Source organism: Dermacentor variabilis, chromosome 9, assembly GCF_050947875.1.
Source record: "Dermacentor variabilis isolate Ectoservices chromosome 9, ASM5094787v1, whole genome shotgun sequence".
Lineage (NCBI taxonomy): Eukaryota > Metazoa > Arthropoda > Arachnida > Ixodida > Ixodidae > Dermacentor > Dermacentor variabilis.
In genome coordinates, this window is record NC_134576.1 from 34,400,830 (window position 1) to 34,916,325 (window position 515,496).

Here is a 515,496-nt window from a genome sequence, read left to right on the forward strand (position 1 = left end):
TCGAATCAGAGTGGGTAGCAGCCCGTGAAATGGCGACCTCCTCCGCATGAGTTATGTCGCGGGCGCGAAATGTAAGCCCGTTAACTGTTTTGGACTAGTGGTCGACTGCGGCCGTGTACCATCCACCATGGAGGGGGCCGGAGGCATCCGCGTAATAAGTGCAGGGTTTCGACCCATAATGGCGGCCCAGGGCTTCCGCCCGCGCCAGGCGCTGACCATTATGGTCCTCACGTGTGATGTTGTTAGGAAGAGGGCGTCGTGGAGGGCGCATCTCCACTCGAAAGGGAGTCGCACTCGCTCTTCCATAAGGGTGGTGTGTTGGATGTGTAGTCGGGCAAGGAGGCGGCGACCCGAAAGTGTCTTAGAGAGGCGTGTGTATTGCTTAGTTAAGTGAGCCTCTCGGAGCTCCCGGAACGTGTTCACCATGCCTAGACCCAGGAGTCGCTGGTTGGAGGTGTTCACGGGGAGATTGAGGGCTCTCTTAATAATTTTGAGGAGGATGACTTCGAGTGCATCCTCGTCTTTCTTCCGAAGGTGGAGGTAAAGAGTCGAATATAAGATTCGACTGGTCACGAATGCATGCGCCAGCCGTAAGGCGTCTTTGCACCGCAACCCCCCGCGTTTGTTGGAAGCCCGGCGGACCATGCGGCCCACCTGGTCTCCCACCTTACGGAGCTGGGCCAGGGTAGCGTTTGACCGTTTATGTTGATCAATGAAAAGCCCCAGTACCCGGACTTCTGTGTGTTCAGGAATTGGTCCTGTCTCCAGAAAGAGCTCAATTTTGGCTGTACACTTTGGTGAGGGGCGTATGTGTACAAATTCAGACTTTTGAGGGGAGCATTGCAGGCCACAGTGACGAGCATAACGGTCAACTATGGTCGCCGCTTGTTGCAGGTTAGCCTCAATGTCTCCTAGTGAGCCCTGCGTGGCCCACAGGGTGATGTCGTCGGCATACAGCGCATGCTGCACACCAGCGACAGCACCCAATTGGGCCGGCAGGTGCATCATAGCCAGATTGAATAGGAGAGGAGACAGCACTGCACCCTGTGGTTTCCTCTGGTTCCAAGTCGGAAGGGACCGTGTTCAGTGTCCTGGATTTTAATGTAGGAGTCACGATCTGTCAAAAATTGCCGAATGTATCTGAACGCGTTGCGTCCGCAGCCGGTTTGTGAAAGATGGGTGAGTATTACCTCGTGAGTAAGGTTGTCGAAGGCCCCCTTCAAGTTTAAGGCGAGTACGACCTTATCGTTGTGGGGGCATTCGACCGGGTCAAGGATGTCCCGATTGAGTTGTAGCAGAACATCCTGTGCGGACCTGTGCGGGCGAAATCCGAACATGGAGTCTACGAAGATATGTTGATTTTCCATGAACTCGGAGAAGCTGTCACGCACCATCGTCTCCATTAGTTTGCCCACACACGAGGCGAGAGAGATGGGGCGAAGGTTGTCCGTGTTGATGGCCTTGCCAGGTTTGGGAATGAAAGCGACCAGAGCGGTTTTCCAATCGTTGGGGAGTTGCGCGTCCCCGAGCCAGATTGAATTGATGTAATCCAATAAGGACTGGTAGGCCGGGTCGGGTAAGTTAGCGAGTAATTTGACTGTAATTTTGTCCCGACCCGGGGCTGTGCCACGTTTCATTTTCGCAAGGGCTGCCCGCAAATCGTGGAGCTGGAACGGCAGATCCAGCTCAGCGTTCTCCGAACCTGCATAAGAGTACGCCGATCCGCCGGGGTTCTGGGTAGTGCACAAGTATTCGTCCCGTAACTTGTGCGCTAGCTGAGTTGTATTGCCGTGAAAACTGTGTATGGCACGTTGTAGATGTTCATGAGTTTCTGTGCGTGTTTGCGTTGGGTCGATAAGGGCGCGGAAGGTATTCCTGCTGGACATCTGCCGCGCCGCCGTGTTGCAACGATCCACCCAGTTGGCGTCTGCGAGCTGGGCCGCATACTCGGCCGCCCGCTGGGTGAGCTCGGCAATTCGAGCCTTAAGTTTGCGGTTATGCTTTTGTGGGTGCCACCGGCGGACGAGGCGATGCCGCGCTTCCCAGAGGTGGAGGAGGTGGTTATCCACGTCCGATAGCACCTCGGAAAGCTGAATTTTGGTTTCGTTGGAGCGAAGGCTAGAAACCAATTGTTGGGACCATGACTGGTAGCCTTGCTCGAGTATAGATGTCGCTGTGTTGTAATTTTGCCTAAACTTGGACCAATCTGGGAGTCGGGCCTGTGTTGTGGGTTTTGCTAATGGCTTGGTCCGAATTGTAGTGTTTATGATGCAGTGGTCGCTACCGAGGGTTTCCTCTGTGTTGACCCAGTCTGAATACTGAACGTTGCGGGTAAAGGTTTAATCCGGACACATATCCCGTGTCACGGAATTGCCTATACGGGTTTGGTGGACGGGGTCCGTGTGAAGAGTGAGTCCCAACGTTGACGCAAGCTCCGCCAACTTGCGTCCCCGTTTCTCTTCACGCCGGTGACCCCAGACTCGACTGGGGGCGTTGAAATCGCCAACAATCAAGAGGGGGTCCCGACCCGCAGCTCTTAGCGCACGGCTAAAAAGGTCCGATACATTCGGCAATTTGGGTGTGCACTAGACATTTAGAATGTGCAATGGTGAGTCCTGTTTGCGGAGGGGGAGGAGAGTCAAAAGTACATAGGAAAACTCAAGGTGGAGGTCTAAGTCGACCATATTTGCAGTATAATTTTAGGAACGCATATACAACACGAGGGGTCCTGCTGAAATATGGTATAGTTTGTTAAGGTGGCGCCCCTTCCTGGCTCTTGAAGGGCCACCACGGCGGGCATATGCTCAAAAGTTGAAAGGAAAAGCCGAAGGTTGGCCCGCTTAGTACGTGATCGCAGTCCTCGGCAGTTCCATTGAGTTACAGTGACAGGATGTGCCAATTTAGATAAGGGGGAACGCCTACACCGAGGTTGTCCCGCCATGTTCGGATTTAGGGGTTAGAGGAAGGAAGGTAGGTGTCCCGGAGCCAGCAACCAGGGGCTGAAATTCAGCTCCTGATAGGGGGCAGCTGTCCTCATCATCTTCCAGATCAATTGCTCGACGCGACGATTTGGAGGGCCGGCCGGATACATCTTTAAGAGGACCGGCCCGGCGAGACGTGCGGGGGAGATTCGCGACATGTTGGGCAATCACGTAGGAAGGGCCTCCATGACCTTGGCAATGATGCGTTCCATTGCCGTCCCGATAAGGGTCTCGAATTTGGCGTTAAGACGGGCTTCAAGATTGGCCACAAAGGCGTCCGACGTCACCGGCGCCGCCACGTCGCTCTCCATGGCTTCTGCTAGGGATGCAGATTGGGGGGGAGCAGCGGTTTTAGCTTCTAAGGCTTCAATTTTGGCAAGTAGCATCTCGTTTTGGACCCGGAGAGATGCTACCAAGTTGTGAAGCTTGGCGTCGGTCGCCGAGCTAGGGGAAGGAGAACGTGGTTGGGAGGAGGAGGCAACCCTGCCCGAGCCGCTCACCTGTTTTCCCTTTTTGACCGCAGTTGCCCAGGCACCGGTCTCGCCTTGGTAGTGAGCTTGCTGCCCCGATCCGCCGTGTGGGGTCGGTGGTGGCGCTTGGTCGCCCTTAGCGTCACGCCCTTGGGGGCGCTTGCTTCTTGGAGTTGGTGACGTCACCACGGGGAGCTGGGTCACCGCCGGTAGCGCGATGCTGCTGACGTTGCTTCTTCCTCGTCGCGCCAGGTTTTCCACCCTTTTGGGCGGCCATCTTGGTGTCGAGGCGGTACTTGGCGGTACAGTCTCTGGAGTTTGTGGCATGGCCACCCCCACAAACAGCACATTTCGGATTGCACTCATGAGGGGCCCGCAACCTTTCCACGAAAGGAGCTTGCAGTCCACACAGGCCGCACTTGTCTTGCATTGGATTTGGGCATGAGTCCGCTCTATGGCCCACGGTGCCCCACACACCACAGGCAGGGATAGTGCGTAGGTAGGGCTGCACTTGGACAATCTCCGAGTTGTAGTTCACTGTCTGGGGCTTCACTTTTCCGGCAAAAGTCAGGCAAGCCTTATTGGAGGTTCCAAATTTACGAATTTCTAAGATGGTGCCATGCCTCCACTGGATACCGTCTTTCACAGTTTCCCCTGTTTCTTGATTTGCCACAGTGATGATGCCGTAGCAAATTTCTTCGCCATTTTGCTTGAGATTGCCCCGCAGTGGCACGTTTCCCTGAGTCGATTTGATCACGAAATCACCAAGCAGGCGGTCCGCCACGTAGGCGTTCATGGTGCTCGCAATGAGTAGATTTTGCTCGTGGGAAAAGACGAAGCTGAGTTCCGCCGCCATTTGCGCGCCGAGGTAGGCACGCAAGGCCAGGCCCAGCTCACCATATTGGAAGGCACTGCCGATGGCCACAGCGGCTCGGGGCTTGATGATCACGACGAAATCGTCGGATTGGAACTTGGGGAGAGGTTTGGGCCTCTATGTTGATTTGTGTTGGCGGTCCTTGGCCACACGCGAGACGGGACCGTGCTGAGGTGAGGTCGACTTGCCGGTTGTCGTTGTGGCGTCTGCCGTCATTTTGGCGTTCCGGCGCTGAGAGCGGCTCTCAATGAGACGCAGGAGATTTTCGTTCCGGAGCTGGTCCGATGTTGCCGAATTGGGTTCCTTGGCTTGAGGAATCGTCGACCAGGCCATGGCCTCCGGGTCGTAGCCGCGTTGAGGTGGGGAGTTCGCCATGTTGGTGCGGAGAGCGGCTTCTTCGACGCGGGTGCCGGTGCAGCCGTTAGGCTTAGCCGCGGCGCCGCCAAGCACGAGTCGAAAAATGACAGCCTTAGTCTTACCCTATGGGATGTGTGGTGCGCGTCATGGTGCGGTGGTCGGGGCGGAGAGGAGCAGACGACAAGGAGTGCGCGCGCCGAGGCGAGTTCGGTGCTGGAAGGAGGAAAACGACGACATTGAAGAGCGCCGGGCACGTGAACGCGCGGCACAAGAGAAGGAACTAAACGAAGAAAAGCCAACCAATTAGGAAAGACCACGGGGCGTCAGGCAGCCAATCGGAGCATGCCTAATCGGCTAGAGTAGAAGAAGAAGCGTGGTGGGCTGGCAGAAGCGGGGAGGCGAAGGGGAGACGCCGGGAGAGTTCCATGAAGCGACGCCAGGAGGAGGTCAACCACCGGACCGCGAGTTGAATACGGGCCGTCGGGTTCCGGACCCGAGCCACCAGGACTTCACCCGACAGAGGCCTCCTGCCAGCCCGTTCATGTGCGTCGCCCGTCTACCCGAGCGTGCCGCCAGCTGCTCAAGGCCGGTGAGCTTCTGGGCCCGTGGGCAGGACGAGATCAGTCGGGCTACGGCCCCGAGTTCTACGCCAGCTGCCCGGCCAGAACGCCGCCCCCGTCTGTCGTGCCGCCTGCTGCCCGAGGCCGGCGTTCGAGCTTCTGTGCCCGTGGGCAGGACAAGAGCAGTCGGGTTACGGGCCCGAGCTCTACACCCAGCTGCCCGGCCAGAAGGCCGCCGCCGCCTGCTCGTGCCACTAAGCCGCCTGCTTTACCTCTCCAAGCCAGAGCTGGCGCACTCCGGTCACCCGGTCAACCAACTTACACCACGACCTTTGGTGGGACCGGTGCAACTCCTTTCGCCAACTTGCCGCCGCGTCTCCGCGTCGAGACTGTTATGCGTCCCTGCCGTCGTGGCAAGCCCGGACTCGGGCACTAGTCAGCTTCATACTAGCCCCAAATGTGTGTCTTAGTGCCGTGATGTCTATTTGAGTGTTTATTTTATTCTTTCTATTTCTTTCTATCATTTGTTTTACGCTTCTAGTTTGATTAAAACTCTTTGTGTGTGCGTTTTTCAAACCAACGGCTTTGTCCTCAGTTGGGTTCTCGGAGGCTCCGCCTAAGAGAACCGTCAGAACCTTTGAGTGCACGAACATTCCATCACACCCTAGTTGATCTTAGTTTAGTCATGTGTGCGCCAATCCTCGAGAGTTTTCATTACGACGTTACATTGATGAATAAGTTCGGAAATGTTATTACCCGCAAAAAACAGACTTGTACCGTGATTGATGAAAATCGTTGCGTTATGGCTAATGTTTATATTATAGTTTATGTAGATGTTGAAGAGTAATGGTGTTGGTGTACCTTGTTGAGGCACGCATCGTATGAGAGTTTTCTCTTCAGGCTGCAAACCATTAAATAATACCCCGAGTTGCCTAAATGATAGATAGGATAGATACGAGGTCAATAATGATAGCACTTTCCCTCGGATACCATGGACGGACCGACGGATGAAACGGCTAGCGATATACAGCTTCGCTGAAAAAGGAATTCTACCCCTTGCCTCGCATTGTCGACGCCTTCGATTGTCTCCACGCTGCCAACTATTTTTCCTCAGTAGACCTTTGGTCTGGTTATTGGCACAGGGTTCTGTGGATGAAAATGAACAAGAGAGGACCGCGTTCGTCACCCCTGATGGTCTATACCAATTCAAAGTAAAGTCATTCCGTCTATGCAACGCCCAGCGGCGTTCGAACATATTGTTACGGAAGGATGAAAGAAGCCAGAGGAAGAAGCAGATCGCGAGACGCTGCCTGCAGCGTGTTGGTGGCTAGCCGCCTTGTCTACGCTGACTGATCCTGTATATATATTGTAAATACAGTCTTTATATACTCCCAACATCCCCGTGACATACTGGTGGGAGGTGTGGGATACCACGGCTGGAAACGGAGCTCCGCAGGGGACGTCGCATCAGCATCCGCACCATAAATGACGATGAGCACGCGGGATCAACGTCATTGCCGCCTCCAACGTCACAGTCGCCACCTACTTCGCTGTTGCTTTCGGTTGTGGTTCTGCAACCTAAGAATCTTGGAACTTTCTGCGGGACCGATGGCGTCGACGTTGAAGTGTGGGTGGCTATTTACGAATGCGTGAGTGGAATCAACAGATGGGACCCTACGGTTATGCTAGCCAACCTGTTGCTCTACCTACGAGGCACGGAAAAGGTGTGGTACGAAAACCACGAAGAGGAGCTCACCAGTTGGGACCAATGCAAAGAGAAGTTGGCAGAATAATTTGGCAAACCAGCCGGCCGTAGAATTGCCGCAAAGCAGGAACTGGCCTCCCGTGCCGAATCCCCCACGGAGTCCTATGCCTCGTACATCAAGGACGTGCTGGCGCTTTCACAGAAAGCCGATCGCGACATGACAGAAGCTGAATAGGTCGGGCACCTGCTTAAGAGCACTGCTCACAAAGCCTTTGATCTACTCATGTTCAAAATCTGTTGTACAGTTGATGACATTATTAAAGGGTGCCGACATTTCGAGCAGGCTGAAAGCCGACACGTCTTGCAACCATTCGCCAGACTTCCCAATACTACCGCAACGTCGACGTGTGAAGATCAACCAGCACAGCAGCATGCGTCGCCATCAGAGGACGTGGTGCGAATCGTTCGAGGTGAACTCGATGCGACGGCGCTCGCAGCTTTCTGTTCGCGTAGCCCTGATGCTACTACTTTTTCGGTTCCCCTCGTACAAGCTATCGTTCGCCAGGAAATTGTAAAGATTGGATTACATTCTGTCTGTGCTGTCGCCAATCGCAGAGCTAACGAACGCCCTTCTACTATTTTCGCTGCACCCCGACGCTTCTCTCCGCGTTATCGCAACCTGACTAAGTGGAGAACTGCAGACAACCAGCCGATATTCGTCACCTGTCCCCACATTGTCGCCACATGTCGCCCGATACTGTCGCAACTAGTGGACCTCAACACCTCGCACGCCGACCAACCTGAGCCGTTTTAATGGAAATGTCCGCAATGTTTCACCCACTGCCGAGTCAAACAGCGCCGACAACTCTGCTAGAAATACGTGGTACAGTCGATCATCATAGCCGCGCGGACAGTAGTGGCGCTCATCGCAAACACGTCGCCCATTTTCCCGTTCGCCGCAACCACGTCGCCTTTCACCCCCTGTGGCTGTTGGCCTCAACTTTTCTGAAAAATAAGAAATGCAGCGCTCGGAGGTGCTGCTGCATTACCTACTACTGCAGCAGATCGTCTGTCTGTGCCCACAAGAAGAAGCGCAATAGACGTTAAAATAGATGGCGTACCTGTCCAAGCACTCGTCGACACTGGAGCACACGTTTCTCTGACGAGTGCTAGCCTACGTAGACGTTTAAAGAAGGTGCTCACCCCAGCAGCTGCCCGAGTGCTACCTGTGGCCGATGGGGTTGTGCTGGTTGTTCTTGGAATGTGTACTGCGTGTTTAAGTATAGCCGGCTGCCCTATTTCTGTTCTGTTTGCTGTGATCTACAGCTGCCCTCATGATGTTATCCTTGGATTGCACTTTTTATTCACTCATTCTGCTCTCGTCGACTGCACTACCAGCGTTCTTCAGTTAGAACGGCCTCAACTCACCGACGCTCCGAGCACTGCCCCACCGCACTTGTGCTCGCTTTACGACGTGCGTCTGGCACCCGAGGCAGTTACTTACGCCACTTTGACCGCTCAGCCACAAGTTCCTGACGGTGAATATGTCCTTCGCCCCATCGTCGACGTGCTTTTGAACCGGAAGGTTGCTGTTCCGCATACGCTGGTGCCAGTTACTAATAACGACGTCGTTCTGCAGCTTTTGAATTTCAGCCTGTGCCCTCAAGTGATTCCGGCCGGCTAGTTCTTGGGCAGCGTTTATAATACTTCCGAGTCTCACATTGAAATTCTGAATGCCGAGAGAGGTTTTGTTAGCATCAATTGCGGCTCACAGCTCTTGCTTCCTTACGGATGAATTGACGAAAATGATTGCACCTGACCTCACCTCTGCACAGGCCCCGGACATACGTATCCTCCTGGAATAGCACCTTGACATCTTTGACTTCGGCGACATGCCTTTAGGCCAAACATCTGTTCTTCACCACCGTATAAACACTTCAGACACGAATCCTATTCGTTGGCGTCCCTATCGTGTATCGCATGCTGAACGTCGAGTCATCCTATCAGAAGTGGACAAAATGCTCCGCAAAGGGGTCATCGAGCCATCAGCCAGCCGTTGGGCTTCGCCTGTCGTCCTTGTGAAAAAGAAATATGGTACCTGGCGTTTCTGCGTCTAGTATCGCCACATAAACACGATCATGCGAAAACACGTCTACACACTACGATGCATCGATGACGCCTTAGAATGCATGCACGGAGCTAAATACTTCTCGTCAATTGATCTTCGATCCGGCTACTGGCAGATTTCAGTTGATGAAATGGACCGCGAGAAGACGCCCTTCATCACGCTGGGTGGCCTATGTCATTAGGCATCACGCCGGATGGCAAAGTCATGCCCTTTGGCCTATGCAATGCTTCTGTGACATTTGAACGTATGATGGACTCTCTTTTGCGAGGCCACAAATGGAACACCTGTGTTTGTTACCTTGACGACGTTATTGTTTTTTCTCTCCCACGTCCGGCATCCAGATTACCCGACTCGCTGCCATTCTTGCGGTCTTCCGAAAACCCAGCCTCCAACTGAACTTCACGAAGTGTCAATTCGGGCACCGTCAGTAGACTGTGTTAAGACACCTGGTTGATGCATCCGCATTTCAATCAGACCCGCAAAAAGTTCGCGCCATAAGCAGTTTCCCTGTGCCATGTTCCGCTTCTGACGTGCTCTGCTTCGTCGGCCTGTGTTTTACTTTCACCGTTTCGTCAACAACTTCGCCAACTTTGCTCCGCCTTTGACAGATCTTCAAAAGAAGAACACGCCATTCTCATAGGGCCCGGAACAGGCTCGCGCGTTTGCCACCCTCATCGGGTTTCTGACCACCCCTCCAATACTTGCCCACTTTGATCCATCTGCATCAAGTGAAGTCCACACTGAAGCAAGCGGCCGTGGCATCGGCGCTGTTCTCGTCCAACAACATAATGGTACCGAGTGCGTGATAGCTTACGCCAGCCACCTGTTCTTACCTGCCGAGAGAAATTACTCCATCACCGAGCGGGAGTGCTTGGCTTTAGTTTGGGCTGTCGCCAAGTTCCAGCCATATTTGTACGGTCACACGTTTTCGGTCGATACAGACTACCACGCACTCTGCTGACTGTCTTCCCTGCGTGACCGGACAGGACGGCTTGATAGCTGGACTTTGCGGCTCCACGAATTTTCATTAATTGTTAGTTACAAGACTGGACGGCTCCACAAGGACGCTGACAGCCTTTCTAGTCACCCCGTGGACCCCCTGATCCTGCTGCGCATGATCCGGTGATCTGCGTGATGGATTTTACTAACATGACCGACATGCGCGCTGAACAACGCGGCGATCCCTCATCACCGGAGTACAATCTGGCAGTGCTGACGGCATGTGCCGCATGTTCATGCTGCAGGACGGCATCCTCCACCCCGGCAATATGACCCCTGACGGTCCTGAGTGGCTCCTTGTCCTTCTTCGTCATCAGCGATCCATCGCTCTCGTAGAACCTCACGATGCACCGACGGGGGGACGGCTTCGAGTTTGGCGTACACACGACCGCGTACGACGCCGGTTCTTCTGGCCGCGTCTCTACCATTCCGTGCGCCGCTATGTCGGAACTTGTGAATTGTGTCAGTGCTGGAAGAAACCTCCCCTTCCACCCGTCCGACGACTCCGTCCAATAGAAGTTCCCTCTGAACCGTTCTTTCGCGTAGGCCTTGATCTGATTGGCCTTTTTCCGACGACGAGTAGAGGGAATAAGTGGATCGCCGTCGCTACTGATTACGCGACACACTACGCGATAACACAGGCGTCGCCAACTAGTTGCGCAACCGACGTCGCCAATTTTCTCTTTCGTGACGTTATTATCCACCATGGTGCGCCTCGACAGTCATTTACAGACCGCGGCCGCTCGTTCTTGTCTCGAGTTGTCGACGACCTCCTGCGCTCTTCTGCCACTCAGCACAAGCTGTCCACCACCTACCACCCACGAACGAAGAGTCTTACGGAACGCCTCAACCGAACAATCACAGAGGTGCTGTGGATGTATGTCTCCCACGATCACCGTGACTGGGACGCCACGCTGGCCTACGGGATGTTCGCGTATAACTCGTTCCGACATGACCCCGCAGGATATTCACCCTGTTATCTCTTGTATGGTCGCGACCCCACATTGCCGTTTGACACCATCCTCCCTTCTGTGCCACATGTTGGAACTGAGCACGCTCATGAAGTCATCGATCGCGCTCACGTGGCACGTCCAGTCGCCAGATCTCGTTTATTAGCCTCCGCAGGGGCGTCTGCGTCAGCAGCCGTTTGGTGTGTTGCGACACCACGTACCCGAGCACACGAGGGTTGGTCTCTCCCGCGTGTAGCCGTGCGCGGCTTAGCCGTGTCCGGGGAAAAGGGGATCCTGGGGGTTGAGCCGATGCCGGGTGTTCGGACCTTTAAGGCCCCCCGGCGGAGGCAACGCACCTCTTTGCCCTCTGCTTCATGTAGACGGCACCCCCGGACTGACCCACCCGGGGGAAATCGGCAGTCGCCTCTTCCTGTCTCTCTCTCCTCAAACCTTCGCCTTTATCTCTCACTTTTTGAGCTTTCCTGCCTTCTTCTCTTTTCCATTTACTTCCTTTCTCCACGGCGGCAAGGGTTAACCTTTTGTATGTGCCCTCCATAGGGTATAATATGTTAGGTTATAGTGGCAATGTACGGCTGGCGCCTGCAGCCTTACCCGCTAAGTGCTGCAGCGTCCTCTAGTTGGGCTCCGTGGTGGTTGGCCGCCATTGCTGCCGAAAACGAAGTAACATACTATGGGAACACCCGCATTTCCCCGCCTACTTGATCGTCACCCTCAGAAGAGGGGACGCACCGATGACTTAAGTACATGTTTGACCCGCGCAAAAGAGACATACACGAAATACCACGTTGTACACAGTGAGAACGCTGCAAAACAGGCCAGGCTTATTTCACCATTCATAGTTTAAAATCCTTGACCAAAGCCTTAGGGTCAGGTTATAAGGTGGCGAAAATGGCAAGCGGAGACCTACTTCTTGAGATCCTTCAGAAAAATCAGTACGAGAGGCTAGGCAGTTTGGCGACATTTGGTAACATACCAATTTCTGTTACACCACACCGATCAATGAATAGCTCACGCGGAGTCGTGTCAGAGGCAGACCTTCAGGATTTTACGAAAGCTGACCTTCTGGAAGGGTGGAAAGATCAAAATGTGACCGACGTCAAACGTATTATCCTTAGAAGAGGCAACAAAGAAATTCCGACCAAACACCTCGTCTTAACATTTGCAACTAGCGTTCTGCCGGAAACCATTGAAACGGGATACCTGTCCGACCATATATTCCAAACCCTAGACGTTTCCAATGCCAAAGTTTCGGCCACGGCTCGCAGAGTTGCTGTGGTCAAATAACTTGTGCAAAGTGTGGAGTGCAGGGCCACCCCTCCGACAACTGCAGTGGCACACCTCACTGTGGGAACTGCAGTGGTGACCATCCAGCTTACTCACGCTCCCGTCCGAACTAGAAGAAAGAAAAACATATAATCACCCTTAAAGTCAAGGAAAATATTTCGTTTAAGGAAGCCCGTAAACGGTGCCCACCTTTCCACAACACACCTTATGCTGATGCGGCGCGTCGGGTGGCAGCGTCGCAGCGACCATTGCCAAGTGCCCAGCCCGCGTACAGCGACCAGGTAGGTGCCTTTGGCTCCTGCCCCCAGGGTGGAAGTAGGTAAGCCTACTTCATCCAACAAGCAAACAGGCGAGGCTACCTTTGGGTTGCCGGCCCCACAAGAGTTATCTGCGGCAACCTGCGCTTGGCGCAGCGATCCCGCAGGACCGATAGCGGCCACGAAGGCGCAGCTGAGGCTGCCTCAACCTCCCCGGCCCCTTCCAGCGCTGGCAACAGCCGGCGCAGCCAAATCCCACAGGGAGCCCCATAGACCTCTGGGCTGGTGGGCGCAGGGGTCTTGCCTTCCGAGGTGAGACTCTCTCGAAAACTTCTCGCTCGCAAGAGCGCGTGTCCGGCGCCTCACAAGAGGCAATTGACACAACACCTATCCCCACGGCGCAACAAGCGCCTAAGGAGCGGCGAGGTTCCCTCGAACGCTTCAGAAACGGCAAAACCCCGATTACAGGGCCTCGGAAGAGCCCTGTAACCTAAAGCATCTCTTCCGTTTCCGTACACACAGCAACTATTTACTTCCAATATGCATACACAAATTATTCAATGGAACGTCAGAGGTCTCCTTAGAAACCTTGATGATGTACAAGAACTCATCCACCAACACAATCCTAAAGTGCTGTGTTTAGAGGAAACACACTTAAAACCAAAACATACAAATTTTCTTCGACAGCAGGTTACTTTTCGCAAAGATCGCGATGATGCTATCGCATCATCGGGCGGTGTTGCCATTGTAATTAAAAAAAGCATAGTGTATCAACGTTTACAGCTACGAACGACCCTCGAAGCAGTGGCGGTTCGAGTTGTCCTGCTAATCAAACTCATCACTATTTGTTCGCTGTACATACCCCCACATTACAAATTAAACAAACCTGAATTTCGGTCCTTTATAGATGAATTTCCAGAACGTTATGTTGTTCTTGGTGATTTCAATGCACACAGCACTTTGTGGGGAGACTCCCGTATCGATGCGCGAGGTCGTCTCGTTGAACAGTTCCTTTTTTCTTCTGGAGCGTGCTTTCTAAATAAGAAAGAGCCCATATATTACTCTCTTGCAAACAGAACCTTTTCGTCAATAGATCTTAGTATAGTTTCCGCGTCTATACTGCCCGAACTCGAATGGGAAGTTACGAGCAATTCTTAGGGGAGCGATCACTTCCCCGTATTGCTAAGAACGTCTAAAGAAAATGAATTTCCTCCACAAGCTCCTAGGTGGAAGATAGATACAGCCGACTGGGAGAAATTTCGAACTCTCACTACCATCTCATGGGCTGATATGTCTTCTTTAGAAATCGATGCTGATGTGGAGTATGTTACAGCGTTCATAATAGATGCCGCATCTGAATGCATATCTGAGGGTAGTGGCTTGGCATGCAGACAGCGTATCCCATGGTGGAACGACGAATGTAGGATCGCTCGTAAGAAACAGAACAAAGCGCGGGGGCTGCTACGCGCTTCCCCCACTGCAGAAAATCTTATCAAATTTAAGAAAGTAAAGTCCCAAGGCAGGAGAACGCGCATCTAGTATTAACTCGTTTACAGATGAGGCCAAAGTCTGGAACAGGGTAAATAGAATTAGAGGTCGACCAACGTATTCACTCCCTCTGGTAAATGCACAGGGCGATACACTGCAAGATCAGGCAGACTCACATGAGGAACACTTTGAGAGCGTGTCAAGTTCCACCAATTATTCAAAACCCTTTCTGAAATATAAACAAATAGAAGAATGCAAGCCACTCATAAGAAAGTGTCAGCAGAATGAACCGTTCAACCGTCCTTTCAGTATTGCAGAGTTGAGAGCTGCCTTGAGCGCATGCAAGAGCTCTGCACCGGGATTTGATACAATCATGTATGAAATGCTCAAAAACTTACACAATGACACACAAGTTACACTACTTACACTTTTCAACACTGTCTGGGACGCAGGGTACCTTCCAACGGCATGGAAAGAAGCCATTGTGGTCTCTGTTTTGAAACAAGGCCAAGACCCTTCCTCAGTGGCAAGTTACCGCCCGATAGCCCTCACAAGTTGCATGTGCAAGGTATTTGAAAAAAAATGATAAATCGGCGACTCATCCATTTCCTTGAACAAAACAAAATGATTGATCCCTATCAGTGTGGCTTTCGAGAAGGGCGCTCCACAACCGAACATTTTGTACGTATTGAAGGACATATTCTTGACGTGTTTGTACACAAACAGTTTTTCTTATCTATATTCCTAGATGTGGAAAAGGCGTACGATACAACATGGCGCTACGGAATCTTGAGAGATTTGTCAGAAAAGGGCATTCATGGTAATATGCTAAACGTAATCAAAAGCTACTTGTCCAATCGTACCTTCAGGGTAAAAGTCGGCAATGTGCTGTCACGTCCTTTTACACAAGCAACTAGTGTACCCCAGGGAGGCGTGCTCAGTTGCACACTCTTTATTGTTAAGATGACAACACTTCGTGCTTCCTTACCACCGGCCATTTTTTATTCCGTCTATGTGGACGACATTCAAATAGGTTTCAAATTCTGTAACCTCGCAGTATGCGAGAGACAGGTACAGCATGGTTTGAACAAGGTGTCAGGGTGGGCAGAGAAAAATGGATTTAAAATCAATCCTGAAAAGAGCTCTTGTGTTCTGCTTACAAGAAAGAGAGGCCTGGTTCCGGATCCTTGCTTAGAAATGTGTGGACAATAGATACCTGTAAACAAAGAGCACAAATTTCTAGGTGTTATACTCGACAATAGACTCACTTTCGTCCGACACATTATTCATCTTAAAGAAAAATGTCTGAAAACAATGAACCTAATGAAACTTCTATCCCAGACTACGTGGGGTAGTGATAGGAAGTGCTTAATAAATCTCTATAAGAGCCTCATCCGGTCGCGATTAGATTACGGTGCCGTGGTACATAACTCTGCCGCCCCGAGCGCTCTAAAGATGCTAGGCCCTGTTCACCACCTAGGTATGCGCTTAGCCACAGGCGCTTTCAGAACAAGCCCGATTGAAAGCTTATATGCCGAATCGAATGAGTGGTCACTTCACCTCCAGCGATCGTACATCAGCTTTACGTATTTCCTTAAAGTTCGCTCTAATCTTGAACATCCATCTTTTGGCACCGTTACCGATATGACGTGCGCTGCACTTTTCAGCAATCGCCCCTCTATAAGGCAGCCTTTCTCGCTGCGTGTGAAGGAGCTTAGCGATGAAATGCACGTCCCACTCGTCGAGCATCGTTTAATCCACCTAATCAAGCTCTTACCTCCTTGGGAGTGGTAGGTGATACAATGTGACATATCCTTTATAAAAGCTACAAAACACGCTCTTCAGGCCGAAATCCGAATGCATTTCCTAAAACTTCAGTATAAGCACTTCTGCGCAGTGTTCTACACAGACGCTTCGAAATCAAATGCCGGGGTATCCTATGCATCTGTCGGCCCATCGTTTTCGGAATCCGATGTACTGCGTCCGGAAACAAGTATCTTTACAGCCGAGGCCTACGCACTACTCTCTGCTGTGAAGCTTATAAGAAAATCAAAACTTCCAAAAGCAGCGATCTATACAGGCTCTCTAAGCGTCGTGAAATCCTTAATGTCACTCAGCAAACATAATTATCCCGTATTTAATGAACTATATTCGGTCTTCTGTAAAGCGTACTCATCTAACCGGAATATCATTATATGCTGGGTCCCTGGCCATAGGGGAATCGAAGGTAACGTTCTGGCGGACGAGATGGCCACGTCAATCACATCGCAAGCTGCTAACCCTGCTGCTGATGTGCCTATCACCGATTTGAGGCCTTTCGTACGAAATAGACTGCGAAACCATTGGCAGTGCACGTGGGACGCGCAAACAAATAACAAACTACACGTTATAAAGCCACAGTTGGGTATTTGGCCTTCCCAACAAGATCTCGGCGAACAGATGTCCTATTCTGTCGCCTCAGAATAGGACACACATTGGGCACCCATAATTATCTGCTTACTGGAAGTGAACCTCCAACCTGTGGTAGATGCGGGGAGAAGCTGACTGTGCTCCACGTCCTTCTGGGGTGTCGGGAAGCCGAATCTGAAAGAATGAGACATATTTCCTTAGTTTACAGGCAGCACATTCCTCTTAATCCTGTAATGTCCCTCGGTCCAGAACCGCTTTTTAAAACAGACACAGTCCTAGGTTTCCTAAGAGATGTGGTCTTACATGTTATTAGTCCCATGCATTCGTAGCGCTTCCTCTCTTTAGAGGATGCCGCTGGGATATTTGTACTTTATAGCACACGCCTCCATGCCCTTGTGTTTCAAGGGCTCTAAGGAGGCAGTAGTGCTCTAGCATATCTTATGACCTGATATATTTTTACACATCGTATTATTTTTCTTGAATGCTTCTTAATGTTCATAGCACACGTCATACGTCATCGCCATAATCTTATTATACAAGGTTTACGCACTTAAGTGCTACTATTTTTTAAGGCCCTTTTACAGCGACGTCACACCAAGTTCGTAGAACTCATAATTACACTGCGAACTCATCACCAAGGACATGGCGCTCTTTGGCCATATCTGGCCCTTGTGCCATTAAACATCAATCATCAATCAATCAATCGTTTCTTAGCCTCGCAGCATATAGAAAAGCAGCGTTATGACTGGTGCCATCGCGATGTTAGGTTCGCGCCAAGTGCCTGGGTGCTCCTTTGGTCACCATGTCGTCGGGTTGGCCTCTCCCAGAAGCTTCTCTGTCGGTACACAGGGCCTTATGAATTCCTACGTCAAGTTAACGACGTAAATTACGAGATTTCGCCACTACAGTTTGATGCATCCTCAAGTCCGATGCCTGTTGACGTCGTTCACGTTTCGTGGCTCAAGCCATACTTCGCTCGCAATTCTTCGCCTACCATGTGCCGAGACGGCGCTTCACCACCCGGGGGTGCTGTTACGGAAGGATGAAAGAAGACAGATAAAGAAGATCGCGGAACGCTGGCTGCTGCGTGGTGTTGCTGGCCAGCCACCTTGTCTACGCTGACTCACCCTGTTGATATATTGTAAATGCAGTCTTTATATACTCCTAACATCCCCGTAACAATATAATAGACTCTTTGCTTCAAAGGTTTGAATGGTCAACATGCCTATGCTGCCTAGATTACGTTCTCATATTTTACCCTACATTTGAGACACACCTTTAGCACCTATCAGCTATTCTTCAACCTTCCTTTACCCTATGTTACATTTGCACACAATTCTTCGCGCCACGACACTGCCGGTTATTTCCCGTTCATTTGGTTGTTCGGCCGAGAACCAACATTGCCACTCAACCAACACGCCATCATCAGGCCAGCCCAAGCATGTGCAATCTCGCCTAATCAGCATGCTATGCATCCGCCTTTCCTTGACTGAGTCATTCTGTTGCTCCCCTCCCATACGAAATTGTCAATAACTGGCGGCTGCTCCTAATTTCGTAGATGCGTATCGGTCTAGGCGTACATGCTAAAAGCTTTGTCATTCAGCTGCGTTTAAATTTCCAGATAATTTTCCTGCTTGCGACCACCATGCATATTTATGTAACAAATTTTACCTTCTCTATTCTTATCCTTTCTGCGTTTTTTCTTGGCTTCTTGCGGTCTTATCCTGTTTCTTGTTGGTATGCCGTTGCATTCAATACTTAATCTACCTGTCTGATTGCCTGGGGCCCGTCTAAAATAGCTACTGCCTACGCTTGCACATTTTATCTTCGGCCGAAATAAATCCAGCACTACGAAGGTTAAGCGTCATACTTATTGACGTCTTACAAGACATGGCGATCGGCAAGAAAGAAGAAAATTTCTTGTACCTTCACGACTCTCGTTAACACTGCTTTCTAAATTATTAGGTATTGTGTTTCCGCTGCAATCCCTATGAACCTGTATGCCTTGTATGTGGGTATTTTTGTCATTGATATGTTCAGTTCAAGAGAAAGTAAGAGTTCGTGATATCTGCAGGCCAAGAAGATCTTGCTGGGTATGATTTAGTGAGTGCGAACAAACCCGGCTGCGTAGAATTTTGTTGAGTTGCAGTTCGAGTCATCCCGGCTGAGTATAATTTCGGTGAGTCTGAGTCCTAGTGAGCCTGGCAGAGTAGAACTTGGCCGAGCCTCAGTCTAAATAAGCCCAGCTGGGTATAGATCGGTGAGCTTGAGTCCGAATGAGGCTGGCTGAGTAGAGCTTTGATGAGTCTGAGTCCAACTGATCCCGGCTGAGTAGTACGTTGGTGAGTCTGAATTCTAGTGGGTTCTAAGCAAAAAATATAATTTGCGAGTGAGTCTGTGTGAGCTCCATTTATCTTGCCGACCTATGGCTAATGCCTCAAGGCTAATCAATGGGGCATAATTTGACAATAGGACCGGCACAGAGAATCAGTGTTGTAATTTAAGCTCCTGGGTCGAGCAAATCGTTTATTTGAAATTGTAGATCACAGAAGGTAAAAGAAGAATGGTAGCGTTTTGAGCGCGAAGGTGAGGATGACAGGGGCGGATAAATTTTTATCGGTGAGGATGAAGATGAGGGAGGGAGGTCACATTTTTTAACGTGAGGGTGAGGCGAGGACGGTACTAGCGTCGTGAGGGTGAGGGAGGAAAACAAAAATGAAGGCATTGGGCTACCTCAGCTCACAACTAACCATTATTCATCGCAACACCGCAGTGTATACTTGCACAGTTTATGTGAAAAGGTGGACAAGTTTAGGTAAAGATAAATGAAATAAATCAAAAAGAAGGGTTGGTAAACGTCACCAAGACTAGTAGCAGGAAATCCTCGAGGCATTGGAAATGGTCAGGTTAGGTGATGCGTGTGTTATAAGGCCTTCGGTTGCAGTGTGAACGAAGTTGAATTTTTTTGTGTCTTCACTTTTCTGCCGTTGGGCGCACGCTGCGTACAGCCATAAAGCAACAGTCTTTAAGCTGTTTAACATTTCATTTTATGTTTCCTTTTTTCTTTTATGTATTTGTCCTTTCCTTTCGTTGAATGCGCAAGTATATATATTGAGCTGTGTCTGTGTGCTCTTCGTTAGGTGTCCCACCGTACAACGCTGCCTTAAATTCCACAGAAATTATTCGCTAAAAGGAAGTGAAAGCGGACGAAAGAAGAACTTGCTGCCGGTGGGACCCACAGCTGAACCCACAGCCTCCGCATTGTGCGTGCGTGGCATTACCAGTTGTGCTACGTGGACAGTTGTCCCGTCCACATTCCCCATTCATGCTAGTCTATTGCATAGAGAGGGCCACGACTCCACCATGTTTGACGCTTCCATGTAGCATGGGTGGGTTTATTGGTCAGCTGCCTTGATTCTAATGATCGCGTTCTACGTGAGGCCAATAGTCAGAAAGGGTGTTCCACATCCGCCGCCATTGCCATGAGTGTTGCTGGCTAACATTTCCAAGGCCAAGTCCTGCACATATACAAAAATGACCAAGAATGTGGATGTGGAAACAGCCGTTGCCTTAGCACAATTACTACAATGTACGATGCAAGCGTTAGGCGGAGGTGGCGAGTCCGGATCCCAACGGCGGCAGTTCGCTTTTTCACGTACTTTCATTTGCTTGTACCTTTTTGTTTCTATAGTTCAAGTAAAAACTCTAAAATAACTCCCCTATGCGTTCCATTTCTTCATTATTTGTTGGCTCTATATGGTTAGTGATTAATTATCATCGGGAACCTCGGTTTCTCTTTTTCTTGAAGTAAGTATCTAGTTGCGTGCGATCCCTCTCAAACTTGTAATCTTGTGCACACAACAGTCTTTTCTTAACGGAAACAAACTTCTTACTTTCTCATAAAATGGTCAGAAGCAACACATTTGCAGGTTGTACGCAGGTGATTAAAAATATTCACGGTAGTGTTTAGAGTGATACAACTTATGAGAGGCATGAAGTTATTGTATCGCAGATGCAAACCTCATGGAAAGCTACACTGCACTGATAGCACTATTCTTCCAGTGGCGCTGCAGTCATTGTAGCCCAGTCCTAAATCATGCTGAAGTTAATTTGAAAGTTTGGCAAATCGGTACAAATTCAGTTTATTACTGTCATTACTAATTAAGGAAGTTATTCCGTTGCAATGCGCTGATAATGACACGGCTGTGAAAGTTCTCCGAGCAGATTAGCAAGCTGGAGAAAAGCAACTTTCGCAGCCACCTCGCGATCAGCGCTTGCGAGAGACTAAGGGCAACCGTGAATGGCAAGAACTTACGCAAACTGCCGAACAACACAAGGAAAAAAAGCTCGCCGACATTCCATAGGTACACCGATTATCGCACAGCCTAAAGAGGATAGACTCACGGTACTCAGTGCAAACTACACGTATTCGAGGTCCGGGAAAATCTTTTAAAAGCCGGCACTCATGGTTGAGGAAAAAGATCGAAACTGCCTCTTTCGCACGTGGGGGTGTTTGCCAAGTGAAGCCCTCTTTTCCACGTAATGCAAGCATCGAAAACCTCAGGTAGGACAAAGTGGTAGGTGCGTCAACGCACGCCTAGAGATCACGAACTGTCCTTGCAGTTGTGTCGCATTTGGCTGTACATTACCGAGCGTGCAGAATTCTCCCCCGACGTTTTCCAGCGCACGAACCCTTACAAGCAAAGGAACAACTGATCCGCGAGATAGCGGAAGCGTTTTGTAGAATAGAAGTAAAAGAGGAATGCATAAGCCAACCGTCAATAGCCCTCAAAGATCAGAAGTTATCATATCTGTGGAGAACGATACGTTGAATGCCCACGCATGGAAAATATTGTTTTGTGGCGTACATCAGTTTTTTTTTATTTTAAAGCGAAGATTTCTATGTCTCACTGATTGGCCCGTGAGCGCCGAAAACGCACTGCAGGAAAGCCAACTTACACATTTGCGTGGAACACTGCAGTTTACATTCGCAATACCGCGCCAGCGTCGACTGGCCGGCCGGTCAGTGCCCAATAGTGGCGCGAAGCGACGAGCTCAGCAAGAGCAGCGCATGCGCACAAAGTTCACTAGGAAGCGCACGCCGCGTCTGCTAGGCATGACACCACCCCTGTCGTCATTAACTGAGCGTCCCTGCTTAGTGTACACCGCAAGTGTGCGTGAACAGGGGCTTGTCTTAGGATCTGAAAAAAGAAAAAAAAAACATCAAAGCCCCTTTCTTAAAGAAAGATGGTTGAACGCCACGCTACCCAGACGAACTGTAGTGCATATCTGCATTGCATTATGCGCGTCAGGCAATGCATTTCCGGCCATCACCATGGGTAGGCCGCTTGTGCAGCGCATGTCAGAAGAATCTGCCGTACGCTAGCGTAAGGCCGATCCCGTGTGCTGGCAATGTCATGCAGAATCCATGTGGGAGACGCTTCTGCAATCCACGTGCTTACTGGTCTTGTGATCGTCGGCGTGTAGATCAGACCGCACACGCCTATTTGTGATGCGGAAACGTTCCTGGCAGAAACGATGAAGACCTTAAAGCCACATAGTATGCGGCGATCCTCGCGTGCGGTGACTTTAACATCGATGTGGCAAAAGAGCACAGCAAATGGATCGGGAGTTTCATGCTACATGAAACTCTCGATGAAACTCCTTGAAACTGAAGACCCTAGAGAGACCCACAACTCAACACCTTTCCTGCATTCATCGCACGTTTGCAAGCAGGCTATGTCACGTTACGATGGCAGAGACTCTGACCATCTATTACAGCGATCACAAGGCAATACTATGCAAGTGCCGAGTCATCCGTGAAAGTGTGAGTATATGCGTGTAATCAACGGCTACATGATCTAAAATAAAGGCTATGAAACCTAACGGAATGTGTCTTCAGTGAACTTCAAAGTTAAGAAAATACAATCCTAAACAAGCAATCAAATCACATATGCATACCATCGCGTCGCTCAGCTTTTCTTGGGTTCGTTGCGTGGTCGTTGGCTTTGATACACTTTGCATTGGAAAAAACTTCGTGTTCAACCATATTTCTTTGAGAAAGCGGCTTTTTTTAGAATCGCCGTGATTTAAAAGCGCCACATGAAGAAGCAAGACGTAAACAATACTTGATAGGACAAAGCGCGCCTAACAGCGGTTTAGTTTTCGTACATTTCACAAGATTATATGGGTACACGATGAACAAGAAAGCAATAGGATCGTCCTTCCGTGCTCCGCCGGCCAAATCGATTTCCTCATGCGATAGATTGACAGATGGTCCACTCACATTTTTCTGCTCGGGCAAAGGCACCAACAGGGCCTTTTGAAAGTTGTAATTTCACCGACTGTGCGAAAAGTTTGAAGACCAGCAGACCGTGAGGCACAGCAGGTACCTCGATTCAACAGTATTTCAGGAAACGCCGTAGCTTCTTTACAACAACGTGAAAGGAAACTCAATAGTTGGCAGCGACACCGAACCCGTATCTGCATTGATACTAGTAGCACTTGTGGTTTCATGGTTCTGCGCATTAGAACTTACCGCTTATAAGATAAAGACAAAAACAACGCGGGCTGCGGGCTACTGTAAAGTGAGTTCTATTTGAGCTTTAAAAGATCCAACATAAATATATTTTTAGCAGGCCATCTGGTCTGTGGTTTTATAGAAACTAGAATAGGTGGGAGATTGTGCTGACCCTAATATGGGGCGAAGGTTCGTGTACTCAATGGTTCGGTTGGTTCTCTTAGGCGGAGCCTCCGAGAACCCAATTGAGGACAAAGCCGTTGGTTTGAACACACACACAAAGACTTTTAATCAAACTAAAGAGAGGCATAAAGCAAATAGAAGGAAATAGAAAGCATGCCTAAAATAAACACTCAAGAAGACATTGCGGCAAAAAACACACATAGGGCTTGCATGAAGTTAACGGGTGCGCGAGTCCGGGCTTGCCACGAGGGCGGGGACGCGTCACAGTCTCGACGCGGCGACGCGGCGACAAGCAGGCGAAAGGAGTGGTGCCGGTCTCACCATGGGTCGCGGTGTAAGCTGACCGACCGGGCGATCGGAGTGCGCCCGCCCTGGCTAGGCGAGGAAAAGCGGGCGGCTTGGTGGCAGGAGTAGACGGCGGCGGCGTTCTGGCCGGGCAGCTGGATGTAGAGCTCGGGCCCGTAGCCCGACTGCTTTTGCCCTGCCCACGGGTACAGAAGCTCGAACGCCGGCGTCGGGCAGCAGGCGGCACGACAGACGGGGGTGGCGTTCTGGCCGGGCAGCTGGCTTAGAACTCGGGCCCGAAGCCCGACTGTTCTCGTCCTGCCCACTGGCGCAGAAGCTCACCGGCCTTGAGCAGCTGGCGGCACGCTCAGGTAGACGGGCGACGCACAGGAACAGGTTGGCAGGAGGCCCCGGTCGGGTGAAGTCCTGGTGGGCGCGGGTCGGGAACCCGACGGCCCGTCTTCAACGCCCGCTCCGGTGGTTAACCTCCTCCTGCCGTTGCTTCCTGGAACTCTCCTGGCGTCTCCCCTGCGTCTCCTTGCGTGTCCTCCCCTTCTGCCAGCGCATCACGCTTTTTCTTCTTGTCTGGCTGGTTTGGCATTCTCGGATTGGCTGACTGACGCCCCGTGGTCTTTTCTAATTGGTTGCCTTTCTTCTTTTGTTGTTTTTCATGCGCCGCGCGTTCTCGTGCCGGACGCTCTTCGGCGTCGTTGTTTTCCTTCTTCCAGCACGGAATCCGCCTCGGCGCGCGTGAACTCATTGTCGTCTGCTCCTGACCGTCCCAATCACCGCACCGTGTCGCGCACCACACATCACAGAGATATAAATGGAAAGGTGCACTTACGGACGAGCTAAGATATACATGATTTACCTAAACACCAAGCCAAAAGTAAATGGGGGTTACCTATCTTTTGCGTCGCGTATGTGAACAAATTCACCTTAGGTATATTCGTCACTGAATTCTTACTTCTCAGTCAGAAACAGAAAGCAAGCCCATAGTCAGTTACAAGCTAATTATTTCAAGGAGCTCCTCACAAAAGACCCCTGTGCTGTTTTCCCCTGCATTTAAGCTCGCAAGAGACGTGTCCCATTTGTCGCAGATGTGAGAAGGCATCGGAGTAACTCGGCTCTTGTCAGCGATCACACAGCAGCGTGCTGATGTCCTTCACTATTGCGGTGGTAGGTGCTGAATCATTGATGGCTTTAGAGTTCGAAAACGTTACGTGCGTGTTCCTGTGGTCCCTTGAGGGCAAAGAAAGAACTGAAAGAACAAGCCGAATGAGGTAAAGAGTACTCCACTTTGACTAGCCAAATGTAATGTGCGCTGCCAGAGCACTCTGGAGTGCTCGAAAAGAACCAGCCGAATGTACCAACAGTGATAAAATACAAGACTGCCTGCTCTTTGCGTTTCACGTATAAATGAAATTCGTCATGAATATAAGTCTCTGAATTAAGTAGCGATGACATTCTCTTGAGCAAAATAATGTTGTCTTTTTTCTTTTCCATTATTTGTTCCCTCCTCATCTAGCCGCGCTTCAATCGCTACACCTCCCCCTCCCACCCCAAACATCCTGGGGATTTGTTTTTGATATTCCGTCATTTTCTTCGAGGCGTGACCTAGACACGACGCGTAAATATGGCGGTTGACGTTTTGCCGAAGAAACTGAAATGAGGGCATGGGACCTAACGTTGATGATGAAGTTTTCCTCCTCAGCAAAAGTAAAGCAGCTAGCTCAAAGCGTAGGGCTATTCTGCCGAACACGCTTCTCGCTTGCGTGGTCTGCTTTATTAGCTAGTATGCGTGTCCCCGGGAAACTTAATGAGTCATCGTGTATTGGCGACAACGCGCTTGTTTTCTACCTTGAGGCAATCTAAGTGACCTACCAGTGGTGATGAACGCACGTTCGGGGCCATGTTATCGCTATCTCGTGAAAAGCAAATGACTCAGCCCGACTCGGCTGGCTGAGAAACGGCCGAATATCCCAAACACCTTTATTCTATCGAGCAATAATCCTTCAGTACACTCCAGCTGTTGTATAAACTCCGCCAAAGTAAGCAAGCAAATCTCTATCACATCCTCGGGGACTACCATCAAAAGCAGTAATAATCCCCAGGGTTCGCATATCACTACCCCTCAGCAGTGGGAGGCCACGCTGCTTAGCTCCGACCCGGAAAGGCAAGTCTGGGTTACAGAGTGGACAAAGGCAGCCACCAGGGCCCAAGGTCTCCTGGCCGCTTGACCAAAAGTGGACTCTCGCACACTGAGCTTAAGCTCCATGCATATATGGTGCTAAATAAATGTTTTTCCCCTCCTCCTCACCGATAGCGTTGCGCGCGCCAGAAGTACCCGCTTGCGCGACGCAATCGCCGGCGCTGCCATCTCTTGTTCAATTCGTCGCTTACCCGCACAGCGCGAGGAAACCTCAAGGCGCCGCCTTGCGCACATTTCCTTTCATAAATTAGAAAGCCGCAGTTGTCAAAACCTCTGACGATGTGAAAAGTCGTTAATTGTGATAACAATACAAACACAGCAGCGTAAAGTGCGAAACCTCGTAGAAAGTTCGTAATATTCAACAAATATCACTAAATGTAAACGCGTTCCCTTCAAAAATGGTGGCCCAAAACACAAATGCCAGCATCACCCGAGAATGATGAAAATACTATGAGCACGCATTATGAAGAAAAAATTTTAAGTGCCCCAAACGACAGAGTAAAAGCGGTGATTGAATATGGTCGCTCATTAGCACAATTCGCACGGCCCGTTTCACCGTAAATTATGGCGGAAAACATCTGCAATGGCGACCCAGCGCAACGTCACGCAACGTCAAATTGACGTTTACGAAACTGCCCTTCCTGTGACGCTCCTAACGGGATATGGCTTCAGCCAATCAACAAGGCGACATGGCGCCTATCATGGACCACCACCACATATTCGCGAAATTGCAGGTGCGTTGCACGGGCTTCGGCACTCTACTACTCACTTTTTATTTAGAGCACTGAACTCGCAATGTGGCTACCGAGGACCAGAAACAAGTCTTACACGATATAATTTACAGATCCAGGTTACGCTTCGGCATATTGATGAAAACGCAGAATTGCCTTTTGGAAAACTTTCTTTCCCCAGCACAAATTTCAAGGCATGCGAGCTCTGGAGAGCCAATCAGAGAGTCAACATGGAAGATAATGGCGGCCGTGCAGGTGCCATGCATGTTTAGAATAGAGCGCCTAGTCGATGGGAATTGCCTCTGGACCATTTTTGGCCCAAAGATTCGCGACCCACGACAATGGCGTGGCCTACCACCGCGGCGGCGGAGTCTACGCGGAATATTAACGCGATAGCGTTAAGGAGCTCGTGTCGCAGAAAAGCCGGTGTCGTCGGCGTCGGTGTCGGCGTCCGCGGCGTTGGCCGTGAGCGATAAATCACGGCAGGCACTTTATAAATAAAAAGCAACTTCCAAGATGGGCTGGGTGGGAATCGAACCAGGGTCTCCGGAGTGTGAGACGGAGACGCTACCACTCAGCCACGAGTTCGATGCTTCCATGCGGTACAAACGCGCCTCTAGTGAATGCGGTGTTGCCTTCGAATCGAGCCGTGGAAAGTTATACTGCGGTGTATATCGGTAATTATGAACATGTAACTTACAGAAGTCGCAATTACACGAGTAGCGAAGTGCGTTTCCGCTGCATTTCTTCTGGGCTTTCCGCACACGCAGAGCCATCTTGCGGCAAACATAGAAGACCCCCTCCTCTCCATGTACGGCGCTGCCCGACAGATGGCGCGCCACGCGCGCATTGGAGCTGTACGAGGACCGGTGCGAGGCGGGTCGCGGCATGGACTCTCTCTCCCCTGACAACGCTTCGCCTTGCTCCCTCTGCAGAATCATGCGGCCTTCCTTTCTTTAGATCACTATCTGTCTATCTTTCGGCCCGTGCCGATCACGACGTTTGGCTGGCGTGCATCATTTCCCCCTCCGAGATACCGAGTTCTTTGGTTCGTTCCGCTTGCTCAGGCGCACGTTTCGTTGCTGCGCCGAACGCTGCGTTGCTCGACCATATGGCTCGACGCTCACCGCGTCCGATGCGGGGCGCCTCGTAAGTGATGGCTGCCCTGTAGCCCATTGTCTTACACCCCTTGGCGGGTCGACAGGAACGCTGTCGCGTTCCACTCTTGAAGGCGAAGCTTAAGCGTCCTCCAATTTTTTTTCTTATAACGATCACCACAGCGTGTCGGAAGTACAGCTACCCGCAGTTTTAAATATATCTCGCGAGAACAATATGTGTTGTGCACATGCGTCGTCCAGAAGGGAACAGCGTAGCAGATGACGCTTGCAACCGAGGGTGCTTTGTGGGTACCTCTGCTCGTCTCGCCGAATATCGCCATTGAAAGGCGCTGAAATAGCATGCGTTCGATGCTTGCGCGACATAGCTAAAAATGCGAGAGGCTCTACGTATCTTTGTTTACGTTTGCTCTTTTTCACCTGCTTATTGTCTCTTCTAGGCGATATTATGTCATGGCAAATTACAGCTTGCGTAAAGTACTGGTGCACTGGAAATGAGAAAGTTTGGTATTCTAAGAGCACTGTCAATCCGCTAGGACAGTGCCGTGACCGCACATAGAGCTACGTTTTCAAGTTACCGGGGATAAAATTTTTTGCTCACTTTCACATAATCTTATTCGAAAGCGGACATGTTAAACGACTCCCACTGTTATTACCATTGAAATAACGAGAGACTTTGAAGGGGAGAAGTCGCGTCAGACTAATTAGAACAGATTAACACTGACGTGCTCTGCACTTTCGTTACGTCCTCCCAACCAACGCGAAAGAACATGGACCCATGAAGGCTGTCCAAATCGTTGCATTCAGAAACGAAAGCTCGCAAGAAACTTCATAACTTGTTATATTCAAGTTGTTACATTCAGACATGAGTGTTCACATCAAATAAACAATTGTGTAGCGCCCATCACTTCGAAGCAGGCCTATATGCCACGATGGTGCAACGGCGCGCAACAGGCCACCGGTTCTGGCAGCATTCTTGCGTGACACCATGTCACTGATTGCAATAATGCCACGTCACATCGTCATCCTCACCTTCCGAGCTGGCTGTCAACTGACTTCGAAGTCTTCCGATCTGCTCTGTGAGAATGCCGACTGCGACCCGAACGTCCGAACTCGTCGAGGCCAACCCTTGCTGAAGCTCTTTGCGGGCGTTTCTCATGTCCTCCAGGAGAGACTGGCCGTCCGCGGCACGAACAAGAACTCCTTCCACGCCTTTGCACGTCCGAAAGTGGCCGACTAACTCCTTGAAAGCCATGGACTCTTCACACTTGCAGCACTCCTTCCGGTACAAGGCGCAGTCTTTGCTTAAGTGGTGGTTCAGATCCCCGAGGTATCCGGTGTAGTTGCAGCCACTGCCAACATTCAGACAACGCACGTTCTTCTTTTCTAGCATAGACTTGAGTGCAGGAGTACAGGGACTGGCGTTCAGATTTTGCTTATCGATCCAGCACACAGTTACGGCCGCTTTGTTCGCGTCTTCCAGACACTCCTCACAGACTATATGGAAGCATGAGAGGCAACATGACTTTGCCGACACCACGCCACACCAGCTGCAAACATGTACCTCGTCGACTTTTTTCGTAAACTCGACAGTCTGCTGTTCGATGTGGTTTCCGAAGCCACAGACGCGGTGCCGGAACGATTGCCGCTTGTCGCTCATGCTAGGTGTTCGTCGTGCCACTGAACAGGCCACAATTCACTGATGTCTTCGATGCGCTGTAATAGCAACTGCGCAGGAAGTCGCAATGGGCCCCAAGTGGCCACAAAGCAAAACGCCGAGGCTTTTACTACGACCATAAGTTTGATAAGCGGCATCTGTGGATAAACGGAATCGGCGTTAAACGACTCCTCCCAAGGTATCTCTGTAATCACCACTGGAAAGTTACCCAACTTAGTCGTGTAAAAGTTGTATGAAAGGTGACTCGAGTAGTCTAGATCGCTAATCAGGAAATACACGATCGTCGTCAGCTGACTTGTCAGGAATTATGTCACGCAAAGCTTGCAGTTTAGGCCCAAGCAGGCCATGATTTTCTGCGGCTCTGCAATGTTTTCGTCGTGCCGGCGTCAGAGCAAAAAAAAAAAAAGGAATGCTAAATGGCGCAAGCGCGAGTAAATTGTACAGCCGCGTTTATAGACGCCATCGATCGCACGCATGTCAGTCGGCATCAAAGCAGGGCGCACATTGCCCGCTGAAGCTTGTGCTGTGAAGACGGCGTGAGGTTTCCCGGAAGCTGCAGCATCGTGGTGGGCTTATTCGATCGGAGCTCCTCGGCGCAAGATTCTAGCCGTGCTCTGCGAAGCGTCTCGCCACTCGGCAAGCATGAACGGCCCAATCCAATGTTTTAGACGCACCGTACACGGATTCGGAAGCCACGTGGAAATGAAGACGGTGGAGTTCTTGGAGAATCTGGAGGACTGGCACGCTTGCGCTTGGTGTAGTGTAGTGTCCTCAAAACTGTCGCTATTGCGCTGTCGGCACGTCATATGTGACCACTGCACCGACGAAAATCGTGCGGCTATAAGTGCATATAGAGGCGCTTTATACACAATTTCGTGTTGCGGATTCGCGGAACGCTATTCTCCGTTCCGACTGGACGCCGGGCACCCTGGTGGTAAGCGAGTACGTTGCATCAACGCTAGCTGTGGCTGCGACTTCGTTGGAGCTCTGAGTGACTTGAACGAACACCTGCGGAAGAACTGCGCCCTGTATTCGACGACGTGCTCCAAATGCGGAGACGCCTTTGCCTACAAGGATTTACGGAATCACTACACTGCATGCAGTGGCAAGCAGGGAGTCTTTCTTCGCGCCGCGGACGCTCGCTCCCTGCTTGACAACCTGGGCGCCGCATGCGGAAAGCTCGAGCTGGCTGTCGCCTCTGCCAAGCCGGACCACGCCGATGCACTGCGGGACACCGTCGGTCTGCTGAGCGAGCAGTTGGCCCGGATTCAAGGCCAACTGGATGCGGGCCTCCCGTGGCACGTGAAACCGAGCAGTATCCCTCGTATGGGCAAGTGAAGACCAGTACGCGGTCGGCGATGCTGCTGTTTGCTCGGGAGGGGAATTGGTACTTACCGTGTCGAATAAATTGCGCGAATACTTCTTTCCGGGAAGCCGTTGCCGTTGTGCATTTACGCATACACGCATTCGTGTAAATTAGTTTTCTTTCTCATTTATAATTGCATTTCAGGATATTGATATTCTCGGTGCACCCACGTCGGTGTTTCGCTGCCGTGGGGCTTTTCTCTAGTCCATGTTCACACTTTGCCATTCTTGTAGTCGCCATCGTATAAATAACGCACACTGATCGCCTGATGATAATCATCTCTAGGGACAAGTAGTCGCCGAACCTGCTTAGGTAATTGGGTGTGTTTACTCACCCTCATTAAAAAATAAAACGAGCTTTGGTTCTTGTATAACGTAGCTTAGAAATAAAACTGCGGCTTCTTGTAAACCAGAGAGAGTGCGAGTGAGGCGAGGTCGCGTCGTTGGAGTGTTCTCAGTTTCGTAATATGTGCTCCATGGCTGAATTCTTCTGCGCAAACTGGCACGAAACGCTGCGGTTGGTCAGGCTGTGTGTGGGAGTGGGCAGGTGACATGTACAATCGGCATCGAATGAGACTGGAATAGCGGAACGCATGGGCAAAGAAAGCTACAGTTTGCGCCGTCTCACATTAGAGACGGATTCGCTTATCCGGTTTGTCAGCAGGGTTCGGGTATGCTCGCCCTTTAATGTGATATTTTCGCTTCTGTACTTTTATTTTGTATTCTGACTTTCAAATAAAAGTTAACCAAAACAAAAACGGAAATATCGAGGTTTAGGTGCGCGATTATCACACAGTGCAGTCATACCCGACGTGCGCACCTGTTAATGGTGGTTACTGGCCGAAAGCGCGCATTTGAAAGCGAGATTAAAAATCAGAGAGGGTAGAACCAAATATATATATATATATATATATATATATATATATTCCAGGCATGCTTCGGTCACGCGCTCTGTTGGCGTTTGATCTGACGCCAATCGTACAGAAGAAAGCTCGCTGCACCTTGTTTACACTGTCGCATTGCACGGACAGTCAGCAGTTCTTTCTGTGCTAGTTGGTTCACGCATACTAGGACAGAATAGGACTCGAGAAAAACAAATTGAAGACTAGGGCTGTTATCCCGTACGCGTTCGAAAAGCCTACGCTCAGTTTCGCCTCACGCGATTGTCCAGGCCGTGATACCAGCGCGGGCTAAGTCAATCTAGGCCCATCGCGTGAGGCATAGCCGGACGTCGGCTTTTAGAACGAATACAAGATAGCGGCCAGGACAGCAAAGAGCGTCCTTTACCTGTTTGTGGACTCACTTCAATTTGTTTCGCGTGCTCTTGTAGCATGCCTATGTGGTCCATTTTCTGTTCAATGTCGTGACAATATAGGCTTGTTGTTTCGTCATCATGAAAGGGTTCATTAGACCACCGGTATGCTAGGCCCAGTCTAAGAGTTTGTTTGATGACGTTTATTCTACGCATGTTCAAGCAGTAGTTAAGTCAGTGTTTAGAAGAAACGTTTCTCAGAAAGTTCTCCCCAGCCCAACTCAGAGAAGACAAAGAAAAACGGGGTAGTTATTCCTTACGTAAATATAACGTTTACCACAACCTGAAAAAGACAGCTGAGCGATATAAAGCTTACAATTGTCTTTTGTAAATATTCTATTGTGGTTAATTAGGTCACGCTATAGTTTCCTAGGCAGAAGGGGGCCGCCCTCACATTGGGACCGAAAGGCCAAGCCTTTCAACCGCCTATTATGTCCTATATAAAATAAGGGGAAGGAGTGCGTAAGTCGAACGGATCGCTGCATCACGGAACGTCTTAAATAGCATGCGAATAGTTTTAAGGTACGCACCTGATGACTGACTCTCGCATCATTGCAACATCTGCGTTTGTAAGACATTTCTAATGCATGCACTCTTGAGTTGAGCATGGCAAGCAGGTAATTGAAGCTGATATTATTTTAGGAGCTGTGTTAGATTATGTGAGCACTTCCTCTTTGCTTCTGCGTGACAAAGAAGAGGAATTATTTAGAGAGTGATGGTCGTGTAAGCAGGCACGTCACGTGTGGTCCGCAACACTATATTGGAAGGAAGCGTTGCGTTTTGACTATTCTTGCCTTCTTCCCCATGTGCCTGCACTACGAGTATATTCTTTTCTGTTGTTTCAGTGTCACTACCATGCCCCCACGTGTTTCTTGCATTGTAGTGCCTATAGTTTTCTTAAGGTCAAGTTTATTTGCCGTTCAGAGGGGCAACGCACTGGCGGCTTCATTTGCAAAAATTCACCTTTCCCCTGATTATTATACTTCAACGATATTTAATGAAAGCGCTTAGCAATAGCTGAAATATAAGAAAACAGAAATGACATGTGATGAGGCGAGGTACTTTTTTTCCAAAATACGTCCTTTCCCTTTGTCTTGATAGTTCCTGCAAGCGACAATCACCTCCTGCCTCCCTCTGATATGTTGCGACCGCCGCTTAAACATTTCTAATTTAGACGCCTCAAAGATCCTTCCGTAATGACCATGCGTTCGCGTCCTCCGTCGTAGATACCTCTAATACCTAACATCTTGCTTCCAGTCTGGTGTCTCCCTTTTTGCTGAGCTGCGCATTTGCAAATGCGTTTCTGGTTTCTCCGCACCTCATGCGGATTTTACAGTGGTTCCCGTTGGCGAGCACTATTTGTGCACCGCGGCAGCAGAGTGTACGACTTCACACGCTCCTCACGCGCCTCCAATCCTTCGATCATAAGAGTGCATGCTTTGTTGCAAAGCTAGCTTGTTTCCTGGACTTGGCGGTAGTTGGTTTCTCGCCAACTAAACTGGTCTATTATCGGAGACGATGTGATCAAAAGTGAGCTGATCCCGAATACAGTGTAATCAAATGCGGTGACATGGTGGGTCATTCGTGAAACCAGTGCCCCGTGTGCGCCCTCGCAAATTTTTTCAGCGTGGTTTATATAGTGGTATGAATGATAGTTTTCGACACCGAATTGAACACGAATTCAAAAGCGCCAAAAGCCAATCGAACATGGACTATTAATGTCTTACCATTATTTACGTACTTCAAGGACATTCCGAGGGCTATCTATTTATGTATGTTTCTATGTCTGTATCTAACCGTTTTCCCGCCTGCCTGGGTCACTGAGTAGACTGGGGTTGAATGGTTAGTTAGTGCATCGGGCTGCTCTGCTACGGTAACAGAGCTCAAAACCAACGATCGGACAAACACGGGCCGCTGAGTATGTTCCAATGTTTACATACGTGCCGCTCTTCAACAAGCCTCTTCCACGTTGACAGGAGTCACTGTAGATGCGCGACTAGGTACCGCCGTTCGAAGAAACTCCTTGACGCTGACTTGGAGCACTGGGTGTGTTCCACTCATGTGTGCTGGTTTTCAGTGAACCTTTTTGATGCCAGCTAGGGTACCTGCCAGTAGGCATGTGCCGCTCTTCAGTGAACGTCTGTGACGTCAACTTCGGTGACTAGGTTTGTGCCACTGGGAATGTACCGCTCTAAGATGGCGAAAAAGATGCCCTAAATTTCTCCGATGCTGAGCGCGATTGAAACTACGTCACGAGGCTCCCTAAAGAACAGCAAACAACCAACGCATTAGTGCGCTGCGCTAGAAGTGCGCCGGGCATGTACCTCTTTCAAGAAATGCCTTTCAGGCCAACTCTTTCGCGAGCTGCGCCATGCATGTATAGAATATGTGCTGCTGTTAATCAACCTCTCGCCAACTTGGGTCACTGAGCGTGTGCTATTTAGCGCGAGGCAAGCGAGTAAACGATTGTCAGCGTTCGCAGGCGCCGGGCCGCCACGCTTCTCGTCCCGAAGGTAGCGTGTGGGCTTCTCGGCGCTGCCACTAGGGGCTGTCGCGCTTCCACAAAGAAGCGCGAGAGAGGAGCAAGGTTACCGCATGACGCGTTTCTCAGCTTTTGCACGCCACTACGCGCCATGCATGTGGGAAGCCACGGGCAGGCTTTGCGGCGGCTGCGCTAGTTGGCGCGAAGTGTTCTTCTTAAGGAAGCGTGAAAGAGGAGTCCCACTGCCATACACGTCCAGTAGATAACTCGTTTCGACGGTGACAATACGTTGTGTTGCTATATCGACTCAATGCTAACGCTCTATCATAAATAGTCATCATGAGATGTGCTCTGCAGCATCTTGTTTTTTTACGTATAGATTGCAAATAATGTACAGCATTCATCTTTATTATCAAACAGTTTTCACGTATTGGTATTCACAACGTTAGACCGTTCCTGTCATTCATTCTTGGGCAGCACACAAAGAAACGAAACACGAGAAAGCACGGGACAAGCGCTGGTCTAATCAGTGAAAGTTGTTATTAAATATATATATATATATATATAGACAGCAATCATAAAAGTCATGCGATCCAGTCACGCCATATTGCTTGGCAATTGCAAAACTGTGCCTTTTCCAGCGACTTCATTATAACTTCCCTGAACTGCATGGAAGGCTTCTAATCCACCAACCCGTATATCTCGTCACCTTCTTAATTCTTGCAGCATCCAGTGCTAAAATGGATCAATATTTACCTTTAAAAATCATTATTGCCTAGCGTCATTGCAGCGTGGAACAATTTACCTGCTAGAGTTGTCAATGAGTGCAACCTCATTATCTTCAAGCAGCGGCTTACTGATCACCTTAAAACCTAACCTTATAATGACCGCGCTGTGCCTTCATTGTATTGCGATTGCCGTCTCACATTGTGACTGTTCTGCTGATTTGCTTTTGATTCTATTCAGTGTGCCTCTTGGCTTTCTTCTTTTTGTGTTCTAATACGAATCCACAGGCTGAGTTTTGCAAGAAACTGTAACCATATCTTTGTTTCTATCCTTATCTTCTGTAACCCCCCTCCCCCTTAAGTAATACCCCGGCAGGAGTCCTTAAGGGAAAATAAATGATGATGATGATGATGATTACAGATAAAAAATGATCACATACTCACGAGTAATCAAGCAACGCGATCTCTTCGTTTCATAGGGAAACTGACGGCTGGCTTATACAAATGTTCTTGCTCTTGACTGTTATATGCTTCACAATTTTATGTGTGCAATGATCATGATGCTTCATAATGATTGAGGTGCCGTCGAAAGCAGGTGCGCAGTTGCAGTCAGGGCAACGGCTAGAGAGATGCGACGACACCACTCCCTTTAAGGAATTGGCATGTTCGTGCAGCCTAATATTTACACAATAGCCAATTTGTCCGATGTGCCCACTACCACACGTGCAAGGTATCCTATACACCACTCTAGAGAAACAATCAGTGTATTTTTTAACATGCTTAACAGAGCAAGCTTGATCACTCACTCCTGCGCCAATTCTTGCACGCCCATCAATCGCACCGCATAGGCCACCAACTTTCTTGCCACAGCAAAGACAATATCAACGTCATATTGCTCGGCAACTTTCTTTAACCAACGCGAAATCGAGCGTACATACGGTTCCGCACGCACTCTGTGACGCGATAGCGAGATTAGCTATGCACGGTTTGCGTTTCAACTTCTTCAATTAACGCTCCGTAACAGATTCAAGAAAGGAAGCAGAAAAACCGGCTTTTTAGGCGACCAATCTGCTTGAAAAAACCTTCTTGTGTGTCACGAAAACAGTATTTCAAAATCGTCGAGAGCAGACATGATTTTGCGATGCCATTTTTTGCTAGCATGAAATGCGCAGATTTGAAATTTAGCGGGAGCTTCACCAATCTTGGAGCGTACATGCAGCAAACATGTCCAGGTTCAAAATCGCAAATTCAAGCTGAGGAACTGAACTTCTTTTTGATTAGGAACATCGCGCGTGCACTGGAGTCCATGGCCTGTTTCCCTAAATGCTTTGAGAGCATTTACCATGATCTGATTGTGGTTATACCGCTGTCTAGAATAACTACGCAATGATCAACATACCGAAAGATTTGCATCGCGAAACCCTCAACATCGCATTCGAGGTCAGCGCCTACGTTACTTAGAAAAATATCGTTTAAAACAGGGGCAATGCTGGAGCCTATGCGGACACCACAGGCTTGAACAAACAAGGATGGATAGGTTCAAACTCGCCAGCTTTTCAGTGGTTCTGCAGTTCATTGCTAGCTCTTCGGGGTCTTTTTCGTGTGACAACGTTAACTTCAACAACCCAAGCGTCATATTATTTGCCAACGCCATATCCGTATGCCATGCGCGGATTGCTTCGTGATACCCCAAGCGTTCACAGTGTCCTCCGGATGTCCAGGTGCTGTGTGTATGGCTACAACCTTCACCCAGTCACGCGAAAAAATGGTGTCTTCTTCTAGGTTCGGAGTGGTCGCACAGGCGCGGTAGTTCGTGGGGATGCACGACTTTCACGCGTCCTCTGATATGTTGTTTTCCGTCTCCTGTATTCCGGCTTCGACCTGTGGTTTACGGCTGCCGTCGCTATGCTTGCAGGGTAGTACCAGGAATAGCACGAGTGTTGCGCTGCTAGCGCAACCTAACGGCGGCTTTAGCAGAGCGCGACAGGGAGGAGGCCCTTCCTTTTTGACATAGGGTCGGCAAGCGGCGCCGACGTTCCGCGCGTGCGCCGATCCAGGCTTCTGCGAGACCATCTCGCGAGGCCTATACCGGAATCGACGAATACGATCGTTCGAAGGGGCCACCGTTCGCGTGACCGTACGCGCGAACGACCAGGCTTGGCGTGCAGCATGGGGCAAACATATTCGCTCGCTATGCGGTCGCGGTGAGTCCGACTTCCACAATTTGTCGTGCACCCATCGGCATGTTTCGTGGATAGCAACTCGGCTAGCAGGCATTAGTGTATGAAAGGTGCAATAAATGCTCTTGTGATTGTTTGCACTACTGTGTTGCCATTCCTTTGCCCCAAGAGCACGGGTGAGAACCCCGCATCTGTCCTCCCAACCTTAAATCACTACATGTTCCGGCGAAACATCTCCCACGGTCTAACATCAACGCTTGCTTCGCGAACAAGGTAGTACATGCAACAGAGGCCGCGCCGAGGAAATGTCCACAAGCTGTCCATAACATGCGAGCCGACATTCTCCTTTGGTACACCGCTAGCGTCCGCTGGTCACAGCAGCAGCTCTGCAGACTTGACGGCACGATTCCAGGCCAGGACTCCGGAAACGGTGACGCAGTAGTCGGTACGAACAAGCATCGCTAGCGCCGACGCGCCCGACTGGCGGGGGCCGCAATAGCTGTTAGTGACCGCCGGCTGTTTTCTCTGCGGCCGAGGTTTGCGAACTGGATACAGGCGGCTACCGAAGTCGCTGCGCTGAACTGGCCACAGCATCACGATTGCCCGTGGTGGCTCGATCGTAGTCCGGGGCAGCAGCGCAGAGGATGTTCAGGTGACAGCAAAGCTGGGGTGACTCCACTCCCGCTGCGTACACTCAATAAACTTGGCAAACACTAAAGTAGTGCATGGGAGAGGAATTATGCATGCGCATCGCCCACGTGGTACGATGCTCAACTCGGGTGACAAAAGATCAGGCGGCTACTCAGATGCTAAGTTCACGTGAACAAAGCTCACTTTCTTGAGTCGAACGAGTAATTTCAATTCGTGCGAAGCTAACTAGAATGAGGGCAGCAAAGTGTAACAACTCAACGCCACGGTCCACCAGGTTGTGTCCCTCCACGTGCGACAGGCAGCTTCGTAAATCCTTAGGCCTAAAGCGTCGCTACCCTGACAACAACCGGCATCAAAAAAAAAAAAGAACACCCAAGATGGGCGCAGAACAGGCAGCCGCCAGGAGTCGTCAGCCGTGCTTTTGGGACAAAGAAACGACAACACATTAGTGGAAACAATCACAAGGGTATTTATTGCACCTTTCATAGACTAATGCCTGCTAGCCGAGTTGCTATCCACAAAACATGCCGATGGGGGCGAGACAAGTCGCGGAAGTCTGACTCACCGCTACCGCACCGCGAGCGAATATGTTCGCCCCATGCTGGACACCAACGCCTGGTCGTTCGCGCATGCGGTCCGGCGAACGGTGGCGTGTTCTAACGATCGTATTCATTCATTCCGGTATAGGCCTCGCGAGACGGTCTCGCAGAAGCATGGATCGGCGCACGCGTTGAACGCCCACGCCGCTTGCCGATGCGGAGCCAAAGAGGAAGAGCCTGCTCCCTGTGGCTCCCGGCTAACCCCGCCGTTAGGTGGCGCTAGCAGTGCAACACTCGCGCTATAAACATACCGACCGCAGCGGTAAAGCCACGCATCGAAACCAGATTGCAGGAGATGTAAGCTATGCGGGAAAACAACATATCAGGGAGCGCGTGAGAGTCGCGCATCTCCACAAGTTCTACTACTGTTTGCGGATGTGCTGTGGTGCTGTTGGGGACGGTCGTCGACAGCGCGGCTTTGCGCGGTTTGGTTCATGACCACAGAGGCTGCGACGGAATTTCTTTGGAAGATTTTTGTTACGTCTCAAGGCGGCCAAGGACATTATTTAGACGCTTACCACGAGGCAAGCTGGCATTCATCAGCACCTATCCAGAAGTCGACAGAGCTTTGACGCCATCTGCTGATGGCTCAACAAAAGACCCTTCTACTTGAACCTGACGACTCAAACTAATAATGAAAAGGGCCAACGTAGAATGCTATCATGGGAACGCCTTCGACGTCGGATTCCCAGACTGATACGTCCTTGCACCATATGCAGCACAGTAGGCGGATTTTGGCTGAGTGGCGTGATATCATGGGCTAGATTTTGCGACCGATCCAACGATTCTAATTGGCCGCAATAAAGACATCAGATTCCCTAGTCTAGTCTTCTAGGGAAGATGGCGGTATTAAAAGCGGTGACATTTGGTGGAGTTAGGTGGGCTGACATGTCTTCATATGAACTCAGACATTTAATATTGTGACATGCTGACGAAGAAGATATCAGCTTGATCGGAAGAAGACGACGCTCTTGACTTCACGCGCTGTCTACCTTATTGTTAGCCGCTGCGATTACTTTAAATATACTGTAAATATACGTCTGACTGTTTTTGACCCCGTAACATTTTTGGTGGAGGTTGCGGGATCATTATCAAGACGGATTTACGCAGTGGATGCTCGTTGGCTGCATCTACAATGCCAGCACAAGGCAAGGATTCTTCGGGCCCGTCGGCACCCACGCCCACCGTCATATTAGCACAACCGCGCGACCCAGGAACCTTTTCTGGCACCGACGACACTGATGTTGAGGACTGGCTTCAACTATATGAGCGGGTGAGCTCCAGCAACCACTGGAATCAGACCATCATGCTCGCTAATTTGATATCTTACCTCGCGGGCACGGCACGCGCCTGGTTTCAGACCCACGAGGAGGAACTTACCAGCTGGGACATTTGTAAACAGAAGCTGAAACATTTGTTTGCCAAACCTGTTGGACGTCAGCGTGCCGCCCAAAAAGACCTCGCTTCGCGTGTCCAGACTTGCACTGAATCCTACCTCACGTACATCCAGGACGTGCTCACTTTGTGCCGCAAAGTGGATCCGAAGATGTCCGAACCTGATAAAGTTGCACACGTCATTAAGGGCATAGCAGATGATGCCTTGCACCTCCTTGTTTTCAAGAATTCTTCCACTGTGCAAGCCATTATTACCGAAGGCCGGCGGTTTGAAGAAGCCAAGAGTCGCCGCATTGCCCAGCCATTCCCCCGCCTTCCCAACACGGCTGCTACGTCCATCTGCGAAGCCCTCCGCAGTCCGCCCACACCCGATCGCTCTGATTACGTCCTACATATCATCCGACGTGAAATAGAAGCCGCATCTCCTGTCACAACCCCAACCCATGGCCTCGACAATTGCCAGTTGGCCATCTCACTGATACAGTCCATCGTACGCAAGGAATTGGCCAACACTGGCTTGACCAACGTCTGCTCAGTCAATCTACCTGACTACACTCCGTCCAGCACTGTGATACGCAAGTGCAGCCTGAATGCCCCAACGCGGTATCGCAATCCGGCCGAATGGCGCACTCCAGACGACAAGCCTATATGCTTCACTTGTGGCCGTATCGGCCATATTTCACGGCACTTCCGGTCTTCGGCGATTTCGACCCCCTGGCCCTACCTCACATCCCACGGCCCTCATGCTCCTCAGCCCACGGCCCTCAACCCCGCAAGAATATGCTCCTACATGGAGTGGGATTCTGTATCTGGAGAAAGTGTACACAGTGTAAAATAAAATAATTCCTACTACTGGACTTACTCGTCGATCAGCTAAGTGTATTCCTGGCCCAAACGCCACCTTGAGACGCAACACTGTCCTACGGACGCTCCCATCACGACCGAAAAGAACCACCTTGTACTAGGTCTCGGTCCCGAGTTCGTTTTTGTACCGAAGCTCTCCGCCGCAGAGAAAACACAGCTGTGAAGCATTCTGTTTCAAATCAGGTCTCCGAGCCCAATCGAGGTCTTTTGTGATACAGTGGCAGAATGTCGTTTCCAACTTTGATACACGGTCCAGCCGAGACCGGTACACGCGGCGTTGGTAAATTCCTTTGTTGCCAGTAATTTGCGGCTTCAGGTGGCCGACAAAAAAGGGGCATTTGTTGTCGTGCCTCAGGGCATGTTTAGAGAGAAGGTCTCGACAGCAATGCCTAAAAACATTGTCAGTTACCTGGAAGCCGGCTGCTGTTGAGACGCAGGAATTGTATTTGTGATCGGACCTTAAGCTTGAACGCTTATGGCCTTCGGTGTTGAATTATAAAAACTTTGAGTTGCGGTTTTCTTTCACGGGAAAGGCCCATGAACTTGAAATGCCCTTTCGGGCAATTGTGTCCGAGCGACGCTCGTGGTAGCATGTAGTCTCACTTACCTGAGGTTCATTTAAGTTCACTGAACATTGTGAGCTCGTTATTGGTCAGTAACTCGGAGCAGGTTATTCATTTCTTAACTGATCAGAATCGCAGGAAATGTGCCGCCTTCAGTGTTGATGCACAATTCCTGTTTTATTTCTTACCACATAGCGTTAGTTTGTAATGTTTAAAAAGAACTACTACTGACCTGAATAATGAAGCTCGGTTCATTGAGAAATGCTGTACTTCTGTGAAAAATGTTCTCTAACTTTTCCTTTTTTACCTCGATTCCAGCTCAGTGTCTAGGCAGAGCGATTTCTTTGTTCAAGCTTCTGGTGTGTGCAGATGCTCCAGAGCTTCCTTGTTTAAGGGATATTTTTCTAGGCATGGTGAACCGGGATCTTGACTGCGATGTTGAGGGTTTGGCGATGCGAATTTTTCAGTATGTTGATGATTTCATAGTTTTTGTAACCAATGATAGCCGTGCTCAGAACACGGTGAATGCTCTCAAATCATTAGGGGAAAGAGGCCATGGAGTTCAGTTCAGGTGCGAGGTCCCTAACCAAAAAGAACTTCAGTTCCTCGACTGCAATTTGCGATTTAAACCTGCACACGTTTGTTGGATGTATGCTCCGATATCTGTCAAGCTTCTGGTAAATTTATAGTCTGCGCATTCCAAACTAGTAAAAAAATGTCACAGGCCTGCGCGGCACACGCAACACAATCACAGCGTAAGCTGGAAGAGCGCTGCCATGGGAACTATATGTTCGGCAGCAAGCACGCACGCACGCACAAACAAACAACAAACAAACATACAAACAAGGAAGCAAGCAAGCAAACAAACAAGCTTTATTAAAACATCACAGGATGTTTAGGAGCGCGGACTAAAAGCCTTCTACAGGCTTGACTGGGTCCGTGCCCCGTAGAAATGGCATACAGGGAGAAGAGCGCGGTCTAACTAAGCACGTTGCAGATTTGTAGTACGTATGCAATGAGAAATAACATAGAGAATAGAAAATAATTATGTTTGTCTAGCACAACAATTAAGACAACCATATAAAAAATAAGTAAGCAATGCAAATATCAGTTTCAACAGAATATATAAGAAATAAGGATGAGCTTACTAATGAAATTAGCATACAGAGTTCATAGCTCTGGGATATACAAAGATATGGGTAATAAGTAACGCAAAACGGAAGAAATAGTTACTTGTCCAGATTAAACATCGCATGAAGAGTAAACCTTACAGAATGTTGTGAGAATCACACGCATGTGGTGAGCAAATTTAGTACGATATTTCGAATTATCTCTTGACAGTTCATTTACTAAAGATGGCAAGCGTAATTTTAACACTTGTTTTCCGTAGTTCGTGTGGCATGCTTCAACTTTGCAGTTTTCAGCTTTACGTCTATTGTATAAAGGATCGTTTTTTTTGAAGTGCCGCCAAACTATCTAATGTATTAGTATGCCTAGATGCGTCAGATTTGTAATGTCGAGCAAGCCTGTAGGGAGCCAATGATATCACGCTGATAATGTTGGATTTATGAAATAATTCGGCAGTATGCGAGCCAGGAGAATCTTTTAAGGCGATAGGAACGGCTCGCTTTTGTCGCCGAAGAAGTCTATTTAGGTTTTAATCGTTGTTGGGGACCAGAATAGGGCACCATAGTTCATTATCGAAGAATATAAAGAATTATATAATACGATATTTACCGACACTTGAAAAGATGAGCACAGAAGGCGCACAAAGCCAGTCGTAGGAGAAAGCTTCCCGACAAAGTAATTAACATGATCGTTCCATGGCATGTTTTCTTAAAAGTAGATTTTGAACGTTTTACTATAGCGAACAACTTTTACTTCAGTATTAGCTATCATGATGCGTGAAAGATGGAAACATTTTTGATGCAGATGGAACATTAGAGCTTTTGTCTGTTGAACATTGTCCTTGAATAGTTTTCAATATCCCAAGTATTAATTAGTGCTAAAGTCTTCTTGGCTCTTTCAACCAGCTCGACACTTCAAACTCCTGAAAAGAATGAACTCGTGTTGTCGGAATATATCATGTACTTTTATAGTATGAAAAGGAAAGGGCCTTAAATGCTTCCTTGAGGAACACCTGAAGTTAGCGGTTTCACTGAAGAATGATGTCCGTTATAGTCAACGAATTGTGTGCGATGTTGTAAGTATGAAGAACTAAAGACAATACTTTCCCATGGTAACCCTATTGCTCAAATTTCTGAAGAAGGGTGTGATGATTGATGAGATCGAAAGCTTTAGTGAAGCATAGGAAAACTCCCAGAACCATATTTATATTTTGAAAATTTTCTAGCATGGAGTTCCTTCTGAGTAAGGAGTGTGTGGCCATATCACGCTGTCATTCTGATAGCGCCCAGACTGTTAACACGTGACGTCTACGTCACCCCTTTCCAAGTGTACATATATCGCTCCCTCCCATGAATAAAGGAATTTCGTTACCGGACCGCCGGCCGGCCTACATGGTGGCAACGATGGGATTCGAACCCACGCCTCCGAAGAGACTGGTGGCTCAAACCAACGTACGACATTCTCCAGAGAACCTGGTCTCCAGTTATTGTTCTAAGGTCAGCAGCAACGCCAAGTTCTACGATTGTGAAGACCGAAGACGGCCGTGAAATCCGTCGCACAAGAGAGCACCTGCGGGAGGCAGCACCTCAACCGGAGCCAGAATAAACCTCGCAGGGGCCTTCAGAAGACGACCTCCAGCCTGGACAACAGCAGTTACGCAGGAGCACAAGATTGCGTCGGGAACCCTGTCGATACCCGTTGCCAGATGAAACTTCTAGACCTTCTCATCATTAAAGGGGAGATGTGGCCATATCACGCTGTCATTCTGATAGCACCCAGACTGTTAACACGTGACGTCTACGTCACCCCTTTCCAAGTGTACAATATCGCTCCAACTATGAATAAAGGACTTTCGTTACCGGACCGCCGCCCGGCCTACAGAGTGCTAGTTCTGTCGACATTGCTGTGATCGGCCTTTCACTGTGCGACAACCTCCGGTCACGGATAACGCGATTATCAGAAGCGGGCGGACGCCCTCGTCAAGGTCGTTCTCAAATGGGGTGTTGTAAGGCCACCACTGGAGTACCTCGGCCAGAAGAGATTTGGGCAATTAGCAAGGATACGGTCCTTCCCTTTCCAGCCGCCCAAACTGGCACCTCCACGCAGGGGACGTAGTCAGTGCGAGGATACGGTCCTTCACCTGGCAGCCGCCCAAATAGGCACGTGCACGCCGGAGTCAGGCTCAGTGTGCTATTCCCCATCGCCTGTTTGTGTCCAGTGATGTGCGTGTGTTTCTGACAAAGCTCTCTTCGGAGGGAAAGGGCAACCGACGTCCAGATTGGTGGGACCTGAGGTCATCGGTCTCCTGACACCGCATTCGGGTAGGCTACTGTACAATGACCACGCAGGCAATGAAAAAAGCGACGGACGCCTGGAGTCATCGGCTGCTACAACTTGTTGAACTTTTTCTGTACTACTTTGAATTTCCTTGTAAAATGCGTAATAAAAATTTGTTTGTAAAACGTCCTGGATATCGGGCCCAGTCCCACATTCCCTTACTCCTCCACGACCAAAGTACATTCCATCATCGGACCCCCAGTCGCAACCACATGTTTGGGCGAAAACCATAGTGTGACGAAGTTAGTATTTGGTGATGATAAAAAAACATGTCATGCGCTTAAGGATTATTTCTGCAACGCCTTTAGCGAACACAGGCAGAATAGAAATGGGTCGATAATTGGACATATCATCCTTGTTCCCCTTTTTATAATTTGCAACAATCCTAGCGGATTGGCAGTACGAAGCTCCTTAGTAAGGTAGTTTCTGTAATATTTACATTTTTCTAGTGTTTCTAGACACCTGGTTCGTATGAACTTTGCATAAATTTGACCTCAATTTTTTATTACCTTTAACGTGCCTGCAGTCACCCAAGGCTTGTGAGCTTTTTTCGGTCGGGTAATTGTTTTCAGTGGAAATGAGGCATTGTGAGTATCTGTGTATATTTTAATAAGTTTGCTATGTGCTATTTAAGGGTTCCTCTCACTGAGACATCGTCCCTGATAATATTAGCTAAGCGCTAACGAAACTTTGATAATTTTTCTGGGTTGATAACCCGCTAACTTGTTTGTTCTCTTGCCTGCTTGTTAGTCTCAACGTTTCAAAAGACACGAAAATCAGCAAGTGGTCTATAGCGTAATTAATGACACCAAAGCTATCAACCTCCGCATTTCAATTTGTTATCAAAGGGTATGTGACCGTTCGAGTGGACATTGTTATTTTTGTAGGTGATGTAATAACATTTTGACAGAAGTGACTGCTTAATAATGTTTCAAAACCTATTTTCATGTTGCTGTCGGCAAGGAGGTTAATGTTAAAATCACCACCTAAGGTTATGCTGCATTTTTGATTCTTTACAAGTTCTAAAATAGTTGGACGCAGTAGTTCTGCGGAAACCCGCAAGGTAGAGAGAAGTAATGAATGAAGGGAAAACGTGTGGATGTCTCATTTTCCCTTTATTCATAAGTTCTAAAACACAATCCAAGAAAGAAAAAAGAACGAAGAAGGATCGCCGCTGGGTGCATGATGACAGACACAAAATAATAAGAATCACACTTCACACTTGAGAGTAAGCACTTCGTAAACATCGGTAACAACAGAAAATTCGGAAAGAATTTCAGAGTTTATATCACATGAAATTAACATTGCCAGTCCACCGCCTCGTTTTTCAGTATGGTTTAAGTAATAAGATTTATATTCAGGCATTTGGTTCAGGCAGTCATGGCGCTCATGTAAACTATGCCGTAGTGTAAGAAATGGTCTACGAAGAACTAGAGGAAATAATCACAGACGAACATGGACAAAATAGCCGAGCTAATGCTCATGCACGTTTAACATGAAAGTGTGAGAGAGATAGTAACCCAAAACACGAGCCAATAGCATCAGTATTTCTTAATATGAATGAAGAGTCAATAACAGAGATCGCAAAAAAAAAACACAGAGCAGAAAGTGGAGGCTTTTCCCACAGAAATCATGAAATATAAGGAACTGGTAGACTTTCTGCAGCAGTAAATAAGGCCGACACGTCAAAAAAATTGTTAGATTGGAAAGAGGAAACCACGTAAATGGTGGAACAAGAAAATAACGCAAGCTACAGAAGAACGTAAGCAGACGTCTAGGGATCCTCGAGAAGCCAGAAAGTTGCGATTGCACGAACAAGAGGAGCTCCTTAGATGAAGCAAACACAGAGAAACGAAAATGGTGGCGAGTGAGCTCGTGCAAGGGAACATTAAACGGCCAAATGAACGTTGGGTGCATAACGTTCACAAAAGAAACAAAGGTGCCCCCAAAAGATTCTGGAACTATATAAGACCAGTCGGACCTCCAACCAAAAAATTTGCCGACGGCTATAGGATACAATGACGGAAATATCTACGAAGGAGACGATGTGCTGCGTTACATAACAGAGGTTATTACGGGTAACCCCAGAACGAAAGAAGCGTTGTTCATATTGAAACAGATCCATCAAGAACAGAGAAGCCAAAAAGATCAAAATTACGCATTGAAAGATTTTACTGAAAGAAAAACAGAAGGTAATGTCCCTAATAACATGGGAACAGGACGCGATGAAATCCCAATGCAGCTAATCAAAAACTTCGGTCCAAAGAGTAAGGCACTGCTGACTAATGCCACAACGCAATTGATTAGAACGAAGAAATTCCGGTTGGATGGCGCGAAAGAAAGGAGACCCTCATCTACAAGGTAAATATGATAATATAAGACGAGCTAGTACAGGCCAGTACAGGCCGTACAATAACGTCGATGATATACAGAATGGAAATGCACGCCGTTAAATCGGAACTGTCGAAGTGGGTGGAGAAAAATATGCACTGGGAAAGCGCACAATTGGTTCAGGCCAGGCAGGCGCTTTGAGGACAATATGTTTGTACTAAGTCAGAGCATAGAGATTTCAGTAGCTCAGAGCATATTTTATGGATAGCATTTCTAGATATAAAAGGAGCCTTTGTCAACGCAGACAGGGAGTTGTTATGGGATATTGTTAAGCAGGAAGGCACAAAGGACGATTTCGTGGAGCTCAGGTTTTCATGCTACGAGTTGGACGGTTGAGACTGCAACGCAGCTGCGTTCCTACGCATGTGCAAAAAATGCTGAAGCCGCCACAGATTTTCTATGAGGCAGGGTCCTGCTTCAACTTCCGAAAAAGAGCAAACATCAGTCAGGCACTGTGCCTATCGTGTTCAAGGCGGGAGCGCCAGTCCCTACCTATGTGCATAGAGTACTAGAAAAAGGTCCAAAATTTACCTTGGCGGTGTGAAAGCCCAAGTACGATTTGCTTGCGACGTCTATAAGATTGATGACAAATCGCCAGCAACGAAAGGGATCAATGTCTTTCCGATTGTGTCGACTTTTTACGACGCACTCCACCAGGCACCTCGGTTGGCCTTTCGCTTCTACGCAGCCTTTTTCAGGAAATCAGACCTCGAAATATTCCTTGGCGTCAATGAAGAAGCCGTCGTTGTTCGGCCGGCGCAAATGTTCAAGGAGAAGGCTGCTATAGCTATAACAAAAAAAAACTGCAAAGAAGTGGACGCCACAGCTGCGAACGTCAAGGCTAGGGCAATTAGTCTTCTGAATGACTTGCAACCTGACGCCCTGTGCAAGCTGGTAAAATCTTGCAAAGCCGACGACTTCAAGTCATTCTTTTCTGCAAGAACCTACAAGCCGCAACGTCCCTTTCGAGCCATAGTAACAGAAAGAGACAGTTGGCAGCGCAACATCTCACGCACCCGTAGACGCGGGTGCCGAGGTCAGTAAACTGCCGTCCTCCAAGCGTGACCACGCTTCTTCGTCACCTCGACCTACGCTCCACGCGGAGAACTTTACTTCCATCGCCACGTATGGTCTACGGTCCATCGCGTCAACCTTAGCCTACGGCGCACGTTCCGGTGGCTCGTCATCGTAGTTGACGTCCATCAGCCTGTGCTCTGCTCTGACTTCCTGACGCATTTCGAACTCGACGTCATCATGCGCCGACGTCATCTGAATGACAGCAAGACGCGACTATCCATCCCTGGAGTTCTGTCGGCTGTCGCTCCTTCTTGCATCCGCACAATCATTCCGCCATAGCTGTCGCTCGCATCCTCGATGACTTTCCTGTGGTAATGGTGCCCTGCAATTTAAATCAGCCACCCAAGCACAGCGTAACCCATCACACTATCACGCGTGGTCCACCCGTTACAGCTCATCTGTGCCGCCTCTTCATTGAGCGTCTGGCAATTGCTACACGCGAATTCGAGCACATGCGCCAGCTGGGTATCATTCGCCCTTCGTCCAGCAGTTGGGCCTCCCCACTCCATCTGGTTCTCACAAAAGAACCGGTTGACTGGCGTCCGTGCAGCGACTCAATGCTCATACGCTCCACGATAGCTGTCCCCTTCCACACATTCTAGATTTATCAGGCCACTTGGAAGAATGCAAAATATTTAGTAAATTTTACCGTGCCAAGGCCTATCACCAAACCCTCGTTGAGCCTGCCGGTACCCCGAAAATGGCCAATACTGCATCCTTCGGCCTGTTTGAGCATTGCCATTTGTTGGGCGTGTTTGTAAACTGAAAGCATATTGTGACACGTGTGTTAGTGCCCCTTCAGTCGACTTGTTAGACAAGGAGACGGCTTTTTTGGATGGGTAAAATTTGTATAAGGTGGCGCCAGTGTGCATGGGTTATATAGGTGTATTTTCAAGTTGTTGAAGTTGTTTCAAAATCAAGTTGTTGAAGTTAGCGCATTTTGGTGTCGTCTCCCGTCCTTGTTTGCTGGTGCTAAATATGCTTTCTGCTTGAGCATGTGCGCGTGCCCTTTGGGCTACGCAACGCAGCTCAAACGTTCCAAAGATTTATTGCCGAGGTAACGCGGAAATTCCCGGCTGTATTTTCCTACATCGAAGACATCCTCGTCGCGAGTCCAAATTCACAAGGTGCTGAGCGTCACCTCTGGCAACTCTTTCAATGCCTTCAACAATTTGGCCTGGTTGTGAACCCCCCAGAAATCTGTTTTTTGGGTCTTCCGAGCTCGTGTTCGTGGGTCACCACGTCTCGGTGCTGGGAAGTCGTCAGCTGCCCTCCCATGTCTAGGCCGTGGAAGACTTCCCACCACCCACTACCCTACGCCAGCTACGTGAGTTCCTGTGCCTAGTAAATTTATCCCGACGATTTATTCCGCACTGCACTGCTGAGTTTCTGCATCCACTGACTGAACTTTTTCGCACGACATACATGATTTCCTTCTCTGCTGAAACTGAAGCTACTTTCAGTACTGTTAAACAAGCCGTGGCCGATTCGGTGCTTCTCATCCGCCCGAGAATTCACGTGCCTACTCGCATCATGGTGGATACTTCCAGTGTGACCATCGACGCTGTTCTGCGCCTTCAAATTGACTCGGAGTAGCGTGCACTGGGCTTCTTCTCTGAGAAGGTCCAACCTGCTGATACTCGCTACAGCGTTTTTCGCCGTTAGCAGGTCATTGTCTACTCCACCATGCAGGGCTCCCGGCATTTCCTCGAGGGACAGCCATTTTATGTTTTAACGCATCATAAGGCTCTGGCGTATGTCTTCCTTACAAACTATTCCAAGTACGTCGCACGTAAACTTCGTCAACTGGCCTATATATCAGAGTCCACTACGAACATACAGCACATCAAAGGCACCAAAAACGAGGCAGCTGATGCACTCTCCCGCATCACCTCCATCGACACTTCGATCGAGGATGGGAACGTTTAGCTCGGGCGCAGATGGACGACCCTGAGCTGCAAGCACTGCGTAACCATCCCCGTTCCTTCCACTTGCACTCCTTCCTGACCCGTTTGTGCCTGGCTTACTCTCGTGTGACAGGTCAGCGGCTTTACCCCGCGCCTTCATTGTGGCTGCTTTCCATCGTACGGTGTTCCAATCTCTTCACATCTGCCATCCCAACATCTGAGGCACGCAGCGGATCGTTACACAGTGCTACGTCTGGCCAAGCATTAACACCGATGTTAGCCAGTGCCTCGTACCTCGCGTGCCAGACCGCCAAAGTGACCCGCCACACAAAGACTACCACGCCGTCTTTCTTGCCACCTGGCTGCCGCTTTGATCACGTCCATCTTGATTTGATTGGACCACTTCCTCCCTCTCACGACTGCCGGTACATTCTAAGAACGATTGACCACTTCACCCACTGGCCCGAAGCCTTGCCCATTCCGCACATCACTGCGGAAACTGCCGCCAAAGCCTTCGTTTCAGCACTTTTCCACTTAGGCTGCCCCAGCATCGTGACCACTAATGGTGGCCGGCAACTTGACTACCCTCTTCATTTTGCTCAACCGCCTGCTTGGCGCTAAACTGCCGTACCACTGAATATAATCCCTGTGCCAACAGCCCGGTTGAGCGGCTCCACCACCAGCTCAAAGCTGCGCTGACTGCACACCGGGATCGGGAGCACTGGGTCGACCACTTACCTATGGTGCTTCTCAACCTACGCACTGTCATTCGTCACGACCTTGGTTATTCTTTGGCCGAACTCGTCTATGGTGCACTCCTGCGGCTTTCTGGAAACTTGTTCGTTCTTTCGTACTCTTCGCCCAGCCGCAGCGGTACCTTCAATGCCTGGAGGACTGCACTGAGCAACTGCGCCCGTCAAGCCTGGATCTTCAGGCCGCACCATATTTGTGCATCGGGACCTTGCGTCTTCGACTCATGCTTTTCTCACACGAGACGCTGTGAAGGCACCTCTTGCCTCCTCCTACGATGGGCCGTACCGTGACCTCCACAAGACGCCGAAGTCTACCACCATCCTATTGAATGATCGCGAAGAGGTAGCCTTATTAGACCACCTCAAGCCAGCCTATCTCACGACGCCTTCCACGAAGCTCGCCGCGGATGTCGCCGGCGTATCCACGAATTTGCAAGTAACCAAGACAGCAGCGCCAACGCTTCGTCGACGAGTACATCTCGCCGTTCTGTCTGGGATGGGGGCCTTGTAGCGCCTACCGGCGCCGCTACGCGCGGAAGATAACCGCTCTCGGTCGGCACTGCAAAAGATGAGGAATATAATCTTGGGCGGTGCGTGCTTGCGGCGCAAGCGCGGCACGCGCTAGTCCGTTCTAAGAGGCTGCTGCGGCAGTATTCTGGCTCTGACGCTCCGCTGCCACCCGTCGCATTAAATGTATCACGCATGGAATACTTTCAGCTCCCGTTGTAGTCGACCTGCAAGTGACTGAGCCAAAAGCCAGAGCAGGCACTCAAGCAACAACATCCGGGTGAGCTGCTAAAATTAAACGACGTCCCTCCTCCCACCCTTTACACAAGATGGCATTACATCCAATAGTTACTCCCAAACAAGATACAAAAAATATCGCTTCCGAGTTCTTCCTAAAGTTCGTTCCCGATATCACTGAAGCTGTTATTTCTAGTACGCTGAGTCTTTATTTGTCATTCCCAATAGCGACGTTCAAAAGGCAGACACTGGGCAACATGCCCTTCCATTCTGGGAAATAGAATTTGCTGCGGATCTACTGCGATCGCCGAGTTGCTGTGTGGCTTGACGCCAGAAACATCTGATGCGCTGCTTTGTCCAAAGAGGTTTAAAAACCTCCTTGGCTTTGCCTTCATGGAGGAAGCAAAAAGTTAGTTTAGACCATCACGTTAAGCAGCCAGCCTTTGCAAGCGGATGCTCCGTGAAGCCAGCCTTTTGCTCAGTGGCGGCGCAGCACGTGACCTCTTGCATTGAGATCACGGATCACGAATCGAGATGTGCTTAGACGTTTGGTCGCGCATGCTTCAGGTGCTTTTCTTCTAGCTGGGCAGCGCGCTCGGTCTCCCCGGTGTCTTTAGCTGCATGTCGCGCCGCCTTCAGCTGGTTTTCTTCTTGCTGCGCAGCGTCCATATGGACCAGTGGACAGTATGGCGTGGTTCGGCGTTGTGTGGTGGGGCGTGCCGTTGCTAATATGCACTACACCCATTTTAAGATTGTGGCTAATATTCGCACGTGTACTTGTTTTTGTTTGTCTTTATCGGGCGACACGTTTCATCGCCCAACAAATGTTATCGTGCAGCGCGGGACGCGCATGCATGTATCAGAAGTTTCTGAAATGTTATCGATGCTTCCATCCGCTGTCTCTGACCGAACCTTGTGCAATCTGATCGCATGTATACGCGACGCGAATGATGTAGAACTTTGTGGAAGGCACGCGGGTCCCAGCAATTATTCTGGAACATTCGACGACTGTTGTATAAAAGCCGACGCGCTTGACCCGCTGATCAGATTTTCGATGATCGTCGACCGTGTTCGCCGCTATCGTTGTGCTATAAGTGCAACCTGTTTTGGGGGCACGGGTTCGCGCAATAAAAGTTAGTTTTGTCTTTCACAGCATTGCTAATGTGTTCTTCAACGTCACCACCACGTGACAATATCATTTCCAACCAATCTGCTTTTCCGCTCGCCATATCATGCTTACATGCACTCGCAATTGCGGGAGAGCCAGCAATTCTCATATTTATGCACTCATTTGCAAGACCGTTGCTCTCGCGTCTTTATGCACTGTACACAGTCGCTGTACTGCCGTAGGCGGCAGGACCTGCATCAAGCTCTGTTGGCAGCTTCTCGTCTTGGTTCCTCCTATCAAGGAAATAAAATTGAATTATGTAATATTTCACTAGTTGTTGACTATAGTGCGAACAGTTTCCTGCCGGTCTCGTCTTCTGCACAAACCAAATGGGATGCCTGCAATGGTTCTGGCTGCGCTCGTCATCAAGCCAGTGTAAGGAGCCTATGCATACGCGTGCAACTCCGAGTCGCGTGCATAAGTAGGCTCCATAAGGCAATATTGCGAGACACTCGGCAAAGCTGCCGGGGCGTTTTTCATTCCGCCCAGCAGTCTGGCGCGCTGCGTCACGACAGCAAGGATAAGAGACAGCAAGGTTTATCGTTGCAGCGGAGCTCCTCACACGGTGTTCTAACTCTATGTTGAGGCGACAAAGAGGGACGAGGCACGCGCGATGACTGCTGCTGTGAAGTATAAACAGCGCTCAGCATGTGGCAGCGCTGGCGCTGTGCGCACCTTGACAGTGCCCCAACTTATATCCAGCTTTTCTGGACAAGTACCAACTAGCGCCCCAAGCGACCCCGGCATGAAGCTTGCGCGTTTTCAATGGAAAGAGCGGGTTTTTCGCGAAGAACAAAAGCTGTAGGTTGACTATTGAAAATGAAGGTGACAGACATGTTCTGGAAGACAATTCACACGAGCCAAATGCTTTGATCACGCTGGGGCAAGCAAAAGTTTTGTTCCCAAAGTGGTTAAAGATTCAGCAATGGAGGCCTGCGGAAACGACAAAAATTTGTACTCGATTTTCGAGATTAAAAGGGCAGCTGTGACAAAACTATTGCGTATACCGTGAAAGCCGATACAGCGTATGTAGCCCGTAAACTCAGCTTTCCATTGATGCGTATGTGAACTCTCTACACATGGCACAACACTTTTCCCAAAAGCCATTTCTGGAACACAGTCGTGCAACTTCACGTTGTATCGATAAAATCCCAAGCGTAGCACTTCAGGTACGAGAGAGAGAGGGAGCGAGAATAAACATTTTTATTGGGTGAACGCAGCTTTGGAGAGGCGTCCTCATTACAGAATGCCTCGAGATCGGGCCCCATCCTGGGCCCTCGCAATCAGCTCTTACTGATCCTTGAGGTAGGAGCTGGCCAAGGCTCACTCCCAAAGCTCGTTGCTGTGGTAAGGGTTCGGAGGATTTAATGGTGCTGCTCTGCAACCCCCTACTATGGGCCTGACGGACCCGCGCTCTGCGCAGAAGCGGCATTGCGGAGAGAATTGTGTAGAGACTATGAGGTGGTTTCTGGTTGGGTGGGGCAATGTATTGACATGTAGAGCTCAAAGGAATCGCTCCTGCCCTCAAGGTCTCAGGAACGGGCCCAACTAACTTGGCTGCCCACCACGCCGGCCGGCAGGCGTATCCTCGAGGAGATAGGACAAGCACCCACCAAGAACTTGGCTGAAAACATCCAAATCTCTAGAGAAATAGGGGAGAAGATTGTGGTCCCCTCTTTGCCCCGCAACGTTCATCGCGTTCAAAACGCAGGTCGTCGCAAGGCAAGAGCATTGAATATACTGAAGCAAATAAACAAGGACAAGATCCAAGCAAGATTCGTGGACGCAGATGCATACCGAGACGGCAAGACTTTTGCTGTTTCCGTCGTGGACACGCGGGGCAAAGTCATCAACTGTGCTTCGGTCCGGACGACGAATCCCGAGGTGGCCGAGCAAGTGGCCATTGCACTCGCAATGCAAGATGGCGGGAGAGAAAGGGTGTATAGCGATTCAAATATGGCCGTCAGTGCATTCCAGAAAGGCCGGGTAGCCCGGCAGGTAATTCAAATTCTGAAAGGCGCAAAACGCAGCGACACCTCCATACACTCCATCCTTTGGTTCCCTGCCCACGTCGGGGCGATTGAGGGGGTTCTTCTGAACCTCAACGAGTCTGCCCACGAGGCTGCGCGTGACTTCACTGCCCACGCTGCCCTCGGATTGGGCGACTCTCTCCCCTGACACAGAGACGCTCCTATAACGCACAATGGACCCACGGAATTCTTTTACTTAGAAGTGTTTTCCCGCTGCCTCACTCCAAGCTAAGCAGACCGCAGGAGGTCACCCTCAGATTTCTGCGAACGAACTCCTACCCACATCTGGCCTCCATTAACAGCATATATCCTGAGATTTATCCGACTTGTTCTTTCGTGGCCTGTGGTGAGGTTGCTACTTTGCCTCATATGCTCTGGGAGTGCGGGTTACTGGGCCCGAAGTTCACCAAGGAAGAGTGGGACGCGCTCCTGCGATGTCACGTCTTTGAGGACCAAATCCTGGCCGTCCAGCGCGCCCGCGATTGGGCTGGCAGAATAGATCTGTTAGTCCCGTCGTGGGATTAGCCGGGTGCGCGTTTTATCGCGTTTTGCTGGAATAAAAAAGTTTATTCACTCACTCACTCACTCACTCGCTCACTTACTCACTCACTCACTAACTCACTCACTCACTCATTCACTCACTCACTCTAGGTAGTGACTTGTGTGGGGGTGCATATTTTCTGCGGGTTAGCTTGTAGTGATGTGTGATGTCTTGGTACGAGACTAGAGGGTGCATGCGCTCGCGTTCAGATTCCTCGGCGTCGGCTTGGTGGGTCCAATCTCGAGCCACGTGGTTGGCGAACTCGTTGCCAGGAATGCCGTGATGAGCTGGTGCCCAGATGATCATGACTGATCTCGTTGGTGGCTTTTGATTGATGATCTGGAGCGTAGTGGTGTGAATTCTGCCGCTACTAAAATTTCGGCATGCTTGTTGGGAGTTCGTCACTATGACTTTAACCTCTGTTTGGGAGAGCGCGAGGGCTGTGGCCGCTTCCTTGGCTTGGAGGGGAGTGTTCCGGTTGAGCGAAATGCTGCTCCGATGTTCTTTGTTGACGACTTCGGTGGCTGTTGTGACTGCTCGTCTGAGGTAAGACCCCGGATCTGTGTAGACTGTAGAAGGTAAAGTCCAGTATTGCTTGTGTATGACCAGGGCCCGGGCCTCCCTTCGCTGTGCGTGGTGCACTGGGTGCATGTTGCGAGGTAGAAGACGCACGGTGATGTTGCTCCGGATGGCATGAGGTAAGCTCACACTCTGGGGCGGCGGATGGCTGAGAGGGGCAGAGAGCCTTAGGCGTAAGAGGATGAACATACCCACTTCCGTAGCCGGCAGCCTTGTTCGCTGACTGGATAAGTGTGCCTCGATCAGCTCCTCGGCCGTGTTGTGCCCTCCTAGTCATAGTAGGCGTTCTGTGGACGTTGTGATCGGCAGGCCCATCGCCTGCTTATATGCTTTTCTGATCATTGTGTTGATTTTCTTGAATTCCGTTGCGTTGAGTAGTGCGTATGGAATAGCGTAAGTTAATCGAGACACGACGAAGGCTTGGACAAGCCGAAGCGTGTCCGGCTTCCACCTGCCCTTTGTCTTGGTTTTTATTCGCAGGATCATAAGGGTAACATGGGCTGTTGTATTCTTAAGCTTGTGAATTATTATTGTGTTGGTGCGATCCGACTGGAAAACCATTCCCAATATCTTTATGCTCTGACACGGAACGATGGTGTGTCCCTCCAGCTGTATGTTGATAATGCACGAGTCGGATGCGCGCTTCATTCGGGGTGAGACCAGGAGTAGCTCCGACTTTTGGGGGCGCAGCTCAAGCCGCATGACTTAGCATAGTCGCTCACCACGTCTGCTGCTTCCTGCAGGCGGCTCTGCATTGCCCCGATGGACCCTGTGGACGACGAGATGGTAATTTTGTCGGCATATACGCCATGCCGGATCCCTGGGATGTTATCAAGGAGCGGCGGAAGGCGTATTAGGGCGATGTTGAAAAGTGCGCCCAGTGGTGTGCCGCGCCCGCCCAGTAGGAAGACGTTTGTGGCTTGGTCCCCGACCTTTAGGATGGCTTTTCTGTCTGATAGGAAATGTCTGATATAGGAATACGCCCTGGCCCCACAGCCCAGCATGTTAAGCCTCTGCAAGATTGCTGTATGTTTGACGTTATCGAACGCCCCTGTAAGATCTAAGGCGAGGATAGTCGTGGGTCAATTGCGTATCACTGGTAAAATCACCTCCTCTTTCAGCTGAAGTAGGATGTCTTGAGTTGAGAGGTGTGGACGGAATCCTATCATCGTTGTTGGTAGTTTCCCCGAGTCTTCCAGCAATGGTTGTAACCGGTTGAGAACGATGTGCTCTAGGAGCTCTCCTACACACGAAGTGAGGGGGATCGGCCGTAGGTTATCCATGGCTGGTGGCTTGCCTGGCTTCAGTATCAGACGAACCTCGGCCATTTTCAAGTCCTCGCGAAGGTCTCCTTCCCTCCATACTTTGTTAAGATGAGCGATAAGCTCTAGTAGCGAGGGGTTGTCAAGATTCACAAGTGCCTTATTGGGGATTTGGTCCATTACCGGGGTTGTATGGCATCTCAAGCCCATTATCACCGTTGTTGCTTCATGTAGATGAATGTCCTGATCTAGCAGCTCGTTTGGCATGCCGGTGTAGGGTCCGAGAGACTCCGATGGCTGTAGGGGGAAGTACTTGAATTTAAGAGTCAAAAGGAGGTCCGCCTCGTTTCCTGGAAATTGGTGGATTACTCGGGCCATATTGGGATTCCGTTTTGCTGCTGGCCTGGTTGACCTCAATAACTTCACGTCTTGGAAGTACTCAGTCTCCCTCTCAAGCTGTCGCACAGGGATAGCCAATTATCTTGGCATAGCGTGGTAGCGTATTCCGCGGCCTCTTGTTTGAGTAGTGCGATTCGCCTCTTGAACTTGCGATTTTATCTTTGCCTTTTCCAACGCTTCAGCACGCTACGCCGGGCTTTCCACAAGTGGAGAAAGCGAGCGTCGATGATCGTAGTGGTGGTGGATGTTTCAAGCACTTTGGTGTGCGCCTTCACATCCTGGTGAAGCTTAGTGATGGAAGCCGTGGCCGAATCGTTTATTCGCTCGCACCTATCGTTTCGTGTCATGCTGGCAGCAGTTCGACACAGCACTGCGTGATGCCTTTTATTTTTAACGCCACGTAGGACTGAGTTCGACTGTCTCCCAATAGATGGCCGAAACACGAAACTCAAGATTTGGTTTCTGTTTTGATTTCTTTCAGGAGGGCTCTTCAAATGTTATATTTTCTATTTTTACTTCCTAAAACGTAGCAATAGGTTGCTTATTTGTTAAGTCATCACTTTTATTATCATATCTTATTCTTTGGACAACATATCAACAAGAATGCTCATGTCTTTTTGTTACGTTAAAGGATACTATCATGCCTTGTAGCGTGGGCATACTCAGGAATTCTGGACATTGTACCATCGCCATTCTATGGGACTTCACGGCAATGCACATGCGTAACTGAATAGGCAAAACTTTAAACAATTTTATTTGTATATAATGGCCGAGTATTAGGAAGTTTTAATTGCCTGCGCCAAGAGGGTAGTCTTTATAAAAACATATGCATTTCTGGCACTTAATCGGAATAATGTCGGTGCGTTAAAGCAGTGTTTTGGTCGGGGATGGGTGGTTATATCACACGACAGGAGCAAATGGTTTCGCACCTTCTCAGCAGAGGGCACATAGACTTGAAGAAGCGCGAAACTTAAAACGTAATGCGATTTATTACAGCTGGAGTTTTGAACGGTAATTGCAGAGGGAGTGTCATTCAGACTGTTTGCACAGGCATGTTTGCACAGGAATGTTGCACAGGAATGTTGCACAGGCATGTTGCACAGGCATGTTGCACAGGCATGTGAGCTCTCAATGACGAACTGCACTTCCGAGGCGGCTCGGCCCGACAGTCCACTATCTTCGGGATCGGCCCACGTATGGGGAGTGGTTAACGCCTGCTTCACCTCCGCTGCTTGTCGGCCCGGCATGGGACTATATTCAGGATATTATTCTACACAGGGGCACGATAGTGGAGAAAGTAGCTCTTAAGAGGAAGCTTTAGCGTGGGCGCTCCTATCTAAATATATGTAAAAGGAGAATTCGTTTTTATCAGCAACCGCTGCACGAAATTTCATGAGGTTTGTTGCATTTAAAACAGAAACTTGAAATCTAGCGAGTAATGGTTTCGAAATTTTCAGTTAGAACCTCATCTTTTAAAGAAGCTGGCGAAAATCGCAGTTTCAGAAAACGAAACTGTCAAGTTTACAACTCCGTCTTTCTGCAATTAAAATGATATCACAATTCTTGCATTGCATCTAAAGATACATCTAAAGCGGACAAAATTTATATAATACACATGACTCTCAAAAATATTTAGTTGTATAGAAATACAGCTTGTGCAGAACTCTTGTACACAACGTAACAAATTCACGTAAGGCATATCAAATTTGTCCGTTCTGAATGATGTAATAATTGCCGTTTAGAGAACTGCGATATTTGTCCTTGACACTGAGCTATTACTTTGTAAAATTCCTGCTTCAATTTTTTTCCAACTTCACAATTTTTGAAGATTATTTTAACAAAATCCAGTACCTAACTCGATAATCTGCTGCCAACAGTCACTAGAATTTGCCTTTCCCTCTCAAATGCAACAAATTTAAATAAAGTCGGCCGAGAGGTTATCTCAGAAAAGCGTTTCTGCGTTTTACATGTATTTGAATACGCTGGGTCGAAGTTGGGCCCGAGGTAAAGTTTCCTCTTAACGGCTTCGCTGTAAAGATAAAAAAACGATGAAAAAAAAACGCCTGAGCCGACAATATCGCAGCCCCAGATTTCGTCACGATGGCACCGTCACCATCGGCACGGCTCTGCGAGCAGCTACCAAGCTGTTCACTTTCGTTATCTTCCTTCCCTCCGCGGCAACCCATTGTCTTGATGCCAGCGATGCGCTAAATCTCCACCGTCATTGCGTCATGCATGGCTTCTGCGACCCAGCAAGCTTTCGGCGGCACATATTCGCTGCTATATTGACACTAAAACTTTAAAATGGTTGCCTTCGAAAAAACACTCGTAATAAAAATTGAAAGCGGACTGGCCACAAGGAACATGCTCACGGGGCCATACTATAGCTGACAGCTGCACAAAAGGCTAGGTGCAGTCAGGTTGACTTCAAAGGTTTGCAAGGATTGACTGACGGGTTAGTTGGTTGATCATCACAGAAAGCATAACGCTTCAAGTTGTTAGCGCAGTGTGTACGTGGTTCCTCCTTTGTGTCCAGTATTCAAGCGCTGTTCTTTATGTGACTTTATAGACTTTCATTTGCTGCGTCACTTACGCTTTCCAAGAGCGTTTACTTGCAAAATTGTTGTTCGTATGGCTCTTACAGCGGCATGTTTAATCTAACTTTCTTGGCACGGATTGGTAATCTCGAGGACGGCGCTCCGAACTGCTCATTTTCTTTAGCCACCTAAGATGAATTACTGAAAATTTAATTAACGTAGCTTTGTTAATTATGCACACTTCTCAACTTACACCGCTTCCAGAGGCTACCAATCTGAACATTCGAATGATAAAATGACGCCACCAAACTTGTATTGGTTTAACAGTCTTGTTTGATGCAGTTAAAAGCGGTCGGCTTATTGATGGCGCTGTAGGCTCTTTATACAGCAAGTGTAAAAGTTCGGAGAGGTTTTCTTGGCGCAAATCAAGTTCATGAGCTTAACCACATGTTCCCAAGCGTGCACATCTATTTTTATAGCCTATTCTCCTACATTATACGTGCCACGGTACATCACACAAGGTGTGCGAGAACATTGTGCGCACTCCCGATTAGATTTCTGAGCGTTGGCGACATCAGGGTCGGTTTCCTGACATCATCAGGATTAAAAACATCTGCCTGGGGGAGAGCATAGGGTACATTTTCAGTACATTGTAACATATAGATCAGCGCGGATATATATGTGAAATGAAAAAGTGCTGAAATATTAGGATGAGGGTTTTGCTGCACTTATTTTGGTTGTCTAATGTTAAGATTTAAAGAAAGAATACTGTGATTTTGTGACAGTTATTGCTGACATCAAATATGAGCTCCGACACAGTACCGGGGTGGAACTGGCCCTTGGACTACGGGGCTACATTGAACCCAGAATCGCTGGTTTGATAAATACCACTAATTGCAAAGTGTTTAGCTCTTGGATTTTTGCTGTGTCGGCGCTGCTGTGCAGTCTTGGGGGCCCTTGTTAACACGAGCACTATGTTTCAGCTAATATTCGAAGCAACTGCACACTGTTTCTTCTTTTCTGGGGGGGGGGGGGAGGGGGGGGCTGGGGGTGAGCTTTCTTTAGCGCCTAACCACTGTTCCAAAGTTATCGGTTAGCTCAAGAGGCGCCTGCATGTGTTTCTAATATCCAGTATGTTGTCACGGATTCAATAGCGAAAGTGTGTTATCTTTTCAGATTGCGCGCGTGAAGCGAATACTGGCGTACATTCTCCGCCACATTTGAGGACCCGAGATTGCTCAGCAATGTATGAGCATTCCAATCTGACGAACCGACGACTTGATCCGTAGATCAGATTCTGAGGACGCACTGCTTTGCGCGCAGCCATCGTTGCGCTTTGAGCGTTTTTATTTTCCTGCGCAAGCTCACCTTATATTGAGTTACATTCCTGACTCACTCTTTTGGAAACACCTTGTTCTTCACAACACCACAACTTGGCACTACGGACGTGCTGAATCTTCATTGAGTGAATACTGGGAAATGGACTAGGGCTTTTGTTGCGCGTGCTTTTGCACATTTAACGCACAATTTATTTCTGATAATTTAGTTTTTTTTTAATTCAGGAGGCTGTAAAAGACAGCAACCTTATAATAACAGGAGGTCCTTATAGAAAATTTAGATGCTTATTAGTCCGATTTCACCTCACGGTAACGAAATTCATTAAAGATATCCTTATGATAATTAAAAGCCTATCCGCCTTACAACGTTTCGTCTGAGTACCCCCTTTGCAAGCTCATACCGACTTGAAGGTGGTTCATTCGTATAGTGCGCCCTTGACATATGCACAACCATCAAACAAAGAGTTATTCCGAATGTTTTATTTCAGGAAGGCGTGTTACCCTCCTGCCCTTCCCTCCGTCTTGCAAACCGCCTAAGACGAAAGTGATGCGTGAAGAGCGTCGTAAGTCCAAACCCACGAGCTACCGTAGCTCATCTCGCCTATATCGCTGTCATTCAGCTGTGATAGGTAATTTATATTTTAAATCGACGCATCACGAATCCCAAAAAGAGCTGCCCGCGAGCAGCCCAGTAAGGTTAATTTCATTTCGTTCGTCATCCTAGCGGGTAATAGTAGCTCACGGAGCAAAGCACTGAGTGTGCAAATGGCAGAAAACATACTGTGCACTGTGTCGTCACCCACCGAAAATTGCATGCCGTGCTGCTGGCCATTCCTAGAAAATCCTGTATGCGACGCCCAATCATTTACAAACACAGCAACATTGTTTAGCGATGGGAGAGTCCAGGTGAAAGACAGGGTGGTTATGGAGATGAAGACAGGCTATTTTCTGCCGCAATTTAGCAATGAATGAATGAATGAATGAATGAATGCCTTCATTTATTGAGAAAAGGGAGGAGCAAACATCCGTGGAAGCAGGTCTCAGCACATTGGGAAAGTAGCGTGCGACAAAAGGAGGAAAAGCTGGAGTCCGGGTGGCAGGTGAGGTCGCAGTTTAGGGTCGAGAGAATATAAGCGAGAATTGGTGGAACTGGTTGTATTCTATATTGTAGATGTGTGGTGTGGCGAGTAAATGATTGGAGTCACCACCCAGCATACGTCCTTTGCGGTAGTATAAGCACCCGCCGTCCTTGGTAATGAACGTTTACTGAAAACCAATCTTGGCAGTTACTTCTTCATCGGCCATACCTTGCCGCGTATTCTTTAGTGGCACGGTCAGTGGATTACAACTGCGGTGTCGCGGCAAGTTAAGACCATACCGTGGCGCTTGCGGCTACGGTTGCCATACTCGTGACTCTTGCTATTGCGGGAATACTTTAAACGGGTTTACTGCACAAGTTAGAGAACAGACAGTTTATAACAGCATTTCTCGCCTTACATACCCGCAAGCACTATTGCAGCATGTTACGGTGCGCGTCCCTTGAAGACAGAGACGCGAACGCAAGCATAAGAACGCGTTAGGAGACATGGGGCCGTCTTGGGCCTCGTGCCAAACATATCCAAGCCAACAATATATGCTGTCTCTTCTATACAAGGAGGTTATATACTTAAACTTCCCCGCTCCCAGGAACCGCCTAGGCGAGCATGTGAAGCCGCCAGCCATATTGCTAGAGCCCGCCATATTGCCAAGCCGGCCATATTGCTAGAGGAAAAGCAGCGCGGCTGCAGTACGTGGCCGCGGTATACGCGTGGCGCTTTCTGCCCTTGCGGTTCTGCAATGAAAAATGAAATTAAACCCCTTTAAGAAGCATAGCAGTCCGCCATTGTGTGTCGCTGTTGTCGAAAAAAAAAGTTTGTCATGGTGGCGAGCGCCTTGTTTTCTGTGGAAAATAAGTTACGTAATAAGTAGCAGTGTAAAGGTTAGCGTGTCCAGCTCTTAAAATGCAGTATGCTGCGAATACATGGGCTCGAAGCCCGGTGGTTTGTATGTGAAGAGAGCTCTCTGTTCTCTCTGGTGACGGCGAAGCTCAGAATGAGGTGACAGCCTGACGACAACGGTCACCGCCACCGTAACAGAATAAGCGGGCATAGAAGGTCGCAATTAAAGCCGAAAGTATATTCAGAGGAAATGCATTATGCTCCTGTCGACAAAAAAAAAAGTGAATAACAAGAAGTAGTGTAAGAGATGACACTCGAGAGAATGCGATGAGGGAAGTCCGCGAAAAGTACTTGAGGATAGCAATATTGAACGTCAACGCCGTGTTGAAGAAAGCCTGCGACTTTAGTTGCTCAGGTCGCCAGAAAGGCTTGAGTGGTAGCATACCATTGGGCGTTTGGTGACCCCAGCGAAAGGGACACACTTTACGTAAATAAACAGAGAAAAGGGGCCCAGTGAGTTGCACGGCCTTTTCGAGCTCTGGCATAGTTTGAAAAATGAATGAGGCGAAGTATGACGCACAGAATAGTACAGCGAACCTAAATGAATCAGCGTGGTCATTGTTTCGCGACACGCCATGGTGGCCTGCCACCGGGACATCATGGAGTTGTGGCAATATCAGTGTACATTGGGTGCTTGAGAATAAAAACGAGCACATAAGAGATGTCCCAGGGATATTTCTACGGTACAAGAACACCCCCCGGCCCCTCGAAGAACAAAAAAATAAGCTTGCAAATGAGGTCACCGTAAGACCCTTCGTTGCTCGCAGTTCTCATATTTGGAGGAAGGACGGGACAGGGAAAACACGACGTGAGAAGATATTGAAAGACTACTACTATAGACACGACAGCGGCTGTGGGCCAACTGAAGGCGCAATACTGTACTTTTCTGGTATTTCTAAAAAATAAACACCATGCAAATTTGTCAAATAGACAACTGATGCATGTCTGCAGACGCAAAGTCGCAAATAATTACGGTAGGGTATAGGTGACACTACTGAAGTGGTCATACGTCAAATCAACACTTATGTGCCCGCCGCGGTATATTGAGGGCTATGGCATTGCTCCAGGTGGTGAGTTCGATCCGCGCCGCGGGGAGCCGGATTTATGCGGGAGCGAAATACAAAAACGGTCTTGCACTTTGATTCAGGGGCATGTTAAAGAACCGCAGGGTTATCAAAGTTAATCCGGAGTACGCCACTACGGCATGCCTCGAGCATATTCCATAGTGTTTTGGCACGAAGAGAACAATAATTCTGCCAACACGTCTGCCTCGATGCGATGTGCCTTGTTAAGCAATGGCAGTGCACAACCCATTCACAGGTTACAAACAATGGCGCACAACAACGCCTCAAGCAAACACGGCTCGCTCTATGTTCTGTACTATGCAAACAAAGAGCAGTAGTGCCCGCAAGATAACATCTTCCACCAACTCACTACTCTCGTATTGCACTATACGCTGAAGAAATGCGTCAGCGTTACCGCTAATTGACGTCAACCAAAACAAACAAACAAACAAAGCTTCGCTTACATCGATTCACACAGTGCGTGGGATCCGCATGTAATTTTTTAGACTATGAATTTATATGCTTAACAATGGCTCTCATTAATGCAATATTTGCATTGGCAGTGAGCAAAAGCAGCTGTTGTGTCCACGGTAGAATTGAGTTAAATGGCTTCAGTCCCATTGCCATTACATGATTGCCAACTTCCGTGGTATCGTAGTCGTCAAAATGGCACACAAGTGAGAGGGAAATCAGGAGGCTGACGAACGGCAACAGGGCAGAAGCTTGCACAGCACCTCAGGAAAATAAAATAACTTCTTGAGCAGCGTGGTCGGGGGTCCGTGCGATGGTTTCAACGTCTAGTAAAAATCCTCCAAAATATGAACAGAGCTAGGCCGACAAAAACTCGGGCATATTGGCAAATGTGAAACCACTGGAAATCTCAGGACAGCATTAGCTTAAATATAAAAGATGACCTAAAAATAAAAAAAAAACTATAACATTGAGAGGGTGGCCAAATTTTAGCACAAGTAGATTGGCTGTTGGAGCAGTTCAGCTGAAATACGATGTTGGAAAATGAGGCGAGAATGTCGGCAAGTGTTGAAGAGAGGTCAAGTACGTAGGTCGGTGGCCTACGCCAGCGCCCGGCAGATGTCAGGCGACTGCACATATAAGCGAGATGCCTGGTCGTCAGTCGTTACAGGATGATTCGGGTCTGAAATATTGGACACGGACTCATCACATTATATATAGTGAATTTTCCGGTGTCATCCTTGGACGGTTGGTACCGATTCCCGGGCAATGAGGATGAGAACAAATTGTCTCACATGCCCACGGTCACCTTCCTCGAACCGCCAACATTCCTTACGCATCGTATCTGCTTATTTTTTATTCGTTTTGGCTGCTAATCATGAGGTCGCGGGATCAAATCCCAGCCACACCAGCCGTATTTCGTTGGGTGTGAAATGCGAAAAGACCTGTGTACTTCGTATTATTCACACGTTAAAGAACCTCAAATGGTCCAAAATATTCCGGCATCCCCCACTACAGTGTGCCTCATAATGAGATCATGGTTTTTGCATGTAAAACGTCCTAATTTATTACGTAACACTCGTTGTAGATGTCCTTCGCAGTCGCACAACTCTTGAATACAAGTGTCAGAAGTTGTGCGCGAGGTCTTTTGAGTATATGGGTAGCCTTTGTGGCGTCCCATAACTGTTGGTCTAGAATGCGGCTGTATTGTGAAGGCGGAACGTCAACATGGTAGACAGTATGGAGAACAGACAAATCCCGCATATGTTACTGCACAATAATTTTAAATAGTGGTCTTCCTTCACGCGCGTGGGTAAACGCGACAGGAGACTACTTTGGGAACTAACTGCAAGTAATATATAGGTCATACACAAAGGCGCACGCGGCCCGGTGGCCAGTAAATGTGACGTAATGTGGCGAGAAGCTTCGGCCGTAGCATGCTAACGGACGACACAGGGACATTTTGCTCAATTCTTGTGTCGTGCCTTTTGCTCAAGGTGCAAAACGAACATATCCATGTATATATCCTAATACTTAAGCACATATCGATTTGCAGCTGCTGCGGTAGCCCATGAGTGCGCATAGCAATGTCGCCAGGGAAATATTTGGGGGCACCTTAAGGAAATCGATAGGTCAAAATCAAAAGCCGTCCACGACCGCGTCTCTCGTAGACGCTGTGCAATGTTCGGGCGTTAAGAATGTGTGCCCACTGAAGAAAGGCTGCAACGCAGTGCTTCTAACGGTTACTCTAACTTGTTTACTCCGTAGCATCAAAAAGAAGACAAAAAAAGAAAAAAAGAACCGTATCAATAGCCCAGAATAAATCATCGCTCGTAACGACTGAACGCTCTTGGGATAAGTAATTTCCAAGTGGCGAGTGGCTACGCTTTATCAAGAACACTGATAACGCTGGCGGAACAAGCGTTGTGGCGAAGTTCAGTGACCAGGGATAGCTTCTATGTTTTATTTTTGTTTCGTTGACGTCATCAACGTGTCACCGCGGGAAGTGTGAAAGGTTAAGGTCAGTATGCCACGTGGTGGTACTCAGGCAAACTAAACCCTCGTGTCCAGAAAAGCTGCACACGGTGAGAGCGACGGGAAACCACCTGAGCTTGTCAGTGCCCATTGGCAGGGTTATACAGCCTCAGGTAGACGTTTTTATAATAAATAAAAAGCCAATATGCATGAAATCAAGCACTGATTAAACAAATAATTCGAGAATCAGAACACGTCAACACATAGAATCGACAAAACAAGCCGAATAAGCATGCATACAGAGTCAGAGAAGCCAACAACCCGTTGTTAAAATGTCAGTATGGCGGTTAAATTAGCATTTCCACAGTTGATAGAGATGGGTCGGCTTAAAACCAACCACAGCGCGGTAGGGTGGCGTGAGTACGCACGCACGCAGGCACGCCGCCAGGCCCATGGGAGCAACGCAGCCTCTCTGCCTACATAAAAAGAACCCCTGTACCAAATTTACAAGTTCACGCTTCATGGTGTACAGAAGAATATGCACGCAGATGTAAGACAATTATCAATAACAGTCGATTTACACAAATAAAGGACACTTCTACACGAAGCGCACGCTGCTGCGGCGCCGGTCATCACCCGCCAGTTGTCTCCTTCGCTGGGGGCGCGGATGGACCAGAAGACGTGCTCTCTGAAGCGTTGAACGGAGGTATCGTAGTTTCTGAAATAAAATGGAAAGAAAATATGGAAGCATTTAGGTAGGGAACCTCACTGTGCCTTAAAAGTAACACTAGGGTGTTTGAGAAGATATGTTCAAAATTATATGAATATGAAGTACATGCGATAATTAAGCGATTCCTTGGGACTGTCCTTACCGCAGATTCACAGATACTAAATTTACTTGAGGTAGTAATTAGATAAGTAATTATGAAAATTCAAGATTCAAATGTTCTACCCAAAAAATCGCATGATTGAATCATTTTGCGAAACTTTAAAGCAGCCACCTGACGAGTTCATTGCCGGTTCCACGACATATGGTTACACCTGTGATTCCAGCAGCGCAATGAATTCGGTCTGCTTCCACCCAAAACCGATACCAAATTTCCGGAGATCGACACAGTTGCCCTACTGTGGACGCCCGTCAACGACAGAGATGTGAACCTAGTGTATACAGCCCAAAATTTCACTACTGGGGGATCAGCAACAGGTGGTGTCTAAATCCACGCCACAGTGATGACTCTTTCTGGAACGGCGGAACCAGATCTCGAAAGCGGTGCTTTTGCTGGCTGCATGCGCTAGCGGTTCAAGAGCCGGAAACATTACAAACGCCGCCTTTTAGACACCTGCTGTACTGACACCTATACTGCCACCTATACCTCTACTGACACCACCAATACGCACGCGGACACGAGCGGGAGTTGTCACGTCAGTGTTCTTTGCGGGAGACTATGTACAGTCGCGTGCAATACGAGCTGCAACAGGGCGCTCGTGTTCGAAAGGGCCCCAAGTCGGCTCGGCGGCACGAATAATTTGAGAAGTGAGAACCCTTAGATGAATCACTGGCATCTATTGTACCCCATTTGCGTATGTCGGCACCGCCGTGCAGTCTTTGGGCTCTCTTGAACGTGGGAATTGTGTTGCAGCTCAGATTTCACGCGCGCATACAAAATGAAGCAAGCAGATGACGTAGCCGCTGAAGGCGTAGAGGAAACTAGCTGTTGCTTCATTAAAAATGGAGAATGTTGAAATAATAAGGAACGGGGAAGGAATTACTGCACGAACTCTCTAGCGGGACTTGTCGAATAGTACGTAAGCATTCTATCCTGTCGCTGACCTTGCGCACTTTGACATATCAGAAATAATAATGTGCGCAAAATGATAGGCTGTAAACGACCTTCGGACTCACTGAAGCAATAAAATGAATTCTGAGGACCAACCATTGGCAAAATAGTGCCACGTGCAGAAACGCGATCACAGTGAGAGTGCCTCTCTCTTTCCCTTGGAAAAAGAGAAAGAGAGAGAAAAGGAGAGCCGCGCTGCAAACTGACCAGTCGTAGTCGTGGCATTGGTTCTCTCCTTGTGGGGCAGCTCCGTTTTCTCGGGAATGCAAAGAAAATGCTTGACTGCGTAGGAAGTTGCCAGAAAATGTGCCCTGTTAGCGCTGTGAGAAGAAAAAGTTGACATTTGCGTTGGTGATGCCGCTGAGGCCGAACATATGTGCCGGACAGAACTGTTTCAGAAGGTACCGTCTGCATAGATATATATCCGCATCGGAAAAACAGAACGCCACTTTAAGCGGTGCTGACAAAGCGTTGCTGGAGTGACGCCGCTTTAAGTGGTGCTGACAAAGCATTTGACATTTCGCCGTCCAGAGACGGCTTGCGCCACACCGACGGTGCATTCCGTGTAGAAGCCGAAATGTCAACCGATTTGGCAACATCAATACAGTCTCGTTCTGTCCACCCCCTCCATTATATTGAAGTTATGTTCCGACCAGAAGACACGTCCAGGTGTTGGTTTCCTAGGTACTGCATGTTTACCTGTCAGATTCTAATGCGCATGCTACGAGCGATGGCTCACTGCTTAAGTGCTGTCATATGCTGGCACTCGTGCAACGACCTCCATTGCACTGGAGAACCACCACCACATGCACATGAAACATGCACCGCTGACCGCAGCATTACAGAGCGTACACGTAACACTCCTCGCACGTTACCACGAAGTAACGAGCCACAGGCAGTCGATCCATGGTTAAACGTCCGTCTTGTATATAAACAACGCACCGGCGGACAAGAAGATTGTCCGAAAGGATGAACGCTCACTTCAGTCAACGATGCATTAGCTGTACTCATTCATTCTCAAAGGCTCGCGGACACACACACACACACACACACACACACACACACACACACACACACACACACACACACACACACACACACACACACACACACACACACACACACACACACACACACACACACACACACACACACACACACACACACACACACACACACACACACACACACACACACACACACACACACACACACGCGCGCGCGCGCGCGCGCGCGCCATGTGTTTTTGAGAACACATAAATAAAGAATGCCTCTTGCGGATTCCACGTTTTTATCGTCTTCAAATAGATTGCTGGAATAGGTGGAAATTACATCCACAATAAACCAAAATACACAATTGACTAATTGCCAATATTTTACTAATTAGGCTATAACTAATTGCTTTTCGGCATGTATGGAAGTTCTCGAGTTGTAGCCGGTGAGCTTGCAATAAATATATACTTGCAACTAATTCTGAGCCGAACACCGCTTTCGAGATAAGAACTGTCAAATTTGCGGTAGAAATGCTGTAGCTCCTCTAAGCTGTTTAACTAAATGCTGTTTCGTGCACTGAATCACAATAACTGAAAAAGCTAATTCGTCGCACATTTTAGTAATTAATATGTCGAAACCGGTGCCGCCTTCACAATTTGTTTTACGAACCCACTGGCTACAACTCGCAAGTTACAATGCGCGCCTAAAGTAATGAGTAAAAAACAGTGAAAACCGTGCTTTCGCCGTTGCCGCAAAAGGTGAGACCATTTAGTTGAAATAGACTTAAAAAATTGCGTGGCGTCACCACCAACGAAAGCCCACTTGGTACTTATTGTGGACGAAACTGGTTAGGTAGTGCTGGTAAACCGTGTATTAAGGTAACGTCCATGCGAAAATTTTATCACAGCGGCAAATTGAAGCGGAGAGCCAGGAGTTTAGTAGAAAGCATCAAGCGTCTTGCTTTTGTAGAGGGGTTGAAATCTGGGCCAGTTGGTACATACTTGAACGAAAAAAACCAGACAAAAACACAAAGGACAAGAGGAGAGATTCACACCACAATGACTGGACTATCAACTGAGGTTTATTAGAATCGGTGTAGTCCCAGCAAGGCCAGCAGAGCATGCGCAACTGCATCATCGCTAATCACATAGCATGAAAAGAGAAGAAACGCTTCTAATGGGGAATGCTGTAAAAGTGGTCTTCAATGTCAACTGAAAAGGCAATGTTGGCACCAGGGATCCCACTATTAAGGACCTCTACCACCGCTGCCGAGCTAGCCACGCTGAATGGATCCTGCAATGGGAGGGCCGTCAACTGTCGCTGAAGAAACTGACTCACTAACTTCTGCCATGAACCTGTCTCCGTGATGATGGCTCTCAGAGGGCAACCCACCTTGTGTGTTTTTGCTGAAAAGAACACTTGCAGGTGGTTCCCCTTGCAATTCATGAAACTTCGCGAAAGTTTTTCCAAGTTGTTTTCTTTCAGGAGCTTCACCGCTGCCGTCTTCAACCTTGAGGGCTTCCGATTTGTAGACTCGAAGTTCATCGCTACAGCAGCCATTGCCGTCTCTCCAAAAGACCTTGTCGGAAGGACCACGAAGCCACCATCCTCAGCAATGTGACGATTCTTGGTAGGGGCAAGGGCAAAGAAGAGGGAGAAATCTTGGAAGCGTACTACATCAGTTTATTAGGTGATGACTGCGTTAGTACAACCTCGGTGCGCTTACTTGAGAAAGAATTTTAATTTCTAGGTCGGTCACGATAGAAGCATTTCATGTCTTTTCATGCTATGTGATTAGCGATGATGCAGTTGCGCATGCTCTGCTGGCCTTGGTGGGACTACACCAATTCTAATAAACCTCAGTTGATAGTCCAGTCGTTGTGGTGTGAACCTCTCCTCTTGTCCTTTGCGTTTTTGACTGGTTTTTTCGTTCAAAAATTCTTGCTTTTGTGTTTATCTGATAATATTTATTTTAACTATTTTTGCTGATCTGGATATCAATGTGAACTACACTAATCTCTGTAAGTCAACCACAGCAACAAAATACAGGAGTACGTATGTTTCTACCCCGGAGAGGGAAGAACCAATCAAGCCACTTAGAGTTTTGCTTCTTTCTTCCCTATTATTTATTTATTTATTTATTTATTCACTTATTCATACATACTTCAGCACAATAAGCGCAATAGCAGGAGTGGGTTAATAGAGGGAAATTATACACATAAAAATACACGCTGAGGGTGATGTGCTGGGACCATTCTTATTGGATGGCAGATACAAAGTTTTGGGATGAGCATGAGCGAAGAGACCGAGGTAAGGAATTCCATTCTTTTAAGGAACGAGGAAAGAAAGCTGAATATAGAGATATCACTGGAGTGCAAACTAAGACATCAAGTTTTACTTGTGATGCCGTCTCACCGATGACTCTGGCGCAAGGTTACTATAGTTGTTTTTTGAAAGTTCAACGGAAGAATTGGCGATGCTGCCCAAACAATCTAATGTTGCTGTGCGGTGGCGTGAATAGAGCGAAGTTAAATTGAAGGAGCGAAGTGCAGAAGAAAGTGAAAATTTGCGATCGTAACGGTGACACATATATCTTACAGCTTTCTGTTTCCTTCTAGCCTCTCAATCTCACACTGCTTTATAAGGGTTTGAAACGACAGATGCATAGTCAAGGACAGGGCGGATTGTCGACTTATTCAATAGTAGCTAGTATCTTTTGGATAGCTTACGATTGAGGTAACCAAATTTTTAAAGTGCTTTGTTACATATGTTGGTGTGTATAGACCACGACATATCATAATAAGCCAACAAACACTGACACCACGTACCACATCGGAGAAATTACTTGTGCTTTAATAAAGAAACGATATATAATGGAAATGAAAGTCGACGAAAAGACAACTTCCTGCAGGTGGGGAACGATCGCACAACATTCGCATCGTTCCCCACATGCGACATGTTGTTTTTTCATCCACTTTCATTTCCATTAATTTATCGTTTCTTTAGTTTTTTTAAGCACAAGTAATTTCCCCGATGTGGTCCTTGGTGTCAGTGTTTGTTGACTTCTTATGATATTGTTACGGAGGAAGACACCGACGAAAAGCTATTTACAAGTATATTTACAAGGCTACAAGGCAATACGCTGCGCTTGGCCAAGAGGCAACAGCCCGCGCTAGCTTCTAATCGTCGTCGTCGTCTTCACACTGCTCGCCTTTCGTGATCGCACATATTGTGCCGTAGCACTACCCCCCGCGGCAAAAGCGCCGTCCCGGAGCGACTAAAGATCGGACTCGGAAGCAGTGTAGTAGGCCTTGAGCCTACTGACGTGTACGACATCACTAGATGCCAGAGGAGAGGACGAGGTTGAACGCACAGGAGCAATTTCGTAAGTCACAGGCGTCACCTGGCGCAGCACGCGGTAGGGCCCAGTGTATCGCGAAAGGAGCTTCTCGGAAAGTCCGACGTGACGAGTGGGCGACCACAGAAGCACGAGCGCCCCAGGCGAAAACTGTACGTCACGATGGCGGGCGTTGTACTGGCACTGCTGAGTGGTTTGGGAGGCCGTCAGTCGAGCACGGGCAAGCTGGCGCGCATGGTCGGCGAGGGCGATGGCGTCGCGCGCATACTCGCTTGTTGAGACCGCAGCAGGAGGAAGTGCCGTGTCTAAGGGCAAGGTAGGTTCGCGACCGTACAGGAGATAAAAGGGAGAAAATCCAGCGGTGTCGTGCCGGGAAGAATTGTACGCAAATGTTACGTAAGGAAGGGCAATGTCCCAGTCGTGGTGGTCCGTGGAAACGTACTTGGCCAGCATATCGGTAAGAGTACGGTTTAACCGCTCTGTCAGGCCATTGGTTTGAGGATGGTATGAGGTAGTCAGTTTGTGTTGAATGGAGCAGGAACGCACAATGTCAGCGATAACTTTCGAGAGAAAGTTTCGACCACGGTCAGTAAGGAGCTGTCGCGGGGCGCCATGAAGCAAGATAATGTCACGCAAGAGAAAGTCCGCGACGTCAGTGGCGCAACTGGTAGGGAGAGCCCGAGTGATAGCGTATCGGGTGGCGTAATCAGTCGCGACGGCTACCCATTTGTTCCCAGAGGATGACGTGGGAAAGGGACCGAGGAGGTCTAATCCAACACGAAAGAACGGTTCCACGGGGATGGTGATCGGCTGGAGATGACCGGCAGGTAGCACCTGAGGTGTTTTCCGACGCTGGCAGGGATCACAGGCAGCAACATAGCGTCGAACGGAGCGAGCGAGACCAGGCCAATAGAAGCGGCGGCGGACGCGGTCGTACGTGCGGGTTACCCCAAGATGTCCTGCAGTGGATGCGTCATGCATCTCAAAGAGCACAGTCTGTCGTAGCTGTTTTGGCACGACAAGAAGAAGGTCAGAGCCGTCAGGGAGGAAGTTCCTTCGATACAGAATGCCGCCCTGGAGGACATATGGGCGAACGGATGCGTCGGTAGGTGTAGAGCGCAGACGCTCGATAAGTGCTCGCAGCGATAGGTCTCGGTACTGCTCATCGGCGATGTTAGCGAAGGCAGACACAGAGAAAATGCCGTTGGCGCTACTACTGTCGGCGTCGTCAGGCTCGTCGACCGGGTAGCGAGACAGGCAGTCAGCGTCCTTGTGTAGTCGGCCAGATTTATAGGTGACAGTATACGAATATTCTTGGAGGCGTAAGGCCCAGCGACCAAGCCTTCCTGTAGGATCTTTCAGTGAGCATAACCAGCAAAGCGCGTGATGGTCGGTGACAACGGAAAAGGATCGGCCATATAAGTATGGGCGGAATTTCGCAACCGCCCAAACTAGGGCCAGACACTCACGCTCAGGGATGGAATAGTTGCGCTCCGCGGGTGAGAGGAGCCTGCTGGCGTAAGCGATAACGCGGTCGTGGCCACGCTGGCGTTGTGCCAGTACCGCGCCAATTCCGTGACCGCAGGCATCAGTACGGACTTCGGTAGGCGCAGAAGGATCGAAATGGGCCAGAACCGGAGGCGTTGTGAGAATGTCAATTAGATGTGAGAATGCAGAGGCCTCGTTATCGCCCCACTGGAAAGGGGCGTCCTTTTTCAAAAGCTCGGTTAGTGGTCGTGCTATGGCGGCGAAATTTCTCACGAAACGGCGGAAGTACGAACAAAGGCCGATGAAGCTGCGCACATCCTTGACACACTTCGGAACAGGGAAGTGCGCAACAGCATGGATCTTGCCTGGGTCCGGTTGCACTCCGTTCGCGTCAACGAGATGTCCAAGGACGGTAATCTGGCGACGGCCGAATTGGCACTTGGATGCGTTGAGTTGCAGACCGGCTCGACGAAAAACGTCCAGGACTGCTGAGAGGCGCTCGAGGTGCGTAGCGAACGTTGGGGAGAACACGATGACGTCGTCCAGGTAGCACAGGCACGTGGACCATTTGAATCCGTGAATAAGGGAGTCCATCATGCGTTCAAAAGTGGCAGGGGCGTTACACAGACCGAACGGCATCACTTTGAATTGATAAAGACCGTCGGGTGTGACAAAAGCAGTCTTCTCGCGGTCGAGATCGTCCACGGCAATCTGCCAGTAGCCGGAGCGAAGGTCAATAGAGGAGAAATAGCGAGCACCGTGGAGGCAGTCAAGGGCGTCATCAATCCGAGGTAGGGGATACACGTCCTTTTTGGTAACCCGATTAAGGTGCCGATAATCCACGCAAAAGCGCCATGAGCCATCCTTCTTTTTGACCAGTACTACAGGTGACGCCCATGGACTATATGATGGTTCAATAATGTTCTTGGCAAGCATTTTGCGAACTTCTGCGTGAATAACTTGACGCTCAGCTGGTGACACTCGATACGGGCGGCGATGAATAGGAGGGGCATCGCCGGTATTAATGCGATGTTTGACAGCTGTAGTTTGGGCCAAAGGACGATCGTTAAAGTCAAAAATATCGTGGTAGGAAAACAGAACGCGGTAGAGTGCACGAGCGTGCTCGGACGGCAAGTCGGGGGCAATCATTTTCTGGAAGTCGGCGATGGTACAATTTGCCGACTGCGATGGTAGAGGAGTATCGGATGAAGTGTCGTCAACTGCAATGGATGCTACTGAGTGATCTTCGAAGGAGCAAAGGTGGGCCAGAGACATCCCACGTGGCAGCACTTGTGTCGTCAAGCCAAAGTTGAGCACTGGCAGGCAGACGCAATTCTCCGTAACAGATAAAACTGTATGAGGTACTGTGATCCCGTGGGTAAGGAGGACGTCTTGCATAGGAGCCGCGATGTAGTGACCGTCGGGACTGGTGGGGATGACACTAGGTCAACGTAGGTCAGTGCCGAAGGTGGCAAGCGAACGAAGTCGGCGGAACTGAGGCGACTGGGTTGAGGTTCAGCAGGATCGAGAACAGGCAGGTCAAGGCGGAGAGTACTGGCGGAACAATCGATGAGAGCAGAATGTGCTGAGAGGAAGTCTAAGCCGAGGATGATGTCGTGGGGACAGTGGGCGATGACTGTGAATAGCACGATTGTTGAGCGATCGGCGAAGGAGACGCGGGCGGTACACATACCAATAACGGGGGCTGTTCCGCCATCGGCGACACGGACAACAGGCGTCGTGGCGGGCGTGATAAGTTTCTTGAGCCGGTTACGAAGGTCAGCGCTCATTACGGACAAATGCGCCCCAGTGTCTATGAGTGCAGACACAGAAACACCGTCGACTTGCACGTCAAGAAGGTTCAGATGAGTGGGCAACGTCAGGAGAGGATTTGGCGGCGTAGGGAGCAATGCAGCGTCACCTCGAGGCGCTGCATCGTCTAGTTTTCCGGCTGGGAGCGGCGTCCGAAGGGAGTCGGCGAATAGGAGCGACGGGGCTGGGGAGAGCGAGATTGTCGTCGTTGGCGTGAAGGCGAACGAGAATAGGGGCGGCTCGTTGCAGGAGAATCAGTGGCGGCATTAGCGGAGCGTGCGGCATAGGGACGAGAAGGGCCACCTGGGGAGCGAGAGTAGGCAGTGTAAGTAGACCGGATCGGGGAACTCCAGCGACTGCGACAGTGCCGAGAAATGTGCCCGATTCGATGGCAGTAGAAACAAATGGGCTTGTCGTCAGCAGTGCGCCATTCAGATGGGTTGCGGAAACGTGGTGGGTAAGAAGACGCGGGACGGGGCGGAATGGAAGAAGCCGGGCGGGTATCAGGGCGATGGGCCGAGCAGATGGTGTGAAGACCCATGTTTTCGAACTCCTGGCGGACAACTGCCTGGATCAGTGAGACTGTGACTGCAGATGTGTTAGTGGGACTGGAGTCGAAGGCAGCCGGATAGGCGGCCTCGATCTCACGCCGGACGATCCTGGTAACATCAGCAGTGTTGTTGGGACGAGGAGCGTCGGCACAGGAAGATGTCGCTGGGGTGTTGGGCAGACGGGCAAACTTCTGGTCAATACGTCGGCTTTTGGCGAGTTCCAGGCGGCGGCACTCTTTTATAACAGCATCCACCGTCGCTACGTTGTTGCACACGAGCAAGTTGAAGGCGTCATCGGCAATGCCTTTGAGGATGTGGGAAACCTTGTCTGACTCAGTCATGTGGGTGTCAACTTTGCGGCACAGAGCCAAGACGTCCTGAATGTACGTGACATAGGGCTCTGTGGACGTCTGCACACGGCCGGAAAGCGCCTTCTGCGCGGCAAGTTGGTGACCGTAGGGGTTGCCGAACAAGTCTCGAAGCTGTGTCTTAAGGGAATCCCAACTGGTGAGCTCATCTTCGTGCGTGCGATACCAAACTCGAGGTGTGCCACCGAGGTAAAAGACTACGTTGGCGAGCATAATAGTAGGGTCCCACCGGTTATTGCGGCTGACGTGTTCATACAGGCTGATCCAGTCATCGACGTCTTCCCCATCTTTGCCGGAGAATACGCCAGGATCACGGGGAGCGGGGAGAATGATGTAGGTCGTCGAAGTGGCAGCAGGTGTCGGAGCCGGCGGAGTCGGGTTGTCGTCGCCGGGAGCCATGAAGGAAGGCTCGACGTACCGTCCACTTCGAAGCTCCGTGACGAGGTACAGGGAACGTCCACCTCCACCAGATATGTTACGGAGGAAGACACCGACGAAAAGCTATTTACAAGTATATTTACAAGGCTACAAGGCAATACGCTGCGCTTGGCCAAGAGGCAACAGCCCGCGCTAGCTTCTAATCGTCGTCGTCGTCTTCACACTGCTCGCCTTTCGTGATCGCACATATTGTGCCGTAGCAATATGAATAATAAAGATCGGGCCCCTCGGATAACCCCCTGTCTTCTCGTTGATTAGACCATGACATGTTATAGATGTCATATTCTAATACATACATGCATGTCATGTGCATACATGCATCTCATTATACATACATGTCATGCTTTACTGAGCGGCAACTTACCGCTCAGTAGAGCGCTAAGTTTAGCAACAAGTTTAGAGTGTAATACTGTGCCAAATGCTTTCTAGGGGTCTATAAATATAGTGTAAACTTAGTTTCCAACAAGAAATTTAACGAAAGTGTGATGCATAAAATCAACTGTGTTGTCGTAATAAAACAGCGCCTACACCCATGATGTGTGTTAGATAGTATATTATGTGCTTCCAGAAAAAAAACGATGTGTTTACGCATTACACGTTCTGACATTTGGCATTTATTTATTTATTTATTTATTTATTTATTTATAAATACTGCGATCTGAAATCAGATCATAGCAGGGTGGGTATACATAGAAATATACAAGCATGTAAACACATACAAATCCATCACATATGCAGGCATTTTCAGACATTGGTGAAGAATACATAACATACAAGAAAAAAAACACACTAGCAGATAACACACACGAATTCATAACATTTGCAAGCATTTTTCAAACATTGATAAGGAATTCTGGGTAACAGTATGAGAATTAAGATTATTCCAGTCTGTTATTGTCCTAGGAAAAAAGGAATATTTGAAACAGTTATTCCGTGCGTTGATGGGGGTTATGGATAAAGCATGCCTTCGTCTCGTGTTATAACCTGATGAGTAGGTAAAGAACTTGGAAGTGTTAACCTTATAATGGCCGTTTACAAGTTGAAAGAGGAACTTTAATCGACAGATACGGTTGCGCACAGTCACCGGAGGTAATCCACTGCGCCTTACGAGCTCACCAACAGACGCGCGGCCGTATGAACTAAAAACAAACCTAACTACCTTATGCTGTACACGTTCCAGTTTTTTAATATTGGTTAAAGTGAATGGGTCCCAAATAATTACGGCATATTCCAACAACGGACGAATGTAGGAATTGTACGCCAGTAAACGAACACCAGACGTACATGATTTCAGTGAGCGCCTCAAGAAAAACAGTTTACGCAAAGAATTCGCAACAACAGTATCTATGTGCTTCGTCCAGGAAAGCTCATTGGTTATCCATAGGCCCAAATATTTGTACTCTCTTACCTCTCATAGAGATACGTTGTCAACATTATATGCAAATTCAAGAGGTTCTTTCTTATGTGTGATTCTCATAAAAACAGTTTTTTCAAAATTAATAGACATTTGCGATTGTTCGCACCAAGCAGTCACCTTTGCCAGGTCATTATTTAGACGCACCTGATCATCAACAGAAGATATCTTTTCATACAAAATACAGTCATCTGCGTAAAGTTTCACGGAAACTGAAAGTTCTGCGACTATGTCATTTATAAATAACAGAAACAAAAGTGGTCCCAAAACTGATCCCTGGGGGACTCCAGACGCAACCTCTGTATTGTTAGAAGAAGTATTGTTTAAGGTGACAAATTGGTGTCTGTTAGTAAGATAGGCTCTGATCCATGTAAGTATCTGTACATTTTTTATATAATACTCTAATTTATGGATTAATTTGTTATGTGATACCTTGTCAAATGCTTTACGAAAATCCATGAACACAATATCTGTTTGCTTCCCTTCATTAATTGCCTGTGCGAGATCGTGAACAGTCTCAACTAATTGAGTACATGTAGAAAACCTATGCCTGAAACCATGTTGGACATCTGTAAGTACCTTGTGCTCTTCTAAGAAACTTAATATATGTTTATAAATTATATGCTCTAAAATTTTGCATGATGTAGATGTAAGAGATACTGGTCGGTAATTGTCTGTGTGTGTTTTGTTCCCGGATTTATGTAAAGGTTTGATTTCGGCCGTCCTCCAGTCATCCGGTAGGGAACCATCGCGTAAAGATCTGGTGAATACGACATACAGGTACTTGGCACACCATTCCGCATAACGCTTTAAAAACGCGTTTGGTATTTTATCTGGTCCTGGTGACTTTTTAGTATCAAAGTTCAATAGCAAATGAAAAACGCCGCTCTCAGAAATGACAACGTCAGATATAACAGGAAGCGATATAGAAAAGTTGGGAAGGCAACCATTATCTTTGGTAAATACCGACTGGAAGAATTTGTTAAAAGCAGAACAAACGACCGTCTCATCACTTACACATTTGCCGTCTATCATGAACCCACTGGTAGAAGAAGATTTAGGTGTGATTTGGCGCCAGAATCTCTCGGGAGACGTTTTAATAAATGAAGCATGCCTGTGATGTCAATGAAATCGGCCTGTAATTCCACAAAGACGGCTTATCACCAGATTTATAAAGAGGAAGCACTTTAACTGCCTTGAGGAAGGAGCAGTGACAGATGATTAGGACTTGTTGAATATGACCTTCAGATAACTGGATGACCGCAAGGGATATCAAACCAAGAGTGAATTGTGCGTCCAACGTTATTATAAAGTTAAAACTACTATCATTGTTTATGTCACGGATTGCTTCAGAACCAACTATATTGGTGAGAGAAAGAATGAAATTATTATGAGAAACAAACATGGACTGAAAATACCTGTTGAAAGCACCTGATGTTACTGACGGATCACCGATGACGTCATTATCAATTTTGAATCAGATGGGTGAAGCATCATTAGGTAAAATTAAAGATCAGTATCTACAGGGGTTAGTTCTTACCAGACCAGGCAATTCAACCCGAAAAACGAAATGTTTGGCCGTTTGCGGCTGAAAATTAAGTTAATTCTTTGCCTTGCGACATCTTTAAAGGATTATGGGATCTTTGGTTCGTTTAGAACGTTTAAGTCTACGGATACGACGAGATAAATGCAAGCCGTCGTGATGGATCCAGGGTAGGTTAGCATTACTCTTCCTAATATTAACGGGTACAAAACTTTACTTACATGACTTGATAAGATCCTCAAAGTAATTAACATGACAATATATATCCTGTCTGTCTGACAGAGTAAAAAAACATATCGAAATGATCAGCTGAGAGATCAGTAATGGAATTGTCATCCGCACGAGTAAAGTCGGGGAAACTAGTAAATGTATAGGGTGATTTGGAGGTTGGGCATCAGAATCATAACAAAACGCCTTTATAGTCCCTCAATAACTGGCAAGAGAAATCCTTTTTAGCTAGATCAGCACCTAAAGAAACTAAGTCGAGGATGAAATTTATCCTAATTGCACTAGAAACAACTTGAATGAGCCAAAAGGGAAAGGAGATATTTATTATGTAGTCACGAATTGCTGCGTCACGGCCTGTTGCACTTAGTGATGGCCAGTTGATGCCAGGTGCGTTGAAATAACACGTGCAGATAAATCTTGATGAAGCAATGTTAGCCTGGCACATGAAATTTGCCATAGCATAACGGACATCAAAGTAAGAGACCGGCGGGCAATATATAACACTAATTACAATCCTCTAATTATTCAGGTAAATTCTACACCACGCGTATTCTGTATTCGAAAAGAACTGCTACCTATTTCTGCTCGCACATGCACCACGCAGCAGTGCTCGTAGCATCTGAACAAGGTGCAATGAGCTCCGAAGAATGGATATGAGACGTTGAAGCACCTGTTCAAACTATGGCCGAAGTTTTGCGCTATTCGCTCAGCCATTGACGGCGAGGAATGCCGAACCAGCGACTTGCTGCGTCGCGCCGGCATCGTGTGCTGCGTTTGTAAACAGAGGCTGAGGCAAGCGATGAACGGATCACCTCGTGATCAAACATGGCGGCGGCCACGGTAGCGTGGTGGAAAGAGCCTGCACTTCCCGTGTCCTGTATGTGTGCGACAAGTCGTGAGACGCTTTACTGTCCTCACAGAAATGTGTGGTCATCTTAAAAATACTCCATCGAAGAAAAAGGAAGCGTAGGGGTGGCCTCTGCCACCGATAAAATGCATCTGCACCGTTTTGCGCGCTTTCAGTGGATCTCAGTGATGCTGTCGTATTGATTGTTCCACGCGAGTTGCAGCTTTCGAATGTACGTGAAAGGTTTGAAGCAAATTTCTCATCAACAAACACGTACTTCGTGCGGAATTTGCTGCGAGCCTGTAGTGTGTCGAATATAAGCCGGCACTGTGGCAACAAAGTAGCTGACGAGAGGACACGATGCATCTGCCAGAAGAGCACTGCAATAATACGCTGTTTTATACAGCATCAACATAATGAGTTTCTCCCAACCCTTCAGCAACTAAGTTCTCTCTGATAACGCTCACGATCACGCTTTCATTGCCTGAACAACAACATCATCAACATCAACAACAACAGCAAAACTGCGATGCTATACAGATTGCTAGTGCGAAAAAACGTAGTGTAAGCGAGGCTAAATAGCATGCAAGCCGAACAGTATATTGCTGACCACTCCCAAGAAATTAGTCTTAAAAAGAAAAAAAAAGAAAGAAAACTTTTATAGCATAACTGTCGAAACCCACCCACTAGACATTGTTAGGAGCTTTCGAAATATATATATATATATATATATATATATATATATATATATATATATATATATATATATATATATATATATATATGCTTAGTATGGTATTACAGAGAAGCATGCTTTCTAAAAAACCTTCTTGCATTCAAGCCTCGAAGACAGGTGACCTACGCTTTCTACTCACGTCGTCCCACACATCTGAAATAAAAAAGGCAAAAAAATCAATGTACAAAAAAGCCATTTGGTTCAAATCTTTTTCACAATATATCTCACTGATGCAAGCGTTGGGCGCAGATTTGTAATATTTGTACGTAAATCATAGGGTAATGATATCCAGCCTCACGTGCATGACAGCAGTACCAATACAGCTATCAAACACTTACGTACCTGCACCTACGCTCCATTCAAAGTCTATAGCATTTAACTTTGGTGGAGAATATAAAGAACACTTACTCGGCTTCAGCTGTTCTAGAATGAAATAATATTCGGAAATATTGCTGTCGACCGCTTCACGTTAGCAGCCTGCTGTGAAAGACTGCTCACGTGTAGGAGTGCGTGATTAGCACTTGTTGAGACCAAATTGAATAATAATCAAACAGTGCCAGAAGCAAATTAAAAAAAACGAATTTCGATTAATATTCGAGAGGTTTAAGACTAATGTGCAGTAACGTGCATATTGTAACACGGCAGCAGTTGTCACGCAGTTTATTCCGAGTCAAAGATGCGGCGAACCGATCACGCCCACAGCACGGATCACACACACACTTGAGAGCGAGCCCCACAAGCGATGATGAAGAAGAACCCCATATGAACCCCACATGATGATGATCATGTACAGATGACAAAGAATAGCTTATGAATTCCCATACTAATGTCCCCTCGCGCGAGAGCGGCGATCCTGGCCGCAATTCAAAGGGGCGGCAAACGCCTCGTGAAAGGCTTCATACGGGAAACGTGGACAACCTCAGCGGCGCGGCAGCGGTGGTCATTTGGAACAATAACTAGTAGCACGCGATAGTTAACTGGAGAAATCTGCTCCAAGACTCTGCAGGGGCCGATGAACCGAAGCTGAAACTTGTCACACAAGCCAGGAGTACGAACTGCTGTCCGGAGTAGCACTTCCTCGCCAGGGCGGAAGCACACGACACGATGAGAGGCGTCGCAATGCTGCTTGCGGTTCTGTTGCCGTGCTTCGGTGTTGATGCGGACGAGTTGGCGACAACGCAGAATGCGGGACACATATTCTTCACAGGAGGATGGACATTGATGCACAGTTGGCGCGAAGAAAGAGACGTCAAGACACGAAGAGGGCGAACGACCATAGACAAGGTGGAATGACGAGTAACCGTTCGTGCGTTGGACGGAGGTATTATATGCAAACGCCACGAATTGCAAAATTGCGTCCCAGTTTCTGTGATCCGGTTCGATGTACATGGCTAGCATGTCTGACAGCGTGCGATGAAATCGCTCTGTGAGGCCGCTGGTTTGCGGATGGTAACTGCAGGTAGTCTTGCGGCTGGTTCCGAAAGCTATGAGTACTTCGTCTAGTAGTTGCTAAAGGAATGCTTTTCCGCGTCTCTCAGGAGGATGCGAGGAGCACCGTGACGAAGTATTAATGATGGAAGTATGAATAGACCTCAGACTCTGCCCAGGCGGCGCTGCGGAAAAACCCGTCACCAGCACCGCCATCGGAGCCTTGGCGCGAACTGAGTAGTGCAAAGAGAGCTGTCCGCAAGCGAAGGTGCATAGGCCACAATGGACCCTTCTCTTTCGTTTGTGTTGAGGCACGGTTTCCTAAAAATCAAGGACCTGGAAAGCTTCTTCCGCCCGTCCACGCTTCGGAAAGGAAGCTCAGCAGGGCGAAGTACGTGTACAATATAAAATAAAGGCTCAAGTGTTATTTCGGCGTGCTGCAAATCGCAAGTACAGAGAGCATCAGGTTTGTCTATAGGCATATCAGCATAAAAATCTAAGCATTTCAAATTGGTTCATATTGAATATGTCCTGAACACAAGAGTTATTAAGTATCTCCTATATTTTTATGTATTTTATCGTAATGTTTTGTCTCGCAATTATTTACAAGGAGTAAATCCTTTCATAGCCTTTTGCAGGGCAACAAACAGAAAACATTTTCCAAGGCAGCAAATACCGTGCGATCATAACGAAAGTAAGCTTCCTACAGTGCCTACGCGCTGCATCTTTCTTTCTCGCAGGAGCTACAGCGTCGCCCAGTACCTTAATTTGAACTTTTTGCAGACGCTTCGAGCAACAAGCGCGCACAAACAAATGTAAATAAACGCGACATTATTTTCTTTACACACGTGCGTTATTTCGCAATTACTCATCCAGTGCTTCTACAAGAACTTTATTGCTCACATTTGTAAAACGCAGTCGAGCAGGCTCAGCACATTGCGAAGCGTGCTTGTTGTATCGGCGCAGGAAATACAAAATACCGAAAGTAGAAATGAGTTCGCGATACAACAATGCTCTAGAGCAGGATTTTGAATTCATAAACGAACCAAAATGTTTGGTAAAAGTGACCTGCCAAATCTCTCCGTTCCACTTGTTGAGTTAAGCGGAGGCGGACGTCTGTTAAAAGGCGGAGATATCGATGGCACATAAGCAGGATGGTTCGCAACGTTGCTTTTTTCTGTTACCGACGAAGTGGCGGCTGCAGATTCTTGAGTTTTCGCTTGGTTACCACAGTCCTCCGTCAGGGCTGCGCAACACAATTACAGAAGAAAAAAATTGTCGCACTTTCTCATGCGAGCCACTGTGTTGTGGGGAATGCAAGTAATCCGATTACCCAACAGGTTGAACAGCCCGTATCCAGCGCTCTCGCCTTTCCCCTTCATACGATCGCGATGGAAATCGGCAAAACTGAACGTTGTTATTCGGTCCTTCCCGTTCACTGCAATTTACAACACAACAGTAGCGTCGATTGCGGCGTTTCTTCGTAGCGCGCGGAGCTATCGCGGTTGCCGTCGTTTCCACCATCAGTCTGACGAATGAGCCAGCAAGCGCTTTATGGCAGTTCGGCGGAGCGTCCGACTAGCGTAGAAATTCATAGCTCTCTGTCTGGGTGTTAAATGCGCAAAACACTCGCCATATGGACCAAAATCTAGTTAAATCGTTGTTTCACAGTCGCTAGCTGCATAGGCAACTTAGCAAGGGAGTCGGGCTTCGCACTACTCAATTACTGCCTCTTCGCACCGGCAGGCGGCGCTACGCGTCTTGCAAAACTCGAGAGTCTGACGTCCGTGCAGCAACTTCAGAGGCTGAAGCAGAACACACAAGTTATTTCGGCGTAGCGTGTCAAGTGATCAACGGCTGTCACAATCCATCGTTTACCGGCGAGAGTGACATGAAGAGGACCATACAGGTCAATGCCAAGGACCTCAAATGGTTGCGATGGACAAGGAACCGGTTGCAGTTGTCCGCTTGGAGCTGATGTAGGGAGCTTTCGACGCTGACATAGGGGGCAGGAAGCGACATACCTCGCTACACTGGCGGACAATGCAGACCTGTAGAAGCAACCTTTGATGCGGTCATGTTTTCTGGAAAGCACGGTGACCAGCAGTCATGTCGTCGTGAGAAGCCTGCAGCACATGAGCACGTAGAGGACGTGGCAGGACAGGAATCCAGCGTTGACCGTCAGGGTGATATACATGACGGTATAGGAAGCGGTTGTCAATCTTAGATTGCGTCAATTGTCGACGAAGGCGGGCGTTAGGCGGGCGCGAAGCTCCTTGAAGGTGGTCTATGATGCGCCGACAGTAAGAGTCGGCAAGTTGATGAGATTCGAAGAATTTGTTGTCGTGTGGAGGCATCTCGTCGACAATGGCCAACAAGAAAGCATGTGAAGAGGGATCGTGCGAAAGCTTGTCACGGATGGTAGATGGAGGCCCATTGCATGGTGTCGTAGGAAGCGGACAGCGAGAAAGCGCGTCTGCATATTGGTGCTTTTTTCCGCATTTGTAGGTAATAGTAAAGTCGTATTCTTGCAGTCGAAGAATCCACCGACCATGTCGTCCAGACAAGTTCTTCAGCGTTGAAAGCCAGCATAATGCATGATGGTCTGTAACGATCGTAATATAGCGGCCGTGAAGATAAGGTCGAAACTTCTGCACAGACCAAATGATAGCTAGGCATTCCTGCTGCGTGATGGCGTAATTCTTTTCAGCGTTTGTCAGAACGCGACTTGCGTATCCGACGACCCTCTCACCTAAAGTGTCGTCTCGCTGTAGGTGAATGCCACCAATGCCGTGACTACTACCATCCGTATGCAGGAGGGTAGGAGCAGCTTCATCAAAATGGCGTAGTACTGGTTCAGATGTGAGAGCGCGCTTCAGATGGGCGAACGCAGATTCACATTCGGGAGACCAAACAAAGGGAACATTAGAAGCCAGTAATTTGTGCAGAGGTGACGCTACTGAGGCGAAGCCTCTTATGAATCGGCGAAAATAGGAAGCGAGGCCTAAGAAACTACGCAAATATTTGGGGTTTTCGGGACGAGGGAAGTGCTGAACTGCTGAAAACTTGTCAGGATACGGACGAATGCCATTTTTGCTGACAATGTGACCTAGTACCTTGTTCGTCTGGCTCGCAAAATGGCATTTCTTGGTGTTTAGCTTAAGTCCAGCGTTGGCAAGGCACGTGAGAACTTCATCCAGACGTTCCAGGTGTTGAGAGAAGGATGACGAGAAAACAACAATATTGTCACGTGGTGGTGACGTTGAAGAACACAGTAGCAAATACTGTGAAAGACAAAATTAACATTTATTGGCCGAACCTGTGCCCACAAAAACAGGCTACACTTATAGCACAACGATAGCGGCGAACACGGTCGGCGATCGTCGAAAATCTGATCAGCGGGTCAAGTGCGTCGGCTTTTATAGATCGGTCGTCGAATGTTCCAGATTAACCGCTGGGACCCGCGTGTCTTCCACAATGTTCTACACTATTCGCGTCGCGCATAAATGCAATGAGATTACACAATTTTCGGTGAAAGACAGTGGACGGAACCATCGATAATATTCCAGAAACTTCTGTTACATGCAGGCGCGTCTTGCGCTGTGCGATAGCATTTGTTAGGCGGCGAAACGTGGTCGCTCGATAAAGTACATGTGTCATGGCCCCCTCTTAAAAAGCATCGACCCGATGCTGCAACCAAATAAAGTAATAAACAAAAGCACTTGTAGCACAGAAAACAAAAAAAAATAAGGAAGTTGGTCAGCGTCCGTAAAAGGGTTTAAGGCGCACCAGGTGGACCACTTCAGATCGTGCGCGGCGCCGCTGTGAATGCGAAATGCCGTCTGGCACGACCTCATAGTCCAGTGCGCCAATACGTCGGATGACCTTGTAGGGTCCGAAATAGCGTCGCAGTAGTTTCTCACTCAGTCCTCGTCGGCATATCGGGGCCCATACCTAAAAACAGTCGCCGGGCTAGTACTCGACGAAGCGTCGTCGGAGGTTGTAGTGTCGGCTGTCGGTCCTCTGCTGGTTCTTGATCCGCAGGCGGGCGAGCTGTCCTGCTTCTTCGGCGCGCTGGAGGTAGGTAGCGACGTCAAGGTTCTCCTCGTCAGTGGCGTGCGGCAGCATGGCGTCGAGCGTCATCGTCGGGTTCCTGTCATAGACTAGCTTGAACGGCGTGATCTGTGTTGTTTCTTGCACCGCCGTGTTGTAAGCGAATGTTACGCACGGCAGGACGGCATCCCAGGTCTTGTGTTCGACGTCGACGTACATTGCTAGCATGTCGGCGAGGGTCTAATTAAGCCGCTCCGTAAGACCATTCGTCTGCGGGTGGTAGGCTGTTGTCCTCCTGTGCCTTGTCTGACTGTATTTCAGAATGGCTTGGGTGAGCTCTGCTGTAGAGGCTGTTCCTCTGTCGGTGATGAGGACTTCTGGAGCGCCATGTCGCAGCAGGATGTTTTCGACAAAGAATTTCGCCACTTTGGCTGCGCTACCTTTCGGCAGTGCTTTTGTTTCAGCGAAGCGGGTGAGGTAGTCCGTCGCCACGACGATCCACTTATTTCAGGTTATTGACGTCGGAAAGGGTCCCAGCAAGTCCATCCCGATCTGCTGGAATGGTCGGCAAGGAGGCTCGATTGGCTGTAGTAATCCGGCTGGCCTTGTCGGCGGAGTCTTGCGTCGCTGACAGTCTCGGCATGTTCTGACATAACGGGCGACGTCGGCGGTCAGGCGCGGCCAATAATACTTTTCTTGTATCCTCGATAGTGTCGGGGAAAATCCGAGGTGTCCAGCGGTCGGATCGTCATATAGGGCGTGCAATACTTCTGGATGAAGTCCTGACGGGACAACAAGAAGGTAATTGGCGCGGACTGGCGACAAGTTCTTCTTCACGAGTAGATTGTTTTCAAGCGTGAAAGAAGATAATCCGCGCTTAAATGCCCTGGGCACAACGTCGGTGTGCCCTTCCAAATATTCGACGAGGCCTTTTAGCTCCAGGTCTGCCCGTTGCTGTTCAGCGAAGTCTTCCGCGCCTATCATTCCAAGGAAGGCGTCGTCACTCTCGTCATCTTGCGGCGGCGGATCAATGGGTGCGCGTGATAGGCAATCGGCATCGGAGTGCTTTCGTCCGGACTTGTAGGTTACAGTAATGTCGTATTCTTGTAGTCTGAGGCTCCACCGCGCCAGTCGTCCTGAAGGATCCTTTATATTCGCTAGCCAACACAACGCGTGGTGGTCACTGACGACTTTTAATGGCCTGCGATAAAGATAAGGGCGAAATTTTGCTGTAGCCCAAACGATGGCGAGGCATTCCTTTTCGGTCGTAGAATAGTTGCCTTCCGCTTTTCACAGCGACCGGCTAGCGTAAGCTATCACCTGTTCGACTCCGTTTCTTCTCTGGACTAGAACGGCACCGAGGCCTAGGCTACTGGCGTCAGTATGGATTTTTGTATCGGCGTACTCGTCGAAGTGCGCAAGTACCGGCGGCGACTGCATGCGTCGTTTGAGTTCTTCAAATGCGTTGGCCTGCGGCATTTCCCATTTGAACTCAACATCACATTTAGTAAGACGTGTCAAAGGCTCGGCGATGCGTGAAAAGTCCTTGACAAAGCGCCTGTAGTAGGCACACATGCCAAGGAATCTACGCACTGCCTTCTTGTTGATGGGTTGCGGGAACTGTGCGATGGCAGCTGTCTTTTGCGGGTCTGGACGGACAACAGATTTGTTGATGACGTGGCCTAGGAACAGAAGCTCATCGTAAGCGAAGCGGCATTTTTCCGGCTTGAGAGCAAGCCCTGACGACTTGATGGCCTCTAGTACTGTCGCAAGCCTCCTGAGGTGATCGTCGAAATTTCCGGCGAAGACGACGGCGTCATCCAAATAAACGAGAGAGGTCTGCCACTTCAATCCTGCTAAAACCGTGTGCATGACGCGCTGGAACGTTGCAGGCGCCGAGCACAGTCCGAATGGCATAACCTTGAACTCGTAGAGGCCGTCTGGGGTGATGAAGGCCGTCTTTACGCGATCTCTTTCGTCCACTTCTATTTGCCAATAGCCAGACTTGAGGTCCATCGACGAGAAGTATTTAGCGTTGTAGAGCCGATCCCATGCGTCGTCTATTCGTGGAAGGCGGTGTACGTCCTTCTTCGTGATCTTGTTCAGGCGACGATAATCGACGCAGAAACGTAGGGTTCCGTCCCTTTTTCTTTACCAGGACAAGAGCGGATGCCCACGGGCTTTTCGACGGCTGGATGATGTCGTTGCGCAGCATTTCGTCGACTTGTTTTCTTATAGCTGCAGGTTCTCGCGGCGAAACTCGGTAAGGGCTCTGGCAGAGTGGTCGCGTGTACTCCTCGGTGATTATGCGATGCTTGGCGACTGGTGTTTGTCGAATCTTCGATGAAGTTGAATAACAGCCTTTGTATCGTCGGAGCGGAATTATGAGCTGCTGTTGCTTAATCAAGGGGAGACATGGATTAATGTCGTAGTCTGGTTCGGGAACCATCGTCGTCGGGGTAGATGCGGCGGAATCAGTGAGGACAAACGCATTACTTTTTTCCGGAATTTCCTCGATGTACGCGATCGTCGTGCTTTAGTTGATGTGCTTGAACTCTTGGCTGAAGTTTGTCAGCAATACTTCTGTTTTCCCTCCATGCAGTCGAGTGATCCCTCTTGCGACGCAAATTTCACGGTCGAGCACTAGACGTTGGTCGCCATCGATGACGCCTTCTACGTCAGCGGGTGTTTCGATGCCGACCGAAATAACAATGCTCGAGCAAGGCGGGATGCTCACTTGATCTTCGAGAACACTCAAGGCGTGGTGACTACGAAAGCTCTCCGGCGGTATCACTTGATCTTCCGACAGCGTTATCGATTTTCACTTCAGGTCTATGATTGCGCCGTGTTCGTTCAGGAAGTCCATGCCGCGAATGACGTCTCGTGAACACTGTTGGAGGATAACGAAGGTGGCAGGGTAAGTCCGATCATGAACGGTTATTCTTACCGTGCAGATTCCAGTCGGCGTAATGAGGTGTCCTCCTGCGGTCCGAATTTGGAGGCCCTCCCATGCAGTCTTAACCTTCTTCAACTGGGCGGCGATGTGTCCACTCATTACGGAGTAATCGGCCCCTGTGTCGACTAAGGCGGTGACTGCGTGGCCGTCGAGAAGTACGTCGAGGTCGGTGGTTCTTTGTCTGGCGTTGCAGTTGGGTCTTGGCGTCGGTTCACGGCTGCGTCGCGTTGAACTGAAGCTGGAACGTCGCGTCGTCAAGCCGTCTTTCGTCGGTGTAGTCTTGGCTTCCTGACTTCGTCGGGACGGCGGCGTGTCGTCATTAGGTCGTCGAGATAGTTTCTTTGTCGTCTTCGTCGGCGGCGGAGGATCTTCGTCAGTTCGACGAACAGCAACCGCACCTCCATCGGTTGCTTCTTTTAGTTTTCCGGATATGGGCTCGCTGAGCGGCCCCGGGCTGGGCCAGTGTATGGTCGGCGCTGCGGCGAGAGGTAGCGGCCTGGTGATGGCGAACGCGACGGTCGTCGCGAGCTCCGCTGAGTAGCGGCGAGGTAGTCGGCGATATCGCGAGGGCGTTCACCTTGCTGCGGGCGCGGAGCGTTGACGGCGATACCTCGCAGTCCCATCTCCCGGTATGGGCATCGGCGATACACATGGCCGGCTTCTCCGCAGTGATAGCAGAGCGGGCGGTGGTCGGGGGCTCGCCAAATGTTCGTCTTCCTCGCGTAGGTGCGCTGAGCGACGGGTGGGCGTGCTGGCGGCGGCGGCGGCGGACGGCGGAATTGCGCCGTTGCTGGGCCCTGGCGTGGTCGCGGAGGGGGACCTTGACGGCGTGCTACGGCGGCGTATGTCATCTCTTCTGGCCGGGGCAGCGATAATTGTGGTTGCAGCTTGGGAGCTCCAAGCGATCGCTGCACCTCTTCTTTCACGATGTCGGCGATCGAAGCCACTTGGGGCTGCGACGAAGGCAGGACCTTGCGCAGTTCTTCGCGCACAATTGCCCTGATGGTCTCCTGAAGGTCGCCGGAATCCAGTCTTTGGATGGCGTACTGCGGCGTGAGCCCCTGGCGGTTATATTGCCGGGTGCGCATCTCCTGAGTTTTCTCGATCGTCGATGCCTCTGCAGGAAACTCAGCTACGGTCTTCGGTGGGTTACGAATAAGTCCTGCGAAAAGTTCTTGCTTGACGCCCCGCATCAGGAAGCAGACTTTTTTCTCCTCTGACATTTCCGGGTCGGCGTGCCTGAAAAGACGGGCCATCTCCTCCGTGAAGATCGTGATCGTTTCGTTTGGCAGCTGCACTCTGGGGCGCTATAACGTAAAACTATTCCAAACTTTTCTATTCCAATTCTGCTATCAGCCCTCCACGATTGGTCAAAAACTTTTTTCGACCACGCCCACTTCACCTGTCTGTCACGCGACGTCACGAAAATCGCGATACCTCCTCATCTGATATGATGTGTACGCACTGACTGTGCATGATTTGACAGAAAAAAGAAAAACAGTTATTTCTGATTCGACCGTTTTTCGCCATTAGCCCTCGGCTATTGGTAAAGGTTTTCGGGCTCCACTCACTTCCCTTGCCTGTCACGCGACGTCACAAAACCGCACAAACTCACCGCGTCAAAGTGACATTTGCGCGATAAAGATGCATTAATATGCCGAACAAAACTGAATTTTCTTCGGAATAGCCGCAGGCTGCCCCGTTCCGAAAGGAATAAAAGATGGCTGTCGCCGATCGCTGAGACGCTGGCTACTCGCACTTGCCGGAGATCATGGGTGTATTTGCGTATAATAAAACTTCTTGCGTGGCTGTGTTACGTTTTCCAGCCCTTTCGGCACGTTTACCACCTAATTCTGCCAACTCTTCTTTGTTGAGGGTCAGTTTTAGCGTCATTCTTAAGCTTCCGTTGCATGCCGCCGTGATTTTCGACCAGCCACCACAATCTAATCAAGGGAAAGCCGACCAATCGCAGACGCCGGCACCACCTTCTTTATCCAGTTATCGATTTTCAGTGCACTGGCTCTGCCCCAGTGAATCCCTCTGCACTTGAGCGTTCTCCTCGCCTCGTGTCAGCCAATTAGATACGACAAGCCGCTCAGTGTAGGCAATGTTATTCGTTTTTCAAGCAAACAAAAGTGACCTCCTATGAACGAGGACAGCGTTTGATTGGTCTGTTCAGACAACCCTGCGGGCAACCGCCCGGTGCATGCGTCGGTGGTTACGCAAATTTGACGTCAGGAGATTGGAATAGAAACATATTGGAATAGTTTTACGTTATAGGGCCCCTGGTTTCTAGTAATGCTTGGGCTCGCTCTTTTCGCACGACGCTTGTAAATATTTGCAAGAAGCCGTTTCGTAACAGGTCCCACGTCGTTAAGGTGGCTTCTCGATTCTCGAACCAGGTCCTGGCGGCGTCTTCCAGTGCGAAATAGACATGCCGCAGCTTGTCGTCGCTGTCCCAATTGTTAAACGTATCGACGCTCTCATACGTCTCGAGCCAGGTTTCCGGGTCCTCGAATGTTGATCCGCGGAACGTCGGAGGTTCCCTGGGCTGCTGCAGCACGATGGGGGACGCTGGGGCTGCCATTGGGGTTGCCTTGGCCAGAATCTTCTTGGTCTTCACAGGTAGAAGTCCGTGCTCCAGGGGCAGCTGTTGAAGACGGCGGCTTGCTCGATGCTCCGGGACTGCGTTGGTGTTCTCTTTGCGGTCCAGGCTTGGATCACGGCTTGTCCGGGGCGTCCGGTACATGAACGAAAAGCACCTCCACCAGATGTCACGTGGTGGTGACCTTGAAGAACACAGTAGCAATTACTGTGAAAGACAAAACTAACTTTTATTGGGCGAACCTGTGCCCACAAATACAGGCTACACTGATACCACAACGATAGCGGCGAACACGGTCGGCGATCGTCGAAAATCTGATCAGCGGGTCAAGTGCATCGGCTTTTATAGATCGGTCGTCGAATGTTCCAGATTAACCGCTGGGACCCGCGTGTCTTCCACAAAGTTCTACACTATTCGCGTCGCGCATAGATGCAATTAGATTACACAAGTTGCGGCGAAAGACAGTGGACGGAACCATCGATAACATTCCAGAAACTTCTTTTACATGCAGGCGCGTCTTGCGCTGCGCGATAACATTTGTTAGGCGGCGAAACATGGTCGCCCGATAAAGTTAAGTACGTGCGTCAATATTGTCTAGGTAGCACACGCAAGTATTCCACTTCAGGCCGCGAAGAACGGTGTCAATCATGCACTCAAACGTTGCGGGTGCATTGCAGAGGCCGAATGGCATGACATTAAACTCGTAGAGTGCATCTGGTATTGAAAACCCTGTTTTCACTTTATCGTCCTCATGCATAGATATCTGCCAGCAGCCGGAACGCAGATCGATGCTGGAGAAATACTCGGCACCCTGCAGGGAATGCAAGGCATCGTTTATTCGCGGCATAGGGTATACATCCTTACGTGTGATCTTGTTAAGTGCTCGGCAGCCGACACAAAATCGAACAGAGCCGTCTTTTTTTCGAACCAAAACAACGAGGCAAGACCAAGGGCTAGCAGAAGGGCGTATTATGTTCCGTTGAAGCATGTCGGTGACGTTCTCGTCAATGACTTTCCTCTCCGCTAGCGATACACGATATGGGGCCCTATAACGTAAAACTATTCCAATATGTTTTTATTCCAATCTCCTGACGTCAAATTTGCGTAACCACCCACGCAAGCATCGGGCGGTCAACCGCAGGGTTGTCTGAACAGACCAATCAAACGCTGTCCTCGTTCATATTAGGTAACTTTTGTTGGCTTGAAAAACAAATAACATTGCCTACACTGAGCGGCTTGTCTTATCTAATTGGCTGACAAGAGGTGAGGAGCACGTTCAAGTTCAGAGGTATTCGATGGGCCGAGCCACTGCACTGAAAATCGATAACCGGATGAAGAGGGCAGTGCCGGCGTCTGCGATTGGTCCGCTTTCCCTTACTTAGCTTGCGGTGGCTGGTCGAAAATCCCGACGGCGCGCAGCGGAAGGTTAAGAATGACGCTAAAACGGATCCTGAGCACAGAAGAGTTGGCAGAACGAGGTCGCAAACGTGCCGGAAGTACTCGAAAACGTTACACGGCCACGCAAAAAGTTTGATTATACGCAAATAAATCAATGTTATCCGTCAGGTTCGAGTAGCCAGCGCCTGAACGATCGGCGGCAGCCATCTTTTATTCCTTTCGGAACGGGGCAGCCTGCGGCTATTCAGAAGAAAATCCAGTTTTGTTCGGCATAATAATGCATCTTTAACGCGTACACGTCACTTTGACGCGGTGAGTTTTTGCGGTTTTGTGACATCGCGTGACAGGCAGGTGAAGTGGGTGCAGCCCGAAACCTTTTGACCAATAGGCGAGGGCTAATGGCGAAAAGCCGTCGAATCAGAAATAACTGTTTTACTTTTGTTCAGTCAAATCATGCATAATCAATGTCTACACGTCATATCAGATAGGGAGCTATCGCGGTTTTCGTGACGTCGCGGGACAGACAGGTGAAGTGGGAGTGGTTCAAAAATGTTTTTGACGAATCGCGCAGGGCTGATTGCCGAATTGGAATAGAAAAGTTTGGAATAGTTTTGCGTTATAGCGCCCATGGTCTAACGGCGCACGATATATGTACCATCTGTCTCCGTCTGATGCGTCGTAATCGAAGTCTTTCCCAACGAAGCTGAATGCGCGTAAAACGAAGCTTCATGTTTTTGGAGTAAAGCAAGCAATTGTTGTGACTGCGAAGGTGTCAGGTCGCAACTGATGGCAGCTGCAAGAGCTGAAGGAGATGCGGCCCGTCTGGTACAAGGAACTTCAGAGGAAGCTATCTTAAAGGAAACAACAGATATCGACTCCGATTCAGCGGCGCAAGCCAATGTAGTGTCTTTAGGGATAAGAATCTTTCCGGAGGTCGGGTTTGTAACGTAGAGAAGTGCAGAGCCATGATCAAACCGCACTAGACCTGACGCAAAGGCTATCCCTCTTGCGAGACAACGCGCAGATGGTACGAGCCCGTCGCCGCAGTCAATGACGTCAGACGGGATGGTAACGATGCTTTGATGGCGAAGAGGTAGCGCGGTATCTTCTGCAGCAAGCAAGTGAAGTGGTGCGTCATCTGCCTGAAGTGAATAAGCTCGTGTCGGTCATGTGGCGAACGCGTTGCCCGCAGCAGATGGAGGCGGAGGCCGTAAAAAGAAAATCCCATCCCAATATGAGCTGCTTGGCACACGAACTTAGCACTGCAAATTGTACGTAATGCAGAAGTCCATCGATGGAAATACGAGCAGTGCACATGGCGATAGGTCGAATGGCGGCCCCTTGAGCAGCGAGTAGCGTAGGTCCAACATAGGGGGTCGTAACTTTCCGAAGTCGCGAACACAATTCACGGTGAATAACTGAAACACTAGCACCCGCATCTATCAGAGCTTCCACTTGTGCACCTTCTACTACAACCAATATGACATTGCACGGACGCGATGAAGGAATTTCTGTCCTGCAGTTCGATGCAGCTTTTCCTCCAAAAGCTGCATAATTCAGCTTTCCGGAAGACGCTCGGCGAATTGAGAAGCAGGTCTCAGTGGGGACGTAGAGCAGCGAAGGGGTGACGGCGAGCGGCGTCTCGCAGGACGGTACGTCTGAGCTGTCTCGGATGCTACCGTAGGCGATGGAGAGCGGCCGCGAGGTTGACCATAAGGGCGGCGTTGGTCGTGGAAGCTCCCTAGACGTTAGAAAGTAGCTCCGGGCGAAAAGTCATCCCGTTCGTATACGTCATATCCGCGACGCTCGTCTTGCTGGTGCTTGCGGCAAAAACGTGCTATGTGGCCACGATAGCCGCAGTAGTAGCAGATGGGACGAGGAGGACGCCACATAGGATAGCTGGTTTGGGTAGGTGTGTTGGTAGTCATGGAAGCCATGTGGGCCGGTGTTGGTTTTGGAGGCATCGGTGGAACGATGACTGGATTAACTGTGGCTACTTGTGCGTACGTTGGTGGGCTTAGAGGGTCTGTGTACGCTGCACCAGCCATGGACGCCAATTCCTCCTTGATAACGTCTCGCAGGTTGGTAGCCGAGGCATGAGAACGCATAGGCCCTGCGGCTAAGCCGAGATACTGTAGCTCTTCTCGAATTATTGCGTGTATCATTGCTCGTTACGTAGGGTCGTCGGCGGTAGTGTTTGCAGTGGTGTCTGGCTGCAACCATACTGATTCGAGTTCGTCAAGGCGCTGGGAAGTAGCGACGATATCAGCGACGGTAGCGGGGTTCTTGATGGCTAAAGCATCGAAAGCAATAGCTCCGATGCCTTTTAGAATGTGGCGAACCCTGTCAGATTCGGTCATGGCAGTGTTCACGCGCCGACAAAGAGCGAGCACATCCTCGATGGACGACGTGTAAGATTCCCCGAGTTGTTGCTTGCGGGTGTCGAGCGTCTTTTTTGCGAGGGCGGAACGAAGAGCCGGTGTGTCGAAGATTTGGCGGAGCGCTGTTTGAAAGCGCCCCAGTTCGTGAAATCAACCTTATGGTTGAAAAACCGTCTTCGCTACTCCTGTCAGATAAAAGGTGACGTGACGCAGTTTGTACGCATCGTCCCAACGGTTAGCCGAACTCACTCGGTCGTAGTCGTCCAGCCAATCCTCGACGTCTTCACCGCGAAGTCCAGTAAATAGATGGGGATCACGCTGCTGCACACTGACAACCCAATACGGAGAGGCTGGGGTAGCCGAGGCCGAGATGGTGGAAGTAGAAGTGCCTGTTGGCTCGTCCTGCGACATGTTGGCGGACAGCTGGCACAATCGGCGACCCGATCGAAGCTCCAGGAGGTTGAGCGGGGAGTCAGAGAATGGAGGACCGAAGAGCACACTCTACCACTTGTGACGCAGCAGTTGTCACGACGTTTATTCCGCGTCAAAGATGCGGCGAACCGACCACGTCCACAGCACGGATCACACTCGAAAGCCAGCCCCACAAGCGATGATGAAGAAGAACCTCATATGAATCCCACATGATGATGATCATGTACAGATGACAAAGAATAGCCTATAAATCCCCACAATATATATATATATATATATATATATATATATATATATATATATATATATATATATAGAAGCAGACAGGACAACGCTGGACTTACAACTGTAAGTCCAGAGTTGTAAGTCCAGCGTTTTCCTGTCTGTTTCTACTTCTTGTGCTCGCGTTCGTACTTGCAGTAAACCATTATACGTTCACCATGAACTAACTGGCCCAACAAACTACTCTACTAAATCGAGATTGCTTGAGCTGCTCTGGTTAAGACACGCTGCCTGCTGCTCTCTTTTACTGTGTTCATGTTACATTCTGGTAGAGGCACTGCGGTTTTCCGCCAACCTGGAATTACGCACCCGAGCTCTCTCATTCGTCATGCCTGACGACTCCAGCCCGACATCCCCACCGGTTACTCTCGCAATCGTATGTTCCGGTGCCCAGCGTTAGCGGGATCCTGATATCTTCAGCGGCACCGATGAGAAAGACGTTGAAGATTGGCTGGAATCGTATGAACGCGCTAGCAGCACCAACAAATGGGACGATTCCCTGAAGCACGGCAACGCGATCTTCTATTTATCCGGCGTCGCCAAGCTGTGGTTCGAAAACCACGAAGCCGATCTCCGCACGTGGGCGAGCTTCAAAACCAGCATCGGAGAAGTTTTCGGGCACCCTGGCGTGCACAAACTTCGCTCCGAACAAAGCCTACGAAGCCAATCCCAGCAAACTGATGAAACGTTCACCAGCTACATAGAGGTCATCGTCCACCTTTGCCGGCGTGTCCACCCCTTGATGGGGGAAGGGGACAAGGTACGTCACATCATGAAGGGCATTTCCGACGATGCCTTTCATATGCTGCTGTCAAAAAACCCAGGCACTGTTTCTCAGGTCATTGAGCTTTGCCAGAGTTTCGACGACCTCTGCAGGCAGCGTCTTCTCACGCGGCACCCCTCTGCGGCCGACGAAACCCTCGCGAGCATGACCACGGCTCCTGAGATGGACTCCTTGCTTTGCAAGATAAAAGAGTTCATTCCAGCTGAGGGCGCTCGTCAGCTTTCGCTGCTGTCCTCAGCCACGCCACCACCTTAGCCTTTGCCGGCCAACCTTCGTCAGGCCATCCACGATCAAGTTTGCGGAGCTCTCCCTTCTGCCTGCGAGACACCGCCGGTGCCGACTCCCCTTGCTTTTACCGAGGTGACTGCACCTCTTGGCTATGCATGGCTCTTGCGCCACCTCCGACCACCTCCGACCTTTGCGCCATCCCCATCAGTCGTGCCACTGCGTCCAGCTCCTCACTTCGTTCAGCCGCGGTACCCGCACAACAGTGGACAATGGCGCACACCTGGCAACCGGCCAATATCTTTTGCGTGTGGTCTACCTGGCCACGTTGCACGATTTTGTCGTCGCCGCGCAACATCCTACCGCCATAGCTTGGACACAGGACCATAGGTTTCCCCATACCCGTCATCCTCCGAGTCTCAGAACCTTGGCCAGATGTCTTCCTACTCGTACCACTGCCCTCTAGTTGACCGGCGTTCGCCATCGCCTCGACACCGCTCGCTTTCGATGATGCGTCGTCGTTTTTCTTCGCCGGAACGAGAAAACTAATTGTGGCAGTTCCAAAGGCAAGGACTACGTCACCCACGAACCGACCAAGGCATCTCCCTTCTGCGACTATACTATTGATGTATATGTGTACGGCGTCTCTGCACTCGCCCTCGTTGAAGCTTGTGCCGCAATTTCAGTCATTAGCGTCAAACTTTGCCATTCGCTCAGAAAAGTTACGACGCTACTGTCAAGCGTGTCACTTCGTACTGCCAGCGCAAACCGCATCACGCCTGCAGCTGCGTGTACTGCTCGCGTTGTCATCAACGGCATCTTCTACATCGTCGAATTTTTGGTGCTGTGTTCTTGTTCCCACGATCCTATTTTGGGATGGGACTTCCTTTCCGCTAATAAGGCCGTCATCGACTCTTCTCGTGTTGAAGTAGAATTTCAAGCGCGGTGTCATGCCCCACTCCTTCACGCTCGTGAACCTGAAGATAGAGCATTTGTAGACGAAGACGTTACAATTCCACCGCACTCATCTGCCCTTGCTACAGTGTCATGCAACATTGTTGCGGATACCAGCTTACTTTTTACGCCATCTGCAATTTTCACTCATCGTAATTGTTCCCCGCTGCCTTTCGCTCTTTTGGACGTTCATGCCGGCGTCAGCAGACTGCTCATCGCCAACCGACGGTCCTGTCCTCTCACTTTGCTTCGTGGGGAGTGCATTGGCCGTGCCAAGTGTGTCGACCTCGCTGCCATCATTGACATGCCAACCGGTTCCATCCCCACTCATGAGGTCACCGGAGTGACCTGTAAACCTGCGCAGGAGCCGACTTCACCCGGTGTTTTGCATAGCTCCATCGCCGACACGCTGGCTGTTTCACAACGTGCCCAGCTTCTACGCCTTCTCGACAAGTTCCGTTCGTCTTTCGACAGCCAGCATGTTGCCTTGGGCCACACGTCAACTGTTTGCCATCGCATCGACACGGCTACCAGTGCGCCACTGCGACTAAGACCATATCGTGTATCCGCGACAGAGCGCAGTGTTATCGACAAACCAGTAGCTGACATGCTCAGGCGCGGTGTCATTCAGCCTTCGGATAGCCCCTGGGCATCTCCCGTTGTTCTTGTTAAGTAGAAGGGTGGATCAATTCGATTCTGTGTCTATTACCGTCGTCTTAACAAAATACCTCGTAAAATGTTTGCCCTCTTCCGGTAATTGACGACGCCCTTGATTGTCTCCAAGGCACGGAATTCTTCTCTTCTATCGAATTACGCAGCGGCTATGGGCAAGTTCCCATGGCACCCGAAGACCAACCTAAAACAGCCTTTGTAACCCCAGATGGCCTATATGAATAGCGTGTCATGCCTTTCGGGCAATGCAACGCCCCCGCAACGTTTGAGCGTATGATGGACAACCTTTCGCGTGGTCTCATGTGGAAAATTTGCCTGTGCTACTTAGATGATGTGGTTATTTTTTCGCTCGATTTGGCCACCCATCTCTGTAGGCTGGAGGAAGTGTTGCAGTGACAAACTGCCACCGGCCTTCAGCAAACCTAAAGAAATTCCACTTTGGCGCAAATCAGCTCACCATCCTTGTCCATGTAGTATATAAACACGGTATTCTTCCTGACGCCACCAAGCTCTGTGCAGTTGCTGATTTTCCCAAACCCTCCTCTGTAAGAGAACTTCGCAGCTTCCTTGGCCTGTGCTCGTACTTTCGCCGCTTCATTCGGAATTTGTTGTCCATCACCGCTCCCTTGAATCAGGTTCTATAGAGCGACTTGAACGAATCTAATATGAACCCAGTACAAGAGAGAAGCAGGCAGCGTGTCTCAACCAGAGCAGCTATGGCAATCTCGAGCTCGCGCCTCCCGGAGGACTTGCGATGTAGCTGCAGCGCCGGGCATTCCTCTTCACTATTCTATATATATATATATATATATATATATATATATATATATATATATATATATATATATATATATATATATATATATATATATATATATATATACAAGGCACATTAGAAAGAAATGAGTCCTTTGTAAGACAACGCAAGGTACTGCAGGGCATACTCGCCAGTTATGAATTATAAATGAAAGTTATAGAGGTAAACTTGTGGGCCGATTAACATCTGTGTTTAACTTCGCCACCAAACCAGAAAGATTCGTCGTCTACGACAATAGCAACGAGAAACCCAAAAGCTATATTTTTGTAGTTCGAATAGCTGCGGCAGTTGGTGCCACTGTTCTATGAAGTATGCTGCGATGCAACCTGTTCAGATGTAGTTCAATGACAAGACACGATTTGCATCTGTGTGTAGCCCCAAACAACACTCACACTTCTAATAGGCATCTTTAAACTCAAATTTGTTGCGATTTGTCATATTTTCCTGCGATTGATCGTATTTCTGTCATAAACGTCTCGCGCCCTGATCGTCGCAGAGTGATTTAGTAAGTTGTGATAATTGGGGACAGAATGCAAGGTATCGCACTTTTGCTTCATGTTTCTTTGTGCGGGATCGATGACGTGAAGTACTTGAGGACTACTGGAAAAATATTAATATTTTACACGTCCATTAGATTTGTGCCTATTAGTAGGGACAATTTGATTACATGACAAAATCCAATACGATAACATTCGATTAGTTCTTTAGAGTTTACATTATTCGCACACCGCCAAATCATTATTAGTTGTGCAGTCCCAAAGGCTGTAAAACTTTCACGAGAGTGCGGCTCCAAGTCCTCCTAGAGTACATATTTACGGCCCTACAGCCTCATTCAGGCACAATAGTCTTTACGCGGCCTGTCATCGCCGCCCTCCGGACTCACCTGGGTGATATATATGGATGTACAGAATCGTCATCATCAAGATGCCAACACCGCAGACGAAGACGAAGGGAGCGTAGTGGCACTGGAGGTGCTTCTCTTGCATGGCTCTGCAAGCATGCGAAGCACAGTAAGAAATAAAAATTATAAGAACGCGACTACGTGAGCTAGTCGATGTGCAAGTTCGAATAAAGACGTATCAAGCACAGCACAAAGAGCGAGAGGACGCAATGACGCGGTCCGCTTCTCTTGAGTTTTGGCCACTCTTTGTTCCTGCACATTCTAATGCGCCTCGTGAGGCAGTTACCACGGCTCCACTGCAGTGCACAAGAAAATCGATTCGATTGATCCTTCACTTCACAGAATGGTGCAGCCAAACATAAAATAAATGAAAGTATGACAGGAATGGAAGAACGCCTGCATCCTTTGTCCTTTATATCAGGTCGCCGTTTTTTTTCTGCGTTATTCCTTTCTTTCCCCCGAAAGCGTTAGCAATGTTTCAAATGTTAAATTCCAACTACCTCTGCTAATGCGCCAAGAAAGAAATACAAAGAGAAATCTGTAAGATAACACAAAGAGCTGGCTTCCCGAAAGAAAAGCATACCTTAGTGAATATTCGCAATAGGATGATGCATGTGACTGCTGTAACAAAAGTCGGGATACAGTTGAACACATCGTTATTGAATGCCAAGATATTCGCACAACGAACTCCACCAGGGAAAGTCGCCCTTTTCATGCGGACGGAAGCATTAATTGGTCTGCACTCGAGATAAGTAAGATACATTTCAGCGTTGATGGGAAAAATGCCGGAAGAAATCGATAGAACCTGAGTCGTTGCAGGCATAGGTGTAATTGCATAATATAAAGACAAAGGTTTTGAATTTTAAGAAAATACAAAAGAAAGATGGGGAAAATGCTAGACTGCGGTAAATGTAGACGCAGAAAAGTAGCTCATGAATAGCTCAAGTAGTCTAGGGGACCATTTGCGCCACCCAGTTTCGCAGAGGATTCCAATATTATTATTATTATTATTATTATTATTATTATTATTATTATTATTATTATTGACACATCCTAAAGCAAAACAAAGAAACGGGCCTGTCTATGTCCACCAGGACTTGTGCGACTAGGCCCGGCAGAGTCGGTACAGCGATGTGGTTACATATTTGCATTATACGTGCAAAAGTAGGCATTTGCATAATAACACGTTTTTTTTCAACTTTCAGGAGAATGGTTGGTAGTATTATGCGTTAACAGACAATGACATAGTAAATAAAGACAAACACATAAACAACTTAAGTAAAGAATCAGAACTAAATTTCAACATTTCATCAGTAACTTCTTGAACAGCTTTTTGGAAGTTGGCAAATAGAATTCATCGGCCAAATCCCTGAATATTTTTGGGATGACTGCACTTCTTCTCGCTTCACCATACTTATTAGAGGAATAGGGGACCTTCAAACTTTTTTTTTATTTCTTAACAATCGAGGTGCATGGTATGCCACTTTGAATTCATCGCTCCAATTATGCCGCATAATAACAGTTCTGCTAAATAAATCCTCCAATGTGCAAAACCTTAATTCCTTCAAAATATTATTGTCGTGTAGTGTAGTACCATAAGCAACACTTGTAAATATATTTTTAGTAGTTTATCAATCCGATTTTTCCAGTGCTCTGTACAAAAGGCGAAGACCATTATACCATACCTCAGCACACTGTACACTAGTGCATGCACTATCATTTTCTTGACTGGTAGAGGTACTAAACTCTTTGTGTAGAAAAGGATATGCAACACTCCGTAGTTTGCCACATAAAAACGCCAAGTCATGCTGCCAACACATGCCGCTGTTGAACGTTATACCCAGGTATTTGAATGTCTCCACATATTCTATAGCAGTACATTGACATAAAGTACAATGTTCATCATGTAGAAATAATGGCAAGCTTATTTTTTGAGTCTGTAATGGACTACGAAAGCACATGATTTTGCTTTTTTTAACATTGATATATATACAGTTTTCTTCAAACCACTGCTTAGCCTTATGAACTGCATTCTGTAGGGCGCTAATAGCTTCCTCATAATGCATATAAAGAGTGAGTAGAACTGTATAACCTGCATATGGATACACAGTGGCTTTCATAATTAACGTGGGAAAGTTGTTCATAAATAAATTGAATAAGAGAGGGGACAACACGGATCTCCGTGGGACAAGCTGTAATATATTTCCTAGCGCTAACAATTTCTTTACTGCCCATGACAACCTGTGACCTATCATGTAAATAATAGCAAATAAGATCAAAAAAGGGTCCCCCGAAACCCAAACGAAACAACTTTTGCAATAAAATATCGTGATTTACAGTTTCGAACGCTTTTGCTAAATCCAAAAACAAAGCACAACTATACAGGTTATCTAGTGCAGAATATAATTCATCGGTGAACTCTTCTAACAGTGAAATAGTACCTCGCTCAGCAACGAATCCAAACAGTCTTGGTGTTAGGATTGAAAATTTCTTTAAGAAGGAAGTCATACAATCAAACAAAAACTTTTCCAATATTTGTGATAGTATAGGTAAATCAGAGATAGGCCTATAGTTTTCAACTTCATCTTTTTTTCCTGCTTCATACAGTGGCTTAACCATCGCCGTTTTTAATGTCCCCGGAATTGATGCACTGCTTATAGAACCATTAATCATAAAAAGCAGTATGTCTGCTAGTGTATTAACATTTCTTCTTAGTCGGGCCACCGCCAATAATAATAATAATAATAATAATAATAATAATAATAATAATAATAATAATAATAATAAGAGGAATTGACAAGTTTTGGCCACGGCTTGACTGATCGATTAACCTTCCAAATAATCAAATAATGCTCTCTAGTCAAGGGTACTTTTGTCACCGCAATTTATTGAGGACCGTCATTCCTTCACATGTTCAACGGCTAGGATGCGAATCACAGAGGGAATTTTCTGCTGCGGCGACGATCGCGTGCGCGTCGGGTGTTGAACCGAACCGGCACGGAGCCGAAAACCGGAGCTGGGGTGCTATGCAGGATGCTCCGAGTTTCTCGTTCACCCGAGTTTTACCCGAGTTTGCTCGACGGCAGTCAGTGAACGGAGATAGCGCGAAACGCGCCGAAGGCGGAGGCAAAAAAATATGTAGACAAAAAGCCGCGTATGACTACATGAGCGCACCCTGCGCGGCAGGCTGCTTCCACGTTTCAAGCGCAGAAGGCTGCACAACGAAACGCGTCAGCGCCGCGTATTGTCATCAAAGGATTATCGCAACTTAGCGATACCGTGACTGTCGCGCTGTCTGTCTGCACACTTGCCGCGAGCCGCTTGCCACGCCTTTCCCGGGCGCGTCAAGGGCGTGCCTCCTCTTTCGCGCGCTATCTTTCTTTCCTCCATCGAATGCGAACAGAGTACATGCGGCGCATTCTTGCACCTACACTTTCACTCAAACGAATACGTTAAAATACAACAAATAAAATAACGAACATTTTTTTTCTCTAAGTATCTGTTTTTCGTTTTCAACGCTAGAAATTTGTGATGACAAACGGAGATCGAGCAAATTATTAAATTTTGCACTTCTTGCCGCGAGTGGCGACAGTGAGGCGAAACCTTAGATGCGGTACATTGAAACGTGTCGCACGCACGAGGGCGTTCATACGGTGATAAGTCGCCTAGGGGGGCTGCAGAGCTATCCTCAATAATGTCGGTCATGATCCATGGAGTGTCATTGCCACTCTTTCTCTATTAGGCGAATAGAAACGGAGCGCCGCGGTACGGCTGTTCATCGCAGGCGCTTCACTAGGCCATTAAGGCCCCCCGCTTTACCGACTAGATTCCACACAACGGCTGTCGCTGCGAAATGGCGGTATGTTATTTTAGAGTGCGTAGTGACGCAGTTCAGTGAAAATGTACCAGTTTATCTTTATGCGCGAAGCCTCTGCGATACATTGCGAAAAGTACGTGCTTCCCCAGCGACACAATTCATCGCTTGTCATCGTTTGCCCAGTCAAGGTGCCTCTGAGCGCATGTACGCAGTAAATGAGTGTGTTGTGCAGTCGAAGGTGCTTGCGGATTACCTCTGCTGGAGCCAGCAGCGATCGCAGATGGATATCGTAACGACACCGCAGCACTCGCATTTGGCAGGTGAGAGCTCTTGTGTGCAGTTATGAAATCAGATTTCGAACGGAGAGTGGTGTTGGAACTGTTGAGTGTGCAGTGCTTGTGATGAAGAAATGCCATTGCACTGGGTCTAGAAGAGCGAGCGATTCTCGGACGCTGATCGTGTTTACGACGCTGTGGCTCCGTTTCATCACCGATGACAGAGCAGCCATCTCAAACGACTGCTGCAATACGCACTCCTCAGCATCGTCGTCCCCCTCGCCGCATCGACGCCTTGTGAGCAGCTGCAGTGACGTGACGATAATTATTCACTGTGCGCTACGCGCCACAATGCAGGCAATGAAACCGTGTTGTGCGGCCATCTCAGCCCGAGAAGATGTATGCATAAGCCAGCGACAGTCAACGCTTTGGTTTTGATAGTGGTGCTCAGTACATCACCGATGACAGTGCGTTGTGCGCGTTTTATGTCGGCGGTCAAGATTGTTGATGCCTCTCAGCTCGACACCGCGTCGCTGTTGCCGGAAGATAAGTTGGGCGTGGCCCAACTGTAGTGGGTGCGCGCACAAGAGTTACATGCCTCGCGCGGGGCGTGACCTCTGGTTTTGACTGACAGGCGAACTCGTGCTAAACTCGTACATCGCGAAACCCCCTCCGAGTTCAACTCGGAAACATGGCGGCGGCAGCAGCAGCCTGTTTCATTGCATCTAGCGGCAGCAAGCGTCAGTATGACCGTTCGGACCCGTTCACCTACATGACCGACGGGGAGTTTCAGCGTCATTTTCGCCTGTCCAAGACATCAGTGCGCTGGCTGTGTGACGAGCTAGGCGAAGACTCGTCTGCGGAGACAGCGTGGCGGGCTTAATTCGCTCACCGTCGTAGAGCAAGTCATCTGTGCGCTCCGTTTCTACGAGACTAGGAGTTTTCAGAGAAGCGTCGGCGCCGAGCGTTACATTGGACACCATCAAACTACTGTTAGCCACTGTGTCAGAGATGTGTCTGACGCGCTTATCGATGCGGCAGTGCGTAAGCGGTGGCTAGCTTTCCAGAATACTTCGGCTGAGCGGGCATATATAAAAGAACGCTTCCTACTTCGAGGGAACATTACGAACGTAGTCGGGTGTGTCGACGGAACGTACGTAGGAATTAAGGCGCCTTCAATGTCAGCGTTACTGTGATTAACATTGAAGCAATGTTTAGACACGCCATATTGCCAAATTTGTCACTTCTGTGTAGCCGACTTAAATTTTGTGTTAGCGACATCTCACATGCGGCTGCTTATGATACTGATTTTTTCGCTGGTTGATGACTTTTTGCCGATTGTTCTACTTGTCTGTCAGGGTGCCTTCCAAATGGCTCACTTTCTTGGGAAAGAGGTTAATTAAGTAGATAAATGGATATCACATTGTGTGAAGTAGCCTATGAATCCTAATATCATAAAGAACTTGGGGTTCTTCATTGGTGAAGTTACTTAGTATGCACAATGCTGAATTTTGTTCATGCGTTATCTATCGGCCGCACTATGAAGCAGCGAGGCATTGCACAATTTGTTGCAGCGCGAGATGTGGGTGTTGCGCCAAGCCGGTTGTGCCTGTGCATTTGTGGCGAAATGAAAATGCATTGAGAATCTTAGTGTGTTGGCTTGCATGAAGAAAATACTTCAGATTGTTTGCTCTGTTCACCGTCGATGCATGTGCCAGAGGTTCAGTGTATCTTCTTTTTTTTTGGGGGGGGGGGCGGCGTTATTCTGGATGGATAAATTGTATATTTTTGTCTCATAATGGGGCTCTAATTCTTAAGCACTTGAATAATGCACATCCAATGCTCTGCACAACTCTCTGTACGTGAAGATGTCATGAACCACCAAGGCAAAATTACATATCGGGAGAAATGGGGTGCAGATGCCAATGAAAAGTGGGTCTTTAACCCACCATAAAAATAAAAATTGCAGAGCAAATAGACCATTTATACAGCTTTAGAGCAATGATTACACAAAACGTGATATGCTCAAACGAGTAAACGCTTGCCGCAATGCCAAAGTAGGCTGAGCGACATGCAGCGTATATTGGCAGTGAACATGTCTCGTAACCGTTACTTTCATTGTAAGCCCTCGCTGTCACACCTTTCCCTCCGACACTCCCTTTACTGAAACGTGGCACTGTCTTTCCATTGGTGTCATGATGATAATGGTAACGGCAGCAGCAAGGCTGGTTAATCCTTGCCCCTTTGATTCCTGTGAGTTTAGTGGTAAGGAATATGGCACGTGCATACATACACCTGTGCTGCAAAACTTAACATTTGTGATTTTTTGGAGAGGTAATTTGTGTTGGGAAATTTCAAAGATGTGCACCATTGTGGCCTAATAACTAGAGCATTGGTGATGTTGAAGACTGGGTGTATTGGTATAGTAGCTTGAAGTTTAATTGCACAACAGTTTGACGGGACACAAAGAAGAGGAATACACACAGCAGAATGCTTTGCTGTGTGTGTTAATCTCCTTTGTGTGCCGTTGAATTGTTGTGCGATCCAACTTCAAATAGAGCATTGGGCTTCCTTGGTGCAGGACCGAGGAAGTGTGAGCTATTCGACAACATGCCAGTGCGTTGCCACACAATTATGGAAGTCGGAAGGTTTGCAAACAAAGCTTTGCTTTCAAATCCACCTGCTCATGTTATACAAGCACTGATTGAAAGAGCCATCATGCAAAAATAATGGTGAAATCAATGTCCTGTGAAACGTGTAGTTTGTACATTGACACTGTTGACATAATAGGTGCCATACCGGCCTCAAAATTGTACCGGACAGAGCAGTTTATTTAATATGTGAAGCACAACCTCCCATTACATGCTGTGCAGACAACCAAGCTCAGTTTGTTTGTTTTGACGTGCTACACAACATTCACTGTAATCTGTTTTTGATTCTAAAGAAGTGCCAAACACCACCTCTTTTTCAAGGACGTCATGGGAATATTTGGCGAGACCTTTTGCAGCCCCTCATAATGGAAGTGTGGCCAGCCAGCTTTGCTTGGATGCCTTTATAGATTTATGCTCCTGATCATTGTGTGCTATCAAGTTGCAGAAGTCTATGCAACTGGTGCAAGGCATTACGTGTTTCTATAGTCGGATACAACTTTAGGAGGCTGCGGAATCTGCACTTTAAGGCAGGTGAACACAAGCCTGCACCAATGGGCACGCACTCTAGACTGACATCGTGCTGCTGGACAGACCTGCTCGTTGGAGAGGGACTATTTCTTTAGACGTGGAGGCAATCGGCTGCTGCGCTTTGGTCATCAGGGCGGGGCCTCTCCTGTCTTCTCAAGTTTTTTCCGACTGTAAAGGATGCTGCTTTTCATACAAAACAAAAGGACAAAGTGTACAATTATTTGGCCTATGAAATGGATACATCAGAAGTGTGCTATGCAAGGGCTTAAGATGTGTGAAATATAGTACATGCAATTATAAGACAATGTTAAAAATATGTGGTATCGAACATGCATGTAATGGCACATTTGAATTGGGGTGTGTTGCAGTCATATGCAGTCTATAGGTGATAGCATTATTAAGCTCCTGCTGTTTCCTGTCTTCATTGTGAATTACACACACCGTTCATCTTGTGGCTAATCAACACGCACTGTATTCTTGCACATAGAAAGAAGAAACAGCACAATGACGTGTATGCTGCATTAGTGTATTTTTTATTTACATGGTCCAAGAGTGGCACAGGTTGTCTTACGTTTTTGCCTATTTTGAAGGGACACCAATGCATGTTACAAGTGTCCCAGTATGCACAGCACAATGTTTATTGCAATAATTTTATTCATGTTGTTGAAAAATAAACAAAATATTAAACTGAAAGCTCCTTTATAAGGTGCCTTCTGTGGGCTTGACAGGAGAGCAGTGAGGGCACCGATACTACTGTTGCAGAGCAGCCCTCTGGACTTCTGCCACACTCTCAAGAGCACGTGCCTGGCGCTCGCCTACTGCCACCAGGCAGTTGAGTGCCTCCAGCAGCACAATGTTTTGCTGCAAAAAAGTGTATTGGAATGAATCAGCCGCATACAAACCATTATTTACAAAGAAAAATGCTCGTTGCACTATTAGTACTAAGTGCCCTTAACTGTGGAAACCTCTAGTGTAGTATGCATAATTAAACAATGCGTTGGGACAACGTTGCTTTATTTTTCATAACTGGGGCTTTCTTTTTCAGAGCCAATTGTCATGTTGATTAATGTGCCAGCAGCTAAGGTGGCCCCGCACCTTCACGAGTCTCTACTGTCAGCACCACAAACCTATTTTCATTCGCTGCAAAACAAATGCCTCACCCTACAATCCCGTCTTATACGAGCTGATTGCATCCTATGCCTGCAAACATCATATTTTTGTCCCATTACGCAATTTTCTACCATCCTCGGCTGTAGTTCTCTCTCCTTGACATCTATTCTGTCACGCTTTTGCAATCAGCTGTTATGAATTGGCAACAAGTGATCGATTACGTGCATGGCCTACTTGCCGATTCCTTTTTTTTTCTTACTCTCAACTAGCATATCAGTTGCCACGGTTTACTACGCCACTGTCTTCCTGCCTTAATGCTATCTCCAACAATTTTTGTTACTTCGCTTTCTGCGCAGTCATTGACATCTCAAGTTTCTTTTTTGGCCTCCAGGTTTATGTCCCATATTGCATAACCGGTAGAATGCAATGATTCTAAACTTTTTTCAAGGATATCGGTAACGTGGCTATCACGATTCGGTAATGCCTTCCATGTGCTGTTCAACCCATGAAATTTTTGTATGTTTCCTGCTTTATATCAGTACCTGCTATTGATATTTCACCTGGATAAAGATACTCTTTCATAAATATTGCGGGCTTAATGTCACTCATGAATTTCTGTTATCTCACCAAGTTAGTGAAGGTTGCCTTCATCTTTTCCATATTTTCGCGGGCCCACTTGCATGTAGAAGCACGAACACTCATTGGTTCTCACTGCCTTCTTTAAACTGCTGGACATTCAGTTCGTTACTACGAAAGCGACTTAATCCGTGCACTCTTATTATGCTAAATATGAAACAGTAGAAATATACTTATCTGCAGTTTGTCGATGTCTCCTTCACTGTGTTGGTTGCGAGATCCATCGTCGGTACCACCTCCTTGTCGCATCGTAGCTATATAGGATGTCTGCCTTTTGTCCACACTATGTAATGTTCGTGACGCTCGCAGTCACGCAGAGTGGAGAACTCTGCGCACTCGCAGAAGCAGCACCGGACAAGTTTCTTCAGCTCCGCGCCGGGAACAGTAGGTGCGCATTGCGATCTGTAATATCGCCTAAGCTATTCCCTGTCTTTCGGGGTGCACGGAAAGATTGCTCACGGAGGAACAGAACTATACAAGAAATAGTGGTCATCGTCGAGCCTGATCTTTACGTCGCGCACTGCAAGCTCGTTGTACGAGTTTGTTTACACTGGGCGCCTCCGATGCTTAGCCGCCATGCTCGCCCGGTGAATGGATGTGATGGCGCCACCACAGCGTTCCCTCGTGGTATAATGCGAAGCGTACTAAATTACAAATTAGTCTAATGCACATTCAGTGTACATGTTGTAAGCTTTCAAATGCTTCTAAACCACGTTAAAGTAACTAATAATATTGTACTAAATGCGTTTGTTTTATAACTCGCTTCTACATGTAATGCACTCGGTGGAACGACAAACAAGTGAAAGAAGGCACGACCATGCACCGACGGTATGATCACGTGAGCCCCAGTTTGTCGACCGCCCAGAAGGCAACGCCCAAGGAATGATAGCCAGCCAGAGTGAATCTAGATAAACCAATGAAACCGGAGGCTTGTCGAAAGATAAACTGTGTCTCGGTACCATTCGTGCTTTCATCTTGGGGTGTCGCCAGAGCTCGTGAAGATCCCGAGTTTCGCCAAACTCGGCGCATCCTGCATAGCACCCCTGCACCGTCATTTTCAGCTGACGCGGAACCGAACAAAACTAGAACAAAACTTTTTCACCACCTTAGAACATGACGAAAACCGACTTTTTATGGAGGATACATTCCGGTTCGACCACAGGTTGGGCCCAGTGTCGTTTTTGAAGTGTCAGAATCATGCGGGCTGCTGTGCTGACGACTACAGACTACGACGCTAGCGTAAATTTGTCGCAGCGCGCGAAAGGTTACATCTGTAACAGGCACGAGGCTTGTCAGAGCTATCTCATTAGCTGACTCAACTGTACGCATTATCAGCGCCAACTGTCTATACGTGGTAGCACCCGCTCTGGGCCTTACATATTTCACGCTTGAGAATACGTTGTAGCAGCGAACGGCGCGACTCGCAGTTTTACATTTGCCATAATCGCAGTTTATGGGTCACTTCCACTCAATCGACGAAATGTAGGTAGACGAATACTTTGCAGGTACAACGTCTGCGGCTCTTGACTAAGATCAGCTTTAGTATGCTGCTTTGTTATGAGCGCTTTTGTGTCATGCTGTTTCTTCTTTTCCGAGAAAAAATGCAAGGCAGGACTCTGCGCATGTTCGCATATACCGAAGCGTAGGAAAAGGCTCGAGTTTAGCGGATCTATAGCACGGGATGTAGTGAAGCGTTAGCAAAGTGTCCTTTAGATCTCCGGGTGGTGGCAAAACAAACCCCTAGTACTTGCGAAAGGGTATGAAAACTGCCTCATGCAATTTCGCTGTGTTTAATGAATTAGTTGCTGGGATTGGCATACATCTGGGAATGTCTTTCGTATGCCCAGAAGAGAAGAGAAATGTGTGAAGGCATCGTACACGATGTTTACCGCAGACCTCCAACTGGGGCGAGTAATAATTATAGCCTCGCTGTAATGCTTGCCTGATGTATCGGTTGCGTTCCTCGACGCCCACGTACGTTCCATCGGGCATCTTAAGCTTGCCCTTGTGGCTTTGTTGACCGTCAGGAGAACTCTTGAGCCCTCTATGCTCAGCGGTTGCGACGTCAGCAGGGGAGGTCGAGCATGCCGGGCGTTTGCCGTCGTCTTCCGCCTCGGTTTCCTGTGTAGCCGGTCCTTTGTTTTAGGCGTCAGTGTTAGGAGTGCCAAAGAGGACAAACGTGTACGTGTGTGCCGGGGTATCCTAGAGGCGCAACGTAATGATAACCAATTTCTCTGGCGTTTACCGCCAAACCACTGATTATTTTTTTCGTGTGAGCTCACGCCCGCCCTCTGTTGGTTGCAAATCACGCCACGTGAACTCCAAGGAAAGGTACTGCACCAAGTTTCTTTTACCATCTAGAGGGACAGAAGGGTGATAAAATTGGTTAATTGATGGCTGTGCTTGTCTTTCCTTACGCCCTTTGTACGAGATGAAAAAAAAATTCAGAGCAGAGGCAGAAGAATGGTGCCCGAACTTACACTGCTTCATTTATTTTATATGTTTAGCACACATTGAGACCGTTTTCAATGCCGGTGTTAATATTCTTCGACGCCAGAGACCTGAGGCGCTGCGAACGTTCAGCTAAAATGGGAATGACGATTTGCCTAGCCTACGTGTTTGTGGCTTCAGACTTTCTTGCGGCTTTGTTACTATACTTTATGAACATTTTATCGGCCTAAATTTAGAAACAATCATAGGTTTGCGAGCGCAATAAGACTCTGTGCATATTGCATATTCACTGAAAATTGGGGCATTTGTAGCGCACTATTTTGCTGAAAATGATCGGTTTGCAAAGTCGCAAAGCCGATGGAAGCGATAAGGACGAAACTTAGACACATTCAAGTAGTTAACCACCATTCCCATGCTAGCTGAACCACCATGATTGCTGCATACGCAGACAGCAGTACTTTGAAATCAACACTTTACATTCCGCAGAGCGATACCAGATGGTACAAAGTCTTTGTGTGAGGGAAGCAGTTGCGTATACATGACGGCAGCGCAGCTTGTGAAAACAACTACATGAGTTCACGACTGCACATCGGCGACGATAGCTTAATGATGACGGCTAAGCCCTGACAGCTAACTTAATTAAACTACTGGAAAGAATACCTACAACTTGCACCTTTACGACATAAGCCAATCCTCGGGGTAGCGAACTCTGCTAATTGGGCCGATATTCAGGGCTGTGCAATGTAACAAAGCGCATCAACTCGCTAGCTGCCACAATAGAGTGATGGAGGGGAAAAGTGGCATGCTCTTAATTTTGGAATAAATTCTAGCTATGCAACGTAACGCCAACCGAGTTAAAGCAGTGCAAACCTATATCCGTGGTAACAACCTTACCACTGATAATGTTGAGGTTCTGCCGGCTATTTCTGGAATCATCGATAGTTTGCCTTCTCTATTGTCTTTCCGTCGGCCTGTTTCCCGAAGATATTCCGTAACTGAACTCAGCCTGACTATAGCATGATGGTAGTGCTTCGGTTATAGGCTTGCAGTAATGCGTAGTACGCGTTGCTTCTCCGGAGGATTACGAGCTTCTCAATCAAGCAAAAATATCCACAAACATCTCCCGCAAATTATCGCAATTACTTTTGCGAGTACACTCTTATAATATGTGCAAGGGTGTTTCGACATCCATCGCCACATCATGCTTCGCAAATGCAACTTATGATGCGGTATTTCTCGAACGGAAACTCCCTCGCGAGGCGTATACATGTAAGTTTCCAGAATCATAATTTCATAATGTAACAGTTTCATAATTTCGTAAGGATGTTAGGTTATCTTACAGTGTAGAACATCGGGCTACTGCGCTGGGAGACCCTAGTGCAAGTTAAACCATCAGCTACAAAGGATTTAAGAGCGAATAGGTTTCTCTGCCACTTTCGGCCGTTTTACTGGTTAGTTGGTGTTCGGACACGGAAGAAAAACGTTCGATTTTTTACTCTTTCGTCCACTCGCTTGCTCACTCGCTCTAGTTCGATCGTTCGTTCGTGCTATTCGCTTGCTCGACAATCATATTCGATAGTTCCTGCTGAATTTTTTTTTTTTTTTTGGAGAAGCAAGGCCAAAGGAACATAAATACGAATCTACCTGCCGACCTACGGCAAAGTACCTGGTAATGGCCTAATAATACTTCGCATGACAAAAAATTTGAAAGTTGGGGGGGGGGGGAGGCCTAGTGGTACTTAGAACGACAGAAAGCTGAGCTAGTTGGTAAGGATTCATTATACAAAATAGAACTGAGGCGTGCAGACAGGACACAAGAGTAGTGAAGTGGACAAGTGATACCTTTAATCCCGTGCTGTTCGTGGTAGATGCCCGTTGCTTCGTTCTGCTTTTTATTTGTTGGGCGCTGGTAGACTTCTTTTTGTGGCAGGATGGAGGTGCGGGAGCGCTGGCGCTTGCTTTGGGATCCGCAGCAACGTCGGTGCCAGGCGACCTGCCGCGCAAGACGTGGTTTTATATTTTGCGCCCAAATAGCGGCAACAAACACAATATCATGACCTGTAAAAATAAAGCGGGACATTGCGATACTTAGTTCATGCTTGCAGAAGAGGGAATACTGTCCAACATAAAGAAGAGAGAGCGGAAAAAAAGACAACCTTCAGGCAAGGGTATCTTAATGAATTATTTCCTTACTTTGAGTACTCTGAATGCATATTCGTGTTGCAAAGAGGAGGCGGCTTACTTATGTGGTTATACGATGTTAAATACGATAGCTTGGAGCGATAGCTTATCAGGATTGCTGGCGATAGAGGCGGTGAGGTGATTTCTTTTTCATAATCGTGTCACTACATCGTAAGGCTCAAATCATCGTTAAGCGCTTACGTTCGTTTCCAAAGGAGAAAAAATACTTGGATAAGTAGATTTGTAATATTCTTAAGCGTGTAATTGGGACTACTACGCTAAACTGCAAAAAAAGTTCGGGGTAAGAGAATGTGGGAACATTAAGTACCGGGTCACCATCTGTATTCCGTTTTCACACCTTTTCTGTAGAAGGGAAACTTCCGTTATTGGCAGGCCTTGACCTATCCGTGACCTGCGAATCTAGGTCAACGTTATATTGATATTAGAGCCCTTTTGCATATATATTCTGCTTTATATATAGCATCGCGTGTGGTGAGAACAGTCACATGATATTCCCGCACACATGTACGCCGGTGAGTCTGGCGGTTGCGTAACTTTCTGCATTCACACACTTACGCTTTGGGAGGGCTTGGCTTGGGAGAGCCCTCGCTCGGAGAGGGCTTTTTGTCGCTGCTAGCCGGACTGCCATTGCTGCTGCTTCCACCCCGAGCTCCGGTCCGATTAGTCGCGCTGTCAATCTTGGCCTCACTAGGCGGACTTCCGCGGCTTCCACTTCCTCCTGGAGAACCTGTTCGTTTGCTACCAGTGTTACTCTTCGACTTGCCGGCCGACAACATCCTCGGGACTCTAGGTTGCGGCACGTGATGTGCACTGAAAACAAGATGTACGTTTTAAAGTTGAAGTTTGTTATCATACTACAAAGCTTGTTGGCACAAAGAAAGTCACAGCTAACCTGGGCAAAGCTGTGAAATAAAGTTATGCAGAAACCATCGATGATGATTGTCAATGTAAGAGGGTATTCCGAAAGAACGAACGAGCAAGAGAGCAACAGGCACCCCTGCCCTCCAATCTCCGTGCCCAATCACGCAACTATATAGCCAGAGAGCATGCACCCTCTCTCCTGGCACCTTCCCTCCCCTTCACTCACCTTCCCGCGACCGCCTCCTCCATACCACCATCTCCACCCAATCCCGCAAAGTGGTTGCGCCAGAGCTCGCGCAAGACAGTCCGGCCACAGCTCTCTCCCAGCCCCTCTTCACAACTCGGTTTCCTGAGAGCACGCGCCCTCTCCCTCGGCGCGTTTATTCCAACACCCCCTAAAGCTTGGTTTATTGGCTTCCCTCACCTAAGTAAGACCACCAACCATGAACCAGGGACCAGCGATAAAGACCGTTCGAAGAGGCCCCCCCCCCCAATGTAAACTATTCGCTGAAAAAAAAGATGGCTACGAGATACGGGGGTTGGTTCAACGCTCTTTTGTTACTAGTCGCCTTGCGTGAACTTGTGACTGTTTTCTTTTATCATAATTGATTAATTGTTCACCCAAAATAATTACCTAAATAAATATTTGTATTGCTGCGTGAACATTAACGTCAAATTGTGCGACTCCTTTAAAACATCTTATTGAATAGTTCCCACTCTAATAAATATTTGCTAGTTACATATCTGGCGTTTCAAAGCCGTGCCGGTAAACTCAAACAAGGATGCAAAGTGAGCACGCGCCGACGCGCCTCTATTGAAAGATAGCAGTACTCTCGCAAGGGATTTCAAATAACCGCTCAGTGGATGACTTGGCGACCACGAAGCGCTTGACGCTGTGTGCTTGAGCCTCGTCGCTCGCTTAGGGTGGCCGTAAGCACTACTACTGATCTGAAGCAAAACACAATAGATGGGCATTTTTATTGATTTTGTGCTGTTACTCCGAGTGCTCTAGAGTTTTACGCTATCCTTAATTCAGCCGTTGAGTAGCGCTATTTCTTTGAAATTACCTTTCAAAAGGTTCCTGTCACACGTGGAAGGTACGCGGGCCCGCGCTTATTTTGCGGTCTTTTGAGCTTTCAAACGTGAAAGAAACTAGAGAAAACGTTGTTAACCTGCAAGGTTTCGAAAGTGCTATTCTTTCCTAATGCGATGCACAATTTGGCATTCATGCTTACGTATTTATAAATGTACGGCTACAGGGTTTATTTGCGGTTAGCGGGAATACCAGTCAATTCGGCTTCAGCGCCCAGAGCAGCCGAACAGTTCCAACCGTCAGCGCGAGGGAGACAGCGACACCACTCCTTGAGTCTTTGTCTTCCTCACTTCAGGAGCCAAGTGGCCGTCTCGACGATTGGGCTCTCTTCGTCATTACAATACTTATTTATATGGGTAATTAATGTCAATAAATGGCTTATCAATGATAAAGATTGTGCTGTTCACGCAAGGCTACTGCTAAAAAACGCTGCGGGTCCCATCAACATAACTTGTAGCCCCGCTTTCAACTTGCTTGGACTGCGTAAGCAGGGACACAATGTGCAAGTGCTACTGAGGACGTCTCAGAGTAAAACTGTCAGGGAGTTTGCCATTACGGCTTTTGTCTTGTGCTCTCTTCCGCCTGTGTAATGTCTTACATTCACTCCAGCATCTGATCAGTAAATTGGGATAGCGAGTCTTACAAACGTAGTCTTAGCCAGCAAGTCTTGGCACCAAGTTTCAGAAGAAGAACCTCTTCATCGGCGACTGTCCTGTGTCCATCCTTTCTGTGCCTTGTCCTCAAAACCTGCCGTTATAACCATGTTCCACAACCTCTTCTGGTGAGACCAAGTCCAAGTTTATTGAGGTTTCATTTACAAAAGTAAATAAAAGTCGCCAGAAGACTGTGTTTTTTAATATGTGACCTGACAAGACAAGTTTTCGTTCAACCCTTGACTAAACAGGAAGTCTCGTTGCGTCGACTACCACTAGCTTACGAAACATTGTTAGTATCACTAGTTTGTTCTGACCCCGCTGCCATCACTCAAAGGCATGTGGGTGCGACTCGTAAACGAAGCAGTCTACGTTTATGACCCAAACGTTTGCTTACCTTCCGAAGGCTCCAGCTGGCGAACGCAGTGGACTGTTGGCAGTGCAAGAGGATCGATACAATCGGCCCGTACCTGACGTGGTACGTACGATAGGACAGGATAATAAGGAGCGGGAACGACGCTTGATTGTGCGCAATAGTAGGCGAAAGTTCCTCAAGACTGTTTGGGAGTAACCTCGCCAGCGGCACGCCTAGATAGGGGGGCCCTCTTCTTCGTCTTCCTCTATGCTTCCTGCTTCTATTCCTATGCATAAAGGGTATTATGACAAGCAATCATTAACAAACACAGCAGCCGCTTTACGTAAAATTCTACTTGCGGAAAAAGCGTTTGATGTTTTGCGCAATTCATATTCTGCAAAGAAGCATTTTGTCAGTGGGATGTAAACGAGAATTCAATTGTATAGTTGAATACATCACTGATCTTCACTTGAGGGAGTGGAAGTCAGTGTGATACATTGCCTGTTCGTTACTGAAATATGTGTTTCGTTTTAATTATATTACCCTATTGACCTCTTTCAGGGCATTACTAAGAGAGGAATACATCATCCTAATAACTAGTATAAGCATATTAGGCTACAAAAATAAAACAGAAATAGTTATTAGGTACCACGTAATCCTATACACACACAACATAACACCACAATATTATTCAATATACAAGATTCAAGAAGGAGTAAGGGGCCAAATTCTGCAACAGGGCGGCCCATTTCTGTTTTGAAATTACTGATTTGTTGACGGACTGTTTTGTTGACAAAATTAGGAAATTTGCAGGTGTAAGATGGAATCAGCAGGCTCGAAACAGGAATAATTGAAGATCGCAAGGATACTACTGTGGACATAAATAGGCTTCTGCTGCTTCCAGTGATGATGACGAATATCCATTATATATGACCACATAGCAGGAACGGAAATGGTACATTTCTAAATAAGCGTTATCAACGACGTCGACGACACAAGGATACAAGTATGAACGGACAATTAGACATGTATCAAGAGGAATCTCCCGCAGGGGACTTCGGTATAGAATATTGTAGGTAGAATTAAAAAGAAAGCTAAGCCCGGAGACTAAAAAAAAAGAAACAAAAGGCACAGTTACTCTGAAAACCATTGGTAATACAGATTCGGCAGAATGCATCTCACACTGAGTGTCTCGACTGTAATGTGCTAAGAAGTGAAGGAATTTACGACAGAACTTATTGGCATATTGAAATTATTTAACGATTTGGCGAGTACTGCAGTGGGACTACTCTTTCAGCCTTCCATACGAACACTCTGCGCCCTCTAGGTGCGCCACCAAACCTTAGCGTGGCCTCTGAAATGCATGGCGCGCCGGTGCATGGCGCTGAGAAACGCATCATGCGATAATTGGGCTGCACTATCGCGCATTTATTGCGATAGCAATTATATGGACGCTCCAGTCGCACTTCTGCCGTCGCCGTTGCCGTCAGCGTGAGGTTCCGTATCAACTCTAACGGCGATAAAATCGTCGGCGCGCGCCGTATGCTTTATGTGCGAGTGCGAACGCGGCACAATCTCGCGTGAGCGAGCGAGCAACGCTGGGCGCATCTGCTTTATCACAGAACACCTATACAAACTTAGAGAAGGCAAACTGTACCTTCCACAGTGCTACGGAAATAAGCGTAGCGGTGGCGTCGTGAATTAAAGTATGTGACCACAGGCGGCGCTGTACAACAGGAAACGGAAACGGGGTTTTGCACAGTATGGTCGTTTTACCTACTGGGTTCTGGCTGCTGCGCATCGATCGTGCTCCCAGGCCCCGCACACTCTCAAGTTCAACAAATGGCCACAGAGGGCGAAAAATCAATCGAGGCGCGTTTCAGCGTAAGCGCGCAAGTGGAGCTACTGTAATTTGGTCGAATACTTTAATTTGTGCTTTCTCTGCTAGGCGCGCTGAACATGCTGAATTTTTTAATTCACACAAACCATTGACATGAAGAATCGAGGTGTCTAAGGATGTTTTTTTACCTCAGGCAAATAGGCAGTTGATTTTTTTTAAATTTGATTGTTGAAGCTGCTTTTTAGTCATAGCGTCAAGGTTTTTGTACTTGATTAACAGCCGACAGCCTATTGGTATCGATGTGTTTCCTGGCCGTTGGCATTCGAATACTACGGCGGTAAAACATTTTCGAAAGCATGCTGGTTTCGTCTGCGAGTCATTACACAGACTTGCTGTAAAGAGGTCTACTCTTGGCAAAAAATAGTGCCTCATTTTGTTTAGGCGTTGGTTATCATAATGAATGCGGCGGAGGTTGACGGAATACGCTTGAAGGTACGTTTTTATGCCGTTGATCTCCATAACACCGTAAGTACGCAAACCGATGTCACAGAACACCCGATGCATCATTGTGTGTTCTCCGTCATCGCTTGTTTGCTGTACGCCTACTAATTCTTCACTTCTCTTCAAGTGCTGCATCCTCCTTTTGTCCTTGTTCTCTTGTGCTTCACTTACAGTATGTCGTTCCGTCAGCTGTAATGCGCATTTGCAAAACCAATACGTTTGATAAGACGCAGTGGTTATCATAATTTCACTACACATGTATTAAGCTGGCACATATGGTTCAGGTACAGATACCTGTATGCGGACTTGCACGACATTGATGCGGAGATTAGGATAATTATGACACCCGTAAGGAAGAGGCAGCTGACGGCCGTAAGCTGTTGCGTTCTTTCCGCCAAATTACCCGGCCTGGTAGTGCTCTAAAGATGCTGTATAAAAGTGACACGCGGTGACAGGGAAATTATTATGTTTAGCAGCCGACTGTACGTTTTGTAGCTTAGGTCTTCTTTCCTGTGAGTTTGTGCTACCCTTATTAATGAGCCATTTCTTGACTATGTTCTTGACTTTGTAACCGCGTTTGTGTGGATCCATAGACGTGTGCTTTTTGTTGTACTTGTAAAATGCAAATAAAATATCTTCAAGCTTACTCAATCTTTGGTGTGTGCGTTTATTCCAGTCGAGGCCATCGTGCCACCTGGAAACCGCACTCTGTCAGTAGCTTTACACGAAATGCAACAGCTGGAGCGCGGCGGCACAACTCGGGGTAACGGCGGCGTAATAAACGAAAAACCGCTCGGGATGCCCTTTAAAGTCAGTTCAGAGTGTGCCTTAACTCGATATGACTCAGCGCTACATATATTCTGCTGCGCCTTGATCGTGATCCCGCCAGTTTGGTTGCTGTGTGGCAAACGTAGCGCCTACATATGTATGTAGGCGCTACGTTTGCCAAACAGCAACCTAACTGGCGGGAGCACCACAGAACACCTATACAAACTTAGAGAAGGGAAACTGTACCTTCCACAGTGCTACGGAAATAAGCGTAGCGGTGGCGTCGTGAACTAAAGTATGTGACCACGGGTGGCGCTGTACAACAGGAAACGGAAACGGGGTTTTGCACAGTATGGTCGCTTTACCTACTGGGTTCTGGCTGATGCGCATCGATCGTGCTCCCGCCAGTTAGGTTGCTGTGTGGCAAACGTAGCGCCTACATATGTATGGAGGCGCTACGTTTGCCACACAGCAACCAAACTGGCGGGAGCACGATCAAGGCGCAGCAGAATATATGTAGCGCTGAGTCATATCGAGTTAAGGCACACTCTGAACTGACTTTTAAGGGCATCCCGAGCGGTTTTTCGTTTATTACGCCGCCGTTACCCCGAGTTGTGCCGCCGCGCTCCAGCTGTTGCATTTCGTGTAGGGCTACTGACAGAGTGCGGTTTCCAGGTGGCACGATGGCCTCGACTGGAATAAACGCACACATCAAAGATTGAGTAAGCTTGAAAATATTTTATTTGCATTTTACAAGTACAACAAAAAGCACACGTCTACGGATCCACACAAACGCGGTTACATAGTCAAGAACATAGTCAAGAAATGGCTCATTAATAAGGGTAGCACAGACGCACAAGAAAGAAGACCTAAGCTACAAAACGTACAGTCGGCTGCTAAACATAACTTCCCTGTCACCGCTTGTCACTTTTATACAGCATCTTTAGAGCACTACCAGGCCGGGTAATTTGGCGAAAAGAACGCAACAGCTTACGGCCGTCAGCTGCCTCTTCCTTACGGGTGTCATAATTATCCTAATCTCCGCATCAACGTCGTGCAAGTCCGCATACAGGTATCTGTATCTGAACCACATGTGCCAGCTTAATACATGTGTAGTGAAATTATGATAACCACTGCGTCTTATCAAACGTATTGGTTTTGCAAATGCGCATTACAGCTGACGGAACGACATACTGTAAGTGAAGCACAAGAGAACAAGGACAAAAGGAGGATGCAACACTTGAAGAAGAAGTGAAGAATTAGTAGGCGTACAGCAAACAAGCGATGACGGAGAACACACAATGATGCATCGGGTGTTCTGTGACATCGGTTTGCGTACTTACGGTGTTATGGAGATCAACGGCATAAAAACGTACCTTCAAGCGTATTCCGTCAACCTCCGCCGCATTCATTATGATAATCAACGCCTAAACAAAATGAGGCACTATTTTTTGCCAAGAGTAGACCTCTTTACAGCAAGTCTGTGTAATGACTCGCAGACGAAACCAGCATGCTTTCGAAAATGTTTTACCGCCGTAGTATTCGAACGCCAACGGCCAGGAAACACATCGATACCAATAGGCTGTCGGCTGTCGGTGGTTAATCAAGTACAAAAACCTTGACGCTATGACTAAAAAGCAGCTTCAACAATCAAATTTAAAAAAAAAATCAACTGACTATTTGCCTGAGGTAAAAAAACATCCTTAGACACCTCGATTGTTCATGTCAATGGTTTGTGTAAATTAAAAAAATCAGCATGTTCAGCGCCCCTAGCAGAGAAAGCACCAATTAAAGTATTCGACCAAATTACAGTAGCTCCACTTGCGCGCTTACGCTGAAACGCGCCTCGATTGATTTTTCGCCCTCTGTGGCCATTTGTTGAACTTGAGAGTGTGCGGGGCCTGGTATTATCTTGTCGGGAGGGCATCACAGCGCCTGCAAGGGGCGATGGCGAGCGGCTACGAGTTGGGCTCAACGCGACTCTCCCTTGGGTGTTAGCGGTAACACTGATGGTCGTTGGTGGAACGAAAGCGCGAAAAGAAAAGCGTAGGGCTGCGCAAGACGGGCTGTGCGGCGACGATGGCTGTGATATGGCGCCAGAGTAGCGAGCGTCGTCTGTACGGAAACGAAGCGCTGCATGAACGGAGGCCCATCTGCAGCGGCACCTGTAAATCGCACCCACGCGTCCCGCCGGCGCTGCCTCTCGCAATCTCCCGATTAGCGAGGAATACGTTCCGCACTTTGGTCTGTTTGCATCGTGTTGCACGGGACACATTGTCCCCGCAAGCAAACATGTCGCGAAATGAAAACACGTATAGGGCTGCCCTCAATTTTCGCATCAGGGGCTATCGTAATCGTCGGTGATTGTTTTTTTTTTTTCATCGGCTTTCTTTTCCCCCTTCTCCGAGCGTAGGTTAATCAATCGGTCCCCACCTTGTTTGCCTTTTCTTATTCGTTTCCCTCTCTTTTCGCCTCCATGCCGTCATCAGCGTTCCGTCATCGGTCCGTCTTCCTCGCGCCATCCTTCGTCATCATGCGAGCACTCTGAAACAAACGTACAACCTTTGGGGTGTATATTTGCCACACAACAATAATCTTCATCTGTCTTGCTTGCATTTCCTTCCATGAAAACGCTGCGCTCGCTACTTTTCTCTCCAGAATGCTCTGTCATGACGATAGCGGGTGTGCCGTTCGTGACTTGGAACTACCGGGCTCGCAGAGTTAAAGAAAGGAAATGTGCAGAAGACAGACGACGATTATTGTTGCGTGGCAAAAGGATGTACTTCTGCATAAGAGTGTGGTATCCGCATGTACGAGAGGCACACGTTTTCGCTGAGCGAGACGTTAAACTTTACGACATTTAAAGCGAAACTGTTTCCATCCATCCATTCCCATGTACAGTGCGCGGGTATCACATAAACTTATACCCTAATGACCCAACGTAGAATAACCAGAGCCGCGGCCGTGTGACTTAAAGCACTCTGCTCGGCTCTGGCCAGGTGGTGGGACTGAATTCCACAGCTAGGTTCGGTGTAGGGGGTAGCGCACCCACAAAGCCGTTGCCGGAATTTGAAACCGCTAGCCGGTGGGACGACGGTGTCCGTCCTCGGCGTGGTAAGTGACCGGGATCCAGATGAGCTGTCGCTGGCCAGACGTGCTTGGCAGAAGGCCGAGTATGGCTCAGCTTCAGCCCAGCCCAGCTAATCGACCGACAGTTGGGTGACCGCCACGGTGACGCGACGGATAGGGATTGATGTCCCACTGTCAACCTTTTCCCCTTTTTCTTTTCTTTTCTTTAAGGCGACATCCTTTGTTTTAGAGCTCGGGTACGGTGTGAAAAAATAGTAACGTGGAGGTTTAGTTTCAACTCGCGTAAAATTAACAATTTTCTTGTTCTTTTTATTACTTTTCATAAGCCTTCAGTTCTAGTTCAATAACCTCACTTATTGGCTATTATAACCAACTCAATGAATAGAATTATGCTGTCTGCCATAGGCACATCCTCTAAAAGTTCTGTTTGATCTTGAAATAAAAAAAGAAAACCACCCGGTTGGTTCCGCAACTACAGTTGCGGAAATACCATTTGCTGCGATAGCGTGGGAGTCCTCCGACGTAACCTTTTAGATGAAGGCGTTTGCTAATGACTATGTTGGAACTCTTCGAGGCTGTTCAGTGGCTTTCCGCCGCATTAGCGTGAGTTCCCGGTTTTGATACCCAGTCATGCATGGCAGCCACATTTTGCTGGGGACGAAATGCAAATGTGTCTAAAGTTAGGTGCGCGTAAAGAAAGAAACATCAGGCGGCCAAATTTAATCCGCGGGCCTCCACTGCGGCATCCATTCCTCAGAATTAGAATACAGCGCTGCAGCGTTAAGGCAGAAACAAAACGCGAAAATGTGCGAGGACGATGAAGTGCTTTAATTGACTGGTTTATAAGAATACAGCGGCAGTGAAATCCAACTAGCCCCAACGCAAGCAATTATCACACCTTATAGCCCTTAGTATATACCATTGGGAGCTTTAGTACCATGCATGAATCAATCAATAACTATCTTCAACATTCTTTCTTTTTTTTGCAGAATGAGTACACGGAACCCGTGCTCAGTCTGTGTGCACTGAATGTGCAGTATGTGAAACGCTCGCAATGGCGCACAAAGGTAACTTTGATTAGATAGTGTCGGAATCGAAGCACCGGACACGAAATTGACCCACCTGTAATGAAGAAGAAGCGTCGGTTAGCCCGGCACATCTCCAGCGAATGAAAGGCAACGAAGAGTCTCCGGTTAGTCAGGCACATCACCAGCGCTTTATATGTGGACATGCGGAGCAGAAAGAGTAACCTGCAGAAAAGACTTAAGGCACAAAGATGGAACAGGAATATCCGGCTCGAACTAGCCAGACTCTACAAAGAAATAGAAACGTATGCGATTAAGCTCAACGAGCAGAACGGGTACAGCAAGTGCGACGAGATGGAAGCCAATTTGAGTCTCTCCAAAACCTGAAGCCTTCTCAGACATCTAATCGACCCCAGTAAATGAAAAATGCAAGCTAGTAGAAACCAGGTGAGAGCTACGCATGGCTTTGTTGGCACAGATGACGAGCTCATTAGCGAGCTCCAAGAGACATATCTGGGAAAGCATAGAGCGAGGTGTTTAAGGACTACGAGGGACCTCCCAACCCAGATCTCGATGCCCCCATCACCACGACAGAAGTTAGAGCAGAGATTAATAACCTCGGAAAGAGATCGGCCCCCGGTCCGGACGGGATAACGAACAAAGCTCTCAGGAACCTAGACGATGAGTCCATAATTGCATTAACCAAATTTATGAACCAGGTGTGGGAGAAAGGAGAAATCCCCAAAACATGGAAATAGGCGGACGTAGTTGTTGAAACTCACGGGAGCGGACAAGAAGAGAAAGAAGACGGCGGGCTGCAGAGGCACGCGCGCTAAAGAAAAGCAATAAAGAAAAAGAATATTGCTTTCGTTCGCATCGAACGCAGCTGTCTCGTCTCGTTTCTGCGACATGGTGCCGTGACCAGGATCGCGGCTGCTCCTCTTCCGACTGGCCACTGACTACCAGAACGACGGACTGGCCACAGAAGAAGGACGAAGAGGAGGGCCGCAGGCGAACCAACGGCAGCGAGGCGAGACATCGACAGCAAGGAGCGGCATGGACACAGAGGATGACCAAGACTCAGATGACGTTTCGCCGCTTGATTCTGTAAGCGACCAGCAGTTTACTAAGTCATTCAAGATGAACAGAGAAGTGATTCTGAAAAAGCCAAAAACGCTGAGGACGAAAATAACCAACTTAGTGAGCGATGCTGAAAAGAAACTGGAGGAAAATCAGGATCCTGCAGCGATGTCGCTGATAGCTAGCTAGATCAAAGGTATTGCAGACGCGCTAAAGAAAGCAGACGAGCAGATGGAGTAGTTCATAACACCCGAAACAGCTGACTCGGAGTTTGCGAAAACCACTGAGTACGTGGTAAATATAGTAAGTGCTCTGCACAGCGTCAACGCGTACCTTTCTCTACAAGAAATACGGGAAACAGCGAGAGAGCAACCCAACTTTAATTACGAAGCTAGACAATGGCAGCAAGCAACAAGAGTGAAGCTACCGAAGCTAGAAATGATGAAGTTCGACGGCGATAAAATGAAATGGCAGAGATTTTGGTGGCAATTTGAAACAGCTGCACATTAATGAACCCACTTGAACGAAAATCAGAAATTTACGTACCTTCTCTCATCCCTAACCAAAAAGCGGCAGCTGCCGTGGAGGGAGTACAGTTTTCCGACAGTAAGTATGGCAATACCATTGATCTACTCAAGCAAAAGTACGGAAAAGATGACGTACTGGTAGAAAAGCATATGAAAGAACTAACTAACTTGAATACAGTGGCAAGCTGCAAAGACCATGATGGTTTAAGAAAGCTGTCACAAAAGGTGCAAGTGCACCTACGTGGATTGGAATCCTTCGGATTGAAGAGCGAGTCCTATGCATCGATGTTGCTTACGATCTTGAAAAGAGCTTTGCCAGTGGATCTGTACATTGGGTTCCAGTTAAAACAAAGAAGTGATCAGTAGACCCTCAGCACAAGATCAGAATGTGGTTTTACGTCAAGAAGATATTCTTAGGCGCTTGATGAAATACATAGACGATCAGGTAGAGTGCAGAGAGGAATTGCCGGCAGAAAAGAGAAAAAGCTACGGCAACAGAACTGAGAGTAACCAGCAGACAAGAACTGTTCATTTTCAAAGTACAGCTGCAAAGTTTTGCATATTTTGCGAGAATACTACTCATTATACTGATGATTTTAGGAAAACGATGCCTTAAGAAGACAAGAAAATGAAGCTTAAAGAGGCACACAGATGTTTCCGCTGTACCAGGCCTCGCCATACTGCTAAAATATGTAAGGAAAACATTAGGTGCAAGATATGTCAAAAATGGCATGCGGCGTCTATGTGCCGAAGCAAACAAATGACAGCACAGTGTACAGCATCAACTCACGATGAAATCGAAAATCAGGAAGAGAAAACATCTACTTGCGAGTTTATGAACCTCTCAAGTGTTTTTCTGCAGACTGCACTTGCGTTAGCAGAAGGTAGAAGGCAGTCATCTTATAGTCGTGTTCTGCTGCATACTGGCAGCCAAAGGTCATTCATACTGAAAAGCCTATCTGAGAAACTTGGCTGTGAAATTAAAGGAAAAGAAAGACTCACGATAGGCTCATTCGGAGGAGGTCAAAATGAAACAGTCATGAATTCGCTTGAAGTTAAACTGAAAAGTGCCTACAGTAGTGAAGAAGTGTTACTGGAAGCACTGGAGATAGACACAATTTCTAAAGAAAGATTACCGTTCCTGCCTATATCACTACTAAAGAAGTATGAAGACGTCGCATTCAAGCTGGCTGACAGTTTATGTAGAAGCACATCATGCATGGAAATCGGATTACTTATTGGATCCGACCAGTACTGGCAAGTAATGAAAGGTGGGATCCGAAGACTAGAAGAAAAGTTGACAGCAACAGAAACTATATTCGGCTGGACAGTACAAGGCCAATCTAAGATATCAGCAACAATAATGGAGAAGTTACCGTAATTGTACTCAACGTCCACGCGGATAACTCTGAAATACAGACAGGACCCAGACATTTCTGGGATATCGAAACTCTAGGCATAAAATACCCTGAGAAAGAAACCTAGAGAGAAGAGGAACTGATTCAGCAATTCAAAAGGCACTTAAAATTTGAAGAGAAGCGATATTCTGTCTGACTTCCATGGAAACGGAACGTGGAATTTGATGAAAACAATAATGTAGCTATGAACAGATTACGACAACTCACTCGGCGGCTAAAGAAAGGCGAAAGTATACTTCGGCGTTACGACAGCGCGATTAGAGATTATTCAAATAGTGGGATAGCAGAAGTGGTCGAAGAAAAAAGAAGACCAATGACACACTGTTACTACATGCCCCTTCAGGCAGTAATAAGGGAAGATCGACAAAGTACAAAGATGAGAATTGTATTTGATGCGTCTTCATCGCAGACAAAAGGGTTTTCTTGAAACGATAACCTCGAAACAGGACCGAATCTCAATTGTGATTTGGTGCATATGCTGATGAATTTCTGACACCATCCAATAATAGCTGATCTAGAGAAAGCATTTCTGCAGATTTCAATACAGAAAGAGAATAGAGACGCATTGCGTTTTCTTTGGTGGGACAGAATTCCAAGTGGTAGCGACGCACAAGTTGTCAGATTGAGAATTTCAAGAGTAACGTTTGGAATAGCTCTGAGTACTTTCCTACATGCAGCAACTACACAAAACTACCTAAGCAAGTCGGAAGATAGCTTTATGGAAACGAATAAGCAGCTGAATAATAACATTTAAGAAGATGACGTGATACTGGTAGCCAACTCACCAGAAGAAGCCGAAAAACTTTATAACGAGTCAAAATACATTTTTCAAGAGGCGTCAATGACACTCAGAAAGTTTAAAAAGAATGAGCCTCGATTGCAGCGAACTATAAACATACAAGAGAAAAACACAGGCATGAAAACCTCCAACCAGATTAAGATACTTGGCATCAGATGGAATTACGAGGAACATACACTGTACATCCCATCTTTTGACATAAAGGACATCGATAAGAGCGGTCCAATTACGAAGCGGCAAATGTTGAAGCTAACAGCAAGGATATACGATCCACTTGGCGTCTTCACTCCATTCACATTGACAGGTAAGCGAGAAATACAAAACATGTGGAGAAAGGAAACATCTTCGGACGACCCACTATCAGAAGATGAAATGGTGTCGTGGAGTAACTGGATTCAAGAGCTTCGATTGATATAAGACTTCAGCATACCTAGATGGTTTGATACTAACCAAGGCAGACAGCCTCTTCACACGGATCTCCACTTGTTTTTCGATGCAAGCCCGTACGCTTAGGGAACAGCAGCGTACTTGATAAATACATACGAAAACCAAACAAAGTCTGAGATACTCATAGCAAAAGGACGAATAGCCCCAATGAAAGAAATGTCCTTGCCAAGACTCGAGCTAATGGCTGCAAAGCTATCGGCACGCCTCTCTGAATATATCAGAAGAGGAATTGTAAGAAAACTAAACAAAACGAGATATTGGACAGACTCGACCATTGTTATGAGTTGGTTACGTGGAAATTAAAAACGCGACAATTTTGTTGAAAACAGAGTGCAGGAGATAAAGGAAAAAACAAAACTGTCAGAGTGGAATTACGTTACAAGTGAAGAGAACCCAGCCGATTTGATGACTAGAGGCGTAAGCGCAGAGCATCTGATAAACTCAGAACTATGGGGGCACGGTCCAAAATGGTCAGTTCTGAAAAAGAAAACTACAGAACAAACCGAAGCAGAAGAAGACGCTGAACATGATGGAAGTTATGCGATTAACACATGCACGTCAAATGCAGCAGTGATTACGAGAAGTATGGCACATACATACGATTACTCAGAGTAACAGCTTGGGTTCTCAGATATCTCCGGAATATACGAAAGAAGAGATCGATCGTCGGAGATCTGAGTTTTGAGGAAATGAAGAATGCTGAGACGACAATAATAAAACTCGAACAACAACACATACGAGAAAACATCGTGCAGAGCAAGAGCATTCCTAATAAGACATCAAGGATGTTTCTTCATGGTACGGAAATCTTTGAAGACGATCAAGGTCTGTTAAGATACAAAGGTCGGCTACTTCAAAGTGGATTAACATACAACGAAAGACATCCTATTGTGCTGCCAAAGTGGACGGCTGGTACAAAGCTGCTGGTACGTCATATTCATCAACTCACGCTGCATGGAGGAATAAACGTCACATTATCGCCGATTCGAACTAAGTATTGGATAATACCAGGAAGACAGCTGGTGAAGAAGATAATTCATGGATGTCTAAAGTGCCAACGATTTGACGCCAGACCACTGCACCAAGAAACTGCCCCACATCCTGCTGACAGAGTCAACGAGCGACAACCATTTGAAGTGGTCGGTGTAGATTTCTCGGGTCCGTTACTTACAAAAGACACGATGAAAGACACAACACAGTATGTTGCTTTTGTATTTGTATGTATGTATGTATGTATGTATGTATGTATGTATGTATGTATGTATGTATGTATGTATGTATGTATGTATGTATGTATGTATGTATGTATGTATGTATGTATGTATGTATGTATGTATGTATGTATGTATGTATGTATGTATGTATGTATGTATGTAATATTTGTATGTGCTACTACCCGAGCTGTACATCTCGAAGTTGTGGAAAACACGACAACAGAAGCATTCCTACATGCATTCCAAAGATTTACAGCGAGACGAGGACTATGTTGTACAATTTACAGTGACAACGCAAGGACGTTCAAGAAGGCCAACAGAGATATCAATCGTATGATTAAAGAACTACAGGAAGAAGTCTCCAAAAGAACAAGCCAAGGAGATCAAATCAAATGGAAGCACATCGCAGAACAAGCGCCTTAGTGGGGAGGCTATTATGAAAGGATGGTACGAAGCATGAAATCAGCAATGAGGAAAGTTATTGGAAAAAGACTGTTATCAAGAGAATAGATGCAAACAATATAAACAGGAGTTGAAGCTGTCCGTAATAACCGACCGTTAACCTATGTATACAGCGAACCGGATGAGCCTCTACCTATTGTGCCAGCTGATATAATCTATAGGTGGAAAGCATAGGATTAAAGACGTTACCGAAGGTGAAAAAAAAGTCAGCATAAAAGAAATGCAGAGAAATAAGCAAAAAATCACGAAAGATTGGTGGAAGAGATGGAACAAGGAATATCTAAAAGAACTGAGAGAGCAGTGTAACGCAAGAAAGCAAGAAATGACAGTGAACGAAGGAGATATCGTTTTGATCGGCGCACGCACTCCTAGATCTTTCTGGAAGTTGGCTAAGGTCACTGAGGTATATTCTGGAGTCGACGCGAAACCGCGCTCCTGTCTATTAAAAACGAAAGGAAGACTCGTTCGGAGACCTGTGCAACATCTATACACACTTGAAGGCTGCTTCCAATCATGAGAAGAAAACTTTTCGCGGCCGGAAGCTGTTGAAACTCATGGCAGCGGACAAGAAGAGAAAGAAGACGGCGGGCTCCAGAGGCGCGCTAAAGAAAAGCAATAAAGAAAAAGAAGAATCTTGATTTCGTTCGCATCGAACGCAGCTGTCCCGTCTTGTTTCTGTGACAGTAGTCTTTATTCTCAAGCCAGGCAAAGTACCCGGCTTGAACAACATGCGACCAATCTCCCTCACCTGGTCTGTAGGGAAATTGATGGTGCATGTTGTTCAAACGAGACTGACCAGGTACATAGAGGAGAGTGATATCTGGCCGCATGACTTGGTTGGATTCCGGCCAGGGATCAGTGTAATGTTCAGACTTAAGCATAATATCCTATACCGATACGACTCAGCTGACACCAGGGCGATCCTAGGCCTCGACCTCACCTACAAGGTTAGCCATAAGGCTACCTTCGTAGGCCTCGAAGAGGTAGGTGTGGGACACTGGGTATATGCATACGTCAAAGACTTTCTCTCACAGAGGGAGGCGAATATAAAATTTCTGGTTGTAAAATCCCCTCCCATCACACTTAGGAGCAAGGAGACCCCGCAAGGGTCGGGGCTATAACCATTCCTATCCAACATAGCGATGAGGGGTGTCACGGCGGAACTCAATAAGATTAAATCGATTAAATATAGCATGTACGCGTATGATATCAACACCTGGGTTAACAGTGGGAGTGACTGAGCCATCGAACGTAAACTACAGATAGCGGCGAATATGGTGGAAGATTATGCGGCTAGCAGAGGCTTGGCGTGCTGCCACAGAAATTGCAGCTGTTAATCATTGAGCCAAAACATCAAAGGGGACACGCTGGGAGCAGCAGACCCATCAATGTTTTCGTAAACGGAAATGAAGTTCCCAAGGTGGAGGAAATCAGAATTCTGGGCATGTATATCCAGAGAAATAGATGCAACCTCACGACAATCAGGACGCTAGAAGGATGTGCGGCGCAGGTCACAGGGATCTTTAGGAGAATTTCACTCAAAGGCAGGGGCCTCAATGAGAACAGCCTTCTTAGCAAGCGGGGTCGCTAGCGCATCCCGCGCTTTGCACAAATCCCATCAGAGCATGACACTTCATGCCCGTTTTGCAGACGATCAAAAGGCACCCTAGAACACATCCTTGCAGAGTGCACTAAGCTCCAGAATCCCCCACCAATCTTCACTCCTACCCCCCCCCTCCCCAGCCCCCCCCCCGAGCGATGGGAGACCTTGTTGTTCAGCCCCGACCTACCGACCTAGCTCGCGCTGGCGGCTAGGGGCCAGGAACTGCTGGACGCATATGGGACCTCAGAAGGAGGTTCCACCGCGTCTGGTGCCAGCGCGCACCAACCTTTACTAAGGGCTCATTAAAAGTTCATTCTCTCTCTCTCTTCTCAGACTCATGCAAGCCTTTATTACCAGCCGAATAGCGTATGCCACAGCGTAGGTTGTGTTTAAATGAGAAGAAAAGGAGAAAATAGATGCGATCATTAGGAAGAACGTTAAGAGAGCCCTAGGGCTCCCAGAATCGACCTTGACAGACCACCTCCTCAAAATGGGGGTTCACAACACGCTAGTTGAGCTCACTGAGGCAGTACGAGTGTCTCAATTGGAAAGATTAGGCCGGTCTAAAACAGGGGAAAAATCATGGAAAGGGTAGGAATCCATTGCAACAGGGGTGCCCCGACTGACAAGGACATTCCATTAGACAAGCCTAAACGCTTCCGAATCGCCCCCCCTACCTAAAAATATGCATGCTATCTACAACAAAGAGACGAGAGCTCACAGGGCTAAGGCTCTAGTAAATAAACTTAAAAAACACAACGGCGCATAAAGTAGTGTACGTGGACGCCGCTTGTGGCAGAGATGGGGCTGCGGTATCGACGGTGGTTGATGGCGACTGGTGCGTTAAGATAGCATGCTCCACGTGCACGAGGGATGCCTGCACAGCCGAGGAGGTTGCAGTAGCGCTCACTTGTGCGGATACAAAAGCGGGAGTAATATTATGCGATAACAAATTAGCTATACGTAATTTTAACAAAGGGACAATCTCGGAAAAGGCCTCCAAATTCTACTCAAATACCCTACCAGGAGGGACATAACTTTTATTTGGGTCCCAGGCAATGAAGCCGCTCACGAGCTCGCCCGAGCACTCTACCACCGAGAAACTCTAGAGCAGCCAGTTCTAGGGGTCAAAGATAGCATCATAACGTACAGGGAAATTGTAGATCATTACAAAGCCGAAAGAAGGATCTTTCCGCCTCCGCATCGGTCTCTCTCTCTGGAGGACGCTCGCATTTGGCAGCGCCTCCAGGGAAACAATTATAAATCGCCACATTGCATCTACTTAACACAGGCGAGGTACTATAACGACGCCCTCTGCAAAATTCCTAAGCAAAAAGGTACACTAGACCATATAATATGGGAGTGTGCTGGCTCCTCAGGGGCCAAGAAAAACATTGACAGTAGAGAAGCCTGGGAGGCCTTGCTCCAGAGCGAAGCTGAAGACGACCAGCGTCGAGCAATACGCCAGGCCGTTGACGCCGTGAAGGCTCACCGTACTCAACGCGCGGGGACTGCTTCGTCCTCCCCCCTACCTACGTGTAGGTTAAGAGGCGGGCACCCCAGCTCGGTGGAATAATAAAGTTTTCAGTCAACCAATCAATCAATCAATCAATCAATCAATACGCACGGGGCCGGTTGTGAGTGCTCGCAAGGTTCTGACTACCGCACCGAGTTCGACCTCTCACTCCTAGCGCACCCTGTCGATAGACACCTTGACATTTCGTGGAGGTGCTGGGTACGACTCCATTAACGCTGGGACCCCGAAGCTGAACCCTTCAACCATCTCGGCCCATGCCGGACTATTCTGCCCAGCCTTCTCGAACCTTGCCTGGCGATCCAGCTCAACAAGCTACAGTCATAGCACCAACTGTCGTCTGTCCTTTAGTGCAGCATCAGCAGGATCCTGCTATTTTTGCGGGTACCGGTAATCAGGATGTCGAAGACGGCTTGCCTCGTACGACAGAGTTAGCGCGCACAACCACTGGAGCGATACGGCAAAGCTCAACAACGTAATTTTCTACTTGAGCAACATTACACATTTGTGGTATCGCAACCACGAATCCGACATCCCTACATGGTCGGGGTTCAAGACCAACTTCACGGTAGTCCTTGGTCGCCCTGCTGTTCGTAAACTTCAGGCCGAACAACGCCTGCGTGGACGCGCCCAGCAACCAGGTGAGAATTTCACCAGCTACATCGAAGACGTCGATAATCTGTGCAGCAGAGTCGACGCAACAATGCCAGAAGCCGACAAGATCAGGCGTCGCCATCAAGGTAATGGAGGACGACGCTTTCCAAATATTGGTCGCCCGAAACCCGACCACAGTGTCTGTTGTCATAGCGTTGTGTCAGAGTTACGACGAACTTCGAAGGAAACGAGTAATCACACGACATCTGCCCTCAGTATTCGGTAATGTCTCAGATCCGATGCCAGGTGTTGACGAGCCGCCTCTAATGCAACGGATAAAGGAATTCGTACGAGAAGAAGTTGCTCGGCAGCTTTCCCTATTGCCCTTCACGAACGCTCAACCATACTCTCCACCGGGGTCAAAGAGCGTTACCACGGAGCAAGTCGCCGAGTGCTTGCCAGCTGTTATTTAAGCGCCTACCATCGCAGCGCCCCTGACGTACGCTGACGTCGCTGCGAGACCGCCCTTCGATTCACGTCCACCTCTCCAAGCTGTTGCGCGACCGCCCAAAATTCTCTTCTCACCGCCTGCACCACAGCTACAACGTCAGCCAAATCCTTGGCGCACCACGGACAACAGCCCAATTTGATACCATTGTGCTATTCCGGGACAGGTTGCCCTTATTTATCGACGCCATCGTCATCATCAGCCTGGTTACGCCTACTGCAGGGCAAAGGCCTCTCCCATACTTCGCCAACTACCCCGGTCATGTACTAATTGTGGCCATGTTGTCCCTGCGAACTTCTTAATCTCATCCGCCCACCTAACATTCTGCCGCCCTCTGCTACGCTTCCCTTCCCTTGGAATCCATTCCGTAACTCTTAATGACCATCGGTTATCTTCCCTCCTCATTAGGTGTCCTGCCCATGCCCATTTCTTTTTTTTTGATTTCAACTAAGATATCATTACCTCGCGTTTGTTCCCTCACCCAATCTGCTCTTTTCTTATCCCTTAACGTTACACCTATCATTCTTCTTTCCATAGCTCGTTGCGTCGTCCTCAATTTAAGTAGAACCCTTTTCGTAAGCCTCCAGGTTTCTGCCCCATACGTGAGTGCTGGTAAGACATAGCTGTTATAAACTTTTCTCTTGAGGGATAATGGCTACCTGCTGTTCATGATCTGAGAATGGCTGCCAAACGCACCCCCGCCAATTCCTATTCTTCTCATTATTTCAGTCTAATGATCCGGATCCGCAGTCACTATCTGTCCTAAGTAAATGTATTCCCTTACCACTTCCAGCGCCTCACTACCTATCGTAAACTGCTGTTATTTTCCGAGACTGTTAAACATTACTTTAGTTTTCTGCAGATTAATTTTTAGACCCACCGTTCGGCTTCGCCTCTCCAGGTCAGTGAGCATGCATTGCAGTTCGTCCCCAGAGTTACTAAGCAGGGCAATATTGCTACGGAACAGCCGCCACAGTGTGGCTGCACTGAGTAAAAGGAAGACGACGTGGCCACCGCTTGATATAGCGTCGCCATCATTGCCACCGCTTGTCTACGTGTAAATATATTGTGGACTCGTACGTCAGCTACACGTAACATTAATTTGGTGGAGGTGGACGTTCCCCGTACCCGTCATGGAGCTTCGCAGCGGTCGCAACGGCGACAGTGCAACTTCGGCTCCTGCTGGCGGCACTTCCTCTACGCAACCGTCTCCGCCTGCAGCCCCGACCTACGTCGCCATTTCCCCACCTCGGGATCCTGGTATTTTCAACGGAGTCGGCAGTCCTGATGTTGACGACTGGCTCCGCTTATACGAACGTGTCAGCACCAGTCACAGGTGGGATTCGACTATTATGCTCGCGAACGTTGTTTTCTACCTCGACGGAGCTCCACTTGCATGGTTCCAGACTCACGAAGAGGAGATCTCGAGCTGGGATCTCTTCAAAGAGAAGCTCCGCGACCTTTTTGGCAATCCCTTCGGTCGTCAAGTCAATGCCAAGAAAGCCCTAGCCACACGTGTACAGACGTCGACCGAGTCCTACGTGTCCTACATTCTCGACGTCTTGGCCCTTTCTGCCAAGGCTGACCCGACCATGTCTGAGGACGATAAGGTAAATCACGTCCTCAAAGGGATTGCTGACGACGCCTTCAATTTACTGGTGTTTACCAACGTCACCAGCATCGATACGATCCTCAAGGAGTGCCGCCGTCTTGAGCATGCTAAAAGCCGCCGGTTATCCCAGCACATCACGCGACTTCCCAACACAGCTGCTACGTCATCCTGTGACGACCTCTTCCACCAGCCGTCGCGATGTGACAACTTGACCCGCATTATTCGTCGTGAGGTCGAAGCGGCACAACCGGCGGCCCCTTCATTTCCGTCACCTGATCATTCTCCGGTGGCAATCTCCTTGATCCAGGCCATCGTCCGTCAAGAGTTATCCAACGTCGGCCTGCACTTCATTCGTTCCGCATGCTCGGAACCTCTCTCTCCACGCACGGCCCCACCGCGCCCTTCTTACTCTTATGGACAGCGCAACCTCTCCGAATGGCGAACCGTGGACGACAAGCCGATCTGTTTTAACTGCCGACGCATTGGACATGTCGCTCGCCACTGCCGCAGCCGCTGGACTTCCCCCACTCGCTATTCTCCTAATTACCACCCTCGCCCCTCTAGTGCGTCCTTTTCCTTCGCCCCTTCTATGCCCACCCCATCATCTGACCCTGCGACGCCTTTGACACGACCCCGCTACTCCCGCTCGCCTTCTCCCTCCCGTCGTCAATCTCGCTCGCCCCCGTCTCGCCGTGCTCGTTCTCCGTCCTACTCGCCGCACCCCCGACCGGAAAACTAGACAGCGCAGCTTCTGGAGGTGAAGCTGCAAAGACGACATTGGCTCAAAATCCTCGCTTCACCTTACCGACGAACAAGAATCTTTTGGACGTTCTCGTCGACAATGTTCCTGTGTGCGCGTTGATTGACACCGGGGCGCATGTGTCCATTATGAGTGCTGCTCTTCGCCGTCGGCTCAGGAAAGTTCTGACGCCTGCCCCGAACCGATTTGTACAAGTCGCCGACGGAGGGACTGTCGCTATTGTTGGCATGTGCTCTGCCCGACTCACCATTGCTGAGAGACACACCGTCGTTCTCTTCACCGTCATCGAGCATTGCCCTCACGAACTCATTCTCGGTCTGGATTTTCTTGCCCATCATTCTGCCCTCATTGACTGTTCGGCCGGCTCACTTCGCCTTGACTTGCCTCTTCTTGCCGACCCTGTGGACCCGCCTCCTTGCCATCTGAGCTGCATAGATTTTATTCGCCTACCACCTCACTCTATGACACACGTAGACTTGTTGTCCTCACCAGCTGTACCTGACGGCAATTACGTGGCCGCACCAATTCCGCCCGTTATGCTTACACATGGTGTTATCGTGCCGCACACTGTGCAGAAAATTACTGGTAACCGCACCTGCCTTCCACTCGTCAATTTCGCGCTAACCGCGCAAGTTCTGCCTCAGGGGATCTCCTTGGCTATAATTCGCGCTTTGCAGGATGATGAGGTCGAGCCATTCACAGTGGAAGATCGTTACAGCTCAGCCCATACCGTGACGTCATCGCACAGTACTGACGTCGACATGAAGAAGATGGTCTCCTCTGACCTTACACCTGCTCAAGCTGCAGCCCTTTGCCGCGTTCTTGAAGGCTATCGCGACATTTTTGACTTTGACAATCGACCCTTAGGTCAAACGTCCGTCGTGACCCATCGCATAAACACTGGCGATGCGAACCCTATTCACCGTCGTCCATATCGTGTTTCTGCGTCAGAACGAGCTGTTATCCAACAGGAAGTCAAAAAGATGCTTGCAAAGGACATTATCGAGCCTTCCTGCAGTCCCTGGGCTTCTCCCGTCGTACTTGTCAAAAAGAAGGATGGAACGTGGCGTTTTTGTGTAGATTATCGCCACCTGAACAAAATCACAAAAAAGGACGTATACCCTTTGCCACGTATTGATGACGCTCTAGACTGCCTGTACGGTGCCACTTATTTTTCTTCTATCGACTTACGGTCCGGATACTGGCAGATATCCGTCGACGACATGGACAGAGAGAAGACTGCATTTGTTACCCCTGACGGCCTTTATCAGTTCAAGGTGATGCCTTTCGGTCTCTGTAACGCGCCCGCCACCTTCGAACGAATGATGGACTCTTTGCTTCAGGGGTTCAAGTGGTCCACCTGTTTGTGCTATCTGGACGACGTCATCGTTTACTCACCCACATTTGACACGCATCTAGACCGCCTTTCAGCGATTCTTGACGTGTTCCGCCGCGCCGGTCTCCAGTTGAACTCGTCAAAATGTCACTTCGCTCGCCGCCAAATCACCGTCCTTGGACACCTCGTGGACGCCAGAGGCGTGCGACCTGACCCGGACAAGATTCGCGCCGTTACGAACTTTCCTGTTCCGAAGTCTACCAAGGACGTTCGTAGTTTCGTCGGGCTGTGCTCATATTTCCGACGCTTTGTGAAGGATTTTGCGACCATCGCCCGTCCCCTTACCGACCTCTTGAAGAAAGACGCCCTATTTTCTTGGGGACCTGACCATGCCGCATCTTTTTCGCAGCTCACTACTCTCCTTACCACGCCTCCAATTCTGGCCCATTTTGACCCGTCTGCTTCAACGGAAGTTCGAACTGATGCCAGTGGTCACGGCATAGGAGCTGTATTAGCACAACACCAGCGTGGACATGATCGCGTTATAGCCTATGCCAGCCGACTTCTATCACCCGCCGAGCGCAATTATTCAATCACAGAGCGCGAGTGCCTCGCTCTTGTGTGGGCTGTTGCCAAGTTTCGCCCATACTTGTACGGACGCCCCTTCTGTGTCATCACTGATCACCACGCGCTCTGCTGGCTATCCTCGCTCAAGGACCCCACGGGACGACTCGCTCGCTGGGCGTTACGCCTGCAAGAATATACCTTCTCCGTGGCATACAAGACGGGACGCTTGCACCAGGATGCCGATTGTTTGTCCCGCTACCCCGTCGACGACCCGGCTGATGCGGACACCATCACTTGCGTTTTCTCTGTGTCCAAGTTGCTCGAAATCGGCAATGAGCAACGCCGCGATCCTTCCTTACGAGCCCTCATTGACCATCTGGAGTCAACGCCTGGCGACGCCTCTCTCCGGATGTTTCTCCTTAAGGAAGGGACATTATACCGCCGCAATCTCGATCCACACGGCCGTGACCTTCTGCTCGTAATTCCATCCCACTTGCGGTCGACTGTCCTCCAACAACTTCACGACGCTCCCGTGGCTGGACACTTGGGCGTCTCGCGCACATACGACCGTGTACGCCGTCGCTTCTTTTGGCCGGGTCTCGCTCGCTCCGTGCGGCGCTACGTTGCCGCTTGTGAGCCCTGTCAGCGCCGGAAGAAGCCCTCCACACCTCCAGCTGGATGTCTTCAGCCGATCGACATCCCACCGGAACCCTTTTTCCGTGTTGGTCTAGACCTTCTTGGCCCGTTCCCTCTCTCGGGCTCCGGACATAAATGGGTCGCCGTCGCTACTGATTATGCTACGCGGTACGCAATCACCAGAGCCCTCCCGACAAGTTGTGCTACTGACGTTGCTGACTTTCTGCTCTATGACATCATTTTAGTGCACGGTGCCCCGCGCCAATTACTCACTGACCGTGGCCGCAGCTTTCTGTCGGCAGTCGTCGAGGACATCCTCCGCTCCTGCTCGACTAAGCACAAGTTCAGCACGTCCTACCACCCACAGACCAACGGCCTCACGGAGCGCCTCAACCGGACCATCACCGACATGCTATCCAAGTACGTCGCGACCGACCACCACGACTGGGATCGTCACTTACCATATGTGACGTTCGCGTATAATTCATCGCGTCACGACACCGCCGCCTATTCACCATTCTATCTCCTATATGGCCGAGAACCCGCGTTGCCCTTGGACACATTGTTGCCCTCGGCCACACGTTCAACCACTGACTACGCCCGCGACGCGATCGCACACGCCGACCACGCGCGCCAGCTCGCCCGCACCCGTCTCGAGGCCTCGCAGGATCATCAGAGACGCCTCTATGATTGCCACCATCGCGACGTACAATTTACTCCGGGTTCTCTGGTGCTTCTCTGGTCCCCCATTCGACGTGTGGGCCTTTCCGAAAAGCTGCTGTCCCGCTACACTGGCCCATACCGTGTGGTGCGACAAGTGACCGATGTCACGTATGAAGTCATCCCCGCCAGCCTCTCAGCGTCATCGTCGGCTGCAAGTGACATCGTTCACGTGGCGAGACTAAAGCCATATCACACACCTTTCGCCGCGGATGTGTAGATTAAGCACCGGGACGGCGCCTCTACTGCCGGGGGTGATGCTACGGAACAGCCGCCACACTGTGGCTGCACTGAGTAAAAGGAAGACGACGTGGCCACCGCTTGATATAGCGTCGTCATCATTGCCACCGCTTGTCTACGTGTAAATATATTGTGGACTCGTACGTCAGCTACACGTAACAATATCATCAGCGAATCGCAAGCTACTAAGGTATTCTCCATTAACTCTTATCCCCAATTTTTCCCAATCCAGGTCTCTGAATACCTCCTGTAAGCACGCTGTGAATAGCATTGGAGAGATCGTATCTCCCAGCCTGACGCCTTTCTTTATTGGGATTTTGTTGCTTTCTTTATGGAGGACCGCTATAGACATCTTTCAGTATATTTACATACGGTTCGTCTACACCCTGATTCTGCAATGCCTCCATGATTGCTGAGGTTTCGACTGAATCAAACGCTTTCTCGTAATCAATGAAAGCTATATATAAAGGTTGGTTATACTTCGCACATTTTTCTATCACCTGATTGATAGTGTGAATATGGTCTATTGTTGAGTAGCCTTTACGGAATCCTGCCTCGTCCTTTGGTTGACGGAAGTCTAAGGTTTTCCTGATTCTATTTGCAATTACCTTAGTAAATACTTTGTAGGCAACGGACAGTAAGCTGATTGGTCTGTAATTTTTCAAGTCTTTGGCGTCCCCTTTCTTATGGATTACGATTATGTTAGCGTTTTTCCAAGATTCCGGTACGCTCGAAGTCATGAGGCATTTCGTACACAGGGTGGCCAGTTTTTCTAGAACAATCTGCCCACCATCCTTCAACAAATCTGCTGTTACGTGATCCTCCCCAGCTGCCTTCCCCCTTTGCATAGCCGCGAAGGCTTTCTCTACTTCTTCCGGCGTTACCTGTGGGGTTTCGAATCCCTCTAGACTATTCTCTATTCCATTATCGTCGTGGGTACCTCTGGTACTGTATAAATCTCTATAGAACTCCTCAGTCACTTGAACTATCTCATCCATATTAGTAATAATATTACCGGCTTTGTCTCTTAACGCAAGCATCTGATTCTTGCCAATTCTAGTTTCTTCTTCACTGCTTTTAGGCGTCCTCCGTTCCTGAGAGCATGTTCGATTCTATCCATATTATACGTCCTTATGTCAGCTGTCTTACGCTTGTTGATTAACTTCGAAAGTTTTGCCAGTTCTATTCTAGCTGTAGGGTTAGAGGCTTTCATACATTGACGTTTGTTGATTAGATCTTTCGTCTCCTGCGATAGCTTACTGGTATCCGGTCTAGCGGAGTTACCACCGACTTCTATTGCACACTCCTTAATGATGCCCACAAGATTGTCATTCATTGCTTCAACACTAAGGTCCTCTTCCTGAGTTAAAGCCGAGTACCTGTTCTCTAGCTTGATCTCGAACTCCCCTATTTTCCCTCTTACCGCTAACTCATTTTTCGGCTTCTTATGTACTAGTTTCTTCCGCTCCCTCCCCAGGTCTAGGCTATATCGAGTTCTTACCATCCTATGGTCACTGCAGCGCACCTTGTTGAGCACGTCCACATCTTGTATGATACCAGGGTTAGCGCAGAGTATGAAGTCTATTTCATTTCTAGTCTCGCCGTTCGGGCTCCTCCACGTCCACTTTCGACTATCCCGCTTGCGGAAGAAGGTATTCATTAGCCGCATATTATTCTGTTCCGCAAACTCTATTAATAGCTCTCCCCTGCTATTCCTAGTGCCTATGCCACATTCCCCCACTGCCTTGTCTCCAGCCTGCTTCTTGCCTACCTTGGCATTGAAGTCGCCCATTGGTATAGTGTATTTTGTCTTGACTTTACCCAACGCCGATTCCACGTCTTCATAGAAGCTTTCGACTTCCTGGTCATCATGACTGGACGTAGGGGCGTAGACCTGTACAACCTTCATTTTGTACCTCTTATTAAGTTTCACAACAAGACCTGCCACCCTCTCGTTAATGCTATATAATTCCTGTATGTTACCAGCTATATTCTTATAATCAGGAATCCGACTCCTAGTTCTCGTTTCTCCGCTAAACCCCGGTAGCGCAGGACGTGCCCGCTATTTAGCACTGTATATGCTTCTTTTGGCCTCCTAACTTCACTGAGCCCCATTATATCCTATTTACTGCCCTCTAATTCCTCCAATAGCCCTGCTAGACTCGCCTCACTAGATAACGTTCAAGCGTTAAACGCTGCCAGGTTCATATTCCAATGGCGGCCTGTCCGGAGCTAGAAATTCTTAGCACCCTTTGCTGCGTCGCAGGTCTGACCGCCGCCGTGGTCAGTTGCTTCGCAGCTGCTGGGGACTGAGGGCCGCGGTTTGATTGTTGTGTTCATATAGGAGGTTGTGGCCTAGTGCTGCACCGGGGTGGCCAATCCTGTCACGTCACTTTCCGGAGTGCATCTGAGTACCCAGAGCGCACAGCCTGTTGAACCATTGGGAGCCTACACTGCACGTGTTGTCGTCGAGGTGTCACTCCATACCATTGGATCCGTTGCGCAGCCATCCTGCTTCCACGACGTTATCCTAGGCTGGGCTTTCCTTTTCTTAGATACGGGACCTCTTCCTGAGCCTCCTTCGAGTTTGCCAGACCACTTTGAATCGCGTCACACCTAATTAAGGAGCGCAGAAGCACATCTACCACGTTCCCGAGGCGCGGCACGTCCAAATAAGTTGGCGTCCCCTACCTCGTGCGCCGCATGTAGAGCTGTTGTCCCACTGCTTGACTCTTCCCGAAAGTGTAGCGGGAGCGCGGTACAGTTCCAGGTAACGTGGGTCCCGAGCAAAGCTGCTTTGCGGCTCTGAAAGGTCGCTCGAGAACAAACCGCCTGCCCCAGCTGCGCGCTTGCAAGCCGCAAGCCAAGAGGGCTGTAAGGCATCGTGAAGCCCTGGCAGCAACCGCCCCCATCCGCCTTTGTGACGGCAGTTGCAGACCAGGAAGGCAATACCGCAGAGTACTCCCTCGGACAGGTGGAGACAATGGAGCGACTCTCTGCGCCGGGTGTGACTTACATTCGCACGGACGCCTACCATTGGCCGAAAATGACGCCACATGAGCGGGCTCGCCGATTGGCCGAAAATGACGCCACATGAGCGGACTCGCCGATTGGCCGAACGTGACGTGACTTCGAGACACCGAAGGGGTTAAAAGCCAGAGGCTGGGAGCAGCAAGAGAGCATTCTTTCATTCATCTCTTTCGAGCTTTTTGCCACGGGTAGCAGCATCCGAGTTGCTGCCGGCCCGTAATGACATTATGAGTGTTAATTTCTTTGTACTCTCACTGTAAAGAATGTGAATAAACCCCCAGTTTTCATATCAAAGTCCTCCTCAACCTCGGCCAACTCCCGCACCCAACGGCAAGGTCCAAAATCTGGGGGACAGTAATTGGGATGGTCCTCCAGATCTAACTACTGGTGGCAGAGGTGGGATGAACCTTCCTCCAAAGAAATCCTGACTAACCGGGAACAGCAAAGAAGAGAAAGCATTCATCCAAAGAAGTCCTAAAGAACTGGGAACAACGAAGAAGAAAGAGCCTTCGACCCAGAGAGTCCTGAGGAACCCGGAACAGCGAAAAAGAGCCTTCGTCCAAAGTAGTCCTGAGGAACTGGGAACAGCGAAGGAGAGCGAGAATTCGACCCAGAGAGCCCTGAGGAACCGGGAACAGCGGACTAATGAACCAGATGGCAGGGTGCTGCAACCGTAAGTGAGCGCGTGGTTTCTTTTTTCCTTTGATTAGCCATACTTCAAATAGTGTGTTTATTTTGATAGTTCTTGGAATCAGGAATTTGTTGCGTATTTTGTGTTTGCACAAATTAATTAAGGAAAACAGTTCTAACCACCAGTCGGGGCAGCTGCCATGGATCTTAGAAGGTTGACGAGGTTGGACTTTGTTATTGGCGTGCGACGATTTGGGAGTTGAGGCGGACGAACAGATGAAAAAGCCAGCTATCATAAGGGCGATTCAACATAGTGGCAATGATGATGAAAGCATTGAGATTGCTTGGGAGGTGATACAAGAAGGACGGCAGCGTGAGCGTCGTGAACCTAAGCGTGAGCGTTAGCAAAAGTACGGGAAAGAGAAGGCAGCATTGGAAAAACAGATACAATATTTTCAGCAGTTCAAGGAACAAAGACAACGCCTGTATCAAAATGCTGTAGGTAGTAGAAAGCAAACGAATGAGGAAGGATCTAGCGGATTTTCGCCAAAAGCCGACGAAAGAGGTATTGCATGTGAGATTAGCAGCACATTCCTAGGTGAACGGAAAGGGCCAGCTGCTAACGATGCCTTAGTATAAACAGGGGCCGTTAGAGGCCGTAGTGATAGCGATTAGGTGCTGGGCCAAGAGAGCACTGTAGAGACAGCTAGGTCAGCTGTGAATGAATTAGCAGTCACCGCGCGTGTGCGTCGCAGGTAATGTTAACAACGTCGTTAACTAAATACAGAATACTGCAGTCCCGACAGACACGAGCACCCATGTAGAGTCAGACCTGCGTGCCGAAGGGAAGTGCCAGCTTGACGATGCAGTTGAAGGCAGTACGCAGGATTGCAAGCTGCGTAGCTCAAGGGAAGACAACTGCATGGTTCAGGGATCGGTGCAGCTCTCCGCCAGTCTAGGTTGCCAAAAAGAGCGATGATTTAGTTATCAATCATTCAGTCTGTGCGGGTAGGAGACCGATCCGGGCCGACGAGATGTGTGCCGGCCAGCACGAGGCGCCAGAGGACGGCATGAAAGGGAATTCCAAGTGAGAACGCCGCAGAAAGGAGCGCCATAAAGATCGGAATACGGTGGCTAATGTAGCGAAGCCAAAAACGGCGACAGGTGCAAAAAGGCCGGGCGCGAAGAAAAGTGCGATCGTCGTTGACATATGCGCATCAGGCACGTTGGGGCCACCGGTCAGAAAGTGACCGAAAAGCATGGTCTGCACGGACGCGGACACAGGGCACGGGGCAGTTGCGTTCCTCGTCGTTCCGTCGTTCACTTTGGAGTGCAGCATGTAGTGCGATGGAGCGCCAGGTGGCAAGACGAGACGAGGTGGTAGGGAGTCGCGACGCGGTCAGTCAAGTTAGTGATGAAATCGTGGCACCAGGACACAAATTGGCAGGAGACTGTAACGTCTTGGAGGACCTGATAGCGTGTCAAACCTTTTGTTGTTCCTGGGTAGCCAGAATAGCTTTCGAACCGCGACCACCTCGAGTACGGCTCAAAAGTATGAGTCAGGCGTAAACGTTTGGAACGGGAGGCCAAGGGAGCTTCCGTTGAAGTGAAAGATGTTGTTTTGTTTTATTTGTGAACATTACAAAATTTTCGCGATTTGAGACTAGCATTTCTTTCAATATGTAAGGTATGAGCTTTATTTTTGTTTTGGTTTGAGAAGCTCAGAGATTTGAAATATGCGTTTTAGGTAAAGCTTTAGTTTCGCGAGTGTTAGTTAATGAGTAGATAGGCTTTCTTTTTTGTGCGTGTGTAAGTAACCTGAGTGTCAAGGTTATTGGTGAGAGGCCTATGGTAACGCACGTGTGTATTAGTTGACCTTCTTTTCCTTATAAGTGTTTTTGAATTTTTTAAGGTTAGGCGCGTAGGTTTTCGTGTTAGGGCGTAACTTGCACTGAGAAGCGTTCCTAGTTCAATTAGCACGTGTCCTGGCCGGACGGAAGGAAGCAGGAGGTTTATGACTGGGTTGCTCGTGTGTGTTTACGGCGGCCGTGTTCTGACTTCTCTAGTTAGCGTGCATGGAACTAGTTATTAAAAGACGCATTATTTTAAGGGTTCTGCGGAAAGCGTAAGTCCCGCAAGTTTAATTGATCGTGTAAGTTACGTGTCCTGTAGGGACTAAAGGAAGAAACGTGAGTAAGAATAATGAAACGTTTGCCTACCACGCAAGTACGCGTTCTGAATAGTGACCACAAAGCTAGCGCGCTTGTGATTACATACTTGTAGAGTTGACCGGACTGTTCAGTGGCCCCAATACGTGCGATAAGTACGCCACTGCGATAGGTTAGAAACATGCTGTTCGTGAAGTTAGGCCTCTTAAGTTATGTTCGGCTGTTTTCATTTTCTCCCCTTTGATTTGCAACGACAATATCACTCTAACCTCCGCATTCGAGGAGATATAGATAGCAGTTACTAAGGTGGTTGGAACTGCTTTGTCAAAATTGGGGAAAGAAAAGATTAGGGTTCATTTCGACTTAGTAATAGCCTGGCGAGTCAAGGGTGAAGAGCCTGCGCTTACACGTGGTGCAGCGCTATCCTGTTTTGTTTGTTTGACGTACGTTCTCCAGGGCCCAGGATCTCGAAATTCGTCACACGAGGCTCGACACCAGTGCCCTACATGTTCTTTCAGCGTTCCTCATGGCCAGCGAATTGATTTCACCCGCCTTTCCGAACTTACGAGGCGAGGAGGAGCTCTTAGATACGGGACCTTTTCGTGAGCCTCCTTCGAGTTCACCACACCACATCGAATCGCGTCACACCTAATTAGGGAGCGCAGAAGCACATCTACCACGTTCCCGATGCGCGGCACGTCCAAACAAGTTGGCGTCCTCCACCTCGTGCCCCGCATGTGGAGCTGTTGTCCCACTGCTTGACTCTTCCCGAAAGTGTAGCGGGAGCCTGGTACAGTTCCAGGTAACGTGGGTCCCGAGCAAAGCTGCTTTGCGGCTCTGAAAGATCCCTCGAGAACAAACCGCCTGGCCCCGCTGTGCGCTTGCAAGCCGCGAGGCAAGATGGCTGTAAGGCACCGTGAAGCCCTGGCAGCAACCCCCCATCCGCCTTTGTGGCGGCACTTGCAGACCAGGAAGACAATACTGCAGAGAAGTACTCCCTCGGACAGGTGGAGACAATGGAGCGACCCTCTGTGCCGGGCGTGACTTACATTCGCACGGGCGCCTACCATTCACCGAAAATGACGCCACCTGAGAGGCCTCGCCGATTGGCAGAACGTGATGTGACTTCGAGACACCGAAGGGGTTAAAAGCCAGAGACCGGGAGCAGCAAGAGAGCATTCCTTCATTCATCTCTTTCGAGCTTCTTGCCACGGGTAGCAGCATCCTAGTTGCTGCCGGTCCGTAATAACTTTATGACTGTTTATTTGTTTGTACTCTCACTGTAAATAATGTAAATAAACCTCCGGTTTTCATGTCGAAGTCCTCCTCAACCGCGGCCAACTCCCTCACCAAACGGCAAGGTCCAAAATCTGGGGGACAGCAATTGCGAGTGTCCTCCAGATCCAACACTTTCTTCAAATAATGCCATAATTGACTATGCTCGCGCCGAGGTGGAGTTGTCTTTTCTTGCCGATGCAGCCATGGACCAAGATCCTGTGGCGTCTACAAAAATGCTTGTGACCGAAGTTACTGACATCCGTCCTCAATCAGCCGCCGTCGTCTCCGTATCTTGCGCATCAGCCCGTGACGCAACCGTGCTATTCATGCCATGTTACTTCTTCGCCCGTTGCCGTTCCCTTCAGTTGCCCTTTACTGTCATCGCTCTCAGTGCTGGCCGTGGTGTCATGTGTGTGTCCAATGTGTGTTTTCTGCCGATTACTTTGCATCGCGGAGAGTGCCTCGGTTACGTAGAAACTGTGGATTCTTCAATGCTCTTCGATGCTCCCGACGACGCACATTCGACGTCCGTCGCCACCCTCGACAGTGCCAATTGACCGCATTTGGAGTGCTTCCATCCGTCAGTCTCCGTTGATCTAACAACCACACAACACGGGCAACTTAACACATTGCTACACGAATTTACCGCCTCCTTCGACTGCCATCAAAATTCTCTTGGCCGAACCACCACAGTATCGCACAGCGTCGACACCTGTTCGCACGCCCCACTCCGGCAGCGTTCTTACCGGGTCTCAGCTTCTGAACGCATTGTCATCGACGAACAAATGAGCAATATGCTTCGGCGTGGCGTGATTCAGCTGTTCCATAGCCCGGGGGCGTCGCCAATTGTCCTTGTAAAAAAAGAAAGATGGTTCTATTCGCTTCTGCGTAGACTACAGACACCTTAACAAAATTACGCGCAAAGACGTATATCCCTTACGGCGCGTAGACGATGCTCTTGACTGTTTGCAAGGTGCCGACTTCTTTCCCTCTTTGGATTTGCGGTCCAGATATTGGCAAGTCCCCATGGCAGAGGCTGACCGCTCGAAAACCGCATTGTCACACAGGACGGATTATACGAATTTAATATAATGTCATTCGGCCTATGTAATGCGCCCACTACTTTCGAGCGTATGATGGACACCATCTTGCGCGGTCTCGAGTGGCACATGTGTTTGTGCTACCTAGATGATGTCGTTGTCTTCCAACCTGATTTCCCGACTCACATCCAAAGATTAAGAGAGGTATTAATCTGCCTTACTGAGGCTGGTTTGCAGCTTAACATAGAAAAACGCTTCTTTGCTGCCCGTAAGCTTACCATCTTAGGCCACTTCGTATCCAAAGACGGCGTGCTTCCGGATCCTGCAAAACTCCCTGCAGTTGCGGAGTTCCCCAAACCCACCAACCCGAAGACACTACGCAGTTTCGTCGGCCTCTGCTCCTATTTTCGCGGCTTTGTGAAGAACTTCGCTATGATCATTGACCCTCTGAATCAACTGCTGGCTGGAGACAACTCCGCCTGGTTGAATGCGTAAATGTGCCAGGGGAACTCGCGAATTGTAGCAGAAACAGGAACGCAGAGAAGCGTTGGTAAAACCCTCCCGAACACCGCTCGTAGCCTGCTTACTGCAATACAATCCCAATCGCGCTTGAACAGCTGGCATTTTTTGCGGAATGTCCATTCGGGTGCAAGCCCAGTGCTGTGTGATATTTATCGTTCACAGGTTTTACTGAAAAGGTCGCTCGTACATAATTTCATTCTGCGGCCGTAGTACGGGGCCACTGCTATAGGCTTCACTAAAGTCAAAGCATCCGAACACCACGAATGCCGTATTATTTCGTGAAGTTCGTAATCCTTTAGTTTTCGAAGTATTCGCACGCAAGTATGCGATGAGTACACGACTCTACTTGCATGTTCATCATTTATTTCGTAATTTACTACATTTTATTAACGCAACAAATTTTAAGAGAATCCGAACGACTAGGCTTGCGGATTAACGCAGAAAGCGACTGGGATGGAAGAAACAAAACAATAGTTGAACACAGTAGCGAAAAAAACAGTGAGTAGTCTGTGAAAACAAGATCTCTGGACATTACGGGAAGGAAAAAAACCTTGGTTTTGGTCCTCCATCCGTCACTACAGTCGACGAAGGCTAATATTCTCGATATTTGCTAGGCGGGAATATTACAAATGCGGCAATAACAAGCTCCTGTCCAACCATGCTCTGGCATTCTCTGTTCCCTATGTCTCATGCCGATGTCGCTTCGTCAAGCGCTCGTGCAGTTTGTTAGTCATGGATGACCGACGGGACGCACTCATCTTTGAAAGAAGGCGGAGCAGGGGAGGAGGAGCTGAGGTGTATTCTGTAAGCGTCCACCTACACTGGACATGCCCATTTCGTCTGCTGGTGAAGTGCTGATTGGCTGGGGGCGCCTGTCTATTTCTGACGCGTGCCCCAGCCCCGCCAATCAGAACATCATCAGCAAACAAAAGGCACATGTCCAGTATGTAGACAGTCACAACATACGCTCATCCTCCCCCTATGACGCCCTTTGCGCTATTAGTTTTCCCCATCAGCGGTGCGCATCCACTTAACCGCGCCGGACAGCCGTAAGTTTTGAGTAAGCATTATGCGCAGCACATTGGGTCAGTCATAGCGCTGGTCCTCGTCAGAGCTGCAGTTTATCTCGGATGCACAATTTAACGCACTTCGCGCCGGTTTGTATCACTGCTTCAGCAAAAGGAGTTTTATATCAGGAGGAACTTTGTATGCAACTCGTATGTTCGAGTACAGTGAAGAAAAAGAAGAAACAGCAGATTTCCGTAAATCCTCCGGCTCTGAATTCACTTAACGCAGCGAAATTATATGTATGCCCAGATGTGTATAAGGGTGCCAGGTTAGGCTGTGGGAAGCGCATGCTTCTATCTACACCGCCAGACCAACACAGTAATAAAATAAATAAAATACAGGTACAAGCCCATGGCAGCATGGCGTCGAGCGTCGTCGTCGGTTTCCTGCAGTAAAGCAATTGAGCGGCGTGATCTGTGTTGTTTCTTGTACCGCCGCATTGTAAGCGAAGGTTACCTACGGCAGGACCGCGTCCCACGCATTGTGCTCGACGTCGACGTACATTGCTAGTGTTGTAAAATGTGGTACCAAACAGCCGCGTCATGTGCGCGCTGTCAATGTGCAGGCGCCAAGTTCTTTTTCTATGTTCACTTCTCATTTTCCCTTTCCCCTTTTACTTTATATATACGTGCATTAAACATTTGTGCGTTTTTCTCGGCTAACCACTGGGTCGTCAACGTTTGCCCAAGGTAAATATACCTGGTAGCGAAGCTTCCATAGGAGCCTATACGTTCAAAACATGGCGGTCCATCGGCGGTTCATGGGGCTTAGCGCCATCTGTATGTGGTGGGAACACTTCCGGAGGAAGAAAAAATAATCTGACGCCTTGTCCGTTAAAAGCAGAAGTGACGTAATTTTGTTGTCGAAGGCGCGAAATTTGTTTTGTTGTCCTGCATTTGGAGCTATATATTCAAATGCCCCGCCATTTGACTTGATGGGCGTTTCGAGATTTCAGCGTGGAAAGCGATGTAGGGAAAGGCCAGCCGTACGGTTGCCGGATTCGCATCCCTGCACAGAAGATACTTTCTTTGGAGGCCGACGAAAGCTTTAGGTGTAGAGTGCTGATCCTATTGTCGGATGCCAAGCCCGTCGGCCAGCGCAGTCACACGAAAACAACTACACAATTATCTGACGGTCGTACCTCACTACTTTTGACTAAACAAATTAAGAAGCGATGAAGCTACCCGCGTCACCAACTTCAGAGAAACTTCGACAAGCAAGAAAGCACAAACTATGAGGGGGCGTATTTCAACAAGTGAACTTTACGAGTGCGCTTTTCGGCCCTTTCAAGACGTGCATAGCATTGCGAGTGATAGTGGCGTCAACGCCCCCTGTAGCGATGGGCGGTGAAAAGAAATGCATTTATTAATAATAATAAAATTAAATAAACTTTCTTTTCTTAACTCGTCACGAATATATAAAATTGACTAGGAATATTATTTTCGTAGAATGAATCTAACTGTCTCGCTTGAAATAAAAAACGCGTTTTTCTTTCCCAATGTTTGTTCCCTCCAAACATAGTCGCGCTTCAATCGCTGCTCCTATAACCCCACCTGCTGATGTCGGTGACAATCTGTACTGAACCGCTTTTCGCCCGAAGCTTCGCGACCTGTTTGAATCGACCTTGGTTTGCCTTCTTACATGACGGCAGCTACGCTGCCGCTGCTATGTTACAGCTAGCATGTCGGCGAGGGTCTTGTTCAAGCGCTCCATGAGACCATTCGTTTGCGGATGGTAGGCAGTTGTCCTCCTGTGGCTTGTCTGGCAGTATCGCAGAATGGCTTGGGTGAGCTCTGCTGTAAAGTCGTTCCTCTGTCGGTGATGAGGACTTCGGGGCGCCATGTCGCAGTAGGATATTCTCGACGAAAAGTTTCGCCACTTGTCTGTGTTGCCTTTTGATGAGCTTTAGTTTCAGCGAAGCGGGTGAGATAGTCCGTCGCCACAACGATCCACTTATTCCCGGATGTTGACGTCGGAAACGGCCCCAACAAATCCATCCCAATCTGCTGGAATGGTCGCCGAGGAGGTTCGATCGGCTGTAGTAATCCTGCTGGCCTTGCCGGAGGTGTCTTGCGTCGCAGACAGTCTTGACATGTCTTGACGTAACGGGCGACGTCGGCGGTCAGACACGGCCAGTAATACCTTTCCAGCTAATCATTTCATGCCTTTCGGCAGGTGAGCCTTTTGCTGTTACTTATTTTATTATTGTATTCTTTTTTGCTGCTGACTGCACAGAAATGCCTCCTGATTGTGCTGCTTGCTCTAAGCCGTTACTTTTGGAAGCGAAATTTTTAGCATGTTCTGCTTGCCAAGAAGGTTTCAACCTTGGAAAACGGTGCTCTAGAGTAGCTGAAAGCAGCTACGCAAAAATGAGTACAGTTAAACGTGAAACCTGGCTGTGCCGATTATGTCGACCAGAAGAAAGCACACAAGGAGACTTGACACAGACAGCAAAAGAAAAATCGTTTGCACAGCAATTTATTGCTGTAAATGAAAAACTAGACCGACTCTCCGCTTATCTAATCCTCGATTTTCATTTGCCTTGCTATCTGTATGTCGTCCCCCATGTGGTAACAGGCGTCTTTATTTTTTTTGGGCTGAGCTCGACTCTGCGTTATGACGTCTAGGAACCGATGAATGTATTTGCCTCAGAGGTGACATATATATAGATACGTGACGTCCAACAATAGGAATAGTTCTGATTATTTAGATACACTATGCAAATGGGGAATTGAAATGACAATCCTTGCAGCAACTCGCGAGAAATTCCTACCTCAACGTCTTGTTTCATCCTGCATTGATCATGTAAATGTTAGAGCCCATAATCTGGAAGTAAAATCTACGATTGCGCCCCCCCAGGTTAAGCTTTCTACCACTACTTCGTCTGCTGTTCACTGAAACAGACTGTGAATCCTTTGTTAGCAGAGGCTATTAACTCTGTCATACAAATTTGTATAATTGATCAAAGGCTTTTCGATAAACTAGTCCAGAAAAATTATTGGGATAATTTTTTATGTATTCTGTCACCGGAAAACATGTACCGCGAATTTTTAACCGCGTTTGATACTTTTAGGCAGGCGGCAACACGCGTTGTCAAAATAAGGCAACGTAACCTGAGCCAGAAATGGATGACCAGCGAAATCATAGCTGCTATAAAGGAAAAAGACGATGTGGACTAAGGCCAAGCGGCCGTCAAATTGCAATGACACGCGCTTCAGATATAAATGTGCCAGAAACAAGGTGAATGCAATGATGAGACTTGCGAAGCGCGCTTATCTTAGAAAGAAATTTCAAGAACCTCGATCTGACATAAAGAAAACATGGTCCCTAATCAATAAACTTAGAGGCGGCAACATTTCAACGCCTAAACAGCGCATTTCATCTTATTTTTCTGCAGACGACGAAACTGTGGCAAACTTATTTAATCAGTTCTTTTCAAGCGTCTCGGGATCGAGGACATAGCGACCATCGGTGTGTACTTTAACATATAGCTTGCTAGATTCCGCATATCTTCCTTTACAATCACTTGATGAATTAAGGTCCATTGTCTTCAATCGTAAGACTAACAAATCACCTGGCTTCGACAAAATCTCTGTCAGTGAACTCAAGAGAAATTTTGCCGCAATTAAACATGTATTACTATTCCTTTTAAACTTTGTTTTGGATGGTGGTGTGATTCGAGTTGATATGAAAACCGCAATTGTAATTCCGCTTCACAAGCAAGGTGCACGCAATAGTATTGAAAATTACAGACCTATTTCGATAATTCCCTGTATAGCTCAAATATTATAAAAACATGTGGCTCTTACGGTAACGCAGTTTCTAGATAAGCATAGTGTATTACCATCACATTAGTATGAATTTGTACAGCGGAAGGGTACACAGACACTGTTAGAAGCTTTCTCTGATCATTTAAACTTAACACTAGACCGTAACCGGGTAGCATGTGCCCTCTTTATGGATGTCTCTAAGGCATTTGACAGTGTTTGTCATGACATTTTGTAACAGCAACTGTCTCTCCTAGGCCTTCGTGGATCATTCTTGAATTTATTAATTAACTTTCTGCAGGATAGACTACAGTGTGTAAAGGTGGGAAATAGTTTAAGTGTTTTTACCAGTATTCATTCTGGAGTCCCTAAGGGCTCAATATTAAGCCCCCTTCTTTTTAACATTTATGTGAATCAGTGTGTAAAGGTGGGAAATAGTTTAAGTGTTTTTTCCAGTATTCATTCTGGAGTCCCTAAAGGCTCAATATTAAGCCCCCTTCTTTTTAACATTTATGTGAATGATTTGTCCAATGTAGTAGGTAATTATATATATCAATATGCCGACAGTACTGTTCTTGTATCCTGTGCAACTAATTACTCTGATGCCATCAGCTCCTTACAGAATGAGGCAACTAATGCTATGGACTGCTTTGCGGCTAATTTAATAAGTGTCAACCCTTCTAAAACACGACTTGTCTGTTTCCATAACCCTATGAAAAAAATCCTGCCTACGACATCATTATTCTTACACACGTCGGACTGTTATGCATGTACATGTCAACCTGTTAAAAATGCATCTTCTGTTAGGTATCTTAGGTTGCTTTTTGACTGTGATCTTTTATGGAACTCGCAGTTATACCACCTCTGTAAAAGGCTGCGCGCAGTCTCCTGTGTATTATACAATAGGCCATGTCTTATGCCAATCTCCGTTCGAAAAATCATTGTCCATGCTTTAGTCTACAGTGTGCTACGTCATGGCTTGACTGTGTATGGCCATTGTACTCTTAGGTGGAGCTCAAGAATTATTTCAATTTTACGTTCACTGCTGTCAACCGTGGCTTACGATTTTCTGAAGCAAGATGCAGACGTCTTTAGGTTGTTGAATTTGCCAAAATTCACTTCCCTAATTGTAGAAAGTGTTGTAATTAAACACTTCTGGAATCATGATTTTAAAACACGATATACGCCGGTCCGCTCCTTAAGACCGAAGGAACCCTACGTCATCCCCAAGACTGCGACAAAGTAGGGAAGGAGAACGCGGCAATACTATGTTCCAGCCATATTTAATAAGTTGCCAACGCCTGTGCTAGAAGCAAACACAAGACGTGGGATTAAGAAACTACTTAGGACTGTCGATGTTTAATGTAACATTTTGTATACCTGTTCAACATTTTGCTCCGACCCACTAATAGCTAACTCCGCTATTAACCCTGTGCAATTTTCTGTGACCTGACTGCCAGGCACTGCCAGTCAAGCCCTCTGAGGCTTTGGTAGGCCTACTATATGTACTTCGTTTTCTTTATGCACAATAAAGAATGTATTGCATTGTATCCTCGACAACGTCCGGGAGAATCCGAGGTGCAGCGGTTGGATCGTCGTGTAGGGCGTGACGTACATTTGGACACAGCGCTGACGGTACAAGAAGAAGGAAGCTGGCGCGGACTGGTGAGTTCTTTTTGGACTGGTGAGCAGGTTGTTTTGTAGCGTACTGTCATGTGGGGCGTAATGGGGTTTTTTGAAGCCGCTGCATGCCGCTTTTACCCTTACGTCCGCTCTCATTCTGTATTCTGTGGAAAGAGAGAAATAAAGATTATTATTATTATTATTATTATTATTATTATTATTATTATTATTATTATTATTATTATTATTATAATAAGACAACACGCGCTTAAATGCCCTAGGGACAATGTCGGTGTTCCCTTCCAAATACTCGACGAGGCCTTTTAGCTCCGGGTCTGCTCGTTGCTGTTTGGTGAAGTCTTCTGCGCTTATTATTCCAAGGAAGGCGTCGTCGTCCTCATCGTCTTGCATGGGGGATCGATGGGGGCGCTGATAAGCAGTCGGCGTCAGAGTGTTTTTTTGCGGACTTGTACATTACCGTGACGTCTTATTCTTGCAGTCTGAGGCTCCCCCACGCCAGCCGTCCTGAAGGGTCCTTTAAGTTAGCTAGCCAACACAACGCGTGATGGTCGCTGACGACTTTGAATGGCCTGCCATAGAGGTAAGGGCAGAATTTTGCTGTAGCCCAAATGATGGTGACGTATTCCTTTTCAGTCGTAGAATAATTGCATTCCGCCTTTGACAACGACCGGCTAGCATTAGATATCACCCGTTCAAGTCCGTCTTTCCTCCGGACTAGGGCGGCACCGAGGTCTAGGTTACTGACGTTAGTATGGATTTCGGTATCGGCGTTCTCCTCGAAGTGCGCAAGTACCGGCGGCGACTGCATGCGTCGTTTGAGTTCTTGAAATGCGTCAGCCTGCGGCGTTTCCCACTTGAACTCGACATCACATTTGGTTATATGCGTTAGTGGCTTTGAGATGCGTGAAAAGTCCTTGACAAAGCGCCTATAGTAGGGACACATTCCAAGGAATCTGCCCACTGCCTTCTTGCCGATTGGCTGCGGGAACTTTGCGATGGCAGCTGTCTTCTACGGGTCGGGGCGTACTCCAGATTTGCTGATGACGTGGCTTAGGAACAGAAGCTCATCGTAAGCGAAGCGGCACTTTTGCGGCTTCAAAGTCCTGAGACCTGATGATTTCATGGCCTCTAATACTGTCGCAAGCCGCCTAAGGTGATCGTCAAATTTTCAGGCGAAGACAATGACGTCGTCCAAGCAAACAAGACGCGCCTGCCACTTCAATCCTGCTAACACCGTGTCCATGACGCGCTGCAACGTTGCAGGCGCCGAGCACAGTCCGAATGGCATGACCTTGAACTCGTAGAGGCCGTCTGGCGTGATGAAGGCGGTCTTTTCGCGATCTCTCTCGACGACTTCTATTTGCCAGACTTGAGGTCCATCGACGAGAAGTATTTAGCGTCACAGAGCCGATCCAATGAGTCGTCTGTCCGTGGAAAGGGGTAAACGTCCTTCTTCGTGAGCTTGTTCAGTCGACGATAATCGACGCAGAACCGTAGGGTTCTGTCCTTTTTCTTCACCAGGACTACAGGAGATGCCCATGGGCTTTTCGACGGCTGGATGATGTCGTCGCGCAACATTTCGTCGACTTGTTGCCTAATAGCTTCACGTTCTCGCGCGGAAACTCGGTAAAGGCTCTGTCGGAGGGGTCGAGCACACTCTTTGGTTATTATGCAATGCTTCGCGATTGGTGTTTATCAAATCCTCGATGACGTCGAAAAGCAGCCTTTGTATCATCGGAGAAGAATTCTTATGTGTTGCTGCTTATTCATAGAAAGACTTGGATTTACGTCGAAGTCTGGTTCGGGGACTATACTCATCGGGGTAGATGCGGCAGAATCCGAGAGGACAAAGGTATTGCTGGTTTCGAAAATTTCCTCGATGTACGTGATTGTCGTGCCCTTGTTGATGTGCTTGAACTCTTAGCTGAAGTTGGTTAGCATAACTTCCGCTTTCCCTCCGTGGAGTCGAGTGAACCCTCTTGCGACGCAAATTTCACGGTCGAGCAGTCGATGTTGGTCACCCTCGATCATGCCCTCTACGTCAGCGGGTGCTTCGGTACCGAGGGAAATAATAATGCTGGAGCGCGGCGAAATGCTCACTTGATCTTCGAGCACACTCAAGGCGTGTTGACTACGAGAGCTCTCCGGCGGTATCGCTTGATTTCCCGACAGCGTTATCGATTTTGACTTCAAATATATGATTGCGTCGTGTTGGTTCAGGAAGTCTATGCCAAGAATGACGTCTCGTGAAGACTGTTGGAGGATAACGAAGGTGGCAGGGTAAGTCCGGTCATGGAGGGTGATTCTTGCCGTGCAGATTCCAGTCGGCGCATTGAGGTGTCCTCCACCGCTTAGAATTTGAGGGCCTTTCCATTCAGTTTTAACTTTCTTAAACTGGGCGGCCATGTGTCCACTCATTACGGAGTAATCTCCCCTGTTTCCACTAAGGCGGTAACTGCGCGGCCGTCGAGAAGCACGCCGAGGTCAGTGGTCCTTTGTTTGGCTTTGCAGTTAGGTCTTGGCGTCGGATGACGGCTGCGTCGTGTTGAAGTGAAGCTGGAACGTCGCATGGTCAAGTCGTCTTTCGTCGGTGTAGTCTTGGCTTCCTGACTTCGTCGGGACGGCGGCGTGTCGTTATGTCGTCGAGATGGTCTCTTCGTCGTCTTCGTCGGCATTGGAGGATCTTCGTCAGTTCGTCGAACAGCAACCGCACCTCCATCGGTTGCTGCTTTTAGTTTTCCGGATATGGGCTAGCAGAGCGGCCGCGGGCTGGGCCGGTGTATGGTCGGCGCTGCTGCGACAGGTAGCGGCCTGGTGACGGCGAAGGCTGCAGTGAGTGGCGGTGAGGTAGTCGGCGATATCGCGAGGTCTTTCGCCAATCTGTGGTGGCGGCGCGTTAACGGGGAAATCTAGGAGTCTCATCTTCCGGTATGGGCATCGGCGGTAGATGTGGCCGGCTTCTCCGCAGTGATAGTAATGCGGACGGTGGTCGGGGGCACGCCAAACGTCAGCCTGCCCTGGAATGCCGCTTGCGGTGACGGCTTGGCGCGCTGGCGGCGGGGGTGGTGGTGGACGACGGAACTGTGTCGTCACTGCGCCCTGCCGCGGGCGCGGAGCGGGAACGTGAAGGCGGGCTACAGCGGCGTATGTCATCGCTTATGGCTGAGGCTGCGGCGATTCAGGGGCTACTACGAGTTGTTATTTGAGCTCCTCACGTACGGCGTCGGCAATCGAAGCCACTTGAGGCTGTGATGACGGGAACAGCTTCTGTAGCTCCTCCCGCACGACCGCTCGGATAGTCTCGCGCAGGTCGTCGGTGGCTAGTGACTGAACTCCGGCGTAGCTTGTCGAGTGCATGGGGCGGTTGAATTTCCGGTTCCGCACTTCCAGTGTCTTCTCGATGCTAGTGGCCTCGCGAAGAAACTCGTCGACAGTGTTCTGTGGGCTTCGTACCATTCCGGCGAAAGATTCCTGCTTTACACCACGCATCAGTAGGCGGACTTTCTTCTCTTGTGACATTTCCGGGTCGACGTGGCTTAATAGGTGACTCACCTCTTGTGTAAAGATGCCGGTGGTCTCATTAGGCAGCGGCACTCGGGTTTCTAGTAGTGCTTGAGCTAGTTCTCGGGGTACGACTCTTGTGAATGTATGCAGGAAGCCGCTTCGGAACAGGTCCGATGTCCTTAAGGCGGCTTCTCGGTTCTCGAACCATGTTCTGGCGGCGTCATCAAATGCGAAAAGGACATGTCGAAGTTTGTTGTTGCTGTTCCAGCAGTGAAAAGCAGCGACCGTCTCGTATGTCTCAAGCGAGCTTTCCGGGTCCTCGAATGTTGAACCGCGAAATGTTGGAGGCTCCCTGGGCTGCTGCAGCACGATGGGGGACGCTGGGGCTGCCATTGGGATTGACTGCGCGACGATCTTCCTGGTCGTCTCAGGCAAAATTCCGTGCTCCGGGGGCAGTCCTTGCAGACTGCGGCTACCTCGTTGGTTCTTGTTGACGTTGGTGTTGTCTTCCGCTTGCGGGCTTGGGTCACGGCTTTGTGGTGGCCTCCAGTACATGAACGCAAAGCACCTCCACCAGACGTCACGCGGTGGTGACGTTGAAGAACAGAGTAGCAATACTGTGAAGACAAAACTAACTTTTATTGGGCGAACCTGTGCCCACAAAAGCAGACTACACTTATAGCACAACGATAGCGGCGAACACGGTCGGTAATCGTTGAATATCTGATCAAGCGGTCAAGCGCGTCGGCTTTTATACATCAATCGTCGAATGTTCCAGTCTAATCGCGGGACCCAAGTGTGTTCCACGATGTTCTACACCATTCGCGTTGTGCATACATGTAATCAGATTACTCAAGGTTCGGTGACAGTCTGCAGAAGGAACCATCGATAACATTCCAGAAACTTCCTATACATGCAGGCGCATCCTACGCTGCGTGATAACATCTGTAAAGTGGTGAAACATGGTCACCCGAGAAAGATAAGTTATACACGTGTCAGTATAATCTAAGTCCAGTTGGCCAAATTTTTGGGCGCGCTTGTGTTTCCTGTCCGCGATCCTCTCTCTCCCTCTCTCTTTTCGTTGTCGTCGTTACAAAGGGTGGGGTCCTTTTCCTGCAATGGCATACCCGTAAATTTCTTCAGCAGTGTCGCTCCACAAAAGATGCGGTGTTCATGCATCATCGGGCAAATGCTTTAGCACCTGTACTTTTATTGGTTTAATGATATCACGTGCACCCCACTACAACCACCTGAAAGCAACGTTCTCGACGCTCAGATTCACAGTGAACATCAAATGCTAATGCCCGATCATAAACTATGCGGTACTCAGAAGTAGCGATATAGCGAAACAGTGTCAGTTGTCCTCGATCGTTAACATCGTTTCCTAAATGGTATAGAAGCGCTGTCAGTGACAGCGTGGTTCATTAATCGACGACTTCGCTTACCTGCACTGCCGTCCGTGTAGTAGCACCTATCCTTATTGCTGTGTGCTGAACATAAGAACAAAATAATGCTCATCGCGCACTTGTACTTCCTTCCTCCGGCGACCCAAATGGCCATGACTTGCGTCCGTCAAGTTTTGCACATGAACACCTTCCCGTTAAGGGGGGAGCTATTAGGGCCCTTCGGTGTGGCATTTTGTTTGTTGTGTAGCCCATGTGGCCAGAGAAGGATAAAAATGGCACAACACAAGCATTGTACACAGAAACGCTCGTGTTTTATTCTGGTTATCCTATATCGGATCTAGCGCTGTAAGACCCGAGGTGTCCCAATTCCAGCATTTCCGTGTAGAATCGAATACGCACCGAGTCAGTGCGGTTAAAAAAAAGGAATTCGGCTTATTATACTTTCTGATGCACGTAATGCCGTCTGCAACCTCTATTGAAGAATATCGCAGGCCCCATGTGTCTTGTATCCATAATCCTATACGATCTTGCATGCATGAAAACCCAAATAAACCCATACGATCGTGCAAAATTACGGCACGAGGCATATCAGTCTTTTCCAAGGGGATGGACCTCCCGCCAACTGAGGAGCCTTTAAATGAGAAACAACTAAAAGGTGATGGTACCTGGTGGTAATTACGGTAACGAACCAAGGTGAGCTCTTCCAAATAATAAAGCTGTTTGACTAAATCAATTAAAGAAATTCACAGGCCCTCTAAAGGCGAGGCGTCGTTAGTTCAATGATTGGAAACATTGAATGTGAACTCGTGTCTCTCCGCAAGAACGGCGGCTCCCCTTGAATGTCCACCGTTCGAAATAATCACCTTTTGCATCGGACCTCTTTTCCTGTGGAATACAACAAAGTGTCGTCTATTCGAAGCAAAAAACGAAAAAGAATATTCGACAACTTCGAATCCCGAACTCCCAAATCGAAGACGATCGAGCCGAATAACAAGCACTATTCGATTCGTATGCGAAATTTCGAAGGCTCAAACAACCCTACATTAAGTAGTCGAAAGCATTTCGCGTCCTCATCATCTATACTCATGCATACTCATGCATCATGTGGACATTAATGTATACATGCCTGCAGCATAGTGTAGCGTCATGCAGCAGGTCTGATTTGTCCTCCTCGCGAAATATTAACGTGTTAAGCGGGTATGATCTCCGTGGAGTTTCTATGCATCTATGTCAATGACACCTATAGCATTTTCACGAAGCAAAACTAGGGCGGGATATTATGTAACGCTTCTATTGAGATGCTATTCTTTGACGCACTTTTCCTGTGGACGAAGTGGCAGCCGGGATCGGCTGGCTGGGCACGGTAGTTGTGATAAGATAGGAATAGATTGGAGCAAAAGGAATTTATACATATACGGGTGTTGTTTGTTATCCGGCTATTACCTTCTGGCTCGGGCTGGTACAAAATAAACCGCCCATTTCGTTAGGACAGATCGCCTGTTCGATCCTAAGCTTGACCATAACTAGTGCATTGCAACCACGACTTCAGACGGGACGTAAGACGAGGAAGTGGACAGAACGAGCGGTACCGCTCGTGCTGTCCACTTCCTCGTCTTACGTCCAGTCTGAAGTCGCGGTTCTGTTAGTCTTTAAACATGTCGGACCAACTGGCCCACAGTTCCCCCCTCATAAATAGTGCACTTTTTGCATTGCTTTACCACCCGACAGACCGCTGTTCGTGCAAGGCTCTGCGAGAGCCAAGAGTTTCAGCGAGGACTCGGGCTCAAAATCATCAATGCCGCCCGGATAGTCAATCTGTGGATAGTCAATCTGTGGATAGTCAATCTGTGGATAGTCAATTTACGTTCCAAGTGGCAACAAAGGCCTCTCGCAGCGTGCTCACCCGTGGCGCCTGCGTGGTCATCAGAGACCTTGCCGAGGACCATGGAGAAGGCCTGCTTCATGTTACCCTCCGCGATCTTGGTGAGCACGCTCTGCCAGAAGTGCGCGTCTACGTGGCGGCCCTCGAGCAGACTGGCGGCACGCACGTCGTTGGACAGATTGAACACCGCCCACAGCAGCAGCAAAAAGATAGCAAAAGAAAAGAAGTGCACCTTACAACAAGTAACTTCATTATATATATATATATATATATGTGTGTGTGCGGGTGTGTGTGTGCGGGTGTGTGTGTGTGTGTGTGTGTGTGTGTGTGTGTGTGTGTGTGTGTGTGTGTGTGTGTGTGTGTGTGTGTGTGTGTGTGTGTGTGTGTGTGTGTGTGTGTGTGTGTGTGTGTGTGTGTTGATACAAGGCAGACACATCTTTAAACAACGCGCTCAGGTTCGTGCGGCCTCTCAAGCGGACAACGGCGTATTGGAGAAAAAGACGACGAAATAATGGCACGTGCTTACACGGCAGGGCACTCGCATCCTAGGTGGTCGTTGTCGACGTGCACAAGAAGAGAGGTGAAGAGATACTCAAGAGCGAAAAGAAGCTATTCCAGATCTCCTGTTTAGAATGCTGCAGTCCTTTTTATTTACGTCCAGGCCACATGTTAGCCCACAATAAATAGTTCTTTTTGAACTCTCTTAACTGTTCCTTAAAATTCTGGTAGCGGTGCTTTGTAATGATTTCCAGCCCAATACGATTTAGAGAAAGCCGCCCGGAGCCATGCCATTTCATATACAGCGAGCTCATGCCTGCCCACCAGCGCACGAGCCGTCGCCTACGTGGTGAGCCACCTGAGTTTCCTCTTTTGCCGGAACAAAGTATAGTAGTAGCAGCAAAGAATACTGAAATGACATCCCAGACAGCCTCAACCAGCATCGCCGTCGATCAGCCGCGGACGCCCGAGCCTTCTCACGGCGACACCTTCGAAGACGCCGAGGACTGGTTGGAAGACTTCGAGCGTGTCGCCGACTACAATGGATGGGATGAAAACCGGAAGCTCCGCAACGTTTACTTCGCGTTGCAAGACTGTGCACGAACGTGGTTTGAAAACCAAGACGCTGTCCTTCGGTCGTGGGATGACTTCCGACGGGAGCTGTTGGCCACGTATCCAAGCACAGACCGCCGGGAAAGAGCTGAAACCGCTTCGCAGGCAAGGAGCCAACGAAACAACGAAACCGTGGCAATGTACCTGGAAGATATGTCCCGCTTATTCCGCCGGGCCTATCCGAGCATGGGCGAGGACAAGAAGCTTCGGCACCAGATGCGCGGTGTGAAGCAGGCGCTTTTTGGCGGTTTTGTTCGCACACCTCCGCGCACCGTTGCCGAATTCCGCTCCGAGGCGAGAACTATGGAAAGAACACTTCAACAGCGAGCGAGACTCTACAACCCCGACATGAACGTCGCCTCTATGGATGCGTTGTCGGCAATGTTCGGGAATGGCATTGATGTCTTACGAGAACTCGTAAGATCTGGGGTTCGAGAAGAGCTCCAGAGGCAACAGCTGAACAATGGCCCCACAGCGGTCTCCTCGTTAGGATAAGTGGTTCGCGTAGAAGTGAGACAAGCAGTCCGGAAACAGCACCCGCAAGCACAGCCGCAAGCGTCGTCACCGGTACGGCCGACGGTATCGTACGCTGAGGTACTCAGAGAATAAAACAAAAAGTTTTATTCTCTAAGGACGCACTTCCGGACGTACTTTCGTCACATTTAAAAGGATGTACTTTCGTCACGGCAACTACGCATGTACCCGAACCTCGGTTCTTGCCGTCTCCGCCTGACACGAGATTCCGGAAGGCTGACATATGGCGCACTCCTGATAGAATCCCAATGTGCTACCAGTGCGGCGAAGCTGGTCATCTCTACATAATGTGCGGATACCGCAGAGTGGGACTTGGGGGTTTTCCGTAAACGCTTCTTGCCCAAGAAACGGTGAACGCCCTTCTGAAATCCAGGCGTATTTCTCAACGCGCCAAAGCCCACAGACTTCACAACAACATCAACCGTCAACAGGTATGATGTATCGATCACCGAGCCCGCGCCCATCCTCAAGCTCTCCAAGGCGACGCTCCCAAAGCCCACATCGGGAAAACTAATACCGGCGACCTGTGGAGGTGAGGCGGCTGTCGACACAAGAACAGAGCCTCCTGCGTTGATTCTGAAATATGACGACGGACGCGAGAGTAGTTGCGGAAGGAGTGAGATTGCTTCCTATTTATGTGTGTTGATAGACGGCTGCGAAATTACTGCTTTAGTAGAAACAGGCGCAGACAATTCCGTTATGAGTAAAGTACTTGCCAGAAGACTGAAAAAAAATGCTGACTCCTGGGAGAGGACCGCAAATTCAAACCGCCGGAGGTCACCTTATCAACCCTATGGGCAGGTGCACTTTTGAAATTGGAATACGCGGCTTTACATACGTCGACAGTTTCATTGTCCTGTCAGCATGCTCAAGCGATTTAATTATTGCAATGGATTTTTTGCAGGTGAATGGTGCAGCAATCAATTTGCAGGAATTCTGTGTGTCGTTCTCAACGAAGGACGCCATCGCGACGTTGGAGTGTGAAGAACATAGACGACGACGTCACGATACCCCCAAAATCCAGCATAGCTGTCACCGTAAGAAGCACCGTATTCACCGACTGTGAAGTATAGCAGAGAATAACACTGGGCTCTCACTCGAAAGGAGGATATGTATGGCAAGGGGTCTTGTTCGGCTACGTGACAGGTGTTCGGATGTCTTCCTGAGTGATTTTGGAAAAGAAGCCCAGCATGTTGCGAAGGGAGCCGTCATTGCCCGCCTTAACGAGTATGAACAAGTTACAGATTTGAGCCGTTACGATGCTGCACTAGTGGATTCTGACAACGTAGACTCCATACTCGCATCCGTCAACATCGAAGCAGCACTATCACCGAACCAGAAGTAGCAAATAAAGAACCTTGTACGAGAATTCACTTCTTGCTTCTTAACGACATCGAAAGTCCAGAGAACATCCATCACCAAACACCGTATCATTGTCGAGGAAGCTGTGAAGCGTATTGGCCAGCATCCCTACCGAGTGTCACCGAAGGAGAGAGAGATCATCAGCAAACAAGTCGAAGAAATGCTTAGAGACGATGTAATTCAACCATCGACCAGCCTGTGGGCTTCGCCTGTGGTGCACGTAAAGAAAAAGGATCAGACCTTGCGCTTGTCTGTAGATTATCGAAAGCTAAAAGTCGTCACAAAGTGGGATGTCTATCCACTTCCGAGGATCGATGACACCCTCAATAGAGTACGAGATCCGAAATTCTTTTCCTCTCTCGACCTCAAAAGCGGATACTAGCAAATAGAAGTGGACGAACGAGATCGTGAGAAGACAGCATTCGTCACACCAGACGGGCTCTACGAATTCAACGTACTTCCATTCGGCCTCTGTTCCGCACCTGCCACCTTTCCGCGGATGATGGACACTGTGCTCTCCGGGTTAACGTGGCAGTCCTGTCTGATTTATCTTGATGATGTCGTGATTTTTCTACTACCGTTGTCGAGCATGTGCAACGACTAAGGACTGTGCTCAAAGCTATTATATCAGCAAGGCTTACCATAAAGCCACAAAAATGTCCCCTCGGCCATGTGATTAGCTCCGAAGGCATCTGTTCTAACCCTAAGAACACCGCAGCAGTAGAAAAGTTTCCTAGACCAACCGATAAGAATGCCGTTAGGCGATTCCTAGGACTTTGTGCCTACTACAGGCGTTCCGCCAAATTTTTTCGAAGATTGCCGAGCCGATAACGCGTTTAACGAAAGAAGATACGCCTTTAGTCTGGCTAAGTGAACAAGAAATGCATTTAATGAGCTACGACGGCGACTTCAAAACCACCCGGTCCTTGCGCACTTTGATGAGGAAGTGGAACAAACATCCACACAGACGCCAGCAATTTAGGACTCGGTGCCGTCCTCGTTCAATCGCAAAACCGAGAGGAAAGAGTGATTGCACATGCTAGCCCAACTCTTTCGAGGGCTGAAACCAACTATTCAGCCACCGAAAAAGAATGCCTCGCAGTAATATGGGACATAGGAAAATTCAGACCATACTTACACGGCAGACCGTTCCGCGCAATGAGCGACCATCACTGATTCTCACTGAAACCTGAAAGATCCTTCTCGACGACTTACTAGATGGAGTCTGATGCTGCACGAATACAACATAACGGTCATGTACAAGTCAGGTCAGAAGCACAGTGACGCTGATTGTTTATCACGTGCACCGGCAGAATCTGCTCTTGTGAAAGATGGACACGACTTTCCGTTTCTTGGAGCCGTTACCACATCTGAGATGGCCAAACACCAACAGTCTGACGCCGAGTTGCTCCTACTCATCAGGCACCTCGAGGGACACCCTGTCCATGGTCCGCGAGTTTTCTGCCGGAGATTGTCATCGTATGTGATGAGAAATGTCGTCCTGTACAAAATAAATTTTGAGCACAGCACCGAGAAATTTCTACTCGTCGTTCCTTCAGCTTCGCAATCCGAAATTTTGGAAGCCCGTCACGATGACCCATGAGCAGGACACCTCGGAGTAAGCAGAGCGTTCGCCCGAATTTATGCTAAGTACTACAGGCCAAAGCTATTGAATTCATTTCAGCATTATGTACGAACATGTCGGGATTGCCAAAGATCCAAAACGCCTCCATTAAAACCCGTAGGCCTCCTTCAATCAAAAGAACCCTCTGGAGCCTCCTTCGAACAACTAGGAATAGACTTGCTGGGTCTCTTTCCGACATCTTCATCAGGGAAACGAAGGATTATAGTAGTGACGGATTACCTAATCCAATATGCAGAGACATCATCTCTAATCAGTGCAACAGCCGTTGGAGTGGCTGAATTCTTTGTCACCAAGGTAGTAGTACGACATGGTGCCCCTGCAATTATTATCACGGACCGAGGAACTTCGTTCACAGCCGATTTGACGCAATCCATTAAGAAAATGACTCATACCAGCCACAGGAAAACAACTGCCTATCACCCTCAAACAAGTCGACTAACCGAACGATTGAACAGGACGCTGACACATATGTTGTCATTTTACCTAGACTTATAGCACCGTACATGGGACAAGATTCTACCCTATGCAACATTCGCCTATAATACCGCATTGCAAGAGAACACTCAAGTAACGCTATTCCAGCATTCCAGCTTGTTTTTCGTAGAACAGTTACCACACCCTTGGATGCAATGCTGCCTGTCAGCGACAGTACACAACAGAACCCTGACATCAGCTACTTTACACAGAGGGCAGAAGCACGTCAGCTGGCGCGACATCGCATTCAACAAAGGCAGCACATCGACGCGGACCGATACAACGTGCGGCGAAGAGGAGTCGTGTATGCACCAGGCGACAGAGTATGGGTGTGGACCCCCGTGTGACGCGTGGACTGTCCCAAAAGCTTTTGCGCCGTTATTTCGGCCCTTACTAAGTACTTCGCCGCATCAGTCCCTTGAACTACGAAGTTACGCCAGAAGATGTCAGCTCATCAGGATGCTGGCGTCGCACAGAAACTGTACATGTGGTCAGACTGAAGCCATATTATGAGAGGCAGAGAATATTCTACTAAACATCTATTCTGTGCCATATACCACTTTAGTATAGACAATAGCTTGTGAACAATTTCGTCGCTATACGCATCGGGACGATGCATTTCGGCGGGGGGATATAATGATGCAAAGCAGAAACATCTTTAAACAACGCGTGCAGGTTCGTGCTCCCCCCCCCCCCCCCCAAGAGGACAGCGGCGTATTGGAGAAAAAGACGACGAAATAATGGCACCTGTTAGCGCCGCACGCACTCCCATCCTAGGTGGCCGTTGTCGGCGTGCACAACAAGAAGATGTGAAGCGTTGCTCGAGAGTGAAGAAGGCATTCCTGATCTCCTGTTTAGAGCGCGGCAGTCTTTTCTTATTTACCCCCAGGGCACAAATTAGCCACAATAAAGGGTTGTGTTTTAACTCCCTTAACTGTTCGTTACAATATAAGTCGCCATGTCAAGTCGCATAGCCGTATATAAGTAAATCTTGCATAGCTTTGTCAGATAAGGATCTATCTTTTGGGGCGGGGGGATGCGCGGGAGGTGATGCACCCATGGACTTAGAAACTAGAGAACCCTTTGAATTCTTGCAGTTGTGCTGTCATTTCAACAGATCTAGGTCATTCTGAAATCGGGCGTGTGTTCACATACATGCATATACGTATGTGTCCTCTTAAAAAATAAAAGCTAGTTGAAAGTCAGCGCTTGTCTTCGTTTCCCCTTTTTGCCGTCCTTCGTCTCGTTTCGCGCTGTTTAGCAAGATGTAAGTTCCAGCCTCCTGTTATGTACTTTGGATCACCAAAAGAAAACACAGGAAAGAAAAACACCTACACCGCTTTGGTGTCGCGATTCTTAATCGCTTAGTGGTTCTCCAGTTCACAGTTGACCCACCTGCAAGACGTTGAAGCCGGTCCTCTCTGGTGCGACATGACGTTTGTGTCGGCAGGGACGTGTGCGGCGAGTTTACGTGCGCATTGCACCATGCGTGAGAAAATAGTATGCTACACGCTTCACTGAATATACAATCTTGACATGAGTTAAGGATGTTTCCCTGAAGGATCCGTTTTGTATGTATTAAATGTTGCGACGTATAAGCATGACATGGTTCGCCGTCGCGTGATGTCGTCTACGATTTTCATCTTGCGCCGTCTAGCATACTTCATGCAACCCCGTGGTTTGCAAATAACTCGTTTCCTCCAGAAAGTACAGCGTCCCGTGTCTAGCGTACAAATGCCGAGGGCTTCACCTACGTGCAATTTCATGTCATGTGATACATTCATGTGGCGCACTGACTTGCCTCGTTACCTCGCCGTTTCATTAAATCACCTTTAGGAAGTCAGCTTATATTTCGAGAAATTATTTAATGAAGAAACGATAGTGCGAAGCGATATCACCTGGAAAAAAACTAAACAGTTTACTTCGTGTGAACAATCAGCGAGAGAATGCCACAGAGTTAGAAATAAATATTCAGCCAACATCAGGCACGGCATTGGCTGACGCTTTTAACAATCATATTGTATCGATGGTGAATAGCTCCTACGATCCACGTTGCGCAGAATTCGTAAAACCAAAAATCGTCGAAAGTGCATTCCTAAGCTCCACTAACACTCATGAAATTTACAGCACGTTTCTTATCCTTCCACATAACAAAAGTTGCGATATCGATGATTTGCAGATTGGCCCAGCTAAGCAAGTTCTAGACCTAATCAGTGCTGTCTTAGAGCACGTGTACAATATTTAGTTCGCGAATAGTATATTTCCTCGGCGCATGCAAATGGCGAAGGTAACAGCACTTTTCAAATCTGGCGACAGAAATGAGCTCCCAAATTATAGGCCGATATCTATCCTGCCTATTTTTTCTTAATGTCTCGATAAATTGAGTAATACAAGAGTAATGTCTTTTTGTAAAAAGCACGATGTAATTACATATTACCAGTATGGGTTTAGAAAAGGTCGTTCAACAGAAATAGCTTTACTGATGTAAAAAGGGTTAATTTTGGGAAGCTTTGAAGACAATTTATTTACTCTCGGCGTATTTATTGATTTACCGATGACTTTTGATACCATTAATCACACTACTCTACTAACAAAACTTCACATTTATCGGTTTAGCAGAACTTTCGTGAACTTAAATAGATGTTATTTGCAGTGCAGCTATGATACCATTGTCATAGGTAAAAGTGTTCAAAAAATTTGCCTATATTCGCTGGAATTCCTGAAGGAAGCATACAAGGACAACTCTAGTTTAACCTGTATATTGACACGTGTACTTGTTCGTCTGTATCGGGCGACACGTTTCACCGCCTAAGAAATATTATCGCACAACGCAGGACGCGTCTGCAAGTATCGGACGTTTCTGGAATTTTATCGATGCTTCCATCCGCTGTCTGTGACCGAATCTTGTGTAATCTGATTGCATGCGTGCGTGACGCGAATAATGCAGAACTTTGTGGAAGGCACGCGGGTCCCAGCGATTACTCTGCAACGTTCGACGACTGATGTATGAAAGCCGACGCGCTTGACCCGCTGATCAGATTTTCGACCATCGCCGACTGTGTTCGCCGCTGTCGCAGTTCTTTGAGTGTAGCCTGTTTTTGAGGGCACAAGTTTGCCCAATAAAACGCTAGTTTCGTCTTTCCCAGTTTGGCTGCTTTCTTCACCGTCACTACCACGTGAGAATATAAATGACATAACTAATATCAATACTGGCGCAAATTTTTTTATCTATGCCGACGACACTAGTTTATTGATAATTTATACGGACTTGTAATAATTGCTAAGTGTTGCTAATGATACACTAGCCCAAATAAACAAGTGGAGCTTATTCAACTCATTAACTATTAATACTACCAAAGCAAAAGGCATGCTTTACCAGCCAAAAAACAAAACGCATAGCATCGACGGAGATCTAAGAAGAGTTACTGCTTTCATAGACACAGTACCATCGGTTAAAAGCTTAGGTGTCATGTTGCAAGAGAATATTCTGTGTAATGACCATGTTAACATTATTGCTAACAAACTTGCACGACTTGCTGGAATGCTAATAAGATTACGCTTTCTTTTACCATTAAGGGTGACGCTCCGACTTTATAATTGTCTATTTTTTACCTCATGTTAACTATTGTCACCTCGTATGGGGCAACACGGCTAACAGTAACAACAATATTCTATATTTATTGCAAAAGAAAGCCATCTGTGCAATTTCAAATTCTTCATTCGATGCGCATACAGATCCTCTTTTTTGTCAATTAGATATAGCGCCGATCTGTCTACAATACAATTTTCTAAAACGTTTTTAACAGAAAGGAAAGGCAGCACTAATTTTCTCGAGCACTTGTCAAGGCTAACATAAAATACAAGCAGTTTCAGTACACGTCACCGAGAAACTTGGCATGTTCCGCACTGATGAACTAACTACGGGAATGAAATGCTGCGCCATGCACTACCATCTCTATCTAACTCTCTTCATTAATCATCATACTTATTATCATTTCAGTAAGGTGCCAAATCTTTCCACTCATACTGTCATTCACATGTATGCTTAGTGCTTTTATTTGTTTTTTGTTCCAATGAACACGAATTCTATGCTGTAATTGCACAGTGACTTATTTAGTTTCGTATTTCTGTGAATGTTGCCCGCAATTAAAAGTTATTTGTGTTGTCAGCATTTTGTTGTTTCCTGTTCCTGTTTTTCGTAACTTGTACGCCAATTACAATTTCTGAATTCATGTTAAATTTTCGCCGCTGTGCAAAAGTAACTTTGAATAAATAGTCCCATTTATCCACACATTATTTATATTTATATTGTTTTTTCCAATACATGTGTTCATCTTGTATTTATGCACGCATTGCTACGTGTTGCCAAAGAAACCAGTTAAGGTCACATATCTAGTCTAGCCGATTTTATGGCTTTTTGTTTGTGCTCCTGTCATCTGTACGTAGTATAGATAGGAAATAAAGTTCAAAGTTCAACACTTTCCTTACGTCCAGGCCTCCTCTAGCTCCATTCGCATCGGGAGAACGCAAAGAATTTACTCTTGTTGCTGATACGTTCGACATTTTGTTAAGACGAACTTGTCTTTTAGTGTCTTGGAAGTTGGATGCACACTATAGTTGCCGAGTTTCAGAATGTGTATTTCAAGTTTGCAAGTTATGGAACGCAAAACAATAACGCGCACTCGAAAATACCCGTTTTATAGTCTACATGGGCACATTGGTTTTCACCGGGCCATCATATTGCCGTGAAAAACTTTGTGACAGTCAAGTTGCGCGCCCTTTGTATTCGACACTGTGCACGCCGTACCGTGGTGTTGTTCAGCAAAAACGGGCAGCGATCTTCGTGGCACGGGCAGCCAGTTGGACCCGGTGTGCATGCGCCACGCGCACGAGGTGCCCGCGAAGAGAAAGAGGAAGACGGTTCGAGGCCAGTTTTGAGAATGTGACTGCCAGGGATTTCTTCACGATCGTAGTTTGTTTTACGTGTGGGCACAAGATCGCCCTTAATAAATATAATAAAAATTCTTCTATTAACATCGTTACAATAGTGTTAAACTAAGTCAATCCTCACAATGATATAGTCACAATTAAACTGACTAAACACCGCTGCATGGGCTCCACTCAAGCGCGACGCACGCAAAGCCAACCCTAAATCTATAAAATAATAATAAATAAAGCTGTAAAACTATAAATAAAACTCTATAAATAAAACGAAAATGGGGGCAACGTTCATACGCCGTACGTGTCTTACGTCGTACGCCTTGATGCAAGAGGCATAGCACGAGGCATTATCTGCTGGCTGGCAACCGTTGATAGTCCACAGCATGACCTATTCAACAAAAAAGGAGAGGGTCCATTGTGGCGTCCATGGTAGTCCCACCGTGCCCTGTTAAGCTGGCGATGTGGCTGCCTGTGTCACTGGAGATTGGCGACGATGATGCTGGCGCTTTGACAACAACTTAAGTTGTGCTCCTTGAGTGTCCGCACCATTAAAATTGTTTATTGCACAAAAATTGCGAGCTCAAACGACACCGGCGACATCAGAGAAGCCATAGATAAAAACTGTGTGTTAATTCTGATTTCTTGGGGCTCACACAAACAGGGAGTTTGGCAAATGCGTGCCGCAACCAAGCATGTTTGCGTACACAAAGCCCCGCGTCTTACTGGCATTCTTCTCTGTACCTTTCTGCGTTTTCAGTGGCACGAGCACCGAGGCACACTTTTGTTTCGTGCGCAGCGCTTCCGATTCACCTCCTGAGGTGACCGGGAGGGAACTCAAAATAAATCAGAAAAAATAGAAAAATCAGTACAGTAAAAATTCATCGGTTTCCTTGAAGATATGATACCAGAGCCTAAGGTTAGCCACAAGTTTTGTTACTGAAGTATTTGAAAGAATTAGATTTAATTAGAAATCTCACATTACGCCACACCAAAGCACAGAATCGGAAATTTTAGAGACTCGCCACGTGAGCTAAGTTCTCTGGCGAAATACCTGGAAATACGGAAGTAGAAAGCGAAAGCAACTACGTCACTAGTCATTAACGACACACAAGGTGGCATGATATTTCACCGGCTAATTAATTAAGGGTAAACAGTGTCCTCCGAGATCACATCGTGTGTTGCGTTCGCCTAATGTTGACATAAAGAACAGCAGCGCCGATGTGCGATTGTCACTAAGAGACACTTAAGTCAAAGATTAGAGTCGCCTACCATTTTTTTTTCTTATTTGCGCATACCGTGTTTTGCATCCCCAAACTTTGGACTCAAAGAACCTGAAACTTTTTAACATCTGACGTGAGAATTGGACAGCGATAGTCATAAAGGTTTATTTCACGTGTCGTGTCTGTCGCACTTATATTATCGCGTTTAATTGCCACAAAAAGACGCCAGAAAGGAAATGTTCATTTGGGGGCATCAACGATTTGTTCCTACCCCTTCAGAATGCGGATGATCTCCACTGAACAACTCAAGAACACTTCACGCACTCATAAGAATGTTAAAAATCAATACTGTGAACTAAACTTGCAGTTGAAATCTTTCTTAAACGGCGTTTGGCGACTGATGTTTTATAACCAAAATTTACGGCTAGTGCGGTTCAAAGCTCGCTTGAAGATTAATGTGTACAAAGTCTGTTTGTGCTAAAAACATGACAGCTTTGGGTGACCAGGGAATCGTGTTGGAGCAAAAAAGGCGAATTAAACTAGAAAAACAAAACCCCCCTAGGTCCGGCCGCTCCCAGCGAACTCTGGGTGCCTTAGTCCAGGGTCAGCTAAGTCCTCCTCCTGATCTACTGTGGACGGCTTCTGGACACCCATTCTGTCATACTAATTAACCAAGTGTATACCCGTTCTCCGCGTACTGAATGCACTGTTACGGAGCCAACATGTCTGGCACACCACGTGCTTTATTTTGAGAACGAGTAACAAACGGCGGGAATTGTTTTGCGTCTACGCAGAAGCTCAGTGACAAGGAAGCTGGCTACTGTGTCGCCAAGGGTTGTCAGCATGTATTAGTGCACGTTTTGCTTCGTGCCAGGGATCGGACAAACCACAAGTGCGTAGCCTCTGGCGTCACGCCCGGGTGCAGCACAGCTCGTCACTTTCGGGTCTCCTCCGCCGGGAAGACAGCTTTGTTCTGCAAAACAAGTTTCATGCAGCATTTTATTACGAAAGAAAATTGTGCGGATTAACGTTCCCAAACTGCACAGTTGGTCATGAGAAACGCCGTAGAGGGAATGGATTCATTTTGGCCACCTTTTATCGTAGCTTGAACCCGTTGTGCGGAAGACGAGCGTTTTTAGCTTTCTGCCCCCATTGGAATGGGGCAGCCGCAGCAGACGTCAAACCTGCGCGGCTTCGTGTTAAGGAGCGCAACGTCATATTCACTGCACTGTACTGTGGTTAGCGTTGTTGTGAAGGAAGAAAGAGCGCGTCACTTGAAGCGGCAATGATCCGCCGAGCTCTGTGGTCCCTTAGCATCTGGGGCACCTCGGGGGCTCTTGAATATTGCTTCTTGAAACAGTCTAGTTGAACTGCACGTAGGACAGGACAAGAAATGAACACGCGACCGCATTGCTTCTCGTCCTCAATTTTGTGCTGTTAAATACTGTTTTAATGCACCAGCTAGCCCGCGCTACAACACTGTAGTGCTTCCTGTTCTGGTATACTAACCAAGGTACACAACCAGAACTGAACCCTTCTCAAAATAATTTAAGAAATAAAAGAAAGAAATTAGCAGCTACTTTACCATGCGCTAATGATGATGAAGGCTAAAGTCGGCACGCTCAAGGGACATCGATCAAATTACTTTGTCATTCTCATTAGAATGCGTTGTTACTTCCTATTATTTGTTTTCTCTTTACGTGTTTTGCTCTTTACTAAGCACTTTTCTCTTGTCCTCTTTTTAAGTCACCTGGGCATCACCACTCCTTATGCGTGGTTAATGGCACGTTGAAACGGTCGCGACAAGTCTATGAAGACCATCAAGACGCCTACCTGCCCAGGTTCAGTGAACGAATTTCTTTTTATGTTAACACTGCATATCCCGTAGACCTAATATTTCATCATTAGAAGAACTAACACCAAAGGTCGTGGGTCTGACTCTCGACCTTCACGTTGTGAATTGGAATCCAACTTGGAGACATAGCCGGTTAACACACATCTCCGAGGTGGGTTGGGGGTTCGAGGGCCTTAATTAACTTTCTCTTAAATAACACCAAAGGTCGTGAGCTCGACTCTCGATCTTCACGTTGTGAATTGGAATCCAACTTGGAGAAATGGCCGGTTCGCACACACCTCCGAGGTAGTTTGTGCGTTCGAGTGCCTTAATCAACTTCGTCTTAAACACCACCAAAGATGTATTTTTTATTCATTTTTATTCATATTATTTTATTCATATTTTTTATTCACCCTGTGTTCTACTGAGTCTCATACCTTGTGTCGCTATTCTCCGTTTTTACGCATATTTATTTCCTTGCCAAATAACAAGGAGGAGCCGGTGGCACCATAAAGGCGCCAACCTCTCCTAATATTCATTTTAATAAAAAAAAACACGAAAGGTTGTGAGTTCAACTCTTGACCTTCACGATGTGCATTGGAATCCAACTAGGAGAAATGGCCGGTTTGCCCACATCGCCAAGTTGGTTCATCTGAATTTTGGTGCCAGAACGCTGGACATCAAATTTTTTTTACCCGTGAACCAACTAAGGCTTTCGCCTTTAAGAAAAGAAAAAAAGAAGAAAAGCGTCATCTCGGAGCGAATGAAAACTGAACCTGAATGATACTATTTCTTTTACTGCGGAACCAAACCTATAAAAGAAAAGGTATCGCATTAAACAAAAATTGACAGTGGGACATCAGCCCACATCCGTCGCGTCGCCGTGGCGGCCACTCAACTGTCGTTCGACCAGCTAGGCTGGGTTGAAGCTTAGCCGCACTCGACATTCTGCCGAGCACGTCTGGCCAGCGACAGCGCACTTTGATCCCGATCACTTACGAGATCTGAGACGCACACCATCATCCCACCGGATGGCGGTTTCAAATTCCGGCAACGGCCTTGTGGGTGCGCTACCATCACGCACCCCCTACACCTAATCTAGCTCTAGAATTCAGACCTACCACCTGGCCAGAGCCGAGCAGAGTGCTTCGAGTCACACGGTCACGGCTCTGGTTATTCTACGACGAGTCATTAGGCTATAAATTTATATGGTACCCGCGATATGTGCTTGAAAATTGGTTTAAAAAACGCCCTAATTGGATTCTTCGAGAAACGATGTTTTGGTTTAGCGACCATTTGCAAGAATAGAGGGCGCACGACTTAGCAGACGGGCACAATTTTATATAGAAATGTTTTGCTCAATCAAAACCTGTCGCTCTCGAACATGTGAATCCCACGCATGACGACGACGGAATGACGACGACGGGCAGACGACGGAACGATGACGACGGCATCGCAGCGGAAAGAGAGAGAAACGATGAAGTAAAGGCAGGGAAGTTAACCGAGGAGTCGCCCTATTGATCATCCTGCACCCGGAGAAGTGGGCAAAGAAAGATGATCAACAAGATAGGAATGAATTAATGAAAGAAGTCTTTATTTTAAAGAAGAGGACAGCTCCAGGCCACTGTTTGAGATTAGGAGTGAAAGGAATTCGCGTTGCCAAGTTGTTAGCTTAAGCACATCTTCATCTCAGTCTTTGACCTTCCCCTTTATGCCGACTCAGGTGCATGTTCAGTTCCGTCTCTCTCGCATGGGCTGGTCGACCCCTTCTGATCTACTTGAAACAAGCAACTTCGCCATATGTCGCAATGGCTTTCTGTGTTTCACGGTTACTTTGTATTTGAATTCCTAGTGTTCTAATGTCTCCGTGTAGTAAATGTTGAATGTTGGATCTCCCTTGTGAGAAAGCTGCACAGCTCCGAATGAGGTGTTGCAAGTCCGCTCTGCATGACTCCTGGAAATGTGTGCATCGGGTATAAGTGTTCGAAATCGTAGCTTCTCTGGGTTGGTGCCATTTCTCAAGTATTTGTGGCGTGTATGCAGCGTTCGCCATAACCTTATTCAAAAAAACCTCTTCTGTGCGAGTAAGCCCGCCCTTGTCAAACACATGTACTAGTGTAGCTTCTAATAGTGTCCGTTTACTGCCTGCTTTTATTTTAGTGCGAATGTAATGCATAAGTGTTCTGCTAGGAAAGCCTTCGGCCAATATCTTTAAGTATGGAGTTTGGTCCACGGGGTTTGGTGAGGAAATAGAGTGTGGGAAGCTGTACGTGTAACCAAGCCCATCCGCTTGCGTGGTAACTGCGTGAGTGGCTGCGTTTCACTCATCCATGCCGGTGTGCCCCAGTGTCCGTAGGCTTTCAAAAACTGTCCCAATGTCCTGTGTCATGTTGAGGCTTTTTCTGGTGTCGTTGGCTACAGCATCATCTGTCGTAGGCACCGTTAACTCGGTCACCGCTTCGTATGAGCCAGTAAGGATCCCATAATTATTTCCAACACTCTGCTTTACAATGTCTCCCATGTCAATGGGAAAGGTGTTGACCGCTCTCCATATAGCTAAGAGTTCAGCGTGTAAGGTTGCACCCCCGGGAAGCTGACATGTGTGATAGCCACTGTGTTGGGGTGCAGATGTGCTAAACCAGGACATGCTTCCTACGTCGTTTGTGATGGCAGCGTTCGTGTAGATGTCAATGGTATGCTGAGGCGTTCTTGGTTCCAATCTCTTTTCAAATATTTTTCTACCCTCCGCGTTTCGTCTGGCGATAGGGCGTTGTTAAAACGATATTACGATAGGGCAATATTACGTCGACCAATGGACAAATTTAAGGATCCTCGGAACACAGATTGCTAGCTGCAACAGCCCGCAGCTATGGATTCGCACACAAAAGCAAAAATGGAGACAGCTGGGCACATGGTTACACGACTATCGAGCAAGTATGGTCGAGCGCGTCAGAAAGCGTGCCAAATGCTTGCGAAAGCGGTCACGTTTGGAAGGACTCCTTACGGGGCACCCGCGTACGAATTCTCTGAACAAGACCTCGGCCACATCTAAAAGCTACACAGGGACACCCTCCGTACGATCACTGGGCTACCGAACCACACGAGGAACGAGGGCCTGCTCAAGCTCGTAATGATTCCACTCATACGGGACATAACCAATGAAGCACGAATTCGAATACGATTCCCGTTGGAAAGCACGACTCAATGAAACAAGATCATCGCATTAGAAAAAGAAGTGCATGCGTAGCCAGAGCCCGCGGAAGCGACCATAACGCCGCAATGGGAAGCACCACTGGGCATACGGAGACAAGTTAGGAAAAATAGGAAAGATAATAAAGGGCCTGTCAATGTTAACCCATTCATAAATTTATGTTCGCTGACAGTCAAAAAGCTTCGTTTTAGAGACACTAAAAATATTTTGTCGATTTTAAAGCTGCAGACTACACAGATTTTTAAAACTCTATGATTTGTTGCCTTCGCGGACAAAAGCTGATTATTAGTGGAGAAAATGTCACCTCATTGTCCCTTCACAGATTCCGAACTGTCTTCCCGTATTCGGGCGGTTTTGGCGCCTCAAAGCTTACAAAGTCTTTGGGTATCTTTTAAAATGCGCCGTAGTCCTTCTTTACAGAGAAACAATTACCGGGTAGCGACACTGCCTTGGAGTTCCCTAACGGACGCGTTGCGACGTCACGGATTATGACGGGGCCCACTCGAGCCAGGGTAATTTCTTTATCGGTGAGCATGAACTACACTGCATTTCAAAAAAGCCCAGGACTTGGAAACTTTAGCTCGTGTATTGCTATCAAAACACATGAAAAAACAAAAATCCTTTTTGTCGGCGATCATTACTCCGAAATTCATGAGGTTTGTTGCATTAAAAAGGAAGAGGTAGAATCTAGTGACTGTTGGAAGCGGAATTTCGATTTCGGCTGTCAAATTTTTCTATAGACATTGTTTTGAAAAATTGTAACACTTCAGAAAATTAAACTATCGCCTGTATAACGGTGTAACTCACCAAAGAAAAAGGATAGAAAGATTTGTATATATTGTCGCAAACCTAGGATAAATCGCCAAATTAGTGAATGAAGAGTAAAGTGAAGCGATGTAGGGAAAGAATACCTTGCCTTCAACTGCTCCACGTATTAAAAAATGAACTTGTCCCAAAGTAAAATACAGCAGTCTCGTTATTTCGGTCCGACGCTCCCTGAATTTATCAGAACTGATCTCACAAAATTTTTTGTATTTTCTAGGCCACGAAATTGTCAGTCGACAAAAGTTCGAATTAATAATAACGTTGTAACCGACTCCACGATCATCACGCAAGGTTCTAACTTGTATTTTCTTAGCGTGTTCCTTAAGGAGTCGGCAACCACAGCTGGAATTCTAATTGAAAATCCTAGTGAGGTACCAACTTTTTCTGTGAACGGACTTAAATTCATAAGAACTCGAATTTCAATGACTTCCTCTTGTGGCAAGTTGCTTAAACACATAGTATCTGCCTATCTAAACTCCTGTCTTACATTTTATCACCTGTGCAACATGGCTTCCGGAAATAAATGTCCAGTGTGACGCAGTTAGGGCAGTTAATGATGGTGCAATTGCGCTTGATGAATCAGGCAAGACTGATGTACTTATTTAGGTATCCGCAAGGCATTTCACACAGTTCCCCGCTCTAAACTTATTTATAAACTGGAAAGAATTGGCGTCCCCGCTTACTTTCGATGAATGCTTATTTAAAACACAGGGCACAGTGCGCACATGTTAATGGTTGCAAATCTGACACCCTCCCAGTCACGTCAGGTCTTCTGCGTATTAGGTCCGCTGCTCTTTCCGAAAATATTTCTGTCAGGATATTTGCTGATAACTGCACTCTTTTTAGGAGCATAAACGAGCAGAATGATCACTGCATTTTACAAAAATCGCTATTAGCCGTTCATCAATGGTGCGATAAATGTAATATGCAACTTAACCTACATAAGACTGTTATCTTGCGAATTTCGCATAAAGAACACGTTTCTCCTTTCTTTTGAAGACTACTAACTCATTCTGTTATGGAGGACACACATCATAAATACTCAGGCACCCCATTAAAAAGCGATTTAACATGGGCAGCCCACACTTCAGTCATTTGTTCTTCATTATATTCCAAGCTGTGTTTTCTGAGACAGAAGCTTACAGGTACTCGTAATAAGCTTATACTTATTGCATACATAATTTATTAGACTGAAATTAGAGTACGTGTCGGTTTACGGTGACCGTTCAGAAACAATTATATTTGCCAGCTTGAGATGGTGCAAATGTATGCGATAAGGTTCATTTATAATAAACCCAAAGGTTAGATTCACCCACAACACTAATGAAAACCAGTGATATCCAATTACTTAACGTACGCAGGAAAATGTCCCGTTTGTTGTTCATGTATAACCTTTTGACACACAAACTAAATATAAACCCACTCACAGTACTTAGCTGTCGTCTAGACGAACACGCCACAGGGGAAGTCGTTTGGCTGAGCCAATTTTTGCAAGAACTGAAACATTGAAAACCATTTTTTCCCACAGACTGTTTCCGACTGGAATTCTTTTCCAGGGGCGATTTTCCAGACCTCTCATTTTCATAAAGCTCTAGAAACAGAATTTGTTTGAGTAAATGAGTGTTCTACACACGCACACACACACACACACACACATATATATATATATATATATATATATATATATATGCTTCAACGCATAAAACAACGGTTTCTTAAAACAGTACCTCGAACGGTATTGCATTTCACCCGCCGTGGTTGCTCAGTGGCTATGGTGTTGGGCTGCTGAGCACGAGGTCGCGGGATCGAATCCCGGCCACGGCGGCCGCATTTCGATGGGGGCGAAATGCGAAAACACCCGTGTGCTTAGATTTAGGTGCACGTTAAAGAACCCCAGGTGGTCAAAATTTCCGGAGTCCTCCACTACGGCGTGCCTCATAATCAGAAAGTGGTTTTGGCACGTAAAACCCCAAATATTATATTATTATTATTATATTATATATATTGCATTTCGTCAGACGCTTTGATGATTAATATATTGTTACGCGCGAACTAGACCGTTTATCAGCCTTACGGATAAATGGAGCTGTTTACTTTAGGTCGCGAAGGTGAGCGCAAGAGCGGCCAGCTGGTTGATCAACTCAGCGTCGTTCTCATCTTCCTTCCCCTCCTCGGGGGGCCGCAAGCACGTTCACCGGCCTTCGTTTTCTTCATGCGTAACATTCCTCTCGTCGCAGACGAAGCCCGCCGGGCGGGTGAATCCATTTGCCTTGACGTGAACAATTTCAAGCAGGCGACATGAACCACTTGGGTCTTGGCAGCTCTCCTACCACTCGCCGTGAGGCGATCTGTGTTATAGGTGACTTCCGCAAGTCTGTTAATAATAACAAACGGTCCATCGTAGGTAGCCAAAAGCTTTTGGCATAAACGGCGTTTCCGTACTGGAGTACACAGCCAGACAAAATCACCAGGGCGATAGGTTACGGGACGGTGGTGAATGTCGTTGCGTGCTTTTGATCTGTCCTGCGATGCCAAAGTGCGCAAACGAGCAATTCGACGAGCTTCTTCGGCAAGACAGAGAGTCTCGGCGACAGTGGGATATTCGTCACTACATAAAGGGAAAACAGTGTCGAGTGTGTACCGAGGTGGCCGTGCGTACAGCGGGAAAGGGCTATAGCCGGTAGTCTCGTGCTTGGCGGTGTTGAACGCGTACGTGATAAAAGGCAGTACGTCATCCCAGTTCTTGTGGTCGGATAAAACATACATAGATAGCATGTTCGCAATTGTTGGGTTGGTGCGCTCCGTAAGCCCATTCGTTTGTGGATGGTATGGTGTCGAGTGACGCAAATGCGATTCACACAAACGAAGAAGCTCCTCTGAGATATCAACTGTGAATTGTCGTCCACGGTCGCTGATGATCACGCGAGGCGGACCACGTCACTGGATGACATATTGCAGCAGGAATGTTGAAACGTCAGTGGCAGTTGTGGAGGGCGCGGCCGCGGTCTTGCAGTAGCGTGTGAGGTAGTCGACGCAAACGACTATCCAACGATTTCCCTTGGCTGATATTGAAAAATGGCCTACGAAGTCAATGCCCACATGTGGGAAAGGCACGCTTGGAGGCGGTATCGGCTGCAGAAGACCAGCTGGAGCAGCAGAAGGCCGTTTGTGGCGCTGACACTGCGTGCAGCTGGCCACATACGTCTCGACAGACTGTCGCATTCCAGGCCAATAAAAGCGTTCCTGAATCCGGTAGAGCGTCCTCGCCGAACCTAAATGGCCAGACGTAGGGTCATCGTACATTGCACTCAGAATCGCTGGGCGAAAGCTCTCCGGTACCACTAGGAGAAAACGTGCGCCAGTGCTGGAAGAGTTCTTCTTATACAGGAGTCAATCCCGTACACAAACGTTTTGCTGTCGTCGAGGTGGTCGTAGCGGTGAAGAGCCGTGTTAATTTATCGTCTTTTCACTGTTTGGATTTTAAGCATGCGAAGCCTGGAAAACACGGCGACACAGAAGTCATGAGGTGATCGAAGTCGTCGGCGTCACGGTCCGTAGTGCTAAGTGGCGTACGCTAGAGGCAGTCCGCATCAGCGTGTCGTCGACCGCTCTTATAAGATACGGTGAAGCCATATTCTTGCAGTCGGAGCGCCCAGCGCGCAAGGCGGCTACAAGGGTCACGAAGATTCATAACCTAACACAATGAGTGGTGGTCGGTGAGCACTGTAAAGGGGCGTCCATACAGGTAAGAACGAAACTGCTGAACCGCAAATATTACCTCGTGGCATTCTTGTTCCGTAACAGTGTAATTCTGCTCGAGCCTACTTATTGAGCGGCTTGCATATGCAGTCACGTGTTCGCGGTCGCCGTAGCGTTGAACTAGGACGGCCCGAATACTTGCGCCACTTATGAAGTTCTGTCGGAGCTGAAGGACTGAAGTGTTGAAGAACCGGTCGTGACGTCAGCAGAAACTTCAACTGACGAAAAGAAGAGTCGCACTCCGGAGTCCACTCAAAGGGGGTGTCCTTTCGTAGCAGGCATGTCAGCGGATACGTGACGTCGGTGAATTTAGGAATAAAGCCGCAGAAAACTACGGAGCTCTTTGACAGAGCGCGGTGCACTGCACGCTTCAACGGCTGCTGTTTTCTAGGGATCAGGACGGATGCCATTCTTATCGACGAGGTGCCCAAGCACAAGGGTTTGAGCAGTCTCCGAAGTGGCATTTCTTAGAGTTTAAAACTAGACCACCGTTTCTGATGCAGTTCAGGACAATATTCAGACGTGAGTTGTGTTCGCTGAGGGTACGGCCAAAGATGACGACGTCGTCGAGGTGGCTCATGCAGATGTTCCCCTTCAAGCCGCGCAGAACAGTGTCCATAAATCTCTCGAAAGTTGCCGGAGCGTTGCACAGTCCAAATGGCTTCACATTAAATTCGAAGAGCCCATCAGGGGTTACAAAGGCAGTCTTCTTGTCGCCAGGATGCATCTGATTTTGCCAATAGGCGGATTGTAAATCTACGGAGGAAAAGTAAGAGGCGGAATGAAGGCAGTCTATTGCGTCATCAATACGTGGGAGTGGGTACGCGTCCTTTTTTGTTACAGCATTCAAACGGCCATAGTCAACGCAAAACCGCCAAGATCCTTTTTTTAACAAGAATCACTGGAGCTGCCCACGGACTCGCTGATTCTTGTACGACTCCCTTTTTCATCATATCGTTCACTTCTTCGTTGATAATCTGGCGTTCTGATGGTAAAACACGATATGGCTTTTGTCTAATCGGATTTGCCGAATCCGTGTTGATAGTATGGCGCGTTCGACACGAAAGTATTGCAGGTTTTTTGTCCTTCTGCGCAAAGTTGAATACCGACACGTGCTTCGAAAGCACACCCACTAAGGTTCGGCATTCACTCGTGCAGAGCGAGATAATTACCATCGACAAAAGGGCCGTTTCCGAACTGTGGTCATCAGGTTCTTCCGGCACATCTGTTAGTTAAACCCCTGATAAGGACACGTGTGCTTTGGCGAAGGCTTATTTCACGCCGTCTGGTAATATACTGGGCTCCTTAGAACAGTTTACGGTCCATAAGCCACTGCGTCTGCCTTTGATCGACACCACACAATGTGGCACCAACACATTCTTCTTCACACAGGTAAAGTGCATCGGTTCTACGGTAGCTTAGAAGCTGTTGGAATCGGCACCGCAACCGACAACGGGGACACAAACGGTAGATGATGCAGGTACGACCGTATCACCACAAACACACAGTGTAGTTTCACGATCTGCAGGGTTCTCCAGAAGTCCTGACGGAATCCTACCACTTATGAATACCTTCCCTGTGCGGCCGTCGACAGTAACACCACACTCCTGCAAGAAGTCCATGCCGAGAATAACATCATGGGTCGAGCCAGGAATAATAACAAACTCAGTATCAATAACGTAGCCTCCTAAAAACACGCCAGCACTACACACCCCAATAGGTCGCAACGGCTCACCACTCAATCCACAGAACCTTGAACCTTCGTCCCTTTTAAACAAAACCTTTCGCCCTTACGTGTGTTTAAAAAACACATTCATGACCGAAGTTGTTGCTCCTGTGTCCACCAGAGCCACCACAGGGACATTATCTTCAACAACGTGCACTTTGTTTTTCATCATCAAAACAGGAGGTATTTTTGTCAGGAGCACGTCTCCAGCGACTTCACCTCCATCGGCCGCGCTATCTAGTTTTCCGGTGACGAAGGGGACGTGGTGCAACGCATCGGTGAGGGAGAAGAGGGAGCATGACGTTGCGGGTGGGGGTGTCACACTCCTGTCAGATGCCGAGAAGTGATTCCGGGTGCTTCTCGGCCAATACTCGTCGCCAGATGATACGTGTGCTGGCCACGGGGCACCGTGTGGCCGTTCGGAGGGCCGAGAAAACTGTGAGGGCTGGCCATACCACGTGGCCATACGCTTGTTGCAAAACCGCGATATATGAGCTGGGACACCGCAGGAATAACACGCCGGGAGAGGTCGAAACCTTGGTTGTTCGTCGATGAACCGGATATTAGCATTTTCTCTCGTGTAGTGGGCTGGTTCGTAACGCGTGTCACGACGATACATCGGGCGCCGAGAAGACGTGCGCTGAGCGCGTTGGTCATAGCCCGGAGTCGGAGGGCGTGTTGTCATCCTTGGCTGCCCTTGGAGCGGCTACTTCGTCTGGCATGTCGAAGACGTTCAAAGCTGATGGCGGGAAGCGCGCTCTCCCAACGGCTTCGTTGCGCTGCGTTGGCCTCCAATCCTATAGCTCACATACCACAAACGGCAAACAAGGATAGTGCAAATTTTTGTTCACGTGGGCTCTTTATCTAACGTTCACTATATATAATGAATCAAACTCTGGTGTCCAGCGCGTGCCGAAGTGGCACAGTGGCCTATGAATGATGCCGGGGCGGAGGTCTTCGCGGATAGATAGATAGATAAACTTTATTAAAAGAATAATCAGAAAAACCGCTAATGGTCGGCGCCCTTAGTCCAGGGCTCCGCTGGCTCTTGCCATCTTCTCAGCTCTCTTAATCACCTTGAGCTGGTCGTCGAGGGCCGAGCTGGACAGCAGTGCCTCCCATTGCTCCCTCGTTATGTTCGTGCCTGGGTGTTCTATGTTGTGTAGTGTGCACTCCCACGTAATGTGGTATAGGGTTGGTGTGGCCCCACACCATGGGCAATCGTCCCTGTAGGCTGTGGGGTGTATCCGATGTAATATGTGTAGGTTCGTGTAAGTGCCTGTCTGGAGCCTACGCCAGGCAGCGGCATCTTCTGTCTTTAGGTTTCGATGGGGTGGTGGATATAGCAAGCGACGCCCTCTGTGGTAGTTCACGATGGCTGAATACTCGAGGTCGACAGGGTCCAGGTCTTCTGCAGCCGGCGTGATGAGTGCTCGGTTATGTACGAATCCTCGAGCTGCTCTGTCGGCTTGCAGGTTGCCCGTGATGCCAGTGTGGCCCGGTATCCACATGATAGTTTGGGTGGCGAAGTCCTCAGAGTCCTCCTTGAGTATTCCGGCTAGGACTTGTGCAGCAGGTCTTCCAATTCTACCCTGTAGGAAGTTGCGGCAGGCCTGCTGGGAATCCGTAAGGATCGTCAATGGTTGATTTGCGTGTAGGCCCTCGCGGATGGCTAACGCGATGGCCAGCTCTTCGGCTTCCGTAATCGTGCAGGGGCGGGTCGATGCCGCGGAGGTAACGTGGCCTCGGTGGTCGCATGCCACTGCAACTGCGCCCTTGTTGTTCGTCCCATACATGGCGGCGTCCGTAAACCGGGCCGTTGTACTGAACCTGAACGCTTTCTCCATGTGCTGGGCCCTGGCTCTCCTCCTGCCGGAGTGTAGGTTAGGGTCCATGTTGCGTGGTATCGGGGCAACGTGAAACCTGTCCTGGACGTGACGAGGTATCAAGCAGGTTTCTTGGGTTCGTGTTGTTATTGCTGGGAACCCCAAAGTTCGTAGGACCTGCCGGCCCGTGCGATTCTGCGCAAGTCTCTGTTGTTGCGAGACGTAATGGGCTTCTGTCAGTTCGCTGAGGGTGTTGTGCAACCCTAGCGCCAATAATTTTTCAGTCGATGTACTCATCGGCAGGCGGAGAGCGGTCTTCAAAGCCATCCTCAAAAGTGTGTCGGCCTGCTTTGTCTCGGACTGTGTGAGGTATGTATGTGATGTGTCTGTGTGGGCTGTATGTGATTCTGCTCACCACCAGGCTACTGACCAGTCGGAGGGTGTCCCTTTCCTTCATGCCTCTGTTCCTGGATGTTACGCGGAAGATCATGCGTGATACCGCCTTGACACTGGTTTTAAGGAGCGCAAGGGTGTGTGTGGCCCGCTGGTTGGACTGCAGCCACATGCCCGGCACCCTCAGCAATGGCTTCTCTGGTATGAGACCCCCGTTGAGGCGTACCTCGAGTCTTCTTGCTGAGTCTGTGGGGACTGTGTGGTTACCCCGGCCTCGCCAGACTCGTAGAAGCTCAGATTTCTCGGGGGAGCAATGTAGACCTCGTTGGCTGACGTAATCTTGGATGAGATTTGCTGCAGTTTGCAGCCGTTCTTCTTTTTCAACGAGGGATCCTGTTGTGGTCCAGAGCGCTATATCGTCTGCGTAGATTGCGTGCCGAAGACCTGCTACGTCCTGCAGTTTGCTTGCGAGACCGATCATGGCGACGTTGAACAGCGTGGGAAAAATGACAGCACCTTGTGGTGTGCCCTTGTTGGGAGGGTGGTACGCTGGAGTCTGGATCTCTCCCATCTTCAGCTACGCCGTGCGGTGGCTCAGGAAGCTCTGAACATACTTGTACGTTCGCTCGCCGCAGTTGGTGTTGGCCAGCCTTTCTAGGATTCCTTGGTGGCTGACGTTGTCGAAAGCCCCTTTGATGTCGATTGCTAGGATGACGTGCTCGCCGCTGCGGGAAACATTACTGAGGACTTCTTCCTTGATTTGAAGTAGCACATCTTGTGTGGACAGGCCTGCGCGGAAACCGAACATGGTGTCCGGTAGGTGTTTGTTATCTTCCAAGTGTCTCTGTAGTCTCGTGTTTATAATTTTTTCGTACACCTTGCCGAGGCAGGCCGTGAGCGATATGGATCTGAGGCTTTCAATTGCCAATTTCTTGCCCGGTTTAAGGATCATGATTATTCGTGCGTGTTTCCACATCGCCGGTACCGTACCTTGTTCCCAGTGTTGGTTGAGAAAGGCCGTGAGCGCGGAGATAGACTTGTCGCTCAGGTTTCTGATCATCGAATTCGTGATTTGGTCCGTGCCCGCCGCTGTGTTACGGGTGGTGGCTGCGATGACTGCTCTCAATTCGTTTTCGGTGGTCGGTTCGTCCATTAGAGGGTTGGGTGGTCCTGTGTAGGGTGTTCTACATGGTTGTGTGGGAGTGGGATCTCCATAGCACTTGGTCTTGATGGCATCGATGAGGTCTTGTTGGCTGCCTGGGTAGGTGTGTAGTAACCGTTCCAGAGCCCTGTGTCCTTCTTCTTTGGTTTTGGTGGGGTCCAGGATGGCTTTGAGGATGTGCCACGTCTCGGCCGTGTCCAGCGTGCCACCGAAGGAGTCACAGAATCTATACCAGTTCGCTGAGGGGAGTTGCATGGCATATTCTTCTGCTTCCGCTGTTATTTGTGCTATGCGCGTCTTCAGTTTCCTATTATATTTCTGTTTTTTCCAGCGGTGGGTAAGGCCCCTTTTGGCATCCCACAGGTGTAGTAAGTGGGGATCCACCTCTGGGGTCTCTTCCGTTCTGGCGATTTCCTTTGTGTGGCGTTGTTTATGTCGACGGAGATTGTCGCACCAGTCTTCCAGGTTCGTGATTGTGTCGGCATCCTGTTCTTGGGCTTCCCTGATTTTGCGCCAGTCAGTGAGTTTAGCTGTGCCGATCTGCCTGCGTAGGCGTCCAGTCTGTAGTGTTACGTTTAGTATGCAGTTATCGCTGCCTAGGTTTTCGAGTGTGTTGAGCCATTCGGCTCGCGTGGTTTGAGTGATGAAGGCGAGGTCGGGAGTGGTGTCGCGTGTTACGCTGTTCCCTTCCCTCGTTGGTATGTTCGGGTCTGTGATGAGTGTGAGATGCCACTGCTCAATTAGTGTCTGTAGCTGGAGACCCTTCCAATCCTGCCTCTGGTACCCCCATAGCGTGTTCTGAGCGTTGAAATAGCCTATGATTACCAGGGGACTGTCTTTAGCGAGGCGGAGGCTGTCCCCAAAGAGTTTTCCTATGTTTTCCCGCCTTTGGCTGGGGGGGGGGGGCAATAAATGTTGAGGATGAAGGCGCTCTGTTTATGGTTGCCTTTGTATATTATTTCGAGAAGTACATGTAGTATGTCCACGTCGTCTATGGGTTCGTATTGTATGGTTGTGATGTTTCTGTCTACTAGTGTGGCTACCTTCCACTTGTCGTCTTGACTTGTGTGGTATTCTTCGTAGCCATGTAGTGTTGGTCGGGTACCGGGCTCTTGTAGGGCTATGACCCCCGGTGGCTTTGAGGAATGGGCGATCAATTGTGTCAGCAGCCCTTTCTTCCTCCGGAACCCACGGCAGTTCCATTGCCAAATTTCTAATTTTTCTTTGACTTGCTTGTATCGTCTAGGCATTGTTGGACGTTGTGGTCGGTGACGTTACGATTTGGTTCGGTGCTGCTGCAGGTATGACCTTGTAAAGGTTCTGTTGTAGCGTCTTCCGTAGTTTTATGAAGTGAAGCTGGTTCCTAAGCTTGCTATCTACAATGGATTCGATGTGTTTTATTGCTGCATCTGTGCGTTGTATTGTAGTCTGTGTTATTTGTTCCAACTGGGCGCGTGTAGCATCCATGAAGGCTTGCATCTGGTTGCGGATGGCATCGACATGGGTTTGTAGGTCAATGATGTCCTTGAGCGGAGCCATCTTTTGTGGTATTTGTGTGAGCTGTATCACTTGTTGTTTGAGTTGTCTGTTTTCTTGTGTGAGTGTTTGTATCTGTGCGCGCATGGTGGCAAGTTCCTGTTCCAATTTAACAGATAGTGGCGTCTGTGGTTTTTTATACGAGGGGGAGGCTACTGCTGCCCAGCTTACCTCGTGTACTTTGGTGGTAGTCCTCTTGGGTGAGGCTTCCTTGGTCTTTCGGTGGTGCTGCTGGGGCCCCTTGTCTTTGAGTGCCGCGGTGGCTGGTGCTGCCTGCTCTCCTTGTTTGGGCGTCGACCGAGATCGCCGTCTGGGCGACCGAAAGTGAGACCGGGGGCGAGAGCAGGAGCGGGACCTGGACCTTGGGTTGGAACCGGACCGGGATCCGTAGATGCTCGGAGACTCCGAGTAGTCGGAGTCTTCCCGCTCGGAGCTGAACCATCGCGGGCGAAGGTCAGCCACCTTGGTCGACTGAGTGACCGGGCGGGGCTGTCGTTGGGTTTTGGGTGTGGTGGTGGAGGTAGCCTTCCATCTGGGTGGAATGCGCTTGAGCTTGTTGTTGCACTCTGTTGCGGCCGTGAGATGGGCCCCTCCGCACAGGGCGCACTTCGGAACACAAGGGTGTCCGGTGTCTGGGTTAATGTGGTTGCTAACGTTGCACGCACGAACCGTTGGGTTGGGGCAGACGTCTGGTCGGTGTCCGGTGATTCTACAGATGGAGCAGAACTGCCTTGTCGGCTGGTAGTCTCGGTAAGGCATCTCCCCTCCGTAGTAATACACAAATCTAGGCAGCTGGGGTCCCTCGAAGTGGAGTAGGGCTGTCTGGGATTGTCCGAACATACGGGCCCGCACGATGCGGACTCCATGTGTGCGGACCCGAAGATTCGCCATAAGCTCTTCTTCGCCGGTGCCTGCGTCGATGCCGTGTACGACACCTTTAAGCAGGCCCTCGGGTGTTGATAGATACACCTTCACAGGGTGTGATCGTCCGTGAAAGGTGAGGCTTATAATTTTCATTAGGGTGGCCGCCATGGCCTCGTGAGGGGTGCTCACGATGATGATGTTCGAGCCGTGTCGCAGGCGGACGATGAAATCATCCCCCTTGCAGGTCGGCGCACCTCCGGTGGCTTGGACGATCGCCTTGGCCACCTGGTGGGTCTGTAGTTTTCGAACTATGAGGCCCGGGGTCGGGCGGATAATGATTCTCAAGTCAGTGCGCGGGAGTGGAGGCGCGCGTCGGAGAGGCCTGCTCCTTGCAGCCGCGTCTTCAGAAATAGGTATTCCGGCTCCGCGCTCTTCGCAGGTAGCTTGCGACGTGGCTTTCGCGGCGGCGGCTGGCGCCTGGGTTAGAGCTAGCCCTAACGGTGTGGCTTTCGATGGCGGGGTTTGCCCGACTGGGTCTTGCTCACCAGTGGATTGTTGTTTTTGAAGAAGGCGTTTCCGATGAAGGGAAACGACCGTTTGCCACTGAGATTCTTGATTGTGGAGCTGCTCCGAGAGGACGGGAGACGGCCCAGGCAAGGCCTCGTCAGGCAGGGGTCTCGGGTGACTCTCGGATACGACTTCCATGGTTTCAGTGTCGGTGGGTTGGTGGGCAATGGTGCCTGGGTTCCCCGCGATCGTAGCGTTCTGGGCTGGGTGGCCCCCACAGCTCACCGAAGAAACGGTGGCTGCTTGCGGCTCTCCGAGCTCCCGCGCGCCAGCGTTCGGTGTTAGGGCTAACCCTACCGTCGGCGTGGCCGAACGAATAGGGCTCTCGTTGGTCTTAAAACTGCGGCTCACCGAAGTTCGGTTCCGTAGAATCCCCTTGATGTTTAGAAATATATTCCGCTGATCCCAGTGGTACCAGAAGATTTTGGACGCTTGGAAAATTTGAAATCACGGAGCCGATGCAAAGCACGTCTGCACGATTTGAGCTTCTTCTTCTTCTTCCGGTCTTCGCGGACAACAACAAACGATATAAAGATAGCAGATGCGCCATCTAGGGCCGAGAAGGAATATGACAGTATGCGTTCACCTTGACGCCTTCTTGTATGACAGACGTGATGTTTATTCTAATGCCATCCAGGAAGTCGTTGATTCGGTCTGTAGAAAGGGTGTGGTGGGAGACTTAGGGAAGCGTGACCATAGCAGGTGTTTCAGGGACAATATCATGGATTGAACTGCGTCATTTATTTGACGAAACATTATTCGCGCTGAGGGCCTAATTATTTAGCGAAACATTGTGGATGAATTCTTTAAGTAGTTATAACAGTGACAAATTAGCTTTCTAATTTATGTCTTTCCAACATACGGGATGTTTTCTTTTTTTGAGATCGTAAATAGTTTATTTATTTAAATTGCCAGTGGCAAATAGCATAAATGTTGTCCGTGAGCTGGATTACTCGAAGCGGTGGACTTTATTGGCAGGCGAAATGCAGCTGCATAATTCACTATTTCACAAAACAAGGTCAATAAATAAATAAATAAATAAATAAATAAATAAATAAATAAATAAATAAATAAAGTAATTGCCTTACGACGAACATTGAAATTAATTACGAGTTGCCAGCCAAGAGGTTTCCATGGCATATCCGCTTAGAACGAACTTTAAAGATCGCATTGGCTTCGAGATAGGCTCCGTAATATATTTGGTAAAAATGCACTGTTGTTCCACTCTATTTTCAACCAAGCCGTCGTTTTATGCATGGAGGAAAGAAAAGTCGCGACCGCCCATATGCATTTCGTCGCACACTTTGGGAATCAATATTTCAAAACTACTGTCATGCTGAAAATTCGTTCCAAGTGGATACGCCTTGCGAACTCACAAGCTGCACTGAGTAAATTGCAATATGTTCCGTAAATTAATTAATCTTAAGTAATATCCACCTCTTTGAGTTATCCAGCTCAATGAATGGCAATATGATACCTGTCACAAGGAATTTAAAAAAAATTCTGTTTGATCTTGAATAAAATAGCGAGAACTAACCGGTATATATGTTTCATGTCAGTGGTGAAAACGGTTGTGCTTCGAAAAGTATTCGACAGTCAGTTCGGGGGAGCTTCCTGAGCTCTTCGATTCGCGTTCCATTTGGCCTTAAAAATTAATTTTCCCACACACGTAGTACTTACACTAATGAAGTATTTTTCAACTCTACTGTATTAAATTTCACGGCCGTTACCAAAATATTAACTTAAAGTCAAAGTTTGATTTCTGAATTTACGCCGAAGCATTAGCGCCAAAGGTTAGTATTGCGTCACGGAGTCCAAAGTGCTTCTACGCATTCGAGAAGCTGTGACTCAGTAAATGCTTCAGAGCCTTAATTATGGGAAGCATTATCTCGGACCCAGCTTTGATGCCGCCTACTCGAATGCATGTAGAACGCAGAAACGCTTTTATGAAACAGCCCGCAGCCACGTGGGCGATCTGATCTGCGCTTCCGAGGAGGAGCCAGAGTGCCGTGAGTTGGGGAGGGCTACGCTCGTCCGCGGCGTCTGCTGCTGAGGTCAGGATTTAGGGGTTCTGTGGTACCAGTGCGTGTGACGGGCATCACAGCCCCTGCAAGGGGCGATGGCGAGCCGATACGAGTTGGTCTCAACGAGACGCGCCCTTGGGTGTTGTCGCCGCTAACACCGGTACGACTAATTTACGACGAAGCGCCGCGCTGATCGTTGGTGGAACGAAAGCGCGAAAAGAAAAGCGTAGGGCCGCGCAAGACGAGCTGTGCGGCGACGGTAGCTGTGATGTGTCGCGAGAGTAGCGCGCGTCGTCTGTACGGAAACAAAGCGCTGCTTGACCGGAGGCCTATTGGCAGTGGCACCTGCGAATCGCAACCACGCGTAACCCACGCGCTGCCTCTCGCAATCTCCAGATTAGCGAGGCATACGCTCCCCACTTCACTTAGTTTGTATCATGCCACTCGAGGCAGATTGTCCGCTCCAGCCAACATACTGCGAAATGAAAAAGCCTATAGAGCTGCGCTGCAATTTCGCATTAGGGAGTATCGTAATCGTCGGTGATTTTTTTTTCATCGCCTTTTTATCCCCTTCTCTGACTGTAGAATACTATATCGGGCACCGTCTTGTTTACCTTTCCTTCTTCGTTTCTTTCTCTTTTCGCTGCCATGCCGTCGTCATCGTTCCGTCGTCGGTCCATCTTCGTCGCGCCTTCCTTCGTCGCCATCCGTGGCATTCGCATGTTCGAGAGGGACACGTTTTCGCTGAGCGACGCGTTTAAAATAAAGTTCACGAGATTTAAATAAGCTTGTTTCCATCCATCCATTCCACATCAACCACACATAAACTACATAAACTTATAGCCCAATGACTGGCCGTAGAATAACCAGGGCCGCAGCCGTGTGACTCGAAGCATTCTGTTGGGCTCTGGCCAGGTGGTGGGTCTGAATTCTAGAGCTAGATTAGGTGTAGGGGGTGCGTGAAGGTAGAGCACCCACAAGGCCGTTGCCAAAATTTGAATCCGCTAGCCGGTGGGACGACGGTGTGCGTCCTCGGCCTCGTAAATGACCGGGATCCAGGTGCACTGTCGCTGGTCAGACGTGCTTGGCAAAATGCCAAGTTCGCATGGCTCAGCTTCAACCCAGCCCGGACCGGCAGTTGGGTGACCAACTGTCGCGACGTGACGATTGGTGTTGATGTCCCACTGTCAACCATTCTTTCTTTTTCTTTTTTTTTGTTTAAAGCGATACCATTTATTTTATAGGCTCGGTTCCGCAGTGAAAAAATTGTAACTCGACGTTCACTTTCCATTCGCGCAAAAATAACGCATTTGTATTTCTTCATTCTTTTTTTGTTATTTTTCTATAACTTTTCAGTTCTGGCTCAATGGCATTAGTTATTGGCTCGTATAACCAACTCAGTAAATAGAATTATGCTACTGCCACAGGCACATTTTTGAAAGGTTCTGTTTGATCTTGAAATAAATAAAAAGATGACCACCCGGTTGGTTGAGCAACTATAGTTGCGGAAATACCATTTGCTGCGATAGCCCTCCGACGTTATCTTTTAGATGAAGGCTTTTACTAATCACTATCTTGGAACTCTTCGTGGTTAGTCAGTGGCGTTCTGCTGCATCAGCACGAGGTCGCGGGTTCGCTAGCCAATCATATATGGCGGCCGCTTTTCGATGGGAACGAAATGCAAATGTGTTTAAAGTAGGTGTGCTGAAAATAAACAATATCAGCAGCCCAAATTTATTCCGCAGGCTTCCACTGCGGCATCCATCCCTCATAATTAGAATTCAGCACTTCCGCGTTAAGGCCGAAACAAAACGCGAACACGAGTGCAGGCGATGAAGCGGTTCAATCGACAGATTTATAGGGAAAGAACAGAGCGGTAGGGAAACCCAACTAGCCCCATCGCAAGCATTAATCATACCTTATAACCCTTAGTATACAAGTATACCAGTGGGAGGTCAAACACCATGAATCACTCAATCATTAAGCATCTTCAACATTTTTTGTCATAATGGGTACACGAAACCCTTGCTCAGTCTGTGTACACTGACTGGGCAAAATGTGAAACACTCCCAATGGCGTACAAGCAGTAACCTAGATTAGATAGCGTGGAAATCGAAACACCCTATCCTAAATCGAACCATCGAATGTGCCGCGGAACTCGCGAAATGTAGCAGAAACAGGAACGCATAGAAGTATTGGTCAAAACCGTTCGAATACCACTCGTACCCTGCTTATTGCACTACAATCCAAAACGATCTTGAACAGCTGGCATTTTTGGCGGAATGTCCAGACGGGTGCAAGTCCAGTGGTGTGTGATATTTATCGTTCACACGCTTTACAGAAGGGGTCGCTGGTACGTAATATCATGCTGCGGCCGTAGCATGAGGTCACTGCTGCAGTCCTCACTAAAGTCGAAGCAACGGAGCACTACGAATGCGGTATTATTTCATAAGGTGCGTAATCATTTAATTGTTTTCCGTATTCGTACATAAGTATGCGGTGAGTACAGGAATCGACGTGCATGTACATAATTTCCTTCGTAATTGACGGCATTTTATTAACGCAAAAGGTTTTATGACAATCCGCCCGACTAGGCTTGTGTATAAACGGAGGAAGCGACTGGAATGTAAGAAACAAAACAAAAGGTGAACTCGGAAGCGCAAAAGAAGTGAGGAATCTGTGAAAACGCGATCTCTGGACTTTAAAGGAAGGAAAGAACCTTGATTTTGGTTCTGCATCCGTCACTACAGTCGACCGAGGGTGATAGACTGGATATTTGCTACGCTGGCATGTTACGGCTGCGGCAATAACGAGCTCCTGGCCGATGTTACGGTTGGCGTGTAGCATACTGGGAAAAAACGAAGCTCGAAATACCTTGCTCAACCGAAACGGAGCATAGATTCCTCTTTGCTATGGTTGTTTCGTGTGGTTGCCGTTCTTGTAGGCGCCCCGCAGTGATGACAGGCCCCTTTGTGTGTGCGACCAAGGAGAGAACCCTTTCATCAAACTGTCCAACTTTAGGAGAGAACGCTTTCCGCGAACCAAACAAGACTCGTGGTTTGCCGCCAGAGGAGACAAGCGCGTGCAAACTCACCTGCGAGAAGGGTTCCGCCGCCTATCCCCGACCAGACTCAGTGCATGTCACATGACGTTGCTGTGAGCAAGATCCCGCCTACAATGTTAGTGGGCGTATTTATGGGGCCCCGCAATGCACTCTTTAAATTCATTCATTCTCTTCACCTAATCATTCACCAACAATTGAATAAACAGTGGAAGTTTCGCACTAGAAATCGTCTCGTCCCTGCTTACAGGGTCGCCATGCTCTACCGGAGACCTGCAGCCCGCCTACAGCGCCATGCTGTTCGAGAAACAGGCGTCCCAACACTAGCGCTCGTGGGGGTCGCTAATCATGGACGACCGACGGGACATACTGATCTTTGAATGAAGGCGAAGCAGGGTAGGGGGCAGGGCAGCGTTGAGGGGTATTCTGTAAGCGTCCACCAACACTGGACCATTCCATTTCGTCTGCTGCTGAAGTGCTGATTGCCTGGGGTCGCCTTTCTCTTTCCGACGCGTACCCCAGCCCAGCCAATCAGAACATCAGCAGCAAACGAAAGGCACATGAGAACTAGGTGGATCCTTACCCTCGCGCTTAAAGCTGTTTCAAACTAAAGTTTTGCACATAAAATATCACTGTCTTCTAAAGCCGCTCATGCGGTTTTAGATATATATGAAGCAAACAGGTAATGAAGTAAGAGACAGTATTACAGAGTTCATCATTGCCACACAATATCTGATATCATGCCTGTATAATAGCTATCCTCAAAACTTACCCTCCTTGTCTACTGCACTGTCTTAAAAATCTCGTAGGTTTCTTAATATTGCCAGATAATATTAAAGTTACTCAAACGCATGCACGGTGACCCAATGAAAGCCCATTGAGACACTGTACAAGGATAGAAGTGGTTATTTTGTTCCTTCGGTCATCGGTCACTTGCGTTCTTCGAATTCCCATTTTAGTGTATGTGTGCTGTAAATACGGTTGCTCAAATTTTTGGGCGCTGCTGCGTTTCCTGCTCCCGATTCTCTCTCTCTCTTTTCGTTTGCGTCGATACAAATGGTGGTTCCCTTTTCCTGCAATGTCATACGCGTAAATTCTCTCAGCGGCTTCGCTCCACCAAAGATGTGGTGTTCATGCATCATTGGGGAATGCTCTAGCACATATACTTTTATTACACCACTACAACCACATGAAAGCAACATTCTCGACGCTCCAATTCACTTTGAGCTTCAAATGTTAATGCCCGATCATAAGCTATGCGGTACTCAGAAGTAGCGATATAACGAAACAATGTCAGTTGTTCTGGATCGTTAACATCGTTTCCTAAATGGTATTTAAGTGCTGTCATTGACAGCGTGGTTCATTAATCGACGACTTCGCTTGCCTGCATTGCCGTCCATGTAGCAGCGCCTATCATTATTGCTGTGTGCTGAACATAAGAACAAAATAATGCTCATTACGCACGTATACTTTCTTCCTCCGGTGACCCAAATTGCCATGACTTGCGTCCGTCAACTTTTGCACATGAACAACTTCCTGGTAAAGGGGGGGGGGGGCATTAGGCCTCGTCGGTGTGGAATTTCGCTTGTTTTGTAGCGCAAGTGCCCATAGAAGGATACAAATGACACAACAAAAGCATTGTACACTTTTTTTTAATTGCGATAAAGACTTGCCCTTAAGGCATAATTCTTGATGCGTACATGTGTAATATATGTGTGCTGTGAGGCCTGTGTTGTGTATGAATTAAAGCAGCGTTTTGTGGAATCTGTTGTCATGTATCCAGCGGTCATAGCTGGTTGTCACACTGTAAAGGAGGCCAGCTTGCAGTAGGAGACGCGAGCGTTCCGATTTTAAACCAGTACATGTCCATATTAGGTGGTATGCATCTGCTTCCATCACAAGAACGGAGCAGTATGGACACGTAGCACCCAGTGGTAAATGCGACCAGTTGTACCTTTAGATAACAGCCGGTGTAAGGGCCACCCTGGCCCGAAGCTTCCTAAGCACAACTTCCTCCGCACAAGTAAGGTGAAGGGGGAGGGAGCAGACACACGGTGGGACAAGAGCGCGTGTGTCCCGCCGGAGAAAGTTTTTACTGGCTCGTAGCGAGTTAAGGTGTTGAGGTGGGAGGGGAATAGGCGGAAGATCAGGATTAGGAGGGCAGTGTGCCTGCTGGTCAGCAGCAATGTTATGAGGGTTCGCTGAATGGCCTTGAATCCAGTGTACCTTGACGCAAGGAGCTGTCTTACTATTCATAGTGTGTATTGTCTCGCAGATTTCCATCGCCTTATCAACCTTCTTGAGTTCCTGAATAACCGCTAAAGAATCAGTGAAGATGTGTATTTGCTTGATGGTAGGCAGCTTAGATGTCGCATCTTGCACAGCGTCGTGGATGGCTTGAAGTTCCATTACTAGAGAGCTGGCTTCCGTAGATAAATAGCGCTGGTGGCCGCTGATGAAATTATGCGTAGTACTCAGGAATGATGTCCTTCCGCCGTCTGGGAAAATGGCAGCATCAGTATAGACTTTGCAGGTGTTAGCGCATGATGCATCGACGATATTGTGTTCGTCTGTTGTATCGCTGCGTCGTAACTTCGTTGGCTTATTAGTTGTGATGCTGGTGAATTCCCAGGGAGGCATTGGATAGGGCTGATTGTCAATCCGAGAGTCGCGGTGAAAATGAGCATGCAACGCAGCGACAGCCGGAATAAGTTGCTTTTTTATTTCACGTGCTTTTTCACGTTGCAAAATTAGCTCTGCAATTGCGTTGAGCTGGGCATGTTCCTGTAAGGTTGGTATCGGAGTGATGCGGGGCAGTGCTGTGATTGTGCGCGTAGCATCGCGATTAATCGTTTCCAACTGCGCCAGCTGTGCCAAACTCAGCCGTTGAAATTGTGCTTGGTATAAAATTCGTGGCTGCAAGACTGCACGCACCAACCGTCGAGCTACGTCAGTACGAGCTCTAGCCGCTTTTGCTGCAATGCGACGAATAAGGTGAAGGGTTTTTGTCGAACTCTGTCTGGTTTTACGGAGCCAGTGTACACCACTGCCGGAGTGGTGAATATCGAGACCTAGTATGCGGACCTCAGAAGCCTGAGGGATTGTCACTGCGCCGAGTCTAAATGTAAAGCGGTGCTGCGTGATTCTTGTGCGTCCTTTCTTGTTGGCCACCACAACATAGCTTGATTTTTGGGCCGAAATGTCCAACCCTGCTTTCCGAGCGTAGTTGTTCAGCACATCAAGGGCTTCTTGAAGCTGTTGAGTTTGTCTAGATATATCTTTATGCACGGACCACAAAGTGACGCCATCCGCATAGATTAGGAATCTCACATATGGAATCCGATGTAGTTGCCAGGCTAGAGGTATTAGAGCAACGTTGAAGAGAAGAGGAGCCAAAACCGAACCTTGTGGGACTCCTCTGTTCGATGTGAAGTATACTTCTTGCCTTCCATCTACTCTAATCGCAAATGTGCGATTGTGAAGGAATGAGTAGATGAATCTTATCACCCGCGGTGGAAGTCCCAGGTCGATGAGGTTGGATATAATGATTTCATGGTCTATATTGTCATAAGCTTTCGTTATGTCTGTTGCTACTACCGTGCGCACGGCGTGACTGTGTGGAGAAACCTGTAAAACATCGTCTGATAAGATAGAAAGTCCGTCTTCAGTTCCCAAGTAAGAACGGAATCCAATTTGAGCAGGATGATATTTATCGTGGCGTTCAAGCCACCAAGAAACTCGTGTGGCCAGCATCTTTTCAGCGAGCTTGCAGACAGTTGAGTTTAGTGAAATCGGGCGTAAAGGCTGTAGGTTGTTGGAGACTTTGCTGGTTTCGGAATCGCGATAACAATTGAATGCTTCCAATAAGGTGGAAAATTTCCAGTCTCCCATACTTTATTAATAGCCTGAAGAAGTGCATCGAGAGCTGCTCCTTCCATCTTCTTAAAAGCCTCATAAGGAATACCATCGGGACCAGGTGTTGTTCGTTGCTCCGAAGTTTCAATCGCCGCTATTAGTTCGGCCATGCTGAAAGGGCTGGATATGTCGGATTTGGAGGTCGTGTCAGACTCATCACTTTTGGGGCTGTTTATTGGTGACGCTTGATCGTATTTCGGGAAAAACGCTCTGGCAGAGTGTTCTGCAAATTGATGTGCCGAACTCTGCATCGCTAACCTAACGCTCGCTGCAGGGTCAGGTTGCTTATGACCGCGTTCCATTGACCGGAACGTACGCCAAAGTGCTCTGTTTCCAATGCCCGATCCAAGATTCTCGGCACCACTCATACTATCGTCGTCGAGAAGGTTGCTTTTAGTGCTGACGCGCTTTCGCCGCTATATGGTTAGCACGTGCACGGCTACCTGGTGCATCGGGATTCCTCGACGCATACAATTCTGCCTGACGTCGCTTTGCCCAAAGTTACAAAAGGGTGAGGTCCGGTTGAGGTTATTCCTCGTCAACTATGGTTACAGTGGTGTTCCTCCGTAGCAGTTCTTGCAAAGCGGGAAGAATTTCTGAGGGCTCTGAGGGTACTTATCAATCGATGATTCCCGAAACTTATCCCAATGCGTGACTGTTACTTGTCGTCGAATTTTCTTTATGCACGTTCTGTGCAAACCAATCATTATTGGCATATTATCACTGCCCCACGTATCTGCTTCCACCCGCCACTGCGGCATTCCAGGACCCAACCACCACGTGAGGTCTGGAGCGTTTGTTCTAGATACTGCGGGTACAGCACAGGTAGCCACAGCGTGATGGTTCACCAGTGTAAAAGTGGCATCGCTCATGATGTTTTTAACTTGCTATCCTCTTCGGGAGTTGTACTTGTACCCCCATTCTGTATGTGGGGCATTGAAGTCTCCACCCACGAGAATAAGAATTCCCGGGTACGTAAACCGGAGATGGGCTATCCACCCCAAGTTCAAACGTGTGCGCTACGCTCTGGCGTAGAATGACACTAGAATGACAGGAGTCTTCACTGGTCGTGTCAAGACCCCGACAACTTCTTGATTACCACTACACCATGGCTCCAGATCAATCACTGTGTGAGCAATATGCGATGATATATAAACTGCAGCTTTTCCCGGAGCTGAAGCCACTGTAGTAGCACGTCTATCTCTAATAGATGGGTTATCATACCCATCTAGACGGCTGCACGTCCATAGCGTGACCAGTGTCCGTCGGCACGACTGCGGATAGGTCCACATTCTCATCACGAAGAGGACTGTCCTTCGGTGTTGCGTCTTGGGTATTCGAGCTATCGGTTGCACACTTCGGCTGCATAGTTGGCATGGATGTTCTCACGGGCAGCAATCCAGTGGCAGGTACAGATGAGGAGCTCACATCTGGCACAAACACTTCTTCTTCGTCGGGCGAGCGCGGCGGCGCGGCCGCACTAAGCCTAAGCGCCAGCCGTGCTTGTTATGAGTCTATCAGACGAGCAGGATCAGTAGGATAAGGCAAACAAAGAGTCCTCACCGGAGTCCACAGGTGCCCATAGGCTTCCGATGAGCATTGTACACAAACGTTCGTGTTTTATCCTTCTCATGCCACATCTGATCTTGCGCTGTAAGACGCGAAGTGTTCGAATGCTGGAATTTCCGTGTAGAATGGAATACGCACCGAGTTCGTGCGGGTAAAATAAAAAGGAAGTCGGCTTATTGGGGTTGCACACCGCAATGAATAGGGGTTCCAGACGGCATTACCTACATCAGACAGTATGTCTGATGCAGGTAATGCCGTCTGCAACCCCTACTGAAAAATCCCGTATGTCCGGTAGGAAGTGTCCTGTGTGGAACGCTGCCTTTTTGTCTCTGAGAATTTAAAGCTACTTTGTGGGAGACGCCACTCCCTTAACTACGGCGATGGATGTGGAGTCGCCTGGAGAGGTTCCTGGTCCCTCTACGTCAACAGCGACCGCACCGAGAAAGCGGTCTAGTCGCCCGAGTGACACCTACAGCGAGGACACTGTGATCTACTCAGGGACCAGTGATGAAACCTCGGATGACAGCGACTTCGTGCCCGTAGCGAAGCACAAAGCAAAGAGAAGGCTCGTCAGGACGTCTCCTTCCACAAGTAAGGCAACTGTGATCCCGACGCGAAAGCCATCAGACCTCAACATTTTATATGTGCCTGTGGCTGCTAGCGACAATCTGAACCGGATCAACCGCCAAGCCACATCTGTATCGCTCGAGGCACTTGTTCCGGGTCAGATCAAAGATATAAGGATCAACGGCCGTAAGAACATCCTTGCTATAGATGTCACAAACCGCAGCGCGCTAGATATTCTGAGCAACGTTAAGGTGCTGGATAGCATCAACGTACGCTGCTATAAACAAGACCATCATGACTCTACGGCCGGCGTTGTGTATGACGTAGATAATTCCATAAGGGATGCTGACCTGCATATACTCATCAAGCCGGCGACAGAGGGAATTGCCTTATTGCAAGCCCGTCGCCTGGGAAACTCGCAGTGTGTCAAGTTAACTTTCAAAGGAGACAGCCTACCGTCCCACGTCAAGGTCGGTCACTTCCGATACACTGTACGGCCTTTTGTGCCAAAGCCGCTTCAGTGCAGGAAGTGTCAAAGGATAGGGCACGTTAGTGCGGTTTGCACAAAAGCTGCCGTATGCTCACGGTGCTCTGGGTCGCACAGCTCCGACACCTGTCGTGCAGAAAACCAAAAGTGCGCAAATTGTCAGGGCTCTCACGATGCAACTTCGAAGAATTGCCCACATGTGAAAAATGAGGCGAAAGTCTTGAGGCAAATGGTCAGGGCTGGTTCCTCGCACAGGGAGGCTGCCGCTAAGGTGCGACGTCGACGTTCACGTCACCGGAGATCTAGGAAAACCACTGCTATTGCTAAGCATGCACCGCGTCCATTGACAGTCCAAAAACTTCTGCATACAACTAACAATAGCAGCAATGAGATTCCTCAGCAGAATGTCTCCCATATCACTGCCTCAAGCGAGGAGTGACCGCCATTGCCACGGCTAGATCCACCAGCGGAGCGACAAGATGTAGCACGCTCGCCGAATCATGCTTCACCTTCTGGCAGCAACCAAGACAACGACAAACAAGTTGTCACCATGATAAGGGCCCTTATGAACACGCTACGAGGACTACTGACCGCCATACAAACTCCGACGGCTCGAGGCGCACTTCAAATACTGGATGCCCTGTATCCGGTACTGTCCGGTCTTGAGAAGCACCATGGCTGCTCCTCTACATTCGTTCCTTAAAGAGGTCAAGGAAGCGTCTATCTTCCAATGGAATGTCAGAGGCATTAAATCGCGTATTTCGGACTTACGTCCGTTTGTATTTAGGAACAAATTTCCAATAATCGTCATTTGTGAACCAAACGTTGAGAGCGCCATCCGCCTATCAGGATATGAAGCATTCATGTCTGCCACGTGTACCGACCGCAGCAAAGTCATCGTTTATATCAGATGCGATTTCACATATGTTTTACACCCAGTGGCACCTGATGACGACAATCAGTATGTGTGTTTGACTATAAAATGCAAGAACGTCGCACTCACGCTCATAGGTGCCTACATTTCACCTAATAGTCGATTTGACAACGCACGACTAGGTGCAATTTTAACAGCGACACCTGCACCATGGTTTATTACCGGCGACTTCAATGCGCATCATCCGCTATGGGGAAGCTTAAAGATGGACTGTCGAGGCAGACGTGTACTATCCTTCGCGTCGGACCATGAGCTCTGCTGCCTAAATGATGGCAGTCCCACTTTTCTACGGGGATTGACATACAGCAGCTGCCTGGACTTGACATTTGTTTCAAGATGCCTCAGTGCCAGTGTGAAATGTTTCACGGACAACGAAACGCATGGTAGTGACCACGTTCCAACATATGTTAAAATCGACGGCATACGCAAGTCACACTCTACTACAGTTCTTCATCACATCGACTGGCCTAAATACACATTGCTCGTGGAGAAGAATTGCCAAGAGATCCACGACTGTCTGCCTGGCAACACCGAGAAGCTAATTAACGCTGCTGCTCAAGAAGCCACAAGATCTTTCAGGCCTATTCCTAAATTTTCTGAATTCGAAGCAGAATTGGAGCGGCTTCGAGCAATCCGCCGTCGCGCGGAAAGAAGGTACAGGCGCACCAAGTCCATCTACGACCTAAGGGAGGCGAGACGCATACAGAAGAAGATCCAGCGTCGGATCAACTCCCTACAGTCTCTAAGATGGAAGACCTTCTGTGATACCCTTGATCCGCATAAACCCCTGTCACATATCTGGAGAACAGTGCGTGGTCTTCGAACATCACCGCAACAACGCCACCCCTTCAAATGCCTGGCTCTCTACCAAGGTCGCAGAGAGATCGACGTCGCGGAGGACTTCTGTTTCAAGGTTGCTGGTTTACCGCCATCGTTCGCTATACGTGATCCCCGTGATGTTCCAATCTCGCGGGATTCTCGTATGGACAATCTGTTTTCCATCGAGGAGTTGCGGGCGGCGTTGGCAGCGTGCAGACGTTCCTCATCGCCTGGGCCTGACGGGGTGACATACGCAGCTCTTGTAAACCTCGGTCACACAGCCCGGCATGCACTTCTAGACGTGTACAATAATTCATGGCGTGAAGGAGCAGTTTGTGATGACCCACTTATGGGCAAAGGTTCGGGTTCTCAATGGTTCGGTTGGTTCTCTTAGGCGGAGCCTCCGAGAACCCAATTGAGGACGAAGCCGTTGGTTTGGACGCACACACAAAGACTTTTAATCAAACAGAAAAGGCAAGAAGTCAATAGAAAGAAACATAAAGCATGCATAAAATAAACACTCAAGAAAACATCGCGGTAAGGAACACACTTAGGGCTTTAACGAGGGTGCTAGTCCGGGCTTTCCACGAGGGCGGGGACGCGTCGCAGTCTCGACGCGGCAACGCGGCGACAAGCTGGCAGAAGGAGTGGCGCCGGCCTCACCAAAGGTCGCGGCGTAGGTTGACCGACCGGGCGCCAGGAGCGCGCCAGCTCTGGCGAGGCGAGGTAACGCTGGCGGCTGGGTAGCAGGAGTGGACGGCGGCGGCGTTCTGGCCGGGCAGAGAGCTCGGGCCCGTAGCCCGACTGCTCCCCTCTCGCCCACGGGCACGGAAGCTCGAACGCCGGCCTCGGGCAGCAGGCAGCACGGCAGAAGGGGCGGCGTTCTGGCCGGGCAGCTGGCGTAGAACTCGGGCCCGAAGCCCGACTGTTCCCGTCCTGCCCACTGGCGCAAAAGGTCACCGGCCTTGAGGAGCCGACGGCACGCTCAGGTAGACGGGCGACGCACAGGAACAGGTTGGCAGGAGGCCCCGGGCGGGTGAAGTCCTGGTGGGCTCGAGTCCGGAACCCGACAGCCCGTCTTCAACGCCCGCTCCGGTGGTTGACCTCCTCCTGCCGTCGTTTCCTGGGACTCTCCTGGCGTCTCCCCGGCGTCTCCCTGCGTGTCCTCTTGCGTGTCGCCCCCCTTCTGCCAGCGCACCACGCTTTTTCTTGTGGTCTGGCCGATTTGGCATTCTCAGATTGGCTGCCCGACGCTCCGTGGTCTTTTCTCATTGGTTGCTTTTTTTTCTTTTGTTGTCTTTCCTGCGCCGCGCATTCACGTGCCGGGCGCTCTTCGGCGTCGTCGTTTTTCCTCCTTCCAGCTCGGCGCGCGTGCACTCAGCGTCGTCTGCTCTCGACCGTCCCGAGCCCCGCACCACGTCGCGCACCACACATCACATAAGCCCCTTTTTAACAAGTTTTTCAGAAGAAATACTGCCGCTCAGTGCGCGACATAGTTCACAACCGTACAGTCATTGTCCGTTCACAAGAACGCACTGTAATATTTTATGCACAATTTACACAGTTGCACAATTCACTGAGCGTACCGATCAAAGACCATTAATGGAAAAGACACTAACTCACAAACACCACAACAACTCTAAAGAATAAAAACTGTAGCACCAGAGGATATCACACCACACTCTATAAACAATCAAGTTGAAGTCACCAAGTCCGAAGTCAAAAGTCCGTGAAGAGCCATAAGCGAAGCATCGGCTCCTTCAGGTGACCCATTCCCACATGAGGCGGACTAGACATATATCTTTTTGGTCAGAGTGCACTGGCCAGTCCGTGACCATATCGCTCCAGGCATTATTGTCTGTGCCTGGCTTCGACCGAGTCACTGCCTGTGTTCTAATGTAGTGAACCTTGTAATGCGTGGTTGCCGCATCAATGCCAGTGGTCGAACCACACATAGTTCATGAAAGCCCAACGAATGTTCTGAATCCTTAAAGCCATACGTTGGTTGGGTACAGATGTCTGAGCCCTCCCAAATGCGCATAGGGTCACAAGCAGTTGCCCTTGCTGAATTAAAGGAAAGCAGCAAGGACAACTCAATACTTTTTGTTGAAACCGAACCTGGTTCCTCAGGATCCCTGATATCTGCAGGTCCATCTTGACCCTGGCACAAACACTCCGACGTACTATATTTAGCCTGTTTGAAGTGTTCAGTTCTAACTTCATTCTCAACCATGCTTATGCATGGTAGCTTTGAACCTTGCACAAACCAGTCATCGCCTACGCCAGGCCCACGCAGCACTGGTTTATATACGGAAGCAATCTGCTTCTTGTCTTGTAACCTAACAGTATCTTTGCCTACAATGGCGTGGTCAGAAGTCGTCTCTCCTTGAGAGACTGTCTCTCCTTGAGACCGTTTTCTCTCGCCAAGGCCTGAGGCCCTGTCGGAGGGAACCCTAGGGTCACCGCTGCACTGCTGTGCTGCATCCTCAACCACGGATCTTGGCCCCTCGGAGCAAGCATCCGCGAGTGCCTTGATGCGAACGCGTACCCTGCGAAGTTCCTCCTCTAGGCGTGCCCTCTCAGCCGCCTGTTCTGCCACTCGGCTTTCGCATTCCCTCTGAGCTTTCGCGCATATTAACAGCCACCTGTCTTGCACCCACCTGTGCCAGTCTTCCCCCTACAAACCCAATCGCTGGGCTACGGTGGCTAAGTCAGAAAGACTGATTTCCGGCTGTTTCTTGCCCACATATGCGCCCTCAGCCTCTGCGACTTTTAGCCGCAGTTGTAAATTCTTTTCCACCAATGCAAGTTCCTGCTTCTTGGCTTCTCGCTCCGCTGCCCGCTCTTCTCGCGCCCGCGCTTCCTGCTCGTTCAACCATGCCCTCAACTCCGCACCTTCTAGCCCCATGCGCTCGGCTAAGGCTAACAAGTCTCTTGTGTTAGCCATAGTTCCTAACCTCTAGAAGAAGGATCCAAACGAACGGCTTTGTCCTGTCGCACGGACGCCAATTTGTGATGACCCACTTATGGGCAAAGGTTCGGGTTCTCAATGGTTCGGTTGGTTCTCTTAGGCGGAGCCTCCGAGAACCCAATTGAGGACAAAGCCGTTGGTTTGGACGCACACACAAAGACTTTTAATCAAACAAAAAAGGCAAAAAGTCAATAGAAAGAAACAGAAAGCATGCATAAAATAAACACTCAAGAAAACATCGCGGTAAGGAACACACTTAGGGCTTTAACGAGGGTGCTAGTCCGAGCTTGCCACGAGGGCGGGGACGCGTCGCAGTCTCGACGCGGCAACGCGGCGACAAGCTGGCAGAAGGAGTGGTGCCGGCCTCACCAAAGGTCGCGGCGTAGGTTGACCGACCGGGCGCCAGGAGCGCGCCAGCTCTGGCGAGGCGAGGTAACGCTGGCGGCTGGGTAGCAGGAGTGGACGGCGGCGGCGTTCTGGCCGGGCAGAGAGCTCGGGCCCGTAGCCCGACTGCTCCCCTCTCGCCCACGGGCACGGAAGCTCGAACGCCGGCCTCGGGCAGCAGGCGGCACGGCAGACGGGGCGGCGTTCTGGCCGGGCAGCTGGCGTAGAACTCGGGCCCGAAGCCCGACTGTTCCCGTCCTGCCCACTGGCGCAAAAGCTCACCGGCCTTGAGGAGCCGACGGCACGCTCAGGTAGACGGGCGATGCACAGGAACAGGTTGGCAGGAGGCCCCGGGCGGGTGAAGTCCTGGTGGGCTCGGGTCCGGAACCCGACGGCCCGTCTTCAACGCCCACTCCGGTGGTTGACCTCCTCCTGCCGTCGTTTCCTGGGACTCTCCTGGCGTCTCCCCGGCGTCTCCCTGCGTGTCCTCTTGCGTGTCGCCCCCCTTCTGCCAGCGCACCACGCTTTTTCTTGTGGTCTGGCCGATTTGGCATTCTCAGATTGGCTGCCCGACGCTCCGTGGTCTTTTCTCATTGGTTGCTTTTTTTTTCTTTTGTTGTCTTTCCTGCGCCGCGCGTTCACGTGCCGGGCGCTCTTCGGCGTCGTCGTTTTTCCTCCTTCCAGCTCGGTGCGCGTGCACTCAGCGTCGTCTGCTCTCGACCATCCCGAGCCCCGCACCACGTCGCGCACCACACATCACACAGTTCCAGCTGCATGGAAGTCCAGCCGCCTTGTGCCTTTGCTCAAGCCAGGTAAATCACCCCTAGATGTGGCGTCTTATCGTCCCATTGCTCTGGCCAGTTGTCTAGGAAAGGTGATGGAGAGGATGGTGCTGACGCGTCTAGAGTGGTATCTAGAACACTACAGGTTATATCCTGACGCTATGGCAGGCTTTCGACGCGGACGCTCTTCTATAGACAACGTTATAGATCTTGTCAGCACGAAAAAAGCCTCAGGAGACTGTCAGCGGCGATGTTCCTGGATGTCAAAGGCGCATATGACAACGTAACCCATCAAGCCATCCTGGACGCCTTGGGTGAGGTCGGCCTAGGCGGCCTTGTTTTTCGGTGGATATCCAGCTTCTTGAAGGACAGGTCATTCTTTGTGCAAACAGAGGACGGTGCGTCATCACAACGCAACACCTACCGAGGCGTACCACAAGGCGGAGTTTTGAGCCCCACTCTATTTAACCTGGTGCTCATCGACCTGGTCCATACCCTTCCGGAATCCGTCCACGTGTCGATCTATGCAGACGATATATGCCTTTGGTCATCAGGAACGACGCGTCCTCAGGTGCGCGCCAGACTTCAAAAAGCGGCCACACTAACATCAGGTTATCTTCGAGCACGAGGTCTGGAGCTGTCCTGCGAGAAGTGCTCTATAGTCGCTTTCACGCGTAAAGCAATGAAACCGTACGTTATCAGAATTAATGGACAGTCAATAGCCATCGCGCATAATCACCCCATCAACACGTATCTTCAAGTCGACACTTTAAGGATGCATATCAGGCACTTCGCCCGCCTTCCATCGCATCATCTCGCCTCCCTTCCTGCCGCTCGACCTCGTTCAGCGTTTAGCAAGATTATTGCCGCCAACCATGGAACTTTACCGTGAAACTTCACGCCTGCAGCACGACCACCTCAACCGCTGTGGTGCCTCTATCCACTCCAGGCTCTTCTTGCTATTCCCGGTATCAAAAGGAAAACGGAAATGTCCACTTTCGCCCTCAAACAAACCGTGCTTTCAGTGCTACATGAACAGCACAGAGGACGCATCCATGTTTACACAGACGGTTCTGTATCCTCTAATAGTTCAGCTGGAGCAGTGGTGATTCCCGCAGAGTGCGTCACCCTCAAGTTCAAGACATCTCACATCACGTCATCGACGGCTGCAGAACTCGCAGCTATCCGTGCTGCTCTGGAGTTTATAGTTCACAAATCATCACATTCATGGTCCATCGTATGTGACTCAAAGGCAGCTCTTCAGTGTCTGATGTCTCCTTTCAACCATGGACTAAATGAGCAACTAGTCGCAGACATCCGACTGCTCCACCATCACGCAATCAACAAGGACACAACATCATCTACCAGTGGATACCGGGACACTGTGGAATTTCAGGAAATGACAGTGCGAATGACGCTGCCCGGTCGGCTCATGATGGTGCCCAGATTATACCCATACCGCTGTCAAAAACAGATGCAGCCACAAGTCTTCGCTCCCTCGCCCGCGAGCTTACGCAGAATCTGTGGAACACCAGTGATTTGACGAACGCACGTCTCCACAAATTGGATCCACGTCTGCAACTCCGCCTACCACCAGGGTTGCCACGAGCGGAAGCAACACTTCTGTGCCGCCTGTGGCTCGGCGTGGCATTCCCGAACTCCTATTCATTCCGCATTGGAATGGCCGACAGCCCTACTTGTGACACCTGCGGCTGCGAGGAGACGATTCAACACCTGCTATGTGACTGTCCCCGTTACGCAGTGCGAAGAAAAGTGCTCGTGACCGCTCTCGCAAAACTGGACAATCGCCCCTTTACAGAGGAAAAAGCTCTAGGACATTGGTCCAGACGGGCTTCGGCACTCAAGGCCTTAAGGGCTTTGTTGAAGTTTTTAAGGAACTGCGAATTGTGCGACCGCCTTTGAACGTTGTAGCGCGTAGTTTCGCGTTACTGTGTGAATTTTCTCTTTTTTTCCCATTTTTTCCCTCTTCTTCTTTCTCCTTTTATTCCCTTTACCCCTTTCCCCAGCACAGGGTAGCCAGCCGGTACTTACACTGGCTAACCTCCCTGTTTTTCCTCTCCTTTGTCTCCTCCTCCTCCTCCGTATGTCCGGTATCCATAAACCTATATTAGCCTGCATGTATTAAAAACCACATAAACCCATACGATCGTACACAATTAATCACGAGGTATATGGGTCTTTTGCAACGGGATGGGCTTCCCGTCAACTGAGGAGCTTCTAAATGAGAAACAACTAAACGGTGATGGTACCTGGTGGTAATTACGGTGAGGTTTTTCAAATAATAAAGCTAGTTTGACTAAATCTATTAAACAAATTCTCCTAGTATTTCTTTTTATATGATTTCTTTCTATAAGAAAACACAGCTTTAGAAAGAACAGGAAGCATGAGTATATCTTATTTCAAAGTATTATTCAAACACGTCTAGATAGCTTCAGAGAGGAACTTCTACGGTGCGACCTTAAACAAATTTTAGAAATAGATAACGCTGAAATCGCGTATGGCAAGCTTATTGATGAAGTCTCTCAAATGTATAACAACCATTCTCCAGAAGAAAGCTCAGGCTCGGTAAAAAATTACGGAAGCCGTGGATAACCCCCGAAATGCTAAAACGAAATAATTATAAAAATGCGCTCTATCACAAGTTAGTCAAGACTAAGCATTCAAGTACATTAAAGGAATAGAAGTCGTATAGAAAGAAGCTAAAAAAGGAACTAAAATTGCATAAGAAGTCCTATTTTCATGCAGAATTTGAGGGTTGTTCGAACAAACCTGATACATTATGGAAAAAAATTTAATGACGTCCTAAATCGTCGAAAATCAGCTCCGCGAATACAAACCTCCGCGAATGCATACTTGTTGGAAACGAAGTATCGGGAAGTGCTCTTGCAAATGTTTTTAATGATTATCTTGCAAACGTTTCTGGTGGTAGTGCGTCGTCTGATATTAGTGAATTTATGCCAAACAGAAATTTATCTTCACTCTTTCTTCACACCTTTACTGAGCACGAAGTGACATCAGTTTTCCTTTCACTAAAAACAGCTCAAGTTCCGATGCAGAATGCATGCAGTTTCGCCCTATCAAGTATGTGCTTGATATCATTTCCCCGTAAATAACGTATATTTTTAATTTGTCTTTGTCAAGCGCTATCTTTCCTAAACGGATGCAAATAACCAGGGTGTCGGTATTGTTCAAGAAAGGGGACGTAAATGATACTAAAAGTTACAGACCCATTTCCATGTTTTTTGAAGGGTCTAGAAAAACTAATTCTAATGCAGCTTTCGAAGTTTTTTGACAAGCACAGCCTAATTTCTCCAGCCCAGTTTGGATTTAGAAAACGACTGTCTATAGAATTAGCACTACTCCATCAAAAAGAATTTATTTTCTCGCAATTTGATGTTAAGAACATAGTCCTTGGTATTTATATTAATTTTACTAAAGCATTTGATCGCACCCTTCGCTCGGTTCTACTTGATAAGCTTGAAACCTACGGTATTCGAGCGCACTGTGGAAGGCTTATAAAATCTTATCTTGATAATCGCTATCAATATGTTGAAATAAACAATAGCCGCTCATATTTGTAACATATAACCAGAGGCGTTCCTCAGGGTAGTATTCTTGGCCAGTTCACGCTTATTGTATATATAATTAACTTAGTAAATATCTATAAAGATGCGAAATACGTAATGTACGCAGATGATGCCAGTATATTTTTTACATCACCTGACTCCAGCAGCCTTGAGAATAAAGCTAATACTACTCTGAAAATTGTTCATGTATGGTCAGAACAAAACTGTCTACAAATCAATGCAAACAAAACAAAATCTATAATCGTTAGGCCCAAATCTAAGCAAATAATCAGTTCCATCGACCTTGTTTTTAACCATGTAAGCACAGAAATTGTTGATAGTTTTAAAATACTTGGAGTTATTTTCACACAAAATATGCTTTGGGATATGCACCTAGAATCGATACTGGACAAATTATCTCGTGTAGTTGGCGTGATGGTGCGGCTGAAACTTCGTTTACCTTACAGAATCAAGGTTCTTGTTTATACCACCCTATTTTTTCTACACTCTATTATTGTCTGCTCGTGTGGGTTACCACATCGCCTACGAATCTAGAAAAGATGCATATACTGCATAAGAACATTTTCCGAGTACAGTTTAACCTGCCTTACCATGCCCATACATCAGACTTATTTCCGATAGCAAATATAATACCCGTGTTTAACCTTTATAATTGCAAGTTAACTCACGCTTTCAAACGGGAGGTAAAAGAGAATTTAAAGTTTCTTCATGAGTTATCTAATCTCACCAGGAACACAAATTCTTACATCACAAGGAGCACGAAACAGTGGAAGGTAGTCACTCCGCGTGCCAAATATTCTACACAAAAGATATCATACACACTCCCAACACTTTTAAATTTGTTAGTGAAATCAAGTCTTGATATTTATATAACTGAAGTACGAGCTTTACGTGAACATTTTGTCACTCACACTTTCTTAAAGAATTGAAGAGCGCTTTTCAGGTAATTTGTGTTCTTGCGTTCATTTTTTGTGCATATTTAACATGTAGTCAATTTCCATGTATATATATATCCTGTTCAATCGCTGTTTGCCTTGTAAAGGAGGCTGCAGGCTCTTGTCAAGTCGCTTGGCTCTAAAGCCACTTCTACCCGCAGTCTCCTCCATCACTGATGGAAATAAAGAAGTTATTATTATTATCAAACGCGAGGCGACTCTAAAGGCGAGACGTTGTTAGTTCAATGACTGGAAACATTGAATAGTAACTTGTGTGTCTTCGCAAAAACTGCGGCTCTCCTATAAGGTCCATCGTTCGAAATAGTTGCCGCTTTCATGTGACCTTTTTTCATGTAGAATACAGCAAAGTGTCGGCCATTCGAACACAAAAATGAAAAAAAAAACAAGAATATTTAACAACTTCGAATAGTGAATCGAATACGATCGAGCCGAATAACAAGCACTATTCGATTTATATTCCAAATTTCGAACCTTACCGAACTCATTGAAGCCCAACAACGCTCCCAGCTTGAACGGCTCACCCTTACTGAAACGGGGCGCTTTATTCTGTCCACGCTTGGCTTCACCTACCATCAGCAACAGGGCCCCAAACAACCGATCCCGACCGACATACGTAGCTGGATCTACATAGACCCTATCCCTAGAAATATGCACCCTGAATACAACAGGGCCCGGCGCCAAGCTCGGGCCGGAGCTATCATAAAAGCCCTTGCCCACGTACCTGGCGTCACATTTGTTGATGCAGCCCAATACTCCCATGGCACACGATTTGTGGCCGTCGCCACACGCGATGGAGCCCTACGCCACGCCTGCAGCGTCACTACCCCCACTTCCGAGACGGCTGAAGAAGTGGCCATCGCCCTGGCCACTTTAGATCCCACCTGTCACACCATAGTGTGTGACTCTCGCTCAGCCGTTACTAACTTCAGCAAAGGCCGTATTTCTCCCCAAGCTCTTCGCATCCTCTGCCAGGCACCACACTCTAAAGACAGCATAATCTCCCTAACATGGATCCCGGCCCATGCGGGCCCTGTCCACCCACACCTCCCCAATCTCAACGAGGTCACCCACTCCATTGCGCGAGGTCTAGTCAACTGCGCCGGAGTCACTGGAGATGAGTTGGACACCAGGGAAAGTCTGACAACTTATAACGATCTCGTTAAGGCATTTCACCTCAGTCGCCGAATCTTCCCCCCGCCTCACCCAAAGTTCAGCCGGGCGCAGGCTACCACCCTGCGTCTACTACAAACAAACACGTACCCTTCACCCGCCCGCCTCCACCTTATATTTCCGGACGTCTACACTACCCCCAACTGCCGGTGCTGTGGAATTCACCCGGCTACGCTTCCGCATATGCTATGGGAGTGCCCAGCACAGTACACCCAGACTAACACCACGACTCTCTCGTCGAGGTTGCATGAGGCTCTGCGGAGCTCCGCCCTCGACGACCAAACCTGGGCGACCCAGCACGCCCGCGATGCGGCGGCGAGGCAAGCCCTCGACGTCCCTTCGTGGGAGGCTTAGGCCCGGCCATCATAAAGTGCTGGTTCTAGAATAAAAGTTTATTCCTCCTCCTCCTCGAAGGCTCAGACACCCCTACTTTAAATAATCGAAAGCATTTCGCGTCGTCATCATGAATACTCATGCATACTCTTGCATCATGCGTACATCAACGTATACATGCCTACAGCATAGTGTAGCATCATGCAGCTGGTTTGATTCATCCTCCTCGCGAATATAGTAGCATGCTAAACGATGTTGCCTACTCCAGGGTAGCGTATCGTAGTGCTGCCGAGAAGTAGCGACGCCTGCCTATCGAAACTCGACCGACGTTACTTGTTGGGTAGCGTGGCGTTGTCGGCGGGCTGCAGGCATCCGGTAGACCATGGCGGCCAAGCGAGGACGAGACGATTTTCTAGTGCGAAACTTGTACGATTTATTCAAAGGTAGATAAAAGAAAATGAAAAGAGCATGAAGTGATTAAAAGTACACTTCGGAGCCCTTTAAATAGGCTCTCTACAATCATGGGCGGGAACATGCTTCCGTCAATATCACGTGACCGGCGCCGAAAGAGGGCCCCTCCTCCTCTGGTTATACCGAGCCTACTGAAAGGAAGAAATCGTCCCGTCTCCTGCAATTGTAGACGCCTGTCCGCCTCTTCTGCGCGTTGCGGGTTCGTGGAAGTTCTCTTCTAGGTCCAATTAGAGGAAAGGGCCTCTCTACACTCGCACATAAACACACACACACAAAAGGACTGTACACTTCGGGGCTTCCGACAGACAGGTAGACACTCAAAACGGCCATGACGAATTAGGAAGTCACGCTTCATTTCGACGAGGCCTGGTGGAAGAAGGTCGGGTGAGAGCAAGTTCCTTGTGCGCGAGGTGTGGGACGCCAACCATCGCAGGAGAAGTCACGCCTCATTTCGACGAAGATGGTCGGATGAAATTCCTTTCGCCATGTGGTGTCAGACGCCAAGCCTAACAGCATCTCCGGCGGAGGAGGAAGATCCCGTCGTGTAGGGGCCAGCAGCCGCTTTACGAGGGATCGGCGTTTCGGTAGCAGAATTCCCTTTAGAGGTGACGAACACTTAGTTCGTAGCAAGTAGATTCCAGAGAGTGGTCATCAGTCCTCGTGGCGCTCTTGTGACTTTTCTCCCTGGTCCGGTCCGGTGAAAGTAGTCTTGCAAGCAGGTCTCGCAACGTTTCGTCTCCTGCGTGGGCAAGCAATCACCCCAGAACAGTGCCGGACCCGCAACCACAAAGCAGCGATCACGAGGCCACCCTCGCTCAAGAAACCCAGCTTTAAAATAAAAGAAAACCTGCTACACCTTTCCCCTTCCCTACTCGCTTCCTGCCCCCCCCCCTGAACGCTAAAAACAGCCATTTCTTGAAAGAGTTAAGACGTGGTTATTAGAATGAGCGAACAATCGGCTTCACTTCGGAAAACGCATGAATTCGGAAAAACGTATGAACGAACCTAAAATGCCACTGAAACCCGGATGAGCATGAGGCTATCGTTACTCTAGGGGCAACGACTCAAATCATCGGCATTGCCGTTAAGCTTAACCTTCTTGTAGCGAATATCGAAGGTGTACTATTGAACACCCAATCTCCAGCGCAAAAGACTGTTTTTCGTAGACATGGACTGCAGCCATGTAAGGGTACAGTGGTCAGTCTCTATGGTGAACCTTGAACCAGGGATATTGCAAGCTAGCTTCTGCACCGCCCATACTACGCAGGCGCATTCTTTTTCTGATGCACTGTATGCTTCCTCACGAACTGAAAGCTTTCTACTGGCGTACAGTACCGGATGTTCGTTCTCGTCATCTCTTTTTTGACAGAGCACCACCCCCATACCCCTGTCACTGGCATCACACTGAAGAATGAATGGCTTAGAGTAGTCGGGCGCGTTCAACACTGGCTGACTCGTGCGTTCTTCAGCATACTTAAAGCCTTTTCTTTTGCGTCATCCCACTTTACCGTTTGTGGTTTTGTTTTTCTGAGAGCATCCGTTAAAGGACTCGCAATCTCGGAATACCGCGGAATATATATTTGGTAATAACCAGCCAAGCCAAGGAATGATCTGATGTCGCGCTTGGTGCGTCGTTGCGGGAAGTTTGTTGCTTTGAGTTTAACCTCGGAAGGCCAACGATGGCCTTGCCCTATTACATTACCTAAATAAGCTACCTCCGCGCGCCCTAATTGGCATTCGGGAGCCTTAACAGTTAAGTTGGCCTCTCGTAGACGACACAGCACGGTTCGCAGGTGTTGGATATGTTCCGCCTATGATGAAGAAAAGATTGCTATGTCATCGAGATAGAGAAGTGCAAAGTCCTCCATTCCTCGTAGCACCTGGTCCATAAGGCTAGAGAAGCAATATGGCGCATTCTTCAATCCAAAACTCAGGACTTTCGGACGAAAGGTTCCCATCGGGGAAATAAACGCCGCAAGCCTGCTTGCCCTCTCGGTCAACCGAACCTGCCAATACCCTCTGACTAAATCGATCGTAGAGATGGAATTAGCACTGCTCACTTTCTGAAGCCTTTCCTCGATATGCGGTATTGGATAAGTCTGGTCCTTCGTGATTAAACTGAGCCTGCGGTAGTCGATACTTGGTCCCGGCTCCTTTCCTGGGACCTCAACTGAGATAAGAGGCGAGGTATATTCACTCTCTCCTTATTCGATTACACCTAGCTCTAACATCTTGTTTATTTCAGCGGTCATGACTTCACGTTGACGAGGCGAAACGCGATAAGCTTTCGAACGAACTGGGTCCGACGAGGTTAACTCGATATCGTGAACGATCGCAGTGGTCCTGCCCGGTGTATCTGAAAATAGTTCTTTAAATTCAAACACGAGTTCCCTCAGTTCGGCCCTTTGATTGGGATTCAGCTCCGCCTGTTCTAATAACTTGTCAATGGTTTCGTGAATGTCTTTTGCCTCTGTCGCTGCTGTTAACTCTGGAAACTCGACAGGTATTTCCTCAGGTTGGTTAAGGGACATGTTCACAATGGCTTCCCTCTGCCGGTAGGGTTTAAGTAGATTGATATGGCACACTTGTGGTGTCCTTTGTTTTCCCGGTGCCGTGATTACGTAGTTTGTTTCAGATAATTTTTTTATTATGTCAACCGGTCCTTCCAATTGAACCTCTAGTTTGTTTTTCAACGAGGGTTTCAGGATCGTTACCTTTTCCCCCACTTCAAAGCGTCCCGTGCGAGCCGTCCTGTCATAGTAATGCTTAGCATTGCTTTGTGCCTTACACATTTCCTGCCCAGCTAATTCCTGAGAAGCGTAGACGGTCCAACAGCTCTACCACGTATGCCACAACCGAAGGATCGTCTGCCCGGCCTTCCCAGGCTTCTCGAACAATGCGGAGAGGGGAGCGAAGGCAGCATCCGTAAAAGAGCTCGGAAGGTGAAAAACCTGTTGATTCGTGCGGTGCAGTTCGAAGCGCGAACATTGCTGCAGGCTAGCAATCGGCTTAGTGCTCATAACAAAAGGCTCGCAAAAGCCGTTTCATGACTGAGTGGACTTTCTCTACCGCTTTTGACTGTGGGTGGTACACTGAGCTATGGATAATTTTAATACAGCACCTTTCCAGAAACGTCGAGATCAGTGCGCTCGTAAAGACGGATCCTTGTCTGATTGGATTTCTGCGGGAAACTCTACTCGCGCGAATATAGATAAAAGCGCATTGACGTTCTACACCGAGCTTAGTTCTTTAAGAGGCACTGCCTCGGGAAATTTCGTTGCGAGGCATAGTGCTGTAAGAATATGTCAATAGCCAGACTGGGTTGCATAAAGTGGTCCCACTGTATCTAATATAAGCCTGCGAAATGGCTCCGTGATAATGGGAACAAGTCTCATTGGCGCTTTAGCCTTATCTCCAGGCTTGCCTATGCGTTGACAAGTGTCGCAGATTCTTACAAATACTTCTGCTTCTCGAAAGCAACTTTGCCAGTAAAGGTCCTGTAATAAGCGGTCCTTTGTTTTACGAATGCCCAGATGCCCTGTCCAAAAGCCCCCGTGAACCAGGTGCACGCAGGAGCTGCTCACGTTAGGGATGCGGCACCACGAGTTGGTCGAATCGCACTCCCTTTCAACTGGTGTACTTTCTATAGAGGATGCCTGCCCTCTTGAGGAACTTCATGTTCTGTTTGGCCACACCTTCTTTAGCGCCAGGCCTTAGGTTGCGCAGGGTGGAATCTTTCTCCTGCTCAGCAATGAATGTGCCAGGGCTTACATTCAATAACATTTGTCTGCATTCTGCCTTGCGAGACATTTCAGGCTCTGCTGCGTTCCTGACCTCTTCATTAGCTTGGGTACTTTCCGCATTATCCCCTACAGGGCTGTCCTGTTTGGAGCTGGTTGACGAATCCTCCGTCAAACCGGTTTCCTCTACCACTGGACATTCGTACACTGCCTTGTACGCGAGCTCCCTTGCCTTGGAACGAGTTAAGGCTTGCACTATCCCTTCACTAAACCCGATTCCCCTGCGTCGTAGCAAATCCTCTGATTTGTTAGAAAACCAATATGGATACTGAGGCGGGAGATGTGCCGAGACGGGAGCTTCAGTGTCCAGTACTCCAAAAGGGCCTTCGATACGAATCTTGGCCACAGGTAGACAAACACTGGAGGTTTCCACGGCTTGCCTTATCCAAGCACATTCTCCCGTGAACTGGCCTTCCTCTACGTACGACGGATGCACTACGTCCATTGTGGCTGCCGAGTCGCGAAGCACCCTACACGGTTTGCCGTTTACCACGAGGTCTCGAATGTATGGTTCTAGCAAGCTCAGATTTTCTATATTACTACTTAGTGACATCAATACTAGTTTGGGATTTCTGCACCCCACGGAGATATGCCCAGTTTGCTGGCAGTTGTAGCAAACTACTAGTTTCTTTGCCTAGAAAGTTTTTTCCTTCTTCATTTCTGCATTCAGTTCTCGTGGTTCCTTTTCTCCCTCGCTTTCCGCGTCACTAGTTTTCACCGAATCTGACCTTTCCATTGTTTTATACCGACTCGACTTTGACCATCGCTTTGGCTTGCAGGGTCTGTACTTATACATCTCCTTCTTAGGAGCTTCGTTGCCTTCGTCCGCACGGCGAGTTACGTACTCCTCAGCGAGACCTGCCGCTCTCGTGATAGTGTCTACGCCTGGTCTATCCTGAACCCAATATTTGATGTTTACTGGCACCTGGCGGTAGAACTGTTCTAAAGCACTGCATTGTCTTTTCGGCGTCGCCGCGTGCACCCTCTTATCTGAGTCATTCCTTCAGGTTTACCTCTAAGGTGCATGCAAAATCTGAGTATGACTCGCTTTTGGTTTTCTCGACTTCCCTGAATTTTCTCCTGAATGCTTCCGCTGATCATCTATACTTTTTAAGCAGGTTCGCTTTGACTTCATCAAAGTCCTCTGCTTCTTCCTTCCCCATGCGGGCGATGATATCAGCTACCTCACGTGGCAGTAACGTAAGGAAGCGCTGCGGCCACGTCTTTCTCGCGAATTTTGCCTTCTCGCACGTGCGCTCAAACTGTACCAGAAAAAGACCTATGTCCCCTCTTACTGCGTAGGGTGCCATCAAGTCTGTCATTCTGCGCTCGCTTTCACGTGTCTCTGTGCTAGGCCTTTCAATATTTTGAGCTTTCAGCAACTCAATCTCTAGGCGCTTCATTTCGAGTGCGTCGCGTGCAACACGGTCGCGCTGTTCTTTTTCCTCTAGGCGCTTACGCTATTCCTCTTTCTCTTCAATGCTCTGTAGGCATTGCGTCAGTTCCTCGTCGTCTGCCCCGGTGACTTCGATCGCCTCAATGATCTCCGGCTTTGTCTTTGATTCGGCAATTTGGAGGCCCAACTCTTTGGCCGAGCTCAACAATTCCGGCTTCTTTAGTGCCTTCAAGTTCATGGCTGCCCTTAGTGCTGCTAAACCTTTACTCTATACAACCTTGACGTACTCAAACTTCCGTCAACGGTTAAAGAAAAATAAATGCAATGTACTATCCAACAAATAAGTAAAAGCCAAGTGATATCTCAGTGAACAAAACCGTGCACTCACCACATGCAGTCATGAATGCAGACCCCTTCCTTCCGAACGTTGTCGCCAGGACGAAGAGGCTACGTTCTCGTAGTTGTCCAAGTTGGGGTCTCCAGGGTTCCGTATCTTAATCGCTGCCAGTCAGTTTGTTGCGCACTTCAGGGTAGCGTATCGTACTGCTGCCGAGAAGTAGCGACGCCTGCCTATCGAAGCTCGACCAACGTTACTTATTGGGTTAATTATTGGGTAGCTCACGTTGCAGCTCGGCCTCCTCATTAAGAGGAAACATTAGGTCGGATAATCCCATCTAAATACATGTAGAAGGCCAATTCCTTTTTCGCGGCAACCACTGCACCAAATTTGACGAGGCTTGTTGCATTTAAAAGCAAAACTCAACTTCTAGTGACCGTTTGTTTCGAATTCTTGATGTAGGTCGTCAATATTTTATTGAAAAGTGGCAAATATGTAAAATTTTCAGCAAACGAAACAATTTATTTTCAACTCTGTAAATGAGTAAGAAAAATTGATATCACAATTCTGTGAATTGCACATAATAGTACATCTACAGCAGACAAAATTGATATGTTACACATGAGTCTCAAAAAATTAAGTATTATGGAAATACGGCTTTTGCAGAACCCTTGTACATAACATAACCGATTCACGTAAGATACAAATTGACATATCGAATTTGTCCGCTTTGAATGGTGTAATGGATGCCATTTACCAAGCCGCGATATCTGTTCTTGATGCAGAACTATTAATTTGTAAACTTTGTGCTTCTACTTTTCCGAACGTTCAAATTTTTCAAAATATTTTAAACGAAGTTTATGCCATAATTCGAAATTCCGCTTCGAACAGACGCTAGAATTTAACTTACTCTCTAAAATGCAACAATTTTCATTAAAATCCATTAAGGAGTTATCTGAGAAACGTGTTTCTGCGTTTTACATTCATCTGAATAGGCCGCGTCGAAGTTGGGCCCGAGCTAAGGCTTCCTCTTAAAAAATTTGCCTAGGGATCAAATACACGAATAATAACTGTATTGCCATTGACAAAGATACTGCAAACGATTCCGTGAACGCTGCGCACTGTCAATACAAGTAAAATATCTATTTTTTCATAAAAGAATATACTCGTATGTGCCAAATATTGTGCCCAACATAACTGATGTCAATGTTTCCATGTTTTTGTCTATTTAATAAGCAAAGAAAATATCACACAAACTTTAGAACTACATCAGTTCAAAGCCATCAAAGCAGTGCATGCCGCTGATATAAAAAATGTAAGGACCATGAAATGAACAAAGTGAGGACAAATATCTTAATGAAACTTTGTCATTCAATATCCTTGTTTACATTCTTCTACATATGCAACGGCCAGTGGAAAATCTCAATGACGCTGTCATTTGCTCCAATGTATTACGCAGCAGCAGCTGTCACCGGTCCTGTATCGTGAGTAATTGCACCGAAATTATACTCGCAACAGAGAGCACGTATAAAAAGCAGGAGTTCTGCAGAATATACGAGGGCGAGTCAAATAAAAGTGAGCCAATGCGAATATATAACAAATGGGGTACTTTAATTAAAAGTAGCCTCCATGAGCAGTTAGACATTTGTCCCATTGACTAACGAGTCGCGTAATTCCCGTCTCATAAAGCTCCTTGGGTTGCTGCTTCAAAACTGTCTTTCACGTATCGTCCGAGACGAATCTGGTTCCCTTGAGCTGTTTTTTCGGTTTGCCCAAAATGTGGAAGTCGCAAGGCGACAGGTCTGAGCTGTATGGCGGATGTTGCATCGTTTCCCACTTGAACTTTGCCAGTTTTGTATCAACCACATAAGCGACGTGGGGACGGGCATTGTCGTGGAACAAGATGACCCCATTCGTTAATTTTCCACGTCGTTTGTTCTTGATTGCAACACGCAGCCGATCCGGCGTTTCACAATATCGGAAACAATTGACACCCTCTAAAGATTTAGCAAATTCTATCAGTAGTGGCCCCTGACCATCGAAAAATAAATGTCAACAACACCTGCCCCGCGCAAATGACGGTCTTGGCTTTCTTTGGGGGTGGTGAATTCGAATGTTTCCATCGTAAGCTTTGCCGTCGTGTTTCAGGCTCCTAGCAGTGGCATAATGGTTCGTCTCCGATCACAATTGCAGATAAGAAATCGTCACCCTTATTGTGATACCGGATCAGATAAGTAAAGGCAGCGCCGATCTTCTCCGTATTCTGGCGGTAGTTCGAAATCTTGTGCATATACTGCGCACACAAGGGGATGTTCATGAATTGTGGTGTGAACCAAACCTTGACTGATGTTCACACGCTCTGCCAGTTCATCGATGCTTATTCTCCGTTCTTGTCTCATCAGCTCATCAACCTCTGAAATTTTGTTAGGAGTGATGGCACGATGGCTTTGGCCCGGTCTGGGATCGTCTTTCCAACTTTCACGTCGTTCTTCGAACCGTTTGTTCCAACGCGTCACAGAGGCCAATGAAATTCAATGTTCAGTGTACACGGCAGCCATACGGCGACTAATTTCCTTCTGCGAAACACCTTCAGCTGTCAAAAACCTCACGGCACCACGCTGCTCAACTTCTGGAGCCCCCACTACGGCACGAAATCATGTTCAACCCAATGTATGAGAGCATTCAAGAAGATTTATCCTCACACCTGCTTGTCACTTTTGTAAATGAGAGATGCCTGTGTGCTACACCCATGCACTGCAGATAATGAACAGAACCATAATTGCGCGTGGTTGGTAGGCTCACTTTCATTCGACTAGCCCTCGTACATTAGAAATGCTAAGATACAATGGAATATACAAATGCGAAGATACAGGTTGATAAAGGGCAAAAAAGTGCCACTGGAAACAAAGTTCACAGCGCATATACACAACAAGATATTTAAACATACGCATAAGTAAGTCTACAATAAATCTATGTATCTAACAAAAAGTCACGGTATACAATGCGTCAAACAAGGCAAATAAACATGTTGCGCAATCACAAATTCAGAGAATCCAAGATCCTGCCCCCATTCAATCCACTCCCCCCGATGTATAGCGCGTGACGGAAGGCGGCGCGCTTGCTCCTCACTTTTCTCCCTTGCGCACACAAGACTGAGCCACCATCGTTGGCTCACCCATTCCGCCGCACCCCCGACACGCTTTCACTCACACATACAGCATGCCGCGCGGGGTCACGATGTTATCGCCCTTGGACTTTATGCGCAACATGAGAGCAACGGCGACGACAGGAATGTGCCTAGAGTGTCCATATAATTGCTGTCGCAATAATATAATAAGAGTATCCGGCAACTGAAGCGTCCCATGGCCCATTACTTTCCGCAAAAGAAGTAACCAAATAGGACTTTCACCATGCGACAATTCACTGCACCGCAACAACGCCTTTTTTTTTCCTTTTGTGGGCCGCGGGGCACCGTAATGAAAAAAAAACGCACAGCATGCTGGTCACAATCGAATGCCTACTTAGGGCAACTAATTTGACTATTAAAGGAATATCGAAGAAAACACAAGACGCTTGGTCCACCGAGAACCATGCGCATATTGCTCGGTATCCTACACCGGCGAGACAAGACTTTCTGAAGAGCTCTAGCGAACGCGGTGCATTCCGTGGAGTCCCCATAGTGATGGCGGCGAGCGACAAATGTTTCTTTTTCTCGTCTGCTAGCTAGAAAGCGTCCAAAACTCTGCCAGGCGAAAATGCACTCGGCCAGAGAAAACCGAACGCGCACCGAAGGGCGCCACGCGGTGGACGGGGCAACACGAGAAAAACGCATGCGCTCTGGCGTGCTCTGGCAGCCCGTGGGTAGGGGAGCGAGAACAAATTGAAGAGGCTCAATGTGTCCTCGTGGTTAAAAGACAAAGTGGAAAAAATAAATAAGAACGTAGTTACTTTGGCTGGCTTTAGCGTCTTCACTGGATGCTTTGGAACAGGTGCAAAAAATGTGGATTTTTTTTGTGCGACATGACGGCACGAATGAACCACCACACCGCTTAGGCTCACTGGGCCTCGCTGCGGGCTTTGTCAACTTGTCTGATAGTGTGTTCATTTGGCCTGTCTCATTGTATGGCCTGATGTAAGACTTTGGAAAAGTCAATGCACCTTTTGTGCCAAATATTTATGGGGGCATTAAACTTAGAAATTTCCGCAATTGAAAATCTAAAGCACACGTTTGGAAATGTCAATGCACGTTTCACACCAAAAATTTATCAGAACTTTATACCCATAAAGTTCAGGAATTGACATACACCCGCTCCGTAAATTCCACGATAGAGTGTAGATTCCGCGGCCTCCGCGAGATGCCGCGGCGAGCCCGTTCTCCATCAAAACGTCCTTGAATCTTTGTGCTCGGATGGGGCTGCTTGCGTTATGCGACTCCCGGTGCAAGGGCGTTGCCGCGAAATCAGAGCGAGTTCGCAATTTTCGCGGTGAAATGGCTTTTCGAGCGTGAAAAAGATGTTCTAGAGAAAATCCAGAATGATTTCCGGCGCCGTTGGTTGCTTTGGACGGCGGCGCATCGACAGCTCGAAAAAATTTCGGGGGGGGGGGGGCGGGCTGAAGCTCCATAAGCCTCCCTCTCCCCCCTTGCTGCGCCCCTTGTCAGTGGCACCTATAGCATTTTCATAAAGCAAAACTTGGATGGGATAATATGTAATGCTTCTATTCAGATGCTATTCTTTTACGCACAGGACGAGTGGCACCGCTTGTCCTGTCGACTTCCTCTTCTGATGTCCCGTCTGAAGTTGCGGTTTTTTTCTTCTTTAAACATGTCAGAGCAACTGGTCCGAAGTTACCCCCTCATATATAGTGCACTTTTTGCATTGCTTTACCAGCCGAAAGACGGCTGTTCGTGCATGTCTAAGCAAGAGCCGAGAGTGTCAGCGAAAATTCGGGCTCAATATCGTCGATGCCGCCCGGATAGTAAATCTGTGGTCAGAAAGAGACATGCAGCTACCGTCGAGAAGCATTTCTCTATATTTGCGCTCTTAATGGCAACAAAAGCCTCTCGCAGTGTGCTCACCCGTGGCGCCTGTGACGTCGTCGGAGACGTTGCCGAGGACCATGGTGAAGGCTCGCTTTATGTTACCCTCCGCGGTCTTGTTGAGCACGCCTTGCCAGAAGTGCGCGTCCACCTAGCGGCCGGCGAGCAGACTGGCGGCGCGCACGTCGTTGGACAGAATTACCACTGCCGACAGCAGCAGCAGCAGCAGCAGCAAGAGCCGCGAGGAGGTCGCACCGCAGATGCTGGCATTGCGTTCAGGACCGTCGCCGGAAGCTTAACACTTGCGCGTTCACCTACAGCCGAAAAATCTAGCAAATCAAAATCGCATGCACCTTCAAAACAAACAACTATATATATATATATATATATGTCACCATGTCAAGTCGCATAGCCGTATATTAGTAAGTCTTGCATAGCTTTCTCAGATGAGGACATCTCTTTTCGGCAGGGATGGCCGGGAAGGGATGCGCCATTCGCTTAGAAACTTGCATTTATGTTTACGATTCTTGCAGTTGTGTTGTCATTTCAACAGACCTACGTCATTCTAAAATTAGGCGTGTGTTCACATACATGCATATACGGCGACTTTATGTGCGCATTGCACCATACGTGAGAAACGAGTGTGCTACACGCTTCACTGAATAAACGATCGTAACATGAGTTCAGCATGTTTCCCTGAAGGATCCGTTTTTTTCTGTAAGTAATGTTACGACGTACAAGCGTGACCTTATTTGCCGTTGCGTGATCTCGTCTACAATTTTCATTGTATGCCGTCTAGTATATTTCATGCAATGCCGTGATATACAAATAACTTGTCTCCTCCACAGAGAACAGCGTCCCGTGTCCTTATCGCACAAATGCCGAGGGCTTCACCTACGTGCAATGTCGTCTCCTGTCACACATTCATGTAGCGCCCTGACTTGTCTCGTTACCTCGCCGTTTAGTTAAATCACCTTGCGATTCTTTGTTAGGAAGTCAGCTTCAACACCTTCATTACGTCCAGGCCTCCTCTTGCTCCATTCGCACAGAGACAATGCAAACAATTTACTCTTGTTGCTAGCACGTATGACAGTTTCTGAGGGCGAACTTGCCTTTAGTATCGTGGAAGCTTAATGCACGCTACAGTTCCTCAGTTCCAGAATGTGCATTTCGAGTTTGCAATTTATGAAACGCAAAACAATAAAGCGCGCTCCAAAATACCATTTTTCTAGTCTACGTGGGCACCTTGGTTTTCACCGGGTCATCATAAAGTTAAGCTAAGTCAATCCGCACAATGATATAGTCGCAATTAAACCAACTGAACACTGCTGCATGACCTCCACTCAAGCCCGACGCACGCAAACCCAACCCTAAATCTTCTTACGAAAATAGGGGCAACGTTCATACGCCGTACGTGTCTTACGTCGTACGGATTGATGCACGAGGCATAGCACGAAGCATTATCTGCTAGCTCGCTACCGTTGATAGTCTACAGCGTCACCTATCCAACAAATAGGGGAGCGTCCGTTGTGGCGTACGTGGTGGTCCCGCTGTGCCCTCTGAAGCTGGCGATGTTGTCGCTGCTTATGTCACTGGAAATTGGCGGCGATGTAGCTGGCTCGTGGACAACAATTTCAGTGGTGCTCCTTGAGTGTGCGTATAATTAAAATTGTTTATTCCACACGAATTGCTGGTTTAAGCGACACAGACGATATAAGAGAAGGCGTCGATGAAAACTGTGTGGTAATTCTGATCGCTTGGTGCTAACAGAAATAGGGAGTTTGGGAAATGTGTGCCGCAACCAAGCATGTTTGCGTACACAAAGCCCCGCATCTTGCTTGCATTATTCTCTGTACCTCTGCATTTTTAGTGGCACGAGCACCGAGGGACACTTTTGTTTCTTGCGCAGCGCTTCCGGTTCCCTTCCTGAGGCGACAGGGAGGAAATTCAAAACAAATCAGAAAAAATAACAGTACTGTACAAAATTCATCGTTTTCCTTATAGATGTGATATCAGAGCATGAGGTTAGCTACAGGTTGAGTTACTGACGTATATGGAATAATTAGAGTTAATTCGAAATCACACATTACCGCACACCACAACACAGAATCGTAAACTTTAGAGACCCGCCATGTGAGCTAAATTCTCAGGCGAAATTCCTGGAAATCCGAAAGTAGCAAGCGAAAGCAATTACGTCCGCAGTCACTAATGACACATAAATAGATGGCGTGATATTTTACAGGCTAAATAATTAATGGTAAATAGTTGCATCCGAGTTCGGTTCTTGTGTTGCGTTCGCCTATAGTTGACTTAAAGAACACCAGCGGCGAGGTGCGAGTCCCACTACGGGAAACCCAAGTCAAAGATTAGGGTCGCCTACCATATTTTTGCGCACACCGTGGTTTGCATGCCCCAACTTTCCCCAAATTCCTTAATATCCGACGCGAGAATTGGGCAGCGATACCCATAAATATTTATTTCACGTGTCGTGTCTGTCGCACCTACATTATGGCGTTTACATGCTGCAAAAAGTCGCCACAAAGGAAATTTTCATATGTCGGCATCAACCAGCCTGGGTTTTGCGTCGATTCGCACTTTTTTTCTGTCCTGTTGTGAGTGCAAAAAGGCTCGTCACTTCTCACAGACCACGCTGCGAGCTAGCCGCAGCCTATAGTTTAAGGAAAACGGACTCTCCGTGAGACGTAATGCTGGAAGCAGAAGGAATCGGCGACGCCGATCCGGAGAGACCTAGCTCAGCCTCGAAAAAGCGTCACCGTCGTTACTTCTGCGTCGTGGGCTGCCATGAACAAGAAGGCCTGAACCCCAACATCAGATTCTACCGTTTTCCTTCAAGGCCTCACGAAACGGAGCGTCGGGCGTGCTGGATAGCTGCAGTTCGTGATACTGGGTAAGCAAAACTTCGCGCCATGCTGACTGCTTCGCCTGTCGCGAAGCTTGCTTGATTATCTGCGTTCTAAAATTCGGTCTTTTGCACCTAAAGTCCCGACGGCTGACTGACATAGCAGCAGGCATGGATGGTGATTCACGATTCGAGACCTGGCCACAGCGACAATTAACAATTCGACCTGTGCCGAGTGGTGAAGTTACCAGGTGTGTGCAAATGAGCACAGATGGTCGGGCTGATTCGGTGACAGTTCACGACCCCACTACGATCTACACAGGTTAGAGAGTTAAATGGGCTCATCCTTGCCCTCAAGCCAGCACATTGAGGCAGCGCAGCAAGGAAGTATTGATTGCAGCACATCGATGTTCGAGCGTTGTCATTAAAAGCTACATCAAGCGAGCAGCGCACGAGCTCGCGCTGCAGCGCGATTCGCACGTACGTTACTGCGAGCTCAGATACATTGCATCAGTTATCAATTGCTAAAGGGACAGCTGGCTGCTACTATAGTGCCGGCACAACAATTTGTCTAGCGGCATGCAGTCAACAAAGATTGCAGGAGGGCCGCCGTTTCGCGGCATGTCGAAAGACCGCTGCCGTCACGGTGCGTACCGTCGTGCGCTCGAGCAGTTCCGTACACATGATGTCTGCTTATCGCTGCTGTGAATTCATTTATAGCAAGCATTTCTTCTTGTTTATGCAACTGAATCTAGCAGCGTGCAAACATGACCTGAAATTCAACTTCATACGCGACTGGCTTCACTTGCGATTGACACCGCGCTAAAACTTCGCCGCTTATTTCTTGAACGGCGTACACGTATTCGGCGTTGGATAATTTATTGCCTTTACGCAGCTTTCCACCCCTGAAAAAATCTTCGGCGCCCGATAAGACGTACTGAATTGTTTTAAAGCATCATGGCCGTAGTTCCTGCTGGCGTTGAGGTGGACGGAACACGCAGGGCGATGTGCGCGCGCATATCTGAGCCTACTATCAGCCTCGGAGATCAATTGTGTATTTATGAATGTTTCATTCACTAATGTGACCATATTGCCGTATTATCCTCCATTTCTAAGCAGCGCTTTAAGAGCCATGAAACATACGCGACGATCGTAACAGGGTGGGTACCGTTCTGCTTTGATAGGAGCTGTGCTGTTATACTTTGACAAGCGTTCAAACATTTCGCTGCAGGTTACATTGCGTGACTATTCTGGTCGATGCATGAGGTTTCCGCCCCTGAATAAAATAGTTTTGGCAAGTAATAGCAGCATACCTCACAGACTGAATTAAGCTTGTCCAGCAAAGGGACTGTTTACGAACTGCGCGAGCGTCCTATATAAGCAGCGGTAGGTGCTGGATTACAGATATCTTAGTTCTATATGCCGCATGGTCCAAGAATATGGCATCAGCGGTTATATATCTATAAACGTTGTGCGGCGTAACTATGCGAGGTCGTATTGCGGCGTTAGCCTATTTTCTCTTGCTTTTTCGAGAAAGAGGATGATAACCGAATTTTTTTCGGTTGTGTTCGTTCCGTTCTCTGCGGCGCACTGACGTATTATGGAATTTTTATCCTCAAAAATAGCCATCGCATTTCTTTTATGCGATCCCTCTCATATATTATGGCTGTATACAGGCCAAAAAGGCAATGCCGAAGCGCACAGCTTACATATGTATCGAGCTGGTTCACCAACCGCAGTGATCACTGTGTTGAGGAGCGCCATCGACCTCATGCAGGAAGTCTAACGTAGACATAGTAATTTCAAGCCTACTAGACTTGAAATGCGCGAGAACGATTCCGGTGTATCACAAATGTTTGATAGCGCTTGCCGCTTAGATGTCTCGTGGTTGCCTTAGGTTGGCCGTGCACGAGCATAAACTCTTATGCTTTGTTTTACTCCCTACGCCAAGCGATCAAACAGAGCTGATTTATCATTTAATGCTGGTAATACGGAGACACAAGTTTTCTTTGTTGAATTAAAACCGATATAAACAAAATAGTTCAAAACACATACACACACCGCGACTGATAATGTGCGTACACCGCGGCTGATAAAGCGAGTCACATTTTTGCGCCCTCAAGGCATATTTCCGCTTACTGTATTTACCGATGCACCGGAAGGCTGCCCTGACGACCTTGTATCAACGGACATGGCGTAAATTTTACGAAGTACGATCTAAATCACCTACAAATCGTTCCGCCGCATGCGACAGCAATACTTTCAAGCAGCGCCGCACTGGATCGCCCAAGCCAGAGAGGAGGAAAGGCTCGCCGTGCGCCCTATCCTCCTCGCCCGATGAAACAGTCTATGGGGAACCAGCGCTGGATAGGCGGCGCGTCGAAAAGACTGCGTTGCACGCCGCCCTGGCGGCGAAACGCGGCATATTCCAGCCACACGACCAGACGACACACACGTGTGCGGCCGTATTATAGTTCGTATGTTTCCGTTTTCGCGCCACTTCAAATGGACAGTTTTCGTAAAGAAGCTAGCGCCATCATGTGAAGAAATGACGAAAGAAGCCTTTTAAGCTTCATATATTTTTCACAGTGTGTCGCGTCGAGCACGTGTGTTTAACGGTTGCGCCGTGTGCCGTTGTCAAGCTTGCGTGGCAGCCTGCCTCGCAAATCTAGCAGCTATGGCTCCGGTCGTGCTGCGCTATGGTTTCGGAAATATTAGTTGGCCTGAAGACATTCCATATTTCTCTGGCTAGACATAAAAAATTCTGATGTTACTTCGCCACAGCACTCAATGGAGAAGAAAGCTTCATCGCATCAGCTGACTCGCGCAAGCAAAGGTTTGAGTGCTCTGATGCTCGATCAGTAACAACACTGGCAACATTTAGCACTAATTACATAAATTTACCGGATGCATCTCAGCGCCGAGTCCTCATCCGCATCCCATTTTTAAAAACACATAGGCGGCTTAGTCCGCGTGCGCCGGTAGTATGCGCACACAACTCGTATGACAAGGCAGCTTCCCTCCCACATAATTCTTGGCAATTAATGGATATTATTTACCTTTCGTATCGTTCGCTTGGTGCGGTGGCGTTGGAAGGGGCTTGGCGGTGGTATTGCGAAGGAAAAAATGGTTGGTACATATGCCGGGTGGTGCATGCTATTGCTCATTTTGTTTCCGACGAAATGTCGACTGCAGATTCTGCTGTTTGGTACTGGCTGCCACGGCTGACCGTCTTCACTATCGAAAAAACCAAGCACACAGCCGAAATTCGATTCAGAAACCAGCCCGACACCGCTTGACAGGACGACAAGACGGGAACTTACTCCGCTCGCCTGACTGCTTGGATCCAACGCCGCCTCCGTTCTTGTTCGTAGGGTTTAGATGGAAAGACAGAAGGATGCACCCTTCCTCATCCCGACGTCGTTTTGGCACTTGTATACGCAACAGCATCGTCGGCGTCCTTTTGTTTTCCTTTAACTTTCAGGGTACGCAACGCCACTACCAGTAGCAATTTTCGTCTGCGGGAGCGGCTGCATTGTACACGTTCTGACCGCCGCGGCGGCGCTGCAGGCGTCGTGAAAACTCCAGCACTGGTTCCCCATAGGGGTTCCGTGATACAAGAGTGTGTGATGGGTGTCACAGTTCTTGCAAGGGACGATGGAGAGCGCCTACGAGTTGGGCTCGATGCGACGCTCCCTTGGATGTTGTCGCCGCTAACACTGGCTGTACGACTAACCCGCGACGAAGCGCCCCTCTCGTCGTTGGTGGAACGAAAACGCGAAAAGAAAAGCGTAGGGCCGCGCAAGACGGGCTGTGCGGCGACGATGGCTGTGATATGGCGCTAGAGTAGCGCGCGTCGTCGGTACGGAAACGAAACGCTGCGTGAACGGCGGCCCATCTGCGGCGGAACCTGTGCATCGCACCCACGCGTCACCCATGCGCTGCTTCTCGCGATCTCCAGATTAACGAGACATACGCTCCCCACTTCGCTCAGTTTTGATCGTGCCGCTCGAGACAGATTGTCCGCTCCAGCCAACATTCCGCGAAATGAAATAAACCTATATAGCTGCGCTGAAATTTCGCATTAGGGAGCATCGTAATCGTCGGTGATTTCTTTTTCATCGCCTTTTTCGCCTCTTCTGGGAGCGTAGAATAAGATATCGGGCACCGTCTTGTTTGCCTTTCCTTCTTCGGTTCACTCTTTTTTCGCTGCCATGCCGTCGTCATTGTTCCATCGTCGGTCCATCTTCGTCGCGCTTTCCTTCGTCGCCATGCGTGGTATTCGCATGTTCGAGAGGGACAGGTTTTCGCGGAGCGCCGCGTCAAACTTTACGAGATTTAAAATAAAGTGGTTTGCATCCATCCATTCCACATAAACCGCACATAAACCACATAAACTTATAGCCCAATGACTCGCCGTAGAATAACCAGGGCCGTAGCCGTGCGATTCGAAGCACTCTGCTCGGCTCTGGCCAGGTGGTGGGTCTGAATTCTAGAGCTAGATTAGGTGTAGGGGGTGTGTGAAGGTAGCGCACCCACAAGGCCGTTGCCAAAATTTGAATCCGCTAGCCGGTGGGATGACGGTGTGCGTCCTCGGCGTCGTAAGTGACCGGGATCCAGGTGCGCTGTCGCTGGTCAGACGTGCTTGGCAAAATGCCGAGTATCCATGGCTCAGCTTCAACCCAGCCAGACCGGCAGTTGGGTGACCAACTGTCGCGACGTGACGATTGGTGTTGATGTCAAACATTCTTTCTTTGTGTTTTTTGTTTTGTTTAAAGCGATACCATTTATTTTATAGGCTCGGTCCCGCAGTGAAAAAATTGCAACTTGATGTTCACTTTCCATTCGCGCAAAAATAACGCTTTTGTATTTCTTCATTCTTTTTTTGTTATTTTTGTATAACTTTTCAGTTCTGGCTCAATGGCATTAGTTATTGGCTCGTACAACCAACTCAGTGAATAGAATTATGCTACTGCCACAGGCACATTTTTGAAAGGTTCTGTTTGATCTTGAAATAAATAAAAAGAAAACCACCCGGTTGGTTGAGCAACTATAGTTGCGGAAATACCATTTGCTGCGATAGCCCTCCGACGTTATCTTTTAGATGAAGGCTTTTACTAATCACTATCTTGGAACTCTTCGAGGTTAGTCAGTGGCGTTGTGCTGCGTCAGCACGAGGTCGCGGGTTCGATAGCCAGTCGTGCATGGCGGCCGCTTTTCGATGGGAACGAAAGGCAAATGTACTTAAAGTAGGTGTGCTAAAAATAAACAATATCAGCAGGCCAAATTTAATCCGCAGGCTTCCACTGCGGCATCCATCACTCATAATTAGAATACAGCGCTACAGCGTTAGGGCAGAAACGAAACACGAACACGAGCGCAGAGGATGAAGCGGCTTCAATGGACTCATTTGTAAGGAAAGAACACAGCGGCAGCGAAATCAAACTAGCCCAGTCGCAAGCTTTAATCATACCTTATAACTCTGAGTATACATATACACCATTGGGAGGTCTAATACTATGAAAAAGCTATCATTAACCGTCTTCAACGTTTTTTTGTCAGAATGAGTACGTCGAACCCGTACTCAGTCTGTGTACACTGACTGTGCAGAATGTGAAACATTCGCAATGGCGCACAAGCAGTAGCTTAGATTAGTTGGTGTCGAAATCAAAGCACTTGATCCGAAATTGAACCATTGAAGGAGCTGCGGAACTCGCGAATTATAGCCAAAAAACAGGAACGCATAGAAGCATTGGTCAAAACCGCTCGAACACCACTCGTACCCTACTTATTGCATTAGAATCCAAACCGCCATTGAAGAGCTGGCATTTTATTCGAAATATCCAGGCGGGTGGAAGACCAGTCGTGTGTGATACTTATCGTTGACACGTTTTAAATAAGAGGTCGCTGGTAGGAAATTTCATTCTGCGGCCGTAGTATGGGGCCACTGCTGGAGTCTTCACTTGATTCGAACCACGAATGCGGTATTATTTCTTGAACTTCGTAACCTTGTAGTGTTTGACGTATTCCTACACAACTATGTGATGAGTACATGACTCGACATGCATGTGCATAATTCACTTCGTAATTTACGTCATTTTATTAACACAAAAAAATTATGATAATCCTCACCACTAGGCTTGGTGATAAACGGAGAAAGCAACTGGAATGCAAGAAACAAAACAAAAGGTGAACACGGAAGCAAGAAACATAGTCAGGAGTCTGGGAAAACACGATTTCTGGACTTTAAAGGAAGGAAAAAACTTTGGTTTTGGCCCTGCATCCGTCACTACAGTCGACGAAGGGTGATATTCTGGATATTTGCTACGCGAGCATATTACGGCTACGGAAGTAACGAGCTCCTGGCCAATGTTACGGTTGGCGTGTAACACCCAGGGAAAGAAGGATGCTCAAAAGACCCTGCTCAACCGAAACGGAGAGTGGATTCCTAGTTTGCTATGGTTGTCTCATGCGGTTGTCGGTCTTGCAGGCGCCCCGCAGCGACCAAGGGAGAACCCTTTCCACGAACTGTCCAACTGTAGGGGAGAACGCTTTCTGCGAACCAAGCAGCCTAAATCGTCCGCTGGGCAGATATCTTCCCATTCTAATAAAACATGCTCCATCATTTACCTAGGTGTACCGCAGCAAGCGCATGCTTCTTCTTCTGTTTTGTATCTAACTTTACAATGGCATCCCCAGCGTCCCCAATCGCTCTTCAATAACCCAGGGAGCCCCCTACTTTCTATGGAGCCACATGGGAGGACAAGGAGACCTGGTTTGAGACATTCGAAAGAATGGTAACTTATAGCACGTATAACGCTGAGTACAAATTGCATCACGTCTATTTTTCACTAGAAGAAGCAGCCCGAACTTTGTTTGAAATTCGAGAGCCTTCGTTAACGACATGGGACCCGTTCTGCTGCGAGTTCCTAATGACGTTCACGAGCGTTGTCAGAAAAGAAAGGAGTGAACGTGTACTGCAAGCACCACTGCAGCTGCCCAACGAGAATATCACCGTTTTTACGGAACAGGTGACCCTACTTCTCTGGCCCGCTGACCTGGATATGCCGTAGAAGAAACAAATTCGGCCCCTCATGACTGTGGTAAAACAAGAACTCTTTGCTGCATTTATGCGCAACCCGCCCAAGACTGCAGCAGAATTCCTGGTGGATGCTTCAGCGATTGAGAAGACGCTAGAATTGCGTGCTAAGCAGTAATACCGCCGCTCGACGCCAGACAACGCAGACCTTCAAGCACTCTGCTCCATGATTTGCGGGAAACGGTAAAAGCAGTTGTGCGAGAAGAACCGCGGAAGGTGTTTCCGGCGTCGCATCCTCAAGTTTATCCGATTGCTCACGTAGTCTGAGAGGAAATTCAGCGGTAACTGGAAGTACCAGAAGTTCTGGCATCGCCGCAAACTAAGCCGGAAGCGATGACCTACGCCGCCATCGCCCGCCGTCAAAGTCCGCTAACGCCGCAATTCTATCGTTCATCGCCACCGCCTCCAGCGCGCCTGCCTGTCGGCCAGCGCAGCTACCCGAGGAAGACGGACATTTAGCGCGCCCCCACCACCACCCGCTCTGCTATATACAGTGTACTAGAAGTACAGTGTACTCTTCTAGTACACTGTACTGCTGTCACTGCGGGAAAGCCGCTCATGTTTACCGCCGATGCCTGCGACCTGCTGGCTGACCTGCGAGCATGACTTTGACTCTAAGCTGCCGTTTTAAAATTACGCACGCGGGTTGCTACGTCGCGCCAGTCGTTCACGCCGCACATGGAAAACAGAGAAGCATAAATGCAGGAAAACATGTGCTTTCATATCGTGTGCTGCACTCACTTTTTGCGTGCGACTAGCGCCGGAATAGAAGAAAAGAAGAGTTAGTGTTGCGGAACTTGAAGAAGGCGGCGTCCTCTGGAGCTGGAAGGAAGACTCTCACTCACCTGTTCGTTGACAGGGCATCAAGTATATCCAATTCACCAAGTTCAAAACTAATTATTCTAATTGCATATTTTGAACCACGTTTTGCAATACTCCGTTTTTCTGACTCATGTATCACTGTATCACTCGTTTTTCCGACTGTTGTATCGCTGGTCAACTGCAACAAAATTTGATTTTAGCTGATGGGTTGGTAGACTCGAAATGTATACTACTGCAGTAATCTTGGCAAAACTGGAAGGCTGATAAATCTCTAATTCTATTCTTAGTTGCCTGTCAACAGCAGCTTAGCCGACGAAGTATGCGCCTTATACTTAGAAGGTAAGACTTAGACAGGGGGCCATGAGCTCAGAGATATTCAGCTTGCCGCTTCCACCACCAAATTTTGGAGACGATTCCTAGGAGCAACGCTCGTTCAGTGTTCCTAATCCTGCGTGATTTCCAGAGAGCGGTAAGGACGACGTCTTAAATCAGGGTTTCCTGTACCTATATATTGGAGGCTCAAGGGCTCGCTTGAGGGCCAGTGGCCAGATGAGGCTCTACAAGGCTCTAAGAGCAATACAAAAGACAACCTTTACTGCCCGAACCCCCAAGCCAACTGTAACTGCTTCCTCGTCGATGTGATATGAGTTGTGAGTGGGAATTCTGGAGCTATCGCAGTTCTTTCTGATGTTGATGTGCAGCGCGGCAATCCAAGACAAACGCTGAGAGCCTGTGCCTGAGCACTCTCGATTGTACGGATGTTGGTTCTGCAGGTATTGCTCAGTACAGGTAAGCTGTACCTCAGTTACACGAGAAACGGTGCCCTGTAGAGTTGCAACATCGCGTCGGCTGACGTACCCCATGTTTTTCCTCTAGTAAATGGGAAAACTTATGAAATGACCGTTAGACGTTGCTTCAGGTGGGCCACATGGGGTGAGCCTAATATTTCTTTGGCACAGAAAGCCATGACGATCGCCATCGCCTCTGTCGGGCCCGGCGAGTGTGTGGTTGCATTTTAGCAGGTTATAAGAGCAGCTTCGATGTCGTTACGTGCTGCCGCTAGTGCGTATATGTTTTTCCCACAGCATGCCGCGTCAGTGAAGACGACCTCGGAATTATTCGCATACTGTTTTTGTAGATTCTGGACTCGCGCTTGTCGGCCGCTTTGATAGTACTGGGAGCTCATGTTTTTTGGGGATGAAAGCAACTGCTAAGTTCGCCCGCACTTAATCAGTATATCCCTTAAGTCTCAGTTTCTTCACTGCGGGTGCTGGGGGAAACCCAGCTCGCTTAATATCGCTCTGCCCGATCTGGAGTTGCTGAGGCGCTCTCGTTGCGACATCCACACTGCCAACCGCAGTTCAGCAAATGTTCATTGGTGGGAACAGTGACGCATTCTACTATTTTCTTATCATGGCGTTTACCTGCCCATCCTCATCCTTACTGAGCTCACGGTATGGTAGACTACATGATAGCCGGCTCACTACCAGGGCCTGTGTGAGTCAGCATCTCTGTTTTTCAAAATTCTTTCCTATTCAAGGTGACCCTATGTATCATGCGGGATATTTGTTTTAACATTCTTCTCAACGCTTTCATGATGTGAGCAGCCTTCTTCATCGGCATGGCGTGGCTGCCTCGCGGCTGGAGTCGGATCCAAAGCACACGTCGGAATCTATGTGAAGCAGTTAATTAAATTCATTACAAATAAAGGCAATCCGCACAATCTTGTTTATTTTTCTGTTGTGCAGCCTGTAATATTATATAATATTTTTTTATCCACCACTAAAGAGGTAACAACTTTGTTGCACTGCAGCATTTATGTATCTTCACAACATCACTTGCAAGCTATGGTGAAATACAAACTGTAAATGCAGGGGATGCACAGCGTGACACATGTATGCACTCACATGTCACAAGGATGAAGACGGTGTAATATGTCTGTTACGGCAATAATGGTTATGACAGACGTATGCGCAGAAGTACGACACGTACCAAGCGACACTTAGATAACTCTTTACTTCTTGCGTCACAGGGAGACATACCTATACTGGGCGATTGCCTAAGAACCGGCACATACCCTGTACACCCATCGAATATAAATGACAATGGATCTGTCAAATATTGACACGTGTACTTGTATATCCTTTTTGGGTGACCGCTTTTCACCATCTAACAAATGTTACTGCTCAGCGCGGGACGCGCCCGCATTTATCGGAAGTTTCTCAATTGTTATCGACTGTTCTTGCTGCTGTCTGGTGTCACTGAACCTTGTGTAATCTGATAGCATGTGCGACGCGAATTGTGTAGAACTTTCTGGAAGGCACGCGGGCGCCATCGATTCCTCTGGAGCCTTCGATGGCTCATGTACAAAAGCCGACGCACTTGACCGGCAGATCAGATTTCGACGATCGCCGACCGTGTTGGCCGATAGTGCTGCGCTTTGAGTGTAAGTTGCTTTTGTGGGCACAAATTCACCCAATAAAGTTTGTATTGCCATTCACAGTTTGCCAGCTGCATTATCTACCATCACTACTATATGTGACAATATAAATAACCATTCTAATAACACATCGATGTGCTTTAGTATTGTCTGTGAGCTGGCATTGTATCTTGAGGTTTTGTATGGGGCCTGACCAATGTGGAGGTTTGGCCAAGAATGGGCACACACCCAGTAGCACTGACTGAGTGGCGAAAGCAAAGGAAATAAGGTAAATAAGAAAATCCATAAAATATAACTCGGCTATTTATTAATAGATCGGTGTGCTTTAGAGAGATGTGCGGACGGACAATATACGTTAAAGCTTTATTTAGGAAGTTGTTTGTTACGCAGAACAAAGGTGCGCCTACTTGGTTGGTATACAGGGGTATATCAGCCCGTTCTCTGGTACATTCACTCGGGGCACATAGGCTCTTTGTATCCATAGCCAAAAATATATCCGACGAGAAAACGTTCGGCCTAACATGTGGGTAATTCCGGGAATCAACCATGGTTCTTAATGTTTTCGGTCTGATATCTTTTTGAGAGAGCGGTAATGCCGACTTTTAATGGAATTAGCATTATTTGCCTACTGTAGACATTTTATGTCTGTCTGTCTGTCTGTCTGTCTGTCTGTCTGTCTGTCTGTCTGTCTGTCTGTCTGTCTGTCTGTCTGTCTGTCTGTCGGCTGTCTGTCTGTCTGTCCGACCTGACGCCAGCTCACTCGTCCAAATTGGATGCCAGCTTGGGTCAAAGATACGTTCTCGTGATCGTTATACCGTCGCGGTCTTTAAATCGTCGTCATTCCAGCTCCGTCATACGATTCTCGTCATGCCGTCATCGTCACGCCATCATCGTCATAGAGTTGTCATGCATTCATTGTCATATTGCCACGCTGCTTATTTATCTTTCCCAATGACCGTCTTTCGGCGGCTAACAAATGCTAAAAATCATCGCCCAGCACAAGACGCGCCTTTCTGTATCGGAAGTTTCTCGAATGTTATTGCTGGTTCTACCGGTTGCCTTCGTTTGCGCTAAGCCCCTGTAATCAGATTGCGTGTACGACGAGAACGTTAGTGTACGTTCTAGAAATTACACGAGCACCAGCAATTACGCTGGAAGGTCCAATGAGTCGTGTATAGCCGACAAGTCTAACCCGCACGTGAGATTTTCGACGATCATGGAGCGTGCTCACCGCTATCACTGCGCTGAGTGTTATTTGTTTTTCTGGGTACATATTCGCCGTTGAACAGTTAGTTTCGTGTTGTTCACAATCAATACAACGTGACAATATACACTTTTAGAATAGCGTTTGTCACCTTAAGTACGTTAAACGTAAGCACCTTTTCAGGGTGTTACGGTGAGCGTTCTTTCAAGTCTTTTGTTTACCGCACGCAAACACAAATGTAAAGAAGACGTTATAAAATAGGGCGCCGTCTGGTGCCTAGTGTCAAATGTATCTAAGCCAAGGCGATTCATTAGCAACCATCCTGCTGTTGGCATGTGGAAGCATCTTGTTAGGCCTGCGGTTACCAGAATCGCCGAACGATCTCAGAAAATGGCCGCGCTATGCGCTCATAACTATCTTTTCAGGTAAGTTTAGCGAAAGCGAAAGCTCATTACAATAGTTACTGGCAATCAATGCAAGTGAGAGCGCCGTCATAACAAAAATTCACGCTGAAGCGGGAGCCACGGGGGCCGCCATGTTCGACAACGCTATTTGTTAGCGTACGTACGTAAACATTACGAGCATTAAACTCACCAAATAACGTACGTTATCATCGCGCACGTAAACCGCAGAAACCCAATAACGTTCCGAGCTTGCGCAGTGAGGACGACGCTATTTCTTTACGTACGTAATGCTTTTATTTTCGGTTGCAAACGCTAACCTAAAATTGTCTAATATAATCACCGTGATGACGCCTTTGTTATTCCACCACCGTCACTCAAGCTTAGTCATGTGATTCTCGTCATGCCGTCGTCATCACGGTGTAGTCGCCATGCCGTCACCACCCTACAGTGGTCGTCCCACAATCGTCGTCACGCCACTGCCAGCACAACCCTCGTTGCCACCTATTGTGCGAAATAAGGCAAATATTTTGCAATTTGTTACCTGAAGAATGAATCTTTTCTGCATGAGACTTACATTTAAAACTCTCGAAAGTAAGTATTCGTTGCGATGTAAACATCTAGTAGGGTTCTTGTTAGCTGCCTCGTGTTTTTGGTATGTGAGCACTGTCAATACGCACTGCACTTAAGTATTTTCCGACGAACACACATTATTAGTTTATCACAAAAATGCCGTGATCAGGTTCGAGTTTTTTGCAGCACTACAAATGCCAGCTTCGACGGCCATGCTGTAGAACGCAGATGATGAGTCGGAGAGAAGCGTGCTCACGGAGTCGAATTCCTTGACTTTCCCTTCTTCCAGCACCAGAATCCTACGAAACATATAAAAAATATATCTGTCAACACCCAAAAGCACAACATATGGGTAACTAAGTCGCCACAGATACTCAACAGTCATAAGCTGACTTACATTCTGATTTACTACCACACATTAATTCCTGCTGTTTCATAGACATTCAGTTAGAGGTCGTGCACCAGTAGCCCAGTACACTCTTAAAATTTTCACACCCTTATGGGTGTAATGCGGGTGTATTTATCTTTTCACCCTTGTAAACACCCTTGAAACACCCTTTTTAGCGGAAAAGGGTGTTCAACAAGAAAACACCCTTCAAACATCCCAGTCTTTCTAATTTACACCCTAATTATAAGGGAGTAAGGGACCAAGCTTACAGTATATGATAAATCAACATTGCCAGTTAACGCGTTGATATTGGCTATACATGAAACGCGCGCTACCTGCGCTTGAATCAGGTAGCTGGAATGATTAGATCGGGGCATCTAGGCAGCAGCGTACAGACTCGGAACAGCGGTCAAAAATGAAGTTTCCCACGAATGTTGATATCGAATGGATGACAGTAACGCGCAGACTTTGCATAGCCAGATATCTGCAAAAGGCTTCATATGATCAATGGCAAAATATTTACAATGCTATCACTGAATACTTAAAGGTGTGCAACCAGTTAGACTGGGAATGGTTAGGAGTGATGGCTAACGGTAAATAGCTCACCAACTTACGGTTTGTACATGACATTGGCATGCTCAGCAACGCTGCAGACTATTTGCAACAAACGCTTGAGGACCTGGCGAAGAAAGCGTAAGAGTCTGATTGAAAGTTAGTATGCAGAAGAGAAAAGTAATGTTCCGCAGCCTGGCGAGAGAACGAATGTCATGGTCGGCAGTCAGCCTCTAGAACCTGCGCAGAAATACGGTTATTGAGGTTAATTACTCGCAGGGGCCTCTGATCAAGGAAATTAACAAAAATAAATATTAGCTGGAGAGCTTACCACAGGCATTACTACATAATGACAAGGGAGCTTACTGCTAATCATTGCTTTCTACCGTTACTAACGTATGGGGCCGAAACTTGGCAGTTACGAAAGAAGCTTGGGAATTCGTTGAGGACCGCGCAACGACGATGGAATGAAAAATATTAGGCATGACGATAATAGACTGGAAGACAGCGATGTGGATTAGAAAGCGAACGGGGATAGCTGATATTCTGGTTGACATAAAGATGAAGAAGTCGTGCTGGGCAGACATTGCAATGCGTAAGAGAGAGAACTGCTGGTCTATTGGAGTTGCAGAATGGGTGCTCAGGGAAGGAAAGCACAGTCGAGGACGGCAGATAATAATGTGGACGTGATGGAATTAGGAAACTTGAAGACACGTGGAACCAGTTAGCACAAGACAGGGGTATTGGAGATTGCTGGAGAAACTTTCGTCCTGCGATGGACATCAAAATAAGCTGATGATGATGTGACGACATCCATGCCAGCTTCGTGGGCAGGGCAAGAGCAGTCGGGCTACGGGCCCGAGCTCTACACCCAGCTGCCCGGCCAGAACGCCGCCGCCGTCTACTCCTGCCACCAAGCCGCCCGCTTTACCTCGCCTAGCCAGAGCTGGCGCGCTCCTGTCGCCCGGTCGGTCAGCTTGCACCGCGACCTATGGTGAGACCGGCGCCACTCCTTTCGCTAGCCTGTCGCCGCGTCGCCGTGTCGAGACTGTTACGCGTCCGTGCCCTCGTGGCAAGCCCGACTCGCGTACTCGTTAACCGCATGCAAGCCCCATGTGTGTTTCTTTCTGCGATTATGTCTATTTGAGTGTTTCTTTTATGTTTTCTATTTTCTTATCTTATTCTAAGCTTTTTTTGTTTCATTAACAGTTTGTGTGTGGGTTCAAACCAACGGCTTTGTCCTCAATTGGGTTCTCGGTGGCTCCGCCTAAGAGAACCGTCATAACCTTTTGAGTGCACGAACCTTTATCCCATATTAGGGTCATCACAGCCCTATGATAAATAGGAAACTTGAACAAGGTGGCAAAAAAGAAAAGATGATTGCGGTGTTAGACATGTGTCCCTTTTTACTATGATTTTGTTCAATTAGGTAACCTTAGACTAGCTGATTGTTGTTCTGGTAGCTTAACACACAATGCCTGTGGGATATTCAGTGCAAGCACATGGTGAAAAACAAACTAAAAGATTGGGTATAAGCAGGTCACTGGCAGTAAATGAAGCATACATAAATTTCAGGAAATAGTGCATGCTTATATATTGAACAGTATGCGTAACTACACATGCAGTTTTGTTTGTAAATGCTGAAACATTATTCTAAGTGGAAGTGCTCTGTTGCACTTCGTTTGGCTTTCAGTGCTACCTTTAAGTCATATATGTGAAGGTACTACTAGAAGCATCTCGTGGAGATAAATGACAACTTTGATGAATAGAGGTCTAAAATATGTGCTTAAAACGGCAAAAGAAACTGATTGACAGGCAAACGTATGCTTCTGTAGTACTGCACTTGTTACCGTCGCCAATCCATGCATTGCTTGCGCTCTATTGCATTCAATATGAGCTACAACAACGAGCTGTGGTGTCTTTCTCTCCTGGTCGAGCTGGTGTTGCTGCGAAAATTTTTTACTAGGAAACGTGGAGCTCTTTCATTATTTTTAAATGCATGTAACATCATGCTTTTGGCTGTGCGCTGTTTCCATGGAGTGATAAGTACTGGTGCACCAAGGTGCGGGATATCCTGTGTCCTTAGTGCAGCGCGCGTTGTTATTGCGCTCTGCACCCTGCCGGCAGTGCACTATCACTGCAGAGGAAGATTACGAAAAGCATAGGGTGTGTGCATTGCTGCGATCGTGAAACTTAAATTTTTTGCCTGAAAGGGTCGCACGTTGTATATGCTTCCACATGACGGACCAGAAGCGCAATATGACGACGTCTCACAGATTCTGGCTCATACTGAACAAGGTAGTACCATAGCTAAGACTAGGCAGCATTCACAACAGAGTGTCCATTAACTACATGGCTGTAGTGAACGCTAAAATACTTGCAGGGATAACACCCTTTTGGAAGGATGTTGTCCATGCTACACTCATATTGAAAGGGTGGTGTCTGTGTTACGCCCATATAGAAAGGGTGTTGTTTGTTTTACACCCATAGGCAAGATGACGTCATATTAACACCCTTCACTTTGTGGGGTGTTAATTCACACCCCTTTGCTTGGGGTGTAGCAACACACCCAAAAAGGGTATCACCCATGGGACAAGTCATTTACACCCTTAAGGGTGTTAAAACTCATAATGTGTAGCTATGTCGCTGCGCTGCTAACCTCGCGGTCGCGGGCTTGATCCCGGTGGTGGAGGCCGAATTGTGATGGGGGCGAAATGCGAAAACGCTGCTGTGCTTACACTTAGGTTCATTTTAAGGAAACCCACTTGGTCAAAATGTTACAGTGACGGTTCGCTTCGTGAACGCCTTTGACGCGCAAGCGCATGGGTGCTATAGCGCACATGAAGCTACGGCTCTAGGTGCGCCTAGATGCCTAGACTGTCCTTATTGCAGATTGTTTTCAAGGTAGGGCTTGCGCGGCCGCAGCGTACGCAGCAGCCTCCGGAGCAGAATGCCCCTTCCTTCCCCCGCCCCAGCGCGCACAGGCAAACATCACACTCGATGACTGCGGATACTTGTAAAAACACTGGCGGGAGGAAGCGCGGCAGCAGCAGCGAGTGAAGTGACCGTGGTATTCATCCCTTCAACACAAACTGAGCGGCGAGAACATAGCATGTGCAAAGGTATGAGCCGTTCGCGAATCTACACCCTAAATACAGTTGCGCCCTTTGGAGTGTATATTTGTCCCACAACAATAATCGTCATCTGTCTTGGCCGCGTTTCCTTTCTTTAACGCTGCGAGCCCGGTGTTTCCCAGTCACGAAAGGCATGCGCGTTATCAGTGTGATGCAGCATTCTCGACAGGAAAGTAGCGAGCGCCGAGTTTTCAAGAAAGGAAACGCAAGTAAGGCAGATGACGATTATTGTTGCGGGACAAATATACACCAAAGGGTGCAAACTGTTTTTAAGAGTGTAAACACTGCCGCCAACGCAGATCTCTTTCAAGATACGGCCTGCGCGATCGCGCGTAGCTGCGCAATACGCAGTTGCTGCCAGAGTAGAACGCATTAGCTTCCCCGCTTTCCGCTCGCACGCGCAACATTGAGCCGGCATCCTCGGATCACGATCACACGCTTTCACTCGCGCATACAACAAACGGCGCGCGGGGATGATGTTATCACGATTCGAACCCCGCACGTTCCTTCCGCAGGCAGCACCCGCAGGAACTGCCAGAGGAGGTCAAACTAGGGCTCCTCCGCCTACCCTCCTCCTCCGCGACGCTTCGCCTTTTTTCTCCTTCCCTTCTTCGCTCAACGCTACCTAGACTTCCATCCAGGTGGCACTGCTTCGCCGCGCGCTCACATTGATTCCCAGAGGAGGAAACGAACTAGGAAGCTTACCAGCAAGCATGCGGCCTGTAGGGTTGGGCAACACAGCAACAAAGAAGGTCAAGCGGAAAGTCAGAGAGGCTGAAATAATCTCATGGGCGGTGGCAATGGAAAAGAAACCTGCCATGAGTAACTACTTCAGAGCAAAAAACCACATCAGCAAAGAAAGAATCTATGATAACTCAAAGGGAAGCTCATTACTTTTCGAAGCGAGATCGGGTTCCCTTAGAACACGCACCTATAAAGCGAGATATAAGAAGGAAGAAGAAGCATGTGCTTGCTACGGTAAAGCTGAGGAAACTATGGAGCATGCTTTATTAGAATGTGAAGACGTCTACCCAGCGGTCTATTTAGGCACCACTGGCCTCCTTGAAGCCCTTGGGTTCAGTGGGAGCAGTGGTAAAGTAAACATGTCCGCAATAGGCATTAGTAAGAGGCGATTAGAGGATTGGTGGAAGAAAAGTGGGGAAACGACAAAAGACGGAGACGTACAAAAGCACAGCTCGCACTAGGGGATAGGAAGATGTGGGTGTAGTAGTTCATAGTGTTTTTTTTTAATTGTTAAACCTAGGTAGGACATTATGCAGTATAATAGCAAGAGCTTCGTGGCGCAACCCACCGACCCGTTCCAAAGGAGATGCTGATAACATCCATCCATCCATCCATCCTCACCGCGCTTCTTTGTACTTTTCCTGGCGCGCGATTAGCTTCTCCACCTCCAGGTACTTTCGTCCTCCGGCGCTCGCTTCCTTCGCGGCTTGAAACATGGCATCGCCGATTTCACTGCCGGCGGGCCAAATACGCTTGCGCGTAAAACATTAATCTGGAGCTCTTCATTGCGCCGTGCCTCATAATAATATCGTTGTTTTGGCACGTAAATCTCCGAAATGTTATTTTGTATTTTAGATGCCATTTGTCGTCTTTTCCTGTGTAAACTACAGTTGCTGTGTAGCTTCCCTTTGGAAGCCAGAGTTACACCAAGGTACGCCATCTCAGGCTCTAAAGTTAAGGGGGAAAGGCGCTCGACGTACGCTTAGGAGGCGCACTCGTGCGGCATTAGAGAGGTTTAGCTTTTCCGGTATTCGGGTAAACGCAGGCAGACGGGGCGGAGGCATAAACGGGAGCGTCCTGCATGGTGCAGTCACCTGGTGGCGCAGAGCTCAGAGAGAAAAAATCAGCTAATATTACATTAGCCAAGTGTATTCTACTTGGCTGCCGGTGTAAATTTTCGGTACTGGCGTAGTTGTGTTCCTGCCAGAAATTTACACCCGTAGGAAAATAAAGTACACCCGGTTACTGCATTATTAGCTGCTTTTGTCTGTTTGATCTCTGCTCCACTAGGTGGATGCACCATGCAGGTCGCTCTAAAATTCCTCAATTTTCCAAAAGTAGCGCCATTCTTAGATCTTTCCGCCACCCCGCTCTTCCCGACGTTTCCTCCTCCACGCCTCCTGTTACCCCAGCCTCCTCCGCTCCCCCATTGGCCAATCTGTGTCACGTGGAAGCAGGCGCCACGCTTTTGTTTTTTTTTTCTTTCCCGCGTGCTCCTACCGCCATTATTGGCCCTGCGCGACGAAAGTACGGGCGAACGGACTGATCGAGTGCGTTAGTGGAACAAATCGAGTGTGTTAGGGATGAGAACTGAATTGTAATACCGCGCTGCTGCGCCTTCGGATGCCGCAACACAGCGACGGCACAGCGACGGCGAAAGGCTTCTTTCTTTACCATCTGGTGAGAGCAACGCACAAAGAAGAAAAGTGTGGATACATAGGATCAGGCGGGCTGACTTCGACGAAGTGGCATAAAAACGCACGGCTTTGTGAAGCGCCACGGTTCCTCACAACCTATTATATTGAGCCTAGTTCACGCCTGCCGCGTCGTAAAAATGTATGTGAACATGTTGTGCGTGCTTTTAGCGCATTTAAGCTGACTTTGTTTCGAATGTGCAAAAGTTTACGCATCTGCAGCTGGCCTGTGACATAAAAGCGACTTTATTCATGCTATGTTTTGAGCTCTACCAGAAGTCTCGACGCTTTTGAAAGGCTCAGTACGACCTACAGATGCAGTCGTTTATCGTCGAATGTACGCCCGCATGTATTGATTTAGTTTGTGGTGATTAACGTTTTTAACGTCCGGAAGCGACTGAAGCTATGAGGGAGGTCGTAGTGGACGGCTCTGGATAACATTATTTAGGTCGCCTGGGGATGTTTAACGTTGTTGTGCCATTAGCACCAGCCCGGATTCCGAATCTACAAGATGCAGAATTTATCCTGCGAACGCCCTTTGGACAAACCCAGGGCTGCGCCGAAAGGCACAGCGCCCTAATTCTCCCTTGACAAGTCAAGATGCTGAGCCGTCAGGCAGCGGCGTCCCCGGAGAAGCATCGGCAAGCGACATGTCCAAACGTGCAACAAAGTGCTAGACAGCACGGCGCCGTATTTCCTTTTCCCTGGAGGTCACCGCGCACGGCAACTTGGAAGCGGGAGGCCAGCGCGGTCGCTGGTTTGACCTCTCGGACGACCGTCGAGTGCTGGCTTTGTATTGGGCCGTTTGAGTAACAATATTTTCTCGGGGCTTTATAAGTCCCGACGCCGCCGCCTGGAAAACCGGATCCACCGACCCACCGGGAGCCCAGTGCCGCTCTCGAGTGGAGTGAGGGCCGATTTACGCTCAAACCGCCCATGGCCGCACGCCGCACCGCAAGCCAGCGGTCCGCCAATAATGGCCGACGTGACGTCATGAGAGGCGGTCGTGAACTTTTGCCTCCGTGCGGTGTCCGCACAAACATGGCGCTGGTTCGAAGCGAAGCGGGGCGCAAGGCCTAGACCCCTAGGCTGCAGCGGCAGTTTGTTTTTTGTGTGGTTTATTGTGATGATTGCAAGAGCTATTCAGCACCTGCAAAGCTATTTGTCTAACGCAACAAGCAGCTGTACTCTTTCTGACAGTCTTCAGTACGTGCGATCGCCAAAGGAAACAGACGGATGTGTGTTGTGTTTACGCGAGGATCGGAAGGAATGAAGCCGCCGATTTCGTGTGTTTTAGGCCGTTTTTTTGCATGTGCATTACAAACGTGAAGGCCATCGCACAAACCTGCATTCTAAGCATGACACTAGTTCGGTACGCGCCAAAAAGAAAAGATTTGCGATCGCCCACATCAGCATATAGTGTTCGTGGGTGTTGTGTGTGCGCGCTTCATCGATACGAAGATTGCACGTTTGTGCAGTGCTGGTTTGTGTTTCAGAAGTGATGACACGATGTGTAGCGATGAGCTTCATTGTCGTTTCATTGCAGGCAATCGTAATGTGCTGTTTGTGTCTTGCTTCGTGTGAGCTGTTTTGCCGGCTGCGATGCGCATTGGTGACCGCGAACACGTACAGAATGTTCGAGCGCTAGCGTTCTTACTTTTACGAAGCGTAAGTGTACTGTGATATGTACGTGCAATGTGTCGCAGTGGTGCTAGGCGTATAAGTGTTCGTTTCATGCAATATGCACATGTTCTGAAGTGAACAGTGCATAAGCGTTGCGGGCGAGTTTTTGTTCCGGCCCTTTCTGCCTCGTTCACGTATCTTGTGTGTTTTTCAGAAGTTATTTCTGTGCTATGAAGGTATTTATAGTCGCTGAGGGCAATATAAGGAACAGCTTTAAAGTTACATGAGTACATGCGCGCTGTCGTGAAATGTGGACGCACGGATGCACTGTTCTCATGAACGCAAATCTCGGGCACTCTTCATTTTTGTCATGGGGACATTGGTGTAAACAGCAGAAATCCTGAGGCGTATTTCTAGATTAAGCAAAGTATACATTCTTATACTGAGAGATGTGAGCGCCTTGCATGTGCAAGAAATTCAGCTGCTTGTTTCTTGTTAGTGTCTGAGTACACACTGTTAGTGCTAACACCAGTGGCTCAGCATGATAAGCATATAATGTGTGAAAACTAGATACTTCATTTTGATTCTTGACAATTTGCATTTTTTGATAAAAAGCCATATGCATATTTTAACAAAGCATGAAGATGGCAACACAACTGGTATGGTCAATATATGATTCGAGGATTGTAGCAGAACTTAAAGAATGCAGGCACAGAAGGAACGACTATAGTCGGATACAACTTTAGAAAAAAGGGGAGGCCCCGCCCAGATGACCAAAGCGCGATGTCCGATTGCCTTCGTGACTAAAATAATTCCACTAAAAAAATCATGCTTCTGAAACGCGCAATTCTAGGTATAAATAAAGACTTTTGTATTTTGATAACTGGTTTAGTAGAGCTCTCGTGCTACAGCACATGCCGGATCGCAACCGAAAAATAACCCCTTGCCTTCCACAACGCTGCCCGTCGTCTGCTCTTTAGCTTCATGCAAGTGTCAAAAGTAGAAAGAGAAGCTCTAGCTTTGCGCTTGTTTGCATGTACACGGCACATTTACTACTCCTGTTCCGAGCTTCAAATGAATCAGTTGCCATTGAACAAGTACTTATATAAAACAATGCATTTATCGCAACCATTACAAACTCAAGATGCTCAGTGTCAGCGAAAGCACAGTGTTCAAGGTTAGGAGGGAGGTCAAAGCTTCGCATATTTCGGGTGGCAAACTGTCGACACCCTCGCGAAAGTGCCCACGAAATGCGGAGAAAAGAAGATGCAGCACGAAGTATGACACGTTGTGCACACCGAGGTCGTGTGCACGATTTCTTTCGCCACAACGAGATACGGACGGTTGAGAAGATCACTAACGAGTTCTCGAAGCGTATATGGTGTTATGTTTGTGCCCTGGGATTTGTCTGACGGAAGGCCAGTGCTATGGTGTGTCGACTGTGGAGGCAGCATTCGTCCCCGCATGGTCCCTGCTTCGGGCACACGACTACGTGCACGGCTCGGGTTTCCCCGTGGCTGCACTGCATCCACAACGGAAGCGGCCACCGGACCACGGACTGCTATGACTCTGCTATGCTCTGACTCTGCATGAAGTGGGGTCCAGACCTCCTGCCAGCCACACATACCTCGACACACGCAACAATGGATCTCCCATCACTGAAGCGGTGCACTGTGCATCGCCTGCTTGTTGAGATCTGATTCAAGCACGAGAAGAGGAGAGGCAATTCGCTGCTGACCGAACGGGATGACATCGCTGAATGGCAGAATCGCTACCTTCGTGACGTGGAGCGCTACGGGCAGAAGGCCAAAAGATCTTTTTCCTGGACGAGACATGGGTGACGGCGGTACACACTGGGTTGATCGTGTGGACAGACATCGTGGTGCAGAAGCGCGGACACCTATACGCTCGAGCAAATGTCCTGTCAATGGGTCTGGAACAACCTTCTGGAAAAGGCAAGTGCCTGATTGTGACGCACATTGGCAGCAAGGATGGCTTCGTCAACGGCTGCTTAGATATATTCTGAGGCCAAAAAACAAGCGGCTACCACGAGAAATGGACGGCAATCACTTCGAGGGATGGCTTAACGACGTTCTGCAGAAGTTGCCTGCTGGTAGCGTCATTGTTTTGGCTAATGCATCTTACCATTCCTGGTGAGAAGAGAAATTGCCGTCAACAGCTTGGAAGAAGGAAAAAATACAGGAATGACTCAAAAGCAAAAACATCACCTACAACGAAAGGGTGGTTAAAAAGCAGCTGCTTGAGTTGGTAGCATCTGTAAAGCCACACTTCTGAGCTACATCGTAGACAATGCAGCTGAAAGGGCCGATTGCATCGTACTCGGGCTCCCACCATACCACTGCAAATTTAATCCTATCGAGCTCGTGTGGGCAAAGGTAAAAAAGTGGCATAGCTGAGGACAACAGAGGCGTCAAGCTGTCCACGGTCAAAGACGGCTTGAGGGAAAAAATCAAGCACGTAACGGTGGAAGACTGGAGGAAAAAACTTCACCATGTGATGGACCTGAAGGCAAAGTTCAGGCTTGATACATCTGGAAGTGACCATGTGCAACCCATCATCATCCAACTGGGTGAAGGTGACAGTGAAGAAAGCGACTCCGACTGCGAGCTGTCCGGCATTGAGCCACTCGATGAAGCATAATGGCTTCTTTTTAATGAAAGAACAGCCCTTATTAGGGCTACCAAAATATTGCCGGTGGGTTCGCAGCAGCCAAGCATTCTGCCGTGACCTCTCAAATAAATAAGCAGTTCATTTGGTGACATATTCCTTTTAATGGAAGCCCAATTCTGAAAAAGCAACGTCCTGCACAGATCGTGCTCAATATAAGTATTGGCATGGAAACGTGCTGAAATGCTGGAAAATCTGAATGCAAATACAGTTGTTAACCCTGAATAACTATGCGGGGCCCAAAATGCTCATTCAGGTAGCCACTGTCCAGCTTCACACGAAAAAGCAGTAGTCAACGTGAAAGTGACAGCCACACCAATGTGCACGCCAAAGCACATTGTGCTTTGCGTGCAGTTGTGCTGCCCCTACTGTTATTTCCAGCCCACTGAGATGACTAATGGCAATGTCCGAAGGCCCAAAATACTCTATTGGGCAGCCACCTACGAGCATGACGGGCCCTGTGATGAGATAACAGTCGTCAGGGCATGCTTGAAAGGCACCTTTAGCATCTGCACTTCAAAGCGCAGCCATGTCGTAGACATTGTAGGTGAAACAGCAGCAGTCAACGCGAAATTGACCGCCACTTTAGCAGTTTGCATGCAAAAGCACATTCATGTGGTCGCATTCTTTATTTTGGTTATATGGCTCAGGCAAGTAATATGGACAAGAGAACAATTATGAAACATCATTAGCTTAGTGAGGACCAAAATACTAATTTGGGTAACTATTAATAGCAGTAGTCGAGAGCACGCTTGAAAGGCACCATTAGCAGTCTGCACGTCAAAGCACAGTCAAGTTGTCGCCACTGTCGGTGAAACGGCAGCAATCAACGCAAAAAGGACAGCCACTGTTGGCAACTTGCATGCAAACACACGTTAATGTGGTGGCATTGTTTATTTTGGCTACCTGGCCCAGGCAAGTAATGCGAATAAGAGAACAATTATCAAACATCAATAGCTTAGTTAGGCCCAAAATACTCAGTCGGGTAGGTATTAATAGCAGTAGTCAAGGGCACGCTTGAAAGGCACCATTTGCAATCTGCACATCAAATCACAGTCATGCCGCAGCCATTGTTGTATTTGTTTATCTGACCGGGCAAGTAACACCAATGTAAGCACAATCATTCACCCTAAATAGCTCTGCTAACATTGTTTGTACTAAAAAATGCTGAGTGAAGTTGAATGTGTTTTATTGAGGCAATTATTTAATTCACAAGCCATCGGCATAGCGATCGATGGCCAGGTTCAGACAATGACATTTGTGAAGTAATAAATGGTGGAAGTTGCAAAAGCTCTCAGTGCACTGCTTTGCCGGGCTCCATTCACTGAAAAATGTCTTTGCAACGACGAAAGCATCAGACAGGAAATGATACCCCACTGCACAATGTTATTCATATTGAATATTTTTACCATCATATGTGATGGGCAGCGAAACCGTCTGTTTACTAAGACTGAATGCATGAAAAGTGCAACAGCATAGCAAGGTGTTGTTTTGCAATATGCAGCCTTTCATGTGCACTTTGGCAAGCTACCACATGCACTGATGCATAAACATGAACAGAGGTAAAAGGCAAAGTACTGTGCAACCCACATGACGCTTTTAAGAAAATGTATTTCTAAACCTTTCTGTTTTCATAGGCGACCAAAATTTGTTTTGAGCAAGTTGGTTAATCACATTGCAGCAACAACACAAGAAGCAAGGACAGAAACACAGCGAGTAGGCAGATTGAAAAGACGAGGTAGACCAGTGAGACAGGTTTTAATGAGATGGAAGAGGCCAGCCCTGCAGTGTACAGGAGTTAGTGCTTTGAATGAGACTGGTTAATGAAAATGTGTAAAGACTTTGCTAAAAAAAACTAGCAAAAACAAATGCTAATATAAAATAAAAGGACAGAAATAAGAGTAAGCGCAAACACGCATGGTAGCAGGCATGTGTTCACACACATGCGAAAACTAAGAAAGCTTTGAATAGAAAGAAATGTGGGAAATTAAAAAAAATTGACAAACGCAAGAAAACACATTTACGAACAGACGCGGGTAAAGGTATTATAGGAGTGGGTTCACAAGCTGCTTTACCTACCTTCTTGTATGTTTTTTTTTAACCGCTCTCTTAACACTGTCTTGGGAATTTTTAATTGCAACATATCACGAGAATCGAAAAGCAGCGTGAAGCTATGTTGTGGGAAACCATATCGAGCGCTGGCAGCACAACTTATGCGTGACTGTGCCACAGCACACATTCTACAGCTTGCGCGCATGGTGAGCACTGGTGGAAAGCAATCAATCAACGGTGCTACACAATGCTCGAACACCACCGTTAGACGCTCGGCTATCTCACTGCTGATAATGATCGTTCATGCTAAGTTGATGGCGAGAAATCTTTGCTTTGGAGGCTTCTTTTGCAAATAATGTCTGTTGAGACGCTCGTAAGTTTGTTTCATGCGCACACGCTTTTCTCATTTCTCCTGAGAATGGTCTTGCTCCATCGCTTCACCCCGTCCAACGAGAAACGCAGAGACACTACACGAACACACGCCGCTGACAGTAGGCACCAGACTTTGGCAAACTTTTCTTGTCGTAACTCGTAATTTCATGAAGTACAAGTCCTGAAAAGGAACGACGATAGGCTAACTCGGGAGATCCTTGAGGCATTCGAGATAAGTAAAACAGGAGCGTAATGTGTAAGTACACCGTCAGTGGCCTTGACAAGAAAGGAAGTCGCCTTTTTGAGACAGCCTCAGATGTATAAGAGAAGAGATATGGCGATGAAATAAATAATAGTGGGAATTTCGATAAAGAAATCAGTTGACAGTGCAGCTGCGTATTCGTCTAGTCGTTCCTTCTGTGTCCATGTTCCTTAAGTTTTGCTGCTACAATCCTCAAAGAATAACCAAGTAGCCCAGTTAAACACCCTTTTGTCAATATATGATATTCTGTTGGCTGCTGGAGCATGTAGTGTGTATGTAAGTGTCGAAACCATTATTTTAAGCTGTTGTATTGCATAAGGATGTGTCAATATTTGCAACTTTGTAATTATGCATCGAATAGTGCCCTATTCGATTCGGTGGTCACCTTTTGTAAATGTGAATATTTTTTCATACGTTTCGGGTATTTCAAAATGCCAACTGCACCCACATAAACACTAAATTGCAGAAAAGTACGGTAAATTTTCACCATGACAGGCGTGCTATAGCCATAAAACATGAGAACTTGCGTAGAGGAGCAGGCTAGGTTACTCAGGCAGCCACACTTTACAGGCTCTACAGTGATCATGCATGCGAATAAAGTACTTGTTTGCTCGTATGCTCAGTTTGGGGTGTTTTTCAAATACAATACTTAGTGAGGTACTATACTATTACAGAAATTTGCTAACTTCAAAAATACAGTGATATAAACATCAGTTTATGTTAATTATGATAATGGCTATTCATTTTTAGAAAAGTGTTCGATTCAATTTGCTTCTGGCACTATACTATTCGGTCCCAAAAACCCTTATTTGCTCACCTGTAATATTGCATCTTTTTTGTGCTGTCTTTCACATGTGCACTGCAAACAAGACTCAAGTAAATGTGCACTCAGAGCATATTACATATAACTAAAAAAAAATTCCCAGTGGGCTAGTTGGTTTGACATAACACTGTTGCACAAAGTGACTAAGGGACAGGACTTAAGAGAGAAAAACAATGCACGACACCCAAGTGCAAACTAACAAGTGTTTTATTTTTGGAAAATGAGACCTTCATATAGCCTACTCACATGTTCAAGGATGTTCTTCCCAGTCTAACCATGCCATCTATTGTCAGTCATTAAGCTAATCTCTTTGCTGACTGATATAGATGGCACATGGGGTCATCTTGATGTTGTAGGCTTCCATGACTTCTTTTTCTTTGGTTACTACATTTCAGCAAGATCCCCATCCTGTGGAAGATACGGCATGAAGCGCAGTGTATGGCAAGGCTTCTGGGTGCTTGTATCAGACTGTAGTTGTATAGGTGGTTGCACAGTCAATCATTTGCGCACCTGCCTGTTTGGCCCATGTAATCAGCCCCACGTGTCAAAGGTATCTTGTAGACCATGTCTATCGTGCATTCAGTCAATCCTTTAACGTGGTTTATAGTGCACGCATTCAGGGTATTCCTTTTGCTGGTCATTCCATTTACTTTTGAGCACATTTCCTTTAGCTTTTGTCGTGCTGAGAGGACCACTCGTTCGCTCGGTTAAACGGAGTGAACGAGTTCAGCAAAAGATGAGAGCGAAGGCAGCATGGGGCAGTGGGAGATTAAAAAATTGGCAAGTGAGAAGAGGCATGAGGAGGAAAGTGGATAGGAAGCTGCAGCATAACCATGAGGCAGAAAGGAGAGGAGTGTATGGCAAAAGTGTGCAAATAAAAGCGAAGTGCAGTGACGGTAGCTATGAGATGGTGCCAGAGTAGCACGCAATGTCTGGGAGGTTTGTTGGCGGTGGCTTCTGTGAACCACGCCCACGTGTCACGCATGTGCTGGCTCATGCGATCTCCAGATTGGCAAGGCAGTGGTGCCACACTTCGCTCCATTTGCAACATGCCACACGAGACCGATTGTCCATGCCAACAAAATGACAACACATGTAGAGCTGCACTCAAATTTCGTATTAGGGAGTATCGTAATCGTCTCTGATTTTTTTCTGTCAATTGCATGTGCTCTGCAGTAATAAACATTGCAGAAGCATCGCTGATCGTTTATGCTCTTATGCCTCTCAATATAGGTATTGTATCAAAGCAGATTCCTTGCTTTGTACATGTTTGTTTCCAGAGCTGTCTCTGCACATTTTACACTTTATGAAGAGGGGAGGCTAGGGAACAACTTAGAAGTTATATCACTGCTCCACGTATTACAATCATTCATTTTGTGCTAGGTGTCATGTGCTGTAATGTAAGCTATGCAAATGCTCCTTATGCAATTTTTTGCACATGTGGCGACACAGCAAAACACCTTCTCTGCCACTGCCCAACTGTCGCATATCTGTACACGTGTACATGTGTGATAGTTTCCCTTTCTGTCACGCGGGTCATATTGCGATCACATCAACCTCGCTCACTATGTGTATGTAATCATTGGCCGCCAAGCTGTGGTGTACTTTTTGTCCTTATATTCCTTGGCCGTCATTCTGCCACGTTAAGTTGCTGCCATTCAATAAAACATGTTTCAAGTTCAGTCTGCCTCTTTGTTCACGGAAGCCCTGGAACACGACACCAACCTTTCACGCTAACAATGTGTTCTGTGAACTGTACTCCATCTCAGTAGTTCCTTGCCGCACTGGGGAAGCTGCAGGGATCCCTAGTTAATAGGAAGGCTGAATGCCCCTCAAGGTGTCTTCATTGCACCGCACCGTCTGCTCGGTGTCTGCTTTCCGTCCTGTCAGTACATGCTCCATTGTTGGAGGATTGATGAAAAAAATGTTTTGATGCCATAACCAGAAGCTTTGTTTACGTGCATGCGACAGCAGAGCTTCGCTTCACCTGTACACTTTCCCTCCATTTACCTTGCAGCCACCTTAATAAACAGCAAGTATGAATGCCCTCATAAATGTTCACTTGCGGCGCAGCGTCTGCTCGGCGTCTACTTGCTGGAATGAAAGCAGTTTAGGAAATAATCTAAAGCTATATTTTACTGACTACAGCATTTATCATGGATGTGAAGAGGGTGTTGCGACAGAAAGCCTGTGGTGCAAATTCAAGGAAATTTACTAGGATGCTGATCAAAAATTTTATAGTTGTATAGTGCAAAACCACATTTACATACAGGAATGACATGACACTGGCCATAACTTAAAGCAACGGTTCATGGGGCCCACATATATGGGCACATAAACATGATTCTCTATGCAAGTTTGCCAGTTGCAAGTTTGACTTGAAATGTTAGTCACTTTTTAGATGGAAGTGACATGATGACATACTGGTAATCAATGCCTGTTATTTCTTTATTCCCACAACGATCAGTTGTATAATACTTGTGCTCAGATACAATAACGCATCTCTGAATCACAGATATCACATCTTATCTGCCCTATGCAACTTTGCCACATGAAATGGGAAACTCGTTGATATAATCAGTTACGGATTATGCCAAAGTGTTGTGCTGTTTCTTGCAGTTTTGTCTTTCATGAGTATTTGCGTACTGTGAAAAATAGTACCCTGATGTTCTAAATGTTATGTATACTATATGACAATACTATTCTTTTTCCGTGATCAGAGGAGGCTTTTGTGTCAATATATAAATTGGAAGTTTTTTAACAAAGAATATGTGACAAGTACTTGCATGTGAACAAGCGTATGCAGCCTTCCAAAGGCAAGCACGGTTACGAATGTATCTTTTAGCCATATTGGCACAAAACTTTTCCATGGGCTTTTTTTTGCCTAAAGCCAACCACCCATCTCAATCTAGCAGATTTATCTTTTATGTGACAAGTCTCTGCTGTTTTCCTTGCAGCAAGTCCTTTTACATGTGTCCGCAAAACATTGGCCCTTCATTATGTTTGTTTTTTCTACAACTTTCATGTTTTCTTGGAAACAATTTATTTTGCATTTTTGGAAGCTCTTCATACAGCAGCCATTATTTCTTGGAAAGCTTCTTTGCAACGAGGCTCTAAAGTTGTTGATACACATTTAAAGTATTTTTTTTATATAACATTAGTAGCCTTGCATTTAAAACTTATCCTTTGTCCCCAATAGTTAGCTCCATTTTGCACTAGTTGATTAAGATGTAGTACCTAAATATACGGAAATAAATATTGCTACTACAAGTACTCACGTCGTTGTGTCACTATTCAATATTTGACACTTACTATTTTTGTTCAATTTCTGTTTGAAAAAAATTAACATTCGCCCACCTCACAATGCATGAAGAGGCGCCCAAGCCATATTTTTGATGCAAAAAAGAGGTGAGGCATGCAGACAGGACACAAGAGTAGAGAAGTGGACTTCTCTACTCTTGTTTCCTGTCTGCACACCTCACCTCTTTTTTGCATAAAGTATCCTTACCAACTAGCTCAGCTTTCTGTCGTTCTAAGCCACGTTTGTGCTTTCTGAAGTCTTACTTTGCTGCATATAATAGTGGCAAAAAGCAGCTTTTCAGAGAGAATTTGATTTTGTTGTTCTGCGTATTCTGTTCTTCTGCCATAAGTATAGTGAACTGATAACTATATCGCATACACACAGCCTCTCAATGGAACAGACATTTATTTGATACACATGAATTCGCACCCTGTTCATCTAGATTTCAAAATATGCTGATTGTGGCTAGCCTCTAGTATGTACAGAGGCATGTCTACGATGTGGTCTGAGGGTACATGTGCAGTGCTACTGTGAAGCTAGGTATAGTTCTCACAGCAATGCACCAAGTAAGGTTGTTGCTTCATTGTTATAAAGTAAGACAGCATCAGCTAGGCTGTAAGGGCGACGAAAATGATTTGTGCAATTCACCAAACATACAAACAGAATATAATATGACTATAATGCCATGTGCTAGTTAGTATACCAAGTGATTAAGAGAATGATGTAAGGGCTGTTTGGTTAATCTGGTTTAATTGTCGTGTTAAAACACAGGCTGTGAAGGTAACTTCAACATGTCGAGGTTGTCAACATGTCTAATTATTTACGAAATTGGGGAGGTGGCAGTGAGACTTCCTGGGAAAGCAATACCTCAGTTGTACTGATGGTATGGTTTGAATATATAATTTCATCATTGCTTGTTTAGAAATATGACGGTGGGTTAAAACCTATGAAATGCCACAACAGCAAGGCTGAACATCCATCCTTACTTCTCAGAGGCTTAAAGAATGATAAACAGTTATGCTTTAGAGCATATTTTGGTAACAAATATATGCCATCTTCATTTCAGTGGAATGGAAATAGGTGATTGAGCACAGCCATGCTATTGTAGCATGCGTGAAGGAATACAGGAGAGCCTGGGGGCTAATATATGTTAATAGAGTGAACGAGTAGCTGTGACTGGCAAGATTATTTTACTCCACAGAGGATGCTGCAGTAAGGTTTGTGCAACTGTAAGCAATACGAGAATTAGTGAAAGATTACTTGTACTATATGGATTTGTATGGCAGATGAGAATGTGCACCCGATTTGCCACTACGCATTTTTTCTATTTTATGTTCAGCACAGAGTGTGAGTCACTATGGCTTCTTAACTGGAAATTTCTGCGTTCCGTTTCACAGTGTTTATCGGACTACCTGCATTCATTTGGCTACTTATGAAGTGATTGGATAATAGAACATGCCCACATTACAGATTTACACAGAACATAATATGAATTCATCATAAAGCTCCACCCAAGAAACTGTCTGTTGGTTATGAAAACAAAAAAAGGCAACAAACATTCCCTTACTTTCTTGTGCTGCCCCGCACATGCTGCTAATTAACTAATGTCTACGATGCAGACATTCTGTTCTTTCATTAGGGGAAGGTGCAAGTTGCCCCAAAACAATGAACCTGCATTCATTGCCTACAAGCTACGGCATGTTGGAATTGGTGTTACAGCAGGCATAGCAAATGTTCTCCCCTACTTGTGTCTTGTGCACCATACGAGCCAGCATTTCATTTCATTGTCGTGTACCTGTTTAAGCTGTTACTGATTCAGAAAGGCAAATATAAAACGACTTACTACATCAACCATTTCGCATGCAAGATCACTGCACTCATTGCAAAGCTTATTAGAGAGTTTTACATCAGGGGGATGCAATCGTTGAGGCTCGAAGTACTAGGGGGCCTCAATGCTTGCGTCCCCTTAATGTAGATCTGTATAGTCGCTTGATAATCTTGCTTTGCTTTGAGATGAAGTATACGTACTGTGCACCTGTTTGTTAGCCTATGCACTTCTCTTTCTTTTTAATGTGGTTGTGCATTAGCTAGCTAGGTTGTCACTACATGAATGAGATTAGGGCCATGCCCAACGCTATCAAATAACATTACTTTGCTATAGCTCACTGACTGTGCAAGCTTCTTTTTTATCTAGGGAAAAGAATAAAAAGAGAATGCATGCATAAATGATGTTGACAGCAGCAAACGGTCTCAAGGCAATCATCCTTGATTGTCACCATTGTTGAGAGAGCAAGCATGCCTGTATTCACTTTGACCACAGGCTGTACACTGTTTAAATGCTGATAGAGGTATGGATAAATAGTGAAGGGGCAGCAGATTGGCCACCCAGGCCTTTATGCATGGGCATTGCTGCCTTGTGTACCCTGTAAACCTCTGTCATCTCTTAAGGCATGAATGACATAACACTACTTCTATTGGCAGGGACATTTTTAGCACCAACAAGAAATGTAAACATTAGGTGAATTCACGCCTATATGTGGTGTCTTTTTCAGCAATATGAATTAATATTTGTTTTCATGCAAACATTCTTCTCTTGAAAACATATCTGACAAGCATCTCTGCCTGAAGAAGTAACTGTGATATGTACATATCACTTTTATGTCTGTCATAATTGTAATCAATTGCTCCAGACGTACTGATGGCTAGTTGTTCAGTCATGACTTAACATGGCAGTGCACTTTGAAATAATGACGTAACATAGAATGAACAAATGCTAGCTCTGTGCGCTCCTGTACTTTCATTTGGTGTAACATCATTGTTCAGAAGTGCGATGCCATATTACATCATCTAAGTAATTGTAGGCTCACTATTAACTTGACAGCTACTAAAGAGACCTCAGCAGCAAAGTGCAACTAAATCAACAAGCCACTGTTGATGATTCACATGCGTGCTCGGTGACGAAGTGACTTGTCAATCAACACAGCTGTATTCCGTGATAATAGAACCATCTATATAGGAGTATGTTAATAGATAATGCTGCGGCGCTTCAGCGTGCTACGCTGTTGCTGTGACATATCCCTTGCTCATTGGCTTAGATATACCTGTGTGTTCCTGTATGCGCGTTCTTCTAAGCTGTTACGTACAGGGTCTGGCCCTATCCGTGAAAGGGATGTGCATTGGTTGGTGGCAGAAAACAGACCGAGTTTATTTTCTACAACAGATGCAGATCAGAGCCGCATGTGTTTGAGGGGGCAAACTCTCGGTCCCTGTCTAGTGGCCGAGACACTGGGGGTGATGGAGAATTCTTGGAACTCGACTCGGGGCGGGATGGCTTCCTGTTTCGTCTGCACTGGTGCCTTATCCAGCCGAGGAGTGGTGGTGCATCGCTTGTACACTACACTTGCCTCCCTTCTCAGATGGAGTCGCCGTAGTGATCCGGAGGGTGTCGTTCCCGCTGCGGGCATGACTCTGCAGTTGTGTTTGGCACGGTCTCAGGGGCAGTGCCGATCTCTGGTTTGGTCACCGATGATTGCGAAGGCTCCAGGATTCCTGAGAGAGTGGCGTCTGACGACGTGGAGTTATCTGCTTTTATCCCAAGCATAAATGGGAGCGGGACACTGCTCGCGGTTAGCGTACAGCCCTTATTCTGTGTTGCCGAATCTTCTGTGGATTATCTCAAAATACCAGGCTTGATGTGGTCACATTGTCATCGCACTAACCTGTGGGGGCCTTTTATGAGCCACGATCTGTGGCCTAGCTTTTCCAAAACCGTTCCCTCTGTCCAGATCGGATTCCCTCCAAAGTTTCAAAAGAAAACTGCTTGTCCGACAGCGAGTACTCTCGACTTTGTGTCCCTGTTGCAGTTGGTATGGATTTTGTTCGCTTTTGCTTGGGGCTGAGTGTACGTGAGAGCTGTATCCAGCTCACGCCCGAACACAAGTGCTTCTGGCATTTCACCCGTTGATGTGCAGATGGTGGTGTGTTGCTTTAGAAAAAGTGGGCCAGCCTACACGCGAATGTTTCGTCCTTGTTTTTGGCTAATGCTCGTTTTGTTTCAAAAGCCATCCTTTCTGCTTGGCCATTTGTTGTAGGATGGTACGGTGTGCTTGTTACATGGATCACCCCATTCTTCTTTAGGAAGCTCTCAACTTCTACTGAAATGAAGGATGGCCTGTTATGCCTGCCTGCCCAACAAAAGTACCTTCGTGCACATGCCTTCATGACCACAATTATATGGTGGTTTGCAGGTGCGAGTTTAAGAAGGTAGTTTCTCGCCTCCGGAAGCCTCTAACAAGGCACCCTTCCTGTGCTGAAAGCTCAGTCTCCAGTTTCCGGCACGATGAAAACTGTTCTTTTGGCAGTTTATGAACTTCAGCATTTGAAACAGCCTCCATCACTTGGGACAGAACTGAGTCCTCTCGAGTCATTCATGCTATTTGACGCGGTGAAAGCACGAAGCTGGGCATGGTAGCCAACATGAGCACGTCTCTTGGGGGATAAGGTTCATCTTGTGCCGGTAGTGGAAGTCAGCTTAGAGTGTCCGCATTTTGGTGCAGTAGGCCAGGCCTGTACAGCAACTTGTAATCGTACGTTGCTAGTTTAAGGCACCATCGCATAATCCTTGATGAAAAGACCCGGGATACTTGCTTTGTTTCACTCACGATTACAATCAATGCCTGTCAATCTGTTATGGTCACATGCCGGCCAGCTGTGTACTTATGAAAATGACTGATGCTGTAGATTACTGCTGCACTTTCTTTGTTGAGCTGGAAGTAGCTCTTTTCGGCACTTCCCAGTGTTCATGAACTGAATGCAATGGGTGCCTCTCGGCAAATAGCATCTTCCCGAGCGAGGACGGCATCAACGCCGCACGGCGATGCGTCCACAGACAAAAGAAGGGGCTTCGTCCCGTCGTAGTGAGTGAGCACTGTAGATGCACGAATCATCTCCTTAAGTGCCTCGAAATTGGCTTGATGCTTGCTCTTCCACTTCCAGGGTGTGTTTTTCTCTAGGAACCTATACAATTCCACCACGACCATTGCTCTGTTCTCCAAAACGCAGTCGTCAAATGAAATAAGGCCCAGAAAACCCCTTAGGGATGTCTTGTCAGATGGTTTGGGTGCTTGAAGTATAGCCTCAACCTTTTTCTCGGTGTTGCAAACACCATTGCCATCAATTCGATGTCTCAGAAACTAAACTGACGTAATTCCAAACCTGCACTTTTCTTTCTTGAGGCGTAAGCCTTTCTCAGTTGGTCTCGACAGAACCTGATTCAGATGCTCTGCGTGCTCATTGCACTATTCCCGTTGACAATGATGTCGTCAAGAGGAACACTCACCCCTGGAATTCCAGGTATCTTTGTCTCCCTCAGGCACTGGAAGATAGCTGGTGTAGTGGAAATTCAGAACGGGAGGCATTCCACCCTGATTAGTCGTTTTGTGGTGTTCACTGTGAGCAGCGCTGCTGTTTTCTCATCAACTTTCAGTTGTTGATATGCTTGATAAAGATCCAACATTGAGAAGAGGGTTCCACCATGTAGGTTTGCAAACACTTCATCTGTAGTTGGTAGCAGGTAAGATGCCTTCTTCGCTGCTGCATTAACAGTAACAGTATTAACAGTACTCCTGTAGTCACCACAGACATTGAGTGTACTGTCGGTCTTCTGAACAAGTACCAATGGGGTTGCCCATTTGGTATGCTGCGTTGGTTTTAGGATACCTTGGCACTGTAGATGGTGAAGCTTATGTTCCATAAGTGCCTGCAGCGCCACTGAAATTGGACGAGCCTTGCAAAACATTGCTGTCGCGCCGTCTTCGAGTTCCAGGTGAACTAAAGGACCTGTATAGCTTCCAATGCCTTCCTTGAAGACACCTGGGTGTCATCCCACGACCTCTGTAATTTCTAGTGCTGGCTCTCCAATGTGGTTGATTCCCTTCACCTGAATTTGAAGTGCCAAAAACCAATCTCTTCCTAGGAGGTTGCACCAGGTGCCCGTCATAACCAACAACGGCAGCAGATAGTCCTTTGATCTCAAAATCACATGAACTTGTGCGGAGCACAGGACGTGTAATTGTTTACCTGACCATGTGCACAAATCGAGCGGCTCGCATGAAAGCCACGGAGTGTTTTTCTTCCACCTTCTGTAGTTCGTGTCCTCGCTTATCAGGGAGCATGCTGTACCTGTGTCCACCTCAAACTGGACTGGCTTTCCCTCCACTATCAAGTCCACGAGCAACTTGGGGCAGTGTGTACGTACACTATCTGTGTGCAGCTTGCAGCAGGATTTGCTGACAGGTGGTGGCTTGACACTGTGTGCCCATTGCTGCTAGTTGTCGGAGCGTGGTTCCGTGTTTTTCTTTTTCTTTGAGATGCAGGCATGCAAGACGTGACCTTCCTTGGAGCAGAAACGGCACTCGGCTGTCTTGAATTTGCATGTTTCAGGGTCGTGCAAGCCGTCGCATCGATAGCAATGACGCGCTGACGTATCCTTCACTCCTGGCTTGATTTGCGACGTCCTGTTAATTTCCTCCGAGTTTGCCACTCCCTTGATATCTCGCTGATGCCTTGACGCACTTTCCGCTGACAAGGCTAAGTCCACAGCGCATTGAAATGTAAGGCTTTTTCTGCGAACAGTGTCTGCGGAAGATGTTCGTGCCAGACGCCGCGGACGAACTTGTCCCGCAGCATCACATCTTGGGGCGGCATAGTTGGGTTCGCCGCTGAAGCGGTCGTTTGGGTGTCAGGTGACGTCGTCGATATTGTAGCCGAAGGCAGCGCTCCGAAGTCGCAGTCGGCTGTCAAGGTTCCGAGGGCCGCAGCGTAGCTGCTGATCGACTCGTCTGGCCGTTGGTCGGGTCTTTGAAACACGTACCGGCTCTAAAGCTCGGATGTCCTGGTGTCGAAGTGCCGCCTAAGAAGTGTCACTGAATCATTCAAGTTGACTTCTGCCGGGATCTTCTGCGCTATCAGCGCGCACACGGTGTTCGAAAGTGTCGGCTGTACAAAGCGTGAGGAGAAGTGCCCGCTTCTTCGCTGACGTCGCTCGCCACGAAGTAAAAGTCGAGGCGCTGGATCCACGATTCCCATGATTTGGCCGAGAAAGGCTCGACAGCGCCGTGCATTCGTCCTGTAGCCATGGCCTTAACTGCGAAAACTTATAGATATCTGCTTCGCAACTCCTGCCTCATCGCCAGTGTTACGTACGGGGTCTGGCCCCATCCGTGAAAGGAGTGCGCATCGGTTGGTGGCAGAAAACAGACTGCGTTTATTTTCTACAAAAGACGCAGGCGAGAGCTGCATGTGTTCGAGGGGGCAAACTCTCGGTGCCTGTCCGGTGGCCGAGACGCTGAGGGCGACGGAGGATTCTCAGAACTCGACTCGGGATAATGTCGCTTCCCGTTTCTCCGCGCTGGTGCTTAGTCCAGCCGAGGAGTGATGGTGCGTCGCTTCTCCACAACACAAGCTTTCGCTAGCACAGCTACAAAAAGTGCGCCATCGCGCCGTACACAACCGAGCACATAGTGACGTATGTTGTCGCAACATTATGCGGTAGCAAGTAAATAAATAATACAAAAAGCGGCACAGGTGAGTCGACGGCACAGTGTTCTAAAGGTGGGTCACCACGTCAATGCCACACATGCAGCACAGAACATGACAGTGCAAGAGTCGCGTTTTCACCATGACGCGGAAGCTTCAACCTACATCGACAAAAATATGACAGTGTCGTCTGCTGTTGGCGATAGTTGCCGACTTCGAACAGTGTTGCTCTGCGCACTGCCGAATGTTTACCAGCTTTCAACAGGCGTCGCGTCCCCAAACCGAAGTGCGGATGCAGGCGCATTCGTACCGCTAGAGCTAACTAATAAAAAATAACTAATAATACAGCAAACGTAATAATAATATCCAGGCACGATGCGAAATATTGCTGGTCGCCAGCACACGAGGCTGCCAACTCGCTGATGCATGTTGCCAGTTGCTGGTTACCTATTTGGACAACCAGAGGGCGCATGCGAACCGCACCGCATCATGCGGACTCAGCGTAAATGCAATTTTGTGACCGATCGCGACGACCGCCCGTTTTTCACGAACCGCATGCATGCGGTGCGGCGTGCGGCGATGGGCGGTTTGAGCGTAAATCGGCCCTGAGATGTGTCACGCGTTGCAGTCTCGCCGGACGTCGCCGTGCGGGAACAGTCGCGTTTGCTGTGAGCTCTCGGCCCCCTTGCCGATCCGATCTTGTCCTGTATAATGACCTGTATATAGTGTATAAAGTCCCTTTCGTTATTCTCACCGACGCCTGACTCGGAGTCTTCGCTACCAGCGCTCTGTCACGAAACGGGTGACGAGCGCTACGGGACCACCTCAAAGTCGTAATAGTGGTGGCAGCGGTGCAAAGTCGTAACAGTGGTGGCAGCGGTGGGATGTCGTAACAGTGGATGGCAGCTACGGGATTGACCGGCATCGGCTACCTCGGCGCGGTGAGTGCCTGAAGTTTACCTCAAACACCAGACTTTCTTTGACACAGGTTATAGTAGCTTAGGGAAGGATTTGGTGTTCCATTGTGTTAACCTTGTGCGTTTCAAGCATAGTGAGAGTGCTTTGAAAACCAGGGGATGCTGAGGGGGTAAACAGGGCAGTGTGTGAAATACTTGCGGGTGTCTTACTAGTAGCGTTATAGTAGCCTACGGCAGGTATATTCAAAAAGGGTAAACAGCAGGAGGACAGTGTGAACGATGGAGAAGTACAAGGTCAAGGAACTTCTCCAAATTTGTGAGGAGTTGGGCATTGAGTTGGGCTCAACCAAAAGAAAGAATGCGATCCTTGAGGTCATGAGGACTGGGGACGTAACGGCTAAGGAAGCCGAAGAGGCCTGGGCGGATATCAATGAACGTCGGGAAAGGGAGGAAAGGAGAGAAAAGGAACGTCGCGGAGGAAAAGGAGGAAAGGAGAGAAAAGGAACGTCGCGAGGAAAGGAGAGAGAAGGAGCGTCGTGAGCACGAGCTTAAAATGAAAGAGTTGGAGACCCGAAATAGCACGCCGGCGCCTAGTCTCACTTCTAACGTTCCAAGAATACGCGATCAACTTCCACCCTGTGTCGTCGGAGAGGATATGGTCAAATACCTCGTGAAATTTGAGCACGTGTGCGAACGGAATAGCATTGAGCGATCCCTCGGGGCACAGAATCTGTTAGCCTTGCTTCCTGGGGAGGCATCGGATGTAATAACTTGCTTATCGAAAGAGGCGTTTGAGAGCTACAGTGATGTGAAGGAAGCGCTACTGCGGAAGTACAAATTGTCGCCCGAAGCTTTCCGGCAGAGGTTCCGGTATGCAAAAAAGGCCCGGGAGTCGAATGTTGACTGCGCGTTTCGTCTAAAAGCCGACCTGGTGGAATGGCTGAAGGGCGAAGAGGTTTACGACGACTGCGACAAAATCGTCGTATGCATCGCGTTGGAGCAGTTCTACCGTTGCATTGATGAGGATGTAACGCTCTGGCTGCAAGATAGGCTAAAGGAGGTTAAGCTAAACAAGGCAGCAGAGTTAGCGGAAGAGTATTACACCCGCCGCAGCTTGCACAGCAAGGCAGTGCGCGTAGAAAAAGCAGATAGGAGAGATGGATTTTCCGGGAAGCCCGACGAACGGAAGCAAAACACGCGTCGCGAGTTTCGGGAAGACGAGTCCCTTACCAAAGAAACAGTAAGGGAAGGACAGAATGCATCTCCGAATGATAACGATGGTCCCAAACAGCGAAACGATACGACGCGTTCTTTTGAAAAACGGAAACCGTTAACCTGCTACAATTGCAAAAAGCAAGGGGACATCGCTGCGAGCTGCCCAGAGAAAATTGCTTTTGCAACAATACAGGAAACTCACAAAACCATACGACTATTGGAGCCATATGTGCAGGAAATTAAGGTAAACGGTAAGAAGTGCCGTGCACTTCGGGACTCTGCAGCAACTATGGACGTTGTCCACCCGTCTTTCGTCTCCTCGAGTGATTTTTACGGGAGAGTGCGCTAGGATACGGCAAGTGGCCGAGGAGGAGAGTGTCTATTTACCGATCGCAACGGTTATCATTGAAGGAGAGTTTGGGACACTTAACACAGAAGCCGCCATGTCTGCCGCCCTCCCGGAGCACTTTCCCTACATCTTCTCAAATAGCTCGGAGCAGCTGCTGAAGGATCAGGGCAAATCATTCTTTGCCGACGTGGCGTACATGGCCCTCACGCGATCCAAAGCGCGCCCGCTGTCAAGGGAACTTGACTTTGCGTCGGTGAGCGAACAGCAGTGCGGCACACGGACCGATCAAGGTAACTTGAGTGGCGAGCAGGCACGGGAGAGGCAGAGCTCGGAGGCTGACCTGGTCGAGCCTGTCCTGGAAGTGACTGGGAGTGACGCGTGCAGTGCTAGCCGCGATATGGACACGACGCCGCAGTTAGGCGACGCCGGCTCCACACTCGCTCCGGTTTCCGCCAGCTGGCAGGAGCTGGCTGCAGTTGAAAGGGAAAGTCTGATTCGCGAGCAACAGGAAGACTGTTCCATAGCCGATCTGAGGAAGAGCGTCAAACGGGGAGTGAAAACAAAACGGGTTTCATTTTACAAGGAATCTGGCTTATTGTACCGCCGCTACATGGATAAGCAGGGTCGCAAATATAAGCAGCTTCATGATTCCACGAAAATATCACCGGGAAAAATGAATGACCTCATTTGCTTCCTCAGTAGTGTGTTTTCGGTCCAAGTGACTTCAAGGGGACCATTCTATTTGTCATTATTATTGCTGATTATTAATTGTTCCTGATATTTTGGTGTGTTGTTCATTTGAAAAATGGTTGTTTGAGCCTTGTGTACTAGATCGTGCACCTGCCTCTTGTTGCAGCGGGAGCAAAAAGGGGGATAGCAATTTAGTTAGGTTGATTTGGATTATGACCTTGTCTGGTGCTTGACGGGAGATAGAAGGCACTTGTTTGTGTTGGGTGTTGCCTTTTGCCGGTCGGTTTTGCAAGCTGCAGAACGACCAACCGGGACCAGTGGCGAGAAGCAAGGGCTTAGGAACGACCCGAGCGGAGCTGGTCGAGGTGCCTTGGCGACAACGCGGTGAGCAGAGCTCCTGTCCTGGCGAGTGGGACCTGGGCGCGTGAAGTTACCTGGCGTCCAGACACTAGACGTGAACTTGGACGAGCCTGACGAATGTGCGCGCCTGGCATCCGAGCCACGTGGAGGCAGCTCGTCTTCCCGGCGCCTTATCTGATGGCGGGGATGCTGTTGTGCCATTACCACCAGCCCGGATTCCGAATCTACAAGATGCAGAATTTATCCTGCGAACGCCCTTTGGACAAACCCGGGGCTGCGCCGAAAGGCACAGCGCCCTAATTCTCCCTTGACAAGTCAAGATGCTGAGCCGTCAGGCAGCGGCGTCCCCGGAGAAGCATCGGCAAGCGACTTGTCCAAACGTGCAACAAAGTGCTAGGCAGCCCGGCGCCGTATTTCCTTTTCCCTGGAGGTCACCGCGCACGGCAACTTGGAAGCGGGAGGCCAGCGCGGTCGCTGGTTTGACCTCTCGGACGACCGTCGAGTGCTGGCTTTGTATTGGGCCGTTTCAGTAACAATCGTTTCTCGGGGCTTTATAAGTCCCGACGCCGCCGCCTGGAAAACCGGATCCACCGACCCACCGGGAGCCCAGTGCCGCTCTCGAGTGGAGTGAGATGTGTCACGCGTTGCATTCTCGCCGGACGTCGCCGTGCGGGAACAGTGGCGTTTGCTGTGAGCTCTCGGCCCCCGTGCCGATCCGATCTTGTCCTGTATAATGACCTGTATATAGTGTATAGTCCCTTTCGTTATTCCCACCGACGCCTGACTCGGAGTCTTCGCTACCAGCGCTCTGTGACGAAACGGGTGACGAGCGCTACGGGACCACCTCAAAGTCGTAATAGTGGTGGCAGCGGTGCAAAGTCGTAACAACGTGCACTTCCATCGTAGTTGTACGTGGGCAGGTAAATTCCTCGTTGGCATTGCGTAATTCTCGCGCGGGCGCGGTAGTGCTGCGCAGAAGTTGGCGCCTCGGCGAGATTGTATTGCTTTATTAGATTTTATTTACTAGTTGCAACAACGTGTCGTTATTTTGTATTATTGAAGGCTCCTTCAGGGCATCCCAGCGGCAACGGGAACACTTGTAATGTCACGTGCTCTCCAAAGGCCTCTGTTAGCCGTTACATGTGCACTCCTGAAGCAGTACTTGCAAAAAAAATATATATATATGTATCGTCGCGCTTACCAAAGCACCCCGCAACGATAAAAGCGCCCCGCGACTATTGCAACATACCGCGCCCGTGCGAGAATTACGGAACACAAATGAGGAATGTCTCCACGGAACTCTTGTAGTTCGTCTGTATCCCGGCTGCTCTCGGACGCGTCCTCAATATTGGAGGCATGAACGGCGGCTACTTGCACCTTTTGTGTGCACGATTATAATTACCGAGAAAGGCCGCAAAGGACCGTAGGCCCGCTGGTAAGGATTAACATTTTTACTGCTTTACGTTAACATTCTTGTGCGTCCGATTAAATAAATGGGCATCGTATGCGTCATATGCGCTGTCTGTGAACCTACGAAATCACGTACACACACTTTCACGATGTCGAAATCTGAAACTATGGTATCTACGCGCGTGTTTGACGACACCGCGTGCATGCGTCGTGTTTCAGCAACACGAACTCTCAACGTGCGCGTGCTTTACGCCCTAAATAATGGTCCTTTTCTCTATTTTTTCCGCAATGCAAACACTACATTCTTAAGGCCAGTTGCCGACTGACGAAGCAACACCTCGATTGAAAAAATTGCTCTGCAGGGCTTGACCGAAGTTTTCCGCGGATTTCTTCCGGTAGTGTGTTAGCCTTCGTCTGCTATGGCAGGGCCAGCACGCGCGGCGCCACTGTCGAGGCCGCGCCGAGCGGAGGAGGCAAGTGGTTGGTGCTACTTCTGGAGATTGAGGGGTTTTAGGCCACTTCTGTTTACGCCTCCGCCTGCGTTTACCCGAATACCGGACAAGCTAAACCTCTCTACTGCCAGCAGCGCTTTTTAACGATAGCGTTAAGGAGCCCGTGTCGCAGAAAATCCGGCGTTGCCGCCCGGCGCAAACGTCGGCGTCCCGGGTCTGGTGTCGGACGTCGTTCCGGCAACAATATTTTGCAACCCCTCATACCCAGGCCACCCATGTGACGCAAGGAATGCAGCTAACTAATTCAATTTATCAAGCTAAAATATATGAAACAATCGTAAATTACGACATACACGCAACCTACAGGCATGAAAGCACTCGTATTGTAACCTGGTGGTATGAGAAAACATAATTATGTTGAGCAAAAACTCAAAGAAAGCCCTTTTCCAGCGTTTTCACAAATCACAGACCGACCGCGGCGCCCGCCATTTGCGCACGCAGGCTCGTGGGTGTCTCGGCGGCCATGGAACGGCGCGACTGGTTCCTTGCAATACCTCCAGCTGGCGCTCGCCTTCGTCTCATCGCGGCCCACGCAAGAGGTTGTGTCTCTACCACAAAGCCCGCCTTCGCGCACAGCGTACGCGGCCAGCGTTTCCCGGTAAACATTACGGTTACATACGCTCCAATTGCCGGCAAGCGTCAGGAGTAGCCAGGGAACTTCGAATGTTATCGCGTTCCACTCTTCGAGGCGAAGCTTAAGCGTCCTCCAAGTTGTTTTTCTATTTTTTACTTTCTTTTCATTCTTTGTCATTTTTCAGGTACAAGTCGATCGCTCACATTATGACTACATGACTAGATTTTTCGCTTGCGTGCCTTATTATCTAATGATTACTGAAAATGCAGCGTGTGACAAACACGTATCGGCGCATAGTGGCAGCATCTGTTTGCATTTCCACTTTCCATAGCGTCAAATAAAATGCAAAGCTTTCATAGATTACCTATAATTCTTATAAGGCATGCATCTGACCACGGCTCGCGACAGCTGAAAGACGTGAATGTGCGTATTCGATAAACAGCGCTGTCACGTCGAACATTCTCTTTGCGTAAACTAGGCAAGGTAAATACTGTGCCGTGTACTTATTATCTTTGCCGGTGACCGTCTTTTACCGGTTTAGAAATGTTCAAAGTTATCGCTCAGCGCAAGGCGGGCTTTTCTGTATCTTGTTATGATCGGCCTGCGGGGCCTGACGATCTAGAGGGGAAGCGACCGCCGAACCCTCCTTGCCCGCTGCGGCGACTCGCTTTGTAAGAACGACAATGCGCCGCGTCAACAACCCATCGGCGCCAGCATGTCTACTGCGGCGACTCGCTTTGTATGGACGAAAACGCACCGCGTCAACAGCCCATCGGCGACGCTATGTCTAGATGCGGTCGGTGGACCAAGTATTGTTAGTGGGTTCGCCGTCACCATCTCGGTTTGTTTGGAGCGGGGGAACTCCTGGAAGATGTTTTGCGGTGCGGTCTAACGGGCCCCAGAAGTGGTCAGTCAATGGGCAGATGCGGCGGCCACTGTCTGCGGGGTCAGCTCTGGGATCAAAGAGGCGCCTGCTCGGCTCAAGACCTCTGTCTGCGAGAACCCTCTCATATCGGTGTGTTCAGTGAAACCTGAGCGGAAGTGAGTGTGTAAACCCTACACCTCAAAGGCGGGTCGGCTACGATGACTTTGGACGCTCCCATTGGTCGCCGATTTCGTTGTGCCTAAGTTTTGCTTGTTTTAGTGTACACAAGTTCGCCCAATGAAGAGGTTCATAACTCACAGTTTCGACGCCGCGTCATTCTTCATCGTCACTACACCGCCACAATACGATCCACTACGATCCAGTGCACTCGTACATTGATTGCATTGACCCCCCTTGCACAACGACGTTGATTCTAACAATTCCAGCACATCCTTGACCTGTCTTACACGTCACGGACTGACGCAAGTTCTGCTGCGCCATGCATTGAAAAAGAAACAGAAAGCACCATCTTTAACATTCCGTCATACTGCAAGAGTTGTCAGTGCGTTGTATGACATTGATTCCGCAACTTAAGCGAGAAATATTTCTCGGCCAGCAGCTTAAAGGAACAAGCAACAAGAGTAATAAACGTAATATTTGTACGGAAACCCAGAAACCATTAATAGCTGCGATTGGGTGGATTTTTTATTTTTCCTTTAATGAGAGTAATAACAATGTCGCTGTCAACTGCGGTTGGTCGGTCGGCTCCTGCGGAGTGTTGGCGTGGTGGCTTCTGGTGCGGTGGCAAAGTGTTGGCTTCTCCGCAGTGCAGTGGAACCCGTTTTGACGATGTGATGGCGCTCGGCGAATAGCGGCGCCAGAATCGCTGGACTCTGGCTCCCTAAAGGAAGCCTATGCAGTAACTCTAGTGCCAACAATATGTGCTTGAGAAATAGTCGTTTAAAACAGAACCAGCGCGTTACAGCAGCGATCGCGCTAAGTGGTATGTGCAGATGAAATGAAAGCGCGCTAATTACTGCTCTATCACGAAGCTTTGTCGTCTGGCAATTAACGCGGCTTTGAGTGCAGCACGGATTCTCGGGAAGAGTTCGTGGCTGTGCGTATATTTCGCATTATATCCTTAGGTGAGAAGGACGCTGCGTGCAGCGCAAGCATGTTGCTTTTGGAAAAATGGCGGTGTCTGTTAGGGAGTCCGCTGCAGTCGCTGGCAAGTGAGTACAGTCATGGAAAACTATATTAAGTCTGATTATTCTCGTTATACGAACGCAAAAAAATGTTTGTATAGATAAAAACAGTACTCACGCTTTAATTTAGAGATTTGACAAATGAAAATAGAGCGAGCAAGCTCATAAGATTAAAGTTAGGGCTAGTGACTGTGCGTTCGCTTTGCAGCTGGTTTGAAATAAACGCTGGCGTTTCCTCGGTTCACCTGTACGATCAATCTTCATTGTTTCACCTCACTATGCAATCATGTTGCTTATGGACATCGTAACCCACCGTGGTTGCTTCCTCATTGGAATGGCCAACAGCCCCACGTGCGACACATGTAACATCGACGAGACGCTCGCACACATTATCTGTGTCTGCCCGCGATACAGTGCTGAGAGACAAGTGATGTACAGAGTGCTGGACCAGTTGGACAATCGTCCACTTTCAGAACTAAAAGCTTTAGGCCAATGCTCCGAAAGAACATCCGCGTTGAAGGCCTTACTCGCGCTGTTAAGGTTCTTGCGGTCTACGGGGCTTCACGACAGACTCTAAGAATGCCGCCCCCTACCGCTCTGTAGTCTACGCGCTTTGTTCGTGCTTGTCTCCCTTTCTTTCTATCTCCCCCTTCTACTCTGTTTCTCTTTTTATCCCTCTTAACCCTTCCCCTGCGCAGGGTAGCCAACCGGAACTACCTCTGGTTAACTTCCCTGCCTTTCTCTGCATTATTTTCTCTCTCTCAGTGGCCATGGTGTTGGACTGCTAAGCACGAGGTCGCGAGATCTAATACCGGTCATGGCGGCAGCATTTCGATGGGGGCGAAATGCGAAAACACCCGTGTACTTAGATTAGGTGCACGTTAGGGAACCCCAGGTGGTCTAAATTTCAGGACACCACTAAAGCGTGCCTCATAATCAGAAAGTGGTTTTCGCACGTAATACCCCACGGTTTAATTTAATTTTTTACCGACGTTGTCTTATTATGGCAATTATAGCGGATACTGTACGGTTGCCCATTTCAATGCTTGGGTGCTTGGGTAGCTGTTGCTCTAGACTTAGTTGTTCACGCCATGACGCCCACCGCTATTCATCTTAACGCGTGACAGTGCGGCCACCTTATAGCTCAATCGCGCGGCTGGTCTTCTCCATGGGGCAGCACGGGCTCGATCACATGACCTCCATCTTTGGGCGCATGGGGAGACGGGGTATATAGCATCGACAGCCTTCTCGGATCGGCCTCGCAATCTTGCCTTCGCTCCCGCAGCGCGACGCTCATTCCCGTCGCACCTAGACTTTATTCGGGATAGTACAGAGACGGCAGCGGCGACAAGGAAGCGCATGCACCTGAAGTGCCAGTATAACCGTTATCTCAATAAATAAAATTATGCGGCATTGTTGGAAACATGAGTGAAAATAAAGTAGCTTCTACGCTTGTTCGAATCAACAAGCGCCATTTAGCCGTGTGGCTGCCACTTCTAGTTCATCCGCAACTTACCTATCGTAGTCCAGGACAGTGTGGATACGGTGCGCGACGGTGAGGAGGGTGCAGTTGGCGAAGGCGTCTCTGAGAGTGGCCTGGATCAGACGGTCCGTGTCGCCGTCCATCTGCGACGTGGCCTCGTCCAGCAGCAGTATCTTGGATCGACGCAGTAGGGCACGCGCCAGGCACACCAGCTGTCGCTGGCCCACGCTGCACAAGATGCGGTACGTGTACCAGTTACCGGTCGTCGCAAGCTACGACGTGCAATTTGTTGGGCATTTGAGATCGAAATTTGAAAAGCTACAGAGTGACGAGAACCAAAACACGCATCTTGATGATAGTGCATAGTTACTGAAGTCGATACCTCCTTTCTTGAGCAAACAGGCATGAGTGGGATATTAGGATAGCGAATAATTTTTTTAATGCGCGCTTTATTGAACATCCTAATGATATGGTTAGACCTCGGGGAGAATCTGCTTTCACCAATAGCATTTAAAAATTTCTCAAAATTTTTATTTAATGCAATAGCCGTAGAAAGGTGAAACTGGGTCTTATATGCTTCTCCGCTCACTCCTCTACGTTAATTCTACAGAAGTCGCCGTCATAGAAAGCGAATCTCCTCATACCAATTTTACGAAAACCTCCACCCTGCGCTAACGTTTAGCTAAAATCAGGACGCTTTAACTCGTAGGCTATTGCGCTGCTTGTTTTCCTTTATTAGATGAGAGTAAATCCATATCTAGAAAAGGATGCTTTGCAAGAAATCAAGATAACCCTAGTAGATGCGCCAAAAACTCGTGTAAGCCGGTAAAAGCATCGAATAAGAATGAAGACCCCGCGACTTTGTTATATGTGATGAAAACAAAATATTACTATAAGCAGAATCAGCAATGTATATTGCATTGTAGTATTTGGGCATGACTATCACGCATTTTGCTGCACCAGAGGCTACGCAGACATAGGTCACTGTAATTCCTATAGGTCGGAAACATATATATAGTTTGATGTCTAAAGCTTTCCTATATGTTTATTGTGTGTGGAATGTTTCCGCAGAACATGTTATACCTAGAGTCTTAGTGATGAGCTTGCGTACCGAAGCAGCACTTAGCTGTTACAGTATGCGGACACAAACGGCTTTTTAAAGACCACGGTTCGAAACAGTCCCTACTCTTCAAATATGCTTTAAAAGGCACGACTTCCGTACTTAGCTTAAAGAAAAAGTATTGGCACTTGGAGAGACGTATCTCATAGTAGCATTCTAAGATAGGGGCGCGATGAAACCTTCCGGATAACAATACATACGTCAGCGCAGCAGATATTTATCGGGAGAACTCAAAATACCATCGAGACGGAGCGTGCTCTTAAAAATTCACACTTTCAAGAGCCACCTCGTGTAAATCTAAAGGGGCATTACATGGATCTGACAGATAATTGCATAACTATATCTGGAAAGCAGTAGCACAAAAGTAGCTGTAACTTTTCTTGCAGAAGGAAATCTCAACATTACGGAAGCAGAACAGATGGGAGACAAGCTGTGTAACAAAGAAATGAACCCGGCCAAAAGCCCCACTGTCACCATAAAGGAACATGTTGTCATGGCAAATGGCCGCGATGCTCAAACACTAGACGCAATGAAAGGAGAATACACGTTAGGAAGTTCTTGGTCTAGCCTGTGAGCAGCATAATGCCGTGCGTGGTATAAATAAATCTGTCGATTACAGGGAATCATTGCTAACTCAGCTCAGCTATATGTGAACTGCCTGCCTTTTCATGCATCAAAATCACCCGCTGGTTCTGGCCCATATCTTGAGCCGTGAAGGTTGCCATTATGATACTGCGACACAGGCAGGCCTTAGAATCTGAGGTTCTACTTCCACTAAAAGCACTTGCAGAGTGGGTTGGCATGAGAATCCAAAATCCCGAACTTTTCTCAAATATAACATCTGCGCAAGCAACAGCACAAAATAGAGAGAGAGAGAGAGGGGATGTATAGAAAGATGGGAAGGTTAACCAGAGGTAGATCCAGTTGGCTACCCTGCATGGGGGGAAGGATTCGGGAGATAAAAAGAGAAAGAGAGCGAAAAGGGGAGAGAGAGAGAAAGAAGACGAGCAAAAACAAACCCCGTATGCTATAGAATGGTAGGGGGCGGTGTTTTTAAAATATATCGGAAAGGCCCGTGAACTACAGGAATCTTAGTAACGCGAATAATACCCCTGTCATACGGTCACCCACGAACTCCGTTGAGCATGAAACTCCCTAACGGAAATTGACGACAATGGAGTTGCGGCCGTGCTACACGGCACAGTGCGAGCTTTCGACGGACGCCGCACGGGATAGAAACGGCGCTGCTGCGCTTACTTCCGCGTGCAACTATTCACATATACGGTCGCCGTTAAAGTAATTAATATATGTGTATTTTCTTAACGCAGTATGTAATAATATAAAATCACAGCGAGAATCTTTGAGCTACGTTAAGGCAAGACTTATTTTTCAAGAATAGCGAATTTGCAAGCGATGCTGGCCACACTGCGCTCTTGCTTTCGTGCGTGGGCAGGGCGGGTCACGTTGTTGGGCCGGTGCGCTTCGAGTTGTGATTGAGCTGTGTAATCGTGCGTGTCTGTGTGTTCGCGGTGAGCTCAACTGCTTCTAGATGAGTGACGAAATTCGGCTTGGACGACACGTGCGGCTCGCGTGCGTATAAAAAACCAAATGGCGGAACGAAGTTTCCCGATCCGGCGTGACGAAGTATTGGTGTAGAAGGTACAGACGCTGATGCCCTGAAAAACTTATTGAAACTTCCATTATGTGGCAAACATCCCAAGGCAAATAAAATAATGCTAAAATTTGTGAGTGAACCAGTTACGGCGATTTTACTAGCATGGTTTTCTGCGGAACTGTAGCTACCTAGGAACGAGAGTACTCCATCCATCCATAATGGTCGTTGCCGAACTCCCTTCGGCCAAAATCTCCATTTTACTTCCTTGGCGCAATGGAGACCGTGTGACACGGAGCGCAACTCCATTGGCGTAAAGACGAAGAAGTTCAATGGAGTTCGCGGGTGCCCATGTGACAGGGGTATAAGGCCTTCAGCGTCGATGTTCCTTGGGAGCACCGGCCTAAAGCTTTTAGTTGCGATAGGATACGATTGTCCAATTGGTTCAGCACTCCGCACATAACTTGTCTCTCGGCACTATAGTCCAGGTAGACACAGATAACAAGTGCGAGCGTCTCATCGCTGCTGCATATATCTCAATAGGGGCTGTTGGCCATTCTCCCAAGCAAGTCATCATCAGCAGCAGCAGCCTGGTTCCGCCCACTGCAGGGCAAAGGCCTCTCCCATACTTCTCCAACAACCCCGGTCATGTACTAATTGTGGCCATGTCGTCCCTGCAAACTTCTTAATCTCATCCGCCCACCTAGGAATGAACGAAGGAAAAATTTTAATGCTCTATTTACAGCTTTCGGCGGCTAACAGAGGTCTTCATATTTTACTGAAGCCTCCGTCGTCTTGAGTGGTCGGCGCCCCTATTCCAGAGCACCGCTGAGCCTGGCCACTTTGAGAGCGTGTTGCACCAATCCTTTTTGGACTGTGAGCACGCCGCCCACCTAACTTTCTGCCGCCCCCTGCTACGCTTCCCTTCCCTTGGAATCCAGTCCGTAACCCTTAATGACCATTGGTTATCTTCCCTCCTCATTACATGTCCTGCCCATGCCCCCCCCCGTTTCTTATTGTTAATTTCAACTAAGATGTCATTAACTCATGTTTGTTCCCTCACCCAATCTGCTCATTTCTTATCCCTTAACGTTGCACCCATCATTCTTCTTTCCATAGCTCCTTGCGTCGTCCTCAAGTCGTATGAGTTTACAAATCCAACGCCTAGTCACAGACGGTACATCATGGTCTGTTCACGTCGTGGCAACAGAGGCGGTAAATGCATCAGTATATTCGGAAAGCACGAACACAAACCACACATGGTGGATACGTTCGAGTTCCACAGGAGCAAAGTACATTCGCTGGAAATCAATTGCACGCCAGCCGCAGCATTTATTCGCAAAAGCGGAATCAAGACACATTGACCACTTTAGGTGCGGATAGTGCAGATAATACGTGGTAGGTACCAAGCCATCACGCCGTGATGCGTTGTATAGGACAAGAATTGAATCTGTGGCCTCTGGACCAAGGTTTACAAGGCGCAGAGTATGTTACGCCATCGGGTACTGGTGACGAAGATCGCCTGTTTCCAGCGTGTGCAACCTCCAGTTCTTCGATGGAGAAAGGAGCGTCCGTACGAGGGTCTCGGCAGTAAGGGGTGACAATAGGAATAGGTGTGCAAGGCTGGAACGTCGGGCCCGCGATCCTTGGGCGCTAATCTTTTGCTACGTCGACTTTTCGGCGTCCTTGATCAGTGAGCGTCCTAGATTAGGGCGATCCCTGAGCGTCTTAGAGATTTAAATCGACACCACTGTATAGGAGCTGTTCGAAGTCCACGGACAGTCCTCCAGACAACCGACAGAGGCTTACGCGCAGCGAGAGACCCACAAAAAAATTCCGACGTTGATTTTGCAGCACAGTAATGCGACGGTGAATTTCCTTTTCAATGCGTCTGGCCTCTCTAAGGTCGCAAACTGATTTCGTCCGTGTGTATGGTCGCTCCGCTTGCCGGCGGATTACACGGAGGTGCTGTATTTTCGCCTCAAAATGCGCGTATTGCTCCAATGGTCACAATGAACGTATAGCACTTTGCATGGCCTTGGCGATCTGAATTTATCATCGTCATCATCATCATCAGCCTGGTTACGGCCACTGCAGGGCAAAGGCCTCTCCCATACTTCTCCAACTACCCCGGTCATGTGCTGATTGTGGCCATGTTGTCCCTGCAAACTTCTTAATCTCATCCGCCCACCTAACTTTCTGCAACCCACTGCTACGTTTTCCTTCCCTTGGAATCCATTCCGTAACTTTTACTAACCATCGCTTATCTTTCCTCCTCATTACGTATCCTGCCCATGCCCATTTCTTTTTCTTGATTTCAACTAAGATATCATTAACTCGCGTTTGTTCCCTCACCCAATCTGCTCTTTTCTTATCCCTTGACGTTACACCTATCATTCTTTTTTCCATAGCTTCTTGTGTCGTCCTCATTTTTCTTTTTTCCATAGCTTCTTGTGTCGTCCTCATATTAAGTAGAACCCTTTTCGTAAGCCTACAGGTTTCTCCCCATACGTGAGTACTGGTAAGACACAGCTGTTATAAACTTTTCTCTTGAGGGATAATGGTAACCTGCTGTTTATGATCTGAGAATGCCTGCCAAACGCACCCCAGCCCTTTCTTAATCTTCTAATTATTTTAGTCTCATGATCCGGATCCGCTGTCACTACCTGTCCTAAGTAGATGTATTCCCTTACCACTTCCAGTGCCTCACTACCTATCGTAAACTGCTGTTCTCTTCCGAGACTGTTAAACATTACTTCAGTTTTCTGCAGATTAATTTTTAGACCCACCCTCCGGCTTTGCCTCTCCAGGTCAGTGAGCATGCATTGCAGTTGGTCCCCTGAGTTACGAAGCAAGGCAATATCATCAGCGAATCGCAAGTTACTCAGGTATTCTCCATTAACTCTTATCCCCAATTCTTCCCAATCCAGGTCTCTGAATACCTCCTGTAAACTCGCTGTGAATAGCATTGGAGAGATCGTATCTCCCTGCCTGACGCCTTTCTTTATTGGGATTTTGTTGCTTTCTTTATGGAGAACAACGGTGATTGTGGAGCCGCTATAGATACTTTTCTGTATTTTTACGTACCGCTCGTCTACACCCTGATTCCGTAATGCCTCCATGACTGCTGAGGTTTCGACTGAATCAAACGCTTTCTCGTAATCAATGAAAGCTATATATAAGGGTTGGTTATATTCTGCACATTTCTCTATCACTTGATTGATAGTGTGAATATGGTCTATTGTTGAGTAGCCTTTACGGAATCCTGCCTGGTCCTTTGGTTTACAGAAGTATAAGGTGTTCCTGATTCCATTTGCGATTACCTTAGTAAATACTTTGTAGGCAACGGACAGTAAGCTGATCGGTCTATAATTTTTCAAGTCTTTGGCGTCCCCTTTCTTATGGATTAGGATTATGTTAGCGTTCTTCCAAGATTCCGGTACGCTCGAGGTTATGAGGCATTGCGTATACAGGGTGGCCACTTTCTCTAGAACCATCTGTCCACCATCCTTCAACAAATCTGTTACCTGATCCTCCCCAACTGCCTTCCCCCTTTGCATAGCTCCCAAGGCTTTCTTTACTTCTTCCGGCGTTACCTGTGGGATTTCGATTTCCTCCAGACTATTCTCTCTTCCGTTATCGTCCAGGGTGCTACTGGTACTGTATAAATCTCTATAGAACTCTTCAGCCACTTGCACTATCTCATCCATATTAGCAATGATATTGCCGGCTTTGTCTCTTAACGCATACATCTGGTTCTTGCCAATTAGTAGTTTCTTCACTGCTTTTAGGCTGCCTCCGTTCCTTAGAGCATGTTCAATTCTACCCATATTATACTTCCTTATGTCAGCCGTCTTACGCTTGTTGATTAACTTAGAAAGTTCTGCCAGTTCTATTCTAGCTGTAGGGTTAGAGGCTTTCATACATTGGCGTTTCTTGATCAGATCTTTCGTCTCCTGCGATAGCTTACTGGTTTCCTGTATAACGGCGTTACCACCGACTTCTATTGCGCACTCCTTAATGATGCCCCACAAGACTGTCGTTCATTGCTTCAACACTAAGGTCCTGTTCCTGAGTTAAAGCCGAATACCTGTTCTGTAGCTTGATCTGGAATTCCTCTATTTTCCCTCTTACCGCTAACTCATTGATCGGCTTCTTATGTACCAGTTTCTTCCGCTCCCTCCTCAGGTCTAGGCTATTTCGAGTTCTTACCATCCTATGGTCGCTGCAGCGCACCTTGCTGAGCACGCCCATATTCTGCATGATGCCAGGGTTAGCGCAGAGTATGAAGTCTATTTCAGTTATAGTCTCGCCGTTCGGGCTCCTCCACGTCCACTTTCGGCTATCCCGCTTGCGGAAGAAGGTATTCATTATCCGCATATTATTCTGTTCCGCAAACTCTACTAATAACTCTCCCCTGCTATTCCTAGTGCGTATGCCATCTTCCCCCACTGCCTTGTCTGCAGCCTGCTTCTTGCCTACCTTGGAACTGAAATCTGAAGTCGTCCATTAGTATTGTGTATTTTGTTTTGACTTTACCCATCGCCGATTCCACGTCTTCATAGAAGCTTTCGACTTCCTGGTTATCATGACTGGAAGTAGGGGCGTAGACCTGTACAACCTTCATTTTGTATCTCTTATTAAGTTTCACAACAAGACCTGCCATTCTCTCGTTAATGCTATAGAATTGCTGTATGTTCCCAGCTATATTATTATTAATCAGCAATCCGATTCCTAGTTCTCGTCTCTCCGCTAAGCCCCGGTAGCACAGGACGTGCCCGCTTTTTAGCATTGTATATGCTTCTTGTGGCCTCCTAACTTCACTGAGCTCTATTATATCCCATTTACTGCCCTCTAATTCCTCCAATACTACTGCTAGACTCGTCTCACTAGATGACGTTCTAACGTTAAACGTTGGCAGGTTCATATTCAAATGGCGGCCGGTCCGGAGCCAGGGATTCTTAGCACCCTCTGCTGCGTCGCAGGTCTGACCACCGCCGTGGTCAGTTGCTTCGCAGCTGCTGGGGACTGAGGGCCGGGCTTTGATTGTGGCGTTCATACAGGAGGTTGTGGCCAAGTACTACACCAGGGTGGCCAATCCTGCTCTGGTGAGGGAGTGTGTTGCCGGTTCTGATCACCGGGATCAGGCCACATTCCAGGCCTGTTTAAGCAATTTTGTCAACCCGCGGATTTTTTTTAATCCAGTGGAAAATTGCGCGGCACCGGGATTCGAACCACGGACCTTTTGCACGCGAGGCGGGTGTTTTATCTCTACGCCACCGCTGAGCTGTCTGAATTTCATGTGTGGACGAAAAACCTCCGTGGCATGCCTCTTCTATAAGGGATTTGAACACGGATCAGTGTATTGTTTGTTGAAGATTTGATGAAGCTGATTTTGCTAGGCCCTTTATCTTCAAGTGGGTAGGAATGTAGTCGCTGCCGTGGGTTGCTATATCTGCAAAACAATGGACGCTGCCAGTGAGACATGTAAAACAAAAGCTCTCTAAGCAACTGATGTACGTTCGGCCACACAGAAACATGACACTGTCATAGTTTAGGCAGCAAAGTTCATGGTCACAAGCAAAGTAAACGAGTTTTCTTCTTATGGAATTCACCTTGATGCTTCCCCAAATTGAATGATGTGCGTTAAAGTCCGCGAGAACAATCCATGGACCAGGAGTCGTATCTAAAACGTCACTCAGTCTCCGTCTCTGGAAACGACTTCATGAAGAAAGGTAAGCGCCCGCTAGAGTAAACACAAGTTTGCCTTTTTCCCGTTCAAACAAACATACCAATTGTTGTCATGAGGCCGCACTTCATGAACAACATGTCAGTTTACACCGCATGTAGATTACCACTGTGATGTTATTGGGGCCGGATCCCTCCAGTAAGAGGCAGACGCAGCGCGCAGAAGCACAAACCCACATCAGACATGTATTGACGTACATAACACAGATAACGGCACACACACGTGACAGTTCCCCAAATACCCCATAGATGACATGCAGCAAAGCTATGTATCGGTGACTTATAATTGGCCTACAGTTCAGCGGAAGCGCGTGTCGCCGTGTCGGAGACCTCGCGGAACAGATGTCGGCCAGCTGGGTCGGACAGCAGTGTCGGCCGGGAGGGTTGGAGAGCCGGGTCGGACGGCCGGGTCGGGCGGCTGGGTCGGACGGCCGGGTCGGACGGCCGGGTCGGACCGCCGGCTCGGACCACCAGGTTGGACGGCCGTGTCGGGCCGCCTCGCGGGGCTCAAGTGGCGGGCCGCAATCACCGGGTTGCGTCCACAGCTGGCGGGGTAGCCCTGTGGCCGCTCACCCGAACGCTCGACCGCCCCGGTTCAGAACCGCGAGCCCTCCTGGACCAGTGCCCAGCGGAAGAGCGGGGCGAGGTAACCTTCCAGCGGGCGACAGCGTTGATTCGGGTGTGGCGTATTGGCGCGGGCGGCGATAGCTCCGATGGGCCATACGCCCAGCGAGGATGCTGTTTTTCCGTCGACCACCGAACCTCGCGCACTGCTCACGCCACGGGCCACGGGCCACACTCTCTCGCGCCACGCTTTTTGAGGCGCCACTGCCGCCGCTCCCAAATTGGTGTCGATGATGATGATGACTCTTGCGGGTATTTGCAAAGAGTCGCTGTCCTCTTCGCCCCCGCACGGCGCACTGTCTTCGTATGTTTATGTTTCGCACTCCCGCATACCACATATTATCACAACCACCTTTCTAATGTCATTGCAAGTCGATGACGCATATAGTTCATAGCCTGAGAGCCGCACTGGTGTCTGTAGGTTTCGTTCACAGGCAAGAATGCGGAATCGATTGTCGAAAACGCATTAGCGAAAATCAGAAGTACGGGATTTCCGTCCATGGGCGTTCCAACCGCGCAAAAATGCTTCATTATAGCAAGGGCAGCTTCTACACCTTTCCTCTTAGTACAGAACAAGGTTATGTCTTCGGCATAGCCGACTACATAAGCCACATTTGAGGTGGATGTGAACACGTCAGAGATCTCGTTTTTCAGGATCAGCACATGAACAACGCAAGAATGTTACAAAACAAAAGCGAGGACAACGCGATCATACAAGAGTGCGAAGTTGGGCTAGTTGATTAAGCAACATTCCAAATAAATCACTGCTATCTACAGGTTCACAAAAATAAGAAATAACGCAGTGCCTGCGCGGTTTTCTCTTCCTGTGTTCTTCTAGTTAGTGCTGTTCTTGTGCAAGGACAATATAGCCTTACTGACGTCATCAGGTAAACAGATTAGGATAGACAGCCATTTACTGTGCCAGCTTATGTACAGCACAAGAATGCAGAGATCGAATGGAAGACGACAGGACGCTCGCTGACTCGCGACTGGGAAGTTTATTCAAATGAGCAAATATTTTAAACACTGTTAACTGTTATCCTCCTTGAGCCATTAGCATAAGAAATGTTAATGTTTGTGGGCTCCATAGCAAAGAGGAAGAATTAGTGATAAACATATTAAACTGCTTTTTATTTTGAATACACTAATGGCCCGTTAGAACACTACATGAGGGAAATGAATAGAACATTGCTGTCATACATTCGGGCGGGACAATGCCTGAATTGTGAATCGCACATGATTAGCGCTCAATAGTACTAGTACAAAAATTAATATGGGATGCAAACTTCATTGTAGTCTATGCATGAAGCGGACAATAATGTCAACAAACAAATGAATAATGCACAAACTTTATCGAAGTATTTAACAACTGAATCACTTTAGAAAAAGAAAGGTATTACACAAACAAACTAAATAGTTTGCCAAATCAACCTGCGCTATAGTTCGTGATATGACCAAAACATCCCGCTACACAGTCAGCATATAGATAGGATACTTGCTTCATGAAAAAACGTGTTTTCAGTAATGCTCCTCTCACCTCAGATTTGTGCCACCGTCTGTAGTCTCCAAAAGAAGCCCTTTCGCATCAGACGACACAAATGTAGAAAGGTGCGAACGTTCGAGGGCTTCCAAGATGTCCGCGTCAGAGTGAGAGTTTGTGGGATCAAGGTTTGTTCGCAACGTTCCTCTCACAAGACTTGGGTCCTGCATTGTCGAGGAGATTATTTAAAGTGTAATTTAGCTTCACTGCATGCAACGCCATAAACGACGAATTGACTGATCCTTTGATGACTGATGAGCTGTTAATATGGCTAGACGAATTTATGCTTATGATGCCAGAATTTTATGAACTAGAAGCTTGGGCGAGTTGGTGATCCAATATCCACATGTCTGCACAGCGCTAAAAATGAGGACAAAAGAAAGTAATAACAGGGGCTGACGTCAACTAAGGTTTATTTAAGAAAAAGTCAAAACGATATACTTTAGACAAGAGCAAAGAGTAATAAAAGCTTTTGCATAATGTCATATATCTCATTAACCCCAGTTTCATCACAGCCAGATACTTGATTTTGTTTTTGATGAGGGCAATAGACGGTATGCTGATGCAAAGTGTAAGTATGCTGATTTCATGGGTAAGCTGTTCTCGGTGTCTGGAGATTATGACGCATTTTTTTTTTCAATTTCGGGCACACAAGGGCAGTCTTCGCAGTGAATGTCAAGATGACCTTGAATGGCTGTGTGAACATTCTAAAAATGCTCTTCGAACCTCTCATTTAAGCATCTGTCCGTTTGGCCAACGTACTTCCTTCCGCAAATCAGGGTAATCACGCAAACCACACCCAGTGCGCACGCTCCGAAACGCCTCCTATGGTTAGTGGCGCAAATATTTCGTCGTGTGGCATGAGCATTCACACGCTTGCAGAACACTGATTATTTTTCCTGAGATAAAAAACAATTTTAGCATTTACTTAATTGCCAATTTTCTTCAAGCTGCGCGATATCTTGTGCAAGCAAGGGAGCACCGTGACTCGCTCGTTGTCTCAGGCAGGACAGTCTGCTGGTACTTTGTCTCCCAGCTTGATTTTCTTTAGTATGTTTTCTGCTATTTAAATTAACGGAAGTTCGGGGAACCCAGCACATATCTGGTTGGAGGCCAGCGCAAGCAGACTGCGCGTTAGAGAGTGGCAGCAAGACCTACTTAGGGCATTCGTGAAGCAAAGATTGACGGTACCCCATTCAACCAACTTTAAACGGCCGACAGATAAGACAAAAGTGACCAGTTCGCTCATTGAGTACTGTATTGGCCACTACGGCTCAGTTGCATTCCAGAATGCTTCGGCGGTTTCAGAGAGCGGATTTCTTGGGGTTCTTGGATTCTACTTAATATCAACATGAGCCTCATGGAATGAACAGATTTACAGTGAACTCTCGTTAAGACGAACTCCGTTAGGACGAATTCTCGCATATAACGAACAACACGGGAAAGTGTGTTCTGTTTTCCATAGACTGCATACAAAAAAAAATCCGCTTAAGACGAACCGCCTCAGACGTGCTCTTCGGTTAAGACGAACATTCGGGGTGACCGCCACTGCTACCAATACTGGAGACTAGGGTGCCTCGTTGCGCAGCGCCCGGGGGCGCACGCATCAAGGCACCCTACTGGACGCCTGCAGTACACATCACCCGTGGACAGAGGCGAAAACAAGAGGAGGAAACAAAAAAATACAATGACGTTTCACTTCGTGAACGCGGGAGACGCGCAAGCGTATCGCTGCTAAAGCACACACCAAGCTATCGGCCCTCGCTGCGCCTAGACTGTCCCCATCGCAGACCGTATTCAAGACAGGGCTCGCGCGACCGCGCCATACGCATCAGCCACAGGAGTAGAGCGCCCACTTGTAAACATTCGCTTACTAAATGAACTAGCATGGTGTCAGCACGCAAAATATGAACATATCACACTAGATTACCGCGGACGCTCACTGTCAAATTGCTAGCGTGAGGAATCGCAGCAGCAGCAGCGAGCGAAGTGACCTTCGTGCTGTCTATCATTTCAGCGCAAGCTAAGCGGCGAGAACACAGAGCACGAAAAGCTACAAGCCACCGGCCCGCCTAGACTTTGCCCGCAAAATGGATCGCAAGCAAGCTACAAAGCACACGCGACCGCGCGCCACCGAAGTACACCACCTCCCTCCCTTCCCTGCCGCTGCCATGCGCGCGACGGGAGACGGTGCACTCCCTCCCCTCCCCTTTCCTCGTTTGCGAACGCGAGATTCAGGTTCCATCGTCGGCACCGTGTCAAACGCGTTCACTCGCATACACAGCTTATGGCGCGCGAGGACGCTGTTATCACGAGAACCCGGTACGACCGTATCGCCATCGAGACCTGTAGCAACTGCCAGAGCAGGTCAAGGCAGCGTGATTCCGCCTATTCCTCCTCCGCAACGCTTCGCCTCGTTTCTCCTTTCTCACTTCGATCAACGTCACCTAGCTTTATTCCAGGTTGCGCTGCTTTGGCCGCAGGCTCAGCGCGCTCCTTCGTACTTTCCCTAGCTTGGAGCCTGCGCCGATGGCCTGTGAGGCGGCAGATGCCTGCTTTAACTGCCCAGTGAACTTTTTTTCAGCAGCACGAAGGCACAGAAGAATTTTTGAGGTCATTAGGTGAGATGACCTCGTCTGTGGCTGCTCGCCGATTTGCACGAAAGCACCAAACATCCATCACGGAGTGGATGAAACCAGGAAAGAGTACCACTTGAAAGCAGCTGCCTATTCAGCTAAATAAATGCTTTTTATGGCATTCTTCCCCCGTTTTAAGTCTACTTCATTTACCATTTTGAAGTGAGATGTTTGGATGCACCTGGTAATGTTGTCAATTATTCTTTTGATAAGACGAACAATTTCTCATAGTCCCTTCGAGTTCGTCTGAAATGATGTGTACTGCATATTCAAAAAAGTGGTGTGTGCATTGGTTAATGCAGAGCACCAATATTAGGCGACAGTTTTCTTGCTTACCATGACCGACTACTTGCTAGCCGCCTTCATAACACAGTGGTTGAAAAAGTTTTCCGGTTTGTGGATGACCTTTGGTTATTTTTTTAACGTCAAGGTTTTAACATCGCTGTTTCAGATCTGAAGTTCCGGCGGTCTCGCAAATAAAGCTTAGTTGAAGTTAGCGCCTGCGTTCTGCCCTTTATTCTGTCCTCGTCTTTTGCGCTCTGTAGACAAGTCGACTTAGCCAAAATTTTCGCAGTTCTATTTTTTTTTTTTTGAAGAAGGGGCAGGGGAGGGAAAGAAAGCATTACAGTTAAAAATTCAGGCGTAAGCAAAATCAGACCACTGTGACAAAGAACAGGTGATTCACTAAAAACAGCCGGATTTACTTTGACAGCTATGAACACAGGCTCGTCACAGCGACAGTTTTCGGAGTAGCAAAATATACCCGCGCATTGTGAAATGCCTATATCATATTTCTACTCACGACAGCTATGCAAGCCACATGTGTGGCCTTTATACTATTGTTGTCAATGGCAGAACAATTCAGTACGCGCCTTCTGCATGCTTTAGATGCTGGCTACATACATAATAAATCTCGAGCGCGGCTTAGGCAAAATAATTAAGATACTATAATACGACTTGACTATTTCGAAATATATGTTTACACACTTGTTGAAGTAAAGCATTTTGTTGGAACGCGTAACTTTCGAAGCGTTCTTTCCACGGCAGCATTTGTATTTGGGTATAGAGAAGCGAGTTGCTCAAAGCGACTATAAATAGGCAAACAGACGTTGAGGTGCTATGTGCTACTGCTTCCCTATAGGCTTGGCTTTTTGTTTTATGGTTCTGTATGCTTCCATTGCCTTGTACCGAGCCCATTGATGGTCACGAAACTGAAGGCCAGTTGGAGGTTGGGACAGACATTTGGGTGGAGGGGGGGAAGGGGGAGAAACATTGCAAGAGTCGGTTAGACCATATGAAGATATTGGTGAAGGCTGTAAAGAGTGTGTTGTAAGACCCTAGAACTCCGTAAATGCAAAACTGTCAATTTCTTAGTCGACGGTCAGAGTGCTATAAGTCTGCTCGCACGACTTTCAAGCGGTCGTCACTATACTGTCTTGATCGTGATTCGTACGATTACGTGAGCGCGTGGATTTGTGTCAGCTTAGACGAGTTTGCATAGAAAGGTTTTTTTTTTTCACGTGATTACCTGCGGGATGACTGTGATACTCCTGCGCAGCTTACGAAGTGGCACGTTGGCGATGTTAACTCCATCGATGAGGATGTGGCCTTCCGAAGGTCTGAGCATGCGCAGAAGTGCGAGTACAAGGGAGGACTTGCCAGCACCGGTGCGGCCGACCACTCCTACCTGGAAAAATGGTTACAATAACTTGCACCGCCTGCTGATGGGCAAAGCCACCGAGGTGTACGATTTCTTCTTTCTGTACACATGTTGAGAGACGGGGTATGTTGCAGCCGCGTTGTTGAAATTACGCCTCATTTTTTAAAATGGATTAAGGAAGACGTCGAGCTCAGAGTTCCCGTTCTCTGGCAATGACGTCAGCCTTTCTTTGACCCGGACAATTCTTAGGCGAATGGTTCGGATAAACTCAACACCGTTGTATTCAAAGATACGCATTGTCACGTCATTGTTTGAAACGAAATTTGCGCTGCCATTGTTAATATGATCAGAATTCTTATCGTACCTTACAGACTTTCCGCACGTACGCGTGTATGTAACCGTTTAACCATCAACCTGGTCCACTGTGCATTCTCTGGTCGAATGACAAGAGCATCGGGCGGCTGTGCTGAGGAAACAGGGCTCAAAACAAACACTTGGGTCGCTTGTTATGTGCCAGTAGGTATGTGCCGCTCCTCATTGAACGTCTTTGACGCCAACTTCAGCAACTTATTACCACTGGAAATATGCAGCTGCATAATAGCAAAAAAAAAAAGATCCTTTTAATTTCTCCCACGTTCGGCAGAAAAGAAACTGCACGGAGCGCGAATTTACGGCGCTACCAATGGACGGCGAAGCGTGTGCAGTCGATAGCTGCGCGCCGTAGCAGCAGTGCGGCGGTAGAGCAGCCCGGCTGCATTTCGACCAGCCGATGTGCCATTAAAAGCACCTTTTGAAATTTCCGCCGTGCTGAGCAGAGGCGAATGCGCGCTTCACAAGGGTTCCTCAAGGACAGCAGTAGCCGGTCACTTTAGTAAGCTGCGCCATTGTGCACGTGCGCGTGCACGTGCCGCTCTTCAACGAAACTCTCACTAACTTGGGTCGCTGAATGTTGTGTGCCATCTGTCGGTGTGCGGCAAGCGAGGGCAGAATTCTAAGCGTTCGCCCCATACTGGCGCGCCACACATCTCGTCTCCGAGGGCAGGCGCACATCTTTTTCGCCAGCGCCTCTAAATGGCGCATGCGCTCCTCATACGTGAGGAGCGCATGTAAGAGTAAGTAAGAGGCGATGGGAAGATTGGTGGAAGAAAAGTAGGGAAACGACCAAAAACGGAGACGTACAAATGCAAAGTTCGCAATAAGGGTTCAGAAAATTTGGTTGCGGGAGGTTATGGTGTTTTCCTTCCTTTTTTTTTTCTTAACTTAGGTAGGACATTAGGCAGTATATTAGCAAGAGCGTGGTGGCACAGCCCACCGCCTTGTTCCAAAGGGGACGCTCATAACATCCATCCATACATCCGTGACGCCTTTCGGCGCTGGCAATTCCATGTGTCGATACTCTTCAGTGCTAATCGCATTGACGTTGCCATTAATCGTGAGATGGCTTCCACCGGATTTTTTAAGTTCGTGTATTATTGGCGTGTATATGTTCTTTTTAATGTTGCTTCTGTGTTGTCATCGCATTCGTTACACCCTTATTGTTTTCTGTTTCTTCCATGTGCGGCAAACTGGTTGTGTATGCCATATATGCCACCTGCGATGTGTTATTCGCATACTATTCCTATCGCGGTTCGACAATGTATTTAAAGCCACTAGTATTCTGTGTGCTGGTCGTTTTTCCATCTTTTTAACAAACATGCACCCTGTAATAGCACGAGAAAGGCTCACAGTGTTGGGAATAAAACAAATAAATAAATAAATAAATAAGTAAATTCTTCTTTGTGTTGTTAAGCTTTATATATATGTAAACTCGAACAGCACATCTCAGCCCATGTTTCTGATAATAAGGAAGAAAGAGTGGTCTCCTAGGAAGCAGTGACAAGATGGGAAGCATAGGTGACGTCCACTTGCTCCACCGCGCCAACACTGTGCTGGAAATATCCGCTATTTGTAGTTGCCGCACGACAAATAGGTAGACGTTTCAACCCGTATTTCTAAATAAATCAAGAGTGGTGGTTTAAATTTTTTTTTCGTGCTTGAAAAGTAGGCGCTCAAAAAGTATTTTTTTCCTAAGAATTCACTGACGATTACGATACTTCCTAACGCGAAATTAGAGCGCAGCTCTATGCAGGTATCCATTTCGCGTGATAATATTTTGTATTATACTTATACAACTACACGGTTTATGTTAGCAAGAGAAAGGTGTGAGTAGCGTGAGCGGCGCGGAATATTTGCTTCATGCGGCACATTACAAACGCAGCAAAGTGTGGCACAACTGCCTCGCCAACCAGGTGATCTCGAGAAGCAGCGTGTGGGTGACGTGTAGACGCGTCACAGCAGCCGTCGCAGGCAGACCTCTGCTCATGCGGCACTTTGTTTTCATATATGGTGTCGGTGGACGCGCTCGCCGCATGCCTTATCGATGGGCTCATCGGTGAAGAGACGAAGCCGTGCTACTCTGGCGTCATCTCGTCGCAGAACTTCTCTTGTGCAGCACAACGCTTTTCTTCTGAAGCTTTCGCCATGGCCTCCTCCGCCGCTTTCCGCCTCATGGTTCCGCTGCACCCTGATCCTGCGCTTTCCTCCTCGCGCTCTCTTCGCTATCGCCTTTCTTTCCTCCCCCGCTGCGCTCTACGTTGGCTCTTTCGTCCTTCGCTATGCTCGTTTGCTCGTTTACGCCGAGGCTCAACGCACGAACGGGCGCCTAAGAGCTGCGCTGTAAAACGACAGCAGCGTGAGAGGAATGACAGTCAGACAATCGAGCGTTGGCTCGGAACTGATTTATTGAAACTAAACGTAAAAAAAAATATGTAGGCTGCAGCACCTCCTGCATAGACCACTCGGTCAATCGTGGAACGTGATAAAGACCACTATCGTTAGTCACTAGTGCGATACATTCTTCGAAGCTGCGCAAATTCTTTGTCTTTGAGTTGCAGTCGCATTCCGATCAGGGCAAAATGCAAAAACACCCGTACGGTTAGATTTAGATGCACGTTAAGGGACGCCAAGTGGTCAAAATTAATCCAGAGTCCTCCACTTCGGCATGCCTCATAATCACATCCTGGTTTTAGCACGTAAAACCCCATAATTTAATTGATTGATATTGACTAGCTGACGAATACCTGCCAGTCACCATGTTCCCATAGAAATGTTTCTGAAAATGCGGAACTTTTAAAATGTCAAGAAGGCTTTTTTTTCTCAAGCGAAACAGAGAGTTTCACGAGTATCCTTGGTAGAGAGCCCCCAACTAACTCACGTACCTTTTCTAAAGGCTTGATGACGAATGTGACGTCCTCGAGTACGTTAGGAAGTACACCAGGGCGGTAAGAAGCAGAGTATTTCTGGAACTGAATCATTCCCGAGCTTGGCCAACCAGTCGGACACTGCGTCGGTGGCACTTTTTTCTCGTTGCTGTTTGTTGGGACGTCGCTCTGTGGAAAAACATACACCGGTGACATTTGCTTGCAGCACAATGGGATTAATGCAGCTGGTCCTTCCCGCCACTTTAAATTATACGAATTTGAATTTGCGAAATATTACTTGGGTCTGATATGTTATCTCAACGATCCACACGGCAATGTTGCGGAAGATGTTCCATAAAATACCTCGCCGGCAACATATTGCAGAAAGGTCGAAACACCATTAGTTTTCTTAGAACGCTTAAGTATTTGAAAAGTGGAGGAACACGTATGTGTACACTTTCACTTTCCGTACCCAGTTGTGAACTTCTCTTCGCCGATTGACACATCGATGGAGTATCACTCCAGGGCACACGCACTACGCCCTCCTTGCGCACCTACGACACACCATTAGCCACACAAATTTTGTTTTAAGACCCTTAACGACCCCGCTGCCATGGCGTCCGCTTTTCAAACATCCATACTAAACAAAGAACTGTCGCAAGAAACATGAACTGGCTTCTCATGAATTCAAAGCTTCGCAGCCTCGCCACAGTTCTTAGCGCATTGCTATTGCACAGATTAGATATGTAGCCAGGACATGTCCTCCATACGCGTGCCAGTTTTTCCTCAGTTCCCATCAGCCATCTTAAGCTTTGCTAGTAAACGATTACTCCAGTGTGCGTAGAAGCTACATATGTCTGATTCCGTAAAACACACACGAATAAGAACACAATTATCATTTCTGCTGTTAAATAATACCAATTGACATATTAGTTCTCATACGACAATACACTCAATATCTCATTGCCATTTTACTTTTTGAGGCAAGTCCCTTAATGTAGCATAGCGCTTTCGCCAAAGGCTGTGAACGCTTCGGGTTTAAGCCACTTAAATAAATACCTATGGGACAATGTGCCGTTTTACGGTACGCATAAAATATTTACCTCGCACATGGACGTTCGTAGCTGGCGTAGCTATGTAAGTTGGCATATACATTGCAGCTAATCCAATTGAACATCTGCACAGCGCACATAATTATTAACGTTAACCAAATGTTTTTAAAAGCACTCTTACTGCTTCCCTTTGTTCTACAGTCTTTGCGACGTTCATCATTCATGCCAGTAGTCTAAGCTAGCTGTGCAATATAGATATCTTATTTCTGTAAACTGCAGGTTTTAAATATCTTATAGAAAAAGCAAGGCGTCCCAGTTTTTATATATATACACACACACATATATATATATATATATATATATATATATATATATATATATATATAACCCGCAAATGAATTGAATAAATGTAAGGAACACACAAAAATACGAGTCAAGGGATAAAGATTGGTTTGACAGAGCTTTTGAAATAGGGGCGTCAGTGATGAATGCGTACGTGCGGCTTTGTTGCTGTGGTCTACTATAATTTTAGCAAAAAAAGTGAATGCCAACCTGTGAGAGTCTAGAAGCGGGTCAAGAGAGGAAGAGGGAGCAACGGTGCTAAAGTAATGAACAGAAGTGAGAAGGCTGTTTAATAATAACGTACATAATAAAAAAATTAAGATGTTGGTATGCTTATTTTTTCGGGTCTCAGTAGACGAGAAACGGCTATAATGAGTAGCTTGTATTTCTTTTACCACAGCACTGCAAAGCCATTCGACATGTACGAAACCTCAAAAATGAACCTAAACTGCTTCCAAAGCTTGCACCGATATAGAACAATGCGGATCCTATTCTGGAGATGGGTTTTCTGCATGCGGAATAGGTAGTTTCGTAATTAATATCTTTAGTGACGCTGTAGCAATGCTAATTTTTCTTTCCATGTATATGATCAGGATTTGATATTACGTTCACCATACGTGTATCTTTAGGCAAGTGGTTATTATTTATGCACGAAAGCGTAACAATAGCATGGTATGTATTCTAAAGATACATTGTTTAAACAACACAAGAGACAGGAAACACAAGACTGATACACACACTGACTCAATCGAAGTGATGAGTAGCGTTAAGAGCTTCTGCTTCAATTTACATACCTCTGGAGGGAGCTCACTGTACTCCACACAGCGTTCGAATGAAACAATCATTTGAAGAACGTTGAACAGCATCACGCACAGCGACAACAGCGACAGAGAAACCTGTTCCGGGTGGACAGAGCAGGACGCTGGTTAAAAGAAGCACTGAATAAATCTCTACTCGTGCGTTTCGTATCTGAGTGATTCGTCGGTATGGAAGCAATCGTTAGGGATGTCGCTAATCCTCGAGATGGTGTTATTTAGCGGTAGTACGTCTTCAAACAACGATTATTTTCTAACACGTCACTGTATATAGCGTTATCTGGCAGCGACATTTTACTACAAAACAATATCCCAAGAACCTGCTAGAATAGACAATGGTATCGGGGAGGAGAACCGAGCAGAGAAAGGGCTAGCTTCGTGTGTTGTGCTTGGCGAAAAAAAATTATGATCTTGCCGTAATGGCCAGCCTCAGTACACCATAGAAATCTAATACTCACCGATGGCAGTGTGTTGTGCAGCCCTAGAATATATAATCATATTGGCGGGTCAAGCGATTCCTATAATCATTTCTTCTATTAGTCTTTGTGTTAAGCTCTATGCAAGGCTTGCGTTGTCTGCCGGCAAGGACCCATATGCACACACTTTCAACTTTCAAGCACCATCGGTGACGTCATAGAATAACAGCCGACACAGTTTTGACGTCGCGAAATTTAAAGTCCAACATCAGGCGATTGATGTTTAAACGTTTGAACCTGATGATTAAATGTTTTGAAAACATATTATCCGGTTGTATTGTGCCAAACTGAGAAACTCAATAAATTATCTTTTCGTCTTGATTACGTGCTTACGCCATCGTATACCTTAAATAGTTTTCACAGAGATGCTCCCGAGTTCTTTCGGTTAGCGTGTTTTTATTCTCGTCGCTGTCAACGAACTGTTTAATTCTCAAAGAAAGCTGTAATAGGATCACCTTTTACTCGAATGCGCATATTCGCGCGAAACATTTCATATCGTTCCTCGTCACAATTTGGTGAGTGCCCTCTTCCTCATAGTCATTGCTCGCTGTAGCCTTCTTCAGTCAGCGTCGGCAAGCGTCACCTTATTAATCTTTCTTTAATTCATTGAGAGAGCGAGTGGTGCACCGATAGTTTCCTGGTACAATTAAGCCGAAATCACCTGTGTAATTTCCGCTCTTCAAGTATTCTTGTGAGCACAGGCACGTAGTGCATATTTATTTATTATTATTTATTTACACAGTCTCAGTGCCTCACGGCCTTGCACAGAGAAATGGCTAACAAGATATCTTAGGACCGCAAAACTTCCCTAACCCTCTGATTCCCTAGCGTAGTTCCTCACCAATGAATATTCGAAGAACCTGCTACACTATATTTCTGGTAATAGAGAATGCAAGAGTACATTTGCACAAAACACAGTGAGAAGTCAGTTGTGTGAAAGGTTATTATAAAAAATAATTACTGGTAAGTAGTTTTCTGAACTATCCCGCACTGATAACTCTCTCCAGCATTTTAAACGCGCTCTATATTGTATGCGTTAACTGTTAACCGTGGTTAAAAGAGGTTGTTAAAGTATGAATCTCAATATATATATATATATATATATATATATATATATATATATATATATATATATATATATATATATATATATATATATATATATATATATATATATATATATATATATAAATTGTACAGTGGCAGAGATAAAACTGAAAGATATTATAAAGATAATATTAAACCCACTTTGCTTCTGCATCTATTTATTGATACTGCAGACGCAAGCATTTTGTGAAAGGATAATTTCCAGCGGACCGATGAGGCCACCGAGGAGGTTATTCTGAATTGAGTCAGGAATGCGTGAAGCAAATATGCTTCGCCGGATTCCCCTAAGCCTGGCCTTCGCTCAACGATGTGCCCATCTTAACGACAGTGCGGACAGCCACAACTGCGAACGCTGTAACGTGTTTGAGACTATACAACGTCTATTGGTTTACAACTTTACGACCTAGACTATAGCACCTGAAGGCGCGGGCTAAAGGCACTGAAGTCAAACACTGGCGGAAATGGCTATTTTGTCTCGCATCCGTGACCAACAGGGGCGTAGCCAGGGGGGGGGGGGTGTTATTATAGGGCTTCAGGCCCTACCCTTTCGCCAAAATTGTTTTGTGCTGTCATGCGCCGCCGATCAAAAAAAGCAAAAAAAAACCCCGGTGCCGGCAATCATTGTGGATTTGGTCTAGAATGACTTTTCACGCTCGAACAGACATTTCAGCACAAACATTGCTGCGAAATAGGGTTTGATTTCGCGGCAACAACCATGCACCGGGAGTCCCATAACGCAAAGAGCCCCACCCCCGAGCAATATGTTTCAAGGCATTTCGCTGAGGCGTCGGAATCTACGGAGCGCGTGGATTTCAATTCTGAAACTTTATGGGTATGAAGTTTTCATAAACTTCATTTGATTTAATTTCATTTTGTTACCTTAAAGGGGTGGGTACATATATTTTGGTGAGCAAGTGTTAACACAACGAAAACGGACTGGTAGCATTATTGGCTAAGCTGGATGAGCACGTGATGACTGCGATTTCGTTGGGTAGGTTGTTCCAGTCTGCTGCAGTACGGGAAAAAATGATGCGGCAAAGGTGGTAGTTCGGGCACGAAATCGGGAAACTTTAACCGGATGACGAGTGCGATGAGATATGCGGGCTGGAGGGACGATGTAGGGTGCGCGGCTTAGTGGACTATGGAAAAATTTATGAAACAAGCAAAGGCTTGCAACGCGGCGACGAAGTTATAAAGGCGATAGGTCGGATTCAGCTTTCAAAGCTGACACACTGATGTCGTAAGAATATGTTGAATGGATGAATCTGGCTGCTCTCTTTTGGACTGATTCGAGTGCATTTATAAGGTAAGCTTGGTGCGGGTTCCAAATGCGTGAGGCATATTCTAATTTTGGTCTGACAAGGGATTGGTACGATAATAACTTTACATGTTTAGGGGCTTGGCGGTGATGACGTCTTAAAAATCCAAGTGTTTTATTAGCAGATGAAATGATGTCCGTAACGTTTGTACTCCAGGACGAATCGCCACACAAGGTAATGCCTAAGTACTTGTATGATAGAACCGGTTGTACAGCGACGTTAGCTATGAAGTATGGGAAATGAAGTTGGTTACGGCGAAGCGTGAAGGACAAGATTTTGCATTTCTGAGGGTAAAGTTCCATTAACCAATTGGCACACCATTCCTGAATGCGGTTAAGGTCATCTTGAAGAGATGATTGGTCAGAAGCCTTATTAACCTTGCGGTAAATTACACAATCATCGGCGAACATGCGAATATTACTAGAGACCTGCTTCTGATGCGAAAGGTGCACTGACATTTCCACAGTCGTCCTTTAGATTTTCAATTCCGGAACTTTGTGGGTTTAAAGTTGTTTTAAACATTTGACGCCAAAGGTGCATTGACTTTTCTAAAGTCATACATCGGACCATACAACGAGACAAGCCGAATCAACACTGTCAGACAAGTTGACGAAAGCACGCCGCTAGGTCTGATGAGGCGAAGTGTTGCGGTGGTTCAGTTTTGCGGTCACACGTTACAGAAAATAATATCAATACTTTTTTTCACCTGCGCCAAAGCATCCTTGCCTAGACACTCAAGACAGCAAAGGTAACTACGTTTTTATTTATTTTTCTACTTTCATTTTTATTCACGAGGGCATGTTAAGCCTCCTCAATTTTTTTTTGTTGTTGTTGTTCTGGCTTCCCGCGGGCTGCCAGAGCCAGCCAGACCACATGCGTTTTTCTCCTGTTACCCCGACCACCACGCGGCGCAGTTCGATACGCTTGCTGGTGAAGCAGCCCACTGACACGGACACAGAGAAGACACACACGACGACACTCGCAGCGAGTGTCGTCATGTGTGTCTTCTCTGTGTCCGTGTCAGTGGGCTGCTTCACCAGCAAGGCATGATGATCAATCACCAACTAGACCAACTTTCCACATTACTGAACTTCGATACGCGTTACTTTTTTTTTCTGACCAAGTTAATTTTTGCCTGGCAGAGTTTTGGACGCTTTCTGACTAGCAAACGTCAACGCTTCACTTGCCGGATACTCTTGTTATATTATTGCGATAGCAATTATAGGGACACTTCAGGCGCATTTCTGCCGTCGGCGTCATGTTCCGTATAAAGTCTAAGGGCGATAAAATCGTCTCTGCGCGCCGCATGCTGTATGTGCGAGTGAAAGCGTTCGAGGAGGGGGGGGGGGGGTGAAGCGACGATGGTGGCGCAGACTTGTGTGCACAACGGAGAAAAGTGAGGAGGAAGTGCGCCGCCTTCTGTCGCTCGCGTTACATCAGGGGGAGTGGAGGCAAGGGGGGGGGCTGTGATCTGTGGTTTCCCAAGATGTTTATTGGCTTTGACGCGTTGCATAAAGTGACATTTTATTAGATGCGTAGATTTATTGCAGACATTTATATCTAAATATCTTGTTGCGAGGTTCTGTGTATACGTCAAGTGAACTTTGTTTCCAGTGACACTTCCTGACCTTTATCAAGCGATATGTTCACATTTTTATATTCGATTGTATCTTCACATTTCTAATGTACGAATAATAGTCCAATGAAAGTGAGTCAAGCAACCCTGCGCTACAATGGTGCGGTTCATTATGTGCGAGGCATGCGCATAGCACACAGGCGTCACTCATTTACAAAACTGACACGCAGGGGTGAGGAGAAAGGTGTGGGGATGCGCGACTCTCGCGCGTCCCCTGATATGTTTTTCCAGCATAGCGCGTCTCCTGTAATCCGGCTTCGCGGCGTGGCCTGGCGCCCGCGGCGGTAGGAGTGGTTGAGGCGCAGTACGAGAGATGGCGCGAGTGTTGCGCTGCTAACGCAGCCGACAGGCGGGGTTACTTGGGCGCCGCAAGACAAGGCGCTCTCTCTCTTGGGGTTCGGGACAGCAAGCAGTACGGACGTGCCGTGCCGCGCGTGCGCCGATCCATGCTTCTGCGAGACCGTCTCGCGTGGCCGCCTTGTAACGCGCCACCGTCCGCGTGACCGTACGCGCGAACGACCAGGCGTTGGGATCCAGCATGGGGCGAACATATTCGCTCGCTATCCGGTCGCGCTGAGTCGGACTTCTAGATTTGTCGCGCGCCCATCGGCATGTTTTGGGGATAGCAACTCGGCTAGCAGGCATTGATCTATGAAAGGTGCAATAAATGCCCTTGTGATTGTTCGTGTTGTCGTTCCTTTGTCCCAAGAGCATGGGTGTGAGAACCCCACAAAGGTTATTTGTTGCTCTCATACAATGCGTCGAACATGGCTACTTGGCATAATGGACACTCCAGAAGTTGAACAGCGTGATGTCGTAAAGTTTTTCACATTTTAAGGTGTTTCCCACAAAGAAATTAGTTGCCGTATAGCTGCCGTGTACGTTGAACATTGCATTTCATTGGTCACTGTGAAGCGCAGGAGCAAGCGGTTCAAAGAAAAACGTAAAAGTTGCAGAAACGATCCAAGACCTCGCTAAAGCCACCATGCAATCACGGCAACTCAATTACAAAGGCTGATGAACTGATTAGGCAAGAACAGAGGATAAACGTCGATGAACTGGAAGAGTATGTGAACATTAGTCAGGGTTCTGTTCAAATTACAATTCATGAACATCTCGGTTATCGGCTCTTGCGTGCGCAATGGTTGCCCAAGATTGCCAACCACCGCCAGAAGATCGAGAGGTTCGGCGCTGCCTTGACTCATCTGATCCGGTATCACAATGAGGGTGACGATGTCTTGTCTGCAATTGTCACCGCGGACGAATCACGGTGGAACTACTACGAACCTGAAACACGACGGCAAAGCTTACAGTGGAAACATTGGAATTCAAGGTGTTGCTGACTTCTTTTTCAATCGTCAGAGCCATTACTGATCGAAGTTGTTCAAACTGGAGAGGCTCTCAATCGTTTAGGATATTGTGAAACGTCGTATTGGCTGCGTGTTGCAATCAAGAACAAATGAGGTGAAAAATAGACGAATGGGGTCATCTTGCTCCGCGCGAGTACCCACGTCCACGTCGCTAATGTGGTTAACACACAACTGGCAAACTTAAAGTGGGAAACCCTGCAACATCAGTCATACAGCCCAGACCTGTCACCTTGCGACTTCGAAATTTCGGAGCATTTGAACAAACAGCTCAAGGGAACCAGATCCGTGTCGGACGATGACGTGAAAGAGTCAGTTACAGACTTTTTCAAGCAGCAACCCAAGGAGTTTTATGAGACAGGAATCACGCGACTCGTTAGTCACTGGGACAAATGTTTAAATGCTCATGGAACGTACTTTTAACTTAAGTGCCCCACCTGTCATATATTCGCGTTAGCTCACCTTTATTTGACTCGCCCTCGTATATTTAGCAGAACTCCTGCTTTCTATATGTGCTCTGCGTCGCGACTAAAATTTCGGTGCAATTAGTCGCGATCATCATCACCATCATCCGCCTATTTTATGTCCACTGCAGGACGAAGGCCTCTCCCTGCGATCTTCAATTATCCCTGTCCTACGCCAATTGATTCCAACTAGCACCCGAAAATTTCCTTATTTCATCACACCACCTAGTCTTCTGCCGTCCTCTACTGCGCTTCTCTTCTCTTGGTGCCCCTTCTGTGACCATAACTGTGCAACGGCTATCTAACCTGCGCATTACATCACCTGCCCAGCGCCATTTTTTTCACTTAATGTCAAATAGAATATCGGCTTTACCCGTTTGCTCTCCGATCCAAACCGCTCTCTTTCTGTCTCTTAACGTTATGCCAAGCAATCTTCGTTCCATGGCTCTTTGCGCAGTCGTTTACTTGTTTTAAAGATTCTTTGTCAGTCTCCAAGACTCTGCCCTATATGTCAGCACTGGTAAAATGCAATGATTGTACACCTTCCTTTTAAATGGTAATGGTAAGCTTCCAGTAAGGAGCTGACAATGTCGGCCGTATGCGATCGAACCCATTTTTATTCTTCTATGAATTTCTTTTCATGATCAGTGTTCCGTATGTATAATTGACCTATATAAACGTACTCCTTCACAGACTCTAGATGCTGACTGGCGATCCTGAACCGTTGTTCCTTTGCCTGCTTATTCTTCATTATCTTTGTCGTCTGCACATTAGTCTTCAACCCCACTCTTAAAATTTCTCTGTAAAGGTCATCAATCATTTGTTGTACCTCGTCTTCACTGTTGCTGAATAGAACATTGTCATCGGCAAACCGAAGCTTCCTGAGGTATTCGCCTTCGATCCTTACTCCTAGGCTTTCCCAGTTTAATAGCTTGAATACTTCTTCCAAGAACGCAGTGAATAGCATTGGAGAGATTGTGTCTCCTTGTCTGACCCCTTTCTTTATAGTTATCTTCCTACTTTATCGTGCAGAATTAGGATAGCTGTGCAAGTTCTGTAGATATTTTCCAAGATTCTTACGTAAGCGATCTGTACTCCTTGATTACGTAATGTCTCTATGACTGTTGGTATCTCTACTGAACCAAATGCATTTTCGCAATTTATGAAAGCCATATAAAGAGGCTGATTGTACTGTGCCGATTTCTCGATCACCTAATTGATGACATGGATGTAATCGATTGTAGAGTATCCCTTCCTGAAACCTGCCTGTTCCCTTGGTTGACTAAAGTTCAGTGTTGCCCTTATACTACTGGATATTATCTTGGTGAATATTTTATATAATGCTGGGAGTAAGCTAATTGGCAGATAATTTTTCAATTCTTTAACGTCTCCCTTCTTGTGGATTAGTATAATTTTTGCATTATTCCAGTTTTCTGGGACCTTTGCAGTCGATATACACTTCGCTTAGAAAGCCGCCAGTTCTCTAAGCATTATGTCTCCTCCATCTTTGATTAAATTGACTGTTATTCAATCTTCTCCTGCCACTCTTCCCTGTTTCATGTCTTGCAAGGCCCTTCCATCCTCATCGCTAGTTATAGGAGGGGTTTCTGTATCCTGTTCATTACTGTTTTGAATAGTGTTATCCTGAGTATTCTGGGTGCGGTATACGTCAGTATAGAATTCTTCCGCTGCTTTTACTATACCTTCGAAATCGCTGATACCTCCTACGTAACAATATTACTTTGCTTATCTTTCAGTGCCTACACCTTAGTTTGTCCTATGACAAGTTTCCTTTTCACTGATTTCAGGCTAGGTCCATTTTTTACGGCTGCTTCAGTCTCTTTCACGTTATAGTTTCGAATATCACTTATGTTCGCCTTGTTGATCCCTTTTGATAGTTACGCGAATCCTATCTTGTCTCTTCACTTGGACACTTTTATTCTTTATCGTTTCTTTATTAGGTCCTTTGTTACTTGGAAGAGCTTGCCTATGAAGCTGGCTACGAAGCATTCATATCGTCTACCTGTGGTGATGTGAGCAAGGTAACTGTATATATAAGATGTGATATGACATACGTGTAGCACCCAGTCCCGCCTCACGACGACAACCAGTACGTTTGTTTAATTGTGAAAACGAATAAGCTTACGTTCTCACTCGTCGCTGTTTACGTTGCTCCTTCAAGTGGCTTCGACTCTAAACGACTGCACGACGTGCTATCAGCGACACCCGTCCCTACGATTCTTACCGGAGATTTTAATGCTCACCATCCGCTTTGGGGAAGTTTGAAGATGGACTCCAGGCGAAGGAGACAAGCATCCTTTTCCACAAAGCACGACCTTTACTGCCTCAACGATGGTAATCCGACATATTTAGGCGGGCTTGCATACAGCAGCTGCCTAGACTTGACCCTGGTTTCTCGGCGTCTTGAAAGAAACATGCAATGGTTTCCAGACATCGAATGACATGGAAGCGACTACATTCCGACGTACCTGAAGATCAAGGGGCTACCTAAATGTCCATCCACGACCCTCCAGAGAATTGACTGGTCGGCGTTTCGGTCATACATGGAGGAAGTATGTCAGCAAGGGGACCATTCAAGTCTGAAACACGAAATTCAAAAAGCCATGCATGACGCCACGCGTGCTTTTCAGCCTTTCGCGAAATACGAATAATTTGAAGCCGAACTGCAGCGACTACGAGCAATTCGCCGGCGGGCTGAAAGAAGATACAGGAGAACCAAATCCGTCCCTGACCTCAGGGAGGCAAGGCGGATACAAAAGAAGATTCAACGTCGCATTGATGCACTACAATCTCAAAGATGGAAATGTTTCTTTGAGTCGTTGGATCCATGTCAGCGATTATCTCAGATATGGAGAACTGTGCGCAGACTTCGCGTATCACCGCAACAGCGTGTTCCTTTCAAATCCCTCGCTTTGCATCAAGGTCGCAGCGAAATAGACATTGCTGAAGGATTTTGCTCAAGACTTGCCAGCTCGCAGCTCCAACGCGCACTTATACCATGTGCCACTCCTGTGCCACGGGATTCACGCATGGACGTAATGTTTTCGGTGGAGGAGCTTTAAGCGGCACTGGCGACTTGCAGGCGCTCTTCGTCACCCGGGCCGGACGGCGTTACCTATGCGGTGCTCGCCCATCTTGGGCAGAAAGCACGACTCATGCTGCTAAACCATTACAACGAATCTTGGCGCAATGGTTTGTTGCCACGTGAATGGAAATCCAGCCGCTTGGTTCCACTTCTCAAACCAGGTAAATCACCGTTAGATGTGTCATCGTACCGCCCCATCGCTCTGGCCAGTTGCATAGAAAAAATAATGGAAAGAATGATTTTCACTTGTCTGGAATGGTACCTGGAAAATTAAAACGTGTACCCACATGCTATGGCTGGCTTCCGGCGTGGGCGCTCATCCATAGATAATGTCATCGATTTGGTCACGTTTGTTCAACATCAGAAACGTCTGAAACGACTCACTGCGGCATTATTCTTCGACATAAAAGGCGCCTATGATAACATAGCAGATTATGCCAATATAGATGCTCTGATTGAAGCCGGAATCGCACATCCACTTTTCAGTGGATTTGCAGTTATTTGACCGACAGGCATTTCTTCATGATGACCGAGGATGGCGCCACGATTCAACACCAAACGTTCCGTGGAGTACCGCAAGGTGGAGTGTTGGGAGCCCGATGCTATTCAACCTAGTGCTCGTTGGCCAAGTCAGATGCTTGCCCAACACAGTTCAAGTATCAATCTATGCCGACGACATCTGCATTTGAGCGCCTGCTGTAACACGAATGCAGGTACCAGCACGGCTACAAAAGGTAGCTACCTTAACATCACTGTACTTGCGAAAACAGAACTTAGAGCTGTCTGCAGGGAAATGCTGCCTTGTTACTTTCACTCGGAAGGCAATGAAGCGTTACTCTGTAAGTGTGAACGGACAAGCAGTTGCAAATGCACGGAAACAGCACTTTTTAGGGGTAATTATCCAACGCGACCTATCATGGAGCCCGCACGTTTCATGCCTAATGAAGAGGGTGATGAAAATAATCCATCTCCTCACATTTCTCAGCGGAAAGTCATGGGGCACATTGGTGTGGTCAATGCTGCAGCTTTATAACGCCTTTTTCCTCGGTTTCGCAAGATACAGCCTCCCTGTGCTTGGTAACCCCTGCAAAACAAACCTGCGTGTACTCCAGGGACTACAAGCTCAAGCCCGTTGGACGTGTCTCGGTCTTCCGAGGTGGGCGTCTACAGCGGCAACGATTGTCATAGCTCTAGATCACCCAAGATCAACGTACTTGGTAACCGACGCTCTCAGGGCGCGTATTCGCCACCTTGCCCGACTACCTCCTCACCATCTTGCCGCTCTACCCGCAGAAAGGCCACACGCAACTATCAGTCGTATAATTGTTGCCAATCGTAACTCATTGCCATCGAACTGCATGTCTGCAGCAAGACCATCCCCACCTTTATTGTGCCTGCACAGACCTGTAATACGCCTCACCATCCCAGGAATCACGAAGGCTAACATGCCGTCGTTCGCCCTGAAGCAGGCCACATTAGAACTTTTACATGAGGTGCACAGTGGCCGTGTACATGTTTACATCGATGACTCAGTTACATCTGCAAGTTCAGCTGCTGCTGTGGTGATACCAACAAGATCCGTCAAAATACAGCTAAAACATCACATGTATCATCAATGACAGCTGCTGAACTGGCAGCCTTGCGTGCGGCTCTTCATTTCATTCAGGAGGAACCACCCCATGTATGGTCAGTCTTCTGTGATACCACGGCAGCCCTACAGAATGTACTCTCAGCACTGCGCCATGGATGACATGAACAGGTCGTCGCAGAGATCAGAGAAGTACACCATCGCATAGTTGACGAAGGTCACGATATCATATATCAGTGATTGCCTCGTCACTGTGCCATACATGGCAATGATCGAGCAGACGCAGCTGCCAGATCTGCCCATGACGGCGTCAACTGCGTTGCCATTCGTCTTTCAAGAGCCGACGCAGCGAAAAAACTTGCCGTACTTGCACATAACCTAACATTAGCTCAGTGGAATTCATTCGATTTCACTAGTGCGCGCCTTCATACCCTGGACCCTAATATAGTACTCCGTATTCTGCCCGAGCTTCCACGAAGCGACTGTACCCTTTTAATTCGTCAATGGCCTGGAGTAGCATTTTCAAATGCATACTCTTTTATTATCGGAATGTCCAACAGCCCACTTTGTGACCTTTGCGGGGGCAATGAAACAATCGCGCACCTTCTTTGTCAGTGCTCTCGTTTCAACCCGCAAAGAGCAGTCGTCTTAGCCACCCTAGACAAACTGGACAAGCGCCCATTGACAGAAGACAAGATCCTTGGAAACTGGCCTACGCGAACATCAGCGCGATCGGCTATGAAGGCGTTGTTGCGGTATTTAAAGGACACTGAACTTTCAGACAGATTGTTACTTCACTGTGTGACGCAGGATTATACGTTAACACTGCATAACACTAGGAACGCCTTTGCGGGCTGCGTGACAGTGCCCACAGAAACAGTTTATGTGTACGAGCGTGTGTGTGTAGGTATTTTTTCCTTAATTTTTTTACATCCTTCTCTCTCACACCTATCACATCCCCTTGCCCCTCCCCCAGTACAGGGTAACCAACCAGAGATAATCTCTGGTTAACCTCCCTGTCCTTCCTTTGTCTTTCTTTCTCTGTCTCTCTTGCCTATTGGTTGCTTTGGTGCCTTGCCCCCCACTTCAACGGCTGCCTCTGAAGCCAGCCTAGTTATGGTTTCATTCATTAGCTCTACGTCATCATCTCTCTGTTCTAAGGCTGCATATTTGTTTGCAAGTACCAGCCTGAATTTGTTTGCTTTTACCCTTACTGCCTCCAGGTTGACGTGTTTCTTCTTGACCACTTTTGCCCTTTCTCTCTTCAAATTGAGGTGAATCCTAGCCCTCACTTACCTATGATCCCTGGACTTTACCCTACCTATCACTTCTACATCCTGCACCATGCTAGGATCGGCAGAAAGAATGAAATCAATTTCATTTCTTCTTTCACAGTTAGGGCTTTACCAGGTCCATTGTCTGTTGCTACGTTTCCTGAAAAAGGTGTTCATTATTCGCAGCTTCTTCGTTTCTGCGAATTCTGCCAGTATCTCTCCTCCAGCCTTCCTAGAATTAACGCCTTTGTTGCCAATTTCTAGTTCACCGGCCGGCTTTTCCCCCACTTTTGCATTGAGGTCGCCCGTTACTACAGTATACTGAGTTTGCACTTTTCTCATCGCTAATTGAACATCTTCATAAAATTGATCTACTTCATCATCATCGAGACGGGATGTTGGAGCGTAGGCTTGTACTATCTTTAATCTATTCATCTTATTAAGTTTGATTACGACTACTACTACCCTCTTATTAATGCTGTAGAATTCGTCAATGTTGCCCGCTATGTCCTTATGGATTAGGAATCCTAGCCCGTATGGCTTCTTATCTGGGAGACCTCTATGGCGGAGGACATGGCCATTAGTCAGCATTGTATAGGCTTCACCAGTTCTTCTAATCTCGCTAAGGCCAATGATATCCCAAACAATATCTGATAATTCCTCAAAGAGTCCTGCTAAGCTAGCCTCACTCGACAAAGTTTGGCTGTTAAAGATTTCCAGAGTCAATTTCCATTGGCGGCCTGTCCGGGTCCAGATATTCTTAGCACTCTCTGCTGCGTTACAGGTCTGACCGCCGCCTAGGTCAGTTGCTCCGCGGCTGCTGGGGTCTGACGGCTATAGGATAATTGTAAGAATCATGAGAGAGGGGGTGGCCGAATACTTCACCCAGGAGGCGAATTCCTGCTCTGTTGAGGGAGTGTCTTTGTTGAAGCTTAGTGGGTCTTCATAATTTAATGTACCTGGATTAGTACAGCCTCGCTCACTGTGGGTATCTTCTGCCGGTGTCAGGCGTCGCTTCAAACATACAGATGTAGTGCACCGGAGGATGTCAAATTCACGCACACCCCCATCGTCAGAATTAAAAAAAAATAAAGGATTCGAACTTCCGACTATCGCAACCGAGCATTCGACATAGCTCAGTCAGATAATCCCGCAGGTGGCCAGGCAGCCTCATGGCCGAAAAGTGCAGCCCAGAGGGCCCTACATGCCTAAGAGATCCGTTGATTTATCCGCCTTTGCGGGTTTTGCTGATTGTCGTAGGTTGCACGATATAGTGTCGATTCTCAGTGGTCCTAACATCGCGGTTCGCGAATCTCACGCATGTGTGCGGTCTTGAACGCGCCTCGGCACACGATAAATTTTCCGCGAATTTGAACAGCACTTAAAGCTTGTGTGAAAACAGTAAGAAAAGGAAAAAAACGTTTTCAGCGCCTACCGAGAAGCCGCGAACCGCGTATAGTCTGCTCGTTGTCGTGCCTGCCTGCCTCTTCCGCCCGAATCTTGCGCCCCCGGGTAAATACTAAGAGTGGTGAGACGGGCCGCCGGAACAATACGGCTCTGAGCCTCGCGCAAGGCAGACGAACATGACTGCTCCTAAGTGTCTTTGGCCTTTCTACAGCTTTAGACAGCATTCATACTAGAGCTAATGAGAAGAAAGAAATGGGGGGGGAGGAGGAGGCGGGACTGGCCCCCTAGTTTCGCGGGAACGCTGCGGGCCTATGTGCTAGGAAGTCAGGAATACTATGCCTCATTTAACGTACAGTAGTGCCGTCCTCGATTAGTCAGACGTGGTTTAAACATTTCGCGCGGGGAAGCAAATGACGGCCCATACGATACACGGTGGCCCTCACGATGCACCATCACTCAAGATACACGATCGATACCAGCTGCTTCTGTGCAATACACTGTAACAAATGACAGCGTCATTGAGATTTTTCCATGGCCGTTGCATATGTGTAAAAATGTAAACAAGGTTCTTGACTGACAAAGTTTCATTGAAATATTTGTCCTGAACTCGTTCATTTCACGGCCTTCACAATTTTCATATCAGCGGCATGCACTACTTTACTGGTTTCAAACTGATTTAGTTCTAAAGTTCGTGTGATATTTTCTTTACTTTTTAAATAGAAGGAAAACATGGAAGCATTGATATCAGTTACTTCGGGCACAATTTTTGAAACATTCGAGTGTATTGTCACGCGCTAAGGCAAGAATAAGCAGCAGGATCAGCAGCCAGACACGAAAATGTCAGACACAAGGAGGACGGTTCACCAGCTGGCGCAAGATCCTTGACTTCGTCGTCTTTAATCACCGTTTTTGCTGGGCACGCAGCGCTGGCTCAAAACACCAGGTGGCAATATTCTCTTATGAAAAAATACATATATTACTTGTCTGACAGTGCGAACGTTAAAGAATTTGTTTGTAGCATGTTTGGTAATGGCAATGCAGTTATTATTCATGTAGTTGATCTCGACAAATTCTATGAGGAGGCCGAGCTGCAACGTGAGCCCTCCCCCTCCCGCCAAGAGAATTTCTGGCTACGCCACTGGTGACCACGAAGTAGCAACAACAGCTGCGAGGGTTGTTGTGAACTATTTGAAGAGCAGAGGACTACGCTCGAGAGTTTAAGGAAACTACTGTGTTACGTCTGGCAGTTCAAAGTTACACGACTGGCAGTTCAAGGCACTTTGTGTGTATTCGCGGACTTCTTTCACAGCCGGAAACACACTTTTATGCAGCACATATTAACCAACAGAATAATGTATCGGGAGTTTTTCATGTTGCTCTACAATGTTCTCGTTGACAGTTTTCATCTAATTATAATGTTTGAGAAGTTGCTCAATTAATGAGGTCCAGTTATGTAATTAGGTAGAAAGAAAGAAAAATATTCTGAGCATCTCCAAGCGACGGCACACAACATTACCTTGGTTCTGTCTAGCTAAGTGGCAGTCGCTTATTTTTAAACTCTGGCTAAAGTTAGCTGGAAAACCCTGTATACGCATGCATTTTCTGTGTTCATCATCATCTTTTACCATTCTTTCTTGTTCCCTTTCGTTTTTGTCCCTGTGCAGACTAGCAGGTCAGACCATACTACCTCGAGTCAAATTTTCGCCTCTTTTCCTTACAAATTCGATGATCCGAGTCGGCGATACCGAACGCTTACGCACCGAGCACGCAGAGCTCAGCGCCAGGCCCAGACTGGCTGGGTCGGGTCCGCCGGGGCCGGCGAAGACGACGGTGGTCAGCAGGGTGCACATGATGACCACGAATCCGGCCACGGCCGTCAGCGTGCGGACGAAGCAGTACGTGTATCCGAAGGAAACCAAGCCCCGCAGCATCTCGTCCGTCAGGCGGTAGAAGTGGCTCGCAAACCTGTCCGCCACGCCGTACGTTCGCACGCTGCTCAACGCGTCCACGGTTTCGGTCGCATGCTGCAGCAAGCGAGACATGGCCAGGCTCTCGTAGTAGCGGCAGTGGTGCGACGCCCTCAGCGCGGCACACTGTGCGTGTATCCATGCGACGAAAAAGAAGAAAAAAAAATATATGTCACTCAAATCCAAGGCGCACATTTTGATCAACGATGAGCAAAGAACTCGCGGAGCGCGTAATTTGAACGCTGTAAAACTGTGTCCCTCATCTGCAACGAGTTTTGTAGCCTATAACCGTCATGTGTGCCTATCTGGAGAATCGGCGGGACGCGGAATGCCCCCAACACGTGATCCAAACCAACGCGCATTATGCAGTGTCCACGAGTTGGACCGCACTCCTTACTACGTGATCGCCGGGGTCTGCCCAGATTAGTACAGCACCATCTCCACCACCATCCATCTTTACCGCTTACTTGACCAAGAAACGCGCAAAAGCTCCGGGAAATGAGGCTCAGAAATAAAGCTTCTATTTAATAAATAATTTATGCGATCGAACGCGTATATTTGTTGACCCAAGGATATTTACTTGCCGTATGCAGTTTAACTGCGCAATTCCGCAGAAAACAGAGGCGGCCATCGGCGCACCTGTTGAAATATCACCTATAAGCCGATTCGTCGTGCGAGTGCCGACTTGTGTGCGGGCTGTTCTGCGAGACAACAGCAGTAGTCATGGTGCACAAATTCTTGAAAGTTTCAACTAGAAAACTTCACTTTAAAGATCGTATAGAAACCGTCGGAGCGTGATTGACAAAGAGAAGCTTCTCGATTGTTCCTGGTATAGTCAATTCATACGTGCTAAGATGCAAACGCGCTCAGCAATACTAAAAAGCGACAGGACAGGCAAGAGGCGGCCTTTCTTTCTCGACGTTTTTTTAGCATGTTTCACGTTTTTTACGAGATAATGTACCTTTGTAATACACCCGCCGATATTTGTTATTGGCGACACCCATTTATCAGCTCTGTTGCTTAATATCATACGGAGTGTGGCTGCTGTGATCCTGCACTGCCACCAGCACTGGCTTTCGGTGCATAAATTAAAGAGATGTCCTAATTCACGCTTCAATAACGGCTCTATAGATAAAGAAAGCAGACCTCGAAGGCTGTGCACTGTTGCGTACTCCAGGGGAGCGTATCGTACTGCTGCCGAGTTTTATCAACGCCTGCCTATCGAAGCTCGACCGACGTTACTATTGGGTAGCGTGGCGTTGTCGGCATCACATTGGCCCACCTCGTCAGTACCTTCGGTTACACTCTACAGCGTTGGCGCAGTATTTATTATGTTGCCTGCGAGATCGGCCCGGTGTGCTTGGCCAGACTGGAGAGACCAGGCAAGGGGTGGGACGAGTGAAAAAGACACCTTTGCCTTACAGAAAAGAAAGAAAGAAAGAAAGAAAAAAGGAAAGAAAGGGTCGTTCTTGTGTCGACGCTGAAGAAGACAAGGTCGACGCACATAAGTAGTTGAAATCAACGATTAAATGCTGATTATCAGGCGACGATACCATACAAGCATTCATGGTAGAAAAACATCGCTAAATGCAAGGACAGAACGGAGAACAAAGGAACAGCGCTCGTCCTTTTTTCTTTCTTCTGTCGGTGTTTTTAACGTTGTTTTTCTACCATGCATGCATACCAACGAGCTCGCCTTCAGACTCTTTCATGATTGATGCACCCGTCATGGTTGCTGAGTGAATATGGTGTTGGCCTGCTGAGTACGAGGTCGCGGGCTCGAATACCGACCACGGTGGGCACATTTCGATGGCGGCGAAATGCGAAAACACCCGTGTACTTACATTTAGGTGCACGTTAAAGAACCCCGGGTGGTCGAAATTTCCAGAGTCCTCCACTACGGCGTGCCTCATAATCAGAAAGTAATTTTGGCACGCAAAACCCCATAATTTTAATTTTTTAACGATGCATGCATGCGGCTGGACGACGGGCCTCGCAAGCTTCGCCCGTTTTTTCTGGCGCATTCTTTGGCGACAAGAGCTTCATGCGTGTCGGCGCTTCACAAGCGCATCAAAGGCCTGCAGCTTTGGCGCGCTTGCATTTCCTTTCCGCAGCGTTGACTGCTGCCTTACGAGGCAGCGGCGTGTTGCAGTTACGAACTCCTCAAGCGCTCACAGCACGACGCAAAGGCTGCGTCAAGGCTGGCGCGCCGCTTTTGCATCTGCACGCACGCAAGGACGACAGCGCGCGAGCGCACTCAGAGGTACACACACGGCGAAGACTCATGTGAGCGCACTCGCGTGGCTCAGGTCTCTCCAGTCCCGAAGTCGGGAACTTCCCAAATTATGCCGGAGGACACGGCCGTTAAGTTAGATGACACTTTGCGGTGGCATTGCAGACGGCGACAGCGACACAGGCTCTCACCTTCCACTCCGTTTACGGCTAGTTATTCTTATTTTTATTACATCCAGATTACATCTTTAGTTCCTGATTATTGCTACGTGTTAGAGAGGTATCATTTCATACCATTCTCACTTTAATACGACACGTGCAAGTCAATAACTGACCGTATTTTTTTTTTATGGCAATGGCTACAATATACCCAGAACGCCAATCGCACGTGAAGCGACATAAGAAGGATTTGACTTAAAAACCAAGAAAAATCTTGTTTTCCGTTACTCTTTCCGCTTGCAGACATTTCTGTCGTGTACATATACATACTGGACAGCACAGGGCTAGTTCTTTTATGTGTGAAATAATAAAGCGAAGCTATTATTGCTGCAAGATGGGAATGTACAATGGGGAAGCATCGAAGCTGTAGTGCGGTGGAATTTGGATGGCTCATTAGCCATTTCAAAAGTGGGGTGCGGTAAGATTAGAAAGCAGATACGTGTTACGATGAAAAATTAGGCAGTTTCTCCCGCAAGGGCGAAGCCTTGAAATTGATGTCAAGGTATCGCATTGTGTTGAAGCTGCTCAAACTGTGGCTGAAAGGGCTCAACAATGTCCTGAGAGGCCGAAGGCGAGCTCACCAGTCCGTAGCAGACCAGCACGGTGAGAACAAGTGTGATGCCGACCACGACGGGCGCCTGAGTTCCGACAATGCCGATCTTGGCGAAGGTGAGGAGCGTGTTCTGAACGCTTTGCTTGCCGCTGATGAAAGCGCGTGAGTCAGCGTGGTCGATGTCGGCCGAGAAGCGGTTCACGATGCGGCCCCGGGGCGATTCGTCGAAGAAGGATACTGGACTCTGTAGCACGTGACCCAGCATGTCCTTGTGCAGTGACCGCGAAAGACGCTTCGCAGACAGGGCCAGCAGGATACTTCCAGCGATACGGAAGGCCACTGCAAGCGGGGAACGCAGTTCGTATGGGTCAGCTTGGCAAAAAAAAAAAGAAGCGTTAGGAGCACTCAATGGGTCTCACACAAAATTGTCGCACCAGAAATGACTCTGAGTAATTAGCCTTATCGGAGGACGATTACGAGTGAAACGGCGTAATGGCAGCAAGAAAGAAAAGTACAAGGCAGTGCGGCGCGTTAGACGTTTTCTATCTCGCCTTTCGTACTGCTATTTGTGGTGTTTTGGTCACCTTGCGTAGATCCCGTTATATGACGCTGTCGCGTCACCATGCACCTTTCGAAGGCTCATGCCTAACCACAAGAGAGAGCAAGCAAGGAGAAGAAACACAGTGAGGTGAACCAGACAAACGTGCGGTCCGCTACTTTTATGAGGCAAACAGGCAGGCATGCAGGTGGGCGTAATTGAACCAGCAGCTTGCTGAGTAAACAAGCCCGATCTATTATAGCGTTTATATAAAGCGAACCTCAACCAGGTGACACGAACCGAAATGCCTTTGCCAAGCTTGATATGTGGTCTGCAGGATCCTTTCGGGAAACATTGGACCTATAAGCTTAGATAATAGTCAGACCATGCTCGGCACCCACAGGGCCCGATGCACGTGTCTCATAACTCTGTTTCGCAATGGCATGTGCCCTCAGGGGAGGAAGCCCGAGCAAGAAAACGGGCAAAACAGCTCAAAAGTGTTGCACAAGCCGTCGAAGATGCTTATGCAGAACGGAGGAATTGAATTGACGCACTAACAGCACTTTCGAATTATACGTGCAGGTGACACCGACAACGGAGTTTGATGATGACGGCACAATTACCATTGATGCGTCTCGGTGGACAGTGTGAAGAACATTACGGCGGGACGTCGATGGAGTGATGACAATCGAGATGACGGTGCTACAACGACGGCAACGTGACGCACCAAGACTACGGGAATGACAACGGAATCACGAAAGCGTGACAACGACCGCTACATGAGGATAGCAAAATGACGACAGCGCGACAGCGGTGGTATAGCAACGCCTGCGCTCCTGCGCATTGTTCTTTGATTATTTGCTCCAATAAGGCCAGATATTTTTCCGACCATCCTCTTTATTATCCGGTAGGTCTCACGCAGTGCCGGAATCGGTCTAAGCGGAGCTGTGGTGAGCTGGCAATACGAGTCGGGACTTCTCCACAAGATACGTGCTTCAGACTTCAATGACGAACATACCCCGGATCTGTCAGTACAGGTGGCGGAAAAACGCGATGCAGTTCCACCATGGACCACAAGATCTAAACTTTCTCACACCACAAAGCTCTCGCGCGACAGCCATAGCGTCTGAAAGAGCTGGTCAGTGTTCAGCGACGCCAGCGCCACGCAACCCACCAGCGCGAGAGCACTTGCCCACAGCGTAAAAAATCCTGACTATGAAGACGGGCAAAAATGCTCCTCACTTTAAAGGCGCCAGGAATAACAAGTCGCAGCTTCGCCAAGGAGGCGCACGGATAGCGATAGCAATGTATTACAAGATTACACGACGAAATCTTCGTACATTTTTCGCCCGTATATATTACACTTGAAGTGCAGAACGTGTACGCAGCGCTATAGGCACTGCCACCACCTCGGCACCGGACCCGAGCTCACGTGTTGATGCCAAGCGCTATAGATCGATTCTTACCGAGCCTGTTTCGATCCCTTGGACGAGTTTGCATCGTTCGAGATTGTCATTTTGAACTTGTAACACCCCTCCTCTTTGTAACGCCGCAATGATATTGAGAGTATTTAAATAAATAAAAATAAATAAATAAATACTCATCTCGTTTGGCGGAGGTGCTGGGTAACCTTGAAAACTGCCACTCAGAAGCCGCATGTTGCGTCATCTCATCTATCTCCGGGCGTCAACATTCTTACGCAGATGCGCGCTTCTAATCCCACATGCGATCCGAAGAAACGCCACGCTCATCCAGGGAGTGGCCCCGTCGCTACGCCTGCTTTAGCTGACGTGCCTTCTGAACTGAGAAAATATCCACGGATTGTGTCTGTCATTGACGTTCTCACCAATTCCGCAACGGCTACATGCCCTCGAGCCATTCGTAGCGAAGCCACTCATTACGTGCTACGGGACACTCTCTTGTACGACCGAAGCTGTCAGCCGCACGGTAGCAAATTGCTGCTAGCGATCCCTCGCCATTTGTGTTACGATGTATGCGCCTGTTTTCACGCCGACTCACAAGCTCATGCTGGCGCCCTGAAAGCCTACAAACGGCTCTGCCAGCGGTACTACTGGCATGGCACCTATGCCTACGTCCGCAAATACATTCGTATTTGCAAGACATCTCTTCATACTGTCGCAACGTCTGAAACAGGGGTCGTAGAGTGCCATACAGGACGCACAGCGGCGGGTAGCCTATTTAATACCGAGCGCAACTGCGACTTCCTCTTCCCTGCGCCTTGACAAAAACGCTCATGTCAATCCCACTACAACTTTTACTGCGTCCTGCCCGTCTTTTTGACTGAGTTGGCATCGATCTTCATGGGCCTTTTCTATGTACGGCTACAGGAAATTGCCCGATAATTGTCACAAAACATCATCTGACAATATACGCCGAAACTGCTGCATGTCCTTTTTTGCCGCATTCATTTTACGGCATTTCATCTTACGGAAGAGCACACCGCGAGAACTGCTCAGCGACTGAAGCCATGTCTTCTTGTCTGAAGTCATTAATGAGCTGCTCCTAGCGAGTTTTAATGAATCCAACTTTCACAATAAACATTAACTTGCTAACTAAATTAACACGCATCGTGTCATGCGCGTACCGGCAAACATGAACAGATCTTTCTCGATGAACATGAACACACGCTGTCATAGCGCTGACCTGGTGAAGAGCGCCGGCAGAGGGGAGCGAATGCTTAAAGGGAAGCTGAAGAGTCTGTCGAATTCAATAAGACGCTCATATACGGATGCGAGAACCTTATAAACCATGCAGGTAAAATTTTGGTGGGGATTTTTCATTTAGGAGCGACGCAATCGCCGGTTAAAATTGCGCTGTAGCTCCGCCCCCCGTCGAACTCCGCGCGCTGCTGCTGACGCTGACGATGCGAGCGGAGACCGGAAACCGCGGCATAGTGACGTCACCACAGGGGTTCCATTACTTCGCAGTCTCCGCGACCGTGCCTGACCGGGCTTATTTCTGCGTACGTGCCGTCCTAATCTGCTTCGCTCGACCCTACATTCCTTTGTTTGTGTGTATATAGGAGTGGTAGTTGACGTGCGCAGCATCATTTGGACTTGTAGGCCGATCATGCCGGCGTTCTGTGCAGCCTACGCTTGCACGAGCACAAGCGGCCGCGACGATGTTCCGATGTCCCATTAGTTCCTGCAAGACAAGAAGCTTTCAGCTAAGTGGGAGGCTGCTGTGAAGCGAAACAACTTCAAGCGCTCAAGAACAACAGTGTTGTGCTCTAACCACTTCCGTGACGATTACTACCGGGGTTTATCAATAATGCGTGCTTTGGGTTCTCCTTCGTGTTAGCACGCTGAACGGAAGGTGCATGTTTATCTCCCACCCTTGACGCAGGTTTCATCGCCAAGCGCCGCGAAATTTCCGTTCGTACGTGTGTTGTGAAACAGCCTGCATGCAGCTACCATAACGCAGTGCAAGCGTAAAGTTTGCATGTGTTGGAAAGCCTGCTCACGCCAAGACGCTGCGCTCCCCCTCTCTCGCACACATAGAGAAACCGACCATCTCACGTAGCCGACGGAATTCGCCGGTTACGAGTAGCGTGCAGGTGGTGCGCTGATGAAGGTTCTAAACTACACGTGCTACAACAGCCGGTAAACTTTTCCCGCGTTTGAATTGCCGACAGCTTTGGGGCAGCGCACCAATACCGAAGATCGCATCACCGCTTACGTTCTACGAGAAGGCATGCAGGAACATAACAGTACAGTTGTTTGCCCGGAAACGTACTCACTCACTGGAACGCTGAATGCAGCTTAGCAAAAAACATACTCGCCAAAGAACATTTCCAACACAAGGAGATGCTAACACTTCGCCTTCGTTCGCGTGGAAAGCAGTGCTTGCACCAGCATTTTTTGCTTCTTGGAGAGGCCGGCTCTTCGCAATCGGCGCGTACATGTAGGGAGTAAAGTATAAACCCCTTACAAGTGATCTTGCACGCGACAGCGACAGCGCGACAAGCGAGGCGATGGCTGTCGCGTTCACTCGTCGCCTGCAAGCCGAACTCCACGCGAGCGACGGATTTGAGCGACGACTTCCTGGTATGAGGGCAGCAATATACGCGCCGAAACTAGCGTCGCGCATGCTTTATCAATTTAAGTTGATGTATTTTACTGAAAAAGGAGCATAAAATATTTCTGAAAGTCTTGCACTAGGTTCTTATTCTTGCACGTGTAAAATTCAATAGTTTACTCGTTCCGTGCGACAAACAGTAGTATTTGAGTTATGTACATCCAGTTTCGGCTTCACACTATTGGCTAGTCGCTCATAGCACTTCCGGGCGATGAGCAACGAGTTCTAGATTTCTAGAAAACGAGCGATCGAGCGACAACACCGAGTGATCTGTTCAAGCGACGGCCCATTTTGTCGCTCGAAGCCGTCGCCCGTCACCGTCGCGCGCAAAATCGCTCTCGTGGAGTTTGGACTTAACGCCGAACTCCTCAGAGAAACGCAAGCTCTCGAAATTTTCCATGACCGTCTCAGCAAAACAGCACCAAACTACCTCGCACCGTGCTTCGTGTGTAGCGGCAGCAGTCGGTCCGGACAAACACCATTGTTGACGTCATAGGCGCCCGACCAATCACAGGCGGAAACGAGATGCGCGAGCTGGGCGTGTCTGCTGCTGCACTTCTCGTCGAAATAAAATATGTTTGCGCTTTCTTTCCCTCAATTTCGATGCGATATTCGAATTCAGAGGGCTGAAAACCACGACGTACTGCTCTTCACTCATTTTTTCTGGAAAAGCTTTCAGCTTCCCTTTAATGCTGCCTCTTGCCTCAAGGCGTCACCCAAAACTTAATATTACGCGACCTCCAAAACTAAAGCACGCGGGAACACTGCCCGCATGACATCAACTGCCATTTGAGCTCTCTATTGCACTTTGAACCCACCGGACGTTACTTCTAGTGGACGGCGCGTGGGACACCTATGCGTGTAGTGGTTGAGATTGGGCGAGTCGGAAACCTTGGATATTGAATGGCTTCGGAGCGCACACATACTTAGGAAAAGTACGTGTGCTCTTTCCCTATCCCTGTCCCTTTCCCTCAGATTTGTGCGTGCTGTGAACACATTCAATGTGCGATGTATCCCCTCAGCCGTGCGCATAGCCATGCGCCGCCACCGCCGGGCTAGAGGAGCAGACGCGCGCTCTCCTCTCAAAGAACGCGGTTCATCACGTGACGCTCAACATTGGCCACACGAAAATATTGCGCGCATCAAGCCACCATCTTTCTCGACTTACCCTCGCGCGCTTTCCCTCGCAGCCAAAGCCTACAGCGCGTGGGGTGCGATACGATATTATCGCACTTAGAGTTTACACGAAACAACACGGCGACGGCGAAAATTACCTGGAATGTATGTATAATTGCTATAACAATAAAGTCGAACTGAATAAAAGGCACCTCGAGGAGGGTTCGCGAACCGGATGTGATCTGCATGTGACGCTTCGAAATTTAATGGTGCCACGGGGGTTCCACCTCAAGATCATGTGGGATTCTGTAAAGATATCTACGATGCGATTACTCTCAAGTGCTGTGCGTAGTAATTGACATAAACGGAGCCGCTAGCTCCTGATTGTGTCAAACACAGAAGTCCTCTTAATATAGAAACGCTGAAATGATCTGAGTGAAATGTTTTGCATTTATTGACTGCTGGAAGAAGAATCTTTATTTGTGACTTGTCTTGTTTTTAAAAATATAGCTGATATCAAACAAGTCTGAAAACATTAAGGCGAAATGTTTACACATGTCTAGCTACGCATCAAAGATGTAAGCTCAATTAGTTGGGAGATGTGAGGCATACAAATGTGATGTGTGAGTGATGTACCAAATAACGGGTGTTTGTGCGAGACAGAGGGAAGTGATATGTGAACTGCAAGAAGGTTAACGAGACTGAACCTATATGGCTACCGTTCACTGGGGAAGTGGAGAGAAAAATGGAAAGGGAGAACGAAAGATTCACAGCTTGCACGTGCACACGTACACAAGCACCCATTGCTCAATCTATCACAGGCGGAGGAGGAGCAGGAAAAACATTTATTGAGAAAAAACAAAGAACAAGCAGGTGTCTTTCTCCTTTTGCGGGGAAGCGCCCTCAGACCAGGCCTCCTGCGGCTCTTGCTGTCTCCCGGGCCCCCCGCACCAGTTGCTGCTGATCACGAGCGGTTACATTATCACGCTGTCGTGACAGCGTAATTAAAGATTCAAGGTTCTTCCTCCTTCTCGAGGGCAGAGGTTTTCCTTCTTAACTTCGCCTTCCTAGAGGGATCGCCAGAGATGAAGAATACTTTCACTAAGGATAGGAGCGGTAGGTTCGCTGGAGGTTTCAGATGGATGGAAGCTGACAGAGATGAAGCTTGAAGGCCAGTTGTGTTTACAAGAACTATTTACAAGAAATAAACATCAAGGTGCAAAGTGTAACTGGAACACATAGGACGACCCTATATCGGTAGTGCCGATTGTGCATAGCACGTAAAGTTGAGTCCCCAACGCTTGGTCGGGACAACGAGGCCACATTTTTTTCCCTCGGTGCACCGCTCCAAACATTCACAGCCCAATCACCGCCGAGTGGCTTTGAGTATGGTCCGCCGGCATACCAATCACGAATCCTGTACGAGGATCGTCGTGTGATGGGTCCGCCGTCTATTCAAATATTGGGCATCGTCTACGCCTCCTTTCTTTTGCCTCAGTTTAAAGTGTTTGCTCCTCTCCCTAAAAACGACATACAAGAAAAGGCAATAAGAGAGAGGGTTACAAACGTGTAGCAATTATACCCCGCGAAAAGCCACAGAGCCCAACACACTTGGCACAATAATATACTATAAACAAACAGCACCTGCGAACTCATGCGGTACCCGCCGTGGTTTCTCAGTGGCTATGGTGTTGGGCTGCTGAGCACGAGGTCGCGGGATCGAATCCCGGCCACGGCGGCCGCATTTCGATGGGGGAGAAATGCGAAAACACCCGTGTACTTAGATTTAGGTGCACGTTAAGGAACCCCAGGAGGTCGCAATTTCCGGAGTCCCCCACTACGGCGTGCCTCATAATCAGAAAGTGGTTTTGGCACGTTAAACCCCATAATTTAAAAAACTCATGCGGTGTCGCCCCGTCACCCGCTCGTAACTGCGTACACCCTTTGGAAAAAACCGACAGCGTAGTAATTGCGAGTCATGCTTCAACGAAAGTTGTCAACGCGGTACTTTAGGCTCTGTACACTTGCTGAGTAAACGGTTGCTCAGAAAAGGGTTGTCAGGACGGCCAATTGGCCAAGGTCTCAAAAAGAAGTTCTCACAACGGTCCCAAAGGGAACAGTGCGCGCAGTGAATGATGGGTACAGCCCTTACGCGTTCCGTGACGTAATTATCTGCGCCTGCTATCGACCACCAAATGCGCCCATTGTATTTTGTGACGAGTTCCACGACGTGTTGTACAGCATTCCAGTCCTACTCCCTGGCTCTAGTATTTATGTTTTGGTGATTGCAGTTTTGCTGATATGTTGTGGTGCAATCCATCCAGTTTCTTCTGGTTCGTCTGAAAGGGCCAACTTGTCGATATCTGGGTGGATTTTAATCTCACTGAACTAGATAAAAGCCTCACACGCACTGCGTCTATAGCCTCAAATTTATTGGATTTGATACTAATCACATCACTTAAAACTATTTCTTCACTCACTCATTTGTCTGGACTAAGCGATCATTGCATTCTGCATTTGATAAGCAATGTCAAAAGCAACATCCACATAAGCAACATCAAAAAAGTCATTCGGGATTACACAAGGGGAGATTTCGCCTCAATTAACGTCGAACTAGATGTGTTCGCTAATGCATATCTAAATAATTTCGAGCATCGTTCTGTCCATGATACCTGGGCAGCATTCAAAAACTGGGTTCTATCGGTCATAGAAAAGTACGTGCCTTTGCGCAATGTTCGCAACTTCCCGTTCCGCGCGGCTTAAGCCAACGCTAAACAGACCTCTTCGTAGTGCTTCAGTGGCTGTGGTGTCTCTTTTTTTTTTTTTGTAGTGTTTCAGCCAGTCTTCGACGTCTTCGTTCGCCTTGCCCGAAAAGAAGCGTGGTTCTCGCAGCAGTGTCCAGTAGCCAGCCTGCACTGCGTAAATGCTTTCTGGTTCTACACTGGTGGGGTCGTCATTGCTTTCTCCGGAATCGACCATGCCCGTTTTTGTGATTGTAAACCGACCAAGCATCTACTCCCTCGGACAGTCTGTAGAGCTGGGTCATGCAAGATTGTCCTAGATTTACCCCGCGCCGCCACCAAAGATGTTACGAAGAATGTTTATTTACAGAGGGAAACGAGGTGCAGGAGGAAGCCAGAGGGAAGGACCAGCTGGCGCGGAGTACAGCCGAACCAACGCGCGCACACTCCACCTGTTCTTTCACTGCCTCAATCACGCAGTGCTGCGACAACATTTACATAACCATATTTGCATTATCTCTTACATAGTACACAAGAAGCAACCAGTCTGCATTTCCTGCTCAAATATGCGTTGCTTGAATCAAGCACTCCCACTTCGCCTCCCCTTGTCAACACAGTGCGGCTTCGCTCGAAATCACGGGGCCACAGTTCTGCCTGTCATCATCTGGTGGTGCTTGCCAGTCCTATGCTGAGTTGGCATGGTCACTATATGGAGGTACATCGGCATCCCCACAACTAATTCACAGTTTGTGCAAAACGCAACAAGTAATGATAAGCTCGTTCCTTTTCTCAACAAAAGTCTAGTGCAGTAGCTGGCCGAACTTGCCCTTGAGGTCCCCTAGGGCATTATAAATTCTCACTCTTGTTGCCGAAATGTTTGTGCTAAAAGCACGTTGTCTTGCATTTAGATGCCCACAGATGCGAAATAGTGTCATGGCGTAATCATGTAGTGGATAAGGAGTATCTCCAAGAAGATGGGACTTCCAAGAACAACAGAGTCCTGGCAACCGCTTGGCAAGCCTGGACTTTCTGAAAATTGTGGAGTCTTGAATTTTGCTGGAATCGCCCAATTGTGACGTCCAGAAACTTCATGTAGTCGCACACAGCTTGCAGAGTCAAAGATGAGTAGCTCCGCCTGTTTACATACGTAGAACGCACCTTTTTAGCAGAGCATCGGACACTTACGTAGGAGTCATTGATACATCCAGTTATACTGGGCATACCGGCAGCTGCAATAAAAAGAGAAATGAAAGAACTCATGTGACAGAAATGTAAAATTTAGGCAGCTTAACTGAATGCATATGCTTCCCTTGAATGAGCAGTCCTTCCGCCTAAATAGGGATCGAGTTTAATCGGGCTGGGTTTATATGTGACGATACAAGCCCGAATCATGTCAAAATTCTTAATGGGGAAACATCACGTCACAGACTATTGTTGCGAAATATAGTGCATGGCATGAAACTGTGAAACATCAATAAAATTCTTACTTGCTCCAAGTCTGCTCACAGCTGGTCAAAATCTGCAGGGAATGTTACCAGCTCCTTGGCAATTTCTACCACATAATCAAGCATGCGCTCAACAATCCTAAATGTTGTTGCATCCCGAATGCCGAATCTAACGGCTACATCCCTCAGGTACGCCTTGATTGCAGTGAACCTGGAGAAGTATACATATGTTAGGATCAATCAGCATAAGCACCCTATCACAAGGAATAGAGTACAAGGATTACATGCAATAAAATGCTAACCGTTCAAATAATGGTATGCCCTTCAATCTCTTCAGGTGTTAGTACGGTAATGGAGCTTACAAGCTTTGTGCCTCAAAATCAGGAAGAGCGGGGGTATTGGCCATGTATGGAATGTATTTCTCGCTCCTTACAGCTTTTGGAACGGAAATAGGCGTGGAAGCCCGATTATTAGCTGCTGCTTTTATCCTTTTCCCTATGATATATGTACTGGTGTGCTTAATGTCGTTAACACTTTTACCATTTAACATTTGCAGCCGAAATATACAAGATAGACAGCTAGTTAGCTTGTGAAAGCTATAGTGCGCATACAAGTGGCCCTTGTGTACCCTCCTTTTCTTCGGCATTTACGAATGCGTCTTTACGGACCTCATGCTGGACATTTATGCAGTGTCAGTAACCTTCATATCCAATAAAGAGAGACAGAAACAGAATTTCTGCATGAAGGAGTCTAATGTAGATTTAACGTCAATAAACATTTAAGGTATTGAGTTACATTGCACTGTAAAAATACAATCGCTCAATCTTAATGCACACCTTGTGCGTTTTGATCGAGTGGCCGTGCCTAAACGGACAGCATAGAATTGCATTATATCTCACTACTTCAAGAAAGCACCATGTAAGATTATGTGAGCAGGCGCACAAACTTAAAGGGACCCTGAAACGCTTTTGACGATTTTCTACAAACGTATTGAGTCGTAAGAGTAGGTCCTTCTGATCAATAATTGACACATCTAAGTGCTCCGCGTAAAGCGTGTAATTTATTATAAGGTTTTAAATATGCACATCGCTGCCGATCGCAGCGCATTGCTCGGCGGAATTTTAAGCCGCCCCTACCCATATGACCGAAATCACCCATGCGACGTCAGTGGGGCGAGCTATCCGATTGGCTGACAAGGGCGCGTGATCGATAATTTTTCCAACTTTACGGTAAACAAATTATCTTCGTAATAGTTGTAATGTTAGTTAATTTGTTTTTATGAAAAGAAAGTAACATAAAGAGAATGCACAAGAACAATTTTTCAGTACACTTAAGCACTTCCGGCACACAGCGTGTGTCGTCTGCTTGTGTTACAACGTACTCCATTTTGAAGAGAGCTCCGCGGTCAGAGTCGGTCGCAGTCTTTTCGCGATCTCTATGATTGGACTTTGTTGCCTTGTGGACTGCAAACGTAGCGACTGGCAATATGTCAAGCTGCGACATCGTGTCCCTCTGCAAGGCAGCGTACGAGCGAACTGCCTGCTGCGCATCAGACTGCCGCTATGCGATCGGCGCCAGGATTTGCGCGTTTGTGGCCGTCATTTTACACCGGAAGATTACTAGCGCAATAGAGTTTTAGGGCAGACGCAAGCGCAAGGGGACAGAGTCTGGCCGCTTAACTGTGCCGTAACGGGATGAGCCATGAGATGAGCAGAAGGGCAAATATGAATGGTCTGCATGGTGCAGCCACCTGGTGGCACAAAGCTCAACCATACACAGTAGCAGCAACGAAGTGTATTCTTCTTTGCTGCTGGTGTGTATTTTTCGCAGGAGTGTAATCATCAACACGTGTTTTTATAAATGTTTAAATTGTTTTACACTTGGTTAGAGCAATATTAGCGCTTTGTTTGGCTGGTTAAGCGCTGCGCCAACAAGTGTATGGACCGTGAAGACCGATCAGGCCGCTCACGTACGTCTACGCTAATGTTCCTTCATCAGCTTGAGTTTATGCCTCCAGTCATTTGCCGAAATGACCAGCTTGCCTGTGGTTACCGGAATACAAAACACGTTCGGCGCTACGACAGAATGCTTGCAACGCACGCTGCTTCGATAGCTCTCGCTTGGGGTCGACGGCCAAGCGGCTAGCGGAGAGGTCTCGCGCGGGCGGGCTCCAAAACAACCGGAAGTGGACGATGTGACGTCGCATCGTGACGCTGAACCAGTGAAGGCGGAGCTTAGCCCCGCTCGCTCGGCGAAGGAGTTGAGGAGGAAAAGCATGGCCAGGGAGGAGGGTAACGTCTAATCGCTTGTAGCTCCATTAATACGTAACGCTTCACTTAAATTGTGGTGCGAATGTTCTACTTAAGCTGTACCCTACGCGTCTACAAAATTTGTCCGAACCGTTTCAGGGGCCCTTTAAAATAACTCTGACTCACCATATCATAAGAAGCCAACAAACACTGACACCAAGAAACACATAGGGGAAATTACTTGTGCTTAATAAATGAAATAAAGAAACGATAAATTAATTGATAATAAAGTGGATGAAGAAACAACTTGCCGCAGGTGGGAACCGAACCCAGAACCCATACTTCGCGAAATGCAAAGGTTGTGGGTTCGGTTCCCACCTGCGGCAAGTTGTTTTTTCATGCACTTTAATATCCATTAATTTATCGTTTCTTTATTTCATTTATTAAGCACAAGTGATTTCCCCTATGTTTTTCTTGGTGTCAGTGTTTGTTGGCTTCTTATGATATGACTAATAAAACCCCGCCCTTCGTTTAACCCGCTTTCTTCTAGTTTCTGACTCACCAGAGAAAGACCAGAACGTGCTGTTCAGCGTTTTTGGAAGGTGATCCGCCACAATTACTGCGAGGATAGAACTCCGAGCCCTGAAACCTCCTTTCAGGTTGTCCGCTACAGTTCTGAAATCTCTGATGTGCCTGCGGAACTGAAAACAAGCAAATATTTAACAGATACAATAACGAGATATCTGCGGTATTAAAGTGGTGCTATGCTTACCTCTTCATCTGTGCATTGCCGCACAACGTACTCAACGAATCCTACAATCCTCGGGCATTTGCGTGGCGGTTCAGAGAAGGCCTCCCAAAAGAAAGCTTCGTACAGCACCTGCGTCACCTCGTTATCGCTGTCGGCCGAGCTGGAAGAGCTGCTCTCTTCGTTAAACGCAAGCTCTACAGCAGCAGTGAACGTAGCTTTTTTGCCAAGCATCAAAATATTGTGCGCATGGCTCTACTGTAACTCCAGACCTGAACATATAACCGACTTATATGGGAGTCGACTGCGCCCACTCTCATTCAACCGTTGGCCGTCGGTGTCGCTTTTAGGACCAGTTCGTCTGCTATATTACTGCTGATTGGAGCGGCGTTGTAATTACAACGGCGGCAGTTTGTTGTAACGACTTGCTTGCATATTTGATGATTTTTGCGAACATGGTGACAGTGATGTCGCAAGGCTTTGATCGGTCATTTGGCTCGAAAAGTTGACTGCCTGAACCTAAAAAATGTCCGTGCTTGTAGTCCGCTGCTCTGTAAAATTGCGTTAAATAGCCGCTCCTATTGCCTTTTTCACGCAGCAACAAACCTCATAGCTCTTGCGCATTAAGTCACATTGTTTGTAGAGTTCGTAAAATTCACAATAGTTTCATTGTTTTAGTTGTAAAGTCTGCTTCTGCGCTTTTTAGAAACTGGTATGCACCGTAACTTTCGACGACAGAACGATTACCACTCACTTTAACTCTTAAAAGTTGTCGGTGAGTGTGTCGTAAGTTCAAAAAGAGAATCACGTATACAGCTTCAACGTATCTTTCGCACCACCGTTATGCTGCCACCGTGTCAAGCAGAAAAGCTAGATTTGAAGTTTGGAAATAGTTCCGTAACACGAGGCCTGCAGTGCAGCACGTTTTAAAGAACGGAGATCCGCTTTTCAAGCCATCAGCTGGCCTAGACATTAAGTAATATTAAAAAAGAAGTTGTGCTCACCTTTCCTTGAAACCGACTCGATCAATTTTTTGCAGACCTCGAGCGCAGGAATTACTTGTGATAATGTTCACCAGATTATCTGCCTTTATTGCAACACAGATCAGTAAGTCCTAATGTAATCTGTGACATTAGACTATCTGCAATCAAGTTAAGAAAGCTAGTTTACCCATGAATCTCTTAAAACAACATTTTTCTGTCTCTTACGGAGGCTAGGAAAGTTAAAGTTATGCCGTCTAGCATTAAGGCTGCCACCTGTATTCGTTGTTTGCGCTTCTTGCGCAGTTCCTCCTCCTGTAGTCTCACTATAAAAACGCATAACATTCGAAAATTCCGTTTTCTTTTTATAGTTGTGAATTGATTAATTCCCCACGAATACAAGCGCGTTGTGCCTGGCGAAATGGCAGCACGAACATTGCATCAGATGGCGGAACAGACGACAGCGAATGGTTATAACTAGCGCCACTGTGCCCTTACGTTCTGTGACCCCAGCGGGAAAGCAGTTGAACTAGACCAGGCGTGCTGGGCAAGGGACATCGGTGCAGGTCTGGAGTTCAGTATGTTGTGGCTGCGCGTACCGTTTCCGCCTGAACACAGAAGTGATGCTGGCTATTTACGCCCGAATCCATGCCTCGGTGTCAAAGCAATTAATGAAAGAGTGATCCGGCGCGGAGCCAGTTGATCCTAAACGACCAGTGGAAAGCGCGAAGCCGCTCCAGACCGCGCAGTGAAATTCGGATTCGTTGCCGCGGAGCAAGAAATCCGGCTCCCAATCGACCAGTGGAAGGCGCCATGAAATTAATTACATCAATCGTGCTTTTCCATCAGCAGGCTTACAGAGTAGAATAACACATTGTCAAGAGCGTCACTTCAACACGTTAACTCTTTATTCGGTGAACCTGCGGCCAGCAAACCAAGTCGCATTCCAAGCACAATGATAGCGGCAAGCCACGTGGGCGATCGTCGAAATAAGATCTGCGGGTCAAGCGCGTTGGCTTTTATAGATGGCTCGTCGAATTTTGCAGCGTAAGCGCCGGTGTCCGCGCTCCTTCCAAAAAGCACTACACAATTCGTGTAACGCATAAACCTGATTACACAAAGTTCGGAGACAACATACACAACCGGTAGAATCAGCGATAACATTCGAGTAAGTTCCAAATTATGCAGGCGCGTCTTGCGCTGAGCGATAACCTCCAGTTGTTAGTGAGTTTAACATACTATCAGGAAGAAGGATAAATATGTAAACATTTCAATATTGCCGCGTTTTAGCGGCGGTGAAGAATCAGTCAGTGTTTAAGTTAAAAGTCATGAATCTAAGTCGTTATTGTTTAATTTGGCAAGGTCGTTGGACGTCAATAATCGTAGCTCATCGCTTCGTGGCCTTGCAAACACATATGTGAAATTGTTGCAATGTTTACGACGTATTTATAAAAGTCATAGACCTACTTAGATATGGTATATAATACACCAGATTGGTCCGGGTTAGCTGCTTTAAGTGGTGCGTCTCACCTAATTCTGAGAGCTTTTTTTTTAATTTTTTATATACAATGTTGTATGATAGATCAATATGTTTTTATTTCATGATTTCCAATAATATTGTAAGAATAATTGCCTAAATAATATATCGATTAGTTCCCAATGGTCAGTGCACTCTGACTTTTTCTTTTGAATTCAGCAAGCCTAAACTAATTCTCTGCAGTTGATCGCGAGCGAAGCGATTTTTCCGTTTCCATGCAATGAGACAGAAGCCTCTGAGGTAAATCCTCCACTTAATGGATCAGTATCAGCGGAGATGCAAGGCTATATCGCTACACTAATTTGTCTGTATCACCCTAATGAAATCTTTACGCGAGGTAAGGCTAGAGGAGTGGAATTTATTATATAAAATTAGACGCGCGCGCATTAGTGGTGGCAGAGGTTTAATTCACGTTTTTCAAATGAAAGTTAAGCAACGTCGCATCGTCACATCCATTATTTGAGCTAATTTTTCGCACGCGGTGCATAGTGCCGAATACCGTTTGCGTCGATATCGCAGGTCGTGGCGGCCAGTCATACCTATTGCAGCGAAGCTGTTTACCTCTAGGCCCTGTATGCATCCCCGCAAGCGTCCAAGGGGGGGGGGGGGGAGGTGTACCCTGGACGGCTTACGTCTCTATTGGAGACACGGCGTGTAGACCGGAATGGAGACGGGTTGGGGAGAGAGGCAAAAGTGTGGCGACGGCGCTGCAGAAATGGAGATGGGTGGAGGAGAGGCGGAAAATATGGCGACAGCGCTGCAGCTATGGAGACGGGTAGGGGACAGAGGAAGAAAGTGTGACGACGGCGCTGCAGCAAGGAAACTGGTAGGGGAATAGGGGGAAAGAGTGTGGCGACGGTGCTGCACCAATGTAGGCGGGTAGGGGGAGAGGGGGAAAGAGTGTGGCGACAGCGCTGCAACAATAAAGATGTGTAGGGAACAGATGGGGAAAATGGGGTTACAGTGCTGCAGCAATGGACACGGGTAGGGGAGATGGGGAAAGAGCGTGGCGACAGAGCTGTAGCAATGGAAACAGGAAGGGTAGAGTGGGTTGAGTGTGGCGAGAGCGCTGTAGCAATGGAGACGGGTAGGGGTGAGGGATAAAGTGTGTGCCGACAGAGCTGCAGCAATGGAGGCAGGCAGGGGAGAGGGGGAAAGAGTACGGCGACACTGTTGCAGTGTGTGACGATGGCGCCTGTGCACGTGGCCCGCGCTTCTGTGGTTATAACGTCACGCGCGTCAGAGGTGCCGGTGTGTCTGCAGCAGTTGCATGGGAGGTGCGCTGACCGCGGCGGCGCTTGTGTCGGCGTAGTGTGGTGCCATATGAAGGAAATGTGTAATTTCTTAATGTATGCAGCCTAAACAACGGCCCTGGCAATCCGCCCCCATGTAAATGTTGCGGACCCAATATTTTTTCCGGACATGCTGAGCCCAAATAACGTGTTTTAGCATGACAGCTTCTCAGTTGAATTCCAAGAAACTGAATAGTAGGGAACTATATGTGTGGCATGTTGAAAACAGCACCGAAACAAGCCACACAATAAGCAGGCGGGAAAGCTGCTATACTTAAGGTAGTGATTATGTCTTAGACTTCCCGTACGGACCTTTCGTACACGACCGCTCAAGTTGTCTCGGCAACGTTGATCATATGAAAACGTGCATACCGTCTATCAAGCACAAGGCCACGAGACTTGGTACCCAAGGGAGTTGCACAGAGGAAATGGCGGTAGTGCCACCATTTGTTGTTGCATCCGTCGTCCCCCACTTGATCCACACCTGCTGTGTCGCAAAAGCACAGGCAGCTGCTACGAACATGAGGACTGCCATGACTGCAGGCCATCCTGTGAGGCGGAGGAGGCTGCACAGCAACTGCCACCCTGTCTGGTCAGAGAAGGAGAGCGTGATTTGATGTGCATACCGCTCGCTTGCACTAACGCGGACAACGGGATATTGCTAACCAAATTCCCCGGGCTTTTAAGTTTCGAAGGAACAGTAGGAAATTACACATGCAATATTGCTACTGAGGTAATGCCAGTACTGCTACGTACCACAGCCAAGTTTCTATGTTGCGTTGCTATTCATCAAACTTTGGCTCCCCTTGGCCGCAAATACTATACTCACATTAAGCCCTGATCATTTCAGTAGGTCAGTAGTAACTGGTAGTTCCAGGCATGGCTCGCGTTCACCGTGGTTTCCTACACAGACTCTACATAGCCTCGTCTACTGGCTGATTGATAGCTGCACTAAGCAATACCGTTATCTTGTGGTGTGTCATGCGAATGTAGGGAAGCATGGTCATTGGTTGAACCCGCGTCCGCAGGACCATCAGCCTTCCCTCTCATTCTCAGTTATATGTTATAACATGGCCTTATGTCGCGTTTGCAGCGGCACTAATAAATAGTATAATACGTCACGACCAATAAACAACATAAGTAGTAGAAGCGTCTCTCATCAGCAGATCAGAAGACAGACGCATCAGAAAGACATGAGTAGGTCCTTCACCCAAACAAGTTATATACTGAAGCACTTATTGAATGCGTTATTTGGTTGTCATCATTATCATCAGTCTGGCTACGCCCACTGCAAGGCAAAGGCCTCTCCCATACTTCTCCAACTACACCGGTCATCGGCAATTCACAATTGTTCCTGGCTTGTTTTTGTTTATTGTTGTTTCTTTACTGTTCTGTACATTTGCTCTAACATTGTCACAAGGATTAAAGCCCTCCCTTATGTAATGCCTCCGGGTCTTTAAGGTGAAAATAAATGAAATGAAATGGGCTAATTGCTGCCATGTTGTCCCTGCAAACTTCTTAATCTCATCCGTCCACCTAACTTTCTGCCGCCACCTGCTACGCTTCCATTCTCTTGGAATCCAGTCCGTAACCCTTAATGACCACCGGTTATCTTCCCTCCTCATTAAATTACCTGCCCACGCCCCCCATTTCTTTTTCTTGATTTCAACTAAGATGTCATTAACTCGCGGTGTTCCCTCACCCAATCTGCTCTTTTCTTATCCCTTAACGTTACACCCATCATTCTCATTTCCATAGCTCGTTGCGTCGTCCTCAATTTAAGTAGAACCCTTTTCGTAAGCCTCCAGGTTTCTGCCCCGTAAGTGAGTACTGGTAATACACAGCTGTTATACACTTTTCTCTTCAGGGATAATGGCAACCTGCTGTTCATGATCTGAGAATGCTTGCCAAACGCACCCCAGCCCATTCTTATTCTTCTGATTATTTCGGCCTCATGATCCAAATCCGCGGTCACTACGTGCCCTAAGTTTATGTATTCCCTTACCACTTCCAGTGCCTGGCTACCTATCTTAAACTGCTGTTCTCTTCCGAGAGTGTTAATACTACTTTAGTTTTCTGCAGATTAATTTTTAGTCCCAGTCTTCTGCTTTGCCTCTGCAGGTCAGTGAGCATGCATTGCAGTTGGTCCCCGGAGTGTGGTTTGTCGCTATTACTATGCAAACATGCCATGGGGCCGTTGTCACTGTTTGTATAATTTTTGATTCCTCCTTCTCGTTTAGTTGTCCGAGTATTGCATAGTGCGATTTCTATTGTACCTAAAACCATCGGCAAACTTGCTTTATTTCTTGTTCATGCGTACGCACGCTAATAACATAAGCTGACGCCATCGAAATGGTCACCATCGCCCACTGAAAACATATGAACTCGGCACACGCATTACACGAGCTTCGGCAAAGCTGTTTTGTCTTTTCATTAAGGACTCTTTGAAATCTACTGAGCATGAGCGCTTCTGACTGTTCAGTTCACGTTGCAGACTGTTTTAGTACAAGCTCTAATGTTTATGAATACTTAAATGAGAATGGGCCGTTAGCAGGACAGATCCTTCAAAATATTTCTTGCCTTTCTTGCCGTACAGTTGCAGACATCATAAATTCTCACCTTGCTTGACTGTCCCAACTCTTCTCCAGTTATCCTTCCAACTACATCGTTTTCTTCCATTTTCTCAGCGTCCGTTCTGAAAGATTTCAGAATACTTTTCTCCCGAAATTGGACTCTGGGAAGCACTAATCATTACGCAATGATTACAAGCAAATATTCATGAAAAAAGTGAACATACAAAGAGTTAGCAAGCTTTTCATTGGTCACTTTACTATACTTTCGCAACTATCTTTCACAAATCGATCGGATCACAAGCAGCTTCGAATATTGCGCATGCATATGATGGAATTTTGAGTCGTTCAGAAGGGTTGGAAATATGATGCCAACTTATTATAAATCAATGAAGGCCGAGACACTTTTGTGTATATACTAGTTAAATTAGCTTGGGGGGGGGGGGTGTCTCTAGTTCAGTGACAAACCTTTGCTTACTCATTTTTTGTGAGGAGACGGGTTGTCCGATCTTGAAGAGCTTCACGGAAATATTTAGGTGACTTTGGATCGTTTATCAGGTCTTCCACTTTGTCGTATACCTTAACTCGCTTCTTGTCCACTAAAATGAGCTTGTCCATGTAGTGCAAGTACTTTGCTTGATTGCACACCATAATTCGAGTCTGAAGGAAAGGTGTGGAAAGAACGGCAAGGTTACATTATAATTCACAGCTGAAACAAAATCACATCGTGCACGTAGGCAAACAGTTTAGTGCTTGATTTGTAGCCCCATCTTTATAGACGAGTCACATGAAGTACCCTACGGGAGAGGGAAACACGTGCCTTAGAGGCCGATCATGTGGACAGGGAGCAAGGTGCCTGTTCTCTCGGCTGTTCAGTGGCTTGTTCTATCGGCTTTCCATGTCGCTAAAGAAAAAAACACTGTCTGCGTGGAATAGGTTCGAATTGTGGTCAGGCTGTATGATTCGCCGGATGAGCAGCTTGGGTGCATATGTTGCCCGTTTAGTACCCATACTAACGATGCTGCTTAAAACATCTTGAGAATTTCATTTCGTATTCCGCAACCATTGATGTCTCTAACCACCAATTTTTTGAGCACCTGCGCACAAGCTAAGTGCATAGTTTCTTGGTTTCAACCGCTACTGACACACAGCACAGAGATCTGGAACACTGGCAGCTAACTCTGAAAGATTTAGTTGTGATGAAATCGGCCATAAAGCGACCGCATATGACCAATAAGACCAATATGACCACACGCACACTCGCGCGCGCATACAGATATTGCGCTAAAGAGAAGACAATTCCTGTATCGTCGCCAACGCTTTACCAAAGACACCATAGCCGCTGACTACGGGCGCGCTCCGCGGCCCGAGCCCCATCTGAAGTTCTCCCGGGAGTGGGGTGGCAGAGACTCCCCCACCCCCGACAATATCGAAGTCTGCCCCTTCTCTAAACTGTTACTGCCAGACTTCTGCTACCCACATCATTTGAGATTTCTTTTGGGTTACCTCTATCTTTTCACTTCAATTTTATTGTGGCTAGAAGCTTACTACATCATTGCTGGACGTTCACGGATTGTAATTCATACTTTCTCTTTATTTCAACAAATCCTAACCATTGGAAGATAAGCGCATTAGAAGCTCCAGCCGCGGCTACCTCACCGGTTTTCTTTTACTTGAACATTTTTCTTTTATTTTCACTTTGAACACCCTACAAAGACACAATATAATTAAATACATGCCTAGGACAAAGCTTATATTTTAAAGAGAAGGAGGTAGCCAATTAACAATAATTTCTAATGGTATGGATATCGTATGTCTAGAGAATTAATATGCTGCTGTATATTCACCTCGCTTCAAATTTCTTGGTGAGGTTTTGTGACCCTGAAAGAAAACTGCAGACTACAGTGACGCCTTTGGTAGAGTCTTTTATCAAAGCGTTTGAAATGCACGCGAACGGTATTTGTCACAGCAGTGCTTCTCTTCTCAGTAAGAAATGCTAACGATACATGTACAAGCGCAAATCCGAGAGGTCCTTTTCTTGTCTTAGGAAACTGAAAACGTACTTTCATTCGACATTGAACAAACCCATTTGAACCGCCTGGCAATTTCGCACACTCTCAAAGAAGTCTCCCGCAAGATCAATTTGAATAAAATTGCCGACGACATCTTTGCTAGATCAATTGCGCGAATGAAGACTTTTTCACTGATGGTGAAATCATCGCGTCAGACAAGGAACTGATCTCTTTAATAGGAAAGAGAAAAGCGCCAACTTACAAGTCAAAGCAAACTACCCGGCTTATAAAACAACGAAAAAAAGTTATACAAGGGAACGAAAATTACGTGCATGGCAGTGCAAGCAGGGTGAGGCTCTTTGGTACACAAAGACGCTTGGTTTCGCTAGTTGTCAAGCTCTCTAGTCTATGCTGTGCATTTTCCTTATTAATCCTTATTCGTCATATACTCTCTTAGCAGCTCAATAACAAAATCCACATAGTTCCCAGTTGCTCTAGTCTCCTCGTGCTTTTGAGAAATCGATGTGTCTTATTTATTTATTTGTTAATATATTTGTCTATTTGAGCACCTGATAATTTATCACTCCATAATCATCTGTCTGGCCACCGGGAATAAATGAAACAAGTGGCATAAGACATGCTTTGCCAAGTTATTAAACTATTGCGTTATGGCGTCCCATTGCGTTCTGCTAATAATTCTAGTTATAACTTCTCTTCAGAAATTGTTATATAATGTAAAATATTTATATATGTTATCTCGCATATATATTCAATTGACCTTTCGTCAGGCAAAGATTTCTTGATTATATCCGAGTATTAAAATTTTCACAAGGCATTTCACGGCTTTTTTCATTGATGTACTCGTACATTTGTGCGACTTAATACGTGCAAAACACATATATCTTCCTAACGTGCTTAACTGAATCCGCTTGTCGCATGGCTAATCCGAGAGACGCCAGTGTCTTGGTGGTGCGAGGGTATTCAGGCTGTGAAATTGAGATGTCTCCTACTATAAGGTCTTGTAAATACTCATATAAGCCCATCACTTCAGTGAAAAATTCTTCGAGGTCACATGAAGTTTCTTCAAGTGCAACTGTTACCAAAGAGAGAGAGAGAGAGAGCGTGTGGGTGTGTGTGGAAGAGACTGCCGCTGAAGATGTTGCTCATGCTCCTCCTCCTCCTCATCATACATACACACATATATATATATATATATATATATATATATATATATATATATATATATATATACAGTCGCAATATTAACAACAACAGTCGTAGAGTGCTATTCAAGAGGCACAGCGGCGGGTCGCCTTTAAAATAGGGAGTGCAACTGCGACTTCTTCACTGCGCCTTGACAAAAACGCTTATGCCTACTCGCGTGGTCCTCTTCTTCATTGGAGTACTGGCGTGGCATTTGCGTCCCTCCGAAGGAAGCATCGTCCCGATGCGCAATTTAATCGGGACAACGGGACAATAAGACACAGCACAAGTGGACAGAGTCCCACACACAAAAAAACAAGAAAAACAAGCAAAACTTAGGTCGACAAGTACGACTTCATCCGTACCACATGCCCCAATCGAGTATATGTTTGTGGTGGCTGGAGCTATTGTCACTGTCGGGAACGACCTCGAAATTCACGTCGCTCAGGCGGCGCTCTGTACGGCCCAAAGTACCGTCTTAGGAGTTTTTCCGGAGTCCACGACCACGTATGGATATCCAGACCCATACTTTGTCGCCGGGAGTGTAGAAAACGGACCTGTGTTGAAGATCGTACAGTTCTGCTTCTTGGTCTTGCTGAATGCAGCAGATACGTACCCGGGCAAGCTGCCTGGCTCCTTTGGCGCGCTGAGTAAATTCGTCAACGTCGTTAGGTAGGTCGTGAAACTCGTGCGACAGCATGGCATCCAGCGTTGTCGTGGCTTCGCGAACGTGGACCAAGCTGAATGGTGTCATTCCAGTAGTTTCCTGTCGAGCGGTATTGTAGGCGAATATTAGGTAGGGTAACCTTTGATCCCAGTTCTTGTGTTCTATGTCGACATACATGCATAGCAAGTCGGCGAGGGTCTTATTAAGGCGCTCAATTAGTCCGTTCGTCTGGGGATGATAAGTGGCTGGTTTCCGGTGGCTTGTAGCACTGAGTCTGAGAAGCGAGTCTAGTAGTTCGGCAGTGAAGGCAGTTCCCCTGTCTGTGATGAGCGCTTTTGGGGCGCCGTGCCTAAGGACGATGTTTTCAAAGAAAAAATGAGCTGCTTCAGCTACTGTGCCCCGCTGTGTAGCTTTCGTCTCTGCGTATATATAGCGTCAGATAATCGGTGACAACAATGATCCATCTGTTGCCGGTTGTAGAAGTTGGACATTGGCCCAGGAAATCCATTCCAACTTGGGCAAATGGCTGGCCTTGTACCTCGACCAGATGTGAGAGACCTGCGAACTTGCCGGGAGGTGCTTTGCGTCTTTTGCAGTGCGCACATGTTTGTACGTGACGTTTTACAGCAGCGGGTAGCTTCGGCCAGTAGTACTTCGATCGGAGTCGGGACAATTCTCTTGTGTAGCCTAGATGACATGCGGCGGTTTCATCGTGGCGTGTTTTAAAAGTTTTTTTCTAAGTGATGCCGGTACGACAAGCAGGTACGTGCTGCCACTGGCCGAAAAGTTCTTATATAGAACATAGTTCCGGAGGCAAAACGACGGCAGTCCCCTGGCATAGAGTCGCGGAACGTCTTTACTTCGTCCTTCCAAGAAATTAATGAGTGGAAGTAGCTCTGGGTCGTGGCGCTGCTCCTGTGAAATAGTGACGGCGTCGACAACGCCAAAAAATGCAGCGCCCACGTTCACGTCATCGTTACCTGCGGACTCGACGGGTGACCGCGAGAGGCAGTCTGCGTCGGTATGCCTTTTTCCTGATTTGTAAACGATGGTCATGTCGAACTCCTGAAGCCTAAAAGTCCAGCGCGTCAGATAGGTCCTTTAAGTTAGTCAGCCAACAAAGCGAATGATGATCGCTGACAACCTTGAATGAACAGTCATACAAACACGGGCGAAATTTGATAGCAGCCCACACCACGGCGAGGCATTCGTTCTCGCTACTTGAGTAGTTTTCCTCCGTGCGAGAGAGAGTTCGGCTAGCGTAGGTGAGAACTTCTTTAGAGCCGTCTTGCCAGTGCACCAGTACGGCACCCAGGCCAACATTGCTCGCATCTGCATAAAATGCTGTAGGAGCATGCTGGTCGAAGTGCGCAAGAACAGGAGGCGTTTGCAAGCATTGGCGCAGTTCTCTAAATGATCATTTTCCCTCCACAGAAAGTGAACATCGTCTTGTGTCAGGCGTGTTAAGGCGCAGCAATACATGAAAAATTCGCAGTAAGATGTCGGTACTGACGCACAGCTCCAAGAAGTGTCTCACTGCTTTCATATCGGATGGTGTGGGGAACTTTTCCACAGCGTCTATTTTGGCTGGATCAGGTCGCACACCTTCGGGACTCAAGACGTGGCCGAGGAAGCACAGTTCACTAAAACCAAAATGACATTTCTCAGGCTTTAACGGCAGGCCAGCCGAGCGTATGGCTTGGAGAACAGTGAGTAACCGGCTTAGGTGCTCCTCAAATGCAGCTGAGGATACTATAACGTCGTCTAGATATACCAAGCACGTTTGCCACTTGGGCCTGAAAGCGCGGTTTCCATTAGACACTGAAAAGTGGCAGGCGCTGAGCACAAACCGAAAGGAAGGACCTTAAATTAGTAAAGGCCGTCGGGTGTGTATGTGTGTGTGGGGGGGGGGGGGCGGAGGACATGAAGGCAGTTTTTTTCACGATCTCTCTCATCAACCTCGATCTGCTAATACCCGTTTAGTAGGTACATTGATGAAAAATAACGTGCATGCCGCAGCCTGTCCCGCGAATCGTCGACGCCTGGCAGCGGATAGAGAGAGAGAACAACTTTAGTCAAAATGCCTGCAGAGTCGGTTAGGCTACCTCCACGCAGCGAGGACAAGCTTTTACTGCGACGCGGCCACTACGTCAGTCTCGTGCATTGTGCTCCTCAAGGTCTTGGTTCCTCGCTAGACGTCTTTCTTCGTGACCTGGTTTGATTTGTGCTAATCGATGCAGAATCGCAAACTATTGTCTTTCTTTTTTACTAAAGCCACGGGTGACGGCCAGGGACTTTTCGAACGTTGTATCACATCGCCCTCAAGCATATTCTCCACTTGTTTTTGAATCTCTTCGCGTTTATTTGGAGCTACACGGTAGGAATTTTGTCAAATCGGCCGCGTAGTGTCATCTGTGATGAAACGGCGCTTGGTCAGTGGTAGTTGTGTGACATTTTACACAGTCGAAAAGCAACCTTCAAACTGGTGTAGCAGCTCCAATAGGCGCTGTCACTCGGCAGAAAGAGGAGCTCACGTCGACAGACAAACGAGTCGAGGGCGAGACGGTCGTTGCTTGTAGAGCGAAACAATATCTAACTTGGCTGATGTCGCAGTATACGCAATTGCGGTACCCTTCTGGATGTGACGGCGTTGGTTGCTGAAGTTCGTGAAAAGGACTTCCGCATGCCGATGAGTCGTGTCGAGTACGCATGTATAACAATGGAAACGCGTTGCGTGAGCAATAGTGCAACGATTTGCTCTGCGATCACATCCCCGTGGTAGGGCTCCTTGCATGATACAGATACAAGGCGGCGGGATCGCGGCTGAGTGTTCCCATCTTCGGCGATTCGCAAACGCCCATGTTGCCCGTCATTCATGGTGTCGCCATATGGGCTGGCAGAAAATGTCACCGTACGTTCCCGAATGTTTTTGACTGCGCCGTGACCTCGCAGAAAATCCATACCCAAGATGAGGTCTTTTCAGCAATCGGAGAGCCTTACGAAAGTGGCCACGAAGCTGGAATTACCGATGTGGATTCGGGTGGTGGACGTTCCCGTTGGTGTCATTAGCTGACACCCGGCACTTCTGATGTGGGGCCCTATCCATGGCGTCTTCACTTTCTTAATTCGTTCGGCCAGCCCTTGTCGCATCATCGAGACGTCTCCGCCAGTGTCAACAAGTGCGGTGACGGGATGTCTATCCACCAGAAGGCTGAGACCGGCACGGGCAACGTCGTTGGCGTGAGTATTAGTCGTTGTCCTATCGTCTTCATCGGCATGAGTAGTCGTCATCGTCAGGTCATCTTCGTGGAGAGCGTGGGGGGTATTTTTGGCGTCTCGACACAGGGCAACCTCCCCCGCGGAGTTCGCTGCCGTTAGTTTCCCCGGAGCGGACTAGGGGAGCGACCACCCCTGCTGACGTCAGTGGTGAGGCTCTGACGTCAGCAGCGGTGGTGGTGGTAACATCCCTGTAGAATCAGTTCTAGCCTATATGTACTTAGGCGTAAGCCTGTCCCACGACCCTTCCTGGAATGCGCATGCGACTAACGTAGTTTCATCAGGGAACCAGACCCTTGGGTTCATGAGGCGTCACCTTCGCCATGCTCCACAGCACGTCAAACTACTTGCACACAAGTCACTTGTCAGACCGCAACTGGAATAGGCCGCCACCATCTGGAACCCTCATCAAACATATATCATCAATTTACTCGAGTCAGCTCAGAATATTGTGACTAGATTCATCCATTCTTTATATTCATATAACATCAACATTTCACTCTTAAAGGCAGAATCTAACTTGACATCTCTTGCTTTTCGTTGTCGTATCGCCCCGCTCTTTCCTTATAAGAAATTATTTACAGCTCGCTAAGCCGCCCAGCTTACGTGACGCCATTATCTTCACGCATGTCACAGCACACCAGCCATCAACTCCAAGTTCCTCGTCGTCGAACACGAACTGTCTCTTTTCAAGCTTCATTTTTTCCTCGAGCGGCCAAAGACTGGAACGACTAACCCTTCAATGCCGCTGCCACATTATGTCAGTCACAATTTCTTGAAACTGTTCAAGCTTCTATTTCAATGTAACACCCGCGTTTTCTTGTGTCCACATGTTAACCACCCCTTATGTAATACCCGAATGGGGTGTTTAAGGTAACAAAATGAAAATCAAAATGAAAGTACGATTTTCAGTATATTGCTTTTAGTCCCGGCTACCCACAGTCAAACGGCCTCGCATACAAGGTACAAGTAGCAAAGGGGATTCTAATGAAAACGCATGAAGCAAATCGAGATATCAGGATGGCCTTGCTTGCTTATAAAGTACAGTACCGCTGGAAGGCAGTGGGGCATCGGCGGAGCTTCTACAAGACAAGTATGCCGGACCTCGGAGGTCATCCATTTTTAAACATTGTCAAGCATCGCCAGACGGACAACCAGGGACATCCTCTCTCAGCACTGAGCCAAGGGGACGTGGCGCGCCTGAAGAAGCCTTCATGGGACACAACAGCGTGGTTGTTGGATCAATGCGCGCAGCCAAGATCTTACAATGTGGCCACAGAAATGTGGGGGCAATTGACGCCGTAATAGGATAGGCGTGTTGCCGACACAAGAAACCATTTTGCGTGAATTCACGGATGACTCCGAGGACCTCACAATCGACAACGACGGTAGCACTTCAGCGTAGAAGCTGCTACTTTCGTCAGCTGAGGCAGCGATGTCAGGTCCTCCACCGTTAAAATCACAGAGGATCGAAGAACACCACGACAATTCGGATATAGCAGAAACTGAACAAATGCCTCAAGAGCGCTTTGGTGCTTACGCCTGACACCGTACTAACCGTGTACTAATTCTTGTCTAATGCTGTAAATAAGTGCTGTTTATTATTTATAGTAGTTTTTTGAAAGAAGTAAAATGTATCGCACATGTAGCACTTGAAGTGCTCATTGCGCGCTTCAGCTATGCGTGATACAGATCTCGAACCAAATAAAGCAGAACTGCTTTCAGATCTGTATATAAGCGAACCCCATTCCATAAACCGCGTCTTCTCCCACTGGCCAGCCGGCGTATGATGTCATCGATACAACGAAAAGTGGGTAAACATAGCGCACCTGGTTCATGCAGAATTAACCACGTCACACAGCTCACAAGCTGCCAGAAAGCCGCTATGTACGATAAGTCTATGACACGTAGTGGAGCATGTAAAACAGACGGGTCAATGCGTCGACTAGCGCCTAAGGCAACACGGAAATTCATTGAAGCGAGCCCCAAATTCCAGTTTGCCTCTGCAGGGTGGATAGCGCGGCTGTTTCCCAAGGTTGGACGAAACCAGGAGTCTATATAAACACAGGGATCAACTAGCGCAGGAAATTGCCGAGGCGTTTTACTAATGCAAAAGACAACGAGAGCACGTGCGTGAGAATCTTCTTTCAATTTGCACTGTTTTGAGGTAGATTTCCTTAGGCTTGCGAAGTGCAATGCCAGCAAATTTTGATATCGTGATCTTACTTTAGTTCGCGTCCTTCCAAGTCATTTGCATGCGCAGACGTTGTGGTTTCAACATATATGACTGTGTCAAATAATATCTTTTCAGTTGTTAGTAGGCCCTCTTCTAGAGTTCTTTTGTCATCTTTGTTCGTTCACACTATGACTAATACTGTTTGGTGATCACAGCAAGTGTTCGTTAAATTTAGGCTGCTATAGATGAGACTTTATTCTTCGGGCTAAGCAGCACAGGCACTCGTGGAAATTCAGATGTTCTCAGTAACTTTGTTTATATGAATTCGAGCCGGGCAGGTTCGGAGTCAGAAGTCATTCTCGACCGAATCGCATTTGCATGCATCTTGCCAAGTGGGTTGGGCGGGTCAACCCACATCTTGGAGGCTCAGTTGACTGCACTCGCTTCATGGTCTGCTTGGCCTAACATGCTAGCGTTTTTGTGACCCTGAGATCCGGTTTTTCTTTTTTGGCCAAGACAAGACTTTATTAGGATCATGGAAACGTAGTCGGTGATTGAAGGGAAACAGACACGCGTTTTCTTGGAAAACTTGCCTTGTGCCTGAGCAGGCCTTTTTTCCCGATAACTTCTTTAAAGACACGGCTGGCCACAATGGGATCCAAAGCGCTTAGCGGGTCATCCAGTAGGTAGACATCGCTCTGGCTGTACACTGCTCTGGCGATGGAAATGCGCTGCTTTTGGCCGCCACTGAGGTTGCTTCCCTGCGAAAGAAAAGGAAGAATGAAAGTTACCAATGAAGTTCCGAGTAAGCAAACAATTTTCTTGATTGCACTATTACAAAATTAAACGACGGATGCTCTATAACATCCTTAAATATGTCACGTGCATGGCAGGTGATTTTTTTTCATGGGCTCACGGCAGAAATAGCATAGCGTTTCGGTTGGCATTCACAAACTCTGCCAAGTGTCTAAGTACCAGCAAAACAATTGAGCCATCCCGCGTTACTTTTCCAGGCATCGATGATGGATCCAGAACTCAGCCCCCGGTGGCGCGGTCTGCCCTTTAACGTGCATTTCGCCTCTTGTCGGAAGAGAGTAGAATGTGGCGCTAAATGTGATTCACGATAGACGTTTACAGCTTTTTCATTGCAACATACGCATGTAAAAGCACACCGCGAATAGGGTAGACTGAGCCTCAACATAATTCACAAGTTATTAAACAAAATTCGGTATTTTCTTTGCGATCACTTTTTATTCAAGCATCTGTCACAGCTACCTGTGCTCAGAACCTTTCATTTTCGAGTTGGAGATGCATCGGGAGCGGTATTGAAGATCGTAATACACAAAATTTAGTATTATTGCCTGCTATAGCTGTGGCAAAGCTTTCTTTCACGGGAACGTGTACACGAATGTCTACGAATCATCTCTCCCCTTGACCTTTCTTGCAGGAGCCCCTAGAAGGCTATGGAAAGATCGCACATTTTTCGCGATCGCATTGTGTTTGATAATCGAATTTCAGTCTACCAGAAATTAAAACTTAGTGATACTTACGTTCCATTTTTACAGCTAAGTGCTGTATTTAGGATAACCGTATGCCGTATTTTAGGATAACAAATCCGGAAGGGTAAAATCTTGACAGTAAGCGTATCGCATGGGATGTTTGTGTAACGCTTCTTGCAGTTACAGGTCGTCCAAATGACTAGGTTTGTAATTTGATGCATCTATAAAGTAAAATTTCACGAAAGCTGTTCAACGACTTTTAATATTTTACCGGACTTTATGTGCACGCATCTGTCGGATCAAATTTTAGCCGTTAGGTGTTGGCTAGTCAGGTGTATCTTAAATTACTATTGCTCAACTTTGAACTTACTAATAAATGTAAATGCTCATAAAGCAGTTTTATATATACAAACGAGCATTTAACCGAACAACCAACTGTTTCGATAGCTTAGAAATCTTCCACAGATAAACTTTTTCGTGTTGGAGAGACATGAGAATTTTATTGCAGAGCAAGGGAAGAAAACAAGAATTCGGCCTCGAAACGTAATAAAAATAAACGTGTCAGCCTGTAAACACTCGTGGAAAGAGACAGTTCCAAAAACAAGCGCTCACCCATATTGGAAACCAGCGCAAAAATCTTCCTTATGAGTAAGAAAGCAGAGTTCCTTTAGAGATAATGAGTAGACAGTGGTTAAGAAAATACTGAGGTATAGGTACCAAACAACGCTTATATTTCATGTGATTTGTTTCAGCAGCTGTTTGAACATGCAGTAAATGCGCTATGCTTACGCAGTCCTTTTAACTGTACCTTCTCTCCAATTTCGGTCATGTCCCCAGTGGCTAGCATGTTGATGTCATTTATGAGCTGGCAGCTTTGGATAACACGATGGTAGAAGCTCAGGTCCAACGGCTTCCCGTAGAGAATATTGTCCCTGACAGTCATGTTGTGAATAGCGGGCAACTGTGGAACAAAAGCTGTGCGACCCTGAAGAAAAAGAAACACGTTATTGTGCAGCAGATATTTTGCAGTTATAGTGAAGAAAAGGGCAGCAGTCTCGAGTTTAATAAGTAAGCTTTCTCTTTAAGAAGAACTGGTGCAATAAGGCAAGTTGGCGCACGGACCGTGCTGTACTACGCTACACCGTGTTACCACACATGAGTTAGTAGAGCCTTTTTCATTAAGCACATGCATTACGGGGCAGTTCATATCTCACGTGCAACAACAGGCGATATATCAGAGGGTTTCTTCATTAAGCAGGGGCGGAAACTGCGTGAATTATACGTCGGTGTAATTTTAGGGGAGGGAAGTGATGCATATCGGTCACGCAACTGGACCGGCGCCTATAAAATCGGGATGGAATTGTTGGTATGATGAGCCTTCGTCAAGAACTACATATATGTTTGATCATTGTATTTCAAATAAATAGTTGGGTAGTCGGCGCCCACCCTGTCTATGTGTGCACTGCCGCTGCGGGCGTCTGGTTTACGCAAGATTATCCTTAATTGCCTGTACAACATCCATCCACTGGCTAAAGCACCCTGTATATAGAGTGTGACAATATCAATAAACGACACCTACCTCGCACCTCATATAAGCACACAACCCTTAGAAGCAAAGGTCTAAGTTTGGAAACTGCAGCTTGAATACTGCGGCCTCTTACATTGAGGCCTAAAACCACAACTATGAAAAATCTCGCACTGACACATCACGACGTAATGCGGCGGGTATCAGGCAAGCCATAATTGCAATCTTCCTTCTGAGCAACAACTTAAGTCAAGCTTAATTTTAGTTTGAGCTAGTTCGTGTCTCACACTTGAGGAAAACAGTAGCGCAAAAGAGACGCGTATAGAGAACACGTAAGTCATGACGAGTTCCAACTTCCAACTGAGTTTATACAGAGCAAGAATACGCTTTTTAGCGCAGCCCAGTCACGTGACCACGGTGAAACGCTACAAAAGCAAGAACAATAACAAAGTGCGAACGCTGAGCGATAAGCGGCGCAAGCTATTCGAAAAGACACGCAGAAAGATTTGATCAGACAATCACTTCCTTATCAAGGAGGGATAAAGGCGTCAAGTTTACACGCGCATCGCCCACTCGCTTGATGTAACAGCCCTGTATTACTTCCCTATCAGTCTTATCCTTATCTCTACCGATAAATTTGGTTTGAAGATTCCTCGGATAACACCTGCATTCCCCTTTGACAATCTGGGTGAGTGGGTACCGCAACAACCACAAACAACACCATCCCCCGCTCTTCGCTTCACTTTGCAACACGACGGAAAAGCATTAACCGCTGACCGTATACCCATTATGGCATATATGATTCACAGGAACCATTCTCCAGCAAGCCAAGAATAATCCAGAGAACGAAGATGTCAACTGAAGTTGAGGGTGCTTAATGTTTTTGCCTTTCCTTCTGTCCTCCTAGCAATTCCTCCTGCGGCTTCTTGCTCACAAGCCCCCGCTCGATATTTCCGCAGAGTTAAATGCGCGGATGCTCCTGTACACACCAGCAAAAATTATCTGCGTTTCGCAACAGAGTTCTCGTAACAGAATCTGACGCTTGTGCTGCGGATCTTGCTATATTCAAAATAATTGCTTGAGCAGATAAAGTTGCACGTCCTGTATACGGTCATTGCAGTCGCCAATCAAAGAGCTATAAAACCTAAAAAAATTAAATGAAGAACACAGAGTCAGTGCTATCTTTATAAAACACGTCATGCTATGTCTAAGTGCCTTTTCTAACTGGACGATGAGCAAAACGTGAACAAGGTGAATGCAGGAGCCAACGTTTCGACAAGTGGACTTGCCTTCTTCAAGGCGACGCACGTTTTCCTCGCCACAGTATATACAGGTGGGATTCTTCTAGAGGGGAGAGGGTGTGAGGCGAGAGGGTGCGGAAACGAGGGAAGGTGTGTTATCGTGTCGAATTGAGAGTAAAGGAACACTGTGCACAAGGCCAAAGCCAGGCCACGCCTCCCCCCCCCCCCCCCCCCGCACCTCGGTCTGTCAACGCACGTGTGTTAACCGGCGTGTCAAGGGCGTCTGACACGCCGGCTGAAAAAAAAAAGACGGAAAGTGGGGGGGGGGGGGGGATACGCCAAGAAATCAAACTAAGTGTTGTTGCCTATAGCTTGAAATTTAGCATAGCGAATAGATTCAAAAGCGCCCTTTGAAGCGTTTATTCCTATTGGTTGCAATGTCTTGAACTTAAGGATAAGGTATGATTCTCTATATTTTCTTTCTTGTTCAGAACGGAAATTTGACTGTAAGATGTAGAGTTGAAGTTCATCAAGGTTATGACCTGGTTGGTTGAAAAGCTCGGCGACGGCTTTGGCAAGCTTTTTAGCTGTGCCCGCGCGATTTCCGTTTAATCTGACGTTCATTGATTGTCCTGTTTCACCGATATATTGTTTCATTCAACATTCAAGCATATAAATCACATCCGAACTTCTACAAGTGAAGCAAGATTTGACTTCATGTGTATAACTATTTGCGGTGCTTTTAATTTTAATGTCACTTTGAAGGTACCTGCAGGTTTTCATGAAGGTTCCTGCGAACGTTTTCATGGGAGAGCTTGAAGCAGAGCTGCTGAAATCCTACCTTTTAAAACCCCACACCTATCTTCGTTACATTGACGACATATTTATAATATGGGAACAAGGCACAATCGCCTTAACCGACTTAATTAGCCATTTCACCATTTCAATCGCTTTCACCCGAGTATTAAATTTACTGCTCACCACTCTCCTAGTCAGATCAACTTCCTGGACACGACGGTCTACATAGAAAACGGAAAACTGAGAACGACACTTTACCGGAAGCCTACAGATAGCAAGCAAGGAATTTTTGTCGGATAAGCGAAACATATAAGAAGAATCTGCAGCGAAGACCACGATTATGTATACGACCTAAATGACCTTAAAACAAAGCTAGCAGAAAGGAACTATCCTCAAGTAGCCCTCGATAGAGCTTATGATGCCGCGTAAAGAGTGGAGAGACAGTCGGAATTGGCGAAGAGACAGCCCACACTTGAATCTGACAGACCACCGGCCTTTATAACGAAGTATTCTAATGCACTCACAAACATAAGCAACATCCTAAGAAAATACCACCCAATATTATCAAGTAACGAGCGTCTGTGAAAAGCGTTCCCGGATGTACCTAGGTTTACCTATCGCCGAAACAGGAACGTTAAAGACATGTTAGTGCAAGCAAAAGTCAGCCAACAGCATTCCCCCGTAATAAAAGCATGTTGTCGCCCTAGGTGGGAAACCTGCAGGCACCTTCAAAGTGACATTAAAATTAAAAGCACCGCAAAAAGTTATACACCTGAAGTCAAATCTAGATTCACTTGTAGAAGTTCGGATGTGATTTATATGCTTGAATGTTGAATGAAACAATATATCGGTGAAACAGGACAATCAATGAACGTCAGATTAAACGGACATCGCGCGGACACAGCTAAAAAGCTTGCCAAAGCCGTCGCCGAGCTTTTCAACCAACCAGGTCATAACCTTGAACTTCAACTCTACATCTTACAGTCAAATTTCCTTTCTGAACAAGAAAGAAAATACAGAGAATCATACCTTATCCATAAGTTCAAGACATTGCAACCAATAGGCATAAACGCTTCAAAGGGAGCTTTTGAATCTATTCGCTATGCTAAATTTGAAGCTATAGGCAACAACACTTAGTTTGATTTCTTGGCGTATCTCCCCCCCCCCACGTTCCGTCTTTTTTTCTTTTTTTTTTTCAGCCGGCGTGTCAGACGCCCTTGACACGCCGGTTAACACACGTGCGTTGACAGACCGAGGTTCGGGGGGGGGGGGGAGAGGCGTGGCCCTGGCTTTGGCCTTGTGCACAGTGTTCCTTTACTCTCAATTCGACATGCTAACACACCTGCCCTCGTTTCCGCACCCTCTCGCCTCACACTCTCTCCCCTTTAGAAGAACCCCACATATATATACTGTGGCGAGGGAAGCGTGCGTCGCCTTGAAGAAGGCAAGTCCACTTGTCGAAACGTTGGCTCCTGCATTCACCTTGTCCACGTTTTGCTCATCATCTTGAATTTCCATCTCCCGCATTCCCTGTGTTTTCCCTGGTTTTCTAACGGGATGTATTTGTGCATAATCGCCACTCATACGCTCCATTTGTTAACGTTTTGTGCACGAAATGGCAAGAAGTTAGGAGGGATGGCGAAACATTATCATAATGCGCTCAAACGTAGTTAATCCGAGTTTGCGGGTCAGATTCTTGTCCCGGCAGCCCCATTCCGGTGGGAGCGGAACACAGAAACGATCGCGCTGTTAGATTTACGTGCCCATTGAGGAATCTCACGCGGCAAAAATTATTCCGGAGACCTCCACTACGACGTACATCATAACCTAATCATAATTTCGACATCTTCAGACCGCTAGAAAGTTGTTTTTGATTGGATTTTATAGAAGAAGAATATATATAAACACTTTCGAGGTTGCGCGCAGCTGAAGTTAGCGTCCTGTTTACCTACCGTGGAGGCGACCTTGCCTTCAATGACGTGCATGTCACCCAGTATGGCAGAGAGTAACGAGGATTTGCCGCTACCTACAAATCCGACGATGCCAATCAAGGACCCGGGCTTTATCTCCAGGTCGATGTCTTCGAGTTGGGCTTCTGATACACCAGTGTCAGAAACCGCCCAGGAAAAGGAGCATTTCTCAATCTTAACAGCTCCTGCATAGAAATTAGAGCGGAAATTAGTTTGAGACCTTTATACACGCATTTATCAGTGTTCACATGCTAAGGATATCAACGAGTCCTTCGAGAAAAATAATCTCGGTTTCAGACATTGAAGCTTTATTCGCTAATCATGTTCATTTGCCGTAACTTTATCCATAAATAGCAACACTTTTGTGTCTCTATTTTTGCTCCCAGCCCATCTCCATGATGCCGAGCGGGAGGTTGCAACTTTGATGCAAGCCAACCTTCCCGTCTTGGTATGTTAGTGGCTATGGCATTGAGCTGCTGATTTTGAAACCGTGGGTTCGATCCCGTGGAATGCAAAACAGTCGTGTAGTGAGATTTTGATTAAGGTAAAAAGAACGCAGGTGGTCAAAAATAATCCGGAGTCCCCCATTATGGCGTCCCTCATATTCATATTGTATGTTTGGCGCATAAAGCCTTGGAACGCAGTTTAAATTTTCTCCGAGCCGTTATCGCCTTTCTTTATTAATGAATGTCACTCTTTTTCCCTGTATGATTGGTATGGCGAAAAATAAAACGAACAGTTAGAATGTTTTCGACGGAGCCGCAATTCAAATACATGCACGGTCTGTCAGCGCGACAACCAGAATACGACGCAAAAGAAGACAAGACCACAAGAGCTGTGTATGGACTGAAGCTTTTTTGCAAACACGTGGCCAATATACGGAGTGCTTGATTTTATTCGTAAGAAAATTTTTAAAAATCCCGCGTGACATATAGCACAATTATACTTCTTGAGCTATATTACTCTCAGAGTCGATATTATTCGCACACCAAAGGAAAGTGGATATTTAACTAAATAACAAATTTGTGCACATAAACTTTTATACTGACTACCTTACACCACATATGGCAATTTACCAATTGTAGCCGGCGACCTTTCAAGTCTACTTAAAAAGAAGACGTCCGGGCACCCAGCAGAATTATTCAAAATATATATTTACGTCTCGGCTCCACCGTGGCAGCCTTGTTCACAATGAAACAAGTGGCAGAGCTGGCGCCCTTCTTATGTGCGGCTCAAAACGCCATTAAGGAACCTGGCATGCATGGACAGAAGATTACCTTTGTTGCGTGGATAGGACTTTTTGAAGTCCTATTCACTTGGGTCAAATTTCGGCACAGACACCGGTTTCAAGAAATTTGTTCGAGAAGCTTGCGACGAAATGCATTAGTGTTCCGGTAACTTCTGAGCTTCAATGTGTAAAAAGGCTTCTTGTTAAAAAAGTAAGTGGAACAACAATGCATATTTACGGCATATTTCACTGCGCTTATTTCAAAACTCGTGGTTTCAATATCCTTTGTATGTAGATCTGTCTTGCATAATCACTAATATTAATTCGTGTATTACAATGTGTGTGCTAAAGTACTTAGTTGAACGGTTGTTAGTAAAATTTTGATAACGAGTCAATCGTACATGATGATCTTCAGGGTAGGTAATGCATACCTCTTCGAATATTCCAGTCGGTTTGTGGTAAATGCTACAGGCGATAAAAAAATATAAATCTGTGAACGTCAAAATAAAACGTTAAATAGCGTTAAATAGACCGTCAAAATAAACCACCCTGTACAGAACGCACATTGCACCAAAGCGGGGAGAAATAAAACCAGAATCTTGTACATCATGTGTAATCCTGTGTAATCACGCAGAACGCGTGATTACACATGATTAAAAAAGCTAAATCAGTCCTGTGTTTGAATGATGGAGGGCTGACTCACGGATATGGGCACGTGCTTACTGGTGCGAAAAGCTTCACCTGCCTCTGTGTCTCATGACGGTAGTTCTATTATCGAAATGCGGTACGCAACCGTGAGTGCGACGGAGACTAGATAGATGAGATCTGGATGTGCCCTTCAACGAAGTGCGGTATTCTTTCAGGCTTACATTGATACAACACTCGTTTTCGCCAATATATCCTTTACAACATAAAAGTGGAGCCTTGTACACAACGACTTTCCCACAGGGCTTACACCTGGAACGTGCTCGATCGAACAGCTTCGATCTGAAGCGAGGTCCCGCCCTCATCTTTCTTTGAATAGAAGCACATTTGTTGCCAAGTTTGTTTTTTAAATAAAAAAAACAACTCCCTTGTTGTACCTAATGCCAATTTTCTACATGCGTTTCAAAACCCACTGCAGGTACGAAATAACTACGTATTTGCCCCTGTTCAGTGTTTGCGCCAGTTTCTCAGCAAGGTTTCTTCAAGCGATATTTCTCGCTTGCTCGCCTGAGCCACAGCCCAACGAGCGGGGACTAAGATAAAGATTTCTTTAGGAATAGCGACTCTGTTAGTGAACAAATACGTTATGCACGTTCAGTGTTTGCATTGGAGCAACTGCTTCTGGTGCAGTGATTAAGTCATTCTTCCATGTGTACAGGCTTCGCAAAATATTAGCTCAACGCTGAGGACTGACTTGGGCGAGTCAGTTCAATCTTGCTGAAAACGCAGTGCGCGAGATATGAAAGGAACGCAAACACACACGACCCCTGTGCATTTGTGCTCCCCACGCGCAAACTGCCTGCACAAAGTCGCCTGTTTTGTCTTGTGTGGCTGTCCTCGCACTTTCTCTTTCAAATCTCCGAGCAGGTTGAAGTCAGAATAAACCATATCGAGGTCTTCAGGCCGTGTGCGCATGAACTTCTTAACCCATTCCGTCCATTTTGTCCACTGTTACGAGATAAACGTGAGGGTGCACCTTGCCGTGCTGCAATATCCCTTTTATTGAAGGATGTTTACCACGGCACGCAGAGCTAAATTTCTTCAGTATTTTAATTCCTGGTAACTTAAGCCTCCCACTCACATCCAGAATTGCACTGTTGCATCCTGTTTCCAACATTCTGCATCACCCAGTGTTACGTGCCCTTTTTGTTCGCGGAGCGCATCAATGTCTCCTTGGTTTAAGCCGCAGCTGTCCGAAGCCGACCAGCACAAGGTGCATCTTCAGTGCTCATCTCGCCATTTCTAAAATGTCTGTCATACCTTGGCACGTTGCTCGAACCCATATACGTAGGTATACGAACGCTGAAGAATCATGAATGTCTGCAACTAAAAGGTTATGTTTGAGGATAAATTTCTCTGTGCGCCCTGAGAAGACGAGACATCGTGGGCTGCCATTCTGTCTAACGTACTGGTGGACAGCTGATGTAACGTGATCATTAAAAATCCGATTGTTGACAGCCTTCCAACAAACACCTCGCCTTGTGCGCTTTTTCACAAGACAATAAGAAATCATTATCTTCAGTATGGCTCTTGTAAATTGCAAGTCACTCAAGAATATTACCTTTTTTCACTGACGTTGATGTCTTGCAACTGGCAATGGAGTTCTCCTCTTCTTCAGCAGTACAAAAAACGGCAATTCTTTTGATTGCCAGAGACCCCTAAAATGAAACGTGTGGGTCACGGCGAGCAGATAAATGTTGCAATGCACTAAACTTTTATGCCCCTGCTGCAAAACCATGTTGACAACTTTATATCTGGACACTAATGTTCCTATCCAAAGTAAAGAGGTAGACCGATTCCTTGAGCGTTAGGAATTATACTCATGTTATGATTGTGCTGTGAAAAATCACCCAATGCGACGTTTTAGTGACTTGTAGCTATGAGCTGCTGCTGACAATTGCGCAGCAGGACGAATTTCTCGCAGCGGCGGTGACATTTGGGCAAGGGCGTAATGCAAAGATGCCCACGAACTGTGCTCTGAGGCACACTAAAGTCCTCCACGTGACCGAACTCAAACAACGGTCGCACCGCACTACATGATCGGATTATTGGAAGGCGGGAAGCAAAATCACATAACGTTACCTTAAGCTTTGCTCACCACTCGGTGACTACCTTCATAAAGACAACTTTCACATAGGGCTAACGTGAGAGTACTTCCATTTATGGGATTTATGGAAGACCCTCGATCATGCGCTACTTCCTAGCAGCACGGCTCCCACTCTCAACAGTCAGTTTAGCGCTGGTACTTGGTGCCTCTATACAAACAACTTCATAATAAACCGAACGAGATACCATTCGCTACAGTGATCACTTCGTTATAAAGGTCACATGTTTTTATCACTAACTGAGAGAAAGTAGACGTTCTAATAACACATAAACTTTTACTTTTACTGCGCTGAGTGTTTACATTTTACAAAATTAGGTTTTTCGTTTCGTTCACCACTTGAGAAAATAATTGATCGATGACCTGAATCGCGATAATATTGCAATTAGCAATACATTCATCTATCAATCTCTCAATAAACCAATCTTTTTTTTTGCCTTTCATGCTGCGTCAGTGGTCCGAGTGGCGCTCTGCTGCCATTGTCAGTTCAGTTGGCCGGTTATGAGCGGCGGATGTGAAGAAAAGTCAGAGAATTGAGCAGTAGCGATCCTTACGCCATACCGGCCCAGAACAATGGGCTCAGTTAGGACTGCCGGGCGTGACGTAAAGAACAGCTGCAAACATTCTGACTCACAATTATCATTGCCGCTACAATAACAAAACGCGATTGGCAGCGATGACCTTACTTGGTATGCGTGAACAAATACAGGCTATAATTTTTTACGGATCTGGGACAAAAGTGAGTACGCATCCGAGGGACGATGGCTCTGATATTAATACGTGCGCCCGTCAGTTTCTATGGACATTATTAGATATCTTGTTAGTCATGCGGGCACGGTTTCTTTATCAATTTATAGTTTTTTCATTATTCTGTCTTATTTTCTTGCTTTTGTCTTCTGCGTCTCTTGTTTTTTCCTCTTCGTGTCATTTCTAGCACTTAATATGCAAAAGCAAGCACTGCATACGTATAGCAAGGTTGGCACCTTCAGATACCATTATTCTATATTGCTTTCTCGCGCGAGCGCATGCTCAAAGGTGAAAGTGCGGAAATGGGCATGGCTTTGTTCTACAGGCAGTTAGTGGGCACAACATTACAACAAGGCAGGAAGCTTGACGAGTTGGTTTAGGTAGTTTGACGTGTTTACAGTGCTGCAAAAACAAAAGCCCAAAGCACGAAAGAGAGGAGAGCACCTGTCCTGGCTTCTTCATATTTTGTTTTTTTTTGCCATTTTTCTTTAAGTGCTGTAAATATTTCAAAATATGAAGAATTTGCGCGGCCACTCTGGCGTAAAATCGAATTGTAACGACCAAAATGGGACAAGGGACGCATACAATGTTTCATTAAACATACAAATTTGCTATACTCTATATTGAAGTGGTTGCGTTCACAGCATATCCTCTAGAAAGCTAGCCAGAGCGAGGTTCTATTGTGTCTCTTATGTTTACGGTATGACAATACGTACCCTTCAATAAAAATCCCAGCAGTATAGATGAGAATTTTCCTGTTATTAGCAGCTTTTGCTTACATATTGACTCAAGATATCATCTAACGTGGCTTGTTCAGGAACCACAATTACTTTTAGTCCCTTATATGTTTTTATTACTTCTAGGGAGTGATCATTCGCTAGCTTACCTGAGTAATATTCCTCAGAGCGTGTCCACAGGTGTTCATGCTAAGGTCTGTCATATACAACAGCGACACACAGGAGAACGCTAGCGCTGGCGTGAAGGCGATTTCCGGTCTTAGCAAGCGCAGCGTCGAGAATAAGATTATCATCAGCTGTAACGAAAGTGGTGGAAACGCGGTGATAATTAAACGATTAAGATATCACTGGTATAAAAAACAAATCTTTCTTATACGTTGCGCCACGTCTACGGCTATTTGTACCAAAATGCAACAAGCGCAATAAAGATCTTTCAAAAATGCGAGAAGAACATCAGTGATATAGTCGAGCGTCCACTGCTGAATGCGAGCTGCATGCATTGACATTAAAGCTCGACAGCGATGAAATATTACTGTGGGTAAATTGGTTATATATAAATGGTACCTAAGTATTACAGAGGCGATGTTGGCAATACTGCAGGGATAGTAATTTTCTCATTTCCTTAGCAACAGCCTTTAACCAGCACCTAAGCAGACGACACGTGCACCTGTTGGTTGGCGGATGTAATGCGAATCACAGATATTGTCCACCGAGATTTTGATAGAACGGACCCAGACAACTAATTTTGGAGGCTATGCACACGAACAGCGCGGATTATCAACGCTGCCGGTTCTGTGCCTTTTCCGACAAGCAGTAATGGTCGGCGATTCTATCTTTCTTTTTTTTCAGCTTCTGTATCACAGCGCATGTTCTTGCGAGCTTGTCATGACCAATTCACTCGTATTTTCAATATAAAAACTTTCGACGAATTTTCCATGTGCCCACTATATAAGAAACTATATTCTATAAAAGCTCAAGAATACAGTGGCCTGTGTACTGCTGTCAAAATGAAAAAAAGAATTTGTATAAATGCGCCAACCAATCAAGTTTGTTCAATCGGGTGAGGTGAAGCGCTTTTTCATACATAAGACAGCTAGTTTCTTTGTGCAGATCTATATTTCTGTAACTTATTTTAGGGAGAAACCGGAACGTCGTGACAAATTTGATGAACAATCTTTTTATGAGCCCTCAGCCACAGGTAATAATTGAGTTTGGAAAAAATGAGCGTTTTTTTGCAATTAGTTAAGTAAGCACTCAACACATCGGAGTTTAATCACCTATGGTGCGAGTACAGTCCAGGTGGCTTATTAGTTCTCTTTAAGACGGGAAGATATGCATATCTTTCAGGAAAGATATGCATGAAGATGCATATCTTTCCTGTTGGGGGAGCTTGTACCTTATTCTTAAGTAACCACCAATTGTAGGCCGCTTTGAAACTCTGTATAAATGTTTTTTGCAACGGGCCTTTAATAATAAATTCTCCGCAAATTTCAACCACCATGCCCGCATAGCGTCCGGTCTCTGCGCTGGCGAAATATAAGGGCGATATATGGCGGGGCGAAAGAAAAGCTGCCTTGTCGTGTCAATTGAACGGCCCCTCCCCTCCAACCCCACGCCCCTTTTTGACGTTTTATTAAAAAAAAACGTAGTGACTGATTTCCTTGCACGAGATAAGGTGCCACGCACGTATCCTGTCTTCCTCCTACAATGTGTCCTTCGTTCTGTTCGACTATTCTTGAAATGACATCGACTTCGCCCAGCTAGCTACTGCTCCAAGGAGGAGGAGGAGGAGGAGATAAACTTTATTGAAAGGGGGAAGGATAAAGAGGGACGTGGCTGAGGGTTAGGGCTCAAGTAAGGCCCTGGGCCTGCTTGGCCTTTTCCGCCCAGTCCACCAGTTCAAGTTGTCGGTCGACGTCCCCGGAACTGAGCCAGGCTGTCCAGTCAGTCTCGCTGCTGACGGGGGGATGAGAGAACGGGAGCGAGGTGCATTCCCACATTATGTGTGTGAGTGTTCCTGTTTCTGAACAGAGCCTACATTTGTCGCTTTCCCTGCGCCCTGTGATTTTGTTATTGTATTTTGGGTGTGGGTACAAAGTTAGCAGTATGAGCGTATAAGCATCATATGCCATGTTTATGCGCAAATAACCGTGATGCAATATTGTACCTTTCCCAACTAGTAATACTGTTCTTGTTGCAAGTAACTGATTATTTAGTTGATATTAGGCTTTCTTACGTGATAGAGACTTACCATAAGGCATATAAAGTAGAAGGATTTCTTGTTGGACTAGTTGGTGTTTGGTTACCGACATAATCTAGCGCGAACATACAGTTACAAAGAAGAGATGTGATGCATCTGACGTGTTCTGTATCGCTTCTTTGTAATTGTTTCTTCGCGCTACATTAGGTCGGTAAATAAGGCCTAATGTTTGGAGTGCATTAGATGTATGCTGCAAGGGCTGTGTTGCGTGTGAATTAAGCAGTGTTTCGTGGCGCCTGTTGTCACGTACCCAGCGACCCCAGCGGGTTGATTGTGGAGCTTAAGCGGAAGTCACTAGCAGTAGGAGGCGGGAGTGTTGCAGTCTCGAACAAGCCTATTCCAAGCGGCAGTCCGGACATATGCGCTCATCGGAAAGTTAAGCCAGTTAAGTATAGATGAAGGCCGGTTTAAGGACTATCGGGTCAGCAGCCTACTACGAACAACTTCGCCCTAGTAAGGGGACAGTACCTTTTGTAATGATTCATTTTGTTGTGCGTATGTTATTCAGAAGAAAAAAAAAATTACCGACGATTACGTTACTTCCTAATGCGAAATTTGAGCGCAGCAAATAAGCTGTTTCACCTTTTGGATAGATTGAGGCAAAGAAATCGAGCAACACATGTATGCGCTATCACATAATTTTTTTTTATTTTTCACACGTATTCCTTTAACAAAGACTCCACTAACAGTTCTTGACAGTCATGAAGGAAGCTTTGTGGTCGGAGAAATAGACTGATATATGTTCGACTTGGTACACCAATGCTTGATTCTCAAAGACGAGATCTATACAAGTGCCTCGCGAGGTTGTCACAGCCGTGGGGGAAGCAGAGGCTAAGCGCCGCCGCCGAGAAGACCCTGCCGTTCGCGCCGCCGAAGCGGAGGCTCATCGCCGCCGTCGAGAGCAACCAGCAGTAAGCGAGGCTGAAGCAGAAGCTCATCGCCGCCGCCGAGAAGACCCTGCAGTTCGCGCCGCCGAAGCGGAGGCTCATCGCCGCCGTCGAGAGCAACCAGCAGTAAGCGGAAGCGGAGGGGGGCGGCGTGTACACCCAGCGGCAAACGATGGGGGCAGAAGCGCGCGCAGCAAGCGGACAACACGATAAAGGGAGGAGGGAAGAGATAGCAGCGACTGACTGATGCCGCTGACGGCGATAGTGAGTCAACCCCAGCTATCCGCCACACAAGAACAGGGGGGGGGGGGACCCTTTCCTCCTCTTTCTGCATGGCGGCGACGGTGTTCTATGCAGTCACGTTATCTTGACTCTCTAGCGGCGTCAGCGGCATCCAGCGGTATCAGTCGGTCGCTGCTAGCGCTGGGGGGATGAAAGGGGGGCGGAGCTGGTTACGAGGCCGACGCCGACGACGACGCCGACGACGACGCCAAACCCAGGAACGGACGCCAAAGAGCTGCGCTCTAAAAACATGTGCAGACCAGCGGCTGCGAAGCACCGAACTAAGGTGGCGGTCAGACCTGCGACATCGCCAAGGGCGCTAAGAATCTATTTATCCGGACAGGCCGCCACTGGAAACAGAAGCTGGCAACGTTTAACACGCGAATCCTCTCGAATAAGGCCAGGATGGCAGGGTCCCTTGAGAAATTATCAGGCATTTCCTGGGATATTATTGGCCTGCGTGAGGTTGGAAGAACTGGTGAAGCTTATACACTGCTGACCAACGGCCACATCCTCTGCTACAGCACTCTTCCAGACAATACGGAGTAAGACTGATAATTCACAACAACATAGCGAGCAACATTGATGAATTCTGCGGCAATGGACAAGAACGGCACCGAGAGCGGCGCTGCTGCGCCGGCGTTGAGAGCGCCGCATGCGAAGCAAAATTCTAATAGCGGGTGGTACCCCTCTCCCATCTCTCGTTCGCACCGCCTTGATTGCCTCCTGCACTGCGCGTGTTTGGGCACGTTTCGTGCCACCCGCGGTGTGTGCCTACGTGTGTGCGCGTGGACATTTCATTCGAAGGGCGATTTACAGTCTGTTTGACATTTAGGGAAACTCGGAGCGCATTGCATCGCGATGCGGCGAGCGCTTGAGTCAGGCGGCGGCAGCAGCTCGCGCAGCTGCTCGAGGGGCGGGATCTTGAACGGCGTCGTCTGCTACGGCGGCGCGCGCTGGCCGCATTGTCGGGAAGCGTTCTACTGTCAGTTGCAGGGCGCCGATCTCATGGTTACTGCGTGAAATGAGCCGGTATTCTTTACTAAGCGTTGTGCGACGCCCACTGATACGCCTCGAAGGTAAGTTCATCGCTGAAAGGTGCAGGGCAGTCATAGACGACGTACTGATTCCATACATTCTTGACGGCCCGTTTCTGGAAGGCGACTGTATATTCTAACGCGATAGGTCGCCGATCCACACTGCTCCTGTTGTGCAAGAACTGCCGGAAGAGCGCGCAGTCACTCTCTTGGAGTGGCCGCCTCAATCCCCGCGCGCCAACATTATTTAAAATGTCTGGGGCTCGTTGAAACTATCACTGGCGCAACATCCCCTCTATCAGTCGCCCCCGAGGATAGGCTTCGATCCACCATTGTCAGCGACTGAGACGTGTTGCGAATGAAGACATCCCTGATCAAGTCATTCTACACTTCACTGCCTTCCAGGATGAGCGCTGTCATCGCTGACGCTGGGGACATGACGAGATACTAACTGAAGTTCCGAGCATGACGTGTCCGATTCCCCGCCGGCGGGCAGGGTCTGCCTTGTGTAGTGAATGATTGTCGAGAAAAATCACTTCCGGCTCATTGTCTTAACCTAAAACATTTCTTTAATCGTATCCGTTTGTTTCATCGTGTTCGACCCCCATAGTTATCATTGTTGAGTGCTTTGTTTTGGTTTCGAGTCAAGCAAAGACTGAGCACGTTCCGCGCACATCTTGGTGCGTCTTGTCACTGCTTATTACGGTGGCACACACAGTGAAGAAATATACGTGCACGCGCTCAGTACCCCGGCCTTTCGAAAGAACAAACGAAGCATGCTGTCAAAAGAAGTTTGTGGAACTCCATTATCGCCAATGCCTTCATTGCCTCGGAGTTTGGCTTCGCACAACGTTTAGTAAAGAATATAAGCTCAGCTCCCGCAGTACCGATGAAATCGGTGCACTGCCCCTGACAGTAGCACGCTTCCCGACAATGCGGCCAGCGCGCGCCGCCGTAGCAGACGACGCAGATCACGACTCCGCCCCTCGAGCGTCTGCGCCTGCTCGAGCTGCTGCCACCGCACGACTCCATTGCTTGCCGCATCGCGATGCAATACGTTCCGAGTTTTCCCCTAAGTGTGAAACAGACTGTACACTCTTCTATTTACCTTTAAGAAGATCGATACGATTATAATAATATTTGGGGTTTTACGTGCCAACACCACTTACTGATTATGAGGCACGCCGTAGTGGAGGACTCCGGAAATTTTGACCACCTGGGGTTCTTTAACGTGCACCTAAATCTAAGCACACGGGTGTTTTCGCATTTCGCCCCCATCGATATGCGGCCGCCGTGGCCGGGATTCGATCCCGCGACCTCGTGCTCAGCAGCCCAACACCATAGCCACTGAGCAACCACGGCGGGTAGATCGATACGATTGACGATTATTTTTATGGCTGCAAAAGGGCAGCGTCTGTTTAACCGTGTAAGTGACGCTGAACAGGTAATTGTAAACGACATCGTATGTGCCGCTGGAAAAATCGTCAGCACATACGATGCGGCACATACGAGCTAAAGTCATTTTTGCAGTGTCTGACAATGTTTGCTAAAAACCCGTGTTGTCTCTGATGGCGACAACGGACTTCCATCGACACTGTGCGGAAATAAAAAAAATATATCGCTGCATAGCACAATTACGACATGCGCACACAACTTTAACTAGTACGTCCCCTACAATATGGAATAGAGGCAGCAATGTAGACAGCTTGGCCATTTTTTAACAGTGCCCAAGAGACGGAAGTTGAAAGTATTAGTAATCATTCCTGTTTCAGCAATGCCGTCGCGACCAAGACGCGGGCGTGTATCGTCCAGTAAGTCGATGGAGCGATGCAGTGGTGAAGCGGGAATGTACTCCGGTCATGTTCAATGCATCGTGCATGTATTCAATTTCTCGGCACGCGTGAACTTCGGCCACTGCTAGCGCATACAACAGAAGTGTTTTCCATTTTTTGGCAGCGCACACACAAACGAAACACGAGAAAGAAGACAAGACAAGCGCTCGTCGAACAACTCAAAGTTCTTATATGAATAAAAGAATTATGTACCGAGTAATTTTTAAATTCATGTGGGTTACATATAAAAACCGTCATACACTCAGGAGTGATTAATGAACGCGCTCGCTTCGTTTGCCAGTTGTTTACTTCACTCGGCGCACCGCAGTAATCCATGTCTGTTGTCTGCTTTTTTTCGTACCATTTTCTTGTGAATCGGCAGAATTTCACTGGTGGCATCAACCCTTTCGTGTTTACATTGCTGTCGTGACAGTAAACAACGCAATAATAATTTCCGGTCATCCGAAGAGGCGCCGTCGCAAACAAGAGACGTTTCGCGCGCAGCGCGAACTGAACGCGGGCACGACCGCTAAGGGAAGCGGCGGCGGAAACCTACACCCGTTGGAGATGAAATCGTTCCGCCAGGGGAGAAACGAGCGCTGGCGTCTAGGATGAAACTTGGCGTGCGGTCGTCCATACTGACGGAGTAGCAGCCGGCGAAATAAAGCTAAATACGAGACGTACATTAAACGGAAGCTGAAGAGTCCGTCGAATTCAATAAGACGCTCATATACGGATGCGGGAACCTTATAAACCATGTAGGTAAAATTTGGTTTTTTTTTTTTCAATTAGGAGCGACGTAATCGTTGGTTAAAATTGCGCTGTAGCTCCGCCCCCCGTCGAATGCCGCGCGCTGCTGCTGACGCTGACGATGCGAGCGGAGACCGGAAACCGCGGTGTTGAGACGTCAACTCTAGTGTCTTGTTCCTTCGCAGCCTGCGCGACCGTGTTTGACCGTGCTTGTTTCTGCGTGCGTGCCATCGTAATCTGCTTCCATCGACCCTGCATTCCTTTGTTGGTGCGTCTGCGTGTATGTAGAGTGGTAGTCAACGTGCGCTTGCATGTGCTGGAAAGCCGGCGCACGCCAGGACGCTACGCTCCCCCCTTCTCTCGCGCACAGCGAGAAACCTACCGTCTCACGTAGCCGACGGAATTCGCCGCCTTTACGACTTCGGTTACGAGTAGTGTGCGGATGGCGCACAGATGAAGGTCGCTACACGTACTGCATGAACCGGGAAGCTTTTCACGCGTTTAAACCGTCTTTTTAGATTGCCGACAGCTTTGGACAGCGCACAAATGCCGACGATCGCATCACCGCTTACGTTCGACGAGGAGGCATGCAGGAGCACAACACTACAGTTGTTTGACTGGAAACGAGCTCACTAGATCGGCGAAAGATTGGCGAGATCACTAGATCGCTTTACAAAAAACATACTCACCAAAGAGTATTTTCAACACGAGGAGATCCCAAGACTTCGCTTTCGTTTGCGTCGAAAGCACTGCTCGCACCAGCATCGTTTGCTTCTTCGAGAGGCCGGCTCTTCGCAAACGGCTCGTACATGTAGGGAGTAACGCCGAACTCCTCAGAAAAACGCAGTCTCTCTCAATTTTCCATTATAGCACCAAACTACCTGGCACTGCGCTTCATGTGTATCGGCAGCGGTCGGTCACTAGAGTTGACGTCACGAGGCGCCCGACCAATCACAGGCGGAAACGAGACGCGCGAGCTGGGCGTGTCCGCTGCTGCACTTTTCGTCGAAATAAAATATATTTGCGCTTTCTTTCGCTCAATTTCGATACGATATTCGAATTCGGAGGGTTGAAAAACATTATGTACACATGTTCACTCATTTTTTCTGGAAAACTTTTCAGCTTCCCTTTAAAGCTAGTACAAGCCTGCTCCAACCTCCAGTATTGATAGTAAATAAATTAGAACAGTTTCATGAAAATGTTCAATTAGCAACAGGGAAGCTACAAACTCAATATACTGCGGTTATGCGCGACTTCAATGCAAACGTGTGTAAAAAGCAGGCTTGGTACAAGCAATAGTCAACTACGGCGTAGATTCTATGAATACTGCAGGGGATATGTTTGTAAAATCCGCGAAAAGGAATCGACTTCGATTAATGAATACCTTCTTCAGGAAGGGCGCTAACAGGTAGTGGACATGGAAAAGCCCTAATGTAGAAACAGGAATTAAAATGGACTTCGTACTCTCTGATCGCAGCGTAATGTAGGATGTCGAAGTGTTAGGTAGGGTAAAGGACCGTGATTATAGGTTAGTGAAGTCTAAGATTGCTCTTAAGTTAAGTAGATAAAGAGCAAATTAGTGAAAAGGAAATAGGCCAATGTATACGCAATAAACGGAAAAGCAGATGAATTCGTACTAGTACTCGCAAACAGATCTGCAACTTTACAACGGGCAGATGAAGATAACAGAGGTAGTGAATGAAACCGTAGTTGCGCTGATTTTAGACGCAGCAATGATAGTGTGAGGTACGGCACCAGACAACCCCTAGGTAAGCTCCCACAAGTAACAAAGCGACTGATGAAGAAACAACAACGCATGAAAGTGTCTAACACAAGAGATGAGCTAGAATTTGCTGAAATTTCGAAGAGCATAAATAAGAAGTAAGCGTTATTAGAAATTATAACGTAACACCTTGATTTGTAATGCAACGTAATTAAACTAAATAATAACGTAACACCAAAATTATAACGCATATGTATTGAGATGGCTACATCTGCAATGCACCCTCACGTTTATGGATCTTGTTATTTTATTATTCTTTGGTTTGTAAGTTAAGGGCACTGAAATTAATAAGCACGTGGTCTTGTTTGGGCATAAGTGCAAGCAATTCCTAAATGAAATTTAGTGGTTGAAAGTGCGCGCTTGTGCGTGTGTTCTGTGTCGTCTTGAGTCCTTGCTCTTGCGGCGTTATAAACTTCATGCCGTTCGAAGAAATTATCTAGGTCTAATGTTACATATATGGCCGTAATGTAATAATATTGGTTTAATATTACAGAACTAGTTCAATTGCAATAACTGGGACTTGGTGGTTAAAAGAGCATGTCGTTCCGCATGAATTACTGATAACAAATGCTCGAGCTTTAGTGTGTTTCATATCTTGCGCTTGGCTTGCAACTGGGGTTGCCATTGACGCCATTAGCCACCACGGCTTTCTGTTCTGAAACTCACCCAATTTTTCCGTACTCGCACAATGTGAAGTCGTATAGGAAGCTCGCCATTGTGCGAGACCGATAATTAAATTGCGCGAACAAAGCTGTCATGCAGAGAGATGCCACGCAGCACCAAGTACCGGTGCGCGCTGTAGCTTCGACGAAAGTGTCAGATCAAGAAGTCTGGATCGTTGACTTCCAAGGTCATTGAGCTCATTGCCACCGGGTGCACAAGCTGCCTGCAGCCGTTTGCTTTCCTGAATTTGCCGCTTCCTTACGCAGAAAGACTGGGGGAGAAGTAACGCTGGTAAACAGCTTAGCTTAACGCCTTCGACGACGCTGGAAAACTTTGTCATTTAAATATGAGCTACAGATTGCTTAGTGGCTTCGTTACCTATTTTTGTCTAAAATATTTGCCGGTTATACTGTAATAAAACTTTCCGAGTTGTTGCAGCAGTCTTACTAGGAGAGCAAGTTCAGTTAAGGTCGGTTCATTAATGTTTGTTCTGTCCTCTCCCTTGTTGCCCACCGTAGTATAGGTTATTGTCCATGGCGTCAGGCTCGTCAACTCCAGGTCGCAGGTGTGATCGCGGCCGCGTCGGCTGAATTTTAATGAGGGCGGAATGCAGAAACACTGGTGTACTTAGGTTTTCGTGCACGTTAAGAGAATCAGGTGGTCAAAATTATTCCGGAGTCTTACGCTACGGCGCACCTCATAACGAGAGTGTCTTTATGACGTGAAATCCCCAGACTTCATTTTTTTCTCCTCGCCTATATTAGAGAGTTCTAGCTGAGCTGAGCTGAGCACGACTAGGTGCAATTTTAACAGTGACACCTGGACCATGTGTTATTACCAGCGACTTCAATGCGCATCATCCGCTATGGAGAAGCTTAAAGATGGACTGTCGAGGCAGACGTGTACTATCCTTCGCATCGGACCATGAGCTCTGCTGCCTAAATGATGGCAGTCCCACTTTTCTGCGGGGATTGACATACCGCAGCTGCCTGGACTTGACATTTGTTTCCAGATGCCTCAGTGCCAGTGTGAAATGGTTCACGAACAACGAAACGCATGGTAGTGACCACGTTCCAACATATGTTAAAATCGACGGCATACGCAAGTCACACTCTACTACAGTTCTTCATCACATCGACTGGCCTAAATACACATTGCTCATGGAGAAGAATTGCCAAGAGATCCAGGACTGTCTGCCTGGACACATCGAGAAGCTAATTAACGCCGCTGCTCAAGAAGCCACAAGATCTTTCAGGCCTATTCCTAAATTTTCTGAATTCGAAGCAGAATTGGAGCGGCTTCGAGCAATCCGCCGTCGCGCGGAAAGAAGGTACAGGCGCACCAAGTCCATCTACGACCTCAGGGAGGCGAGACGCATACAGAAGAGAATCCAGCGTTGGATCAACTCCCTGCAGTCTCTAAGATGGAAAACCTTCTGTGATACCCTTGATCCGCATAAACCCCTGTCACATATATGGAGAACAGTGCGTGGACTCGAACATCACCGCAACAACGCCACCCCTTCAAATGCCTGGCTCTCTACCAAGGTCGCAGAGAGATCGACGTAGCGGAGGACTTCTGTTTCAAGGTTGCTGGTTTACCGCCATCGCTCGCTATACGTGATCCCCGTGATGTTCCAATCTCGCGGGATTCTCGTATGGACAATCTGTTTTCCATCGAGGAGTTGCAGGCGGCGTTGGCAGCGTGCAGACGTTCCTCATCGCCTGGGCCTGACGGGGTGACATACGCAGCTCTTGGAAACCTCGGTCACACAGCCCGGCATGCACTTCTAGACGTATACAATAATTCACGGCGTGAAGGAGAAGTTCCAGCTGCATGGAAGTCCAGCCGCCTCGTGCCTTTGCTCAAGCCAGGTAAATCACCCCTAGACGTGGCGTCTTAACGTCCCATTGCTCTGGCCAGTTGTCTAGGAAAGGTGATGGAGAGGATGGTGCTGACGCGTCTAGAGTGGTATCTAGAACACTACACGTTATATCCTGACGCTATGGCAGGCTTTCGACGCGGACGCTATTCTATAGATAACGTCATAGATATTGTCTCGTCTGTTTAGCACGAAAAAAGCCTCAGGAGACTGTCAGCGGCGATGTTCCTGGATGTCAAAGGCGCATATGACACCGTAACCCATCAAGCCATCCTGGACGCCTTGGATGAGGTCGGCCTAGGCGGCCTTGTTTTTCGGTGGATATCCAGCTTCTTGAAGGACAGGTCATTCTTTGTGCAAACAGAGGATGGTGCGTCATCACAACGCAACACCTACCGAGGCGTACCACAAGGCGGAGTTTTGAGCCCCACTCAATTTACCCTGGTGCTCATCGACCTGGTCCATACCCTTCCGGAATCCGTCCATGTGTCGATCTATGCAGACGATATCTGCATTTGGTCATCAGGAGCGACGCATCCTCAGGTGCGCGCCAGACTTCAAAAAGCGGCCACACTAACATCAGGTTATCTTCGAGCACGAGGTCTGGAGCTGTCCTGCGAGAAGTGCTCTATAGTCGCTTTCACGCGTAAAGCAATGAAACCGTACGTTATCAGAATTAATGGACAGTCAATTGCCTACGTGAAGACGCACCGCTTTCTAGGTGTGATAATAGATCGAGACCTTTTCTGGAGTCATCATATCTTCTACCTAAAAAGGAAATTAGTCATGATAACCCACGTGCTCAGATTTCTTGCGGGAAAGTCCTGGGGTGCGTCTGTGAGTGCGATGCTCCAACTCTATAAGGCACTGTTCCTCGGTCTCCTGCGCTATAGCTTACCTGTACTGGGTGGGACCGGCAAGACCAACCTCCGTGCCCTCCAATCTGTACAAGCGCAAGCTCTGCGAATTCGCCTTGGTCTTCCCAGATGTGCGTCCACGGCAGCAACAATAGCCATCGCGCATGACCACCCCATCAACACGTATCTTCAAGTCGCCACTTTAAGGATGCATATCAGGCACTTCGCCCGACTTCCACCGCATCATCTCGCCTCCCTTCCTGCCGCTCGACCTCGTTCAGCGTTTAGCAAGATTATTGCCGCCAACCATGTAACTTTACCGTCAGACTTCACGCCTGCAGCACGACCATTTCAACCGCTGTGGTGCCTTCATCCACTCCAGGCTCTTCTTGCTATTCCCGGTATCAAAAGGAAAACGGAGATGTCAACTTTTGCCCTCAAACAAACCGTGCTTTCAGTGCTACATTAACAGCACAGAGGACGCATCCACGTTTACACAGACGGTTCTGTATCCTCTAATAGTTTAGCTGGAGCAGTGGTGATTCCCGCAGAGTGCGTCACCCTCAAGTTCAAGACATCTCACATTACGTCATCGACGGCTGCAGAACTCGCAGCTATCCGTGCTGCTCTAGAGTTTATTGTTCACAAATCATCACATTCATGGTCCATCTTATGTGACTCAAAGGCAGCTCTTCAGTGTCTGATGTCCCCTTTCAACCATGGACCAAATGAGCAACTAGTCGCAGACATCCGACTGCTCCACCATCACGCAATCAACAAGGGACACAACATCATCTACCAGTGGATACCAGGTCACTGTGGATTTTCAGGTAATGACAGTGCGGATGACGCTGCCCGGTCGGCTCATGATGGTGCCCAGATTATACCCATACCGCTGTCAAGAACAGATGCAGCCACAAGTCTTCGCTCCCTCACCCGCGAGCTTACGCAGAATCTGTGGAACACCAGTGATTTCACGAACGCACGTCTCCAGAAATTGGATCCACGTCTGCAACTCCGCCTACCACCAGGGTTGCCACGAGCGGAAGCAACACTTCTGTGCCACCTGTGGCTCGGCGTGGCATTCCCGAACTCCTATTCATTCCGCATTGGAATGGCCGACAGCCCTACTTGTGACACCTGCGGCTGCGAGGAGACGATTCAACACCTCCTATGTGACTGTCCCCGTTACGCAGTGCGAAGAAAAGTGCTCGTGACCGCTCTCGCAAAACTGGACAATCGCCCCTTTACAGAGGAAAAAGCTCTAGGAGATTGGTCCAGACGGGCTTCGGCACTCAAGGCCTTAAGGGCTTTGTTAAAGTTTTTAAGGACATGCGAATTGTGCGACCGCCATTGAACGTTGTAGCGCGTAGTTTCGCGTTACTGTATGAATTTTCTCTTATTTTTTCCATTTTTTTCCTCTTCTTCTTTCTCCTTTTATTCCCTTTACCCCTTTCCACAGCACAGGGTAGCCAGCCGGTACTTACACTGGCTAACCTCCCTGTCTTTCCTCTCCTTTGTCTCCTCCTTCTCCTATAGCTGAGCATGTTTACGGGTGAGCCAACAGGCACACTCGCTTCAGGTTCCCGATCGCGGTCATCGGCTACAAATCGTCGCCAAACGGCCTCGTCGCTGAAACCTCTCACAGGATAGAGATGCCCTCTTCCGCAGTTTTGAAACACCTCCGAGGCTTTTTCGCCTGCAGACGAGCCGACGCCGACGACATGCCACCGTTCGTGCGGGTAGCCGCCATGTTTGTTTCGCAAAACCGCTGGTGCGCTGCGCGCGCTCCGCTGTGGAGACGACACTAGCGAGCGAGCGGCTCGCTTCGCAAGAACGCTGGCCGCCCCAGCGTACCGCCTATGCGCAGTGGCATCTCCGCTTCCCCGCTGGGCCGTAAACCCGCTGAGCTATAACTCTCTAATATTTTGCGTTCACCTGGTAACTTGGCATTAGAATGACTTCACGTTAACTTGCCCATATGACTCACCCCGAGCGTGACTACCACATCCGTCTTTCGTTAATGCATTGGGCGGAAAATGAAGTTCCCCAACACCCGGTATGACATCTTGAACATATTCCAAATGAACATGTTTATCGTGTACAGAATGTCATGAAGATCACCTTAAAGGGTCTGGTAACCAATTTTTGTGCTGCATGTTTCTCTTAGTGCAATGGAAAGCAGACTAGTCTGTGTCCTATCATACAGGGATAACGCAGACAACGCCGTGGGCATCTTTATCAGAATTTTCCGATCTGCATTGAATATGCAGTCGAGCTCAAGAAACAATTCAGGAAAATTCTGCAGTGAAGTACTTGGTGGGACATATTTAACGCAGTTGCGCAGAGCGACAAAGGGACGGGACTTAAAGCGAGCAAACAACACACGACACCAGTCCTGAATCTTCGTCGCTCTGCGCAACAGTGTTAGTAACTCAAGCAATACGCTGGAAAGTGAGACAGGTTAGCGCCATAGCTAACCTGTCTATAGCTAATTATATGCCGGCATTGGTGGGAAGCAGAGGACAAGTGCGGCTCTGCCTGTTAGAATGTCATATTTTGTTTTCGGAGCCGATATTCCTGCGGTTCATGTTTTATGTAGTGTAGAATTATTTTTACGATACTAGAAGCGTTGTCCGAATCTATGCCCCAGTGACGGCTCCCTCCAAGTAACACAAACTGATTGCAAAGGTCAAGCTTTTGCTGGCTGCATGCGCCAGGCTTTGTTCTTTGCCAAGCCACGCTAAGTCGCAGGGTATGCCAAAAGTGCTATTATTGCAGTTCTGGCACCCATTCACGGTACAATTCATCGATGTCATTTTAGACTTCAAAGACAACCCAGATCTAGGGTCCCCAACACGCAAACTCAGGCGCTTAGAACAGCCCCATGTGTGCCGCGATGCATTAAACAGCTCTGCCCGATCTACCCCTTCACTCGTTACTATGAAGTCAGCGTCGCTCGTTAGCGTGCACTCTATAAAATCCCTAATACGTACAGAATAAAACGCAAAAGCCTAATAATACGCCAACAGCGATTTGAAGCAAAAAGTGTCCTGTACATAATAACAGCCGGCTTGTGTACAGTAATATCATATACTATATCTGAAATACCAAGACTTCACCGCCAGGCTGCGCCACTGATTGGGTTTTCAAACTTCTTTTCCAATTTAAAACTAGAATTTCTACTTAAATCGCCAACAGCGTACTGGATTGTATAACCATAAATCAGGTTCATTTCATTTCTATCAGCGTCCAAGAACGCATTCTAGCCGTCAACGTCAGTCCCCTTAAGCGAGCATGGCAACGCTACGAAACGCGGGGAGACCACGAATTCGGGAACCAATTCCACGCCTCTTATCCTGGCTTTTCCAGCTCCTTCTAGTCACCTCACGCTGCCAACATGTTCATGCGCGGCCGTCTCCAGGGCAAGGCGCTCAACTTGAGCACCACGGTGACGAGAACCAGCCGTAAGTTTCGAGTGGGAAAGGGGGGCTCACCCATTTCGCCCCACAGAACCTTCCGTTAAATGTAGTAGAGTTTGCTGTTTGGCTAGTTTGGGAGTACATTGTATTTTCCACGAACACTATAGAATGGGCAGGAGAACCCTCCCTCCTCCTCCCCCCCCCCCCATATATCTCTCATAAAGAAGGAAGAAGTAATCTGGTGAAAACTGCAGACGGATACCTTCCCAAGCCCGTATATCCTACACGAATGGTATCCTGAGGTGCACTCTTCCAAATGGAAAAGCTGTGGAGGCATAGCGACCCTAAATCACATGCTCTGGGCTTGCCCAGCGCTAAGCGGTCGACATGGCAACAAAGAGTCATGGGAATCCTCCCTCCATAGCCAGGAAGAACAAGCCCAAAAACAAGTCATCGGTCAAGCCCAGGCTGCCGGCGGAAACCAACTGATTCCGGCCGACGTCTAGGGGGGAGGTAGACGGTGAAATGGGGAGCTGCGTGTCACTCCGATCACCCATACTCTCGGACGGGTGCAAATAAAGTGCTTTCTTTCTCTCCACGAAAACAGCACAAAAAAGGGACCAAAGAGAGGGAGACACAACGCTGTGTCAGTCCCGTTATTCACACTGTTTCTGTTCCAAGTATATGTATAACCAAAAAGCTTCCATGCATCCGGCGCATTGTAGAAGGCGAGCACTGGTAGACAATCGCACAGCCCTTCTTCTGGTTGTCTATTCTGGTTGGCTGATGTCGCCTATGCCTTTCTTTGGCCTGCACAGCACGCGGTGAGGAGGAGAGAGTGCCCCCTGGAAGGGTACTGAAGGCGAGTGAGAAACCTCGGAGGACGCGTAGTGACTCATCGAGCGCCTCTAAATTTGAAGTTATGGCATCATTCCCAAATATTCTTGGGAATGTATATTTAATGGAAACGGATAGACAGCTTCGACAACAAAACAAGTTTTTAGCGCTAGGTGTTTTCGGGGTCTTAACAGAGATCCTCCCCACACTTCGCCTTTACGCGAATGCGACAGAAGCGTATTGTATTAACTTTCAAGCGCACAGAATCTAATGTAAAAGAGGTACTTTGCTATGAAGCCATATCGCATCAAATGCGCCAGTCATGGGTAGTTTGAGACGGAGAATGCACATTGCAGCGGACCATGCAAACACAAGCGTACTGCATCAGGAACACTGGGAAAGCATTCGCTGCGGGATGACAACCAGCCAACCAATTGGCGGTGGCCGCTGCCGCACTGCGGGACCAGAAACAAAAATAGCCGCTTACGGAGCCGGACGCACGCGATTTCTTTTACACACCTACACTGCGCGTTAAAACAGTCTCTTCTCCGTCAATAATACATGAGATTAACGCAGGTGAGTTACTTGAATCGCGCCGCTGACGTAGCCCGCACGTAGTCATGTCCACTCTGAGGAGATAGAAGCCGTAAAAGCCGCGTTTGGCTACCACTGCACATGACAACAGTTATGGACACGCTGTGAAATTTTATTATCCTGCTAGAACACGGTACGTTTCCGCAAAGTAAAGGTCAAATGAAGGTGAAACTGCCGACACTCGGCAGGTACCTTCAGTGAATTTCACAACGCGACAGCAAAAGAACGCTTATCGTAAGTGAGTGCTAAATTTCATACATGACACTAGATGGCGTTAGCTGGCTATACAGAAAAATGCACACTCATGTAAACAGTGGCGTATGAGTAAATGCAGTACGGTAAATTATTACGACACACTCTCTACCGTATTCATGTAAAGGCGGCTACAGTCAGGTATGCACCAACAGCGGCGCCACTTCATCAGAAGGTGGGAGCAATTACCATCCGACACAGCATTAGCACATGTTCTGTTGAGAAGTTCCACGGCATAAATCACAAATAAATTGGTGCGCTTATTACACAGGCTTGTAGTGAATCAGATTAAATATTACAAGAAATTTCTGCGAGGGGCTTCAACAAGAGTGATAAAAGCTTCAAAGGGCTTGCGTTTACTGATTTCAATTGGGTGCGGCTTTGACGCTCGACATCAGAATGTTCCTCTTGCTGTGCCTTATAAGCCAGAACGTCAAAGGACGGGGCTTTCGATGACATCTTTAGAAAATTACGGTGTATGTTTCAGAAAACATTCTGAATAAAGAAAAACAGCGAGACAGCACAGTCGCTCCCCAAAATAACAAAAAACTCGAGATTTCCTACGAAATCTGCCTTTGGCCCTTTCAACCCAGGCAATGTGTGTCTGAATAAACTGAAACTTAAATTTAAAAGAATAGTATAACTCTGCTTCTGAGGACACGCACCACAGAGCTCGTGGACGAGTAGAGGCAGTCCAAGATGGCGTCCAAGAGGTTCACTCGGAAAAGCCACTGGAGCTCCGTTTCTCTGAAGCGCAATACGTTCTGCTGGAGGGCGTCTTCCCAGGCATACATCTTGACGATACGGATCATCGCCAGCAAGTCTGTAATGACCTTCAGGCGTTCGTCACGGGCACCTATCACTTTTGCCTGCGAGAAAATAGACCAGTATTTTACAGCGAAGCTTCTATGGCTGTCCTCCACAAAAATCTTGGCGGCGAACAGAAAAGGCTTTGCGGCAAAGCCTACTTTCTCGCGAATGCTCTGTAGCTCTCAATGTAATGTAGGTAGCTGCGAAAAAAAATGATACTGAAATTGGATGCCAGGTCAACTCCACCACTATGCCTAGTTTCATTTACTTTTCATAATTAGTTAGTTCACAGTGAAGTTGTAAACATTACAAAATTTGTCTGCTGTCAATGCGCATAGGCATTTACGGAGGGAGTATAGTTACACAAAACGGCTCTAACTCTTGTTTTATCGAAACTATCCCGAAACAAATTGCATGGCAATTAGCCGCTAAGAAGATTCCGGCATTACTCTGAGTTTCATTTACCGTTAATGATTACGTAGTTCACATTGAAGTTCTACATATTGTGTAATTCCCGTCTGCTCTCAATACATGGGCTTCAACGGGAGGGAAAGGGACTATACCATGTCTGTCCGCTAGAATAAAACTCTATTCCTTCAAAATTTAGTTCAGCTAATTAACCAGCCTTCTTTCCATACATATCAGCCAACGTTGTGGAAGCACGCAAGACGTTCGGTCAAGTGGTCAATGCCCGCGTTCCGTCCATGCTTCGCCGCGCGCCAAGAGCGTTCGCTAGCGCGAGCCTGCACGCTAGGCTCCTCGCGACGAGCTGCAAGTACCAATCCCGAGAAGAACAACAAGAATAAAAATTATCTAAAACAGCTCATTGGCAGCCTTATACCACAGTGTGTTTGTTTCTAAGGGATAAACTTGCTTCATTCAATACTGAGCCTATATAAAATACAGTTGTGCACAATTGCGGTAAAAAACAACATCGAACTATATCCAAGTGCGAACGCAGGCACTGCAAGGATCCTCCCTAGCCTCCACAACGTTGACTGCTATGTGTGAAACGGAGTATAGGAAGTTTTCTCAATCGCAAATTACAAGGAAAGATGGTTTGCTTCGTGCACTCCTTGTTCCTTCCCATATTCAAGAATCTCCTTCTCTCTCTCTCTCGTGCACTCCTTTGGACTGCGTCCCGGTCAACGCATATCGTCACTCGCGTCGAAGCTCCGAATCCAGCTGCGTCTGAACGGTGCTCCGTCGCAGCTGTGTCGACGACACCTACGCATTCGGAGCTGCGACGTAAAAGCCCTTCGGCTGCAGCTCGGTGTATGTATGAGGTAGGGCGTGACGTAGCCACCCCTCGGTCTTGCTGCAAGATGGGAAATTCAAGTTTTTTTATATTTAGGACCTTTTCTTACTTTTTTGCTTTTAACGTTGCCTTTCAGATTATCTAACCCGAGAGCCTTGTAATGCATGCGCTGACGTCCAATTCCGTTTTTGTGCGCATAACTTTGTTTCCTTTCAATCAAATTTTTCAGTTGTGAGAATGCGCTTCCTCGTGTCCACACTTTTCCTTTGTTGTCTTTGTGCGCTTTTACAGTTTTAAAATGCAAGTGAACCAACTAGCCAATTTATCCATTCTGTTACTGTTCTCTATGATTTTTACCGACACTCAGCTGCTTTTTTTTTCAGACTTGGCCTGTTCTCGGTAGCCGTCTTGTTCCCTCTTTGGCTGCTGTGCTTGTTTATTGACGGACACACGAGTGGAACATGCCGATTCACAAGGGTGGATCAAGAATGTTCCATACCCAGCATAACGCGCGCAGTTGGCACTTGCCCAGTGACAAAGTTTCTGTATACTGGGCAAAACAGCAGGCAGCAGCCAGTACACGGAAAGTGCGGGAAAAGGGCAACGAAAACATTGCTTTCTCGATCAAAGTTTTGTTCTGAACAGGCCATGCGAGAACACAGGCACGAAACCGTGTGACGCAGGCAAATAAATGTTTGCTAAACGAGCACCTGCACTCACCCATAACCTTTTCTGGAAGGAGGAGCACAGTGCGGGCAGGCACAGAATGAAAACGGTCCATGCGGCACAGCAGAGTGAAGGGCCGACGCCAGTGCGTGCTGCGAGCATCCAGAAGACGATGGGAAGCGACAGCACTCCGAACAGTGGCATGGGAACAACGAAAACGCAGTTGCCCACCTGCCAACAGTCGACGGTCAGCATCGAAGTGATGCGACCTGCCGTGTAGCGTGCCCTGGTGAGAGTCGACATTGACGTCACCTGAAACACCAACAATGTTCAGGTGTGCACATGTCCACGTGTCCAATGTTCAGGTGGTCCCATACAGCACTGTGCCTTTGATTCGAAAGCATCAAACGGCCCATTGAGTGAAAAAGCCGGCGTTTAAACTAAAGCGAACAACGGCACTTAAATTCCAATTGGCTGCGACGACACGTCAAGAGCGCACCTCGACGGAGCACAGCAGGATAAAGGGACCACCACCTGCTGCCGCACTAGCGCGCCAGGCGTTGCGTGAGAGGAGAGGGCATCGCCACGACGCCGCGTCAGCTTCACTCTCGAAAGTCTGTGTTATCCGCGCGCTCCTTGTCCGCGTCACCTCTCGCCTGCCTTGTAACTAAGGCCAAATCGAAACACCCCAAGCCAGCCAAGCGTCTCAACGTGGTCGCTTGCCCGCGAGGAGTTCAAACTCGAAGAACCGCTCAACGGCGTTCCATTGGACATGATTGCTTTCGCATTCACAGCTCATAAGAACTGCTTAGGTATCGTCGAATTTTGCTTTTCATTAAAAATTCTTTAGGTTTAACTGCCATCAGACTGGTAAAACACTACTGACCTTCTTGAATATGAAGCCTCTGAGGACACTGTCTACTCGGCAGCCTAGCATGTTCACGACTTCCATCTGGTAGGACGACATCAGCATTTCACCGGCGGTGGTTGCCACAAACAGAAATGTCGCGGTCGCCATGCCGACGCTGGTGCGGCTATCTATCAGTAGCCTGGAAATGGGTGAATGAAAATAAAGGAGGGTTCGCGTGGTTTAGTCACTGCAGAACAATTACGAGAAATGAACTCTCAGAGCTACACCACCATTTATGAGAAGTGGTGATGTTGTCTAAACAGATGTCGCCGAATTACAAGGTAGAATAAAATGTGCAGGATAAAGAAAATATCACTTCTATTCTTTGTCTGTTTCCGCATCGCAATTTGCCTGCAGAGTGCTATCATTTAATAAAAAGATCCTAAAGACGTTTAGGTGCTAGGTAAGTATTTCTCGATAAAAAGTTGTTTTCATTGCGTTGTTTTCACTTTTCAGAATCTAGTACTACGGTAAAAGGGCACACTTACAGGGCTTATAGCATAGTTCCAGCAGCACAATAATACAATAATACCATGTAAAAGCTATTGCGATGTCACGACATTATTTGCAAAACAGGGTAGTGGGATTGGTCATGCGTATAATTATTTTAACATATCACAACACTTCGTACCAGTCTTTGGGTTCAGTTGGTCACTTTATTTCTTGTGGCAATTTATATCACAGCAAAGGTCGAAGAAAGCAATTCCATAATTCTTAAAGACAGCAAACTTGCATTATTGGCTGAAGCGTAAATTTCTGTTCCCTGTGTCGCAAGTGATCCTCTGCATTGACAGCGTGCGGTGATTGTGATAAGCTAACATCGTGTGCTTTGGTATCTTAATATTTAATCTTATCGTTCTACTTTAGGCGTGTTCCGGGTTGAGTGATAATATCGGCACTCCATTAAAATCTGTATGGATGGAAACTATGAGTGCCTCCTTTAAAACGGGGTGGAGGGTTGTGCCAAAAATCTCTTTTTGTTATTTAGCCTAATGTGTTGCCTGTCCTATTACTTTTTTAGAGGCTAAAATTCTCAGCTTAAAACTTTCTGCACCAATAATGGTAACGTTGTTTTTGTATGCCTCCGCTGTTTGTAGTCTCCCTACTTTTCTCCCACCACACCTCCAATCGCCTTTTACTAATCTCTATTGTGGACACGTTTACTTTCCCCTGCTAGCCCTGAACCCAAGGGCTTTATGGAGGCTAGCGCAGCTTAACCCCACAGTCAGGTAGATATCTTCATATTCTAATGAAACATGTTCCATCGTTTTCCTAGCTTAACCGCAGAAAACACAAGCTTCTTCTTCCTTGATGTACCTCTCTTTGTAGCAGCGCCTTCTAATGCACCCTGATCTCGCTTCGCAAAGTAAGGAGCCTCCTTATGAGTTATGACAAATTTCTTTCCTGATTTCATTCTCACTTCTTAAGTAGTTACAGCCGGCTTCATTTCCGTTGCCGCCACCCAGGAAAGTGTGTAAGCCTCTATGACTATGTGTTTAATGTTCTGCGTTACTATATTGCTCAGTATAGGGTAGCATACTTGCTCGTAAGCTTCCTAGTTGTTTTCCTTCACTGTGAGTCAATATTTTTGTACAAATAGCTGAACATCCTCGCAATTTATTTCCTTTCTGTCATGTTCCTCAGTCGTTTTTTCTAAATCGATTTTGCTCTCGGCTTCCCTAACTTCAAAACTTGTCCAGCACATATCACCCTATACGACTTCATTTGTAGTCTTCCCGTGAGCATCCAATGCGTGGCGTCCCACTGACCTCTAGTAGCCGCCGAGTTCTGATTAGACCTCTCCCTTCAAGCGTTTCCAAATGTAAGTCCCGTAATCATTATACGTTTCCACATATCCCGGAGCATCTCGTATATATTTTATACCCGTAGCGCTGTGTGTTTCGTTGTGGCTGCATATATATATATATATATATATATATATATATATATATATATATATATATATATATATATATATATATATATATATATATTGTTACGCATGAAGAAAACGAAGACCAGTGACCAGCGGGCTTGTGGTCCCGAGTGGAGGAAGGAAGAAGAGAACGACGCTGAGTTGATTAACCAGCTGGCCGCTCTTGCGCTCACCTTCGATCGCGACCTAAAGTAAACGGTCCCCTTCATCCGTAAGGGTTAAAAACGGTCTCCTTCGCACGTAACAAAGTCGTGGAGGTGCGGGGTATCGCTGACAACAACGGAACCGTCACTGCCACAGCTTCGTCGAAGCCGTCGACTTGCCGGCCTCCCGCCATCAGCCGTGATCGTTTTCGACATGCCAGAAGAAGGAGCCGCTCCTAGGGCAGCGCCTAGCAGTCCACTGCCATGCTACCGAGTTCCACCCACCTTCGGAGGCAAAGCGGGGGAAGATGCCGACGAGTGGCTCGTCCACTACAAACGAGTGAGCAAGTCCAACGGGTGGGATGCTACCGCTCAGCTCACCAATGTGGTGTTCTCCCTGACCGATACCGCCCTCGTGTGGTACAAGAACCACGAGGATGCGCTTACGACGTGGGAACATTTTGTTGACGAGCTAAAGGCGTGTTTTGGGGACTCAGTCGCCAAAAAGAAGCGTGCAGAGCAGACACTGTCTCAACGGGCGCAGCTACCAGGTGAGACATGCACAACATATATCGAAGAAGTATTAAAGCTGTGCAAGGTGGTCAGTGCTCGCATGTCGGAAGAAGATAAAGTTGGACATTTGCTGAAAGGAGTGGCTGAGGATGTGTATAATTTTCTAATTGGAAAGGAGAGCCTCAGTTCTGTGTCTGACGTCATTCGGCACTGCAGAACTTTTGAAACGCTCAAGATGCGCCGGATTGCGCCAAAGTTTGGTCGATTGGCAAACGTTACGACGGTTGCCAGTGTGGACACGAGTCCTTGCCTCGACCTTCCTTCCACCATCCGACAGATTGTCCGCGAGGAACTTTCCCGCCGCGAGGAGTTGCTTTCAACTGCTGACCACCATGGCGTGTACACGTCACGTGAGGCTATGACGACGCCACATTCGGCCCCTTGGCAACCGATGGTTACCGCAGCGGCCGTAGAGTACAGCGCAGCCCCACCGTCGAGGATGACAACACGCCCTCCGACTCCGCGCTATGACCAACGCGCTCAACGCACGCCTACTCGACGCCCGATGTATCGTCGTGACACACGCCACGAACCAACCCACTACACGCGGGAAAATGATAATATCCGCTTCATTGACGAACAACCAAGGTTTCGACCTCTCCCGGTGTGTTATTCCTGCGGTGTCCCGGGTCATATATCGCGGTTTTGCAACCAGCGTAGGACCACGTGGTATGGCCAGCCCTCAGAGTTTTCTCGGCCCTCCGAACGGTCACACGGTGCCCCGTGGCCACCACACGTATCATCTGGCGACAAGTATTGGCTCAGCAGCTCCCGGAATCGCTCCCCGGCATCTGACAGGAGTTTGACACCCCCACCGCAACGTCGTGCTCCCCGTTCTCCCTCACCGCGGCATCGCACCACGTCCCCTTCGTCACCGGAAAACTAGCTAGCGCGGCCGATGGAGGTGAGGTCGCTGGAGACATGCTACTGACAGAAATGCCTCCTGTGTTGATGCTGAAAAACAAAGTGCGCGTTCTTGTAGATAATGTCCCTGTGATGGCTCTGGTGGACACAGGCGCAACAATTTCTGTTATGAGTGTCTCTTTTAAACACGTGTTAGGACGAAAGGTTTTGTTTAAATGGGACGAAGGTTCAAAGTTCTGTGGAGTGAGTGGCGAGCCGTTGCGACCTATTGGGGTGTGTAGTGCTGACGTGTTTTTGGGAGGCCATGTTATTACGACAGAGTTTGTAATAATTCCTCGGTCGACCCATGATGTTATTCTCGGCATGGACTTCTTGCGGGAGTGTGGTGCTACTGTCGACTGCCGCACAGGGAAAGTATTCATAAGTGGTGCGATTCCATCAGGACTCCTGGAGAACCCTGTAGATCGCGAAACTACACTGTGTGTTTGTGGTGATACGGTCATACCTGCGTCATCTACCGTTTGCGTTCCCGTTGTCTGTTGCGGCGCCGATTCCGACAGCTTCGAAGCTACCGTAGAACCGATGCACTTTAACTGTGTGAAGAAGAATGTGTTGGTGCCACATTGTGTGGTGTCAATCAAAGGCGGACGCACTGGCTTATGGACAGTAAACTGTTCTAAAGAGCCCGTTATACTACCAGACGGCATGAAATTAGCCTTCGCCAGGGAACACGCGTCCTTTTCAGTGGCTGAACTTACAGATGTGCCGGAAGAACCGGATGGCCACAGTTCGGAAACGGCCCTTTTGTCGATGGTCAATAAATCGCTCAGCACGAGTGAACGCCGAAAGTTAGTGCGTGTGCTTTCGAAGCACGTTTCAGTATTCGACTTTGCGCAGAAAGACAAAATGCCTGCGATCCCTGCGTCTAGAACGCGCCATACCATCAACACGGGTTCGGCAAATCCGATTAGACAAAAGCCATATCGTGTTTCACCATCAGAGCGCCAGATTATCAATGAACAAGTGCACGAAATGATGAAAAAGGGAGTCGTACAAGAGTCAGCGAGTCCGTGGGCAGCTCCAGTGATCCTTGTTAAAAAAAAAGACGGATCTTGGAGATTTTGCGTCGACTATCGCCGTTTGAATGCTATAACAAAAAAGGACGTGTACCCATTTCCACGTATTGATGACGCAATAGACTGCCTTCATTCCGCCTCTTACTTTTCCTCAGTAGATTTACGATCTGGCTATTGGCAAATTCCGATGCATCCTGACGACAAGGAGAAGACTGCCTTTGAAACCCCTGACGGCCTCTTCGAATTTAATGTGATGCCATTTGGATTGTGCAACGCTCCGGCAACTTTCGAGAGATTTATGGATACTGTTCTGAGCGGCTTGAAGTGGAACATCTGCATGTGCTACCTCGAAGACGTCGTCATCTTTGGCCGCACCTTCAGTGAACACAACTCGCGCCTGGATATTGTCCTGAACTGCATCAGAAACGCTGGTCTAGTTTTAAACTCTAAGAAATGCCACTTCGGTGAACGCCAAACCCTTGTGCTTGGGCACCTTGTCGACAAGGATGGCATCCGCCCTGATCCCCAGAAAACAGCAGCCGTTGAAGCGTTCAGTGCACCACGCTCTGTCAAGGAGCTCCGTAGTTTTCTGGGGCTTTGTTCCTATTTCCGCCGATTTATTCCTAAATTCGCCGACGTCGCGTATCCGCTGACATGCCTGCTACGAAAGGACACCCCCTTTGAGTGGACTCCGGAGTGCGACTCTTCTTTACGTCAGTTGAAGTTTCTGCTGACGTCACGACCGGTTCTTCAACACTTCAGTCCTTCAGCTCCGACGGAACTCCATACGGATGCCAGTGGCATAGGTATTGGTGCCGTCCTAGTTCAACGCTACGGTGACCGCGAACACGTGATCGCATATGCAAGCCGCTCATTAAGTAGGCCCGAGCAGAATTACACTGTCACAAAACAAGAATGCCTCGCGGTAATATTTGCGGTTCAGCGGTTTCGTTCTTACCTGTATGGACGCCCCTTTACAGTGGTCACCGACCACCACTCATTGTGTTGGCTTGTGAATCTTCGTGACCCTTGTGGCCGTTTTGCGCGCTGGGCGCTCCGACTGCAAGAATACAGCTTCACCGTATCTAATAAGAGCGTTCGACGACACGCTGACGCGGACTGCCTCTCGCGTATGCCACTTAGCATCACGGACTGTGACGCCGACGACTTCGATCACCTCGTGGCTTCTGTGTCGCAGCGTTTTCCAGACTTCGACTGCTTCAAAGCCGAACAGCGAAAAGACGATAAATTAACACCGCTCTTCGCCTCGACGACAGCAAACCATTTCTGTGTACGTGATGGACTCCTGTATAAGAAGAACTTTTCCAGCACTGGCGCACGTTTGCTCCTAGTGGTACCGGAGAGCCTTCGCACAGCGATTCTGAGTGCTATGCACGATGACCCTACGTCTGGCCATTTAGGTTCGGCGAGGACGCTCTACCGGATTCAGGAGCGCTTTTATTGGCCTGGAATGCGACAGTCTGTTGAGACGTATGTGGCCAGTTGCTTGCAGTGTCAGCGCCACAAACGGCCATCTACTGCTCCAGCTGGTCTCCTGCAGCCGATCCCGCCTCCAAGCACGCCTTTCCAACAAGTGGGCATTGACTTCGTAGGTCCATTTCCAAAATCAGCCAAGGGAAATCGTTGGATAGTTGTTTGCGTCGACTACCTCACGCGCTACTGCGAGACGGCGACCGTGCCCTCCGCAACTGCCACTGACGTTTCAACATTCCTACTGCAGTATGTGATCCTGCGACATGGTCCGCCTCGCGTGATCATCAGCGACCGTGGACGACAATTCACAGCGGACGTCGTAGAGGAGCTGCTTCGTTTGTGTGGATCCCACTTGCGTCACTCGACACCATACCATCCACAAACGAATGGGCTTACGGAGCGCACCAACCGCACAATTGTAAACATGCTATCCATGTATGTTTCATCCGACCACAAGAACTGGGATGACGTACTGCCTTTTATCACGTACGCGTTCAACACCGCCAAGCACGAGACTACCGGCTATAGCCCTTTCTTCCTGCTGTACGCATGGCCACCCCGGTACACAATCGACACTGTTTTCCCTTTCTGTAGTCATGAAAATCGCACTGTCGCCGAGACTCTCTGCCTTGCCGAAGAAGCTCATCGTATTGCTCGTTTGCGCACTTTGGCATCGCAGGACAGATCAAAAGAACGCTACGACATTCGCCACCGTCCGGTAACCTATCGCCCTGGTGATTTAGTTTGGCTGTGGACTCCAGTACGGAAACGCGGGTTATGCCAAAAGCTTTTGGCCACCTACGATGGACCATTTGTTATTCTTAACAGACTCACGGAAGTAACGTATAACATAGCTCGCCTCACGGCGAGTGGTAGAAGAGCTGCCAAGACACAAGTGGTCCATGTCGCCCGCTTGAAATTGTTCACGTCCAGGCAAATGGATTAACTCACCCGGCGGGCTTCGTCTGTGACGAGGGGAATCTTACGCATGAAGAAAACGAAGACCAGTGAACGTGCTTGTGGTCCCGAGTGGAGGAAGGAAGAAGAGAACGACGCTGAGTTGATTAACCAGCTGGCCGCTCTTGCGCTCACCTTCGATCGCGACCTAAAGTAAACGGTCCCCTTCATCCGTAAGGGTTAAAAACGGTCTCCTTCGCACGTAACAATATATATATATATATATATATATATATATATATATATATATATATATATATATATATATATATATATATATATATATATATATATATATATTGCCTTCGTTTATTCATACACCAAGGTATTTGTATTCTTTTACTGCGATAATACCGATTTTCTTAGCTAAATATCAATCTTAAATTCTCACCTTCCTGTGGATGGATAGCCAGACATCATATATGATTTTTTTTGTTTGCAAGAAACACAATGTCGCCGCCGGCTAGTCCCTCAGGACCTCAATAAAAGTTCATTGTCTGTCTGTCTGCTGCTCGACTATAGTGCCCGCCTGTTTGTATGAGAGGTTATGGCCAGTATTGCTTCCTTCTAGCGTCCATACCATGCTTAATTTTTACATCATAAATAACCATGAGGATAAAAGGAATCCTTGTCTTAGTCTTGCAGATATCCACTATTTCCTCACTCATCATTCTTTCCCATTCAACGCAGACGTTTTTTGTTTTTTTTGTAAATGTACCTGAAAAGTTGTATACAAGCCTTCTCCACCCAAAATATCCCACAAAATGTTGCGGTTAACGTCACACGCTCGGGTGATGTCTAAAAGAGCGATATATAACGGTCTACTTTCTACTGTGGATATTTGAGTACACTATGTAACAACAAATGAGTTATCATCCAGACGCTTACCGATTCTGAAGCCCTCCTGAAGTTCTCCCCATATGTCACTATGTTTTGCCCATACTTGTAGTTTTAATGTACTTGCAGGCATTGCTAACTTGTACAGTACCGATGTGATAGTCAATGGCCTCGATGACTGAGTTCGATCTTTTTTCTCCTTACCTGTATGAATTCCTTCTGTTTTGTCGCCAACTGTCTGGCATTCGCCTATATTATGAGTTTTTTTATATACTTACGTTTATAGCGATAGGAATTATATAAGCACTAGGCGTATTTCTGCCTTCGCCATCGCCATCGCCGGCGGTGGCGCCATGGTGTTCCATATAAAATTCAAGCACAATAATGTCGCTGCACCCCGTATGTGAGAGTGACAAAGTGCGAGGGTGAGCCGACGATGGCAGCGCAATCTCGCGCGCACAACGGAGCAAAGCGGGGAGAAACCACGTCCTATTCCGTCACACGCAAGGTACCGAGGAGAGGGTAGAGAGGGGCGGGAGGGGGGGGGGGTGTCCTACTCTGGCGGTTGCTGCGTGTGGCGTGGTCGCGCGGGCCCTGTCTTGAAAGGGCTCAGCGATGGGCACAGTCTAGGTGCGCCGAGGGCTCATAGCTTCACGTGCGCTGTATTTTCGTCGCTTAATAATTTCTATACGTTTGATAGTTGAGCTGAAGGGGTCGCCTCTCTCCCAATTCATGAGGCAAACAATAGTTGAAGTTGACGCGCGAAACATTTTGCAAATACGAAACTGTCATTCATCGTTTCTAATTTGTAAGCAAGCAAGACAGCCTTGCAGCAGTCATCAAATGCTGTGAAGCAGATATTGTCTTTGGAACGGAAACATGGTTGTATACCGATATCGACAATAATGACTTTTCTATGTCTCGTAACATGCTTGTATTTAGGGAGGATAGGCGAACCCCATGCGGCGGTGGCATCATTATAGCTACGAAGAAATATGTACAATCTAGACTACTTGAAATTGCGTCACGCATAGAAATTATATGGATTTCACTGTAGCTGTCCGATATTGTAATCTGTATCGTCAGCGTATGTTGTCGTCCGCCGGATTCGCCTGGTGAATTCATCGAAAACCTGAACAAATCGCTCGGTTTCATTCACGATATGGATCCAGCATCTGTAATAATTCTTGTTGACCAACTTGACTACCCTGGCGTAAATTGGCGTACGTGTGCACCCGAAGGCAATACTAGTCGGAAAAACGAATGTAAAGAATTCCTCGATTTGCTTTCCCGCTTTGGCTTATCAGAAACTGTTTCTGCGCCGACGCGTGCCAAGTCGATATTAGGCCTCGTGTGAACAGTCCCTCCAGAAAATATGACTGCGCACGTGTTAGAGTGCTTCAGTGATCACAGGGCTTTGCATTGTTAGTGCATATTAAATAGAAAAAAAAAACCTGAAACACCAAGGAAAACGATCTGCAATACGCACGTGCTAATGTTCGCCTACTGAACCCTTAATTGTCATCCTTCTGGGAGCAGTTCTTGTAATCGGTATCAAGCCACTCTGCGAAAGAGAGTTGGACTCAGCGCAAGACTGGCTGAGCTTAACGAAACACACATTCCAAAAGTCACAATCACAACGTCGTCTCGAAATATGCGGTTTACAAGACACGTAAAGGGCTGCATCAGCAAGAAGAAGTGCATTTACGCTAAGGAAAAATGATCGGCCTCCGAGGATGACTGGAAAAGTTACCCCGAACTGTCAAAACTATGTCACGCAAAAATTGAATCATCTAAAAATAAATTCTTTAACCACAATATTTCCACGCTACTGAGAACCGATTCTCAAAGGTTCTGGAAAGTAATCTACCCTAAGTCCTCTAGAGCTAGTGTTATATATATAGTAAAGAATGTTAACATTCATTTGTGCTCACAGGTCGCCACATAAATTAATCCATTTTAGCTCAGTGTTTACCGAGGAAATTTCGATCCCGCCAAGCGCGCATACTGGTTGTAAAAGTGCCACCATGGACGAAATCCTGGTTACGGAAGAAGGAGCAGAACAAGCTATTGACGGTTTGTCTAATAATTCAAGTTCAGATCCCTACAGTTTCTGCCCTAAACTGCTCAAGCTAACTAAAGCAACAATAGCCTGCATTTTCACTGCAATATTTGAGCTGTCTATTGACACAGGTTGCGTGCCTGATGCATGGAAATCTGCTCGTATATTTAAATCTGGAGAGCGTTCTACCCTCGCAAATTACAGGCCCATCTCATTAACAAGCATACCCTGTAGACTACTTGAACACCTAATCTCATCCGCAATGAGGAAGTCCTTAGATCAGCACAACTTTCCTTTAACCAGACCAGCATGGTTTCCTGCATGGGCGTTCCTGCGAGTCACAGCTATTTGAACTGACGGCTCACCTTCACGACGCTGTACACTGTCAAATTAGAATAGACGCTGTCTCAACGCGACAGCACTAAGGGCACCGTGTCGCAGAAAATGCAGTGTCCGCGTCGGCATGAAACAAATGCTCCACAACCACGCATTCCGATTCACGCAGGCCCTCTACCTGGCACGTTTACTGAACCACTTGAACTTCTCAAAGTAAACTGCGCCAGAAAACTCGTAAAATACGACTTACACACGAGCTACACACGTGACAGCGTCCGAGTGTAATTGGAATATAAGAAAAAACACACTGCTGGTACGCGGAAACCCAAACGCCAACCTCTTTTCCAGCTGCCATTTGAGGTCTGTATTAGGAGCGGGGCGCTCCGCTCGGCCTTGCAACACCATCCAGAATGCGCGCGCTTCCGTGCATCCGCGGCAGTGGTCGCCATTTGGGGGGGTGGGGGGGAGTGAACAGAAAAATGAACCAGAAAGCTCACTTTCGTGCACAGCACTAGCCTCCAGCATTTCCAGGAAAACATTGCGGTTACATTAGCTGCAGTTGCCGGGAAGCGCGGGAAGCAGTCGGGGATCTGAGAACGCTATTGTGCTCCTCTCTTAAAGGCGAATCTTGAGCGTCCGCCAAGTTTTTCATCGACTTCGCAAAAGAGTTGGACAAGATGGCTCATACTCGTATTAAAATAAAGATGGATAACCTTAATATAAGCAGGAATATGATGAACTGGATCGTCAATTTTCTAGGCAACCGATAGCAGTTTATTACTGCAATTTAATCTTGCTCCTTATTGACACCTGCGAAATCTGGTGTGCTCGAGGATCGGTGTTTGGGCGCGTTCTGTTCCTTGTTTCCATTAATAACATAAGGAATAACCTTACTTCCACTGTGAGGCTATTTGCTAACGACTGTGTCGTTTACACAAACATTAAAATCCTGATGATACTAATTTCCTGCAGGCGGACCTTGGTGAAATCAAGGTCGGCCTGCAGTGGTGCGAAAACTTGCAAATGGGGATAAACGTCTCCAAAGCAAAAGCCACGACATCTACCACGAGCACTGTACCCCAAACTTGCTTTTACACTATTAATAACGTGGCCTTTGAAAAAGTGTCTAAAGTAAAATATCTAGGCGTTCACATTTTTTTGCACCTGACGTAACCCCAGCCCATTGGCTACACATAGGTAGCAAAGCGTCTAAAAAAGCCCTCGGTTCTGTCAGGCGCCAGCTATACTCAACAAACCAAGCCACCAAACATTTAGCCTACGTTACTTTAGTTAGATCGCAACTAGAATATGCCGCTATCATTTGCAATCCGCATCCAGAATATATTTCCAACAAACTCTAATCGCTAAAGGAGGCGGCTGGATATGTCCCGACAAAATATTCGCATCACTAACGTGTAACTGACATTGAGGTATTTGTAAATTTATGCATGCTCAAAAAAAGAACGCTTGTTACACTGTCATCTCAATTTCACCGACTATACCATAATCCTTCGGTATTCACAGAAGCCCATGTCAAATTGCCGCTTCGCATCTTACCCCGATTAGATCACCACAGCCAAAATTCGACGGCACTAAACTTATGCGTCAGTCGCCATTATTCCTTGCCGTGTACCACTCGAACAAACTGCCCACTGAAATCACCTCAGAGAACAACCACGATGATTTTGTTAATAAACTGAAGTGCTGGATGCATACTGATGTGTAATAAGGCTTCGACGACCTATATTTTCATCTTGTATTTGTATTTTTCAATCTTGTATTTGTATATTGTCAAGTGGTAGTGTCGGTGAAGAGAGCAGCGAAGCCGTGAGTAACGAAACTAGCGTTTTATTGGGCAAACATGTGCCCTCCAAAAATAGGCTACACTCAACGAATAACGACAGCGGCGAACACAGTCGGCGATGGTCGAAAATCTGATCAGCTGGTAAAACCCGTCAGCTTTTATACATGAGCCATCGAACTTTCCAGAGTAATCGCTGGTGCCCACGTGTCTTGCCCAAAGCTGTGCCCATTCGCGTCGCTCATAGATGCAAAGATTACACAAGGTTTCGCAACAACAGATAGCGGATAGAAACATTGTTATCATTCCAGAAACTTCCGATACATGCAGGCGCGTCCTGCGCCAAGCGATAACATTTGTTAGACGGTGAACAGCGCTCACGCGTAAAAGATGAACAAGTTCACTTGTTAATATCTCAATCTTGCATCTTGTTTTTCGTTAATGTCTTCTTCCAATTTACTGGCGCTGCTATGTGTAGTGTTCATTCATTGCTTATTTTCAACCCCATATGTCATCACCATCATCATCAGCCTAGTTACGCCCACTGCAGGGCAAAGGCCTCTCCCATACTTCTCCAACTACCCCGGTCATGTACTAATTGTGGCCATGTTGTCCCTGCAAACGTCTTAATTTCATCCGCCCACCTAACTTTCTGCCGCCCCCTGCTACGCTTCCCTTCCCTTGGAATCCAGTCCGTAACCCTTAATGACCATCGGTTATCTCCCCTCCTCATTACATGTCCTGCCCATGCCCATTTCTTTTTCTTGATTTCAACTAAGATGTCGTTTACCCGCGTTTGTTGCCTCACCCAATCTGCTCTTTTTTTATCCCTTAACGTTACGCCCACCATTCTTCTTTCCATAGCCGTTGCGTCGTCCTCAATTTCAGCAGAACCCTTTTCGTAAGCCTCCAGGTTTTTGCCCCATATGTGAGTACTGGTAACACACAGCTGTTATACACTTTCCTTTTGAGGGATAGTGGCAACCTGCTGTTCATGATTTGAGAATGCCTGCCAAACGCACCCCAGCCCATTCTTATTCTTCTGGTTATTTCAGTCTCATGATCCGGATCCGTGGTCACTACCTGCCCTAAGTAGATGTATTCCCTTACCACTTCCAGTGCTTCGCTACCTATCGTAAACTGCTGTTCTCTTCCGAGACTGTTAAACAATACTTTAGTTTTCTGCAGATTAATTTTCAGACCCACCCTTCTGCTTTGCCTCTCCAGGTCAATGAGCATGCATTGCAATGGGTCCCCTGAGTTACTAAGCAATGCAATATCATCAGCGAATCGCAAGTTGCTAAGGTATTCTCCATCAACTTTTATCCCCAATTCTTCCCACTCCAGGCCTCTGAATACCTCCTGTAAACATGCTGTGAATAGCATTGGAGATATCGTATCTCCCTGTCTGACGCCTTTCTTTATAGGGCTTTTGTTGCTTTCTTTGTGGAGGACTACGGTGGCTGTGGAGCCGCTATAGATATCTTCCAGTATTTTTAAATATGGCTCATCTACACCCTGATTCCGTAATGCCTCCATGACGGCTGAGGTTTCGACTGAATCAAACGCTTTCTCGTAATCAATGAAAGCTATATATAAGGGTTGGTTATATTCTGCACATTTCTCTATCACTTGATTGACAGTGTGAATATGGTCTATTGTTGAGTAGCCTTTACGGAATCCTGCCCGGTCCTTTGGTTGACAGAAGTCTAAGGTGTTCCTGATTCTATTTGCGATTACCTTAGGAAATACTTTGTAGGCAACGGACAGTAAGCTGATCGGTCTATAATTTTTCAAGTCTTTGGCGTCCCCTTTCTTATGGATTAGGATTATGTTAGCGTTCTTCCAAGATTCCGGTACGCTCGAGGTTATGAGGCATTGCGTATACAGGGTGGCCAGTTTCTCTAGAACAGTCTGACCACCATCCTTCAACAAATCTGCTGTTACCTGATCCTCCCCAGCTGCCTTCCCCCTTTGCATAGCTCCTAAGGCTTTCTTTACTTCTTCTGGCGTTACCTGTGGGTTTTCGAATTCCTCTAGGCTCTTCTCTCTTCCACTATCGTCGTGGGTGCCACTGGTACTGTATAAATCTCTATAGAACTCCTCAGCCACTTGAACTATCTCATCCATATTAGTAACGATATTGCCGGCTTTGTCTCTTAACGCACACATCTGATTCTTGCCTATTCCTAGTTTCTTCACTGTTTTTAGGCTTCCTCCGTTCCTGAGAGCCTGTTCAATTCTATCCATATTATAGTTTCTGATGTCCGCTGTCTTACGCTTGTTGATTAACTTAGAAAGTTCTGCCAGTTCTATTCGAGCTGTAGGGTTAGAGGCTTTCATACATTGGCGTTTCGTGATCAGATCTTTCGTCTCCTGCGATAGCTTACTGGTTTCCTGTATAACGGCGTTACCACCGACTTCTATTGCGCACTCCTTAATGATGCCCATGAGATTGTCGTTCATTGCTGCAACACTAAGGTCCTCTTCCTGAGTTAAAGCCGAGTACCTGTTCTGTAGCTTGATCCGGAATTCCTCTAGTTTCCCTCTTACCGCTAACTCATTGATTGGCTTCTTGTGTACCAGTTTCTTCCGTTCCCTCCTCAAGTCTAGGCTAATTCGAGTTCTTACCATTCTATGGTCACTGCAGCGTACCTTGTTGAGCACGTCTACATCTTGTATGATGCCAGGGTTCGCGCAGAGTATTAAGTCGATTTCATTTCTAGTCTCACCATTCGGGCTCCTCCACGTCCACTTTCGACTAACCCGCTTGCGGAAAAAGGTGTTCATTATCCGCATATTATTCTGTTCTGCAAACTCTACTAATAATTCTCCTCTGCTATTCCTAGAGCCTATGCCATATTCCGCCACTGACTTGTCTCCAGCCTGCTTCTTGCCTACCCTGGCATTGAAGTCGCCCATCAGTATAGTGTATTTTGTTTTGACTTTACCCATCGCCGACTCCACGTCTTCATAAAAGCTTTCGACTTCCTGGTCATCATGACTGCATGTAGGGGCATAGACTTGTACCACCTTCAATTTGTACCTCTTATTAAGCTTCACAACAAGACCTGCCACCCTCTCGTTAATGCTATAGAATTCCTGTATGTTACCAGCTATTTCCTTATTAATCAGGAATCCGACTCCTAGTTCTCGTCTCTCTGCTAAGCCCCGGTAACACAGTACATGCCCGCTTTTTATTACTGTATATGCTTCTTTTGTCCTCCTAACCTCACTGAGCCCTACTATATCCCATTTACTACCCTCTAATTCCTCCAATAACACTGCTAGACTCGCCTCACTAGATAGCGTTCTAACGTTAAACGTTGCCAGGTTCAGATTCCAATGGCGGCCTATCCGGATATGTATGACCCCATATGTAATGTCTATAAAAGGGTCTTTAGGGCATGTAAATAAAAAAAACATGGCTACTCTGGCCTCCTGAGCACTGGTGCTCTCCCCCTCCCCCGCAAGCGAAAGCGACTGCGCGACCCCCAAGTCGCCAGCTCACTTTTCATCCAAATCTGTGATTGAAGTGGATTCCGTCCGGTTGAAAACCACCACACGTTCTCACTTCCCTGGTTACTGCAAGCGGTGTCAACTGAGTGGAGGCGGTCGTCATCACCTGGTCCCGATGGGGTGACCTACGCTGCCTTAGGAGAACAGCTAGGTTCAACAGCACAATGTTGTCTTCCGGATATCTTCAATCAGGCTTGGCATGACGGCATAGTTGCTGACGATTGGAAGTGTAGCTTACCGGTGCCTCTACTGAAGCCTAGGAAGTCTCCGATGAACCTTGCATCGTATTGGCCGATTGCCTTTGCGAGTTGCATATGTAAGATAATGGAGAGGATGCTACTAACATGTATGGAATGGTACCTGGAATACTATAGCAATAACCCTGAGGCTATGGCTGATTTTTGACGTGGACGGTATTGAATTGACAGCTTTATCGACCTTGTGATCTCCGTGCAGCAACAAAAAGATATGACGTGCCTCTCTGTGGCACTCTTCTTAGACGTGACAGGTGCCTACGACCAAGTAACCCAGGAAGTCGTTGTCCAAGTTCTTGAGGTTGCAGAACTTGGAGGCCACATTTTTAGGTGGATTAGGCGCTATCTCTCACAGAGAACTGTGTTTGTCATTGTCCAAGTTCTTGAGGCTGCAGAACTTGGGGGCCACATCTTTAGGTGGATTAGGAGCTATCTCTCACAGAGAACTATGTTTGTCTTTACAGAAGATGGCCCGACAAATAGATATATCTCCAGTCGTGGTGTCGCACAAGGTGGATTGTTTAGCCCTACTTTTTTCAGCCTAGTTCTAGTGGGGTTCGCCGAAACGCCACCACGGACAGCTATTGTCTCGCTCTATGCTGACAATATTTGTATCTGTGCATCCAGCGTTACAAGGCCACAAGTGCGCCCTAGAATACAGAAAGTGGCAATCTTTACAGCGGCATACCTTCGTCGACCAGGTCTGACTATATTTTCAGAGAAATGTGCGCTACTGGCATTTACACGAAAACAGTTCTCTTAAAACCCGGTGTGCGTCGAAGGCCAGTCATTTCCTCACACAAAAAATCACAGATTCTTAGGCCTTATTGTGGATTGTAACCTCACCTGGAGTCCCCATTTCTCCTACAGAAGAAAAAAGCTCATTGGCATTGATAATATATTTAATTTTTTTGCTCAAAAACCGTGGAACACATCCGTGCGCTCCATGCTACAGCTATACAGGGCATTTGTCTCGGATTGTTGCGATACAGTCTTCCTGTCTTGTCCAACACATGCAAGACTAATCTCCTTGCACTACAGACAGAACAAGCCCAAGCACGTAGGACATGTCTTGACCTCCCGAGATGTTCGTCGACTGCTGTAACGATTGTCATTGCACAGGAGCATCCGATCAGTGGTTATATCGTTGTTGAGACACTAAGAGCGCACATTGGACACCTTTCACGGCTACCATCTCACAATTTGGTAGGTTTGCCAGCGCGAAGACCAGAGGCTGCATTCTGTGGCATTGTGACCAGACACCATGACTCGATACCATCTGGCTACAAGCCTGCGAAACTTCCAACATCAACATTGCGGTGTCTCCCGCAAATTCACCTGTTCCTCTCAGTTCCTGCGATTGATAAGAAGGCAGCCTTGTCATCGCTAGCGCTGAAGAGTTGTCCCTGCTTCTACTCAACGAATCTTATTTTGACCGCAAGAACACTCACAGGGACGGTTCCGCCACTTCCAACAGCTCTACCAGATTAGTAGTTGCTCCGTCGGACGCCATCTTTTCGCAATTTAAATATTCGCACAATGGCACATCAACAGCAACTGAACTAGCGGCACTGAACATGCACTGAATTACGTGCTCCAGCAGCCACCCAATCGGTGGCCCTGTACGGTGGAAGCGTCGGCCACTGAGCGCGAGCTCTGTTCTCGAGCGAGGCGTGGACGATGGGCCTGAAGCGCCCGCCTGTCTTCTTTGCTACAACTCCACCCCCGCCCCCCAAGAAGAGGGCGTCATCCTGGCGACTCAAGGGGAGAAGAGGACGACTGGGTTGTAGTACGGTTTGAGTCGCTGCACCTGCACGATCTCACTTCCACGGCGCTTTAAGTCGGCGGACAGCATGAGAGGCTCGAAAAGGTAACTGACAGGAGATGTCTGTTGCAGGACGCGGTAGGTACTATGGTACTTGGCTCGCAGTTTAAAGACCAGGGGTGGTCGAAGGTATCCAGTGCCAGACTAAACAGTACGGCTGATATGAGTTGGTGGGTCGGTCGTCATCGCGACGGAACTTGTGCCGCCATCGGTCTTCAGTTGTAAAAGAGCTGGCCAGCTGCCGGCATTCCTCAACGTATCTGGAAGCTTCAGGCAGCGGCATGCACTCTGATGGGTCCGCTCGGTAGGAGAGAACCGTGTCGAAGGTGCAGAAAGGTTCACGGCCACATGCGAGGAAGAATGGGGAAAAAAGCCTGTCATGGCCTGTGAGGCGCTGTTGCATGCATAAGTCACATATGGTAAAACCAGGTCCCAGTTGGTGTAGTTGGACGCAATGCTATGTACATGGAGAGCACATCGTCCAAATTGCAACTGACTCGCTCAGTCACGCAATTGGTCTGCGGGTGATAGGCCGTAGTGGTGAGATGGACAGTACAGCATGCAGTAAGGAGCGCTGTGGCTACCTCAGAAAGAAAGACACGTCCTCTGTCACTGAGAAGCTCCCGGAGGGAGGGGGGCACACCATGGCGAAGTACGAAGTGTTGCAAGAGGAAGGGCTCCATGTCGCGGGATGTGGCGGTTGGTAGGGCAGCTGTTTTTACATAACGCGTAAGGTAATCTACGGCAACAAAAATCCAGCGACTCCAAGCAGGTTTGTGGGACAGAGGGCCGTAGAGGTCGATGCCGATGCGTTCGAATGGTCGAGAGGGGCACGGGATTGGCTGCAAGGGGCCACAAGGACGGCGAGCAGGAGACTTGCAGCGTTGGCATTCTGAACATAACCGGATGTACTTCTGCAGAAAACTGCACATGCCACGCCAATAAAAGCACAAGCGGAGCCTGGCGTACGTTTCGAAGAGGCCAGCGTAGGCGAATTGTGGGTCTGCATGGAAAGCGGAGCCCACACCTGCGCGGAGGTGGCGATAGACGACGAACAACCACTTGCGAGCATCTGAAGCGTAGTTGCGGGGATACAGCAGTCCATCCCCATCCCGTACCGCCAAGTAAGAAGTTTGACGGCGGAGAGCCCGGGAAGGGCGAGTCGCCGGGGAGTCAGATAGGCATTCCAAAAAAGCCACAATCCACGGATCTTTGCGCTGCTCTGCAGCCATATCGATGAGCGCTGGGGACGAAAACACCGAGTCGGTGACAGAAAGGCAAGTCGTGTCACTTGACGTGGTGGAGCGAAAGAGAGCGTCCGCGTCGGTGCGTTTGCGGCCAGACCAACAGACAACGCGCATGTCGAAGTCTTGTAACCGAAGGGCTCAGCGGGCGAGGTGGCATGATGGGCCTTTCAATGTCGACAGCCAACAAAGGGCGTGCAACAAAGGTCGGTAGCGGCATCGTAGGGACGGCCGTGCAAGTATGGTCGTAATTTTTCAAGGGCCCAGCTAATGGTTAAGCACTAGTTTTCAGTTACGGAGTAAATAGATTCGGCCTTAGTTAGTTTCCTGCTGGCGCAGGCTACCACGTATTCGTAGTATCCACTTTTGTGTTGAGCGAGGACAGCACCAAGTCCTACGCCACTGGCGTCCGTGTAAACTTCTGTTGGAGCCATGGGGTCGAAATGGCGCAGTATGGGTAGCGATGTGAGCAGATGGTGCAATTTTGGACGAAACCTAGCAACCTCCACCAAATATGTAAAGGCGGTTTAACCCTTTCAGACGCCACTTATCCCGTTGATTGAAAAGTTGCTTTCACCACCATCTCTTGCATCTTCAGAATCGCAGAAAGCGTACAGCTGCAGAAAATATTAAGAATTTTCAATTGTTTAGCAAGTTTCTTCAAGCTTACAAAATTTCGACTCCATGCGTAAACTTACTAAAGGAATACAAAATATGAGAATATGTGCTATTTCCTGTTTTGAAAATCTTGAAAAGCACTTATCCAGCCACTTGAAAATTATGCCTGGTGCATGACATTGTAAAAAACAACGAAAGAAGTGAACCCGCTACATACAACATACTGACACAGAGTAAAAACACCCAGCCGTCTACCTTCCCACTCATTTTGCTGAACCATTCTGCACGTTATTCAAAATTGGAGCACAGTTCCAATAATAAGTGTTTCAAGATGTATGAAACACATTTTAAATACCATTACTTTCATCAGTGCTTTTGCTATTGATGCACTCTCCTGCTGTGCAAAATTCTGTAGACAGTGTCTCAAAGGGTTAATAACCAAGCCACAACGTTACACGACACACAGGCAGGTCTGTTAATCAAGCGTCGGGCACCGAGCGCACCAGCTCTGTTCTTGAGCTAGGCGTTAACGATGCGCCTGAGGTACACGCCTGTCTCCTTCACTACAGGTCATTTTCTGCGATTGCAAGCGGCTCTAGAAACACTGCAGGTGCCCTATGTCATCGGTGACGTGAGCAGCCAGTGTGCGAAATAAGGGGCACTTACATCATGATGCGCTCGAGAAATGAAATGACATTGTAGTTCAATGGTTGCCGAGCCATTGCGGAATTATCAGCAACAATTCAGATGAAGCTGAGCGATCACCTCATCAAAAACATCAGCGGGTTCCTATACCACTCTCAAGAACGGATGCTGCGCGGCAACTTTAATCACTTGGTCGCCACATCACACTTCTACGATGCAATTCACCGGGTCTCCCAAACTCATGCTTGCACTCTCTCGACCCTAACTTGCGTAATGGCATGCACCTGGTCTTTTCCGTCGCGAAACAACTTTACTGTTTCGCATGTGGCTGGGCGTCGCATTTACCAATATCTATTCGTTCTTAATAAAGATGGCCAACACTGCGGCGTGCAGTTTGTGCGGCTGCGAAGAGATCTAGAGCACGTTCTGTGTAACTGCCCATCTTTTGACACTCAAGGGCGTATTCTACAAACTAAACTCAACCTGTTAGATAATAGAGCGCTCTCAATAGATAATAGAGCCCTTCTGCATTTCGCGTAGGATTCTGGATTGTACGAACGCTTGTGGCAGCGGAGATTCCTCTGCAACTGGCTCTGTGAATGACTGACTATTTTTCCTTTCTCGCCTTATATATTCGTCCCCTTCCCCCTGCTCCAAGTGTAGGGTGGCCAACCAGGCACATCCCTGGTTAACCCACCTACCTTTCCCTCTTCGTTTTTCTCATCCGAAACCTTTCTCTCGGCTTACTCTCCATGTATTTTAATTGGTGGCCGAAACCCCTTTTTGTACGTCAACGCCATGTAATGGTACCTCCGGCACCGTGCACAGCCCTATCTGCAACCAAGCGAACATCTGCCGCAAGTCATGTACACGTTTCGCCAAACGGGGCTAGTTCTGACCATATTCTATTAAGTACGTCATTTAGCCGCCCCCCCCTCCCCTCAACGCCCCTTTTTGCTACTACCGCATAGCTGCGTCACTTTGCATTATCCGCCAGCTTTTCGCTTGCCCATCTCCATGACAAAGTCACGTGTCTGTCCTAGAAACGTCCCTACCGCCACTCTTAGGTCGCCTTTCACCGTCTCCACAATCATCTGTAAGCACCTAATGAAGTTAGAGCCACCAGCGGTTGTCAACTTTTCACGCTCTCCTGCTGATGAGGCCTCTTCCTGCCTCCGCTTGCCCTCTTTTCTGCCGCGAATCGGATCTTACAGGGTCATTGACCCCATCGTCCCTCCTTTTCCTTCCTGGTAACTTCAAGATCCATGGCTCAGTTATTGGGACCATGACGCTTTGCCAACGAGGACGAGGAAGAACGGCAAGGACGGGTGCTAACTTTCAATTGATTTTTATTTCCATATTTGACATTTTATATCGACAAACTGCAACATCACGAATAAAGATGTTACTAATTACCGCTCATGCATCCCTGCAATGTGGACATAGGCCACGTTCCTTCCACGCGCAGAAATGCACGTGCGGTATTTGGTAACCTCTGTATCATGTGATTGCATTTTGTCGATATAAATATGTCACTTATGGAAATAAATATCAGTTGAAAGTTAGCGCCCGTTTTTGTCGTTATTTTCCTTGTGCATGTCACCCAAGCGCTATCGTTACAATAACTGTGTCAAGCCAATTGGCCTAAAAGTCTTAAATCAAGGTGGTAGCTTCAAGCAACGCCAACGCTACATACCATTGCTGTGTAGAGGTACGGACGTGCAATCGCACTGAAATCGGAGACTCAAAAAGCGGAAACCTCGGAAGCGGCAACCCAAGAAGAAGAATTTGCGGAAGCGGAACTGACGTGAGTGGCGAATCAGCGATGGTCGCGCACATGAAGGGTTGGAGTTGTTTAACGAAAGCCGCGGTGGTGCGTGGAAAGCAGGGGCTCGACAACCTACCATCCTTCAATGTTCCAGAGATGCGTTCTAGGTATAGACATCGAGCGCGGAACGGTTTGGACCGGTCGCGCCTTGATACGGCAGCGCCACAAATTTAATGGCACATGAAGGCCGGACCAGTCGCAGCAGGCCGAACAACCAGTTACGTTGCTTATGCTCTGTCATTCTTCTTTTTTGCTCTGCCGAATTGCCACGCGAAATCGAGCCCGAGCAAACATGTTGAGCTTTACTGTGACAGAAATAATATGACACTCGAGGAGAATTTTCGCCGTCATCGTCTAAGCCATCGTCGCCGTGAGGTCCAAGTGCGATTAGATCGTGGTCACGTGCAGCATGCTGTCGGTGCCAGGAAAAAGTGTGCGATTATGTTCCGAGAAGCATAGTGACTTGATTTGGCTAAGAGGTACGGCGCCTTCTCGCGCGCTAGTAGCGGGGCAGTAAGCGCTCCATACGAGAGTGGAATGGGAGGGGGGGGGGGGGGGTTGGCGTAAGATCTCCTCTTCTACTGCGGCCGAGGCTGTGTGTCGCGCGACTGAGCGGGGCCGTGCAGGCCGTGTTTTGAAGGTGATGCAGAGTCTACGCGACAAGAGATCACTCAAGGCTTCGTGCGAGCTGTGTTCTCACGCGCCTAGTTCGCGTAGAAGCGATAGGCTGCACGAAGGGGAATTATCACGCCGCTGCCGCCGCTTTTTCGTCACACCAGTGTTGGGACAGCGAGTGTTTGTGGTCATCAAATGAGATCTGCTCGTCTTTGCCCCTACGTGTGTGAGCCCATGCATGTTAATTTAATCAGTAAGCTTATGTGTACTCCATTTTTCTATGGCCGACAAAGCAACTTACATTGCTTCGTGTAGTTGTCTAATACCTTGCGATCGCTATCAATGCTTCGTCTTTCGGGCGAAACTGTGTCTTCTTTTGGTTCATTGACAGTTACAAAAACTGAAAATAGTGAGGCCATTTGATTCCACCGATTTTCATCGCGAGCTCACCAGCTATAACGGCAGAAAGCCTGTATATTCATGGTGCGCAGGCAACGGTAAATCCCAACGCTGCTCTCCGTTTGTCTAGTTCGTCAAACATAAATAGAAAAGCCGTTAATTCGCCAGAGCTTAGTGTTCTAAATAAGTATTGTCGCGTAGTAAGTGACGGTGAAGAAAGCTGCATAACTGGAAATTACAAAACTAGCGTTTTATTGGGCGAATCTGTGCCCTCAAAAACAGGCTACGCTCAAAAAACGGCGATAGCGGCAAACACAACCGGCGATTGTCGAAAATCTGATCTGCCGGTCAATCGCGTCGGTTTTTTACCCTAGTCATCCAAGGTTCCAGAGCGATCGGTGGAGCCCGCATGTCTCCTGGAAAGCTCTACACAATTCGCGCTGCACACGCAAGCAGATTACACAAGCTTCAGTGACAACGGAATCATCGATAACATTCGAAAAAATTCCGGGATGCTGAGCACGCGGCAGCGGGATCGAATCCCGACCACGGTGGCCACATTTTGATGGGGGCGAAATGCCAAAACACCCGTGTACTTAGCTTAAGGCGCACGTTAAAGAACCCCAGGTGGTCCAAATTTGCTGAGTCCCCCACTACGGTGTACCTCAAAATAAGAAAGTGGTTTTTACACGTCAAAGCACATACTTTTTAAAAAAAATCTTACGATACACGCGGGTGCGTCCCGCGATGAGCGATAACATTTGCTAGACGGTGAAAAGTGCTCACCCGAAAAAGATAAACAAGTACACATATCAATACTGTGTCTCGTGCCGGTGTGACGGCTCCGGAGTTTGGGCCCCGAAGGCGAACGCACGGACTTGTAATCGTCACTTTGCCGTCCTCTCAGCGGCTGAGTCTTTTTCTTTTGCGGCATGGCTCCTTTCGCTGTGCTTTCTAGGCATGGACGTGACGGGTATATGACGCTGTGAGCACACTGTAGTGTCGGTGGTAAAAATAAACTTCAACATCGACGGCAACGCAGCGGACTGTTCGCTCGCCGCCAACGCCGGCCTTAGACAGGTACCGGCCGATGACGACGGTGCCCGTGACACCAAACTTTGTGAAATAAACTAGGTCTGAAGTTTCAGTTACTTGCTAAGACATTAATATTGCTGAAGCATTGCAAAAGGAAGTAAAATAAAACGGACAGAGCATGTGAACCTACCGGAATATGCGCGATCGGCAAATGAGACATACAAGAATAAAAATGGAGGCCTATGTCTTTCTTTGTTAGTGGTTTTTCTTGTGCTTCGCCAATCTACATGCGTTGAACACACGATAAAGTTAGCGTGCAAAGCAAAAAAACATAAACTGTTGGAGTTACATGTCTTAGCTTGCCATAATGAGCGTCGTTTGCGAGGTGAATTTGCATCGCAATCTGTACTCCTTTTGCGTTTTATACACTACCTGATGCCGTGAAGGCAACGCGCCTCGTACAAGTGGCGTCTGGTCCCATGGCAAGTGCACGAAGAAGCGTTTTACAGTTCCTCAAGCGTTGAAAACTGCAGTGAATAATCCGTCTGAGGTTAAACCACGCCGTAAGCGGCGCTGTTCACTGGCGCGCCCCTCGAGCCTTATGCCGGCCGCTCAGTGCCTATTTGTCGTCGCCAGTTCTTTCTCCCTCTCACTGGCGCGACGTTCCATCAGCGCTTTGACATCACTGAGCTTCTTATGCGAATACCATGTGGTTGTTTAGAGAATGCATAAGTCTTTTTTTTCTTCTTTTGGGGCTATAGGTCTGACAGGCACCAACATCTTGCATACAGTTAATAGAAAACATGTTGTTAATTTACGGTTTGGGTTGTACCTTGTGCTTCGCGCTATCTGTTGCGGTTCTGTTAAGCATGGGCTTCGAAGTTCTTTTTTCATCTTCTCCAGGGATAATGAGTGCTAAGAAATCCCGGTACGAGCAGTGAGCAAGCCCGAATTCTGGATGAACGCACTTGCAGGCGTCACAGGTCCGATTCTAGTTGTAAACGCTTTTTCAACGGGTTCTAGATATAACCAACTTGTGGAACCTAACGTACAAAACAATATTTTAAAGCCTGATGTGCAACCTAAAGTATGTTAAAATGAAATTTCACGCAAGATACTGAGGCTGATCTGGTCGTCTTCTTTAGATGCCGTTATGTGATTGCACTGTGAACAGTATACAGTATTTCGGAGCAATTCATATGGCCTGGTATGATACAGTTACTCACTCCAAAGCTGGAATCCTTGCAAATATACAGGCATAGTAGCCCATGACTGCCAATACAACTCGAAGAATGTCCACCCAGAACACCTTGAGGAGGGCGATAGAAAAAACGAGCCGTTTTCCAGGAACCATTTTCCTGTAAAAGATAACGAGAAAAGCACTTAGCATTTGAAGCAAACACAGTCGTCACAGTAAAACTTGGCATACTGTAGCTATCATTAGCCTCAAACCAACACTCCCAGAAATTGACGCCGCCCAATGTTTAACTTATGTGGGTGCGTTTCTGTGGAATTAGTACTAATTACAGTGCTTTTCTTTTCCCAGATCGACGCTGACCAATATGCAAACTAGCCTAAATGCAGTTCACATACGCGTTTACTTGATGACTGTCAGTGGCTTCTGGTCCGCGGAAACAAAAATGGAAAGAAATAGTTGAGAAGGTGCACAGCTCCACGTCACCTTGCTACCTCTCACTTCCGCCCACTCCTTACTTATTAACAATGACGGGAAATGCCTTGTTCGAATTCCGAAGTGGGAAGTCTACAGAAAGAGCACCAGTGGGAATACCTAATCAAGTAGTCAAAAATAATGAAACGAAGGTATTTACAGAGGGAATGTACTTAGATTTTCAAAAGAAATTTGATTCCATCAAACATGTAAGCTCGAAGCGTACGGCTTTAGAGGAAAAACAGTCTTATCAGTAGTACAGTCCGACAGATGTCAAATCAAATAGGGTGTGCCTCAAGGGTGTGTATTTGACTTCCTGCCATATATGAAGTATGTGAGTGACATTGCTAATATTGCTACTACTGGTGAGCTATTAATGTATGATGACACGAGTGTCTTCTCCCGGGCTAACTTGGAGGAACTGGAAGCGACATAAAACGACTCGTTGTGCGAACCTAATGTATGGGTGTCTTCTAACAAACTAAAGAAAATGCAAAGGGTCAAAAGTTTTGTTTTCTTCTAAGCATGAAACAATAGGTTACACAGTAATGCTTCATTACGGGTGACTTACTGCTTTACCGTGTTGAACATTATTCCTTTTGGGAGTCTCTCTACAGCCTAAGTTAAGCTCGTCACGGCACGTAAACAACGTTGCAATAAGTCATCAATGGTATTCTCGCGCCACTTGGAACGGGGACGGGAGGATGACAGACACAATCGCAAACAAAAAAGGTCACGAAGTCTGCTCAACCATTTACATCATTCCTTATCTACTAGGCTAAAGAAGAAATTGTGCTTTAATTTCAGTTATTGCTTGTTGGTGTGGGCAACGGGTAATAAAAATGATAAGGACAAACCTTCCGCATTAAAAACTGAAGCAATTAGACTACACAACACAGGGGATCACATTGATACGTTGGCCTTTACATCAAAGCATAAAATTCCATATTGCTGCCTCGTTTATAAAAGTAATTTGTCAATGTACATATATTGTGTAGTATCGAGAGACTGCAGTACCTTTTCTCGTCAGCTGCTAAGCAGGATTGAACTGGGACAAACAGTTGCAATTGCAAATTTTCAAATTCCATGTTCGCTCACTTATCAGTTTAAAAATAATCCAGAAATATATAAGGTCCAGTTCGGTTGCGGTTAAATGTTTGTGCTGCTGTCTCTGATACATTTTGTACTTAATTTGACTTTTGCGTATTTTGTTCTTTAGGTCATAATTTTTGTACAATGTGTGGCAACAACTAAAAAGCGCGAAAACGAGGACACAGGAACGAAAACCAGAAAGATTGTTTTTGGTGCTTTAAGTCATGTATGAATTCTTACAAGCCCCGCGAAATGTCAGCTCTCGTACTATTTTGTTAATGTGTAACTGTAAATGTGTAATTTTCACATTTTTGTGTGTCAGAACTAGCCGTAATATTTGTAAAAAGAAGTGTGTTCATTCTGTGACATAAACACTGTTGCTGCAGGGCCAGCGCGAGCAAGACCCGGTCAGGACGTTAACCACCTCATTTTGTCCTGACCCGCGGGAAATACCTTGTATCCTAAAAAACATTAATAAACAAAACGGACACTCGCTATTTGGCTGCCGTGCCTAGCTATCACAGATGGACGCTCGAAAGTACTGAAACCACACGACCCACAAGGAGCAGGGAGCTGCAACTAGGTGTACATTTATTGCTGTTGCTATGATGTCGTACTCCAGCCATCCATTAAAACAACTCGCCGTCTACCCGATATACCGCCAAAATCCGCTTAGGATACAAGAATATTTTGCTAATATTAGCGTCCCAAATTTCTGCCTCGTAGTATCTGCTGATCGAAATCAAAATTTTTGTCAGAAATCATGCTCAAAATATTCGTTTCGTGATTTTCTACATGGCTGCCATCACCATCATCGTGTTTTAGCGTACAAGAAAAGCCATTTGAAGAAGGCGTGGGCTTAGAAGCCATAACCTGCTGACATAGGAAGCGTTTAAGAAGGGAGGCATTTCGAACCCACTCGACTGCACAGAAGGTGACTATCGCTGGGAATCTGTCCGCGAGGATGACGATGGCTGAAGCACGAAGACCAATGTAAACGACGAGTTTGCCTCATTCGTATAATACCTGACTGAAAGCTATTCTTTTTCTTTAGTTTGCTTTGCACTATCAGACAATCTCGTTTCATATTATATGCGCGTCCGTACTATTTAAGGCTTTAATAATAGGCACTTCCAAAACAATAACACAGGGACATACAATATATGACATATGTGAAACAAGCCTCAAAAAGATTTGTGTGCTTACACCGCACTGACAAGACCACGCTCTTGACCCACCGCATGTGCACTATTAGCCTACGTTTTACGGAAAGACAGAAAGAAAGACATCAGTGGCTTAAATTGAGACCCCTGCTGTTGCTGGGGAGTGGAGGCGTTCTGGTGAGTTATCTTTTTTTATTTATCTCATTTTCTTTCTTTTTTTTTTTGTTGGAGAAAAGGACAACACAAGACCCAAGATACCTGCTGGTTTTACAGAGAAGCTGTACACCTCTACCGTCCAAGGAAATTTTCGTGTCGTTAGCATGGTAAGCAAGAAAATCCCCATACGTAGGCCGATCCCGAAGTTAGTGCAATGCCGGGCAGACTCGTGGCGGAGGTGAAGAAGGCGTTAGGCACTACCCATACGTAGGCCGATCCCGAAGATAGTGCAATGCTGGGCCGACCAGTGGCAGAGGTGAAGTTTCATTTCGTTTCATTTCATTTTATTTCAGCACTCTTTTTTTACAGCAAAACAACAACGCTAGGGCAAGAACAAAAAGTTCCAAAACAGCAGCTCGACTAGGTCCTTGCCCCTTTTCTTGGCAACAGGCACAGATTCATACATACGTTCAGAGTACATATAATATATATATATATATATATATATATATATATATATATATATATATATATATATATATATATATATATATATATATATATATATATATATATACATATATATATAATCTATATATATAATCTATATATAATCTGTATATATATATATATATATATATATACAGATTCATACATACGTTCAGAGTACATATAATATATATATATATATATATATATATATATATATACAGGCATACCAGAAAACTTCCTGTTAGTTTTTCAATGAGAGACAGAAAAATACGAAAAAAATAAGAAGTGCGCACATTTTCACCAATAGAAAAAAAGACATGAGTACATTTATAGCATTTTCTTGAAACGTCCTTTGAACATTATTACAGCATTCACATTTCAGAAACTTGCCATTGTAACTCATACAGCCACTCATAAGGGTATATTTAGTACAGTAGCATGCTTTCGCACAAAGGATATTCATGAACAAATATAACCAAATACCGTTATATAAGTCATTTTAATCAAATTGCTCAACAATTTGTGTCGCCGGTTCCACGCAAATGCACCGTATTCTGAAAGTTGTGCTGTTAACTTTCGCTTATAAATATCATTTAGGGTTATATCAACATTCTGCAAGGCGTTTAGTAACTTCGATACCCGATATTCCAATCTGGTAAATCCATAATTTGTTCTTGAAAATTGCAGTAGCCAAGCATACTTTTGCCTCGTATTTTACGGTACATGTATGCGTGGAGTTAATTTGCATAAATCTAAGAAAGCTGTGTTGTTGTACAGAAGACTGTTTTTGGACGTTAAAACAAGGTTTGTTTCTTACGATTGTTGTACGGGAATCACATTAAGGGAGCGAAATATTGCAGCTGTATTAGCATCGTAAGAGGCATTCGCAATATTGCGAACGGCTTTTTTCTGCAGGACTAGTAGTTTGTGAAGATTCGTTTGGGAATTGGTTCCCCTTACGAGATTGCAATATCTTATATGAGGAGCAAGAAGGCTGTTGTAGATTAAAAGTTTAATTTTAGGGGGTAGAACATGCCTGAGTTTGCATAGTATGTCATTAGGGGCCCACTTACAGAGCTTCGCTGGTCATCCTTCTTCACAGAGTGGAAGGGCACTGACATTTCTTTAGTAACATTTACTTAAAACAGCCTCGTATGACCTTCCAGCCTGTTAGTATTCGTGGAAACGACTGATTTGAGCAAAGATTACTTCTGAAGGAAGGGGAGAGGTGTGTCTATTTCGGCTGCCACTGAAGTGCTGATTGGCTGGGCTGAAGTACGAGTAAGAACGAGGCAGGCGCCCTCAGCATGTTTCCTTCTCGCTGATACAGCTTCAGCCAATCAACAGCGGCCGAAATGAACAGTTCACTAGGCGAGCATTTACAACACGCCCCCCCCCCCTCCAGGTAATATAGGGTTTTAAAGATTCAGCAGAAGGCGTTCCTGTTGAACACGCTGTCAGTGGTTTCACGTAAAGCTGCGCAACAAGGGCCAGTTTATTGCAACAAAGCAAGGAAACAAGCCATTTAGGCCTATAAAATTTTCTTTGTATGTACAAAGCTCGGAGTAGTCACTTTTGTCATAAGGTTGCTTGGAAAGTCAGGTGCAATATTTGAGACAATAGTATCTTGCAACTTTGCGTTGTGTAATCTCCAGGGCATCAATGTTACTGTTGGGGTGGCAAACCCATCTGTTACATGCCAATATAATGTTTCTTTGTGTAAGCGAGAAATAAGCCAGATATGGGAAAGAAAACGGGTTAATCTGTGCAGAAGACGGCAATTGTGACGGAACGACTACGTAACATTTTAAGGAATTACGCACCGGAAGGGCTCATATTTTTACTTCACCAACTTCCCGTAAGCTATGCCATCCCATAAACTTCACGTTACATGGCGCAAAGGGCCATAATTTTTAAACAATCTTCTCTAATGTTCAAAAACGAAAAAAGGTTCGCGCAGTCCGCAAACTGACAACAGGCTCCTTATATAGTTCAGCAAAATCGAGAAATCTTTATCTGTAATGAATTCAAAATTATTCGCAAAGTGCAACTGTTCGATTTGAATATATAAGGCATGCTAGTGCTGGGCGCTTCTCCAAATGGCACAGATTCAATGGCTGAGTATCAAAGGGGCACGAAATAGGAAGATTAAGCTTGTCTAGCAAATTTTAGTCATTTACTTCCAGAGAAGGTAGACGTTGCCGTGAGATATCGCAAAAAAATAATGTGAACTAGTTAAAAGGAATATAGCCTCGAGAGAAAACTTCAGCAGTCTGAACTGATTTTGCGTTGTTGATTAACGCTCCTCCATCTAAGCAATTGAAAAAAATGGACATAGACACACCGCAATGTTTTTATATGATGAAAGAAAACGAAGTTCTCCGAGGTCGTGGCCCTGTTCCTTGCTGCTCGTGTTTTACTTCAGTTTTAACTGGTTCTTACATTGTACCTGGACGTCATTTCTCAGGAATTCAGTCAGATGATGTGTAGCGATCCACGAGCCCATCGAAATCAGGCACGAAGCCTTCACTGCATTTTCTCTCCGAATGTCTCTAACCGTTACAGCGGTAGGCAGCCGAGAACGGCTGCACGGGCCCTATGACAGTCAGCGTGTCTTGAGGCTCATGAGGACAACACAGAAGGGCGTCCAAGATTCAGCCAACACGCACCATGCGAATGAAGTCATCAAGGGGGCAGGGCTAGTCCTTGAAATCGAGGCGCTGATGGTCAGCCTCCAGTGACCATGGTGGAATGCAGCGAAGGTGAGAGCAAGATACCTCGTCTTGATGAAACACCCAATCAGGAGATTGACAGTACTTCAGACTTGGACCTACGCGATTATGACACCATTGAGCGCGATGAAGCTTGCACAATCGTGGTCTATAAAACGAAAAGGGAATGAATCCCCCTGGCGTCCTGACCATCAGAGGAAAGATGACATTTTTTGGCACGTTAATCCAAATCAAGCTGCCTCAGAAATAGTCTCTGCGGCAAAGCAAAAAGTTCAAACGTTCCGAGTAAACAGAGACGGCAGTTTTTCAGTGAGCGTTACCTCCAGTTGCATCTGCTAAAAATGTACATTTACTGCATGAAGTAGCAGGACTAAAAGTTAAGCTCTACGTACTGGCTTCGTACACTCGAAATGTCGGAAGGATTCGCGACGTGCTACTTCAGTAGACTGAGGGACAAGCTGCTCGAGTTTTTCAAAGATTTTGGACTAATATCCGTCCGCCGACAAGCAAGATACTACCGTCTGGAGTGTGGTACAGTTGGCTCTTTGCACACTGTAATCCTTCACTTCAGAGATGGCAAACCAATGAATCAGACAATCCACTTCAGCTTCACCAGCCACCCGGTGGAAGATTACCTTGGTCCTGCCTGGAGGTGTTATAACTGTCAGAGGTTTGGACACTTGGCAAAAAAACTGGCATGGATCATGTCGATGTAAAATCTGCTCCGAGAACCTTGAGCAAACTGAATGAAAGTCTGTGCGAGAGACTAAATGTGCAAATTGTGTGCGTAATCATACGCCTTCTTTCTCAGGATGCCCACAGAACAAGGCCACATCCATGCTATGCAAACATGAATTAATTAATTGTAAGTAACCAGGTCACAAGGAGCTTCTCCTGAGTGTTGATGCAATAAGCCCAGCGAAAAATCGCCAGTTTGGAGCAACTGAACAAAAATCAAGACAACCAGCGTATTCTTTGGCATTAAAGCGGCAAACTGCGCAAGGGTCCCAGAGACTGCGGAGTCGTCATTCTGCTACAGCCACTGAAGGCCACACATCACAACAAAATCAGCGAACAAACCTAGGACAACCTCAGCCATTTTTCCAGGACACCCATCAGCGATCACCGCAGACGGCAACCGGAACATCGGTATTCCATGATACCACCGCGCCGCTCAACGTTGGACTGCCAATGCTGTTTGCTACAGTTCGAGCTAGTGTCACAGCTCGACCTCAGGTGAACAAGCTTCCTGAGCTAAAGGAACTGATTTCTGTGGAGCCATTAATGAGTCAGCTCTCCACATCAGTGCTAACGGCAGGCAATCCTGAATAGCACTGAATCCTGAATAGTTACGAAAATGTAATGTTTCAGTGGAGCGCTCATAGCCTTCGATTCAAACGCGCTAGTTCTCGCAAGTTAGTTGCACTATGCATACAAGAGGCTGGAGCACGTGCTGACTTTCGTCGTCCTAATTAAATAACATATAGATCTTCTCGTAAAGGTGGAAACAGGAGAGTAATGATCTGCGCTGGAAACCATTTGCCCTCTCGTCTTATTCAACCAAGCAGTTCAGATTTTCCTGAATATACACAGTATATCTCGAAAGCCTGCAAAGTATATCTCGCTAAAGTATGTGTAACAGTCATAAGCACATACCTACAAGCATCGATGCGTATTACGATTGATAATTTGTAAATATTTTTAGCATCACAAGATCAAAAACTATCATAAGTGGTCACTTTAACTCACACAACGTAACTTTCGGGAGTAATCACTGTGATGCCCGTGGGAATATCGTTCAATGAGTCGCGAAACATGCAATCTGTCAGTATTTAATGATGTATCTGTGGCATTTACGCGAGGGTATCGCTACGCCAGTTGCATTGACGTAACACTGTGCTGTGGTCATCTTTCTACCGATGCTGGGTAGACAACAGCTGCAGAAACACGTGGAAGCGATCATTTCCCAACTCGTATATCATATACACAATTAGAAAGCACTGCGAAACGAAGATACGCGAATATAACGAACATAACCTCTTTCGTCAATACTCCAGTCGAGTGGGTTGTGAAGCTGACACAGAGAAACTCGCATCAATGATACAAGAAACAATGAAACTGTGTACGGAACAAGTGCCCAGCCTTGATGAGTAAGCATCAGTTGATTGACTCATTAGGAATGGCCTCTTGTTTCATACACATTTTCATTGTTTCTTGTAGGACTGATGTGAGTACACATCAGTTGATGGATTCCTGCGTTAAGCAGCCTTGTTCTTCAAACACAACCACTTCGTGCTCTCGAAATAGCCTAGGATACTTCGGAGCAAGTGATTGCTGAAGAATTCTGCAAAGTAATAACTAACTAGAACAAACACATGTATTACTGGTACTGACTTTCAATATTCGGTTGAAATTACAAAGCAAAATATTCTTGCGTGTTTTAGTACCAGCTTGTAAAATTAGCCTAGGAATTCTTCATGATTGGGCTAAAATGTGTGTTTGCGTCTTGTACGAGAAAGACTGCTGTAGGTCCAAATTTCACAACATGCAGTATACTGCAAAACATCGGACATAATTGTCGACTGGCTCTTTTGCAGTTGCTCAATGACTTGTGGAAAAAGGAGTGTGTCCCCGACTGTTGTAAAGCAGCACGTGTGAAACCTATATTGAAGCCTGGTAAAACTCTTCTTCCTGTTGAGTATTTTCGTCCTATGAGTATGACGAGTTGCTTTGCAAGGTCATGGAGAAAATAGTTGCTACTGCTCTGCAATGGTGGTGTGAGAAAAAAGAAGAAAGTGACAGAACTTCGAAGGCGGCGATGCACCATGGATGCAATTTTGAGTATCGCTGCATACGTTCAACATGAATGAGCTAGAGGAAATGTCACAATAGCAGTTTTTTAGACATTAGATGAGCCTTCAGCACAGTCAGCCATGCTCATATATTGTGTGGCCTGCTAGAACTGGGAGTCTATGAAGGGTGCTATGGTGGATATCCAACTTCTTGAACTACAGATCAATATTATTCAAGCAAGTGAAGGAAAAAGTTCCTCTCATAATCTTATTCAAGGAGTCCCACAAGGCAGTGTCTTAGGTCCTTTTCCCATTAACTTTGTGATGGCGGATTTACTGCAGAGATTTCCACCCGCACTACACTATGCGTGTGCGGGTGATGTTTGCATTCGGGCCTCTGTTTCAAGTACCAGCCTTGTTCAATCAACTTTGCAGGAAGGCCTAAACATTGTAGACAAATTCTTAAAGGAAAGAGGAGTGTAACTGTCTTACAGTAAGACGTCTGCGCAATTCCTTTCACCGGAGGATATCTAAATGATGTTGAGCTGTGCCTTGATGGATAGCCTTTAGACATAGTGAAACAACACACATTTCTGAGGCTTATACTAGACAGAGAACTTTCTTAGAATCCAGACATTAAAGCCTTCGAAGAACAAATAAATGCAGCAATGGATGGCATAGCAAGCACGACGTGGGGACGGTTGGTTTCCCCCCTACTATAAGTACATAATGAACTTATAAAGCAAACGTAGCATATTCATTTGTTCTGTATGAAATCTCCCGTTCATCTAAAGAGGAACTTCAACAATAAATAGCTAGGAGTCTTAGAGTATGCTTAGGCCTTCCATGACGAACCTGAAGTTCCTTAGTAACTGCAGAGGCACGTCATCCTCCATTTCCTATTAGGGGGACGGTTGAAACCTGTCGACACTACTTTCGCGTTTCAGTGCAGCACAAAAGGCACCCACTAGCAATTGCACTTATTAAGAGAGACAGGTCGAACATCAGTACGATGAGTCAAGTGCACAAACATCTACTACCACATCACGAATTTTGGTTCTCAGATATCTCCTACCCTCCATTGCGACTCGTCGCTCCAAAAATAAAACTTTTGGTTGAAGCATTTATTCGCAAACGAGATGTATTTATGCTACTAGCAGAACTAGCGTGATACCAGATAAGCTTTCGATACATTGACTATAATCAAGCGTATATACATGGCCCTTGTCAAGCAAATTCTTCTAGAGCTGCCTTTGTCGCTTCATTTTATATTCCGCCCACATTAGATACAACGAGAGCCATTGAAGCGCTCATTCACAGTCTGCGGCTCGTTACCACGTACACAAAACGCTTTCTGCATAAAATTTCAAGAGCTGGTAGTCCGAAATGCACTTACGGCCACGTCGATGGGGACGTATAACATCTTCTGGTAGAATGTTCCCGACACGACACACAGGGACAACGCTCAGCACGTGATTTAGTGACATTAAATCACAGGCACTTCGGACTCAGAAAGACCTTAGGTCCTTGCCCAACAAACGCATTGCAAAGACGAGCGTTACTGGCCTTTCAAAGATTTCTATAAGCGGGCAACATTCTCGGAAACTATTGAGTACAGCCTTTAAATCTGGAAATCTCCTTTTATGGAATTATTTAACCCTACTTTGGCAGAGTCAATGCCTGGATTTATGTACCTTTGTTTGAATTCTTATGCTTTCTTATGTGTCCTGATTTTAGTGTAGTTAGGTAACCGGACTTTGTGTTTACTTTAGTGCACATATCTGACTTGACCTTCTGTTGCTGTGTTTCTGAGTTTACTTTCAGTTTTATTGTGGCATTAGTGTACCTATGGGACCAGACTTTCTGACATTGTAATTTCGAGTGGACTTTCAGTTTCAGTGTGGAATTAGTGTACTTATGTGACTAAGCTTTGTGTTTATATCATTTGGAGTTGACTTTTAGTTTAGTGTGTTTAAGTTAATTAATATTTTTTATCTCTTATGAAAAGCAGTAGCCGGCGCCAATTAAAGGCGACATCTCCTAAGTACCATATAATAAATAATAATGAAACACGCCGTAAATGTCGCTGAGTGGACACGGGAACAGTGCTTGCGGCACCACTACTAATCGTCTTGCTTTGCCTAGGCAGGTCTTGCTTATTATCATCTTCGGATGGTCGTCCTGCTTATCCTGTGAATCTGCACCGTTCCATTCACTTATGCCAGTTTCGAGCATGACGGAAGCCTATCTCAGCGATACGCCAGCCGCGATACTGGCCTTTTCGCACGACGTTTCCTTCCGCCTCCCAGCCACATCGACACAGCCATAACCAGGAGAGGCTTATTTAAGCTGCTGACCCATCAAACTACACTTCAGTGGACACGGGAACAGTGCTTGCTGCACAAGTCCTAGTCGCCTTGCTTTAACTATGCAGATGCGTATATTTGCCTCTCTTTATGCTAAAGAAATCTGATAATCGCTACCTCGTGCTATTCCCGTGGACACAGGTGTTACTTGACACAGCGCACGACTGTTTTTCTGTCAGCCTACTGTTATTACGTTCGGGGGATGTCGAGACTAAACCTAGACTTAACACACGTTCCGAATCTCTGCTTGATATTGAATTGCTTCTTTCTGGTCCTTCAGAACAAATTAACGTTTTGTTCAAACTGCGTAAGGATCGTCATACTCGATCGCTTCAAGATTCCAAAACAACATCCGAATAAACTGCTGATGTAATGCCAATCAAAAATGATCGGAAAAACATTGAAAAAATTACTTGTCTCCACAATCGCTTAGGTTTACTCAAATCAAAATTTAAAAACGTCGATCACATAACCAAAAATATTTCAGACGTACGTGTCAAGGTAAACAGTACGACCTGTCATTTGGAAGCACTTGACTTACGCCTCATTGACTTTGAAGAGAGATCGCGCCGTGATAACCTAATTTTTCGCAATATCCCTGACACGAAAGAATCATGGCAAGAAACCGAGACCAAGTTAATATCAACAAGTACATCATTCTGCGATGCATTTCTTGATGACGCACTCCATCGCGCACATCACCTCCGCCCTTTTCGATCTTAAGAAGTGCCACCCCATAGTTGCCAAGTATTTACATTCGAAAACAAGGGAGAAAGTGTTCGCGCTGCGCGATCAATTCAAACGAAATAACCTTACAATTAGCGAAGACTTCTCGATTCCCACCTACGTTGTCGCAAAAAGTTAATCGAGTTCGGTACCATTCACCCCGGTTCCCCCAAGTTTAAACTCCGCTACAATAAATTGTTTCTGAACAATAAATTCTCGATTTATGCCGCGTCTACCGATAGCGTCTTTGAAATAGCGCAGAATGCATCTGGCACATTACACAATCATATGGTTCCACTACGTGAGTCACAATAGGGACGCGTAAGGGGTAGTGGCCTAACATCACAAACAGATGTGCCTTACTTGCCCATTCTGTTTACAAATACTAGAAGTCTTGTGAATAAATTTCATTCTTTATCTTCGGCAATCAACACGTGCGATGGAAAAATCATTGTCTTGATAGAAACATGGCTTCCTGCGCATGTACGCGATTACGATACCTTCTGTGGTGTCAGCAATTTCACAATCTACCGCTGCGACCGATGTGCACGTCGATGAGGAGGCGTTCTTCTCGCAATTTCTAAAGATATTCCATCATTTCATATAGATATTAACACTGAACTTGAAACCACGTTAGCTTGCCTAACTCTCAGCCACACAAAGATAATCCTCAGCGTTTGCTACCGCTCACCCTCGTAATCTGCCACTTTCACTGAAGCTATGATGCTATTAATCTAATTTTTTCGCGTTTTCCCACAACACCGTTATTCTGACTCGGCTATCTTAATTTTCGTAATTTAATATGGAATACATATCCACCCACCATAAAGCCTTTTTCCATTCGGGCTAAAGATTTCTGTGAACTGTGTTCCCTGTTTTCATTTTCCCAACTTGTGACTCGGCCTACCCGATCATCAATCAACACCGCGAACATGCTTGATTTAATCCTAACTAATCGACCAGAACTTGCTTTCTCGATAACATACTTACCTGGTACTAGTGACCATATTTTACTAACATTTGGTTTAAGTCTGCTATCGCGAAAGGACAGAAGTTAGAAAGGTATACGTGATTACAAGAAAGACAACTTTGAAGCCATATACGATGAACTATCACGTCGAACTATCGTCATTTATTCAAACTTTTTTTGGTTGATTTTGATAACCGTTCGGTCCAGTCATATATTTGTATATCCAGATATATTTGTAGACCAGGTTTGCCTATTAACTGAAAAGGTCATTCCTAATCACGTCATCACTTCTAATCCACAATCCACTTGGTACAACTCTTATATAAAGCATCTTTCTAACAGAAAAAAACGTCTCTGTCGCTTAGCTAAATCATCTGCAAGTAAAACAACTTCGGAAACTTATAATGCTGCCAATGATGTGTACTTAACTGCACTAAAAAATGCTAAAGACCATTATTTATCCCATACGTTACCTGAAATGCTTACAACAGATGTCCGAAACTTTTCGCGCATCATAAACCCGTCTTCTGATGGCTCTATACCTTGAACGACGGGTCAGGTGATGTCATTCCAAGTGACGCTTGAGCAAACATTCTCAATGAATCATTTGCAAATAATTTTTCCACTTGATTGAACATTCATGCACCACAGACAGAACACTACAACTATCTCATTATGGAAACCAGAGCTTTTGATTTCTCTGGTATTGCTAAGCTGATTGATGATTTGCCTTTAAACTCGGCATCCGGTTATGATAGTATCAATAGTAAATTTTTAAAAAGCATTAATACATTCAGTTCTGTATTACTTGCTAATATTTTCCAACAATCAATAAACACTTGTACTCTGCCTGCTCAATGGAAAATAGGGAAGGTGGTTCCGTTGCATAAGTCTGGTAACAAAAGCTAACCCCAGAATCACCACCCTATTTCGCTTACCAGCACCTGTTGCAAACTTCTTGAACATGTGATATTTACAATTCTCGCTACCTTTCTCTACTCTAACTCATTTTTCACTTCAGCTCAGCGTGGTTTTCTCACAACATTATCATGTGAAACACAACTAATATCTTTCACCCATGGATTACGCTTTATTTTAGATCGTGCTTCGGATTGTGTATATTTAGATCTTAGCAAAGCGTTCGACAAGGTTTGCCACAAACTGCTGCTATTCAAGCTGAGTCTTTTAAATCTCGACAGCAACCTACGGAAATGGATTGACTGTTTTCTTACTAACCTTTATCAATTTATTGCTGCGAATAATTATCATTCATCATTGACTGAGGTTCCTTAAGGTGTGCCTCAGGGATCAGTACTAGGGTCCGTACTTTTCCTGATTTATAATAATGACCCACCTTCTTCACTGACGTCTCACATTCACTTGTTTGCTGACGATTGCGTGATATATCGTGAAATAATTACAAACGACGACACTAATGCTTTTCAGTCTGACTTGGACTATGTGATTGATTGGTGTAGCGCTTGGCTTATGGAACTTAATATTAATAAATGTAAAGTTATGCGCGCGCAGAAGAACACCAGTACTCTTCCTACTTACTATCTAAATAAAATTCATCTATAACCCGTTAAACCGTACAAATACTTAGGAGTTCATATAACAGCAAAACTACCCTGGAACCTTCACGCGGAGTACATATAACTAAAGCTAACAGCATGCTTGGTTACTTATGGCACCAGTTTCCCAAAGCACCACCATCCTTAAAGTTATTACTTTACCAATCATTTAGTGCGCCCTAAATTAGAATATGCTGCAGCTGTGTGGGACCTGTACCATGAAAACCTTATTTTTTCACTCAAGCTTGTCCAAAATAATTCAGTGCGATTCATATTTTCAAATTATAACCGTACCGCTAGTGCAACATCAATGAATGACAATCTATGCCTTCCATCACTTGCATCCGGCAGAACAACAGCACGTTTGACACTGTTTCACAGATTTTATTACAATTCTTCCCTTCACAGTAACTTCATTTTTCAGCCTCATTACCTGTCGAGCCGCATCGGTCATCAACATAAGGTCGGACTTCAAACAGTCAACTTTTTTCCCAGTTCATCATTGCAGTGGAACCACCTCCTCTGTGAACTTGTATCTATTATCGACAACAAACTCTTTCGTAAGACATTAGGTAGCATTGTATAATTAGGAATTATTAACACGTTATATCGTTTAGTTGCCGTGCGTAAGACGACACTGGCTAACATTGTACCAACAAGAATTATCAAGGTACTATTTTGTTTACATTATCTGTCGTACTTGCAAACGTTAGGCAAAAAATTATATAGTATTGTATAATTACGAATTACTAATATGCTTCATTGTTTATTTTTCGTATTTCATTGTTATGCTTTCCATTTTCTCACTCCCCCTCTGTAATGCCTTCGAGCCTTGAGGGCACAATAAATAAATAAATAACTCACAGCTTGCTATATTGCTTTTCGGACACACAGCAAAACCTTACCTCGCGCTGAGTCGGGATCCAAGTGCCTTCACAAATCGTTCGCAAGCCAGCCCTCTTCGAAGCTTCGGAAACTCCTCCGTTGCTGCTCTTCCTTCCCGTGACATACTCTTGAAAATCCTGCCGTTTGAATACCACAAAGAATTCAAAACATTTTCATTAGGTACGCATCGTTTTAATACAGATTCAATGTCCCGGAAATAGGATGGAAAAGAGAAGTCTCGCTTGATCTTGCCCTTTGCATGCCTAATTACGTACGCCAAACTGCAACGGCCCTCAAAGCATAGTAGTAGTAGTAGTAGTAGTAGTAGTAGTAGTAGTAGTAGTAGTAGTAGTAGTAGTAGTAGCAGTAGTAGTAGCAGTAGTAGTAGCAGTAGTAGTAGCAGGAGTAGTAGTAATTATAGCAGTAGTAGTAGGTACTTGTAGCAATGAACATAATGAATGACGTAGCAAATGAAGGACTGTCGGCATCGTATATGTCTCCCTTCTCGGTAGACAACTGAACTCTCCCGTGGCCGTGAGAAAGACAAAGTGCTGTTCGTGCGAACGGACAGATCGAGCGCGTTAGCGGAGCAGATCAAATGTGTTGGGGACAAGAACTTCATTCTGATGCCGTGCTGCTGCGTTTTCGGTTGCCGCAAACGACAGTGCGAATGCAAAGGCGTTTTTGTTAACCATCCGTCGAGCGCAATGCACAAAGAAGTGTGGATGTGTACGATCGGGCGGGCTGACTTCAAGGAGGTTGCAAAAAGCGCGCGCCTTTGTCAAGTGCCACAGTTCTTCATTACCGCTTCTTTTGAACCTAGTTTACGACTGCCTCTTTAAAAAAGTGATTGGGCATGCGTGCATGCTGTGCGCGGTTTTCAGCGCATATAAGTTGATTTTTTTTTTCAATGTGCTCGCTTTGTTTCGCAAGAGTTTTGTTTTGCTACGAAAGTGCTCGCATCTGCAGCTGGCGTATGACTAAAAGCGACTTTCTTCAGGCCATTTTTCCAGCTCCACCAGAAGTTAGCACATTCGCGACGCTTTCGCAAGGCTCACTAAGGGTTAGGAGTGAAGCCCTTTTCCTTCAATGTACGCTCGCATGTATTTGGTTTGGTTTGGGGTGTTTAACACTTTTAACGTCCGGAAGGTCGCAGTACTTTACTTAATTCAGGTCATCTGGTGCTGTTTAACGTGCTCGTTCATCGTACATTACATGGGACTTTTGCATTTCACCTCTATTCCGGTTGCTGCCGGACGCGTCCTCGGAATCGGAGGTTTGAGCAGAGGCTACTCATCATGCCTTGCTGGTCAAGCAGCGCACTGACACGGAAACAGTGAAGACACACAAGAAAAGACAACACTCGCTTCTCTTCACTGTTTCCGTGTCAGTGCGTTGCTTCACCAGCAAGGTATGATGATTAATCACCAACTAGCCCAACTTTCCACATTACAGAGGCTACTCTTGCGTTTTGTGTTAGGGATTATCATAGTAGAGAAATGGCGCAAAGGACCACATGGCCCTGATAATTATTAATATTTTTACTGCTTAACATTAACATTTTTTCTGTCCAATTAAGTAAATGGGTATCTCATGCGTCTATGCACTGTACGTTGCCTTGCATCTCTTGTGACATATAATTTCGCTGTTTTCGATTATGGAGTGCGGAGGGAGTTGCTGTCCTTGGGCACATTTATTAAACCCTCTTGAGGACTGTTTTCTCGTGCAACGCTATTGTTCTTTCTGCCTCTAATGTATGGTTCTAAGCCATAGTGTCCGAATTCTACAGACACGGCTTTCCTGCGAGAACTTACAACCCAAAAAATACAGACGCGCGCAATATGCAGATATAAAATTAGCACTTCAACAAAAGCGTTATTGGTTCTTATGTGAGGGGGGGGGGGATAATTATTTTCGGAACCTCTGTCCAGTTTTGCCATCAAGTTCGTGCTTGCTATCACTTTCTAATCTCTTGCACTATATTAAACAAAATGAACAAACGGATTCATGGGCTGCGAAAATTACCGGTACGTTGTTCACATTATCAATACCGTCTACGTCTGAAAACATAGCTCATGGCCACCAGAGTCCGTGCATCAGCAACACACATCTGGAAAAGGTGCTAAGCAGAAGCGGCCCAGTTGCTAGGCATTGCTCACCCAAGACCGTTGGAATCGTTCACGAGCTAGTCGAACCAAAGTACTCCGCAGGTACGTAAATGAACCTACGAAACCACGTTCACATATTTTCGCGAGGTCAGAAATTGTTGACACTCTGGTAGTTACGCTCGTGTTTGAGCACACCGCGAGTATGAGTCATGCTTCAGGAACACGAACTTTCAGCGTGCGAACGCTTTACGTCTTAAATAATGGTCATTTTCTCAATTTCATTGCACCATTCTAACATAAAATTATTAAGGGTACTCACAGGCGAAGCAAAATCTCACTTCAAAAACTGCTCCGCAGGGCTCGAGCTAAGTTTTCCGCAGATTCCTTCCGGTAGTGCGTTAGCCTCCGTCGGCTACGCCACGCCGAGCGGGAGAGTGGAACGGATGAGGGGGGAAGTCTTGACGCTACTTTTAAAGATTCAGGGCTTTTAGACAACAAAAACACAATGTGCCCACTATTTGGCCGCGCTGCAATCACGTGCGTGGCTAGTTACCTCCGGCTCCCCGAGGTGGCGGTAATCATCCACGCTAGAGTACAAAAAAATATTGCTGGCTCTCCCGTAATCGAGAGTAGATGTAAGCACGAAATGGTAACCAGCAAAGCAGATTTTGGAGATGATACTAGCCACAATCTTAAAATGGGTGTAGTGCATGTTCGCAAAGGCACACCACATCGCACCACACCATACTGTGCAGTGGTCCATGTGGATGCTGCCCAGCAAGTAGAAACCGGCTGAAGGTGGCACGACAGCCAACGAAAGACGCCAGGCGCACAGAGCGCACTGCCTAGCTAGAAGAAGAAAATCACCTGAAAGAGGTGCCACGCAGCGTGGCGCCGTCTCTAGAGGCGATACAAAACCGGCGCCGCGGAACACACAGACCGCAGGCTTTAACAAGAGCGCAGGCAATGCTGTCTCAGCGCCAAAAGATGGCCGTGAAGTGTATGGTGCGTTGTATGTGCCTGTTGAATGTGGCTATTGGAAATGACAAATAAAGCTTCAGCATACTAGAATTACAGCTTGAGTGATATCGTCAACAAACATTAGTAAGAACACGGAAGCAACACTTTTCAACGTCACACTCTACGGTCTCGCGCATCTGCCAGCAGCCATCAAGATACTAATGTACGCAGACGACATATGTCCACGGACTTCAGGTGTGACACGTCCTCAGATATGTGCAAGACTTCAAAAAGTTGCTACGCGCACAGCTGTATACCTCCGCAACCAAGGTCCTGGAATTTCGTCAGACAAATGTGCACTAGTAACACTCACTCGCAAGCCATGAGACCCCGTCATCTCTATATATGGTTATATCATTTCTTATGAGGAGACAGATTTCTTGGCATAATCATAGAGATTTCCCATGAAGCCCGCACGTTACCTACTTGAAACAGCACCTGACAGCAATCTCCCAGCTTTTCAAGTTCTTGGGCAGAAAGATTTGGGGTATGTCAGTGCATGCAATGTTAGAATTGTGTAGGGCTATTTTTCTGTGCCTTTTGAGATACAGTTTGCCCGTACTGACCAACAATTGCAGGACAAATCTTCGTGCTCGAGAGGCTATTCAAGCTCGGGCTCTCAGAGTTTCTCTTGGTTTGCGTAAATGCGCATGAACAGTGGCGAGTATTGCAATTGCCAGAGACCAAACCATACAAACACAGATTGCAGTGGAAGTGCTGAGAATGCACATTAGGCACTTTGCCCGAGCCCGTTCCCATCTTCTTGGAACACTACCGTCAGAAAGGCCACAGGTATCATCTTATTGCGATAGTAATTATATGGACACTCCAGGCGCATTTCTGCCGTCGCCGTGAGGTTCTGTATAAAGTCCAAGGGCGATAATTGTATCGCCATGCGCCGTGTGCTGTATGTGCGAGTGAAAGCGTGCGAGGGTGAGCCGGCGAACGCGGTTCAATATCGCGTGCGCGAGCGAAGAACGAGGGCCGGAAGCGTGCCCTCTCCTGTCGCGCGTGATTCACGGGGGCCAGGAGAGGGAGTGTGGGGGAGGCGTTCTTCGGCGGCTGCTAAGGTGCCTCGATGTCCTCGTCGCCCGCCACTCCATGCAGAACGAAGACATCCACGGCGTCTACTACGGCGTTAGTCACGCGAATAGCGGACAGCCTAGACGCCTTTGGTTGACGCTGTAAGGAAGCGTTGCCGGCGTGACCAAAGCGCGCGTGCTCGCAGGCCTCATCTTCATAGTGATCTGCGATGTTTGCAGAGTGTGCGTGGTGCTGGTAGCTTCGTATGCGCAGCGCTTTCGACGTTTCGTTCGCGCCTAAGCGAGAGATGCACGAAAGTCAATTCACTTGCAATGCTTCTGCCGTGATTCCTCCCTCCAGCACTTTGACGGCGAGTTTCCGCGCTCAGCGAGCGAGATGTGTTCATGTTTACCTGTGCGCGCGTGATACCGTGCTTGTTAATTCAGTTAATACACGTTGACGAGCTAGTTGGTTCGAATCCATGATAGAATGTGCAAGCGCGACTGTACAAGAAAGCAGAAAGAGACACACAGAGACAGCGCTCTCTCTGTGTGTCTCTATGTGTGTCTTTCGATTCCGGATAATTAGACCCGCCTTCCGTCAGGTTTCACTCCCGCGACTGAGCAATGGATTCCTCCATAGTGTAGCTTGACCTGCTGTGACCTCCCCATACCAAGAATCAGAAAAAAATCTGAGCTGTCATCACCAGGTTTTAAACTACTTACTCTGCTCCTTTTGCACGAAACGTTCGACGACTACGCGCATATTTATACAGATTGGTCAGAAACGTTTCAGTGTTCCTCTGGAACTGCGGTTTTCTCAGCGAGAGCTATCAACATCAGTTTCCTGGTGTGTCACCCAACCGCGTCTAAGGCTGCGGAACTTGCCGCTCTTCGCGCTGCCCTTCGTCTCGTCAACCAAGAAAGTCGAGGGTGGTCCATATTCAGTGACTGCACTCTTTCCGCAGCACTGCACTCTTTCCTATCAGCCCTGCGGCGCGGACCACGCGAACAACTGGTATTCAAAATTAGAGAGCTAATCCATATCGTGACTGAGATAGCACACCACATGACATTTAAAAAATTAAAATATGGGGCTTTGCGTGCCAAAACCGCGATTTAGTTTTGAGGCAGGCCGTAGTGGGGGACTCCGGAATAATTTGGACCCCCAGGGGTTCTTTAACGTACACCTAAATCTAAGTACATGGGTGTTTTCGCATTTCGTCCCCATCCTAATGCGGTCACCGTGGCCTAGATCCGACCTCGCGATCTCGTGCTTAGTAGCCCAACACCGTAGCCATTAAGCCACCACGGTGGGTGACGTGACATTTCGGTGGCTTCCAAGTCACTGCAGGGTCATAGATAACGAGCACGCCGATAACGCTGCTTGGTCGGCTCTTGAAGCTAGGCGACAAAGTGGAGTAGATACCGTTATCAAGGACAGATGCCGCTAGAAAACTTCCAGTGCTCACCCGGGTACCACATTCTCTATGTTGAAGACCTCGAAGTTTTCAAGGTGACCGGCTCCACCCCTAAACCCTTCTCCTCGCCTTTCCATTTTAGCTGGACTACTAAAGCTCGGCTCCACAACCTAGACTCTTCTCTCCGCCTTTGCATCCCAGCTGGCCTCAGCCGAGGCGAAGCTGCCCTGCTTTGTCGAATATCGCTAGGACTGGCCCTTACGAAGTCCTCTGCTTTCCGAATCGGATGGGTCGACGACGCATCGTGTGATGACTGTGATAGCCAGGAGACTCTTTGACGCCTTCTCTGTGACTGCCCTCGCTACAATTTATAGAGGCGATTGCTCCCTATCGCGATAGCGCACTTGGACCAAAAACCTTTAACAGAAGAAACCATCTTAGAATGCCAACATTACAAGTTATCGCAGCGGACGGCGATGAGGGCTCTGTTGCAGTTTCTAAGGACAACAAAATTGAGCAAGCAGCTGCAGCCTGAACTGATGTTAACAGTGCTAGAAGTGCTACTGTGGTGTGCGTTAATTGTATGCGGTAACAGTGACCGACTGTGATTATGTATCTGGGCTCCCTTTTTTCTCTGTCACTACTTTCCTGTACTTTACCCCCTCTCCCTTGTGTAGGGTAGCAAACTGGATATTCTCCTCTGGTTCAACTCCCTGCTCGTCCCCTTTCTTCTGTCTCTCTCTGAAAATGATATAATTTTTTGGCACGACTGTGCACCACCTCCGGGATCGGCCCGCGCAAGGCCACGTTTTTACCACAAAAGCTCACCTTCGTGCATAGCGATCGCCGCCAGCGTTTTCAGGTAAACATTACGGCTACCTAAGCTGTAGTTGCCGGGAAGCGTGAGAAGCAGTCAGGGATCTTTGAATATTATCACGTTGCAGTCCTAAAGGCGAATCACAAGCGTCCTCCAAGTTTCTGGAGACAAAGCACAGCATCACACCCCGGTTTTTCGTGACCTGGATTTTTGTTTTGTAATTTGAAACTAAATCCGAGCAGTTAACTGGCCTCAGACAACCTCATAACGATAGTACACAAGCTTATTACAGCAGTTTATAGGCAATAAATTGTAAAAAATTGCATGTATTGTCGCACTCGCCTGATCAAGGCTATGGAGACTTGGCGTCCAAGTACTGACAAAGTATCCTGGTCTGCTGATTTCTGCAAAAGCAGGTCACAACATCAGCGCTAGGCTCACTTTATCAGCACGAAGTTTGGCACATTTTTTTGCAATACAACACAGATCACGAATGAGCGGTTACAGCAATGTTGAAGACATACATTTGAGATCTCTATCGTAGCAGTAAACTGTCGCCAGCTACAACTTTTCCCATGTGTAGTTGTACTTATTAAGCCATGTTTGCATTGCGCTAAAGTAATTGTCTAAAGGAAGCACCATCTCTCCCAAGTGCAAGTTTTATTTTTCTGTACATTTCACTTCTCATATGTTTAAGAACCAAGTTTGAAGGCATCGTTCATTGAGTTTGTATCTTCGCATAGCCAATTTAAAAGAAATACTGCTATTTACGGCAATCACAACAATAAACGTAAGAACTAATCACGTATAACTACATTTTCCACAATGCAGAAAAATTGGTTTATCTATTACACGTCCATGTATATCGTGTCTCTACTGCATACGTAAATCCCAGAATTCTCTGAAATCAGCATACGATAGAAAACTAAAAGAAAAGTTTGATGCCACAGCAGGCCCTGATGGATTACGTACATCATTTTATTTAATTTCATAACACCCCTAAGAACCCCGGGAGTGGTATTACATAGGGGGAACAGATACATGAAATAATACGAGCTTTGCGCGTAACAGAACCCCGCTCTAAAAATTACGACATCTAGCAAAATATACAAATAAAACAAAATTTAATATAGAGTGGGCAAGTGAAAATTAGAGGGCAAATACAAAACTGACTCAGAAAACATAAATTAGGTGCACTAAATAGATACAATACACAAGGAAAAGAAGTAAAAGAAGGTCATACAAGGAAACTGAATAAAAATAAAAAGGCCATATTAATGCTCCTATACAGTGTACACGCATATCGTTAAAACAAATTATCACAAGTAATATGCACTTTGAACAACATATCAATAAACGTTAAAATTGTACATGATTGATAATTGCACAATTCTTGCGTAAAGGTTCCTGAAATGTTGCGAAATCGGTCTGAGTAGCATTGTGTGATGGCAGGCTATTCCATGTAACTATTGTTCGTGGAATGAAGCAGTTAGCATAGTGCACTAGAAGAAAATACTGGCATATTGATACAAGAAAATGTATAGCATATTGACATGTGTGCCTGATTATCTTTCTCTGGTGACCGCTATTTACCGGTTAAGAAATGTTAAATGGTATCGGTCAGCGCAAGACGCGCCTGCATGATTTGGAACTTACACGAATATTATTGTTCATTCTATATGTTGTGTATATGTTGTGCATATCCTCGCCAAACCTTGTATTATCAAATTGCATGCGCGACACGAATTGTGTAGTACTTTCTGGAAACTACGCGGGCGCCATCGACTACAGTAGAACCTTCGACAAGTGATATATTTATTTATTTAAAATACCTTACAGACCCCATGGGGGCATTGTGTAAGGGGGGTTACAAAATCAAGGGAAAAAAAAGAGTAAGCAGCCTTCTAAAGTGCTATACAAAAGATACACCTCAATACAGTGCTCATCAACATTACTACCAAGATTAAAACATGAAACAGGAACAACTGAAGTAATGAAAGGCCACGAAGGTACACTTAAGGAAATAACATGAGTAAAACTTAACGTAAGGCAGTAATACTAGAACGTAAAATACACAAAAAATGAACATATCAGGGAGTACAATTCTTGAAGTGATATTTAGGGAAAAAGACAATAATATATACAGAGCATACAAGTGAACACGCGACGCAGCATAAAATAGCAATTCACAAGAGCGAGATAGCAAAAAATATCACAAGAAGTTCGAAGCAGATTGCCAAGGGTAAGAAACAAGATAAAGTGATTTGTAAGTGCTATTATGAAAAATGCTCGTGTAGGAGATGACGAAATTTTTTTTATCTGACTCGGAAGCAATGTGATCAGGCAGATTGTTCCACAAGCGAATGGCCGTAGGGAGTGCGGAAAAGTTAAAAGCGTGTGTCGTACCGTACATGCGCGCAAAACTTAAGTGGTTATTTAATCGACGAGACGTGTTCGAGGCGGTCTGGATATGTAGTGTGGATTGTGTGGCATTATAAACATATTTGTGAAACAAGGATAACAGAGCGATATTACGGCGAAGAACTCAAGGCTGTATGGAATGATCGAGTTTCATTTGCGTTACGCTGGAGTGATGGCTATAATTACGTGAAATGAAACGGGCAGCTCGGTTCTGGACTGATTCAAGCATGTCGATTAAGTATGTAGGATGTGGCGACCAAATGGATGATGCATACTCGAGCTGTGGACGAACAAATGTCTGATAGGCCAATTTGCGGATGTTGGAAGGTGAATTACCCAGATTACGACGTAGGTAACCTAATGTCCTTGTAGCTTTTGCGCAAACGGCTGCAATATGGTCTGTCCAGGAGAGGTTTTCGGTTAGGTGAACACCCAAATATTTATACGATACTGTATGTAACTATTCTTTATTATTGATGTTGTATAAAAAATGTGAGTTGTCACGCTTACGACTAAAAGAAATTACCTGACATTTTGATACATTTAAAGCCATTAACCAGGTGTTACACCAATTATGAATTAGGCTAAGGTCATTTTGAAGGGCCAGGTGGTCGTCAGTACTGTTAATTGATCCGTAAATAATGCAGTCGTCAGCGAAAATACGTAAGCGAGAAGAAACATTAAGTGGCAAATCATTTATGTAAATTAGGAAGAGTAAAGGGCCCAAAACGCTGCCCTGAGGCACACCAGAAGTAACGTAAGTAGGAGACGAAGCAATATTATTAACTACGGTGAACTGTTGACGATTCGAAAGAAAATTACGAAGCCATGTTAGAGTGAAGGAGTCAATTCGGAGTGCAGTTAATATTGAAATAAGGCGACAATGAGCTACACGATCAAATGCTTTATATATATGATAGCCGACGCACTTCACCCGCTGATCAAATTTGGACGATCACAGACCGCGTTCGCCGCTATCGCTGTGCTGCAAGTATCACTTGCTTTTGTGGGCACAGGTTCGCCCAATAAATACTTATATTTCCTCATTCATAGTTTTGCTCCTGTGTTCTTCCCTGTCACTACTACAAGACATCTGGCGGAGGTGTTAGTGCGCTCATGTACCGAACGCCCCCGTAAAGCCACGATTCAAGCCCGAAACCAAATAGCGAAGGACCAGCCAGCTAGTCGTGGACAGCAAGGAATACCGACCTCTTTCCGAGAAGACAACAGGGATCAAGGCGAAGTCAACGGCACCAAAATGGCAGCCCCAGCATGCCACATCCTCTTGCAACTACTTCGGGAGCCACCGACCATCAATGGATCATCGGCTGAAGACAAATGAAGCCTGGCTGGAGACAGACCGGAGGGCTGCAACGTTCAACAACTGGAGCGGTGACGACAAGCTGCGCCATGTCTATTTTTCGTTGGGTGACGGCGCTCGGATCTGGTTTCAGAACAGACAGACCACTGTGAAGATGTGGGGTCTATTTCGTGAGAACTTTGTGAAGACCTTCACGAGTGTCGTACGACATGAAAGGGCCGAAGTTTCTTTAAAAAAGCCAGAGCGCAACTACCGAACGAGAATATCGCGACCTTCACGGAGTAGATGACTCGCCTCTTCCGCCACGCCAACCCTGACTTGTCTGAATAAAAGAAAAATGCGGGCAGTTTGCACTTGTGGTGCAAGGCTGGGTCACAGCGGAGCTTGTTCCGGCTTTTGCTAAGTGTTGCTAGGTTTGGTAAGTTTTGCGAGGTTATACATGGCTCGGGTAGGTTCACACTAAGTGTTGCTACGTTTTGATAAGTTTTGGGATTTTAGGCATGGCTTGGCTGGGCTCATGCCAAGCGTTGCTAGGTTTTGCTAAGTCTTACGAAGTTGTGCATGGGTCATACTAAGTGTCGCCAAGTTCTTGCGATGCCATACACGGCCAGGTGAGTAAGCCACACAAGCCACAGCAAGTCACACACATACAAGCCACAGTACGTTCATCACAATTTATTATGCACGGTGCTTCAGTACTAGTAGTCATCATCGTCGATCCGGTCCTCGTCCTCGACGTCCAACCATCGTCGTGGTCGTCGTCGTGGTCGTCGTCGTGGTCATCGTCGTGGTCAGTGGCGACGGGGAATGCTTCGCGAAGCACTTGCAAGGCAGAGCTCTTCTGTCCAAAGTTCCGCACCGAGCTCACCGTGGAGAGATTCAAGTCGAACCAGAGCCGGTCGCAGACGCGGCAGCTGTGCCCGGACTCTATGCCGAGGAATTCGCGCTGAAAGCGGCCATTCACACCTCCCATAGATTTGAGGGCTTGACGTTGGAAGTTTTGGTGACGCACAGGCCCGGAAACGATTCCCGGCGGCGCCGAGCATTCATTCGGCAGCGTTCGTTGTCTCTGGCCCGAAACTAGGGATCCTCGGCTCGGCGACGGCGCTGTCGGCGGCAGCCTCGGTGCGATGGGCAGGATCGGCTCTCTTTCGTCGATCGTAGTCCCGCTGAGCCACGCGACAGCTGTACCCAAACTCTAAGCCCAGAAATTCGCGCTGGAATCGTCCTTTCATCGTCCCCGTGTCTCGGCGGGATTGACGCTGGAAGTCTATGAGCAGTCCCAGATCGGGATCGCTTTCTCAGCGACTTCGAGCGTTCAGGCGCCGACTCTCGCGTTCCGTGGACTGAAACTCGGGATCCTCGACTCGGCGTCACCTCTCATCAGCCGCAGCTTCGGCGTGGTTTTCCGGATCAGCTCGGCGACGACGCATCACTTCTTGCTTGGCAGTATGGCGCTCTTCCTGGTAAGGCACTTCTTCGGGCGTCCGGACATTCTTCGGTCTTCCCATGGCAGCAGCACGTACGCACGGAGTAGAGAAGGCGAGATCAGTGTCGCTGTGCCAGCCCGAGGTTTTCTTCACCTGTGACGTCACTACTCCGTCCTATGGGCGTGGGGTGCGAGGAGGATACGTGGCTCGGTGCTCCCGTAGATGGTTGCTAGGCCACTCGAGGCGGCGCACAGCTGGGCTGAGTTTTCTCATAAAGCTCCACGGCAGAACGAAAGCTTAAACAACTCCGCTGTTACAAAGTTCGGTTCTTGATGCAGGGTGTGAAAAAACAGCTGTTCGCCAGATTGATACGCAACCCGCCAAAGAATGTCGAAGAATATTTTCGGAGGCCACAAGGATCGAGAAGACGCTTGCGCCAGGCAATACGATCCCCGTGCGCTGCCAACAACATGAGCATGGGTTATTGACTGAACGTTTCTATTGCGGTTAATTTTGGAAAACGCAATTGAAGCAGAAAATGTAACCACTGTATCACATGGTACGCCACTCGGCACGATTCAGACATTTGTTTGCACAAGTTGGTGATATTCGGCTGACCAGAATGACCTAATCATTCAGGTGTTTATAGAGTTCTCTCAGTACAGTAACGATTTAGCGGGAAATGTGGATAAGAGGCCCAATGCATAACAGAAACCATAGTTTTCATTAAGGAGAAGATGTTTGTAGATCCGACAGCTGATCGAATTCGTTAGGAGACTGTGCTCATCGAGAGTGCATTCTTCTAAGTTCCAGACTCCTATTCGAAGTGGGTGAATGCGGGAAATTCGCGTCGCTATAGTTTGAAGGTTTTTTTACGTATGCTCTTCATCCAGTTATATTCGCTTAAACCAAAGCTTGTTCTTAGAGAAAACATACCAGGTACCTCGGTCGAAATAATCACGCAAGCAATTGATACTTCTATAGATATTCAACTAGTGTGGGCTCACAGACTCTTTCGATTATCTTTCCATCCTCCTTCCGCTAGCCCGGGTTAGCCAACCGGACAGGAAGCTGGGGCACAGTGACATGTTTTCTATAGATTCTTCACGAACATAAACATATCCATTCCTTCTTCTCTCTCCATGGGAGGGGCTTTTCTTGTCTCTTGCAAAATGTAGCTTATAAAAGATTAATTAAAGAAGTTCTTAATCAATGCAGTCTTTTAATGTGCTAATACCACGCGATCCAATCCATCATGTCAAAAACCTTCGTCCTTGATGGCAAGATATTGATGGTTATAAGGTTGTAGGATATGGACAGTTATATGGTATTTTATTTCAGAGCTAACAGGTGTTGATAGCAGAATCGCCCATGGCCTGCAGCATAATTATGTTGCTTGAGGCTGGTTGTTCGGAGATGCAGATATTATTGGCGCCGTAAATCAAGATTTGTTATCGATTATGACCTCAATTTTGTTAATTGGCTTTCAAACTATTAGCTTTACGCACGTGTTACAGTTTGCAAGATTTAGCCTGTCAGCTCGCACGAAATATTTTTTCGGAACAAAGAGTAAGTATGGCGCCAGTTTCGCAAGATTCAGTCCCAATATCTGCGATTATATACACTGGCGTTCAAAGTATTCTTGCGCTTCAATGCATATACAGTAGCTTTGTTACAAACTGGACCCACAGTACTTATTTACCACAAGTTTGACGGCGCTTATCTTAAGGTTAGTGCTAGTTCCATAATTTGACCTTCGACGTGTATTTAAAACTAATTCATATAAATAATTTCTCCGGTTTTACACAGCAAAGCCATGATATGAGTGTCAGGCACGCTGTAGTGAGGGACTCGGGAATAGTTTTGACCACCTAGGGAACTTCAACGTGGCCTCAATCGACAGGACACGGGCGTTTTTGCATTTCACCCCCATCGAAATGCGGCCGCCACGAACTGGATTAGATCTCGTGACCTTGAGATTAGGACCACAACACCAAAGCCGCGTCACGCCGTGTCCTTGAGAACTCACTGAATTCCTTTGTTTATTGCAATAAATGCTTTGAGGTAAGCATTTTTATATGTATGAGTGAAATTTTATAAATTTCTTCCTTAGGCGTTTCTATTTCTTGTTCAAGTATTATCCGCCTGTTCGGCTAATCCAGCTCAATAAGTAGATTTCTGTTATATTACTTCTTTATTTTTTTTAAATTTGTGTTAAATATAAAATAAACAAGCAGGCAATATGGTCTAATGCTGCTCCTTTGTATGCTGACATACAGCTGGTCTTCTGCGAGGAGAACTGCAACTCTTATACAGATATATTCTAGGAGCTTCAGCGTCGTTCGTGCACCCACAATATCTCAGTAAAGGAAGCCATCAAAACAATGCACGTTCACAACATTGGACTACCACGAAACAGCGCCATTACATACCCGTGTGTGTTTTGGTCTCTCAATGACCAGGTCTTGCACCTCTGAGAGCAGAAAATTCCCAGCCACCGCAGCTGCTGTGACGAAAGTTACAATCACTGCGATTTTTCGAAAATTATTTGCAGACAGTGTAATCTCCTGAAAGAAAGCGTAAAATGAGTCACACTCTTTTAGCTTATGTAATCACGTACACAAGTAAGTACTATCGCTAACAATCACAATCGCCGCTGTCATTGACTTATTAAACAAACTCTATTGATACTTGATATAGAGTTTCAGCTCGAATACTTATTTACAAGAATACAGGAATGGACGCACATAAGCGCTAATTTTCAACCGTATGCTTATTGGAAGCCGCATCACTATTTTACATAAGCCATGCAACAACTCAAGCATGCGCAAACAGAGAGGAATTCAGATACGATAATTATTTGCTTGTTAAAGATAGTCAAAACGTTCTAACACAGTCTTGGCCTAGCTTCTCAATAGATTTCCTTTCAAATATTAGTCTGTTTATATTTTCTTTGTGCTTAAGCGAAATGAAATATTCTTGGAAAAGAGGCGACCAACCACACATGGCTGAAGTGTCGACATGGCTGACCCTATCGCTTGGAGAACGCCTAGTTTGCCCGACGTCGACGTTTTGCCTGTTCCTCATCCAAGTTGTCGACAAGCAGGGACACCAGCAAATAACTGTAAACACGTGCTTGCCTGTAGCATTCTGACTTCAAAAGCTTGCTAATTCTTTGTAATGTCCAGTCCGTGGCAGAAGAATGCTTTTCGACAACTTGGATGAGGATGAGGGAAAACGTCGACTCCGGAACTTTCTTCGCTTCGTGAACCAAGTCACGAGTCTACTTGGAACCATGTTCTCCCCGGACTGCGTGCGCGTGCTCCTCGGAGGCAATCGACGCCTACATGTGCTCTCTACACGCTGGAACCTTTGGACATTCCTTGTGATGTTCGCAACGCGATTTCCCTGAGAACGAAGTTGTTGATAGAGCCCACACAATCTGTTCCTGAACTGCTGCCTCATATGCGTCGTGTCCCTCGACAAGAGGCTGATTCAGAGGAATCTTGTTGCATGTCGCAAGGAGTGCGTGTCCTGACTCGATGCAAGCAAATACCCTCGAATATTCCTGTCAAACGCAATGAGTCATTCCTTAAGCGACATTGGTTATGTGTAATCATAGAAGATAAGAAAGGAAGATTCGTTGGAATCTGGCATGGTCTTTTTCAGTGGTTTCTGCTGTTCTGGATTCTCGAGCCAATGTGCGCATGTCAAAAATCAAGAATAGGGTGAAAGACTTTTGCGAGAAACTGCGAGAGGCTTAATTTAGACAATGTACTGATGAAAATGGGGAAATGCAAGCAGTATTTCCGTCAAGTCTTCTTTAGCGCGAAGACTGAAAATCAGCAAATTCCCCAAAGGGTCATAGTGTCTGAAACACACGCGTGGCAAAAACCCCTTGCCTTGTTCTTCCACAACAAGCTAAATATCTTAAAGGTAGATGACCCTTTCCTAGTGATCCAGGGAGAACACGGGGAAGGCGGGAGATGGAAATTCAAGATGATGAGCAAAACGAGAACAAGGTGAAAGTAGGAGCCAACGTTTCGACAAGTAAACTTGTCTTCAAGGCATTGAACAAGACAAGTAACTTGTCGAAACGTTGGCTCCTGCTTTCACCTTGTTCTCTTTTTGCTCGTCGCCTTTCCTAGTGAAGAAGTCTCAAGAAGTTTGGAAAGCCATACCCTCCTACTCTGACGAAGGTCTCTGCACCCTCTTTGTAGAGATAAAGGACCTGCACTATACTCTTGCCTCGTGACGCATTGCTTGAGGGCATAAAGAACGTCTTCACACATTTTGGGTTGGATCAATTTTAAAGATGCATCGGGTGTTTCGTCGAGGCATCTCTTAGAATTTTTAACCGTCTACCTCGACTCGACGTACGTGCAATAGAATGGAAAACTTATCAGTCAAAAGCAAGGCGTTTCGATAGGGCCTTGTCTCGAGTCTATCTTTAGTGATTCATTTTTATCCAGTCTTTACAAAGCCCTCTTCAGGCTTCTTACGGGCACAAAAGTTTTTAAATGTTTTAGATAATTGGATCACTACTTTTTTTGCTAAAGTGTGACAAAGATTGTTTCGAATTTGAAGCCTCTAACGTACTAACATTAGGGAATACTTGCAGTCCTTGGAACTCACGCATGAATCTCCGGGCGACGATGGGCCTGTGATGTTCTTAGATATACGTTTTCATTTTGATGCCAACAGCACGTGCTGGTATTATGAACCTTGGGGAAAGAAACTAGTGCTGCCATTTAGCTCCTCCCACTTGAAATCAGTTAAGAGGAAGCTTTGGGGGAACGGGTGCTCCTATCTAAATACATGCAAAAGGAGAATTCCCTTTTTTCGGCAACCACTGCGCCAAGTTTGACGAGGTTTGTTGCATTTAAAAGAAAAACTTAAAATCTATAGACAGCTCGTTTCCAATTTCTTATTGAGATTGTCAATATTTTATTCAAAATTTTCAAAAATCGGGAACTTTTAGAAAACAAAACTATCAAGTTTACAACACTCTAACTCCGCAAGGAAAAAATTATATCGCAATTCTGTGAACTGCATCTTATAGTATGTCTAAAGCGGACAAAATTTATATGTTACACATGAATCTAAATAAATTCAGCAATATAGAAATACAGCTTTTGAATATCGTTGTGCACAACGTAACAACTTTACGTAAGCTACAGATTGCATATCGAATTCGTCCACTTTGAATGATATAATGGATGCCGTTCACAGAACGGCGATATCTGTTTTTGATGCAGAGCTATTGATATATAAACTTCGTGCGCCTATTTTCTCCGAACTTTCGAATTTCTGAAAATCTTTTTCACAAAATTCAGGCCTTAAATCGAAGTTCCGCTTCCAACAGTCACTAGAATTTAACTTTCTCTCTCAAATGTAAAAAAAATTGCATTAAGATCGGCCAGGGGTTTTCTCAGAAAAACGTTTTTCCATTTTACATGTACTTTAATAAGCCGCGTCAGAGTTGGGCCCCAGCTAAAGCTTCCTCTTAAGAGAAGAATCGTCAGACACTGCCTGGATGATGCTCTTACAATGTCTTGTTCCTATCTAGTTAGGGACAAGCCTTGATATCCAAAGGGCTCCATAAGTTAGGCTCGGCTGACGCAAGCAGATTATCCCGACCACATTCTGGTGTGGGTTGCGGAAGCACGTCCCAGGAAATAACTTTCCAGCTGTTAGGACTACCAAAAAGCTGTTTTCGATGCCTGAAGAACATTTGCCATTATGTCATACTTGCAGAAAATATTCATCAACCTAAAAAAGGAGGGTGCTCGAACAAATGTTAGTGTGGTTTTCGCGGCCAAGAACAAGCTGAGAAAACTATCCAAGAGCCGCAAACCAGTTTCTCATATAAGGGTAGGCTGTGACAAGAACCACAGAACGTGGTTCGTATCCTGCAAAGAATGCGCCGCCTACCAGATACCACTATAGTGTGGCAGATACTACGTCGGGAATGCAGGCCAATGGTTAAACGAATTGCTCAGCAAGCAATGCAACAATGTAAAGAAAGGGGGGTGATGGCTGGTTAGCAGCCCCTTACAGCACGTGTGGTTCGTTGCCTCTTTTCTAATAATAATGTTTCCTTGTGCGCAAACACAACTGACTAATAACCATGCGAATAATTCATAGTGCAACTACGGAGAAGCTAGGTCAAGATTGGGTTAGCACTGCTTCACTATCTTTAACAAACAAAGAATTATCGCATCTGAATTCCTCTCTGTTTGCGCATGCCTGAGCTGTTGCATGGCATATATAAAAGAGTGAAGCCGCTTCCAATGAACATCTTCTGAAAGTTAGCATTTGTGTGTGCTCTTCCTCGTGTCCATGTGAAAAAGTATTCGCACTACAACACCATATCAAACATGTCGCACCAACAAGGTCACAGGTCAATCCTTCTTTATTCATTCATTTCTCTTTCTTTACACACAAGCACGCCAGTTACAAAAAATATAATAGGTACAACTAGCGTGCCACGCATGCTCAATTGAAAAAAATAACCTTCACATTTATGCTACGATTTGTAAGCATATACAAAATAGCGGCATCTGTCGACTTTCCTGATTTCCGGTTTACGTATTGAATATTTACATAGATGTATTCTTCTTCAGGCTAGGTAAACTAATTAATGCGCTTGTTTTATTTAATATACCTATTTTATACGAATGAAAAAGCCTGTACATAGACAAATAGTCCACGAGAACAATGTTATCCTTGCTAAAAAGCGCTTTAATGAGAGCAAGGAATGGCATTCTACTTGCGACACGAACAGCTCGTTCCTTGCAGCAGAAGCAACCTCCTTATATTTTCTGATGTCGTTATCACCCATACGATTGCGACATAGTTTGAGGTAGAAGAAAACAGTAAATGATACCGCAACATATTACTGTGAAAAAAAAAGAGTTTAGCAGTGTCGCCGTAATAGACTAGTGGTACGTAATGATCTCTCTTTGATAAAGCTGACACAATTGTCCCAAATCATATTTTCAGAGAAATAAACGTCGTGTCTGATAGGCGGAACAACGTCGAATGTGGTGTCAATAAGTTAAAGTCGAGCAATTTCGAAGAACTTATTACGTGAACGGAAAATGCCGTCTTTATTCTTAGAGCCATTGATCGTCGAATCATTTTTTCGAGGTCCAGTCATTGGTCAACTTCAGTGCCTCATATGCTTGATTTGCTAAATTGTGCACTGTTCTCCCTGAAAAGAGCGCTGTCATCGTCGTATATAATGTATTTCGCCTATTTATGAATGCTTACTATTTCATTATAATAAAACAAACAGCTCAAAAGTTCATTGGCCACCATTCCGCATATGGTGTGCGTATTACCGAGAAACAATGAAAATGTTCGATTTGTGGTAGTCAAACAGATGAGGCTACGAATACTGCAGCAGTTCTGATGGAGATACCAGCTTGAAGAAGAAATGATCATTTTTTCTAAAGTATGACAATATGGCACAAGCACTCACCTGAAGATGGGATGCAGTGGTGAACTCTAGAAAAGCGTCTAGTGCACAACCAGTAGACAGCAGTCCTAACAACGATGTTGCGAATGCGGATGGCGGGAGACATCGTTTATGTCGCTTCCACACAATCCACGTGAGAAGAATCTGTCGTGGGAGCGAAAAGAAAAGAAAGTTGACATGGCCAAGGAGTTTTGACAGCTCGACAACTTGGTGTGAATGTGTTTTGGCCAAAGCTATTAAGCCATTTTCTTTAGTGTCTTTCTTGCGTTTGGTCTGTTTTGATTCGACACTTTATTATTCCTGGTGGGCTTTGCCATCTTTACTAATTGTGGTATCAGTTGGTCTCCACTTGCACGTGTTTCGTAATCCACTCGAGATATTATGTTGAAATGTGCCACATGGTTCTCTTACTCATTGCCTTGCTTGAGGCCTTTGAAGTATTCCTAATTAAAATATAAAATAAACTACTTGCTGCTAATTACACGACATACTGGGTACATAGAATGGAAACAAACCAGCTGATGTTTCCACCTGAATATTTATTACAATCATGCAGGCGCAACATCTTCAACAACGTCATCATCAAAGCCGCAATCATGCAATCCTACATCACGACTATCAACCTTTCATTGTCGCCTCGGCTTACCACGGCTATTACCGTTGCGCATATTATTTTTATATGCGCTCTGTATGCCACACGGCCTCGGTTGCTTTCTCCGCGACCTCCATAATCCTAAACACTTGACACGCGGAACACCCCAACGCAAGATACGGCGGGAAAAAAACATTCAGAGCCAGAATGGTTCTTTCGACCCTCCACAAATTTTGATATCGCCCTTATTCCTTTGGCGTGGGCACTGAATGAGGTTCAGAATATTCGTTTGGAATATATCCGGTGGGCGCCTCACTGTGGAGCCCGTACTGAATGTCGCATGTAACCTGTGCTAAAATAAAAAAAAACTCAAATGAATATGCAAGTGCCACGTAGCTGGACACAACCAAGCTAGTATTGTTTGCCATCGCTTGAAGCTGGTCAAACTATTTTTTTTATTTCGCCTAAATACAATGTTATTTAACATCATTTATTCGACTGCTGAAACATTCTATTCAGATAAAAAGTGTAATTGAGAAAATTGTAGACCACCCTGCAAAATTCCGGCCGAGCTTTCGGCTGCCCCATACGTGCTAAAGTCGGGTACCCACCGAAGGGAAGGGGAGGACTAGACCAGATGACTGAAGCGCGACAGTCGATTGCCTCCGCGACGAATATAGTCCCACTCAAAAAAACGTGCTTCGAAAACTCATAATTATCGGTATAAATAAATATTTTGTATGTTGATGAACGGTTTCGTAGATCTCTTGATAGGAATGCTACAGCACGCGCCGGATCACGAGAGAAAGATAACCCCGGGCCTGCTACAACACTGCGCGTCGTCTGCTATTTAGCTTCACTTCAAGGGGCAAAAGTAGACAAAGCAGATGGACATGACTTTCGCGCTGGTTTACGTGTACACGGCGCGTTTACTACTCGTTTTCCGAGCTTAAAATGAATAAGTTGCCATTTAACAAGTACTTAAATAAAACAATGCATTTATTGAAACCATTACAAACCACGGGCGAGAAGACGATCAAGGCAGAAAAGGTACAAAAATGCTTCAATTATCGTTTTAAATAAATACTCTTGGTTTTAAATAGCATAAGATGTTCTTGTTTTCAGAAACTTATTTTCAAGAATGTGATAAGTTCTTTTTCGTGCCTTCTCACGTTTCCTTATTTAGTAATTTTTTTCAAGCCTGCAGTCCCACCAGTTCGCGTTGCGAAACGTCAGCGATGCTCCCTGCAATCTTTCGTCGCCGGATCACGGCTCAGAATAAACTCATTCAGCAGAGATGGTGCATCGTAAGCTCGCAATAGTATTTCACGCATGATAGACCACCGCAACCAGTTTGGGAGTCCATTCTGACGAGGGTAGGCACACACGACTAACGCGATTCGGCCTAGTTCGAAGCACCGGCGGCCACTTCTCCATCGGTGGAGTCACCGGTCTTCCGGCTCGTGACGTCAGAGTGCGCGTCCATTGGTGGAGGCTCGAGTGCATCCCAACTTTCCGAAGAGCGCGAGTTCATTTCGCTCCTCACTTATCTTGTCCATAACCGCCTCGTGCGCGATACCATGTTGTGTGCACGCATGTTCACCCACTTGCTCGAATAAACACACCTCAGGTTTGAATCTACCGCGGCCACAGCCCTCGCTACGAAGACGGCGAAGACTTGTTCGCGTAAATGGTGTCAAATTTGCCGCAAGCTGCTGCTAATGTAGCAACGGCTACAGCGAGAGCATGCGCTCGCACATTTGACGATATACATGTGGCGTAAAGTCTAAAGGTAATCTTAATTAATATATTTAGTTCAATTATTGAAGTGATTATTTTGTTTTTATCTTGCAGATGAAGTACGCCCGCGTACATAATTGTTCGGTAGGAAAGCGATCCGAGTAACATTTCTGGGCTTTAAAAAGAAACGTTGAAACCAAAAACAAAAGCTAATTCGATATCGCGGCCTCTGTTTTCGTGCTATTTCAAGCGCGGACCGTAGCTGAAATTGGCGAGCAATGTGAATGACGCGGCCTTTCCGCGGCAGGAGATTTCGCCCAGCTCCAGACGTCGAGTTACTCATTGTGGACGGGTACTCACAGGTAAAATGAATTCAGGTGAACACTCCGCATGCAATTGAGAATAAAAAAGGAGGAAGGGTTCCGTGGCCTTCCCACCGTCGAGCAACGCACGCACAATGCAACTCACCAGTGAAAGCGCCATACCATAGTCGGACATCACTTCTCGAAGGGCGAAAATGGTCACGCACTGATTCCGCTTGACATTACCCAATGCAAAACTGCCTTTGGTGACAGAGAAACCAGTGGAAACGAAGAGCAGCACCTGTATATAAAATTTTGGGGGAGAGAGAAAAAAACGTGAGATACCAGCTATTCTCTATCCATGCTAGATAAGCTGTTGTGGTATTTTAGTTCAACGAAGAAAGCCCGCAGGTTTCCAACAATTGTAAAGTCTTCTCTGCCTCGTCTGCCACTTTACAGCTGCAGGCCATTGTACAATGTGTGCCGAGTATGGGTGCAGACACTGTCCTTGTTCGTCATGTGCATAGTGGTGGTTGGCTGGTTGACTGAGTACAACACGGTATCCCTTTTCAATCGTACATTTGCCCACCTCATTCCGTAGACTTTGAGGCCGCTAGCTTACCCGATGAGCCAAGGCGGACTAGTCTTGGAAAGAAGTTCTTTAGGTTAGGCAGTGCCTTTCTATGGCTCGGCATTTTTCGTGTTCACTGACCTCTGAGCACAAGGCATAGTTGGCATAGGCCAGTTGCAACGTTACGGCAAAAGCAGAACCCATGCTTCTTTGAACATAGAGCACGAAAAAGGAACTCCCGCAGTTAAAGAAAATCAATATGACGCTTACATGACGTTGTTCGTTTCTGAACGGTAGCAGGTATGCGGTTCACGAACACAGATAACGTTTGTGTTGTTAATAAAACTCAATTGTACTATCACTTCCTTAGCAAGTCTTGCAACCTGTGTGAGAAAAGCTTTCATATCTTGTCGCTGTTCAATTACGAATGTCGATTTTAGAGGAAACCGTGCTCTGGTCGTTCGTTGTAATACTACTGAATCAGTTGTGCCACACTTCTGCAATTTCTGCACATATAACTCAGAAATTTCCACGGCAGGTTTAAGGTGATTGAAATAATTTTACGGGTTTCGACAAGTAAGTACTTGGCGCTGTTCTTTCCTTTAGCTTCCTTCCTGTGTACCTTTCAAGTGATTTTTGTCGGTTATACGTTACTGTGCTTAATTAATTTTGGTACCAACATTACCTTAACCACAGCAAATAATGCGATGTACGTTGTAACACTAAGTATTCTTCTCTTAATTACAAAGATTCCTTTTGCCAGATTATTGTTTTTATACGCGCTGTACTAGCGTTATATTGAGTGAGGTCAGGAAGCACTGTAAAGCACATTCCTTGCGCTTTGTCCCTGCCTCCTCATGAGACATCTTTTTTTTTTGTTATTTGATGGAATATATTCACATTCAAGTCAGGGACCCGCGCCAAACACAGGTACGCGGAATGATCTTCACTGTATAAAACTTCTGGTGAAAGAAAAAGTAAGTCCGGCACAACCCCCCGCCCCCCAATCTCACGCTTACTCTCAACGTTAATGCGATTAACACTCAAGCAGTGTGGCCACATTGCGGAGTAGCGACTATCATGGGGCCGACCTCCTCAGACATGTTAAGGATTCGGTCAACTATACAAAACTGTCCACCGTGCATCAGGCTTGTTATACGAACGTCTCCAGGAGACGTTCGCTGATCTTTTAGAAGGGCGGTAAATGAGTAGCTTGCGAAAAAATGTGAAACTGTTGGAGTTTGAATGATGGAACTTCCTCTTTTAGAAGCCTGGTCTAGGTAGAGCAGGCAACAAAAACTGACTCGCCGTCCCGGCCTTGCGAAAGTGGATGCCCACCGAAGCTTTTGAAAACCTCTACAACTGCTGAGGGGGGTACCCAATGCTTTATAGTATTGAGTAACGGTAGGAATGTTATTTTAGAGCAATGGTAATAATGCCATTTTAGAGTAGTGGTACTAATGGGAGTAACTGTGATTTGGACACCGCACCGCCGCCCATAGCGGTGTTGAAAGAACATGGAAATCAGTTAGTAGACTGGTTACTTTATATACAAAAGGCAAGGGAAGTGACTCCCCACGCCGCAAGCTGCCGTCGCCGCCCCAGCTTGCACAACAGTGATCGTTACCGGGAAGCGTATGCGGGGAGCGATGCGTGCTTCGCATTGTTAAAAGGAGCACATTGCCATCAATTATGTGGTTGGGATGCTTGTTTCGAGCTTGTACTTTTTGAAACGTATGCTGTTCCGTATGTTGTATGCGTGATTCCAAAGCATGTATGCACTGTTCGCTTCACTTTCCTGAGTGCTTTTAGCCTCTATCTTATGGAAGTATGAGCCATAGCATTTTTGATTGCTTACGGGGGCATAAGGCATTCATGAGCCAATGCTTGTAGCCTCTGCCTTACGTTACGCCACAATGAAATCCCGGAATTCTAGCCATAGACAGCTTCGCTGTAAATACTGGGTCACGTCCAAGGAAGGCAGCCCTTCCACGAGCACTGGCAAAAACGCCTTTTGGATCTTGGAGACATTTGATCCATACCACAGATGGTGGCAGACGCCACGCAAAGCATCAAACTGGTCGTCGATGAAGTATTTCTTGGAGTACCTATCCCGCTGATGTAAAACGTTCAGGTTGTTGAGTGGCGACCGGTTGTTCACTCTGGTCTAGGTGCTTTTGTTGCAGTAGGGTGCCGCGGTTTGCAGTGAGGGTGTTGACGCTCAGTCTGCTACACATGGTGTAGTCAACCCTAACTCGCATCCCCCTGTTCAGTGGCATGTTGACGGGTAGGTGCCTCGGCACGACGCATTTTCCTCTCTGTGACCTTGCAGCGGCGCATCGATCAGCCATAAGTGCCTCCAAAAAAAGAGCACCGCGTGCACGTGTGCACGCATTAGATCGCGCTCAATTGCTGCTTCTGAGGACCATCGGCAAAATGACTCGCCGGGTCTGATAAACTGTGGCCAGCATGATAAACTGTGGCTTCTGCTCTACAGCCACATTCACATAACTGGTGACTCGGAACGACTGAGCGACCCATGTCAGCGTCAACACAGGAACTCGAACATGGCAAGCGTGACGGTAGAATTTCTGTAACAGCAGATGTGTCGCACCTCTACGGCTTTCACTGGTTTTATGTAGCCAATGCAGCCACATGGTGTATGCAGCTGGACAGCCACTAGTTCATCAACAACGTGACTGACCCACTGCTCCCCTACCACCATACAAACAGCAGGAGTTTCCAAAGCCTTGATTGGACGACTCCGATTGCCACCTCCTGGGGCGAACATTACAAGAACCTACAGCTCGTCGTCACCAGGTACTACGCTTCCTCAGACTCAGGGCATCGTCTTTCCGGCATGCTGTCACGAGCACCATTGCCTCGTCACCAGCTGCCTCATCCCTCATCTTCACAATGCGCACTGCCAATGCCAATGTCTACCTACGTTGCTCATCCTCATCTCCAACCTTCCTTCGCCACTTGAGCCGTCACCAACTGGTACGAACATGCGCGCCTGCTATTACTAATGAGAAAGCTGAACCAAGCACTATCGTTCTCCGCTTCTTCAAAGGTCCTGGCACTACTTCTTCGTTGCACAGGCACAGGCGCAACGAAAGCCGGCTTCGGAGGCCGCATCACTAGCTATATTTCCCGCGAATTTTCTACTCGAAGGCACGGGGACAACATGAGCACCAACACTGTTCCACTTCAAGAAACCACTGCAACCACCACGACTTCTCCGTCCACGTATTTCTTCCGGCAAGCAGCAGAAGGCTACTTTCACAAACCACTGTATCTCTTGCGGATGCCTGACTTGCAAAAGATTTACAGGAGCAACTTGGCACTCTGGTTCTTCCCGCTTGAAAATCATTTTTATCTTCAGAAAATTTGTGACTTGCGCTTACACTTGTTAGCTAGTGTCATGCACCACCACCAGAAGGTTGTGTGCATTTGACAGTGCGTTAACCTATCACCAGATGGAGCGGGCGAGAGCTCCTATATTTGTTCCTTTTTTCCTTTTCTATAGTCAATCTTAATAAACCCACGTGACGCCATCCAAGCGGCTTCTCATCCCTTGTTGGGCACATCGCTCTTGCCGCGTTATACGCCGCGACAGAGCGTATTACTTAACGAAGTCATGAGCCCAGGACGACACCATGCCGGTGTTCGGGGCGCTGAGCGTCATTAATGTCCTCTGAAGAGTGGCTCAGCTACCACAAAGATGACGACGAGAAACCATGCTGCGGGTGTTCGACTGGAAGCGCGGATAACGAGCTCGGCTGTGCTGCAAAACAAGAAGTTAACGAAGCAACACTATGTCGACGGTTTAAGGAAGACGTCACCAGACCAGTAGTGCGTGTTTTTGCTTCGCTTGGTGGCGCGAGACGTGCAAAGGCAACCGAACGCAAGTTCATCGCGGTAAGCCTACTTCGAACCGCGCTTGACAAAGCAAAGCCATATGATGACGACATTGAACGAATTCAAAATACCAAGAACTCTGAAGCCAAAGTTACCATGCCTGGGCGATTCGAGCCAGAGCGGCGCCCGTTCAAAAAGGTTGTTGGGAAGCCATCAAGTCTGGCTATGCTGGGAGTGAAAGGATGAACGACGAGAGGAAGATCAGCAAGCCTTTGACATTCAGGTTCCAACTAATTGAAAACACCTACTTGGATGATATTGAGGAATGTTCGACAGCTTACGAGGTCTCGAATCCTGGAAAATATACATTCCAAGTGTGACCCACTACAAGCTTTTAAGTTGATGACAGACTTTTTAAAAGCAAAAATGAAGCCCGAAGAAAACCGTGAATGAACCTAAACAGGAAGCTTTTAACGTCAGAATATACCTTTACCAACTGGGAAGTGGCATTTATGACGGTGATGGGCTTGCCAGAAGTGTACGAACCACTTATTCTAAATGTTGAGCAAGACGAGTCAACGCTGACGACGAAGAAAGTGAAAGCAAAGTGGCGAAGAAAAGCGCCAAGTCCAACGTGAAAAAGACCAACTAAATTAGGTTGAAGGAAACAAGGCGCTAATGACGAAGACAGGGAAGTAATCTCTACAGACATAAATGGCACGAAGATTTTGAAGAAAAGAATAAACTGGCACTAGTACGAAGCCCTGTGAACTGAAACGACGAGTTCGGTGTCTCTGCCGGCTGGAGCTTTCGACACATCGTCAAAGAATGTGAAGAGAGTGCTGGGGCCCTATAACGTAAAACTATTCCAATATGTTTCTATTCCAATCTCCTGACGTCAAATTTGCGTAACCACCGACGTAAGCACCGGGCGGTCACCCGCAGAGTTGTCTGAACAGACCAATCAAACGCTATCGTCGTTCATAGGAGGTCACTTTTGTTTGCTTCAATAACGAATAACATTGCCTACACTGAGCGGCTTGTCGTATCTAATTGGCTGACAAGAGGCGAGGAGAACGCTCAAGTGGAGAGGAATTCGCTGGGGCAGAGCCAGTGCACTGAAAATCGATAACCGGCTGAAGAGACCGGCGTCTGCGATTGGTCGGCTTTCCCTTACTTAGCTCGTGCTGGCTGGTCGAAAATCGCGGTGGCATGCAACGGAAGAAAAACTGACCCTCAGCAAAAAAGAGTTGGCAGAATGAGGTTGTAAGCGTGCCGAAAGTGCTAGAAAACGTTACACGCCCACGCAAGAACTTTTATTATACGCAAATACACCCATGCTCTCCGGCAGGTGCGAGTAGCCAGCGTCTCAGCGATCGGCGGCAGCCATCTTTTATTCCTTTCGGAACGGGGCAGCCTGCGGCTATTCCGAAGACAATCCAATTTTGTTCGGCATATTAATGCATCTTTATCGCGTACACGTCACTTTGACGCGGTGAGGTTGTGCGGTTTTGTGACGTCGCGTGACAGGCAGGTGAAGTGGATGCAGCCCGAAAACATTTGACCAATAGCCGAGGGCTAATGGCGAAGAGGGGTCGAATCAGAAATAACTGTTTTTCTTTTTTCTGTCAAATCATGCATAATCAGTGTGGACACATCATATAAGATGGGGAGGTATCGCGGTTTTCGTGACGTCGCGTGACAGACAGGTGAAGCGGGGCTGGTCGAAAAAGGTTTTTGACCAATCGTGGAGGGCTGATAGCAGAATTGGAATAGAAAAGTTTGGAATAGTTTTACGTTATAGCGCCCCTGATGACAACGGATGCCACTCACAGAAGTGAAACAATTCCAGTGAACAGCAAAAGGCACTCTGTGCCAGAGGTGGGAATTCCTCATGGTTACAGACCTTGACCTTGATAGTGGAAGGCTTGACCACATGACGTCAAACAGTGCCCGATTCACCAACTTCAGTCCTGCTTTTCGTCTATTGATGCAGCAAACAAGTAAATCATGGAGGTTGTCGAAAGAGGACAAGTGCACATTGAATTTTGAAAAAACCTGGTGGCACTATTATCGAGCTTAGAGACATTCTCTACGTACCAAGCTTGGGCGGCAACCTCTTTTAAACTGTGAAGATTGAGTAACGTTATCTAAACGTGACTTTTAGCAACAGAACAGCTCAAATGAGTGAAGGATATGGTGACCTAATTGACACAGCAAAATGTGATGGTAAATAGTACACTGTGAATGAGTTGTTTGAAAAGCTGAAGTTGGAAAAAGCGACAAACCTTGTGTAGTGGTGTGGACGACTCGGTCGTCTCCACCATGAAACCGTGGCAAACTTCGCCAAGGTGGCAGCGGCAGTGAAGACGTAATGTGCTCAACGTGTGCACTTTGCTAATTGAAGAAAAGTAGCCTTCCGAAGGCGGGTGGAACAAGCGCTGTAGCCCCACTGGATCCGGCTCAATCGGACGTTGTTGAAAAGATCGCACTTGTCTCGAAGCAAAAGGTCAAACTACTTTTTTAGACTTATTGATTACTACTCGAGATTCGCTACAGTGTACCATAAAAGGAGTAAGAATGAAGTGGTGCGCAGATTCGACCAGCACAGACGAATAGTGGAGAACCTTCAACAGACATAGGGGAGGATGTTATGCAGTAACAGCATAGGGGAATATCCTAGCCGGAAAATCGTTCAATACCTTGCTAAGCATGGTATATCACGACAGTTGATGGCGCCTAAAACACCTCAGCAATATGCGGCGGCTGAAAGGTTGAATCGAACATGGTTGGGCACGGCGACGGTTCAAATGACTGAACTTAGCGTCACAGAAGAAGTTTGGGCTGACGTTGGGGTCACTGTATCATACACTCGGAACACGTCCCATGAAAAGCACTTGACGGAGTGGCTGAAAGCCCTCTGACTTCGTAGAGCGGCCACGTTGAGTCTTCCAGCAGTATCTGGATGCAAAGTACGGATGGTTGATAAAAGCTAGTGCAGGAAGACAAAGCTGAATCCATGGAACATGCAGTGTGTGCTGGCGCGTTGCCCAAAAGGAGCGAAAACATATAAACTCTGGCGCAAAGTTCTTTGTAAGTCGCGATCTAACCTTCGATGAAAACAACTTTCCATTCCTGACTGAAGTGGGAGGTCGAATCACCGGAAAAGACGATGATGGTGCTGTTGATCTTATCACAGTCACAGTTCATGAAAAGATCTAATCTGAGGAAGAGAGGGTTGATGATGGCACCACCTACTGTGACGAGGTGGAGATCGCAGAAGAGGAAGATGCCTTTACTCCTCTGGTGGCGGAGACCCCCAACTTGTTAGGACGTTCGGTGAGGATGGCAGCAAAGGAGCAGCTTACGAAATCCTCTTGTTCTTGTAGCATTTTGGCGAGGCCGAGCAGCTCGGATGATCCTCAAACATAGGAAAAACCACTCTCAGCACCCAACGTTCTGGAATAAAGAAAAGCTATAGGAGAGAAGCTAGGCAATGTGGAGAAGAATGACACATGGGAAATAGTTCCAAGACCAAAGGGCCAACAAGTCTTCACATGCAAGTGGGTATACAAGAAGTTCGAAAAAATGGTGACCTGGAGTGTTACAAGGCTCGACTTGTTGCCTGTGGTTATTCTATGGTAGAAGAAGTCGACTTCAAAAAGACCTCACCGGTGTTGAAGCTCATTCTACCCGAATGCTATAGGCAACAGCAATTGAAGAGAGCATCTCTGGCATCTCCGGTGCATATTTAAATGAGACCTTGAAGCAAACTGTGTACATTGAACAACCTGTAAATTACGAGGACCGCAAGGGTGACGTGTTTCTCTTGAAGAAAAACCTATATGGACTACATCAATCTGCACGGGAGTGGAACCTAGAGCTGGACCCAATTCTGAAGACGGAAGGATTTTCTTCATCCAAGGCGGAACCATGCGTGTACATTAAGTAGGAGGGGACATCATCGTAGGTGTCTACGTGGATTATCTCCTGATTCTCGCGAAGGTTAGCCAGGGTCATACACATTCACCAGATCGCTTCGTTCCATTGGACACTCTGCGAACCTACCCTCAGATGGACCACGAGCGAGCTCCCGCTTTTTTTTTTCTTTCTAATAAAACAACTGCGCAACATTCAAGCAAGTCACCCGTTGCTAAATGGACTCCTCTCAGTGTTCCGGCGTTCACCAGGCCCCGGCATCTACGATAACTTGCGGCAGGCTGCGAGTAAGCATAACGACTTTCCTTTAATTTCGCCTGGTCCACACTCTCCACCTACCAGCTTCACACTGCCAAGGATCTTTCCTGCGCCAATAGTACTGTCGAACTCAGCTCTTTCCCAACGTTTGTTGGACCCACCTAAACACGGTTGACCCTACCTTCCTATTTCGATTTGTTTTCTTCGGCTTGCCATCCAGTCTTTACGACAGCCCTAATGATCAAAGCAAGGAAAAGTATTAACACATCTCGCTTACGGACACAGTAGAAGGGCTGACAGCACATTCCCAAAGCATTATTTAGAATTATCTCCCAGATCACACTCCTCTAGCTGTCCATCGCTTTGCACTGCCAGCCTAGTCAGCAAAGCAACCTGCAACACGTCATTGTGACATAAGCACGAAAGTGCGATAGCATGCTTGGTAATTCACGTGTTCGAACAATTCAACTAAAATAATTATTTTAAATGACTGGCTGTGCTCAGGTTTCGTGGTCGGTCCTCGACACGACCACTACAGACTCTAGAAACCAGCATCGTGGGCGAGTGACCCTGCGGAGAGACAATCGTGCCCTGGAACAGTCATATGTGTGAACCAGAAGCTTCGAGCAGACAACGCCTCACGTATCCTCCCTAGTGACGGAGTCTCATCGCAAGCTTACCTTTCTTCGTGGAACTTTGCCGTGCAACACCAGTCCTCCACAGCACTTTTAGCCTTGGCCACCAGGTAACTTTCTTGATTCCCATTGCGCACACACGGACGCCGCCTGGACTGGCTCACGGAAACTATGGACTGCAGCACATCTTGTTGTCGTACTTCTGTAGTATATATATTTTCTATCGCAATACGCGCTAGGGGGCCCGAGAAGCTCGGCGAAAAGAAAGAGCGCCGCAAGTCCTTGTGGACGCGGTAGATCGCGATAGCGCGTGCTTCCCGTCCGGTCGCCCCCGCTTGCCACACCTTGGGGCCATCGGCAACATGGCCTGGCCGGGTCCCATAGGCCGTGGCCGCAGCGACTTACGCTCCCCAACCACCTCCACACCCTATAGAGGCGTGAAGGCTTCAGTAGTTGGGGTCATGCCAGTACTCAAGAGGCAAAATAAGCATTGAAAGTTTTTGAGATGACTTTGATCATTTTGAGGGAAACGTGCTGCACTCTACCTGGGTGGTAGCATACATGGGCGTGTAGAATTGCGGTTCAGCATATCAAATTTCGAAAGAACTACGGCACGATTGCATGGGCTATTTATCAGTAAAAAAATTTAACTACCGAAGAGCCCGCGTACATTCTGTATTTTGTGTAATCTGTAAAAAATATATCATATTTTCACATTAAACAGTCTGATTCTGATTCTCACTTTTGTCAGTAAAGTGTACCAGTAAAGTACCAGTAAAGTAAAGACGATATATGATTCACCTACAGAGCGTTTCAAAGCGCTGGCTTGCACGATCGAATCTATAGTGGTATTTGTTTCTTCGAGGTTACGTCCATGAACTGAGTAGAGCTGCAGTACTGAGGGAATCGGGTTCAAAATCCGCTTAATGTCGGATATGGCTTTTTGTGAGATTAATGCGTTAGCACCTGGACAAGAGCACACATAAATTGGAAATTAGTAGGGTACAAATGCTCACCGAAAAAAAGAAAACGTTTGGCAATTCAACTCGTTTAGTTTTTCTATATTTTTCCTGCTCTAACTTTTCTGTGTATTTTCGCTAACATTTCCTGTTCGTGGATATTCCTGTTGACGGACGGTTGGTGGCTAACAAGAAAATTGTTCGATGGTTTACTCCGTTTTGAGAGTAAATGTTACTGCGCTCATGATTGCAGCTTTCAGAGGATACGAAAGCGGTAAATATGGAACGCGGTTGTAACAAATCACGCAAGTAGAGAAAAGCACGCTGCACGGACCATATAAGAAGTACAAAAAAAAACAGCCGGTGACAAGACACTGTTGGATACAGACCCTCTTCCTAGAATCACTCAAGTTCCTCGACCACATCCAATCGCCGTCGCATTCCAATTATGGTGCGCCGGGGCGCGTCTACCACGTTACCGGGCCCGCCAGGCAGGTTGACGACTCCCACCTTGTGCGCCGCACGTCAAGCTATTGTCTCCCCCCCCCCCTGCTTGACTCTTCCCGAAAGTGCTACAGGAGGCTGGTCTACCACGTTAGCGGACCCGCCAGACAGGTTGTCGACTCTCACCCCGTGCGCCGCATGTCGATCTATCGTATCCCCCCCCCCTGCTTAACTTTTCCCGAAAGTGCAATAGGAGGCTGGGACGATTCCAGGTAGTTGAGCTGTTTTGCGGCTCTGGAATGTCGTTCGAGAACAACATGTCTCCTCGAGCTGAGCGCTTCCAGGCGAGCAGGCGAGGCCAGAGGCAAGTCAACCATCGGACAATGGAGCGCTTGGAGCGTCCCTATTGGCCGAATGTGACGGCACTTGCACGGGCACTTACCATTGGAGGAAAATGACGACACCTGAGCAGGCTCGACGATTGGCCGAAAATGACGTGACCCCGGGAGAACGAAGGGGTTAAAAGCGACAGACAGGAAGAAGAGTTTCTTCCGTTCTTCTTGCCACGGGCAGCAGCGTCCGATTTGCTCCCGGCCTTCGATGATTTTATGATTGTTTATTACTTTGTGCTCAATGGCAAGATTGCCATTGCCGCACTCAATGGCGAGATCTAATAACACCTATTTCTACACCACAAACCCCGGCCACAATCCTTTTATTACAGGCATACAGCCATGCTCTCAAGGGCATGATTCGTCCAGAGCTTCTTCACATATTTCAGAAACTAAGACTTAATATGTCTCTAAAGCAAAATCGATATGTCCGTATTTGTGGATGATGAAGCTACAAACAAATGATAAACGACGTTCGCACAAATTTCATTGTGGTTACGTTATCAAAGGCAATTTCCTTACTCCACCCTACGGAGACCAATTCTGTTAAAGTTAAGAACGGTCTCTCTTGCAGCGTAAACAGCTACAAACCACTATGTTAAAGAGGCTGTATTAATAAAAATAGAAAGCTTCCCCATTTTTCCTCTGCTGTTTACTTTTTTTACAGTGCAGACATCGACGCAATAACGTCGGCTCACCAATTGTGTGACATCCAGCAGCGTCCAGTACGGCCCATTCGGAACAGGAGGGTAGTTGTTGGGGACCGTTTGCGCTGCACCGAACAAGACGAGGATTCCAAGGGGAACGCACTTGAGTAAGATCGCCGCAACCTTTGCTGGCCACAGCTCGTCGCCCATCTTTCCAACACGTTCTACAGCTAAAAAAAAATGGAGAATGGCATGTAAGCAAGGCGCATACTTTTCGCAAATTGTAGCAACCGTCAGAGGTCATCATTCCGTTAATTTATTGGTTTCTTTAGTTAATTATTTATTTACTTGTTTATTTATTCATTTACAGATACTGCAGCACATGAAGGGCTATTGCAGAAGTGGGTACCATTCATAATGTACAAAAAAGTAAGCGTGTTCATAAGAAAAGAAAGTCGCCGCTTCGCCCCAAAAGCGAAGCATCGCCTGCGATAGCAAATTAGTGGACAGCTATATGATGTAAGAACAGTAGTTTTATCGCCGTATAAATTTGTAAACATAAGCATACTAAATAAATTAAGAAACTCTGTCCGACACGCACAAGCAAACATGAACACGTCGCACTCGATGACCGCAGAAACGGACTGTCAAAACGCTGGAGTGGGGAAGCGCGGCAGCATCAGCTAGCGAATTGACTTTCGTCCTGCCGTTCACATCGGCACGAACTTAACCGCAAAAACACAGCGTACGGCGGACTCTGTGCCCATCGCAGATGGCTTTAAAGATACAGCGGCCCGGGCGGGCGCGCGCTGCAGCCCGGCCGCCCGGAGTAGAACGCGCTCCTCCCTCATCAGGACCGAAACATGGTCAATCCGCCCATCCGTTCCGCCCTCGTACGCCTGCGTGCGGATGGCTCTCCGGTCGAGACGGACGAGCGGTCGCAACTCTGCCATCCGCACGCCTGCTCGTCTCTCATTGGCTGGTCCGAGGCGGCCGGGGTCAAGCGTCGTCACGGCAAACAGCGCTTGCTCGAAGCGAAGTGAAGCCTCAGCTACAGCCGCGTCCGAAACAGTCTATTTTTCTCCTTGTTGTTTTTACTAGAGTTATCAGGCACCCACGGAGATAGTCATCGAATACAAGCTGGTGTACCCTTCCAGGCCTCACCAGTGCGTGCGAACGCGGACAGAAGCAGACGAAGCGCAGGAAGTGTGTTGTGTTTGCGAGAGCGTCGGAAGAAATATTTGAAGACGTTGAGTTCGTGAGCCGTGCTTCGTGTGTGCGTTACAAACGAGACGCTTATCACATACACGTGCATTCTGGGTAGGACACATGTTCAGGGCGTGGCGAAATAAATAGTGCCCGATAGGCGCAGCCAGCGTACACGATTCGTATCTGTTCTGTGTATGCGGTTCGTTGCCGCGAAGTGGTGAACGCCAGTCCTTCGCAACTTTCAGAATTAATGATACGATCAATAGCAATAACATTTTATTGCCTCGTTGTTGCTCTAATTCCACGTGTTCGATATTGCGTGTGAGCCGTTTTGCCGGCTGCGATGCGCCAAGGTGACCGCGGCATTCGAGCTGTGTCCTTGCTGTTACGAAATGTGTTCGCAAGCTACAAATCGTGATATATACATGTGCGATGTGTCGCAGCGTTGCTGGGTGTAGAAGTGCTCGTTCTACGCGATGTGCGTGTGCTCAGAAGTAAACTCTGCAGAAGTGTCACACTGGAATTTTCTGATTCGTGCATGTATCGTTTATTTCAGTTGTTACTGCGCTTCTGAAGGTGGTTCTACTGTGGGGAAGTTAAGGGAACATCATAATAGTTACGTGCGTCAAAACCCGCCTGACAGCACTGTGGACACTCCTGACAGTACTAATGTCATGAATGAAAATTTCTGGCAGCCTTGCTTTTTATCATGTAGACATTGGTGTGAATAGCAAGAATTTCTAGATTGCACGGCATTGCTTTATATGTTGTAATGCAAGCGGCTTACACACCCAAAAATCCTAACTGCTTGTTTCTGGCTGGTGAATAAGCACAGAGTTTGTAAAGACACCAGTGGCATGGTAGATGAATACGTTATAGGTCATAACTGGATACTTCCCTTCTTATTAGTACAAATTTTACATTTTATGATAAAAAGCAAGAAGATTATAAAAATGAACACGTAAGGCAAGTAATAACAAGTAACAAGGAAGTGTCACCAGGTGTGGGGATATACGATATTTTGCTGGCAGCCAGCAGAATTGCGTGAAAAAAATTTTGACTAGAGTTCTTCCTCCCTGGCTAGCTATGGTTATATTACTAATGCAGGCGCAAATGGGTAAGCGAAAGTTTGCCGTTAATTTGTATATCCACCCTATTTGATTCTTTGGTTCGTGTCACCTGTTTTTGCACGTGTGAGCCTTCAGTTTAAAACGACCAGCGCAAGTACCAGCATTAGGTGCCTTAAAAGTGCTTTATTTCCTGTCCGCTTGTTCATTCTACCGACATTAATTAGCAAATAATGTGCATTAAACTGACTTGGGCCTGCAAAGTTTGTCCATTAAACGTTTTTCCGGTGCGCTTTCATCTACCTGCAAGCATACTGCTACCTACCATTCGTGGGTGTAGGACGTCGGACTCTATAAAGGGCTATCTCATTGATTTCTTTTTTTGCACTGGCCACGATTCCACTCATTAAATGGACCATATTCAGCTGCGCTGCCAGTCTATCGAAAGAGGTTCCTCGCCTCTTGTCATTGTTTAGCATGGTCATGGCCAGAGTGCATTGCACGTGAGAATTCAGCTGCTAGCACAATATAAAACGTGCCTATAACTGTCATGAGAATATCCTGAACATAAATTTTCATAATTATGACAGCATTAGTTCTGCTGTCGAAGCCAGCCAATGAGGAATAACTGCTGGAAAAATTTTCGAGCGACTCTGCCAGCAGAGTATCCTCACCCTATATTACATAAGCCACACTGTCTTGGTCCGTGTGTTGCATTTTTCTTTTTTGACACAAATTTACTACCCAGCCAGATAAGTTATTGTCAAACCATAAATTTTAGGCCCATACACATGGACACCTGTAATTTTATTGTATGATGGAAAGGATACTCATGCCTAGCTTAGATTAGCAACAACAGCTTAACTTATGGACGGAGTTCAGTTACTGCATGTAAGAAAAAGAAATGATTGCCTAATAGGAATTAGACCGGTAGAAAAAATTATTAGTCTTTATGTCTGATTGTATACGTTGTGCTCTTCCGCCCACTCTTTCGCCCAGGCCAAAGCAGTCAGCTGAAAGGACAAAGGTGCATCGAACAGCACGGCTGCTGACGCGTGGCCTGCACTCCCGAGGCTACATGCCCCTACTGAGCGGAATGATACTTTTGCAGTAGGGGACACTTCGTCTGTTCCTGATAAATTGGCGGACCAAGATCCACAAATTGTTGTTATGATCAGCTCTCTGGTGAGTGCTATTCGTGTTCTTCTGGACAAGCTACAGACACCAACAGCTCGAAGTGCATTGCAACTGCTGGATGCCATCAGTCCGGTTCTGGCGAGACTTCAGAAGTCTAGTGCTTGAGAACTTCTACAGCAGAACCATGGCTCATCTACAACAACAACGATCGTTCCGGGATGATGTGAGAAGTGCCTCCGTATTCCAACGGAATGCGAGAGGCCTGAGGTCTCGTATTTCGGATTTTCGGCAGTTCGTATTTGAAAACCATTATTCTATACTGGTCATCTGTGAACCGAACTTATGAGCCTCCATAAGACTATCGGGATGTGAATCTTTTGTTTCAAGCACGTGTGTCCGTAGTAGTACGGTTCTGGTTTACATTCGCAAGGAGCTTACGTATTTTTCCCAACACGTAGCGCCACACGACGGTAACCAATACGTCTGTGTTACTGTGAAAAAGAAGAAGCTGTCTTTTACTCTTACTGGCGTCTACCTTTTCCCAACAAGTCAGTTTGATAGAAAAAGACTGGAAGATATTATGGCTGCTACTCCCAGTCCTTGGATAATAACAGGGGACTTCAACGCTCACCGCCATATATGGCGAAGCTCCAGGATAAATTCGAGGGGCAGGTCACTAATATCCTTTGCATCAGGCCACAACCTGTGTCTTCTAAATGACGGAAGCCCGACATTTCTGCGAGGAACTACGTACAGCAGCTGCCTTGACTTGACTTTGGTGTCACGTTGCCTGACTTTGAGCGTGCAGTGGTTCACTGATATTGAAACCCATGTAAGTGATCATATTCCGACCTATGTGAGAATCGATGGACTAAACGCCGCATTACCGCTTGTCTCTCGCCAAATCGACTGGTCAGTCTTTCAAGATCGCGTAGAAGACACATGCAAGACACATAGTGCACGCAGATTAGAAGACATAATTGCAGACGCTATGCAAGATTGTACACGCAGCTTCACACATCCATCAAAGCGTACAGAGAATGCCATTGAATTGGAAAGGCTTCGTGCACTACGTCGCCGAGCCGAAAGTAGGTACAGGCGCACGAAGTCAATTCTTGACCTCAGAGAAGCTCGGCGCATGCAAAAGAAGATCAAACGCCGAATGGATAAGCTAGCAGTTCAAAGATGGAAATTGTTTTTGCGACTCACTAGACCCCGCAAGCCATTGTTCCATGTGTGGCGGACCCTACGGGGTCTTTGCTCAAGTCCCCAGCAACGATACCCATTCAACGCCATTGCTCTCTATCAAAACCGCCGTGAGATAGACGTCGCAGAGTAATTTTGTGCGAACGTCGCCGGCGGCACAGTTTTAGACCCTGACATGGCTCTAGGCAACATCCCCGGCCCACGAGATGCAAGTATGGACGCTCCATTCTCCATGGAAGAGTTAGAAGCTGCTATGGCGCTATGCAGGTGTACGTCTTCACCAGGGCCCGATAGCATAACAAATACTTCTTTGCGCCACCTAGGCAGAAAAGCACGAAGAGAACTCCTCAACCTTTGTAATAGATCATGGCAAGATGGTGTCGTCCAACAGGAATTGAAACGCAGCCGCCTGGTACCGCTTCTAAAAGCAGGAAAGTCACCGCTCGAACTGGCATCCTATGGGCCTATAGCCCTTGCCAGCTGCGTTGGGAAGCTCATGGAACGTATGATCCTCATGCGTCTCGAATGGTACCTTGAACACCACAAAATTTACCCTGACTCTATGGCGGGATTTTGACGCGGTCGTTCATCGCTTGACAGTGTCATCGATCTAGTATCATCTGTGGAACAACAAAAATCTCGGAAGCGATTATCAGTAGCACTCTTTCTTGGCGTGAAAGGTGCTTACGGCAACGTTTCCCATCAAACCATTCTAGACGCACTTTTGGCACTTGAACTAGAAGGGCGAGTATATCGTTGGGTCAGTAACTAATTGACACAAAGGTCCTTGTTCGAACGTACGGAAGAAGGATGGTCCGACTACTGACCACTACACATGCCGAGGCGTTCCCCAAGGCGGTGTTCTAAGCCCTATTCTTTTCAACCTCGCGCTCCTTGGGCTGGCCGAATCCCTACCGGAAACAATGAGTGTTTCAATCTACGCCGACGACATCTGCATCTGGACATCAGCGGTCACTCGCCTGCAGGTTCGCGAACGGCTACAGAAAGCAGCAACACAAGCATCTGACTACCTTCACACACAAGGCCTTACCATCTCAACAGAAAAATGTGCGTTAGTCGCTTTCACGCGAAAAGTGATGACTTCTTATCCAATATGCATCAATGGTCAGCCTATCTCCTACAAGAGAAATCGCCGGTTTTTGGGCGTCATTGTAGACGGGGACCTCACTTGGAGTCCTCATGTTGCCCACTTAAAGAAGAAGCTCGCATCTATTGTCCACGTCTTCAAGTTCATCGCCGGCAAAACATGGGGATCGTCAGTGGGCTCCATGCTACAGTTATATAGAGCACTGTTCATCGGATTCCTGCGCTATAGCTTCCCCGTGCTTGCTAAAACGTGCAAGTCAAATCTTCGAGAACTTCGGAGCGTGCAGGCGCAGGCACTACGTGTTTGCCTAGGCCTTCCGCGCAGCGCCTCAACAGTTGGAACCATTATAATGGCTCAAGACCATCCTATCACGACTTACATTAGCACCGAAACGCTTAGAGCCCATGTTCGTCATGTTTCACGGATGCAGTCAAGCTCTCTTGCGTGCCTGCCAGAACGACGACCACAGGCGTCCTTCTCCAACAAGGTCAGCATCCATCGTGCCTCCTTACCATCGGATTTCCCACCCTCAGCACGTTCAACCTCAGCTTTGTGGTGTTTAAAACAACCTCAAGAGCGTCTTACGGTTCCAGGGATAAGAAGTAAGACCGACCTGCCTACCTTGGCCTTGAAGCAAACAGCTCTGGATTGTTTGCAGACTTTCTCCTTTGATCGAGTCCACATATATACGGATGGCTCAACCACTCAGACCTGCTCCACCAGTGCAGTGGTTATACCATCAAGATCACTAAGCATCCAATACAATATTTCTCACTTGACAACATCGACCGATTCGGAGCTTGCTGCCCTCCGAGGTGCCGTTGATTATATTAATAACCAACCGGCTAATCGGTGGGCTATATTCTGCGATTCTAAGGCGGCCTTACAATGTCTTCTAGCATTTCTTCGTCGCGGGTCATGTGAACAACTCGTGTCGGAGATACGAGAAATGCACCATCACATAATTGCGAAAGGACACGACGTCGTGTTTCAGTGGCTGCCTGGTCATTGCGGTATCTCCGGCAACGACCTCGCTGACGAAGCTGCTAGAAAAGCACACGAAGGAGCAACCCTCGTTTCAATACCTTTATCGCGGACCGACGCAGCCCAACACTTAGGCAAGCTAGCGCACTCTTTTGACATTGAAAAAGTGGCACACACCTGAATTCACTCAACATCGATTGCATTCCGTCGATCCCTCTATGCAACTGCGGCTGTTACCAGGTCTTCCGCGAAATGAGGAAACAGTGTTGTGCCGCTTACGTTTGGGCGTCGCATTCACCATTGCTTATGCATTTCTGATTGGAATGGCTGATAGCGCCGAGTGGAATGCCTGCGGTGTCGAGGAAACCATAGAACACCTACTGTGCTACTGCCCATCTTTTGAAAATGAAAGGCAAGACCTCTCTGCACAGCTCTCAATCAGCTAGATGGAAAGCCGTTCACCTTGAACAAGATCTTGGGACCATGGCCTCGCATATCGCAGCTGCAAAAGGCCACAAAAGCGCTGCTGCGATATTTGAAAGCGACCGGATTGAGTCAGCGTCTGTGATCCGTACTGAATGACCGACTGATATCTCTAGTGGACTTTCTCTTATAATCTTTCCGTCCCCCATTCCCTTTCCCCAGTGTAGGGTAGCCAACCGGGCTCAGTCTTGGTTAACCTCCCTACCTTTCATTTATCGTTTTCTCTCTCTCTTGATGTACACAGTAGCACATAAACACAAATGTATGTGTACCTTGCGTTTACATGAATGTGTGTGGGAATAAAACAGCACAACTTCTAATACCAAGGGATGTCACACCTACTATACCCAATCAAAGATGTTCTATATGGTATTCAGGTGATATTATTTAAATTTTATCACAAGATGCAGTTACAACATTTTGTACCTGTATGTAAACCAATTTATGGACTGTATCCGCTGCATGTAAGAATGCATATTTTAGACCAATGACAGTGCCTGACGCAGCAGCTTTTTATTTAGCTTTTGTCATTGCTTATTAGAGGGATCTTGCTGATTATGCCGTTCAAACAACTCATATAAAGATTTCTGTTTAGTATACCAGCACTAAAATACTGAATGCAGCTGCACTTCTTTGTACACTATTGAGATGAATTCCACTGCTCATCGTTCTATCACGTGTTGTTCTTCAGTCACACATGGTGACTGTATTTGGCGTCATGAGTTCTAGGCTTGCTTTTACTTAAGCCTTTCGATGAAGTCAAATCTGCCTCTTCAATAGTCAATTTAGTGGAAAGCCACCACTGAACCAATAGGTCAAAGACCAATTCCTGTATGGCTTTCGCCAATCAGATCGTCTGCGGAAACTATGTGTGATACATCACTTCAGCTGCACCAATAATCACGCAGCTGAACTTGCTACATGTAGTTAAGTCAATAATATAGACAGAGGAAAATGTTGCACGTATGAAACCATTACTCATCCCTTGAAATGTGAATGACCCAAACTTTCATGAGCATAGTGGTCACAACCGTCCGGCAGCACAAATGAGAACACTTGTGCTATCACAAGTGAAAGGAAGTAGAATAGTGCCACCATCTCAACTGGTTTGTCATGATTCCCTTGTCTGCAAGCTTCTTCTCTATATTGGATAGGCGTACTGTTTTACGAGCCCACAGCTTTCACAACATTTACGGCACTAAAGAAGGCACAGCACAGATACGAGTACTGAAGAGGTATCTGCACGTAGAGCAGAGGGAACTTATAGATAAGTTCAAAAATATACAGGCAAAACTACGTCAAACAAACTATTTTCACATTACGAGATATGCCACCGACAATGAATGCACATTCAGAACCTGCAATAAGTGCTATGTGTGGAAGATGTACACGCGTGCTGCGGAAAATTATTTGCCTTTTAAATATTGACGTAAAAAAATTCCAGTCTGTACTTCTGTGTCGGAGGGTAGAATATAAAAGGATAGGTGCAAAGATAATTTTGTATGTAGCAGTCCATTATAAATGCGCTACTAAAGCTGCACCAAACATAGCTATCTGTGTGGAAAGCATTGGACAAGGTACCATATAAATGTTTGACGCATTAAAAATCTTTTACATTGAGCATTCTGAGCTCTAAATGTGAAATGCATGCTGTTTTCAGCTACAGGTAGCCCATATATATTTGACCTGCGCCACAAAGAGCTGACGTGACCAAAAAGTTTTACGCCTGAGTTTTATGCTGCTTTTCGGGGTGTTTAAAGTGACTTAATACAGTTTTGAATTTACAAATTGCTTCACACGTTCATAGCTATAAAACCAAAGAAAACTACTTGCATTGTGACTGCGAGGTCACAACGCGAGAATTTGTGTGGTATCCTTCCTGTCCATCGATGTGGCCTTGCAGTATATATATATAATATGTCACACCTGCAAAGCTGAGCATCCGCTGTTACATTTGAAACGCTTTTTTGAATGCTATGCAGTTATGCTTATAAGCACATTCTGACAGCAAATCTGCACCCCCTTAATTTAAGCACGATGTAAAGGGATCTTTGTGCATAGCCAAGTTGTTCTGGGGTGGCTGCAGGAATACCATAGCGTCCAATGGCACCGCATAGTCCAGGCGTAACAGTGAACAACTGAACAGTGAACAACTAGTAAAGAAAGCGGCTGACACTACTAAGCTGACCCATATGTACGAGCATTATCTAAGCCACACGCAAAGTTGCTTTCAGTGTACTCAATTACCACAGCTTTGATTTGTCAAGTTATATTACTGCACACACACAGCGCTCAAACAAAATCTGTACAATGGTGAGTAATGCGGCAAAGAATGAAAGATTACTTGTGATCGCGAATTTGAATAGTACATGTGAGTGCGTCCTAAATAAGCAGTATACGCGTTTTTTTTTCCCGAACAATTTTACGTTTGGCACAGAGGCTGAGCCACTGTGGCCTCTTGACTGCAATAATCTGTGCTCTTTTACACAGTGCGTATGGACGTATCATTCATTTGGCTACCCGAATAGTAAATAAATAATGGAGCTCACCAATCTTGCAGTTTTGTGCATTAGTTTTGTGCAATTTTGTGCATTATCAACAACATTGAACCTAAGGAACTGTTCGCTGATTTGTTATAAAAGTAAAAAAATGGCAATGAATGTTTTCTCACTTCTGTGATCCTGTCTTCCGCCATAAGAGCCTTCATTTTATTCTGATGTGCATGTTAAAGCAGCTACTAATTAAGAAAGACAAACACAAAACCACTAATTACATCAACTTTTTCACCTCACGAGAGGTCACGGAACTCACTGCTAAGCTAAGTCACTCGATAACCTCGGTTTGCTTTCAAACAAAATACAGCTACTGGCCAGCTGCATATGTTATGCTATGCATTTTTTTATTTCCTAAAATATGGCTGTCCATGAGCTACCTAGGTTCTTACTGCATAAATACATAAACAACATGCAGCCTCTGCCCAAATAACTCAAATAACTTTAGTAGAGCTTACCATAGTTGATGTATCATGTGCATGCTGTGTGAGCTTATTTTTTATATGTAGAGCAATCAAAATAGAACACTCATGTATGATGTTGACAGTATCAAACACTCTCAAGTCATTCATCCTTATTTACTGCTGTGGCTGAGAGAGGGAGCATGCCCATTATCGTATGCCTTAATTTTGCGAACTTTGGTAATGTTTTACACATTGTTTAGGGTGGCAACAGACTGGCCACCCAGGATGGCGAGAAAGAATGCAATTATTTGATTTCCCTAAGGAAACTTCTCTTATCAGGAATACAAAATATTTGCTTTCAAATCAGTATTCTCTTTGAAAACATCTCTAGTATATGTCTGTATGAGGTCACTGCTATACGTAGATGTTCCTTTTATGCCAGTCCTAATGAATTGTACACTCGCTGCTTAACCTTCAATTCTTTGCTGCATCAAGTTAACCACTTATGCACAACTTTTCTGCACACGGTGAGAACTTCATCCATGACAAGCAACATCATTTGAGTTTATATTTTCCTTAAAAAGTTTACAAGCAGTAAATATAAAATTTCTATTATTCGTGTTTGATTCGTCCCTTCATCTTTGGTGGATTTATATATTTAAAAAAAGGAAAAGGCATTTCATGCATCCAAGCAGACTTAAAATTGGCAGAATAAAAAAAAAGAAAGAAAAAGCGCGCAAGCAAATACAAGCATGTCAGAAAGCTGTACTCGGAGGCTCACAGGCGTGCTCAGTGGTAAAGAGAGGTGTCCCGGCGAGCTACGCAGATGTATTCCGCGACAGATTCTGGCAAACTGTTACTGGCACTACAGAAACTGCGCCGTCGCGCAGAACACGGAGATTTCGAACGAATCACTTCCGGCGATAGTTTCACTTTCGCGTAACACAGAACGCAGCACGTTGGATGATTCGAGAGGTTTGTGCTGAACCAGGCATGGCAGCGCGCATTGAAAGTTATCGTCCGAGAACACATCTCATGTTGCGACATCATGCCATTGCAATATATTTTTTTAAACATGGCGCAGGTAAATGACTGCGCAGTGTTTCGAACAAGGATGTCGGTGCCAATGCAATTCAACAAGTGCAGCTGCAGAACGCAATGTGGTAGCCTAGAGTCGCAGTTTCACCATGAAGCGGAATCTTGAAATCACATCTTCAAAGATATGCCAGTATCTTCTGCGGACATCGCCTCCTCTACGTACACGAGGCGATGTCAGCTGTCAAAGGTAGTTGCCAACATTGAACACCTTTGCTCCGCAGAACGGCTGCCGGCTGTCAACAGACCGCGTCGTCCAGTAGGAATGCGCATGCGATCCGCTCGTGCGGATTAAGCGTGCACCGAATTTTTCGGCACCATCCGCGTTTTGGGCGCCCGCCCCGGTCCGCATGCGGGCGGACGAGGGCGGCACGGACGGGCGGATTGACCATGTTCCGGTCTTTACCCTCCGCACGGAGCCTTGCACATGACGGAACACGGCGTGCTTCCTTCCCGCTTTCCTCTCGCGTGCGCGAGACTGTGATCGCCAGCTCACAATAACACGCTTTCACACGGACGTACAGCACACGTCGCGCAGCGACGATTTTGTCGCCCTTGGAATTTATACGGAACCTCAAGGCGACGCCGACGCCGACGGCAGAAATTCGCCTGGAGTGTCCATATAACTGTTATCTCAATAAAATGCGATTTGAATTATACAAGAAATAGAGATGTAATTAGATATCATTGCCAGCTACTGCGGTGAAAAATTTACTTTGATGGGAGGGAATGTATATTGCCAGGTAAACAATCCCATAGGTCAATAGTGCGTTTGAAAAAAAGAAGGCATTTAATTTAAATGTGTTCAGGCAAGCGAAAGCCTGTTACTGGTTAAGTTCATGATAACTACGGCGTGAAGACTGCTCAGCAACAGGTAAATATTCGCTATATGAGAGCCAACATATTAATGATATGGTATATATATTTCACTTTAAGTTTTAGATGCCCAGGGAGTCGTGGCAAGTTTAATGAAGGAAACTCAGATGACGGGGAGTGCTACTTGGCTTATATTCGGCATATAAAGTGCACAGCTGTTTTTGTAGGACCTCAACCTTTACTATAGTACCTTGATGGTGCGAGAACCAGACAATTGAAGCATATTCTAATATGGGTTGAATTAGCGATTTGTATAATAAATGCTTGGTCCCTTTTGGGGCAGATATCAATGCACCAATTTGCATATTCAAGTTTATTTTACTTCATTGTTAGCATTAGACCATCATAATGTGCTTGTCAAGACGACACCTCGATATTTATAGCCCGAAACCCTTTTCAAAGGTGAGTGGTGCGTATAATAAAAAAGAGAGGATGTGGTCCTATTTGTAAATGACGTTAGAACAGGTTTGGAGAAGTTAATATTCATTTACCAGGCCTCGCACCAAGCGCAAAACATGGCGAATGTATTGGCAAAACGTAAGCGGTTCTCTGGGTTTTCAATTAGTCATAAAGCACACAATCGCCGCCACAGAATCGGGTTTTAGAACGCACGTTATTTGTCATGTCGTTTATATAGATACGGAATAACAGAAGGCCTAAAACTGAGCCCTCATGTAACCACGTAATCAAACCATTTTTCAGTAACTAGTTCTTAAAAAGTCTTCCATGTTTAATTTCACAGTTACAGAGGAACACTAGTGGCTCATCCAATGAATATAATCAACTGGGTCTACGAATAGACTATATAGACTATCTGAGTTCGCTGTATTATTTAAGAAGTCACTCTATTTGAGTTAGTATAATCATTTTTAGTGCAACATCTAGTTACTTTTTGCCACCTTTTGCATGGCAACACAGTTCGACTCCCTAAAACGGTCGTGGGTTCGAGTGCCTTAACTAACTCTCTCTTAATTAACTGTACCGTAATTAACTTCACCTTAACACTAAAGGACATGGGTTGGACTCCGATCAAAGATTGAGTGTTCGGCTCGCACCAAAAGTCATGGTTTCAAGTGTTAGCTCTATCTTAATTAAGAGTACCTTAATTAATTTCGACTTAACACCAAACGCCGTGGGTCTGAGTGCCTTAATTAACTTTATCCTAATTTAATGTGTTCAATTAACTTCGTCTTAATTAACATCAAAGGTCGTGTGTTCGACTTCCACCACAGGTAGAGGGTTCGATGACTTTGGTCACGCCAACGCCAGATTCTCCGTATGAGCCGTATAATGCTTTTTCCATTAAAGGAATGTTCCCCACCCGCCCACCATGGCTTTCAGTGGCACAGGCCTAGTGCCAGGTCCACTAAACATAAGTACACAAGTTAGTGGATGAATTGATAGCCGTCACCGTAGCACACTTGGTAATGCAAGGCACGCATAATGCGGACGTTCTGGCGTCAGCTCCCACTAAGACACGTGATCTTTTCGTCCATTTTCGCTTCCTTTTATTCATTATTTTCTACATCCTTATGTCAACCACCGCAGCCAATGCTGATGTTCGATTCATTCTCTATTGGCTTTATATTATCGTGATTAACAAAAATCGAGCCCCGTCATTGGCCTTCTTCTGTTATATATATATATATATATATATATATATATATATATATATATATATCACGTAGAAGACCAAAAACAATCATTTGTTGCGACGTTTAAGCTGGAATCTGGGCTTCATCCGGTGTACAATTTGATGCACGCAGAATGCAATTTACCCATTTTTCTCACTAAGGGTGGGAAAAAATATTCGGCGCATATGGACACCTATATCTGGCATTTACTTGCACGAAGTGCGTTCCATTAAAATCAAAATTATTTATATCTAATGCCAATGTTAAGAGGGTTGCTAATGCGTGGCAGTGAACGCGTTTTTCAAACCACTCTGAAAACGCATTCAAATGAATCGAATGCCCTTTGTGTGTGGTATACAGGGATACAACGTCCAGGGTCACTAATATGCTGCCTGAGTGGATACAAAAGTACGTTTTCTTTCAGATAGGAAGTGACTCGTATCCTTTATGCAAGAAGACAATGAAGGCGACATTCCTTCAATTAAGGAATCCACGTAACTCGAAATTTTGTCTCTTATGGGTCGAATCCAAGAAACAGTGGATCGGCCCGGCATCTCATCTTTGGGCAGCGGCAACACTGATACTGTTTTCTTTTAGAAGGTCACTGAGGGTCTTCCGAACCACTTGCTTAAATTCTTGAATGGGGTTTATTTCGATATTTTATAAAAGATGGTGTTATCTAGCTGGTGATCGGCTTTTATCTAGCCCCTGATATTCTTAAATAATATGGGATTCTTTTCTCCACGGGCTTTATAACTATGTCTCTTATGATCGAGATTTCTTCATGATTATTTTCTTCTTTAGAGAGGTTTTTGGAGAATATCCTGTCTAATCTCTTGGATTACATCCTGCTGAACTGCCTGAACACATACACACGTGTTGTGTGTGTGTGTGTGTGTGTGTGTGTGTGTGTGTGTGTGTGTGTGTGTGTGTGTGTGTGTGTTAGTAGACAGCAAATGCTGAGTTGCTCAGCATAGGTTCTGTTTTTTCTTGTTTCTCTTTTCTGCCTGCATCTCTTTTAAATAATAAGCACACGTCATACTAAAAGTGGAGCATTCATGATTGAGCATTCATGTTTTCCTAAACTAATTTGTTGTGGCTTTGTCCTCGTTGTCCTACATATGCAACACCTTTCAAGTGATCCGTATGCACAATACACAAAGAAAAAAGAACAATGGAGCACCCACGCAGTGTCGGATTCAGTGTTACGCGACGCTTTTTGCAGACAATCTATCTAACGTGCATCGTTTACGGCTCCACCAAGCGTTTTCAGGTTGGCAAACGTTTCTCTAAATCGAGTGCACAGACGTGCGTCTGTGGGGCGACAGCAGTAAGATAACGACGACTACAGTGACGACGACCGTACGACGGTCACAACATGATGACTACTGAACCCATTCGGCTCGAGCTAATTTTAGGATCCTGCATAAGTACCAGAAGAAGGGAAGGGCGACGTCAATGGGTGACTAAAATATATTACGGCAGACCTCACCTCACGATCACTGTCGGCGGTAATGCGAATAACAATCGAGCACTGTAGCGATAGGCCATACTTCTGAAGTCACGTTTATTTAAGACCTGTAGCGGCAGTTCTGAGGCTTTCGTTGCCACGGCTATATATCGCATATTCCGATGTCGTACCACTTTGCTATGGCCCTCGCTGGCCAAGGTCGCCCATGAGCGTGGAGGCGTGACGGCGATCGCATGACGCCGACGCAGTGACGATGATAGACCGAGGAAGCAACAATGTCAGCGACGAAGCGACAAAGGCGTATAACGAGGACGGCATGACGACAAGAAAATGTGGATTAGTAAATATGACGGTGATACAACAGCCACAACGTGACGATGACGGCAAGAGGACAATGAGATCACGACAACTGTAGATGTCGATAGCGTGACGGTGACAGTATGAGGGCAGCCAGAGAAAGATTTGGGCACGACTACCATGGTACGACAAAGACAACATGATGACAGGGGTGTGACTACGGATGTTTGATAATGGGTGTTTAACGACGGCGCATTGACAACGATGACATGACAACGGCGGCATAATTATGACTAAATGACGACAACGCAATGGCCATACAGTGACAAAGAAGAATTTGATTTAGATGAAGCAAAGATGCCGGTGTGACGATAATTCCATGACGAGGACTGTGTGACGATGATGTGAAACGACAGCGCGATGACGATGGCATGACGACAACGGTGTGACGACGACTGCGGGACGAGATTCGCACATCTCGGTCACAGTGACAATTATGGAACCATGACAGCATCCTGTTGACAGTATGACAAGGAATGCATGATGACGACTGTATGACAAAGTTGAAGTGACAACGACATGGCTATGGCATGAGGAGAATGGGATGACAACGAGTGTATTATGAGAATGGCGTGACGATGACTGCATCAGGAGACATGCATCATGACGATGGCATGACGACGACGGAATGACGAGAGTCGGATGACGAAGCTGTAATGAGGGATGACGATGGCACGACCTCGACGGCATTACAACGACGGTCTGACAATGGAGGCTTGATTGCAACTGTATGATGATGACGGCATTACGAGGCTGACGATCATGATTGAATGAAGGCACTATGATTACAATACAGAAGATTCACATCGAAGAAATGCCGAACGCAGTATGACGACAACGGCACAAAGACAGCGAGATTACATTACTCGGTTGACGGCGATGATAAAAAAAACGATAGCGGGGTGACAACGGCACGGCGACTGTGTGACGGCGATAGCTTACGACGACAGCATGACGAGAGTCGGATGACAAAGAAGGCATGATGATGGTGCCAAGGCCACCACGGTATCACGACTCCAAACACATACCTCGTGGCCTAAGCTATTAGCTTAGACCATAGGGTCGGTGTACAAGGCATTACGACAACCGCATGACGAGAGTAAGATCACGAAGCTGGAATGACGACCATTGAACGACTAGGGCGACATCGCTATGGCGATTTGACAACGAATGCATGACCGCTGTATCACGACGAAGGCATGATGACAGCGGCATAACGAATGTCAGATTACAAAGCTGGAATGTCGGTAATGCAGCGACCACAGCGGCAGCAGAACCACGAGCCCAACAGGCCCAAGCTATTAGACAACTTGGGTCACTGGGTTGGGGTAAAAGGCGCGACGACGACGGCATGACGAGAGTAAGATGTTGTTACAGGTATAAAACTATTTACAAACATCATCATCATCAGCCTGACTACGCCCACTGCAGGGCAAAGGCCCCTCCCATGCTTCTCCAACTACCCCCGTCATGTGCTAATTGTGGCCATGTTGTGCCTGCAAGCTTCTTAATCTCATCCGTCCACCTAACTTTCTGCCGCCCCTGCTACACTTCCCTTCTCTTGGAATTCAGTCCGTTGCCCTTAATGAACATCGGTTATCTTCCCTCCTCATTACATGCCCTGCCCTTGCCCCCCCCCCATTTATTTTTCTTGATTTCAACTAAGATGCTATTAACTCGCGGCTGTTCCCTCACCCAATCTGCTCTCTTCTTATTCCTTAACGTAACACCCATCATTCTTCTTTCCATAGCTCGTTGCGCCCTCCTCAGTTTAAGTAGAACGCTTTTCGTAAGCCTCCAGGTTTCTGCCCCGTACGTGAGTACTCGTAAGACACAGCTGTTATACACTTTTCTCTTGAGGGAAATGGCAACCTGCAGTTCATGATCTGAGAATACCTGCCGAACGCACCCCAGCCCATTAGTCTTCTCATTATTTCAGTCTCATGATCCGGATCCACGGTCACTACCTGCCCTAAGTAGATGTATTCCCTTACCACTTCTAGAGCCTTGTTACCTATCGTAAATTGCTGTTCTTTTCCGAGAGAGCTACAGATTTGTTGTTGCTTTTTTGCGTATCTGTGTGAGCAACACGTTTTTTGACAATTTGGTTGTGTTGTGCGTAAGTACGTAAACGGTATTGTATATCGTTGTGTTGATTGCTACGCTTCATTGCCCTTCCACTTGATGTTGCTATTTGCTGATATTTGTACGGTTCGTGCATTTTTTGCTTTTTTTTATTTTTCTGGTTTTACATTTATTACTGATCTCTGTTTCTAGGTGCGTGATCTTGTTACATACTCACATTTGTACGCGTTGCTTGGCTATATATTTATGTAATTTTGCCCCTCCTGCTTGGGCCCTCTTTAAGGCATGCAGCATTCTGTAAATAAATAAAGTTATAGGCCATGGGGGCAGTGGGCAAGAACGGTGAAAATAACGACGATATAGCGACCAGTAGTGCTTACGCGGGCATAACAGATTCCCGCTACGCCAACCGCTCTGCCATCGGCGATGTGTACAAGCCCAGTGATGGCAGGCGTGAGGATTTTTTTTTTAGATGACGGTGAAGATTAGCGCTTATATTGAAGATCTGTGCGCAGGTATTGATAAGCGCTGTGACAGATGTGCCATTGACTTGAACATCTAGGATGTTGTGCCTTTTTGGTAGTGTAAGCGGAGATTTTGACGGCAAATGGGACATTGCAGCACCACCTCGAGGTGCCGCTGGTGGCGAACGCTGTGCACGAAGACGAGCTTTTTAGTAGAAACGCGACTTCTTGCGTGGACCGCGATGGATAGATGGACGTTATGAGCGTCCCCTTTGGAACGGGGAGGTGGGTTGCGCCACCAAGCTCTTGTTATTATACTGCCTAATGTCCTATCTAGGTTAAACCATATAAAAAGAAAAAAAACACTATGAACTCCCAAAACGAAATTTTCTGATCCCCTATTGCGAACTGTGCTTTTGCACGTCTTCGTTTTTTGTCATTTCCCTACTTTATTTCCACCAATTCTGGAATCGCATTTTACTAATCCCTAATGCGGGCATGTTTACTTTTCCACTGCTCTCGCAGAACCGAAGGGCTTCAAGGAGGCCGGCGGTGCCTAAATCGACCTCTGCGTAGACGTCTTCACATTCTCATAAAACATGCTCCATAGTTTCCCTAGCTTTACCGCAGCAAGCACATGCTTCTTCTTCCTTCTTATATCTCGCTTTATAGGTGTGTGTTCTAAGGCATCCCGATCTTACTTCGAAAAGTAATGAGCTTCCCTTTGAGTTACCAAGAATTGTTTTTTTCCTGATTTGTTTTTTCCTCTTAAGTAGCAACTCATGGCAGGTTTCTTTTCCCTTACCGCCACCCATGAGATTATTTCAGTATTTCTGACTTTCCGTTTGACGTTCTTTGTTGCTGTGTTGCCCACCCTACAGGCCCCATACTTGCTGGTAAGCTTCCTAGTTCTTTTCCTCCAGTGTGAGTCAATGTTTTTCCTGTACAGATACCTCAACACTCTCCCAGCCCATTTACTTTTTTCCGTATTCCTCAGTTGTTCTTTATGTTCAATTTTACTGCTAGCTTCCCTCACTTCAAAACTATTCCAGCCCATATCACCCTGCACAGCTTCATTTGTAGTCTTCCCGTGAGCGCCCAATGCGAGGCGACCCCCTGACATTTGGTTCCCATCGAGTCCTGATTGCACCCTTGATTTAAAGCGAACAACCGCATTTCCAAAAGTAAGTCCGGGAACCATTACACCTTTCCACATACCTCGGAGCACCTCGTACCTATTGCGAGGTGCTCCGAGATATCGTGCTCGCCTCCGCCGCGATGAATGGATGGATGGATGGATGGATGGATGGATGGATGGATGGATGGATGGATGGATGTTATGAGCGTCCCCTTTGGAACTTGGTGTCCCCAAGAGCTTGGTGGGTTGCGCCACCAAGCTCTTGCTATTATACTGCCTAATGTCCGACCTAGGTTAAACAATGAAAAAAGAAAAAAAAACACCATGAACTACCACGCCGAAATTTTCTGATTCCCTATTGCGAACTGTGCTTTTGTAAGTCTCCGTCTTTCGTCGTTTCCCTACTTCCAACAATTCCCCAATCGCCTCTTACGATGTGGCGATGTGGCGAGCGCCATCCGGTGGTGTCGCAAGGAACAGGGCGCGCCACTTTTTGGCGTCCGAGAGCTACGCGCGCCGGCGCAAGCAAGCCCCGGATTCCTTGGCCGGTCTATAAATGGTAGAAACGCCGGAAAACGGGCTTTTACAGCGAAGCTGCTTATGCGGACCCTGTGCCGTCTTTCTCGGACTTCGCTAAAAAGGTGCGCCGTGACCTAGCGGGAGAGCAAAATAACACCTCAACAGGGGTAAAGGGGTTTCAGTGACCCCTTTCTGTGTGAGAATGCTATCTTATACGTGAATCTTATACTGTTGTCACACGGTGCATTTTGAGCGTCGAGCCAGATCGGCATCGAATTTATCGACGATCTACGCCAGCCTCCCGCGAAAGAAACAAATGTTATGCCGGTGGTTTGCGGCCAACAAACAGAGCCCAGCGCTTGGATACCGGCACTTCTTGCGCCAGCAAGTGTCGGCAGCCACGTCAATCGCCAAACCAATTCAACCATTCGCCAAACGAGTGCTAACACCCGCGCATCTCCAGTGGTGGGCCTTGCGCCGAATACACGGAGTTTTGGATTAGTGGCCGAGGAAGAAGCTGCCTACCGCGAGCGTCAGCGAGAGTTGGCTCGTGAACGGGCTCGTCCTCGTAGGGCCGACCCCGAGCTGCGCGCCAGAGATGCCGAGCTTAAAGGCAGCGCCGACCATCAGCAAATACAGCATTACACTAATACTGAATTGAATGGTTCAAAACTCGGCGTAACTAACACAGCTTTGTTGTTAGACCATCTTCACGGATTGGAAGGGCAGAGATTTTTTTAGTTTCCGCGTAAAAGAACTATATTTTCTCGTATATTCAAATTGCAATCCGACAGCACCATGTCTGTAGGCTGTGTAAGTGTTACTTTACGACTTTTTCACGTATATTATTTTGAGAAATTCAATTAGTTTAGTAAATTCTTTGCGCTAGGTGGACCTACATGGTTGGATATGCGTGGCTGGGTTTGAATCGTTTGGAATCATTTTTGCGAAAACGACGGTCAACGCGGGACGCCGAAACAGGAGTTTCTGCGGCACGGAGCCCTTAACGCTATCGCGTTAACACCTGGTCCCTACGCCATCAGTTGTACTTTATATAAAATTTAGGGAATTTCTATGTCCTCGGCTCGAGGATTTCTTTAGACATGCCGATGACATGGTAAGCTTCCTCTGTAAGACATGGTAAGCTTCCTCTAGAGCCACACAGCTTCAATTCCAAAGATAACTAATTATGGAGCACTTAAGAGAGAGAGAGTACACGGATATAAGGCAATACCTTACATGACGCTGATTATATATTATTTGCAAAAGTACTTATAAATAGGATGCAGGTAGTTATTGCTAAATTAGTAGGTGACCACCAAACATGTCCAAGCTTTTCTGATTTTACTCAGCTAGCCAAAACTATCACCCTTCTAAGTTATACTCGAATTTCGCCTTTACTCGGAACCGCTTTGCTTGAGCCCACTTTGCAACTCAAGCATGAGAATACAGGTACACTGACGAGGAAGTGGATGTAGTTCTGGCTTATGCTGGTCACAATGTGTTGTTTTGCTTTGATAAACGCCACTATCAGTTTCTGTGAAATGGCAAGTGCTAGTGTAGATTGCCATAAAACATAATGAGGTGCGAGCAGTAGCAATGCCTGCATTCTCGAATATTCATTGGAAGCCGTCTCCAGTGCGCCATATTGGCGTGTCTCTAGATAACTTCCGTAATAGTGGTCCTCACTGGACGCCTATGATAACCGCTAACCGTCGTAAGATGTCGTCCTGACACGGAAGTGACTTCTCCATCTTTACAGCGAAGCTGTTTTCCTCTAAACCCCATATGCATCCCCGACATGCGTTCCGAGGGGGTACCCTGGCCGGCCTAGGCCCGTATCACCGCGCGTGGAGAGTAAGTAATGCGTGGGCAGATGGCGGAGATAGTGCAATACCGGGCCGACCCTACATGCGTTCCCTAGGGCGGGGGGAGGGGGTACCTGCACGAATTATGTCCGTATCACGGCGCGCGGACAGGAATTTGTGGGCTGATCCCGGAGACAGTACGATATCGGGCCGCATACGTTTCCAAGGGCTGTACCCTGACCAGCTTGCGTCCGAATCACGTCGCGTGCGCATTAATGCGTGGGCCAATCCAGGAGATAGTGCAATACCGGGACGACCCGCGGCGGATGTGAAGCAGGCTTCAAGCACTACTCCAACTTCCAAAAATAAGTTTACTGTCTCTGCTCCAAATAGAACCATATAAATTCGGCATTGTAAGAGAAACACTATATATACATGGTGTCCCAGCTAACTTTAGCGTGAGCTTAAGTATATGCGAATGCTGGGTAGCTGGACCGAACGAACCCAGGTGATGTTGTTTGTCGTCGCTTGGAGATACCCAGATTATCTTTTTTTCTACCGAATCACATAATGAGTCCATATATTTAATCAGCTTCTCAAATATTATGATTAGATGAAAAGTGTGAATGAGAAAATTGCAGAGCGACATGAATAACTCCCGATACAGTTTTCTGTTGCTCAATACACGCTACATAAAAGTGTTTTTCCGAGCGCGAAAGAAGCCCGCAAATGCACGCAAAATTGCCACATGACTGGCAGCTCGAGGCATTTTGCGTGTATTATTGGTGCAGCAACAAGTGCAGCAGGAAGTGTAACTTGCTGCTGCACTGTTTTTCTTTTATTATTTGCAAGTGTACACGTGCACATACTGCTGACTATGCCCGCGTGCGCATGCCCATAAAAACGGCTGTGCGCTTATATCTGTGTTTATTCTGACGAAGGCCGTGCCGCGGCCGAAACGTTAAGAACATTAAAAATGCAATTTCGTAAGTGTGCGCCTTCCTTCCTTCAACTACCTATGCACCGGACCTACAGAACGTTTCCTTGAATTTATATATATATATATATATATATATATATATATATATATATATATATATATATATATATATATATATATATGTATTCATCCACGTTAGTTTAAGCTGGGGAAGAGAAAACATAAACACCTTATCAGAAACAGTTAAATAAGATAAGCCACGCCACTGCATGTCAGCGTTTACTTATTTTGTGACCTTTCCCTTCCACGTCTGGGCCAACTCGAAACCGTTGCACGTGTAGCTGCGTCAAATCAGCGTGTTTTCCGAGCAACCAAAAGCACTGTCAAAGGCTCCGTAACACATGTGCCGCAGCTACGCGCCCGTAGCTTCCCCTCCATTGCCGGAAAGCGTCGTCCGCGAGCATAGTGTTTGTAGTTGGCCTTGATGCGCTCTATTTGTTTGAAATTCTCTTTCACGAATAATAAGAGGGGGAAAGTGTGCAGCGGCGGTGCATGTGCAGGTGGCCTGCGCTTCTGTGGTTATGACGTCACGCGCGTCGGAGGCGCCACAGCGGCTGCAGCGGTGGCTGCGACAGATGCATGGGAGGTGCGGTTTGACCTCGGCGGCGCTTGTGTTGGCGTTGGGTGGTGCCAAACGAAAAAAAAATGAATGATTTCATAACGTATGCACTCCGTGTATATGCAGCCCATGTATGCAGCGTAAGCAATGCGCTGATAATCCGTCCTCATATACATGTTGTGGTCCAAGGAATTTTCTTTTTTGCAAGAGCCAAGGCACGCGTTATATACCGTGCTTCAATGCTGATTTATTTTTGGCAGGTCTCGCACTGCTGTACTTTAGTGTATGTGCCCTTGCCCCTCCATCACATGTTACGAATAGGAAGGGTAAGGCACAAACATATATACAACTATTTACATGTAAATATTTATTGATAGACGAGCAGGGTGATACACACTTCACAGTGATAAGAACTCTAGTAAGCAGCCTGCGAATTCTTTATCCCTCCTTCGCGCACGGTCTAGTCCAATTGTTCCGTAACAGTATTCAGGCTTTTCATGGGATATTTGCAGGTTTTATTTTGTGTTAATCATTGAATGCCTTTAGAAGGAACCTTTTTCTTCCAGTTCAGATGACAGGCCTCTGCCTTGTGAACATGTTAAAGTGAAAATTGGACATGCGATTGTTTTACTTTAAGAACATCTGTCATCAATTTTTCATTGCTCTTATTTCAGCATGTATTGCATCCCATCTAGTTTTTCTTCCCTTTCCTTTTTTTTCATTTCAAGCGTAGCTGAAAAATTGCCTCTATTGGGAGAAAAAGCTGTTTTATTATTATTTTTATTATTATTATTTTGTCGTGACGCATTTTATTTTTGGCGCATTTTATGAAGAACTGTCGAAAATGTGCTTAATAGCACATCTTCCGATATCCGGCTCCTCACGTTGAAAGTCACATTAATTCTGCCTATCATTTGTTCATGTTGCTGCGCGACCTACTCATTATGGAGAAGTTGCATGATGGACAGACAGGCAGAGCCAACTCGATCTGCTAGGTCTGTCTTTCGTCGTCATAGCCTCAACATCGTCGTGTTACTAGTCATCGTCGTATCACCAGTCATGATGATCAGGAGTTCTAAACTCCAGAAGGAAGGGACTGCCGGTGGCATGAAAGCATGGGCTTTCTGAAAACGCACACTACCTCACTAAGCGCATCTTCCTGTAGCGTCAATATGGTCAGCGTTAGCAATCCAAGAGCCAGGAGCAAAATTTCTCCTCGAAGAAGTGTCACAGTGCATGAGAGAGGGCTATACCAGCATCTGCATAATTGAATGCCAATAAATATGGAAAATCAATTCTTCAGTATACCGCAAGGTAGAACAATTCACCCTCATGCCGCGAGCTGCTAGCTTCCTTATTAGGTGAGATGGTTGAGCGACCACACCAGAAGTGTATGAGTTGGTGCTGTGTTCAATCCCCAGTCCACGATGATTTATTCTTCAAATTCTAAGGGTAGTTTTCTGATCAGAAAGTCTGATCAGAGGAATTCCTGTACTTACTACCCGCAATTCACATGTACTTAACGATCATAGTTCTAGTTCTCTTGAGTATTTTTTGAAACAACCTATATGCTACAAATGGTGTAGCCTTTGCCATGGCTTCTATTTTAGCGATTGGCGTCACTGCAGTGGTGTTCAAGGTTGCTGGAGAAAGAAATAAGTACAAGATTGTTGATCTGCTGAAGCACCTTTTACAGCGAAGCTGTATATACCTACGGTTCCTTGTATTGTGAACAATAAATAAAGCTGAGCGTGGGCCGATCCCTGCGATAGGGTAATACCGGGCCGACCCGCGGTGGTGGGGAAGCAGGCTTCAAGCACTGCGCCCCTAATAATAAATAAAATAATGAATTAGAATTAATTAGGTAAATTAAGATAATTTGATTCAAGTCAATGAGTATACTAGAATCGTTTGTGAACAGCACATGGACTCGCGAGCAGGGGGCGTTGCCATGTGCACAAAGGACAAAGTTAATGTACAGCCATACACCTTTGAGTCGCAAGAGGTCAATGCCAGTGTTTGTGTGGATGTCTGTGCCGCACAAACGAAAGATGGAATTGTGATATTCACTGTGTATATATATCAAGGCACACCCAAATATGATATCGATAAGTTCGTAACCACGCACTCTGCATGGTTTAGCCGTGACGACACTACCTCGGTGATCGTCGTTGAGGCTGCAATGTGGACATTTCAAAACCAAACAAAAAATGGTTCACTCAGTCTGTGCTCGAAGTGTTTTGGTTTTGAAGTGCCACACCAACCTAAGTCACTCAACTACTCAACAATGGCCGTGTATAGGTTAACATTTGACCGAGAATCTGTTTAAGTTTGTAACCGAACCAATCAGTAATCACAGCGATCACAAAGATATTGTCACGAGTATAAAACTATTTACGCGTTGTATTTACAAAGCGTATATACACAGCTGCCGAAAATTCCGAGAGGCTCTTGCCACTTCGTCCTCTTCACCGTCGACGACCTTGCTTTCTCGACCTCTACAATATCATAACTACCATCGCCAAATGATGAAAATAAATTCATGTACCCTTGTCTAATTCTGTGTGATGTGATACAGCATTGCTGGTCATCCACCGTCACAGAGTAGAATGGCTCCTCAATTTTTTGAAGACGAGCTAGCTGTAAAGATCGTCTGAAAACTCTCGCCAATCGGCCTCTTTGAATAACTGAGAAAATGTAAATGTCATAAGGCGGATAAGACCTAACAATTCAACTCAGTGATAGGTAGGTTTGGCCAAGTTGTTGGTTGTAATACATTTCTCTCTATAGCGCCGACCGAATGCGGAAGTTATCAATATAGACGCGTAAGCGCATGCGCTTGTTGTCTTTTCACACGAATGTCAATTGCAAAAGCAAGCGTATATCTAAAAATTGGTATTAATAGATTACAGAAGACGTTTTATATTTGCCATCCTGAACGACGGAAGCAGTGAGAACACCCATCGAAATGCATATGTTAATGACCTCACCTATCCCTCTTGGTTGGCGTTTTTACTATTTCATTCTATTCAACATGCCTCCTTCCGACCAGACGAGAAGTAGCCGAAACATTGATTTCATTGGTCAGACTTATCTCGACCTTTTCGTATGTGCGGAAATGAACACAACGCTCCAGTTCTTCGCCATAGGGCATGTGTGAAACAGCAAGAAAAGCAGTTACCACAGAATTGCATTTTCGCGGTCTCTGCCGTCATTCCAGAAAAACTACGGCTGTTTTGTAGAATGTTTAAGATAACGTGCAATAGAAAAAAAAGTTACCAAGCACTTTCATGGCCAGGGGCGCTGTAACGCAAAACTATTCCAAACTTTTCTATTCCAATTCCGCAACCAGCCCTCCGCGATTGGTCAAAAACTAGGGTGGTTGCTTGGGCTAGTTGGTAATTCATGATCAAAAATAACGTACAGCGCAAAGGACCAGGACAGCGATAGACGACATACACAGCGCTGACTTCCAACAATATTCAATATTGTTGGAAGTCAGCGCTGTGTATGTCGTCTATCGCTGTCCTGGTCCTTTGCGCTGTACGTTATTTTTGGTCAAAAACGTTTTTGGACCACCCCCACTTCACCTGTCTGTTCCGCGACGTCCCGAAAATCGCGATAGCTCTCCGTATGATATGACGTGGGATTGCCGCTAATTATGCCTGATTTGACCGAACCAAACAAAAACAGTTATTTGGGATTCGACACCTTCTCGCCAATAGCCCTCGGCTATTGGTGAAAAGTTTTCGGGCTGCACCCACTTCACCTGCCTGTCACGCGACGTCACAAAACCGCAAGAACTCACCGCGTCAAAATGACGTGCGCGCGTTAAAGATGTATTAATATGCCAAACTGAATTTTCATCTGAACAGCCGCAGGCTTCCCCGTTCCGAAAGGAATAAAAGATGGTCGCCGCCAATCGCTCAGGCACTGCGTATTCGCGCCTGCCCGAGAACATGGGTTTATTTGCGTACAGTAAAACCTTTTGTATGGCCGTGTAACGTTCTCGAGCACTTTCTGCACGTTTACGACCTCGCTCTGCCAACTCTTCTTTGATGAGGATCCGTTTTAGCGTCATTCTTAAGCTTCCGTTGCATGCCGCCGCGATTGTCGACGAGCCACCGCAAGCTAAGTAAGAGAAAGCGAACCAATCGCAGACGCTGGCACCACCCTCTTCATCAAGTTATCGATTTTCAGTGCAGTGACTCGGCCCCATTGAATCCCTCTCCACTTGAACTTGCCCCTCGCCTCACGCCAGCCAATTAATAACACAAGCTGCTCAATGTAGGTAATGTTATTCGTTTTTCAAGCAAATAAAAGTGACCTCCTGTGAACGAGAACAGTGTTTGATTGGTCTGTTCACATAACCCTGCGGGTGACCGCCCAATGCTTCCATCGGCTGTTGCGCAAATTTGACGTCGGGAGATTTGAATAAAAACATATTGGAATAGTTTGACGTTATAGGGCCCCTGTAGTGCGGGTTCGAGTAGTTTGTGGAAAAAAAAAAAGGAAACGCACGTTACCGTGGCGCACATGTGAACGAGCCCTGTTTCGCACGGGCTCAGTATACAGTTCTCACAGCTCATACAAAGTTCACAAAAGTGAGATCGTACGGACCATACGCATATCCAGAAGTTTTATGACGCCTGTTGGGAAAGAAGGCTGCTCTGAGCAATTTCTTTTTTGTAGCGTGTTCGTGTTTTCATTTACGACAGTATAACTGCATGCGCCTTCAAGATCATTTAGCCAACGCTGTAACGCATCCGACAAGCATCAACAACATACGTGCGCTGCTACGTTCTTTCGGAATTAGTAATACGATTACCGCATTATCGAAAACGCATTAGTGACCCTATCGAACTGCCGCCGTAGCCTAGCCGCTATGACGTTGTGCTGCTGAACTTGAGCTGGCGTTTTGGACCCCAATCGCAGCGGCCATGTTTTGATGGGGCAAAATGCAAAAGCACTCGGTGCTCGTATTCAGGCACACAATAAAGTACCGCAGGTGGTCAAATTTAATGCCGCGTCTCTTACTACTAAGTTGACTACAGATCGTTCATAGACAAAAGGACCGAAAGAACGGCAAGCGACAGCGCTTGTCGTCGTCGTTCTTTTGGTTCTTTTGTCTATATACGCGCTGTAGTCAAGTTTGCAATACAAAACCAACTAGCCCGCACCCAAACCCTGTCTGTCACTACGCTGCGCCTCATGATCAGATTGTGGTTCTGGCAGGTAAGACACAATAATGCGACTTGAATGACAATAGCAGCGGTGAAAATTTCAGGAAACTTATAGGGCAATATCGCGCTTAAGAGGAAGCTTTAGCTAAATACATGTAAAAGGAGAATTCGTTTTTCTCGGCAACCACTGCACAATATTCGACGAGGTTTGTTGCATTTAAAAGAAAAACTTAATATCTAGTGACTGTTGGTTTCGAACTTCGGAGTTAAGTCGTCAATCTCTTATTAAAAATTGTCAAAAATCAAAAATTTTCAAGAAACGAAACCACCAAGTTTACAACTCTGTAACTCAAGAACGAAAAATGATAATACAATTCGGTGAATTGCATCTAATAGTACATCTAAAGCGGACTAAATTGATATGTTACACATGAATATAGAAAAATTTACTAATATGGAAATATAGCTTGTGCAGAACCCTTGTAAACATCGTAACAAATTCACGCAAAATGTAAAATGACATATTGAATTTGTCCGCTCTGAATGATCTAATGGATGCCGTTGACAGATCCGCGATATCTATTTTTGCTGCAAAGCTATGAATTTGTAAACTTCATGTTTCCATTTTTTTGAAACTGTCGAATATTTGAAAATCTTTTTAACAAAATTCAAGCCCTAAATCGAAATTCCGCTTCACACAGTCACTAGAATTTGAATCGAAATTCCGCTTCAAACAGTCACTAGAATTTACCTTTCTCTCTTAAATGCAATAAATTTCATTAAAATCGGTCCAGGGGTTATCTCAGAAAAACGCTTTTGCGTTTTACATGTATTTGAATCGGCCGCATCGGAGTTGGGTCAGAGCTAAAGCTTCCTCTTATAAACATTCTCCTGGATGTAGAAGTAACTGTCTTCCCTGTGGGGTCCCATACGAATGCTGACGCAGTGGATAAGGCTGTTTAAGTAATATCTGGCTGAGTCAAGCTCCGTGAAAGCAACATGCATCTGACGTCGCAATATAAAATTTCTTTTCGTAACAGCCACGCAGAGCGGCACATGTGTTCTGTCGCAACAGCGGCGACACCAGGTCAAGGGAGAGCCGTGTCCATAGCGCTAGGGATGTTTTTTGCGCTGTTGCGAGCACTTCCTGACTGTACAGGCCAACGCATAAAAGCATGAAGACATAAATTTAATGAACTTGCGGCTTCATTTGGTCTTATTCTAATATTTATTTATTTTGGCAACACGTGTCAAGGAGTTAATTAGTTTTTATTTTCACGTTTTTCAATGATATAGCTTAGTTAACTCAGAATGTAACTAGACGTATCGAGCCCCGTAACGACAATGCGCGATAAGCCCAACATGGACGCGCTCGTTTCGCTGGCGGTTCTAGTGTTCGCCACTCCCCGCTCGATCAACTGGCGCTTTCGTTGTCTTCCGAGTACGTTCTTTTTTTGTTTTGCGCTGTGCTTCTTTGCCCCGCGTTGCCTTGCACTTGCAGGCTTGCGCACGTGTCTATTGCGGTTTCCAGCAGAGCGTCTTGTGCTGAGCGGTGATAAATCGTCAGTAACACAACATATATGTCGCTTACGATGAAATGTTTATTTCTACGTACAAGGATGCGTGTACTATTGTCACAATTGAAATATTGGTTGTAGGGAATTTTGAAGAAAAGCTTGTTCCGTCGCCTGGCGGAAGCGTCGCGTCATACGCACGGTACATACGCACCGGGTCGGCAAAAAGCTTTTCAAACGGCGCTGTGTAAGTTTTAGCATTGCTCTATTTGGAAATGCTGGTACAGCTATAACAATTATGCGAATCTTCTTCGTTGTCGCTCACGCCATTTGCTGATGTCTGCCTTGACACTTTCCATATGGATGTGAATCGCGGCGCCGCCGCCTCACTCCGTTGCAAGTGCGGCCGGCGCCCGCCGCTGACGACGCAAAACAAAAGCACGCTTCAGGCTGTCGCTGGCATTGCCTACTTTATGGTGCACGTTGGCGAGCAGAAATAAAGCACTCGAGTAGCTATACGTCGCAGAAAAAAAAGGAATACAGTAGGTAGGCTTAGGCTTGCTTCTGGGTAGAGGTTCCGCTGTAGTTAGATCGTACTGCATACTTGATTAGCTCAAGCAGCCTAGGTGACTGCCACCGCCCCGTTTCAAAGGGGAGGCTAACAAATCGTCATCATCATAGTCATCATCATAGATAGGTTTACATAGCAAATATGGATAGCTGATGAATTAAATGTCACTAAAAAGCACAAGTCGCATTCGGCGTACGAAGGGCCACAACGGCTTTGGCATGATCTGTACTTGTGAAGTACTCAACCTCCACCGCTTTACCTTATCTTCATGAACTAGCCAGTAAAAAGCCAAGAAATATGCTTCATGAAATGGTCTGTGCAATTAGTGACAGGCTCAGGCACGGAATGCAACGAGTTGATTTCACCAAATTTTTTGTGCCGCACTTCCCTCGGCCATTATAGGCCAACTGCAACGAAATTTTCTACCGCGTAGAAAGCGTAGTTTCATATAGTTTAGACACGCTGTAGCCTCCGTGCAAAATCTTACGCTTGAAATTCAGCTCAATCCATCACAAACAGCTCGCAAAAAGCGATGTTTTTCATAGCGAAATTGAAAAAGAACGACGCCGTTATCGCCAGGCGGAAGTGACGTACACTGAAGAATTTGGAGAACCAGCGCCCGTGCTGTCTGCTTTCCTTACTTGTATTCCGCTCCGGTCTATCAGTTGTGAACAGGTCCTGTACGTCTGCTTGTCACAGAGTTAGTATACTTTCTTAGCTGCTTCGTGCGCTGTGACAAGGTTGTTGCGCGCCTGCGATGTTGTTTTAATGCAAAGTATTCTCCGAGTCCAGCCGGTTTTCTCTACCTGGCTGTCTACGTTCAGCAGCAGGGCCTCGATTTGTTCTGCCTCCGCTCAAAGAAGAGCGTATTGGGGCGGCCAAGCTAAAGGTGTGGTATAGTCAAGCTTAACGCGGACGCGATCCACGCATGGCGCAGTTACGCTAAATCGGCGAAAATTGGACGCTCTACATTGTTGTGTGGCTGACGCGGGAATAGAACACGACCTGTCTCAGGCTGCAGCAGTTGGTAAATAAATTAAATAATATGGTTTCACGTGCCGGAACGACTTTCTGATTATGAGGCACGCGGTAGTGGAGGACTCCGGAAATTTCGACCACCTGGGGTTCTTTAATACCCCTGTCAAACGGGCAAGTTAAGTGCACTTACGGGGAGTGCACTTCGGGACTTTGAGTCACACTTTAGGCAACGCGCTTCTTAACGGGAAAACAGAGTGCACTCGCAGGGAAAAAAAATGGCGTCAGACTAAGAGCGCGTTTTTAAAGATGTAAATTAACAAGAGAAAGCTGCTAAAAAGCGATTGTTTTAAGTAGAATTATATATAAAAACAAACTTCATCTATTTGTCTCAACAAAAAACGAAGATGTTTTTATTATAAGTGTGTTGCAAGTCAATGCTGTCCAAGACGAATGCCTAGCCAATCCAAAACAACATGGCGGCGTGCGGCGAGGCGGCAGTTGATCCTGCTCATGATCCTGCTAGAACAGAATATGAGCGAGTATATATGAGCAAAGACGGTGAGTTAGATATTTAGCTACACTGCAAAATGCCACGCACACGGCTCAAAGCACGACCGGTGTGGTCAGCACGCTTTCACACCAAAATAAACACGAACTGAATGAACATGGCGGCGCCGCAGTGCCGCATCATTCTGGCGCCGTTAGTTGCGTACATGATAAATTCGTTTCTTTATTGTGCTGTTTCGCTTCTCGCTAAACACAAATTATATTGTTAACAGCTGCTAAATAACTGAAATGAGCTTTTGTGTCCTTTTTCTATGCATTACATTTTGCGTCGTTGAAAGCGTTGGTGGCGAGGCTAGGTACTCCTTCAAACCATTGGCGGCGAGGCTACGCACTCGGCCAGCAAAGTGTGTTCCGTGAACGTACTCCGACTTGAGTGCAGTCATCTGAGAGTACACTCCGCTGCGACGTTAAGATTTGAGAAAGTGCACTTAAAAACCGAGTGCACACGCCGTAAGTGCACTTAACTTGCCCACTTGACAGGGGTATAACGTGCACCTAAATCTAAGTAGACGGGTGTTTTCGCATTTCGCCCCCATCGAAATGCGGCCGCGGCAGCCGGGATCTGATGCCGCGACCTCGTGCTCAGCAGCCCAACACCATAGCCACTGAGCAACCACGGCGGGTCCACAGCAACTGGAACAGGGTGCATCGCGCGCTAGCTTGGTTGAGCAGCAGCATGCTGTTCTGGTTCACTGAAGCGATCGTGTTGCGTTTGCGCCTTCGACAAACAAATAAGCGCTCTAATTAACACAGAAAGTTGGGCTAGTTGGTGTTGACGCATGTGCTGAGACATATAGTTACTACCGCTAAGAAGACTAACGGAAAAAAAGTTGGGACAGGACAGAGCGCTTGTTTTCTGAACAAAGCCTCTCAGTTGACTAGAGCTCTGTCCTGTCCCAACGTTTCTTTTTTTCGTTAGTCCTGTTAGTGCTAGTAACTAAGCCTCAGCAAATAAGCGCTCGCTCGGCGCGCACTAGTCCGCTAGCGCTGCGCCAATACCTGATCGCCGAGCTGCTGCGGGTCACGTTTAAAGTGTCAAATAATATTTTAGAAGTCTTACCGTCGTTAGGCTGTTTCACGTGGCGCGATTTTAAGTCAGCGACACAGCGAATTCCCTCGATCAGCGACCGCCGCGACGTCGTGGGCTCTCCGCGACTGGATTCCAACAAGTAGCTCGCGCCATCTCTGAGTCGCAGCGATCGGCGCGATGGGGGAGGCGCAATGTGTGACGAAACAAAGCACCGTCAAAATAGGCCCTTTTCTGTTTTACCGCGCGTGGGAAGCTCTGTGGAGCAATGTCGCGCGCCAGTTTTAGTTAGGTTAGCGCCTGCGGCTTAGGAACTTCATAAACATTTTTTTTCTTTTTTTCCGCTTACACCAACTCGTTTAAAATGAGAAGCTTCACGCTATCCAGGTCGGGAGGAGGACGGCGCTTCAACATAAGGCACGTACCCACTTCAACGACACGGTCGTCAACCTTTGCATCGCTACAAATTTTGCCAGCTGCTTGTACATGCACACTCAATACTAACTTGTTCTTCTGCAAAAGCAAATACTCAAGCAGGAAAAAAGTTGTTGCTTCCATAGTAACAACGAAACTAGAGTGTACTAAACGAAACCACACCACCGGCGCCGCTCAAGCCGCACGCTCATACTTGCGGTGTTGTGCAATATCTCACCCACCGCATATGCCAGTTGTCGTAAAGTCTCCACGCTTTTAAACGTTAAAAAATGGTGTACTTATTGTATTATCGAATAATAATAGGAAAATTTGAATATTTGACTAGTGTCCATGCTGTTTTTATTTAATGATGCAGGCATGGATACTTTGTGAGCAACCTTGCGCATCGCTGCGACGGAAATCGCGCTGCGGCAAACGCGTGTGAAAGCTGTCAGCGAAAATCACTCTGCGATGTGCGCGGCAGAACGATCTTTTTCGCGCCGATCGCGCAATGTGAAACAGCCTTCTGGCATTGCGTATCCGACTTCACTGGCCGCTTCCTGGCACGCTGGAAGCGCCGGACTTGTAGACCGATCTAGGGAACTTACATGCAAGCAAAAGTTCTCTTTAATGTAGGCTCCGTAGACCGATCAGACAACTACCGCCATCTGTAGAAACGGATGATAAGTAGCTGTCCGGACTAGAGGGTCTCGGTGCTAAGCATGAATGAACTCGCCGCCAGACAGGCCGGACTTCACCCATTCGCTGTCGCGGCACTGCATTCCTCCATGGCTTGCCGCCGCATCTACACCGTGGCCGCCGCGTCTCGTTCTCCTTCGTCACAAATGCAGCATGCGGTTCCTGCTCGTTTCTGGCGCTGAGTCAGAAAGGATTTCCTTCGCCTACTTCGACGCGTCTGATGTAGAGACGCGCGAAACATGTCGAAGATGATGCACTACCGAAATTGATCGCGCGAGAGTATCGCCCTTCAGTACAACTTCCCTTTGATTGTTACCTTTGGCTTGTTACCTTTGTTTGTTACCAATGCCATCGCGGCATTTCGTCAACTCGAGAAAGCGTTTGCCAAGCAGATCTTGATGGGTGAGTGACGGTGCTGTTGAAGCGCAGCTTCGCCTACTAGTTTACATGCTTTGTGCGCGTTTGCTGGTCCGCGTCGCACTTGCCTGCCGTGCCGCGGTGCGCGCTTGCTCTCGGAAAGATGGAACAGGAGAGATGTGTTCGGCCTTCCTCTACTCAGCGTTGTGTGCTGCACAGCCATTGCTTGTGCTCGAGTACGTATTCGACCACCGGACGGCCGCGCAACGCATCGGCATTCTTGCAACAGCTCAAATCACGAGCGCAACAGGGACAACGCACGCCGAGAGACACGCCCGTAAACTAGCAAATGACGAGCGACCAATGCGCCTGGCTGCCTAGGCGCAACCTGGCGCAGCTGAGAGATCAGCAGTTGCGTACGGTTCTTCAATATGCGCCATATCCGAATCGCTACCGCTTCGCCGCCAGGTGCACGCGTCGTCTGCATAGGCACTTTTAATAGGTGTTAATAACCAAATTAGGCAATTACCAGCCCTGCGGCATTTCCAAGATTGCTTTGAGAGTATACGCAAGGCATTTCAGTCAGTTTAGCCCAAGTGAAATTTACTTGCATTTGGCCTTTAGGGCGTTGCCGCAAAACTATCAACGTTGGTCATCCCACTGGCCGGGAGGAAATTCCGATCGTTTCATTTTCGAGCTGCGGATGACGAGGGTCAGAAGACGTCGACGTCAACGCTGCAGTATTACTTTGCAATGACAGCAATGGAGTAACGCACGCATTGCACGCTGCGACAGTATCTGACCCGAGAGAGAGAGAGAGAGTAAAACATCTTTATTATGAATATTTGAGCGGAGAGTAGTGCTGGGGGTTCGAGCCACACGTCGACTGTTTTGAAAATGTTTACGCTAAGTTAACGGTTTAGAGAAAATCACGTCCCGCCACCTCGATCAGCGAGAGGTGTCGTTGCAGTGCATGGCTGAAGCCTTCCACAAATAGTAGTGAGAATATTTCTGCGGTCACTCAATCTCTTGAACTCATAACTGCGATAGCAACATGTTTCGCATGGCACGCTGCGATATTTTGAAGAACCACTTCTTTCAGATGCACAAAGAAATGTCAGTTTCATCTGCCATTGACGCTGCCTGCTGTGAGTTAAGATATAGAGTGTGATATTTTTATTTTCAGATGCACTAAATTAAAAAAAAACAAAGTTGCCTGTGGCAGATGGTACAATTCTAACTTTTAATCTAAATTACTCAAAGAGGCGGCCCAGTACTGATATGAGAAATCAAAGTGCTTAACTGTATATATAACGTAATACACAATCTGCGTTGTTAGTAAGATATATTACGGCAAATATTGCTATGTCCTCCACCGTATGGCAGAAGTCTAGATGGTGCGACGAAATTAGGAAATTTGCGGGTGCTGGTTGGAATCGGTTGGCGCAGGACAGGGGTAATTGGAGTTCGCAGGGAGAGGCCTTCGTCCTCCAGTGACATGAATATGATGATGATGATGATGATGATGATGGTGGTGGTGGTGGTGGTGGTGGTGATGATGATGATGATGACGATTTCTATGTACGAATTGTAGCAAGTGAGTGAAACGCACGGGCATTACTGCTACAAGCCTGTGGTGCAATTCTGTAACTGCGGCAGGTTTCGTGAGGCACGCACGCAACTTTGATCACTATTACCCCGGAGGAATCGTAAACGGGCAATGGGCGCTTGCGCCAAACCTTATAATGAATTTTCAAGTTTCTGTCCCATGCATTAGTGCTGGTAGAATACAATGATCGCACATTTTTCGAGTACAGCAGTAAACAGGCAGTTATGACCTAGCAATTCCTGCCATACGCGCTCGAGCCCATTTCTATCCTTTAGCTTTTCTTCTCGTGATCCGCATCCTTTGTGAATAACAAGCTTAGATAAACAACCTCTCCCTGATTTCAGCGATTTACTGCCAGTTAGAGATTTTCAGTTCCTATTTCACGCTAGTGAACGTCACCTTTCTTCTGCCATATTAATATTCAAACCCGCCAATCAACATTGTCCGCCAAGGTCCTGAATAATTTGCTGCAAGTCGTCTGCATCATCACCGAGCAGGCTCAGGACAATAAATAGGAGCCATTTTAATTAAAGTGCATGAAAACCTTTTTGTAATACCTCCCAAAATCATAATTATCAGCCTATTTTTTGGTCCACTGTAGGCCTCTCCCAGCGATCTCCAATTGCCCCTGTCTTGCGCTAGCTGATTCCAACTTGCACCCATAGGCGTATATACCGAGGCGGGGGGGGGGGCACTTATCATATCCCCCACTCTCAGAAATGTAGAGGGGTGCAAAGTAGGTCATTTGCCACCCCCCCTCCCCCAATTTTTAAAGCAGGAATATGGCGTTTAGAGTCCTGGCCAAGACCACTCGAGTTTGCTGATAGCTGCTTGAGGCCCTGATAATGGGGCCCTGGCCTCTCCACCAGCTGCAGTCGGAGTCTCGGCCGCATTGACTCTTCTGGGCACTCATCACCGACATGTATATATAGCCCACAGGGTCCACTAGGTTCCAGCTGGTAAATTTCTCCTTCTCTACGTGTTTGCAGTATAGCCTTTCAAGTCTTGATCTAGGCATTAATTCGGGCTACTTGGTCTGTCAACAGTGCAATCGAACCTTGATAATGCGATTGAGGTTCCCATTGCTTTCAGGAATGCTTTAATTTATTTGGCCGCGAAAGCTGTTCTCGCGGTGGAACTGAGGCAGCACGAAGCGTTTGCTTCTCGCTGCCAACGCTTTTCATCAGGACAGCGTTGTGACAGTGAGTGCTCGAAGTTGTCGAGTGGGATAAGCTTATATTTGCCTGTGCGTACGTGACACCATGCTTGTCATAGGCGTATCTACCGGTTCGGGGGGAAGCCTGGCCCTTCCCCCGCAGTTTGAAGTGAAAGGGAAGAGCAGGCCATTTGCGGCCCTCCTCCCCCGCCAGCTACGTCCACTCACCCTTCTGAAAGCAGGCACTGTCGGCTGCACACTGACGAATCTGACAAAACAACAGCTGATGCCAAGTTTTCTCTCAGAACTGCGCCCACATAGGAACGATTTCTTTATTACGTATCTTCTGCTCGGGCTGCTAAGATTGTCTTTCAGGCGTCGCCGCCACGTGCTATAGTAGATGACGCTCCGCCGGCCACACTAAGCAGTTAAGGGTTACAGTACTTTGCGGTGTGAGACGCCTGCGAGACATGCCTTGCAAACCTGAATTCCTGAGAAAGCTGTCGCTGAGCAGTCCAAAACAAGTATGTTTTGTCTTCTCTTGCATCATACCCTGTTTGTTTCGCGCTGTCTAATCTAACCATCTTTTAAAACGCAAAAACACATTTCTTCTTTATTATTGACTGGTATTTAATTCGTGTAGCTATTTTAGCGATATTGACACGTGTGCTTCTTTATCTTTATCGGGTGACGACGTTCCACCGCCTAGCAAACGTTATCGCACAGCGCAGGACGCGCCTGCATGTATGGGAAGTTGCTGGAATGTTACCAATGGTTCTACCCGCTCTCTGTGACCGAACCTTCTGTAACCTGATTGCATGTATGCGCGACGCAAATAACGTAGAACTTTGTGGAAGAACGCGGGTCCCAGCGATTACTCTGGAACATTCGACGACTGATGCCTAAAAGCCGACGCGCTTGCCCCGCTCAGATTTTCGACGATCGCCGACTGTATTCGCCGCTATCGTTGTGCTTTAAGTGTAGCCTGTTTTTGTCGGCACAGGTTTGCCCAATACAAGTTAGTTTTATCTTTCACAGTATTGCTACTGTGTTCTTTGATGTCACTACCACGTGACGTTACATGAATTTAGAGACCTTTTTGCCTGTTTAAAGCGAAGTGTTCTATTTAGCAATCAGTGACTTCCGTTAGTGACTTGAATGAACAATTAGCGATATTTTAACTACTTATAAGTTATAAATGTTGGTTTAGAAATGGCATTCTAGAACGCGCTTTAGTATTCAAAGGGTACATGTAAGCGGCCGGCCGAAACTCGCTCTGGGATGCATAGGCTCCGTGGCCATGATGAACCAACTGTTGCCTTGAAATTGGTAGTCTTCATAATTTGATTTTTTCTTCAGAGCTCAGTGAGGATTATATACCTCATGGCGCTCACGAAATTGAAGTTTCTTTATTATTTACAAAAGCGGTTTGAGTGCGTTTAAAAGCTGCGGGTTGAGTGGTGTCACCAAATCTATTCTATTGGTAGTCATACGCAAGCGTGTCAGAGAGCTAATTTGTCAAAACCAAATGGAATAATTTTTTGTGTCAAGATTTGGAACACAGCAGGGGTATAGGACATATCGAATGCGCAAAGAATGGCGTAAAAACAGGAATGGCTGAGATCGCTCACCGCGCGTCTGACTAAATCGTTTCCGTTTCTCACTGCTTTCAGACCGATCAGAACTTCACGCTGGCTGTCAGGTCGATCTAGGGCGAAATGTGGTATTTCGCCTGTACAAACTTCGGGTAATTGTCATCGCCGTGTTAACAGCATGTGGCTAAGCACGTTCCGCTGAACTTAATTCTGTGCACCACGAACGTCTAAAAGCACAAAAAAATGTAGGGATAACATGTAGACTAAGGGCATGTTAATGCTAGAAAACTACGTTGCTTGTGTTCTTTTTAACCGTGCTGTATTTGTGAACAAACAATCTGAAGGCAATGAAAAAATTTAAGCTGTCATTGTCCGTTACGTAAATAATAGAGGTAGGCGATCGAACATAAGCTTTTTTTTTTTTTCGAAAATGAAAGGAATATGAATGGTAAGTACCGGATATGGAATAGAATATCGAACGGAGAAAGGAAGACGCACATATATACAGCAGGAATGTTTATTTCTGTATAATTAGGAACACGCTTGCACTGAATAGACAGCCAACTATTACGGACAATTATAATAATATTAAACACAATATCACTACAACCGTAATGAAAAGAACTCGGGGAATAAGCCACTTCACACCTTTATAGCCTGGTGGCAGACAAGCTTTCCAAGAATGACAGGGTGCTGTATGACCAACTTTCCAAAAAACGCAACATAAATACTTGTTGAAAAAATACCAAAGGTTATGAAAAAAGAAAAGAAAAATTAATGAGGTATTCGTGTGCCCCGGGCACAAAAAAGGGACTGTTACAAGGAAAACATCACTGCTAGTAACGTAAATGATAGAACTCCTACATGACTAGTCTGCAAGAAAGACTAATTCGCAAGCCGGAAGCAAAAACAGCCGGTTTTCATATATTGGACGAAAACGAGGGGAACCGAGGGTCCCCATTTTGTCAGAGTACTCTTTCTGTAAGAATGCTCGCACGTATTTTTTAGTCAGAACCACATGAAACCAACAGACAATGAAGAAAAGGAAAGCGTAGGGGAAGCTATTTGTAGTTATTAATCGAAGTGTAAAAATGCAAAAATAAAGGTAAATGGAGGAAAAAACGAACTTGCTGACGGTGAGAACCAAACCTACAACCTCGGCATTACACACGTTTGCACTACCAATTGTGCTACGGCGACGACGGCAGTTCCCACGTGCATGCATTCTTGAGTATTTAGGTATATGTAAAAGATCTAACCGAAGGAGTCTTCATCAGCGCCGCATTTCCACCGCAAAACCGAAAACAGATCCTGAATTACTAATTTTGTTTCCGCATTGCGTCACAAAATTTGTCGCTGTTTCACTTCTATTATTTATAATTTGCGATACTTCGTTCAGTAGCTTAACAGTAACACGACTTTAACAGTCGGTTGTAGCAAAATATTTGGTTAGCTTTGGTATTCGAAAGTGCTAGATAGTTAATTTTCGAATCCAAATGAAGTATTACACACCAATAATTCGTATTCAAAACTTAGAATATTCTCCGACCCTATAGTAAATACATTAGTAAAGCTGAAGCCCTATATACCACTGGTAAATTCACTGTTTTCCTTCCGCTTCAACACGACACGTTTAGGTAAACGATTTACATCACGCTAGTTTATATTGGAGTGGTTCAAGGCAGCTACGTTTTTAAAATTTATTTCACAATTATAGAGACAATTCTTTTTTCTGTCTCGCTTCAGCGACACGCTTCAGAAACTATTGTCAACACTAAACTGTAATGGTTCATAATGTGCGATTGAGAACCAGAGAACCAGATCCGTAGATGACAAAGATATCTTTAAATGATGCATTTCTCGGGATTTTTTATTGCAGTTGACAACAGAAGCAAAAAGCGAAGAGAAGAGAGGGTGAAATGGCTAGGGAAACTAGTCAGAGATAGTGAGAATACCGTCTATGTTGACGTCTCTCAGTACAACTGGAAGCGTGCCATAGTCACTGTCATAGCCAACGACCAGACTGGTCTAACCTCAAGCGCCTCCCTGGTCACGTCCTCTATTTTCAAGGCAGAATGCTTCGCCATCGCCTTGGCAATCAAAGACCGGGAACGGACGGGGCCGTCGTACATCACCTTCATCTGAGACTCTCAGAAGGCATGCCGCTTCTTTATGAACGGCCGTCTCCCTTTCAAGGTTAGCCACCTCCTGGGAAAGGAACTCAGGAATACATAAAGACTGGTTTGTTGTCCGGGACACGCAGGCCTGGAGGGGAATGAGAGGGCTGACGCTCTAGCTCGAGAGCTCACGAACCGAGCGGAGCAACCATCGCCCTCCCGTTCAAAACCCGCCACTTCACTGGAAAGCCGTCGCGAGGAGGAGGATAACGATCTGGCACGTATGGCACCACGCGATACTCTTGCCCACCAGCGCGGCATGCGGCAAAGATATGGCGCCCCCGACACATCTTTGCAAGGGGAATACGCAATAGATCTCCGCAGGATTCAAACGGGGGTCTACCCAAATTTATTAAGATTTAGCAAAATTTTACCAACGATGTACGGGCGTGCCTGTCCGTGGTGTAGCGACTCGCCACCGTCTTTGTACCACATCTCATGGGGATGCCAAAATTGACCACCGAATTTAAATGCCTACTTGGGTATAATTTCACCAACACACTGGAGCAATGGGAGGCACAACTCGCCAGCTCAGATCCGAAGGTGCAGAAGGCTCTTCTTAGTCACGATCGGCTTCCTGCGGAAGCCAGTGGAGCCCTAGACTTAGGGCGCCACCCATCAAGATCCTAATTCCCTGTCCCTCTTTCCCCAATTCAATAAAGTTATTCTCTCTCTCTCTCTCTCTCGGTTTATCTGCACGGGAGGCGATCTTTACAGCACGTGCCACCTGGGCCCGCTTGTATGCTTTGCATAGTCATGACAGGCCGCCATTGGAATCTGAACCTGGCAACGTTTAACGTTAGAACGCTATCTACTGAGGCGAGTCTAGCAATGTTATTCGAGGAATTAGAGGGTAGTAAATGGGATATAATAGGGCTCAGTGAGCTTAGGAGGACAAAAGAAGCATATACAGTGCTAAAAAGCGGGCACGTACTGTGTTACCGGGGCTTAGCGGAGAGACGAGAACTAGGAGTCGGATTCCTGATTAATAAGGAAATAGCTGGTAACATACAGGAATTCTATAGCATTAACGAGAGGGTGGCAGGTCTTGTTGTGAAACTTAATAAGAGGTACAAATTGAAGGTGGTACAAGTCTATGCCCCTACATGCAGTCATGATGACCAGGAAGTCGAAAGCTTTTATGAAGACGTGGAATCGGCGATGGGTAAAGTCAAAACAAAATACACTATACTGATGGGCGACTTCAATGCCAGGGTAGGCAAGAAGCAGGCTGGAGACAAGTCAGTGGGGGAATATGGCATAGGCTCTAGGAATAGCAGAGGAGAATTATTAGTAGAGTTTGCAGAACAGAATAATATGCGGATAATGAACACCTTTTTCCGCAAGCGGGTTAGCCGAAAGTGGACGTGGAGGAGCCCGAATGGTGAGACTAGAAATGAAATCGACTTCATACTCTGCGCGAACCCTGGCATCATACAAGATGTAGACGTGCTCGGCAAGGTACGCTGCAGTGACCATAGGATGGTAAGAACTCGAATTAGCCTAGACTTGAGGAGGGAACGGAAGAAACTGGTACACAAGAAGCCAATAAATGAGTTAGCGGTAAGAGGGAAACTTGAGGAATTCCGGATCAAGCTACAGAACAGGTATTCGGCTTTAACTCAGGAAGAGGACCTTAGTGTTGAAGCAATGAACGACTATCTCATGGGCATCATTAAGGAGTGCGCAATAGAAGTCGGTGGTAACGCCGTTAGACAGGAAACCAGTAAGCTATCGCAGGAGACGAAAGATCTGATCAAGAAACGCCAATGTATGAAAGCCTCTAACCCTACAGCTAGAATACAACTGGCAGAACTTTCTAAGTTAATCAACAAGCGTAAGACAGCGGACATCAGGAACTATAATATGGATAGAATTGAACAGGCTCTCAGGAACGGAGGAAGCCTAAAAACAGTGAAGAAGAAACTAGGAATAGGCAAGAATCAGATGTGTGCGTTAAGAGACAAAGCCGGCAATATCGTTACTAATATGGATGAGATAGTTCAAGTGGCTGAGGAGTTCTATAGACATTTATACAGTACCAGTGGCACCCACGACGATAGTGGAAGAGAGAATAGCCTAGAGGAATTCGAAATCCCACAGGTAACGCCAGAAGAAGTAAAGAAAGCCTTAGGAGCTATGCAAAGGGGGAAGGCAGCTGGGGAGGATCAGGTAACAGCAGATTTGTTGAAGGATGGTGGTCAGATTGTTCTAGAGAAACTGGCCACCCTGTATACGCAATGCCTCATAACCTCGAGCGTACCGGAATCTTGGAAGAACGCTAACATAATCCTAATCCATAAGAAAGGGGACGCCAAAGACTTGAAAAATTATAGACCGATCAGCTTACTGTCCGTTGCCTACAAAGTATTTACTAAGGTAATCGCAAATAGAATCAGGAACACCTTAGACTTCAGTCAACCAAAGGACCAGGCAGGATTCCGTAAAGGCTACTCAACAATAGACCATATGCACACTATCAATCAAGTGATAGAGAAATGTGCAGAATATAACCAACCCTTATATATAGCTTTCATTGATTACGAGAAAGCGTTTGATTCAGTCGAAACCTCAGCAGTCATGGAGGCATTACGGAATCAGGGTGTAGATGAGCCATATGTAAAGATACTGGAAGATATCTATAGCGGCTCCACAGCCACCGTAGTCCTCCACAAAGAAAGCAACAAAATCCCTATAAAGAAAGGCGTCAGACAGGGAGATACGATATCTCCAATGCTATTCACAGCATGTTTACAGGAGGTATTCAGAGGCCTGGAGTGGGAAGAATTGGGGATAAAAGTTGATGGAGAATACCTTAGCAACTTGCGATTCGCTGATGATATTGCCTTGCTTAGTAACTCAGGAGACCAATTGCAATGCATGCTCACTGACCTGGAGAGGCAAAGCAGAAGGGTGGGTCTGAAAATTAATCTGCAGATAACTAAAGTATTGTTTAACAGTCTCGGAAGAGAACAGCAGTTTACGATAGGTAGCGAAGCACTGGAAGTGGTAAGGGAATACATCTACTTAGGGCAGGTAGTGACCACGGATCCGGATCATGAGACTGAAATAACCAAAAGAATAAGAATGGGCTGGGGTGCGTTTGGCAGGCATTCTCAAATCATGAACAGCAGGTTGCCACTATCTCTCAAAAGGAAAGTGTATAACAGCTGTGTGTTACCAGTACTCACATATGGGGCAGAAACCTGGAGGCTTACGAAAAGGGTTCTGCTGAAATTGAGGACGACGCAACGAGCTATGGAAAGAAGAATGATGGGTGTGACGTTAAGGGATAAGAAAAGAGCAGATTGGGTGAGGCAACAAACGCGGGTAAACGACATCTTAGTTGAAATCAAGAAAAAGAAATGGGCATGGGCCGGACATGTAATGAGGAGGGAAGATAACCGATGGTCACTAAGGGTTACGGACTGGATTCCAAGGGAAGGGATGCGTAGCAGGGGGCGGCAGAAAGTTAGGTGGGCGGATGACATTAAGACGTTTGCAGGGACAACATGGCCACAATTAGTACATGACCGGGGTAGTTGGAGAAGTATGGGAGAGGCCTTTGCCCTGCAGTGGGCGTAACTAGGCTGATGATGATTATGATGATGATGATGATCATCATGAACCTCTGTATTACCTCCAATGAATATATTAGAATAAATAAACATGTCAGTAAGGCATTAAATAAAAGAACGTGTCATCGTTTACTGGTCTGCGGGCGCTAAAGAAGCACCCGTACCTAACCCCCCCCTCATACCTGCGCTGCGCGTCGGCTCGCTTCGCTCCCCTTGGCAGGAGCCCCCTACGGGTCAGGCTTTGTGGTGAACCATGCGAAAAACGAACGTGCACTGCGCAAGTCAAAGGGGAACATTATATGCAGGTCTACATAAGTGCAGCTTCCGTCGTTGCGGTGGTGTCAGTGCCGGCAGGGTAGCGCCGGCAGAGGGATCCCAGGCGGCACGCACTGCAACGATCCTTTTCCAATTCCGCAATCCTCATATATATATATATATATATATATATATATATATATATATATATATATATATATATATATATATATATATATATATATATATATATATATATATATATATATATTTATTTATTTATTTATTTATTTTACAATACTGCCGCTCTCCGCCGAGAGCCTAGCAGACGGGCATGAACAATTTTTTTTCCGTACGCAAATACGCGTGCGAGCTACACAAAGCATGAAAAATCAACGATATTCAACAAAATACAAAAGATAAGGTAGATAAGGCATACAAATAGAACACTAAACAACGCAGAATAACATGAACAACAACCACGGCACATCATAGACAAGCAAAATCGTGAAATATTTGGGAACAAGCAAGTGTATACAATTCTTTTTCTAAGTGGATGGATGGAGTAACATTATAGAAAGGTCCTGCGAGCTACGGGGCGCAAGGTCCCATAGAGCGGGCTACTCCCACGTTGGGACCGGGAGTTGTAACTCCCTGGCCGCATCGTGGGCTCGCTGGACGGCCCAGAGCTGCTCCGCCAGGTCCGTGCTGCGTAATGCGTCTTGTAGCCTGGCGGAGTCTTGATCCTTGTTTGCGTGGGTCCGACCACACGGCCAGAGCAAGTGATGTACGTCTAGTGTTCTATGGCAATTTTCGCAATATGATGTTTTGTATACGTCAGGCATGTAGTGGTGGAGTCTGTTCTGCGTGGGGTACGTGTTTGTTTGAAGCATTCTGAACGTCAGGGCTTGAGGCCTGGTGAGCTTATTGTGAGGTGTGCTGTATATTCTGCGGTCTAGATAAAAGTGCTTTATGATCTCGTTATATGTGGAGGGAGGGTCCCGATTCTCGCTGGGATGGTCACGACCAGAATAGGGGGCGTCGCGGAAGGTTAGGTCTCGCGCGCTCCTGTGAGCCATCTCATTGAGATTGCGAGGGGCGTCCTCGATCTCTCCGAGGTGTGCCGGGAACCAGCAGATGGTGTGATGCTGCAGCGTTGCGGATCTATTGATTATTTGTAGTGCTTGTCTTGCAACTACTCCTTTCTGAAAGGCTTTGACGGCCTAGCGTGAATCGCTGTAGACGTGGGTGGTAGTCGGGTCTGTGAGCGCGAGTGCAATGGCAACCTGTTCTGCTATCTCGGACTTGTGGGTCTTGACTGTGAGAGCGTTTCTCACTTGACCTTGCTTATTGATCGTGGTGGCAACGAAGGCTTTCCTGGTTGGGTACTGTGCCGCGTCAACGAAACAGGCTAGGATCTTCTTATCACGTATTTCGCGCAGGATGAACGATCCGCGTGCCAGCCTTCTGGGTTGATGGTGCGCCGGGTTCATGTTCCGCGGCAGTGGGCGAACCGTGTAAAAGTTGCGTATGTCCGTCGGAACGCTTTGATATAGATTCTCGATTACTGTGGTGTCATGACCTAGTTTGGCTAGGATGTCTCTACCCGGTTTGGTTCCAGAGAGTCTTGTCCATTGAGCCCGTTCTTGAGCTTCGGCGATTTCTTCAAGTGTGTTGTGTACCCCCAGTTGCAGCAGGAGCTCTGTCTCGGTGTTCTTGGGGATTCCCAGCGCTAGTTTGACTAGCTTCCTCAGTTGTACGTTGAGTTTGTCCTTCTCCGCTACCTTCCATCTGTGCATGGCCGCCTCGTAGGTGAAGTGGCATAGCGCAAAGGCGTGTGTTAGCTTGAGAAGATTTTCTTCCTTAAGGCCGTGTTGTCTGTTGGCTACGCGTCGTATGAGGTTCAATGCATTATTCGACTTTGTCACGATCTTCTCCACTGTAGCGGCGTTAGAGCCGTTGCTCTCAATGAACATCCCAAGGACTCTGATTTTGCTGACGTGTGGAATGATTCCTCCGTCTTTTGTTCTGAGAGTAATGACGTGTGTGTCTCTGATTTCGTTCTTTGGTTTGGGACCGCTCCTCGATGGTTTGTGGACGAGGAGCTCCGACTTCGCAGGCGAACATCGCAGGCCGGTGGGAGCGAGGTATTCCTCGATCACGTCTATCGCTTCCTGCAGAGCGCTTTCAATTGATCCCAGGCTACCTCCGGGGACCCAGAGCGTTACGTCATCGGCGTATATCGTGTATTTGACGTTCTCGATTTGATCCAGTTTCTTGCCTAGGCCAGCTAGCGCAAGGTTAAAAAGCGTCGGAGAGATGACAGAACCTTGCGGGGTGCCCCTGCCTCCGAGTTTGTATTTCTGGGACTTGATTTCCCCTAGACGGAGGGTGGCCGTTCTGTCGCTCAGGAACGATTCTGTATAAGCGTAGAGTCTCGTGCCGAGGTCGAGGTTGGAGATCGTGTCGAGTATGTAGTCGTGTGATAAATTATCGAATGCCTTTTCGAGGTCTAGCCCTAGGATTACTCTCGCGTCTCTCGTGTCTGCGTCAATGATCTGATGCTTGAGGAGCTTCATAGCGTCTTGGGTGGATAGCCCGGGTTTAAAGCCGATCATTGCTGCGGGGTAGACATCTCTATCTTCGAGATGTTTCGAGAGCCTGTTTAGGACCGCGTGCTCGGCTACCTTGCCGACGCAAGACGTCAGCGAGATAAGTCTGAGGTTATTGATGTTGGGCGCCTTGCCAGGCTTTGGGATGAGCACGATAAGGGCCGTTTTCCAGTCTTCTGGTAGTGCTCCATTCCTCCAGATTTTGTTGATTTCCTCTGTGAGGGTTTCGATTGAGGTTTCGTCGAGGTTTCTAAGTGCCTTGTTAGTTACGCCATCCGGCCCCGGCGCTGACTTGCTGTTTAGGTTCTGAAGCGCCGTGCGCACCTCTTCGGTTGAGAAGTCCCGATCAAGCTCAGGGTTGGCTTTGCCGCGATATGCATCGGCGGTCGTGCCTTTAGCATTTTTGGCCAGCGGGAGGTACTTGTCGGCAAGACGGTCAATGAGCTCATTTTCCGTAGTAATTTTGAGTTCCTCGTGCATGATCTTGTTCAGCGTGCGACCCTGGTCCGCTTTGGTTTTGGTTCTGGTGAGATCTGGCGTTGTGTCGCGGTTGACCGAGTTACCCGTTCTTGTGGGGTACTCGGCGTTCGTGATGAGCGTTAGGTCTAGTTCATCGGCGTCGTTTAGCAAGTCCTTGCCTTTGGCTCTGCTGGCGACGTATCCCCAGGCCGTGTTAGGGGCGTTGAACTCTCAGTTTAACATAAACAGAATAGGGAACAAACATTAGAAGTCGTTAATAATGTCTTGTGATGAGCTCCAGCTGTGAAACGAACAGGGATAAAGAGTTTCTTGCTGTTAATGACGAGTTAAGTTCATTCCATTCTCTGATTGCCCGAGGAAAGAATGAGTACCTGAATGCGTCATTAGAAAAGGAATACTCGGATAGCGTATGCTCGTGTTGATGCCATGTTATCCTCGATTGCGAATTTGAAATGTACTGGGGTGATACCAATTTTATATTGGCGATGAAGAATTTGAAACAGGAATTTTAGTCGACCTTGTTTTGCTCTCGTCGATAATGTGTTGAGGCCTGAGGAAGCCAAGAGACGTGAAGGTCAGTCAGTAGAACGATATTTGCTATGAATGAACCTTGCGGCTTTTCTTTGTACGGCTTCAAGCTTAGGTATGTTAGTCGCTGTGTAAGGAAACCAAATTGGTGTTAGCGTATTCTAAAATAGGTCGCACAAATGCTTTGTAGACCAGAAGCTTAATGATCGTTCGAGCGATCTTCAGGCGTCTTTTTAGATAAAATAGCTTTCGCAGGGCAGTAGTTGTAATATTAGTTATGTGTGTTTCCCAATTGAGGTTTGATGTCAGCGTTATCCCTAAATATTTCTGTTGCTCAACCTTCGAAAGAGGCGTGCCATTAACGATATAGGTGAGATGAGAGGGTTGCTTTTTTCTTGTTATTGTCATTGCCACTGATTTATTGACGTTAATAGACATTTGCCCCAGGGAGCACCACTCGGCTAGCGTGTTAAGGGAATCAGAAATATCGAGATGGTCATTATGGCTGTTAATTTCTTTATATATCACGCAATCATCCGCGTAGTGTTTGATTTTGCACGCTATATTATTGGTTATATCGTTAATAAAGAACAGAAATAACAGCGGACCGAGTACCGAGCCCTGTGGTACTCCATATGTAACAGGAACGACATCACATGGCATATGGTCAAACATAACAAATTGTGAGCGGTGTGTTAAAAATGCTGTTATCCAAGCTGAAACTTCTCCCTTCCCGGTGGCTTGTTCCACTTTTGCAATCAGCTTAGTGTGACTCACGCAATCAAAAGCTTTAGATAAGTCCAGTATGATCATGTCAATTTGAGGACGATTATTAATACTAAGAGCAAGGTCATGAACTACCTCTCTTAGTTCAGTGATGGTTGATAAGACAGATCGAAAACCGCGCTGGTGAGGCGATAGGATATTTTCGCACTCTAGAAACACTGTCATGTGTTTTAGAATGATGTGTTCTAGTATTTTGCATGAAGTGCTTGTGACAGATATGAGTCTGAAATTAGCAACATTATTTTTGTCTCCATTCTTGTGGATCGGTATTATTTTAGCCTTTTTCCAGTCGTGTGGTAGATTAGTAGTTGCTAGTGACTTACGAAAAATCTGTCCCAGATATCTACTGCACCACTCAGCATATTTTTTTAAGAATTCGTTTAGAGTTTCGTCAGGGCCGTTTTCTTTCTTAGGGTCATTGTTGAGGGGAAGATTGTGGATTCCGCCGTCCGCTATTATTAAGGAATCAAGCACTGAGGTACAGGATGGTGGAAGATGGGGAAGTGTACCAGTGTCGTTAAGAAATCGTTATATTTATTTGCCGTTGCACTTTTCTCTTCTTCAGTTTAGTTGTTGTCTGCTCGGTACTGCGCAAATGTTACCAGAATCTTTGTGGGCAATTTTTAGGAAGCTAGCAAGAATGACACTGTCTATAGTATTGTTTCGAATCTTTCAGTTCCTGCTTGAAATAAAGATATATATATTAGATGAATGTTTCTTTGAAAGATCCTCCACTTGTTTTAAAAGCACACATAAGGAGTGAGCGAATAAACGAATGTACGAAACCTTTCTTTTTGTGTGTTTCAGTCGAGGTCCGGCTTTCGTCATCTCTCTCTCTCTCTCTCTCTCTCTCTCTCTATATATATATATATATATATATATATATATATATATATATATATATAGTAGTTGAAGAAACGAAGGAGCAGACTTACGAAAATTGCATTTTTGATGTTTTAACGTTTCCGCCGTGCCACGGCCGAAACGTTAAAACATGAGAAATGCAATTTTCGTAAGTATGCTTCTTCCTTTCTTCAAAAACCTATGCACCGGACCTACAGAACTTTTCCTTGAATTATATATCTATCTATATATATATATATATATATATATATATATATATATATATATATATATATTCTGAGAGAGATGGCAGAGAGAGCAGAGAGAGATGGCTTGCCCCCCCCCCCCAACGCACACACACACACGCGATATATAATTGGTACGGCGCTAATTTCTTCACCCACGTAATTATATGCCATACTAAATAGCGCTCCTCTTCCTTTAGCACCCGTTCTGTAACTCTAATGGTTCATCGGTTATTTGCCCTATGCATTGCATGGGCATCCCAGCTCCGTTTATTCCTCATAATGTCAGCTGTAATATGTGTGCTCTCTGCACCACACCACTCTCTTCTTATCTTTTCATATTACGCCTGAATTTTCTTTTCTATGGCTTATTGTGCGGCACAACTTCTCGAGCTTCTTTGTTACCCTTAAAGTTTCTGCCCCATATCTTAGCACTGATGGAATGCAGCGATTATAGACCTTGCTTTTCAACGATTGTGGTCAGCTCCTAGTCATGGTTAGGTAATGCCTGTCGTGTGCACTCAAACACATGTTTAGTCTTCTGTAATTTTCAACATGTACTGAGGAGGGAAGATAACCGATGGATAATAATGGTTACGGGCTGGATTCAAAGGGAAGGGAGGCGTAGCGGGGGGCAGCAGAAAGTTAGGTGGGTGGATGAGATTAAGAAGTTTGCAGGGACATCATGGCCACAATTAGTACATGACTGGGGTAGTTGGAGAAGTATGGGATAGGCTTTTGCCCTGCAGTGGGCGTTATCAGGCTGATGATGATGATGAATTTTCTCTCATGATCAGGGTCACGTGTGAATTAATGACATAGAATATGTACTCCTGGATATACTCTACTCGCTGACTGGCGATCATGAATTCTTGTTCCATTGCGAAGCTATCAAACATTACCTTTGTCCTCTGAATATTGATCTTCCACCCTACTTTTACACTTTCTCGATAAAGGTCCTCACTCCTATGTTGCAATTCATTCCCAGGGTTGCTAAACAAGGCAATGTCATCTGCAAACCGAACTTTGTTGAGGTATTCGCCGTGGATCCTCATTTCGAAGCCTTCAGAGTATAACAGCTTTACTACTACTTCTGAGGATGCAGTAAATCACATTGAAGAGACTGTGCCTCTTTGCCTGGCCCTTTTCTTGATAGCTAGTTCAACTTCTCTTGTCGCGAAGGAAGGTATCCGTGTATTCTTGTAGATATTTCGGAACATATTCACGTTTGCCTCCTGCAGCCCTGGATTGTGTAACGCATCCATGGCTGCTGGTATCACTCGTGATCGAATCAAGTGCCTTTTCGTAGTCTATGAACGACACAGAGAGGTTGGTCGTACTTTGCAGGCTACTCGATTACCTGGTTGATGACATGGACGTCATGCATTATAGAGTATATCTTCTTGAAGTCAGCCTCTTTATTTGGCTGACTGAAGTCAAGTCTTGCCCTTGTTCTATTAGAAATTTGCTCGGTGAATATATTATACACAACTGAAAGCAAGCTAATGGGCCTATAGTGATTGAATTCTTTATTGTCTACCTTTTTATGGATTAGTATAATGTAGACATTCATCTAACTCTTTGGTACACTTGAAGTCGTGAGGCATTGCGTGCGAAGGTCCGCAAGCGTTTCAAGCGTAATATATCTTACATCTTTGATTAAATCGACTGTTATTCAATCATCTGTTGCTTTTGCCAAAAACCAAATCAAACAAAGGTTGGGCTTAGCTACCAAAATCCTACGAGACACGACTTAGTGTGACGCTGTCAATTAATTTACGCTCGCTGGGGTTATTAAACGCGAGCGCTTTCGCATTCCACAGGCATCACAATGCGGCCGCTCTGGCCGGGAATCGAGCTTTCGACCTCGTACTCCGCCCGAGAACTCTGTGGCCACTCAGCCACCACGGCGGGCAAGCCAATGAAAACCGCTCGCTACGAATAGTTTGAGGAACACAATCTGATGGCCACTAATGTCGATACAAAAAATATTGATCGCCCTTCTTTTTTCATATACGAAGTATAATTCGTAGTGGACTGCCGGGGCTGGGCTTAATATGGTGTAATGTGGTGTAAAGTAATATAGACGCGTCCACTTATTTATTTTTTTCTCTGGCACTGCATTTCACCGTCTAACAACTTAACGTTATTGCTCAGCGCAAGACGCGCCTCCATGATTGGAACTTGCTGGAACGTTATCGGTGGTTCTATCCATTCTCTGTTCCCAGCGAAGCTTCTGTTATGAGATTATATGGGCGACGCGAATTACATAACACCTCCTTTCAGACACACGAGCACCAGCGATTACTCTGAAACAATCTATGACTCATGTAAAAAAGCCGACGCGCTTGACCAGCAGACGAGATTTTCGACGATCGCCGACTGTGTTCGCCACCATAATTGTGCTTTGACTGCAGCCTGTTTTCTCTCCGCACAGGTTCGCCGAATAAATATTTAGTTTCGTCATTCACAGTTTTCCTACTGTGGTGTTAACAGCCACTACCATGTGACAATATTGTGTAAAGTAATACGATGTAAAGTAATACGCTACTTGTATACACCTATGAACACGACGAATATAAAATGAACTCTAATTGTCACTGCAAATATTTTACCCTGATATAAGTCACGTTTCTAATGTCCGTCAGGTTTAAGAACTTTCTCTTTCAAGCTTTATTAGTACATGTGCCTAAAGCTCGAGCTGTATCGTATTTGGTAGGCTTGATTAGAAAAGTCAGCTCTAGAGAAGCACGACACAATGCTCCCTACTTGAGGTTTTGTGGCAGTATACCCAATTTTTTTTCCATTTTCATGAAATAGCAGTGCGCGATTTACGAAATAACACCGCTCCTGAAGTAAATCGTGCAGTTGGGAAACTACGGGGAGTGGAAAATTCCAAATTAAGAGACTCACCAATGCTCTACTTTTAGCTGCCTGTACACATTCTTCAAATGATGCGGGGCAAGGGCCGGTCCTTGCGGTGAACCGATATGGTTTTGAATGTCGGACAATTGCGAGTGTTGTGCTCTAACCTGTACAGTTCTCTTCGCTGCTGCAATAAGAATACCCAGCTGCGCTTTACAGCACTGCGCGGCAACCATTTGAAAATGTCACTGGCATCGGCAAACCTCTAAGCACGCGAGGAAACAGCTGCTGATGGTAGAAAATCAACTGCTGCTCACGGAGAGGCGGACGTAAAACATATGGTGGAAACAGTGTCGGCACGCATGACATACAAGTAAGCATACAGATGCGTAACCTCAGCGCACCCAAGTGTGGACAAGCTTTTTTTACACTTGCCAGGCAATAGGTTTATTGCGCAAACGCAAAAAATATATATATTTAGGCAAAAGAACCTTGGCGGAGGAGCCCCTAGGCCTCGTGGTAGAATGTGGTGGACAGGCCAAGTCGCAAAGCCTTAGAATTCTCTTGCAGTAAGGCGTTGGCTGGCCCTTGACTAGTCCCCATGGTTGGGCTGGACGTCTGCGCTATGGTTGAGCCCATGGTTGGGCCATGGACGTCTCGGCTGCTTGAGTCAGACATCCGATAGCATATCCTGAGCGTCAATTCTAGGTGGCCGACCTTCCTCTTCAGTATACCTTCCTGTATTTATGTGTTTTACCAATGCGCTTCGCCTTTTTCTTGTCTTCAGAGCTTCGTAGTCGCCCAGCGACTATCCTCATCCGAGCTCCACAGTTTTCCACGATTGGTTCCTTTTTCCTTTTTAATGCGGAGCATATTTCGCCGCATCGCAGTCACTTTGCGGTAGGACGGTGCCTATGTCGGTAAGTAAACAGGTATATTTTCGCTGTCGCACACATCGGACTTTTGTAAGAAGAAGAAATGCGTGATCGAGCGGGGAGTTGCAACTTTGCCTTTGAGCATAGCAGCCGAATGCGCTACCCAGTAGGCCACGACCGCTTCATATTCGTCTCGTGCCACAGCCGACTAGGTATTTGAGAGACTCTGCTAGGATGTCATAACCTTACAAAGATGAGTTTAGGATGTCTATAGAAAGTCTATATCCTTCTTGTAGACGACTTTGCCTTTTTATAGATTTGATTCTTGTGGAAACAAGGTCTACACAGACTGTCTGTTGACAAGACATGATATGGTTTCCATTTCATTTTGTCGACTCGCATTCCATGGTCGGTCTTTAGAAAAAAGTCGATAAGGTGTTTGTTTCTTTTTGTCTGCTTCCCCTCTGTATACTACCTATAGACGAAATTTGATACAGTCTCTATATTTGTTCTTTCTTTGTCTATAGATTGTCCATAGAATAAAGTCGACAAGATGTTTGTTTCTTTTTGTCTACTACCGCTCTATAGGCTAGCTATAGACGAAGGTAGACACAGTCTCTACTTAGTTTTGCTTCTTCTTCGTCTATAGACTGTCTAGAGATGACAGTCGATAACGTTTCTATTTCCTTTTGTTTACTCATGGTTTATGGATTGTCTATAGAAGAAAGTTGACAACATGTTCGTTTCTTTTCGTCTACTTTCGCTCTATGGACTACTCTAGACAAAAATCGGTATAGCCTATTTATTCTTCCTGCTTATTCGACTATAGACTGTCTATACACGATAGCCGATAACATGTTCATTATATTTGTCTACATCCAGTTTATAGATTGTCCATAGACTAAAGTTGAGAAGTTGTTCCTTTTTGTCTGCTTCCGCACTATTGACTGCCTGTGTGCGTGTGTGTGTGTGTGTGTGTGTGTGTGTGTGTGTGTGTGTGTGTGTGTGTGTGTGTGTGTGTGTGTGTGTGTGTGTGTGTGTGCGTGCGTGCGTGTGTGCGTGCGTGCGTGCGTGCGTGCGTGCGCGCGTGTGTGTGTGTGTGTGTGTGTGTGTGTGTGTGTGTGTGTGTGTGTGTGTGTGTGTGTGTGTGTGTGTGTGTGTGTGTGTGTGTGTGTGTGTGTGTGAAATTTAACATAAGCTGGTCCACCAGCCGAAACGTGTCAGAAATATATCGAGCAAAAGTCAACAAATATTCTTCATTTTCTCTTAAATTGTAACTCAGAAGCCAGCGTCATTAACAAGGGGTGTACGGTGGCACGATTAAGAGACGGGACAAACGAAGACACACAGGGACGCACACAGCACTGTGTGTGTGCCTGTGTGTCTTCGTTTGTCCCGCCTTTTAATGGCGCTGCCGTACACCCCTTGAAGATGCATTACCAACAAGCCCACATTGCAACCCCATTGTCATTACACAGGGTGTCCCAATTAGGCAGGATGGAGCAAGATTTAAAGATATGCAGATGCCACGTAGCTCCTCAGAAGAAAGATAATGTTGTTTGCCTTCGTGTGGAGATACTAACATTACTTTTTCATTCAGCACAATTATATAATTACTTCTAATTAATTATTAATTAACTTCTCGAAATTATAATTAGATGAAAACTTTCGCTACGAAAAATGTAGAGCAACATGAGAAACTCCCGATACAGCTTTCCATTGCTCAGTACGTGCTACATAAAAGTGTTTTTCCGAGCGTGAAAGAAGCCCACGAATGCGCGCAAAATTGTCGTGCGACTGGCCGCTCGAAACACTTTGGGCGAATTCGCGCGCTTCTTTCACGCTCAGAAAACCCGCCGTGGTTGCTCAGCGGCTATGGTGTTGGGCTGCTGAGCACGAGGTCGCGGGATCGAATCCCGGCCACGGAGGCCGCATTTCGATGGGGGCGAAATGCGAAAACACCCGTGTGCTTAGATTTAGGTGCACGTTGAAGAACTCCAGGTGGTCAAAATTTCCGGAGTCCTCCACTACGGCGTGCCTCATAATCAGAAAGTGGTTTTGGCACGTAAAACCCCAAATATTATTATTATTACGCTCAGAAAAACGCTTTTATGTAGCATGTACTGAGCAATGGAAAGCTGTATCGGGAGTTTCTTATGTTGCTCTAGAATTTTCTCATTCGGAATTTTCTTCTAATTATAATAAGTGATAAGCTCAATAAATAATTAAGACTAATTGTCTATTCAGGGGGAATACAAAAATAATCTGAGTATCTCCAAGCGACGGCAAATGACATTACCTTGGTTCTATCCAGCTACCTAGCATTTGCATATATTAAAGTTTGGCTCAAATTAAGTGAAACACCCTCTATAATTTGCAATTAGAATTATTCTCCACGGTTTCCATATCCCCGCCGATGAAGGCCATAGGGTGGGACGCCACCAAATGTCATGTTAACTTGAGCGAACAGCCCATATACCTATTGTGGTAAGGCGTGAGTTGAACTAAAAAACAGCCGATACTGTAAAGTCTTCAGGTTTGAATGCCGTCGAAAGGTTGACTACAGACAAAAGTCGTTAATCTCGGCCCAACCCGTGTACGCTGTAACCAAGTCCAGGTACCGGCGGATAACACAGAGCTACGTTAGATATAAGCCACTGGAATTGTATACTGCTGAGATTGCATTGGAGCCTATTTGTAGACTTTAATATACACATAGTCATAGCGGAGAGCTTTCATTATTTCGCGGGAGCGGGGGGGGGGGGGGAGGGAGGTCTGACTAGCCTTCCGTATATATATATATATATATATTGTCGCGAGCTTGCGTAACAAAGGGCAGCAGGAGCGCGAATGACAACAAAGATTGAGGGTTGGGAAAGAGGTCGACGACGTTCGGCGGGCTACCTTCGGATTGCTCCAGGAAAAACGCCAACCAACCCTTTTCCTTGATCTGCCTTTCATACTTAAGTAAACTTATTTATTTTATTTATTAATACCTCAAGGGTCCAAAATAGGGCATTACATGAGGGGTGCGCATGTAAAAGGCGGGATTAATGATGTGGAAATTAGAAAGATGAGTCGGAACACTCAATGGCAGATCTAAAGCGTGCTGTATCGCGGATGAGTGCAGTTTCTCTGGGAAGGCCATTCCAGCCTCGGGCAGTTCGGACGAAGAATGACTGCGGGAACGTAGTGGTGCGGGCTTGTGGTGGGATTACGGAGTTCGGATGGCCTGTTCGACGAACACGATGAGCCAGCTGGACCAGCTGGCTGTCACGAGGTATGGAATAAAAAAACCTGTGATAGAGGCATAGGCGATAGATTCGACGACGAGAGGCAAGAGGCGATAGGTCTAGTTTAGATTTTAGTGATGAAACGCTAGTGTGATATGAGTAATCTGAAAGAATAAGTCTAGCAGCACGGTTTTGAACCCTTTCAAGGGCTTTAGTGAGATTAGTTTGGTAAGGGTCAAAGATAGCACATGCATATTCAAGTTTTGGTCGCACAAGCGTTTTATAGGCAACTGATTTCACGCGTGGTTGTGCCATGAAGATAGTACGGCGAAGATAACCAAGAATTTTGTTAGCTGAATTAATTATGTGGCTTACGTGATTTGCCTAAGACAAATCTTTGGATAGGTGAATTCCTAAGTACTTGAAGGAGTCGGTAGTAGATATAGTGCAGTTGTTAATCTTGTAGGCAGGGGGAATGTAGTTAGGTCGACGATGGAATGAAATATGCACAGTCTTACTAACGTTTAGGGACATGAGCCATGTAGCACACCAGTCTTGAATATGAAAGAGGTCCTCCTGAAGAGTAGAGACGTCTGCGACGGTATTGATAGGGCGGTATAGGACACAATCATCAGGGAAAAGACGTATTGCAGAGGTTACAGTAAATGGCAGGTCATTAATGTAGAATAAAAATAGGAGCGGCCCAAGAACAGTGCCCTGAGGTACACCAGATAGAACGGAGGAAACGGAAGATGTAAGGTTGTTAGCATATGCAAACTGTTTTCGGTTAGTTAAAAACACTGGATCCAGTTAAGAACAAGTGGGTGGATGTTTAGGCGTGATAATTTTAGTAGAAGGCGAGAATGTGGAACCTTATCGAAAGCCTTTTCGAAATCTAAAAACAGGGCGTCAGTTGGAATGTTGGAGTCGAGGTTTAAATGAATATCATGAATAAATAAAGCTAACTACGTTTCGCATGAGTGATCTTTCCTGAAGCCATGTTGATTAGGGTGAAAGAACTTCACTGAAGTTAGGAAGTTAGCAACATGAGAGTAAATGACATGTCCCATGATTTTGGAGCATACGCTGGTGAGTGAAATGGGGCGGTAGTTACCTGGGGAAGACCGATCCCCTTTCTTGAAGACTGGAATGACCTTCCCTGTTTTCCAGTTTCTTGGAACAATGCCTGTGTCAAGTGATTGCTGAAAGATGATACAGAGGATCGAACTACAGACATACTTCGTATTATTTAACACTTTGGCAATAATGCCGTCGGTTCCACAGGATGATGAGTACTTCAGGCCATCTATTACCTTAACGATGCCTTCCGGCCTAAAATTAATACCTTCCATTGGTGTAAAATCGAAAAATGGTAAATCTGGTAGTTCATTGGCAGGTTCTTTTGTAAACATTGAACAAAATGCAAGGTTCAAGGCAACAGGAACAATTGAGTCAGAAATGTGTGAGCCAGAATTATCCCATAGAGACTTCTATGTGATAAAAATGGTTCGAGCGTAACAATATATATATATATATATATATATATATATATATATATATATATATAGGTTGTCTCACATAACTTGAGCCAAAGTTTTTAAATGAAAGGCACCCCTTAACACTGGCCTAGAGTTACTCAGGATATTTTTCCCCTTAACTAATGGTTACGATGGTTGACGGGTGGAGGCAACGCCCCTCCCGTAGTGAACGAGACAGTCGTTCCAGCCGAAGAACGCCGGGTTTATTCACGCTCGGAAATATAAAGAAAATATAAGGGGAGAGGGAAGGTGTGACAGAAAGAGTGCGCACATGCGGACTGAAGGAAATAGCTTGCTTGTCAAGTTCATGGGTTACCGCATTTCTTCACCCTTAGTAACCAAAACGCACAACAGGTTTCTTTGATCGTGTGGAGCGACGTAGCTCCTGAGGTTGCGCTTCTGGCTTTCTCTCATATGTTTCAGAGGTCCTTGGTTCCTTTAATACCGGGGAAACCGTTGTAGGAAGCCTCGACAGGTCGACGGCTGCTGGGGTCTCATCTGTGCTCCGCTTGCGAACTTGATCCAAGCGGCGGCGGACAAACCCGTCCACAGTCCTAACATCCAGGAGGCGAGCGCCGGAAGTAGCTTCCACAGTGCCTGGGGCCCACTTATCGCCGACGCCGTAATTTCGCACGTACACATAGTCTCCCGGTGCAAAGTTCCAGCTCGAGTCATTCACAGCTTTGGCAGGGCAAGCTCTGGAAGGAAAAGACATGTCCAGTCTTGTGCGCAACCGGTAACCTAACAGCATCTCTGAAGGAGAAGGGCCTCCTTGGTGTGGTTCGTTTCGATAATTGCACAACAGCCGGGCCAACGACGTTATGATGCGACCGCCTCCTATCTACTTCAAGCCTTCTTTGACGGTGCGCAAGGCGCGCTCGGCTAGGCCATTACTCTGGGGGTGATATGGGGGTGCCCGAATGTGCTCTATTCCATTTCGCTTCATAAACTGCTCGAACTCCCATGCTGTGAATGGCGTCCCGTTGTCTGACACGACCATGCACGGTATACCCAAACGGCTAAATATTGTCCTGAGGGAATTAACGGGGCTGTGAGCGTTAGCCTGCGACATGGGAACCGCCTCAATCCACTTTGTGTGTGAATCGACAACTACCTGAATCATTTTCCCTTTGATTGGTCCCGCATAGTCGATATGCAAGCGTGACCACCTTTCGCGCGTGTCGAGCAAACTTACTGGTTCTTTCGCCTGAGGCATCGGTAACGTTTGCGCGCAGTTGTAGCATGTCGCTGCAATGCGCTCGATGTCGTGGTCTAAGCCAGGCTACCAAAATAAAGACCTGGCTTTTGCCTTCATAGCGGACACGCCTTGGTGGGCTCCATGTAGTAGCTTTAGCAGTTTCCCTCGCACATTTGATGGCACTACAAGGCGATGACCCCAGTATAGCACTTCTTCAGTAACAGATAGCTCATGCCGCTTTTTGTAGAACTCAGTGCAATTGTAGAACTCAGTGCAGGGTCAGTGCAATTTGCGCCTCATCCTCCTCGTCCGCTTCGTCCTGTAACGGTTGAGGTAGGCGGTTCAGAGCATCAGCATTACACATGAATTTTCCAGGCTTATGTTGCAATCGATATCGGTAGGCCCTGAGTATGATTGCCCATCGCTGAATGCGGGCAGCGGCCATAAGCGGAGTTTGCCTGTCCGCTCTTAGGAGACCCAACAATGGCTGGTGGTCAGTTATTAGTGTGAACTGCCTGCCCAGCAGATAATCTCGGAACCTCGTGACACCGTAGACGAGAGCTAATGCCTCACGCTCAATCTGCGAATAATTCTTTTCTGCGGCAGTGAGCGTCCGAGATCGGAATCCTAGGGGCTGATACTGTCCTGCAATGCTTCAGTTTCAGTTTCAGTTTCAGTTTATTATTTGTTCATAACAATTTGTTACAAAATATGGTATACAGACAAGTTGGAATTAGGATGGAATTAGGCCGCTCCCACGCCGTAGGATGACGCACCAGCTTCCAAAAATAGCTCTTTTGCGGAGTCGAAGTGAGTCAGCACCGGAGCGGAACACAAAACGGCTTTAGCCCAAGACCATTTCGATTTCTTTTCCAGAAGTCGGTATGAGGGGCTGAGGAGCGTGGACAGATTAGGCAACAATTTGTTATAAAAAGTGAGCATGCCCAAAAAGGACCGAAGCTCTGACGTTTCGAGGAGTCGGAGCCAGCTTAATTGCCTCGATGTTCTTCTCTGACGGGTGCAGCCCTGCGGCATCAATTCTATCTCCTAGATACGTAACGGACGGTTCGCCTAGTCGGCACTTGTCCGCCAGGAGCTTGATGCCGTATTCCCTGAAACGCTGTAGAACTGCTTGCAGATTGGTATTTGGCTGATCCTTCGCATCTGCTATTAAGAGGAAGCTTTAGCTCGGGTGCTCCTATCTAAATACATGTAAAAGGAGAATTCGTTTTTCTCGGCAACCACTGCACCAAATTTGACGAGGTTTGCTGCATTTAAAAGAAAAACTTAAACTCTAGTGACTGTTGGTTTCTAATTTTCGATTTAGGTCGTCAATTTTTTATAAAAATTTGGCAAAAATCGGAAATTTTCAGAAAACGAAACTATCAAGTTTACAACTCCGTAACTCAGCAAGAAAAAGTGATATCGCAATTCTGTGAATTGTACCTGACAGCACATCTAAAGCGGACAAAATTGATATGTTACACATGAACCTCAAAATATGGAGTAATGTGTAATTACAACTTTTGCAGAACCCTCGTAAACAACGTAACAAATTCACGTAAGATGTAAACTGACATATCAAATTTGGCCGCTTTGAATGGTCTAATGCATGCCGTTTACAGAATCGCGATATCTGTTATTGATGCAGAGCTATTAGTTTGTAAACTTCGTGCTTCTGTTTTTTTTCGTGCGTCTGAATTTTTGAAAATCCTTTTAACAAAATTCAAACCCTAAATCAAAATTCCGCTTCCAACAGTCACTAGAATTTAACTTTCTCTCTCAAATGCAACAAATTTCATTAAAATCGGTTCAGGGGTTGTCTCAGAAAAACGTTTTTGCATTTTTACATGTATTTGAATAGGCCGCGTCGGAGTTGGGCCCGAGCTAAAGCTTCCTCTTAAGACATCATCTAAGTACGCTTGAACCCCTGGAAGACCATGCAAAACATATTCAAT

At 47.1% G+C, this 515,496-nt stretch overlaps 3 protein-coding genes and 1 pseudogene across 3 annotated transcripts; all 4 read right to left on the reverse strand.

Moving 5' to 3' along the window:
* Nucleotides 1–28,520: 28,520 nt before the first annotated feature.
* On the reverse strand, nucleotides 28,521–29,189 carry LOC142558295 (E3 ubiquitin-protein ligase NRDP1-like). Its single transcript, XM_075670444.1, has one exon. It carries the CDS (start codon nucleotides 29,187–29,189, stop codon nucleotides 28,521–28,523), a length of 669 nt encoding a protein of 222 aa, XP_075526559.1.
* Nucleotides 29,190–98,842: 69,653 nt separating this feature from the next.
* On the reverse strand, nucleotides 98,843–119,395 carry LOC142558296 (uncharacterized). Its single transcript, XM_075670446.1, has 6 exons — nucleotides 119,215–119,395; nucleotides 116,766–117,020; nucleotides 115,851–116,001; nucleotides 113,500–113,678; nucleotides 102,523–102,629; nucleotides 98,843–98,925 (listed from the first exon to the last, which is right to left on the reverse strand). The coding sequence occupies exons 2-6, from the start codon at nucleotides 116,984–116,986 to the stop codon at nucleotides 98,843–98,845; spliced, it is 741 nt and encodes a 246-aa protein (XP_075526561.1). The 5' UTR covers nucleotides 116,987–117,020; nucleotides 119,215–119,395.
* Nucleotides 119,396–241,956: 122,561 nt separating this feature from the next.
* On the reverse strand, nucleotides 241,957–486,628 carry LOC142592599 (ATP-binding cassette sub-family C member 2-like). Its single transcript, XM_075704136.1, has 27 exons — nucleotides 486,529–486,628; nucleotides 453,551–453,729; nucleotides 441,960–442,094; nucleotides 439,163–439,303; nucleotides 434,109–434,243; nucleotides 426,847–426,908; nucleotides 420,137–420,253; nucleotides 404,726–404,857; nucleotides 379,415–379,577; nucleotides 378,583–378,840; nucleotides 376,460–376,663; nucleotides 358,606–358,752; nucleotides 356,430–356,526; nucleotides 352,918–353,120; nucleotides 348,210–348,386; nucleotides 346,496–346,663; nucleotides 337,047–337,228; nucleotides 336,618–336,693; nucleotides 334,371–334,587; nucleotides 317,283–317,593; nucleotides 314,044–314,376; nucleotides 298,519–298,620; nucleotides 296,349–296,519; nucleotides 292,960–293,118; nucleotides 288,793–288,959; nucleotides 278,185–278,379; nucleotides 241,957–243,701 (listed from the first exon to the last, which is right to left on the reverse strand). The coding sequence occupies exons 2-27, from the start codon at nucleotides 453,707–453,709 to the stop codon at nucleotides 243,551–243,553; spliced, it is 4,362 nt and encodes a 1,453-aa protein (XP_075560251.1). The 5' UTR covers nucleotides 453,710–453,729; nucleotides 486,529–486,628; the 3' UTR covers nucleotides 241,957–243,550.
* On the reverse strand, nucleotides 475,371–475,495 carry LOC142558644 (U2 spliceosomal RNA; annotated as a pseudogene).
* Nucleotides 486,629–515,496: the final 28,868 nt, after the last annotated feature.

Coding starts and splice junctions, on each gene's coding strand:
- LOC142558295 (XM_075670444.1), bottom strand. CDS start 29,189: ATGAGCGACAAGCGGCAATCGTTCCGGCACCGCGTCTGTGGCTTCGGA.
- LOC142558296 (XM_075670446.1), bottom strand. CDS start 116,986: ATGTTGTCGGCCGGCAAGTCGAAGAGTAACACTGGTAGCAAACGAACA. Junction 116,002..116,765: donor AAGCCAAGCCCTCCCAAAGC/GTAAGTGTGTGA, acceptor CTTGCGCGGCAG/GTCGCCTGGCACCGACGTTG. Junction 113,679..115,850: donor CGAACAGCACGGGATTAAAG/GTATCACTTGTC, acceptor CCGGCTACACAG/GAAACCGAGGCGGAAGACGA.
- LOC142592599 (XM_075704136.1), bottom strand. CDS start 453,709: ATGGGCGACGAGCTGTGGCCAGCAAAGGTTGCGGCGATCTTACTCAAG. Junction 336,694..337,046: donor CGTCTCCTCACAAAAAATGA/GTAAGCAAAGGT, acceptor GAAATCTTTCAG/AACGGACGCTGAGAAAATGG. Junction 278,380..288,792: donor GACGGTGGCACAAATCTGAG/GTGAGAGGAGCA, acceptor CATCTTGTGCAG/CGTGGGCCAGCGACAGCTGG.